At 39.9% G+C, this 475,515-nt stretch overlaps 5 protein-coding genes, 3 long non-coding RNA genes and 1 other non-coding gene across 16 annotated transcripts; 7 read left to right on the top strand and 2 right to left on the bottom strand.

Annotated features, from left to right (window-relative positions):
* Positions 1-2,789: 2,789 nt before the first annotated feature.
* On the top strand, positions 2,790-7,692 carry LOC147654990 (uncharacterized). 2 transcript variants are annotated; one of them, XR_015281245.1, is made up of 4 exons: positions 2,798-2,916; positions 4,821-5,729; positions 6,584-6,721; positions 7,233-7,692. It is a non-coding gene; the product is annotated as an uncharacterized LOC147654990 (long non-coding RNA). The 2 variants fall into 2 exon arrangements; XR_015281242.1 differs by lacking the exons at positions 6,584-6,721; positions 7,233-7,692 and having other exon boundaries at positions 2,790-2,916; positions 4,821-6,074.
* Positions 7,693-14,392: 6,700 nt separating this feature from the next.
* On the top strand, positions 14,393-14,479 carry TRNASTOP-UCA (transfer RNA opal suppressor (anticodon UCA)). The gene has a single exon. It is a non-coding gene; the product is annotated as a tRNA-Sec (tRNA).
* A 25,349-nt stretch (positions 14,480-39,828) lies between these two features.
* Positions 39,829-45,967, top strand: MRPL33 (mitochondrial ribosomal protein L33). 4 transcript variants are annotated; one of them, XM_086870052.1, is made up of 5 exons: positions 39,882-39,915; positions 40,816-40,834; positions 42,732-42,862; positions 43,418-43,524; positions 45,652-45,967. In XM_086870052.1, exons 3-5 carry the CDS (start codon positions 42,735-42,737, stop codon positions 45,699-45,701), a joined length of 285 nt encoding a protein of 94 aa, XP_086726178.1. In that variant the 5' UTR covers positions 39,882-39,915; positions 40,816-40,834; positions 42,732-42,734; the 3' UTR covers positions 45,702-45,967. The 4 variants fall into 4 exon arrangements, with proteins under 4 accessions (XP_086726188.1, XP_086726170.1, XP_086726178.1 ...); XM_086870073.1 differs by lacking the exons at positions 39,882-39,915; positions 42,732-42,862 and adding exons at positions 39,918-39,964; positions 40,494-40,647; XM_086870062.1 differs by lacking the exon at positions 42,732-42,862 and having other exon boundaries at positions 39,829-39,915.
* Positions 45,891-116,472, bottom strand: RBKS (ribokinase). Its single transcript, XM_086870036.1, has 8 exons — positions 116,256-116,472; positions 96,687-96,819; positions 92,706-92,769; positions 89,909-89,971; positions 82,733-82,897; positions 76,906-76,997; positions 67,691-67,879; positions 45,891-47,116 (listed from the first exon to the last, which is right to left on the bottom strand). The coding sequence occupies exons 1-8, from the start codon at positions 116,303-116,305 to the stop codon at positions 46,943-46,945; spliced, it is 930 nt and encodes a 309-aa protein (XP_086726162.1). The 5' UTR covers positions 116,306-116,472; the 3' UTR covers positions 45,891-46,942.
* Positions 116,473-116,587: 115 nt separating this feature from the next.
* Positions 116,588-283,829, top strand: BABAM2 (BRISC and BRCA1 A complex member 2). Of its 3 annotated transcripts, none has more exons than XM_086869998.1 (12): positions 116,591-116,684; positions 120,086-120,245; positions 138,092-138,168; positions 152,135-152,229; positions 168,854-169,048; positions 172,997-173,071; positions 206,901-207,010; positions 243,427-243,526; positions 245,467-245,537; positions 246,722-246,804; positions 260,641-260,794; positions 280,519-283,829. In XM_086869998.1, the coding sequence occupies exons 2-12, from the start codon at positions 120,118-120,120 to the stop codon at positions 280,580-280,582; spliced, it is 1,152 nt and encodes a 383-aa protein (XP_086726124.1). In that variant the 5' UTR covers positions 116,591-116,684; positions 120,086-120,117; the 3' UTR covers positions 280,583-283,829. The 3 variants fall into 3 exon arrangements, with proteins under 3 accessions (XP_086726146.1, XP_086726124.1, XP_086726135.1); XM_086870009.1 differs by having other exon boundaries at positions 116,681-117,197; XM_086870020.1 differs by lacking the exon at positions 260,641-260,794 and having other exon boundaries at positions 116,588-116,684.
* A 26,695-nt stretch (positions 283,830-310,524) lies between these two features.
* FOSL2 (FOS like 2, AP-1 transcription factor subunit) lies at positions 310,525-323,036 on the top strand. Its single transcript, XM_086869984.1, has 4 exons — positions 310,525-311,049; positions 317,009-317,263; positions 320,818-320,925; positions 322,402-323,036. The coding sequence occupies exons 1-4, from the start codon at positions 310,951-310,953 to the stop codon at positions 322,909-322,911; spliced, it is 972 nt and encodes a 323-aa protein (XP_086726110.1). The 5' UTR covers positions 310,525-310,950; the 3' UTR covers positions 322,912-323,036.
* A 21,076-nt stretch (positions 323,037-344,112) lies between these two features.
* PLB1 (phospholipase B1) lies at positions 344,113-450,626 on the top strand. 2 transcript variants are annotated; one of them, XM_086869971.1, is made up of 60 exons: positions 344,113-344,807; positions 345,018-345,141; positions 345,228-345,323; positions 349,113-349,150; positions 350,267-350,330; positions 350,807-350,865; positions 352,282-352,313; positions 353,188-353,231; positions 354,193-354,277; positions 354,776-354,827; positions 355,968-356,054; positions 356,546-356,608; positions 357,911-357,993; positions 360,320-360,395; positions 361,037-361,141; positions 362,657-362,746; positions 366,961-367,023; positions 367,829-367,909; positions 369,422-369,488; positions 370,331-370,389; positions 371,486-371,559; positions 372,826-372,869; positions 373,740-373,848; positions 374,722-374,773; positions 376,702-376,782; positions 378,892-378,957; positions 379,655-379,755; positions 382,506-382,587; positions 393,451-393,555; positions 394,203-394,298; positions 394,758-394,829; positions 395,450-395,509; positions 395,932-395,992; positions 396,712-396,770; positions 398,549-398,616; positions 399,589-399,632; positions 400,784-400,892; positions 404,596-404,647; positions 404,792-404,872; positions 405,944-406,010; positions 406,420-406,519; positions 417,583-417,664; positions 418,085-418,189; positions 419,861-419,956; positions 421,053-421,124; positions 428,882-428,953; positions 431,142-431,202; positions 431,872-431,930; positions 434,409-434,467; positions 435,894-435,937; positions 437,119-437,218; positions 438,608-438,659; positions 440,406-440,486; positions 441,495-441,560; positions 442,118-442,212; positions 443,380-443,461; positions 444,793-444,897; positions 445,966-446,061; positions 449,472-449,546; positions 450,006-450,626. In XM_086869971.1, the coding sequence occupies exons 3-60, from the start codon at positions 345,266-345,268 to the stop codon at positions 450,225-450,227; spliced, it is 4,413 nt and encodes a 1,470-aa protein (XP_086726097.1). In that variant the 5' UTR covers positions 344,113-344,807; positions 345,018-345,141; positions 345,228-345,265; the 3' UTR covers positions 450,228-450,626. The 2 variants fall into 2 exon arrangements, with proteins under 2 accessions (XP_086726097.1, XP_086726104.1); XM_086869978.1 differs by lacking the exons at positions 344,113-344,807; positions 345,018-345,141; positions 345,228-345,323; ... (1 more) ...; positions 406,420-406,519; positions 417,583-417,664 and adding an exon at positions 345,682-345,755.
* A 9,258-nt stretch (positions 450,627-459,884) lies between these two features.
* On the bottom strand, positions 459,885-464,230 carry LOC147654988 (uncharacterized). Its single transcript, XR_015281209.1, has 3 exons — positions 464,170-464,230; positions 463,583-463,694; positions 459,885-463,448 (listed from the first exon to the last, which is right to left on the bottom strand). It is a non-coding gene; the product is annotated as an uncharacterized LOC147654988 (long non-coding RNA).
* Positions 464,231-464,281: 51 nt separating this feature from the next.
* LOC111927634 (uncharacterized) lies at positions 464,282-470,018 on the top strand. Its single transcript, XR_002863670.2, has 3 exons — positions 464,282-464,456; positions 466,603-466,669; positions 467,097-470,018. It is a non-coding gene; the product is annotated as an uncharacterized LOC111927634 (long non-coding RNA).
* The last annotated feature ends 5,497 nt before the right edge of the window (positions 470,019-475,515 follow it).

Raw genomic sequence — 475,515 nt, 5'->3', positions numbered from 1 at the left:
TTATCCTAATTCCCGGCCGCTTGTCCCTTCTCTCTTTCCCCATAGGCTGAGGTACTTGAGAGGTACAGGCTTCCCGGAACGCCTGATACCTGGGATACCTTTCCCCCCCCCACGCATAATCCCTTCTTAATTCTTAACTTTTGTGGAATTCATGATACTCTTTCAGTGCCTCTTTGATCTTTCAGTGGAATCTATCCCATTGTTTCTGTTTTCTCTCACTGATAGCTGCATCTTATCAGCAGACCCACAGCTTGTTTGTAAAGACAAACCCGTCATTCCTCTCAATGTGGGCAAAGGCAGTTGTGGCTATGGGTGGAAAACTGAGTTACTGATATACTTAGATTTCTGCCAGCCAAGTCCTAGCTACGGAAGCAGTTTTGGAGTTGTTAGACAGTGGCCTTAGCAAGGGCAAAAAAATTCACCTGCTTTTCACAATGGAGCTTGAGAAATCTCAGATACCATGTCTGGAAAGGATGTCTAAGGTAACTGGAGAGGATGAAATGTTGTCACCTGGAGATTTCTCCTACCCATAATGTTTGGGAGACTTGAGGATAGAGGATAGTTTTGAGTAAACAGCAGCAGAAGGTGCCATTAATATTTCTAGAGGAAGAAGGGTAGAAAGGATGTGTAAAGAATATGGATGGATTGAAGGAAAAGCAAAGCTGGTACTGTTGTTCCTGGCCTCTTGGGCAACCACCTCTAGTGCAAGTGCCCTAGATGAAGGCAGCTTTGCTGCAGGCATTACAGATAATGCCATTTTAATTTCTTTAATTTCATTAATGTCACTAATGGATAAAGATTTAACATGTATTTATTCAGTGTCACTAAAAATACTCCAGCAAATGCAGGGTAAGGAGGATAGGACTGATCAGTGGGTGAGGGTGAGAGGACCCAAACTTTTGTAAAGACTGAAATGTGATGCTTACAAATGGGATTTGGAAAGACTCTCTCCCAGTAACTGCTAAGTATCCTCTGCCATGTCAAATCAAAGAGACTATAGGCAGAGACTGAGAGGTCCTTTTCCTAAGAGCAGCCCAGTGGATGGAAGGTAATTGCACTGCTCTGGCATTGTCTGAACTTGACAGGTTCTTACCAAGAAGAAATAACCTTTCCCTACTAATGAAGGTTTAATCTCATTTCACTCCAGGTGAGTATATTCGGTGTAGTGAGTCCCTTTGCCACAGTTAACACTCATGTGTTAGCCATGAGTAGTCTTCTGGCAGGTTGTAATTTATTTCATAAAGTCTGTAGGAAGTGTGGGGCAGTAGGTCAGCTGAGAGAGCAGCTGGGTGCATCATTTTCTTTCCCCTTCTCCTACATGTTGCAAAGCAGGTTACTGGCTCCCATCTTGTGCTTATCCCTTGAACCCTGTACAGGGAGGGTTGGATCTGCAGCAAGGGGTGGCAGAGGGCCTTCTTGCCCCCAAGGTGAATGCAGCCTTGGTGTACAGACTGTGTGGGCTGTACAGATCTGCCTCTACTTCCACACTGTGCAACCTGGAAGGTAAGCAATACACCATAGCTCCCTGCCCTCCCTTGGTAAACCTGCCCTGCCTTCTGCCAAAATAACAGAGAGGATTTAGTGCTTCCTGGACCAGGGGTGACCATGATGTCCTGAGTCCCCCAACCAAAATGGGATTTTGGTCAGTAAATCATGAAACAATAGGAGGATTTTTCACTTACAGTATTCAGCTCTGTCCCTATGCTTGCTAGAGATGGGCTCACACAAAATGCTAAGATTCAAGCCTTCATGAGCATCAAGGGAATTCAGATCCAGATTAGACAATGCTTGGATGCTTTGGTGATTGGCACCTTAGAAATTACATAGATAGAGAGAGCACACTGGAAATAGATGGGGCTTTGCAGCTTTGGCTCTTCTCTGCTAGTTATAATTATTCAAGATGATGTTTCACATCACATTCAAGCTCCAGTGCAGATAGCAGTGGCAGAGAACGAGATCTCTGCCACCTAGGAGAGGATGATGTGGATATGACAATGTTCAAAGTCACTGGGCTCTGCCACGCTGTATTATTTAAGCCCAGTAACCATATTTAGTAACCAGCCCCTGAGGCACTGAGAGAAAAACAGAGCTTCCAGAGCTCCTTCTCTGCAGTCCTATTGGCTTTCTCCCTTAAAGGAGCTAGCTTTTCTCTTCCTCCCTCAGCCCCACCAGCCAGGCCTGACCTCCTTCTTTGTTCCCACAGAAACAATGGAGTGCCTTGCACAGGTGTAACACATGACCAAGCTGTCATACACAGTGTGAAGCCTTGGGAGCCCAGTGCAGAGGTACCTGGGTGGGGAAAATGAACCATCCTAGCTCTAGGCATTCAGGATGTAGGGCACAGAGGTTTAATCTGTGCAGTGAGATATGAGCTCAGGTATAGACAAGACAACCCTACAGTCAATGCTCAGCCTGTCTGGACCACTGGCTTCTTCCCAGCTGTAGTTTTGTATTCAATATCTGTGTGTCCTACTGCTACCCACTCTGCCCAGAACTGGCTCTCACCTTTGCGGGAGCTTTACAGCTCCATCTAAATCTGTGCATAAACATGCCTGCTGGTAAAGTGTGTGGACAGAACATACAAACAGGTTCAGACTTGTGCTTGGGTGAAGACCTCTCCTTGTCTCCCTTAGCCACCAAGTGCTGCAGATGATGGGAAGAGGTGAGCACAGCTCTAACTCTCACCAGCTCTAGTCTCCCTTCAACAGCAGAGGTTTGTTGCTGCTCTACAATGTCACAATGCCAAACAATAGCACTTGTTAATCAATGTTCAAAAGGACTAAAGCCAAGGGAGACTGGGAGGCCTGGGCAGACTCTCTGCCAGCATCTCGGACTGTAGGTCAGCAGTCCTATGTTCAGTGAGCAGGTGCTGTGCCACCTTTGACTGCCCAATTTGATGGGAGTGCCCCAGTCCATGTGAGTAGCCAAGCTCTCTGGAGCTATCTAAGGGAAGGAGAGGTTGAACAGAGTAAATATTTAACCAGTGCTGTGTCAAATGCAAACACACATCCACCGTGGTGTTTGTCATCACAGGGCCCTGATCTTGTATGTACATTTGAGGCACCACAGCTTAACTCCCCACTGATTCTAGCAGAGCTGGCTTGAGAGATGCAGAATTTACCTTGGCATGTGAAGCAGTCATTTCAGTAAAACCCAAGCTCAGCCTCGGGGAGCCATGAAATAGTGTTGAGACCTGCTGGAACTGTAGGTGACTCCTGCCACCACGGCTATTAACTGTAAGGCGTATCCTCTCTACCCCAGCAATCGGACGCCACTGCCTCTTTAAACTGTCTGCTGTCTCTTAGATCCCTCCCTGGCATTCTGCCCAGAGCCCCAGAAGCAGAGTCAGAGACTGGTGTTTACAAACAGTCTTTTAAGCCATGTGTGGAATGAGAAAAAGGAGCAAGCCCAGCTGAATGGTCCTGGGAGGAGCAGATCTCATCAGAGCTTGCACGGAATGGCTTCCAGAGCCATCTTTCTTCACCTAGAAGAAAGCTCTTCATATAGTTCTGTCTGAGCTGCAAGGACAGGGAGCAATGGCAGTAGTAAGGCAGCTCTCCAGGTAGTCTGGACTCCTGCCAGATGCATCTCCTGTGAGCTGGGCCTCTCAGGCTGTTACCATGCCATCATAAAGACCGACTCTGCAAGGAAAGGAAGATTTTGAGGTTGTATGGATGGTAACAGCTAGTCCACAGGGCATGAAATCTCTGCCATCTTGTGCCATTCCCAGGCGCCAAATTGTGGGTATTCAGGATTGTTTGGGCTTTTTGATTTCTGTAGTGGTGGTGTTGCAATTCTCAGCCTGACCAAACTCAAAAATGGGTTATTTATCACATATCTCGAATGCCATGACACATATGGCCTATTGCACCAGCACCCCTAAGCTGCCCCTACCCCACAGCCATTTTATCTGTAAACCACAAGCTCTTTCCCAGTACTCCTATTGTTCAAGTGACCACCAGAGCCTATACCAGCACTGGCCTCTGGCAGATTGTCCCGGCAAGGAGGCGACACCCAGTACAAACTGAATTCTTCTCTTTCTGTGAGCCCCTGTGCCCAGTCAGCTATTCTCTCCACCACACAGACTCCCAACAAGATGCTGCAAGTCTGTGCCAGCAAGGATGGCTGTACTGGCTATCATGTGGACATCAATCCTTGGAGAGCTGTCCTCATCCAATACAGGAGACCAGATGCCTATCAGCTGCTTTATTCAAGTTCTCTTTGAGGTCTTTTTTCACCCCCTCTTGAGGGAGAAACTCTCCAGCAGTGCTGTTGTGGGAGATGTTATTCTGCCAGAACTTTTAAAACAGTTGTCCATTGGGACATAGTATAGTGGAAAAACAGTCATTTAATTCTGGTGTGATCACTTCAATTTTCAACCCTCCCTCCCTCCCTCCCTCCCTCCCTCCCTCCCTCCCTCCCTCCCTCCCTCCCTCCCTCCCTCCCTCCCTCCCTCCCTCCCTCCCTCCCTCCCTCCCTCCCTCCCTCCCATCCACTGGAAATTAGCTTGCTCGATTCAGTTGCAAGCTCTTTGCAGCAAAGATGAGAGGGCTGTGTTGTGTCCTGTGATAGGACAGCTGCCCAGTGCTCCTCACTGCTTCAAACTAGTGGCAAAGTGTGCAAAGCCAGCATGTGGCCTTCTCTTGGGAAGGGATGTGACTCCCCAGCCTTTTCTGTGGTCCCACATGGAAACACAACTGTAAAAATAAAAATAACAATTCTGGTGAGAGCACAGCAAAGACTTTCAGTGGCTGTGACTAACATTAAACCACTCGGCAAAGCGCTTCTCACTCTTATTCTCTGCCTTTCCTGCTCTTCAGGAACCTCAGGAGGGGCATACTGGAATCCTTGTCTGGAAAAGAGGAGGACAAACAACATGTAGATGCCTAGCCTGAGATTTCCCACAGCTATTGCTCAGACCAGGCAGACAAGACCCACATGCAGCAGCTCCAAAAGCAACTTACAGGAAGGGAAAGGAGGGAGATTGTTTGTGTGAAATCTGTACATCAGGACTGGCTGAGGGCAGCCCAGACCTCTGTTTCCCTGGAAGTAGAAGCAAGGCCTGGGGTTTTGCCAGCAGCCTGCTGCCACTCAGCCTGCGCTTATGGTAGTAGGATTCGTCTGCAGCAGCAGATATCCAGTCAGAGGAGATTTTCAGGATGGGTTGCTTAGCAGGGAGGGAAGGGGTGAGTGGATATAGATGAGGATAAACCTGTAATGTTCCTCAATGCAGTACAGAAGCAGCCTCAGATTTCCTCCTAGGGCTCAAATTTACCTTGGCAGAGCTCTTATCTGTGCTCAGCCACTCTTGCACACAGGGGAAGAGCCACTGCTGTATAGTGCACCAGGCCCTTCCTGGGACTGGAGGCTCCACTCTTTCTCTGCCCTAGACTGATGTGGTTACAGCCTTCCTCGGGGCTGAGGTGTTGGCAGCTGAAAGCCACAGAAGACACGTGGATGCAGCAGATCCAGACAGAAAGAAGTTGTGCTCTAATACAGGCAAGATGAGGCAGTTGCTGGTAGGGGAAACTACTTAGGGGTTAGAAATTTGCTGATTTCCTTTATACAGAAGCAGGCTCAGGAGAGAAAACCCTTGTCAAGTAGTTGAGCTCTGTCCTGTCTCCTCTATGCCACAAAGCATGTGCCACTGGTGTAGACCCTTCATTAGATGGCTACACTGGCCATGGCCTATCATCAGCTGCTGAGCACCAGCCTTTCTTCCCAGCCAGGTACCCTCACAACAATGCTAAACTCCCTGAGAAGGAGGGAGCAGGGGAATAGCACTCTTAATGCAATCTGCCCTATAAATCATGACCTCAATATTGTTTGCAATTAAATCCAAAAGCAGGAAGAAGATCATCCTCTTAATATTTTTTGTGGGCAGTCAATAACTAACCTCTGGGACCCAGCTGCTTACGAGAGAGAAAATTTCTGAAAGACAGCAATAAAGAGGACGTGGGTGCAGGGGGAGGAGGAAGGCGGGGAGGGGGAGAGGAGGGATACGTATGTCACAGCTTACCTCAGAGCCAGAATTAGAAGCTCGGAAAAAAAAATAAAATCACAGCAGGAAATAATGTGTGGCTTAAAATAGCAACATCAAATGGGAGCGAGAATGGGGAGTGGGTGGCATTTGAGGTTGCTGCTCTGTTCCTCCCTCAATGGCAGGGTGATTAATATGTCTACGCTACTTGTGTTTATGTAACAAAGGGCACTAAAGGCCAAAGCTGCATTTTCACTAACACTGCAGGGGAGTCTGAATCTTTTCATCTCCCCATAACATTAAAAGGGAGGATCTGCATTTGTGCTTCCTGCCTCAGAAACCAAAAAAACATTCTTAAAAAATCTGTGCTTCAGCCCTGCACACGCAGTTACATTTCCACAGCTTGGCATGGTGGCACAGAGACCTTTAAAGCTTTGAAGACATTCCTGCTGTCTTTCATGGCTCCCCACTGAAAAAGCCTGTTCCCAGAGAACACCTGTAAATGTGTTTGGGCTGTCTCTGGCTGGAGGCTGCACTGTAATAGCAGGCAAGGTACTACTACATGTTACTACACATTTTTGTGCTCATTCTCTGTATTTGCAGTGAATCATAGATCTCCGAGATGGGTCATACAGTCCATTTCCTTGCCAGCACAGGATTGTTCCCAGTCATGTACTTAAGACCTTCACGTTTCTCTTGGGAGACAGTGATTCAGACTGATCACTCTTCTCTTCATGCATTGTATCCTGATAAGTGCATTAAAAACTTGAAAGCGCTCGTGTTTTGATAAGAAAGGGATGTTGTTCTTGGCTGCACCAAGAACTGTTCAACCCACCACATCACTGTTCACTGATGAGTGGCTGCCAGATGTATCACACTTGTTTTTTAGACTCCTCTGGACTAATAAGCAATGCAGAGGTCTGCATGGAACTTGAAGTGAAAAGTGGGAAAGCATTCCAAGGTGTGCAGGAGGCTTGTGTCTCAGCTGGCCACATTCAGCACCCCCCACTCATCTGAAAGGCCATGTGCTGCCAGAATTCCCCCTTCTCAGTGTCTGATCTCCTCAGAGAGCAAAAGCAAGGGCAAAGATCTTTCTCCACCTCTACACACACACAAGCTTCCCGCCGCTCCAGTTACTACTATCAAAATACCTGCTTGCAAGTTTCTATACATGCAAATAGCTTAAGATCAAGTTAGTAGTGTGATAAAACCTCTGCTGCACAGGTCTGATCCTGATATTCCTTGACATCAGCAAATATCTTTGATGTAAGTTGGGCCATGCTGCTGTCAGAGGAAGGAGAATCTGGCCCAGATCTAATGCAAATCTTCCCACAGGCAAGCAGAGCAGCACGATTTGTTTAAACATGGCATTCTGGTGGCTGCAAACAGAGATCACTCCCAGCAACTCCATCAACATGTATAATATCCTGCTAGTTAAATCCAGCCATGGTAAATATCCCCACCATGTTATCCCTCCAAGCAAATATAGTACCTGCATGGAAGAAATTCCTCAGAATGTTTCCTGTCTGGAGCTGAAGCTTGCCAGGGACTGAATTTCCTGTGAGGCTACAGTTGGGAATGCAAAGCAAAGAAGCTAAGAAGAAAATGAGATACGTATTTGGACTTGCTTTACACAGATCCTCCTAAGCAAGCACATTTCCTGCAGCCCCCTCCTGCCCCCCCCCCAAATTATATAAAAATTGATTTTCAAATATGGGCTATGTTATTTTTCATTAAGCATTCTTATTTTTACCCCACTGCCTCCCTCTCTACTCATTTTTTTCCAGCTACAATTCTGTGACTTACACATCCTGAAAATGAAAGAGGTTGTTTTTGCCAATAGGAAAGTGCTATGCATCCTTTAAACCATCTGGAAATGGATTTTTTATTCTTCCCCTCTCCCAGCCACACATGCACGTGCACACACACAACCAAGTCTTTGTCTCTTGGAATCATTTCCCACACCAAAGCTGATGGCCATGAAAAGAATTCAATAAAAAAAGTTCCACAGGCATTAAGAGGCCGGGAGAGAATAAACAGGGTGACTTCCTGGGCACTTGTTCTCATCCAAAATGCCACCTCATGAGGAAGTGATGAATGCAATGGAGCATATGGTTCACTTGTTAAAGATTAGGTGATGTAGTTTAAGGCTCTTGTGGTTTTGTCCTGGCTCTGCTACAAATCTCCTTTGTCACTAAAAGCAAGTTGCCTACCTACTCAGTGCCTCAGCCCGTCCTACTGAAAATAGGGATACACTTTCTAATTTTGTGTGATGATCAATGTGTTCATGTTTGTAACGTGAGCTGATCTCCAGAGATGAAAGAAGTAATCTAAAGTGGAAATTGCCATAACTCTGTGCTGAGTCTAATACAGTCAAGCAGGACACTTTGGGAGCCAGAGACTAGACTTGATCATCCCTTGCCCAGAGGCAAATGTTAAGTGAGCCATGTCACTATGCTATTCAGATGACTGCAGGTCTGCAGGAAGAAGCAAAGAGCCAGAGCCACACTGACTGGTACAAGCATGCTTATAGTGTCCAGCTGAGAATGAGTAACAGCTGCTTGCTCATCATCCTGATTTCTGTCACTACTAGTATTTCTGAATGCTGAAGTGTCCCAATGCTGTGACTCAGGGCTGTGAGTCATGGGGCTCTATGTCTCTACCGCATGGAATCACTCACTTGCTATCTGATGAGATTGCAGAAATCACAGATCATCTTGGGTCTCTTACAGTGGTAAGTCTTAAAAATATAGACAGATATTTACAAACACAGAATAAAGTCATTCTGTCTACAGGGGATTTGTAGTAAAGCTCAATTTCACATACACATCCTACCCAATAAATCTAGGAAAAAAAAAAATCTTTTTTTCCTTCTGCGGACATTTAATTCCTATATCTCCAAAGCTCTAGCAAATCTGGGCTAAACAGGATGCAGTGCAGGTAGCATTCAACCTTTTGCTTCCCCTGCTTTTGCCAGACACATTTTAGACCTGAAATTCTGACATTGTGGCAATACAACACGTTTTTGGCTTTGCATCTGCCTGTCCTAACCTCAGTGCTAGGCCCAGCACTGCTAGGGCTGCAGTGGGAGCCCTCTCTGAGTTGGCTGTCAAGACTTCAGAGAAGATACCAAAAAACTCCTGAGGCATCATAAGATCTGTGTTGACCACATACAACACGGCAGACAATTTTCTCATCTACAGACTGCAACACCAACCAGCTATACATTCCGGAGCTCACCTTCAATTTCCATAAATTCTCTACTGATACAGGCGCAGCTGAAATGGCCAGCACTTCCTTTTGAGATGAGAGAGCAGGGGCTCACCTCAGTGCTGACCTCATCATCTGGGAACCTCCTGTGCTGTCCACCCATACCACACTTAATCAATGAAGCAGAGTCCCGACACTGACAAGACTGGGATTGCTGATACTCCTCTAGTGGCAGCACAGTTTGTGCTGGCAACAGAGTGTTTCTCTTGGGATATGCCTCTCCCAGAATTAATTAAACCAGGCCTGTTTTTGCAAAAAATCTCTTCAGCAAGATGTTTTACTGGTGTAAAGATGTGTAAAGAATCACTCTCCTCACAGCCAGTCTGAATCCATTCCACAAAAGTAGGAATGTAAAAGACTGTATTGGCAATCTCCCCAAAGAAGTGGGCTTCTGTGTGCTGGGACAGGGTGAGTGCACTTGTATGTCTGAACTAATGCAGACAACCAATGAGATCCATACTAGGAATGCAAACACAATGCTCTTGAGCACAGGGATTCCCAAGTGATAGGAAGTGACTTCAGCACACCAGTTCCTCTATTCCCGTAATTCTCTGTGGGTTTGCCAACAATCCTTATCGTCCTTGCTGAGAAAGGAGAGCTTTGCTAACTGATTACATCCTCATTTCCTTACTGTGGTCAGTCAGTTGCTGCATGCCAGAAACAGCTGGTACAATTGATAGGTAAGCACACGTCTTGATGGATCTCTGCTCTAACCACATCCATGCCTGTGGCTACAAGACAAGTTCTAAAAAAGAGTGAAACAACATACAGCAGTTTTGTTACTAGTATTAGTTTTCTAGAAACACTAATCCAGGTAATACTGACTTTTTCTGTATTTCCTACAAAATACTGTAGGTCTCCATGAAGGGAGCCAGGATGGTCTAACCCTCCCCATCAGGCCCCCAATGCAGGACATCCCACAGCTCAACAACCCCTGCAGACAAAGCACTTCAAATGCTGGACCAAGAAGATGCAGGCCTCAAGACCCCAACTTATCAGGCCCCCTGAGATACCATCTCTAAACAATGATCCATGCCCTGCACTAACACAGGATCGAGTCTAACACCACTATCTGAGACTAGCCAAGAAACGTGCAAGATTGGGCTCTTTAAGGAGAAGCATGAATGCATTTGGAATTTTACCCCATTTTGATTAATGCTCTCTGCACCTTGAGTTCACCATTTTTTGATAACCTGAAGGCACTCTTCAAATGCAATAGCACAGTTAAGTAATAAAATGCCTCAGGATCACAACTACTCCAAACACACTGCCCTCTTTTAAGCAGCACTTCATGACAAAAGTCATCTCAGGCCAAATTTCTCTTCAGTTTGAGTCACAGGAGTGTCATCAGAGATGGAGTTAGCTCAGTTTGTTAAGTGAGTAGAAGATGGCAAATTTTATTTTGGCTTTTGTCTTTTCTTTATTTCTTTTTCTGTTCTAGTTCCTAGAATCTGGTATGTAGAAGTGGCCCTTCCCTTGCTGTGAGCTCATGCTTTGAGGTGGGCAGAAACGTTCAAATAGCATCTTCTTTGACCTTTCTGATACTGAGTTGCTTGTTGTTGATTTTTTTTTAAATTTCTGAGAAGCTCCCATAAGCCTCTGTCCCCCCCATCTCCTGAACTGCATCTGCTGCATCCAACAACAGTACCTCTGGAGGGCAGCGTGACTCTCACAGTGAGGACATCACAGTCTTAATTTGTTCCAGCCTGTTTCACACTGACATTTTAGCACTGACGTCATCAGCTGCTGAAATTTCATTTCTGCTGCTAAGAATAACAGCCCTCTTCATCCCCCACCTTGCACCAAATTATTATTTTAATACTGTAGGGAGCTAAGCTTATCTTTTCTGACACAAATCAGGTTCTGGTGGTTAAAAGAAGTAGTAAGAGCAAAGAATCGTAAATGCTTTTATGTTCTGTCAGCCTAGGACAGAAAAAAAACAAACAAACAAAAAAAAAAGTGTACTGCTAAGTTGCAGGAGTGCTATAAAAATGAACTAGAAAAGCAGACTGATTTGTTTTAAAGCTTCTTTGTCAGACAGTCCTAGGCATTGTGAATTGCTTAAATAACCTAGGCTATGATGAGCCCCAGAAGTCCCTTACAGTGCCCCTTCCAAATTCTCCAAGGCTTTGTACCTTGAATATTTGCTTATACTGGTGCAATGTGAGCATAAAGTACTGCAAAATCAGAATTTCCCATTGACTTTACGGCCTGAACCAAATCCCATCGATTTCTGTGGGAGGGTTTCTATTAACTTGAATGGGCATTGAATCAAACCTAAATTGGCAGTGCTCTGCACCCATTTGGCACAGTGTAGTTCTCTGCATAAGGTAGAGAGTCGGTCCAAAGACACTCAGAAATGCTTTAATTAGGAGCATTATTGAGGAGAGCAAGGTCTTCCATCATTAAGCTGATAAACAGAATTTATTCTATACTTTTAATAGGAAAGAGTCAGATTTTCAAAGACACTTGGTCTAAATATGAAGCTGAATGCTTACAGTATTTCCAGTAAATGTTTTAAGGTAAATCAGATGCTGAGAAGCCTCTCAAATCAACAGGTCTCTACACTTCTATGCTTTCAGAAATCCTAAGAGCTACCAACTGGTCTTTCTTGTAGGCATATAAATCTAATCAGAAGTTGTTATGAAATGGCCATTACCTGCAGCCAGCAGCCAGTTAATTTCACCAGTTCCTGGTCGGGCCTGGGCCCTTATGGACGCAGTGAGCAGCACCTGCATTAACTGCACCAAATACTGCCTACAGGTACACACCCCTGATGCTCCCCCATTCCTCATGGAATGAGAATGGCACCTCTGTCAGGCACAATAAGTCGTCCACAGTCCCTTCTGGGCAGGGGTGACAAAGGCCTCTAAAAACCAGATACACAGTGGTCCTCGAAATGTTATTTTCTACCCCTGCTAGGGAAGTCAGTGGCTAGTACAGCTTCTGTTCCAGAAGCAGACATGAACCTAGACAGACCAACATCCAGTCAAGGAGAAAATTCTCACAACTGCTTTGTTACTGCTTCCCCTGAAGTCCAGCATCATTTCCTATGTTGCTGCTGACCCTCTCAGGCACCTTCCTCTACTGCTTAATCTTTAGCAACTGCTGTCTTCATTATCTCTGCATCTCCCTTTACTGCAGAATAAGGGAAGTTTTAGGAGCTGGCATTTCTGATGGATCCTTTGGCTACTCGGTTGGAGTTATTTTGTCTGGCTATTATTTTTAATTTGGACTTGAGTGTTTGGCATAGTCTTTTTCTGGAAAGTACAGGGAGATTGATGATAAGACATAAGAGAAAGACATCCCTGCTTAAGAATGCTGGAGGCTGCAAGAGAGAGAAGATGAAAGCAGCATTCTCACACTAAAAAGCCTTCTCATGAAGTGCTGCTGGGAAAGAGATCCAGAAAAGGTTGATGCCAGAGAGGAAAACAAAGAGAAAGTGAAAGTGGTGTCAAAGCCGAGCCTCGAACACGAAGTACAGAAGCTGTGAATGTCTGCTCCGACCCCTGGCAGCCATTCTTGTTCGGCCTGAATCGGTCAGCAAGGGCACATGCCGATGGGCTGATAGCAGCATATCTCTGAGCTGACGTGCCTCTTCCGGCAGACATGAGGATGGGCTTGGCTGGAAGCCTGAGGGATAGCTGCGGACACCTGATTTCCTCGGCCCCTGTGCTAATCACTTCCGCTCTTCCTCCCCATAACTAATTTCCCTCCACCCTCGTCCCATGCACACCCCCAGATCCTCACCCCGTACATTTTTATGTACAAAAGACACTCGTTAAATTACGACACCTGCTACCGGGATAAGTATCAGGTAAAGAGATAGGAATGTACTGAGGAATGTGGCTCCTACAAACCAAGGAAAGAGAAAAATTCCTATCCTGCATTGTCAGGCACAGAAGCAGCTCTCAAACCATCTCCTGATAAGAGCCCTGCTTCTGAGTTGGGGTGCTCTTAAAAAAAACACATTTAAGTTGCTAAAGTCACTCACTGCAAACAGTGAGTCTGAAATATGCTCATGTCTGTCTGGGGAGTCAGCGGGCCAGGGCACACCTGAGCTGATTCAGCTCCAAGAGGGTAAGCCATGACTTGGAGACATGCACTGAAGGCAAAGCTGTGCCCAGCAGCATTCCTGCGTGAGTGGGAGTGGTACTGCCCCACCATATACTTTTTCATTTTTTTGCTAACATCTACAAAACTGCTCCCAAATTCAGGCTGTGGCTGTGGTTCTGTTCAGTGCCATTTTTACTGTGATGCTGCTCCACTGAGTACTAGTTTTGAGTCTAAGCTTCCCCAGGGCGAGCAAGGCGGGAATGGGCCTACGGGGTTTTTTGTTGCTTACACCAAAAAGAATTATCTAATTAAAAATCATTGGAAACCACGTGCATTTGCAGAAATGGCTCTGCTTCAGAGGAATCTCTCGAGGGAAGTGAGTAATTCTTCAAGGGTTTATGAAAATAGCCTGTATAGTTACACTCGCTGGGATAAAATTACAAGTGTTTTCAATCCTCATACTTGAAGGCAATAAGTTGATCCTCAGCTGGGGGGCCAGGGAGGAATTTCCTCCCAGAGGATATTATTGTTCTGAGATATATCTCATGGGAGATTCACATCCTCCAGAGTATCTGGCATTAGCCACTGGAAGGAAAAAAAAAAAAAAAAAAAAAAAAAGAACCGAACTCCTCGCACCACACCTCGGGGCCCGGACCGCCCCCGTTGTTGCACAAGCTGCCCTGTCCGATGTTGTTGTAAGGGTCCCTGGAGGTCCGGGAAGGGCGCGGGGCAAGCCCGCTCCTTCTGGGAAGCGCCGTGACTCACCCGCCGTGCCGAGCCCGCCCCGGAACGCCTCGGAGAGAAGCCCAGCCCCGCCCCGCCCCGCCCCGCCCCGCCCCGCCCCCCCCTCGGGGACAGCCAATCAGCGCCCCTTAATTTGCATGAGCGCCCGAGGGCTTCTGGGATAGCGACGGGGGTCGCCTCGGCTCCCCCTCCCGCCATTCCCACGCCCTCTACGCCATACCGGCCGTATTCCCGTTGGGAAAAAGTGGACTGCCCATACCTGAGGCAAACATCCCTCGCCATTACCTAGGGGTAAAAGAGATGGCGTAACTCATATAAGGCGCCATATAGATGTTTCCAATCGCCCGGATGACCCTCAGTGGTCTGGGGTGCAGGCTTCAAACCTGTAGCTGTCTAGCGACAGAGTGGTTCAATTCCACCTTTCGGGCGGGGGGCGTCCGGCGGTGCTGGTCGTTTTTATTCTGGGAGACGACTGGCATTGCCGAGTGACTGGCATTGCCGAGTCTGGCAGTCCTAAGGGCAGAGGGCAGCACCAGCCACGCTATCCCGAAGTGTCACGGCACAAGGAGCACGTTTCACTTACTGTTCTTCCACTTTTTTGTATGGCAGTGGACTGCTGAAATGGCAGTGTGCCAGGTGCAGCCGAAGGACAATTCAGATTTTAATTGGATCTTCCTGCTAAGCAGATCTTTGTAAAACTCTGTCACGTGTCCTACAAGAACAGAAAAGAAGTAAATAACAGAAGTAATTTTCTAGATCTGCTCCATATTGACGATAACCCATCTCCCACCCACGCTGCAACAAAGATGCTTCACTTCAGCAGTAAGCATGGGTGCTAATAATGTCACCCAGCCCCATGAAAAATAAAGGTTAGCGTCAAGCTAAAAAACATATTCTTCAAGCAGAAGGCGTTTATTTTGTGATATCCTCTTGCGACAGCTCTCCAGTTGATGGGTTTGTGGAGCCTCTAGTTAGGATAAGACCCCAACCACCTGCAATGCAGAGGACAGTGAGGATTGGAAGAGCATTTTCACATTATCTCCTGGCCCCACATGCCAGAAGGGCAATTCTGCCTGGTGAATTATGGAATACTGAGTGAATTAGCAGATCTCCAGTGTTCCTGGTTGCTTTTTCAGGGGTGCAGTGCCATCCGGAGTTAAGTAGGTAAGCACCCCTGAGGATCTAAGCCTGAATGACTGCGCTTCCTTTACATGGAATGAGTCACTCCAGCTGAAGGCCTGGGAGGAGAAGGGAAGGGCGCTGGGAACCCTGAGACCATTGCTGATGGCTGCTACTGCTTTGAGCCTGAGACCGCTGGTTGAGCTGGTTGGGGAGGAGCAGCCTTGATGCCAGCAGGGCATGTTGCTTCAGGAATACATGGTCCTGTTACGGGAAATCTGGGGAGAAAAGCCCCTCTGAAGCTCCCACAGTGCATGTCAACTTCCCCATGGCCTTGCAGATGTGCATGCACAGCTGGGAGAACCCTGAATCCCAGATGGCCGTCTCTGTGCTCCACACTGCTGTGCCTGCCAGCCAGCCTGATCTGCCCATAATGAACTTTCTATGTGGAATTTCTCTGTGGCCTCAGAAATTGATATCTGAATTGCAGTTTGGCTTGGGGAGGTTGTTTTGGGGGTGAGGGGGAGAGTTGGAAAGGCCTTTGCCCAGTAGTGGGCAGCTGAGAATGTTAGCACTTTATGTCAGTTACCAAGCAGAACATAATACAGCTCTTTCATGTGGTGTTTATAACTTGAACATGCTGTTTTGTGTCAGTCTGATTTTTTTTTTTTTTCTTCCAATAAGTAGTTTTGGATTAAATTATGACAATTACATTCTTATATTCACACACACACACTCCCACCAGCCCCCGCCGTTGCTCTGCATGCACAAAAACACAAATGGGAATTATGTGCTCTGAGCATGATTTGAACTATGCAGCCTGGGATCTGTGCCTGGCATTGAGTTCACTTTTTTCCCCTCCACAACAAAAAGGCCACATCTACTCTACTCTTTCATTGCCTTAGGAAAAAGTAGGATGGTCAGATTGCTAGTGTGGGTGTGGTTTGTCCCTCATGGAGCTGATGGGCATGAGACTTTCCAGCATGAGACTTTCAGGCACAGAGAGGAGGCTGGGGAGCTTTGCCTGGAGGGCTTGTGGTAAGCAGCATAGGGGCTTGGCTTTCTGAAATCCCCTGTGAATCCCTATTCTGAGCTGCTTACACACCCCCAGTCTGGCTCCTGCACCTGGGCAGTGCCTTGTCTGGTGGGTAATGCAGGCACAAACCAAGAAGCAATCCTGTCTTTTTGGGCTGTGTCCTGCAGGGCTGCACCTCTAGCCCGTGGCTGAATGAAGGGAAACACTTCATTAGAAGTGACAAGAGACATGGTAAGGCTGCTCTTGCAGCCTCCTAGCTGACATAGTGGGTGGGACAAGGCCTTAGGAAACAGGGCACCCTATATTTCAGTGCTGTTTTTTCAGCACTAGTTGGAGGAGAACACCAGTGTGGAGACCCATATAGATGATCTGTCTGTAGGAGGGACATTTTGTACAATGACATCCATGTCTCATCTGAGTCAGTTTTGTTTGGAGTCACTATTAGTCAGGCAAAGCCCCCACTATTTAAACCTGAATGTCACTTTCTTCCCTGACAAAGGGCTAAATTAAGAGGAGGCAAAGCCCTTACCACTGGTTAGAAGGCAATCCAGGGGTTACTCAGAGCCAAAAAGCACAACAGCCTGGCTCCTTAATCAAACGTAATCTGCCTCCTGTTGTTTTCCCCATGGAGTCACAGGACAGTGAGGAGGATGTGCTGGTGACAGATGGCTGACACAACTTGCTAAGCGTATGGGTGACTGGGCTGTGACTCAGCAAGTGTTTGGTTACAAGAGACCGGGAGCATGTGCTTTTGCACTGGTAACAGTGGTCCTAGATGGATCTCCTTGGGAGGATTAGGCATGTGCTGTCGTATGAAGCCTGTGATTGCCATCTTCTATAGGAGGAAAGCAGGCACACGTGGCCTATTAGAACAGAAAGTCAGGCCCCTAAATTACTGTTTACACTTGCAATGGATAATGTCTCAGTGTGTATAAATATATTACCTGCTGGTGGCGCTTAGATGTCCTACTGGCCTTCAGAAAAGAAATATCCCAGCCTAGAAAAATCACCATCTTGCTCAGAGGGAGTAGGACTCAGAATTGCAGTTGAGGCACTAGAGGGGGACAAAGACCTAGCCTGGGTATGCATCCATCTACCACTTTCCCCAACTGCAGCTGTGGAAGACACCCTGGGGAGGCAGCTGCAGAGAAGGCACTGGTCTTTCTCAGGTTTGAAGGTGTCCAGTTGCAGGAACAGTTTTCCAGAGGCTGAGCATGCAGGTGAGGACTAGCAACACTTTGTGGAAATGAAGCCACTCCTTTTCCCCAAGAAGCATGATGGCACATGTATGTGCATGAGTAGGTTAGTAGATTTTATGTTGGCTCTTCCAGCATTCCTCCCTACCTGGAGCCAGTTGGTCCATAGATGACCTGGGCTTTCAAAGGCTAAATTCCAGGCACTGCACAGCACAAGACAGTGTCACCTGGCCAGAGGACACAGACAATCATGTACGGTTACAGGCACATGCCATTTTTCTTCTTTCTCCTCTTTTACGAATGGAGGAGAGCTGAATTCTCGGGTCTGGATAGGTGCCAGGTGTTATTGTTGTCTCTGTGAGTTAAAGTCATGGAAATATTGGAGGACTTGAGCGGAGTTCACCTGTGTGCATCCCACATGTGCATGGAGAGCCCAAGTGGCCATGACAGACAACAGGGCACTGTTTGCAAGTGACATATTGACCTGGAGTGCTCCAAAGCTATCTCACGCACTGTCCTGGGGAAATGGAGATGGTAACGACTCCTCTAAATGGATCCTGATACGCAGCTCTCTGCCCAGCCAGGCTATATGTGGAACCAAGACACTCCCATTTGCTCACCTCCAGCATACTTCCCTAACCAAATCCAGGACTGAGCCATTTGGCTCTGACTGGAGCCGGTCAGAACATGTTTTTCTTTTCTTCTATTTTCCCCTTCTTCACCCTTTGGAAAATGTTGATATTTCAGCAAAGGGCAGAAAACCCAAAGCCTGAATATTTTCCATTTGAAAATGCTGGGGAAAAGGGAGAGGAATAATCCCCAAACTGCCAAGAACTCTTTTGCTTTTAAGGCTTTTGGGTTTCTGCAAAGGAGGCATATTTGGAGGTCAGTGAACACTTTTTATGAAAATATCTGTTCTCTCCAAACCAAATTTTTCACTAGAAGTGTTCCAACTGGCATCATTTTCACTGGTGATGGTTTGGACACTCTCTACATCTAATTTTGGAAAGGACCTAAAGAAAATTTAATTCATTTTATTGGAATATAAGGCACAAATGGCACTCCCACAGCACAATTGATACTGAGAATTTGTATTCTCAGTGTCATGAACCTATACCTTGATACTCTTTATTTTTAAAGAGTGCTGTTCACAAGAACATCTCAAGCAAGTTTGGAACCTGGTCTCTGGAAACCACGCTCCCAGTGCTCCAGCTAACTTGCCTCAGACCTCAGAGCACATTCCTGAAGGCAACCTGCTTTTCTCAAGGTCACATCAAAGGCTGCAAAGGAAGCACTACAAAATATGTGCAAATATATAGTGCACATAAAAAAATATTTTGCAATATAAGTGCAAAATATGCACTGAAAGGTGTGTTATCTGTAATATCCCTTGAGTAACTGACAGCACAGAACACTTATGAAGTGTTTTGTTCTGATGTCTTCAGCTGATTTACATTTCTGTCCGAATTATAATGTAGACCTGAAACATGTTTCATCTTTGTTCAGCATATTATTCTGCTTTCCTGTAAGTTAAAAATAAAAAAGGGACAATGTTAGCATAACAGAACACATATATTTGTAGGAGATGAATTATGCCCTAAAACCTTCACTAAATGTGGCTAATAGCAGGTTAAAGTTTATAAAAGGAAAGATCTCAAAATGGGCACACACTGGTCATAAATAAATTGAGGCTGCAAACTTGCAGAAACTTTCAAAACAGCAGAGCGAAGCTTAGGAAAACCTTCAAAGAAAAGCAATGGGAATAAAAAGCTCAACTGTTTGAAGACAGATCTTTATCAGTTGTGGGATATCACATCAGCAAAGAAATAGGTTCAGTCACACAGACAACCCTTTTAATTTGTCATGCCCCTTACCCGATTATTTTACATGCTGAAGCTTCTCAGTTATTATTCATACTCCCTCTGGTATGATTCAGCAACTTCACTGCTGCACTTCATTCTGATTTAGTACAGAAATCAGGTGACCCTGTCTCCTGTCTCTCCCAGGTTTTTCTGAACTAACCTGTGTTTTTATTCAGTCAGCACCAAAAAAAGGGCATATTTGACTTCATCAAATCCTTGGGTTTTATGATTTTTAGTTTATGAACATGTCATTGTAATTGTAAAGCTCATAACGCAGTGGGTTAGAAAGATAATGATGCAAAATCTGTTTTAGACCTCACCTTTGTTGGTTTGGGGAGAACTAAATTGCATGCTGTTAAAAAGAACAGATACTGAATGTCTCTGATAATCTAGTGGCAAGAAATACAGAGGCTCTGCATTGGTCCTGTACATGCTTTGTCATAATTTTTCAAGATAAGTAAGCAACTATTCACTCACAGAACCTTACTTTTGAATTAATAACATCAAAAGATCAAGAATTTTAACCCCTGGCCTTGGAAACACAACTGCATGCAAGAAGCCATGGCAGAATCCTGAGGAAGTGCCATCTGGAGCTGCAGAGCTGTAACTAGCCATTGGAAAGCCATACACACATAGCTGAGATGTAGCTATGAGTTGTCCTTGCTCCTGTCGGTCCTACAGCAGCACATGCAGAAACATGGAGATCCCAAGTAAGAAGATAAAGAGTCAAATGAATCACCCTGTCACTGTGTGAAATGTAATGACTGGGAGAGCAAACAGATTAAGCCACGGTTTATGACTCTTAACATTTGCAGAAATGTGTTCCACAAATTCAGCTTTCAGAGAAAAACTGGATTCTAGCTTCCTTCTGGTAATTTAAAGAGGCAACAATCTGTTCATATGACCTTCAGATTGGCCTGGTACAGGGACTGAATCCTACAATAAGAACTGAAGAATAGCCTTTTGGAGTAGAAAAATGGTCCCACCCAGCACTCTGCTCCAACTAAAGCAAGGTCCAGGGAGCACACACACCCAGACATTTCCCTCTCCCATCTGTTTTCTCAGCATTCACCTTTGTTGGATTGGGATGTTATATTATGAATTTTGCCTGTTCCTTTTAGTGTAGTTTTGTGGACCTGTTGCCTACAAATTTGTCTAATCCCATTTTGAGCCCACTGATGCTCTATGCCTCTGCAGCCTTCCAGGCCAGTAACTTCTGGAAGTTCTCTAATGTGATATAATTTCTTTAAATTGTTTTAAACTCATCTCCTACTGGTTTAATTGAGTGCTCCCTGTTCTGCTGTTGATGTATTTGGCTACTAATGGCTCTGTGTTCATCTCAGCCGTCCTGATTTAGTGAATCCAGTCCTTAGCCATCAGAAAAAATAAGGAAGCATTGTAATACTGGTTGCTCAGCTCACTTCAGTCCCTGACACTTGCTGATCTGCCCAGAGTGGCTTTGTGCCTGGAGCACTCTGGCTGTTACCAAACTCAGGGGAGAAAATGATGGCAAAGCAAATGGAGTGCAACTTCCTCCCAGGGCTGTGCTCCCCTGCAGCTGCTCACCAGTGACGCAACAGGTCCCCTTTGCGGTTAAGAGCTGGATGCTGATGGCCCCGTCCTTCTCCTGGGCTCTGCAGTTCCGGGCCCAGCAGGGGGCTGCAAAGCAGCAAGCAGGATTTCAGGGAGGGTAGGCTGGCAGCCCTGGCGGGGGTGTCCGGGGCATCTTCCAAAGTGGCTTTAATTAATGAGCACATGTGCAGCAAGGAGGGTTACAGCATCCCACTCAAATTGTTGACTTGGAGCTGCTTCTGGAGACAGCCGTATTCTGCTCATTAGGAAAGAGCTTTTTTGCAATGCCCTTGGATTGGACAGCTCTTGGATTGCACCACGAGATCAAGTCCATGTACGGGCTGCCTGCCTTTCGGCTGCCAGCTCCAAGAGGGTTGTTTTTCTTGTCTTCTCATTCTCAAGGAGTGCTCAGCCAGATGGCCTGTTTTCGAATGCACTGTGCGTTGGTTGGATGTGTGTTTGGAGAGTCTGCCAGCTTCATGAGAAGGAAGAAAGAGCAAAAGAAAGGGAAAAAAGCACCATTTGGTATCTATCTCTGGGACCCAGCCAGAGTTAAGGCTCTGTTTGAAGAGGGGGGGAGTCTTAAGAAGGAAACTCTAGACAAAATTGAAAGCTGGAAAAACTTTCAAGCCTGACAGACTGGGAGACTGAAGTTCTGTGCAACATCCATCCACTACCTGGCTCCATTGCAAATGTAAAACAGACTTCCTCAAAAACAACAGTAAGAGCAAGCACAAGCACAAAGTATCTGTTTCTCTGCTCTCCCAGCATACTTCACCTGTGGGCTGGGATGCAGAGAGGTGACCCAGCCAGCTGCCCACTGAGGCTGGATGATGCTGCCTGTGGGATTTGGGGATTGGGATTTGGGATGCTGCCTTTGGGGATTTTGCTCTCAGTTCACCAAACCCACAAATTATAGCATGCAGCCTGAACACATCAGCTCAGGAAGAGTCGCTGCTATGGAGTAGTACAAAATACCCATCACCATGGTCCAACGCTTGAAGAAGCTAGCCTTAGTTAGTAAATTAATCCAGGCCAATGTAATTTTCTTGCACCCCCTTACGTTCATTTTCCAGAAACACCTTCTATTGGTTTGGTGCAGCAAATAAATACAGGCCAAACTAAAGCAACGACTTTTTTCCAGCACTCATAGGCAAATAATTTGAACCTGACAAGAAAAATCTGTTGCTGAAGGAAAGGGGGAAGTTTTGAAGTTTGGGTGCCTTGTGCTTTGTTTTCTTAACTAGATGTCATGTTGTGGTCACCACATATTGTTTGAAGCAGCAGGAGGAAGTCTTGCTGAGCAGAGCCAGAGAGAGACACATTTGTAGCCATCCCCGCTGGCTGACATACCACTGTATCTTATGAGCAAGCTTGTCTGCTTGCTTACTGAAACCACGGTGCAAAGAAGATGGTTGCAGGAGCACGTGTGTCTGTGCAGATGGGTGTGGTAGCTGCAAACCTCACTTCTCTGCTGATTGCACCAAATTATTTTCATTGAAGTGATCAGAATTCATCAGTCCTGGGTGGGCAGTGTTGGCCAACAACAGCCAGTCCAGGCAACACTGGCTGGGCTCTAAGTTGCAGACGCTCTGCCAACAGCCAGGGCAAAAGGGGCTCTTTTCACTTCTGCTGTGGAGCACATCTCAGGCCAAGCCTGCTGGTGTCTACGGCATGTCAAAGCCTTTGTGGCTTCTCAAGTAGTTCCTGGCTGTCACTACTCCAGGTCCATGGGGTACTTCACAGCAGTCACAAGGGCAGCATTTGCAGGCCCCACCATGTTAAAGAACAGGAACATTTCTCCACACACAGGGAAACATCCTCAGCTGTTGGCAAAACAATGTCTCTAACCTAGAGGTGCAGATGCCATCCTGGAAGGGAAGGAGATTTAGCTGGTTCAAGAGAGTGACTGCATCACACAAGTACATTCTTGCATGGCTAGGAAGGCTGCACAAAGAGATTGATTGCCTCCCTTCCTACTCCATCAGAACTCAGTTTTGGTAAATAATCCTGGCATAGAAAAACCAGGCTGCAGTACCTACATTCACAGTTAAGATCATCACAAGAAAACAGATTTTCTGTGTGACAAAAAACAAGGTGCAGAAGTCTAACAGTAAATTCAACCATTCTCTCCAGGGCTTTAGAGGGCTCATTACACCACTCTGGCAATTTCCTGATTGTCACCAGTGCTGTGTTATGGACCTGATAATGGAATTGCACAGAAAGTTCAGGGGAGTAGGAATCACTGGATTGTGCCTTACCACAGTTAGGCTAGTTGACTAATTATTGTACCTCTTGGCAAATGGAAATAATGATTACCACAACATTCATATGAGTACTGTTGGAAGGAGGTAGCTCCCAAACAAAGGTCATCGGTGCACTTTGTGTGGGAGATCAGCCAGAAAAAACATGCAGCCATCCACTCACCCAAGCTGCACTGGCTGTGTCAGCCACAAACAGCAGCCTCTGTATTTTTTCATATGGTAGTTTTCCCCTGTTATTTCATTGCTCTAGTGCTACCTGACTTGTGGACATGTGCATCTCCAGCACACTGCCCAACATGGCATGAGTTGACAGGCCAGTCTGAAAAAACTGTTAGTTATCTGGCCCAATGTACCATTATATACCTAGCTAGCATTATCCCCTTAGCAAGGAGGGGAAGCTAGAAGAATTGCCCAAACATGGCATCCAAACATGGGATTTTGGAAATTTGTTTACTATACAGAGATGTGATGTCTGCCTTTTGGCACCAGTCCTGGCTGTTCTGCCACAGCCTTTGTGTATAACTTTTTTAGCCACTCAATTCCTGGATGGGAGATCTCCAAGAGAGGAACCAGAGGTTCAGAAAGTCTCCTCTCCAGCTAGGGATAGGTCAGTATACGCTTCAGCATGGAATAAGTAACCTTGCACTGTCTATTATGAACAAGTCTTGAGTGTGGCTGCACTCGAGTTCAGCAGCACCCACTGAGGTACTGCAGAGGATGGCTTCAATTTTGCATTTGAGCAGCTCATTTCGGCAACATCCTCCTTCAATAGCTCAAGGTTTTCACAAGGAGTGAACTCCCCAACCCAGTTAAAAAGTGGCCACGTCTCCCCTTCCACCATGCTTGGCCTCACTCTGCACCTAGAAGCTCTTGCAGCATATTCTTAACTTCATTAAGAAAAGCATATTTCTATCAAGAAGAGATGATGATGAGCACACACAGCTTCCATTTCTCAGCTGTGGGGGTAAACTCCTTGTGCTACAACTCCAAACAACAGAAGATGAGATGATGGACACAGGAAAGAGCTGAACATCAGTAGCAAGGATGTGATGATTGAAGCTGAAGATCTGGTTTAAAGCCTAGATACACACAGAGTGGACAGTGCCCCACATCCATGGTACTTAGGTTGACAAGCCTACACAGGCCTGGAGTACATGGAGTACATAGAGTTAATCCTGTTCTCATAGTGTCTCACTCTCATCCATTCTCTCAGTTCCATGAGCTTTCCATGGTTTTATTGGTGGTCCATATCTTCTGTAGACCATATGTTTGATATTACAGGGGAATGCAGAGGTTAAAAAGATTGGAACTTCTTTTGGAATTACAGGTAGGAAAAACATTACAGAATGACTTATGGTTAGAAGTAGCTCATCATTCAAATGCAGAGACCCATTTGACTCATAGCTGGAGTTGGATGTAAGGACAAGGATGGTTGCTTTAAAAATTCCCAGTCAAAGGTAAAACAGAAAACCATAAAGTGGAGAACAACAGAACGCATGTTTAAGAAGTTGAATTCTAAGACACAAATTTAATTCAGTACCATGCTGACTAATTTTTAAACTATGACTACATAGTAGTTCACAAGCCTGTTTTCAAGGAGGGACTGCACATGCACACATACAGGTAAATATAATATATGCAGCTCTTATTCATACATGATTTCTTGGCAGGCATTTCACCATGACTTTAGGCTGTCTACCACAACATTTCTGTATCCAAGTATGGATGTTATGGTCTGGGTGGGTGAACTGACAGACAGTAACAAACTGGTTTAGATGGTCAGACTTCGAGAGGAGCAAATATATGTCATGCTCTACCTGGAGGCTGGTAACAAGCTGGATACTATAGGGATCTATCCTGGAGCCTGTCCTGTTTAAACATCTTTAGCAGTTGTCTAGATGAGATGATGGAGTGCTTCCTCATCAAGCTTGGAGAAAACATCAAAGTATTAGAGGGGAGGTTGATATGCTTGAGTGCAGAGCTGTCATTCAGAGGGACCTGGACAGGATGGAGGAACGGGCTGAGAGGGACCTTATGAAATTCAACAAGGATAAATGCAAAACCCTTCACTTGCGAAGGAAAGCTCCTGCAGCAGTACAGGCTTAAGACTGACATGGAGAAGAGCAGCTCTCCAGAAAAGGATCTAGGTATCCAAGCAGAGAGCAAGCTGGGCATGAGCCAGGAATGTGCCTTGGCAGCAAAAGAAGCCAAAGGCTGAACAGCCAGGAGGGTGACAGATGTGTTTATCCAGCTTCCCTAGGTACTCGAATGGCACTGGAGTACCAGACCCGGTGTTGGATCCCCAGTGCAAGAAAAACATGGACACACTGGAGCAAGTTCAGCAGACACCACCAAGAGGCTTGAGAGCAAGAGTGCTTTGAGGAGAGCTTTGAGGGAACTGGGCTTGTTTAGCCTCAGAAGAAATTACTTTGTAGGAGACAACCAGCAGCCTGATAGCTTCTACTAGGAAATTATCAAGAAGATGGACCCAGGCTTTTCTCCTTAGGTTGTGGTGGGAGGACAAGAAATAATGGACCTTAACTAAAACAGAAGATGTTTAGGCTGGATTTAAGGAAAGTCATTTTCACCATGAGAACAGCCAAATACTGCCCAAAGAGTTTGTGCAGGTATCATCCTTGAAGGCTTTCAGTACCCAACTGTCAGAAGTCCTATCCTTATCCTGTATTTGACCTTCTCATTCTTTGAATCAGAGATTAATCTGCAAAGTCCCTTTCAACCAGAGCAGCCTGAGTATTTGTAAGGTTTTGTAATGTATTTGGGAGCCTTAGCATTATTCACTTAAGAAGCAGACACAATACTACTGCAAAATACTGCTGAGCTGATTGGCCAATCTTTCTGTAAGCAGAAACTACTCAAACAAATGCCACAGTGAATTTGCAAACTTCTCAAACAAAAATCACAGAATTTGCAAAAATCTTTGTTTGCATAAAACAACTGACTGAAAATTTTAGACCAACAAGTAGTTGAGCAAAAGTCTGTCTGTCTGTTCTTCACAGTCTAAGAAGAAATGCAATTTCAGTGAATTTATGACCCAGTTAAACACCGGTTTTCCTTAATGCCAGTATCCAGTTAGGAGACTGAAAACTGTTTTCTCTTTGAGGGCTGTCTTCTATATATGAAAAAGAACAAGAATGAGAAATACCAAAGCAGCTAGAAATATTTTTTAGATTATTACTATAGCATCTTCCAACAGAAAACTCAGATTGTTTCACTGCTGTTAATTAATTAAACCTAAAAACACTTATGCCAGGAAGTTTGATATCACCACCCTTTTTACAGATGAGGGGAAAACAAGATATAACATTCATTCAGGGCCACTCAGTGAATGAGGGGCAAAACCAGAAATAAAATCTGTGAATCCTGGCTCAGAGTCCTCTCTTATAATCTCTAAACAAAGCCTTTTTCCTTTAAAATTACATCTAAGCTCCTCATAGAATAATTAGAGCTAATTTATTTCTTCACTTGTTAAAAATGAAATCTGACAGGCTTTGTACTGCGGATGCTGAAGCTCAGTTAGGGGAGCAAGGCTCTTCTCCATGAGGGGAGGCCTGGAATGTCAGTCGTTAGGTGGCTTAGTAGAGGCATAGTTCCAGCTGCCGGGTACTTGAACTCCTGCCTAAATCCCTGTGTCAAAGCTTTAGGGAGGAACTGGAAAGTAAATGTTATCTACCATAAATGTTACGGAAGGATTAGACAAATAGCAGCTGTTTTTGCAATGATAAAACTTTCCTCTCAGTGGCACTTCAGAAGTTTGAAAGAACATTTATTTACATGCCATAGTATTAGGTAGGTTTCTCTTTTCCTTTGTTTTCATTTGCCTATTTTTCAAGTGAACATACTGAAAAAGCTCTGAGACACAGAGAGACTCATGGCAGTACTTCAGATGTGCCACTCAATTCTACCTTCTTCACTTCCATCAGATCTGGAGGACACAAAGTTCCTCAAGGCTTACAGCTCATTTGCAGCTCACTAGCAGTGACTTGCATTACCTTCAGATGTGCAGTAAGGTCATGAGTCACAGACTTCTCAACCTCCCCTACCCTGGGAAAATGGCTCACCACCCTCTCTGTCATCACTCTAAAGGTTTCTTCAGAGGTCAAGAACTACAGAAGTGCTGACCATCCAATATTTTGAAACTCTGAAGGTTGCTCAGCACCTCTTAGCCTCAGGCCACTACATTTGAAGCTGGAGCATCCCATACTAGAGGGTTCATTTAGGCATGTGCCCTACTTGCTCAGCATCACATGAAGGAGGCTCTGGTAGAGGAGGGCAGACTCAAGATTTCCACATTAGAAAGCCTGTTCTATTGCTGCTTTGATGTATTTTCCTTCTGCAAAGCAAAACAAGAAATACTATTCTCACAGTGCATCACAGGAAGTTCTGCAGGCCATCTGCCTTGCTCTCTTCGGCTTTAGGCAGAGTACAGTTGAGGACACTGATTGTAAAGACCAGAGACCAGAAAAGGTGTGGGAGGGACCATCTTTTAAGAGAAATCCTTGTGGAGTGTGGAAGCTCATCTTCCTTGTTTCTTCAGTGTCATCTGCCCCATCTCTCCCAAGGCTCCAAGCTCAGGTCCAGCAGGTGGCATTTTGGAATAGACTTTGATCATCTGAAATAGTTTGCTATTTGCTGTTCCCTTGTTCCAAGCTTCATTAACACTTGGTTAACAAATTGCTTCTGCTTTGGCCCCAGATGTCTGCTATCCCTTCCCTTTCCATCTTGGGCATTTTCAGTCACCAGGACAGTATGCATCACCTCCTGTAGTGGAAAACATTGATAGGAAAGCCTATTGTCTTAAGATCTGGGGACAAATCATCCAGGCTCCCTTGGTCCAGTCTTATCTTGGTGACTTATAAAGCAGAAGTTCATACACACCTGTTCCAACAGCTAAGAAAACAGGGAACAGAGAGAAGGAAAGAACACAGAAGAGCACATACCTCTAGCAAAACAAAACAAAAAGGTCTGGGGAGCAAAGGAGGTTGACTTTGGATTTGGCTAAAAGATCAAAGCCTGAAGGTGGCTGTGGCTTTCTGATCTTCTATCTGAAAGTAGCAGAAGCTTTTTTCTTGCGATACTGATGGCAGTGAGAGCTGCTTGCAGGAGTCCAAAACCTTGGGAAGAGAGACACAATGATGTGAGCTTTCCTATCACCTGATTTTCATTTGGAGGGGACAAGGTTGGTAGTATTTCAGTATCATGTAGCAGGGAAGAGAGTTGAAGCTGCAGTACCTCAATGGTTTCAGGGAGACTGAGAGTAAACAACCACAACTGCCTATCTGTTTGAAGCAGGCTGCAGGATAGGGAAGGGGATATTTCTTCACCAAGCTGTGTGTTCAGTGGAAGCATGAACTGGCAAGAAAGGAGAGTTCAGCTGAAGCCTAGAACATGAAATTGAACAAGTAGCTTTCTAATGAAAAGCTAAAGAGGAAATTCCACAGTCCGCTTCATTGCAGCAAATCACAGCAAGCCAAGGAGAAGCGAACCAGGTTAATTAGAAATCAAGAGGGACTTGATACTCTTCTGAGCTAAAATGTGTGTGCTTGTTACATAGATACAGTTTTCTTGTTGGCATTTACCTGTTTCAAATGTGGATGAGAATTGCTGAGGATACTCTGAAGAGCGGACATCCTTCTACAGTGTTGAAACTTTGCCCAGAAGTCACATCAGCCTTCTGCTTGTTCACAAATAACCCAGCATGTCAATCACTAACCATGGAGCCTGGTAATTAAGACAAATCACTGGGACTGAGAGGTTAGAAAGCACTAGATATAGTAACTAGCATCAGTTGAAGCAGACATTTGAACATTCAGGAGGTCCACAGTTCGGGAGTACAGTTGATGTATAATAATGCCTCTCTCAGCATTTGTTGCATATGAAGATATTCTGGCCATGCGCTGGAAACAAGGAGCTGGTTTTTGTCCCTTTCCATCCTGAGACATGGGAACATTTTTACAAGTTAGCATGCTGGTGTCTTCCTGTGGCACAGCTGGGATCAATGGCAGATGGCACTGGGGCTTGTCCAGAAAGATTAACAATGCATGAAAATGCCTTCCATGGCCAGCGGAGCTGTAGGAAAAGAGACCTCTGCATCAGTCCACGTTAACAACTCACAAATAATACAACCAACCAATAGGAAGGTTACTGTAAATTCATCAGGCAAATATTATTCAACCATCTGAAGAACAGCTTGACTAATGAAAAGGTTATTTGTGAATAATTCCAGAAGGATGATAACACATTGGAAAAAGTGCAGAGAAGTGATACTGGGCTGATTAAGAAACTAGAAAACATGCCTTAGAGTGAAAGACTCCAGGAGCTCAATCTGCTCAAACAGAGATCATGTGAAGGGTTGACTTGATCACAGTTTCTCAATGCTAACATAAAACCAGAGGTGTGATAACTGAAACTGGATGAATTCTGACTAGAAAAAAAACCTGATATTTTAGAAGTGAGAGTAATTAATCAGTTTATGTAAGACTTCTGGTAGATTTCTCCATTCACTAGCAATATTTTTTTAAAAAAAACGATTCCCCTGAAAGTTACTCTGTATTTCCAAGAAAAAGCAATTCACTGTGATACTGCAGCTTATAGTATACAGGAGCTCAGACTAATGATATCACTTGCTCCTTCCTACTTTGCAATCTCTAAAACAATGAGCAAGTTACTCAAAACTGACAGCAGAATTGTATGTAGACTCATTGCATCATTTGGGTTGGAAGAGACCTCTAAGAAGGTAAGCTGCTGAACAGACAGAAATACCATTTGTCAATGTTATTCAGCAGGCTCTATGATGTTTGCAATGACTGGGGAGATCAATGGAAAGACTCCTAGTGACAACATCAACCTGAGTAAAGCACTATCTACAAGACACACCTTCACTCTCTTTGTTCTTCGAGGAGAAAAATCCTCTTTGCAGATGCCTTTTGCCCCTTACCATACCTGTCTTTCTCTGCCTTCCACCAGTGAAAGGGATTTAGCACTAACTCAGGCAGGATTTTCAAGGTTTAACTCACTAATGCTTCAGGAGTCTCATCTGTGAGATTTAGTCTAGTCCTGTGTGATCCCACTCACTTATTCTCTTAGACAAATGGCCGCAGGCACTTGCCCTCTTGCACCTGGCAACTGCTGCAATAATGGCTTCAAAAATAGATTTTGGCAGAGAATTAAAAAAATAAAATGAAAAGTATCCTGAATTTAAAGGCTAGAACAAGAATTATAAAAGGCTGCTTGATCTGGTAATTCATAGGGAGATAGAAATTTCCTTTAGAGATGACTGTATCATTAGTTGTATAGAGTCACTGCCTGAAACGTTCCCAATTCCATGTAGCTGAAAAAAATACTGCTCTTCTTGTGACCAAACGTAAAGTCACTCTTTGGATCACGGGATAATGTCATAAGGGTTTGGTCTGACTTATTTAAAGAGAGAAGATTTTTGAATCAGTGAACAAGGCAGTTCAGCATGTCAGTTCAGTCTCTACCCTGTCAGTGGATTTCACATCTAAAATCATAACAAAAGCTGCCAGAAGGGTAACAGGCCCACTGCTCAGCTGCCTTTCTTTGTGTATCTACTTGAATCCCATCTTGCAGAGAGCTCTTAGCCTCTAGACTAAACACTAGTTGGAGCTGAAATAAATGTGAATGAACAATGGTTAGGACACTCAAGTCAGTTGGTAGTGTGGTAATGTGGTTGTACAGGAAGAGACGAGAGGGTGAAGAGACAGAAGTCTATCTGTGTGCATTCCTTAGACAGGGAGTTTGCTTTGCTGAAGTGTAATCACTTCTCTCCTTTGCAAAGACCACATTTGCACACATAAGATAAAAGTGTCCTTATCTCAGAGCTGCCAAGAGATATAAACAGGCAAATGTAACTGTCCTCACCTCTGAGATGCCAAGTGGGGCACAGAAAATGAACCGTGTGAGACTACACAGGAGGACTGCCTGATGTAAGGCACTTAAACTGGAAGACCTAAATCTCAGTTCTCATGCCAGCTTACTGCTAATGGAAAGATATGATTTCACCTGCTCTCTGGAGTGGCACATTACCCTAGCTGACTACAGCAGTGGATGGGACTTTAAACATCTATGGTTGGATGGTATCAGATTAAGACCTCAGCCCAACCTCTTTATGCTTTGCTTTAGCTAAAACTTCCTCCCCATAACTCATTGAAATCAGTCATTGAATCAATCATCTCAAGTATGCCAGTGAGCTCAGCAGAAAGCCATGCAGCTGAAGATCCAGGCCTTGGTGGTTACAGCTTTGTTTTGGGAGTTTTAGTCTAGATTTTCAAAACAGTTCAGCCAAACGATTGCCAAGACTATTTCATTCCTTCTGACTGGGAATGTTCTAAGGAAGTTCTAAGAATGAGAAAATGAAGCCAGTACTGGGAACTGGTAGATCTCCTGAAAGTGTTAAATGATAAATTGCATCTGACTGAATGAACCCATGAGGCCTAAAGTAATTCAGCCTCTCTAAATCTTGGGATTTCATTGGAAGGGGTATAGCTGCATGTGAATGAATGTAGTGGGGAGACACGAATGCCCCCTAAGTTCTAAGTTTACACCCAAACATTTACAGCAGATGGAGATGTGAGAGACAATTGTGGCTGAAGAATGGGCTAGGACTCTTGTCAAGGTACCAGTTAATCACTATCTGTGTGCTGCTCTCTGAAGGCAATGAGGTGCTGGGTTGTGATCTCACATAAAAAGAATGAAAAAGAAAATACCAAGAAACACTGCAGGGGATATCTTCTATAGGCAGAACTAGAAAAAAAAAAAATGGAAATCATCCTTTTTTGGATGAAAGTCTGAAATCTGTGGACTTTTTAATATAAATTAACTGATTTTTTAATGTAAAAAAACCCCCCAACCCATCCCAGTGAAATATAATTACTCTTTTCCTCATCTTTCTTTTCTCGTCTTCCAGTTTTCTCCATGCCCCTATTTAAAAGGGGTGAAGAGGAAAACCGACAATAATTCTGAAGAGAGTTAAATGTTCTTCAAGGGAAAATTTTTGAACAAAGGACTATGAGCACTTCCACTTCTGGACATTTGACATGTTCAGCTCTCCTCTCCATATTTTTGGTGTTCTTCAGGGAAATCCATTTGCCTCTGGGGTTAAGTGCTTCAATTATTAATCCAGGTATATTATCAGGGCTGAATACAGCCACTATGTCAAGTGTGACTGCTCTCTCATCATATGAGTGGGAATATTCACAGAAAGTGTAAGGAAGGTGTGGTCTCTTCATGTTCCTGTGTAACTCGGCTCCTAATTACATTCCCTAAGTGTGAGTTGGACAGCAGGAGGCCTCCTGTGGGACAAGTAAGTTGGTACAGAGGGCTTTCATTCTTCCCACTTTCCAATTATTACTTCACGAAAAATAGTTATAAACTGTCTGGAATGGATGCTGAGATTCATATAGAAGGGAACTGTTTGCCAGTGTTGGATGCTTCCATGACATGCACGTCATCATGCCTTTCTAAGCTAGTGAAAAGTAGTTTGCAAAGTCTGGGTGAGCATGGAGTGGTTTTACCAGATGTGAGTGAAATCCTATGGAAAAGCAGTCATATGGTGTTTGAGGTTTCTCTTTGTAACTGGCTCCAGCAATCAAATAAACCTCCTCCTAAGCTGTTGCTCCTCCTCTGTACATAAATCTTCCATCTACTTAGCTTGAATTTTGGATTTTGCTATGAAGGACCTTCTGGATATGAGACATGATTGCCTAGAGAAGGCAGGCAGATAATCTCAGTTGTAGAGTTATATTTTTCATTGTTAGCTTTCTGGGTTTGCCCTTTAAAAATATGACAGTTGTATATAAGTGGAAGTAATTTAGCCCTGGAGAGGCTTCTTTTTTAAGCTCTTCATGTAATCTTAGTTTGTTACTGCAAAAAGATCTCTAACCAGGAGCAACTGGATCCAATCTGATGCTGAATTAAAAATAACTAGAAATCCTGGGGCAGTCTTCTGCAGTGCCAGAGTGGTTGCCAGTTGCAGTTGGCATCAGATGTCCATCCAACTCAAGTGCATTTGCCTGTCTTTCACCCATGTGTATTGCAGGCAAGAGGGCAGCTGGAGGGGTGTCCTGCTGGCTGTCCCGCAAGTGGAGGCTCACCAAAGCCATCCTATTGATGCAGAGGGCTCAGTGAGGTGCCACTCCACAACACTGGCAATTGTACAAATAGAGTAGAAGACAGTTCCTGCTTAGAAGAGGTAAAAGACTGCAACTGGCAGCATTAGTGTACAATGATTGCCTCTGGTTGTTCAGCAGCTTAGAAAACTCTTGGAATTGATTTGGCTCTGCAGACACATTGAAAACAAATTTAATCCCACTCCAGTAAATTCTTCTGGTTTACTGCTAGCATGAAATGCCCTGACCATGATTTTACAAGCAATCACGAGGTCACTACAGACAGTACTGGTTTATGTGAACTCTTCAGTGGCAGCAATAGGATTTCAAAATGATGCAAGAGTATTTTTGTGGTGAGGAAGAGGTGAGATCTTCAGTTATCCAGAACTAGGTCATAAGAAGCTAAAGCAAGGCAGGGCTGGGAATATCAGTCCTCCAGTTGTATCCCAGTATGGACTAGGTCACGTGAGCAGGCAGAATATTTGGACAGGAATTTATCTAAGGTCAGATGCTGTGGGCCATGTCCTCATCATATTTACATATCTGATTTTCAGGCAACTATGCCCCCTGGACACATACTGAGTTAGACTAGATAGCAAGGCAACCTTAAAGATCTGGTCTCTTACTGATCTACACAATTGGGAACAGCAGTTTTTCCTGTAATGGTGAGGTTAGAGTCCATGTTGTGAGAGCTGTGGAAAAAAGGGAGATAAGTAATTTTTCTGATTCCTTTGGTTAGGATAACTTCTGGGGAAAAGATATGATTCAGTCTAGCTTTGTTTTGTGGGCAGTTCAAGAATATCTTTATCTATATAATGATGTGGAGAAATAGTTTGTTCTTTTTCAGACAAGGAATATTTCCAGAAGGATAACTTGAGCTACATTTACATTATTTGATCTAGTAGTTTGGCATCACTGAAGAATATAAGATGGGCTAAAAAGTGACTGAAGTGTACAAGGGTACAAATGTATCTTTACTGGCCAACAGAACCCTTGCAAACAGGCCAGCAAAAATGTGTGGAAAAAAAGGAGCAATGATCCATTCAGCGCTTGCAGCTATGAAGCCCTGGGGCCTTCTCAGCCCAATGTTCATAAATCAAACATCCATCAAAGCACAAGACACTGCAAATTTATGTCCTTCTCCTCCTTCACAGCTCTCTGCCCTTCAGAAAATCCACAATACTCCTACCTGAAATTCCTCAGACACACTATTACCAGACATAGACAGACAGACATCAGTTAGTGAGGTACAGCTCATAAGTAATTCAGTAAAGAGTACTGGGATAAGGGAGGGAACTGCTGTGGGTGTATTGTTCCAGTCCCATCAATTCCCAAAACATCGAAGGAAATAATAACTTGTTTATAATTCTGGATGACATCAAGTCAATGCTACATAGCTGCACTTGAAAAACAGCTTTGAACCCTGTGACCTTCCTTCAAGTGAGAAAGTCTTTAGGGAGGCCACAGGATGCAGAAAGCTGTATCCTTCTTCTACTTCTCTAGATCCACTTGTACCTTTGAACCACCTGTTTTCTTTTCCCTCACAGCTGTTAACTCTGGCTTGAAGCTAAAGATATCCCCTTGCCAAGGAGCCATGAGAGTGATACACCGATTCATTCCGGAGTAGATTTTTTACATAAAATGAACCAATTCCAGGCACTTAATCCATTCTCCTCCAAGAAGCTACAGGAGAAAAAAAAATAATTCCCTGTGTCACACCATGTTTACATTACACAATTACCTTCTCCCTTTGCCTTTACCTACTATGCTTAAAAGCACCTAGCCTTGCAGGTTCACAGCTTTGATATTGATATACTCTTTCTTTTCTCTAATACCACAGCTAAGTCCTTTGTGTTACACAGTGTTACCTTCCTTTGAAGGTGCACTAGGTACACTGCCTGATTGAATTTAATGTTTCCAAGCAATAGGGAGCATCTGCTGACCAGTTAACCTCTTGTATTTTATTCTTTTACAGTGTAGTAAAAACAAAAGCAGTCCAAAATTTAGAAGGCAAAAAAAAAAAAAAGCCAAAACAAATGAGAACTGATCCTGCTCTCCTGAGAGAAGGTTTACTTTATAGACGTAAGCTAATGCATCTCCTATGTTGTCTTTCCCCTAGGCAGCTTCTTCCAAAGCAAGGAATAATAACTTCAGCATCAGTGCGGGTGTCTTATGTCTGGGGGACTAATCACTGCCAGGACTGAGCCCTGATGACTTAAGCTGCTCTGTGCACAAAACTCCATGCTTGGAAGGCAAAAACATTGTTCTGTTGCCCCAAAATGGGAAGAAGGTTTCAGAGCTTGCTAAAAACAACCTCTGATCAGCTGTACACATCTAGACACTGTTGTCTTTGGTATCCCAGATGGTCCCAGCTGTTGGCATAAGCACTGACAATGACACTCATTCCTTTTGCACACAAGTCCTATGCAAGCCCAATTTTTCAGCTGCCTGCTGATGGGAAGTGAAATTCACACAGAAAGAAGCTGTCCTGGAGGCCCACAGGATCCCAAAGCTTGTGGAAAAAATGGGAAGGATAAGTTGTAGGATCACTTCTGGCTACTATCTAATTTTATCTGTGTGTCACTGATACCAAACGTCATTCTTTTTATTGTGAGAACCCCTTGACAAACAGGGCTAAAAATAAATAGCAAGAGCTCAGAGCTGGCACAAACTGTGCTACATGGACTCCAATTTGTATAGCAGGAACTATGATCACTCTGAGACGTGCCCAAGCCCTCAGGCATCCCACGGGATTTCAGTCACTTGTTTACAAGGTGTTTTGATTTGCAGCTGTTTGACTACAGTGGCATTTCAAGAGGGGGCGGTTTGAAAGGATGTTGTTACTTTGGATGCCGGGATTGGGAAATGGGTACTGAAAAATCACACAAGAAACAAGTGAGTGCTGTCTTTGTTCTTCCCCCCTTACATATGAATGATGTCAGTGTAGGGGGAAAGGAGCTCCAGAACAGATCCAAAGACCAGTGCTGTGGAAGGAATAAGCAGGGTGTAGGTAAATCCCTGAAAACAGAGCTGTGCACTAACCACACCAGAGTGCCCCACGTCTGATCTAAGGGGATTAAGTTCTGGAGGCAAGAAGGGAACCATCCAAGCCCATTGCTTTTCCACCTTTTCTAACAAGATCATCACACCTAAGAACTTGGCTAAAAGCCATTTCTAGCTCACTTCAAACAGACCAGCAGCTGAAATGGGTTTAGTCGCTAGCTCAAAGTGATTTAGCAGTTCAGATGGCTCTTTCTCTCTCCTGACCTGAACAGTTCCTCTTTCAGAACTGCATTAAGCTAATGCCCATTTTCTTCTGGCCCTATTAGAATAATGGATTCAGATATGCAGAAAGAATGTAAAAATCCATCTGTTATCTGGAATGAATGATTTGCACAATAGTGCCCATGAGTGTTTGTTTAACACTGCGGACAGCAGAACACTGCTAAGTGGTAACATGATGAGAAAGGGAAAGCAAGAAGGGAGGAGAAAGTAGCCTGGCTGTTTGAAAGCTATGTCCACCAATCTGTCTGCGTTTTTTTGGCTTAGTTAACTGTTTGCCTGTTTTATTGTGGGAAACCAGGAAGGACGTGCAGTTTTCCCAGGATTCAGTGTTATCCTCTTGTTTCCAGCCTTGGACTTTGTATGTATTAATTACAGCAACTCATGTAGAAAATCCAGTGCCAAGAGGATATTTACCTTGCTGACATTTCATCTACTGCCCCCCTCTCCCCTTCTGTGACTTTTCTGAGAGACAACTGACTGGAGGTGCCACGTGCACTTGATGAAGCCTCACCCTCACCAACCTCAGACACCAACCCTTTGCCTTCTCAGTGTGTGCTAGAAATCTGGCTGCACTTTCTTGTCAGGGAGCAGCCACCTCCTTACTTCCTGGAGGTGATGGAGGTTTCAGCCTAGAATATACAGCATAAAATGGGAAAGAATCAGTTAGATTATACCATTACAAATTGTTGTTTTTCTAGTGAGATAAAAACCTACCCTATGTTTGATTCTGAGTGACATTGATCAGTTTGGCACCATCAACTTCTCTGCTGGAGTCATGAGTGACTACTCTTTAGGCAAGTACCAGAATTATCTAGGCTGGCATTATAGTTCATCACACTCTTGGCTTTCTTTAGGCAAAGTTGAAAGAAAAATCTGCATTTGCACTGCACATGCCATCAAAGATCTCAAAGAACATGACTTATCTTAGCCTACATGCCAAATCTGAATTGAAGCCAGGGTCAGAAATTCTCACTCTTCCTCCTTTCCTTCAGCCAGGATAACTTTTCCTCAAGGTCAGCTATGATGGTTGCCATCAGAGGCATGCGACACTGTCAACATCTTGCCACACGTACCAGTTTCAGACTCCCTCGCTTTTACCCATAGCTACTGAAAACTGTCTACAGAAGAGGCTGCTAAAAAGAAAGTTGAAGACTGTTGAAATCTATTCTAATCCACAGTGTCTATATTTATGCAGCCCTTGTCACAGCAGAGCAGAGAAAATGTCACTGGAACAGTTTTCTTTTTGCCAACAGGTAAGAGGTTTAAAAAGAGGCAGTAACCTCTATTTGATGATGTGTTTCTACAAATGTTTAACTTGCTATTTCATTTAGAAATCATCTTTAATGTTGATTTATATTCCTGGCAGTGAAGTCAGGAGGTTGGCAATTCCATTCCTTTTCAGTCTGTGCTCTGACTGAGGCAATAACGAAGACCAAAAAGGAGCCTTACAGTACTCACATATTATCATCTTGAATGTTTTCAAGTTCTCACTCTGATATTCATGAGTAGATTATGTAACTACTAGAGTTATACTTCTGAAGACCACATGGTAAGAAATGTTGTATCATTAAGAGGAATATCTGGAAATAATTGAATTGAATAAAGGAACAACATATCAAGTAAACACTTGACACAAGCAGCAATGTTTTCCTGGAGATGTCATTTTGCTACAGTCTTTTATAGGGTCAGCCACTTGTTTCCATGCTACAGAATATAAGATTAACTGCATGTTATTATACATTCTAAGTCTTGTTTTTAATCTAAATAAGTTAAGCTGACATTTTTATTGCTTTAGTAGTTGCTAAATATTCAAGGACTTGAATTCCATCAATAACAGTTTACCTAAGTGATGGAAGCAGAGTAAGCCACAGACCTTCTGTGAATTTTTCTGAGGATATCATATTACAGTTCATTATCTAGTGGGTAAGAGGAATATGAAGACTTGCTTTGGTGCCTGCCTTGAGCCTCCTTGCCTGTGGCTTTTGTACAGTATCTCATGAACACTGACAGGTTTAGTTGCCTAATGATTTGGGGACCTGGACAGCACAGCAACACCCCCTTTTTTATAAAAAAGAGAACAAAGGCAGGCAGAGGTTAGCAGATCATAGCCTTGTCAGGGTTGAAAGAGACCTTTAAAATTACCTAGTCCATCATCCAAGCACTATCACTGCAACCCCTAAATCACTAAATTATCTCCCTAGACCACATCCAGACACCTCCTAAACACCTCTAAGGATGGTGACTCCATCATCTCCCTGGGCAACCTATTCCAATCCCTAAAATGCACTGAAGGATGAGAGAATAAATTGAGAGTTGTCCTGAGGAGGACTTAGGGTCTTAGTTGATAAGAAGCGCAATATGATATAGCCATGTGCAGGTTCGGTGGGGCTCTGAGCAACCTGGTTTAGTGGGAGGTGTCCCTGCCCACAGGAGGGAGTTGAGATGAGATGATCTTTAAGGTCCCTTCTGACCCAAACTGCTGTATGATTCCATGCAGTGGGACAGAGCCTGAATGTGATGCCAGCAGAGGACACAGACTGTGGGGCCATCACGGCCAGGCATGTCCCCCTCTGCACTGGTCCTGCTGCCATCAGCCACTGCCAGACACACGGACAGGCTGCCTGCAGCTGCTGGGATAGGCCTTCATAGGGAGATCACAGAATCATGGAATTGTCAGGGTTTGAAGGGACCTCTGGAGGTCAACCCCTTGCCAAGGCAGGGTCACCTAGTGCAGATCACTCGGCAATACATCCCATGTTCTAGTAGATTTTGACTGTCTCCAGAGAGAGGGACTCCACAACATCCCTGGGCAACCTGTTCCAGTCCTCTGACACTCACTGTAAAGAAATTCTTCCTCATGTTGGAATAGAACTTCTTTTGTTTTAGTTCATGACCACCGTACCTTGTCCTGTTGCTGGGCACCATCCTCTTTGGCACCTGGCTTTGAGATATTTATATGCACTAGTGAGATCCCCTCTCACTTTTCTCTATTCTAGATTAAATAGGCCCAGCTCCCACAGCCTTTATTCATAAGAGAGATGCTCCAGTCCCTTAATAATCTGTTTTCCTCCACTAGGTACTGTCCAACGGCTCCGTGTCTCTCTTGTACTAAGGAGCCCAGAACTGGACACCGCACTCCATATGTGGCCTCAGGAGGGGCAGGACCTGCTGGCCACAGGCTGTACTGGATGCAGCCTAGGATACCACTGGCGCTCCTGGCCGCAAGAAGGGCATCCGCGAGAGCACGCGGGCGTGGGAGAGCCGCCGGCACCGCCCCCGGGCGGTGCGGCCCTGCCGGCCCGGCCCCGCGCCCCGGACGCGGTTGTGGCGGCGGAAGGGGCGGGGCGGCTGCGGGCCCGGCGCGATGTTCCTGACGGCGGCGGCTCGTGAGTGGCGCGGGCGTGGCGGGACCGGGAGGCTGAGGGCGCTGTGGGGGTGGGTGCGCGCGGCGGCGGCGGCGGCGGCGGCGGCGGTGGTGGTGTCGGTGTCTGTGTCGCCGCCACCGCCACCGCCACCATCTTCCCGGTCATTCTCCGCCTTCGGCCGCGGGGCCTCCCGGCGTACCCCGGAGGAAGCATAGGGTGACCTAAGCAAGACTTACACAGACAAAATATAGATGAGATTGTTTGGTTTTGTTTTGGGGTTTTTTTTCCATTTTAATGGGGGTTTGAATTTGTGCTCCAGATTTATGATTACTTTAGATTCAGTGAGGTGACAGAAAAAATAATTCAGCCTGTTTCACGTTATGCTGTGGGTTAGATCAGCGAACCCAAAACCAGGCTCATGGGAAGGTCGGGTTTAGCTGACAAGAGCTCCCTGCTCTGCACCTGTGGCCGTACAAACCCTTGTGTTGGCACCATAGCAGGAACTGAAGCCGGAGAGAGTGGAAACAAGTCTGGGAGACTGGGACTGCAGTTTCCACCACCAGTGTTCCTCACATCTGTCTTAACTTCACATTAACCAGAGAATTCATACTTGGTGCTGAAGCTGAAAACTTATTGAGAACATCTGGAGGATGCAGCAAGTGCAGCGTGTCATGCTGGGCACTGCATTTGCACAGACACTTATGAAGGTGACATGATAGCAGAAATAGCAGGGAACTGACAGCACGTGGAAGAGTGAGTGGTGCTTTATCATGACAGCAAATTTCTTTGCACTATCCCTCTGGGGCTTTAGCAAAGTCAGGCCATGGAAAATACTTATTCTTTATATGTTGCATATAAAGGAAACAAGATGGTAACTTTTTCTTCTGTTTTTCTCTTCTTCATGCTGCAAAAAAACAACAGTGGCCAAGAGCAAATCTAAGTAAGTGATGGTTTTCCTCACCAGTTTTTGATTACTGGTATGTTGTATCTTTGCAAAATGTTAAGCTTCTCTAGATTTTTTTAATATACCTGAGAGAATTGCAGTCCTTGAGTCTAGCTGCTTCCTCTCAGCCATTCTGTACGTGTGTCTTCTCACAGGTAAGTACAGAATGGTGTGAAACTCTCCCATGGGTTCTAAACTTTCAGCAAAAGCAGGTTTTGTCCTATGGGCTGTCTCACTGAGTTTAGCAGTAATCTCCAATGTGCCCTGCGCAGGGGGAAGCACACCTCTGTGCTCTGTGATTGAAGAGAGGCTGTAAATTACCCAGGTGTTTTTCCTGTTGTTCACCTGTCATACTTTTTCAGCTGAGGAGAGTAAATTAAGGTACAGCGTGGGTCTTTGTCTTCTGTGGTGTGGACATTAGGCAGGTGCCGTGAAGCTCTCCCATAGCCAGAGTGCAGAACACTTCCTAGGCTTAGCATATTCCTGAGTTTATATGTGAGGAATGGACAAGGTCCAGTCAGTGCTCTGGGCATCTTAGTTTGCTGTGTAATCCAGCTCAGCAGAGATGTTAGTGGGCTCTGGAAGAAAATTAATCACAGTCCTCTGACCTGTAAAGAAAGCTGATAATGTTTTAACGGTTGGAAAGGAAGGGATATGTACTTTGAGCACACCAGTAATCTTACAATGTGGGCACAAGGAAACAAGATCATGTGGAGAAACTGACTTGGATCCAAAATGCTGTTTGTAAGAAAATTAGCCAGAGAAATCCAAGAGGCTAAACTGGTACATTTATGTGAACACATTCCTGTCTTCCCATTCCCAGAAGTTGCATTCTGTGTAAGTGTATTATACTTGGTACCACACAGGCCTGGGATTTATGGCCTTTGGTACATTTTCTTTATTTTTGTATTTTTAAGAATCTGTCCCCAGCAGGAGCCAGTACCAACCACTTGCCACATTTGAGCAGATTCTTCTGTTACAGAATTTCTGCACAATTGTCAGGCTTTTAAATTGAGAAGCCACTTCCCAAGTATGTGCCTGACAGTTTGACATCTCATTGTTCTACTGTTATCTGTTTATAAAAACAAACATAGCAAACCAAGAGGTTTCTGCAAGATGAAAAAGTAGCTTTAAAATGGTGTTACTAATGTTACTGTAGGGATTTCTGTTACACACCCCCTTTTATTTTTTATCCCAATGTTTGTTTCTGTTTTTTTACAGTCCCATATGCACTCCAGGAATATGTTCTTATATTATTTATCATTCTCCACTCCCCTTGAATTTCTTCCTGTGCCCTGACAGCTTTCTAGTGTTGTTTTCTGCCTCTGCTCCTTCAGTTACAGTTCTTCACAGGGGACTAATTTTTTTAGCAAATTTGGAATGGGCTTGGCCTCAAATGTGTGGTGCACAAGAATTTCAAGGCCTGGTTACATTGATGACACTGATTCCGCCAGAAAGGGGAAACTGCAGAGAGGCTTTGAGGAAGTGAGATATAGGGAAAGGAATCTTTGTGGTTACTGAAGTTCCACAGGACACCTGCAGTAGTGTACAGGAGAGGACAACAACCAGGGCTAATCCCAATAATATACTTGGTCAATTGTCTGTCTTCAGGAATCCAGTGTCTTTCTCTTTATTTTGAATTCAATAGTAAATGAGATTGCAAAGCTGAAAAGGAAGAGCTTAAGGAAGTACACTGGTCAGAGCTGTACAAGTGAGGAAGAACAAGTTAATTTTGACAGACCATTTTGTGTTAGAAACAGGAAAATACAGGAAAATGGAAAGTGAACTGAATGCCCACATGCAGAGATGTATCCATGTCTTCATTGAAATGGAAGAGAAAGATGTAATTTACAGGCTGGTTAAAGGGCTTTTTTTTTTTCTTTTGATTCTAAAGAAGATGCCCTCTGGAAAGTTGCTTGGATTTTGGCGTTTCCCAGACTGGGGGTGTAGAGCAGCTTCCTTGGTCTCCTGCTTCATGGACATCGCAATTGCTGCCAACCTGCCCTGCAAACTGAGAGCCCTCCAGTAGGGAAGGGGGTTCTCATGGCTGGATTAGTATCAAGCTCTGTATCTCTAGCAGGGTGGATGCTGCCAGGGGGTTTTGCTTCTCCTTTTTCATGCCTCTTGTGCCAGCCTATCTGTTTAGCTTCCTCTCTGCATGAGGAAGTGATAGTCTGTGATACAGTGTTATCTACAGCCTGAACATCTTTAACGATTATCATCCTTCCTCTCTTGCCCTTAGCTTTTAAGCCATGCTGATTTTCCTAATTTCTTTTTTTCTCTCCTGTTTTATTCCTCCTGCCTCACTGTTTTTTGGAGGAACTACTCGCTAGGCTTGTATCCTGTTGAGGAATTATTTACTTAAACTTGATGCTGAAGCTTATGGTTTGGCATTTGTGTTAAAAGTTAAGCATACATAGTTTTGATACTCCCATCCCTGACATTGGAATGAAGTGTCTTATGTGATTGTGCCAAACTGAGTGTGCTGAAAGCTTTTCCATTGGCCCATACCCTGGCAGATGTGGTGGGCCATCACTGAGTGCCTGTGCACTGACACAGAGACATCCCTTGTGACTTTAGATACATTCTGGTGAGGATGAAGAGCGCTGCGGAGACAGGCTACTGCTTCAACATCAGGAGACTCCGACTGCAAGAAAAGCTGGTCTTACTGAGATATGATCCCATTGGTAAGAGCTCAGGGAAGAAGTCAGCATGCTTTGTGTGAACTTCTCTGCCTCTGTGGGGGAAAAGATGAATGCAACAAGATTTTTACCATCTAAGCAGAATATGTCATAACATTATTCATACTCAAATGATTGTACGGTTGCTGTTCTTCATGACATTCCAGTGGGAAGTAAATGTTACCCTCATTTTACAGATTGTGGCAGTGAAACAAAGTAATGACTTGCCTGACACATCAGAGACTTTGATGACAGCCATGCCACATGTCACTGGCGAAGTCAAGTGACACAGGAGTTCTTTCATTCTGTTTCTTTGTGTGGTTTGCCAGACTGTGCTACTTCCAACAGGCAGGCACAAAGTATGCATCAAAAGAAGTGTTCTGTTAAGCTGCCATGGGAGCTCTAGACCAGAAATTTTAACCACCTCTTACAAAATGGACTTTTTCTTTTAAAGAAATAGGCACAAATTCTTCCTGTTCCACAAATGATATCACTCTCCAGATGGCAATTAGTGGATTCTTTTCTTTTCCCCTGGTCCTTGCAGATTTTCTCAGTTTAAGAATCTGATTTGTTGGACAGGTTATAGCATCTGCCAAACTGCCTTTTGCTCACCAAGCTTTTTGAAAGGTGATTAAAGGTTCAACTTTCTCTAAGCATTAAAAAGCTGAATTTAATGTTAAAAAGTTTAATCTGGGTAAACTTGGAATTTAAGCCAAACGATATTAGAAATAACACAGTGTAGCTAATGCAAAAAAGGCTTATTTAAAGTTATAAAATACAAGAAATTTATTAAGCAGCTCTAAGTAGGTAATGCATGGTCAGTAGTTACATGATTTAAGCTTAATTTTTCTTAAAATATTATGTTCTTCTTAGAGGACTACCTTTTCATTCTCAGAGCTAACAGTACAGGAGCTTTGAGAGGTGAGAGAAACCACCAGGGAAGCAATATGCTGTTATCAAAGGTGACAGAGGTTGTGGCTTTTCTTTTGAATTCCACACAGAAGGGGAATCGTAGATCTCTGGGATTATATTCTTGAATAAGAAAAATAAATCATTGCATTGAAACATTGTGCAGAGTGATCCTCCAGAAGCTTTGCAACTTTTAGGGGAAGTGAAGAAAGAGAACTCAGATAGAACATGTAGTAGGTTGCTGAAGAAAGCTTTGATCTTTGTAGCCTGTAGTAGAACACAAGTGAGAAATTGATGTGAGAAAGTGTTGCATGTGTGAAGGGAAGTAAATCTGAGTCTAGATAAATCACATCAGGAATATGTTAGGAAGCATTTTCACTTGGCATGTGTTTTCACCTTATGTTTTGTACTTCTCAGAAAGCTAGGATGTCCACAGAATGAAGCTTTTTAATGAAGTAGTGGCAGGATTGCCCAAGTTTCACTACCTCCTAGCTGCAGCAACAGAATCTGTACTATCTGAAGTATCTTTTAAAACAAAACTTTTTTGTGGAAGAAGAGATTTTGTTGTGTGGATTGCTCTTGCCTAGCTTTCAAAGGAATTCGTATGAGACTAACCAAACAGTGTTGATTTTCAGATGGCATTGTAAAGCTTTGCTTAGATTTATTTTGTAATTTCTTGTTTTTATTAATGTATTGACTATGCTTAACCTGCCCCTGCAGGGTTTTTTTTGGAACCACCTGCATCAGGCATTGTGGTCACAACCAGTTTGTGCCTCATTGAGAGTTCCACGGGACAACTGGTTAACTTCTCGGTCAGTGTGTGAGGCCAACTGGATCCAACGCATCATCCATAGTTGCTTGGGCTCTGGAGTTGAAGAGTAGTAGAAAGCTGAAAGAACCTATTTTTGTCCCTACATTGAAAAACTGTGACTCAGAATAGTCACACAGAACAGCTGTTAAGTGTTTTCAGTCACTTGCATCCTGATACTTATTCTCACAGAGGTAAAGTGGACATCTTAGGAACTAAAAATTACATGTGGTAAAGTGAAAGCACCACTGAACTCCTTCAAGAGTTGGTTAACAACAGTGCTCTGCCACTCAGTTGCTCCACATTCATTTAAGCAGTGAAGGCAGCCGGGAGAAAGGAACGTGGGCTGGTTGAATTGAATTTTAACACTTCAGTCTTCTTAACGGATTCTTTTTTCTCTTTTTTTTTCACTGTAGCAAAACAGCGTGTCCTCTTCACAGAGAAGAGAAAAATCCGTTCTGTGTGAGCAATGTCTAAACTTGATTTATACATGAGAAGAGGATGGTCTGGTGGGATGATGGGGTGAATACTGATTCAGAAATCCAGAACACAGGCTGAAAAGAGAGGAAATGAACTGGGATCACCGTCTCCTGTGACTTGAAGGCCATTGTGAATAAAACAATGTAGAGAGAAAAAAATTCTTAATGTCTGGACATAGATCATCACAGTAACATTTATTTATCTTTTGAGTTATTTTTACAGTGCTCAATTAAAAAAAAATTAAATAACAAATCCCATTGTCTATGTTTTCTATTGTGAATGAGGCTGTAATCTTCAAAGGAACTATTGTTTTATAAAGCAATAAAAATTAACATTTTCCACAGCAGGAATTCAATAGCAGGATTGCAAGTTTTTCTAACCTACCAGCCACAGATGCGACAGTAGTGACCACCAGTTGGTGTCATTACTTGGGAGGGGTAATGTTGCACCAGCTGAGGAAAAGAAGGAATGGGGAACCTAGATGAGTTTTTGATAAGCTATTACTATGGTTAAAGGCCTGTATTATTTTCAGGCAGGTTAGTAGGATGGTTTTTTCATTCTTGGGTTTTTGTCAAACATGAAGAAAACAGACAATGTAGTTCTCTCGTGTTCTTGTAAGATTTTTTCCCTTAATTAGCCTGCCTGTGTTTATAGCAATGTGGCTAGAAGCATTTTTTCAAAGTCTACCTCAGTAGCAGTCCTGTCCTATTTGGAGTTGGAGGGACCTTCCTGAGTGTAGGGAAGCACTAAGTGCAGAGCACTCCTGTGGCACATGGGCACCTGCAGGCCCAGGCTCGATACAGGGGACTTTGTTGTGAGCCAAACACTAGCCCTGGTGTTTGAGCACTGCAGTTGCAGTCTCAAAGCTAATGCTGTGCTTCATGTGCTGCCACTTCACATCAGAAGTTCCGATACTATCAAGTAAAAATACTGTCTGGAGCCAAATATCCTCCAGGTGTTTTACTGTAAACTTAATGTAATTCAGTAGAGCACACTGTGGGACAGGCACAGAATTGTGTGGGGCCAGAGAGACCTGCTGTGCTGTGTTTGAAAGAGACCCACCACCCCCATCCCATCTGCTGTAGAACAGCAACACACAGGATTCCTGAAATAAGAAGCAAAGAGACTCCTGGCCTTTCTAAGTCAACAGAGGAGAACCTCAGTGCAGTCAGGAGAATAATGCTGTCTGGTATGAGATAAAATCAGTACAGCAAGCTAGATAATCAATTAGAAAAGGTCCTGAGGCAAGTCCTTCCTGTAAGGATATGAAGATTGTGTCCCCAGGGCCTGGATGCTCACTGATGCGACACAGTTAGACTTCCTGATCATTTCCTCCATGGATAACTTGGGATAGTAGGCCAGGTAGAAGGCCAGTGCTCCAACAAAACTGTCTCCAGCGCCCTGGAATAAAATAACAAACAAGCTTAAGTGTATTTGCACGGGGAAACAATTCAGATGCCTTTACCAGAATTACACAAATTGTAGCACTAATTGCAGTGGTCAGGAAATCGTTCAGGGTTGAGTTCAATACACTTTTCTATGCCTAGGAAATGTTTTGTGTCCAGCTGCTGAGTCAAGGTGCACACTATAATATGGCTTAAAGAAAAAGCAAAGCAAGCATGCCACAGTTCAGCAACATGCTGTTTTAAATAGTGCTTTTGAAACTTCCTGTTGTTGGAGTGCCTGATTTTGATTTCTCAACCTGGATGTTTCATTAAAGCTATTTTTCTCTTATTTAACTTCTGTTTTTTATAAAGGTCACTGGTAGAAGGGGCAGATAAAAGGGGAAAAAAACAGGCCATGTGGCTTGTGGTGTCTGTAAATCCCTAGTTGCAGAGGGATATGTTTTGACACTTCCAGAACTTAGCTGTAGTTTATTAAAAAGGTCCAATTGTCATTAAAACCTATCATGGCTATCACATAAATCACTCTCATTCCTGAGGCAAGCTTTGCCACCTGTGCTAAGTTTGACCATGGAGTATGAGGACAGTGACATTGCTCCCAAGCCATACTCTGCCTGCCCTATGGGAGGCATGGATACATCTGTCCCACAGGGGCATCAGCAATACCCCAGCTCGCTCTGACCCCTTTGCCCAGATACTGCTGGTTGTGCTCTGGTCAGCAGGGAGTAACAGCTGTTTGCCTCCCAGGTGCTTTTTAACAATAACTGCTGTTTAGCAATGTTCAATGCTATGAAGTATCCCCAGCAACTGGCAAAATTTAACTTGATTGATGGTTGTGTTTAACTTGATTTGCTTGTTTCAGTCCATTATGTTCTTTCCCCCTCCTCCCCTAAAAGTGGCTTGATTTCTAAGGCCAGACTGATACCAGTTCTTGTTGGTACCATAAAACTGGTCCTAAGGTCCCTTTTTTTAATCATAATTTATACCAGTTAAGGCATTAAACTAGACACACTAGTATTATCTTATTTGATTCCAGACCCGGCATATGGACTACCTCCCCTGAGGGATTTTGCCTCTGTTGTTGTAATAAATAGGCCCCAAGAGTTATGTGACAAGAGCAAAGAGCCTGGAAAAACTTTGTCAAAACAGTTCAGCAAAATTTCTAACGGAAGTTAAGACTAGGAAGTAATATTCCAATTTTGAATACTAGTGTTTCTCAGTCTTAAACTCTTACTTGCCCTGAAATCAGCTGCATGTAATATCATTCTGGCAAAACAATGCCACTTCCACAGAAATTTGTTTCTAATATTGAAAGCAGCTGAGAGGGAAGAGCAGCATGGGCACTGCAAGGGACGGTAACAGGGGTGAGTACAGGATAAGGGCCCTACCCCAGGCCTGGCCTCTCCTTGCCCAGCCCTGCCACAGTAGCTGTTTGTATTGGTGTTTCCAGTCAGAAAACTCCCTGTTTAACTCTTGTTTGGGCTGGAGTTTGAATGCTGTTTTCCATCTGGATACAATGGAGAGCATGGCCTGGCAAATGACAAGTTAATAAGCAAAGTGTTACGCCTGCATGCAGCTGTAGCAGCACCTGTTTCAACAGTTCTGTATTCCTGAACATACCAGGGGCAGGTGAAGGTTTTTATCAATTTCTGTTGTGCCTTTGTCTCCCTTCTGGTTTCCAGAGTGCTCCCACAATGGCAGGAGGAGCAGGAGCAGGTGACTGCTAGTTAAGCATTTCCAGTGTCTTTTGTCTGATGCATAATACCAAAGTCTCCATCCCATCTCAGAGTTCGTAATCTAATCACTGTATGATTAATTATTAAAGCTATTTTGGTGCTGTTGTTACAGACGGGAGTAGGATTTCAGCATGCAGATCTGTTCTGCTGTAGCTTTAGCAGGAAGAACATCTTTTACAGTGATAACTGGGAAATGGAAGTAGCCAAATATTTTAATGAGTAATACTCATAATATCTGGTGTAAAATGACATAAACTGTTACCTGGCAGCAGCATGGAGCAGAATACTGTCTTTCTGTTTTTCTGTTTGATAATTGCTGCACTGTTGGTTATAGGAACAAAAAAAGACTAACCACCTGTCACCCAGGTCTTAGTCTGTGTGCCAGTGAGATGGAGTGTAAGTTCTCCCTGCAATGTTATTGTGGCTCTCTGCTCATGGATGATGCTCTGAGGTTGTGAGATGGCTGGGGATCCCCTTTTAGCATGGCTGAACAATGACAAATGGCTCTGAAAGCAGAAAAGGGAGAGAACAGCAGACTCCCATCCAGAATGGAAAAGGCCCCCTAGCAGTTTTTTGCAAGAGAAAAGATTACAGGGTGATTGGAGAATATACAGAAGGATTTGATGCCAGTCAACTTTTGCTGAAATCCTCACTTCCCATGCATAGACTGAAGCAGTTAGTATCTGCAAAGCCCAGCTATTACAGACCCAAAGGGTATCATAAATTCAGTTGATGGTAAGTGAATGTTTTGTGAGGGGGATGTTTTCAACAGAGGAGCTGCTGCATTGAGAACAGCGTCATGCATCACTGATTATGTAGATACCCTGCTCAGCCTTGCTTCTTGTCTGTGCAGACATGACTGGTCAAATGTGACTAAAAGAGCAATAGTAGAACTGGTTCAGCTGCAAGGTTAACTGCAGTAAGAACTATTTTTGGCTTACAGAAACAGACCTTTCTTCTTCAGTATTGTGGATTAAACTACATTGGGTTTGGTACATTCAGAAAAGGTTGGCACAGAACACTAGAAAGAACAGGCTCAGAGTAAAATCAAGATTACACAAACACTGGAATAGCAAATAGTAGATTTACATTTAGCTGCTTCAAAACCTGCTGTAAGAAAAATAATTCTAATCTACTTCACAAAAGAAATTAATTTGAAAATAACCGGTAAGTTGCATTGAGAGTGTCTGCTGACGAAATATAAATGACAGAGTATGTAATATTTTTCTTTCCTCAACATTCGTTTTCTGGGAATTCTAATACACTGCAGACTTTGAGATAATCCTCATATCCTTGAGTGCCTGGAGACAATTCATTCCATAATTATGAAAGTAAAACATATTTAACCTTTCTGTAAAGCAGGAGATGCTAGTTTGTTTGAAATAAAATAAAGAATTTGGTTTAAAAATTGTCTGATATGGTGTGGCTCATTCTTAAACACAAATGTCATGGTTTTGACTAATTTTTATGGTTTTGAAGACCTATTTATATTCTGTGCCACTAGTCTGTAAGGTCCTTGTTTTCCTGTGTGTCTGGAAAAGGGCATTTTTGTTTCTTACAATCCAGCACTGATTGAGATTCTGTGCCCTAGAGAAGAGAAAACCCATGAAAACACTTCTATTTATACCTTAGTTTTTGTTAGTCCTGATTTTTCAGAAGCTGCTTCACAACTTTAGTATAACTATTTTTATATGATGCTGCCCTGAGAAGCTTTTTAAGGAAAGTGCTTTGTAAGTGGAAACGATATTGTTCAACAGCCTTTCCAGCATGTAAAGCCTTTTTCAATCCATCATGCACAGACTGCTAGGATATTTCATTTATACAGTAAGATAATTTGCTCACCAAAACAATTTGGAGGCCAAGAGGCCAAAAGCTACAGTTCACAAAGTGGCAGCAGTTGCACCACCTTGTTACAGGGCAATCTTCTGCTCAGCCTTTTCCCTCCTAGCCTGTCCTCCCAAGCAAGAGCAAGAGCAAGAGCAAGAGCAAGAGCAAGAGCAAGAGCAAGAGCAAGAGCAAGAGCAAGAGCAAGAGCAAGAGCAAGAGCAAGAGCAAGAGCAACAGCAACAGCAACAGCAACAGCAACAGCAACCATAGAAGAACATGAGATGGCTCTGGCTCCTGAAACCTGACGTTCTTAGTGAACCTCAGAAAACTTTTCTCAGGTGATTTTTAAGAAGTTACAGTCCTTGTCCAGTCTGGGTATTAACATGGATTTATTCCATTAAATATATTGTAAGAGCATGTTACCAAGGCCCAAAGAAACACAAAGAAGAGGATGCTGTACAGCAGTACAAGAGAAATGTTTTGCCTGTAATGATGAATTCTTCATATAGTGAATAAATCAAAACATCCATCCAAAAGCTGTCAAAAACTGCCTCATGATGTAGAACCAATAACATTGCTCACAATGATGCTTACAGCTGCCAAGGAGCTTTCAGAAGTGCACAAATGAACAAAGCCTGAGGATTACACTGATTTATTGCAGTCTACATCCATGGCAATGCAGAGATGCCCAACTCTGTCGAAGGAATTTGACCTTGGAGAATTCCTGTTGTATTTATAGCACTCCACAACTCTGTGATACTGGATTATGCTAAGGATTTTATCTCATTGTCACATCTGCTCAACATTCCTTGCTGTACCTCTGCCTACTGTACCCGAACTGCAAATTAGCCCTATGTAGCACAAAAATAGGGGTCAGCAAAGGCACTCACTATCTATTGCTCACAAGTGGGAACAGCCTATGTCTCCCTAAAAGAATCTCTGGGCTGCACTTTGATGAAAGGTTACTAGTGAAACTGAAGAAACATTTACAACCTTCCGATATATTCAGATAATCTTGTGCCATCATGGTCTATGTCTTATCTAAGGGAAAATTTCGGCTGATATGCCCAGAGAATAAAATATCCTTTGATGACAGTGTGTGGTGGGGTGACCCTAGATGGATACCAGGTGTCCACCAAAGCTACTCTGCCACTCCCCTGTTCAGTTGTACAAGGAAGAGAAAATAGAACCAAAGGCTTGTGGATTGGAATAAGGGCAGGGAGCAATCACCATTACAGGCAAAACAGACCTGACTTAGGGAAATAACACCAATCAGATCAGAGTAAAATAATGAGAAATAAAAACAAATCTTAAAACACCTTCCTGCATCCTCTATTCTTCCCAAGCTTAATTTCACTTCCAATTTCTCTACCTCCTTCTCACATAGCAGTGCAGGATGACAGAGGACGGGGATTGTGGTCACTTCACCCCATGTTCTCTCTGCTGCTCCTTCCACCTCGGGAGAAAGATTCTTCCCACTCTTCCCCTGCTCCTGCATAGGGTCCCTGCCACAGAAGACAATCCTCCATGAAATCCTCCAACATGAGTCCTTTCCACAGACTAGAGTTCTTCACAAACTGCTCCAGAATGGGTCCTTTCCTCATTGTTTAGTCCTTTGGGAACAGGCTGCTCCAGTGTGGGTCCCTCATGGGGTCACAAGTTCTGTCAGCAAATCTGTTACAGCATGGACTACTCTCTCCACAGGTCCTGCCAGGACCCTGCCCCAGCATGGGCTTCCCATGGGTCACAGCCTCCTTTGGGTATTCATCTGCTTCAGCATGGGTCTCCTCTGGGGCTACAGGTGGATCTCTGCATCCCCATGGACCTCCATGGGCTGTAGGGGCACAGCTGCCTCACCACGGTCTGCACCACAGGCTGCAGGGGTATCTCAGCTCTAGAGCCTGAAGCACCTCTTTCCCCTCCTTCCGCACTGACCTTGGTACCTGCACAATTGCTTCTGTCACATATTCTCTCCCACTCTCCAGCTGTTGTACCCTAAAACACAGTACTGTTTTTTCCCCTTCTTAAGGGGTAAAACTACATTATCCCAGAGGTGCTACCACCATCACTGAAGGGCTCAGCCTTGGCCAGTGGTGGGACCCTCTTGAAGCATGGATCTATTGGACATGGGGGAAACTTCCAGCAGCTTTTCAGAGAAGCCATTCTTGTAGTACCCCACTACAAAAACCTTGCCATGAAAAACGCATTCACAGTGGCAGCTTTTGGTTTTTTATGATTTCCTTCTTCCTAAAAGAACCCATGTTTATCCTCTATGTGATGGATAATGATTTATTTCTGAAAATGTTCCTGGCTGTTCGGTCTTTTTTGTTTTGTTTTTTTTCTTCTGCATTTATTTGTCTGTGGAATACTTTTAAAAATTATTTTCTGGGATGTTAATATTTTGCTCCCCACATATTTCCTCATGTTTCACTGGAAAGATATTTTGGTGGTTTAAATCAAGACAATCTTTACATTAAACTAATTCCACTGTCTTGAAACTCTCCTGAAATTAAACTAATTTGACTATCTTCAAACTGTTTCCTAAAATCAAGGCTTAACAAGGGTGATTACTCCCACAGTGTCTGGGGTTGCTAATCCTGTGTGGAAGCATTGCTGTCTTTGTAGGACATCCTGAAGATACTGGTGTGGCTCTGCACAGCTATGCTTATAGGAGACCTATTGCTATAAACCCTTAAAACATTTAATATTTGAAAATTAAAAAGAGATTTCCCACTAACACAGTTATTCCTGTATCTTTGCATGAAAATTTGAGCCACAACAAAGTGGTAGGAAGTCCTTTACTGGAAACTACCAAATTAAGCAACAAAAACCAAATTAACTTGAATAGCAGGGCTTGCATTGCTGGGTCTGTTAGGCTTGCATTGCTGGGTCTGTTAGGCTTTTGGTACTGGCAAGATAGCACTGCAAAGCTACTTGGGTTGAAAATAAACAAGAAGAACTAGGAAAAGCACACTGTACCCCAGAGCTTTAGGGTCTGGATCCCCCAACTCTATTACTGTACTTAATCTGTCCTCTGGTAACTGAGTGTTTCTGCAGTCTTGTCACAAAGAAATAGTAGATGTTACCTTAAGCCAAAGGAAAATATATAGAGAGAATCATGGTAGTGATGCTTGTCTCTTCCTTTCTTCTTCCCCTCTGCCTTCCCCACAACCTCCCCCTCCTCCCGCTCCCCAGTGCTGTCTGATGTGGTTTGCACATACCAGGCAAAATCATGGGGAACTTAAGATGCTGCCCCACTGTAGCTCCTTCCTCCCAGCCATATGCAGAATGGCTGAGCTCAGCCAGTGTTTAACAATGGCATGAGGTGTAAGCTAACACATTTTAATTTGCATTCCCTGTAGGTTGACAGTGCACTCTTAATTCCAGTGATTCAGACTGCAGTTTCATAATAGGCTTAAGCCAATCCTTGGTTATGCTACTGCTGAAAGGCTCCGTCCCCACTCATGTTTTTATCCTTGTCTCATGTTCCCACACCCTCCCCTACACGAGATTTAGCACTTTCATGGCCAAGCAGTGAGGCAGATCAGTTATCTGATCCTTCTGATGTCTGGGCCAGCCAACACTGAGCAAGAAACAATAGTTTCTGCCCAGATCAGCAAGTTGCTGTATTACCACATGATAGCTAGTCCACAGGACTAGGAGAAAGAGGAGAAACACTCCTTTCAGCATGATCCTGGGTCAGCTTGAGCCAACTGTGAAACCTCACCCTCAGTCAACACCAGGCAATTCATTAACTCAATTGTGTATCCAAGTCTTAATACTCTGGCTCCTTGTTCACACAGGGAAAACTGCCTGTTCCACTCTTCCCCCCCATACCTGTGGGCTTGGACTGGAGGAATGAGGGAATGGTCATGCTTCCTTTCTGTATCTTTACCAGACTCTGTTCTGGGAAGCTGTGGAAAGGAGCAATCCCTGACTTATGTTGCGATGTACTTGGACAGCCATGAACGGGGAGTTTCTTGCTCACTTAGTCAAGTTGAACAAGGCCATCATATCATCTGATCTTTCACATGTCCTGAGAACTTAAAAGGTAACTAAACTACACCCAGTGTAGACTATCAGTTGGGAAAACAAAACCAAAGCATACCACACAATGCTTCACATCAGCCATCAGGAATTTCTACCCACTTCCTGACAGATTTCCTGATGGGTCATTAGCAGTGATTAATCAGCCTGACCGTTAACCCCCTGCATTCCTGAGAGATTAATCTCAATACAAGGCCTCCTGCAAGCAATTTCTTTCCTTTCTGAAACATTCTACTACATTAAGATATACACTGTTTCTAAAAAGATCAGTGACAAGCATTACAGATGCATGAATTCCCCTGAAATGTTTGGTTTGTGGTGAATGTTGGAAATAAAACATAAAACATTCACAACTCTGCAATTTTGAATTTGTGTGTCATCTAAAAGGCACAGATGAAAGTATCAGCTTTACATTTCAATACAGCATCTACTTTAAAGGCAGGTAATAGTGCTCTCATTTCACATGATGTGAAATTAACCCAACTTAAGGTCAAGGATGTTAAGAACACCCACTTTGAGACATCTGTGGGCTGAATCCAAAGCTCCAGATCTTTCATGGGCTAACAGGAGTCACATGAGTTACCCATTCTTTCTCAAGAATTCATCTCTTTCAAAACGAGGCACAGCTTGGGAACCCTAAAACTGAGATATGCAAAATAATAAAGCGGGCTGCCACAGCTCTGCTGGACTCTCAATCAGGATCAGAACAGAGGATCTCCCACCTCACTGTTTACAAGAAAAATACTGCATGGTGTCAGTGAGGTGATGGCTTTCTCTCAGTGCACACTGAAGTCTGGGAAAGATCACAGAAGAACTACATTCTCCTGGATACTAATATTCCAGTATGCTGCTCGGCACTGGGGAACAAAGTTATTCTGTGCAGTAGACTATTAGTCTAACCCCAGAAAGCAAACAAAGTATTCACCCACAGGGAGCACTCCATTTTCTGAATCATTGAAACAATTCAATGTGATGATGCTCATATAAACTCCTTTCAATTCCAGATAGCATTAATGAGAAGTAACAAATTTATTCCTTTCTTACACAATGGAGTACAAGCACTGAACTAGGAGCTCCATATACCATTATGAAAACAATGGATCCATGTTGCTGAACCTGTGAGAATCCTGTCAACCAAACAATGCACCACTACTCTGATTCCTATGCTACCAGAGCAATAGATATTTTGGCATGGAATTTTTCAATTTGGGATATACTTCTGTGTAAATTTTCTCTATAAGATTGAGTTCACTTTTGCCTTCATTGCCTGCTTCTTCCCTGGTTCCACACTTGAGCTTAGATCTGTGACCTCCTTTCATTTGATCTGGAAGTTCATACCCCACACAGAAACTCAGAAACAGCAGAAGAAACCCTCCACACATTTTTTTTTTTTTTCCTCTGCAGTGCACATAAAAAATGTATGACATACAAAATGCAGTACTGGAAAATTCTCATTACACTTCATCTGAACACAAAACTCTCCAGTGGCACTCTTGCAAAGTTACAAACCACAATGTGTCAATAACAGGGAAGCATGCAGACATCACCATTAATACACAGAAGATGGACTTACAGTTGAATGTGCTGTATCCTCCTTTCAGTTGAAAGCACTGTACCCTCCTTCCCCAAAATTTGAACTTGCACAGAATCAAGAGTTGTAGTGGAAGCCTACTGCTAAATATAGAAGCTCCTCAGAAGGTTGATTTGTACTTCTCAAACGGGTTTTTCAAGCCTCAACAACATGCAGCTACTCTCCTACTCTAATTAAAAGCTTCACTTATCTAATTTCCTTGAGCAGTACTTCACTCCTTTCACTATTCATGTCACACTCGTCCCAACAAAGCTCATGCTTATGTGTTAATTCACAAATATAATTTAACAATAAAATGAAACTATAGCCAAAGCTCTGCCCAAAATACATCATGGTATTTTAACAGCACACTGAAAATTCTGGCAGTGGGTTTCCCTTCCAGCTGGGAGACAACTCGCCAAATTGTCACTAACTGTAGTCACCCAGTATCACATATGAGGCTGACAAGGGTTCAGGACCCCATAATCTAACAGTTAAGTAAGAAGAAGGGAATATCTGTACTGGACAATTTTACTAGCCACATGCGTTTTTTTTTCTCTCAGACTGAAAATGCCAAAGCACTCTTACTGATCCCATCTAATCTGATGAGAAGCATTTGGAATGACACAACTGCCATCTCGCCTGGAATTGATCAAAAAACCATTTTTTTTTTTGCACGAAAGCTCCATATGCTCGAGTGCCTCTTTCAAAACCACAGCATCCAGCCTTTGTTGGCTGGCCACTGCTTCTGCCTACCTCTGAGCTACACATCCTGGAAGGGAAAAAAAACCATAAAACTTCAGGAGGTTTTTTTTGTCTGAGCTCTCCCCAGCTTTGTCCCCTTGCCAGCTCCCTGCATTCTTTTTCCAACTGAGTTTGTGTAATCGTTTTGATGACTACTCAAGCTGTATCTCCTCTCTTGAATTTCAGTTAGATGTGACTTACAAGCCAGAAGCTTAACAGTATTGTTCTCTGCTACCCACTCATTCTCTAGTCCTTAACCTGTGGGGGAGGAATGCAGAAAACAGGGTTCCCACACCTCACTCATGGTCTTCAGCAATAGGTGACCACCAAGGCACTGTTTCTGACAGAAAGGCATTCTCTGTGAGATTCCCTGTAAAATACATCTTTCCAAGAAACACACTGCCTGCTTAATAATTTCAGTAACAAAATCACAGACACCAACAATAAGGTCCAAGCTTCTACAGAATTTCCTCACCTCTTCCCTGTATTTCTGTATCCCTTTGTGCTTTGAAACGAATAAAACAAATACACCTTATAGACAGGAGACATAGACTCCTCTGGGCAGCTGACAAACACTGTGACCAGAATGTGGGAATCTGATTTTCTACAGATGACTTTCTCTACAATTGCTGGGTTTATGTCTGTACATCTACCTTTAAACACACAGACACAAAAGAAAACCCTGAGAGAATTGGCAAAATCAGTGCACTTAAATGTAAACTTGCTATTAAAGACATTCCTATAGGCTACTGCTATAAATCACCAAAACTTACAGTTTTAGTTTCCTTCCATTTCCCTAATGAAAGTTGTAAAATATTTTCTTTCTGTGGGACAGGCTACTAAAGATTAACTCCTTTATTCGTGATAAGAAATACAACTTCTGGCATTTTCTGTGGTTATAATTTGCAAAAGCAAGAAGCCTGATTTCCCCATTATTCTCATTTCTCTGTTCTTGCTCTTTTGAAAACCTAATCATGCAGTATCACCAGTCCAACCCAAACCTTTCTGGGTTCTGTAGTGACCAAAATTACTTGGCATTGAAAACTCTGTTGGGGGAAATAATGAAATCTGATATTGTTCAATATTATCATTACTGCAATTGACATTTCTGGGCAACTAGGCAGGCAAGGGACTCCAGAGCCAGGTCTACCTTCCCTCCCACCACAGCCAGAACTGATGTGAAGAAACTGAGAAGAGTAAGTTCTATTCCACAACAGCCAGGAAGATACTTGGTTCTGCAGAGAATAGTTTTAAAGAAGAAAGGGAGGCATCTAACATTTGTTAGCTAACCATGAAGAGGAAAAAAATGATGTGGAATTTGGCCAAGAATATGCTGCACTATTACACAGCAGATTGCATTTGCAACTTCCTACAGCTCTGGCCAGAAAAAGATACTTAGGAAGGTGATGCTCTGGATGTGCCAGAAGTGCCAGCTTCCACTATCTATTTTTAACTACAGGAATTTTATTAGAAAGGATGGCTGCACACAGTTGGTCTTCCTTCCTCTTCATCCTTTCTGCAACTCAGATATCCCAGATGCTCTCTACCATTACAACTGGCATTCCTCATGTGCATGAACTAACAGCCCAGGATTTGCACCCAACGCAGGGTGAGCTACATACCAGGACTGAGCATCCTCTTGGAGGAGACCCTGATCTGGACTCATCATAAAGTCAATAGGAGAGCAAATCAGAAAAGAGATGCAGCATGTTTTGAAGTAATGATTCTGACTTGTGTTGCATTCCATGGTTAGCCCAAGAGAAGCAATAAAAGTAATTTCCTGCTCTGCTCTCAACCTGCATAAATTATACCATTGTTTCATTTACTATAGCATCCCAGAAGTGGGATGGCACAAAGATATTTCTGAACTCAGCCTCTCTAGACCTCATGAGAATGTATTCTCAGGTGCAGATGTTAGATGTGGTATCATTCCCGTGTTCTGGCTCACAGACAAAACACTCAAATTGCTACACATATGCTGCTAGCATCCCTACTTTTCTATGTCCAGAATAACAATCAACTGAGTTAATTTCCAAACTGTAATATCTCTCAGTATGCCAGTAGTGGAGCCAAAGTACTTACTCTCATAGCATATTTCCATAAACTCCGTACAGCTTCTTCAAGGAGCATCTAATGCAAAGCAGCTCTGTATTGCTATGTACTTTCTCCTTTATGTGGATATTTACAATGACGTCCAGTTCTAAAAATGAGACAGCTGATATCCTGACAAAAATTTTCCTCACGTCCTATTTTTTTTTTAAGGTAAGCATAGAGAACAAGTAATGGTTAACCAAAGTAAAAAAAGGTTCACTTGCCACTGACAAGCCAGTGTCTGCATGTTTTGTTCCCTATCTACAAAATGGCAGTCTGAATAGCGCTTTCCCCATGTTGTAAATAATGTAAGGTGCTTAGCAACTTTTTGTATAAGTGTACATGTATATGGAATAAAGCTGTAGGACACAATGGGACACAATGCCATGACTTGTTACTGATCATGTGTAGCAAAACCAAACAACTCTTGGTATCACTAAAGTAGTTTTGCTATGAGTTTTTTGATGCCTGGCACACTACAATCTTAGAAGGGGCCTAAAAACTAAATATTTGCTTTAATCTTCTTTTTATAATATGTCTTCATTAAGTACCCCTTGTAATTTAATGCAATTTGTGGCAAATGCTAATACTGCTTTGGGCCCACTTTTCCCTGTCAGCTGTATCTCTGTTAAATTATGCATTTCCATCTGGAAAGAAACTGTAGAGGACTGTAGGCTCTCTTTTAGAGTCTGGAATGGAAAGGGATTTAATTAGATGCTCTGTGGTTGAGAAAAGGACTAGAGCAAAGCCTGGGTGGTCCATGGAATCTTCCACTGGAAAAAACCTGCAAATTGTTCTGTACAAGCCTGCTTCTGTTTGCTCATTTTGTTTACATTGTTTGTTCTTACAGATTAAAATAGACAGTCACTAAGCAGATAAACAGTGTTTCCTTCCATGACAATGTTGTCTAGAAGTTAAGAAGCAGAATGGGACAATATATGCCGGGTGCTTCATTTTTGACTGCATCACTCTGACTTCCTATACAACTTGGAGCAAACATTTTTAGCCTGTGCTTCAGTGCACCCAGTTGCTAACATTTTGGTTCCAATTTTCCAGTTTGTACAAGGGAGATAATACAGCTTTCTGCTTTCCAAAGGGAAAGAGGAAAGAGGGTGCATCCAGCTCACTCCACATTTTCTCAGTTGACTGCCAATGTAGAGGGATGCCACTCTTGCAATCCCTCTTGTCACTGGATACCTGTATAGCCTTAGGTCACTGACCAAGCCTTAACAAACTGAAGTGTCTTTAGAAGGCCTGAATCAGAAGCAGAAACTCATGAAGAACTAAGCAAGTCCCATCTAGACTTAACTGTGAGTCAACTCACATGCAGTGATTTCAGTCATGTGCCCTTTCACAGTTCAGCTGAACTTCAGAACATAATATATGACGTTTTATTTAGACTTACAGTGCTGATCACTGATTGGAGTGCCTGGGAGATTAACTTATTCCTCATGGTTTTTCTGTTCCAAAATTCAATGGATTCCATATTTGTAAAAGAGGGAATGCAGAAGGCTAAATCAGAAAATGGGCTATGGAACTGAACTTATTTATTAACTATTTGGGTTGCATGTTAAAGAAAGGAAGCTATTACGCTGTAATTTTGTGGGATGTTAATGGGAGCTCTGGGCATAATTACTCTGTGTTGGTGTGTCTGAATAAACTCCACTGATAAATAAGATGTTTGCCCAGTAGTAACTTCTCTTTGCTTCAAAATGAAAGGGAAGATGAGGGAAAAAAAAAAAGAACCAAAAAAGAAAAAAAAAGAAAAAAGAGAAAAAAGAGAATAGAAAAAAAAAGAAAAAGGAAAAGAAAAAGAAAAAGAAGAAGGAAAAAGGAAAAGGAAAAGGTAAAGGTAAAGGAAAAGAAAAAAAGAAAAAGAAAAAGAAAAAGAAAAAGAAAAAGAAAAAGAAAAAGAAAAAGAAAAAGAAAAAGAAAAAGAAAAAGAAAAAGAAAAAGAAAAAGAAAAAGAAAAAGAAAAAGAAAAAGAAAAAGAAAAAGAAAAAGAAAGAAAAAGAAAAAGAAAAAGAAAAAGAAAAAAAGAAAAAGAAAAAGAAAAAGAAAAAGAAAAAGAAAAAGAAAAAGAAGAAAGAAAGAAAAACTATACATTTTTGGGTTAAGGAAAAAAAGAAAAAGGAAAACTGCAAAGGTTTACTCCTTGCTACATCCTTGGGTAGGAAAAAGTTAAACAGCCAACATTTTTCTTTTCTTAGCAAGTTAGAGAACTGTACATCAGTCACATTGTCTGCCAAATGTTTCATTTACTACCAGCTGCATTTTTACTTTGTTGAGAGATAGCTGAAATAAAATTACTGTTCTTTGTGCAAATGGCATGCTAAATAATGTAGGTCTACAAGATTATTAAATAGCAAAGGCATTTGATAATATTAGAGTCAACCACAAGTCCCACTTCTGCTGATGCACAGAATTTTGAGTAATTAGTCATTGCACAGAGTGTTGTATTTATATCCTCTTGAGCCTCAGACGTTAGGCCACAAAGTCAGGAGACAAAGAATTGCTGTTATTAGGAGGACTGTTTCAGATTTATTTATATTCTGAGTCTTTATTTCAGTGTCCACTTCACTCCTCTGTCTCAGGCTTCCTCCAAAGCAGAAGATACAGCTAAGTCAGAGAATTTTAGTGTAAACCATATTTTTACAGACAAGACCTCTCAACTTCAAGCACTTCAAGCACTTCAGTGAGTTTGCAAAGCCCCCAAAGAAGCACAACTGGCCTGAGGTTATATGAAAAGCCTGGGAAAAAGGCCTCCCAGGTTCTGTTCTGATCTCTAACAGACTTCTCAAGGCTTATATGCAACACATTAATAGCAGCTCCAATTTATGGACAGATAAATTTAAATACAAAGAAGACACGTAACTCTTCCAGGGAATTGCACCAAGTCTTTTGCAGAGCCCTGGAACTCTTTATCAGTCCTTTGCTCAAACTGCTAAACCACACTGCCTTCTTTAGACCACAATTGCTGCACAGGCCTGGATACTGTTACATATCTAAAATTATATAGCTATACACTTATATGAGGCTTTATTAAAATAAAGGTTGTATAACATCTTCAGAGTTCAATACAAAGCTGCTCAGTGAGCAATCTACTGTTTAAAGACAGCCTTCATAATTCTCTCCTCCAGTAGAAGATACAGATCTAAAAAATTGTTATAAGAAATCTGAGGGAAACAACAGGATTTGAACACTAAACATCTGATGAGTATTCACATTTTAGCAATGAGCCCTTCTTTTGCAGAACTGACATGAAAAAATAATGGTAACATTTTTGATTATGACAAATAGTATGTATCATACCTCTGAGAATATTGCACAGAAAAGGACTATATAGAATAAATCATATGCTCATGTAAAACTTCAGGCAGAGTATATTAAATGTTGAATTTTATCCTTTCTCCTAAATGACTTTCATGTTTACAAGAATGGCACTTCAACCTGTGAGCTTCTCTGAGCAGGTTGTGCAATCTCTGTATCCAAAATGATACCAGACAGTGAAAATGCTGGTAATACAAGAAATTACATAGTAAATGTAATTGTTTTGCTTAGAAATACTGCAAAGTTAAATATTCTAGATTCTCCATTATATTTAAAAGAGGGACCATTGACTTGCTGCGATTACTAGGGGTACCATTGTGAAAAATTATTCCAAATTTTCATTTAAATATTATGTGCCCAAGTGCTTCCATTTGCCTTTCAAGAAAATACATATATGCTTAAACCAGACATGCAGATGCCTGATCTCCTGGCTGTGAGTGTGCTAATGCAGGACCTTTTGCACACAACAGTGGTATGTGTAAACCTAGAGGTCAACTGATGAAGAGATCTTAAATAGAGCAACTATACTATGCATTTAGAAGACCAGATGAGACAAAAATTGGAAAGTCACCCTAAGTGGTGGAAATATGTGTTCATCATCTTGATCTAAGCTGGGCTATGGAGCAAACTGGAGGTTCTAAAAATTAACTCTAGATGACCTCCTCCCCAAAGTGGGAGCAAGTGCTGTAACCCAGAAATGGGGGGTTAACAGAGGGGCAGCCTCAGCTTACTTAGAGAGACCCTCATTTTCCACTAAGGCCGCTGCATGGGAGAGATTCTGCCAGTGCCAGCTCTCCAATTCGAATCATGGATCCTGGACAGGACACCCCACCTTCAACTGCAAGGAGCAACCACAGACCAAATCCCAGAAACAGCAGACACGTTCCAGCCTGCCATAGCCACTGACCACCAGACTGCCCCACCTCCAGAGACCTGGCATGGTTCTGAAGCCCAGATCCTGAGTAACCTGGAGCTCCAGACAGCCTGAATGTCTCTGTGAAGTCCACCTGCACATACTGAGCCCCAGGCAGGCCTCTGGCAGCACCTCAAGGACTTGACTTGGTTCCTAGCTGTCATTTGAAGTACTCAGCTCCACACTATCCCGTAGTGCTTTTTTTCAAAATGGAAGGGAACTAATCTCACTGCTGGCGAAATTCCAGCTTTGAGTAATTACATTCTTCTGACAAATTTTCTTTGGCAGTTTCAATGGACTATAATTAGTTAATGTAAATAGATGTAAATAGTGCTGTAAATTACACTTTCTGTGATTGTCAGAAGCAGAGGGAAAGAGTGAGAGTGAAGGGGCAAAAAGAACAGAGCTTCATTCTCCAATATGGATGATGTTGTGGAGTTCTATCTCATCAGACCACATATGTCTCTGTCAAGAAGGCTTGTTCAGGGCTACTGCAGCAACAGATGTCAAAATCCAGGATCATCGTGTGGTTCATCACACAGATCATCCCCTTCACCTCAAGTACAATTCTGACATGGTGTTCAGTCATGTCCCATTGCTGTTTGTGAGCAGCTGCCATGCACCACCTCAGCTGTGCTTCTGCTTCAGCAGCAGACAAACTGCTTCACACACGCGCAACTGCAAAATATGTGTATATTATTGTTTTCTGTGAAATGCTTATCAGATTTGTGAATGATTTGTGAAACCTTCTGCTACCAACAGAAGTGTCATATAAATGGAATTATATAATTATCCTTCACAGCTATTTTAATTGAGTTTCATGTACTAGTTTCACCTAGAGTAGAAATAGCTTCTTCCAAAAATAAAGTAAATGCATATATTTAACTTAATATAGTGAAATAAATTTAAAAGCAACTACTTAAAGTAATGAAAATAGAATATAATATATACCTATATTAGAACTTTATTATGTGTCAAATGTCTTGTGTACATCAACTATTTCAAATACAAATTGATATAGCTGTTTGGCTTAATCAGATCTTTCTGCCATATAGAAAATTCAAGGATGACTTTTCAATAATTCACTTATTTTTCTGTTTATTCAAAATTTGCATACAGAATGTAGATAGAAGGAACTAGTATAATGAAGGGAAAGTTAATTTTCTTAACAAAAGCTTATTGCACTATTTAGCTATAATAGGAGAAACAGATGTTTCAGCTTTACAATACCATGTCTTGCAAAACTTCCCTCTGAACGACTATTCGTGCTCTACATGTTTTGGACTGTGTATGGAGAGCTCTGCTAACAGTCATGAGAAGCATTGCATACATTACTAAAGCCCACACTAAGATAATTAGTGCTAAAAAAAAAAAAGAATCAACAGGCCTTTTTTCCCTCTTTATAGTATTTATTTAGTGTGGGTAAAAAACACCAGATTTTCAATCTTGAAGATTCATGTTCCACCACAGAGTGGGAGATGGATCCAGCTTTTCCTAGTGTTCTGCCAATAAACACTTAGATTAACCACCTCAAGGGCAGGGATAAAGAGCCAGGCACTACAGCATATCAACCCTTAGTGTCTCTGGTGAACCTGTGAACATGGAGAATGGGGAGTACACAAACTGGGACAAGGAACTCCAATTCTTAATCTTTGTGGCTGTACCTACCCAAGTATTTTGTTGTTCAAAAATTCTTAAAGTTGCTGTGGACAGAAGAAATTGCCAGGGTAATTTCTAACAGAAGTAGCAGTTCTGTAGAGAGGACTTTGGGCAGTGGTAACAGCCATGGAAAATTTCAACAGTGAAAGGGAACTTTGAAGCTTATTTTGTACCTTGCATGTGTATCTTCTAAATGGCAAACTCTGTTTTTTAATAAGGACTCTGTAGCCTTTTGCAAATTCTGTGATAGAGTACATACGTCATTTAATTCTCTCTCTGGTGGTAATTTTACCTTCTACAGATCTAAACAGTATCAACACAGATACAGGCACATAGCCCGATGTGATCATGCCTAGTCCTTCATGATGCTGAAGTCAGGGCAGTTTAAGATAGCAATTTTTTTTTTTTTAGTATCAAACAGCAGGCTAAAAGCATACCCTGTGGGTAGGTGGCTACTTAGTAAGCCACCATACAAGTCTGATCCTTCGCCTGGGGAAGGATCTACTGTAGACATGCTTTGAGGAAAGTAACATGTCCTACTAGAATGTTTAATGCTTATTTTAATAATAGAGCAATCCAGGTTAGTTAAGGATGACATTATTTTGCTTAGTGTTTGTAAGGATTGCTTTAAAACCACTTGCTTTCAGGCAAAGTGATAATCAGGCTAAGCACTGTAAGACTTTTATAATGAAAGGCAAACACATATTTTTTTCATTCAGGCTACAAGAATAAATTAAGCACAGCTGTTTTACTGAAAACAACCCACTGGTATTTAAATAGATTAACAAAATTAACTGTGAAAATCCTCTGCTATGTGGACGCCAATAACCTGTTGGCCACAAGGAGGCAGGGCAAGGATTAAGTAAATTAAAAGAAACTGTTTTTATTTAAAATAAAAAGAATCTTAAAAAAAGAAAGGAGCATTACATTCATTCAGACATGAAACTCCAAACTACTAGGCAAGATAAAAGGCATTTTTCATCCACAGTTTCAGTATTGCTGCTTTATTCCATGAGCAGCAAATCTTTAAGATATCAAACAATAGCTGATCTGGAAGAAATTTTCTCCTTTTGAAAAAGCAGATCACACATATTTCTTCAACATCACTTCTCTGTGATAGAGAAAAAACTCTAACAGTAAGCTTTGATAGCACCAGTGGATTTACCAGCTCAGACCAAGAAGCCATACTGCCAAGTTCATAAGGTGTTGCTCCCAAGCTAATAAATCCTGCTTTGGGACAGCTTTGGGATCTCTGCCTTTCACTTCCTTGGCATTTCTAATTCAGGGCTAAAAGCAAGCAAAGGCAATTTGGTGTCTGTAGTCCCCTACCAAGAACCTGTGACCTGAGACAGTGATGTCTCCTTCCCCTAAGTAGAAATTTAAGACATTCCAAAAACCAGTACTAACCCAAGGTCAAACTTCTAAATGACAAAGGGGTAAAAGAGGAAAATAAAACCGAAGTATCTCTATTTCAGAGTTATATAGAAAAAGATTATATGAAGAATGAAACAACACTTTCCACAGTATCAGAATATCACAGTCCAAACCTATAAGCAATCTTGTGATTGAGATGAGGTGACTTTATTCTTAGCTCTGCCACTACATGTTACTGACCTAGGTAATTCCAGCTCCCTGTGCTTCTGTTTCCTCATCCTTTAAGCAGTTGCCTTTCCTCTTTGTGAAACAGTATGAGGTCCATGGATAAAAAAACATGCTACAAGAACTAGTTGTTATTAATGCAATTCAGATATGGAATGTACCAGATGGTAAAATCTCCAGGATTTTAATGAACTATTGTAACAGAACATATGTAATATGACGTTATTATAACAGGCATTTAAATGTATAGTTAGTACATATAATGCGACCTACTCTGCTCTCAGTAACTCCACTGGAGTTATTTTGGATTTATGTCAGATAATACTAGGAACACAAAATAGCCCCATATGTGCAGTGTGGTAAGGTTTTCATAGCAGTGCTATCTTAACTATTGCCTGTCCTGTTTTTCTCTTTTCCTGGGGGCATTGTATTTTGTGGTTTCACAGAACATGTTTTCTGCACTTAGCTCTGAGCAGGAAGCAAAGAAGTCTGTTAATGTCTAAGATTAAAATGCGCCTGACCAAGTATCCCTTACCTAGCATCATAAAACAGTCATCATGAAGCAGCAAGAACTTTGGGTTTTTTCCAGTATATTCTGTAAAAATTATGTCTTTAATCACCTTATGCTAGACTTGGTAAGTAATTCACACTTTGTCAGAAGAACCAAACATTCAGTTTCAGACCATGACTAGTATCTCTGTTCTCACATAGCTTGATTTCTAGACGAGATGAATTAAATGAAAGGGCAAAGGTAGAAAAACAACACTGCAGCTCAAGCCAGTCAGAGACAAGTACTTCAGTAAAGGAGGTTTCAGTATTACACCTTTAGTATGTGTAATAGTTCTAGCTCATCTACAATACAGACTATAAAACTCAGGTGAATTGACATTTAATATATGAGACCCTGGAAACAAGATATCAATTTCATATAACTATATTCATATAACAAATTAGCCTTTGTGCTAGTGCCAAAAGATTTGTCTGATTACTCACTGCTTTCCTCTAGTGCTTAAGCAGTCTTTTCTAAAGTTAGACAGTTAAACCACAAAAACGTACCGTAGTGTCCACAGCTCTGACCTTCCCAGCAGGAACGTGCTTTGCAATGGGTTCGTCTTCTGATATCATCATGCAGCCTTCTGCTCCAAGAGTCACAATTACAAGCTTACACCCTCTTTCTAACAGCAGGCATCCCACCTTTTTAGCATCTTCAAGGTTGCCAACTGGGATGCCCGTTAAAATTTCTGCCTGGAAAACAACCCACACAAACGAAAATCATAATCTTAAAGCATTCATTTTTGGACAACAGTTGCATTTGAGGACAGTATTTAGTATCTTTTAAAATGTGTATTGTAGGATGATCGTGAAACCACTTCCAGTGCTGATATTCAGCTGTGTCTTGCTCTTTGCTTGAAATCAGTGTGTACTTCAGGCACAGCTCTCTCTCTAATATATAGCAGCCTATGCAAAGAGATATAGGAGGTATGGGTTCTGTTCCAGCTTCTACAACTTACCTGGCATACAACCCTTAGTAAAATCACATTTTTCCCACATGCTTCTGTTTTTTCATCTGTGAAATGGACACAGTGACACAGTCTTGGCAAAAGCATTTTGTGGTTTAATGTGAAAAAATGCTACAAGTCAACTTGGTCACTATCCTTGACGGATATTTATCATTAAGTGAGAAACATTTTAAACACTTTTAAATTCTAGTGTTAAGCTAGAAGCCCATCACAAGGGAAAATCTCTTCAGGAAAAAAAAAAATCTCAGTTTTCACCACTCTGTTCAGTTTAATATATATTTTCAGATAAGAATACGTAAAATTTACCTGAAGCCCTCTTTGGACAAAGGGCCATTAAAAATTATTATATATTTGTGTTACAGCCATATGCCTCTGTCAACCGTGCTGATTCTGTACAAAAACAGTTAAACTCTTCTTCTAACTGATGGTGAGCTTATAAATTTCTCCCAGCTGTGTCTTAAAATTATTCTCTTCTAGTTCCACCCAACTAAGAGCAAAACTTTCCCAAAATCTGCAATGAAGACTTCAGAATCAACGTTTTTACCACTTCATACACTTTCTTGATGGCAAGAACTTGACTTGTATTGTCAAGTGTAATGTGCTTTTTTGCTTCTTTTTGGAAGGGAAAAGAGCAAGAATGAAACAGGAAGAAAAGGAAGAGAAATTGCCTCTTCTCTCAAACAGTCTATCAGATAATTCTCCTGTATAATACTGTATGCCTTCAACTGTAAGTAAACAAACATATTACATTTTGCTGTCTTTACTAAATTTTGTCCTGCTTGCCTGAGAAAAGGGAAGCCTTACTGTAGGTTGTATTACAAGGTTGCTGCTGGATCTTGATGAATGCAGTCTGAAGCATTTTCAGATACCTGCTTCGTAGCCAAGCATAACTTCCACACTCCTAGGGCTTATTTTCCGTGGAAAACTTACTCTGGAATCTATTCAGCAGCTACTCTCCTGACCTTTGCTGCAAGGGCATCTCAGCCTCTTGGGAAACTGTTGCTGAAATATTTCAAACTACCTTCCTCTGCATAACTGAAGCTTGAATTCAATACTCGCAATTCTTGATGTAACAAACTAAACTATAGTGATTAAACTAGTGCTTGATGGAGCGCAGACCATGCCTGTAGTAAAGAGAGGGCAGGCAGGCAGCTGGGGACAGGAACTACTACAGCCATCTACAAGCAAACCGCCTCCAGCTGTGAGTCAGCGCCCGCTGCTTGCCACTGTCATTTCCTGAGTTTAAGCCTGATCCAGACGACAGCAGCCACCCTTGGGCTCTGAAGGGCCACATTATGCCAACACACTTCCTAGAGTTTATAGTATCACTTGCAGAGCACTTAATAATTTTAATTTTGAAACACACATGACCAAGTTCTGCAGTCCCTACTTAGACAAATGCACAAATTATTTCAAGCAATGTTGATCTGATCGTTGTGAGGCAGAGCCTGGTGTGGCAGGGCTTGGTTCTTTAACTTGTGCACTGCAGGGGCAAGGCATGGTCAACACATACACACAATTTAAAATTACTTTTTTTAACCACACTGATCCTAGAAAAGAATATATTAAGATATAAGAAGGCAAGTGAACCTGTCCAGTTTTCTTTTTGGCTGCTCAAACTTCTCTTGCACTATAAACTGTTTCAGCATATTAAAGTTTTTAAAAAGTTACAAAAGTATTTTCAACTAAAAAACTTTGTTTCAAAAAGTATCTCACAAAACCTTTTGAATGTATCTTCTTGCAAGGTTTCCACAAAACCAATGCACAAACAATGGTCTTAGAGTCACTACAGATAGATGACATACAATATTAAAATAAGTATGTACACTCTGTTCAAGTGTCTAAAGAGTCCAAATCTCTTCATGAATTTTAGTATCTCTGGAGCAAGAACTATGTATTCCTGTATTCAGGACACCTGGTGCACTGTGTTAAAAAAATAAAAATAATTTAACACAAATCCTTGAATGAAAGAGGCAAACTGAATTTTCAGGGTACTTTAAAAGGGGAAATAATCCCAAACATTATGCCTCTGTTGCAAAGTCTCCAGAAGGAAAGTGGATTTGGTTCTGGTAGAGTAACAGTAAATCTAATATTGGTATATTTACCTGGTATTAATACTTGCGTGAGGTCATAAGCAAGGTAAATGAAATATTTAAATATAGTATTATTCCTAATGACATGCACAATCTTTGTATGCTTAGCATTAAGACAGTACTCCTCTTTGTGCTTCCCATGCCCCAGATCAACAGGATTTTTTGCTTGAGTAGTGAAAGAACTGTTTTGGGACGGAATTTGTAGAAATCTTTCTTTTCATCTTTACACTACTTATATCAATAAACAAAATTATTTTGAACAGAGTCTGTATAAAAGTAGACCTTTGGCTGCTTCAAACCACTATCATCTAACTGATCTACAGTAGGATGGTACAACTAAAAGCACTGGAACAAGCTGGAAGAACCATAAAAGCAGCAGCAACCAGACAGATTCTGTGCCAATGATTAGAGATTGTGGTAAATGTCAACTGATGTTAAATACTGTGGTGAGTTTTTAAGTTCCTCCCTTCAGTAGAATCTTATTTTAAAAAAACCCTGCAGTACAATTGAGGGAAATAACTAAGGGTTATGTAAAGAAAAAAATAAATAACAGTACTAAAAGCCCAATGTGGACATTTGCCACCATACTGTACAAAAGAGCAGCAAATGAATTTTATTTTTCTGCAGCTAGTCTCATAAAACTACTCAGTTAAATGGACTTATTAAAGTAAGACAACATTCCACACAACTGCTGTCAGAATAAAGCTATGATGGATATTATATAATTAATCTACATACTATTTTCATAATTTCGTTTGCAAGACTGGTAAAGAAATTTAACTAAAGCTTTTAATTTCATGGCTATGAAGGTTCTTGGCCACAGTTGTTACTAATTTTAGTTAAGTCTCCATCTCTCTTTAGACTGTGGGTCTAATCATGGAAGCTGACACAAACCAGAAGTGCTACATAAAAGAAAATGGCCCTACTTTTCCCCTACCACTCTTGTCCACATGGCCAATTCTCTTGTGCCAGAACAGCCACTTGTGTGTCCTGGAAACTGGATTGCAAGGCACATCTGTGTTAAAATTAACACCACCCCGAGTCCCACATTACCCCCAAAAGCTGATCCAAAACAATTAATTTCTTTCAATAGAAATAGTAATTTACACTGGCTGAAACTGAGAATGATCCTAGCATACAAACATTTGCCAGTTGTTCCTAGCTGTGGTGCATTTGGGGCAGCCACTTCCAGATATTCTGGATCCTCTGCTTGGCATTTGCAAAACCAAATCTGCAGCACTGTATCCTAGTTTTGGGAATGCTGGTACAAGTAAGACACTGCCATACTTCCCTTGCACACTACAGTGGAAGACCTTCAAGACAGTCAGAGGACCAGAGACCAGGCCATACAAGAGGAGACTGGGAGAAGCAAGCTTGTTCAACCTGAAGAACTCCTGGATAAGTGGAAAATCTAATTGCTGTCTAGGGCAATTTAGTCAGTGGGTATAGAGAAGATGAAGCCAGAGTCTTCTTGAAGGTGCATAGGGATAGGGCTAGAGACAACAAGCACAAACTAGAACGTGGGAAATTCCAATATTAGGACAAGCTTTTTCACCATAAGGGTGATGAACCACTGGAACACATGCCCAGAGGTCAGAGTCTCCAACCTTGGGAGATTCAGAACTTGACTGGACAAAGCCCTGAGCAATCCATCCTAAACTGGACAGGCTTCACCAGGGTTTTGGACCACTTGAACATGCATAGGTCTGTTCCTAACTTCCACAATCCTGCAATCCTCAGCAAATATAAACTGGTGAAATAAAAAGAAGTATTAATTCTTTGGGGAGCAGTCTATCATTTGGACTGGGTTTTGTGCACCTAGAACAGTAACAACTTTGCAAACGTTGCCAGGTACTACTGGAAGAGAAATAATAAATAATAGCACGGAAACTGTCCCAGTTTTAAGGCTAATGCATGTAACACTACATATGATAATTTCAAATACTTTTAATTTCAAATATTTAAACACAGTAAGTCAGCTACAAACCTGGCCAATACCTTAGGAGATTTCTTTTGCAAATGACAAAACAAGAACTCAGTCTCATTAATTCTAACACATGTGAACAGTCCCCAAGAAGTAGTACAACAGATTTAATGTATAGAAATTGCAAGGTCATGCCACAAACCAAGCTAGTTGCAGTTGTTTCAAATTATAAAATTTTTACAGACATACAGGCAGAAATACTTATTGTGCTAGACTAATTAAAAACTGATGGAAATTAAATGACCTGAAGGTATTAATTTCACTCCCAAAAGTAACAGCTTTCATTTTAGACTAAATATGGGAAAATCCATAGTTTCTAGCAGTGAGTTTTAGGACAAAGATGGAAATAGAATATACTGTGAATTGCTGGCAACTTCTACATAATGGCAGAACAGTAGCTTTCCATTACTTAAAACACAAAAGGCAAGCTCAAGAGATGTTCTGAAATATTTTATTTCTAAAGGACCTGCTTTTGTTTTGACTCCTAGAGATATCAATTATATTTTCTTAAGGAAGATTTTTTTTAGTATTAATCTGTCTATATTAATAAGAATTACCTTAAATGTCCTTATCCCAGACTACAAAGTTTTATAAACTTCATATTCTTTGAATCTTGCAAAAGGCAATAATGTCCCTCGATTCCGAACATACTGACAAATATTTATTCCAAGAAATTATCTATCCCCTGTTAACAGACAGTAATACTTAAAAGGAAACAGTAGGAATATATCTGTTTGTCTGTGTTATTTTTATACATCTTATAGCTTTAACAAAATTGGCAATTAACTTGTACTGCTTTCTACTATTGAAGCTCCAAAGTATTCTGCTAGCATTTAATTAAATCTTTGCAAGGCCTTCTTTAGATCAGAAGTCTGATACCCATCTTACATTAGGGAGAAAGTAGTTTCCAATTTTGCATTAAAAATAGCTTGTCAAACTCAATCATTTGCTGTAACCATTCAGGAGGTTTTTTTGTCCTGAAGGGCTCCTCAGTATTCTTTCAACAGAGAAGCAGCTGTTCTTCAAAACATTTAGGATCAAACTGAAATTGCTGATGTGCAGTATATTTTGGTTCCTAACCTGCAGGGCTATGTAACTGCATGCACACGTTAAGAAAGAAAAACGACACATGAACTGTATTGACATTGTGGTTACGCCTAGAGCCATCTGCAGCAAGGAACCACACAAATATGTGGGGAAAAAATGGTAAGTATTCCAAAGAGCTTGTCTTGTATAGGGTTGTCTCTTTTTCAACATTTATAGATGACTTAAAAGAACAACCATTAGTTTTCACCAGGATGACATTGGATACATTTATTTTTCGTTAGAAGAATTAAGGGAATGGAGAACTAGCACATTCCTGCACAAACCTCAGGGATTAGGCTATGCTACATCTGGGAATTAACAAACTAGTCTCAACAAGTTTGATCTTTCTGGGAAAAGATAAAACTGAACTACAGGCTAAGTAAGAAAGAATTGATAACCTTGAAGATTTGTTCTGACTTTTTTGTTCATGAACCACATAAAAAGAAAGTCATGTCAGACAAAAAAAACCCTGTTCTTGCAACAAGCAAGAGTGAAAAAAACAGCTTGTGCAGAGGCTTCTAGACAAACTAATGGTATATAATTCACTGATAGTGTAATTTTCTTTGCTTCTCTCTAGCACATAAATCCATAAGAACAAGCCATGCTGTTATACCAGATACTGCACAGGATTTCATTAAGCCCTAAAACATTTAATAAAAAATGGAATATAAAGTGTTGATATTGTATTTGATATTTGAATGTTTGAGAGCCAACATTCCATGGCTGACATTATAGCTGACATCTTTAAACTTCTATTCTGTGACAAGGCATTGCAGATCAAGACCCCAACCTTTAGAGCTGCAAACAACAGAAACTTCTGACTCAGTAATAATGCAGCTAAACACAAGGACCATCCCCTTTTTCTCATCTTTAATAATATAAACACACAGACTATGAGATGTCTTAAACTATACGGCTGGTGTTCTGTTTGACAGCCAACATAATTTTCTGTTACAAACATACTGTTCATCTATTATCCTCAAACCACAGGACTTTATAATAAAAAAGTATTTCTTGGTGAACAAGAAAGAGAGCTACATTATGATAAAATTGTGATGAATACTTGTAAATGTAAATTACTAAGAAAGGCAAGAAAGAAAAAAAAAAAGCTGTGTAAATTTTATCTTGTCTTGGAACACACATCCGTGTTAAAAAGAATGTTTTAGAGGCAGTTATCTTTAAGATTTGTAGAATTAACTTGTTGTTTATAAGTGCCATGCAGAGATGTGACTGCTAACCTTTATTTGGGTATGTAAACATTTATCTGTATATCAAACTTCTAAAGTGTATTCATTACAGAAATCTGAATTTAAAGAAAATCATGAAAGAAAACCGAAAACAGATGGTATTTGAACATACAACAACTACTAAAAAAACTACTATCAAACTTGTGACATAAGAAAAACAAATGCTTGATTTTTCCCTTTTTTCTCAGCAAAAAGAAAGGAACAATGGCAATAGTTCATCCCTGAAAATCAATTCAATACAAATCAGACACACAGAGAGAATGAAATCAAACAAAATTGAATATTACACTTGTACTAAAACAATCAATTTCACTGCAAAGTTTCAAAAGGTTGTTTTTAAAAACAAAGATATTTATGAGCCATTGTTGTTCTCAGAATATGCTGTAGGAGTCCTACACTTGGATTTATGCTCCCATTATATGGCTGGAAGGAACTCCCATATGTCTAACATTTCCATAAATTCAGAAGAGATGAGCCTCCTCAACAACAGAGAGCATATTTCTGTGCCTGACCTTGCATCCAGTGATCCTAGCTATCTTCACATAGTAATTACTTTTTAAAAGAAAATATCACAAAAGAATGCAAACTACCCCCAGCTCTGCAGGGAAAGTTAGATGAGTAAACAGAGATCTATAATAATTATACACCTATAATGTATATTTATTTATTTTTCTTTAAATAGAAGTAATTTTCTTTTCTCTGTGTGGTGGTAATAATACTACCCCTAGATCCAGCAAGCTGCACCTTTCAAAGAACGCCTCTTTCAAGACTGTCCCCTAGCAATAAAATACAACGAAAGGAAAACTTGTGTGATGCAAAGAGGGAAAAGTCAGAAATAGAGGAGTAATGAAAAACAAAGTTTTGTTTCTAACATATGGGGGATAAGTTTTTGCAGGGGGGAAAAGGATTAACAAGTGGCATTATGAAAAAAGCGAACAAAAATGACGTTTACTAAATAGTGAGAGAGTATGGATGTTCTTAGCCCAAAATGTGAGCCACTGCACCATTTAGCCAATCCAGAGGCACAGTCCAGGCATAAGAGCTTTCTGATAGCATTTAAGAAAACATGATACTAGTGTTCTGCAAGGCCCCTGAACAAGAATAAATACTTTGCCTTAGCATTCTTTTCATCACATAGAATTGAATTCTGATAGCTGTTGGGCAATGTCTGAGACACAAATTGTATCACTGACAGTTATCCTGGAAATTCTGGCTTCCAGAGACCTGAAGAATCATGTCATCTCCCACCTTGCTATTTTGCTAATTCTTGAATTCTCTGGAGAATGCGAACTTGGCAGATACATAATGAAACATGCCAGAATAAAATTTAGATGTCCTTTTGGGTTACTTAGGTTGACCCTTAAATGCTAGAAGACTCACGGATTGTGAACTTCTGGTATAGTCTGTGATGGGGTTTAATAGAAATTTCAAAAGAGGGTAATTGAGTCTTCAAAAATTTACACTGACAGACACTGTCATCATACAAAAAAGGCTACAAGTAAGCAGGGCCATGCTCTTCTCTTAGCTCTTCCCCCTCTGCTCCACCCAAAGGGATCATGTTCATTGCAGAAATCATGTTTCTTAGGGATAACTTTAACTCTGATCAAGGCATGGTTCCTATCCACTAGGTTACTTCTCCCACCTTCCTGTTTATATAAAGAGAGGGTGAGGGGAAGGAACAAAGCATGCCTAGTCCTAATAAGTAACAAATTTAAAAAAAGGTCTTGTGAGATGAGGTTAATTTGTCTCATGACAAAATAAATTTCCTTTAGGAGAAATAACACTTGAATTAGAAAAGAGAGAAAAAGCAGGGGGGAAAAAAAGAAAAAAGGAAAAGATACAGTTGAAGGCCAGAGAAGATTCACTGAAAACAGATCTGACAGAAGAGGCATATGAAGCTTCTATTTACCATCAAGGGCAGCAAGCGTGCATCACCTCCTGGCAAGAGAGTTTAAAACTGTCAGAACACTATGGCTAATGCATTCCTGCTAATCATATCACGAGACCACAGAACAAGGACAAGACTCTATTTTAATATTTACCACTCAGTGATAACATTTAACAAGTGTCCTTTTATGGATATGTTTTGCTGATCTACTTGTAAGGAAGACTGGACCCAACTTTCCTGCTGCAAACAGCTAATTTAATTTCAAGTGCAAGCTAAAGTTGTTTTAGAATACTCTTTTTTGCTGGTTAGGAATCAAACCTGTCCCTCCAAATGTCCTGTGTAAGAGGAGCATGGCTCAATCTTCCTGCTCCCTATGTTGCATTTCTGAGAAGAGTATAATTCTGAAATTTCCCTGCTTAAGACTCCTTCTTTAACATGACATATGACCATTACCTCAGTTTCATTGCAGCAGAAGATATCAGAATAGGTATAAAACTGTGGATCTAGGTCAGCCAGGGCTGGAGCTGGATTAAACAAAGTCTTTACTGGAAAAAAAAAAAAAAAAAAGAAAAAAGAAAAAAGAAAAAGATAATCTAAATCTGGAGTGTTTTAGATTCATAAACCATCATTTGAAAGACCATTGTGTTTCAATCACAGACCCCAATATTTATTATTAACACACAAATTACTCTCAGCTTCTGCATCCTTGTCTTATACAAATGCTAAAAGCTTTATTTATTATATTAAAGTTACATTAATTAATGTGCAGGCACCTGCCATGATGGGAACATGATAGAAGAGTAACAGAAAAAAACCCTAAGAAATTATTAAATTAAAAAGAGAAAATACTTAGACATTAATGAAATATGTTTAATTGATGATGCTTCTTCCATGATATTAATAAGTTTCACAAGAACTGATTCAGTTCTAGAATTTTTCAGTGTCATTACCTGAGTTCTGTGCATGAAGAATCACTAGTTATGGAGTAACGAAGGGCATGTCCAGACAAGAAGTTAAATATGCTTCTGAATGTGTTACCTAACTTGTTCAAAATGCTACATTATAAAACTGTAGTGTAGACAAGGCACTGTATATTTTTAATACGCTATCTGGCAGAGATAGACGTAAACCTAACATGTGGTAGAACATGTTAGTTAACCCAACTTTAAACTGTAGTAGCCTAAGGCTTGCAGCAGCAGCAAAGGTTTGTCATGAGGACAGTGTGACTTATTCCCTATTAACACAGGAAGTCTGCAGCCTTGGTTTTTTACTTTGCCAATTCTATGATTAATACTTGTGTCTTAACCACAGGGCCATCATTTTTAAATAAAGCACACAGTCTTCAGAAATATTCCTTGTAGTCAGTAATCAAATCTTCCAATTTGGATGCCTAAATTTTCGGTCCTAAACACATATTTAGACTGTAAGCTATAGCATGTAATAGTCAGACCCCTTGAACATCTCTGAATCCCAGTTCAGACAGACTAAACAGACAAAGATGCACAGAGAGTTCTAAAGTCTGAGTACCAAGAAGTTTAGGTGATTAACACTAACACTTTGAAAGTTATAACCTTTGACTGTACAACTTTATCATGTCTCTCTACCTGCCTCATTAAAAACAGCATTAAAGTGACAAAGACTTCTACTGCAAAGTCAGAAAACACCAGGATTAGGAATTCCAATGAAATCTTAATTTGGCTCCCTTATATAATTACAATACAGTATGCATTATAATAAACTTGTTAATTATATGATCACATACCACTGAAAAACAGCATGTGATCACATAATTAAAGACTGCAACATAATACATATGCAGAAAGGAGACAAATTAAGGTTTCACAGGCAACCTTAACTCTTGCATTTCCTATTTTCTTAACAGCAACACTAATGAAGTTTTCTTAAACATAAAACTTCAAGGTATACTTTCTAAGGTAAAACCAAAAAGCAGCACATACTGGAAAACAGTTGAGTAGAACACTGGCATATGCATGGGTCAGGAGCAGCATTGAAAGTGTTCCAACTTGGGTTTTAAGTAACACAGACTCGTCATGAACATAATGTAATACACTACTGTTAGTTTTCTTCCATATTTACTATCTGCTGAGCATGGGAGGAGCTAGAGGAACCCTAAGAAACTCTTTCAGGTTTTGAAGAAGAGCATGGCTTTTGAGCAGAATAATCTGTTTGGCTCTCCTGAGGAACTTATTTTCTGCCAAAATTCTTTCACAGAATCATAGAATGGCCTGGGCTGGAAGGCCATTTTCCCTTGTCCTGTCACTAAACGCTTTGTATAAAGTTTGTCTCCATCTTTCTTATAGGCTCCCTTCAGCTATTGGAAGGCTGCAATTAAGTCACCCCTAAGACTTTTCCAGGCTGAACAAACACCCTTTGGTCAAAGGAGAAGTGCTCCATCCTTCTGATCATATTCAGGAGGTGGCCTCCTCTGGATTCTCTCTAATAGGTCTGTATCTCTCCTGTGCTGGGTCCCCAGAGCTGGATGCACGATTCTAGGTAGGGTTTCAGCAGAGCAGAGGGGCACAACCTCCTCCCGGGCCCTGCTGCCGACGCTGCTTTGGATGCAGCCCAGGACAAGTTTGGCTTTCTGAGCTGTGGGTGCACATGGCTGGCTCATGTCCAGCCTCTTGTGCACCAGTGCCACCAAGTCCTTCTCCCCAGTGCTGCTCTTGACCCGTTCATCCTCCAGCCTGTGGTGGAGGCTTACAGGATTGCTCCATCTAAGTACAACACCTTATACTTGGTTTTGTTAAACCTCATGAGATTCCCATAGGACTACTCCTCGAGCTGGGCACTTCTTTTCCTTTGCCAAGATCCATTCTCCTCAATGAGTTTTTATTCTTTATGCCTCCTTGCATAGGAACTATGCAATTGTAACCTTTTTCACTCAGCTTTCACCACATCGTATCTCTTTATGGCTTACAATTCCTTTTCCCACTTCCAATGCCCACAGCCTGCTCCCTGACTCTACCATATTCTAATCTACTCCATATTCTACTCCATATTCCACTCCATATTCCAATCTCTATTCAACAATTCCTAATATCTGTTCCAATTTTGTTCCTCTTTCAGCTTCTCCCTTCCTTCTTCTTCTGCCACCCCAAAAATCAAGAAAATCTCTCCTACATTTCCTTTGCCTGAAATCAACTCTCCATCCCCATTCCCAAGTAGCTTTGTCTCTTCTGTGTTGAAATTGAGCAAACTCCTGCTCTGTGCTTCCTGAACCTATAACCGATCCATAAAAGTATAAAAGAAAAGAAGTTACCTAAAACCAGATTCAGTAATTACACTTGAAGTCATGGTGCCCAAATGGACAAGTGCCTGTATGGACAGATGCTCAGGGGAAGCTAGCTGTGAAATTCTTAACAATTTTCTGATGTCTGTGTGAAAGGTACTTATTTTCCAGAGGCTGATAACACAATTAAAATCAGGCAGGTTTCCATACCGTTGTGAAGGCTTATCTTTAAAAGAAAGCTTCCTTGCTATTAAGTCTTAAGTAAATTTTAGGGTAGCTGGTATTCATAATTCAAAAGTTAGGGTAGGGTAGGAGGCATTTTTCATTGCCTGGTTTCTGCAACCATAGTGCTTTGGCAGGAATCACAAAGAGTTTAACCACGGACAAACAGCTGTTATGAAAAAATTGTAGCCTAAGATTAAAAGCATGAAGCATGCAAAAAATAGATCTGTTTCTTGAAAGTGACATGGAGCCTTTAACTGAGGGTGCTTCCAGCTCATTCTTCATGACAGTATGAATATGCTGGGAATTATCAGCCATCTTTTGTGGAGTTTGTTATCAGAGAAGTCCCAAACCAGACTTTTGGAAGCAGCAGCAGCTTCTCACCCTTGACCACCAAAAAAACCCTTTAATTATCCAGTCAGATTTCTACTACAATTTACACCTACTTCATATAGTCCTCCCCTCCCTCCCTCCCTCCCTCCCTCCCTCCCTCCCTCCCTCCCTGCCTGCCTTCCCTCCTTCCTTCCTTCCTTCCTTCCTTCCTTCCTTCCTTCCTTCCTTCCTTCCTTCCTTCCTTCCTTCCTTCCTTCCTTCCTTCCTTCCTTCCTTCCTTCCTTCCTTCCTTCCTTCCTTCCTTCCTTCCTTCCTTCCTTCCTTCCTTCCTTCCTTCCTTCCTTCCTTCCTTCCTTCCTTCCTTCCTTCCTTCCTTCCTTCCTTCCTTCCTTCCTTCCTTCCTTCCTTCCTTCCTTCCTTCCTTCCTTCCTTCCTTCCTTCCTTCCTTCCTTCCTTCCTTCCTTCCTTCCTTCCTTCCTTCCTTCCTTCCTTCCTTCCTTCCTTCCTTCCTTCCTTCCTTCCTTCCCTCCTTCCTTCCTTCCCTCCTTCCGCCCGCCCGCCCTTCCGCCCGCCCTTCCGCCCTTCCTTCCTTCCGCCCTTCCTTCCCCCCTTCCTTCCCACAAGAATAATGAATAATCAGTGCCACAATGAGAGGATGTCATGACATGTACGACATGATGAGATGTCCCTCTCTAGCTTACAGATCCAGATGACCTTAACTGAAGAGGAGCAAAGAGTTCTTGCCTGTGTCTCCATATTCTGTGTTTTGTTTATTTCTTTCAGTAAGAATGAAGAAAAACAAGCAAAAACCCCTCATGGAAACAGAGGTTTGAGGCATCTGAGTATGCATCTGTTTTACACAAGATTAGTCAAGTGAACATTCTAACATGAAGTGCTACATAATACATGAGGGTGTTGCAAGCTAAAAGACGGGAAATTGCATTAACAATTTACTGTTAGCTACACATAGGTTTTTACAGTGCTACAAACTCAGCTCTTCACTTGGATTTGATGGCACATGACATTTGAACACGTGTAGCCTGTTGTTTTAAAGCAGAAGCAACCAAACTTCCCTGACAGAAGAGCTGCACAATGATGATACTGACAGCAAAGAACTACATCTGGCACACAGCTAACTACTATCTTTTCTTGATATACTGTACTATCTGCAGTTGCTAAATGCTTGCATGTCTCTTCTGTGTATAAAATTTGATTTTTTTCAATTGCTTTTTAAAAAATCTCTTCTTCTGTCACAGGCGGGCATCTTGCCATAGGAGGGTGACAAAAGTGTGAAGCACCTTGCCAAGACTGCTCATAGAATTAGAAATAGACAAAATAAGTTATGAATATTGGTTCATGATTCAACTAGAGTCCATTAACCATTAGATTAAGAATATTGTTATCCATTTTCATAAAATGTAATGACGAAAATATAGTGCAACAGGTGCACAACAGGTCATGGTGCAAAAGGTAAACTGGAGTGCCCACAATTCCAGCATGCTGTGATCTACTGGATCTAGCCTGAGTCCAGCTTCAAGAAAACAGTAAGTTCTGATCCCAGTTCCATCCCTGATCTGCTGCATAACTGATTATGCTACGAGCTGTCCTCTCCCAGTCTGATCTTCTGGATAGAAGGGAAAACCACTTTTTTAATCTCATATAGATGCCTCTCCTGCATAATTATTTACTTAGTGTTCAAATGCTGGGGTAATTGTGCTTGAGTAACTGAAAGCATTACAGGAACTTAAACAACAAAAACATTATGTTGTTAATGAAAACCCATCCTGTTCAAGCAAAATATCAGCTTTCATCTACCCATATGCTAAACTGAAGGAACAATGCCCTACATTTAAAAGTAAAGTACAGTAACAATTTGCTAATAATTTCACAGACCATTACTGTGTCTATGCAATGGCATCTAGCCCAGTCACACTCTAATAATTTTGGTTAGGAAGAAAAAGCACTATTTTTTTTTTTTTAAAGATGTCAACTACTATACAAAAACCCACAGCCATACCTAATGCTATTCTCAGAGAACAAGGGCATAAGTCTGGTTTTGAGGTAATTACATTCACTTTCCTCTGTGTGTAACTTTACTGACTTGCATTCATTATCCCTGTTCTGCTCTGGAATCATAGCAGTCAGGCCCATAGCTCCTGACCTACCAACATTATAATGCATTTAGTCACAACACAAAAACAGGAGGAAAGGCAGCACCAGAAATATACAGGGAGATTATAAGGGTATGAGTTGATTTGCTGATGAAGGTTAACACTGCAAAAATTTTTAAGCTCGTTCAGTTCTCATTAGCATAGCATGAATTTTTTGGCTATTGTTTCAATTCTAAATAAAAACATATTCTAATATGACAGAAATCAGAACAGATTACAGGATCTTTATTTAGAAAGCATGATAAAGAGTATTTTTTATGTAGCACAAATGAAAGAGAGAGAATGGCTTCTATTAAATTACCTCCACTGGCACGTGCCATTTTCAGAGCTTCAAGAGAAACAGCAGGGGTTACTTCTAGCTGGCAAACAACCACTTTGGCTTTACAGATGACATCGGAAGCCCTCTTCAGGTCTTCAAAATTTAAAAGCAGATTGGCTCCTGGGACTATGACAATAACATTCTGTCCTAAAGAGAAGATACTGTGTTTTTCTCTTTAACTTTGGCAATAAAGCATGTAAAACAATTCCTTGCACTTTTTACAATACGTTTCAGATGAGTATTTCAATTTACTTTCCAAAAAACCCACTAAAATTGTATGCACTGCTGACATTTTCAAATACACAAATATTTCAGAGGATAATTAAAAAGATCAATCTACTAATGAACTAAGTGCACAATAAACACAATATAAATTCCTTTAGGAAAAATCATGTATGGGCATTCTCCAGTCTCATTTTGGTGTCTTCTGTGATCTCTAAAGAAGCACTGCACTCGTCACAGTGGAGATGGTGGATACACACTGAGGGTGATATTTGCATCTTCCTAAAATATTCCAGTAGCATTTGCAAGAGAAAAGCATCAACGTGATTACTGAATTCCTATGCCAAAAATGTCATAAAAATTTTAATTTTCCCATCAGTTGGGAACAAAAAGTATTTCACACAGCTAAGAAAATTAGGCATGTTCTTTAGATTTCAGAGAAGTAGGCTTGCACCTGAGACATTTCAAGTTAGGGCTTCTAACCATCATGAAAACCAGAACCAGCTTGTCACCAAAGCCCAGAAAGGTGGTGCCTGTGTCTAAGGAAAGTTTTATCAGAACTGAGTAAAGGGGGGCAACAGCTGCTTCTGCTCTTAGAGGTGGCCAGGAGAATGGTCTAAGCAAAACTGTGCATGTGGAAGCATGGCAGTCTCTCAAAGCACATCTAAGATCCTTTTTATTCTTGTAGTTTGTTTTACAGTTAGGTGAGGCTCATTTACGTAGGTTCCAAATAGTCTTTTGTTTTTTTTCAGACAAACAAACCACCTTCTTTTATTGAAGCTTCTTTCTTTTTTTAATCTCTGTTACAACACTTAGAGACCTTCAGGCATGGGTGCCTTCAAATTAAAATTTATTATTAATCACTCAGGTATTAACTTCAATAAGTCAGTTGTTCCTTGATTTACAGGCTCAGCCCGCCCCCGCTGAACATTTCTTTAAGGACTGCCAATCATTAAATTCTACCAATTCTGTAATGAACCGAATTACTCTGCAAATAAATATTTATGTTTTTAAATACATTATTTTTGTTGAATGTGACTTCAAAGTCCTTTGACTAAGAACGTGCAAAGCTTCTCTCCCTAAATACATTCCAAAAGGAAAGCAGGACAATGGAAAGAATAATACAGTGATCTCAGAGGGAGGGACCCAAACTTTCCAAAGCAATTCTGTTGTCAATGGTTTGGTACAGAACAGCTGCATATGAAAAGCAAAACCCCAGCACTTAAAAACCAACGCCCTGCTTTTCAACAGACAGTGATGGGCATCTTGGATAAAAAACAAAAGGAAACAAAACAAAAAACCTTCTGCAACATATAAATGTTACCAAAGATATCTGTGTCCTGTTGATGAAATATTCAAAGGCAAATTGCACCAATTTTGCCAAGCATGTATTTTAATAGCTTTAGGGTGCAGCAGAGCAAGCAGTAGAAGACAGTGGAACAAGAATCTCTTTCAATTTTGCCTGGCCTTTGTTCTTCCTAGAATCTCAGAGTCTATTCACATGTCTTGCTTCATTATCTTGGTGAACTATTTACCTGTACTGACATGTATATCATTATCAGACTTTGGAGCTAATGGCCCAAGGCAGTAAGGAGGGCTGTTTGCTTAAACCCATATGTACAAATCCAAGGTAGTCCATGCTACACTGGATCACAGTCTGAAGATTTTCTTCATAAACACAAAAGGTCATACACTTATCTGCTTTCAAACCTTCAGAGAAATTAAATACCTACTGTGGTGCAACAGTCCATATGGACTAAACACAAGTTGGAGGAAAACTCCCCCAGTTCTGTTCTTAGCTATATACCATACTTAATGAATGATAGCAGTCACCACAAACTTGCACCAGGGTGCATGAAGGCAGAATTTGGAGCCATGCACTCACAATTAATACAAAATTTTGTATTAACAGCAAGCATTTTGTTGGAAGCAATTATTTCTTGCCAGGGAAATCAGATGGGAATTCAGCATCAGGGACAACAGTTAAAGACAGATGGCAAAGAGGGGTTCATCTTGTCCAACATGAAATAATTTTGTAAGTTTAAAAAAAATCCTACACACTAGAAAAGTCAAAGGAAACTAATTTCTAAAAATTGTTTTTCTATGTTCCTTCAACAAGGAGAAGAGATAAATATTTTCAGAGGTTTTTTTTTAGTCTTACATATCTTAGATATCTGTTTGAGGAGGAGATAAACTATTGTTCAGAAAAGTCTATGTACCTCTGTTTACCCTAGGTGAAGCCTTAAACTGTGGACCTAACTTCTAAAACTACTCCAGTGAGGTAAAACAAGATAAATCTCATTCACCAAGATTGTGAATAATATATTTAGTGCATTACTGTTAATTCTAAAATCTCTTTTCTTAGACTAAAAATATCAGTTTTGATGGGAACATCTATATAACTTTGCAGACATCAGCTAGAATATTAAGGGCCACATTCACACTTGCTATAAGCTGTAACAGCTAAATGAAACTGGTAAGCTTGCACAGGCTTACACCAGATGGGGACTGGATCCAGTCTGGATGAATGCTGCATACATAAAAACTGTCCTAAGTTGGGCTTCTAAAACTGCTACTGCCAGTTCTTAGACAGATGGGTAACTAAAACCAGGCTTTTTTTACAAGGGTCATCTTAGAGATGACACCAGATGAGAAGTGTCAGAGGAAAAATCAAATGTCAAACCAGTAAACACCACAGTGCAATAAATATCTTTAAAACTGGATGGCAAGCCTAAAAACCATTGGTAGTGCTTAGAATTAATCAAAATATCAAACAGATCAAACCAAGCAATTGTAACAATAGCTGCAGAGCTTGTGCATAATAATTTACACAGAAGAAAAGTATATATGTGACCAGAAAAGAATGTTAAAAGAAAAATATGTGCTGCCAAATCACACAGTTCATGAATATGAGGGTTTGGGGTGTGTTATGGTATCATAATTTCTAGGCAACCACTTGACAGAAATATTGAAGTGTCTTGCATACAAAACATTTAAGTCCACGAAGAAAATCAATATGTAGAAAGTCTCTAAAATTCAGGTGTTATTTCTTCATAAACCTGAAGGTTCAAACCAAAGATTTTCCTCTACGGAAAGTACAATACAAACAAGCTGGCATATGTATTCTAAGTTTGCTTTTTTTACTTAGCCTTACCTAAATATATATTTTGAATGTTTTTTTTACTAAAAAAACACAAAAGTGCTTTGGTATTGAAGGTACACTCAACTTACAAAATAATGTCTATTCACCATTCATGAATGATTAATAGTTTTATCATAATGTCAGCACAATGCCTGTCTCCAGTGAGGGTTATCATGCAGTGTGTTCTGTGTAGGTGAGCTCCAAGTCCTAACTTGTAATAATCAAGAGAATTTTAATCATGACTTGCCAAACTCTATTGTGCCTCCTCTGAATTTTTGCTAGGGATATGAATATGTATGTTGGACTTGTTCAAACCTCTAGTCCAATTGGGCCAACATAACGGCACCATCAACAGTCAGTACCAGATATGGACAAAGCTGTAATAACCTTCAGAGGTAATCATGTAAAAAATTATCCATGAAGAGTGTTTTTCCCCTCCCTACATGTGTGTGTATAAGTACAACACACATCATCACTTTATGGAACTTCTACCAATCAATATCACATTGCTAGCAGAAGGTGTGCTAAGTGACAGAGCTAGTGGCAAGAAGGCAGACTGAAAGGGGAAACAAAACATTGGGTTCAAAGTGTTGTGATGCACCTCTTTGAAAATGTGTTAAGAAAAGCAGCTGGATGTATTAGCTTTTATCTTTAACAGAGAAAGTACAGATTTGAAGAGTATAGGATCCTGGTACAGTAAAGCTTGTGTTTAGTCAAATCAAAACTTTCTGAAAAGGCAGCAGCATAAAAGAGAGCAACTGAAAGGAACACCAGGTCCCAGAAATATTTTTGCACAGATTTCTGAAACCAGCCCAGAGGGAACCTTTGCAGCATCTCTGGGCTGCACATTCTTCAGTGTAGCTCTATAAACTCGTTAAACATCTCTCTACCATTCTGCATTAAAGCAGAGATTGAACCTATCTTTTATTGAAACTATTCTGTATTGTCCCAGAATATAATCAACTTCAAGACTATCAAATGTGCCTGATATTTTCCATTTTTTAGCACTTTGCCAATTATAATAGTGGCTGAGTTATACCTGTGCAATTCAGTAACCAGTCAAAAATTTCCAAGAAATTCTGCAGTACCAGTTAGACAGGCAGAGGTAATATCAGGGAAGATTTACTTCAGAGTCGCATCTGACTCTGATCTCTACAGCTTTTTTTTGCTCTGCCTTTACTCATACATCAGAGCATCATACACCCTTTACTTGCATATCTCCTATTTATTCCTGTAATTTTTCTCAGTTGGTTTGAGTTGGTATTTTTCCCAAGTATCAGTACTTGAAAAGAACTCGTAAGAAGGGGAGGCTAGGTGTGTAACAATACAGCAATGGAAATTTTTAAATTTAAAGAGATGATAACTATGGTTTTTAGTTCTCCCTCATCCTAACACAACATAACATCACCAACCCCAACTTCAAATGCTTCCCTTTTAGGTATAACTTGAACTAGCAGAAACTAAAATCAGTCCATTGAGTGCTGTGGTGTTTCAGCTATGCCAGGACAGACACTGCAGTAAAACATGCATGTGTAGACAAGCCCTTTGAAACCTGCTGCAAAGCCTGTTTAGGTCAAATCAGCCAGGTTTCTACAGAAAAACAAGAGAAAATGTCTCTTGCAACAGCAAAGCACATAAGTACTGCAATTTACTCAATTCAGGCGCCAGATGGTTTTTGAGAGAAGTAACAACGAGAACCATTACCAATTCTGTGCATCTGTTTGCTTTAGAGCATAGCTCTGACCAGGTTTGCTCTTCTACCAGATTTTAAATTAAATTTGAGGCCAGTGCTAACTTAGCATACAATTTTCAGTTACTCAGAGACACAAACTACATGACATTATGCATTATTCACATCACTGTGTGAATCTCAAGACTGTCATTCACCCTTCACACTAACACGTAAGATAGCCCACTGTGAACCTCATGGCCACAGATATCCATTTCCCTTTCTGGTACTTACAAAGGTTTTACATCCACAAAATTGTTTCTTTCCTTATCCTTCAGAAAAATTCTTGGTGGTAAAATTTTAACAGGTCCATTCAAGTTTAGACAGTTTTTATCTTAGCTGGCCATGCATATGAATTGGGAAATTATAAGACTGGTTCTTATTCAACTACTCTGGACAGCAAACCTAGTGCAAGACATATACAAAACAGTGAGGCCCAGGAGTGCTACTGAATTCCCACTGTTCCTCATATTTACCATGGCCATAGTGACTGTAGGCAGCATAAAAAGTGTCAAGAGTTTCTGTGTAATCTACCTGGTGATCCAAACCAAGAAAAGGAGATGGAGGTTAACAGGCAGGTATCCAGGTTATCCAATATAAAAGCATTATCTTATTTCTGAATTAGAGATGCCATGCAAGGCTTGGATTAATTTTACTTAGGGAAAATTAAACCCACATCTCCAACTAATTTGCTTAATTTTCCTGAATATTCCTGTGTAGGCTTGCCTTTAGTCACAGTTCCTTCCCAGTTTTGCTCTGTGAGTAAAGAGTTATGTTTCCTTTCCCATTTTGAGTTGCAGCCCAGTATGCAACCATCAGGTTACACAGAAGCTTGGTAAGTTGATGTGTCAGCTAAGCTGTGGTAACTGTTCAAATGAAGCCTCTTAGCAATTCCAAAAGTGAACTAATCCAATCACTCTTAATTTGTTATGTTTGCATAAACATTATTAAGTCCTGACCTCTATATTTTGATTCAGACACACTTCTTTTAAGGCTTCTCAATAGTTTGAGGAAATAGCTTGAAAAGACATGTAGATGTGGCATTTAGGTAGATGGTTTAGTGGTAGATTTGGCAGTGCTGGGTTCATGATTTGATTTGGTGATCCTAAAGATCTTTTTCTACCTAAATTATTCTATAGTAAATAGTGATGGGTAAGTCATAGTAGGGAAGGAGAGCTTTAACCTTCTAATATACTGTGTGCTCAGGACAAAATAAAACTAGGTAGATCTGCTGGCTGATTAAATTATGCTTGAGGAAAAGATGAAGTTTTCTGAGGACAGTTCAGCAGTCTTGACAAATAATATGAAAACAACAGAAAAAAAAAATGCCATTTCACTGTGTACTTACCACTGAAGATGCAACTTGAAACCAAGATTTGCAGTAAAATTACAGGATCAACAAAAGTATTTCTACTTACACTGAGGACAATTCCTTTTCCTGATTGAGGGCATAATGACTCACTTGGTGTCCTGAGCAGGCAAACCTTTCCCTCATAGGACCAGACGAAATGGCCTCCAGTTATACCATGGGAGACTTAGATTGGATATTTGGAAAAATTTCTTCACTAAAAGGGTTGTCAAGCACTGGTATAGGAAGCACAGAGAAGTGGTTGAGTTACCAACCCTAGAGGTATTGAAAAGACATGTAGATGTGGCACTTGGGTAGATGGTTTAGTGGCAGACTTGGCAGTGCTGGGTTAATGGCTGGACTCCATAACCTTAAAAGGTCTTTTTCAACTTAAATGATTCTATATGAAAAGTGCTGGGTAAGTTGTAATGGAAAAGGAGAGCTTTAACCTTCTAATATACTGCATGTTCAAGAATGTAAAACTAGATAGTTCTGCTGGATGATGGAAATACGGCTAACACACTGCTGACTTAAGCATCTGATTCTTCTGCTTTTAGGCACCTAATTCTACATTGCCTGCAATGACGTGTGACTAAAATATTGAAAAAAATAAAAAAATGTAGGAAAAAAATGCACAATTAGCAGTGACAAGACAAAGGTTTCTTTTATGGCTGTAAAGGCAGAACAAAGAGGACAATTCAGAGCAGAAATATGTACCTTCACTGTTGACAATTACTGAAGCAGTTCCAGTAGCAGCATCTGTAGTTTGACCTACAAATGCTAAGAAAGAGAAAAGTTAGAGCATGTTAGTTCAATACATTACTTTTAACCAATAGCATGTGACACAGTTTAATTGAATTGAATCTAAAATGAACCCATAACCTCCAGCAATTTAAAAATGCTAATTACTCTTTCATGTTCAACAATGCCAGAGAAGCTAACAACAACAAAAAGTGCTAATTTACACTCACAAAACAAAAATATGAGTCCAACATTCTTTAATTTGGCTACATTTCCGCATTAGAGAAAGCATGTTATTTATACAGCCTTCTCAGACACTCTACTCCTCCTTGGAAATGTTTCTTTTATCCAATGAAACAACAGAGTCAAGACTAAAGAAAAACAAAAATACTAAAACAACCCAGCATCTCATTCTGTGTAGACTTTGCATTTCAGCAGAAATATTAAGTAATGCTATGAAGGCAGTGGTGGGGTTATTTGTTTCCCCTTTGGATTTTTATTCAGAGAAATTGACATCATGCTGGCAGCACTGTCTGTTAGAAAGACTGGTCCATGTTTACTACTATAAGAACCTGTTTTCACCTGACAGCAAATATGTCAAATACCAACCAATGACAGGAAATTGATAGTAGAAACCAGTAGCACTGTTGCAGAAAACTGACCAAAAAGTTGAGCGTTTCTTTTTTCTTTCCCAAAAACTGTATTTGAGAAAAATCTACTGTTCCATTTGAGACAAATTCTGGCTTTTGTTTAAGGAGCTCTGGTGTTCTAACATTTTAGAACATGGATTTAATGCTGGGCAAAAGTGGGTTTCTTTCTCAAGATGTGTTTTTGTGGCTAGTTTAACAATCTGCTCCAAATTGAAGAAGGCTGAAGAAACACCTTACATCATGCTCATCTGGTTTTGCTAAAGTCTTGCAGGTACTCGCCCTGGAGGTGTCCTTGTCTAGCTATTACCAGGGTCAGAGCAGGACTTCCCTTGCAATTACAGCTTCTTTGCACCATGAATTCTTTGCACACTGTAACTGAAAGCAGAGAATGTGTGTCTTATGTACTCTCAATGTTCTTGCAGCATGAGCAGCTGAGTTGCCCAGTTTAAATGTGGGAAAAGGAACAACAAATCAATAAAGATCTAAATGGTCTGAGCAGCACTGGCAGCTGGTTAGTTGTGGAAGACAAGAAGACAGGGAAAGAAGAAAATTACGAAACAGAACGGATTTGGAAAGAAAAGGGGTGTGCTGATATGCTAGGAAACAGAAGAGCAACATAAAGAAGACATACAAGAAGGACCCAAGATATGAGAGCTGGCAGAACTGGCATTACCCCTAGGATTTTCATCCAGTACCCAGTATCCTTATGTACATGAACAGGGAAAGGCTAGAAAAGGATTAAACCAGAAAAAAAGCCCATGACTGAAATAAGACCATCTTGAGCAAAAAGCTCTGAGCACACTGAATCACCCTTGCCTCCAGATCTTGAAACACAAGTTAGGATCCTGGATCAACCTCACCAGCACTATATCTTATTTTTCTCCAGGGTTGATCAACGGTGGAGGTGACAATCAAACACAATTCAGAGATATTTCTAACTCAATCAGCAGATTGGGACCTTGGACCTAAACATTCCAGCCCTTCAACTGATCTATCTAAGTATCCATGAACTGCAATATGATGGAATTTCTGAATTTTTTCCCCTACACTTATCTTTTGTTGCTATAAAGATTATTTAAAAATTCATGTTAAGATTGCAAGATCAATCATTTAAATCAGAAAACATTAAGGTTCTTTGTGGCATATGCATTTTCATTAAGTGCTATGCATTATAATTGCTTCATTTACAAGATCAAAGACATGAGGTAAGCATGCTTTGGAGACATTCAGAACTTTACACTAACCGACACTGTTTTCATGGCATCCTTGCTTGGTCTCTTGCCTAAGTTGAAAGATACACAATGAATAAACCTATATATACATTTGTGAAGTATTTAGATGCTACACTGATAAGCATAATAAAAAAGCCCACAAAATACTGATAGTTTTGTCCTTAAGGCAGGATTTGAATAATGCAGTAGATAAGGCTTGTGGCTACACATTAAACAGAAGAGATAAACAGAATATTGAATTGCCACTTAGTGATTACATCTGTCCATCCTTTTCTACCCCAAAGGAGACATGGGTTGTGCAGACAAAAATGTGAATGTATAGTTAAGCAGTGCACAGTAGAGAGGGAATTGGTTTTACTAAGGTGAAAAGATAATTGAAAATCGTGGATGCCTAATTTTCCCTTTTTCTGGAAGTCTTTTAACATTGATTTTTGTGTTTATGTGTGCTAACATCAGCTGCAGTCTCTAAGATGACTTCACAGGTCAGTTCACAAAGCAAAGGTGAAATGTACTGCACTTACCACTGAATTTCCACTCCGTCCCTCCTCTGACAATGTGAGGTTGAGAATGAGTAATGAGTTTTTCAATTTCTCATCAGGCATTATTATCTAATGATGCAGACTAAACAATTGCTTAACAGCAAGTAATCTTCAGGTGACTTGCACTGATGCAATCATCTGAGGTTCAGAGGCAATAACACTATTTTAGTGGTACAGCTGATTTCAGAAGTCCCCATATTATCTCTCATATTCATTCATTCCTGCCAGCTGCATCAAAACAGTTATTCATAGCTCTGAATGGCAAAACATATCCAATAAGTTAAAAAAATAATAAATCCTCCACCACCAATTTTTGAAGTTAAAAAAAAAAATATTTAAAGCAAAATTTTACCTGTAGAAATGCCATTCTTCTTCAAATTATCAACATAATCATTGCCAAATGAATCATTCCCAACCTATACAAAAGACAAAAGAATGGGTTTTCTTTACAGAAAGGTGAGAGGATAAATGGACCATCTTTAGACAACCAAATGCTCTACTGCAATTTAAATACAATACTTTTAGTCTGGAAGCCCCTTGCCTTATTCATCAGCAAATAAAAAATTAAGAAATAATGGCAAAAATGTATTAATAGTATTAGCAAACAATAAGAACAGTGTTCTGCAGTTTTCTCCTGCTCTATTACAAACACCCATGTTGCCATATTCAAGCTTCATCCTTGTACAAACCTTGCGCTCCTTTGACACTGAAACTTCAGGAGATTTTAAAATCTGGACATGTACTGAATTTTTCAGCTTTGAATTGAAAGCATTGGCATCAATTCTGGTGTCCTTCTTAACTGCAGTTTATATTTTGAATTTTCTACCTCAAGTTTCCTTGGTGGAAAAATATCAAACTGTGTCTATGGGATAGAAAGTGATGATAAATACATCATTGCTAATTTCTGCAATTCTCAGTACTAAATGTACTGTTTAGAAATTCAACATTTTTTGTTTGCATTATCCAGCAACAGCAGATCAAGTTAAGTTAGGGAGTTAAGCTATGGTAATTTATTTTTTTTTTAACAAGTTAAAAAGCTTGTCATTTCAGTTCCATTAATCTTTCTAGCTGAAAACAATTCTGCTTGCTATTTATTCAAACTAATATAAATTTCTTTTTGTTACATTACATAAGCTGAACAAAGCAGATGAGGTACATGGAGGAAAAAACAGTTTAATTCACTCAATATCATGTGAACATTTAAAATATATTTATAAAGCTAAAAAAGCTTTTGAGTCACCCCTCAGCCTGTCTTCAGCATACACAGCATGTGTTCCCAGTTCCAAGAGTGAGTTGTGTATCCAAGCAGTGTCAAAGACCAACCAATGCTACACAAAACATTTTTGCAAGAGGAAGAAAGAAACATCTTTCAGATTAGAAGCCAAATCGAGATCCTGGTTATGGGTCTAGAGGAGCCCTAACCTATTATCCATCTTCTCATAAAAAAGCACTACATAGCTAATGGTGTGCTTCAGTTACTAGAAGCACAGAAACACCTGTCTCTACTGGCTTTTGTTAGAAATTTGTCTATTTATGAGTTCAGTCCTTCAGAATGCTTAGTAAACGGCCTGAGTACCAGCTAATGATCATAAGAATTGAACACTTTGATTCAGAATTCTAAAATTTAAAGTGTCACAGATGGATGATTCTTCCCCTCACATATGTGATTGCATAACCATGATTTGAAACTTCAATTTCCTACAAAATCTATAAGGGCTTTTTCTAAAGCATTATTAAGGATAGTCACAGTCTTTCAGCAAAGGAGACAGCAATTAAGTTCAGAATAGTCTAACCAGAGGAACTTTCCTCTAGTACATGGGAAAAAGCCCCAAACAACCCAACATTTTCTTGGGTCACTATGTTGTTCGTTGTTTGCATATTAGAGTATTTCTGTACTTCTGACTACTCCCAGTTTGCCAGACACAGCACATTGTCAGAAGCCACCTCTTCTGATTGCTTTATGCTGGATGACTGCAGCCATCTGCAATTTAAACCTGAGTTGTGCTCACTTCTGCAGCCTAACAGCTGTGCTCTGGAATACGTTCTGTCTGATGGTATCACCTTCTCCCTCCCTTGCTACTATAATTCTTCAACAATTCTCACAGTCTGCTCAGTTAATTCAGCAACAAAATATTTCATAACTCTGCCAAAAGCTCAGCTGAAACTTCCATCTTTCAGCTCTGGATTCTGCATGACTGACAGACAGGTATCCTTTACTCTTCAAATGTCAAAACAGCTGAGAGCAGCCATAGTACTTTTGCTCGCAGTAAGACATCTCAGGGCTAGAGGGAAGCCCTCCAAGGGATATCCATGGAGGTTGCTTTCCTCTGGAAACGTTTTTCCATCAGTAGTTCAGCCAACCAAGTTGGATACCCAACCCAGTTAATCCTAGTGCATTTGAAGGACTTCATTTTTCCATTCAGGCTTTACCCCCAAGGAAGACAAAAGTATTAGACTGAGACTCAGACTCAGTTTAGATTAAAGGCATATTTACTGACCAAGTCTAATTATATAACACTGTTTTAAATATCTTCTGCTCTTGCACAGACTCTGCTAGATGGACTACTGGATAAACTGAAAAATAAATGTCTTAGTCTGCTGACTACAGAAAACTGTTAAGTCCTGAAATAGCATTTCTTCTTTCTTGAATTCTTAACAACAAAGAACCACCGAATAGTTCAGATTACTTGTTGCAGTAAAAATAACTTAATTGTAGATGCTCATTATTGCCAGATTCTTCTTAGTTTATTCAGCAAGAAATTTTATATCTCATTAACCTATGCAGATATAAGACTGCATATGAGACTTCCATGAGATGAGATAGTATTTTGTGAGGCTACAAAGTGCAATTTAAAAAAACTAAATAGTAACTTTCAAAATTAAAAAAAATATAAAATACTAACATTTTCTCGAACACACCAGAAAGAAAGAGAAAAACAGACTGAGAGAAACAGATGGAAAGAAAGAAGGAAAGGAGGAGACTCGACTCGACTCGACTCAAGGAGAGGAGAGGAGAGGAGAGGCTGGGTTTTACTGAAAGAACAGAAATATGTTTTTGCAAAGTACTTAGAAAATGTAGTAGCTACTACATTTTATTATGAATGTGTATGTTTCCATTGCACTGAGCAAAGGGTAGACCATTAGAAAAAATAAACCAAAATTTGCACTTGTAATGGACAAAAATCCTTCAACATTTAGCAGGAAATATTAGAAAGGCATTCACTGCCAGTTCATTTTTTTACTTGAATCTGATTGTTCTTGAATGCAAAGATGATCAAATATACACAATATGAGAGAAGTACAAACATTGTAAAAAATTAACCAACTCCACACTGTAGAACAACTAGTGATAATAATTCACAGAAATGCTTTCAGGTTTAATTTAAATTTATAGCTAACGTTGTTTCATCTAAGTATTAGATTGAATTGAAAGAACAGTGAGGAAGGCTTCTTTGAGACATTTACAATACTTCTCAAAAAATCCTTGACAGAAAATGATCCTACAAATTTAGCATCCTCCCCAGATATGGCAAAAAACAAAGTATGTCCAGTCAATTTGAAGTTTCATCTACAGTTAGCACAAAACAGACAATAAAGACTACAGAGAGAAAACATTTGATCTTAACCGTAGTAATGAACACTCAAAACATATAATGTTTAATGACAAAAATCAAAGAAAAGCATTGTAAGAATATAGCATCTGCCAAATTGAATCAGCCCAATGGTCTGTAAGCAAGTCTTTAGAGTTGTAGTATACCAGATGTCTCAAAAAAGTAGGCAAAAATATGACATAGCACACAAAGGTGCTAGAATTTGGATATGATAACCTTATCTTAACCTCAACCCTCAAAGCACTTTTAAATTCCTTCTCAAATTTGTCACTGGCTTGTTAGTGTCTGATTTTTAACCATCTACAAAGTTAATTTCAGAGCAACCATAACTCCTAGCACCTGAATGCTATCAATGAAGTGCTGATTGCTGTAACAGGGGAAACATAAAGAGGAGGGCTTAATCAAGGTTTCTTAAAATTTGAACATGTCTAACTCTACCCAATTGTCTTTTCCATGGTATGTCAACCTAAGTTTTGCAATCCTTCTCTACATGCAATTTCTGTCAGATCTGTAGCCAACTAGTCTTTGGTTCTGGCAGTGTTCTTAAACAGCTTCCTCCACGCTTAAATTTATAGCTGAAATAAGAAAAAGAAAGGAAAATTAGAGAGAGATTTTAAAAAGCTAAAAACATACCAAAATATTTTGTTAAGTGACCAAAAGGTTTACTGGAATTTGCATGAACATTCAATTCAGATGTCACTGAAGAGCAAGTCAGTGCTTACCTTGCAGATCAGCGAGGTCTTGGCCCCAAGTCGAGCAGACTGGACACACTGGTTGGCTCCTTTCCCACCAAAACCAACAAAAAACTTATGTCCAAGGATAGTTTCTCCAGCTTTTGGCAATCGCGTAGTAAGGCTATTCCAATTTAAAGCAATATATACACACATTAGTGACTGAAAGTAACAAGCATCTTCAAAATAAGAGGTACATTGTTATAATCCTAAATGGCTCAACAGTCAGCCAACAAAACTGAAAAACACTCAAAAAACCTTTTAGGGTTCTACTTCACATCCCATTAGTTTAAGTTAATTCCTTATATGCCACCCAGACAAGTTTCTTGTCCCCTCAAGAGAGGGACTGCATTTCTTTTGTTCATGTTTTTACAGAAGTTGTACCTGATCCCTGACTGGGATTCCCCAGTGTTAAGTCAATACAGAGAAACTATAAATCTATAGGTCTCACTGTTCACAGAGGTTTTTTTACTGTAACATTAGGCTCAAGTTTACATATAGTTCATTTAATTCCATTATATCGAATTATACCTCCTTAAACTACCCTTAAGTAATTTTTCACTCTGTCACTGTTCACATGCCTAACAATTGTAATCGTTACCAAAACCTGCTTCTCTTCTGCTGTCATGCAGGCACATTGTTTTTATTTAACATTTTTCTAAGTTTTTCTCTCACAAATCAAGCTTTACAACTTCTCAGCATTTTGTTTTTTCCTTGAATGCAGTCCAATTACATTTACATCCTTCTGCATGCCCAGAACCAGATGCACTAATACAAGCTGAAAGCCATCAGGAGTGTATTCTGGTTTAATTTCTATATAGGAAAAAAACAAAACAAAACCGCAGTTTTGTTAAGCCTACCAGATGCTTTGCTGTCTCAAATAAAAGTTGAAAGGAATAAAAGACACCACCAAGACTGTAGGGTAGAATTTCTCAGAATGCAAAGGATACCTGACCTGACATTTGTCATTTCTATTAAAATAAATAATCCAAAGATTGATTTCCAACACTCAGACAATCAAAATTTCTGCCTTCTCAAGCCATGAATTCCAGGTACAAGGCCTAAAAATGTAATTTTAAAACCGCATACACTACAAACAAGTTCACAACACATGGAAAGAGAAGGCATTCTATGATGCATTAACAATCTGCTCAGTTAACAACAGTTACTTCAGGCAGTTTCCAGAAGTCTGCAGGACAGAAAGGGAGCATGGGGAATGGGAGTCTGAAAGAATGCAGAAGAATGTATCCTAATGATGAAGAAACTAACTTTAGCTATGTTTGTCAATTTATAGCATCATTTTACCAATAAATCTCACAGCAGCTTCAAAATTCAAAAACTGAGTTCTGGGCTCCTCAGTACAAGAGAGCCATGGAGGCCCTGGAGGAGGTCCAGCTGAGGGTAAGAAAGATGATTAAGGGACTGAAACATCTCATGTATGATGACAGTCTGAGGGAGCTGTGTCTGTTCAGCCTTGAGAGAAGATGACAGAGAGGGAACCTCACCCATGTCTGTCAGTATCTGAAGGGAGAGTGCCAAGAGGAAGGAGCCACGCTCTGCTCAGTGGTGCTGAGCAGTAGGACAAGGGGCAATATGCACACAAAGTTCCACTTGAAGATGTGGAAGAACTTCTTCATTGAGTGGGTGACTGAGCCCAAAAAATCTTCCTTACTGGAGATATTCAAGAACTCCTTGGATGAAATGTGCCATGTGCTCTAGGATGACCCTGCTTGAGCAAGGCACATGGAACAGATGATCCACTGTGGTCCCCTCTAACTTCAACCATTCTGTGACTCTTTGAAAATTTTCAGCCTTCTAATTCAGAATAAAAGATTAGACATTAGGAGAAATTATTCATCGCTGGGGTGATGAGAGACTGGAACAAGTTGCCCAGGGAGGTTGTGGATGCCTCAGCCCTGGCAATGTTCAAGGCCAGGTTGGATAAGGCCTGTGTCTAATGGGAAGTGTCCTTACTCATGGCAGAAGAGGTTGTGAATGGATGATCTTTAAAGTTCCTTTCAAACCTGGACATTCTATGATTCTATGCTTCTGCACTAGGCAATCACTACAGATTGTTTTTTGAAAGAATATGAAGAATATGTGTATATTAATATTTGAGCTTATGCTGCACCTTCTGGGGCATATGGGTGTTTGCAGAATCATACAGAACTAATGACAGAGTACAATCTAATTTACTGAAAATTCTCAGGGAAAAGCAAACATTTTTCTCTCCAATTTTCACTTTCTTCAGTCCAAAGGTTTCCAATCATTAGAAAGTCAAGAAAACCTAAAATGAAACTAGCAAAGTCAAACAAGTTCCAAACTCCCAGAAAGTAAGATTTTGGCTTTGAAGGAGTTATTACAGGTCTGTGCTTCATCAGGACTTATAGTTTCCAGAGAGATGCAGGTAGGGATGCAGACTCACATACAGAGACTACCACAGCATGCCCAATTTTAGTGTGAGGATAGCATACACATTCACCAGGTTTCTTTTGTGTGGGTGGCCACACATAAACCCCAGAAAAGTCACAGCTCATAGCACGTATTTCCAGAGATTCAGAGCCAGGAACATTTTGTCGCAAAATGTTTGAAGCATTTTCAACAAAAATACAAGAGTTTTGGTTTTTTTATAAATATAAATATAAATATAAATATAAATATAAATATAAATATAAATATAAATATAAATATAAATATAAATATAAATATAAATATAAATATAAATATAAATATAAATATAAATATAAATATAAATATAAATGGAAAGGATTGCTTAGCTCCTAACACAGCTGAGTTAAAACTATTTGCCCACAGCAGCATGCAGAAAATTGTTTCCAAAAATGAACTACATTCCAACTGTATGCTCTCAAGGAACAATAAAGAATATAGATAAATAGTAATATGTAAACAATATTCCTTAATGGTAACAGCTGTAATTTATCACCATTTTCACCACTGGAAACCAAAGCAGAGATGGTTGTGGACCAGAGAATGAAGGCCACAAAACTCAGCTGAGGAAGCTCCTCTTCAGCTACTGCCAGGGTACTGCACCTACACATCTACAATCAGGTGCCATTCAGTAAGGACGGATGTTTCACCCAGCCTGGGTAATAAGAACAAATAGCAGCTCTTGTATAGTTCCTTTCATCCACACATCTCCCTACACCTTACAAAGCAGAACAACATCATTATTCCTGTTTTGTGGGTATGGAACTTAGTCAAGGCATTTTCACTTTTCATGCCTTGGGTCAGTCAAGAAGCCAGGGGTAAAACAAAAAATAGAGATCAGCTTAATCCACTGTCTTCTCATTTAAATTCTGCAGTATAAAAATGGCATCAATTCTCAATTTTTCTTCCTCAGGCTCATTTGTTTGTTGGGTTTTTTTAAGATTATATCTTATTCTAAATAGAATTTGTTTCCACAAAAAGTCAATGTATTTTAAAAAAAAGATTACCAATTTTCATGATTCCAGAACACATATCCTAATAGCACTGCTCAGAGTTCATATTAAAGTATGTTCAACCATAAATATTGTTGTTTTAACAGTGGCCAGACTATGACTTAATTCTTCTCTCTTTTATGTTGGCATCAACATGCAACTCCAGTGGAAGCATCGTAATTTCACTGGTGAAAAAACAGGCTTGGTGAGATGAGAATTTTGGTCCAAGTGCTTCAAGTAGCATGGCACAACAGCTGCCTCTGAGAATCAAACAGCTTGTGGAAGACAGGGAAATGACCTTTTTTATTGTTTTGATGGAAAGGTACAAGGCAAAGGGCAAAGGATCAAGTGCAAGAGTGATTTACAAGCAGTCAGTTTTTAAAGTAAGCTAAAAGAAAGACCAAGAAAGACTATGCAGCAACTTCCTATAGCTCTCTACAAATAAACCCTTCACTATATTTCATTTTAGGCATGATTGCCAACTATTTCAGACCAGTTCTTCACTCCAGAAGCCCATTCTTATTTTCCATACAAAACAAAATTGGAATACTAATCTACATATGAAGTTTTAACTTTCACTGAAACCAGTATCCTGATTTTTTTGCTAATATAATGGTATTCTCTCATAATTTAATTCTGCAACTATACTAAATTTTGATTCACATCAGACAATTTTAATGAGCATTTCAGGCTTCTGTTATGAGCAAGCAGTGATGACTAATCTGTATGATTAAGAAACCCTAAAAATTCTTGGCTTATTCATGGTGTCACAAAGAATACCCAAAATAGCCTAAAAGTGATGAAATAGCTAATGTTACTCCAAAACTAGGCTAAATAAGTTAATTAGAAAAAATGTCACATGAGCTTTTCAGAATTGTTACATAAAATGTTTTGCAAAGCCATTTACAACTTTTGATGTAATTTGAAAACATTGACCTGAAAAACCCAATATAAGTTACTAATTAACAGACTCCTCCTTGCTTACATGAAAAATTCTGCTCACCTTTGAGAGGATAAATGGTGCAAAGGATGCTCTTATGTCTTACGAATAATCAGAAACTGAACTTGAAATCTCCAAATAGATTCTAAGTAAAATAAAATTACTGTATGTTTCACAAATTGTGCATGGTACAACTGAATCATATTTATGAGGAAAGTTCAGGCTGAAACATTTTGAATTACTTTGGACATTACAAGCAAGGAATATAATCACTCATAATTTCCACTGAGTTTTTACAAAACAATACTTAAATGTAAAGCACACTGGAATGCTGCCCACATTTGTTTGTGACAAATGAAGAACTTTACATACACTTATGTTTCAGAGGTTTGGGATGAAAAAAAGCATATACATAAGAATGCTACCACTGCACTAACTTCAACGCTCTCTTCCAGTGTGTGCCATAAGTTCCCTTAGAGGCTAGAGCTGATTAGCATTTGTATTTAAGGACAGACATCCCTCTGGAGAGATGGCATTAAAGCCAGAACAGAACCCTTTATCACATTGTTGAAGCACTGAATCAGAGGTGAAAGCAAAAGGTACCGTCATTAATGTAGCTTTCCCAATATTCTGGGTTTTCTCAAAAGTTCCCCTCTAAGCAGTGACTGGATCATATATAGAGATAGAAATTATGAAGAACAGGAAAGGGAGAGATGTATATTAAGCAGAATTTGCATAAATTAATCCTGAAGTTTACTTCTGATTACTTCTGAGGTTTACTTCTGATTCTTCACACCTAACCACTGTTTGTTCATTGTTTTCAATGCATGAAAACTAAAAAGAGGTATTATTACTGTCGGCTTAAACTGATGTGAAGCCATGCCCTCTTCTCAGCAGCATTTCCTCACTATTTCTCTAGCATTGTTTTTATTGCTTACAGAGGTTCCTAATTCAAAACATTTTTATTCAAAGGGTCATTTTCATTTGGATCAATGAATTGCTCCAACTCACTATCCAGCAGCCAAGGTGGTCCTGTGAAGGGGGGAGCATGAGAGCCTCTGCTGGCAGCAGTACAGCCAGACTGCCCTGAGCCAAAGCTGGAACTTGGACTTGATACTACTTTGTGTTGAAAACCCTTAATGCTCTGTTGCTAAGGTTTGCTTAAGTAGTACAGTATATTTAGCTCATTAGATATAGATATTGGATATTAGATACATTGAAAAGGAGAGAATATCAGTACACTTCAGAGAATGAGAAAGGAAAACAGAAAAGCACATGAACATTTTTCTCTAAAAAAGCCCCAACAATATTCTCATCAGACAACTCAGAGGGGAAGAGATTTTCTACATTAGATTAAATATCACCAAAAATGCCTAAAATGACTGTCATTTAAATAGTATCAAAAGAAACATTCAGATTTTTCAAATTCCTGAAGGAAGGTGAAAATGATCATGGGTACAAAAATAGCAACAGAAATACTGAATTTAAAACTGACTTAATAAAAAGTAATATAATGTAAAGCTCTAAAATTTAGCTTTGATTATGTTCTCTTTGAATTACTGAACAAACTTGCTTTCTCCCCTTCTGGGAATTCCCTAGAATGGGGAAAATCCCAGTGAGACTAGAGTAGGTGTAACTAGCCACTGTGTAGTACATACAATTTACTGGCCTTTCTTGATTCTCACAACTGAACAAATACAAGGGAGAGAATATTTCTTGCCTCTAATATAACACAACTTTGTGGTGAAAAAGTCTCAGACCTCTTTTGGATCTAGCTTAACATTTTGGTTTAGCCTTGGTCTATTTTGTCTAGTTTTATTTTGAAGATTTGAACATGTGCTGTGGGAAAATATCCATAGCACAGAGACAAAAAGACCACACTCTTTTCAAACTCTGATTTTCTTGACTCATTTATGCTTTCACTTCTTTTAATCATCCACTGAAATATCTTATTGGGTGGTAGAAAACTTTCAAGATTTCTAAAATGATTACCTCAGGAATTTACTTAACTATACCATGGTTTAAACATGGGACAACCTGGTTCTAGGTTTGTAGACTTCCTTAGGACCTGTAATGACTGAGAGAAACTTAAAAATCAGAGAAAATCTCTATTTCTTTTTTTCTTCAATGTTCCTGAACATGACAAGGTTTTCTTTAAAAAAAAACTCAAAACTTTTCAGACAATTCAAACACTTGCCTATTGCTTGGATGTTTTATGGTCTGGGTTCTCTCTGTAGCCCACAGTGATGAACACTGTAGAAGCACTACCCAAGGTGGTGTCAGCACAATAATAGATACTTACAGAGGAGTCCCTCTCCAGTACAGTGAGATGCAAAAACTTTACACCATCAGAGGGCTTTTTTGAAGTCCGTTTGATTTTACATCAGAAAACATTTGTCACCACAACACAAACAAGTGAATGGTAGATTGGTACAAAGCAGCAGGAATCTTTTCAATGAGTTTTGCCATCAGGGAAAACATGTGTTTTATGAAACAGATATATATATATAAACATATAAATATACAAACTGTTTATATAATGTTTATATATAACATTAATATATATATAAAAAGACAAACTGGTTTGTAGATCTCATTATTGAGTGAGTAAACAGCTGAAATGGAACAACTGTAGAAAAATCTCTAGCAAGGGAGAAAATTAAATGAATGGCTGTGACTACATGTAGGAGGGACACAAGGGTTATATCTTCTTATATGTACAATCACGCTTCAACTGAAAAAACCCCCAAATTTGTAACACATAGAATTAGTTGTCCACAGCTCTTCAAGAACTTCAATGAAGAATTTTGTTGACCCTTTATGCAGAATCAGATTTTACCTTCCTAGATATTAAAAGATGAAACAAATAGAAAGGCATCCAGATGAATGCCCTGAAGCATTTATGGTAGTACACTGTACTGCATTTCAGTGAAATTATGGTATTACAAATACAAAGAATTCCTAAATTATGTTACAAATATGAAAACTTGAACACAAAGAAATTATTTTTTTGACTAATTACCAAAAAGCTTTCTTATGGAACAACACACCCGTAACATTTCCTCAACTCACTAGCAGTTAAATCTGGGTAAAAGGTGGGACAACATTGATGAATTCATAATCTGTGGAATGTTTAATTCTGAAGCTAAAGCTCTAAAGAGATTTAAAAACTCAAATAAATCTATCTTTAGATATTTAAGTCTCAGCAAACATTTCATAATTCTTAGCAAACATCTGTTTTGTATTTAAGAAAGATCGTGGAAATTTTCAGAATTGCTACTCTAGCTTTATTTGCCTCCCACATTGTTCTTCATTGATGCCTCTTGATTACATTATTTTTGGAATGGCAGTTACATAATTATTTTCAATGCAATCTGACAGTAATGTTAGAATAGACTGTCTCTGAAACAGGCTGTGCTCACCCAGAACTGAAGCAGGCTGCCTACAGTTCCTGTGCTGAACATTATATCATGATGAAATACCAGCGCTAAAGCAGAAAAGAACAACACAAAACAAAACAACCTTTGCAACCCAAGCAAAGGGTGATCTTTACATTCCAAAGGACAGAATAAGACAAATAAGACATGTGAACATTAATCTTTTCTATACCTCTTAAAAAAGGATTTATCAGACAACAGTGAACAAAGTGGAAATAATATGGTTGTTTTGACAGCCCACAGGGTCCTTGTTCTTGTCATCATTATTTTCTATATACTGGTAAATCAACAAAGTAAACTGTACTTCTGGTTTAGTATCATACAGAAAACAGGACACCTACCATACAAAATCTTGCTGTCAGTTTTTTTCAGGTAAAAAATAAAAATAACCCCCACACATCATTAAGTATTGGCATTTTGCACACGAGCATATTGTGTTTTATAAATAATAATATTAGGAGTAACATCATAGATGTGTTTTCACTACAGAGTCATCAAGCCAAAGTACAGTGTGGTCCAAGTACTTATAATTTTCTTCAATAAGATATTGTTCTAAAAGCTTATAGCCAGGACAGCAATTTTGAAAAATATGGTATTTTTTATCAAGTTTGTCAGTGCAGCACTTCCTGCTGAATCTATACAGGTCACAAATGGAAAGTATAACCAAAGTGAGATATCATTTACATACATTTATTCAATGCATCATAGATAATGAAAGCAATAATTATATTTAAATATATGTATATTTATTATATGGGAATAGATTAGAATAGAATAGTTCAGTTGGAAGGGACCTACAACCATTATCAAGTTCAACTGCCCAGCCACTTCAGGATAATTTTTTTCTCAAGTTTTTACTTTGCAACTATCTTACTGTTGATTCACTGATTTAAAAAAAAAAGTGTTCTCTGAAGTTCCATCTAATTATAAAGGCATTAACTAAAATCTGGGATTACAGTAACATTAAAGCTTGTGGGGCAAAGATGAGAATGAGCAGGATGTGGGGGGAGCGTGCATGGGTAACCTTCAATGGCCAAGATTAACTCTGCTGTGGCAGGCAGGAATCCCCTCTAGGTAAGTCCCTTTACCTTTTTCACAATTTAAGCTCTCTTGGGAGAGGTAGATCCTTAAATATCAGACAGGAAAAGTGCAATCCTTTACAACCCTAGCTTCTGATGATTACCAATAGACAACTCCTGTGTCTCCATTTAAGCAGAATTTAACGAGCAACAAAGAATAAAATCTGAAGAAAACTCTGCACAATTTTGCTGCCTGTACATGGAATAATACGAATTCCAGCAAAACAATTACTTTTTGCAACAGGTCATTTTTCATTTGGTCCTTTATGGGAAAAACGAAAACTAATTTTTAAAATGATTGAACAATACTAACAGGATATTCCAAATTAATTATACTAACAGGATCAGACTATTAGAAAAAGGAATAAAAATTCAATCTCATTGCTACTGAGAACATAAAAAATGCCAGTCTTTCCACATGAGTACTGAACTTGATCTGCTTATGCTTTATTTTCAGCTCTGACCAATGTTTTTTTTTTTGCTTTCTGCTGTTTATACTATGAAGGTTTATGCATTTTGTATAAACAGGGATCTGAAAGAACAGAGGAAACATAGCAATTGATGGATGGAATAAATGAACAAAAAGTAATTATTCTTTGGATGTAGAAGTTATTTTTGAAAGATGATAGACAGGGAAAGAGCAGTACAGAAGAGAAGTACACTAAGAACATGATATGTAAGGATAACAAGAAGAGGTGAAAGCAAATTAGGGGAAATTTCATGGCTCAACAATGACATGATATTAATGTCACACAGGAGAGAAAGGAGGAACAAAGGACTAAATTCAGAAATGGAAAGAATAAAGAGTAAAATACAGAAGAGAGCACATTGATATATTTGGGAACATTACCACCTTCTTATTTTATAATTAGTAGTCACAAAGATCAATGTGTTCTAAAAAGCTGCACCTACTTTGGCAACATACTACTAAAAAATAATTTTATATTTTCTTCAGCCTTGGAGTATATGATTCAAGAGAACCTGGATGTCAGCATCAAATAAATTACTGTAGCTTGATATAGGAGTTAACAACTGGAGCCATATAAAACAAGCAAAAAAGACCTTACTGGTAAGCTCCTATGGAAAAAACAACTCAGACAGCTCCTAGAGGCAAAATAATATATATGGCTGCCCAGAATGTTTTTACACAAATTTGTTACTATTGACTCTGTATGACTTTTACTGAAGCTTTTGATTTATGCCAGCAGCTCTTTACTGTCAAGAGTACTAAAATTCACCCAAAGATATTTATGTCTAGAAATGCATCGAGGAAAATTGTTATTTCCATTAACAGTACAGCCTGCAAGTAATTCATTAAAAAGACAGAATGGAATATTAATCATAACATTCTGTGTATGATAAAGGGGGAGAAAATACAATATTCTTGGAGTTGGATGTTAAAATCTAGTGCCTAGCACCTGCCTATTGTGACAAATATTTTCAAGAGTTTCTTTAGACAACTTCTCATTTGATTGTTGTGAATCTTGCACATCAGACACCTCCAGACTGAAAAGGCAAGCGACGTTTTATTTTAAAGGGTCAAAAACAGTTTCCAGTAATAGTACGACAATAACCAAACCATTAAAAATGTGTGGAAGTTATACAGAAAAAGTATTTATTTGGGCCAGAAATTATAGATACTTTCATAACACAACGTAATATTCAATGTGTATCATGGAATACAGCAGATGCCCAAGGAATACCCTGAAGTACTGGCACTGCTAGTGACCACTGTATCACTGCTTTACATGCTATCTACTTGGAACTGCTCAGCTGGTAACAATCCTACAGAGATCAAAAGGCAATAGTTCACTCTGTGAAGGGGGATGCTATAATGTGAAACAATGGCCATATGTTACAGAGCATTACTGAGATAAAATGACATCTTTTTGTAGCACAAATTAACACAAACCCCTTTTTACCGTGATATTGGACAATTAGTAAATAAGCTTTCATCCCAACATTCTCTTCCCTGATCACAATTATTTTACTTCCTGACTTTCCATTTTCTTCCAACAGAGGTATCAACTCTGGGTTTTCCACAGACAGATGAAGCCTCAGAAGGAATGTAGAATGATGGGAATGATGCTCAGGAGGTTGCTGCAACATCACCTGACTGTATCATCAGCAAATAAGAATCAGGTCTGGGATAGCATTAGTAATTTTAGTCTCCCAAAAATGCATACAATGATTTTGTATATCCTTTTATTTCAGCCTGGTTCCATTTCAGTGAATGACAATGGGAAAAGGAATTTCTTTCTGTGGTAGTCACTCAAAAGGTAAGAATTTCAGGAAGAACCCTTTCACATCCTAAACTTCCTGTGTAACTGGACACATGCAAGTTTGTGTGTACTTAGAGCATACCATTTTGACATTTTTTTCCAAATGGTCATAGTTGAAAGAGATATTTTATTAGAGTTCAGTTGTGTTAGGTGGGAAAACAGGCTGAAATGTGCAGAGATGTTGTGTGTTTCTGAAATTAAACTACATTACCAAAAAAATTACTATTAATTTTGTCTCATGTTGCAATACCCAGGTTGATGATGTCCTTTTGCTATAAACATTCATCTAATGTCTTTTCCCTTTCTTTTCACACTCTTCTTGAGAAAAGTCTACTTCCTTGGCTTAAAAATTCTTAAGTATTTGAAGGCATGAAATAAATTATGTTTTGAATCCACCACTCTCATCTTGCACCATTAGCAACTGTTTTACACTGGACTTTGTATCTTAAATGGATGAATTTTCTTTTGCCGTTATGGTGTTGAAACTGGCCTATGCTGTCACCAGCCCATGAGAAAGTATGCACACCCTCAGAGAGGTTCAACACAGATTCAGCCACTGGCAAATAGGGCACCCACTAAAAACATAAAAAGGCTGATGATCACATTATTTTACTTTTCTGGGTAGTGTCTAATAGCTTACTGACCTCCAAAGGTGAAAAACTACATTCTAGTGAGAGCAGAAAATTTTGCATCTTTAAGGCAAACATTTAACTATCTCTTAATAACAAAACTGTAAGGAGTGTCACTGGGTTTCAGACAAGTGTTCTTGGCCAGGTGAGAGAACACAAGATGGAGTAGCTGATTTCTTCTCTCATTAGTAAAATATACCCCAAAAATGTATCACCTGCAAGGATCAAAATGTTTCTAGATTCATTTACTCCATTACCCAAGTGAACTCTACAGGATTAAGCAGTTGTTTCCCAGCCTCACATGCACTAAAGTGAAAAGCTTGCTAGCTTTATCTCACAAACCATAATTTTTAATTGCTAACACACATAGGAAAGGCATAATCCTTCACTGATGATATCATAGTCTACTGCCATGGAAATTACTGCAATACCATAAACACAGGTTTAAGATGATGTCACTTTCATAGGAAAGAGGGAAATTTCACTGGAATGTAAATGACATTGGGAATAAACACATAGATAACATACAGTGAAAAACTCTCCTACTAGCCAGTTGAACTACAGAATATGGAGACAACAACCAGACTTGCAGCTGAACGGAAATAAATTTCTCCTGCCCAAACACTGTGTTACTGCCTATGAACCTTTGAACAGAGAACCCTCTGAACTCTTGTCAGGGTTCCCTTTTGTAAGTTCACCAAACCACAGAGGAGTCAAAGCCCTTCCCTGACAGACGTACAGTTTAACCACAAGAACATGAACAAAAGTATGGCTATGAGAACCCAGTGTAGAATCTCAGAACAACGTTGTAGCTGGAATGCTTCCTAGAATGAGTAAGTACTTCAGAAGTGGGAGGAAAAGAACTCCACAGTCTCCTGAAGCACTCAAAATAACATGAAGTCAGATGCAAATGCAGAAGTACGATCTCAGTGTGGCAAGTGCTAAGCATTTTGGCATTAGCTCAGGAAAATATATATTAAACCTTCAGCTCTGAAGTACTGAAGTACTCTAAGAGGTGTCAAACAACTCAAGGATTGGAAGCTGAAACTTGTGTGTAAGCTTTGTGTTGCCATGAGTTGGGAGTGTTGAGTTCTGTGCTGGACCCCAAATCGAGATAAGCTTGTACTGAGTAAAGGGAGTGGAGAAATGTACAAGGCAATAATGATCTCACTTAAGAAAAACTTTTTATCTTGAAGAATATCAAAGCAACTTACAAACTTAAGCAGATCAGACACTGCAACTGGTAGAAACAGAAGGAGACAGCTGGGAACTCGCTCATGGTAAGGAGGAGATAACAGAGGACTCACTCACTCAGTGTCATACCTTCCAAAATACTGCTGCTGGGAGAAGACAGCAGTACTAGAACAGAGCTTCTCTCTGAATTTTGCCATGCAGCTTTGTGAGAAAATTGCAGAAAGCGAGCAGATAGGCAGATAGACAGAAAGAAATGCAGAAAAGCAAGGGGCCTTTGAACAACTGGGGACCTGTCACTGTTAAGACAGTAGTTTCCCTACTTTTTGTCTCAACTTCAACTCTTCAGGTAACCTCTTCACACTTTCTGCAGTGAAACTTTTGCTCATTCCTATTGTTTTTGCCTCTTTTAATACCCTACTCCAATTCTCTTAACTTATTCCTATCTTTTTACAAAGCAAACTGCACTTCTTCCAGTCCTCAAACTGAAAAATGTTTTCCCAATGCACAGTAGGGCAAATAGCACTGTTCTTGGCAACTGGAATTCATGTACCACAGGCTTGACTGTAGTACCATAGGGGCTATTTTTAAATAGCACTACTAAATAAACACTATTAAAACTTAACTAGATAAATGAGTCTAAAAAACAAGAGGCATATCAGTTATTGCTGAAATGGAATTGCCTCTGGAAGTAAAAACAGCACCTAATTACAGTACACAGTAGTGTAGGACACAAAATGAAGATGCCCAATGAAAGGGCAGGGACATTTCAATTAAATAGAATCCAGAAAGCAATACTTTGCTGTGCTTAATTTAAGAGACATTGTGTGACCAGTTTCCACATTTATATTTCCAGAAACTTTTGAAACTTCCACATTTCCATTTAGTAAGTGGAGGGAAAAAAAACCCCAACATTTTCATGAATAAAAGCCAAAGACAAGGGCCGAGCAGGTGTTCTAGCACCACCAGTCCTTCTCAGAGGGCGCACAGCATCCTCTGTGGCACAAACGCCAGTTTCTTTCAGAAGGTGCCAGCTGGGATCAAGGGTGGACTGTCTCTTGCTTGGGGTTCATAACCTTAATTTCAAATGTAGCCCTTATAATGAGTTAAAAGAAGTCCCTGGTGGTCTTGCCCTACTTATTTTATGTTAATTTAAGAAGCACCCAAGCAGACATTTTCCCTCCTTTTTCCCTCTTCAATATATTGTCTTTTTTTTTGTTAGTGGAACTTTGTTGGAAGCTTTTCAAGTCTGGAGTATAACACCAAATACCTTTAACATGCTAGAATATTAAACTACGCCTCACTCTAAAATAAACTATCACTCAGATTTTGCTGGTGAATGACAATTTAATTTCAGTCTGCAGCAGAGAAAAGCTTCTTTTGACATGAATGAGCTTGGATCAGGCCCCATGTCACCAGTGTTTGGGCCAGTAGAGATACTCAAAAGCTGTATAAGCACAGAAGACAATTTCCTTACTGAATGCCATTAATGAAGATTTCATCAATTTGATTTTTATCCCATTTTTCTTTTTGGGCCCAAGACACAACTTTCTTCCTGACACACAAGAGAAGTTAACAAACAGGAGTTTTTCTAAACATTTAGGTTCCCTAAAATCAGAGCAGAACAACAAAATGCTGAGCCTGTACATCCTGCATTTAAAATGCACCCAAACTTTGCTAGTTTGGAGAAGAAGACAAGGAGCAAGACAGCATTGGGTCTGAAATAAAGCCCAGATTTTTCACTATTACATAAATGAAACAACTCACAGATGACACATTCTCTCATGCCTTGATGTCTTTCAATGGATACAAAGATTAATTTCCTCAACTGGACTAAGCTTGTATTCCTTCACGGCTGTGCTTTCCCATGCTGCTGGCAATGGCAGATTGACTAGAATGAGGAGTGGCTGCTGCAGGGGAAGCATTACAGATAAAAACAAAAACACAAATGAAATGGACTTAAAGGATTCTAGAACACTTTGCTGCTAGAAGCTAAAAAGGAAAAAAAAAATACCAAAACAAGGCAAAAACATCAAAAGTTGGTAACATGCATGAGAAATGGTGGAAATGAGAATATGTGTGAGATCTGGGAAAAAAGAAAAAAAGAAAAGGAAGTCATATGCAAGACTTCCTCTGACCACTCAAAAGAAACGTAAGAAAATTCCTTTTTCACGTTCCCACCAAAAGAAGTCTGTGATTCTTGTTCCAAATACTGCACTTGTGAAAAAGAAAGTACATAGTTTTGGATCATGGACATTTCCAGTGTGCCAATGAGCCAATGAGCCATTTACTTTAGCACTTCAGCAGACAATAATCATCACTAGACACTTAAAAGGAAGACACAGAATGTCACTAACAAGATACTTTTGCCATTTGGCCCAAGCAGAGGTTGTGCTCTGTTAGCAAAGAGGATTTGATGTGTTTGGGATGTTCATACTAATGTCCATTTGTCACCACTGTCCATTGCAGATCAGCAACACACTACTCTGTATGGAGCTCTCTGTGCTTTCTCTGCCTTGCCCTTCTGTCTTGCTGAATGCTTACAGTCAGTTTAGTACTTGCAGTAATTATTAACGGTGGTTGCTAAAATGGGGGCTGGAAGCAGAACTTTTAGTTCTGCACCCTAAAGGGAGTGAAGAAATGTGATCAGAGGAAAGAAGTCCACAGAAAACTAAGATCTGAAATTCTGAACATTCTAAAAAATGCAGTTTTCCACTATTTGGACTGTGGTGTCATTCTCTTGAGTTAAACTGAAAGACTGTTGTTGTGACTATCCAAAGACTGTTTTTCCATCTTACATTTTGTTCTATGCTTCTGCTGTTTTAAATTGCCATGCCAAAGCTTCTCCTGCTTATTCTAATTGTTTTAGTGTGTCTGACTCTCATTGGTTTATATGTTTAGTCTTGTCCTGATTTAATATGAATTAAAATGCCAATGCCATGACCAGTCTGCAAATATGAGTCAGAAGAGAATCAATCTATTTAAATAATACCATGGATGGTACCAATCTGGTTTGATATCTAGATCATATAGAATAATGCCGGTTTTGTTTTTTACTACTATTGTCTGCTATTGCCAATGAAGTGTTGATTGTGATTGTGACCACAAATATGTTTTGCTCCTGGTTCTATTAAGCCAAAAGAGTGTGGTTTACTGCATGTATGTATGTGAGGTTGTTTTGATCATAAGAAGTTCACTTTAGAAAACCCACATTCTGCCACTGCAGTGCTGCAGGACAATGAGAAAAGAATTTCCAGTGAGAACAGTGTTTTAAAAGCAAACCACTGGGGGCCTTCTTTTTAGAAGGTTTTTAAGACACGCTACCCTTTCTCCTCAATTTGATTATTTCTCAGAACTACATCTGAGTATCTGTCTTCAACCAAAGGTCCCTGTCCTTTTCTGTCTTGGTCATTATATAAGATTCAGCACATTTCAAACTGTACATTTCCATTTCACACAGAGGTTACACTCCTTTAAATCATTAGATTACTGTACTGACTAAAAGCATTATATGCTATTTTTTTTTCATGGTGAATCTGGCTACCATATATCCAAATGGTGATTTTTTGGTACCCCGCCTCTACAGACCTGGGATTGTTTAACATTTCAAGACTGCCACTACCATTTCAAGTCTGACCCTGAGGTCCTAGCTCTCCAGTCAGAGGGCTGACTGTTTAGGTTGTGTCCTAAAGGGCCAACAACATATTTTACCAGTCTGAGTTATAACACAGCATTGTCTAGCTCTGGTAGAGTCTCGGTCGATATTACTACCTTCTAAGAAAGATAGGCTTTAGTGTTGAGTAGTGAATATGCCTATTAAACACAATATATACAAAAATGTGTCTGACTTCCTCTGTGTAACTCTCACAAAATTTATTCAGGCTCTTCCAAATGGGTGATAGGCATTTAACATGATCACTCTTGTCCATGTCTTTTATAAACTGAAACATCAGCACAAATGACAAACTCAAAAAATCCCAATGCTCCTTCCAGCTAAAATGAACCCTAGCTTTAAATCTAGAATATGCAGCCCCCTCTAAATCCCATATACAAAGACAGTCAAGAGTTGTGCTCCTAGAATCTAATCCCAATCCTAACCTGACAGTTTCTGTATTTCATAAAGCTGGTTTATAGTTTCCTATTCCACCTAGGCAGAATCATGCCTACTGCTTAGTAATTTTCAATAATTTTACCCAGATTTTCCTAACCCAGGATACATTTAAACAATGTCTGCATAGGTACTACATGGAAAGTTTGGTCAGGTTAAACTCTTGCCAGCTAAATTTAAACACACTGTTCTTCTTAAGTGCCTGAGGTTCTGTGCTAGTAACAGAAAGAATGAAGCCATCCCTTCTTTCTCAACTGAAGCTGACCGGCTTATCATGTATAAAAAGCCCTTCACAACTTAAAGCAGGGGCTAATAATCGTGAGTCAGATATGTACTTGTGATAGCATTTGTACACTTAGGAAACTCTCTCAACTGATTGAAATGTGAGATGGCTTTTCTTCAGCCACTTCATCTCAGTGTAACAGGATCTGTCACTCCAGTCCATGGTGTAATTTCTGGTTACTGTATGGCCAGTTAATATGACTTCAAATAAATGACTGCATTTCTATCATACCACAGTAGTGGACAAAAAACAAACAAACAAACAAACCAAAAAAGGAGTAAGGAGTTTTCTTGTTTGTTTGTTAAAGTGTCAAGAAAAGCCCAAAGTTGCAGGTGTCAGCAGTGCTTAAACTGGCATACTGTTTTTTGACTACTTTTTCCCCCACATTTTAGATAGACAGGAAAAGGAATGTCTTGAGGTTAAAGCACCATATTTTACATTTCAGTGCAACGTCATTGGCATCTGAGAGCTCATTCACACATAACATCAAGATCAGTTCCATAGTTCTTACTCTGACTTACAAGACAGCTATTCCTCTTGGAAAGTTGCCACTGTGTTCTGCAAATTACACAGAGCATTAAAACTTTCTGACACAGGTTCTATGATTATTTAAGGGGCTTCATCACTTCTGCAACACATGTCTACACGTAAGCAGTACTCACTCCTCAGCATGTTCCTCTAATCATGTATTCTGCACTTTCTTGACCCACAGGCTTTGGTATAATTGTCTGTTGATAAAGGACATTTTTTTATTGCAGAATTCCTAGCAGGACAAACTGATGGAGTCCAGATACATACACTTTAAATCCTATTTTAACCAAATCTGCATATAGGGTATCAAGATGTGTTTAAAATAGTGCAAATCAAAGTTTATCACAATTTGCAAGTTTACTGGGACTGACAAGGCCAGCCAGTTCAGGTTAGAATTTGCATTGTGAATTCTTGCAATTTTGATTGAATTCTCCTCTTATTTAGTATTGACTACAAAGCCTGGGCTACTGGAACCAAGGACTCTCATGAACTTCTGTACCTGAATTTTTCAAATTCAATTTTCAAACCTTACATAGAAAAAAGAAGAAGAAAAGACAATGAGATTCAAGTATTTAATTTGAAAAACAAAATGCTAAGATAATGAATAAAGATAAATTAAGATATTAATTTTAAAAACTTTTACAACAATAAAAACCATAGCTTTGGGATGCAGAGCTGCTAAATTTTCGAGGGCTTCCTATATGCACTTCTTGATATGTTTGGATATGAATACCTTGGGAAGCCCTCCCTCTCTCCCCGTTTCCCTCCATCTCATTTCAAAGTGTTGCACAAAATGTTTTATGCAAGTAATCGACTTAAAACCTACTGATTCATGGAGCTAACTTCAGTTTCTTTGCAATATTAACCTTATTTTTTCGCATTTCCAGTGGAGACAAGTGTGCTTTGAACTGAAAATGTGTTACGGTTGACCAGCTTTCAGAATCCTTTGCTGATAATGCTCCAGATTTCCCATGAAGGTGTCTACGAAACGCTGCTTCCCTGGCCAAGGCCAATACCGACCCATCCGGCACAGCTGAAAACACAAACCCAAGCCTCTCCTCTCCCCAGAGTCACAGACAGATGATCAAAGCTCCGGCACGCAACACATTCAAACCTCTCCCCGTTCCCACACTTCTCTTTCAAAGTACTGTTTGCAGTCGACATCACCCGGGCGCAGCCGCCCCCCTTCAGAGTCTCAGAATCCCAGAATGGATAAGGTTGGAAGCGACCACAGCGGGTCACTTGGTCCAACATTCCTGCTCAAGCAGGGTCACCCCAGGGCACATCGTACTGGATTGCATCCAGACCGTTCCTGAACGCCTCCAGTGATGGTGACTCCACAACCCCTCTGAGCAACTTGTGCCTGTGCTCAGTCCTTTCCTTTGCCTCAGCCGTGGTTCCCTCTGCCAGGGGCCAAGCGCTCCGCCCGCCGCTCCTGGCGCCGACCCCGCTTCTGCCATCCCGGCCTGGGGAGAAAAGTGACACCTGCTTGGCTCGGCCCGGGGTGCATCCCGACCCGGCCTACCCCGGGGAGGCCCGGCGTGCCTGCGCTGCTCCCCAGGCACCGTGACGCCCTGCGCTCCCGTGACCTCAGGGTCGCTCCGCCTATTGCGGGCAGAAAACCCCCATCCAGTACTAACCTGACCAGGTCGGTCATACAGGATCCCACCACCACCACCTCCGCGGCCATGGCGCCGGAGCGGCCCTTGGACCCTGACCTACCCCGGGCCCCGCCGCGGCTTCTCGGGTTGCCAGGGGCGACGGGCTGCCCGCGGGGGCCTTCGCTCGGCAGGGCTGTCCCTGCCGAACGCCTGCTGCCACGACCGCCCTCTCCCCTTTCCCCTCTGCCCCGCGCAGCTCCGGCCGCGATCGAACCGCCGTCCCACACCCCGCACGGCGGCACGGCCTGCACAGGCACTTGCGGCGGACGCCAATGTTGGGCCAGTGAAGACCCCTCTGGCCCGGGTGGGAGCGGCGGCGGCGGCGCGGTGGGAGCGGAGGCGCGCACGGCGCGCGGCGGGGCGGGGGCGCGCACGCCGTTGCCAAGCGGCGAATTCCGGCCGCCGTAGGTAATGGCGGGGCCGGGACGGGTGGAATGGGGTGAATGAGCGGGGAAGGGAAAGCGGGAGGGAGCGAGTAACGCCACGGCCCTTCCCGGGACAGCGGCGGGCGGAAGGGGACCCGGCGCCGGTAGGCTCTGGCCCGGAGCCGGCGGAGGCCGGTGTTAGCACCGCTGCTGAGGCGGGGCGGGCGCAGCGCCGCGGGTGGCGGCACCAACTGGGGCGGGAGCGGGGCTTGGCTGGGGTCAGCCCGGAACGGGAGTGGATGGACCGAAAGTTCCCCCTGAACGTGGGGAAGAGCTTCTTTACTTTGTGGGTGAGCGAGCACTAGAGCAGGTTGTCCAGAGAGGGTGTGGAGTCTCCATCACTGGAGATACTCAAGAGCTGCCTGGACACAATTCTGTGCCACGTGCTTTAGGATGACCCTGACTGAGCAAGGAGGTTGGTCCAGATGACCCGTTGTGGTCCTTTCCAGCCTTACCTATTCTGGGATTCTGAGCGGTCTTCCGTGCCAGGGCTGAGGTAACTTTGGCGTTTACCCGAGGCTCCGCACATCCACATTGCTGATAGCATTCCATTGATGTGTTCGGGCACGGCTGCAGGAGGCGGCGGTCGTGAGTCCCCTCCTTTTCCCACTCTCACCCAGACGCAAGTTCGTGCCACCCGCCCCCAAAGTGAAAACCACACAACCAGCTTGCCGACGGCAATGCCAAGAGAGTTAGACAGGACAGGTCCTGTCACGCTTCCAGGTCTCCATTACAATATTCACCTTTTCCTTTTTAAATCTACTCGTAATCTTCATTATGATATGAGGAAGGTGATGGAAGGACAGAGTACCTTGTATCCTGATGTGCCCAAAGCAGTGCCCGGGTTCTTCTAACTTCACGGTTACTGTGAAACCTGTGTAACATTAGCCCGAAGTCACAGTGATCGCCAGCTGAATCAAAAAGGATTAAACTATTAGTTTGTTTCTTTCAAAGGTTTTGTTTTGGGACGGAAACAGTCCAATGAATTTTGTTTTCCTTAATTTCCCTGAGTTTGTTTGTGTTCAGTTTCCAGTACTATGGGAAACTTAAACTGAGGGGAAAAAACTTATATGACAGCTGAAATTTAGGAAACTGGTACAAATTGTATTCTAGTTTGTAAAGTCCTTTGTTTACAAAGTAAGTCAGTGAGTTTACTTGATAGCAATCTTTAAGTATTGTGTATCTGGCTTGTTAAATAGAAGGTATTGTGACTTTAAAAAATTATGCAATAAAGTATGGAAAAATGCCTAATAGTCATTTAAATTTTGTGTTGACAATACCTGCAAATTTTATTAACATAAAGATAAGGAATCTCATTTTAAAGTTCACTTTGGAAGGTGCATCTGTTCAGCCAGTGTGTTCATCACCAGGTGTATCTTGTCTCACAATTTCACCCTCATAACACAGTCCCCATAAAATGTGTCAAACTCTGTCAAACTCAGAAACAATTCTGCAATCTTCATGTATAACTTCAGGATTGCTAGACAAGCAAGCAAGCTAGATAGCTTGTTTTTCAGCATGTTCTTATGGTTTAAGGAGTTCATAACTTCATCAGTCCAGCTGCCCCCTGCTTGAAATTACTCTTCCCTACAGCATGGCTAGCAGACTGAAGTATGTGCCCAGTTGTAACCACTCTTGTGCAAAGTATTTTAGCTTAAACTAATTTTTATTAGTGGTTCAGTCTAAGCCATTGGACTTTGCATTGAAATAAGTCAAGTATGGGCTTGTGTTCTCTCAGTCCCTCTGGGGAAGAATAAAGGTGAGTAGGCAGAAACTTTTAGTAGAAAAGTAGCAAACCAGAGGTAGTATCTTAAATTGCTGTAGGTGTTTGCTAAACAAACTTAAGTTGTTCTATTGTCAATTAAACAAATCATATATGAGAACACATTATGTGTCAGGGCATGGATACTTAGTTTTCAGCTTCTTCACTGCCATAAAATGTAGGAGCCAGTATATTAAAGATAATTACTGTTTTTAGGAAGTCTTACTTTATTAATCTTTCTGTTTGCCTTAAGGTGTCTGGCCTTTGCTTTATTAAGACACATTCTGAATATCTAGGACAAACAGTCTTGAACATTGCTTCCTGCAACTCCAGTGTGAATAGCTTTCATGAGAACAGAATGTGAAATTTAATATTGCTCCCAGTTACAGAGATTTAGTAGATTCTGTAGAATATCCGTTAGTTACTAATTAATATTTGTAAACTGGGTGTGAGAAACAACAGAAAATTGCAAATATTGCCATGAGTTGTTCACACTCTTGTTATAGAATACTAATACAGCAGTACATATGCAGCATTTTTAAGAAAGTGAATGCAGTGTGTATTAATGTTTTCCAATTAAATGATTATTTTTTAAAATATTTTTAATGCTGAGGGTTTATGTATGAGCACTTCTGTGCCACTTATCAGTGGCAAGTTTATGTTGTCTTCATTTACAGCCTTGTTTTCCAAAACTGCCAAGTTCAGTTAATTTTCATATGAAGCTCTATGCCTTAGAATGTGATAAAATACATTAACATTTTAATAGGTTAGTTACCCTTCTTTTCTCCCACTTCTTTTGCCAGTCTGTTGTTGTCCACGTACTCTAGTCTTTTCATGGTACAATGACTTAAAATGTGTGTATGCTTAGTTTCTGCATTTCACCTATAAAGCAACAGGTTCTTAAAGTATGCTGAATTAATGACCTTATTGATTTAGCATAAAGTCATGCAATTGCAAGCACTTCCCAACAAGCTGTGCTTAAAATGTGTATACATCAGCTTCCCGATCTGTTACGTGAAGGAAGATTAAGATGCCTTTCAAAGAGTGTGGTGATACCACTGAAATAGAAGCAGTGGTAGCTTTTAAAAGGCATCATGAAGTCCTATAAATTGCTACCTAATGAAGTAGTATAAAAGTAATACAGATTATAGGCACACTAGTGCTCTTAGAAATTGCAGGTGAGAATACAGAGAGGTATCAAACCCCTGGGCCCATGGCAGTTAATGTAAGTTCCACCGATGTCAGGGGAAGTGGAACAAGTGTGACTTGTCAATAACAGACTGACTGGGAATGCCCACAAGAAGGGCTAGGCTGTGAAGTGTCAATTTTATGTCTCTTTCTCAGAGGGATAGGGTCTTAATTAAAGGTGCCTAGGACATAATTCCGGCTTTATGTTGATACTGAAAACCAGGCTTCATTGAATGTTGCAGAGGCGGGAGGAAAAAAAAAACTGCCTGTGTTTATTTTTTCTCTGTAAACCTGCACTTAGGTTAACACTTCAGTTACTCTACACTCCTGATCTTTTGCGTGCTTAGCTTTTTTTCTGTTCATATTTGCAGAGTACATGTGAATCTACATCAAATAAGTGGGATATTTTTAAATTGTATTTTCTCCCTTTGCAGCTCAAGCCAAAAGGAAGGAGAAACATACTAAAATGTCACCTGAAGTGGCCTTGAACAGAATTTCTCCAGCACTTTCGCCCTTCATTTCCAGTGTGGTCAGAAATGGAAAAGTAGGACTAGATGCTACTAATTGTTTACGGATTACAGACTTGAAGTCTGGGTGAGTTCCTCATCCAAAAAAGAACGCCCAACCCCTCACAGTTAAGATGTCTTCTCAGGACTGAGTTTTATTAGGTTTGTGTGTTTAAGCACATTGAACACAGCTGGAGTTGACATACTAGCTGACATACTAGCTACATTATTTTTTGTCTTGCTACCATTTTGTAGTTTGAGAGATGAAATTTTTTGGCAATTATAATCTTCTTAAGACACTCCCATCGCTCTCACTTGATAGTGCTGTTTTCAGCAGTGAGATAAATTACAAACACTTTTTTCTGTTGTTTATCACCTGCTAACTCAATCTCTGTAAACCAAAAATTGAAAGACAAAGTTATGTGACCTTACCTGTAGTCATGAATATGCCAAACCAGAAGAAAAAAGTAATTTTTCCTTTACCTGTCCTCCCTCAAGTTCAGTACATCAAGTGGCTGTAGGGCCAGTTGTTTGAAATAAGCCAAGCTGTTCCTTTTATTTTTAATTCTAGAAGCATTCAGTTTAGTTTTCAGGTAGTAATAGAATTTTGGGATTTGCATATGCAAACAGACTTTGGTGTATAACCTCTGTGAATAATACATGAGGAGAGTGAAATATTTAGATAACACATGTCAGAAATTGCTTTATTCTTATAGAGTTGGGGATCTAACAACATCTTTTTGATTCAGGTATTTTTTTTTGCTACAGGAGCTCAGAGACTGAAATTACTTTTGCTTTAGATATATTGTTGGTACAGACTACTGCTTTGTGTATCATTTTGAACGATAGCTTAATAAAAATAACAAAAGATGTCCAGAACCTCCACAAATCACTGTTGTTTAAAATACAATTCTGCTGAAAACTTTGTTTAAATGTGCTTCTGAAGGCTGTTTTATTATGGTTTCATGAAAAGCTTCAGAGGTGCTTTTCTGGTTGTAACAATGCCTTTTCAGGAAGTAGGTTCTTATCCTAGGCTTAGTTTGAAAGGAACCATTCCCTCCCTGTGAGGTTCTGGGATAGAGTACAGATTTACATGGAGGTGTAAGAAGCCATGACTTTGTTATTAGTGTTGACTGGCTTGACATTTAGGCTTGCAAATTACCTAAGACAGGTTGAGCAGTTCTGCATCTGCTGCTGTCATTTCATGCTAGATCTTGCTTTCCCTTGAACTAGTCTTCTAGAAAAGCTGTGATGGGAGCTCTTACATTTTTCCAATTGAAATCTAAGAAAGGAATACAAAGAAAAGTAGAGAGAAAACACAACTGTTTGTTGGGAGGTAGGTAAGGAGTTTGCTCTTTACCCACTGAATGCTTATGCTGCCTGCCTTTAAAGTAAAAGATTAAAATAATAAAAAGTGGTGTTTTCTAGCTGACTCTTCATGGGTATTTCTATTACGTGTCTCAAGTTTTTGGCCACTGATTTTGCCAAGAAGATCTTATATTTCCTTTGTTAAAACCTGAATGTTTTGTAGGAGTTTATTCTTTAAAAATCTAAAAGCTACCAGCAGCTGCACCTGTCACTCAAACCCAGTGATTCAAATTTTATAGTATCTCTGTTAACGTGGTGTTAACAGACAAGTACAACATCTGACAGAGGTTGTCTCATAGCTTGTTTAAAGACTCTGGCCCACCTGAATGCATGTGTTAGAAATACTTTCTTCCCTGTTCTGGAACATAAGCATAAACCTCATTCTTTATGTTGAGTCTTTGTTTTACTTTGAGGTTTTTAGGAGATGCAGTCAGGATAATCAAGATTCTTCATTTATTTCAGAATTATTTTGAAGGTTTTCTTTTTTTTTGGTACAACTAGTTTCTTAAAACCATTGCTGTAAACAGAATAATTAACAATTGCTTGAAATTTCTTTGAAATGTAAATTTAATGCATGTGTTTTTAGGAAAGATTTTTGTTTGCTACAAATAAATTTTTGGCTATTTATAGCAGGAAATTTTGAATTCATGTGTCAATATGGAAATACAAAATTCCTTATATTTCCACATTGTAAATGATACAAAAAAAGATGTAAATCTTTGTAAATGATTTAGTGTTTTATGCTGTTGCTGAACTGGCAAATAGTGCAAAATTACTTACCATATGATGGATGAATCAGTATTACAGAGATGTTCCTTCCATAACTTAGGATCTAGTTCAGTGGTCCTTAACCTTTGATACAAGAGTTCTTTGACACTCCACTGACTGTTTCGCAGAGTCTCATGTCAGCTGATAAATAACAAATTCCCCAACCCACAGCCTTGTCAATAGATATAAATTTGTTGCTGCATACTGACTTGTTGAGGAAAACTTTATAGGGCTTTGAGAGTTCAAGAATGAAGGTAATTGGCCTACTCTCCTCTACTATCCTTGCATCACGAGATGACCCAAACCCCTGTATAATTTCATTACACTTTTTTAAAAGGAAACAAAATAATGCAGACAAAATAATAAGAAGAGGCAAATGTAGCTGATATCAACATGAAGAAACAGAACAGTGTGGACGCTGAAGTCGGTCATAAATGGGAAGAAAATGAGAACTGTTTTTAGAGAAATGGGGATGAAGTTCAGGATATCTATTGCAAAACTCCCTTCAGTTTCAATGGGTTGAAATCAGGCTTTAAACTAAGAAAGTGGAACCAAGCAGGTTTAGATTAAATGTGCTAGATTAAATGTTTGAAATTAGATAAAGAGCAGTTCTTGTTTGCAAATGAATATGACCACTTGGGAGTACTATCAGTTCAGAAACTTGGCTTTTGAATAGTGATTGTACATTTATTGACACATGACGAGGGTTGTACACATGCTAGTCTAGGCTGTTAAAACTCTAGCCTAGCTTGAGGTTATTACAGAACATGCAAATATTCTCTGCTTTTATTAGTGTGTTATGTGGAAGATTTTTAATAATAAATACAATTTTACTGAAGCCTTTAAAATCTTATAATATTTAACGGAATCACTTCAGTAGCTATTAATTTTGAAAACAGAAGCATCTGTAAGCTTCTGGGGAGGAACTATGGTTGCTCCACTGTCACATACCACACTGCTACTGTTAAAAAGATTAGGAATTACCGTTGTTACACCCCTTCCCTAATGACCCAGTGCTTTACAGTGTATAGCAAAATAAAATGTTCAAAGTGAAGATCTATCCATTCTCATTTCTTAGGTTTTAGAAACAGGAGCTGTGGTTGACAAGGAATGATGGTAACATACTCAATAAAGTAGTACTTATAGAGCCTTGCCCACTCAGAGCCTTGGTTTTGACATTCTCAGAAGTGGAAAGTATTACCTTTCTGTTTCTCCAGTAGAAGATTAACTACCAGATTTTAGCCTATCACATTAGTTGATCTTGATTTGTAAATGGCAAGCATATTAAGCCTTTAATTATTTGAAAAGTCAATCCATATGTCAGATAGTTTTAGTAAGGAACTTATTTTGCACTTATTCTGACTTACTGCTGAGATTGACAACTTTTGTTGTGTTTTATAAATGGTATTAAAGAGCTGATGTTAGATGTATGAAGTATGATGATATGTTAATTTGCTTTGCTTTCAAGTGTGGGAGGGAAATATGTCATAATAAGGAAATCCTATTGTTTTACAGTCTTTGAATATGTAAATGTTTTATAATAATATGTTACAGTTTCATAATGTCTTTGTGTTTTACAGACTTATTAGACAGTACCAGTCTCATAAGACACATATATTTACATCTATGATTAGGATATTCAGGACCAAGTACTATTTATAGAATTTATATGGCTTCTGCTGATGCAGAGCCCCAAATGGAGCTCAGTAATATGGTATAACAGAAAAGAAACTCTTCAACAGAAATACTAACAACAGGTTAGGTGGTAAGTTTTCTTGTAAATAGGCCCCCACAGTGAACAAAAGTAGAACTGGAGTGTAAGTTCACGTCTGAAATATAGGACCTTAAACAGCATTGATTCTGGTGATAAGAAAAACCTGGCAGGCGTCTGTGTTGCATTAATAAAAGACATTCTTCAAGATGACAGAGTGGATGAAAGCATTTTTAACTCTTGCATAGTGTATTACTTTGTTCTAGACCCAAAGAAAATACTTCTGCCACTTGAGTCAATGCCATTTATTGTGTCATGCGGTTAATCTCTACTAGAGTCTCTTTGAAATACTGACCCATCTTAAGTTGATATTAAAATCTACTCATAACCAACTGAATTGTGGCTGAGGCATTTTTCTTAGCATTTACACATATAATCATGGGAAAGCTGTGGAATAGGGAAAAGTGATTATGTAGATTTAGAAATAGAAGATATTTTCCTATATGAAGGGTGTTTAATTGTAGTATAATGTAGTTATTTAAGAGACTGCTGCTTTTCCTATGGTGCATTACAGGAGTGAAAGACACAGTTGTGCTGGTCATTGCCTTTGAGAAATCTTTTTTTCCCCTACAGCTGTTCATCAGGGCCCATGCTTGAGCTCCAAATTATGCTGCAAGCCCATTCTTCTTTACTCAACAAACTTGATTTTGTTTTTTAAATTACTTTGATCTGTTCCACCAGGCAAAATTTCAAAATGAATACAGTGATATAAAGCTGCATATATTAAGGTTCTCTTTTTTTAGATATCCACTCATAAAAAATTTTAAAATTTCATACTTTCATGGTTATATTTATTCCATATTTATGAGAAGATTAATTGTGGAATTTTTATGTAAGTGGTTAGTAGTAAAACATGTTAGTATTTTGTTCTTTTCACTTGTCTTATTCACTATTGATTTCTGCCTCTCTGCTTGTTATTGAGCTATGTTGCACGTAGTTATGTTCCTGAAAGAAACCTCTGAAGTGGTCAAAAGAATGTATCTATTTCTGGAGTAAATTTTAACATAAAAGTTTGTTATCAAGCTGTACTACGATATTTATAACTTTATTGCCATGCTTCCTAGGAAGCAATGATGATTTACTTTTTTTCTGTTACCAAGTAGACTGTAATATGCTTCAGTATTTCCCTTTTTTCTGGGCATATCCCTTTTTAAAGTAAATACTCATTTTTATGTGCATAATTTGTGAAATAATGTTGATTTTAGCTGTGAAATGCTATTACAATACTGTAGCAGTTATTTAAAACTTTTGCTTGATCTTTTGCTTTTGATTAATTTAAAATGAAAGATTTTACTTTAGTTACTTGAGGAAGGTTGATGTCCATCATTCACATTGGTGTCTGTCGGTAATTTTCTTAACATGTGTTTGTCTTGTTTATGTATAAATTTTAATGAATCTGATTTCTGAACAAAAGTACTATGAAAAGCTGATTTTGAAAATAGCTGTGTTTTGTGTAAAATGTGTACTAGAAGGGATGTGTCAGTTTCTAGAAGTGTGGTCTTATGGGTCCTTTACTCATAATCCTATATTGGATAAGTCATAAACTCTTACCTTTTCACAAAGTAATTTGTTTCATTCCAGTTCCTGATGACAAATCTAGTTCTCCAGTGCAAAGAATCTTACTACTAGAAGTTTGTTATCTTTCAAGTAAAATGTAAAAGGCTGAAGGTCTTATGGGACAGTTTGATAGAGATGTTGCTGTGGAGCAGCACTTGGAACTTGGAACAGCAGTTTTTCTTGATGGTTAAAAAAGACTTGACTGTCTCCAAGGTAGCACTCTCCTACATTTGTTTCTGAATGATGAAGAAAGGCAAAATGTCTGTCTGGTAAAAAGTCAAAGTGCAGAGTATACATTTGGCAATAATTTTGTAAATATTCTCCATAATGTTTGGCATTCTTTTTACACCAGTTTTAAACAACGTGCTTGAAGTTGTTCAGAATAAAAGAGCATGTGTTTGTCAGTTTCAAGTGCTATGAGGAAATAAATTATTTTAAAAAGTAAAGGTAGCACTAAATAATTGCAGTAACCTGGGCTCTCATTTAAAAGACTATATACATTTTCCTGAGATTTTTTCAGTTTAAATACTGCACAATATGTCTTTGATGGTGTTTTTGACAGTAAGTAGCTTCCTCTTGTTTGATCTTGAAGAAGGTAAATGCAATGTCTATCCCTTTATAATTTAAAAAAAATGAGAAGGAACTGTTTGATACAACTGTTTCTTTTCTGCGTAAAGAAAGCATCACATGATGTAGTACGGATAGTGTGCCAAATGCTGTTGGAAAGGCGTACCTTAACAAGGTATTTAAATGTGGTTTTGCTATCCATATCTTGGGAATTCATTGAATGCTTCTTGAAAATGAGGCTTGTGTTAGTGCAGGTCTGTGCCCAGGTCTTACTGTTGTAACAGATGTCTCTCATTTCTTTGTATTCTGCATCACTATAGGAAATAAAGTTCCTAAGACTTTTTTTTGCTATAAAGACAGCTAAAATGTAATAATTGGTATCCAGTCCAATTTATTCACTTCCAAATCCTTTCATTTGTTTTAATATGAACTGAACAGATCTCTAGCATCCTATGTGTCTTGGATGCATGTTGCATTTCACCAGAAGATGAGAACAGCTCACTTTTTTTTTTTTTGCTTCTCCTTAGTAGAGAAGAATATTTTCCTGGATAGGTGGTCAGTAAATTCTTCCAGTCTTTCACATGTAGTTATTTCTTGTATGCCTGATTCTCTCATATGCGTGCATGTATACATGGCATAACATTAAAAAGGTGTTGTACAGTTGAGATGAAGCTTAAGCAAAATATTTTGAATTTTTGTTTTAGCCTTTTTGTTGCAGACATTGTCTGATGAGATTAGGAGCTTTAAAAGCATAGGAGATAATCAGATGTTTTGTCCTGACAGACCAGTATGCAACAGTGTTAAAGATCATTCTCTAGAAGTGATCTAGTGCAAAGTAAGAATTAATAATGAAATGTAATAATTAATTAATATATAATTATATATAATAATAATATATAATTATTTTTAGTCTGTTTCTTTATATTCAATCTTAGGCATTTACCTGGCATTGCACTGCCCAGTGTAGACATTCTTTGAAGCAGCTATTCTCTAACTGAAAGTGAGCATGTCAAAAGAATACTTAGAGCTGTATGTATAAACTAACATAGTTCGGTTTGCTCTTGATGTTTTTATTGAAGATGCTAAGGTCAGTCCATGAGGTAAAAGTAAACCTTCTAATTAATCCATAGAAAAGTAAAAGTCAGTAAAAGGGAACATGTTTGTTTGTCTTTCCTGAGAGAAGGGAATTTGTGTCTGAGGCAAACCACTCCAGTGTTGGCCACAGGTTCTTTTCTCTGTAATCTGTGGTATATGACTGAAAGAATAAAATTAGACCAGTAGCACTGAAAATTTTTATTATTGTACAGTTAAAGAATCCCAGTGATAAAACTGAGTTAATTAGGGGAAATTGCAGAATTTCATTATGGGAAAGAAACAAAAGAAAAGCCGAATATAAAATCTTCTAAACTTTTATTGCCTAAAAACCCAACAGCAGATTCCTGTGCATGACTGAAATGTGTGCATCACTGAACTAATATCTTTAAACCAAAAATATGACCTAGTAATAGTTGCTCTGTTTTGGATGGTCAGTTTTTTGTTCACTAGAAAAACCTAATTAGATTGGTCTTGTTTATAGTTAGGGCTACTGCTGACCTTTCAAAATGTCTCCCAATTTATTTTCTTTCTTTCTTTCTACTCCTTCCTCTAGAATGTTGGTTTCAGTCAAAAATGAGAATTTTCAAACTAACAGATGACAATTATCTATCCTGTTTTCCAGGCTGCCATAAGTGTTGATCATAAGCCTTAACTTAAACCCTATGAAAATGATACAGTTTCAGGCCAACTGCAAACAGACAATGAAGACAGTTAGAAGGAATAATTTCTTAAGAGATTTCTAGTGGTGTAGTGTCTTCCATGAACATGACTTTCATTGTTTTAGTTTTAACCTGTTGCGTATAGGCAAAATTCAATTGTATTAGGTAGAAAGTATTAGAAGGTAGAATTGTATTAGGCAGAAAGGGGGAGAACTTAGAGGTGTAGGGGAGGTGCTGGAAGTGGCATGAAGACAGGTCATGGTATCTGTGGTGGGCTGAGGACTCAGGCTTAAAAAAAACTTATGGTAGAGTGGACCCTCTTTTCACTGGGATCTAAAGGTGGCTTATAAATAGTCTTGGCATTGCAGGAGGTCCTACATGGTTTCTGTGCCTGTGAGGCTAATAAGAAATGAGCCTAGCTCCTAGTATGATGGTGGGAGAAAACAGGGAGCTGGATGGTAAGGGCAAGGACAAGCATCTGCTGGGAAGAAGAGGATTTTTGTGACTGTCATCAAGAAAAATGTACATGGAACTCCTTTCTTCAGGAATAGTTTGGTGGGACCATGGGGCGAATAATGCTTTATGCTTTATGGTGTAATCTTGAAAATAGTATTAGAACTGCTGAGGTGGCTGTGAACTGTGAGAATTAATGTGAGAATGAGAAGCTAGAGAAAGAAAAGGTGAGCTGAAGGGTTATTGAGCAAGACTTCTGGATAAAATGTAACATGCAGCAATGTGGGGCTTGCTTTCTGCAAGTGCAGTTCCATGGAGTGGTCTGTTGTACTTCTACCTATGAATTTCCTTTTCCTTTCGATCTTTTTAGACTACTGCATATCTTTATTGTTATAATTAATCTAAAATAATGCTAGAAATAGGAGAACTACTGATATTTTTATTTAGGTGTTATCTTTCCATAGGCTTTGTGTCTGCTGTGTTATTATTGTTAATATTACTGTGTTATATATATAGTATTCAATAGATTATATAAATATAAAAACAATATCATTGTTAATATTACAAGACTGCTGTGTCTTCAGTCTTGTAATATTTTATATAAATATACTTAATCTGAAGTTGCCCTTTTGAATAAGTGTGTGACTGCAAACTATGGCTTTATGTTCTAAATGTGGTGATCCTTGCTTGACCTAACTTTCATATCCAAAGAACTGAATTCATTGCTGTATTAATATAAATTTCTTCTGAGAATCTATAAATTAGGAAAACAATGAATATAGACAGCTGTGACCAAGAAGATCTAAAACTCTGCAAATAGAAGAAAACTTTGAAGGGGAAATGCAAAAGACATGCGATCACTCCTAATATCCATAGAGTCATAGAATGGTTTGGGTTGGAAGTGACCTTAAAGATCATGTAGTTCCATCCCCCACATCCTGGGCAGGGGTGGGACCCATTTATTGTTTATTTAGTTTGTTAAAGGGGGAAAATATATAAACGTGGACTATGATTTTAGTCCTTGAGCTATTTCCCTGCTACCAGGTCACTGCATTTTCCAATAAAATGAAATAAATTACTTAAAAAAATGAATTGAGAGTCTTTATGGCTACTACGGCCAATATTGTGAGCAATGCTACATGGCTTATTAAAGCTGATGTTTATGATAGCTCAGCTTTTGTGGTTTCCTGTATGAGTATGCTTTCTCTGTGAACACTGAAAAGATATGAAACTCCAGGTGGTTGACTGTAATTTCATTCTTGATGATGAATGATTCTCTTTTAGAGTAATCTAAAGTAAAAATACTCCCTGTCTGATTCTATTTTTCTTTCTCCAGAAACGGAGTTCACTTTAATGAACAGTAGAAATAAAACATGTGACACATTATTAGATTGTAATTCATTGCAAAGTAATAGATAATTGAATGGCAGCTGTGAAAATCTGAAACATGGTTTGAATCTGTCAGGAGGGGAGGGAGATGAAGTAAATCCAAAGGATGCATCTGCACTCCCTCATACTCTTCGCTAAAAATTTGCTTATGAGTTCCAAGAATTTGGAGTACAGCTGGTCTTACAGTATAATGAAGGAATGCCTTTTCCTTCTATGAACATGTGACAGTTTATGATACTGTGAATTCACTAGTTTATTTACCTAAACATACTATACTAGAGTATACATTATTAGTGTTGTCCCATCATGATTGTCTTTATTTCTGTTCAATTTTTGATCATTCCCTCATTAAAATTCCCATTTACTGCTTCTATTTCATTCTTCTGAGGCATGTGTGTGCAATGTGTAGTCTTTAAAAAGAATTACATGCAATTACCAGAGTATAAAAGATCTTGCTTACAAAGGAAATCAGTTTGATTATCAACATTTCTAAAGCATGTTTGTAAAATATGTTTAGTTGGAAACTTTGTCAATGCTTAATTATTTTTCTTAATTAGTATCATCGTTAGCTCCCTGAGACCCAGTAATAATGATTTTGCACCCTAAACTACAGAGATTTTATGAATGGAAAGTTTTGAGATTGTTTCAGAGCTTTTCTTTCACGTTCACCTACGAGTACAGTAGATGTGGTACTTGAAGTTTCTTTTTTGTGGTAGCACCTTCCAACCTGTCCTGCTGCAGTGACTGGAAAAGAGCAGTTCTAAACTTAGCTTTACTAGGCTAAGTAAACAGGGAGTTTGGTGCTAAAAAAAACCCAGTCATGTGAAGTTTCAATTTTATGTAGAAGTTCTCTGAGATGATTTCAATATTTATATATAGGTGTGCTTCCTCTGTTTCCCTCAGAGAGGTTGGGCTGGACATCTCCCTCCAGCAGAGTCAACTGTGTTTTGGTGACTGCAGAACTCCTGCCACAAGACGCAGGCAGCTCTGAATTAGATTTGTAGTTCTAGAATCCCGGAGCTGTCACCACCTGCAACATCTGCTTTGGCAAACCCTCACTCATTTAAAAAAAAAAATAAAAACTACATTTTCTGTTAATATTCAAATGCTGTATTAGTTTTACTAAGACAGGCATAAGATACTTTTGTATAGTGTTTCTAGTGAAAGCAGGTTGCTTGCAGCTGAATTGATTTTAAATAGTTATTTGAACTTTACGTTTAAAAAATGCAAATCTGCCTACCAGTGCAGAAGGGAACTGAGGGGTTGTTTTTCTAGTATATATGTTCTGCCTCACATCTCATGGCTTTCTAAAAATTCCAGTTAGTGTGATGAACTTCTTACAAAAAAACATAAACATATGTATAGGAAGATCAGCATTTACGGTAGACGAAGGTTATATTGAGGATATAGTTGACATATCTGGAAACACTTTAGAATTTCCCAGATGATAACTGTGGCTTGAAATGGCTGTTGCAGTTATGGAATATCACCTATACTATCAGGATTCAAAAACAACTTTATTGCAATGCCAGAAGTAGTCTTTGTCTATAGTTTAGTTTTATACTAAGTTTGAAGAAACCAGTTGGGGTACAAATGAGTTTTCTGAAAACAGTGAGTTTAACTACTGGGATGTTTCTTGAATAATTTTCAGTTGACTTTTGGATTTTAGTATTTTAATTAAGAGATGCATTTAAGTAGTGATTAAATGTAAATGTGTTTGAATTTCCCAAAAGCAATGGTGTGTGTCTTTTAAGAGCAAGTCCCTCTCTCTCTCTCTCTCTATTACGTGTAATACGTATGTCTATATAAAGAAGGGAAACTGAAGGTGGAAGTTTGTTGACTAGACCATCTCTCCAATTTCAAATTTTGCCTGACTGACAAAATTTTGGATGGATCAGTTTGTTTTCAGGAGCAGCTGCTCAATACTCTAAATACCATGTAGGAGCTTGTAAAGCTTTGTGCAATGCTGCAGGGAGCCACCACCTGATCCAGGGTTTTATCATTAGTGTCAATGCTCTAAAATGTGATTTTCACCATTTTTCTGTTTCCTGATCTTGCAAAAAACCTGCTGGTCTTCCTTTTATTCACCTCCACCTTCCACACACTTTAATTATTCTTAATGCCTCTGTACATGGCATACCCATCTGTTGTGAGTTCTGCAATATTCTTAATTAAATGGGATTAAATACTGTGTCATCAAGGTACACTGGAGCAGATTTACATCTACAAAAACTGGAGGAAATGAAAATCTGAAGGCATTGACAAAGGCTGTTCTACTGGATTTGAACACTGAAGTGCTTTTCGTAGCAAATGCCACATAAGAGTTTTGGGTGGAATTTTGAGTTTGTTGCCTCTTAAAGGTAACAAACAATCAACCTGTCTTTGCCTCTGAAGTATTTGGCTCTTGCTGGCAAAACCTTCAGCTTCTGGAACTCTGATTGAACTTTGTCTTGTCACTCCTAAAATAGTATTCATTCTTAGCCTCTTGTATTATGAAAGTCACTTGATCTCCTTGTCCTGTAACAGTATCTTTATAAGACATATATTGTAACAGTTGGAAGCATGACCTAGATATTGTGGGAGGGGTTGGGAATATAGCCAGTGGTCAGGACTGACTTTGTCGTGTTGCTTATTATTTCTGTGTATGTGTTGGTTTTTAGCTGTGTTCTCCATTGAGGTCTCTAACGCAGTGTGAAGCTTTCTTGGCTTTTACGCAAGAACAAAAAACAGCTGTCTGTTGTAGAGGAAGCCCAGTCCTCTGACAGGTCTCCTCCCTGGGGATCTACTCCCTAAGACAAAACTGCCTAGTCATGGTGACTAAGCTGTGGACCCCTTCCTGCTTCAGGACCCCATGTTATCTCCTTGTAAACTATTGGTCATCTTATCCCAGTCTCAGATCATTGGTCCTTTTCCCAATTCTCCCTTTCCCTATAAAAACCCCAACTTTTGCCCAGTTCAGTGGTAGATAATCACTGCCCCCCTTCGCTGAAGCCTGCATTAAAGAACTCCCATGGAACACCACATGGTCTTCCGTGTGGCTAGGGTAACCCCTGAATGGAACTTCTGAATGGAGCTGGCTGGGCAGATCACAAGAGCAGAAATCACTTCTAAAAGAGCTGATCACTTGAAGCCTCAGGCCATGGTCCTAAGGGTTATCCCTGGCTGGAAGCTGCCTGGAACTCCCCGGACAGCAGCTCCTTCTCAAGATGTCTATCCAGGATTGTTGCTGGAAGAGCTGGGGGGTCAGAGAGACCCCCAGACCGAGCCGCAAAAGTCTGTTTTCCAAGGAAGTACTTATCCTCAATAACAGTGAGTGTAGCACCCTAAGCATCATGAGATTAAAGAAGCTTTTGCATCTCTGACTATTCAGGTTAGGCAGTAGCAGTATTAAGTTCCTGAGATTATAGAGGCTAAAATTCTTTGTCTAATTTGACTTTGCTATTGTACAGTAAAATTCACTGACAATTTGTCTGCTCCAAGTGAAGGCAGCAAAGCTTCTCTGTGATCCATGAAGGAAGAATGACTAAATGCATTGCATACGTTTTAATCAGTAAATATGATAGTCGTCAGATAATGATGTGACTATTTAGGCTTACACCTATACCACAAATTAAAAAAAAAAAAAAAGTTATGAAAAGGAGATTACTCATTTTCCTGTAGAGCTGTTGGACCTCTGTTGGCAATTCTGAATGTTTGCTATGGTTTTTTTATGGTTCTAAGCAGGAGGTTTTAGGAGTGGCATGAAAAACAAGTCTCTGACTGGAATTTTGGGATATAAAGTGGTGGGTTTAGGTTTTTGTAGGTTTTTTAAAAAGTCTTTGGATAGAATAACCATCCATCTCCTAACTTTCTTGATTAAGGTGATAAACACTTGTGCTTTTCTTCCACTGTGATCCCTTCAGTTGTCACAGAACATAATTTTGGATAAGATCTTACCAGAGCCCAAATAATTTAAAGCTGCTTCTCTTAGGAATGCTTTCAAGTGATAGTTTTAGAAAACTAGTTGATGGGAAGATGGTGTTGAAATCTTGGGTTATCAGAATCTTCCATATCATTGTGGCTTCAATCCTGTAAAATATCAAAATAGGGATTTTTTTTTTTTAGCTTAAACAAAACAGAAGTGTCAAGTCAACAAAATAATCACAAATACACTGGTATAAGAGGAAACCTTGCTGTTAAACTCAAGTAGAACTGCATTCTTAAAGGCTTTTAGGATACTCTTGGAAAAAGGATCAATTTTGCAGAAAAATACATTGTACTATACCTATTGTTCTAGGCCTTATTCCAAGCAGCAGAACTGAGTGACTTTCCTGGTTTGTATTGTTACTGTAATTGTTATTGTTTTATTTGGATAATATTTTCTGTTTCCTTTTATGACTGATAAAGAATTCTGAACACTTATAACTAAGCATCAGGTGCTAAAAGTGACTTTGAATAAGAATGGGCTTAGTTTATGTGTGTTGTATTAACTGTGAAAGAAACCTTTTCCCAATAGTCACACACAATCTGTAAGGTGCATCAAACACTCAACAAAGGAAAGTTTTACTTGTCGCCTACTTGGAATAATTACTTCGTAAGGATGTAATGTATCTCAGTTTGTGTTTAATCTGCTGTATCTGCTCAAGGTACTTAGCTAAAAATCTGCTGTAAAAGGGAACATGCTGTATTCAGCTGTGGTTGCTGTATACTCAGTTCCACCTACTAATTTCCAACCATAAGTCTCAGCACAGCCTCTTTGGATAGGGCAATATGATTTTAAGCAAAACACTTAATGATATCCTTGGTCCTGGAAACTTTTCAAGATGGTGATTCTTTGATATTTTGGTAAGTAAAGCAGTATGGGAAATCTTGTGGTATTAGCATTAATCATCTTTTGAAGACTAAGACATATCACTGGTCTGAGCATCAGAGCATTAATTCCTGCTTCAGTGGCTTTCTTATGTAAAATACTGATTACTTAGATTAATAAATGCAAACCAGTGTAATATTTTTCCATTAATAAAGAAGGAGATAGCACACCCATATATCATGAGATAGAGTCAGTTTATGATACTAATTTTCAACACCAGGTATTATTCTATGTGCTAATTCCCTGTAAAGAAGGGACAACAAGTAATCTTTAAAAAACTTTGTTACAAGTAATTCCTCTTGAAGTGTTACAATTGTGTGGACCACAATAAGGAAAAGGATCACATTTCCAAAAAACAAAAGCCTTACATTTTGGAGAAGACAGAGGTCATGTTTCAGAGTCAATTATATATATACAGTTTTAAGAGGTTCTGTGTGAAGGAAATTCAAGCAGGAGATAATGTTGATAGCCAGGCCATTACTGGGGACCTTCTTTTGAAATAAGGTCACGCATAGACTCCTACATGTACCAAAGTTTTGGTTTGCCTTAGGAGTTTTGTTCTTTTGCTAAAGAGCAAAAGAGCATCTTTTTTATTCTAAAGAGAAACTGCCTCCTTTCAAATGTATGCATATATTTCTGCTTGGTTGCTCAGCCTATTGCAGTTATTGAAGTCTCTTGTGCAGCCCAGCCAGAGAGCAATTTGGGGGAAAAAAGGGTAATACTGTCACTTTCTGTAATTTCTAGACCAATAAAATAAAAAATATCTCTAGTGCAGTATAATAATATAGGAAAAGTGCTGAGTATTGCTTTAGGGACATTCACCATTAAATAAGGCTTTTATTTTAATGTTAAAGAATATTATACTTTCCCTAAGTATTTCCAAATGGCCTGTTGTGCTAAAAGAAAAGATTGTAGGGTGTTTGCAAGATCAGAAATTTTTGTGTCTATTGAAAAGCTAACTGCAGTGTAATTTTGATGGTATTTCAGAAATATCTCAGACTGTGACCTGTGTTACTTTGAAAGAAATTTTCATTAAGTGATGTTGCAGGGGTTTTACATTGCCTTTTTTTTTTTTTTTGTATGCTTCCAATAATTTGCCTTCTACTTGTTGTAAGCCAGAGAAATTATTTGGAAGTAGCTAGTAATATCCATTTAACTGTTAAATTCATCCACAGCCATTAAAACACCCTAACAGTGGGCACTCCCATTGTGCTGTTCTTACCTATGGAAAAAAGTGCAGTTTGGAAAATAATTATATTCTCTTGTTTCTGTTGCTCTAGGGATCCAATCTTTTGTATTCTTAAAGTGATTTTACTCCCGGTGAGACTGGTGATGCTCCCTATTCTTCAGTTACATTTTCTTAACCTTAAGAAAGGTTAACCATAACCTTTCTTAAGCTCTTAATATAAGATTTTCTTAAATAAGCCCTACCTAGATGAAATTTAAAAATAAGTAGTACAACCATTAAATCAAAACATTTTCAACTTTGCTCCTATTCTCTGACATGCTTTATTCCCTTTCACATTTGCATCATCAGCAGGTTTCACAAAGCATTATTTTTTTTCCATCATCAATCTTTCAATAAACCATGAAATATTATTCCAGCAGAAGAAAACCAAGTCAGGGCATTCATCCTGGATGAAGCAAGATGTGAACTAATCTTTTTTGAAACTTGCTTTCCATTCAAGTCTGCACCTACATGATAGTAGGTAATTTATAGCTAAATTTTGTCTTTCTGGATTTCTTCTCATGGTGCTCTGACCAGATGTTGCAAAAAGCTTTCTAAGGCAAAGATAGGACATGTATTTCTTCCTTTTGAAATTTCTAATTTCTGTAGTGATTGAAAAAATATGGTGTATTCTTGATCAATCAGTGTAGGCTGTTAACTGCATGTGGATCTTAATTGTATCTGTCTTAGATTCTATCTGCACACAAGTAGTTTGCTTATGTTTTCTAGTATTTTTGTGGAAAATTTTAGCTAATTAATCTGTAGTTTTATGGTTGATTCTTTTTGAGGAAGATACATGCAGGTACAAATTTGACTGTAGTAAATGTAGTTCACAGAATATAAATAGTCTGAAGTTAGTGTATATAGTTTTCATAACTTGCAAGTGGAAAGAGGAAAAGATACTGTAGAGCCAGCACCAGGGAGAAATGGCTCTCTGAACTGTTTTGAATATGTGAGTGAGAATTAAGAATGTTCCATTTGCCCTGATGCCTCTCCTGCAGTGTGACAGAGCTGCGGGAGTTATGATGTTGCTATTGACAAGGTAGGATCAGAATTTCTGACAGTTTTCTGGCCTACCTATCTTGCTGCTTTTGGCTGTGTTATAGCCCAATAAATGTGGGTTTTGTTTCAATATTTTGTCAGTGTCATGTGTTGGAGCTCTACCAGTGATATGATATTTAAGTTTAGGCAAGTTATTTTACCTTTGTCTGCCTTACCATTCAGTATTTTTCCTGGAGTTGAGCAGTATGATTTTTATTTTTGGCTTGCAGCAATTGTGCTGGGCCTATGAACAATTCTCAATAATATTAGACTGGTGAGAAGATTCAGGGCTATCAGGATCCCTAGAAACATAAAGCAATGAAATTCTAAGGACTTCCAGTATTTTTGCTCCTGGGACTCGTCATATACCCAGCAGCCCAAAGCAGAGACCATTCCTGCCAGTGAAATAATATGTGTCCCTGTTTCTCCTTTTGCAGCTGAGATCTTGAGATTTTTTATTTGTGAAATTTTGTTTATGTCTTAAAAGCTACGAAGAAGTTGATCATGTCTGGCCTAGGCATTAAACAGTTTTCCAGTGACTTTTCTGTTCATGAAATGGTCACTTGCAACCATGAGTCCTAGCTGCTGTTCTTGTGCTCCAGATAAACAGGAGAGTCACATACCAAAAACATACATGCTTAGTTGTTATATCCTGTGATAGCCAATTCTGAAACTTGCCCTCTTGAACCCTACTGAGAGACTTTCCACAAGGGAAAACATTAATGTTACAATAGGTAAAAAATTAGTAACTGTTGGTGGCTTAAAATGAAGATTGATTCCAGTTATATGGTGGCAGTGATAAGAGAGCAGGTAACCATGCTACTGTGACATACAGAGTTGTGACTTGCAAAATTGTATACAAAGCAGAGAACTTGATGTCTTTCACTGACTGATCGCATTCTGATAACACATTCAAACCAGGGCATTTTGCATGTATGTTTTCTTTATAAAATAGGAGAGAGTTGGCAGAAACCCTAACATTTATGCTATTGTGAGAACTGCTGCTCAAGAGAATGGACCTCCTGCATCTTTCCCACTTTTTCTTCTTTGTCAGAATCATATGGATGAGTATTTCTAGTAGTCACAATATCTTTACTATTAGTCATTTGTATCCTGTAGAATAATGTTACTGTTTGCTACCATCTGTAACTGCTTAGCATGTTCTTTCTATTCTTGTCTTCATTTTTAGCTGCACATCATTGACCCCAGGACCCAGCTGTGATCGTTTTAAGCTACATATCCCTTATGCGGGAGAAACACTCAAATGTAAGTTCACAAATCTTGCAGCTGCATCTTTGCTTTTCTTTCAGTGTTTTGTGTCTTGCTAATTTTCCAGTGTGTCTAACTTCATGAGTTTTGAGATACATGTGTTTGTTGTTTTCTCTTAAGCTTCAGTTCCAAGAACACACAACTGTCAAGAATATGTAATATTTAAGATAGGTTTAAAGGCTTCTGTGAGACTACAGTTTTGAAGAATGAGTACTAAAAGCCGAAAGTCACAACCTATACAACTTACCCCCCTGGTATTTCTAATAAAATGTTATGTCTAAGACAATCTCATGACTGTTTTTAGATTCACTTATAAGATATATATGTTTTGTGTTTCTGTCTCTTTTAGGAGTAATTCTTTATTAAGCTCCAATATAAGATGCTGTAAGCTCCAATAAGATGTTCTTCTGCTATTTTATTAGGTATCTTTAAACAATTGACCATAATAGAGAAATGTGAGTTTAATTTTTCTGATTTAGTGGTATTGCTGTATCATCTTTATACTTAGAGAACCTGTAGTCAGATAGTTCATTGCCCACTCTTAGTGTGTGTTCTGTTTGTCTTAGTTTGTGTGTTGTTTCAAAGTTTTAAAATAAAATTTGCTTTTGTATATTTTTAGAAGGTAACATTTTCTAAACACTTGAACTGCTGAAAAATAGTTGTGTTGTTTTTATCTCTAACAACTGAAAAATGAGAGAGGTTGAAGAATTTCAAATAAAGTAAAATTCAAAGGAATTTATAGTTTTAGGGCAAGTCTAAAGCCATGCCTAAAGTACTATATCCAGTTCTGGTCTGTCTGTTACCAGAGCAACATGGAGATATTGCCAGGAGTACAGCAAAAGACTACAAAGACGACCAATTACTGGAGGATTTGTTGTATGGGGAAAGGCCAAAATAGCTGGGGCTTCTTAAGAAAAGAAGTCTCAGGGCAAATCTTACCAATGTTTATGAATACCTGATGGGGATAAATGAGGAAGCCTGGCTCTTCTCAGTGGCAGTCACCAAAGGGAAACAGTCACAAATTGAAATGTAGAAAATTCCATTCGAACACAGTAACAATTATTTTGCAAGGGTGGTCAAAAAGTGGAACAGATTGTGCTCAAAGCTAGTGTAGTTTGTGTATCTCCATCCTTGGGGCTATTCAGAACCCAGCTGGACGTGACCCTTTAGCAATCTCCTATGTTTGCCCTACTCTGAGCTGAGGGATTAGACCAGGCAGTCTGTTATGTTGAGTGTGGAGACAGGAATGTGACAAGAAGATGCTGAGGTGCATGCAGTAACAGTTTTCATGTATTGTCAGGCAGCTCCCTTTTATAGGGCTTTCGAATTTCCCATGCTTACAGACATGATTGGACAACGGTTTCAAGTCCGCCCAACTCACTGGCCAATGATATGGGTGCATCCATGCTTCAAAGGGATTGGCTGAGGTGTCCATGGAGCTAGGCTAGTTTAGATGATTCCTGTTAAGCTGAATTATCTGTGCAGCCTATAGACGAGCTATAGCTGTCGTAAGTCTCCAGTGGTGCTGACCAGCCTTAGCTATGCTGTGAGTTTGTGAAGCTGTGCTGTCTGGAGGAGCAGGTACATGGTGTTAACAGAAATGGTAAGCATTTAAACATTAGCACTATGCTTAGATAGTGTCCCTTTAGGCTGCATCATACACATGCTGTAGCTTTCCAAGACATTTTAAGTACTAAGAATTTTATTCTATTCTTTCTGCGTTTTTTGGGGGGTTTTTTTGGGGGGGGGTGGTGGTGTTTTTTTGTTGTTGTTTTTGTTTGGTTGATTTTTATACATTATGTCATGCACTGGAAGTCCTTATCCTATATGAATGGAAATCGACACGATTAAGCTCCTTATATTCTAGAAGTACGTTAAAGCTTCATATGGAACGTCTGAGGAAAGTTGTCTTTCCCAGAAGTTAATCAGGAAGCTTACTCATGTGTTCAAGAGAAGAGCCAGGCTCATGTATCAGTCTACAATAGCTATTTTGACTTTTCTAAGCATACGAAATTATGGCTCAAGACGCTTACTAATTATTCTTTCTCACAAAATAAAATCAGAAGATTTAAGTCCTAGCTAGTGATTATTTTAAGACAAAAGAAGTGGTTCTGCATTTCTTCAGAAGTCTTCTAAGTAATGGCTGTATTGTATTAAGCCAACTGCCCTCCAAGGTAGAACTTTTATGTTAAAAATTGTTAAAATGTGTAATAAACTGAGCCTGTTGAGTCTTGATGTGTTCTGCAATGTGTAGTAGATTCCACTTGAATCTTGTTTGGTGACTATGATCAAGTTTCACAGGATGACATGCTTTACAGAGTGGTATAATTTTCTGTGTGACCATTTTATCTTATACAGGGCAATGTTTGTATATTCTGAGAGATGTGTTATTTCAAGTAGAGGCTGAAGCTGTTCCTAATTTATAAAGGAAAATGGATAGGCTAAAATGTCCATATGCAAGTGCACAGGCATAAAGGCTATGCCTTTATATAAGGCCTATATTCATATAGTGAATGACTGTAGTCCAGTTAAAGTACCTAGAAATATGCATTATATTTCAGTATCAAGAAACCTTGGGGGTTTTTCTCCAGTGTTCTTATATTTTTTATATCACATGCACAATTAAACAAAAAAAAACCCCAAAACTACAGGGCGTGTTATATATTTTAACGAAGAAAATCGAAAACGCTGTAAACAAGTGTATCTTTTTCAGAGATTTCTAACAATAGCTGTGAATTCAAGTAATAATAATCCTCCACATTTCAGTAATACATGTTTGAAAATGCTGTGAATCATTAAGTCTCACAGCATGTGGAATAGTGATGTGAGCAGATTCAAGAAAGTTTTAATAATTTTATGTTTAGATCTGTAATGATGGCAGGGGAAGACAGCCATGGTGTCTAAATGGAGATCTTTAGATACTTTGTTGTAGGCTGTTGCTAGATATGTTATCTTTCAAGGGCAGAATATTTCTGCAAAGGAAAGTTGCGCAATCTGCCAGAATAAAAAGATTGGCTGAAAATGTTCAGTCTCCGGTGAACGGGCTTCAGATGTGGTACCAAATACAGGCTGAAGTTTATAGTTCCTTTGTGGTTTGTGTTACATCCTCTTTGCAACAGATTAGGTCTTCATGTACCATCAATCATAACTGCTGCCATTGCACAGGCACCCTTGTAGCAATCCCAGTGTGTTGGAAACTGTTGGTGTGCAGCTTTAGGAAAGTGTAACTGCACAATGCAATCCTGTTTTCCAAAAGATGAGAATTCACAGTTTCTTGAAAAAGGAGAAAACGTACTTGCAGGCAAGGCTAACTACCTGTAGTGTAAAATAATTGCTTTGTAAACTTGGGTAGGAGCAAACATGTGACTTCAGAATGGCTTGTTGGCTGTTTAATTGTTTTTTTTTAAGATGTCATGTTCATGTTACTTTTGCATGTATGCAGAGCTGCTGGAATGTTACACTGAACAGTTACTCAACTCCAGCCAGGGAACTTGGAGATACCCACAATTTTATACTGCAGAAAATACTATGCCAGTGTTCAAGATAAATTAGTTTGTCATAGTAGTTGTCTTCCATCACACTTCAAGCGATGCTTTCAGAGAGGCACTTTTACTGTATTTTCCTCTGTAAGGGAAACAATTTTTTTGGTTTGTTTTCATGGTGGGAGTATTTAGAAAACTTGAACCTAGTCTTGCTAGACTGTCAGTTGAAACCTTAGATGGCCATATTGTTTTTATTAGTTCATCCAGTACTCAATGTTGTTGCATTAAACTCCATGCTTTTCTCTGTATTTGAGTTTTTCAGAATTCTTAATTGGAGTTTTAGTTACAGGAAGGCTGTCTGTAATACCCTGTAAGAGGTTCAATCTGTGTTTCCAGGACAAAACTTGCTTTGTGTGATATGCAGAGGCATCCTTTATTGCTAACTGGACCATAGTATCTGCTTAGAAAACTTCAGTATTCTTTCTGAGGAAATATTTATGTATTTTGAGGTGAAGTGTTCTGTAACTCTTGCAGATATATCAGTCTTAGTTGATAAAACATCAATGCAGATATCAGCAGAAATTGTCAGAATAAGCAGAGATATAAGCTGCAATTGCCTTTATAATTAAAATATGCCATTTAGAATCAAATTACAATTTTTTTCCAGAAAACCTTGGAATATCTTGGGTTTGGCTTTCCTTTTTCACTCAAGCTTTTGTTGCTACTTGCTGAGGAATCTGACTTTTTTCTTTTTGCTTTTGCTCTTCACATTTTCTTTTTCAGGCACTGATGACTCCTTCCTTCTCTGACCTTGAGTGCTGTCATCTGGAATTTCACAGTGATTAAACAATGTGTTGCCCTTGCAGTGCTACTGTTCTCTGTGGCCTCTTGAATTCTAGTATTTTCGTCTTCTGTCTGATTTTCACTGTTTTTATGTCAGTGGATTATATCTCTGGGTTCTACTGCCACCACTTTGGTTTCCTTGACAAACATTTCCTTCGTCTCATTTGAAACTCAGTTTTTAATTTTTTGCTTCTGATTTTTGTTTGTCAGAGGCTTACTCTTTTTAGTTATGGGCCTTAAAGGAGGAAATCAGTCTTGCTGCCTAACCAGTCTAAGAATATTGCCCATAATACATGGTACAAAATCTCTTGGTTTTATTCCTGTGATGGAACTCTTACAGTAATTTCATTCTAGTCTTCCTGTGGATTTCTATTTTAAGAAAGTAACTAAGAACAAACAAAAAGATAAATATAGAGAACACGATCTCCTTATTGCCCCTTTAAAAGCTGCTTTGCCAAATTATTTGCTAAACACTTGTTTATTGTGCCAATAAACAATTGTAAGAATTATTTTTCAAGTTACTGTAAGTTTTAAGATTCTCATAAATATGTTGCTGCGATGCATGTGTTAATGTTTTTTGCACCATTAGGTTATTTTACACAGGCTGTATTTTGGTTGAGGCTCTTATGGGAAGGACTTTCTGGTTGCTGTAATTCAGATTATACTTAGTTACTCTTACCTGTGTGATAAATGTTTTTTTGCTGGGTCATGCAACTTACCAAAGATTTTTCCAGGCAGTATGTTGTCCAAAGTTTGTCTGAGTCTTGCTTTACGTGGCAGGAGTAATTAATCTTTTTCCTCAGTAACCTATTAATGAATGTACCTAATGGGAGTGTAAAGAGAGAGTCTAATCTTATTTCTTCTTTGAATACAAAATTTACAGCAATTTCTTCCCCTTTTAAATAATCACTTTCCTCTTATTTGGGTTCTTTGTTCACTTTTTCTTATGTTCTGGACTTCTCTTGAGCAAGTAATTTACAGAAGATTTTGCAGTTTTAAGTCAGTGTATTTCTTGATCAAGGGAAATGACCATAGAAGTATCTATGAACAAGTGTGGACTTACAGAGGCTTAAAAAATGTTACATTAGGTCTTCACAGTGGTATTGCCATAGTGCCTTGTTACCTTGCTCTTTCCTCCTTTTTTCTCCTGTTTGGGCTGCACATACTGGTGATGGTCTCACATCCATTTGCTTGAATCTATTTATCCTTTGCCTTCACCTTTCCTTTTCTCAACTACCCAGTGTCTCTGTTTTAATTTCTCCAGAGTTGCCTGGCTTTAATTTATACCAATATCTTATCCCATCTTGAATTATCTGTTGTTCTCCTAGAACTAAGATTTCTGAGAAGGCAGTTGCCCAGCTACGTAATTGCAAGTTACTGAGCTTATCTTGATGCCTTCTTGCTTAGCTTGGAATCCACTTTACTTAATGCTACTCCATTTTTGCAGGTTTTCCCACTTTACAAAATAACATACTTTCTGTAGTCTTACAGCTCTTTTTTTCCCTCCTACAGCTTCATTTGTCAGTTGAAGTTAAAGGAAAAAAAAAGGACCCACACCTGCAACCCTTTGTCCAAGAATGAAATTAACATCCTGCAAATTCTTTCTATTTCTGTCTTCTGTTGGAAAAGTGGGACTTCATTCGCTAACCTAATCATAGGTGTCTGAACTCTGAGGTACCCAAGGAATACCTTGCTTGGCCATTTCAGCTTCTGATCCACAGGGCACTGATGTCTCTGAAAACCATAGTTGCCATAAATGTGCCCTGAGGCATTTAAAATGAGACTAAACAATTTGGTTTAATCAGCTGCACCAAATTTATGGAAAATTGGTCTTTCACAGCTTTGAATGCAATGGAGCAGCTAGAAATTCTTCTGGAGTGTCATAGAGGTGCTCAGAAGTTGGTTTGTCTTTTTCTAATGTAATCCAATAATTTTTTTTCAAACCATCCCTCCATTATGAGATGGTTTTGAGTCTTTAAGCTGACTTTTCTGCCTTTCCTTTTCTGATATATTGATTCACACATCAAGTCAGAAATTAAGATCAAAGACATCCTTTACTTGTGCGAAGAATAGCCTGTCAGCAGTAGTTCCACAGCAAAACAGAATTACTCATGTATCTTTTTCAGTAGTAGTAGTTTCATATTTAACAAGTTTTACTGTTATTTCAGGAACTAATCTTTCTTGTCAACCTATTAGAAAAGGATTCTATAGGTATTATATTACTGTTTTTGATTTAATGCCTGCAGAGCAAATTCTTTAGTGTGGAATCCAGTGACAAGGATTCCAGGCAGCTCTGCATTTAGTTAATTTAAATCCTTTCATACTGCTGACTGCACTGACTTAGTATCTTGGTTGCAGGTTGTAGTGAGTAACTGATTATTTTTGTATCTGTAAAGACAATTAAAACTGGTTGGTTTAAGTAAGTATTTGTTAACAGAAAAGACTGTTCAGTGGTTCTTGTCTGCAGTTTTTGTGGTGTTGGGGGTTAGGTGTCCTTCCTTTCTTTCCTTCTGTCCTATAAAATTTTCCCCATTAGCTTGGGGGAACCTGTCTGCTGGTACTTACTGGGTGCTTGAGAAGACAAAGAGTTTGGCTGGGCCAGGAAGAATGGGGGCAGGTAAAATGAGGGTGGGGGTAGCTGCTGGCTGGCTTGATTCTTCAGCTTCAGAGCAGGACACACTCAGAGCTGTTGTTGCTTGGGGAAAGGAATTTGCCATAACCCAGATGGAGCTGTTGCTGCTTCTTCTTCTTCATCTCCTTTGTCTTCTTCATCTTCTTCCTCTTCTTTGTTGTCATCTTCTTTGTCATCTTCATCTTTTTTGTCTTTGTCTTCATCTTCTTTGTCTTCTTCTGCATCTTCTTCGTCTTTGTCTTCTTCTTCATCTTTGTCTTCATCTTCTTCATCTTCTTCTTCTTCATTGTCTTCATCATCATCATCTTCATTGTCTTCTTTGTCTTCTTCATCTGTGGACCCTGCACCCCCTGTCCTGCCGGGACGTGTGACGGTGCCAACCACCTCTGTGGAGCTGCTGATACACCTCAGCCACCGGCCCAGGATCTCAGCTCATCCCTGCTGTTCCAGCTGAGTGTTCCTCAGAGTCTTGGCAGGAGCACCGGGACTGCCTGCCCGAGGGGGTTTGTGAAGCAAAACCTCTCCTCCATCCCTTCCCGTCTCAGCTGAGAAAGCTGTCACGGGGTCCCTGGTTCTGTTCTGTTATTAACGCTGTAGTTATTGTTGTTTGTTTGCCTTGTACATACTAGTAAAGAGCTGTTATTCCTATCCCCAGATCTCTGCCTGAGAGCCCCTTGATTTCAAAATTATAATAATTCAGAGGGAGGGGGGGTCTACATTATTCATTTTAATTCACTACATTTTTCATTTCCATTCACTGTTTTCTCTAGCAGACACCTGTCTTTCAAACCAAGACACATGGCTACTAGAAGAGACAGGTTAGAATTTTGAATTGATGAATAATATAATTCTGGATTTTCCTTTTTAATACTCAACAAGAGCACTTACTTTATTTTCCCAAAACTGACTCTGCACATAGTTTGGTCTCTTGCTTCAGCAATTGCCTTATTATCTATGGATGCATTTCATGATCAAGTTGCATTTGGATTTCTTGAAAACCAAATGGGTTGATCTACTGCATAGCAAATTGCATTCAAATTGATCTTATTCTTGGTTGCAGTGGCCACACATTTATTCTACATACTTAGTGCTGACTTAAAAATTCTTGGTGTCAGAAGAAACTGAAGCATATAGATATCCTTTCAAAAGTAGAGTTTGGGAAGTTAACTGGTGGGCTGCTTCCTAATTTTGCTGCTGTTGATTAAACAGGGATGTTAATGCAGTGGTACTCCCTAGTATAACATTTTTCAGTACTACAAATTTATAGTATGGTTTAAAAAAGAAGAAAAATACCCCAAAAATGAAGTTACTAGGAGAAGAAAAATTGGATAGGCCAGGGGAAAGTGATTGTAGACATTTTAGAAATTTCTCAGTTTCTTGTTGGGAAACACCTGTGTTGCTTGTAGTCAATTGTTATTCCTCTGTTATATTTGCTTATGCATTTTGATAGAAGAGAAAAGAGCAGCCCATGTGGGTTTTAAAAAAAATTATAAATTTAAGTGTTCATATTTCTATCTTTTTGCCTGTGAGGAGCAAATTAACTTTTCTTTTGAAGTTCTGTGAAGTAAAATGTTTCAACATTTAATACTGTTTGCCTGAGGAGAAAGAAAGGAAGAGAAAGAAATATTTTTTGATAATTGGAAATATAATTCCATCAGACTAATTACTGGCTGATGTATCTACAGCAATGAGGTAAGTATGGTCTGAGTGTGAAGGTTTTGCTTGCCTTGCTCTTATGCTTGAATAGTCAGTAGTACTGTGGAGCGCCACATAGTTGGCCTTCCATCAAGGGAATAAGGACAAACAGAGTTGAAACATTTGCAAAACTAGAAACTTGTGCTGGAGACACAAGGAAAAGGGCATTTGTGTCATTTGAGTGAGAAGAGCAGAGAATGCAGGACTATATTGATTTTTTTCATTGTTTTTTTTCCTCCAAGTTTAAAATGGTAACTTAAGCACACTAATTTTGCGTATGACTTTATTGGTTAAAAGTCTAACTTAGTTTTACTTTGATGTACTTGATTTACTTTGATATAATAGCACCATTATATTTGAAGAGGGTGAGCCACAGATAATATCATGTAAACATTAAATATATAATGTTATGTTATAAAAGTGGCTATTTCTTGTAGGTCAAAGTAAACCGTTAACTTCTGATTCAAAACATTTAACACCTTATATTATGTAAACTTATTGCAGAGGCTAGTGTTAATATTTTATGTATGGTTTTATGTATAAAACCAGATTTGCATTGGCTGTTGTGATTGTTTAAATACCTTTTATTTGAATGTAATGAAACATTTTTTATTTACACATAAATGTAAAAAAAGTTCTGCCAAGCAAACTGTTAACTGTAGTTTTAAATTTTCTGGGCTTTGATATTTAACAAGAATAAAACTCAGCTTTAGGATGGATTCTCTTAATATGTAGTCTGATTTGTTACTGTGTGTTTTTGCTGCTGTAACTTAGGAAAATAGCTCATGCTTATAGCTGCAAATAGAGTAAATGCTTTCAATGGTGCCTAATCCTTATAGAGTCAAAGTTGTTACCTTTTCTGTTCTAGTATGTAAATTAAGCAACACATAAGTGAAACTGTATGGAAGAGGGGAGCACAGAGCAGGAACGTTGGAGAGACTGGGGATGACGTGTATAGATAGCTGATACGGTCAAAAAGAAGTGTTTTTTTCTTTTGTTTGAGGAACTAGCTGAACATATGGATTAATGGCAGAAGTGAGACTTAATAGAATTAGATTTTACTGAGGGAATATTCTTTTCATTTTTAAAAACATAAAAAAGTTGTTCTAAGGTCAAATATTTAATAGTAAGATGTTGTCTTTAACTTTCAGAATGAAAGCCACTGATGATAGAAAATCACTGCTCTTTTCTAACTTTTAACAATGAAGTGGAAATAACATTTTGTTCTGTACTTTGTCTCTATTAAATTGCCAGCCACCCTGTGTGAGGTTTGATTGTAGAATAGCAGATAGCAGAATAAACTAGGGTATACATTTAGCTAAAAACCTACGGTACTTTAGGAAGGAGGGCTGTCCTGGTTTGGAAGACAGGTGTCTGGTAGGGAGGGCAGGAGCCTCCCTTGGAATGAAAAAATGTAAAATTCTTCTCTTCGAATTATTATAATTTTGAAATCAAGGGGCTCTCAGGCAGAGATCTGGGGATAGGAATAACGGTTCTTTACCAGTATGTACAACAAGACAAACAAACAACAATAATTACAGCATTAGCAAATAAAACAGAACCAGGGACCCCGTGAGAGCCTTCTTGGTCAAGACAGGAAGGGATGGAGGAGAGGTTTTGCTTCACAAACCCCCTCGGGTGGGCAGTCCCAGTGCTCCTGCAGGGCTCTGAGGAACACTCAGCTGGAACAGCAGGGATGAGCTGAGATCCCGGGCCAATGGATGAGGTGGATCAGCAGCTCCGCAGAGGTGCCTGGCACTGTCACATGTCCCAGCAGGACAGGGGGTGTGAGGGGCCCACAGAAGAAGAAGAAGAAGATACAAAAGAAACAGCTCCTTCTGGGTTATGGCGAATTTCCTTCTCTAAGCCACAACACTCCAAGAGTGTGTCCTGCTCTGAAACCCAAGAAACTAGCTAGCCCTCAGCTGCCCCTGCCCTCCCCTGCCCCTCCTTCCTCCCTGGGCCCAGCCAAAGTCCCTGTGTTCCTCAAGCACCCAACCAATACCAGCAATCAGGTTTCCCCTCAACTAATGGGCAAAGATTCCACAGGTGAGAAGGACCAAAAGGAGGGACACCCAATCCCCAATGGTACTATAGGAAGGAGGGCATAAATTATACATTTCTGTTTAATTAGAGCATGAGAACAACAGCATCATTTTTAGTTTTCATAGGGTTGTAAAATAGTTTGAGTATGGTCTTAGCAATAGTGTTTTGTGAATGTGTAATTAACAGGCACTGAAGTACTAGTTTTATATATTCTGAAGCCTAGAGAACCTATATAACATGTGTTCTTTTAGAAATTGAATTCACTCTAGGAAAAATAATCTTGATATACACATTGGCATTAATATTGATATGTTTGGTCTCAAAGTGACTTTTATTGAAAAGACTTGGGAATTTTGATTTGAGGCATGTTTACCCTGGACAAGTAGAAGCAATTTTAGCAATTATAAATAATTATGAGTTACAGAAAATCAAGTATCACAGTGTTAATTTTTACGCTGGATTCTGTCCATTGTACCCGAATAGTTCCTTGGTATCAGTAGGTCATAAACACTTTTAAAATCCAAATATCTGCATAGTTGGTCATTCACTGTGGATAAGGACTCATAATGCCACTGATATTTAGTGAAAGGAGTCTGACAGAAGGTGGTAAAGAACAAATATGACCATGTGAGATTGGTAATGGGTTGGTTTGTCCAGCTGTGATATAATGTACCTGACATTGGTTTGACTACACATCACAGCTGAGTGGTCAGAAGAGGGTACCATCTCCACAAGTCCCTGATCCCCCAGCATGAACCACTGTGTGGCATATGCAGCTGACCTGAACCCCAAATTGTTAAAGTTTATCACTTTGCACTTGTTTATCACTTTATCACTTGTTAAACATACTAAGTGTTAATAATGCCAACTTTAATTTACTCTTACACTGAGCACTGTATATAATGGTGTTCTGGGAGCTGCTGTGAGTTCACACTGTGAAAGGAAAGGGTTTTTACCTACTTGAACATCATGTTGCACCTACTGCCACAGCATTCCTGAGGTTCACACCTTACTGTGCAGGTCGTAGAAGTGGATATGGATTATTGCCAATCTCACTACTCAGGCAGAGTCTTGTAGCTGCCTCGTGATGTAGGGTTCTGTAATAGTTTTTCACTTATCAAATGTGGAGGTGTAACATCAAAAATATGCTGTTATTTTGATCCTTCTTTTATTCTAAGCAGCTTTTTTTAGTATGTGTGTAGTTGGAGTGCAGCTCCTAAATGAGCTGAGCTCTATCTATCTATCTATCTATGTACTCTGTTTCACCAACTCTGTTAAACCTAGAATAGAGAATGAGAAGCATATAGCTAGCACCTGAAGTATGAAGTGTTTGCTAAATGAGTTACTTAGTATCACACAGGAGCATGGCAGAAGCACAGGTACAGTCCTTTCTTTCGGAGTAGTATTGGACTGCCTAAGTCATGGGCCTAGCTTTATCATTGTGTTGTGTTCTGATTTATTCATAACAAGCCTCTTTCAAAACTCAGTCAAAGAATGTATTAAGGTTAATCTCCTTCAGTCTATAACCTGAAGTTCACTGCTCTTTATGCAGAATTTGATGAGGTTGTTGAAAGGAGCCATGCATGACATTTTAATTGTAATAAATATCAAGGAAAGTGTTGTGGTAGTGTAGGAACTGCCCAATCTAGTAAACATCAACTTTTTTTAATTCTTCAGTGCTGTATTACAGTTTAGGCAATCTAGTAATTATTTTTCCTTACTTAATATAGATGCATTTCCTGTTGCAATTTTATGCCTTTTCCTCCAGGACTGCCCGGTTTGTTCTTGTAAATGAAATTTAAATGGAATTAAAGGTTTTATTTCTATTTTGAGTGTGTTGGGAATTTTAATTGGCAGACCTCTGCTATTTTCTGCGCCCTATACTTACATGTGCTCCTGACAGCTCTGAAAAGAAGGTAGGAGTGCACACAGGAGAAACCCACACTGTGCTCTGCTCATCACATGATCAGTGAGTTTGTTATTTGGAGCCATACTGTAGAGAATACCTAACCCACACTGGTCAGTGACTTCTTGGCCATGAGCCTTCATCCTCTGCAATTAATCTTCATGGCATCCTTGCTTCCAGGCAAGGCCAAGATAAGTTTACAGAATATTCTCAATTAAAACTGTCATGCTAAATGCCTTGAGATGGTGTCATCACTGAGCCAGCAATGTGGCTTTGCAGGATTTGTTCATCTAATGCTTTTTTCCAGTTCTGCATTCACAGTTTCTTAAGATACAAAAAGTGGTATAACTTTCTCTGAACAGAATTGTTTGTAAGGATTACCATGCTGGTTTTACTTTGTTGTACGGATTTTAAATTAGTTGTAATATGTAGTGAACAGTCTTTTTTAATAATGTCTCCTACATCATAAATCTGTTTTATGCAAAAGCTCAGTTATTTTTTCGTATTATCATAAAGAATGATGGGGAGGTAGACAAGTAAGGCTAGAAACACTTATTTTTATTTTTAAATTTTTTTTCTTGATTAGTGGGTGGGTTTTTTTGAAAGCTCAGATGCATATGATTACCTCTTGATCTGTATGAACTCTGAAGTATGTGTACTAGTGAAATACTAGAACCCAAATTGCTTTTAATTGCCTATCTTGTGACACTGGCAAGATGAGAGAACTCAGTGCCAAGCTGTGATGAAGTCTTACATTTTCAGTTAATTTTCGTCTCTCCATTTAAATGTGCAATACTGCATTTCTCTTGGCCAGAATTTGGGTTGTTGGAATGGTTCCTATTGAACTGTGTATTCTTTCTTCTAAGAGTTGGCGGTGATAAGGAGAAGAGGGAGTAAGTGCTACTAATTTTTAAAAGCTCTGGTATTTTGAAAGTCATGATCTTAGTAGTTTGCAATTGACTTTTAATAGACAAAACACAGCCACCTAAATAGGGTACTTTTTATTAAAACAAGATCACTTTTCTAACTCAGGGTTTTTTTGAGGCAACCCTCAATAGTGTTTGAATTGCCATTTGAGATACAAAGCAATAGTGTATTTCATGTTTCATTGCTTGCAGAGGAAGAAGCTGTGCCTCAGGAATTTGTCTTCATCCCCTAAAATATCTGATGCTTATCTTGCATGTGAATTTTTGTAAAAATTATACGGATATATACGTGAAATATATGTAATATATATGTAATATATGTAGCTGTCAAATTCTATGTTAAAAAATGTGTGTTTTATGTGATTATTTTATTTTTTTGTTTTTAAGCACATATATAAAAGTGCAAACAATGGTTTCATTTACTGCTTTTCAGGGGATATTATTTTTAATGCTCACTATCCTGACCTGCCACCAGATTTTATCTTTGGAGAGGATGCTGAGTTTTTGCCAGATCCTTCTGCCTTGCATGTAAGTACTTTACTGTCTGAGAACATTACACCTTGTAGAGATACTTGGGTTTTTTAGAATAGCTTCAGCAACAGGAATTTTATAACAATGTGAAATAAAAAAGAAACACCCCTTTTATCTCACCAGTATTTTGAGTGTAAACACGTTGCTTTCTAAGGTGATTTAAATTTGAAACTATAAATGAGGAGAGAGACAAAGTTTAAAACATTTTAATCAAGACAATATTACTTTTATAATAGTTACTTCAAATATCTGTAAAAATATGTTTATTTTTAAACATATTTATTTATTTAAATAAATATTTATTATTTAAATTTATTTAAAATCTGACCATCTTAAAGGATTTGTCTCAGAAAAAAAGTTGATAAATTGTGTCTTTAAAAGCATTTATCTCTAAAATGAAGTACTGTAATTTGGTGTCACATTGTTGGTTTTTGTTTTCTGTTGAGGAAAGGTATATCTAATTAATGTTGTGGGAACCACTGCATCAAAGAAAGCTATCTGCTCATATGTGTTAGGTTTATCTAGAAAAAGAAATTACCTTCTAAAAGGAGGAACAAAAAAAAAAGAGAAAATACTTCGATACAGCCTTATTACTACAGAAGAACACCACAACCTGAAACCAACCATTTTGTTCACTAGTCACAGTTCACTACCTCAAGTAGTAAAGCCTTGTTTGGAGAAGCTATCAGTGCTTATGCTTTTACAATACTTCTCCCTCTCAAAACTTAATAGTAGCTACTAATATGACTGTGCAGAGCCCTCACCTGCAGTTCCTCTTCTGCTTTATGAGCACATCTCCAGAGCTCCCCAAAAGAAGTTGGTGTCTGTTGTGCTGTGGTATGTGGGTGTCATGATGGAGGTTGAACATGCCTTGATGCATGACTAGTGTTGGGTTTTGGTTTTACTTTTCACTTCATACTAAGTTATATACAAAAATCAGAAGAATTTGTTTTATTGATTATTTTTAGCATACCTAATAGAACTTTTAAAAGGTGAATGTCATATTTATTTTCTTCTCCTGGTCACTTTGCTGTTAAGCTCACAAACTCCTTTGGGTAGGAGGCATGGTGCTGATGAACAGCTATTTCATTATGCTTTTCATTTATAGAAAAGGTTTTTCTTTCTATGGCAATTCTATAATTGTTTTCACATTCCTTTATTTACTAATTCTATTTTCCTCTTTTTCTCATTTGTTTCACAATCTTACAACCTTCTGAGAAATGTTCATATTAGCAACTTCTTTTTATAGTTGATATTAAAAGAAGAGAAGCACCTTTTAATGTACTGGAAAACAGAAATTAATAACAAATTTCAAATGAGATATAAAATCATTTGGGACATCTTGCAGAAATGCTGTTCAGATGGAAAAGCTTGCTGAGAGTGGTACAGTGCCATATTTCTCATCTGAAAAGAAGTCACTAACAGTTGTGATCTACAGGAAAATGTGTGAAGATAAAAACATCCTTATTTTTCTTTTGTTCTTCCATTGTTCATTAATGATGCTTCTTTTGGGAGTGTTGCTTTTCTCCTGCCTATGAACAAACTTCTTGCCTTTTTTGCTGGAAAGCAACTTGGAAGAGCCATTTGCTTCTTGATGCATAATGAGATATTAACCAGTCTATTTGAAAGTAATTAAAACAAACTGAAGAAGAAATCTGCAAGCCAGCAATGTTCCTTTGGTCATTATGCCTTACTGAAGCGTTCGCTATGTAAATGTAACCCTCAGTTTGTCCTGATGGTATCACAGCATGTTATTTCCACCTTGCAGCTGTGGTCTACATAGTGTACCTTTAGTTTTGCATTCACTGTTTAATGTAACATAAGATTTTTTTCTTCAGAATGTTTCATTAGCAATAATTTGCTTTTTATGCTAAGTCTTTGAATAGCTCCCCTTTTTTCCACAAATGTGACAGCTGTTTAATGAAGATAATTTTAATTGAATTCTAAGATATTAGCAGAATTCTTAAATATGTTAACATAGCTGTCTACTGACTAGAAGTAAAATACAGATTAGCACATTGACCATAATTTGATGCTCTTAATCTTGAGCAGTCTTCAAATACTTCTGATAAACAGTTCCTGGCATTTAAAACAGAATCTGCCATGCACAAAAGCATGTAGATGTTATTCAGTGAGGAGCACAGTCTCTAAGTAAGTAGTATGTGCCATTGGATCTGTGGGAATTCTGACATTGAGCCTGCATGCACTGCTCTCATCTGTCTGAGCATCTTGTTTTCCAAGAAGTCATCATATGTTGTTAGATGGCTTTGAGTCAGGCATTATGCTTAGCTTGAAAGGAGAACCAGGTACTCCAGATTCCACAAGCTCGTGTGGCTCTAATAGAGGTTGTCAGGCAACTTCCCTGAAGATATTTGAATGGCTGTGTTGCAGATCATTTTAGTCATTCTTCAGTTTCCATGGCCATGGGCAGACCTTCCAGTTAGATGTTCATCTGAGCATGGTAATAGGTGTTCAGTTAAGCAGCTGTTAGCCAAACAGCTAAAGCAAGATTTCAGGAATACTGCATTTTAAAAAGTGAATTCTGTAGAGGAATAGTTAATATTTTGTTTTTTTTTCCTCTGGAGTAATCCTGAATGATTAGGCCAGTATTTGAGCAGTAGAGCAATGTGTTGAGCACTCTTGTTTTATAAGCAGGGCTAATGCTTTCTTGAATTGATACTGCAATTGCAGAATCAAGTTGAAAATGCTCATTTAAATTTAGTTTTGCTTTTGTGTCTTGCACAAACATTAACGTCAATTGGATTTGAACCTGAGCTTGAGTCTCAAGTTCAGCACTGCAAAGTATGTGCTTCATTGCATGTCTTACCAGTAGTGGTTACTCCGCTGGTCACAGGGTCTAACTGTGTGCATGCTGATCTTGCTGATGATGTCAGCATTGTAGAGCACTTCAGTGGTGGGGTAAATGGTCCTTTTGGTTTGTCATACAGTTTTAATTACAGTCAGGGGGCTAAATTCTTTAGGTTAGTGGTGCTGTTCATGTTCATAGAGTTATTAAAAGGAAACATTTTTACATTTTATTTCATTAAGAATGTTTTCCTCTCAAATGCGTTTGATACTTGCATGTATAGTATACATAAATAAAATCAGCTTCTCAGAATGTAAATAGAAAAGTTCTTTCCTGCTCTAGTGTTTATTCATTCTGGATGACAAGTATTAGAAATGTATTTTAAAAACAACCTATGATTCACTCCGTTCTGATTAAAAATTCAGTTGGCACACAACCAGATTAGTGATTGTGTATGGATGAGATTAATTTGAAGCTCATTACAATGACGCCAGTTTGAGTAACAAGAATTGTTTGTTATGTTAGCCTAGTTGATTGTTAATGTGAGCCAGTTAATAGCTGAAGTGCTTATTCAAAATGTTAACCCCATTTTCTCAATGATTTTGAATTATCTTCTGTTTGGCAAAGAGGATACAATAGAAGTATAAGCAAGGTAACTGTCAGTTCAAGGAAACGGGTGTCTTAGTATTCTACTTCAGGTCTTCAGCTAGTCTCCCCAGAATTATTCTGCCTACCCACTGCTATCAAGAAGATTTCAGTAGCCTTAGTGAGAATGGAAGCATGAGCGTTTCCTGAAGCCTACTAAGTGCTGAATATGTCCGTGTGGGCTAAGTGTATAGCATATTCCATGTGGCAATACTTAGTGCTGCATTTGCACGGGAGGAAGATACTGTCATCACAGACCTTCAGAGAATAGGCCGTTGCAGTTATCATGCCCATACCTAGCACTGGGAGGACTGTTTTCCCTCATGTAATTGTTGACACTGAGTATAGATTCCAGTCACTGTGGAGTTAATTCAGTTCATTGTGCTACTCTAGTGTATTGGCTGCCACACTCTATATCTTGTGTAGACCAATGTTTGTTTTTAAGTTCTTGTATTTGTGCTTATTAGACTCACTGGACTATATGAGGACTATGGTGAAGGTTGTATTTTTTTTCTGTGTCTCTGTTCAAAGTCTTAATCATTATTTCTGTTGGTTGCTGAGTTAGCTTTTAATAGATAGCGAGGAAACTCTTTAAATATACCCCCTCTTTCCTTAATTGTTCTTTATTTGCTCAGGTGCATGAGATATGTATTTAATAGGGTCAGTTGTCCCCTTGCTCACAGTAACTCCAAAAAAGCTCAAACACCCCTTATATTAACTAATGCTTTTTGAACTATTTTGTTCTAAAAAGTCTGTCAGTTGTATTGTTAGCAAGGATTCAGATGTTATGTGTTCTAGTGTGAGCACTCCCAATAAGGGCAATGAGCTTAATGGTTTTTGGAGTGTGATTTTAAAATATAAAGCCACAGAAGTGGGTTCTGCTTGTTTGAGAAATGCATGGGTAAGTTTAGCCTATTTAGCTCTTCTGTGCGCTCTATTTCAAATGGCAGCAGCAGATTTCATTCTTGGACCCTCTAACCTGTTGCTCTTATATTGAAAGCCTTAAATTACTTTGGCTTCAGTTGAACTTGGGGAATTTAAGTGAAACACAATGCAGAATTCCATCCTTCAATTTATTAGAAGTTTTTTTCCCTTGTTTAGAACTGCTTTATATTCCCATTTATTGTGTTCATTTTTCAGCCATGTCTTGACTTTATATGTCAATATGTGTTTTGATTATTTATAATCCCATGTTATTTAACATTTAATTTTCTGAAATAAACATTAATTCTGAAATTTTTTTGTTTCTGTCCCGCTCTATTGATCCTACCTATTTGTATATATGGGAATGCAGGTATGTGTGCATGTGTGTGTATATATATATACATATGTATGTATGTAGGTATGTATATATGTGTATATGCATGTAGGTATGTATATATGCATATAGTCACTGCAGCCTTGCTGAAGTTTGTCTGGTATTAATAGGCAATGGAAAAAAACCCACATTTTACACCGTCAGAGAAGTAAGTTATTCAGGAACTTTCCCAAGAATTTTTTGACTGGTATTGTTGGCACTTACACATTTTTGTCCACATTTTTGAACAACAGAGATATGCCAGTGCAGCATTCCTTTTAAAGCCATATCTGAAAAAATGTAATTTTGAATATATTTTGATCTGGTTTCTGAGCTCCACACTGTTCCTCAGGGAATCACAAAACCACAGAATAGTTAGGGTTGGAAGGGTCTTTTGGAGACAATCTGGTTCAGTTCGTGCCAAGTTGAGTAAGTACTAGGTTAAGAATGAGAAATCCCCAAAAGAGGATTCTGGCTGGGGATCCTCTCCTGGCATAGCCTGGCCAGCTTGACTGCAGCCTGTGTGAGGCCAGCATTCAGGAGGTCCTTCTGAGAAGTAACACAGTGCTGAGAGCAAGTGTCAGGATTATCTGTGTAGATGTGATGATGGCTATACAGTCCAGCTGAAGGAATTTGAGAGGATGACAGAAAGAAAGGTTTTCCTGTTGTCTTCCAATCTTTGAGTCCATCAAGACTTTTCCACACTGGGAAAGTAGTCCTTTTTCTCCTTGTTTTAGTATTTTTCATTTCTCTTGCAGCCTTTCATTTTTGTCCTTTTTGTCTAGAGTTGCTAATATTTATAGGGCTGAGAGATGGTTAGCCACATTGTCATTTTCTAATGGCAATTAGAAAATGTACAATTTAATTAAATTGTATATATGTAAAATTACTTTGTCTTTTTTTTTCATATAAAATCATTGCATATATTTACCTGACTTTCTTTTTGCCAAACTTCAGCGTTTTCTAGCACAGTGTATAAAACATGGCTTTCTATCTCAAGTGTAAGCAGAAGAGAATATGCTGGGGTTAAAAGTTGTGCTGTACTTAATTGCAGCATTTTGGCTGGACTTTTCAACTAGTGAATCCAGAAATGGAAAAAAAGAAAATCTATAGTTTGATAATACTTCTTTAATTTCAAGGGAACAAAATATCTGTTAAGCTACAAATTTTTGCCTTTCTTGATCAAGTCTTGCTGGTCTAGAAAGCAAAATTAATTTCGTTAGTTTTGTAAAGGGATGCAGAGGGAACATTTCCTAAAATATTTTGGCACAAGCATCTCTGATAATCTCTCCCTAGAATATGAAAAATCCAGATTATTAGCTTTTAAAATAGAGCATTTTAGTCCTGGAAAGTTTTTGGAGAGCATTAGGAATGTGCGTGGACTGAAGGATGGCAAAGTGGGAGAAAATGTTTTTCTGCCACACTAACTGAAGTGCATGTGATGAAAGACATAATGTCTGTGCACTAGTAAAATAAGGGGAGAAAACATTTTATGGTTTTCCATTCATAGCATTGCTGTAGGAAAAGATATTTTTAATTTGTCATTTGTTTGACCGTATTTTTCATGGTCATAGATTTAGATGGGCCAGAAATTTGGACCATAATAACAGGATGCTTAAATCTTAATGTAAAATGCTGAAAAAGATGTTTAGGCTTGCCTGTGTTTCCTTTGCAGGAAATACAGTCCTTTGCTTGTGGTAAGGGTGGTATAATGAATTCCAGAAAATCATTCATTTTTGAGCCATAGTCCATACCAAATATATAAAGTTGGGTATCCCAAGCCAGACATATGAAAGCAGAACATCTTTTAGGTGGAAGTATGTTAGTACAATGATAATGTGTTGGCATTTGTAATTCTTTAATGAAAACCAACAAACTGGTAATGTACTTCTGACTATTTATTGCTTCAGTTTATTAATATATAATCATACTTTACTTGAGCAGTGTTTTGTTAAAAATTATGAAAAAGGTACTACCAGAAAAACTAGTGGAAAATGGAAGGATTCTGGCCCTTACGTGTGGTGTTACTGTGACAATATACTACGGCTTTCTTACAATAACTAGAAACAGTAAGAAATAGCATGTCTTGAAGGCAACAGCTTGTTAGAATTTTAGAAACACATTTACAAGGGGCTTGGGTAGGGGTGGCGGTTTTTTTGAGAGAAAAGACTGACTCTAGAACAGTCTTCCTGAATTGAGAATACATTCAAATTCTGTATTGTGTGCTCATTGAATTCATGTTGATGTGCTATTATAATTCATTTTTCTGTAGAAGAAGTTGGTCATTGCTTATGAATATTCAAGTAGAAAAAAAATTTGAATTAACTGATTACAGAAAGACAGTTAGAAATGGTCATTCTGTCTAATAATGCAGTTTTGTATTTGATTTAATTCTGGGTTGTGAATTCTGGTATGGTTTATAATTGCACTTTTCCCCAATGAAATTAGTTTAAGTTGGATACCCTGAAGGTTCTTTCCTTCAGAAAATATGTTTCGGGAAAAGAAATAGATGTCTTTGCACTCAGGCTGATTTTCAAAAGGTCTATTCATTTCCCCAAGTGGAGGAGGGTTGAAGATACGTTTTCTTTCATTTTTATAAGTCTAAGTTTCAGCTTACATTTGTTTCAAAATCTGTCTTTGTTTTACTCATTCTTGACATTTTTTTACGTCTGTGTTTCCTTGCTATCTTCTATTTCAGTTCCTCAGGCATATCTGTTTCTTTTTAGAGATAACTACAGAAATACAATTCAAATTTAGTCAGCATCTTGAGTCTTTTGTTTGCAGTATAAGTGTTCACACAGTTTTACATGAACTCTGCCCATCTTCCAGATATGCAGCTTTTACTTTCATAAAGGAACCAAATGAATGTTTTCATGCTGTTTTTTTGAGAAGAGATAACTAATTTACAATAACTTTTCTGGTGTTGTAGAGAAATAATTTTGATTTCCAATATCTTACAAGATTTACACAATGGTATTTTGTAGGTGTTTTCTTTAGGAACTGTATTTTCTAAGTCTTATAAACCCTCTAGTAGTACAGTTGTGAAAATAAAGATGGCAATACTGCTTTCATGACAATAAGATCCACCATGTTATACATTGATTTTAATTTATGGGATTTTGGAAGGGGAAAAATGGTTAGAAGAAAACAGTTCTGCATGTGCCACTCAACCATAAATGCTCAAGGGATGTTAGTGGATGCTATCCAAAGCATTAGCTGTGAAGGTTCTGCCTTTTTGCTGTAGCTAAAATTACTTGTGTTGACGGGAAAGGAAAAAAAAACCACAAGAGCTGATAAGAGTGAAAGACTTGCTATTTGAAAGGGATTCTTGAGGTGAAGCATTAACAGTGGTCTGTTCTCTGGTGCAAAGAGGGTCTGAGGAGTGGAAGCTTGTTCACACTGCCACCAAGGTATGGTAAATGAGTCTTTAGGTAAAAGATGCATGTGCCTATGTCTTGTGGGGGAGTTTTTCTTCATGCTTTGTTCCTTTTACTTGCCATGTCTAGTTAAATATGTACACCTCTGGTAGCCAACTCCTAGGGGAAAAAAGTGCAGTGTACTCATGTGGAGGAACTAATGATTAGTGCAATGGATTCACTAACCCAGAATTTAATATGTGCTGAGGGAATTAAGAAATTCCTTCTTGGATCAGGTAAAAGTATCTTGTGCTTTCTGAGAGAGGTGTGCTGAGATGTCTGGAAAGAAACAAAACTTGCTCTAATTCCTTAGCAAGGTAGGACAAGAAATGCCTATGCATGCCAAGTCTTTAGGAGATTATTTTAGATAGTAGGCAGTTGTAGCTTTTAAGGGTCTGTTTATCTTATAAGAGAGCTCTGTGGGAGAAACAGGCAGACTCTTCCAGGAAGAATGTGCAACATAAAAATATTCTCATGGGCTCAGCTACACAGATTCTGGATTTCCTGAGTACCCTTACCAAGATCCGCTGTCTCTTCACTGCTTCTTCAGCAGGAAATAGAAAAAATTTGTAGTAACCTTTGGAAGCTGAGTTTACTCCTTTTTTGGGTGAATGGTGCATGAGGGGCAGTTTTGCATTTGTTCTAGGTGAATGCAGAAAAGTGTTCTCCATGTGTCAGATTTGCTGGGATCTGTTACGGAGATGCTTTGGGTATTGGATAATTTATCAAGAATCACACTGTGTAGCCAGTGGAAGAAAAAAAAGGGAGATAATTTCATACATGATGTAAGATGCTTTTCTGATAGCAGAATTAATTTCTTATTATGTTGTTTTCCTGCTCTGTATTTTCTTGCTAAGTAAAGGCCCTCAGGTATATGTGATTTCAACTAAGTGTTTATAAGATATTCTAATTTCTGTATCCAGTTTTCACAACCTCTTGCTGAAAAAAAAATTAAAATAAATACTGACAACCCCAAGCTTTGCTTTATGCAAATGTTTTTATCTGGTATTCACAGCAGCAGAGCACAGAAGGTCTTTGTAAATTCTTTGGTTGTATTTGCAATGACAGAAACGCTCCAGAGTTGAACTGTTTTTATGAAATGTTAAATTTTGATGTTTGCTTGGGCCCAAAAATGATCATTTCAAAGAAGATCACTCCAGAAAGTTGTTCCAGTGGTGCCTTGGGGGAGAGGGATATGAAGAACCTGTGAAAACAAGATGACAAGTAGATGGCATGTAGGTTTACAGTGACTGATTTCAAGCTGCAGCCTGTAGGATGTTTAAGTGCTGGCTGCTAAGAAACTGAAGCCTTTGAAGTTGTTATAACACTCCAGCCCTGCAAATACTGTGAAAAATATCTGTTGATAGAAAGATGTGAGCATATGGTAGATAATTATCCTGTGCCTTTTTTTTGAGCAATTTCCCTGTGGTGGCCTATGATGAGTAGAGCCAAGTGGGGACTGAAATAATATATGCCAGTTTCTAGGCTAATGCTGTAACCACTGGACCAGTATCCCCTCTGTATTTATGCAGAGGATAAGTGCTAATATTACCCTGATCTTTCTCATTACAGGTAAAAACTTGTATTGGTACTAATTTTAAGCCCCTGTAGGATGCAAGTTGTGTGCAGTGATATAAACAAAATGCAAATCTGTACTTAACATTATTCTTTATGATAATTCTGGATGGAAGATGCTATAGAAATGCATTACCACTGTTACGGGCTTGGGAGGTTTTGTTTACTGACATTTTTCCATGAAAGTTAATTTCTTGCTTAGAAATATAGAAGTACACTAACTTAAAATAAGATCTTACTGTTATTTCCTGTAGTATAGCCAGGAAAAACAGTTGCAATCTGTCTTCTTTAAAATCACATTCCTGGAAAATATTCTGGCAACCTGGATATTTAAACACATTTCAAAGAAAAACAACTTCAAATCAATTAGAAATTATTACTGTATTTCATTTCTGATAGTGTAGAATTATAGTTTGCTGCAGACATTGCTCTGAGTTATGAAATAAGCAATAAGGAGTCTATGAATTAGCAGCTTTATGGAACATGAGGTCCATTGTATTGTAAAAAAAAAAAAAGGAGAATAGTTAATCATGGACACTGAGTAGTTTGCATAGGTTCTTGATTAGCTTTTTTGGAAGGATAAAGGAAAGAATACAAAGCACAGAATGTACCAGAACAAAATTTAAATGTGGTTTCTTTGCCAGAAGTTGAATAGTACAGCCTCTTTGGAAAACTAAATTCTGCGTGTCTTTTCTAATAGGGCTGAGAAGTTACTTTGTTGGTGGGGGTTTTTCACTTGCCTCACCTGTAAGATCCCACTAGAACTGATAGTGTCAGGCTGAAAATTTTCCTTGTCTCTTTTGGAAATCCAGCTGGTGTCATTGCTACTCATTTAAATGAGTTACAGTTGAAATGACTTAAATTGCACGCTGTGGGTGGCCTTTTAGCAGCTCTACTCCGCCTCTTATACCAACTTCAAGTGAATTCATTTTCTCAACTCTGGTCATGTCTGAATGTCAAAAAACCTCTCCCTGTCAAACTGTTCACTTACTACGCAGCCAACTTCTGTCAGTAGACAGTATCAAGAGCCAGGGAATTCTGAAATTGAATTGGCAGCCCAACAAAATCTCTGGGATTATACTTCTTAGTGAAAATCAGTGCTCCTTGATGAGATTGTTTAACTTAATAACTGGCAGAATATCAGATCTCCTGAATCACTTGGATTTCTCCAATGTAGATACAGTTTGTTTGACGCATATGGTCTATTAATCTCTGCATAATAATTGAATACTATTTTTCCGTTCCTATTGCTACACAACATGAACTAGAGGGCAAAATTAGCGAATGTACATGCTATTGGTTAATCATTTTAAGGTCTAGGTAACTGTTTTCTTGAAGACCTTGTCCTGAAACTTTGTTCTATAATGAAAAAAATCAGCCAGTATGACTTCTGCCATGAAGGAGCATTCTACTTCCTTACGTTGAATTGCTTACTTATGGACAAGTAAACAGTTATTGGCCATTTTCTATATGACATGTTCTCTAGCTACAACCGTGTGGGCATGATGCTTCTGGAGTCTGGTCTCTCATCATATGAAAGTTCTCATTCCCTTACTTTTTCTGTAGGCTGTTTTGAATTCATTCCTGTGGATCATTCATTCATTCATTCATTCATTCATTCATTCATTCATTCATTCATTCCCTAACTAGAAAAATGGGGTTTACACAGTTGTCACAGATGACATTACCAGACTTTTGTGTCCACAAGAATATACAGTCATCTTTGGATGCTACTAAACCTGCTACTAAAACTTTTGTACCTCTTAAGATGAGACAACAGTTGATCTTTTTAGAAAATGAAAATTACACAAGTTGTAGTATGGAAAAGCCAAAAATAAAGCTAAAATTAAAAACTGAATGGTTGAAATTAAGATCTGATGCATGAAGTTGCTCCTAGTTTTAGTGGAGATCATGGAGAGACATGCAAGCAGTGACTAGACAGAAGAGGATTTTTTATTTGTGTCTTCATCTGTGTGCTCAGAAATGACAGGCAAGTTCTTCAATGATATGCTGAAAAAATGATGACATTAATGATGTCCTAACCAATCTTGAGTTGTGCATGTAGGCCATCATGTGAGATCAGCATGAATGCAGAACTAGTTGCAGATGCATTTTGGGCTGATTCACACTGGTATATTGTTGTACAGTGGGGCACTTTGAGTCTAACTGGCTAACTATTGAGTAACTTAGGAAATTTGCACTGCAGAGTTCATTTAAAGATATATATTAGCAAACAGGGTAAGGGATTGTATCCAAGTCTGGATTTCTTTATTTTAAATGCATTAATGATTGTTCTTATTAACTCTATGGAAAGCCTGCAGAAATCTCATTTCAAATTAGACAGGATTTATTGAATGAAGTATGTAATGTAGTCTGTCAATACCCCAGTCACTGTGATCATTTTTTTCTCTATAAAATGCATTTTATTCACAATTTTATAGCTAATTCAGGAAAAAAAAACCACCTCTTTTCAGCATGCCTGTGATTTTGGTAAAATGATAATGATCTGTGAGCAAGGCAGAAGATTTTGATAGAAGCCACAGGAAGCAACAATAGCAACATGTATATACATAAATGTCTTGTTATTTCTGTATTTGGGTTTTTCATACCTTCTTGGCTTCAGTGATCTGTCTGTGTTCTTATTCCCAATATTTTTTAGAGTTGTAACAACTAAACCTCATAATCTTGAAATTACATCAGATTTTAATACTTACACAAGATCTAAGTTTTGTAGCAGAACTTGAAGCCATGAAGCACAAACAGCAGAAGCTCTGTTCTAATGTTTTAAATCTTCTTAACTACAATCTCATAAAAAGCTGGATTGGTTAGAGCTGAAATGCAGCCTTCAGGCAAACAATCAGAAAATAAAGCATACAGGTTACCACTCTTTTTGCTCCGAGTTTAAGATTTTGCTGATTTCTGAAGTCTAATAGTGAATACAATACTGCATCACTAAATAAAACCTTATTTAGAAGGTCCTTTACCTCTAGAGAAGAAGGTCAGCTAGAGGGACACTATTCTCATTAACTAGAGTGACCAATTGTGCGTCCTCAGAAGAATCTCTATGATTCTGAAATTGTAGCAATGTAGACACTCTAAAAGGATTAAACTTGACAAATCAAATTCTGCCTTAGATTTCAACAATGTATTTTACAGGTAGACACTTATTTTATCTTTGATTTCAAAAGCAGAAGGAAGATTAAAGAAGGTACTGGTTGAAACTGAGAGTAATATAGCACTGATTTTGACATCCTGTTGAAGTTGATTACAGTAAAGTTGTTTAAAAGTATTTTTAGGTGAAAGAACCTAGTACTTAGGACAAATAACTTACACTAAGATATGTAAAAATAAATCTTATGCATAAACATGGCATTGTATTCGGTAGTGTTTGTGTTAAAATATATGAGTTTAGATTTTGTGAAAAGTACAGCCCTTCTGCAAAGTTAACAAAATGAGTGGAAATGTAGTGGCCAAGTGCCAAGTAACATGCCCTATAATAATATAATTTTAAAGCTAAAAACATTTTATATAAATTAGAAATTGTGTTTCAGAAAATTTGTGTAGCCCTTGTATGTTTCTTCTTTCATCAGTGAGAATCCATTATAATTCGTGTATGTCCAGGGTGGGTAGTTTGATTGTTCTTCAAGTGATTTGATTTTATAATCAGTTTATACTTTGAAACTTAAGTTGCTGAATGAGAGGTGTTTAGTAAGGATCCTACAGTTAAAACATTCATTCTAATTTCTGTAGCTTTAAGGCAATACAGAATAGAAACTGTTTTGATGAAATGTTCTTGAATTCTTTGAAAAGAGCACTCCTTTAGCTTTGTGCTGCACAAATGACAATGGATTTCCTCTTGCTCTTTTTTTGTTCTGTAGTGTAATGTTATTTAAAAAACAAAAGGTTCAGTTGCATTTAGGTCAGTTATTAAAATACTGTTGGTCATTTCCTTTGACAGAACATTTCTATTGTGTTATACCAATGTCATTAGGAGGAAAGGTTATTCCCACTTGTCTGGCTGATATCAATACATACTGGCATATTACATCCTCTGGCTTGCTGGAAATGTTTTATTTGAGCAGCAGCTTGGGAACAGGAAATTTAAGGTTATATTCAGTCTGGTTTCAGACTGCATGGTAGAAAATGCGTTTCCTAGAAAATGCTGTCTACCTGACAGATTTTCTCTAGTATTTTGTAGAATTGGATAAGCTTAAATGGATTCAAGTTGCAGATAAATTTTTACCAGCTCTAGGTGGCAGACAAGGTAGAACAAGGCTTTCAGTCACTCTGTAGTACTTGATGAACTTAAATGAATTGCATTAGTATGTCACCAATTCCTCTGGAATGTGGTTTACCTCTTAAGATATGGCAATGATAATATTCCCATTTTGTAAGTATCCCTACTGTCTAGAAGGGGGAGAAAACAAAGTACTTTTACATCAAGCCAGGGTCAAATGTGAAGTCTGTGATACTGGGGTAACTTTTAAAGGCAGAGGTTCAAGGACAGTGTTTCAGCCATGCTGAGCAGCTCTTTTGACCAGAATCAGAGTGAGCAGGAAAATAGGGTCCAATCTTGTAGCTGTTCATGCATGTAAAACACAGCAATACATACATCCCATTGCTTTCACTGACAAATTAGACTGGTATGTTTCAAGTGATGATGCTGAAAACGAGAAATTAATTTTGTTAAGATCTTATATATATTGCTGCAGTGGGAAAAAAGTACAAAGTTGTGGAAAGAGAAACACTTGAAGTATTAAGCTGTCATACACATATACTGAAGTCTGTATGAAACTATTCCATAGGGAAATATCTAAAGTCATCAGAAATAATAGAAGTTATAAACCTTTTTAATGGAAATAGCCATCTTAGTTAAAGATCACTACGAGTAAATTTCATTGTAGAGCTGAAGCATGGTGCCTGGTGAGTAACTGATTAAGCTTTCTGCCTTTTCAGGGTATCAGAAAATAAAATTTGTATACAAACTCATTTGTTTATTTTCAGGCCAGAGCTATGGAGTCTCACCTTGCTTATGACCCTTTTTCAGTTAGAGCTTATTGTAAACCTCTTCATAAAGCTGAAAATAACTGAGGTTGGAAGGAGCCTTTAGATAGAGGCCATTAGTCTGGCTGCTCTGCCTGGGCAGGATCAGATAGATCAGGCTGTCCAGGTCCTTGTTTGGTCATGTTTTGGGTATCTCTAAAAACAGAGACTCGACAACTTCTCTGTGCAACCCATTCATTAGTGTTTATTACTTGTATTTTTTACTTTTGGTGTTACATAAAATATGAATCTGTTTATGAAACACCTGCAACATACAGGAAAAATTAACATGCCGTCTAATTACATTGAATACAAACATGGATAACAAATTTTATGAAGCTACTATATTATATCTTCACTTAGTTGTAAAATGCAGACTTCTTTGCTAGTTCTGAGTTTCTTAGTGTTAACTGTACAATTCATGCAATTTATAGTTCTGTTGCAGCTAGTTTATTGTCAAATGTCTGTGTGACATATGGCCTTCTAGTACCTAAATGGGCCCTCAAGAGAGCTGAAAAGGGAGTTGTTTCAAGAGCATGGAGTGGTGGGAGAAAGGGTAATGTCTTTAAATTGAAATAAGGTAAATTAAAATTAGATTATAAGGAAGAAATTATTTACTTTGAAGGTGGTGAGGCACTGGAACAGGTTGCACAGAGAAGCTGTGGATACCCCATCCTTGGAAGTGTTGAAGGCCAGGTTGTAAGGTACTTTTAGCACCCTGGTCTAGTGGAAGGTGTCCATCACCTAAGCTACATAATCTTCAAGGTTGCTACCAATCCAAACCATTCCATGATTCTCTGAAATGTGGATTAATTTTGCTTATACTGAAAGCTCACCAGAAGCCACATGACTGTGTTAACATGTTCTGGGGTTTCAAGAAAAACTCTTGAAGACCCATGTGCAAAGCATATGAGCATATGAGCACCGAAGTACTTTCAATCAATTATGTCTCACCCTAAAGCATGGACTACAGGGCGAGTCTGCCTTTCACATAGGTCGATTTTTGGTCAGCTAGATGTAGGCATGCAACATTGGTCACATTAGGTATGGTTTATAACACCAAATACTTCCTGAATAAAACTTACTGTGCACAGAAGACTGATCTAAGCCAATTATAGGAGTGATAACATCACTACTGTGGTACTGACACAGTTATCTTGATTGTATTTTTATTTCTATTAGCTATTTCTTGAAATACAGTGAACCTGTAATAAAAATTTCTGCCAGGCATGTTAAAGACACTTCTGTGTATGGATGACATTTGTGTTAAGAGGATGAGTCAAGATAATTCAAGTGAAGAGACAGTTAAGGTGAAATAAATCACAACTTTGAGGCAAAAGAAGAGAACCCATTTGCTGTACCACTAGGAATGCAGCCACCGTTTGAGATAGTGAAGCAGAGCAGTTTGTGTAGTTGGTGTTAATTTGCCATAGTCATTGGATTGACTGCTTTTTGAATCAGTTACTCTGCAAAGTTGTACTTACCTAATCCTTGTGTGTTGCATATCAGTTTTAATTTAATTCAAACTTTGCCAGTTCCCAGATGCAACAGTATAATTTTAGGAAATAATAGAATGTTAATTTGAGCCTATATAAGCCTGGTAGTAGCCCTGTTATCAGTTTTATGGTAGGTTTCCTATTTGACATTAAGCTTCTGCTGTTTCACCTGTTTTTTTTCCAAAGCATGTTAGAACTTTTGTATTTTAATATTATGGTTTAGCCTTGTCACAAAGGTTCCAAATACGTATGTGCGTCTGGTATCAGTATGAAAGGGGGATTGCTTGTCTTTTACCGCTGTAAGTAATTTTGGTCTTGGTCTTTGTTTTTTCCTACTCAACAGAATTTAGCTTCCTGGAATCCTTCAAACCCTGAATGCCTTCTGCTTGTTGTGAAAGAGCTTGTGCAGCAGTATCACCAATTTCAGTGCAGCCGATTACGGGAGAGCTCTCGTCTCATGTTTGAGTATCAGACTTTACTTGAAGAGCCCCAGTATGGAGAAAACATGGAAATCTATGCTGGCAAAAAAAACAACTGGGTGAGCTCTTATTTAATCTAAAATGTTTTTAATAAATATAACTCTTGCTTTGGAAAGCCTAGGTTCTTCCTGTGGATCTCCATGCTTTCTGTTTCCAGTGGAGAAAACTCCTATTTGACTTCAGCTCATTTTCTGTACTCCCTGTTTTGTATGTTGCTGTATTTCATTACCTTGGTTGAACCATATTTCCAAGTGCAAACTGGTTTTGAACCTGGTGTTCATTCAGCTGATTTATAGGTGAAAACATTGAAACTGTTGAAAAGCCTGTGCTGTGTTTAGAGGACAAAGTATAATGTTAATGTGGAAGTCTGAGTTAGCTGTGAAGATTTGAGAGGCAGAATAACAGTGTTGGTATGACACCCTGCCAGTCTACCAGCCTGCTTAGAAGTGGGATGTATTAGGGTATGTTTCCACATTATCGTTGAGTTGATTTAATTGGTAGCTGCAGCTGCTGGTATCTCTCTTGCATTTGTCTAAGCTGAGATGAGTTGTTCTGGGAACCTAAACCAGAGAGGAAAAACTAACCCAACTAATTTTCTGCAAGAGGAGGCAAGATGGGCTGGCGCAGTGACTTTGTAGTGCCATGCTTTCATATGACAGTCAGACATTAAACTGACTTATCTGTTTCCTGAAGTTATATCCCATGTTCCCACATGGAAAATGTGCCATTCTATATAAAGACATTCTGTGTATACTATACTCTTTAGTACACTATAGTGTAAGATGTGGCCATTGGCGATGTAGACATTTTGGTTACTGTGTGAAGTGATGATTTTTTAAAAATCATTCTCTGCCACATGCTAAGCTTTGCAATAATCAGTTTTTTTTCTGCTGGTAATATATTTTTCTTGGGAAGTTTGGAGTAAGATATGTCAGGAAGCATCTAATGGTGTTTATAATGAACTTGTTTACCTCTTGCTTTCAGAAATAGCATACTCTTAAGATAAACTGGCCTTCAGAAGCAATATCTTTTGAAACAGGTGCTGTCTGAAAATTGATGAAAATTCAGCACTCCTATTATCAAGGTCTAGATAAGAATTCAACTTTATCTCACTTCAATCATCCTGAAGTTACAGGTGATGCAAGGATATTTACTTTACAACTCACACATTCATCTGGTTTTCTTTTCTTAGACAAGTCATCTAGGCTTTTTTTTTTGAACCCAGATTTAATTTTCTTCATCAAAGAAATTCAGACCTCTTTAATGTTTATAGATCAGAATATTTGATTGAAATTAACTTATTCACAGAGAGTAATATAGCACCTTATTGTCCATAGCTGGCATCACAAACAACTTGCTATATCTCTAGATTTCATCAGACTGGTTTATTGAAGTGCAGAAGGCTTTCTGAACGGTACTGAAATCTTATCACGGTTTTTTGCCAGTTGCAAAAATTCTACTCAAGATTGTAGATAACTAGGGGGTTTCTTTGTTTTTGAGAGGAAAGACGTAGCTACTCAAGCCTTTCGAGTCTTCTCAGTCTTTCATGACTGAATAAAGAACTTCCTTTTCTACAATTTTAAATGCTGTTTTAATTTAAAAATATTCCAATAAAATAAATTTTAAATACATTTTGAGTCAAATCCTTTTCATATAGCAGATCTATTTTAGATTTTTCAATAGGGTGTGCTTTTTTCCAAGTCTTCATTCTCTGTCAAGAAGACTCTTTCAAGTCTTGAAGATTCTGTGAACTTGGTATATGCGACAGAGGCTTGCATACTAGTGTCCTAAAACAAAACTGTGAAACCACCTTGTGTAGTTCTCTTTCCTGTCCTTTACAACAGATTTGTTAGCCTCAAGGATCAGCAGAATAGAACTAGTTTTCTAAAAAACAGGAGGTAAATGGCCTTTTATATTCTCTGCCTAGAAGTCATTGAAATTCATGTTGCTGCTGTCTCACAGGAATCAATAGTAGTTCAGCAGATTTCTGAAATAATCAAATATGAACCTTGCAGAGTGTTACGGAAACAATCATCTTAGGTGCATGAGTTAAAAATACTTTGAAGAGAAGATCTGAATTCAGCACTCTGACCCAAAATGGAACAGAAATTTGCTCTTACACCTTTGTTCCACTATCTCCAGTTTCCTAAAATGGAAGTCTCCAAAATATATGACAAATCGACAAACTATTATCTAGTTTAGTAGCTTCATGTTGGTGGAGTACCAGTGGATGTAGGAGTCCATTAAATAATTAATTGCCCAGGGCTGTGGCTAAAAATTCATCTATCTCAACCTGATGCCTGTATCCAGCTATTTTGGGCTGGAGAGGTGAGCACCATGGACAGGGGCTGCTCCCTGTCCAGCCAGAACACCTTTGGAAGTATTAATTGGCAAAATAATCTTGATTGAATGATATGAAAGATCTGGACTTTTTGGAACAGCTGATGAACGGAGCAGCATTAATCAGAGGTCATTCTGCTCAATGTTCAGTGGACATCCCAGTTCATCAGGCTTGGTATTATATCAAAAATAATTTTCTGGATTTTATGGCAAATGTTGTATGGCATTTTTTGAAAGTCCAGAAGAGAAGCACTATCTGTAATATCCATTTCATTCCAGATAAGAAGTGAGGACCCTGACTGTCATCATAGCAGTCTTCATGTTACATGTATGCAATAAGTTGGTGATTCTTCTTCATACATCAGTAGTACAGCATCAGGAAGTTGGCATCTCTCCTCACATGTGGTGGAATCAGGAAAGGTTTCACAGTTGGACTTTTACATACACTCATTTTTTGTTGCATAGTGTTTCTATGAGCAATTTTTTTGCCTATCTTATGTGATTTCCAGTTACAAATTTAAGGGCAATTCTTATCTAGCTTGCATAAGGGTGGATTACAGTCCAACATCACTCAAACCATTTTTGCAAATGATGTAACTTAAAAGGTACCATTGGTAAGATTTCAGTTGCATTCCAGATCTTGTTTTTTCTTGTTTAGTGACTGAAAGGTAGAATGAGTTAGCTCTAGTTCATGCCTGGTAGGTTAACCCAGAAACAGATTTGCACTGACAAATTGGTTAGCTTGTCTCAGATTATCCCAGTTCTTTGTACTTAATTGCATAAAATCCATGATTAACAGTTTCTTTACTGCTAATTCAACCTACCTAACAGATATAGCTGCTGTGTGGCTGCTTTATTGAACTAAGAAAAAATAGAAATAAGAAAAAATTAATATGGAGGAAATTCAGCAGGCATTTTTTTAAAAAAAAAGTTAACTTTGTTGCTTCATAACCAGGTGGACAAAGTCTGGCTTTAAGGAAGTGTATGAAACAGAAAGGAAATCCTTTCCATTTCCTTCTCATACCCTTTATACATAAAAAAGAGCAATGTGTATGGGACGCTTGGCAGATTTTCAGTAAATGGTTGTCTAGGTGTTTAGAGCTACATAATTCTGCAAACAAATTATTTAATGCTTTATTCTTTAGCTCTTTTCCTCTAAGTTTATTCAGAGGACACTTTTGATAACTTGCTCACTTTTCTAAACACAAATTTTCTGACACGTATCTGCAGTATTTGTAAAGATGCCTCTGTTTTGTCTATATGCTCTTATCAGTTTGTCAGGTTTTAGATTTTGCTTTTAGCTTTGACTCTTTGTAGGTCTCGGCAGACCTTTGTCCGGAAATTAGTACAGCCAAGATACATCTATATTTAGGGCGTAACAAAATATAGTCTGATTTTTTTGTCATGCACATTGTTTTATTCTAAATACTTTTTGTTGTTGACTTACTGGCAATGAGGGTTAATGTTTTTTAAGGTGTTTTTTCATATGACACCTGTGAAATCTGTAATTTCTTTTTCTCTCCAGTAGTTCTATTTAGCAATTTTATTTTAAATTTCAACCCTTCTCTTTGGTATGCACTTTTACACATTTTTCTGGATAGTGTTTAATCTTCAGAATAGTTCTCTTTTAGCTACCATGTCTCATTAGTGTTACCTTTTTTCCACAGACTGGAGAATTCTCAGCTCGCTTCCTCTTGAAGTTGCCTGTTGATTTCAGCAATATTCCTACATACCTTCTCAAGGTAAAGATGACTGTCTTAAGTTGACAGTATTTGTGAGAGAGTATGAATTACTGCAATCTCCTTAGTAATTATTTTGACTTTCCTGCCTTCCTACTCTCCAAGAGTTTGAAAATTCAGCATTTCTAAGTCTGATTGGATTATATTTTGGAAAGCTGGTATTGGATATACTGTTGTTCTGTCTGCCACTTTAGTGACATCTTTTATGTGAGTTTGTGGAATTTCATGACGTGTCAATGTTGGGATTTTTAATGAACTGTCTCAATTGTACCAGTAGTCTTGACAGTAGAAGCAGAAAAGTAAACTAAATATACCAGTACTTAATGGGGAATGAAAACAAATTCTAGTTACTTGAGCTGAAAGCTTCAGTGATTAGTTTGCTTCTTTGTTCACAAGGAACAGAATTTTGACCACATATTTTTGATAGTAGACTATAGAGTATTTTTGCAAGTTGGGATAAAAAAGCATTTATTGCTTTGCTAAGAGGAGAAATAAAAACAGAAAAAGTAATTTGTGACAAATTACTACCATGGAAGAATTTGAAATGAATGGTTTTTACAGTATGGGGACAGTCTCTCTTTGAAGCAGCTACTGTGCAAGCCCATCGTAAGGTCAATGTTACTATGTTTAGAGAACGCAGTGACAGATCTGGTTTTTCTATCATGACTGTCAGAATGAAGTGCCAGAACTTCCACTGCAGACAAGGTTTGAGTTAGTCAGTGTTGCCAGCTCTCATCTTTAAAGCATGTGTCTGCCTTCTTTTACTTTTAAATATTTGGAAAGAGGAACAGCTACTTAATCTTTAAAAACTAATGTGTTGAGATTAAATTGTCATTGTGCATCCATTACCTCCTCTTCACCTTATTGTTAGAACTGTCTTCAACTGTTATTAAATCACAGTTACAAATGTGAGTCTTCAATGTTTCACCAAATAAGATGTCTCAAGCTACACACCATGAAAACAAAGGCAGGCACAACTATAATCTTGACTGAAATTTTTGGTTACAATTTGAGATTGTAATCCTATGATCTTTCTACCTTCTGTAGATTTTTTTCTGTTTGAGTAATGAGCTGCTTCTCAAAAGCATGCAGATACATCCAGTAGCATAAACACATTCAGACAGCTGCTGTCTTTCATTGGGTTTTATCACTTGATAGGAATGTTTCTGGTCAGAAGTAAGAGGATTGGCTAAGGCCTTTTCAGGAAGGTTGGTGTTAAGCAGAACGCAGTGTTCATCTAGACTGAGGGATAGCCCTATTTGCTTCTGGAAGACGCTTGGGAAGTAAGAAGACTGAGCATGTATAATTGAACTGTGCTGTCTCCTCCTGCCAGAACTCCCAAGTGCCATATTTTTCAGGAACAACTTTAAATGAGTCAAGATTTTCAAGACAAATGCAGAAGAAATATGTTCAATAACTTCAGTTGCAAGGTTGTCTTGTACCACGCTGTTCAGTTTCTGGGAAAACTTGCAGATTGGAAGATGGTGTATGACTTATGTACCTGTTATCATGTGGGCACAACGTGATAGAAATGTTGTTTCTGAAGAATAACATTTTAATGCATGACAGCATACTCCTTACTGTAATTCCCAATCATGTTCACTAAACATCTTCTCTAAACAAGGTTTGTATGCTGTGGATAAATCATTAGTGCTTCACAAGTCTTCTCCTGGAGCTTTGTTCATCTTCAGTACTGAGTGAATCATTAGTCTGAAGGAAAACATGTACTTATTTTGCGTGCATATGTTGTGTGAGGTGAAAAGACACACAGAGCAGGTAGCAGAATCGAAGTTTCCCAGTCTGCCTTTATTCTGATATTTTAGATGTCTTAATGTCTTAGCTTTAGGGTTTTAAAATTAATGTATGTTACAGCCTGGATTTTTACAACAGCACATCCTTTTGATGGGCAATGTTCTAGTGAAATCCTTAGTTTTTTTTGATCAGGCTTCTACAGTGCAAGCTGGAAAATTATCTGTAGTAGGAAAGTGACATGTGGTCTGTCTGAGTAGCCACAGGAGAAGAAATACTGTTTTATTCCAGAAGTATTTGTTGGCAGTAGAAAAATGTCTTGATTTAGGCTCCAACACGGGTTATGATAGAGTGTGCTTTGTAGCAGGCAGGATTTTATACCCTTGCTGCCTTTAGCTTCCTGTACTCTGAGCTAGATGAATGTCATCTCTTGTGACAACAACATAAACAACATAAAAGCAAGTAGAATCATAACTACTCTGTTGTGGTTTAAATAATTGTGCTCTGACTACTCCAAATTTATAAAGCTATTAAACAAAAAAAAATTATTTTTTTTAAGGCTGTCCATGTCTCTTATTTTTGGACAGACCTTTGTCATAAATAGACCTTTAATGTATTGCAATAAAACAGTTTATTTTCCATCATGGCTGCCATGTTGGTTTTGATGTTACCTGCTGGATTATGGTATATGATTGATAGAGCATCTACTGATGAAGTAGAAATAATGGTTAATATATTACCCTGAAAGATGGAAGAGCAATCAGTAATTGAAGGCTGTTAGTGTATTAACAGCTTAATGATTTACTGCAGAATTTAGTGTGTTAGAATTATGTTCTAGTCTGTAGCCAGCCTTATAGTGGGCAGTACCTTCTCTGTCATGATTTGCAAAGTAAAAACCTGTTGTGCTTTCTCTGACATCTTCTTTTTAATGTTTAGTTAATACTACTTGTGTAAAAATCTGCTGAAATATTATCACTCTTAGTATCACAGTGATTTCTAATGCTCTTCTGATTTCTTAATGATGTCAGTAGGTAACTGCACTATAAGCGTGACTGTAAAGCTTTGTATCATAAGCCAATACTCAGGTTTGACAATGTCAGCTGTGAGATCTGTATCCAGTGTTACAAAATCTTTGGGGTTGTTGAGAATGCACTCTGGAATCATAAGATGTTGTTCTGTCAACTTCACACTGATTGTGGTGAGAGTACCTTGCCTGTAAAGAATAAAAGTTTGAAGGCGTAGCATAATTGGATTGGTATGGACTGAAGTGGCGAATTTGCCAGGTTATTTCAAAAGTATTCATGATACTAAATTTAAAATTGAGTTCAAGTGTGTGTACATTTAAATAGACGAGTATATTAAAAAGACTGAGGATAGTTAAAAGAGCAATGCGGAGTACACTGTTTCTTCCTTTGAATTCTAAAATCGTAGCAAAATTTCTTCAGTTATTCTTGTAAAATTTCTTCAGATTTTATTTAGTTGGAAACATAATACTCATTATAGTGTCTGCAGAGAAAAAATAAGAGAGAAGATAAGTCTCTCTTCATAACTTCTCTTGGCATATTCTTTTACATTTGAAAGAAGAAGCATCATTGTGTATTTTCTGTGCTAAAGAGCTGTTCCAAAAGAAATGTTGGCTTACTCTTAAATGCATTATTTTTTACTTTAGAAAGTTGTACTTTAATGCAAAGGTTTTTAATTGAATGTGGACCTTTGTATCCAATTTCAAATGGTTTTCTTATGCAAATCCATTTGATATAAGTGAAAACTGTGTGTTGAAACAGCCACAGAATCAAGCTGATGGCTCAAACTACTGCAAAGTTTATTATGATAAATCTTCCATTGAGGTTCTCTTACTTGAAAAGAATGTGGCTTTTGCTCAGGAAAATCCTTGCGTACTTTGCCTTTTTTTGCAGTTGGACTTTTAATCAGCATGTTCATTTTGAATTAGATTCTTTTCTGTTGGTTGTGGCATTTTTAATTTTCTCCACAGTATTTTATAAATTCAAGTATTCACTGCACATACTTGTTTTGAGAGTCAGTCTCTAGTTCACATTTCTGCCTCTTTACAGATACTGTGAATGCCACAGTAATAAAAAAGGTGGTAGGCTCAACATCTAAAATTCCTTCTTCAAATTTTCACAGAATTTTTTAGTTTAGAAAAGACCTCTGCGATCATGAAGTTGAACTGTTAACCCAGCATTGCCAAGTCCACTAATGCCTGTCCATAAGTCCCCCATCTACACATCAAACGAACACTTCCAGAGGTGGTGACTCCACCACTTCTCTGGGCAGCCAGTTCCAGTGCATGATCTCTGTTTCAGTGAAGAAATGTTTCCACATATCCATTCTAAACCTCCTCTGTGCAACTTGAAGCCATTTACTTTTCTCCTGTTACTTGATACCTGGAAAAAGAAGCCGACCCCCACCTCATTACAACCTTCTTTCACGTGTTTGTAGAGAGAGATAAGGGTTCTCCTTGAGCCTCAAATTCTGTAGATTAAACAACCCCAGATACCTTTTCCACTCATCACATAACTTGTGCTTCAGATGCTTCCCCAGCTCCGTTACCCTTCTCTGGATGCATTCCAGCACCTCAATGTCTTTCTTGTAGTGAGAGGCCCAGAAATGGACACAGTACTCAAGGTGTGGCCTCACCAGTGTTGAGTAGAAGGGCATTGTCACTGCCCTCCCTGCTCCTGCTGGCCACAGTATTGCTGATACAAATCAGGACACTATGGACCTTCTTGGCTACCTAGGTGCATTCATTCTGTGTAGTTGTTTCTTTCTTGGTAGTTTTTGTCAGGAGCACATATGTAATCATAATGACAAATCATTAAAAACCTCCAGCGAAGTAATTTACAAATTGTATTTGTTTATGTGACTGTAATATGATTGCACAGTATTAGTGGGTTTCAGAGTATGTTGCCAGTGATGCTGTTAAAAACAAGACATTTAGGTATTTTTCTTCTTTTTTCCATGCTGGTTTTTAATGTTTTGACTAAGTAAGATGTTCTGTGATTAACACCACCTTCTTGTATCTATCTTTAAAGTACTCATTTCTTATGTGTATGTACCTGCTTGTTGTTGTCTGGTGAATAGCTAATATCAGGACTAATTTATCTATGATGCTATGACCAGCAGCCTTCCAATAATTTCTCAGTATTGAAATGTAAAGTAAATATGCAATGCAGACCTGTTTCTTCAGATGCTTCTTTTTTGTGATGACCATTGTATGTTAATGCATATATTTTAGAACTGAAAATAACAGACATTGTCTAGACACATTGCCGGAGGCCAAACAGTTGTGTGTAAGACTGTCAATGGAAGAGGTTTATCCTCAAGTTCAAATTGAAAGATAAGAACATATTTGTGTTTTTTTCCTTAGTCTGATTTCATCATTTGGAAGTCTCTTAAAAGACTTCACTGCAACTTTTATTAACAATGAAGATCAAGTTCCAGGTACTGTGAAAAGACTGCAATACTTGTCTATGTTTGGGTAATTGACTATAGTCAAGAACAAACAAAAATGTAGTACACAGGGTCAAATGAGACTTTTTTTCCAGGCCAATTTATTTACTGTTGTGCTTTAGCAGTTTATTTGACAGCATCTAAGTTTTGTGTTAAATTACTGCAAATACAAAAAAACAAATGCACCTGTATAAAAAATTCTAATGCTGTTTTAAAAAACTGAGCTAAATATTCTGAAAAAATATAATGTTTTCTTTTGCTTTTAAACTTCATTGATTTAGTTTGTAGCTGACTAACTAAAACCTGATGTGTACTTTATTGAGGTCACAACAGTGGCAAGAATGATGCGTAGTTCAGATCTGGATTTATCTTTTTGCACTAGACTGTGCCAGGCAGCTACCTCTCAAAGGAGTGTAGAATGTTATGCAGCATGTACTATTTCTGTTGTATTGGATAGAATGATGGACCTGCATACCATGTGAAACTTGTCAGGTCTGTAGTGCCTGATGTCATTTTACCTCTTTTACCAATAGCGGAACTGGAAGTTTATAAGGCTGATAGATCATCCTGAAATAATACATAGTCCTCATAATTCACAATACTCTGACCATGCTTTACATATAGATCGTTTAGGCTAATTTAGATTGCTAATAATATTATATTACTTCAGACTTTGTGACAAAGACACAAAGTTAACTTGCTGAATTGCATTCCATGAAGTATTCCTTATCTTGAGATATATGCAAGCATCTGAAGCAAATAGTTTGTATTTTAAAAGTAGATGACAATATGATATTCACTGGATTGATTACTATATGAGCATTAACTTAAACACTATATTAGATCATTGAAGATTGTCTGGGCTTCTTCTGTTAATAAAAGCAAACTGTATAACACACAATTATAATGAGCTATTGAGATTTTAGATTAGAAATAGGTCTGTGCAAGTTAGTACTGGCAGTATTTGAAATTGTAGCATTTGTAGCAGCTGTAAATTGCGTGATCTAGGGGCTGGGAAAATAAATGTAAGCTGTGTGTGCAGAAGACATCTATGTCATTTATGCTTGTCTCTTACAGTCTTCCATTTTAGTCTGTGCCCAGTAATCTGCAGTTTATTTTTGCTGTCCATGTTTTTCATTGAAAATAACAGTGAAGTACCAGTGAGGAAGTGCTCCTTTAGCTTGATACACCGGCCATTGTCAGAGTAGGCCAGTGCCAGAAGCACAGGAGTCCAGTGCCAGAAGCAGGCAAAATTCCAAGCACTGGACCTTACATGTTGACTGAGGCCAAAAATAAAATGGGGAGGGAAAAAAAATGTCTTTGTGTCATGAAATATTTCTGGTAGTTTAAAAAGTTGTGGAATCAGAAAACTAGACTTCTTTGGTGCTGAAATATCAAGTGTCTAGTTTTTCATTACAGCTTAAAAAACATAAGATCTGTCAGCTGTAAATGTTTCAGGTTTTGTTTTGGATTTTTATTTTCCAATATGTTTCACTTGTCACTATAGGCAAAAGTGTGTAAGATCTTTCATATTCCACTGTATTGTGCTTCTTAGCTGGTCTTACCATTGTAGTTGTATTACTGATCTCACAAAGTTTTTCAGAATAGGTCAGCTCTTTTTGTTACAGGTCAGGTCTGTTTTGTTACAGAATCTACTAATTCTGGTATGGGAGAGTAAAATAACTGCTTTAGTTCAGTGAAGCTGCAGAAATACTTACAGACACTATGATTTAATTAGTCATCCTTTCATGATTTTGTTCTTAATATCTTTTGCCCACAAACCATGAGAAGCAAAGCTGTATAAAAGTGTACTTTAAGATCAAAATGTGTTACATTTGAATTCTGAGGGAAAAAAATTCTCTTCATTCCCACTAAATTTATTAGTACAACTTCTCCAGAACAAGATTACTTGTTTGTAGCATCTAGTCACTAAAACTACATAAAACATGTTAATGTCAGGAGCATCTTAAGCTCCATATGCTGAAAGCCAAAAGCAATTTTTTAAAAATCAGCTTTTTCAGTAATTTATTGGAAGATTTTGTTAATAAGATCTGTCAACTGGAACAGCTCATTCTGCACAGTTGATGATTTTTATAGGTTATGATCTTAATATGAATCAGTGTCCAATCAACTGTATTTTTTATGACAGTTCTTTTATTTTTAAACATTTTATTTTTATAATGCAATAGTAAAGGAAAACACCACATCTACTGATAAATATTACAATATTCATCTAAATTTCTGTGAATTCTCCTAAAATTTGGTAGAACTATTAATTTTCTATTCAGATATGATTAGAGGTAGGGGGATTTTCATTAATTTTCTTTTAAAAATTAAGAAAAAAAAAGAGTTGCTTTTGAAAGCCTTTTTTGCATCTGGTGGGAAAGTTTATAGAAATGTTACGTTGCGTGACTTGGTTCAGATTTACTGCCTTGTTAGGGCTTGTAATTTGTACTATTGCTTTACATTTGCATTTTATGTATTGCATAGGAAGAATGGAATTCAATAGCCATAAAAATAATTGCAGGTTATTACATAATGATGGTGCTTATTTTATCTGTCATGGTCCGCCCATAGTATGTAGAACAAGCAATGTACAGTGGTCTTAATCTGGGAAGTGGATCTTGGAAATATGTATTTTTAAAACTCTTGCATTCGTTCTCCACTACTGTTTCTTTTTGAAGGAAAAATTATTTGAGAATTTATTTTGCATAGAATTTGAAGGTAGCAAATAATCTGTAAAACTCATAAACCAGCAAATCTGTATTTTTTATACACAAGTGCATAAAGCATGATGGTAGGATTTTATGAAGGATGTTTCCATGCTAAGCCCACAGCCCCTTTCTACTACTGAGGTTCTTTCTAAGGCTTCAGATCAGGGCTTAGATCCTACAGCAGCTCAATATTGATGTTTTAATGTAAATGTTGTTTATGAAAGTGCCAGTTGCTGTTACAAGGTCTAGGTTGGTTTAATGTTCTTGGGTTCTTTTGCTCTGGATTTCAGTTTACTAGATTATGTCTTCTTAAGAAAGAATAGTATTGACATGAATGTACATCTGTATGGTGATTTCTTATGATTCTTGGTCATGCTTGGTTTGAATACTGTGATTTGCATTGGTATTTTTTTTGTTAAAAATACAAAATGGCTGCCAGTCTTAAAAGGAGGTTTTGTTTGTTTGGGTTTTTTTTTTAATATATGTCTATAAAATAACCATGTAGTGGCGTGTGTAACACTACTCACTTTTTCATGGGTTTACAGGTTTAAGCCAAAAATTAAAATAAAAAAATTAAAGCTTTAGCATTGAAACTGTTACTCTGAGGTTGACTGATCCATCACTTTTATTTTTGTCTAACTGATACTGGCAGTGTCATTAATCATAATACCATAAAACATAAAATAAAACCACAGAAACATTGGATGTTCTGCTGTGTTTCTTCCATGTTACCAAAAAAATGCACAGCATTTTGTCCACCAATTGCTAGCTAATAATGTGCCATATTCCTATAAAGCTTTTAATTTCTATACTAACTTCAGTTTAGGAAGGTAATTGCTTCTTTACAGAAGGTGTATGTAGGTATTTTCTGTTTTAGAAGGACACTTTAGATGGAGCAGGCTAAAGGAAAGTCTGCCTTGTCCAGCAGCATCTCAGTGAGACAGTGAAAGAACAGCAAATAAAACTTAGACCTCTTGACTCTCATGTGTTCATGCTAGAACTTGCATGTCTTTCATGTGCTGGGACCTGTAATCATTGCAAACAGCACATCCATGGGAGAGAAGGGGCAGTGGGGAGGAGCATTCATTTGGCTTTATTGGGTGCAATTAGGTGCACTCCTTAGGCCTTAGCAGGTTACCAGTACATCAAAATTTGGGCAAAAAGATGTCCATGAATTCAATGTTGGTTTTGAGTTGTGTAATGAGCTGTTTGGAGTGCACATATAGCACTTAAGTATACCCATATAATACCATTAGGAAATCCTTCTGTTAAAGGAAAATCAGGAAATAGAGTTAAACTGATAATGCTGTTCCATCCCTTGCCATACTTTCTCATATTAATGATTTGTTTTTGTAGTTATCTTAAGTAATAAATTACTGAAATATATATACTTTTAATATATCGGAATGTGTTTATATATTTGGACATATCAGATATTCTGTGTTATACTGTAACATCGTTTCTGGTGTAGAAAAATGTTAGGCAAATATGACTGATGTCTTTACTAAAACAGATGACTGACTGATGGTATGTAAATAATCAGTGATTCATTTGCAAAACCCTGAGGACAATGTGTTGGTTAATAAAGAATAAACACGCTCATTCCAAATTATTATTCTCATTGTTTAGCATTTATAATGTATGTCCTAGATAAAATCATTAATTCTATCTCATTTCACTTAGACTCATTACTTTAAGTAATAAATCTTATTTAATTTTCATTTTACTATTGTTAAGTGACAAGATAAGCTCTTGAAATGTAGGTCAAATTATACCCAGGTTCCCGTTTTTGACATACATGTAGGTATTGTCACTTTTTCTCCCTACACAGACTAGATGAAATTAGTAATTGATCATCTCACAAGTTCTAATTTAATATATTGTTCAGAGGAGTTGTGACATATGATAGAAAACCCCTCTATTTTCCGACAGGACTTGACACAGAAGCTAGGTACATGCAAATTCTGGGTGGAATCCTGAGCTGCAGGTAGTGACCTTGTCCAAGGCTTTAACCAGAGCAGCGTTCTTCCTCTTCCCTCTCTGTCTATAACCTTCACAACTCAGCACAGTTAAAATTAGCAGTTCATTTTGATACACTTTCCTTGAAGGCGTGACAAGCCACACCTGTCAACAGAAAGAGTTGTGTGACTTCAGCGTTGCTGGAGATTTTTCTCCTAGGCCATTTTTCCACTATTATGGGTTCTTACTGTTGTGCTGCTGTAATGTTCTTTACTATTCTTAAGCGTCTTAAGGTGATTTTGGATGCCTCTTCACATTTGGACAATAACGGTATCTCTGAAGATACTTAAAACTTCGATTATACCTTCTTTTTAAAGTTCACAGAATTGAGCTATGTTCTGCATGAAAGAAAAGTGTGTTTCAGCTACGAAAAAAAAGATTGAAAGGCAAATAAATGGCAGAGAGCAGAGTGCATGCAATCTGACTTGCAGTTTGAACGAGAAATATTTAAACTAAAATACAGTTTTAATTTTATCTTCTTAAGGCTGTGTTTCATATTTGTCTACAAATGGAACAGTTACCTTTCTAGGTAGAATGTAGTTCTTTGTGTATCCATTTCATTTTATACATATCATTTATTTTGATAATGTCAATAAAAGACTGCTAAAATGGCAGTAATTTCTGGGCTTTGTTCTGTCTAATTAACCTTGACTGCACTACAGCTACTGAACAGAAGAGCAGTTTCTCTTGTATTAATATTCTTTTTTACATGGCGAACTCAAACTTCCTTTTCAAGTTTTTTGGGTTCTTTTAATATAAAATCAGAAATTTTTGAAACTTTATTTCAAGATGTGTAAATTATAGGTGGATATTACTTGTTTGGTAGAAATAAAAGACTAAGTTATTAATAATACAGTGCTTTAGGACTGAGTGCTTTATGAGTACTCCTAAAACAAAAGAAATGTTGGAATGAAATTAACAGAGAGATCCTTTTGATGCAATAGTGAATGTTTCATAAGAAGCTGTGAAACTGAATTTGTAATAAACAAAACTGGCATCTTACAATTGTGTTATTGCAGCATCAGTTTTACTGTATGGCAGCAACTTAATAGCTTAAGTATTCTCTTTGTTTCTTTTTTTGTTGTTTTTGTTTACCACATATTACCAATTTCTTCTTGAAAAGATGTGTGATCAAACTTCAGACTTGTTTGCAGGTCTTCTGGCAATGATAGTATCACATTTAGGAGACTATATCTATTAAAGCAACTTGGATGCATATATTATTTCTCTGACTCATGTGAGGCAGCATTGCAGTAGGCAGAATTACTTCTCCTTGGCTTCTTTATTTATGAATTTTGTGACTATAACTGAATCAACTTATGCCTCCTGGAAAAATGATGTAGAAAGTTAAAGGGCACTTATATAAAAATGTTACCACTGTTGCAAGATGGCAAGTGTGTATGAATAAGCATTATGTTAACGTAGTACTTCAATACTAAACATAAAAGAAGATACAACACAAAGAGATAATTTTACAGAAAAGAACTGAGAGTCATTTGAAGCCTTTTTAGAAGCAGACTTCATGTAAGATTGAGAAAATTGCAGTCTCCTAAGTTTGGAAGGATGCATTCTCAGGAAACTTGAGAAATTTTAACAGATCTATATATCTATATATGCAGAAATGGGATTTGAAGAAAGAAATTTAATTAGTTTTGCAATGCCCTTTATCAAGACAGAAGGTGACTGTACTTAGCAGGACTTCTCTTCTAGAGCAGTTTTTTGACACATACAGAGGTGGGTTTTAAGTAAAATCACCACATTTATGAGCAGTAGAAATAGTGAAGCTTCATTTTGTACTGGCTTAATCCCTCATCTTCTTGAATCGCTATGCTGTTATTGTTCTCTTGTGTGCTGTGTAGCAATTTATCAAAAGATAAGAAACGTTTTCTCTATTTGGCGCCCCTTTTGCTGTCTTTCATAGCAAACTGAATTTACCAGTCACAGTATTTAGTGGAATAACCAGTTGTGTCTCTCCTCTACCTGACTGCTCATCTTCATAGAGCTTCTATGAACTTAATTATCTTTTGAGACTAAAAACAGGTCAGGGAAAGGAGAAAAGAGAGTGGGGAGGCATCTGAAAAGAGTGGTTACATACGCTCTGAATCTGAAACTAAATTAAAAGAGAGAAAAATTACTACATTATGCCTACACTATAATGAAAAACTTGATGACATTAAAATGTTTCTCATCATCCAAAAAGCTTTAGAACAAGTTGACTCAGGTGGGATGAATGCACAAGTTATTTACACAGAATATTTAATCTTGCTTAGCACCAAGGCATCCAGTTGAATTTGTTTGTAAACTCCTTCCTGCAGCTTAATCAAATACAGTGTAATTTAAATCAATTTAGAAATGCCCATCTAAGGGGTTACACAGGATAAATCTTTAGTCAAGTGATCCATTTGGGAACATTTGCAGTAGATCATGGTGCATCTGATTTTCTTTTTCCTCCACTGAGTTGATCATCACTATTACTGTGAAGGAAATCTCTCCTTTAATGTGAGCTAAAAGAATCAATAGTACATTTTCAATATGAAGACTGTTACCTGCTCATTTAATATTGTAAATATTTCAAAAACTATTTTGAGTTTGGACAGAAAAAACAAGAGTCTGAATTTGTAGAGAAAGATGAATAATCTCTGTATTACCATATTAAGGCAATTTTGGGATGTACTTTCAATTAAGATATTTACAGCTGTACAAAACATTAGTGTTTTTGAATCAGAGAAAGACTGTCTCTTCATCTAAGTGTTCTAATTTTGTATTCTTTCATAAATGCAATGAAAAAGATTCTTATTGAGATTAATATTTTGGAAGCTTATTGCATGTAAACTTTTAGAAACACTGGTTTGAACTTTTATATTATTATCTCCAGATATTTATTTGTTTCTCCTGTGCATGAGAGTGTTCAGATCTTTGCAAAACTATTACACAGAAAACAAACTATTTGGAAAAGCTCAATTTAGCGCTTCATGAATTATTAGTTCAGGACTATTTCTTTTTTTTTTTTTTTTTAAATGCAGCCATCAATTGCAATCCAGCTTCTAACACACTGGAAGCTAGACAAATGTGGAGCCAAGCATTTATTATGCTGATTGAGAAGGGAATATTCAAAAGTTGACAAAAATACCTTGACAGTGTCCTGTTAAGTAACCATCTACAAATATATTAATTCCATTATTTTAATGGACTTTCTTGATTAGTCCATGACCTTATTCTCTTAAGCGTATCTGTCAGGACGTGTCTTCCTAACAAATCTGTTCATCCTGGAGCATGTAAAGCATCATCCTCATCTTCAAACTGTGTTAAGAAAATGTGGTAATGTGGGCATTGCTTGTCCAAGAACATTAAGAACCTTGGTCAGGATCTTTTTAACCATAAAAGGATGTCTGTTATGCTTTCTTGTTTGGTATAAGTTGGAAGGGAATGAAAAAAAAAATACAGAAGGAATTTTTATTGCAGAGAAGTACTTCCCTCCAAATAGCACATGAAGGAATACTATGTCTGAAAAAAAAGATTTTGTTGGCAGGGGAAGAAATAGTCTGATAAATGTTTTAGCTTTAAATGACTATTGGATTTAAAACTCAAGTATTTCTACCATCAGTAGCATAAAAAGTTAACTTTTAGACAACTACTTATTTTTCTTCTATTTGTGTAAATCTTTCTCTGGATACAAGGCCTGATGTCCTTTATGATCTTTTTTTCCCACCATAGTTAGAGATTGTTATAAATTGCATTTGTTTAGAAGGTTGCCTGTAAAATGAAGAAGTAAAAGAACTTGATGATGTGTGTGTTCCAGGAAATTGCATATGAAGAGAGTTTTTCAGCGCAGTTATAACCTGGTTGTGTACAAACATAATTGTTAGCAAAATGTTTATTTATTGTTTTTCAGTATGTTTTATATTTCTTTTGAGAATAATGACAAATTACTGGGCATTGATATCTATGGTGGGAAAAAGATACATTTTATTTTAAGATTGTGAAATCATAAAATAAGTTCAGAAGTGAGGAGGCACTATTTTTGAAATTGCATTCCTGTTTTAACAGTGTATTTCCTTTTCAAGTTTAGCAGTAATACCAGAATTCTCAAACTCACCTTTAAATGTCCAAAACAGTTGAGCACAAAAAGAGAACATTATGTGCCACTTGCATCCCTGTATGTCCATGGGTGGTGCACAGATTGTACAAATGTATATTTTGGTATGTGACCAAATATTTTAAAGCACCAAAGTGAGCATCAGTGTCTTCTCTTTCCTCTGTCATTATGAGATAATTAACGTGAAGGGTCAGGAAGAGCAATTTTAATATTTTTTGTTTCCACTGAGGTTCTTAGAGAGATACCTTTTGATGCTGAGAGAGCAAGTAGCATAATTTCTTGGGTTTTCATATATAAGACAAGGGGCAAATATTTAAAACTTATTAGTGACATACAGTTCCAAGTTGATACAATGTTTTGATTCCTATTGCAGTCTTAAATTTCTTTCTACAAGTTATTGGTTGCACAGCTATTCAGTGGTTTGGGAGCATTTACATGCTGAAAAGCGGGTAGACAACTTTTCAATAAGTGAACTTATGCTTAAAGTGTGCTTGTAATTTCAGAGCAGTGAAAGGATTCATATTTTCCTTGGTTGTTTTCTATTTTCTGTGAAGGACTAGAGCAATGAGACTAAAGTTTACTTCTTTCTGTTGTATTCTTAGAGCGTGTTTTATACAAAGTTAGATATGGTGCAAGTACAAGATGTAAAACAGATTTCAATCAATAAAGCCTACAAAGCAATATATTTATAGATAACACATTATGGAGTACAAATTGCCATGTAACTTTTTGGAATCATGATATGGCCTTGCTAAATCTGTATTCTCAGTTTTTCTTACACAAATACAGAAAATAATAGTAGTTACACAGAGTAGCTGATTATTCAGTAATGAGAACGAGGTCACTTGCATTTGGAAACAAATCACTGGTATACCCAACTGTCATGAAAAAGAGTTGATTTCTGGCTTCAAACCAGAGTTCTGGCTGTAATGAAGAGCAGATGTCTACCTCATGGTTGGTGGGTTTTCTTCCCCGTTTTTCAAAGAAATTTTCATTATATTTCATGTTATGGGAAAGGACTAGCTGGTAGTTTCACTTCCCTGTGTTTGTGTTAGAAAAAAAGTAGAGGTTTATGATGCTGGAAAGTGATCAAGGCAAGAAATTGTCTCCTGTTATGAAACTAGTTGCATGCAATTTTTTAAAAACAAATATTTCGGATACCTTTCCAGAAAGGCTGGTTTAATTGGCCCAATTGGTGTAGTTGAGGCCAGTCAAGAGACAACTGTGTTTTTTATTCCATGAAGTGGACTCTGCCTTCATTGAAGTCAACAGGATCATGATCACAGAACTGTATAAACACAGATTTTCAAACCATCTGAAATGTGAAGGGTAATTATATGGCATTATATATAAAGGCCTCTTTGTGTTATGTGCTTGTTCTGTGTTTCAGAGGGATAAATATATACAAGAATTGTAGGTGTGTCAAAGCAGCAGAACTGGTTCAGACAGGTAAAAGCATTTGAAGTGGTATCTTTTGCACCATTAGTAGTTTTTATTTTGTCTCAGTATTTCTGCATCAATATTATGAATCCTGTTTTTAGAGATTTATTATTCCTATAAAAACATCAGGCTAAAATTCAGCTCATCAAACGAATTACTCTTTCATTCCTTTTCTATTAGAAGAATTTTATGTTGCCAGTGATAGTTGTCTGATACTGGAAATGCTTCTGCAACTTGAAATTTTTTTCTTGTTCACAACGCAGTTGGTGGTAGTTAAAGGAATTGAGATTAATAGGTTTCCTTTCTGCAGGATTGATGAAGAACTGTGCCGTCAGAATCTAAAGGTTTTGAAATACCGACTTAAGCCCTATAACATCATTGATAAGATGTGTTAATCTCCACATTTTAAACCTGGGAAACTGGTATATGAAGTTTTGCTAGAGTAATGTAGTGACAGACCAGAAATAAATTCTAGTAGTTGTGATTTTTAAGCTATTGAGTATCAAATACAATAATTATTTCAGCTGCTAATTTAGCTGTGACTGTCAACCTAAATTTAGTATGATATTTGTTAATAGGTGAGTACAAGCTGTTCTATGTGCTAACCTTTGTCCATTTGAGTATTTGTTTATCATGGTTGAACTTTATGCAATTTAAGGAGCTGTCATTCAGTAGATGTTTTTAAGTCTTCAAGTAATGTCCTTTGATAGAGCAGTGTTGGAGGTAGGGAGGAAATGAGCAGTTTCGTAATTTCAAACAAACTGAAAAAGTCTTTAATTACTGTTTTAAACATTTTTTGCTTTATTCATATATTATAGTTTAAATACTGTTTTAGTCCTTTTTAAGTAATCATTTCAGTTTCTACTAGTAGCTTGAAGTACATAAATGTATGAATTCAAGGCTAGAGATATTATGAATGATAAGGACCTTTCAAATGCTTTTGTGATGCTTTATTTAAATTATTTAATATCAGTTTAATATGTCAAAATGAAGTTGAAGACAGTAGAAATTATGTTGTAGTCTATCCATGTGAGCAATGGCATGAAATTAATTTAGCATTCAGTAAGATTTCAGTGGTGAGACTTAGGTGTCATTCTCTTCTGGCTGACATTGTCATTAAGTGAGCATTGAGGTCTTTAGGTGTGACAGCTCAAGCTGTTGTGGTGTCAGGTTGATCAAAATTGAGTTCAGGAGTAGTCTCATGGCTATACCATGAATAATCCAACACTTTATGAAAGAAACTAATTTATGAAATTTTACTATGATACCAACTGTTCATTACACAATCATTGCTATTCCCAGTGCTGAGGTGGCTTTACCAGTGTCAGGATTCTTGACGGCTTCAGCATCAGTTCAGACAAGAATGCAAAACCTGGCATTGTCATTTTTATATTAGCCAAGTTTTCTCAACACAGAGCTCAAACCCTAGTACTGATTGACTAGTGCCACGGTATTTCATGCTCTCCTGAAGACGGTGGCTTCCATCTCTTCTCTTACCCGCTCTGAACTGTTCTGGAACCTGCTAGACCCCCAGTATGTCAATGGGAACAAACCCTCCCATATATGGTATTTATTTAATTAATAAATGTGTTTAATTAATCAAGTGAAAAGCATAATAAATAAGGCATCTTGACTTCGAGATGCAGTATAGGAAGGTATCTTAATTTCTTTGCAAAGTCCTTGGAATTTCTATATGCCTGGAGAAGATGTATGTTGTCTAAGACCTGTTTATTTCTGGTTATAGACTCAGTGCTGTCTTTCAGACAGAACAACACTGTAGGTCCCAAAGCAGATCACTCTTACACTTGCCTAACTTATTGTTGGTAGTAGTGTCAGAAGTTTGTTAACCTTTCTTTTTGAGTTTTGTTTCCTTTAATAATTAATGAAAGTAACTCAGAGCTGGGTACCCTCAGACCACATTTCATTACTTTTTCAGGTGCTGAAATGTGGGAGATACTTAACTTCCTTTATGTAAAAAAAAAGGAAAAAGCTAGGCCTTGATAAAAAATGAAGACAGACAGAAGTTTTACACCAATTCAAAATACATGAAATGGCATCATTTACAATACAAGTAAAATTGAAGATCAGTATTTACTTTATTTGTGATATCCACTTACAAGGGTTTTCTCAAAGTTGGCAAATACCTACTAAACTTCCTTGTTAGAATAATACTGCACCTCATTTGTGGTGAAGACTAGAATGTTCTAAGTTTATTCAATTTCATTTAAGTGGGAATTAATGCAAGTATATACATATTCACCAACTGCCTGAGGCTCATAAAAAGGTAGTCTAGTAAGCAGACACCAGGTAACTACAACATTGCTTAAGGTTGCTCTGGTTAGTGCAGCTAGGTTTGTGCCAGCACTTGTTTAAAGTTCAAGATTTTGATTCCCTCACTTAAGTCCCTGCACAATTACAGCCAAGAAAAAGGATCTCCTATTGGACTTGGCATTAACAATAATTTTTCTGTTAGATTAAAGAACAGTGTTTAAGTCACTGGAAATGTACATATTCTGCTAAGAATAAACCTCTTTTTAACTGACATAGTTGAACACAAGCATCACAGAATATATGAAAAATAGTTGATGCATTGAAATGTTGAAAATTTTTTGGGGAGTCAGTGCATTATGTGACTTGTCTACAATGTCATGACTTAACATATGGTTCCATTCATTGTTATGGATAATGCATTTTGCCTTCGAAAATGCGATAGAAGGAGAGTGACATCACTTCATATTTCATATTAAATTGGTGAAAAAATCGTGGACTATAACTAGAAATGAACTTCTGTACCATGAAGACTCAGCAGAATAGTTCCTCTTATTCTGCCTATTTCAAAATCTAATCTGATTCTCTCTAACCTCTCATATTCAAAGGAAGCACATGTTTCTGTTTTTGGCAATTAGTCCACCAGCAGTTTGTGTATAATCAAGTTACCAGGTCACAAAGTATGGGGCTTTAGGGAAACATCTCTTCATGTAAGCATAGTGAAACAAAGTCTTTGTCAGATTACAAACACATTGAGTTATGTTAATCATGTTAATGAACAATGCACTAAAGTGTTTTATTTGAAATGAAACAAGGGGACAGTTGTTGATTTTATGAGATATTAAATAAGGTGTAGCACCTTTCCTACAGTATGGTAGTGAGTGGCTCTTCACCAGCGTAAGCAGGTAAGAAATAAAGTTTACAATTGTGTTATCTTTGTTTTCTTTGAGAAGCAGTAAGATAAGACCTCACCTGCTTTGTTCAAGGAGTACATTGTAGATTGATGAGTGCTAGAAGTGTCTATGCCCACCCTGCATTTTTCCTTCACCTAATAGATGTCCAGTTTTGCTGTTTTCTAAGTTAATTTCAATCAAGAGTAATCTAAATTATTATAGTCCTCACATGAGGAGTTTTTATATAACTTTTTTTAGGAAGTTTTATAGCTCATACTTACCCCCTGTTCTGTTTGTCACCTCCCTATTAATCAAGGCAACATTTTGTCTTCAACTGTTTTCTCAGAAAATAAATGGATGACTTTTTATGAGGAGCTATACAAACAATAGTAATTTCACCATAAATCTTGAGCCTCCACTTTCCAGGTTAATTGAACCTTAAGTACAGCATATAATGGACTTGCTGAGATATCCATCACAGTCATCTTGGACATCTGTCTACCTGTACAGCATCAGCTTACATTTTTCCTTCTCAATAATGGCTTTTCAATTGAAAATTACAACCTCCAGAAGAAATGAAGGTATATTCTGATATATATATATATATATATATATATATATATATATGAACTGATATATATATCTGTTCAAAGCTGATATCCTTTGAACACATTTCCATGAAGTTATTCTTTGGACATTTTTATGTCAAAGGTTTCCCCAACCATATTTCAAAAAAATCAAGTTGTTCATTTAGCTGTAATTTTAGCTCAGCTAAGGAAATGTGGCATCAGTGTTGGAGTACGTCTGTTCTATTCTCCCTGGTTTTTAAACAACTGTACCTCACGTATCAATGTGTTCCACTGTGAAACTGCCTACAGCAAAGAATGCCCTTCAGTTAGTTCCTTTGCTTGTTCTAAGGTAATTTGTTGTGAGAGCTGTAAAAAATGAATCAATTAGAATAAAAAGCAAGCAAACATTAGGAGAAAACCTGGGATGTTTAATTTTGTCTCTGGACTTTCCTGGTATCTTTGTACATATGCCTTCCAGATAGTAAAGTCTTATGAAAGGGACTGTTCTTCTTTTAGCAATAGAGCATCAAACACGTGGTTGCCACAAAACCAGTTATTATAGTGCAACTAATAATTACAGTAATCTTGTGAAGATTAAAGTTTTAATGTAAAGCATCTGCAATTTTACAGATACAAAAATACCTGCAGAGAGTATTTCTTAATGTAGGAACACTATCCTTTATTAATGCAGTGAGGTTTAAGCTCCTCTCAAAATGAAGAAAATGAAAGTTTTGGGGAAGAGAAGAGATACAGGATCTGTAGGTCTTGGTTAATCCTAGTGGGAAAGGGTATCTTTTCTGTGTTTATTAAAAGCAAACAAATTACCACTTGTCATAAGCACATCTGTATGGACACAGCCATAAGACAAGCTAGTGTCAAGTAAGTGCAGTTGTGGTAAGTGAAAACTAAGAGGGATGTGTTTAAGTAGCCAGTTTGTATTTCAGGCTGAAGGAGCTCAAGAAATTGAAACATCCATTTCTGTATACTTGGAAATAAAAGAATGTGTTTTAAAAAGCAACACCCAAACCAAACAAAAACTTTTAAAAAGCCTTTGAGTTAGTTTAGAATATTGAGGAATTGAATGTGAAGGAAGACAAAAGAGAATGACATATTTTTTAGGGAGGAGAAGGAAAATGTCAAGTTTCTTTTCATGTATCTATAAATATTGCCATTGATAACATTGGGAGAGTGTTTAAACACAGATGCAAAGCACTTTCAGAAGAAGACCTGCTGACTCTGTGAAGGCTCTAAAGTTTTCATATTGAAAATTGTTTTTATTGTTTATGAAAACTTTGTTTTTCATATTGATTGTCACAGACTGTAGGGCCTAAAAAGCCTGTGTTCACAAGGAGCCAAGGCAATGGTTATTTCCAAAGAATATTAACAATTTATATTTAATACTACTCAAGTAGTCTGGAGACTGATCAAAAGAAATGAAGGCTTGGTCTAGACAGAGCTTTCTGGAGATTGCTGTGGGGCCCTGTATAAATCAAAGGAGTAGGTTCTGTTGTGGACCAAACGGTTAAAAATGCTGCGTGGAGAGGGGGAAGTCTTGAGCTTCATAGTTAAGGAGAAGTTTGTGTTCATGACATAACTTTCTGGGCTGAAAGGACAGAACTTTTCAAGACAGTAGTTTGAATCCCAAATGAAACAGCAAAAGAGTGAGAGAATGGAAGGATCTTCACTTCTGTTTCATTTGAGCATATTACTGTAGTGCCCATATGACACGCCCATAACTAGAGCGTAACTTCTTTGAAAAGAACCTGTGTACGTACATATTAGTGGTGCACCTGCATATGCCATGGCTATGTCTAAACATTTTTATCATTGCAATGATAGCATTGTGCAAAGGAAGGTGAACATAAATAAATGGTTATATCTTCTCTCAAAATGCTGTCTTTGAACATACTCGGCTGTAGGACACTTTACCATGGGTTGCAGTCAGTGTTATTTCTTGAATTGTTTGAAATCAATAGAAGCAAAATACTATAAACTTTATTGCAGCACACAGATACACATTTGAAAGAAGTACCCAACAGAACTAAAAATGAGGGTCTATTCCCAGTGTAAACCTGTGAATCTATATTTAGATTGTAGAATGAAACTGGTGTGAGTTGAGGTTGTATTTCTCTTGATAGGTTGTTTTCCAAGTTTTACTGTTTTCAGTGATGCTAAGATTACGGTGGCATTTATTAGATTTAAAGCATAGGTAAGTATTGAATGTGACCATAAGTTTAGAACAGTTTCTGAAGTAAATAATGAAATTACTTGTCCTTGCTTTTACAAATATAAATAAAAATGCAGATATATTTATTTGAAGAAGTCAAGTCTGTTAAAATTTTCACTTAAACAAGTTGTTATATTGCTAATGATCTGCATATAACAGAAACATATGGCTACAGCTTTGCTAGCAGAATTTTTAGATTCATCCCATGGCTACACAGGTTGCAGAAGTGGGAATTAAATATAAAGGAAGGTCCATTCTTTGCATAGCTATAAAATAAAACTGAGTTGGTGTTGAATTCCAGTATGGATGACTAGCAATTCTTTTTATTGTGAGGACAAAAGAAATATTTACTTGCTCCATGGATAGCTCCTAATTATTTTTGTTTGTTGAAATACACAGTGTATTTCTGTTACTACAGTCACAGTTCTAAGTCTTGATGTTCCCTAAATTTCCAATTAGAACTGGTTCTGTGTGATGTTGAACTGATTCTATGCAGATGATTCTAACTGGATTCCCTAGGTGATGTTTGATTGTATGCTATTTCACTTGTGACTCTAACAGGAGACTGACTTGTAGATCTTAAAAGGAACATGCTGCAACCAGTTAGTGGTTTTGTTTAATGTATTCAGTCTTAATTAGAGCAGACTTGCAGACTTTTCTCTGATGGCAAAAATTTGAACTATATTTTTAGTTAAAGCAGTGTTTCTCAACATGTTTGTTTGAAGCTAGAGGTGATATCTGGCTTCAAGTACTTTCCTGTGTTCTGTAGTGTATTTTCCTATTCCGAAGGATGTGAAAACTGATGTATTGGGTAGTTTTGAGGGTTGGGGCAGAATGTAGATGGTTTTCTCATGTAACTGTTGGAAGGTGCTGTATACAAAGTGCAAATGGTGGGCTGGCAGCTTCTCTATTCTTAATATTCATAAATAACAAGAGAGGATAAGCTTCTAGAATTACGTCAGAACCCTAGAAATAATAGATGAGACACTTCATTTCCAGATAAATGCCATAATGTAAAAAGAAGGAATTTTGCAATGATCTATCAAGATGGTAGAATTTTACATAGATTTGCAAAAATCAGGTCGATGAGAGTGGAAAGATTAATTAGAAAAATTGAGCTAATTTTGGCAATTTCAGAGAGTTTCCAGAATGCATGTGACTTGAATCTTCGTTCTTCCTTGATCCTTAAAATGCTGTTGACTGCAATTTTGTTACTGATAAAACACAACTGTTTTCTAAATGGCTTCTTAATAGAAAAGGCTCAATGATTTCAGACTTAGTTTAATAATATACATAGGAATTTAAATATTACTGTTTACATTGTATGTTTAATCTGTTCTTTTTTATAATGACATCTTAAGTATTGGCTTCTCTGTTTTTTATCTGGCACTTACTTTGATTTTCACATGCTATTTTAGAAGAGTAAAAAGAGTAAAAAAAAAGCGTAATTCTGCACTTCTATCAAGCTTTTAAAGAAATGCTTAATATTGTCTGCAAAAAAAGTATCATAGTGAGCCCACTATAGGTGTACATGCAAGACAACTAAAGGACTATATTATTTTGAAATAGTTCCCTGTAGGAAAGCTGAGATTCATAAAGAAGGGGGAAATAGAGGAGTTACCATTTTCTGTGTGTCCCTATGAACTCTTTAACTGTTCATAACTGCAAAGTGGTACCAAGTCAGTAATCATCCAGCAAATCCCGTCAGTTGTGAAGCTTGAACATCAAATTTGCATTATTTCAGAAAACTTCTGAAAATAATGTAGTCTTTAATTTACTGCTTCAAAGAAAAAGAAAATTTAAAAGTAAAACAATCAAATGCTCTGTCTTATATAACAAGGTAAGAAGCTTCCAGTTCAAACTTTTTGTTGTGATCCAAGTTTTGCTTGTATGTAATCAGATCTCCCTCCCTGACAAAAAAATGCATTACTCAATTTTATTCAGAAAGCTGAATATCAGACCTAAAACAGAGGATATTCCTCTCTATTAATTTGTGCATGCTGGGATGCTGTGCTGAAACAGTTGAACTTATGCAGGTGACTTTGAGCCTTATGACAGCATTAAAAGTTGCATATAGAGAAAATTATCCCCGAACTTTGGAACAGGTGATATGAGAGAAAGTGTCAGGAAAGACTTTGAAAATTCAAGGGTAGTATCAATATTAGTAGCCTTTGAACCCAAATCTTTTTCATTGAAATACAGCTCTAGACACTATTAAAAGAGTTTAACTATACTTCTCCAAATTCTTCATCCTAAGTTGGTGGTGGATGCACTGATGGAAAAGATAAGAGAAAAGATTTGGTGATCTTTTCTGAGTCAGTAATCAGGGAAATGTCAGTGATGGAGTCAGTCTTCCATCTGGAAATACATGATATATTGTTCTACCAACTACCGCTTTAATTCAGTGGGATCACATCAGAGCTGAACACCCTCTGTTTCAGGCACTGTCTTAGGTAAGGTAAACAACAACAGGTGATTCAGCCTTTACCTGAGCTGTCTGCCAAAGTACAGGAATTACTGTCTCACACTGGAAGTTCCAAAGACCTCTCTTGACAGCATGTCACCGAATGTGGCTTCTTTATTATATATAGAGACTACCCCTGTGAATTTTTCTTACATCATGTGCCTGATTTACATAACAGTACAGATGTGAGCTCTGAAATACCAATGTCACAACCATTTTTTATGAATACAGCTTTTATCCCTCATTCCAGTGTCCTTCTTCTCACCTGTATCAGGATCCACCTTCACACAAGTACAGGAGAAAAGCTGTGTTCCTCTTCTTACTGCAAGAATTTTATTTTTATTACAGTTATTACTCTTTAATGCATACATTTAGTCTTTAAATTGCATATTTGTCTTTAAAATTACATATTACTCTTTAAATGCATACATTTAGACTGGTGTGCAGACCATGTATGTTGTTTGTTGGAAAGCTGAATGTTTGTATATAGGGGTCAAGGGGGCAGGATGCTCTGACTTCCATATTCTTTATCAAAAGCAGAGAACGCCCCACACAGACACTCACTCCTATTTTTAAGATCCATGAGACATAAATGGAATAACGAGACAAGGGGATTCCTTGGAAAAGAAAAATATTATATCCTTGAAATGGGAATGCATAATAGCAGCTTGTGAATCGGGGGGGATAATAGAATTCTCTGGAGAAGAAATACAAATATATCCTTGAGATGGGAATGCAGAACAGCAGTCTGAATCAAAGCTCCTGTGAACTTTAATAACTAACATTCTGTTATTCTCAGGAAACAGCAATTGACAAGACAACTCATAGCAGTTAAGTTTTAATATTGACACTTCCTTTTAAAATAAAATGTCTCATATTTTTAAATCAGGTCAGCAGTGCTAAGCTGCAGTGGTGAAAGACCACTGAGTAAGTTCACTTTGCTTGTTTTTACCTTACACTTTGATTATTCACTTTTTCATCTGTAAAATCATGTTGGTACTTCCTGGTTCACTGAAGACATAGCTCAGGATATGGCTTTACTCTGGTGTTCTTATTGTGACCCATGTAATCTATAGTATTTCTGATTTTGCAGAGATACTCACTGAACCAGGAATATGGAAGAATATGTGAAGAGCAGGGGGAAAAGCTTTTATTAAGAAGTTGGATTGATTTAAAAAAAATACTCACTTATAAACGCAACATGGTTCTAGAAGTACAACTGATGTCTCTTTCACAGTATTTTAACTTTTGCTCTCTTTTTTTTGGTGTGATCTATTAATTATATCAATGAACTATTTCATTATCTTTAAAACAATACAGCTCTATACCTAGAATACTTGTTTGCACAAATAAATTACGTTCTTCCCCAAATATAATTGTCACTCTGAATCTTTCAGCCATGAGCCCTGTGTACTATGCTGTTATGTTTGTTTTGTCAATCTACACCTATAAATACGCATGGATAGAAGAGCTGTACTTGGCAATTAGAAGGTTGGCTTAGCAAGAAAATTATTTTATTTAGAATTGTATTAATGATTTCTTTGTCCTCTAGTTAAGTACTTGAGTATTTATTAGGAGACTTTGTTTTCTGCTGGACCCAAGATGACTGTTCTTTGGCATGACAATTCCAATGTCTGGAATGACATTGCTATTTTTAAAGAGACATGAAATCAGTAAAATGGGGGAAAAGAATGCAAATGCTGCTTTCTAAATAAATTACAGTCCTGACTGAAGAGATGGTTGGAGAGTTTTGAGTCTTGGTGAAATCCTAATGAAGGATTTGAATTCCAGGTTTTATGTGTCCCCAAATCTTTATCAGGAAAACAAGTTTAAAAACAGGACTTACATTAAAAAATGTGTCATAACTACAGGTTGAGGAAGTACCTGTTTGTCAGGACATGGCAGTATTAGCTTGGATTGAGCAGATGCCACTGCTGCTTGCTGTTTAAGAACAGTTAAAATGAAGCTTTGCAGTCTCTGAACACTTTGTTCACCCCATTATCAGCTGGTGATGACAGAGGCAGGTGCTCCTGTCAACCTAAAGGTGCTTTCCTTGAGGTTCTAGGAAAGATATGGTGTTATTGGAATCTTTCTTTCCTGCAGAACTTCATCAGAGTAATGGGGCAGGCAGGGGTGTTTCTCAGGGTAATGTACTTAATGGCAAAACTGTAGTGTTTTATAATAAATTAATGATTTATGTGGTCTGTTTAGAAGTTAGGTTAGAATGAAAAAGCAGCACTCCTGTGTAGTGTTTGATAAATTGATGTCTTAAATTTTCTTGAAAGGCAAACTGCTTTTTCATGAATGCACAGAAAAGCCAGGTTTGAGATTATTGCCCAGCAATCTAGATTTCTAATATTTCTTCCTATTTTGTGGGGTTTTTTTGTTTTTTTAAATTTGATTCACTTGCAGATGTATTCCAAATTCTATAAATGCTGGGTTTTAATTTTAATCTGAGTGTGATACCTGACATTGGAGTAATGTCCTGGCTTAGGGTTCTCATACTGAAGTTTCATTGAGTTAATTGAAATTTAATCATCTTACATATCAGTATCTTCTAAAAATGTTAAATACTCTCTGCTGTAGTGTCATCAAAACATACTCAACAAGTGAAAACTTGTATTCAGTCAATATGATAGAATGATCCTTGTATGCAAATACATTTTGTATCTCTTGTATGTGAAAATGAATGTGTAAAAACATTTAAAATAGTTTCACATCAGTTAAAAATACTAATTTTATGCTGCACCCAAATATTCTTTTATACTGTGCCACATCTAGATTATGTATTTCAGATTTGAGTGTAGAATTTGCCAAAACATGTTTTTGACCATTGAAGAAATCTGCCTTGTTTCTGAGATTGTTTTTCAGACCTAAGTAAACAGTATTGTTGTGCTGAAAGCGTCACCACAACTTTTTCTGCTGTCAAACAAAATTAATCTTTATCATCTGAAATTCCATTAATCCTGAAAGTTTTGAATCTAGCATGTATTTTCATGGACAAGAATGTTATTCTTTCTTTTAACTGTTTGTAGTTTCTTACGCTTTTCCTAACAGCAGTCAATCATATTGTGAAAGTAGCTGTAACTGTGACCATAACAAAAGAAACGAGTATAGACAAAACAGATTCATGTGTAAATGCTGAACAAGAAAACTCTGAACAATGACAATGACAAGAACCCCTGGGATGTCACACTGTTTGTGTAACATCTGTCATTTTCATGTTCAGCTATTGATGCCCAGTGGTATACTTGGAGGTCTTGCTGATAGTTTTAATGCTCAGTAGATATTTGCTTTATTTTGTTTAATGAACAAAACACAGTATGTTGTCCTAGAAGCTTGCTTTTTAGATTTTTTTTTTTTTGTAGGCTGTTCCCAGGCTACAATTTCTATGTAAATTTTAAAATCAGAACGACACTGAGCTCTAACATGCTTTGCGCAGAGTGTTTGCCAGGCTAATATTTTGCTGAGTTACCTTGGGAGAGGGAGTCTGTATGGAATGCTTTGATGCCATGAGCAGTGCACTCAAGGTAACTGGCTTTGTTTTCATTAAAGATCCTGTTTAAAGAATCAACACTCCTTGATCAGACCTGGTGGGTTTCCTGGAAGACAGGAGAAAGAATTTCCTGGAGAGATTAAATATTCTCCCTAGAGTGAAGCAGATTTCTCAGTCTCATTTGCCGCTCCACATTCCTTAGCCTGCTTTCCACTAGTGTGTTTCTTTATTTCAAAAAAGAAAAAAAGAAAATGACCAAAAAAAACACTAGATAAAGGAAAAGATAGGAAGAACTTGTAGCTGCTAGTATCAAAGCTGGCTGGTGAAACTGCTACACAATAAGGGTACAAGTTGCTTGTGCTTTATTTTCATGTTATTGCATACTGCCATTTGATGGGAAAAAGCCAAACATTGCGAACTGTTGTGAAGCAAACAGTGTTGTGTATTCTCTGGTGTAATTCACATTTCAGCTTCAAAACTGAATTTTTTTCTGATCATTTGTTAATAAGTATGTTACAGGTATGTATCATGCAGAATTACACTAACTAAACTTGACCCTAAGAAATTAAATTTCTGAATGCACATTATTCTCATGCGTTTCTCTTCTAGAGACCTTTCTTTTTTCAGAAAGGATCCTGAAATATAAATTTCACACTCGGCTTCAATGAAGCTGGCTGACTTGGTAGGGCTGAGATGTACCACAGGCAGGTAAGTGTCTTTTGAACGACCTGCTTAGTATAAGCTGATTGCAGACGCTAAGATCAAGGTCTCCTCCCTCCATTCTGTTCTCATCTGTATTCTGTCTTTCTATTCCACCTTCCCCAGCAACCTCTATCACATCATGTAAGTTTATCCTTTGTTTATTTTAAGCGATCCCTTCTCCATTTGTTCAAGTTTTCCATTCCTTCAATTAATCATACCAGAAAAACAATTATTGAAGAGTTGTGAGAACTGAGATCTCACAAACCTCCAGCAAGAAGGAGCAATTAGCTGGGACTGGGAACCTCCCTCCTCAATCTGATTTGGACTCACCATATTGTTGGGAGGCATCTAAAATATCAATCATCTGTGAGGCATCTTATTTTTCAAAGGAACATCCAATAGGTTTAACAGTTTGTGTTCTTTTTATTCCCTCACTTTTATCCCCAGTTGCTGTGTATATTCACAGTACAAACTTAGCAGCCTTAGCAGAAGTTCAGCTCCCTTGTCTTAATTCCTGCTGTCCCCAGGGTCAGAAGCTGCTTGTCCTCCCCAAAGCATGCCAATACTCTTCCTGCACATACTGTCCCATCCTTTCTACCAAATTTGAAGTTTATTTTCTTCTCAATTTTGTTAATCACACTAAACAGGTTCTCAATGCCACATCCTTTATCTGTACGTCACCCCATTGCACGCTGTCCTTCCAGTCCCATGCTGTCTTCATCTTGACTCTTTCATGGAAAGACAGTCCTGTTACTGCCCAGGACAAGACTGAAGTCTCTTACCACTTTAAACATTACTGTTTGGAGCAGGGAATTGCACTTGTGTGCCAAATACAGAAATACCTCTTCTCTAAAGTATACTTTAATCAGAGGCTGCAAGGCAATTCTTTTTTTTTTATAATGAAGAAAAGGTAATAACTGATTTTCCATACTCTGCATCTTTAAGGAAAAGGAACTTTAATGTACAACTTGGTAGGACTCCAGGCACAAGAGGAAATGGGTTATAGCAGTTGTGACTCTGCAGAGCAGATGTTTTGGTTGGCCTGGCTATCAACCATCTGACTCATAATAAATTGTCAGTTCCAGTAAATTCCCAGTTTTCAATTACAGTAGGTAGGATATGAGAAAACAATGTCATTTAGATAGTGTATTTAAAGTGGTTTTGATAGTAATTTTCATAAACAACTCCTACGAACTTTGTAAAAAGATTAAGGATCTTGGAAAGGCAGCAGCTGTAAACATTGAAATATGCATTTAAATGTAAATTGAGATGAATAGAAATGAAAACTAACAAATGGCTGTTAACACAGTGCTGATACAATTGGAAGTAGAATTTTAAGTTTTTCTTTGGAGTTTTGTGATACTCAAAGTCCATTCATGAGGTATATGTGGGAAACATTTCTAAATGCCTCCAGACTTCCATTTTCATTTCTTCTGTTCTTCACTTATATTTTCACATGGTCTCTTGTTCTTGAGTTTTGAAAATGCATACTTAATGAAACTTTCCTCTGCACTGGCTATGTAGAAAAAGGGTAAATTAGAATCAAATACCATGGGTTTTCTGTTTATGAAGTTATGCACAGGATTTACTTTTGTAAATTGTTGCTAGGTTTATGTAATAGGAAAAAAGCATATGGGTTGAAAATGTCTAGATTTTTTTCCTTATGTTCTTTTCTCACCTCAATGCTTTGGAAGTTTAGACAAGGATAAGGTCCCATTGTGCAAAGTATTCTGTAAGCATAGGAAACCCCTTGCAGTTCCTGAGAAAGAAAAATATTTATTTTCAATGTTAAGGGGTATATCCATTTTTTTCATGTTTGATTTGAATGGACATTTTCATAAATGAGAAAAATACAAAAAAAAAAAAAAGAAGTAGCAGCAAGGTGGCAGAAAGGAACCATGAAAATCTGTATTGGATCTTTTACATTGCGATGTTCTAGAAGCTGGGTTTTTTTTACTATCAAGCATGAGACTGTTGTGGAAAAATTAATAGGTGTGCATTGTCACATGTTTGATCTCAAGCATTTTGACATTCAGTTTTTAAACCTCAAAATTCCTGTGGCCCAGATGGATTCTCTGTTCAGTTAGAAGTTCATTTTAATAATACCTTCTGTAGAGTCTTGTGTAGAAAAAACTCTGTGAGTATAAAATGGCACTTTTATTTTGGCAGTTCTAACCTTGAAATTTGACATTTATAGAAAACTGCCATTCTGCATTCTTACAAAATCAGTTTTTCTTGAATATAAAATTAATTCGTTTAATAAAAGCATCTATTGTGTTGTGAGTTACATACAAATTATAAGAAGAAAAAGCATGGATGCTTAAATACTAAAAAATGAAATGTGACTTAAGTTCAGCAGCCTCTTTTTTTTTTCTCTTTCCTAAAAGGGTATCATATTGCCAAAGCAGTTGTATGTCACTCTCTCTTTTGAAGCCAGCTGAAAAACAGGAATAGAGGTGACTTACTTTGCTGCTCTATTTAGATCTGGTCTATTCTTTGATATAAATACATGTGCAGAAATGGGAAAAGGGAAGATGCTGTCTGTGCAGGGTTTGATAGGAAGCATTAAAACAACATTTGTTGTTGGACACAGTGGTGTAATGAAAAGATCTCAGCCCCTGTTCTGGGCAAATGTCGTGGCCTGGTATTAGAAAGTTCCATCTTCTCACCTAATCACTTACAGGTTTCAATAGATGACCGGGATGAGGTCACTGAAGGAGTTAAGTTGTAACTGGTTCAGACAACATCAGAAAAGTTTATTAGTTGAAAAGTTTTCCACAGTTTATCTGTAAGACATGTGGTTTTGTTTTATAAACGGCAGTTCTAACAGATACACTAATGTCAAATGCAGTTCTAGCAAGCAGCTTCTTCCATATATGAAAGTAACAAAGCCTGAAAGCAGTAAATGGTATGGTGTCAGATAGAAGGGAGTTTGTTGTAAATCTGTGGCCACCTCAAAAATAAGCTTGAGCAGCTTCATGGTGTTACTGCACTGCATCTTTTAAAACCTACAGGAGTGCTGGTTTTGGCGTTTGGGTCTTTTTTAAGTAACAATTTTCATTTCTCAGGGTTATGAGAATGCATCCATTTGAAAAGTGGTAGTTATAGAAGAATGCCAATTTTTTTACATGGATTTGCATTGGACAGTAGCTGTATGAACATGACATGGTGCTCTACTGGTAGCAGGAGTTGCAGTCATTTTTTGGGTGTATTTTTGTAAATGGAAAAATATCATGTCTCAATTTATTGCTCTTACTACACATTTCATTTTCCTGCAGCTTAACATGCAAAGATACAGAGATTATTTATGTGATTGTGTGGGTTTTTTCCCCTGGCATGAGTCTTCATATAAAGTTCACTAGTGATCACAGAAAACATAATGTAATATTACTGTATATGTTAATGGATGCTGTAGTGGCATTCACCTAGTCTGTTTTGAAGTTGTTTTTTTCTGTTTCCTTCTTTTGACTTTGTTCAATCAGTAAGTACCTGATATTATTCCAGAAACTGGTCTTACACATGGTGTCAAGCTCTGTGTGCACATCTATTTTTAGCACTAAACATAAATGAAAGACTAAAGAGACGATTTACTGTCCATGGCAGAGCTGGATGGAACACTACAGGTAGGATCTCAGCAGAGCAGAGCAGGGCAGTATTCCCTCTGCCATCTAGCTGGCAACACTGCTTCAGATCTGGATGAAGTTGGCTTTCTGAGCTGCAAGTGCACATCACATTACGTTGAGCTTCTCGTCAACCTAACCATTTTATGTACCTGTCATCTCTTGAAGAATGCCCATTAAAATAAAGTCTTTTAAATTGTTATTAGCATTAAAAGCATTGCTGTTTAATCTCTCTTAATCGTTCTTCTTGTTTGATTGACAATTAGCAAATTAATGGGAAAAAACCAGTTAATGCTATACTCAGCTTCAGGATTGAAAGCTGTTCCTTATTTAATTTTTTTCCTTAATGATGGAAATACATGAAATACTGAGGAAAAAGTCAGGGTGGATTGTACTCTTAGGTTTATTTTGTTGTTATTTGTCATGTTAATAAAGGTTTTGTAACCTGTTCTGTTTTCTTTAGTCCAGATGGTAATACCACTTAAAAACATAACACTTACGGGAACATTTTGGGTCACGAGATCCTGTCCACTGCTGTTACAGGCAACCACATCACATAATGCCATCTGTAAACTGATCATATCACAACAGGACAACAGCTATTGTTTGTGCTCACCACTCATATGGAATGTTGTACTGCAACTTAGGGTTAAAACCATGCTCTGATTTCCACTCACAGTGTGCTCATGACCTTTTTATAGACAGTTCTAAGGTTTTCTTTCATTTGTCAGAAGTGAGCTGCACACCAAGGCAGAATTTAAGAAAACACTGTCAATTCTGTCTTATTCTTCATCTGAGACAATTAGGCTTTTTTAAGACTCATTCTTCCCTGCAGCTTGTCACTGAGTTTCTTGGCATGTAGTGTTCTGCACGTAATAGCCGATATGCAGCTCATCTCTCTGGACATTAACAGCTCCCGTCCAGCCAGGGCTTCCAATGGCACAAGATCACCTTCCTGAAACCACTCAAAGGTCGCTTAACTTTTTTTCTCCCCACATAGGGCAGGGCCTCCTAAGAATATTTTAAGTGGTTTGCCTGTTCCTTCCTCACAGCTGCCTGTAGGACAGAGCATACCAGAGCACTCTATACCATGTTGGTCCTTCTTTGAGCACATATCTTATTTCCTCTCCTATTTTTCCAAAATGGATAAAAACAAAGGCAAAACAAGTTTCTACATACATATGAACAAACATGTTGAAAGATTTATTTGTGAGCAGAAAGTGGCACTGTATTGTTTGCTGTCAGTGAAGGTGGCTGTACTGCTAACTCATGTCTTTCTAACTAGAGGTCAAGAGAAGTTGTGCGTGACAGAAATACACTTGTTTGTACTGTATGTGATTTATGAATTAGAGGTCCTAACCAGAAACAGTTTGTTCTAGATGATCCCAAAGCTGTAACTGATTGTTCTGATATAAAGAAAGCCTCAACTGTGAATACATTAACTTGTATTTAGCATGCTTGCTTTTTTTTTTTTTCCTACTGTATTTTCCTGGAGTCTGCAGTCTTTGCTGAATGTAATGCATCAGTTTAATTTGCAGGAAACTGGGGGGCAGTGACATCTAAATATCAGTTTCTAATTGCAAAAATGTTTTTCATCCACAACAGGAGTTGAATACAATACACTGGAAAGTTTGAACCATCAACTACTTCAAAAAATTACAAATACAGAATGTGTGGTCGTAACTCAGTAATATTAAAACATCTAAAAAAATTCTTTGGCATTTCCATCTGGTATCAAACTAGGAATTCCTAAAAATGAAATCTGTATCTTTACTGAAATTTATAGTTCACCAAATTGAAGAAGAGCTACAGTACTGTATACTTCATAACTCATAACTCAGTAATTTTATTTTGATACACTAGAGGAAATTAAGCAGACCGAAATACTTTTAAAGTGCCAATATAGTAGGAAAGAATAAATTTGCAACCTGTTTTACAAGGGTTACAATTTAGATTTTTCACTTAAGCATCTCCTAAATAAATTAATATTTGACTAATTAGCTCTTATCTGTAAGATTTTAAATATTCAGTTTGTTATTTACCATTTTATCTTGCTTTTATATGTTTTATATATTTTTATATTTTTATGCCTTTTTATTCACAGGATGTGAATGAAGACCCCGGAGAAGATGTTGCACTTCTCTCCGTTAGTTTTGAGGACACAGAAGCTACTCAGGTTTTTCCTAAGCTGTATCTCTCCCCACGTATTGAACAGTGAGTGAGAGTTTTTTTCTGGAATGTTTATTCTACTTCATTTTGGAACTTTTCAATTTTTTCCTGATACATGTGATAACATAGTAGATGATAACATACTCTTGCTTTAAATTGCTTAAAGCTGTAGTGGTTGCTGCGAGGATATGTGTGTATGTGTGTTGGAGAAATGACAGATCTTCTCTCAGCTAGTTCTGTTTGTATGTGATAGTCTTGTAGTGTCACAGTCTCTGAAAATCGTGCTTGTACTTTGCCATGGCAGTACATTTTGAAAGCCTTCTATGGTACGGCATAATGATAGCTTTTGTCAGGGGGAATCTAATTTTTTTTGGGGGGGGAGGGGGAGGGAAGGTAAATTCTCTATATAAACATAGTACATTTGAATAAACTATTGTAGAAGCTAAAAGGCTTGGTTAGCGATGCTTTTGGAATTTGCTGCTTTAGTAAATTGCTTTTTTCAGGAGAATATCTGAATATTTAATTTTAAGGGCATTGAACCTTACTGATCTGTTTGCCATTTGGCAAATTTGCTGAGAAACAGATTTTTACTAAAGTGGAAGACTGAGGACTAAAAATCAATCTTCTTTCATTGAATTTATTCCTTTTTTGTAACTTAAAATGTTTTAATGCTTCTCCTTGTCTTCAGTATCTGTCTTGTAATGCTTAAAAAAAAAAATAACTATGTTAGACCTCTCAGGTATACCACATTCAAGCTGGTCTAGCATGGTTTCAGTGATGTGTTGTTATTTTTGCTAACAGGGTAGTTGATTTCCTCTAAACTGGTGATGACTCTTCTGTGTAGAGGAAAGATGGGAAATACTGACTACCACAGGTTTATAATAACTTGGAGATAAAGTCTGTGTGAGTGAAGAAACATGGTATCTTGACATTTTGATCAGCAGAATATTGATCTGGATAAACTCTTGGGTGCAGTTTAGAAAATAAAAAACAGAATTTGACTTAGACATAAGACTTCTGAGAAACTTTAAGAAAATGTAGATTACATGTGCATGTGCAAATACACAGATAATGTATTTTGTAGCTTTCACATTTTCATATTTTTCATTAATTAATTCCTTTTTGTCAGTATCAGTTGAGGGAATAATTGTAGTCAAATATGTAATTATCCTTCTATGTTCCAAAGGATTCTTTTTCTGAACTCTTAAAAGCAAATGGGCTACTATTAGTTTCCATTGTATTTCCAGCCATAGTTGCATGTTGATGGTTAAGTATGTTTCAGACCACCCAGGTATATCTGTCTAAATCATCCATGAGCTAATGAATACATTGCATATTTTTCCACTTTTAGCAGTATCTTTAGAAATATATTAACCTCTTGATGCCTAGCAGAATAGTGACACAAAGGAAGTCTTTGTCTTCCTAAAAGTCTTGCATTTTCGCAGTGCCCTAAAGAGCATCCGATTTTAGATGTGTGATATAGAACAATACAGCAGAAAGATACTTGAGTGGTATTGGTATGTGTCTGACATTCTGATGTATTTATGGTTTTGTCATTTATAGCTGATAGTCATGTTAAAATCATGCCAGTAAGCCCTGGAGTTGTGTGCCGCACCTTGTCACATTATCTGTGTGTTGAAGTTGAGATACTTTACTCATCTAACTCAATATGTCTTTCTGTATATGAAAATTTGTAACATTTTCATCACAGTATCTAGGTTCTGATAATGCATAATTACTGGCTTGTGAGCTGTTGCACCTCCCTTTATGCTGCTGGCTACTTCTTATGTGCCATGAAAAAATGTATGGGTATGTTTCCAGCATTTGTATAATTGTGCTTTAATAGCAAACATACAGTTCTCTCTTGTTCTTTCGCAAAACCAGTCTCTGCTGTGTTTAGCAGGGACTGACAGACTAAATACTTCTCAGTGTTTGGGAATTGAAGCAACAATGTGTACTTCTTTATACTTTTTGCCAAAAGTACAAAAAGCCTCAGGATTAGTTTAGTGACTTGAGGCCATGGCATGTTACATTTGAATTGTGTTCTTCTTATAAAGGTCTTTCCTGCTGCTCACAGTAATTGGCTCTGCAAAAGCCATGTAAGCAAACTACCAGTGTATTTTTTCTATGCAGCAGATTTTGAGGTGTACCAAATAGTAGTTGATAGTTCCCAACATAAAATTCCCAAGAACTCAACAGAAAGTGAAAAATACCAAATTCCCACAATTATTTTGCTAATACTGAAATATGTTCACTTTAGGAAGAATAGAGCAAACAGGAATAGCATTTTCCTGACATATGAAATAACATTTCAGGTTTGTAGAGCAATAAGAGGAAGAGGGTCTGTTTGTTTAAAGTGAGTTATCTCCTGCTTTCCTAAGAGGTTTCATTGCTCTTGTGCTCTGTCATATAAGCATGCATTCCCACATTGCCCTTCCTAAAAATGATATATACCCACAGATCCTGTCAGCAAATTTGATTCCTAGAAATGTGAATATAGGTTTTTTGCTTTGAAGGGTTTTTTAAAAACACATTTGCTTTATTTTTTTTTAATGGACAGTAGGCATAATACTACTAAGACTTTGACTGCTCTGTCATATACTCTGGAAGAGAGATTTCCAGAATCAGGGAAATGTCTGGCTTTTATGGTTTGGGGTGAAGATGTTAGTACACTAGTTGGCTTGAAAAGGTTCACATACTGAAACAGCAGGTAGAAATGAAGTAGAGAAGAGTTGTGGATCATTCAAGTCAACACCGGTGCTTTATTGACTTTTATGGTGTGACATCTGGCTGTAAGTGTCAAGTGCATTTCTTGCAATCAACCAACCAACCCTGCATTTAGGGATGAGAAGTTCTTATATTAATTTATAAAAATCTCATCAATAACTATTTATAACAATACCTGGTTTAATTCTTTCATTAAAACATGCTAATTTGAAAAGTTCATTTCGATACTATTTTTTCAAAACACATTAAAGCAACTTCTAGTATGTCCTTAATTTGAAATCTTACATTCTTTAATTTTAAGAATTCCTCTGACTTTTTGTTGCATTACATCAATAGATGCCAATAACAGTTATTTTCAATTATTTCAAAATTAGATTGACTTAAAATGAAACATGGGATATTTATGAGATGTTTTTGAAAACTACCGTCTTTACTGTAGTATCATAGAAAACAGTTTCTGCACACTTCTGTAGGAAGTGGTAAGCTGAGAAACCACACAGACAGACCACACAACTTGAGAGACTGGTGCTTGTCAGCATCCATGAGTGTGTCCCCAACTCATCCTTCCCTTCCTCCCACCTCAGGGTGGGGGACTTGTCTCAGGATGCTCTCCATCCTCTGCTCTGAGCTGCTTTGCTTTGGGAAGAGGGTTATACAGCTGAGCTAGGTAGGCTCAGCCATGCTCCAGGGCATGATAAGGACCTGCTGGGATATTTACCCTTTATGTCTCTGATGCATTTCCATGAGTTATTCGTAGTGGCTCTAAACTTCTTGGTAGAAGGCATCTTGTTCAAAATTGCCTTTCTAGTGAAAGTACACTAGATACTTGTATGGGATGACATTTGTAATAAAAATGCCCATCATATCTTTGTTTCCCATTTATTAAAAGTCATTAGACCCTAAATCCAAAGAATCAGTCCAGGATTGAACAGCTGATTTCTATTTTAATGCTTAAAAGTTTGTATCAGCATTCTACACATGAATGTGGATCAGAAGATTTTGGAGTTTTTTGATCAGAGAAAAAATTAAATGTTTGTAATTTTTTTTCTCCTTCATGAGTCATCCATGCTAAAGTACATAAAAATGGGTTCATCTTGGTTCACATTTTAACAAAAAACTATATTAGGGTAGAAACACTGTCGCTCAGTGAATGCTGTGTTCCCTGTGTTCACAGAAATAATCCTGAAATAAACAATATTGTCCTGGATGGCTTTTCTCTGATAAATACACAGACATGAATATGCTAAGAAAACCAGCTGTCAGTAGAACTTGTTTTGCTTAAATGGATCAGGCTCCATGCTTTAGGGACTGAAATGGTCGTTTTTTACTGGTCTGGGAGCTGTGCCAGAGGGTTCTTCGTGACTGAGAGTGGTATGCAGAATTTGGTGACTGCATTTAACCTTCTCATACAAGCAGGGGAGAATAACAAGAACCTGATCTGAACTCTTAGGCTTTGAATGTTCCTGTATGTTTTTTACTGATAAAAGAAAAAACTGAAGAGAAAATGAAATGTGTTTGCTTTGAGGTGTTTCCTGTCTGTTACCTGTGCTTTCTGCTGGGAGTTGGAAGAGGAAAACCATAAAATATTACCCACTTGCTGCTGAGTACTGCCTCTTGCTATGTTTGACACAGAGGGGAGCTGTGAAGGGCTTCACCTTTGAAGTTGGTATGCCATGCTGCCACCAGTAGAAACCTGCTGTTTCAGACAGATTATGAATATACAATCCTAAATGAATGGTTGTGCTTAGACCTTTTTATATGCCTGCTTTGTAGAAGTCAGAAGATCTTCAATTTGGCATACTAAAATGTGATTATTCTTGTGAGTTGATTATTTCAGTAGAATTGTTAGTAGTCATCCATGGCAGTCCATAGCTTCAAGTCCCAGAACGTCTTTGCAGACATAGGAAGCAGGACTGTTGCTTTGCAGTGCTTCCTGTTCCATTAAGCTTTGTTTGGTCAGTGCCTGGCCAGTGCATCAGACATATTTACTGCCTGCTGTGTGTGCCATGCCCTTGTCAGCCAAGTCTTCAGAAACTGTAGCCAGTACCATAACTTGATTACCAATCTAGCTATGCTTTGTACTCTTTTTTTTGTCCAGAAAATTATCCATTTTGCTGCTAACAACTTTTGATGGCATGTTGACAGCTTCAGAATAGATCAGGACGGACTGGGATTGGTAGTCAAAGCAGATTGACTTGTACTTCTATTCCAGATGTTCAACTGTACTGATTGTTCTTTTTTTTTTTTTTCTTTTTTTTTTTTCCCTCTGAAGCTGCTACAGAGCAATTACTGGAAATAGTTGTAGGAGAGCTAAGATTATGTGTCCATCATCTAAATGGTGCTTTAATGCTGGATATGTTAATGCTGTCTTTAAATGGCTCAGTTAGTGAGATTTTTAAGTCAGTTAAGAGACTAAGCAATTAGACCTATTTGTTGAGAAATTAAATTCTTGAGGCAGTTCAGTGGGACCGATTTTGTTGCTAGTAATGAGATACCGGTTTCTCTATATAAGGATGTACAGGACAGTTTTTGCTCTGACATGCCTTTTGTGCCAATCCAGGGCTCAGTGTTCCCCCAAGTCTCAGAGCAAAACTTAGAGCTGAGTATTGGGAAAGGTTTTCTGGAGGTTTTGTCAGTCTGTGAGTGTCAGCCTGTATGTTTAAGGTTCTGTAATGTGATGGTGGAGAGTATTTTTACGTGATATATCAAGCACTTCATCACTTAAGGTACTTTCTTGTATGGTTGAAATACACATATAGAAAAATTCATTAGTAAAAGATCACATAAGAAAATGAAAATGTGTTTCAACACAGCCTTCTTCAACTCCCTTTGCATACTTCTGACGAGGGTAGAATGGTCTACAGAAATTTCACAAATTTTAAACCCATCTGATTCCTTTAGATCTAATCTCTTCATTTAGTTGTTGCGTTTTTTCAGTTGTGCACATACTTCGGGCTACCCTAATTAAACATCCAATTCAATATCATGTTAGCTGTCATGTGCAATGAGTATGCCACCTTGCATTGTAATAATCCGTGTTTTAACACAGGTATTTCTAAGTATCGTTACAAAGCTGTACTTGACTGAAATATCTTCCTCAGGATTTTATTGTGATATCACTGCTTCTAGGCATGTTTATCCACCTACAAAGAGTGATAATGAAGGAAAAAGGGAACAAAGTAATTTTTTTGGGACATCAGACATTATTATTCATTAAGATGTTCTTGATTCTTCACTGTTACCCGTATGTTTGGACTTGTATTTTTGTACTGTGAGAGTGTCAAAAGCACTTTTAATTAGTAAAACTAATACTGGCAAGAGCATTGAAAGTTGCTGTCATCTTTGTTACTAGCTATGTCACTACATAGTATTCTTGAAATCTTCCTCTCTATCTGCAATAGGGGTTATTTTTCAAATTTCTTCCTTGGACTGTGTTTATTTTGATACTGAAATTCATTTCAGTTTCACAAAAAAGTCTTACTTTTTTTTTTTTTTTTGATACATACAGACATTTTTGTCTTTTCTACTGCCTCTGTTCTTAGAGTTTAGAGGGTTGAAGGGTATTTTTATTGCCATTCAGACATTCCTTGTGCAGTACTGAAGTACCTTTCTTGGATATTTTCCTAAAACATTAGAGCACACAAAGAAGGTTTCAGCTTCATTTCCTGTAATGTTTTTGTAGGGGAGAGGAAGCCTACTGAACAGAAGCAATCCATGTTGGTATTGAACTGTGTCTGTTACAGGTGACTGGATTTTTTTTTTTTGTACCTAAGAATTAATAGGAATATTTTGGAGGGTTTTATGTAGGATCTTTTGTTCTAAAGAACTTTGGACCGATGACAGGGACAGTTTGAACTTCTTGAAATGTTTTCCGTAATATTAATTAGACTGACGAAGGAAATTAAAAGCAGGTGTCATCTTTTTATTGTCTGGCATTTTGTACGGCAGTAATAGAGCAAGCAGGAGGATCTGTTAACTGGGGTTAAATTTTCACCTAAACAATTCATGACTAGATGTTTCTTCAAAATGGAATGGAAAAATCAGGTTTAGGTGAAATTTATATGTAGGGGAATTTGGAGTTTTTCTGGGCCAATTTATTTTTCCTTTCATTGACAACATACTAGTGTTAATTCTGCTTTAAAAAAAGGCAACAGTTAGATACAAAGTTGCTGGGAAAATCACAGTTGAAGCAGTAGTTTCTCTGTTGTTAAACAGACTTAATTCCAAAGACTGCCTCTTTGGAATTAAATTGCTCTTGAAGAGAAAAAGTGCTTCAAAGTTACTGACAGCATCAAATTTTAAAATTACCTGACAAGTTTGAGGCTTCTGGAAATTTATCAGTAAATGTAATCATAGAATCATTTAGGTTGAAAAATACCTTTGAGATCATCACATTCAAATGTAAACTCAACACTGCCAAGTTCACCATGTCCCTAAGCACCACATCTACACATCCTTTAAATATCTTCAGGGGTGGCAACTACACCACTTGTCTAGGCAGCCTGTTCCAATGCTTGGTAATCCTTTAGGTGAAGAAAATTTCCCTAATAACCAATCTAAACTTACCCTGGTGGAACTTGAGTCCATTTCCTCTTCTCCTATCACTTGTTATTTGTGAGAAGAGGCCAACTCCCACCTGGCTGTATCCTGCTTTCAGGTAGCTGGAGAACAAAATAAGGTCCCTTCTGAGCCTCCTCCTCTGTAAACTAAAGCACTTCAGCTCTATCAGCTTCTCCTCATAGGACTTGTGCTCCAGAATCTTCACCAGCTCCATTGCTCTTCTCTGGACACACTCCAGCACCTCAATGTTCTTGTAGTAAGTGTCTCAAAACTAGACACAGCACTCATGGTGTGGCCTCACCAATGCTGAGTACAGAGAGCCAATCACTGCTGTGCTCCTGCTGGCCACACTATTCCTGATACAGATGAGGATGTCATTGGCTTTTTTCGCCACTGGACACACACTGGGTCATGTTCAGCTGCTGTTGACCAGCATACCAAAGTCCTTTTCCACTGGACAGCTTTTCAGATACAGTTCCCCAAGTCTCTAGTGTTGCAAGAGGTTGTTGTGACCCAAGTGGAGGACCCAGCACTTTATTGAACCTCATACTGGCCTCAGACCACTGATCTGGTCTGTCCAGATCCCCCTGCAGACCCTTCCCGCCCTCCAGCAGATCAGCACTCTCACCCAACTTGGTGTCATCTGAAAACTGAAACAGGGGGCACTTGATCCCTTTGTCCAGATCAACAGTAAAGATTTTATACTGGACTGGCCCCAGTTCTGAGCCCTGGGGAACGCCACTAGTGGCCAGCCACCAGCTGGATTAACTCCATTCACCACCACTCTCTAGGCCTGGCCATCCAGACAGATTTTTACCTAGTGAAGAGTGCGCCTGTCCAAGACATGGGCTTCCAGCACCTCCAGAAGAATTTGGTAGGAAATTATGTCAAAGGCTTGTCAATGACAACATCTGCAGCCTTTTCTTCATCCACAAGTAGGTCACCTTGTCACAGATGGAGACCAAGCTGGTCAAGCAGGACCACGTTTCATAAACCCATGCTGGTTATGCCTGATCCCCTGATTGTCCTGCATGTGCCATGTGGTGAAACTCAAAATAATCTGCTCTGTGACCTTCCCCAGCAAAACGCCTAATGGGCCTGTAATTGCCCAGATCCTTTTTCTGATCCTTCTTATTGATGGTCAATACATTTGCTGATGTCCAGTCAACTGGGACCTCCTTGGTTAGCCAGGACTGCTGGCAAAGGATGGCAAGTGGCACGAGCAGGTCATGGAAGGTCTTTCTTTCAGATCAGAGCTGAGATTTAGTTGTTCTACTGTTTTCATTCTAACTGGGTAATTACCAAAACTGTCAAACAGTAGTTAAATGAGTTAATTAGAATCTTGGCAGAAAATGCAGTGGGTATGGAAAGGCACATTTATTCAACAGTTATGAAGACTCAGATATCCTAGAGTACACTTTGAACCCACTTTTGTTGTTGCGTGGGTATTTTTCCCAGTTCTTGATGTAAATGCAAACCCACCACTACAGAACGTGGTATCTTAACAAAGTATGCTTTCTTGAAGTTGATTTTTGCATATTTGGGATATGTGGTTTGCTTTTTGAATATGGTGATTAAATAATTTGTTATCAGAGAACTTCATTCTGATTGTGATCTGCACATGAGTGTTCTGTCTTCAGACTTTTTGTATTTTATTATTTGAAACAATTAACAAAAATTCAGTGACTGTTTAATGCTTGCTTCCAGATGGCCGCATTCAATTGGTACAAATCTCTGACCAACGGAAAGTGAAAAGTTAAGGATTTTCAGATATAATCCCTGACAAGTGTGAAACACAGAATTAAATTGTATGTGAGAGACCTCAGTTTTGATTGTCTCTGCTGTCTTCTCCCTCTGACCCCCATCCCCCCATTGGGGAGAGCTGGTAGTACCTCCTAGGAACCCCATTCCTGTTACTGATGTTCCAGGAGGGAATGTGACAGTACAGGGAGCATGAATTGAGGAATATGGTAGAGAAATGGTGGATTGTGGAGAATCTGATGGGCAGGAGAGAGAATATAAGGAGAGGGGTTTTGGTCCCAATGGGTGATAAAGGATTGTAGTGCACTCTTTGGCATTACCAGGAGGGCTGGTTCCCTTGCCAACTTGCCTTTTTCCCATAAACTGCTTGACCCCACATTACTACTGGGTACCAACTCTCAATTTTCTTTGCTTTCTGCCTCTCATCTTTCCTGCAAATAATCAGTGGCATTTTAAACTTGATGTCTTCTTGAAAGGAACACTAATACCTCCTTAATTATCAAGTGTAGGAAGATGCCATTTTCCCAAAATAAATCATGGCTGATTTTTGAAATGTGACTGTAGAATTTCTGGGGGTTTCCTTTTCCCTAATTATTGTCAAGAATGAATACAATGATTCATTGTATTGCTTATTTTATTTAAGGCATATGAGACAGTCACAGTCCGTCCCACTACTTAACTACTACAAGCTGCTTGGCTGATGTGAATGTTAGCTGAATCCCCAGCTCCTTTTCAGCACTTGCACACTGGACCTACCTAGAGAAAAATGTATAAAAGACATTATTAAGGGTGAGACTTTTTTGTTGAATAGTCTTTTCCTAGATAACAGTTTCCCCTTCAAGAATATTGTGAACTTCTTTCATAGGGACTTAAATCCCCTTAAAAGATCACCGGGATTTGTTCAATTTTGAACCTGCCATAGGCATCCTCTAACTATACTAAATTTCAGCTATGTTTAAATCAAAGTGCAGACTATAGGCAACAAATCATGTGGCCATTGTGTTAATGAATGGGACTCTTTTTATGTGTAGTTTGGAAAAACATACTTGTGTGTCAACAAAGAATATTACAGAATTTAAATGAGAGATCTCATGTGTGATATTTGGTATGTTCATGCAGTACGTGTCAAACAATCCATGGACGAAGACAAATTAAATTTGGCAAGCACTGAAAATTTAGATGATGAAAATATAGATTCTTTTTATTGGATTTTAAAACTAAATTCTTTGAGCTGGTTTCTGGTCAGGGGCCACTAAAAATACATGGAGAGGAAACTTCAGCTGTTTAACAATTTCAGTGGACAAAACTCTGTTAGTACTGTAGTTGCAGACACCACAGTGCAGTGGAAAAACCTGTACAAATAGAGCAAAACAATTCTGCTTGCAGATATTTGCTGTTGAAGCCAATGAAAGGGCTGTGCTCTTCTGTGTGGTTTAGTGATGTCAAGCACTACTTGCTTGAGGCAGCTGTGCTACTGCAATGTTTTCCTGACCTTAAATAGCCTATATTCTGGGTATTGCAAATGTTCAAATATAAATGCAGGGCACGTAAGGACAGAGGGAGGCCAGAAAAGCTATCAAGGCCCCTTCCCCCCCCCGAATTAGTTAGTGTCTTCCTCAGGATTCTTCTCTTCTGATATTTGTCCAAGACAAAACCGTTTAGACTAATTGTTCCCTTGTGTTGCCTCAGTACTGTTTATTCCATATGTTAAGTATTGCATGTGAAGCAGTTCTGCTCTTTAGTGAGGCTGATGCTTGCTTTCCTTTCCTTTTCCTTTCTTTGAGGCTGCCTCTGTTATTAACCCAAAGTGTTGTGCAGCCTCTGTCTGTCCTGGGAGGTTGCATGTGCCACAGCAGCAGCAGTCCACTGCTCTTCACTAGACTTCTCCAAGCGGGCAGGGCTTTCTGCGACATTCTGTGGAGGTAGTTCCTTCAGGTCATGTTTTGGATCGACTTCCCAAATAATTATTTTTCTTTTGCTCTGTAATGGGAAGATGGTTAGATGACATGAATGTGTAATTATGTAGTGATCCTCCTAATTTGTTCCATGGCTCAAACACTTTGTTTCTTTTGTGCCTGTAATGAATGTGTAACTTGCTTTCTACCTCCACAAATCCTGTTGTTTTAAATTGGTACTCTTGTTTTCGTTCGTTTACCTATCACTTAGATTTCTCATGCTGCCTTCCATTGGTTTCTTACTTTGTTACATTCATCTCTATTTTCTATTTTCTATTATCTGTTTTCTATTTTCTATTTTCTATTTCTCTTTTGGCTGTTTGTTTTCAGGCCTGCACACATCTCTGAAAATTTGTTTCATTTTCAAGAAATGAAGATCTGTTTTTTGCATATCAGATAGCAGTTTTTCCTGCAGTTGACATAAAAACTACAAGGAGAGTTGAATGAAGAGTGTACATCCTGACAAAGCAAGTCTTGTTGAAAGTTTAGGTAACGTTTGATCTATAAAAACCTAACAGCCCTTTTAATTGTGTGATACAGAGAATCAGTGCATGGCCAGAACAGTCATTTAGTGTTGTCTATGATTCCAGTGCCTTTGTTGTTCTTTATTTTAAAGCATTTAAACATTAGTTTTAAAAACACTGTTTATTTTACATTTCTTTTAACATTATTTCTCTTTGCAATTAATTGTTTCCATTTATAAAAATTCTGACAAGTATCATTATTTATAAAAAGAAGTATAAAACCTTCAGGGTGTTTATGCAACAGTGCATACAGTACAACAGCGAAAGCAAAAACATTGCATTATATTGTATTTATCAAAGCTTGGATTACATATAATTGATAAAACCTTTTTTCTCCTCTGTGACAGTATTCTATTTAGACTCCATGTTTCGGCATTAAGAAGATGATATTTCTCACTACTATGAACTTCTTTACTTACTTTTCATAGTATTGTGTTAAAATTTGGGAGGTCACGTCAATTCATAAAATATATCAAGTCCCTTAACACAGGATAGGTGGAGTGGTTTTGTAGAAAATTCTTTTTCAGCAAATATGTGGTAGTTCTCACATCAGAGTCACTGAACTCTTTGTTGCAAAGGAACTCTGAATCATCTAGGCCAGCTTCCTGCTTGGCATGGGACTGCCAGCAGGACTAGCTCAGGTTTTACATTGCAGAGTCTGTCCATGTCTTGAACACTTTTCAATGGAGATCCTGCAGGTTCCCTGAGGAACCAGTCTGCTGCTCTGCCATGCTCCTTAGGGGAGGACCTCTTCTGAATGTCCAGTCTGAGAATCCCAAGGCCTCAGTTGTCCCAGTCATTGGAACATACATGTCCCTTCAGACTGAAGCTGTGCAGTTTGTAGCAGTATGACACAATGTCATTAGCAGTATGCCATGTATTGCAGTGCAGAAGGAAAGACTTTTTTTTTTAGTTAGTCTCATACTTCTCCAGTAGCATGGATGGGTGAGTCTTGAGGACATATTGCTATCTAGGATTTGTTCTGGCTGGAGGTCATGATGAGATTGTAGAAAGTTAAATTAAGTTCTTATCTCACTGCTGTCACTGTGAAGGGGTAGCATGAGGAACAAGGGCATGAGTTTTCTGTGTTCTGACAAGTATCACTAATGCATAGTCCTTTTGGACTGGTACATGACATAAATTAGAGCAGTGCATGGAGCCAAATATTGAAGAATTTGGGTGGTGTTACATCTTGCAACACCAATGCACATAATACTGGGAAATCTCTTTTACTTTATTTTTTTGGCTCTGTGTACTGAAAGCTTCAAGTTGCCTTCTCAATACACAGATGCTAATTTGTATTTTCCTTTCTTAATTTCACATACTATAGCAGAATTTCTAAATAAGTGGATGAATACCCTGAAATAGAACACTAGTCACTAGCAGTGAGTGATCCTGGCAGTGCAACTGGCATTGCTGAATACTTTCCACATACAACTGAGTACACTTAAAATGTTAGAAAAAGGATAGATTTATCCTGATTTTGTTTGTTATACTAATGCTGTGAAAGTCTAGCATTCTATTTTTGTTCATCCACCAATCTGTTCAGCATATTTTGTTTAATAGTTTAATGGTAGAGTCTATATGTAACCACCCATGTTACATCAGACTCTGCAATTGGAATGTTGTTTACTTTTCACCAAGGCAACTCCCTGTTTTTGTTAATTAATATCTAACAAGGTCCTAAAGCTGACTTCCTTGAAAGTCAAGAATGTAGGGGTGTAGAGAGTTTATAAGCACACTGTGCTAGCAGAAGTGTCTTTTGTACAAGTGACCTGTTAATGGACATAGTTTGGGGTGGCTTTTTTCATTTTCATGTGTGCATATTCTTTTATTCTTCTGCAGTTTTCTTGGAGATGTTATGTTTGTATGTACATACCCCTGTAATAAATGGTTATTGTATTTATGAAGTTATTTTCTTAATCCACAGAAGGAAACTGTCGGAAAGTCTTCTGCACCATTCTCTCACCATTCGTTTGGGGGCTAAAGGAGAGCTCACGTTTCTGAGGTGGTCAAATTGACAGTAGTTGTTCATGTCTAAAATGCATTTTATTTTTCGTATTTTTGGCAACAAGTTATCCCTCACATGTCTCAATTCCCGCCAGAAAGGATCTTTTTGTTAAATGTTCAGGAGTTTTATCCAGGCTTGATTTGAAATTATGCAGGGAATACAGTATACAATTTCTTTAGTGCTGTTCTACTGATAAAATGTTTTACTGTCTTTTAATCTGAATATCTGTTTTTGCAAACTTTAATGTGTTTATCTTCTTGGTGCCCTTCTGGGATAAAATAATACCAAATGCTGTCAGGATGTGTGAATGTATCCATGTGTGTCAGAAAGACTTCATGATTGGGAAGCTAGAAACAAATAGAGACTCCCTCTGATAATCTCAGTCTGTACCAGATAAGTGTTGCTAGACTTAGAAATGTCTTCTTTCTTTTATAGTAATTTCTTTAAATGCAAAATGTCTTCTCAGTTACCCTCCTCAATTACTGCCCTGCCATAACTGTATAGGCTGTCTTGAGGCTACCCAGACTTACATATACTGATACTGTATATGTATATATATGCATACACATATACATATACATATATAAATTCCTCTAGTATTTCCACTAGTATTATTTCTGCTGTGTCCTCTAAAGAAATGGAAATTTAAAAATTCAGTATGTGTAGCAGTACTTTTTTTCCTACCATGAAAAAGATCTTTTTAATAATTTGGTATGTTTTTGAGCTTTGGCTCTGCCAGTATATCTCAGTAACCTAGTGATAAATAGATAATCAGTTGGCAAGCGGATTAAAATTATATCTTCAGGCAGGCAGAAAAGACCTTTTAATTTATTTCAGTCCTTAAAACCTGTAAAAATACTGGGTTCTATTTTAAGAATGAGTAGTAGGTAAATAGTGTTCCACCCAAAATCTGCCAGCTACTGATTGTGTCTGTGTTGTTTTTGTCTTTTTTCTTAAATTCTTTTGTTGTAGGAAGACATCTTGGCAGAGCTTCATATATGTGGTTACGTGCTTGCTGAGCCACAAGCAAATAATACTGTACAGTTGAGCATTTCTTCCTGCATCACCAATTTCTATTCTCTTGGGCAACACGAGTTCAAATCTGGGCAAAGATGACAGGCATAGACCTGTCTGATTGGATTAACTACTTAGAAACTGTTGTTAGCCACAGTAATATTTTACAGTTGATCTTGTGCTAAGTTTCTCAACCCGTGTTTTCATTTTATTATACCAGCAAATAGATAGGTGGATAACTCTTCAATCCTAAAGGACAAAAGGAGAATTGTTTCAGGTTTGGCAGATCCAAATTTGGCTAAAGGAAGTCAAAGAGGGTATATGGAAATCTGAAGGGCAGCGAGGCTTCAGAGATGACTTCCAGTATATTGACTATGGGGGATTTCTTTTTAGATGCTCTATCATTTTTACTTGTGTGGCATTTTCAGGCTCTCTAGGTTCCTTTATTTGGAAATAAGAAATAATTAGTTTGAGAAAGTGTATTTTCCAGTCATTGTGTTCATTCACACCTGGAATGGAGATGGAAGTAGAAATAGTTTGCTTATCACTTGGATATTACAATAAAAAGGTTTTTGGATTAATATATTTAATCATAAAATCAGTGCTCTACAGAGAAATTAATGAGGTTTGTTAAGTGTTGCTAGGGGAATGACTTGAAATTTTTCCTTTATCATAGCTTTTTAAAAAGCTCAAACAGTATATAATGAGTAGTAGGATCTATATTTCGTATTGTACCATGAAAAAAATCTATCTGTGACTTAAATTTTACTTTTCTGTACATTTGTATTTGTCTTAAAGTGACAGAAATAGCTAAGACGTGGGAAGGTAATGCTGTGTTACAGCACATAGGGAGCTTTTGAGAAAGTAGTTCTGAAATTCAGGTGATGATGTTCAAGAGGTTTTGAACTCACTTTACAGTAAGGGTGTAGCACAGATTGCCCAGGGAAGTTGTGGATACCCCATCCCTCGAAGTGTTTTGGGCCAGGTTGGATGGGGCTCTGAGCAACCTGGTCTAGTAGAAGGTGTTCCTGGCTGTCCATGGCAGGGGGGCTAGAAATACGTTTAAAGTACCTTCCAGCCCATTTTATGATCCTGTGATATACCTTATTTGTCATTTCTTATACTTGTAACATGGCATAAATTCAGTTCTCCTCAGAATGCTACAGTAGGCCTTGATAAGTTCAACTTAGAATTTTGTACATGCACATGAAGAAAAAAGACAAGTATCTTTTTGGGAATTAATTTGGTCCTTTGAAGTTACTGCAGTGTCTGAACGGTCTTGATGCGGTACCTGCAGGGGAGGCTTGCACCTTGATTAGGATACCAGTCTCGATGACACAAAGTCAGAACTGGCTGTTTAAAACTGTTTTACATAGAAAATATGCAACTGATCTGTTGGAATTAACTGTTGGAGAATAAATGCCTCTTTAAGTTGTCTAGCTTTAGTACCATATGAAAAAGGGAAAACAATATACAAACTAACACAAGGAGGTGAAGTTTTGGGTTTGGGGGCTTTTTTTCAACAACAAAATTAACTAAAATTACAAATTAAAATAACCCAAACCCATTAACTGTACCTTGTTTTTTTAACTAATAGAAAACACTTTTTTGAAGCATAGTTCTTTTTTCCCCAACTAGGAGCTTTTGCTCTTTTATTCTCTAGGTCTTACTACTTTGGAGTTGTCTCTGTTTCATCTCCCCTTTAATGTATATTTACATTGATGGAGAGATGAAAATACCAGGTCCAGATCATTCATTAGAACTGAAAAATTCTGGCGACTTCTGGTAGACAGATAGTAGAGGGCTGGATTTTCAAGGCAAAGTATGAATTTTTAAATGAAAAGACACTTTGTATCTGTGGGATTATGAAACATACCCTGAGACTAGATGAAAAATAGTCACCAGTTTTCTAGGCTTCCCTTGCTTTTACATGTACTGCATTTTTATTTCTTCTTGCAAAGTTAGAAAAATCAGACCATGGAAGTAAGTTCCATTCTTTCTCACATTTGGTTTGAAGAGCAACAGTTAATTACTTTTAGTCTTGGCCAGGTTAGCATCAGTACTCTTCACATTCTGAACTAATTACATGGCAATAGATACATGGTTCATTGAAGGCTAGATAGCCTTTTCCAAGTACTGACAACAGCTTTAAATAAGTCATTTTCCAAAGTAGGTATGCAAAGAGAAAGCAATTTGGAGCAGGTGTTACTTGCACAATCCACAGGAGTGTAAGTTTGACATGTAAAGACCCCCATGTGTCTTTCTTTTTTCCCAACTAATACATGGATTTTTAAGTCACTTATTTGGGCAATAAATTTGTGCATTTCTGTTGCTATTTTTCATCTATTGTCATGCTGAAAGATGAAAATTAGATGTTTCCCAACCAATTTTGTCTTTCATGCTCTGAAATTATGTACGATGCCAATCATATTAGAAACTTACGGATGTGCTAAATCAGTTGGTAACAGCAGCATGTCACAGGTTTGGCAGTCTTGAAGAATAGAAAGTGGTGACTTAGTTACAAGGAACAATCTAGACATTAGTATGTAGTACTTGAAAAGTTTGTGATGTATATAACCATGACCTCCAGTCTCTTCAGTAATACTATTGCAATTGTTAATTTCTATCAAAAAGCTACTCTCAGGAGTAGTCAGGTCAGTCAGAGCAGAGATGCAAATCATTTCTCTTCCCTTAATGTTTGAGAAGTGTGTCTTTGTGTAGCTCAGGTGCTAAAAACAAGCAACACAGATTTTCAGAAATCTGCCTCTCATGAAGGGATGAGATAGTTCCATTCTTCTTGACCACTTCCACCTTTTAGCATAGGATTCCAATGTAATTACAAATCTGAAGTGCCTCAGATGATGACATCCCCCTCCCCTTGCCTCTAGCTTACACAATTCTCAACTAGTATCTACCTTTCAGATTTTCTTTAGTATAAACTTTAAGTGTCTTCTTTTTTTCCCTTTGGTATTCTTGTTTTCCTAAACTTGTTTGTGCTTAAAAATACAACCTATATTCTTTCACAGTATGAAATTTCAGGTAACTTACTGCTGAGACATTGACAGTATCTTAACAAGGTAGCTTCAGTTCAATGACCTTTTACAGTAATATGGGGTGACAAGTTAGTAAGAAAGAGAAGGCTGGGGAATCTGTTAATGATTGATTTTTATCTGATTTGGATGTAGCAGAGAAATTAAATGATAGTTTGGAAGTGGGTTGGCTGTCTTTTAATTCCTCATCAACACAGTTTTGGATGGATAATTTCTTCAGTGCTATAGTTCTGAATCTTGTTTGAACTCCCAGTGAAATAGCCAGGGACTGATTTGATTGTAGCTACTGAATCCCATACTTAGGCAGACTTCCTATGGGCTTTTATGTGAAATTTGGAGGGCTCAAATGATATTGTTTTGTTGTTGCAGTCCTGTGGAATGCTGTTTCATGGACTGTGGATTTCAGTACCAAGATGTGCTAATTTGCAATACATCAAGTAAATTGGAGCATCTAGTTATACCTGCTAATAGGTTTACCTCACTTCCCTTTAGTAAAATGACCTCAAGTATCAAGTTTGCATTATAACTCTCCCAAACACCAAACAAAGGAGAAGAACATTGTATCAAGTGCAGTGTTTGTCATTGCCTTCCCTTTCTCTGCCCAAGCCTGTAAAAAAAAAAGATTAAACAGAAGTAGCTTTATGTCACCCACATCTCCACTCTATACTCAAAAACAAAGAGCACACAAATAGAATCAAGCAGCAGCATTAGCTAATTGCAAAATTTGTTCAGTAACAAAGGTAAGAGGCCTTTAATCAAACCACAGCACAACCTGTAGTGGGTCTTCATTAGTGCATCCCTAAATCATGGCCATATTTAGGGGATGGGGTTTGCTTGATTGTGTGCATCCTCCCCACACTCCTTTCCAGGGACAGCTTATCTTCTTCCCTTGGCATCTTGCAGCTAGCCATACCTGTATGCAGGGATGTCACAGTGTTCAACAATTTGCTGGTGGTGTCCTTAGGCTAACTGTGTCCTTACTTGACTCCACCTACTCTGAGAAGTTTGACATACCCTGTTTCCCAAAGTAAATAGCATTTGGGGTTTGGTTGTTTTGTTCATACTGTTTCATCCCCACACAGGAATGAAAGATACATTTTGTAATCTTAATTCTCAGTTTATTTCCTTCAATCTTCTCCTAAACCTCATCACATTAAGTGTTAGTGTTTCAAGTTCTCTTTCAAGTGCATGCCATCCAAATTGTGGTGGTATGTGAAATGTCATGTTAGGCAGCTGTTGATATTGTCAGAAGGATTGTATGTTAAGCTGGGGTGGGGAAGGTAGCACAGTGTGTTTTGCAGAGCTGTGCATTTTTAAAATCATCATCATCCCTGGCATATCACTTTAACTTGCAAAGGAGGGCAGGGTCCTACGTCTTCAGGTGGGGTGTTTTTCCAGATGTTTCACCCAACCTGAGTTCATGTCAGACAAGTCAGGTCATTGCTGCAGAGCTACTGAATTTCTCAAAAGAGAATCTTTTTTCATTTGAATGTTTCATTCTTTTCATTAAATCTAAAAGCTTTGAAGGTATATCACATTTTACTGATCACAAAATTAGTTACTTTACTCTGAGAGAAAAGAAAATAACCATTCTGAAGTTCTGCTTTTTTGTCCTCATTAGTTCAGGTTACTCTAACAACTACTTTTACTGCAATTTTAAGCAAACACCATCATTTAAATGATTGGTATCTATTTTAATCACATAATACTGTGACAATCCTTTTATTTTTTTTATGTAAATAGAGATATACATGTTTGTGATTAAAATTTTGCACTGTAAATTACCTTGCAGTATCATCTAAATATGCCACCCCACTAGAAAATCACACGCATGTGCAAAATTATAACAAAGTCCATAGAAATAGGGCTAGTACATACGATATTTTGCCCTAAGAATTCTCCAGCCCTAAGACATTGGTGGCTGAGGAAATTTGATTCATATGAAATCCTGAATTAATTTTTCTTTCGTGTACTTGTCCAGCCTACCCTTTGCATATACATTGAAACAAGGAATTTCATAGTTCCAGTACATCTTGCATTAAGATGTATTCCCTTTTGGTTTTGAAACTAGCTCTTCCTGTTAGCTTGGTGTAAAGTTGGCCACTACACTTGTATTGTGAAGTATTGGAAGAGACAGCAATTAGTCAGTGCTTATTCACATTTTCAACATCACTCATCGTGTTATGGTAATCAGTCTTCTGTCCTCATTTTCTGGTTTCCAGACTGAGTTCTACTGCAGACAAATTTCTACTTCTTTCCTCATAATCCCATACTTCTTTTTGTTTTGACTTTTTATTTGGTGCTGAGTTGACATTTTAACTGAGCATTGATCATAACCCCGAGAGCAGCTGGGTGCTTGGTGCCCATTTTACATTTTTGGTAATAATGCCTTAAGTTTTAGCTTTCGTATTTTCCAGATTCTGTACTGTCTTAGTGTGTGACTCTCAACTTCATAAGAAGTGTTAGCAAGATCTCTTCACAGGGTACTTAGACAAAACTGTCCTTTTCCAGCCTCAGAACCAAGGATACCGTTGCAGCTTGGGGCCCAAATAAGTATAAGCAACAGCAAATTGAGGAGACCAATCTGGGAGGATGGGACTTCATAACCTGAAGTTGTAATTGGACAGAATGTAAATGGACCAAAACTTGTTAAAGTGTGAAAACTCATGCCTGGTCTACCATCTTGCGTCCATCTTGGCTAGAGCCACAGCTAGGCTCCTGTACTGCCCAAAGTGTATCCTTTGAAACTCTTTCAATAAATACCTACCTTATTCCTTCTACTCTTCCCAGCCTCTGTTCCAGGCAGCCTCTTTAGGCATTTGGTTAGGTTTTTTTTTTTCTGCATGTATCACTTCATTCTCATCTGTGTTAAATCTCCTCTTTCTTACTGTCATCCAGTTCCTCTGCTTCAAAACCTGTTCATTATTCTTCATGGTTGGAGCTTGTTCTGGCTACACTCAATAACCTGTCATCCCTGAACTGCCACCTGACAGCTCACATGTTTGTCAGATCATTTACAAGCATTTTAAACAGCACAAGTCACTAGTGAACCCTCCTCCTGCTCTAATCTCGCTGTTAGAGGTAATTATTTACTTAGGCTTCTTAGTGACTCTTTCTAAGAGCTACCATAGATGGGAGAGACAGAACTACCCCTAATTGCAAAGGAATCACTACATCATTTGCACTGTGCTTGTGCACACGTAAGTGTGAGGAGGGGGATCTGAATTGAGCCTATTTGCCTAAAACTTAGGGAATCCTTCGCAGGAAAAAAACCCAGCTGTCATCATGTCATTGCAATTTCCACAGCCACCTCCTTTGACTTACTTTTACCTGAGTGAAAAACCGCAGTTTTGCTCTGCTTAAAACCAGTGGTGATTCTGCAGGTACCCGTGGTTCTTGGGCTACTGTTTGCTGATGTTAAATGGTTATTGAACTTTTGCTTGTGATATCCATCATCAGTACAACAGAAAGCACAGGGCTTGAGATGACCTTCATTGACTCCAACAAGGGATGATCAGTCTTTGAGCAGCCTTATGAGAAACTAAAGGAAAGTTTAAAAAAGAGTATGTAGAACTACATTCAGGAGTATCCTCTGCACTCACCAAATGAAGATGGTTTGAGCTGCAGTGACTTGTACTGGAGGGCTTTTTCCTGCAAGAGCTATATCCTTGCATAACAGGCAGTTGTTTTACAGTAAATCAGTAGCAAATCAAATGGTGAGTAGCTTTCACTAGAAAATTCTGATAAACAGAATGCATTGAGAGCAGGTTCCTGGTTGATTTTTTTTCCCCTCTTTTCAAAATATACGAAAAATCTCAGAGTTTTCTGAAAAGTCAAGTGGTGGAAAAAACAAGAGCAACAAGGACATATACCAGTAGATCTTTGTACACTTTTTTATATGGCATTGGGATAGTAGATTGGTGTTTTCTGGAATTATAGGACCTTTCCTGATGCATGCATTTTGCATTATATTTTAAAATTCAAACCAGAGGAGATGGGCAGAGTACAAAAGTATTTTCTAACTTAAGAAATGGTGGTAAAGCTTCCATATATTCTTGGTACCCAGTGAACATCACCTTCTGGTATTCTGACCGTTATTTTCCTTGTTTTGATTCATCTACCTTCTTTTCCTACCTACTAAGGAAGATTAGTAAACTTACTGTGAAACTACCAGAAATTCTTGAACCTTTTCTCTAACACAAATTCCCAGCTTAAAAAAATATAAAATAAAAAATATAAGCCAAGTGGCTGGTGGAATTTTTTAAATTTTACCCTTTGGGTACTGCTCAAGAAAAGAGTCATAAATATATAAATGTCCAAAACTATAAAGATTAATAGATCCCTGCTCTGGACCTTTGAGGAAAGAAAAGCTCATATCTCTAAATTTAGATTAGAAAGCCTTTGTCAGATGTTTTCAGTGGTATTAAGCAAATCCTGCTTTCCAGTAAAGCTGGGAGCTGGGAGGGTGAACAGCCTTTGAAATTTGCTGCAATTCAAAATTGCCTCATGTTTTCCATTATAAATATTTTTCTTCTGTTTCTTTTATTTAAAAAGATTTCAGTTGCAGGGTGAAGTTTTCCATATGAGATAGCTGTTTCAAATGAGTCCTGTTTTGAAGCTTCCTTAGGACTAACATACTTGCCTTATTGATTCAGTTTCCATCCCTCAAGAGGCATCAATATTCTTTTCTGTGACAGTGTCAAGTTATACCTTCCTTTAGCATGTCAGGTTTACAGAACTTAATATGAACTTTTTCTTTTGAGTATGCACTTGTGTGCGCTAATGGTAAAGAAAGTGGAGTGCTAGTATTATACTGACACTCCTGGGGTTGTGATTAAGGCATTTGTAGAAGCTCTTGAAACAGTAGCTTTGACAAATGATTTACCTAATGGGATGAAGTTTCCTATGCTTGTTCTTATTCAGGAAGTGTCTTAGGAGCACTGTCCTGTCTCTGAATTGCATGTGCAATGTGAGTTTTACCAGTTGATTTTAAGCTTTTTATTTAAGCTTTCAGGTTAAGCAGTGGGGTTGTTTTGGGGGTGAGTTTCTTGGAATTGCTATAATTTTCTGCATAGACAGAGCTTGAGGTCTTGGCTGTCTTCCTGCTGTTTACTTTTGCCAAGGACTCTAGTTCCTCCCTAGACACATTGTGTGGTGGAAAATTTGGGTTATTTTTTAATGTGGCTTCCTAACTGTAAAATTAATATGATCATGTTATCTGTACATACAGGTATCTGTTATTTTTGTCCTGCTAATGTTTTTGAGCCTGCTGGTTAATTTGGAAAAAAAAAATTGCAGAAAGGTAGAAGTCTTGAAAATAGGAAATTCCCATCGTTTCATGAATATAACCACTAAGAAGTGGCAAATACTGTTACTGGCACCTGAAGGAAAGGCTGAAGGCCCTCTGTATTTTGTGCTGAGTACAGTGCTGAAGCTCACTGAATTCAGTGAGCAGAGAGCCAATATGGGAGAAAGAAGTTACAAATATTCTAATCTTAGGAAGTACTTCAATCAAAATTCATGCTGTATTAAATATCAGGTGAAAAATGCCTCTCTTCAGTCAAGATACCTCTCCTGAATGCATACTCTGATATCTTGCAAGGCATAAACAACATTTGAAGCTTTTCATTTGGCAAAGGCATTTAGGACATCTTTACAGTGTGGTTTCTCTGATATTGATCAGGACTGAATTCATGCTGTGCTGTGGCTTTAACGCAGCCCATGTAAAAAGTCAGTCCGAAGCATTGTAGAAGTCTACTGGAAACCAGACTTTGTTACTATGCTATTCATGAACTTCCTTCTTACTTGTCCTGTGAATAGTCCTGTTTCGTGCAAATAAAGATGGGTAAAGATTGACTGGCAGGTAGTCAGGAATAAAAGAAATGCAGAGATTACATCTGTGGAATATTATAGCTGGCATTCACATACGTAAAACTCATAAAGAAGTAATTCATCAACTTTTATTAGGTCATGTCCATATATTGGTATGACATTAACATTGGTAATATTGTGTTGTTACAGCATATGTGCAGAAGAGGATCAAATTACTGCAGATGTGTAAACGAAAACTTTGAAATTATGACTTTTTTGGGGGGTTTGGGGGACAAAAATGCTGATATTAATCAAAAATGCTTAATATTACACATTTTGCTTATGAGCTTATGTATTTTGGTGCAGGTGGTTGTAGAGGTAATAAGGCAGTATCTCATTTTCTCAAGGAAACATTCAGATAAGGATTTATGTATCCAGGGTTTTAGTAACTGAAATAAATAAATACATAAATAAATAGTGTATTGCATTAGACAACTGCCAAGTTTAAACCAGTAAACAAGAGAAAGGATAAAATAAGAGAAATTATTGGATTGGCTGTTGTTTGTGAAGTCAGAATTTGATGTATGATATTAAAGACTCTCATGTCACTATTGCTTCCTTTTTTGCTTGAAAACAATGTATTAGGTACAGTAGATCCAAATCTTATGGTTCTAAGTACATTTTTATTTTAGGTAGATAAGGATTACCTAAGTAAAAGAGGATCAAATCTCATTCCCTCATTTGTATCACGAAACAGCTGTTTTTTTGGGTTTTTTTTAAACTCTATGCCTAATTCTTAATCTGAAGTGAAATTGGGCATGTTTAGTATCCTGGTGTTGCATCATTACTCTGAGCTCTTAGTGAAAGGTAAAAAATCTGAAAACATGAGATAAGTATGATTTCTTTGCTGTCAGTGTAACCACTGCGATTTTTAAAGTAATTAACAATTTTCAGTATCCAAAGAAGCAGTAACTATAGAAGTAATTACTAAAGGAAAAGCCTTCAGTCATTTTCAAGAAGAAAGCCCAGTGAACACAGGATACAAAAAGGGAAGTTTATATTTAAATTTACAAGTGTACTTTTCGGTTTTGTAGGGTCAGGTTTTTTTTCTCTTTTACTCCAACTTCAGCATACCTAAAATCTTCATAAACTAGCACATTCATTATAATTTACTTTAAAACTTTTTTGCCGGTGTGTTGAAGACAGGAAATAATAGAAAACGCAAAGAGCATATGATTTCTGAGAACTTCTGTCTTCACAACAAAATAATAACCTAAGTATGCAGGAGCCCCAAATCAGGTATTTCTGTCACAGGTAAACTAAATTCTAAAACACTATCTATAGGTTTAAGTAATATGGAAGGTTTCATTTTTATATTCTTAAGTCAATTCAAAAATAACTTTTAATTTCAGTGAAACATGAAATAACATTTCATTTCAGTGACAGATCTTCACAATAAAAAAAAGCTTGTGAAGTTGTCTCAGTCTGAAATCATGTTCTTCTGTGGTTGCAGATGGATAGCATAGACAGTGTGCAGTGTCTTCTTTAAATGTTGTAAAATGGGAAAACAGTTAACCTGCCTGAGTAGGTAGTATCCATGGGATTTTGTTGACACTGCAATGTTATTAGTTGATGGAATGCAGAACTTCAGGTAAACTGAAATGGCTCAGTAGTAAACTTCATTTTGAAAGATGCTGAGGACCTACTTGAGAAATTCTGGTCGTACTCCACTTCTGAGGTAGTTGTGAGTTCTGCTCAGCTTTTATTAGTGTAGAATAATATTCATTCCCTGACATAAATTGTATCAAGGATTGTGTATTAATGTATTTGAAGAAATCTGTAGAAGCACTATACAGAAATTGTATTATGTGTTCTTAAAACACTTTGCATTTTTAGGGGAAAGGGTAGTTTAATAAGACATGTACTGTTTCAATCCTTTTATTTTTGGTAATCATCTGATCTTTTTACATATCTATATGACTCAAGAGCCTTAATATAATTTCCAAAAAGAGAATACTTTATTTAGGAAGCAGTTCTAGATGTAATCTTAATACTTCAGTCATACTGAATGACAGAACAGAAATTATTTAAAAGCTGACAATCTTTCTGAAAATGTCATTCTTCGACTGAAGAGGCTGGTTTATCAAAGCATCCAGTATTAATTCACAAATACATCTATTTGCAGATGTCATTTAGGCCATCTCATTATCTTACCACTCAACTTAAATGCTAAGTAATATTAATAAAATCCTTAGAAGGTGACAAGATATACTAATGTAAAGGTGAAATTCTTGTCTTTCATGGCCATGTAAGTATTTGCAACTTCTAAGGTAAGGAGGGACAGCTTTAAAGATAGTTCAGGGTGTAGAAGTGTCTATGTTTGACTCGTGACCTGACTGATATTTGTACGTGTACTGTGAATGTTCATTATCTCTTCTGGGATTAGGGGAATCTTTGTGAAAAGGATTTTTTTCTCCAGTCTTTGCCTTGTAGAACATGCTATAATGAATGTGCTCCCTGACCAAAACCCAGGCACCAGTGTAAACAAAATCCTGAAAATCCCTGTATTCACCTTCTGAATGACAGCCCTGCTGTTAAGTTACAAATTATGAGATTTCCAGTTTCTTGTGTATATATGGGATCCCTGCTTCAGTTTTGACACAGTGAAGACCTGTGGGTTTCTTTTCTTTTTTAAAAGTAGACCTGTATCTGCATTTTTACAGAAGGAACCTTTGTTACTTCTGGTGTGAGACCGGAGTTTCTAAGTGCCAGTGTTTTCTTCTGAGAATTTTTCTCGGTCTTCCCACCTATCAAAGGCTGCTCTTGTGCCATGTGATCCATAGCTCTGCTTCCCTCTGTTTTGAATGTATTAGGATGAATTTTGAATTATTTGTATTCATAGGAACAAAACAGACTTACACAAATTCCTGTGGTAAAGACTCTGAGAGGGACTGTAAAACTGTCTGAGATTGATATCACCTTGTTAAATGAGTAAGGGTTTAACATGGTTCATATTAGCTTGTCAAGCCACAGTGGCTGTGTTTACATGAAAAACTGATGTTCTCTTGCCTTGTGTCCACATGTGTATTTGTCTTACATAAAACCAGAGTGCACTCAGCCTACTGGAGCATTTAGCCAGAGCACCAGACCAGACTTGTAGCATTCCACATAATTTGTGAATATAAGATAAAGCCAATTTCAAGATCTGAGCAAGAATGCCTTTTAATCATGCTGCATACACATGGAAATCAGTGTCAGAAGCCAGATGTATGAAAGAAAAACATTTTTCTCCTTTACCTTTCTGTCTCCCTCAGGCATTATTGTTGATGACCCAAATGCTCAACTTCATTTCCAGAAGTTTTCCATCATGTTGCTGTCATTTCATTTCTGAAATTTTTCTGCAAGTTTTTTGCCCTCTCAGTAGGTATTTCTCGTTCTTCATGTACACTAATTAAACGTGATGCTGATGAAGCAATGGACAGGAAGTTTCATACTAAATGTTTTTTCAGATAGATGAGACTCACAAATGAGGATTACTGTCTGGCTTAGAAAGAATGGGAAAAAAATTACATGAGAGAAGTTTACAACACAGCAGTGTTTTAACACAAAGGCAAGAAATAAATGCTCTACAAAATGGATGTCACTGGAAATGGTGACCATTAAGCAATATAGGGAAGTATTAACAATAAGAGATAATTATTGTAATTTGGCAAGTAGATTAGGGAACATAAAAAAAAGGAACTATATGAGCAAGTGCAATCACAAAACATAAAAGGCTGCAAGATATAGGAAATGATTGTTGTTCTTCAGGAAGAGGCAAGAACAGTAGGCAGGGAAGGCAATATAGTCTTACAGGTTTTGAGAGTCATTTTCCTGCTTTGCGATAGACACTGCTATCACAGGTTTAGTACAAGTACTAGCAAATTACCTGCCATGTGAATAGTCACAGTATAGTAAACTGGATGTTACTGAATGCATGCTGAAAGAGTGATCAGAAATTACAGATAGATACAGCATATGTTTGCACATGTAACTGATACCATCTTAGAGCAATTATAAATTTATGTTACCTACTTTATTGATAGATCATAAGAGAAGATGTACGTGATTTGTGATAAATATTCTGTTCAATTGAATTGTTTGGGAGATCTTCATCACTGGATTCTTTTCTTAATTTATTGAGTGCTATTGTTTCAGAGGAGCATACTGCTCACAGCATACCAGCAATCCAATATTCTCTTTCTTTTTCTTCTTTATGCAGAAGTTTATAATTCCTAGCTCCTGACTTCATGCTATACCATTTTTAGTTCCTTTGAGACAACTCTTAGAAGTCATTTGCATTTTTGCCTTGAAGTAGAAGAGCCAATACCCAGTATTATTTTACTTGCTACTTAGAAGGCCCTTAATATATTCACAGTTTAGGTGGTTATAAATACATCAGCAAAATAGGTAATGCCATTAAAAGTACCTTTCTGAAGAACGGGAATTTGAAGAATAAATTTTGTATAACAGAGTCAACTTTCCTCCTTCATAGTTCATGAGAAGGAGAATTGGGGATTGTGCATAATTTTAAGCAAATTCCTGGATTTATGTTGGCATGTCAAACCAGTGCAAGGTGGAAAAGTTTTACAATTCAGTTACAGTTGATGTTTTCGTCACCCAAAATCTTGTTTTGTCATAGTTGTGATGAGTCTTCAGCTTCTTTCACATTTGCTTTTCTTTCTGAGATCCATGCAGAAGGAAATTGAAGGAGGTTAGGTGACATGGTGTTTCTCTTGGCATCTTAATTAATTTCTTTAATCGTCATTTATAAGTTTTTGAACATCTGTGGTAATGAAAACAAAACAGGACTGCACAGTACTCTATTTACTTACCTGCCCATGTTGCTTATCTTATCTACTTTTTCTGTTCTTTTGTGTTTATTGCTGCTCTATTTGTCTGGATTTCTTTCTTACAACTTTTCCTGGTTGTTTGGGAGTTTTATTTGCTGTTATTTCCTTAGTGCATTGAATTCTCTCTGAAAATCTTCTCTGACGTTTCTTCACTTCTCACTCAGGTTTCTCTTAATTTGTTGCCAACCTTTAAGAAATAAGCAAATTGCTTTGGAAATTATTTATCCACATTGTAAGTGTTAATGGTTTAAGTCTCCTTTCTTCAATGTACATGCTTTCTACCCTCTCATTCAGTTCCCCTCTCTGCATGTGGCTTGAAATACTGGCCTGTGAAAGTTCTTTGTCACAGGAACCATGCCCTCCTCTTTAAACTGTAGGCATCTAGCAACTGATTCACGGCTTCTTTTATCTGTTTCCTGTAAATATTCTTTAATTAATTATTATTTAGAAAAAAAATATTTTTTATTATAATATTATTAATTGGAATTAATACTAGTAAGCAGTACCTTTTGGGAGGGAGAGGGAAGGGTACATGAAAGTTCTATTTTTGGAATCATAAGTGTCTCTAAATTCAGTTCTTCTGTCATTTGTTATGGATTCTCATTATTATCTGCTCCAATTGACTGAGTATAGTACATTTGCAGTACATGATGCTGTTAGTGCTGTTTTTGCAGAAAAAATTAAGGGGGACATCAGTTCAATAAGTTGCAACACAAAAGTAACATTTGTCAGAAATTTTTCGCCTTAAAGAGAATGATATTTTTTACAGCCTGTGGAACTTTACATATTTTCTTTTTGAACCTGTTAGAAAATGGAAAAGAATTCTGTATTAATACTTTGAAACAGTTTGAAATATATTGCTTTTACACTTCTTGCTTTTATGTTGTCAGAATGAATAAGTGACCATAATTTTTGTACCATTTTATGGAGTGATATTGTTGATACCAGTACACTTTGTAGCCTCACTGATAATTTCTGTTGCTTGAACTTTTCCTCAAGTTCGTACCTTTAGGTTTGATGGAAGTGCCAGAGGGCAATCAGTTGTGCTGGGCTACCTGCCCAGCTGTCTGCTGTAAGCCATGGGTCAGTTTATAAAAGTGAGTCCTGAGAAAAAAGGAATGTGGTGCCTGTTGTAGGCAAAATGCTTGTGTGCCCTGTGGTACCACTGACTGACATCAAGTGTCCCATCAGCCAGGTAGTAATTGTTATCCTCTTGTGGTTTTATTTCTTCAGAGAATGTGAAATGTGAGGATGGTGGAGTGGTCCCTTTCCTAGCCCTGGCAGCCCAAGTTTGCACTCACTCAACACACCAGTAGAAATCTGGCAGTCCCCTTTATGCAGAATGTTTCTGCGTGTAAAAATCCATTAAATAAAGGAAAAATCCTTTCAGTCCTGATTTATCAAATACAGAGGAAATACAAATATTTCCAGACTTTTATGCTGTCATACAGCAGAAAGAAAAACTTGATAGTGCAAGAGTATCTTTTTTTTATTTCCTCTAGCTCTCAGTACTGTCAGTGAAGGGATGAAAAGAAACAAATTCTAATGTAATTATAGGATCAACCATCTATTAATCTCATGCTTCTTGAGTTATTTTCTTTGAGAAAGAGTAGAATCCTGGGGACAGAAGTCTTATCCCCACAAATCTTTCAGTATTGAATCACTCTAGCTATTGTTTGCATATAAGTCTGATAGATTAAAGTCTGCTAGAACCTAGAATCTGTACAATTAATGTAAGTCTCCTTGGTATAACCACTTCGTGTAAAATGGCTAATACATTATAGACAACTGCTTCTTTCTTAAAATTTTACCTGCAGCAGAACAGAAAAGTTGGAATAACCCAAACATAGTATTTATTAGTAGTTTCAGATTACTTCATCCCACAGCTTTTGTACTAGTCTGTGAATATTATTAAACTTATGTGTACTTCAGTATAAACATCTTAACATTTTAAGTGGGCAAGCAGAGAAGCAGAATGGTTGAAATAACTTGCTAGAACATACAGGGTCAGCAGAAGAGCTGAAATAAAGCTCATGAAGTCTGACTTGCAGTTTTCTGCACATTCTGTGAAAATGGAATACATTCTGGTTTTAGTATAGCTCTTTAAAGTGATTATTTCATATTTTTTTCCAGTCACTAGTCAGGACAAGCTCAGAGGAATTTACTCTGAACCACTAGTAGATCAAGGAAAAAATGATGGTATCATATTTTCAGCTCTAATGGCCAGATGCTGAGTCTGAGTTTGACTGGGATTCTTTCTTCAGAAAAGTAGATTTGGTATAGTTTTCCCTCTAGGTCTATTTGTGATTGTATTTCTTTTTCTATTACATTCAATAATACAGATGCCTCAGATTATATCTCTTAGCTGAAAACATACATTTCTGTTTTACCAGTATTGTAGTAGAGGTAATTCTAAGTAAAAATTTTCTTTAAAAATAGAATGGAAATTTTTTTGGACATGCTTCCCTTTGTGATTGATTTGAGTGGACGAGCAATGTGTTAATTATGTTTGCTACAAGAAAGGGAAGGAAACACTGTCTCAAGCTATACTGTCCAATTTTTCAGTACAAATGTTCTGTTATTTTACTGCTGAGCTTTGTGTTGCTGATCAAAGAACTATCCCAAGGCTTCTACCACGTTATTTGTGTGATAGGAGGGATTTGGTTGCAGTCAGGCAAGTCTGAAAAATCATAAACTGACAGCAAATCTGGGATCATGGTTGGTAAGGCAGCGTTTGTGGTCACGTGCTTTTATTTGATGTGGTTCCTTGTGTCTCTTGTGCCAAATGGTGTAATGTACTAAAGTGATGAAACTGCAAAAGAAAAAAAGTCAACTATTTACTTCAGCAACAAAGGAGAAAGAGAACAGGGAAGGAGATCAAAGCCCTTAACATGCCTCTCAAAATAGGAAAAAAGAGCAAAAAGAAGGGAATTTCTTTCCACATGCTTGAGGCTACTCTTGGATATAGCTGTCATGTGTAATAAACCCTTTTAATGTTCACGTCAGTCTGCAGTGTGCTTCAGTTTCAAAATACGGCACATATTACAGAGAGTTAAAAAGGTGTATCTTGGTAAAATAAAGAGCTGTAGTCTATAAAGTCTGAAGTCTACTTTCCATCACTAGTACGTTGATTTGACAATGCTTTAACACTGCCATAAAAGCTCATAATTACTTTAAACCCATATAAAAGGTCTTTCCACTCAGAGGCAAGTTTTTAAATTGTTTATATTTTCAAAGTTAGACAAATCTATAACTTCCTCATTCACAATCATTGAACATGTCATTTCCCTATTTTCTGTGTGTTTTGCAGAAAGAATATATTTGAGTTAGAAATGTTGAGTGCAGTCAATATTACATACCACTTTCTTTAGGTATAAAGCTGTTTAATGTTATATCACACTGTATTCAGGATAAGTATGGTTCTTACAGTTCTGGACCTCCTTACCCAAATACACATTTTCTACTCTCCCTAAAAAAAAACAAACTCCTATCAGGTAAGGTACCTCCTTTTCATAGCTTTTCTGTAAATGTTCTTTGCTACGTGATACTTGTTTCACAGAATAACGTATGTAATTTTTGGAAATGGGGAATGGGGGCCGGTATGGTGGGGGCACAAAACATAAACTGTATTATGTGTGCACAGGCCCTTAGCTGTAGTAGCATAACCTGTGTTAGCACTTAACTCTTTAAACTGTGATGTAGAGTGTAGTCTGAAATAATCCTCATTTTTCAGAATGAACTCCTAAGCTTCCCTGCAATCTAGAGAAACCTGGATTTTTTTCTCTTTGGAGAAAGAAGGAAGCAAAATAGGAACTAGGAAGGCCCAAGAGTTATAGGGATAGGAGTAAGAGCATCTCTCGACATCCTTGTAAGTGTGCCTTGCTAAAGCACCCAGTCTTCTGAGCTTGAAAGTTGCAAGTACCCTTCTTCTCTAATGAGGTGATGCTTTTAAGGACAGGCAAATAACTTGTTCTCTACTTCTTCTTTACCCAGGAACAAAAACAGTCACTTCCCTAAACTAATGAAATAATGTGAAATAATTCTAAGCCATTTATTGAGGATGATTTCTTGAGAAAGACATTTTAATTAATTATAAGTTATCAAAAAAATGTGGAAGAATTTTGCATGCTGTATGTCAGCCTGAATAAATAGATCTATAGAGAGACAGACAGAGCAAGTCACTTGGAACGCACCAGTCAACAGCAGAAATGTAAACATACTCCAGCTATGCTCTCTGAACTCGTATTTCATCATGTCACAGAACTTCAATTAATGCAGGCTGACTGCTGCACTTGTTGAATTCAATAGTGAGTTCCTCACAAAATGCAATTTAATTCACAGCCCATGGATCAGAATCACATTGTGACTGACTGGAAACTCAAGAGGACAGGACCTTGCTGCAAACGAGTCTCTGCTCTGTCTTAAAATGGATATATGAAGTTTGTTTGCAGAGCTGAGTAGGCTTAGAGTAAGAGCAAGCAAATAAAATTCTGAGGCACACAGGTCTTTGTTCCAGCATGTTTGTACAACCTTATCTCTGAGACAGGTAGATCTACCATGTATTTAATCTTCATCTGGTACTGGTAGAAATAAAATAATATCCCCTAAGACTGTTGCTTACCACACTATTAGAATTCTAACCTTTGAAAAGTAGCAGTCCATTGGAAAAAAAGTGTAAAAATCAAACACAGTTCAGTTGATTGTACTGAAACTAGCCTTACTCTGGCAGCTAAGGAAGGGAAGCAGTTGTCTGTGCTTCCTCATCGTATGTCTTCATGCTTTTTGTTTAGTATTTTTTGTTGTCTTGATAAAATGAACACAGGGTTTTTTTATAAGGGGTGTATAGCACTGATACTGAGAAGGAAAGCTTGATTGCAAACAGGTGTTTAAGGTCTATGCTCTAAAAGGCCCAAGTATCTGGAAAGCAAATTTGACATGCAGCAAACTTTAGCTTGTGCTGGTGAAATACTTTGCCAAATGAAATGTCCTTCACTATAAAAGGCTTCTTACAGCACTTTGTTTGGCACTTCTTCTTTTGATTGCACAGTGAGGTACCTCAAAAAGCAGCCTTTGATATTGAGCTGCATGGCAACATTCCCTTTCCTGATTGTCTCCATTTTGCACGCTTTACAAGTCCTTCTTTGGAATTGTGTAAATCTCTTCTTCCTTCAGTTGCAGGTTTATTTTAAGTCAAATTATTACAGCCTCTTGCCTGGTCTCAGGGTTGTGAGGTACTGCAAATATGTTCCTTTAGCATGACAGAGACATTGTAGTACAGCTTAGTCAAACTTGGAGCAATAGCTTCTTTATGTGTTTAAAAATAAAATATAAGTATCAGTTTAATAAGGCAGAAGAATCTTAACTGCTAAATGTTTGTAGACAATTTTGAGATGGTCAGAGGCATGGTCCTGTGCAAATGCAGTATTTTATTAAAATATTTAATAAACAGATTCTCTGACCCAATAGAGGGAACAAAGAAGCCTGTCCACTCTTAATTTTCCCTACCCATAATTATTTCTACAGAACATAAATTATACATTGTACAGCTTTATTCTGTTTACAGAGGATAATTATACTAGAAACTTCAGACTTCTTTCTGTGGAGGGACCTCTTTCTCAGAAACCACACCTTTTAGCAGTCTCTTTTGCATTTGAGAAGGTCTGGATTTCCATTTATGTCAACACATTTTTGCAGAATGGCTACTTTCAAGAGATGGATACAGGTAAAATGGGAAACCCTTACTCACAAATCATAATATAATAATTCAGTGTGGAAGATGTATTGTAAGCTTATGATATAGGAGCGAAAGCTTTTTTTTGCACGTGTAGTCTGCACATGACTCCTAATTTCAAACCTGCTACTGTAACTGAGAGAAGCCTGTAATTCCTGTTGTAGTCATCTGATCACCTTCAGTGGTATGTCCATGCTACAAGGGAACTTGGACTCAGTGTCAAATGAGGCAAGGCAGGATGCAAAGTGGACAGTACCAATTGCTCTGTGTATGAGATTGGAGGCTTTTATGGATCTATTTACATAATATTTAAGCAGTTTAATAAACTGGAAGTCAGGGTTCTAAAGTAAGGTTCACAACCCACTTGTAACACAGCAGGAGGTCAAGTCTTCCATTCTCCAATGTTAGAGACCAATGGACCCCTATACTTGCAATTTTGTAAGAACATAGTGTTTCAGAAATGTTCCAACTGTCTAATCGTCTCATAGTCACACTTCACTGCTTGTAACCATCCACAAGTTGCAAAATTATATTCTTGTGTGAATAATTTTAGTAAGGGGGTAGCAGCAAGGAAACTGAATTCTGTTCTTAAAAAATCCCATTCAAGTCTTACTTCTGCTGAAAAAGTTTGTTTGTTTTTTTTATGCAACTGTGGTGTACTCAGGGCTTTTTTTTTTCATCATTGCATATGCAAAAGCCAGACCTGCAGAACTGTTCCATGTGGTGAACAGTCTGCTAAATCCAGACTGTTTTGCCTGAGTAGCAGATTTCCATATACATCATTATGAGGTTGGGATTTTTTTTGATTTATGTAGGCTCTGTTCCTTCAAAGGGATGTATGACTGTAGACTTTTATACCTACCAAAGTGGTTTCTTATCAAGCACTGAGGAAAATAAGAGGCCAGATCCTGTTGGAGAGTAAGAGACTTGTTTTGCAAAGAACTTTTCTTTCTAGCCAGTAATTTGTCATGGAAACTGCATGTAAACAGAAAGCCACACAAAGTAACTTAGCTTTTGATACTTTTAATGATGTCCAAGATGGTTCTCGATGGTTAGTGAATGATGTAAGCCACAGTGTGTAATGCAAATTTTGATTTGGTAAGGGACTATGAAGAAAGATTTAGGTCAGTGCTGCTAGCAGGAAGTAGCATGGACTTCACCTAGTTGTTGCCTTGTACAGCGTGATTTAAATAAGTGTTAGATCTTGCCACACCAAAGAAGCCATTATCCTGAGTAACAGCAGGTGTGTTTCAGTCTTCTGTCCTTTGATAAAGGCAAATGGTTAAGCTGCCTAAAGTTACCTTACTTCTATGAATTCCTACCATTCAGATATCAAGTATGTGATGGGACACTTGATGTCAGTCAGTGGTACCACAGGGCACACAAGCATTTTGCCCCCTGTGGTGAGAGCCCCGCTTGTCTTGGGACACAGGTGGCAGAGGGTGTCCTGGAGTGGATACAACATGGACTCAAAGTATCTAGACACAGGAGGCTCAAACTTGCTGGAATAATCCCGGGTTTATTGTCTGTCATCCATCCGGGGCAAGAGAGAGACTGAAATGCCGTGGGTCTTATCTCTTATACCGGGGGGTGGGGGTGATCGGGGGATACAGGGAGGTCACAGCCAATGGGAAGGGGGAAGGGAAAGAAGGTTCTCAGGTAGGACCTAACATTACACAAACCAGAGGTGAGTTTTACCCTTGGGAGATACCAAGATTTTTAGATGCACCACAACAAGAAGCCTCTGACTCCACCATCTCTATAATTTTCCATTAGGTAATTGAAGGCATCAGTATGCCTTCAGCTTCCCTCCTTTGTATCCCCCCCTCTGCAATGTTCTCTGAAGACTGAACAAACCCATTTTCTTTCAGCATCTTCCTTACAACATCATGTACCTGATATCTTTCTGACCCACTGCCCCTTTGATTTAGTAGGTTAGCATCTGTTTTCCATTGGGAAGTCCAAAACTGGAGTAGATTATGTGACTGATATTTGCATCTGGCCATCTATGACTCCTCAGTCTCAAGTATTTAGATTATTCTTAGCTGGTTTGACTGAAGGTGAATTTTAGAATAGCTGAGGAATTCAGGTCCTCTACCCCCCACTAACAAGACACCTGAACTACAGTGCTCCACATCTTACTGATGAGAGCTAAGAAACAGAACTGTTCACAACGAAGAAGCTATTTCCTGAGAGAATGTTTTGTATTAGTAATACTCTTGATTTAAGTGGTTAATTTACAGTGGATCATGGTATAACCTGTTTTTGTAGATGGTATCACTCAATACTTTGTATTATCACCACAGCATAAAATATACTTCCTCTTGGCCCTCTGACTTCAAGAATAGGGAAAGAGGACTGCGCAGAAATAATTTTCAAATCCCAGGGACTGTACATGTAATGTATTCTTAACTTATTTTTCTAGTGCCCTTGGAGGATCATCTGCCCTTCACATCCCAGTCTTTCCTGGTGGAGGTTGTCTCATCGACTATGTACCCCAAGTATGCCAGCTGCTAACAAACAAGGTAAGCTGCTGCAGACAATCAGTTTTCCTTTCCCTTATGCACTGTACTGCATTTCCACAGACATCTTACTCTTCTGCCAGGTATTCTAAGCAAGGCATACTTAGGCTGAACTACACAGGGAATACCCCCTTGATGGAGCTGAGCACCTAAGCACAACATTAAATAGGATGACTCCTTCAGGTAAACAAGTGAGTTTGAGATCACATCCCACAGCAGGTTTTTTTCTTACTGCAACATGTTATAATTTAGGATAAAATGTTACTGTAATGTACAACACTACAGTGTAGTATACTGGTTTGTAGTAAATATATATGTGTAGTTTGCATATTAATGTTCTAGTTGCAAGTTCTGATACCCCAGTAATTATTGTAGGCTTTGAATACTTTCCATGATTTTTCTTCTCAGATGTTTCCTCCAGATGAACTGAATCAACAGTTTCTTTGGATGTTTGTATAGTAATAGCTACTAAAGGTTGCTGATAAGATTATGTTCCATTTAGCTTACCATTTAAACAAAAAAGAATAATTATAGTATTTTGAAAGGTTCTCCATTCTTTGAGTATAATTTTCAAAAGAAGGCTTAGGGGTTAACATCTAGAAATTTACCTATTGCAGACTTCCTATTTGTATATTATTTTTACCTTCAATTGTCTAAATAAAGAAAATAATTTTATCTTTTAGAAAAAGTTCTTCAGAATGTGTTTCCATAATTATGTTGAATCTATCATTAGAATTGTTTTTGTTGTGATTTTCTGTTTAAATTACTTTCTGTTTTTAAAATCTGCAAGTACACTGGACTGTTTTCATCCTTTTTTTAAACAAAGTCACTTAAGCAAACTTATCGCATGTTTTCCTCTTCCCAGAATAACAGTTCAGATCCTACAATAAGCATCCAAAATAATCTTAGTGTTTTATAAAATACAGTGCCTCAGTGTATAAATAGAATTTAAGTTATACAAGACAGCTCTCAGCAATTGTTGTATCAAGACTTTTTCAGTAATTTTAGGAAAGCATTTGACAGCCAAGGAATTCTAGTATTGCCATAGCCAAGAAAATACTCTTCCTGTTCTTTTCAGTGGGTGAAAAAAGGTTCCTAAAATGCTAGTTTTAGTTCTGGAAAACAAAGCAATTTTCACAGGGAATCACATATAAACCATACCGTAAGTACTTCCAAGTCACCAGTTGTAAACCCGGTGTCCTTGCAGCCTGGTGGCACATGCATTGTTTTCGTTATGGGTCAAACCGTGCTCACACTGTTCTCCTAAGTTACGCCATCCAAATCAATGAGAAAACATACATGGAGTGAGGAGAATTTTGCATTAAGTCTCCAAATTTAGTATTGTCAGATTTTGTCTGTGCCAGGATGGAAGTCTTTCAAAACCCAGAATGCCTCAGAAACTGATGCTCACAGTTGAGTAGGTGGCTCCCTGAGTCAGCATGAAACCAGTGAAAGAGCTTAGCGTTCAGAAGATTTTGTTGGAGGTGCAGTCTTCAGAAAACACCCAAGATCAGTAGTGCAAGATATTTAATTTTTTCTTCTCTCTTATAACCAGAATGTTATTTTGACACAGTGTAATGTCAGTTCAGATAACTGATTTGCCTATCACATGTTTCTACTCAAACTTCAATAAGGCAAGGCTGAGCATTTCTTTCTTTCAGTCTTCATCTAGTGTGATTAAACAGTACTTGAATCTATTGTGAAAGATTAAGTTTCACTAAGATATGATTGAAGAGATTTCTTTACAAGACATTCTGTGCACAACATCCAGAGTTTGATTTAAAGGTGTTTTAAGATTCTTTAGGGAAATAATGCTAAATGTAGGATTCAGAACTACTACCATGTCAAACGTAAATCTTCCTTAACAAGAAATATATGACAAATTGGGCATTGGGGGTTTTAATCTTTTTATAGCTCTGTATTTCTTTTCTTTCTGTTTTAAGGTACAATATGTTATTCAGGGATACCATAAGAGAAGAGAGTACATTGCAGCTTTCCTGAGTCACTTTGGAACGTAAGTATTCTTCTGATGCATATTTTTCTGTAGTGGAGAGGAAACTTGTTTTCTGCATATGGTTTGTGGTTGTGTGGCTGCTGTCCACTGGATGAGATGAAATCTAGTCATTTTTCACAGAATGATGTGTACAGATTGTAACAATACTGGAGTGTACTTCAGCGTTATTTCACTTCTGTGAAACCATTTCAGTGGCCAATCTGTTTTTTCTAGAAAATAGGTGAAGATGGGAAAGGGACAGTAGGGATTTTCCTTGTGCAGAAGAAATGTGTTCATTTCTGAATAAATGACTTAAGGGGTCTTACATAATAGGCAGTGTCAAAGGTGGGAAAATGGGGAAGCAGGTGTGGTTAATCATGTTGAGGGGTTTCTGCATCCATGGGCTAGTGCCAATGACATGAATATTTGGGAGCCCTTCAAATCTTAGGTTTCTCAAGTGAGAATTTAACAGAAAAATAAATAGGTAACAATAACTTCAACTGGACATACAAGCAGACAGTTAATGCAAGCTTAATCTTTATTAAGACATTTCCTTTTCTTCTGAGAAAACTGTACTATAGAAGTGGCCATGTGTGTCTATTACTATATAACATCTGCATTGTGGTTCATGAGTTCTCATACTGCTTCAGACTTAGAGAATACCAGCTTCTGATGGTTGAAACTTTTAATCCATATTTTAAACAAGTATTCTATATGGAATTTATTGTTATGATCTCATGTTTTGCATTTTTTACATATACTCTTCCCAGTTTTCAAATTTAAACTCTTCTCAGCCTGCTTACTGTCAGTTTTACCCTCTCACTCACTGCAGAAATGAAAAATAATCTTAATTTGAGTAAGGTACAGGGAATTTGTGTGTCTACAGTTTTTATCAATTTAGGAGTACAGATGTGGTAGCAGGTCTCCTTTCATTCAGAAGTGTATTTTAAACAGAAAATGGCCTTTCTTTGGGTAAAAACTTCCAATACTACAACATAATTTAAACAATTACTAAGATTAAAAGTGTAATCTAATTTACAATTAGCTAGAAAATTGTAACTGTTAATAAAAAAAGCAAATCCTGGAAGTTTCTGAACAAACAAACAAAAATAACAATCCCTGTATTACAAAATTTGCATATTCATCATCCAGTATTTGAAGGTAAAAGTTGTATTAATTTTTTTGTTGTTTTTTTTTGTTGCTAGTGGTGTAGTGGAATATGATGCAGAAGGATTCACAAAGCTTACTCTGTTGCTGATGTGGAAAGATTTTTGCTTCCTTGTTCACAGTGAGTAACACTTTGCCTCAGGCATAAATGTCTATCCTCTTAAGATACAAGTTCAAAAGGGAAAATGTACAATTACAGGAAACAATTTAAAAGTTTTAGCTATTTTTATCCAGTGCTTAATCTATTTTTAATGTGACTTAGAAAACACAAAATCTCAATTGTATCTAGAGAAGAGGAGAGGATGCATACCAGGAGTGCAATGTTGGCTTTACAGAACGCCAGAAGGGTGTTTCTGTTAATTTGACTCAAGATTAAATTCACTGTTTTAACTTGGCTTTTCAAAAGTATAAGTGGTGAGGACTGTTATTATACTCAACCCGGGAGTACCTAAAATCACCTGTAACTGTCAGGAATTAATGCATTGATAACAACTGTAAAGACACTTTATGTAGAGAAAATATATCACATAAGAATTAACAACATATTGTCATTAGGATCCAAAATTTATTCCTAGAATGAAACTGTAGGCAAAACTGTCCTAACAACATAGCTAGGTTTTCTGTCATTTAAAATTTTAAAATAAAGATTGTATTACTATGAAAAATACATTCTTAATTTAAATATATAGGAATTACTCCATGTGGAGATTAGTAAATGTGGCTTTGATGCTGCCTTTTACATATTCCCTTGAGTTTCAATTTCTCTTTTTTCTTGTGGTAAGGTGAAATTCACAGGGATCAAAGATATTTTGATCTGGGGAAATTCAGTCATGTAACTCTTTAGATTTGATCATTACACTTCTTATTTATGTTTAAAGTTATTACATTACAATATGGGCAGCTGCAGCATTGGTATTCAATAGCATTCTAGCACTGGAGTCTTTCATATTACATAATTTTTTGTTGTGGGCTATCTTTTCATGTGGAAAATTAATGCTGTCTTAATGACATCATAGAAATTTGTCCCAGAGTTCTTAATGCGGAAAGTAGGGATTGCTGTTGTTTGGAGAAGTCCTTCACACTGTATTGTATTGGAGATCATAAAAAACGGTCTCACTAAACCCTTTCTTTCTGTCCTAAGATTACCTTACCACATATTAATGATTTTAAGAGGTCTAGAAAATTCAAACCTGAAATTAAAACACTTCCATCATGTTATTATAATTTATGTTGGGGGCAAAAATAGAATTAAAGTGGTACCTTTGGGAAAAATATCCTCATGAAGTCTTTACTTACATTTCAACTACAGTGGAGGACTGGTCACTGGACAATTGTCTTCTGTGAGATAACACTTCTTTATGTACAGCCTTCCTGAAGACATCCTACCTTTCTTACTCCCCAATATATTTGGCTTAATTTAATCAATGTAAAAATTCCTGTGGATTTTATTTGTTCTGTGAGATAATATACCTTAATACATGTTGAATTACTTAGATTTCGGGTGACTCAAAATTCAAATTTCTGCTAAATAACAGAGCAGATTCTAACTGTGTAATATTCGTGGTATTCAATTAAACTGTCATGAAAGCTACAATTATAAATGAATAGTTTATCACTGTGTATTAACCCTGCGGCCTTAGAAATCATACACTGGCTTACCTGTGTAAGCCATTGCATCACTCACTTGTTGAACAATTCAATGCAAAAGTATTTCTGGTCCATGCACTGAAGGATATTGCAATGAAAGGACCAAAACCTGCGCTTCATTTCCTGAGTGAAGTAATGTGGGCTTTCATCTCCTAACCACTGACATAACTATGTAAAATGTCTGGGAGAGATAGCAATAAGTGGAAAACTATTCTACATTATATATTTAATATAGCATGTAGATAAAGTATTCAGAGGAGAGTAAATAGGTCAGCAAACACTGTGGCAAATCAAATTAAAGGAACCATAGTAAACTTTGGTTAAAATTTTAGGTTTGAGATTAAGATTTAGGTGAGAGTTAAAGACCCTAACATAAGTCATATTGCCTTTAGAAGATGGATTCATAGGTTTCCAAAATAACTTTGGCATTGTTTTATAACTGTTTGCATTGAGAGTTACAAAATTGTTTGGACACTAGGAAGCAAAAAACATTAGAAGCAAGTTGAAATTATTCAAAATAGTTTTATTAAGTAAAGTGGGTTAAAGAGGAGAGAAACAGAAAAATAGTTCTGAATTGCTGAAGCCAAATAAACGTAGAACGTAGAACAAATTCATATGCTAAAAAAAAGGACTGTGCTGTAGTTACAGATCGAAGAGCTGAGTCTACACACTCGACCTTAAAGCACCAAGGAGCTACCTAGTTGCAGACTTGATCATTAGACTAAGGAAGCTGCTGGAGTTATTATATTAGATCAAAGACTAGTCAAAGGAACTGTTTCTTTAGTGGTTTAGTTTTAAGAATTAATTAAGTGCTTTCAAATATAAGACAGAAGAAATAAACATTTAGAGAAGTTAATGCATCCACATGGGAAAGGAAATCATTAATCAGGCTTACTGCATTTGATACTATTTATAAGTAAGTCTCAGTATGAAGCTTTGTAAGTAAACCTCAATAGGCTGCTCACTTTTCAATAGACTTTCTCTTCTTGTTTATAACACAGCTATGATTAGTTTTTGGAGACAGATATTTCCTTGTATTCTTGTTCCTGTATACAATTTATGTATTTATACCATATAGAAATAAATTATTTTTATTAATTTATATTACTATTATATTATTATATAAGATATATTATATAATTATATAATTATTTAATATAGTAATATAGAATTATTATATATTATATTTATTGTTTAATATATTAATATATCATTAATATATTACACTAATAATGTAATTTAGTATAATTATATGATGCTATTATATTATTTTATATTACATTATTATTTTATTTATTTATATTACTTATAAATTATCATTTAGGTTGGAAAATACCTTTAAGATCAATTCTGGCCATTGATGTAATAACCAAACAATATTAGATAAAAACATAAGTTACATTATCTGTGCATAATTAAGAATTAAGTAGTGTTATTTTTATAAACACAAGAGTAGAACTCTGAAGCAACCTGTGTTTGGGCTTTTCAGAGATTAATTTTTATCTTGCAAGATATTTAGTTTATCAGCACTAAGGAGATGGACAGAAGTTGGACCAGCTTACAGTAGCAAATGAAACACTGCTTGTGTTAGTGGTTGTTTAAGATTTCTTGAAAAGGACAAACATTAAACTAAAAAGAATTTGTTTCACTGAACAGTATTTTAGGGGGTGGAGAATGTTGAAGGCTGCTAGCATTTATATTTCCAGTTTGTTTGGGATCATCTCAGTAAGGGTGAAGTTGGTTGGGAACATTTGCTGCAAGTGACCTTGGCTGACTGTAATGGATTTCAGTTTCTGTGTGGATAATGCCACTGACCCAGGAGTTCCAAACTGCTGGTCATGTAAAAGCTCGAGTTTAATTGATGATCATTCTTGCTTTGGGAATGCCAGCTTAAGTAGCTTTTTGTCCACCCTTTAACTTGTTTGTGCAGTTAGGTGATTGTCTCTAGTAGAGGATAGATCAGAAACAGCATCCATCCAGAATAAACATCCCAGCAAGAAGAAAGTTTTGAAAAAGAAGTGACAAGCAACCAAGGGACCTAAAGCATTACCTGTGAGTGTCAGTCTTTGGGTGGACACGTGCTTCTGGATTCAGGGTTTTTTGGTGGACGTTACCAAGACCAGCTTCTGATGCATTCTTGTTTGGATATTGCTGTCCACACACATTTGTGAGTCTTTTCAAGAAAAGTTACGGAAAAAAAACCCTTGTCTGCCTGACCCATGTTGTAAAAAATAAAGGACAAGTAGTGAGTGGAATATTTACATTAGATTGTTTCTGTGAGCTTTTATCTCATGAGGTGTTTTAACTTTCTTATATAGTGCTGTTATTTTATTCTTCTCATTGTACCTTAAATGAAAATTGGAATTTATGACTCTGAAAACTAAAGAAGGTAAAAAGAGAACATGGCTGTGTGAATAACAAGGTGATATCTGGTCCTGTCAGGAAAGCAGGATAGTTCAGTAGAAATGCCAAGCACAACAAAATAAATGTTTCAGAAGTCTAGAATGAGAAGTTCAATGCTGATCAAAACAATATGTAATTAATTAATTAATTAATTAATAAGATAATTAATAAAATAATTAATAAAGTAATAAATAAGGCTGTTATTTCATTCTTAAATGAGAAACTGTAGATTAACGAAACCCCAGTGATGTAAAAGTGGCTAGAAAAAATAAAATTTGGATCTTATGCTTGGGAATAAGCATAGAAGTGTCTTTCTTTTGGTAGTCTTCTCCTCTGACTCAGTACTTCTAGTTTGTTCCATGTATTTCTTTGAATCTGGTCTTTGAGAGTTTCTGAAAGCATGGTCTGCCTATAGCAAAATACACCCTGAACTGAAGGGGTTTCTTCAAACTTTGTATGTTGTTTCAGTCACTCAAAGCAAAGCATTCTCTGGGACATCTCCAGCATAGTGAAGTGTGTCTTGCTTACTGAAGTCAGTGAAAACTGCAGATATACTGCAGTGCTGTGGATCAGGCAGCGTGATGGAAAAGTAGCCTGAGTCATAGGCACACGGTTCTGCACTAAACTAAGCATGGGCTTAGACAGGGGCTAATCACAGGACTGAATTGTAGCAAGTGGAAAATTAATGAGTCTTTTGCTGATCATTTTCATCCATGGTGTATTTTTCTCCTGTATTTCTAGGGGATACTGCCAAGTTTGATTTAGTTTTAAATTTTTATTGAAAGCTGGTAATTTTATTTTTGACATTAATAGTATTTAAAACATTTTGTTCCTTTGATTCCACCTTGGCTATTTACTTGTATCTTAGCCAAATGAGATTTTTTTTAATACAGGTATTTATAATGGATGCAGGTGAATCTGAAAAGTGGTTTTCTTTTCCTCTTTTTCTGTTTCTCTAGATTCATTTTGTTTTCATGTCACTCAGTATAAGCTTGTTTTAGTTTCCTATTTTTAACTGGAGGAAAATGGGGAACAGACAGCAGACAGCTTATAAAACTTGGTATCCACTCAATTTTTGAAAAGAAATAATTAGGTCACAAAAAGTAATTGACAGGGGGCAGGGTGTGGTGCTTATTCTTCTTATTCCATGTCTGGTTTGTGTCTACATGGTTTGGTAACTCACAGAGAGTTTTCCTCTAAGATGAGAACTGCTTTAAAGGTGTGAAATACAGCAAGTTCAGAATTCCTCATTTCCATCCTTTCAAATAGAAAACAATTATCTTGTTTTCAGTCCAGAAAAGAGATGATGAGTAGGGATTTCATGGATAGTATTAGTATTATTCATAGTAATAGTTCAATACCAGGCAATGCTTTTAGAAAAGAAACTGGATGATACACAACACCATAGGATTATTAGAGATATGAAGTTGGAAATAAGAAGCTGCATCATGATAAGAATCATTTTCTGAATCATTTTTCTGTCTCTTTCCTCCGTCTATGCAAAGACAATTACTTTGTCACCAAAATAATTTTTTTTAAGGATCTATATGTGATATAACAATAGCACACAAAGGCAAGTGCTGAATACTTTTTATGAAATAGATAAATATAATTCATTTTGGAATAATAAGGAATACACCTTGGTTTAGAGATTAAACTAGTCACAAAGATGCATAAATGTCAAAATAGGGGAAGGAGAGAGTGCTTAAGCTGCTTTTCTGTCTCCTTTGTCAGCAGTCCCCCTGCCCCATTCAGCAGCAGTCCCATCTTTTCCCTAGTCGTCCTTTTGCTGTTCCTGTAGGAGCTCATCTTGTTGTCCTTAACGTACCTTGGCAGATTCAATTCTAGGTCAGCTTTGACATTCCCAGTCCTGTCTCTGCATGCTCAGGGAGTGTCCATGTCTCCTGTGATTCCTTTTTACATTTGAGTTTTTTCAGGAGTTCCTTGCTTATTGATGTGGGCCTCCTGCTGCTACTGTTTGCCTTCCTGCTCACTAAGATAGACTGTTCTTGAGCTTGGAGAAAGTCATCATGAACCTATCTTCTCACCAAGACCATTATCTCATAGGAGTCTTCCATGGGAGGAGCACGATCACTGAACAGCCTGAAGTCTGCTCCCTGAAGCTGTTCCTGATGTTTGTCTTACATCATCCTCAAATGGCGATTCACAAAAAAAGCACCAAAAATGGCTGGTGGTCTACCCTTATAATCTTAATGAAATGTTGGTGAGAGAAGACAAAGTTTCTGCATATCTGCTTTTCAGATAAAAACATGGTTTAGAAGTCTTCCTGTTCAGTTGGAAAGTAACATAAAAGTTCTCAGTAATTAGCAGTGTATCTCTGCTCAGAAAGCAGAGGAGTATTTTTTTCAGTGCCTTTCAGAAAGGGCATGGCTTGCTTTTTACACGCATAACAACTGCAACAGTATTTAAGCTTCAAACAAATTCAGATGGAAAAGAGACAGCTTTTAGTCACTTCAATCTCATCAGCACTTGAAGAAGTTACTATAGAAACTGTAACAGCAGAAACAATAAAAGGAAATGAAAACAGAAGGAGGAGGAGGGAAGGAAGATCTTTGAGAATTTGAAGTGAAAATAAAACAAAATACAAGTAGCTGAAGCTGGTAGTAAGAAGCCATTTTCTTAACTAAGATAAATATGATTAAAGAAATTAGAGAAGGAAAAGACCTGTAAGGCCATTATGCCATTACTTTAGGGTCAATATAGGATTGTGAGATATTCCACAGGATATTTTTAGGAGATAGTCCAGTCTTGCTGTAGAAGTCCAGTAAGAGTATGACATAGGGAGGGTGGGAAATGGCACTCAAAAGAGAGAAGATGTTATAAAGCTGTTTTCAGAATAAGTTATAGTTCTTTAGCATGGTCTTGGACCACATAGCTGGAAGCTGCTTGAAGAATTATCTTGATCTGTTACTTAGTTCCTCTGTAAAACTAAGACAACAGTTAGATACTCTGTCTGTAGCAGGTGACTGTAACTTCATTCATTCAGAATATTTTTATCACATTTTTAAAAAATGCTGGTTTGTATGAAGAATGGAATACTTAAAAAAAAGTTACAGGTTATAATGAAGACATGGGATATTTTTACAACCATGTAACATGTCTGTGTTGAAAGAAAATCAAAACAATTGTAATCATAAATCTAGTTGCCACTGGTGCCTAGATTGTATTATAGTTCCCACTCTCATGGAAGGAGAACTACAACATGGATACAGAAATGTTGTGCAGTCCTCCTCAAATAAAAATGGGTTACATTATATTTAAAGAAACCCAAACAGACAAAACTAACTAACAAACCAAAACAAAGAAAGCTAAATAAACAAATCTACTCTGTATGTGTTGGAAAAGTTTAATCCATCACAATTCATTGTTTCCATTTTGCCTACAGTGGTTTGTCTTTTATTGTTTAGTACTGTATATTCTTTAAAATAAAACAGTTTTGGTTTTTCATTTACTTGTATTTCTATATATTAGAAATATATATTGTATTTGTTAGAAAGTATTTTGTACATAAATAATCTTACTCATTTACTACACAAGTGTTGACTTTGCCAGTGGGGTGAATATTTCCCATAGCAAGGGCAGACCTGTTATTTCAAAATCAGCTGTGATTACCAGCATACCCAGAATGCCATGAGCGTCTCAGCTAAAAGTCCACAAACAGCTTTTCCTTTTTTGAAATTTTGATTTCAAAATGGCATCTTCCTGCAAAGAACTTGTTTTTTCCAGAAGGGATGTTAGTCCTAATAATATTTAATAAATTCAAATTCCTGCGACTGAGATCTGTTGACCTAAAGTCCCACATTAATGCCATTGATATGTTATTTTTCATCCTTGCTTTCTCATTCCTGCAAGAATTAATCATCACACACCAAAGCAGGATAGCTGTGGCATTCAGTAATTCTTTGTGTGTTTTAAGCCAAGTTGCCCCTTTCATTTTTTGCCAGTAGAATGTAGGCCAAAGGCCTTCAGCACACACGAGTCCAAGAAAGATTTAGTAGGAAAAGTAGCCTGAAATCCTGTCCTGAGGAGCTTTGTGCTAGACACTTCAGCCTCCAAAATGCTTGTGGCTAAATCTATTCAGGTTTTCCATAGGAACCAGGATCAATATGATTCCTGAAAGGCCTTCTGCACTGGAATTTTTATGTAAAAACTGAGGAAAGCTCTTTTTCCTTGAAGTTAGGTAAAGATTTTTCACCCATTGTTCAGGCTGTCTGAATCAGCATTCTCATAGGAAACTCATGTCAAAAAATCTAGTAGAAATTTTCTTTTAAAATAGGGCGAGATGTGTAAGTGATACTATATAATATGGTATATGTATTGCCATCAAATTGCACTGTAAATTCACATGGGTCTCATCCGCATCATCACAGGAAAACTGCAGAGCTCTGAGTTCAAAGAACTTTTCAGTTTTAGGCTGTGCATTGAAATCGACTGTTTTTCCCAGCAGTGTGAGCTCAATTGCAAGTAAGGCAGAGAGAATGTGAAATTCAGTGAACCAAAAAAAGAACAGGCAGAAAGATGATGAATATGTACTAATAAGAGACAGAAATGCAGTTCTGAAGCCTGGAATATGTGTTTCCTGTTTCCATTACTTACTTCATCAGAAGTACTTGAGTGCAGAGGCAGTCTCTCACCAAAGCTGGATGATAAGTGAGGAGTGAGTCAGGGAATTTTGGGAAGAGAACAGCTAGTATCAGGCTAAGATTCTTCAGTGTTCTCTGGAAATTTTAGTTTGGCATATCCTTCTTGGTTTTCTGGTGAAATAATTTAAACAAAACCTCTGGTATGTCTAGTAATCATTGATTCTGAAGCATACGCTATGGTAGCCAGCACTGGAATGACTTGTGTTTGGCTATATAAAGTATTATCTACTAGTAAGTCTCAGAAGAATTGCATCCCTCAGGCTGGTACTTAGCATCACTAGGCAGGTTGACTGTTCTTTGCTTGTTCCTTCATTCTTGATCTGGAATCCCTAAAGAACCTCTCAGGAGTGTGCTGTGAAACACAAAATATTTTTAAATATTTTATGTTGCTAACATTCTTTGATGATTTGAATCATCACATTGAAAAGCTCATGCAGAAATGAACACATTCAATTGAAGCAAGACTTCAGTGTTGTACAGTAAATAAATGTAGAGGGAGAGAGTCTGTCATAGAAGCCAGAACAGTGTGTCTATTCATCATTCTGTGCGGCCTAGGACCATTTGGAACTGGAAACTCTACTGTGTTATCTTCTGTTTGAAGGCTGTTCCATAAAGCAAGTATAGATTGAACGAAGGTTCTGCAAGTCATGAAATCTTGTCAGAGTAAAAATCTCAGCAGTAAAATACCCAGATCACCCAGTGTTCATGTGTGCAAAACAAATTTCAGGTGCAATAAACTGCTGTGGAATCAAGCATCCGAAAGATTAGTAAGATAACCAGTATGGTAGCATCCAAGTATTGAAGTTATTAATTCAGTGAGTAAATGTTGGCTTTTGTGAAAACAAACATCTAGCTTCATCCAGTGCCATACAAAGGATAAACCTTTACCCTAGAACCAGGTAACTGGAAAATTTTTTACATCTTACCATCTGTGTGCTTTGAAATATATTAATGGTCACCATGCATTTCAAGGATGGTTTTCTTTTCCCATCTCTTTTCTCCAGTGCTTAAAAGTGGAAAGGAGGGCACTGTGGTAAACTTGCCCTTTTCTTCTAAGCCTTTTTTCCTTCAGAAAACCTGTAGCAGCATTGGTACATTGCTTTTTCTGAGGTATTCCTTCCACATTTCATATCTTGTTGAATGAGTTGTAAAATTAGATGCTAAAAGTACTATTTTGAAGTTAATAGGATAGTCAAAATCAATTCTGTTGTTGACATAAGCTTAACAAACCAGGTAACCTGTTCCAGGCCTCAGATTGCTGTTTTTTAAGATGAACAATTCAACCTCACAGATGCACTGCACAGTTTGCTAGTTATTAATAAACACAGATTTTGGCTTTAAGATAATTATGTTTTGCATGTGTGTACACATTAAATACTAAGTCAAGAAAAGCAAATTTGTGTGTTACTTCTAGATAGTTTCTTATGTTTCAAAAAGAGAGCAACTTCAACTATTTATAAACTGTAATTAAGTTTCTTTACAACATGACTCATTCTCAACAAGCACTTACTTTTCTTTTTCTCTTTTTCTTTTGCTTTCTTATGAACTGTGTGGGAAAATTAGGGTTCAATCAGTGAAGAATTTACTCAATGCTTAATTACCCATAAACAGCCCTCCAAGTTCTGCTCATGTAGAGCTTGCACAAAGACATGATTTTCCCCACACTATAGCTGTCTAAAAAATGATCTGTAAATTGTAATGTAGGAGAAAGCAGTGTTTTACTGGATTCTTTCTCCAGTCTGCTTCTTTGAGTTCCTCTTACATCAACAGTGTGATGCTTAGGAGAGCCAGAGTAAGAAATCATCCGATTTAAATTACTTCGAGCATAGAACTAAATTAGAAAGCTTTACTTTCCTGAGTGAGCTAATTGTTTAAATTTTCCAAAGGAAATGTTTCTATTTCTGCGAGAGAAGGGGTAAATGGGACTTCCTCTGACATAATTTTCATTTTAAATCTTGAGTTTGACAGCAGCATTTTTACCTTCATAACCAAATATTACTGCTTAACTGCATGACTTGTATAAGCTTGCTAGTTGAAGTGACTCACTTACGCAAATGAAGTTATTTTTAGGGAGATAATTTGCACTGTTTAGAAGAGTGAAAAAGGGAGAGAGAGTCCTACTAAGAGCTAGATCTCTCATTATAGTTTACAGAGCTCATGAACCCAGCATCCAAGCAAAAGATGACTAAGCAAGGGGTCTATTGGAACTTTCAGGAATTTACAGACATGAGTCATCTGCTTATTTTCTGCAGACATATTACCAGTGTACTTTGTGAGTCAGCTGTTATTTGGAAATAGTACTTGTATTCAACATGAATACATTTTTGTAGTTCTTAGGAAACTAGCATGACAAACCAACAAGCTTTTACAGTTTGCCTAGTTCAGTTGTTAGTTTAAAAAACTGATTTGTTGTTCTTAACTATGATGCTTTTTTTCATGGCAAAGTGTGAATGTTGTCTTGCATGTAATTACAGTAACACCTTTGTCACCTTAGATATTGCATGAAGGCAGATCTGATTTTGTATTAATGTACAGATTGAGAGTCAGACTGCCTACACATGACCAGGAAAAAAGAAAAATTTTCTTTAGCAATCCATGTTTGATTACGAGCAGAATTTGACCTTTCGTGTCCAACACACCTTGCCAGCATTAATTACCAGTGGTATTTGCTTATTTTTTTCATTCTGTGCACTAACAGTGTCAATGCATGAGCATCCACTGGGACGGAAGCAAGTTGTTGCCTTCCTTTCCTATTGCTGAAATAATAGCTGGCTACCTTGAGATATGTAGAACACTTTAAACTCAAGGCTATTTCCTGTTTACTGGCCTTTTAGGTGTGGTTGTGTTCCAGAATTAGGGACAAGTTTTTTCACTTGGTCTGGAGTCATCCACACCTTATATTAAGGAAACACTTGGTTTAGAAAACTGGAATTTTGGCGATTTTGGGTGAAGGGTATTATTATAAATCAAAGGCAGTTTAAATTTTTCAAAATCTACTTGCAGTTCAGGGTAATATTGCTGTTGTCCAGATGTAGGATACACAATTTTGAATCTAGTTTGATTATCTGATTTATGTGATCAGTTTTTAATGTAAGTAATTCCTGAAAATTCCTATATAGTTTTTGTTTAATAGAGCATGTTTTCGTGGTACCTTCTCATAACAAATGCAGGTGTCACTCTAGTGAGAGCGCTGCCTTGGATTATCCATTTTGAACAACATTTCTAGTGCTAGGTACTTTGTCCTAAGGGCTCACCTTTAGTTTTAAGTAACAGGGAAGAAAACTGTTGCTTCTTGTGTGTGTTGTGTAGATTGCAGTTTTGAAGGGGAAGTTAATGGAAGCTAGAAATTCCCAACTAAAAAGTCGAGTACAAGGACTAAACTATTATTAGAATGCTTTGCAAAAGTTTGTTATTCCCCTTCCATGGTGATAAAATACAAAAGTATACAGACTTGGTTTCTCTTAAGGAGTTGGTACTTAAGAATTAAAAAGATACACTAGCGAAACAGTTTAAGCACTCAGAGCTGTAGTATATTTATGAGATTAAAACAGAGAATCAGTCTTCTTGTTTCTTTACCCTTTTCCATGGTGGAGTCCTTCAGAGACTGAGGCACACATACCATTTGCGAGGGGAGGAGACAGCTTGCTTGCTGATAAATGGCCAAGTTACACCAATGTTTTTCAGGGTTGTTATTTAGTAATCATATTATAAAGAGGAATTCAACAGAGCAATCTTTGAATCTAACCTTTGTTAAAGCAGTGATATGACCTCAAATTAGCAGAACTCTGCCCATGTCATTACCATTTAAATATCTGCTGCAAGCTGCTTTGTGGGCTGAGTCACCCGGACTCTGGGAGTTGTCACGTGTGTCTCAGACACTGGGTCACAAACTGAGCAAGCACTGTCCTCCATGGGAGGCTTTGTTTTATTTTGGGACTATGGCTGAAATAGCACATTTGATTTCATTTGCTTCATGGCTACAAATGCTTTTACTTCTAGAACTTGGAGGGTAGTTTAGAGAAAAGGGAGATACAGTGTAGCTAATATACATCTGAGTATTTAGATGCAATTAGATAAATTGAAAAATGAAGGAACTAGCAGGATGGTAGCATGGAATCTGGAAAATAAAACCTGTCTTACATTGATTCCTCAGAATGTTAGCAGAGATTTCATAGGAAGTTCTGGAATCTCTGGAGGTATTCCAAATACAATTTCATTGCAGTGTTCTTGCACGGTACAGAATTCAAAAAATGTGATTTGGAAAATAGCAAAAAGTACAGTTTTAAGTGCTTTATAAATGAAGCCTACACCTTTAAAAGAAATTAATATTCTTTTGTTAAATTGGGTGTTAGATTAGACATTTCATATTAGTAATTCAAGTCTGTTGTCATAACTCAGTTTAACTACAGATTTCTGAAGCCTCCTGAAATAAGAAGTAGACCAAGAAAATACAAGCTAAAATTCTAACAATGAAAAAATTAAAACCTAGTTCTGACCATGAAAACATACAAAGTTTCTAACTGTATAGACTATTCTATTGTTCACCAGACCCAGCTGATCATGAGACAGTGATAAGCAAAGGGAACTAAGAGGTTCTGATTTATATTTTTAGTGGGATATTTTGGGTATTAATGACTTCGCAGTATGTTTTAGTTTTGTGGGTGTTTTCTTGTCTAGCAGATGACAGCAAGTTGAAATCTTTTCCAGCTCATATGACTGAATCTTTCTGTATTCTATATCAAATCATTTGACCACTTTAGGACACAGGCAGCTGTAAAATGAGGATGATAATGCTTTTGATGTCCATGAGGACACTAAAATATATTGGTTAAAGAAGATAAAGATAAATTGGGTTTTTTTAATGGAAAGCATAACAGAATGTATTTTGTGAATTTTTGAAAGCAAAAATTTCACTATAAAAGTTATTATTTTTTTAATAACTAAATAATTCTGGTGGAGATTTTATGATTAACATAGCAATACACTAGCTAAACTTTTTCAAAATCATATCAATCAATACAGTACTTTACAAAAGTGTTTTGGTAAAGCAAAGTGTCCCATATAGCAATAGCTTGGAATCATTACGTACAAGATATGCAGAAGGATGTTTTAGAACTAGCCATCAGTTTCTCCTTTTCTGACACCTTTAAACCAATAGAATGATCTGATACATTCCCAATAAGAAGAAAGGTAAAAATACACTGGTATATTTTTATAGTTCTTTTTTTCTTTCTGAATTGCAGTTGACCTACCCCTGTACTTTCCTCGAGATCAACCAACCCTAACATTTCAGTCCGTCTACCACTTCACTAACAGTGGCCAGCTGTACTCCCAGGCCCAGAAGAATTACCCATACAGCCCCCGATGGGATGGCAATGAAATGGCCAAGAGAGCAAAGTAAGTCAGATTTCTGTTTCCTGCTAAGCATTCCATTTGTTTCATGGTCTTTGGTGGGTAGAAATTTCATGGATATAGCTGTACATTTTCAGCATTACAAAAGCTGAACCTGTTCTTGTTCTCATATGTTCCTGGCATTTCTGTAGATGAGTGTAGACAGATACTTACTAATTATGCTTATTGCATAAGTTTAATAATTAGTGCCAGAGTACTGAACAAAAGAAGGCTCTTTCTGCTAGACTTTGTATGGCATGGAGTTGTGACAGTCTCTGCTCCAGAGAACTTCCAGTCTAAGTAGACAAGATAGCCCCCAGCAGTAGTAACCTGCATGGTAGCTGTCAGACAAGGTAACTCCCTGGGGTTATATAGGTGTTGAGGGGACCCTGAAGGGAAGCATGTCAGATGGAGAAAGCAATGAAGAAAAACCTGAAAGATCTGGAATTAAGCTGTAATGAAAAGACATGGAAGAACAAGAGGAGGTAGAACAAACCACCATCCCAGCATAGGATGCAGCCCTATCAGATCTTGAGAAGGCATGTCAGATCTTAAGAAAATTAACTGAAGATCTGAGTATTTCTTGCTTTACTGCTTTTTTGTTGGATGGAAACAGAGTATTGCTCTCTACTTCCTCTGCATTTTTTCTGTAGCCCTTACTTTGGGCTGAGGAGAGATCACTTCAGTCTGTGTTCCCCTTTAGATAATGATAACAGGGCAGCCTCACAGAGGTTCTGTTGCAAGGGCAAGCTGCCATAGGTAGTAGTGTCCCCAGAGCTATTGTCCTTGTCTCCTCATGAAGCAGAACAGATTTTACCTGAATAGGGAGATACAGACAGCAGGCTTGGTGTAGTGTTTTGGTTTTGCAAACTGTAAAAATGTTAGAAACAGCAAGAGATTTAAGCAGGCTGATTATAAGTTGTTCAGCATGTAAAAGCATCAAACTGCATAAATTACAAGGCGTATTGGGATGAACATTTTGAATGACAGTCAGAAGATTAAATTCAATCAGCAAACATGCATAAAGAAGAGTTGAAACAAAAATAGTTCAAGTTGAGTAAATCAAATGAGTGGCATGGTCAGAGACTGTAATTTGGAAATGATGGAAGCAAACAACAATTGTCTGATGCATTTGTAGATTTTTATACTAATTTGAATTCTGTGGAAACATCAAGTAACATTTGATTTGGGATTTTAACATACATTGTAATAAAAAAATTTTTGGTAGTATTTGGTTTTGCCACCATACCAATGTTTATAGGAGCACCATTTCTTGATCAACTATGATTTTTTTTGTGTGTATGGACTTTCTTCTTTCTTCTAGCAGGATATTATGAATATTTTGTTCATTAAAAAAAAAAAAAAAGAAAAATAAGAAGAACAATAACTGGAAGCATTACTGTGGCTTTTTATGACCATACTACAAAATGCATTTCTTCTGTAGCTGAAAGCTTATAAGTACCTATGCGCTGTCTGCCAAGTGCATTCGCTTATGAGTGGGTGTATACAAATGGACTTCTCTGCCCTGCACTTGAAATTTAGAAGTATTACAACAGTTCTCTTTAAAAGCACTAAATGTGTACACTTACTATCACATGTATGTTTGGTGAGGTTATTCACTCTTACGTTTGAGCCTCTGCATTTAAGTTTTACACTGGATACGTAATATGAGGAGGATGATGAGAAGTGGGGGAAGTCAGTGTGCTGAGATGTCTGAAATAGCAATCATTGAGCTGCAAAGAGACAGAGAAACTGCTCCAGTTAAAAGCGCTTCACTTGCAGGAACAGCTAGTGATTCCTGAGATACCATAAATAAATCTGTATCAAGAAAAGTATGATGTTATGATACATGTGAGCATATTTTAAGGAAGATTTTTAACACAATTCAGCATCTTATGTAAACAATGTTTAAAATATTTGCTAAGGCTTCTTAGAATAGGTTAGTGTGTTTCAACATAGCCATTAACTTCTTATTCTACTTTACTTTTACCATAGACATGTTATGGACCATGTATATGGGAATATGTGTTGGTATGTAGGAAAGCATTCCAATGAGACATATTAGTTCAAATAACACATGAAAACTTCCCAAATAAAAACAGAAAAAAAGAACCCCTGGTTAAATCAGAGACAACTTGTTTGTGTTTCTAAATACTGTCAATTAGGTTTTGCTTATCTATAGTCTTTTTTCCTCTGAGCAAAATGGTCTACCAGGTGCTCAGCATTCTTTAAGACAAAGCATCTCTGTTTATCTTTCTGGCCATTGCTCTAGGGCCACAGGATCTCCCACTTGATATTCCAGTATCTGACCAAGTTCTCCATCCTTCTTCTCAGACTTCAGGGGTCAGTGTATACTGTCTTCCTCACTGGGGCTAAAGACACCATCAGGGATAGCTTTTGCTTGCTCTTGCACCAACTGTAGAAGCATCATAAAGTTTGAAATGGCATCAGTCACAGATTTCGTCATCCTCAATTTTGGCAAGCCCTGCCTCTGTTTTCAGCAACTCAACACAGCTTGCTTATTCATGGACAGAGCTGTCATAAGTTCATTCCAAACGGACTTTGATTGTGTGCCCAGCCTTCTCCCAAGGTTGTTTTGGTGTGGGTTGTCAATTTTTTTTCAAGCAGGTAAGCCCATCCAGTTCCTTCAGTGCAGGGACTAAACTTGAAAGTCTTGGTATCCATGCTTATCTCTGTGGCCCTCAGCAGAAGTAGGCATCTCTTTTGAAGTTAGGACTTAACCCCTTGCTGTAGCCTTGAGACAGTCAGTAGTTATTATAGGCAAGAGCAAAATCAGTTCCCTAAAATGCATACATATAAAAGTAGATTGTATGCATTCACACCGAGAGACATATCACCTAAATCTAAAAGGCAAATTCTCATATCAGAGTATCAGTTTAGCTGGATCATTTTTACTCAGAGAGAAAAACTGCCCATGTTCTTGCTGAAGTTATTGTGCCAATTTATATCTGTCTGATAAAGTCCATGAAGTCAAGCCTCTTTTCTGTGTCCTCTTAGGCAGATTTCAAAATCAATGGGCTCCATTGCAGCCCACTGACTTAGAATCCTCACTGAGAGATAGCATCTGGTAACTGAAGCTTGCTATTGTCTTAGCCCAAGGGTTGCCCTCTGGCTTTATTTAATTCTGAAGGATGAATCAAGTCCTGATTTAATAATGTGATTTCAGTTGCCTCCAGATTGCTTGTTTCTCAGCTAACACAAAATTTTAACCTGTTCCTCCAGCTAGAAACAGGAAAACCATTAACATTAAAATTTTCTTACAAGCTGCTGAGATACCATTTCTTCTCAATTGGTATCTCAAGCTTTGCTTCTTGTAGGTCATTTATTTATATGTCTGTGGCCTCCTGCATAAGCAGCCTCTCCAAGAGCTGTGGTCCTAAAATACAATGTCAAGCCTAAGAAAATACAGTAAATTATGGAAAGTTAGCAGCCTTGTTTGTGAAGTACGTGTGAAGTAAAACATCTCTGTGCAGTTTCCATGGGAAAGCTTACTTGTCTTTTGCTTAACTAGGCATTCAAGCATACATAAATGGAGTCTTTAAAGAATGTGCTGACTTGAAGCCTGGGATTTTATGAAGGAACACTGTAAATAAAGCTTGTTTATTTATACAAATGAAATTCAGTTCTTAGATGCACTGGGGCCCAATTTCTGTCTGACCCAGTGCTGCTCTGTAGACTTAGATTATATTTCAGGGGAGAGCAAGTTAAAACTCAGTTTACTCTTTTATCCTACATAAATCCACCTACTCATCATTAAAAATAGCAGGAGCATGGAAAACTGATATCAAAATAAGAAGTTGTTCCAAGAGTTCACATTCCTTTTTCTTTCCAAGTTGGCTGACAAAACAGGTTTTTGAATGACAATGTTACCCCTGACCATTCATCGGTGTTTGTTGAATGTGGTGCAAATGTTATATATCTTTTAGGGCTTTTGGAGAGTGAAAGCTTCAAAGGGCTCAAGTGCTCTCAACTTTATATTGTCTATTGCTATGGCATGACGTCAAGTGCATCTTCAGATTATATGCAGGTGCATCTTGTGCAAGCCACAGCTGTGGCTTTGGCTTGTGCACAGTACAAGAGTGCCGTGGTTAGGAAATGTCATGCTGGTGAACTGGGCCATCGCATTTTCAGCCTCAGCGATACCTTTTCCTTGAGTATCAGCAAATTAGATGATGTGTATCATTTATAATTGAGGCCCCCACTGCAAGAAAGACCTTGAGGTACTGGAGCATGTCCAGAGAATGGCAGTGGAGCTGGTGAAGGGTCTGGAGCACAAGTGCTATGAGGCATAGCTGAGGGAGCTGGGGTGTCCAATCTGGAGAAAAGGAGGCTCAAGGGTGACCTTATCACTCTCTACAGCTGCCTGGAAGGAAGGTGTAGCCAGGCAGGGATCAGCCTCTTCTCCCATGTAACAAGTGATAGGACAAGAGGAAATGGGCACAAGTTGTACCAGGAGAGGTCTAGTTTGGATATTAAGAAAAATTTCTTCCCCGAAAGGGTTATCAAGCCACACTGCCCAGGGAGGTAATGAAGTGATCATCCCAACAGGGTGTGTGACTTCAAAGGTATGTGGATGTGGCACTTTGGGATATGGTTTAGTGGTGAGCTTGGCAGTGATGGGTTAATGGACTTGGTAAACTGACAGGTTTTTTCCAATCTTAACAGTTCTCTGATTCAATGATTACATTTACAGATTAAAGTATTGCATTTCTCAGTCTAATAAAAGGATATTTGAAAAGAAAAAGGGAGAGTTGTGTTGCTGTTTAGATATATCAGTTGTAGTATGTCAAAGACTTGCTGTCCTATTCAGTAAATTTTGCATGCCCTAATGAGTTTTTTTGTTATTTTTACATTAACCAGTTTCAATTCATCCATTTTTAATTATTATTCAGATTTCTTTCACATTTTAGTCAGAATATCTATTACTATCTTCCAAATTCTTTAAAAATAACAACTTTGACAATTTTCATGAAACTTCTGAGTTCCAGCTATGTTACCATTAATCTCACTACAAAATTTACATGTAAATGTTACATCCCTTTTTTATCTTCTCTTCTTCATAGGTTATAGTGTTTTAGATTTGTTAATTTGAGTTTCCCAGCCAACGTACTAAATAATATGGTGGGTTTGGCACTGGTGAAAATTACTAGTGTACTTATTTATTTCTTGTTGTGAGATATGGATTAGGAGAAGGGCAAAACAAGGCTCAAAACTTAAAAGGTATTAAGAAAACTTTATTAATGGGACTAAAAGAATAATAAGAATAAAACTTTCAGAACTTTTTTCCTCACCCTGCCTGACTTCTTTCTTAACTGACAACATAGAGACAAAACTTGGGATTTTAAATTAGTTATTAACTTCACAATAGTTTTTCATAAGTTCTTGTAGGGAGAGGAGCTTTTTCTTGCTATGCCATTTCTCTACAAGAAACAGTTTTTTTGTGGCCTTTTATTTCTATGAATAGCAGCTGCCCAGGAAAAAATCTGTAATCATGAAACTCTTCTTATTTTCACAGCCTTTTTACAGCTATGTTTATGGGCCATGTCAAATTATGGGGTGTTGTTTTAAGGGAGAGCTGTTTAAAAACAGAGTTTCTTTTTATTTATCTCTGCTATTATCTCTGGGACCAGAGGTCTTCTTCTTCTCTCCCTGGGGGCAAAGGGTCTTTATTACTCTCTCTTTCTCTTTGTTCAAACTTTTCATGGGATTACAGTTTCTTCAGTATTTATTTTGCTTCATCATGGATACTTCTGGTCACATGTACAGTTTGAACATTCCATCCCTTATACTTTCTCATTAATTAAAGGGGATATTTTAGTGTACCATAGTCCATCTCTGTGGCCTACTAAAAGAGCTTTCAGCTTCAATACTAGGCATCTCTTCATTCTCCTTCTGAGATTTGACTCATTTTTCACTGACTTTGGTGTCTTTATGTTGTCTTTTTACGTGTCGTCCCTTTTTTTTTCTCTTAGAGAGAATCATGGTCTGCAGGTCTCACCTGTGCACTGAAAGCATTAAATCTTGCCAGGCCTGCAGATGGTCATAGGCAGTGGCCGCTGCAGTCACAGTGTTGGACTTCAGGCCATGCTGGCCTCTGCCTGTCAGCCTCTGGGAGGGAGGGCTCAGCCTGGGGCTGTTGGTGTGGGCCGGGAGGGTTTAGTGTCAGCAAGGTGTCAGCAGCCATGGCCCGGCCCAGCCTGGGCCCAGGGCCCCCCGGCCTCCTGTCCCCTGCCCGGGAGCCGCTGGGGTTCGGCCCGGCCTCCCCCAGGCCACACAGGCTGCAGGGGAGTGGGGCCGGCCCCACCACAGCTCCAGGACCCTCCGAGGCCCGAACCAAAGAGAAAGAGTTCCCGGGCTTGTGGTTTTAAAAATGTGGATCTCACAGAGGCGGACCTAATTTCTAAATGGTTCTATTAGTTGTCTGTTCTCAGAACTAGCCAGCTATTGGTTTTTTCCAGGCACAGAGGAAGTTCTCAGCAGCTTCTTAAAGAAAAATAATTTCTATGGGTGGTTTCTTCCTTCTTAATAAATATCAATTAATGCAAAACAAGCACATAGGTGTAACTAAGGTAATATTTTTTTCTTTGATTGTATTTAAGTATTTTTTTGCTTATTAGTAAAAGTATCAAGTTGTATTTGCCTGTATTATGTGTTTTTCTTGCACATTGCTCATCTTCAATGAGCATTTTTCCAAAAACTAACTTATTTGCATTACATATACCCACCTCACAAAGGCTTTTGCATGACTGTCTTTGTCTCTGTTGTGTGTTATCTTAAACTTAAAATGAAATTCATAAAAATGAGAGTAAGGAACAGAAGTATAAAAGCCAGAGACATAATTATTCTCTAGGTGTGTGTGCTTGCATTCAGACATTTGCAAGGCTCAGAGGATTCTTTCTGAAGAAGAACACCAGCATAGGTACAGCTAAAGGCTGAGGTTGTGAGCTGGGTCGCTCGTTTAGCTCTGGTTTTTGATAGTTTTGCACCAGAAACCGAACAGAAGTGACTTCCTTCTCTGAAATCGAGTAAAGCTGACATTTTGTTGCCTCTGGTGGGCCGCTCTTCAGAACAGAAAAGGGGCAATACACTGTGACAACCATAACGAGAAAAGATGTGGCGACCCAGATGTGTGAAGCTTACAAAGTTGATTTGATTTTATAGATCATTAAATCAAAACTGATTTTCTGTAGGAGTGTCAGCTGATCAGAATTATATGGGAACAGTAGAAATTAAAATGGAGAAGGCTATGCTTTGTTAAAATACTTACTGATTGCACTTGTCCTTGTAGTGTGTTCTGCAGTTGATTTACCAGCAAAACTTAATAACAAAATTATTTTGATTGTAAGATATAACAAGTGAAGTAGATGACTGGTGAAGTAGATAGAACTTTTAATTAGAATTTTCCTAGTATGTTCCTTTATTTTTACATAGTTCTGCATACAGTACAGAATACGGTACATATATATGATAGTCACACTTTTTGGGTCACATTTTTCGGGTCACATTTTTCATGTGGTTTTCTTTAAATGTCTCTTTGGATAATTAAGTCTGACTCTTAAGTTATGGTATGTTAGTTTCTGACAGGTGCCTGCCAGGGATCTTCAGTGCTGTCGTGCATTATGTGGATTTCAGCCAAGACAGAAGGGCCTGGGTACTTGTTTCTGGTCACTTCTCATTAAAGCTTTGACTGTATGAAAGAAAAACAACTATTTAAAGATGAGAAGTATAGGTGCTATAGGAAGTTCATAGAAATAAAATCTGTTAGGCAATTAGTTTTTTTGTGATTTCATATAGATACTCTATATTGTGTGAACTATACATATGTGCATTTTGATATATAGTAAATATTCTTTCTGTAAAAAAAGTATTCTCATATATTGACAAGAGAAATGCACAGAAGAGATTGGAGAAGTTGGCATGGTATAAGTGTAATATAATAGCACTTTGCTGGAAGACAACTGCTTTGTAGGAATGAAAGGTTAGAATTTAATGTAGGTGGTTCTTGGATAACTGGGATAAGTGGCATTCTAGAAATACTGTGAAACACAGTCACTGTCTGATTTGGCTTTATTACTGAGTTCCATTATACATTTATGAAAGCTGCTAGTTCTATATTAGAGCATGAAATTACAGTTAGGAACTTACGCAAAAAAAGTCCTCCCTTTCTCAAGAGAAGATGGTAGATAGAAATACGTGGGTTTGGAAGGAGCTGAGATTTAATAGCCAAGATAAATACTGTTGCTTGATCAGTTACAAAATGAACAGCTAAATAAAAATAGTGACTCCATACTCTTGTCTTTTGAGTAATACTTGTAATTATTCCTTTTAGCTTGGTAAAACTCTGCATTCATTTAGCCCACTATCATGTCTGTATCAATAGGTAGTAGTGGTTGCCTGTGGAAAAGTGTGCAGTCATGTTTCCATTGTATGTTCCACTATCCTCAAGAATTTCTGTTTCCTGTACTGGTACATTTCTGTTAAGTAATCTTACCTGGCTTTCCTTCTTTTCTTCCTTTGCTTGCTTTTTGAATCAACCTCATAACATCTTAAAATTCTGTGGCAAGGGATCATACATGTGTGGTGTTAATAACAAACTGCTGGCTTTTTGCATTCCTGCCTCCTCATAGCTCAAGTTGTTACCCTCTACCTCTTGTATGAAGAGAGGCAGCAAATAGTTAATCTGATGATCCCTTCTATAACCTTTGTTTTATGGACCTCTTCATGTCTCTTTTGTCACCTTTTCTCTTGCTCTGTTCTCCTTCTTTATCCAGAACCTCTCCATTTTCGTGATCATCCATGTCCTGCTTCTTTCTCCCTTTATTGTTTCTGTGATTTTCCTTCTGGGTCAAGGAGATGGCTGTTACTCATGATGCATTTACCGTGCATTTATGTGGTGATGTAGTGATACTGTCTGATTTACTCTTTATTCTGCTTCTAACAACATCTGATCTTGTTTTTTGCATACAGATGAAGGCTAGTTACAGTGTCATTTTAGCACCAACACCTCCTTTCTATCTGTTTTTCAGAGCCTGGTTTTTATGGTAGTAAAATTATGTCTTTTTCCTCACATATTTCTCCTTTCATGTTTGCCAATATTGACTTCTCACCTGGTATGTTACCTCCCAGTCTCCTAGAACTGTAAGAGCTATCTGCAGTTCCTTGTAATTATGCCTTATTTTTCCTTCCCTGACTAAATTGTTAACATTAACAAACCTTTCCATCTTCCTTTGCTTATTTTTGCATATCACGGAGTAATATGGACAACAGGTCAGAACACACATTTCTGTGCACTTCTCAGGTGACTTCACTTAATGGTATTCATCATTTATTCCTGTCTTCTTTGTATCTTGGCCTGCTGTTTATCCACTCGTGTATCTTTTCTCATTCTGTGGTAATTCAGGGGGTTTTATGCCTTTGAAAACCTTCCCAAATACCTGTAGGTGAGTTGAGCAGTGTGTGTCACTTGAATTTTCGTTGTCCATGTGGTTTTGATACCTTAAGAAAACAGAGACTTGAGAAGCACAAGTTTGGCTCCTACCCAATATATCATAACTACTTAAGTTCACTAATTTTGGACTATTTATGATTTTTTATAATAATTTCTATTAACAGTCTCTACCAATTTGTAAAGTATGGACATCCCAGACCTCCTGACCTTTTTTTAATTGACATCACAATTCTCTTGGTACCAAGCTGTTTTAAGCAGAAGGTTACAAGCTATTTAAGAGTTTAACTTTCTCACACAGTTTCTCTGGAACTTGGGTGTGAATGTAATCTGGGACTGCTGATTTGATTGTGTTTTGTTCATTTGTTCATTACCTTTTTGGCTGACATTTCTGCATGAGTTGAATCTTTTGGTACACCTCTTAGAAAGCCAGATTCTGGTATGGCAACCTCTTTAAGCACCTCCATTTCATTTATCCTTTGTTCTTTATTCTGAGCATTCTTTTTACTTTTTGACCGCATTTTGTACTGTCTGGCAACATTTCAAGGACCACAGCTAATTTATTCCTTAAATTAATACTGTATTTGTTTTATTCGACTTTTACCTGTTAGTATTAAGGTTTATTTCTGTCTGGTTTTCTCCTTTGGATGGGTGTCCAACCTTTTGAGCATTTACTTTTACTTCTAATAACAAATATGTATCTTTTGAATAGCAAAGAGAAAAAACTGCTTTAATATGTTCTATGTAATCACAGATGTGTGGCATCTCATCTGGTTCCATCTGGCTGGTTTGTCCTAATGAATATCTAAGGAGGTTTCTTTTATGGTTTGGTATGTTGCCTTTGGCCCCTGTTGATAAGCAGTCTGGCAAAGCAAAGCGGATGGTATGATGAAATCAGTACTTTCTCCTGCAAGCAAACTGTTTTCAGGGATGCTGGTTGTCAGACTTGTTATGGATGCATCTGTGGTGTAACTCTTCATTTCTGCCTCTGAACAACAATTAAGGGATTCAATAATCTCTTAAAGATAATTAAAATTCTATTATTACTACTGTGAGCTTCTCTCTTCTTGCATCTCTACGCTTGTCTTTCCTTACAAGCTTCACTTCTGAACATATTCTTACCCAGTCTTCTCTGCTTTTTCTTACTACTTATATCATCATTACTCATTCTTTACCCTGTGTTTTATGCTTTAAAGAGGTTCCTAGTTGCATCTTGTCTCACATTGACTCTCTTCTTCATATATAATAAAAAGTTTGTAAAATAATTGCTCTCCAACAGCAGAGCTCATTGTGCTTTTATGTAGCCTAGATAGGAGGAAACAATATATGTCTTGAATAAACACTATCTCTTTAAGAAATTAACCTTTACATGGTGTGGGAAAATATGGCTATGGCACTTGGGCAACTAGGAAAAATAGAGCAGATTTGTCATGCTGTAGCTCACAGGACTGGAAATTTTCTGAAAATTAACACTGTATTTAAAAAGACTCTATGAAGAGTGACTTTTTCCATGATGGCCTTGGAATATTGTTCTCCTGATCCACTGATAAGGAAACAGTGACCATGCTGTGACAGAGATATTCCAATGCACCTTTCACAGACACCCGTGAACCAGTGGGGAAAATGGAAGTTAAGAAAGCAGAAGCAAAATTTGCTATGATCTAAGACCACAAACCATCATCTGACTGAAGTACATCTATTTATGTACATTGTGGAGAAGGTGAAGGAAGTGAAGTGTTCATCTCTTGAACTGACTGGCAAGCAGAAGGCATTGATGAAACTGTTTCAAAATGAGAGGTTTATTTTTCTATGTGTGCTTTGAAACACTTAGATTTACTGTGTTTGCAGTACACCTTTGTAAATTTTTAAATATCTGTATCAGAAATCTGTGAGACATTAAATACCAAAAGCTTGATTTCCAAATGGTTTTAAAAAGTTGCTTTCATAGTTACTTCCTTGGTCTGTATGAACAGATTATGTCCAGTAGGTGCTAGTTTTGTCTGTTACTGTCAGTAAAGGCCCATGCATTTGGGAGCACATATATCCTTGGAACCTAAGTTAGCATCTTTTACAAAGTGATGACCCTACTTATGCTGCTGCTTTAAAATAAACATTAATTAATTAATTAATTAATTAATTATTTAATTAATAAACATTAATTAATACATAATGATCTGCAATCCTGGCTCCAGAGCAGTTCTCTAGAACTCCCTTCCTTTATATTTTGCTCTTAGTCAGGTTGTTACATTTATGGTTGTTTCATGCTTTGAACATATTGCCAAAATTCATTTTGCTTTATGGTAAGTTGGGAAACAAAGTCATCATACTTTTTCCAGCAGACCAATGTTGAATTCTTCACTTTATTTATAAAATCAATTGATACCATAGGTTTTTGGAACAGATGCAAATGTATAGCACAATGAAAATTTAATTTTTGTTTGCTTCATATGGATTAAAGCTACCTGTTAATTCTGCAGTCAGCAAACTATTGAAAAATATGGCTTAATATAACCATTTCTTGTGCCTTTCTATGTGACTTGAATCAGAAATGGCAGTAACTCCAGAAAGATCTTCTGGAGGAAAAAGATATTGTTAGTAAAATACGGAAAACAGCTTTTGGACGTGAGTGAATTTTAATGTTTAAACTTCTGATATGTACTTGATATCACTGGTTCTGCCATTTATATTTCCTGTAACAGTTTGGTAGCACATGTTTTGTTTTTTTGTAATTTTGGAGATAAGTTTCTGTTGTGCAATATTATAAACTGAGCTGAAAACAACTGTATTTCTTAAAAACTTGCATTTTGATGGCTGCCCACTGCAGACCTCCAGATCTCTTGATGCTTGATTACTGTTCTACCTATCAGCCTGGCTGCACAGTCAGTGCCTTGCATGGACTGTCAGGTAGAAACAGGCATAAGAAGACAGAGATATTCCAATAATCACCTTGTCAGTAATTCACAAGAAAAAAAGGTAGAGAGAGAAAAATATTAGAAGACATGGATTGTGATGGTGGTTTTGGTGGGTTTTTTTGGCACTCAGGAAAAAAATTGCTAGCAGCATAATGGCATTGTGCACTGACTCCTTTGTACATTTATGTGTTTAGACAGTTAGAGTAGCAGTAGTTTAAGAACTATTGTCCTGCTTTGTATAAACACTTCAGATATTTGCTTGGCATCACCAGTTCTGGAGATGTATAAAATGGAGAACTATGTAGACATTGTGCTTCACATAAAAGCAAAATATTTGCTATAGATAAAGGTTCCTAATAAGGAAATTATAGACCACATCCCAAAGAGCATACTATCAAGAAGCTTACTTTAGAAACATGAATACATGCCAAGTATCGTCATGTCTATTTGAAGTGAGAAAGAAATCCTGGAAGGTACCTATTTCATTCTGCTGCTGTGCTTGGATAAACTTTTGTGGTGTTCAGATTTGAATGGTGGTTTATAAATGCTGCTGTCTCCTGAGTGCCCTATGCATTCTGTAATCGTCCTGATTTTCATTAGCTCATGAGCCTTTGCCACTTGGCACCTGGCCCTGTTGTGGGTCTGCCTGCAACAGCCCATTTCCAGCTAGACAATCAAAAATTAGAGTGCTGAGAACTATTTCTCACTTCAGTTTTTGTAACATCTTGGATGTGAAGACAATGATATAACAATCATTTTCTCCCAAATAGAGGTATCACAGAATGTCTGCTGTAGTTACTTTTCTGTTAACCCATAAGTTATCCCAAAGAAGGAGATGGGCTTATTCAGCTTCGCTGTCAGTGTTCATGTATCTTTAGTGTGGTGAGGAATGCTGTGGAAGTGCCTGTGAATAAATAGGCAACATGGTTCTCCCAATGGAAATATGTTTTTAATGCATTATACATGGTAAAAATAGCAAAGAAGTTCAAATATCTTGTGTCTGAGTTTAAAAGGAAAAAGCTACACTTTAAATGTTGGCATAACACCTATTAAAAGAATGAGCTTTTAGTAGATTTCCAGACTTTTGTATTCAGCCCTTATTCAGTGCAAGGCACAGATACGCTGGAGGAGGGCATGAGCACAGGTTAAGGATGAAATGAGAAGTCATATGGCATTTGACCTAAATACATACCCACTGTTGAAATTAATGCACCAATTTATTAATTTAAATTCCTTTTGTTAATTAGTGCCAATCACTTGAATTAGGTAGCTCCTGACAAAATGTATTTAGAAAGAAAATTATTATATATACAAAAAAAGACAGGTTGCATCTTTGATTTTGCTCTGTCAGAAGCAAACAGGAAATCTTAGAAAGTTTTGAAAGTTATGTTAAATACTTTCTATACAGGAGATGAATTTTTAGGGTTTACATGAACCAAATCAGCTGGATGTGCCTGTGTGGTCACAGGAGGACAAATACTCTCATCTGGCTTCCAGAAGGTATTGTTGTAGGTGTTCAGTGTTTTCAAAACAAGTTTTCACTGTGTCAAAACAAGTTTCAACAGGAACATAAAAATACAAAGGCACACTACATATGTATGATCCATGCAAAAATACTTTGTACTTCAGAAAGTGAATAATCAGGTGATGTTGATAAAGCCTGGAATACCTCTTTTATAATTCTAATATGGCTATAGTGTTGAAATAGTTTATATAACAAGATTTTATTGCAAAGTGTCAGCATAATAATACTAGTCTGGAAGGAATAGGTCAAAAACCTCAAGAAGTCTCAGTCTATCCTTCACTCTGACCTATATCCTTCTTAATTCCTGTTTTCACCAAATTTAATTGAAAGAGGGGCAAATATTGCTGTTCTAGCTAATTTATGAAGATCAGTCATCTATGGAGTTGTTTTTCTGTCAGGATTCAGTGAGTTTGAAGAAACTTGTAGATGTCTTGAAGCAGTCCTAGGGTATGGCAGGAAAGTAAGATGGGATGCAAACTGATGTAAATCCTGGAGGTACAATTCCTTTAAAAGAAGTGGACAGCAGCTGGGAAAAATGCCTGGGATTCTTGATTGTATCTCAAACAGCTGGACAGGATACCTCAGTCCCAGGATTGTTCAAACAAACTCAATTTACCTCCTGGACAATTCAGACGGTAGAGGACTACTGAGGAGAATGGGGTACAGACCTTACACTAGAAGACTTGGAAGAATTAAGTAGAACTAGTCCAAGATCACTATGACTGTAGGAGTGCCTGCCCAAGTCAGATCTATTAACTTGAAAAAGTTGAAGAAAAGAGCTCATATTTTCCTGTATGCCTTGTCTGGAGCAGGAGAGAATGGATGAGTTTGTCAAACACACTGGATACTGTGATTTTGAATACACTAAGGGTCTATAATTAGAGCCAAATAGTTACAGAATTAAACCACAGTTGCACTACTTACTAAAATATTTTACAAGAATTAACTAAAATATTGAAATAATGGGTAGTATTTAAGAATAAAGTTTGCTCTCAAAGCCAGGAGTAGGAAAAAAATCCAAATGGAATATCAGAGTATTTTCTGTTTTCTGATGAGAAGGAACACAATATGTGTGCCTGATGCAGTGAGAGAAGGTCTCTATCTATGTCTTTGTGAAAAGATTAAAACTGTGGCTCAAGGGCTTTAATTTGCCAACAGGGGCATTGTGCTGGTAGTAAAAGTGTTGCTGTACTGCTAAGTTGTTCTTGATATGGACCATTATGATGATTTCATCCCCTTAATTTTCCTCAGATTATCTCTTGATGGAAAAAGCACTTGAAAGTCCGACATCTTGAGCTGAAACAAGTAAAACATGAGTGCAAATAGGGCTAGCATAGGTGAATTTGAGATCAGCATGCTGGAAATCTTGGCAGTCATAAACTGAGGAGTTTAAGGGGAATGTATTTTGTGAATGACTTGGGAAGATGATTCATCACCCCATGATGATTGTCCTTGTCCTAGACATAAAAACCAGAAATGTCATTGATACAATGCTGTGTATGCTTTTTTCCTCACAGAGTTTGAGTCTTGATGTTGTGCTCTGAATTTACCACCTGAAGATTTTAAGAGAAACACCTAAACAACCCTTTTAACTTTTATTACACCAGCAGCAGTAACTAGAGCACAATTGTGTAGTTTGCTATAGTACCAGTCCAGCAAAATCAACAGCAGAAATCAAGTGTGTTGGTGTTAGAACGCTTTCACTGTAAATATATGGGATGTGTTGTTTGATGGGAGATTGCAGCTACATAATTTAAAGTTTTTTCCAGATTTTCAGCATAGACATGTAAAGGCAAAAGGTATTATCGAGTGGTCAATGCAGATTTCTAGCAACCACATTTAAAAAAACCCAGCACTAAGTTACCCTGGGAAAAAAACATACAGTTAGAATGAAATTTTACAAAAGCACGTGAATTCTGAGTAAAGAACATTATAAGCATGGCAAACCCACACCCTGGGATTTAGAGATGTATGGTCTTCTGGAGACCTTGTACCACACTCAGTGTTTCATATTACTGGAAAATATGTAAACAGCAGGTAAGCCAATTCTATCTTCTTTTAGATACTTACCACTTACAATAAAAGCAAGACTTTCTTTCCACTGGATAATAAGGTGAAGGAAAGAGAAGTGCTTTACTCTCAACAAACGTCCTTGAGCGTAGCACCTGGAATCCATTGTACTGTGTCAAGTAGATATAGTGGTTAACTACAGCAAAATGTGTTGTTTTCTGGAGTGAGGAAGAAAAATTTCCATAGAAACCTCGTAACTTACTACCTTGAACTTGAAAAATGACCATTTGAGGGAACAAAAACAAATAGACAAAAAACAATGGGGTCTTATAAGAAGTTCAGCAGAGACTTAGACATGTGCCCATAAGTGTATGAAGATTGGCACCCACTCTAGGCTGAAAAGAAATCAACTCTTTAAACACCATTTAAGCAGAGATGTAAACCATTGTGGGAAGGATGCAACACTCATCATACTTTCTTTACATGAGTGTTGATTGTACTCAACACTCATGTAAATAATATCTGTGTACTTTGTACAAATGGGTTTCTCTGTACTTACAGGAGAATTTATGCAGGTCTTCTGAGCTTGGTATAAGGTCAATGTGATACATGCCTACCAAGAACATGGTAGATGAAAGCTGGAGAAAGAAAGATCTCCATCTTTCCCAGAAAGGAGAAAAGGCATTGACCAAAAGCTGATTTCTGCCATTTGACACAGCCCTGAGAGACCATAGGTCAAGTTAGCTTTCTTCATCTTCAGTGTAATTCAATAGGTACCCAAATTACTGTTCTTGAGGTTTTCTTAATAACAGTTCTCCAGAGCTGAAAAGCATATCTAGTGTATATAAAACTACTAATTTCAAAATAGTTTAGAGATAATTTGAGACTATCATGTGGCAAAGTTTCTGAAAAAAAAATTCTGATATTTTCATATGAATTCCTGTGGTATAGCACAGTTCATTGTTATCGAGGGTGTAAATTCATGTGAATGTGTTAATATGAATAGAATATGAGGAATGTATCTTTTTCCGAAGTTCATGTTTATATTCACTGTTTCTCTCTGCCTGTATGTACAGGATGCTGGAGCATGAGTGTTGTCTCTTGATTTAAAATCTTTCTATAATTAGTAGTATTGCATGTGAAAGATGCTGTCTTTACCATGCAGTCTATAGCAGAGTATTGTCCTTCAAAAAATTTTATATTTCTCTTAAAGTTATTCCATGTCATCTGTTGTGACATAATAGTTCATGGTCCTGTTTGGCAGAAACATGTGCACTTTGACTTCAATGCCAGCTGGTCAATAGATGAGACTTACTTAGAAGGTGATTGGTGCTTCTTTTCCTCCTTACTGGTAATCTCTGCAGAGACTGTTGTAATTAAAATGTTGTAATTTCCATTTCACGGGAAATTCAGGTATTTTAACACATGGTTTTGTTCCAAACTTTGGATGAAAAGGAAAAATTCAGAAAACAAATTCCAGTGTTCATTAAGGAGTTTCACTTACCTTCTCCTACTTCCCCATCTTTTCTCCACTATCTACTAAGTGTGCTGTAGCTGATACAGTCCTGTCATGTATACTGGGCTTTTGGATCTCTTAGCAGGGCCTTTTTTGTTTGGTTTGTGGGGGTTAAGGGAGCACTTTTAATTATTTTTGTGTGTATGTGTGATGAACCATAATTATCTCTGATTTTGTTTTATCTGAGATACTTAAGGTGTATGGGAGAGGGACAGAAATGGAGGAATATAACCTGAGTACACTTGTGGTACTGCATTTGCTTCAGTCTGGAGAAGACCAAAATTATAAGGACAACTTTAAGCATGTACTTTAAGGTATAAAAAGAAAAAAAAAAAGTGGACATTTAAAATTATGAAGTACTAAAGGAATTTTTTTTGTGTATGGAACATCGCCAAGAGGTTCATACGAACTACCAGTGAAATAACATCCTCTTTGAAACAGTACATCTGATCAGAATGTAGGGAGGTGTGAGACTTAGTTTTGCAGCAAAGGATACAAGATCTCCTGCAGGAATCAGTGAAAAGAAAGGATGCAAGTGTAGATAAAGCTGGTGTGGGAGGGTGTTTGTGGTATCATAAGCATTCATTCTGGAATTTACCTAACAGAAAAGGCATATATAATTACTGCATATAATGGAGTAAGGGTGGGTTTAATACAAAGCACAGAAATGCTATAAAGGAAAATAAATAACATGTAGGAAAATAGTTCTGATTGTATCCCATTTAATGATTGATTAAGAATTTCTGCAGCTTTGGAAGAGGGAAGTTTTAAGTAACATTAATCAAGTCAATTAAGATTACGTGCATGGAAGAGAGTCTGCAGAGAAGCTACCAAAGAGGAAGGGAGAAGCTATTTAAAATAAGCAGAGAAGCATAATTAAATGTTAGGACAGATAAAACAAGGACAAGTAAAAGGGATAGATCCTGACATTGATAACATGCAGGTGGTACTCCTTGAGCTAGCAAAATATGTAGAATTAATCAGGACTTAACAAAGCTATAATTTCAAAGGTTTGGTAGGAAAAACAGATACAGAAATGGCACTCAACTGTTGCGATCAGGGCACAGGCAGACCTTCTCAGCTGGTTTATGTACGTGTGTGTGCCAGCATGAACAATGGCTTTTGTAGGCATGTTTATGAGGGTTGTTTTCTGAACTTTGCTTCAATAAACCAAAGTGTGTTCTGTAAACACACAGCACAATCTCTATATGCTATAAAATGTGTGTGCTGGTTTCCATTTCTGGGATCAGCTCCTCAGTCCAGAAATGCTTTTAGTTTCCTTTGCTCTTTTAATCTTTGGACAGCATCTTGTGTATTTTTACAGCTTATTAATTATTTTGCCAGGCTCGACCTCACAAAGAGAGAGGAGTGTTCTCTTCATGGTCTTTCAATGTTTTCAGGTGTGAGGAGGTATGATTGTTGTTCAGTGATTGCCAAAGCTTCTACTGCAGTTATGAAACACATAGTGATTGGGAAGCTAATCAGTGTGCGTTTGCTTCAGGAGGTAAACCAGAGAGATCAGGAATCTAATAAATGACATTGCAGCTCTAATAAATGACTGTTCTCACTTTAAAGACAAATAATTGTTCTCACTTTAGATTTCTTATTGGTGAGAAGAATAGGAGAAAAATTCATAGAAATCAGTGATAGAAATAGAAAACAAGATCTAAAAAAAGTAAAAGGAGAAAGTGAAAGTTTGGCGCAAAACACGGTAAGCAGAAACCAAAGGCAGAATGATGAAGCAACTTCTAATATAACTGGCAAGTAAAGGGCATCCCTAGGACATGTAAAATACATTTATTACATGGTTGAGTGTCTCAGCAAAAAGACCTCAAAGGTACAGTTGTAACTCAATCTTGGATGTGTAAGATTAGCTGATTTTATGGATTTATGAGTCACTTCATCCTTTGTAAAGAAGATAAAGACTAAGGTTCAAAATAAACAAAGCACACTTTAAAAAAGTACATTATCCTATAAATTTTTAAGTTTAATAAAAGGAATTACAGTTCATACAATGTTGTTAGTATTTATTTGCTGCATTTTATGTAAACTGCTGCCATCAGCAGTGACAGTATTGTGACAAGGTTTCTGAGACAGATAAAGAGATTATCTTCTACACATATTCTGACTTCTCTTCAGTATTTTCCTGCTCCATTCCTTGTCTGTCTTTGGGCCTTTTGTACCATATGTAAAGCCTTTTCCACATAGGGGAAATAGGAAATGTGGGAAACAAAAAGTGATTCAATTCATGCTTTTAAAATTATTCCTTCCTAATCATATATTTTCTGTTCTTTTCACTAGGACATATTTCAAGACATTTGTCCCTCAGTTCCAGGAGGCAGCATTTGCTAATGGGAAGCTTTAGACAGCTTTGGGCATGGAAACTATACTGGACAGATCCTTCAGCCTGCACATGTCAGCCCAGAAGAAGAATGCTTGGAAATGGGTTGGACTGTCTTGAATAGGTGCTTTCTTGCCTCTGAACTGGTTTTGGTAGCTTCAGTTTTTGAAACAAAGACCTCACTAGCATGCTTAGAACTAAATATTTAGTACTAGTCCTGCCCTTTTGCCTCTGCCATCACCATATATATATCACCATCACTATCTATCACTTTATATATCTATTATATTAAATTTAAAAGGGTGTGTATTGATATGGTAACACTTTCTTGTGCCAACAATGTCCTGTATGTTATGCCTTGTTTCCTTGTCTTCAGATGGTCTAAAAGGGATTGTTTTTCCCCATGGAAATACGACGTTATGTGTGTATTTAGTTAACATTTTCAGCTTATCCTAAGAAAACATAAAACTGCCATATGTACCAGGAATGCCTAATGGATGTACAGTGCCATGTTCTGCCTTGGAGGTTTGTGTCTCACTTGGTTGTTACTCTCACAGGTATGGATATGAGTTGCACACTTCAATTCCCAGTGCCTTTCCAGTTGGTCTGAAGTTAATATGGCAGGGTGTTAGAGGTTTGGTGTTTTTTCTAATACTTCTGTTGAAAGCTCACATTATGTGAAATGTTAGGCTTTTATGCTTTGTTTTTATCTGCAGTTGTACAGTTTTGGTGTTTTCCTAATGAGCGCCCCTTGCCATTACAAAAAAGTTCTACTTCTTTAGTACCAACATGCAAGTAACTAGTAACTAAACCAGAATAACAAAATAAAACTCTTTCATAAACCTGTAATTTTTCCAAATAAGATAAATACTGCTAAGAAGCAAACTTTCAACAAAGGGATGAATGATGTCTTGGAAAATAGTTGATGAAATAATGTAGGGCTATAGGTATTTAGCTTAATGTTTAAGTTCAGCATATCTTCTCAGAAAATATTTTCAAGTGTATATAACTGGAAATATTACCTCCGCTAATTCTGAAATGCCAAATGCAAAATCCCACCTATTCATCCTTCCTTTCCTGCTTCTGTCAGGCACATCAGTTGGGATTAATGTTCACAATGTCACTTCCCCAGTTAATTTTTGAATAGACCAAGGTACTTTCCAGTAAGGAATAAAATTAACAGAACATGTTGCTTATAAATGGTATCTGGAAAATGTGCTCTACTTCTAAATACAAGGAACTAAATACAAGGAACTAAATGAATAATATACAGATGATACAGTGGAACTGGAAAATATTTAATTTTAAATTATTCACTGCAGCATCACATGCAAGGAAGTCTTGTAAAACTTGATTGGCAGTGTTCTCCTACCCTTTCTAACTTATTTTGCATGAAAAATAGTGCTTTTCAGGGTTTATGTTCACCTAGGAAATACAGATCGGTTTTGAGTAGTGGAGCTTAATAATTCACCTCTAGAAACTACAAGTATTTTAGCTAGTTTGTGGGCAAAATTTAATTTATGTTTAATACTGAAATTCTTGGCAGAAAATTAAGCTGCAAACAAAATCAGAAGCTTTATTGTAAGCCTGCAGAGAAGGCATATTCTATCCTGTGATCCAGCCCTTTGTGATTCTCTGGGCATTACCTAAGATCTGTCAACAGTTTCAAAGGTCTGAGCCTGAATTCCCTCTGTGGAGATATTGCATGAGGCTTTTGCATGCTTAGAGCAGATGTGGAAGGTAATGGTTTTATGTGGATAGTAAAATCATAACTGAACAACATCAAGTGACTAAGAACAAAATATTGTTTAGTATACTGGGATGATCTCACTTCTACATTTCTTCAGGTAAAAGCCAAAGCCACAGATGCATATTCAAGAATAAGCCAACCTTGTGCATGGGGTAGGAGAAGGAGGGTGGCTAATGAAAAACATTTGTTCTCATAGTGTTCAAAATCTGATAGAAACAATCTCTAGCCATCTTCAAAAAGTATAAACCAAACCCTTAAATTGCATCAGTGCATTCGTGGAATCTTAAATTTTATAACTTTGTCTTTGATTCAGTGTTGTACTGATTGCACCAGGAACACAGTGCTTTATATACCTGATTGCCCAAGTGGCACCAGTTTTGGGTTTTTTTGTTTATCTTTTCAGAAGTTATCATAATTTCAAGGATAGCAATTGCAAAATAGTTTGAAAAGAGGTCCAGTCTTCAGAGTTTAGATTTATTCTCAACCAAAAATGCAGCCTTCACCTCAGTCCTAGTAATTCTGAACAATGTACTGCTTTATTATTAAATAGTTTTAGAAGCCATGTAAGAAAATACTTTGAGGGTACTAAAAGCCTAAACCAGCAATTAATTGTGTTGAATTCAACAGTTTCACCAACTTTTCACTAACACACATAGAAACAAATTAATAGTTTCAGTCTAATTTTAACGTCATGGTACAATTGGTAGTATTTTGAAGAAAAAAAAGGTAGAAAATATGAAAAACTGTACTGTTTGTGTTTAAGATAAGAATATCAATTTTCAGATTAGAAGAAAAGGCATTTTTGTTACACTTAATGAACATTTTCTTTATTTCAAAGTCACCCTTTACTCTTTGACCTACATGGTATTTTATGGATCCCTTTCTCAAAAGTATTGGGAGTGTTAGCTCTCCAGATGGGGCATTGAGATGAGAAACACTGAAATTAATGGATGCCTCTCTCCAGGAGAATTACCATATAAATACTATACCAGAAGAGGGTTTGTTTGAATAATTTTATATCAAACCAAGTATCCATTGAAGGCATTTAAGTTAGCCACAAAAGTTGGGATCAAATGAATTGGAGTTATTTCTGTTATCTCCTGTTTTACTATAATTTCCATTGTGGCCATTTTAACAGCACCAAGACTCAGCACTTCCTTCCCTATTATGTGATATATGCAATTGAAGGGAGCAGTCAGACCTAGGCTATTTTCCTTGGCTTATAAGAACCACAAAAATAGCAATATTGCAAACATATCAAAAAGCCTAAACTCTACACTGTCCTAGTTTTACTGAAAGAATGCAGTAAGTCTTGAGTTACTGAACTCTGCTAATGCATGGTTTTCCAAAGATCCTTAAATCACAAACTTAAGAGTCAAGCCTTCATTCATCTGCATACATAATCCACTGTCCTAGAAGTAATACCAAATCTTATGGATTCAAAGTCAGTTTTTTTATGAACTTGCTGGAAAGACTGGACAAACAGCTGGAAGAATAAATAAAAGGTAACTATACCATAAATTGTTTGGCCTTCATTGATCTTTCCTTTGTGCTTTGTTGATTGGCACTTTTTATTTGCAGAAATAGCATATTTTAGTATTGTCACTGCCCTTGAACATCCGCCCATTCATACAGAGAGTAACTTGAGTCAATTTTTGAGAAGAGATCATTGCTGGAGTTAGCACAGATCTCCTGTGCATTGTTAAACCCTCCCTAGGGATGTTTCACTCTATGTTCCCTTTCTCTCATTGTGTCCGGAACCTACAAATCTTTGCTTCATCTTTGGTGAATCAGTTGGTAGATGAGATTTAGCCATGAAGTGCAGTACTTTAAGTCTCACTTAAGGTGGTTTTACACAGAGACTTCTTGCCTAGGAAAGAAAGGATTAAATACTCCCCATTGAGCAGTGCCCCCTAATACAAAACTGGGGGTTCAGCAGAGCTCAGAAACCTGTTTAAGTGATGAATGGGGATTGCAGCTTAGACCTCCTTCTGTGTCAGTACCCTTAGCCAGAGAAGCAGCAGGCAGTAGAAACCTGTAGCAGTACATGGGGCTCACCAGTGCAGGTCTGAATATTTTTAGTACCATGTCTGTGCAGCAGTGACATGGGCATGAAGGGGCAAGTCCTTTGTCAGTGCAGAAGGGGAGCTTCTCACCTTTCTAGCTTTGTGAGGAAGATGTGCTGCAAGGAGATAGCAAGCTTTGGATACAATTTATGACTACGATTGTTAGTTATGGGGTGCTGTTCCTTGCCCTGCGAAGTAAATGAAGTCTGTGACCAAACTGAACTGCCAGTGAACACTCTTCCCTTAAATTACTTTTGTCTCTGTAATTGATGCATTGTAACCCTCATTAAACCTAAAAGTTACTTCTTAAATGTTACTAAAATTCCCTTAAGTCATCTCCTTTCCAGATTTTATTTTCAGGTCTCTGTCCTCTTCTGGGACAATTTTGCTTCATCCTTACTTGTTACTGCTATTTTTAGCAAACTTGAGTTCTTTCTTTTAACAAGGTAACAAGGTGTATGCCAACATCTTGTGGACCTACATTAAATACATAATTATTTGCTATAAGAATAAGTAGAAGCTGTTTTTTATTTACTAAGCCAAGTGTTGTGTTCTCCACAACAGAAAAATTCTGAGGAAAGACTGTTACCAGATCAGAGAGGATTAGCATGCTGATGGTGCTGGGTACATTTTTTTTTACCAACTCTTCATTTAATTTCCATGTTTGGAAATTAGCAGTGGCAAAGTGAATTGTCCTTTCCTGAAGGAAGCCTACACCTAAATAAAGTGTTGAGCAGACATTTATTTTCCTGTTTATACTTTGCATCAATAGGGTTTACCCCTACGGGGAAAACCAGTAAAAGTTTGAAAAATGTCTATAAACAGTGCAGGTTTTTTTAATATTTTGATTTACTGATTTCTGTATATTCAGAGAATAATTTCAAGCATTGTTCTGTTGGAAGGTAAACAACACAAATATCAGAAACATGCAAGTAATTTTAGCTAGGTAGAAAATAATAGTCTAGCAGTCAAAGTATTATTCTGCAAGAACTCCAGGGTTCTGCCATATATTTCTAAGCATGTGCCTTGTGTATAGATGATAAGCATGTGGCCATGGTGTATAGATGATGTTAGTCCTGCTTTTCTTATTCTGTTCCCTGTATGATGTTAAAAAGCTCAGTTCTTGGTTCCAAGCCACTGTGCAAACACCATCTTGTTGAAGTTACCAAGGAAAAAGGAAAGGGGGAAACCAGTGTCAGCTGATGAAAACAGGTCTTAAATCATGAAGAAATCAGAAAGGAAGCAAGGTTTGGTGACTGCCCTGCCACTTGCTGAGTCTACAATATATGTACCTTTAAATGTGCACTCAGTACAAAATAGAGGAGGTTTTTCTTGCAGTGCTAAAGAATAAAAACAGTTCTAAATAACAGGAAGTAAAGCAAGCATTTCATTGCAAAATGCACACTGCAAGTCTAACATTATTTTTGTCTACAGCTCCCTGCATTTTTCCTGTCACCAGAAAGGGTGAAGAATTAATGCCTTGTGCTGCAGCTGCCTACAGTGAAAATTGATCCTTGGGGTACTCCATGTTTTCATCCAAGTCTAATGATGCATTTTCTATCCCTGAGGATGGCAAAGCAGTACTAGAGAACAGCAAATCTTACACTGTCAGGGGTTTCTGTTCCACTGCTGCTCCATTTCAAGCCCTTGATTTGGCTGGGGCAAGTACTTTGTAAGCCTTCCAGCAATCAGGGTACATTTTATTTCCTTGTTGTTTCTTTGAAATGGCTCAAGCTGATCCTAATTTGACACCCTCTTTCCCTTACTCCACTGTCCCTTTCAGCGAAATTTTATCAGTACTTGTTTAAAAAACAGTGCCGTCGAAGTTACTTGTCTTTCGAAGGGGATGTAGCACTGGTGCAAGAATAGCAGCTCGAGGTTGGAGCCTTGTGTTTCTTCTCTGAACTGCAGCATCAGCAGCAGCCCAAGCATTGCATACCCCTCCCAGCAAACCTCACTTGAACTGCATGTGACAGGCTGGCAATCTGGGGTGACAAAAACCCAGACCCATTTTGTGCTTTTCCTCAGAGGACCAGCAAAAGGGCCTCTGCTGGCTCAGGTGCTGTGTGTAGCCTGAGATCCTGGCTGCAGGAGGCTTTGGTTGCTCATCAGCTGGGACTAGGTTCATGCAGTGAACACAGGAGCTGTGCCAGGGGGGAATGCCATGCTGCTGATGCTGCTGAAGCCAGGCGTTTCCTCTTAATGCCTTGATAGGAAAAGGCAGCTGCAAAATCCAGCTGCAGCTCAAATACAGCCCTGCCAGCTAGGGGTGATTTCTTGTGTGTTTTGGCCAACTGAGCCAGCTCTTTGATGAAATAGACATTATTGGCATGCTGTGTTTCCTAGACTTTCTGCACTCATCTCCCTGTCCCTTTTATCCAGTGGTTGCTGTGTCTCTACACACCCATTTTCTTCTTGACTATAGAGGAGCTCTCAGGCAGCTCACAGGTGAACCAGGAAAGAGGATGGCATCTGCTGGTTTCAGCAAGAAAGGTGCATTTGGATGAATGAGTTTGGACTGTGAGAATTTGGCTTGTCTTCCTCAGAGCACCCACAGCCCTGGTAGGCAAGAAGAAATGACAGCTTCTCTCTAATGGGGTCAGATAGTAAATGGAGCTGTTTCCACACAGTGGTGGCTGGTATGTAATTATACACTGGGCCATGGCATGTCTGGTCCTAGTAGCACCCGGGACTCTTGGGAGTGACTCAGCTGCTGCTTGGGGCTAATTATGGGCAGGTTGCATGCAAAATCCTCACAACTTGATCATGCCTTCCTCTCCTCCAGTGGATGGGTGTTCAGCAGCAACCTGGATTGCTCATACAAAAAGGGTGAATACGTGCTTGTGAAGAAAAGGCTTTTCAAAGCTAGTCTGAAAAGAACACTCAGAGGTGCCTGGTTTGAAGAGGAGGTAGTGTCTGTCAGGACACCACCGTTTGCTCAGGCAAATCCAATTCCCTGTCTCTGGCATTACCCATTGCTAGAGTACTTTATAAGACAGATTCAAAAATAACCTGATTGCTTGGTTTTTCATGCTTGTAGATGTCAGGACTATTTCTTCTGCATTTGTCATAGCCATTTTGTTGAATTTGGCATTATTTTCATTGTGGTGCTTTAGAAATGGATCATGGGTAATGGCTCTTTTCAGAAATGAACCATGTATTCAGCACTGTGATATACTGTGGCAAAAGGGTCCCCACATTAGCTATATTGTGTAAAGTATTTGTTATCTTCTCTGCTCCTGAGATACTCTGGGAAGTATTAGGGAAGTTAATTCAGGTCAAACACTTAGAAGATGATGGAGATTACCAGCATCACTGTATAGATCCCCATGTTTGCTAAGTCCTGATTTTAAAGCATAAACCTTAAAGAAACATCAGAAGTATCTATATCCCTGTGTTACATACACATAAATACGAAAGTTGCAAGAAGCTGTTGAAATTAATTTGCAGGCAGTTTTGTGACTGCTTCCTCACAGGCCTGTTGCATTGTGTTTATGGGGAAGAGGTACCAAAAATTCTACCTCAAGAAATTATACCATCAAAGGCACAAATCTCCAGGATACCAAGCCCACAGCAGAGAGTATTTCCACAAGAACATGCACCACAGTGGAAGTGGTGTGCTCCAGAGGCTGGGGCATCTCCCTGGACATTGGTGAGCCAGGACTAGGTAAAGCCATGGTAGTCCTACCCAGCAACTGGAGATAGTCCTACTTCAAGGAAAATGTGGGACTAAATGATCTGAAGACAAACCTTTCAGGCTACTTGGACATGGTTTGATTAATTTTTTAATGCCTGTGATACTGATCTAAGTACAAACTATCTCCTTTAAAGATTGTTCGGAGGCAATAGCACTTGGAAGCAAAGTGAAGAGCATAAGTGGTGAGATTTCATAAGTTTATTGTTTCTAACCATTTTTAGATCTTAGGGGAAAACCGTAACATTTAAATAAATTCAGTACTTTTTCAGTCATTCACTTGTTTTAGTAGGCATGGCTGCAAAAATGTGGCTTGTATTTGTACAACACAATGTTCTTAAGTAACTGCCTAAGCTAATTCTGAGCAGAGCAGCTCAAGTACTTGTTCACACACTATATATGTATTGCATCATCCCTTCATTTTTATGAAAGGTACCTTGATGTTGCTTTGAAGAAAAACTCTGTTTGGATTTGAAAATAGGCTGGGCCTCTGGAGCCAGTGCTTGGTGTATACAAACAAGATGCCTCTTCAGGGAGGAGCTAGGGCTAGAAATCAGTCCAACCAGTGTTGAATTCTGGTTGTTTAGACCACTTAAAGAACAGTTCACAAACTGTTAAAGAGTTAAAACCGAGTGAAATGAGCTGCTTTGTGGGCAAGGTTATCCCTGCAACTGGCAGCCTGTGCGTGCCAACCTGAGGGGCCTGTTTGCAGGGTACTTAGCTTTTACATATTGACATCTTGCTAAAGAAAAATAAGAATTGTTTTGAGGTTTGTCTTTGCACCTTGTCCTGCCACTCAAGATTAAATCTCTCAGAAAAAGCAAGCTGTTTGGGAGGCAGACCAAGAATGCCTTTACAGTGAATAAAAATAAAAACACTCAGCCAACTGTGATTAACTACTGAATGCAAAACACTCCCTGGGTTTTGTTTATTTGTAGACTGTAGAAAAAGCTCACAAACAATGCCATGCTTTCAGTGTGAAAACACTTCAGCCTCTGCATCCCTCTGTTTCTGGGGGAAGGAAAGGATTTTGTCCAAGCTGGTTCAGGAGGGGGCTTTTTTTTTTTTTATTTCTAAAAGTGTTGTTTATTTGTTTTTACAAAGGCAATGTACCCAGTTTCCTCCCATTGTGCATATTCCTGCCTCAAATTTTTCGAACCTAAGCTGGACTTTGGCTCCCTCCCCTCTCACTCCACTGGGCAGAGCACCCAGCTCAGGCATGGTGCTGCCAGATGCAGTGGCATGCACAGAATCCCTCTGTCTTCCAGATGCTATTATTAAAACACATTTGAAAAAAAAAATAATAAAAGGTGCCTGTGTGCAATTGCTTGTGGCTTGCAGGCAGCTGTGAGCATCCCCAAGCTTTGAGGCAACCTCTGGAAATGACAGTGAAGGAGCCCAAGCCCTTTGGCCCTTTGTAATGTGCTTTTTGTGTGTATTTACCTGTTCGTCTTAGCAAATGACAACGTCCAAGTGTACAGCCAGTTTTAGGTTTCAGGCAAGGGAGAGAAAGTGGGTGCTGGCAGCCAGAGAGAGGGAGCAGAGGCTTATTGGCACTGTGCTGCTGTGGGCTTGGAACTGCACTGCTGGATATTGTGTTTGTGCTGGAAGGGCTGAAGGTGGAGGCGAGTACGTGGAATTGTGCAGGATTGCTCTTCAAGGTCAAGGTAATGCAGAAAGTAAACAGTGTTAATTGGGAAAGAAAAACAGGATTATTAAGACTCCTTTGGCTCCAGTTTTCTAAATTGCAGGAGTCAAGGCGTTTGTATTTTGTCATTAACTTATTAGTGAATCTCTAAATGCAGTGCAGGTCTGTTGGGAATTTTAACATTTAAAGCTGCAGTTTCATCCCTCCACTACACACAGACATAACCGAGCTCTCTAAAGGGAGGACCATACAGTGCAGCTCTTGACATTGGTTATCAGCTGAGTGCAGATTAAAGCACAGGGTCTGCAGTGCTGCCTTCTGGTATCCCAGTACCACACATTACATGATGAAAGCAGAATCAAGCCTCCTCAGTCCCAACTGCCCAGGCTGCGTCTCCATCACTTAAGTAGTAAAACTGCAAAGGGGACAGTCTTAACAGCAGAACAGTCAGAAACAGGCAATGAGATTTGGCCCAAAGGGTCTCTGACTTAGGAGCCAGTTGCCTTTTATGAAATGTGAGCAGTATGCTGTTATTTAATACAGGATTAGGTGCTCCTGTAGTACAGCTTTTTTTCTCATGCATGAGCTAGAAAGCCTTTTGATCCAGTTATGTCCGGTGTGATCAGGACTCACCTGTATGCACAAGTATGTCAGGATTTGGGGTTTTTGTTTTGTTTTGTTTTGTATTTTTCTCTTCTAGGGCTATTTGGCTTATTTTGTTGACAGAAAATATAAAGCCAGTTCTGGCCACTCCCTAAAGTCACAGGGAACAGACTGCCAAATTAACTCTTCCCATCATTTTACTATGTGACTCTTAAAACAAACCAGGATCCAAACCCCTGTGCAGCAGTTTCTGTGCATGTGAGCAGCAGAACTGATAACATCTAATCAGCCTCTTTGCCAAGGCAAGACAGCAAGAAGTTCTTGCTTTATAACGTTTAAAAATGCTTTGTAGTTATATAGGACTTTTCATGTGAGGGCATCAAAGTGCAGTACAGGTATTCATTAATTAATTAAGTTTCACAACACCCTTGTGAAGTATTTGTGTCCATTTTACAAACAAGGGACTGAGGTAGAAAGCAGGGATGTGATTTATCCAAGGTGCTCCATGGCAGGACAGGAGCCAGGCCCAGCCTGCAGCACTGCTCCACCCTGTCTGAGGCAGGGGGATGCCATGTCCAGTCTCACTGTGAGAATGGGAAATGGCTCCATCCTCAGCCTGAGTCTCTGCTGCCATGTCCCACTGGCATTGCCGGAGAGCAGACATGCTGAGAGGGGCAGTGCAGAGGCTCCCGCTGCCCTTGCTCTGTCTCTGCAGACACCTAGCCTGTGCCCAAGTTGGCACATCTGTTCCTGCAGCCCAGCACCACGATGGGCCCAGGCAGGCAGTGCAGGAATGGCACAAGGCTGAAGGCAGTGCCCCTCCTCAAGAGACTCAGGGCTCTTCACCCCTCTCTATCACCAGCATAGCCATGCCTGGAGTCACCAGGTGTGATATTTCAGTCCCTTAGACTATTGCTAAGAGCTGGAAGGCTCTTGACACTGGTTGGGAATAGGCAGGGTTTCCCCCAGAGCTTGCTGTCAACCAAGGCAGACATCACCCACCTTGGCTGGCATCACCCAGGGTCAAGCTGCTTCTTCACCTGCCTCTCGGGAGGCTCCACTTGATGCCAGTTGTGCTCAGCACCCATCTCCCTGCAGGAATGGGCCCTGCAGGAGTCAGCAGTCCATGCCAGTCTTGTCAAAAACAAGGAAGCAATAAAGAAGCTGCCACCACGACTCTCATGTGGCTGAGAGGAGCCACCATGCAGGCAGAGCTCCTAAGGATTCCACTTCAGCTCCAAGCAGGGAGCCCAAACCCAGTGGGAAAAGGACAGTGCTCAATAGCTCCACCTCCTACAAAACCTTTTGGTGAGCAGAACAAGCAAGCCTGGGAGAAACAGGTTTGGGTGAGGGAAGCATGTGGGTCTGGGGCTGAGGGCAAGTGGCCAGAGTGGCCTCTTTCTCTACAGGAGGAAGATGGGGGAGAACTTGCATGCTGCTACTCAGCCGGCCTGCTCCAGCAGCAAGGTATTCTGGCCTCTCAGGAAACTGGCCCAGGGCTTTTTGATCATCAGAGAAGATAATGGAAAAAAATTTATTTAATAGAGGTCAAATTACCGTGGATTCTATTGGCTAAATGGGGAAAACCTTAAAATAGAAGGGGTTTTTTCCTTAAAAAAAAAAAAAAAAAATTAAGACCAGACAAGCTTTGTCCAACTGAGAAGCATGAAAAGTTCTTCCTAGCACATTGTGGTTATTTGGTAATAATCATGTGTTACACTGATATAAAATTGCATGCAGGGAGAACAGGAATAATGTGTTGTGTAGAATTGCCAAACACCATCAGCTACCATGAATTAAAGCCCATTCACAGTGGTTCACATTTTTCTGATACGTCAGTAATTCCCTTCCTTGTGTCATTTTGCTGAGCAAGACCTCCTTTTTTCCTGTCTCCCAAGTTTTGAGCCCATAACTCAAGACATCTCAGTTTTTCATTCACTCTCTTTGAAACCTTAATGTTTAACTAACTACAGTTTGTAAATTAACTATGCCAGAAGACAACATAGTTTCAACTTTCAGGTCTCCTTAATCTCCTCCAAATTTTTGATGTTTTGACTGAACTGAAATGTGGAAATTCCTCTAAAAGCATAACTAGAAAAAACAAAAACAAAAACAAAAACAACCCACAAAAAAACCACAAAACAACCAAAAAAACCAGTTGGCCAATGTATGGTCTTCAGGCCCCTGTTCAAAGGCAGCATTTAAGCACTTGCTTAACTTACTAATTGAAGTCAATGGGATTTCAAGGATTTTGCTGAAATAGGAGATTCTGTGGACAAGGTTTGTGCCAGTACATTTGTAATACAGAAATAAAGTGGTGCCAGGTTTATTTTGGCTCTGGGTTTCTTTGCGGTGGTGATTGACAAATCCATAGAATTGGACTAACACCAGAGAGGTGATGACTATAAGAGAAGTGATGACAAGAAATAATAAATTTTGAACTGGCAAACACTTTAACTTGGGCAGACTATAAACCTCTACATAAGGAAAGCAGCAGGTCAGTTTATGCTGATAAATGCACTCTTTTCAGGAAGACCTCCAGTTAACCAAAAACTAATGTGCTGGGGCAGCTAAAAATTTTGAAGCAGATGCTTTTGTGAGTGGTGTAACTACACCAAAGCTTTTAGAAACAGGTTTACATCACACAATAGTCTAGTCATATAATCTTTTAATAATTTTGAAAAAGAATAATTTCCTGCAGAAAAAGCTTCAAGCCTTTGCATTGCAGGCAATAGGATGGAGCTCAGCATGGTAAGGGATTTCATGTCGGTTGCTGGAAGACGTCCAAACCCACCCCACTAATCAATAAATCACTACCTAATTGAAAAGATTCACAGAAACAGATTACAACATCAAGGATGGAACCAGTATGGTAGGAATTAAGACTGACAGTGTCCATACATAGGGTGTGGTATCAAAAGACGATCTTACAGCCTGCCCTCACTTGCCCTTCTCCCTCCTATTCCTCCTCCTGCCACTCCTTGTTGCCTGATCACTCCCTTCATCGTCCTGCCGGCTCTAGCTCATACCTGGTCACATGGAGTTGGTTCAACTCAGTAACTCAGAAAAAAAAAACCCTTAAAAATAAAAAAAGCACAGCATTTTTTGGGTGGGTTCTTTTTTTCCTGTTTTAGCAAGTTGACTCATTACAGCTCCACCAGCCAATGCCAGCAGGGAGATCATGGCTAGGGGAAACCTTGGTCCTATTGTAGATACAGGCAGTTATTCTGGCTTTGGCCACCTCATGATACCTTGACTGTGGCATGGCAATTTCCACTCTACTGACATAGGACAACATGGACAAGTTATTGCCGGTACATCAAAGACCTGGAAAAAATTAATCAACAGCACCTCCGAGCTATTAGGCATAGACTATAGTTAGATAAAATCATCAATAATAAAATCCTGTAAGGATGTTGCACAACAAGTATTGAAGCAAAGCTCATAAAACTCTTTCTTGCTGCATTTGAGCCTTTTCCTTCCACAGAAGACATTGTTTTCTAATAGTGATTTTTTTTTTTTTTTATTTTTTTTTTTTTTTTTTTTTTATTAGCAAGCTCCTGCTGGGCAGAGGCAGGAAGAGCCCCAGCCCATGTGATGTCAGGATAAATATGTGGGAAGCCAATGCAGCAGGAAATCCAGCCAGAGGAATGTCTGGTGCAGAGCAAGTGGTGCAGGAGCAGGCTGGCTGCCTCTCCCACTGTCCACAGTGCCTGCAAGGTGCTTGGGCTCGGGTCATGGCCAGGGCTGGGTGGGAGCGCAGCACAGGTGAGCTGAACAGGCCCAACTCTGGGGGAATGCATCCCAAAACATGTGTTCGCTTCCCAGGGCCACACTGAGCAAGGTGAAATGGATGGGCCTGTCTGTCTGTTGCAGAATTAGCCTGGGCTTTAATGAAAGATTTTAGCATTTGAGTGTAGGAAACCTTAAGAAAAGACCTTTGCATTAGACTCTGCAAATTTGTTGTAAGCAACAAGACCAGATTTAGAGATAAAGATAATGAGAAACACTGCAGTCTCTTGCCCAAAAGCCTATAAATCAAGGCCTTGGCTCTTCTCTGCAGAAATGCGCTCAGATGTAATTGGAAACAGGCAACACTGATCTGAAACACTTGATCGAGCTCAGTTTGCAATGGCTTGCGTGATGAGGTTTCTAGAACTAAAGAAGAGGCTCTCCCTTCCTAATTAAGTGGACAGTAAATGTGCCATTGTCCTGCTGATCCATTTTATCTGAAGCTGCCCAGTGATTCCGCAGCAATGTTACATACCCTTGAGTCCTGTGGGTGAGGAGGCTCCTTGTGGACCTACCACCATCTGCACACTGGACAGGCAGGGGGCGCTGGGGCAGGGGACCTCGGTTGGCAGAGCCGCAGAGCAGAGGGTCCTCTGCATGGGGAGAGAGAGGAAGGGCTTCTCCAACTGCAAGCCTGGAGCAGAGGCTGTGTAGTGCCACCACCATGCTAAGCATGTTTCCTCCCCACACACAGCACACCCACATTGGCTCCTCTTCTGGGAGACCCCCTGGCTTTGCTCCACAGGAGAAGAAGCTCCCATCACCTCCAGTACGGCCATGATGAGGATCCTCTGTGATGAAGAAGAGCCACCTACTTGGTTTCTTTGCTCTGGGCAGTGTTCCTGGCACAGAGCCAGAAGTGGCTCAGTTTGAACTCAGAGGCCAATTAGCTGTCCAAAAGACAATTACACAGGAAAGTTGTGCCAGCATAAGACCAATCATCAGTTTACCACCATCACTCACCTCATATAGATATTCTTCAGTTTAACTACCACTTCTGTGTAAAGTGCTTGTTTCAAAGTGAAAAGGCTGGTTTTATCCAGAACCATCAAGAAGACGTCATAGTGCTGTAATTACATCAGTAATAAACAGTGGAGCTGCCACCTTGGAGAGAGGAGCAAGTACAGCAAGGAGTTCTGCAGGGTGCTGATGCCAAGCCAGATCAAGGCAATAGAGTTTACAGTGGCTATTATCTGCGTGAGGTATATTTATGACTCCCCTCCCTGTTGCTCTGATATCTTCAAATCTCACAATATTTGTATATTAATTCCTGTAGGTAAGGAAATTGCAAACAAGAAGCCCAGTGTTGGAGCCTCTTCATGCAGCATGGAGCACAGTTTGGAAGGTGGGAAAGCATGAGAAATTTTTAGCAGTTACAGGTACATCCATGAAAATTTACCAAATAACATGATGTAAGCAGTTGGGCTACCTACAAGGTAAACAGCAAAATTGCTCTGTGTTGGGCTGTCCAAGGGTTCAGACTAGATGATGACAGTCAGTCTTTATCACTTTAAAAATATATCTGAACTTGCAACCAAAGCAACCCTGATCTGAGACCCCTCGATACCGAATGGTTGGAGGCATAGGAAAATGGAAGTGTTCCAAGCACTGAGATTCATAACAAGAAGGGGAAATAATCAGCACATTTTCATAAATGAATGTTTGATCATTTGAGGTTTTAAATAGTCTTTAAATTCTGTCCCTAATTCCTCAATGTGATTTATTGTGCATTGCTTTCAGAAACTACTAATCTCACATAAAACAGCAGAAGGTACTGTTACAGGATACAAGATAAATGAAACAGCATTCCTTTTCTGTTACTCAGAAAGCCTACACACTGTGGCAGAGTATTTAGACTTTCATGTCACTTTTGCCTGAATTTTTTGCTGTGACATAGATCGCATTGTATTCCAAAATGAAAAAACTTTCCCCCCCGCCATTCTTCAAATGTAATCTTCTAGGGGAGGATACCCTTGAGAAGAGTCCAGCAGGCTCAGCCAGTGTGCAGTCTGAGGCTGTTCTCTGCAGGAGGGTTTGCAGTTTGGCAACTGCAGCTGAGAATTCCTCCTTCTGTGCCTGTCCCTGAGTCCTGACAGTTGCTCTTGGGCAAGTCTGGCCTCAGTTCTGCACACTGTTCCATGACAATAATTATTCATACTTACTTTGGTGAGTTTAATTAATACTTGTAAAGCACTTTGAGATCCTTGGATGAAAGAGTTTGTTGACAGACAAAATGCTTTTACGGTGACTGTCAAATTAAGGTCCTCTGAGCTTCCTCAGCAATTGAAGAGTTAATTAGCTCATGCCAGGAACCTACCAGCCTCAGCAGTGACAGGGTGCTGGATATGAAGGTGCCCATCCCTGACCTTTCCTCACTGGGGCAGTTTTGTTGAAGGAACTCCTTCCCTATTCATACTTCTTAGGACATAAAGTCCTTGTAATGCACACATGCACGTTGCATCTTCCACCTGGTTGTGTTGTAACCATTTTCCTCTCCCTGGTGTGTATCCCACATCCCAGCTGGTGGGAAGGTTGGTTTAAAGTTCCTGCTGCCAGACCTAGGCCAGGTCACTTTTCCTCCACACTTGAGGGGCGCAGCTCATCCCCTAGACAAGTACTTTTATCCACAGGTGAGAACTTTCCCAGAGAAGCCTAAGAGGCTGGTGCTGGAGTGACAGGCATGGGGACAAGCTGAGCTCTTCAGTGAAGGAAGTGCTGCCCAACTGCCAGCAGGAAACCAGCTGCGTTTCCTGGGCAGGTCCCAGCGTGTAAGGCACACACGAAGAAGGCACTCATGAGTAAGCCCTGCATTCATCAGGCATAGCACAGGGTCTCTGTATAAAGATAAGGCAACTCTGTGCCTCCATTGGGGACCCCATCCTTGAGCACTACACAGGAAATCAGGAATTATTTTAGCAAGGGGAACTCAGTCATGGTTTTGGTCAGACACCACAGTTGTATTCTCAAAGCTGAGATGAGCAAAAGGCCATGATATAATTTCCCTTTGCAACCTTTGCCCTTCCCCACATCATTGCAGCTTCAGGTGGGCAGCACTCAGGAGTGGTGCCTGCAGACCCCACTTGCTGTGGTTCACACAAGGCTGAAACAGCTCATGGAAAGCACATCAGCTGCTGTATGGGAAAAAACCTCACACCCAGAGGAGTCACAGCATTGTGCTTGTACTAGTTCAGCTCAACAAGGGTCTGCAGAGGGAGAAAGTTATTAAAGCCTTGGGACTTGTGAGAAAAGAGGAGCTGTCCTTCCCAGGACAACCACAGAGAGGATGAAATCCAGGGTAGGTGGCAGCAGCTGGGTTCCCTGATTCACAGTTCATCTCCATGTCAGCATCAGCACCCTTTGCTGCAGTGCCAGCAGCCTGGCTGGACAGCACCACCCCATTCCCCACTGCCTCTGTGAAGGGGATGAAAGTGGCTGTGTTTGTACAGGCAATGGCAGTCGTTTACCTTCTGCGTCATTCTTTCTCTAGGCTGGTTGCTGGTTTCCTTTCTCAGCTGTCTCAGTATGCACTAACATAGCCTTGCACTGCCTGTGTCCGGCACAATCAAGCCTGCCTGCCTCTTGGTTCACAGCTTTCCTATCACACAGCTTTTGCTGGGCTGGTGTTTGCCATGGAAGAGCATGGTGCCTTCTTTTCCTGCACTATGGATGTCCCTAGCAATGTGTCCTCAGGGACATCTTCCATCTGAGCACAAAGAGGCACTAAAAGGCACACCAGATATTTCACTCCTGTTGCTCTCCGAAAGTATTTAAGAACATAAAGTGCAAATCTGGTACTCAAAGTCCTCCTTGCTGACCAGCCTTCACCTGGGAAAAATCCCCAAACAAAATCAATCATTCCTTTCCCTGGGTGGGAAATACTGCAGTTTGACTCATGGGACTTTAGACAGCACTTCAAATGCATATGTTTACCAAAAGGCAGCATCTTGTGCCCCAGTGATTTGCCCTTTGAAGCAGCCTGGGGAAGGGATTGTGAAGTTTTCTTAGAACATGAAAAGTAGTAGTGAAAGTCACAGGGCTTTTTTCCTTTATAGAATCGAAGATGAATTTGAGCAATAACCCTTCTGATGTCTCCAGGGGGAGGAGATGTGACGTCTTGAGGTAAACCACACATCCCGTAACTACCACTGTGCCATTCGTGAGCACTGCCTCGCTACAGAAGTGGCAGAATTGCTTTTCAGCAAAAGTCACCACGTTTTTGGAGGGGAACAGTTCCAGTCAGAGAAAGACTGGGTGGCGGGGAGAAAGAAAACCCAACCGCAATAAAGCAGCCATTGAACCTGAAAGGAAAAAGACGTCAGTATCTCTGGAAGGGGCTCTCCCATTTTCCTGGTATATCCGAGAACCATAATTATGTGGAAAGAAGTCGTGGGTGGGATTGGCTTACTTACTGACAAGATGAACTTTATAACCTAATGCTGTGATGTTTTGAGGGAAGGCTTGGTTCACCCACCTCACAGGACCTGCAAACCCAAGGAGATGGCTCAGAGGTGGGCACGCACCTGCATGAGCTCATTAGCTTTCATCCAAGCGATGGGGTCCAGGCAGAGCTGGGAGTGAGGGTGCTGCTTCCCAGTTGGCTGAGCCAAGGGGTGGTGAAAATTCAGGAGCGGATGGCCAAGGAGAGCCAAGGAAAAATCTACGTGCTATGTGAGTTGAGCTGCATCATATTTACTTTACCAAGGGAGACCTTGGAGGAGTGCAAAGTATAGTCAAAGGACAATTTGGAGCTCCTGAGCTCCTCAGTGATTCAAAGGTGTGCAGGGACTTAGGGAAGAGAGCCTGAGGGAATGCTGGTACTGAGAGCTACAGGTGAAGACTGGAGAACTCTCTCTGTAGAGTTTGTGCTCTGCAGAATTTGGGGTGAACAGTGCAGTTTGTTTAAATCCTAAATCCCTCTTAAGTGACCTGTTTGGGACACACAAGAAGGAAACCGGAGCCAGCAGAAGGGAGTTGGAGGGTCTTGAGCACCTTGGGGTTGAGCCTGGAGGTAGATGCAGTGCTGCCCTAGACCTCCCAGCTTCAAATGTCAGGAAGGTGGCTGCTGAGAGCCCAGCTGAGGGACAGACCTTAGGAGAGCTTCTTAACCCCTTGCTAGGTCATCTCCACTCCCACCAGTCTACATAAACATTACCATAACAGTGAAGTGGCCGAGAAATGACTGTAGGCAAGGTCTGAGTTGTGCACCTGGTCCCTCTCCAAGTCTCAGACTGAAATAGAAGTCTTGATGTATCTGCAACTGAGGACTGAGGTGTGCTGTCCAAGTTAAGTAAGAATATACAGCTCTGGAATGGCATGGGTTAGGTTTTTGCTGAGGAAGCATTTACCACCACTGGCTGCACTAGAGGTTGCTTTTTGGTTATTTGAGAGTAGCATTCTGCTAATCATCTCTTCTGATCTACAAATTTTGGTCCATTGCTATTCCTTCTCATCACTGCTCTTCAAATAAGTTGGCAGGGGAAAAATGTGACCATTCTCATGTATCTACGCTGATACAAATCCAATCCTTGTCAGCATGTTTCTGGTGGAGCAACTTGGGGATCATCTTTTACCTGGCTCTAAAATCTAGAATAACCATATTTCTAACATTACAGCACTGAATGGTGTTCCCTGACACTTTTCTCCTGTCTGCAATCAGCAAGCACTGCAAGGACACAGGATCCCACCATCATGCCAGTAGGGACATACCATTGGTGCTGCCAGATGTGCCTGCTACTTCTTGACCCACAGCCACCTAGTCACTGGCAGTGGAACTGCCTGCTCTGCTGGCAAACATATCCATGTGTCTGATATGCTGATGCTCGTGTTTACAGGCTTCCTGAGCCAGCAAGTGCAGGGATGTTTAGGTGACTGCACCTCCTCCTGTTGTTTTAAGGATTCTGGCAAATAGTCAAGAACAAAAGCTAAGACAGCCAGTTCCCATTTGCAGGCACGTCGGCGCTATGTTTCGGTGTGGCAAACCTTGTGATTTAGCAAGCAAGAGCCTTCTGCCCCAGGGCTGTTAAAAGCTGTGCTTTTTAAAAGAAAAAAAAAACAAAAACAAAACAAACCTGTCAAGACTTCCAAGAATATTAGAAAAACCAGCATGGATGAGCTGCCAGGGTGGGATGAGGGACCAGGGTTTCACCAATGCCTACACACAGGGGTACTTGCAAGTACTTTTTGAAAAGCTTCTGTGAGCTTTTTGTTCAGTCCTTTGACAAGTTTGTTCTTAAGGAAAAAGGAAGAAAATACCAGAGAGTTTTTCTGCCCTTCTGAATAATGCTTCTTTCTGATACCATTTATTGCTTTTCACCCCAAAAGTGGGTACCCCAATGTCTGAAGTGGAAAATGTTGGCTCAAGAACAGAGTTCATCCTGGAAATGGATGCATTTAATCCATTTAGTGTAATACTTTCCACTCCTGCAAGCAGTGGCCATGGCTGGTGGGAGCCTGAGCCTGTTGTGCTGTGCCTCCTCCCCAGGACTGACCCCTGGCATGGACTGAGCAGATTCTCACATGCCAGGTACCCGTGGGCTCACAGGTAGGCATGCATTTCACATGTGTGCCTGCATCTGCCCTCCACAGAAGTCCCAAAAGCTATTTATGCCAAGGCAGATCGACTGTCCAGCTGGTTCCTTTGTCCCAGGGCTGCAGCAGGCTGACAAGGGGCAGCCATGGGGAAACTGACGGTGTCTCCGCAGTGGTCCCAAGCTGCCTCAGGAGCATGCAGCCATCAGCTGGTGGGCTGCAGGAGAGGACCAAACCTCCATGGTTGCTGCAGTTTCCAGAACAGCAAGCTGGAAAACTTGGGTTACAAGCCCAAAGGCAATGTGCATAAGTTGCCTCCTGTCACAAGTGGTGGCATCCTTGCATGGAAGATGTGAGAAACTACACTCACTTTTTAAATTTGAAAGGTTTATTAAACCTTAGAAAAATACAACAAAAGACTGAATAAGGAGAAAGCAGCACTGAGAATCTCCGTGACCAGCAGCCACATACTTATCTACAAAAAAATGGATGCTTTGCTTTTTATATCCCTAGCCTCTTCCAAAGTTTTGTCAGTCAGCTCTTCCTTTGCCGCCTATTGGTGGAGATCACTTTCTTACATCTTAATTTAAGGTCAGGTGTTGCTATAGTAATGAGCCTGCCCTCTCCCAAATTCCCTGGCTACCAAGGCCATCCCCTGACAATATGAGAGGGAGGGGAAAGAGGACTATGGGAGGATATATCACAATAACATAACTATATATCAATAAAACTTCTCTTAACATACACATAATATTCATCCCTTAATTGTGAGAGCCAACCATCGTATTGCTCATCTATAACAGAAGGAGAGCAACCTAACACTTCTCTGGGGTGCTGGATGCAACAGATATGTGGCTGCTGGTGGTCTTGGACCCCTGACCCCTACAATGTCATTGTTAGCTGTCCTTGGAAACAGCCTGGTGGCTTTTGCACCCACCTGGGTGATCTCTGCCTGTCCTTTTCCTGTAGCTTCTGGGTCTTCCTGGTTCCTCCTCCCAGCCTCGGGCATCGCAGCTTGTCACAGCCTGTGCTGGCACTGCAGCTGGCGGCCGAAGGGCAGCAGTGACTGAGCAGAGGGGACCTGGCCGCTTACATCTGGCTTCTTGGTGTCAGTTTATGTGCAGCCAACACCGGGGCCAGCTCTGGCAGTGAAGTAGAAAGATTGGTCCTTTTGTTTGTTTGTTTTGTTTGTTTGGTCCTTTTGATTGGTTTGTGCGTGTCAAACCAGGCACCTTAAAATGAGAATCCATTAAAAAGCCCCAAACGCAGGGAGTCCCCCTGAATCTACACGATGGTGTTGGTAGGAGAGATCTGTGGCATGGCACCTGGCTGTAGGGCTGATACCCAGAAAGCCAGGGAGCAATCTTGGTTTTACAAACAGGTATTGCCTTTGGGAGCATGATCAGTTGTAACATATTTATTGAGAGAATGAAAGACAAAAAAGCAGAGTTCTCTGCCAAGAGCAAGTGAAATGGGCATGCTTTTTAAAGAACTACCACAAGACTGATTACCTTTCCAAGTAATTAAACGTTGTGAAAGGTTATGAACGTGCCGATAATAGGTGGCTTTGCAAACAGCGTGATCTGAGAGACAGCACAATAGCAGAGCGCAGGACTTCTCTGCCGCCGGGGCTCTGCAGCCCCCAGGGCTGAATGCACCCGCAGGGACCGGCACCCAGCCAGCCCGGGAGGGTGCCCAAACTTCTCCCTCTGCCTGAAAGGGTGCAGGGATCACTCTGGCTGGCAGAGGAGCTGCCAGGCCACAGCTACCCGCCCCAGCTCAGCCGTCCCTGTGGCGCCCTGGCCTGGGGCACGGCAGCGGTGTCCGCCGGCAGCCCGGGACCTCTCCCCGCCTGCAGCCCGATCCTGGCTGACTCATGGTGCTTCCCTACACACCGGCTCTGTCCGACGACGGCACCTCTGACTCCGGACCTGTTGGTGTTTTAATGCGTGTCATTAAGCCCGCTGTGGAAGCAAGATTACTGAGGTGTGGGATGCATTTTCCTGAAGCCATATGGGCATGGATGCACCAAAACTGGACCCACCAAGCACTCCCACTGCTGACCCCCACCCTTTTGCAGCTCCTGAGAGTTTCCCCTGGTGTGTTTCCCCCAGCTTCACCCTACAGCTTTGGGAGTGCTCTTCTCTGGCATTGCATCCTTCTCTGAACATCCTTTCCCTGCAGCCTGGGACAGCACTTGCTGGTCCCAGCTCCTGAGGAGCTCCTGAATTTCTATCATGACCCCAGTGATCAAACCCCGGGATCACATCTTAGCTGCAGGGATGGTAGCTGTGCACTTATTCAGAACAAACACCTCCTGGTCCTGCCCTGAAGCTGAAAAATTCTGCTTTTTCCTTGTCTTTCTGTACAAAGTAACAAGTGGGAAAATGCTGAGGAAAGAAAAGTGCAAAATGGTGGAAGATTCAATAACATCCTGAGTGGGAGCATCCTTGTAATCCTCCAAAACTGGTCCAGCATTAAAAATACTTGGTAGGTTTTTCTGGACTCAGATGGTCTTGATGTAATATGACGCATTGCTTTAAAATAACTTAGAGTGCCTTTGATATACACTGTATCTAACACCAGCTTCTGGGTCATTCTTGAGAGGAAAGATGCTAATGTCTTTACAAATAATTTGATGGGTGAAGCTATGGGTGTTAACGTCTTCAAAATGGGTCTTAATGTCGCTACTGACTTTGGGCAGCAGGTTTGTTACCGGGCCTAGACAGCTTGGCTCCTGAAACAGACAAGTGTCTACACAAGGCTGAACTTCTGAATTTTGGGGTAAAATAGTAGGTTCAACTGGGGAATATGTGATAGGCAGTTCGAGAAGGCTGTACCCTCCTAGCACCTCAGCCAATGGGGAAAGGAAGAGGGTAACATGCGGTCGGAAGTTAGGATAGAAGGAGGCTGCGTACTCTGAAACACCGAGAGTGAAAACTCTGCTGGTGTGAGACCCGGTGGCCTCTCCCTTTCTTTGAATAAAGTTGAAGGACTCCTCTGTCTCCTTTTTGGACATAAACCTCTGGTGTTTGTGGATTTTCCTGACATTCCGCTGCTTTCAAAAACCCCATTCTGCATTCCTGGGCAAGCCAGGAGTTGATTACAGGAGGTGTTTAGACTAGGACTTTAAGGTAACACTGCACAACAGCAATCTCCACCTCAAGTCTCAGAGAATCCGATGAGTATTGCTGGTACTTAGGTGTTATCAGACTCCAGGCAGCCATTCTCTGCAGCATGAGCAATGTTTCAGCTTCGTGATGTCACCAACAGGATGTCCGAGGCAGCAAGAAACTGATATCCAACTGCTCCATGCTCCATAGTGGCTTATAACGTTGTAGCCAGCCTGGAATCACCAGGCTTACAGAGATCTGTGACCACGGGTCTGCAGGAGATGGAGACCTCAGCCAAATAGGAATGCCACCACACTGCTTCCCAGTCTGCACACATCTGGGTTTGGTGTCATGCAATGGCACAGTCCTGTGCCACCCTTTACAGATGGGTTGCTGGATCAGAGCCTCTCCTGGATGGCAAGAGAGGAAAAAGCCCCTCCCAGGTGCACAGATAAATCTTTGGTTCATTTTCAGTTCTAAATGCGCACATTCTCAGAAAGCATCAGTGCTCCTAACAGATGTTTCTTTTCCAGGGATGCCAGAAGACAAAGTGGCTCAGGAAGATGGAAGGAAGCACTGGATTGTACGGACACCTACGGAATGGAGACGAGCCAGGCTGTGCAGGGACACCAGCCAGCTCCAGTGCTGCTGCCCAGACTGGAAAGACTCTCCCTCCTTCCAAGGTTTTCAGCAGTGCGCGGGTCGCTATGGCAGGAGACAGAAAGGATGCTTTACATGTTCAGTCAACAAATCATTTTACCTTTGTGTTTCAGCTGTCTCTTCTGCTCCCTCCCTGAAACCCCACCACTGCCTCAAGCCATGTCTGCAGGCGCTGTGCTAATCAATATTACTTTGTGGAAAAAGTAAGTCTCACTTATGGGCCACAGATTCCCCTGAGTGCTTGTGTCAAAGTCTGTCATGTCAGCTGAAGGCAGGCTTACCAGCAGAAAGGTCAAACTTCCTCAACTAGATCTGAGCTCAGCCATTAACTCCCATGTGCTTATCTGCCTCCCACTACAGAACTATCTGTGTGCACTGCACACCTCCCTCCTTCTCATCCTCCTCCTCAGTGCTGTGCTGCCAGGGAGCACTTTGGTGGTGCTGAATCATTCAGGCAGGAACAATGAGCTGTCTGATAAGCTTAGCTGGGTGATCCACTTGGCCTGCATCACGTGTTTCAGGGAATAACCTCGGAAACTCTCAGAGCATGGATACTGGCCGGAGCCCATCCCACCATCCCAGGCTGCAATTGCACGGGGCTTGGTGCCCTTTATCAGCATGGCTGTGGCCTGGTCCTGTTTGCACCTGAGCATGGGCACATCAGACAAGAAATCCTTAGCATCTGTTCATCTGAGCTGTGGGGGCACTGGCAGGGGTGGGATTTTCTACTCCTAAGGTAATTTTTCAGTCCTTTCCACTGTTCTGACGTGAGAAAATATGATTGTGAGGACCTATTCACAAAATACAGCAAGAAAATATTCAAGTCTCTTACCAGACAGGGCAATGGGGAAAGATCCAGGTCCAAGCTCCACAGGGCAGGGCTCCCATCCCTTACAAAACCTCCTGCTGGGACTCTGCTGGCAGCACTGCCTGGGATCTTTTGGGGAAGTTCCTGGGCTGCAGAGTTGATGAGCCTTCTTGGGCCCTTTGGCTTCTGGGACTAGAGGTGGTGTCTCTTCAGGAGGCAGGAGTGGGGTAAGGCAGGCTCTCATGCTCTTGAAACAGGTTTGGAGCTGGGCAAACGAACACAAGTATCAAGATAAGACTGTTCATCATGTGCCAAGAGGAGTCTAGAGCTAGACTTGTGGGATCTCTGTTCCTGTCTTTCACATCCTGTGTACTATGGGGCTAGGATTGAGCAGGGATCCCTAGCCAGGGATCTCCTGAAGCTGTTTTCTGCTTCCCTACACCAGCAAAATGCCATAAACTGTGTGTCACGGTCATCCCTAATAAGCCCTTGTTTGCAATCCATGTCTTCTACCTGCTACTCAGTGGGTTGGTAGGATCTTTGTCCTGAAACATGTTAAGAAGAGTGAAGCCATTTCTGCTTTGAAGTAGTGTTTGGCCTTGTCAGTGCCTGAGATCTCTGCAGAGCTGACCCTGTGGGAGCCAGCAGGACCTCTGGCTGCTGCTCCCACACCACAGCCATGCTGCCAGCCTGACTAAGCAGTGCCAGGGGCATGCGGTGCCCATCCTGCTGCAGGAGTGCCCTGCTGCTTCCCCATCTGTATCCCAGGCCCTCAGCATCACCCAGCCCTGCTTCAGAAAAGGGAAGAGCATCACAGCATCTGGCTTTGTCCTGGGCTTTTATTTGCACCAGGACTGGAAAAAGAGTTAAATGATGCCACCATATTACCTGGCAGCAGTAAGAGTGGCATTGGTGTCATTACCCTGAACTGGACAGCATGGCAGCACTCATCCTGCTGGGAATGTGGGGCAGAGCCAGCTGTGTGCTGGCACACAGGGACAGTGTGGCTGCAGTCACCTGAGAACAATTGAGGGGAGTGCCTCCCTGCCGTAAAGATATGCTGTAGTGCTGGAAGCCATGGCCCCGTGCTATGGGGTTATCAGCAGGGCAGAGGGCTCCATGGTCCAAGAGGACATGGGTAGGAAAAGCTCTGTGCTTATGAAAAGTATTTGAGGAACCACATCCACAAGCCCTTGGAAGGAGAAAACCTCCATTCTCCCTTGGATTTGCTGAAGTACTTAATAAATAACTGTAATTTAGCATGAGGTGGTAGCTTAAGAACTCATTCCCGGAAGATAACATCAAAACACTTACTTTTAGCACTCAATGTGAAAGCAGACTTCATGCACAGATGAAAGTAGAATTGTCAGGAAAGGCTGGAGAGCCCTGGATATGTGTACAATGCTTCTCCAGAGAGCTTGAGGAAAAGGTCTTGGGAAGCAAAAGAGTCACATGTGTAATAATGAATGGTAACAGAGAAAGCACCAATTTGCAGGGAGGTGGGAGTGAGTTTTAAAACAGGACATGAAGAATCGTATAGGGAGAAGAGATGTATGATCTGTCTTAGGTTGTTCTGCAACTCCCCAATACCCCACCAGTGTGCAGCAGCTTCAGTCCCACTTCTTCTGCAGCCACCCCTCAGGTTCTCTGCCCCACTGCAGGAACCGCCACAGCACATCTGAGCTCTGTAACACTGGTAGCAATACACATTTATGGTGACATGATTACTGCAGGCTTCTTAAGACAGGAGATGTCTTAAGGGTTGGAAGAAGAACAAGGAGAAGGAGAATCATGGCTGCATATTTTTTAAATTGAAAATCAATGATCTTGCCCTCAGGCAGGTGGCACAGTGTGGCTGGTGCAGCCCAGCACTGCTGGGGATGCTGGATGAAGAAGGACGTGCTTATGGCCACATGCTTGTTGAGGGCCAAGTCTGAGCTGCTACGAGGTGCCCTTATCCTCTGTTCCCCTAAAAACACCGTGAAAAGCATTCCCAGGTCTGGGTTTCAGTCTTCTAATTGCTGCCAAAATCGAGAAGCATGAGGAGCCATAATCTCATTTGCCTTATGATGATCCTCTCCTGCCCTGGAACCTGGGCTGGTCTTAATTTGACTTTGGTCTGGGCAAGAGTGGACTAGGCAGATGTACATGTTATCTCTTGTTTTTTAGAAACAGGGAGCCTATTGCACAAGCAGCCTGGTCTGGATGAACATTAAAAATGCATGTATCTGGGGTATTGAGAGCCAGGCTAGTCTGAGTTCCTTCAATCCAAAACAATATAAAGTATTACAAAGGGCTGATATGGGAATGAGGAGACTCAATTGGACAGAATATTTTTTTCCAATGGAATGTAGCAATTCCTTCTGTGCATATGAACCTGTCTTAGCCAGAAGAGTTTTGTGCTCTCAGGGAAGAACGAACTCCAGTGAAGTCACTGTAAATTACTAAAATGGTAAAGCTTCAGCATCACATCTGATGGGTGTGGGTCAGGAGCTTTCAGAGGGGAAGGTGGTGCCAGTCCAGCTGTGGCAGGGAGGTTCATCACCCTATGGGAGCTGAGGGCTTGGCCTCAGGTGTGCATTCAGCTTCCTGCATTTCTTACAGGGCTTTTAACCTGAGGATTTACAAGTGTCAAGTAATTGCATACACATAAACTGCAGCCAAATATTAAAAATAACCCTTGAATGTAATTTCAAACAAGCTGTTCCCAGACTAGCTCTTATGCTACTTCTGCAGGACAGGAGCGATGTGCCAAAATAACATTGGGATAATGTTTTAAAACAATGCTCAAAATGAGCTTCAGCTGAAACATGAGGAGGGCAGGTAGTTTAGGTTTAATGAACTGCTGAAGAAAAAGTATAGAAACAATTCTAGGAGGAGGGATGAAAATCACCTCTCTTTTCTTCTTGCAAAATGACTCAACACTAATGCTCCAGCACCCCCATCTTGCTTCCTTGTTTCTGGCCATCACTCTTTCCCTACACCAAATACTTTTTTGCATTTCTTGCTGCTCAGCAGACTGGATTCTATAAGCCCACCAGCCTGATGTGAACCAAGACCAGACCAGGGTTGGTGAGCTCAGGTGATGGCAGTGGCTCCTAACATCTGGTAAGCCTCGGAGCCAGCAGCACCCTCCACCTGAGGGGGAGGCAGAGCCAAGGGTGGTGACCAGCCAAAACCCAGCCACAGCTTTTAAGTTTATTTATTTTGATGCCTGTTTTACCCTTTCTCTCTTCATCTCTTGACAACTGCAGCCTGATTCCTCTCACATCTTGAACTAATTCTCTTTCCAACAGAAAGCAGCATGTGCAGATCACCTGCCACCCAAGGGGAAAACATCACAGCCTCCCTGTGCCTACTAGAGCACCTCTCCCCCTCCCCACCCCTCGCTCCTAATGCAGTTCAAGTTGGAAACAGGAATATTTTGACAGTCCTTTCCCCACCTCCTCCAAAGTCAGGTGCTGCCTGAAATAGGCCAGCTAATTTGGAGGGAGAATTTCAATTGCCTGAATAATGAAGGTGCTGAAAACTAAACTGCATCAGCAGGAATTTTAGTCCCAAATTCCTGTGTCAGTGCTAAAAAATAACTGAGTTATGAAGACTTAGCCCCCATAGGGTGCTTCATTTCAGTGTTCCCAGAAGGCTACAGGGCTCAAATGGGTGCTGCTTTTACTTTCCAAGGAGCACAGTGTGAGTGGAGGAAAGCCCACTGCTTTCAGATGGGCTCCTGTGGGAAAATGCTTTGTCTGTGAGATGGCTTAAATGGGATTTTATAGCTTGAATTTAGATAACTTCTCCCTCCCTACCAGCAAAAAGGACTTGCCCAGTGCTGGGCAAATCCTCCATGGAGGATGGAAACAAGACACTTTGTGTCTAGGAGTGGCACTTAAACACTGTGAAGTAGCATCACTGCTGTATTCACTACAGATCACCTCAGGGCCCGCGTTCTCTGTGTGGATGGCTCTGCTCTATCTGCTTCTACCACCTTCCATCCTGTGCTAGTGAGTGACCTGGCAATCACTACCAGAGCCACCCACGGTGGGCTGGTACAGTCTTTGTCCCTGTCCCACAAGTTCCTGCTGCAGGGAAGCCCAGGTCTGTCGCCTGGTGTTCCGGTGACATACTCTGGTTTAGAGATCGAGTGGCTCTGCAGACTGTAGAAGGATGGAGGAATCCACTTAAAAAGTAAAAATAAGTGTAAAAAATAAATTTTAAAAAAGTAAATAAGGCAAAAAAAGAAAATAAAAGTAAGGATATAAAATTTAAATAAGATTAAAAATAATAAGAATGTTTAAATGAAAAGTAAATAGAAAAAATATTTTAAAATTAAAAAGAAACAAAAATAATAACGCACTATATTAGTAAATAAAAGAAAAATGTAGTTAATGAAAAGTAATGAAAATTATAGAAAAACCACAAAAATACAAAATGAACAAAATAATAGAAATATAAAGAAAATAAAAATAAAATAACGCTAGTTTAACAAGGCTATAAAAACTAGACGAGTCCAATGCTTCGTTTATTGATGCGCTGAAAAACGGACCAAGCCCTGGGGCAACCCTGGTGCCGACCACCCTCCTGCAGGGAGAAGGGCTAGATCAAACGCCCTCCGAGACACCGTGGGGGGCAGGACGGTCTGTGGGGCCAGATCTGCGCTCCGTTTCCCGGCTGCCACTCCCCTCTCCCCTCTGCCAGCGGCGCGCCTGTCCCTTTAAATCCCGGCGGCCGGGCAGGGAATCCCTCTCGCAGCGCGTCATCCGCGGCAAGGAAACCCGCGCTCGCGTCGTGCGACGCAAATGACCATTTTTGGCAACGTGCGACAGCGGACGGCACCAAGCGGGGCGGGGGGGGCGGGGCCTGCCGGGAACCGGGCGCCGCGCTGGCTTCGCCGCTGCGCCTGCCCAGCCGTAGCGACCCGCACCGTGGGCCCGGGAGGGGCGGGTTCAGCGGGACGGGCGGCGCGGCGGAGGCGGGCGCTGTCCCCCTGCGGCCGGGCCGGCTCCCCCGCCGCGGCGGCAGGTGGGAGGCTCCGCTCTGGCAAGGTGGGGCCGGTGCGCCGCGGGTTTGACGTGTGCGAGTGCACATGGTGCGGCGGCGGCGGCGGGCGGATAATAAGCGAGCGCGGCCAGGGCAATGCCATTGCTCTGAGTCACCGCGGGCGCGCGGAGCTCCCGCTCGCAGCGCCGCCGAACCGCGGGGCGCAAGACCCGGCTGAGTCACCTTGCGCCGGGAAAAGGGGCGGCCGGTGTGTGGTGGTGGTGGAGGAGGAGGTCGGGGAGGCGGAGGAGAACCGCTCCGCCTGCAGCCCCCGAGGCTAGAGCCGCTCCGCCGGCGGGGAGAGTTTCGCCGGGCAGCGCCGAGAGAGGACATCGGCGAGCGCCCGCTTTGAGCGCACGTCTCTGCTTCCGCCGCGCCGCCGAGTCCTACCGTCCCGTCCCGCAGGCGCTCGGCTGTCAGCTGAGCTACTTTATCATCATTGTTATTATTTTTATTTTTGTTGTCTCTTTATTTTTAATTTTTTTTCTTTTTACCTTTTTGTTCCCACACTTTCTTCCCCATCTCCAAAGCCGTTTTTATTATTTTTTTTCCCCCTTTTCGCGGCGAGCGTTGGGAGGCGAAAGGCAAGAGCCGAAGATTTGGGAGGGAGAAGGGGGCGGGGAGACGGCGAGGGAGCGGCGGGTGTCGGTGTGGGAAGGCGGGGACGCGGCTCCCCCGGCCCGACCTCGGACCATGTACCAGGACTACCCCGGGAACTTCGACACCTCCTCCAGAGGCAGCAGCGGCTCCCCGGGACATCCCGAGACCTACTCGAGTGGCGCAGCCCAGCAGGTAGGGCCGGGTGCTGTCCCTCTTCCCCGGTCCCTCCGGGGGCTGCTCCGAGCTCTCCCGGGACGGGAGTTCACCGCCACGCCCGGGGAGCGGCCGGCGCTTCCTCCGCGGTGGAGGCGCGGACGGCCGGCGTAGAGGCGCCGACCGCGGGGGCGCAGGCGGTGTCGGGGCGTAGGGCTGCCCGCAGCCGCCGCTCCGTCCCGCCGCCCTTAGCGGGGCGCCGCCGTTTGCCTTCCTTCCCTGCCCGCCCGTCCCGGAGCGGTGCCGCGACGCGTCCGGAGGGACGCTGACCGGAGTTCCTCGCCTGTCGGGCCGGGAGCGTTGTGGGAGGCACGGCCTTCTCCCAACGGGGGAAGGGAATGCCCGGCGGGCACTCTCCGCCGGCCCAGCCCCAAGTGGAGCGGGGTCGGTGGGCGTGGGTGCCGAGCCCCCGCCTGTCGCCCGGGCACCCGCCGCAGCGTCGGGCCGGGACCCGCTCGGCGGTCAAAGGGCTCCTCCGGGCGACTTCACTGCGAGGTCGGTAACGCCAATACAGGGGTGCACTGAACTCTTCCTCCTTCCTGCTTTTGTTCTTGTGAGCTTCTCGCTGTCCATGTTCATCGCGCCTGCCCGGATGGTGCCCGGGACTCGCCCGCAGCACTTTGGGCGGCTTAGCTGCGACTTTGGGAGGTGTCGCCCGAATTATTCGCGGACCTGTTGCAGCCGCCGTGGAATACGGAGGGATGGCTGGAAGTGGGCTCTGGGTCTTTCCAGCGCCGAGGGTTGTCTGCCCGCTTCTCCCCCACTAATCTTTGTCTCCGGGGCCCTGACACTCTCTTTGCCTTTGCCACACCGGGACTCCGCGGCCGGCGGCGTGCCGTTCTGCTCAGCCCTCTGCCCGCCCGATCCTTGGTTCTGCCGGGAGCCGCCGGCCGCTCTCCGGATGGCCGAGGTATTTTCCGAGCGGGAGTTTCCTGGGGCTTGCCCGAGCGCTCCCCGGCCCCGCTAAGAACTCAAGCCCCGCTGCCGGGAGGCGCTTCAAGAATGGGGACTATTTCCTGTAGAAGCGCCCTGAATTCACGGACCTGAAAGCCCAGTCGTGTGGTTTGAGATTTTTTTCCTTTCATTTTTCCTAAGAAAATACCTCAGAATGACTTACATGCCTAGATCGACTAAATCTACCACTTCTGGGGAAGGCATTACACAATCGGTCCAGTTATACAAACTTGGGTTATTTCATAACTTGTTTACATCAGCTGGCCGAGCCTTACTCTTTTTTTGTCTTTTCAGAGCTGGGCTTTCTTCCCCCCCCCCCCCCTTTTTTTTTTTTCCTCACAATATTATTTCTTGTGTGGCTTGTGTGAGCGAACTAACAGTGTGAGAACAGTGTAGCCTTCGCGTCAAGGAGTTATAGGATAATTAAAAGAGAGGAAAGAAAAAAAAAAGGAAAAAAACTCCAGTCTTAAACTCTGCCAGCCGTACCAGCCCGTGACATTCCTCACATTAAAGAAGTTTTACCAGAAATGACTCGCTGCCGCTCCCCGCCTGCTCCAAACGCATCTCGCTGGTGCCCTCTGCGGGCTGAGGACTGGGGTTTCCAGGGATTCTAGCTCAGCTAAAGCTTATTCCCTGGTTTACAGTAAATACTAGGGCAGGGTGGGGGAGCGGGAAGGGGGGCTGAGAAACTCGAAACGCCCGGCAAACTGCAAATTTTCACTCTCCCTTTTTTCCTGTGATTTAACATCTTCTCTAGATTCAAGCACTTGCTGCCGGATGTCGTGAAACTCTGTCATCATATTTGTACTCTCACAGTCTGAGCAATAATTGTGTTTCCCCCTTTTTCTGGGGCTCTACATCTTCCCCAGGCAGCTCGCGTGTGTGCCATTTGATATGGGGACCAAAGCCCAGTTTCTAGGGTTACTATCTGAAACAGGGCTTTGAGCAGGACGTTAGCTTAGCGAGAACATAAATATTTTCTTTAAGAATCCGGGACATTTCTCAAGGCCTTGTGCTCCATCTTTCCCTTGATCCTTACAGATGTTGTAGATTAGGATCAAATGTAAGTGTTGCCTTTACCCTAGCAGTTAGGCTGTTCTGCTGATTCTCTATGGAGAGCTGCAGTTTTATCACTACAAAAAATATGCATTGCTGAAATTTTTTCTTTATTGTGTTTTTTCCCCAAAAGCAAAAAAAGATGCATCTGTCACATGCTTAAATGGAAACTGTGTCTCTGAGCCAAAACTTTGATGCTTTTTAATTATTTTTTCCCATCCAGCACCACACTGGAACATTTTTCTTTTAACTTATGTGTCATGCTATTTTCCTAATCACTGACTTGCTATGTGGTAAACATAGACTTTAATGGGAAGAGTTTGTGTACTGTTTCAGAGTGGTCAGCTTTCCCCTGAGATATTATAGCACTGTGTCCAGTTTTCCTTTGAGGAGATGTTCAACATAGGAGAGCCATCAAGGGCTTTGTATTTATTATAAGATCTATTACATATACACTATATTACTAATTGAGTAATGTTGAATATGCTCTAGGATTTTTTGTGGTCACTTTATTGTTGGCTTTGATTTCTACCCCCCACCCCCAGCCATTATACCCATTTCTTGACTGGTTTCTGGTGCTGCTCAGCACTTAGTTACAGATGTCAGTGAAGGTCCAGAGTGAAGCAAAGACACAGCAGAGTGCCATACAGAAACCTTAAGGTGGAGAAAGGAACCATAAAGCCAAAGCTTGAAATCTCCCCATGCTGTCTGTGCTGCAAAGTTGTGAGCTCCTAATGTAGTCTGCCCCTGCCTGTGGCAGGACTCGCTGGAGCCTCCTCTGTCTGTGGATCTGAGGAGGCTCTCATCCAACCCCGTATTTTTAAGGCAGAGCAGAGACTGACCTCAGTTCTTGGCACATTTAATAACAGGACTCTTTCTGTTTGCTGTTTAGTTGTTGGGGTTTTTAATGATAACTTCATCTGTGTTTGCTTGGGTCAGGAGGAGAGCAGTGGGTTCATGGCTGAGTGCATGCTACGTGTGTAGCCCTGCAATCTGCCTATCACTTAATCTTTCTATAGTGCTCTGAATTCCTTGTAGGGAGGAAGAAGTGAGAGCTGGCAGAGAGATGCTTCCAGGAGCCTCTTGTGGGTCAGGAGAGGAGAGCTGTGAGAGGAGAAGGCAGGAGGGGGTCTGGAAAGAGAAGTGGGGAGGTGGGTGAAGGCAGGCAGTGCTGCCAGGCTAGCAGAGGCATTGAAACTCTGAGAGGAGGAGGGATGAGGAGAGAAAAGATGGGGCTGCTTTTTGGGAAAAGGTTTGGCACTTCTGTGTGAGGAGGCTGGTTCTCAAAGGGGCTGTGCAGGAGAGGTGGCAGGGAATTCAGGGCCTGCCACTGCAACCAGCAGCATCCCAGGGGTCAGACCTGATGACCATGGAGCAGAATGTGGGGGGCCAGCAGCATTTTGGCACGGCACAGCTGATCCAGTGCAACATCCTAGCAGGGAAAGCAAGGTATGTAGGGAAAGCCTGATCAGTCAGGAAACAATGCTTGTAAAACCTAGTGTTAGTGTTAGAGTTAGACTGAGCATACTGTGTCTTAAGACTCAGATTGACACAGCAGTGTGTCCCTTAATTAGCTATCCAGGAAAAATACTGCCTTTGGAAAGTACAGAATACAGAAAAATACAGGTTTAAGGGATTTTTTTTTTTTTTAATTTTTATTATTATTTCTAAGATATTTTGAGTTATTAGAAGGGAAGGTGGTGACAGATACGGGGTATAGCACAGAGAGGAACTGTTCTCTTCTCCCAGGTCTGCAAGCAAGCATTGTGGAGATGCAGAGGGATGTGTCTGAACTGAGCAGCTCCCCCTTGCTGTCCAGGAGACACTGCTAGTGTTACAGAAGGGTCCTAGGTTGAATACAGGAGTGATTGGAAATGGAGCACTTGCTTAGTCAATACTCAGAGCCTGATTTTTGTCAGGTGCTTGTATTTTATGTGGTTGATTTGGTGGTGGATCTCACTCTCTCAACCAAAAATTCCTCTGTTGGGAATTTTTAGCATGTTGTTGGGTGTTGGAGGGAAAGGTTAGCTCTGGAATGCCAGTCTCTATGGTAAAGCACCAGAAACTCTCTGGATATTTTGCAGTCATAGTTTTCTAGTGTCCCTGCAAAGAAGAGAGGACATTCCTTTCCTGCTTTTTTGATGTGAAAGGGAGGATGGCACAGATAGGTAATGGTCGTGGTAGAAGCCACTTGTGGATCTGGAAGTAGGGCTCAAATCCCTTGAGTTGAGCTCATGGTTCAACTGGTCTCACACTTCCTTCTGCAAGGTTAAGGTCCTCTTGTGTTCTGGTTATGGAGGCACCAATGCATTCTCTTCTGTGCTATGTGGTCACAGCCTACACCATGCAGAGCAAAGGAGGGGATTTGCACCCATGAAAGTGTTGACAGTTTGTGGCTCTGAGCCTCCGTAACTAATTGGGAGAGGTGACATGGACTCTGAAATGTGGGATGAGCTGAGGCTGCGTTTGAGTCAAGCTCCAAGTAAATCTCTGAGGTGCTGTTGGAGGTTTTACCAAGGTCTTGGCAAAAAGTCATCTCTGTGTAATTTCCCCACCTGCTTAACTTGACTTACTCATTCCTTCTCTCATCCTTTATTGCTAGATTTTGAGCTGTTCAGAGGTGTAAGTCAGCAGCTTTCAGTATTCAGACTGGATCTCCTGGTCTTCAGGTGTTCGCAGCTTGCTAATGCTGGCCTGTAGCTATCAGCATGTGAAATACTATTTGCAGTAGCCTTGGTTTAACAAAGCTCTTAAGGTGCTTGACTAGGCACACCTTGAAAAGGAAATCTTTGTTGAAGTGGTGTCCCTTATCTGGGACGCTTACCTGAGCTGAGGTCAGGCTGATGCAAGGGCTCTCACTTCTCTGGGAAGCTAGGTTGTTGACCCAAGAATGTGCATTTTTCATTTCAGTGAAATAATTTCAAGGCTTGCAAGCCAGTGGTGGTGACAGCTGTGGGTCCTATAAGCCCTGTCCCTTGCTGAGTGATTGCTGGAGCAAGGCTTGTCTGTGTGTTAATTCCAGTTTAACCATTGAAAGCATCCTGAAGGAGCTCAGCATAGACAAAAACATTCTTTCTCTCTGCTTCCCCCTCCGGGGACAAGCAATTGTTTTCCTTGCAATTTAGTGCCAGCATATTATCCAGATGGATTTACCTCTGTCTGAAAGAAGGTGTACATGTATTTTGGAGGTGATCATTAGCTGCTGCCTTGGTTTTACTGCTGCCTTGTTTTGTCTAGACAGTGCAGAGAGCTGCAGGGAACTTGTCCGATCTGAATCCTAAGAACTATTTTATAGGCTGCTATTAAAATACATATCCTCGCACGTAACCATCTCAGGGCTGGGTTTCTTAGTGAGCACAGAGCTACTGAAGAAGAAGCAGGCTGCTGTTCTTGTCATACCAAACCCTACATGGACCAAGCCCAAATTTAAGGGCGATCCTTTGGTGAAAGGAGGCTTTGCTCTGCTTGGTAACGGCATTTCAGAACTGAAGTTTCTCTTCCTTTTCTTTGGTCTTGAAGAGAAGTGTTTCTCTAGAAACTCCTTAATTCCCCTTTTGCTCCATGCTGGAAGGAATGGTGAGCACTGGCAGGAGGTGGCAGCAGTGTGGACAGTGCCTGGGTGGGGAGACTGCACTAGGGTATGCTGCAGAGGTGTTTGGGGGAAGAGGAAAAGGGTTGGGAGAGGGCAGGGCTGCTCTGGAGGGGAAGTGCCTGAGCCCAGTGCCTTCCTCAGAGGGCTGTGGCAGGCAGGGGCAGCTTAAGATGCTGCAGAGGCACCAGCTACTGGTGTTTTCGCTTCAGGTGCTGCTTTGATCCTCACTGGTTCTACTCCTAAGTGCCTAGCTGGTTTCAGAGTAACCACTTATGTTCTGCTCTCATTGATGGTTTCTTTGCTCCTGTCCCTCTTCTCCTCTGCCTTTCCTCCTAGAAATTTCGAGTAGATATGCCAGGATCAGGCAGTGCTTTTATCCCTACGATCAACGCCATCACAACCAGCCAAGACCTGCAGTGGATGGTCCAGCCCACCGTCATCACCTCCATGTCAAGCCCTTACTCCCGTTCGCACCCCTACAGCCACCCACTGCCCCCGCTGTCTTCAGTGGCTGGACACACAGCTCTCCAGCGTCCTGGTGTCATCAAAACCATCGGGACCACAGTGGGACGGAGACGGAGAGATGAGCAGGTAACTACAGTGGGGAGAGCAGCTGGGAGTGCCTTGAAAACAGACGTACAGAGATCTTCCCCCTCACCACTCATGAGATCTCCCAGCACCACAGGGGAGCACCAAGGTCCATCCCTGATGCTGTACACATGCTGGGGCTTCTTAGGGTGGTGTAGGGTGTAAGCTGGAGGGTGACTTTTATTGCTGACTTCTCATCATATGGTGAGATTTATCCAGTTTACCCAAGTGTTTGTTTCATCAAACACTGTGCATCACCAGCTCACATTGCAGCTTGGTCTCAAAAGCAGGTGAAACTGAGGTTGAGCCCTGGGTTTCAGTTTGAGTGTCTCTACCACTCCAGGCAGAAGGAAACCTCCAAGAAAGCAGAGCAGCTTTCATATAGATCCTTTACAAATCTGACACCAAATTACATCAACTAGTGTTTTCTGTCAGCTTTGTAGCTGCTAGCACTGCTCCAGTCTCTATTTGTGTGATGCTCCCAGTACCAGCCCGCATCATGCTGGGAAGAGCAGCTGCCCTAAAACACCTCAGCTCTAATATGAAGTGCCTTCTGGATGACTGGGATCTAAATCCACCTTCCCACTACAGACCTGGAATCGCTTGATTTTTTTTGGAGCAGTTGGGTGGGGGATCCCATAAGAGATTTCTCTGCTCCAAACCCAGCGGTATTTTCATAACTGGCATGGGGAGGCTTGTATTATTGCTGCCCTGTGTTCAGCTTCCTAATGGCATTATCAAGCTCTGACTCTGGATCTGGTGGACTAGGTGCAGGCATGTCATCTTCTGGAAATCAGCACTGTTGTTCTTATCTTAGTAAGAATCACTTTCTCCAGGGCTGTCTGGTGAGCAGCTACTCAAAGTCCCAGGCTGATTTCTCTTTTAAAAAATAATAAAAAAAAAATCTAACTAAACTCCCCGAGTTGTTCCCAAGCAGCATTTGTGTGGGTTGCTGCAGAGCAGTGCAGTGAGACACCCTCCAGACTTGAGCGGATGCTGTTGTGTGAGGTCTGTTTCTAATAAGACTCACCAGCTCCATTTCTACATAATCTGTTTTGATTCAGTCCGATTATTTTATGTGGAGTTGCTGTCTGATTTAGACCCAAGAGGTTAAAAGTCAGAGTTTAGTATTACCTCTGTGTGGGGAGCTGGTACGGCTGCATTGAGGACCCTTTTCTGGGAGGAAGGATGGGGTAGCCATGGTGGTTCTGGTACGTGCCAGCCTTTTCCACCAGCTGGAGCTACATCCCTGTTCCCTGCATGCAGGGCTGATGTCCAAAGGCAAAGAAAGTCTCACAAAACTGGAGGAATAATTAGCAACAACTAATTTGTTTGACAAATGCTGCCTCTGTGTTCACAAATTGGCTGTGAAGAGATCACCATATTCTCTGCTTTATTTGTTGTTCTGAGTTATTTGCTGAAGGATTTGTGCCAAGCAATTCCTGGCCTGTGGCTTATTTGCAAGCCGTTCATTGTGGGTCATTCAGAGCCAAGTCCTTTTGATTAGACATGTGCTAAGGCACTACCCAGGCATTTTACTGTGGCCCTTTGGCTCAGGTTTCCACAACTGGTGCTTTGAACACCACATCGGAGTGTCTTTTTGGAAAACGTTGTGTAAAGCTTTATGAAAAGAGCCTGTTTTGATGAACGTTCCTGACAGTGAATGCACGTATTGGGCTTGGACAAGCTACGGATAGTGCATGCAGCATGGGCAAAAAGAGTGCCCAATCCAACCACTTTCAAACAAATCCAGCAGCCACTGGTGGAATATTCCTTTTTAGCTCTGGTAAAATGTTAAGAACACCCATCCAGATTAGGGGCTTCTGCCCCACCTGTGCAATTTTTGCAAAGCAGAGTCTCTGAAACAGATAATTTTTAAATTGCTGAAGGCTCTTGGAGCAGAAATTTTATTCCAAACATATTTCAGTGAGATCTGTGCATTAAAGGGCTCTTGAAAATTTTACACAGGGGTCCCAAGTAAGCATAGCTTCTGTGTGTATGCTCAGTGCTTTGCCACACTGGAGATATTTGTGTGCAAATACATTTTTACCCTGCACACATATGGGGTGGGAAGTGAGTGGGAGGAGCTGTAGCAGGGAGAGCAGTGCCTACAGGGGCTATTTACTGGGGGAAATATGCTGCCTAGCAAAGTGGAGGTACTGCACACCGCCCCCCCCCCCCCCCCCCAAGATGGACATTGTGATGGAAAAAGCTGTTGGGCCTATATTCTGTGTCCTGCAATCCTGGAATTGCTTGTGTTGCTCAGTGAGCATCATATTACATGCAGGTGAAATCACAGGCACAAATCAGATCCTGAAAAAAGCTGAAATGAGCGAATGGAAAGCCCAGAGGCTGAAGTAAACTTACTCAAACTGCAAACATCAAAATTAGGGAGCTAGAGCAAGCCAAAACAAACTAGGTTGAGGTTGGAGTAAAATTAACAATAAAAAGAAAAGATAGTAAAACTGTGAATGCCTCATTTGTGACATTGACAGTGCATGAGGATATTAAAACTGAAGCTTCTCTGAAGAGGTGTTTTCATTCTCTGCTGGCAATCTGTGAGACATGTGCTTTGCCAGGTGTCAGGGTTTTGCTTTCATTTACAGTCACCAGGCCAGAGTCCCTGCAGCACACACGTGCTGGGTGAAACATAAGGCACAAGGTTGGAGTGCAGGGCTGAGCACGTGTCCAGAATCCCCATGCTGGGCTGTCTGCATGGCTTCTGCATGCTGGGTGCCACAGCAGAGTGGGGCCACACTTGCCCACTCTGTGCCCTGCTGTACTGACTCCCTGGCTTTGGCCATGGCACAAATCTATCTGCTGCTGATGGGGTTTGTAAAACCTTGTCTCAAACCCCAAAAGCTAGGCATAGCTTTGACCAGATCTTGTGAGCTCCTACTCACTTCCTCTGGTTTCACAAGAGTGTAACTGCATGGGTTTTTATGGAATTGCTCCTGATTTACATCAATGAGGATGTCAGCTGGCCTCAAGAAGCCCTTGATATCACTGGAGCCTTGCCTGCTGATGCAAGAAGCAGTGTGTTATCTTGCTGAGTGCTCAAAAATCTGAGGTCAGATTTTTGGGTGGTGTAAATCATTGTTGCTTCACGGACTTCATGGGAGCTCTGCTGATTTCCCTGTCTCTCCCTGTACACCATCCCGACCTTCAAGCAAACAACTATTTTTGTGTGGGAAGCAGCAGATATTTTCTTTCAAGAAAGAGGCACTTACAACATCGTGCTCTGGTTTTGCTTAATGTACCACCCAAGTTGTGAAACATTCAGAGCATCATTTATCTGTTTGGCCTTGGTGTAGATTAACTGTCCTCTTACACAATCTTCTCCCTGTGCCTTGCTCCTTCTGCTCACCCTTCCGCTAAGACCTGGTGCAGGCAGAGATACTGCATGCTTTCATCTTCTGCTGACATCAATGATGAGGGGGAGTGCTCGGCATCCTGCTGGATCAGGCTTTTTTCCTTTGCATTGCAGTTAAATCCTCACAAACTTAAAGGAAAGCCTTGCTCAGATCTGATTGGATTTTCTTGGTACTTGCCCACAGCTGTCACCTGAGGAAGAAGAGAAACGAAGGATCCGGAGAGAGAGGAATAAGCTGGCAGCTGCTAAGTGTCGTAACAGGCGTCGAGAGCTAACAGAGAAACTCCAGGCGGTATGTACCCTGCGTACGTTTCTCCTCCCTCGTTACCCACCCTTCCGATCAGCTCCAAGGGCATTGTTCTTCCTCCACCAGCATGTTTGAGAAGATGCTTCAAACACACTCTGCCTTCCTTGTCCAAGGCTGCCCAAGGGTACTGCTCCTATATCAACAGTAACTGATGAGGAGGACTTGGGCCTGGAGCTTAAGATCCTAAAATTCTCTTTCCTGAGTGCTCAAAATATCCTAGGAGCTCTCTTCCCTCCTTGGTTCTCAACTAACTAGCACAACTCTCCCTGACTCTGGTCACCTTTCATAAGTGGAAATAAAGACACTGTGTGCCTCAAAGGCAGGCTTTAAGGACAAAAGCACCAAAGAGGTAGGATCGTCTAAAAGCTGTAGAAAACAAGGCAGATATGTGTACCTATCAAAGCTATACCCTTTAGGCTTACTCCTTCTTTGGAGGTGGGATAGTAACTGACCAACTTCAAAAAGGAAGCACCACAGAGACATGTACCCTGATACTGTATGAGTAGTAATTAGTAAAGCTGGAGAAGGTGGAACTGAGCGTAAGAACGAAGGGATGGATGGGTAAGGCACTGGTTGAAGAGAAGACAAGATTGGGCTGTGTGGAATAAACTGAAGGAAAGGCTTCAGTGTTCCTGGTCAAGAACCAAGAGCCTGGTTTTATCCAATGATCTTGTTAACAAGCACAGCAGCAGTGAAAGCACACCTGTCAAATGTGCTACTGCTTCAAATTAGGAGGTGTTCTCAGTGTAGGGGAGGCAGGATATCCTATAGAAATGTTGTGACTAAAGTGATAGAAGTGAGAGCAGTGTGCAAAGTGGGAAGTCATATCCTGAAGGGCTGAGTGTGAGTTTTGTGAAGTTACGAGTTCCTCACATGGGAACTAACTGCTCCCAGACTGACTATGATCCATCTGCATGATGTGACCATGGGAAAGCTAAATGTATTAACTGTAGGATGCATCAGGGCACTAACATCCAGTGTTAGTCCTTTGGGCAAGAGTTAGACAAGTGTCAGACCTAATCTGGAATATGCACTAAAGAAATAAAATGGAAACAGTTTAGCAACTGCTATACACTACCTCTGTCAAAGTGCAAAGACTATTACTAGCCTAACATAAAAAAACAATGGGAGGAGATCTGGTCCTCTGCTAAGGTGTCTGTCAGGCAGAGAGCAAGGGAGAAGACTGAAGTCACAGGCCAAGACAGTAGCAAAAACTTGCCATCAGAAAATTAAGGCAAATTCATGAGATTATAACCCTTAGATTGGTGATGTTTGGGAATCGCCTACAAGTAGACATGTGAAACATAAGATGCTCCACTGGCAATGACCTGGTTGTCTGCTTGGCTCATTAAGAGTCTGGGGTGTATCTGCCTGTGCCAGATGGGGTGTGGACTTGGTGGCCCTGTTCCATGTGAGTAGTTTGAGCCTTTGCTATTTTATTTATTCCCTTTTTGTCTGCAGGAAACAGAAGTACTGGAGGAGGAGAAGTCAGTGCTGCAAAAGGAGATTGCTGAGCTCCAGAAGGAGAAGGAGAAGCTGGAGTTTATGCTGGTGGCTCATAGCCCTGTGTGCAAAATCAGCCCCGAGGAACGTCGGAGCCCACCATCCAGCAGCCTCCAGAGCATTCGGACTGGAGCAAGTGGAGCGGTGGTGGTGAAGCAGGAGCCTGTGGAGGAAGAGATCCCATCTTCCTCTTTGGTCCTTGACAAAGCCCAGAGGTCTGTCATTAAGCCCATCAGCATTGCTGGAGGTTTTTATGGGGAGGAGGCACTCAACACTCCCATTGTGGTGACCTCAACACCAGCCATCACTCCTGGCTCTTCCAACTTGGTGTTCACCTACCCTAACGTGTTGGATCAGGAGTCTCCTCTCTCCCCTTCTGAGTCCTGCTCCAAAGCTCACCGGAGGAGCAGCAGCAGCGGGGACCAGTCCTCAGATTCTTTGAACTCTCCCACCTTGCTGGCATTGTAATCCCCCTGCAGCTCCCCATTTTGCCAGTGTGTTATATCCCCCACAGCACCATGGGGGGAGCCCCCTCCATGGGATTAGAGACAGGCACAAGATCGTTCAAGCACAAGGGCAGCAAGAACAAGGATGGGGAAGTGCTACAGCTCCAGGAAGGAGAGTGAGGACCAACGCCAGCTCCCTGGAGGCAGGAAACACGAGGGTGGGACTGACATGCCAGGGTTGTTCGGAGAGGGTGATGTCCACTCTGTAGGGACTGCCCATGGAAACCTCTTTGTGGCTATAGTGGACTTGGGGAGCACTCCTGGCCAGGACTGAAGGCGAGCTGCAGACAGTTGCTAGTCATTCCTTTCCTTTGTGGATTGACCTGATCGGTTGTGCTCTGTGCTTAAATCATTCTGGTTAGTGGTCTTACAACTTCTCTCTTTTGTGCTTGCGCTCTCTCTCTCTCTCTCTCTGTTTATCATTTCCAATGTTGTCGATCCCATTACATTTCACTCAGTTACTCTGAAATCTAAAGTCTTATTAGGATCTGACCTCTTGGGAATAGCTGTGGAAAACATGTAGGGTTGCCCAGACAGAGGGATGACAGCTGGGAAGACCAGGAGATGGGGGGGACCAAGAGGAGCCCAAGAGCTCAGCAGCAAGGGCAGAGCTTTTAGTCTCTAGCCTGAGGTACAGAGACAGCAGAAGGCTCATGTGGAAGCCTTTCTTTTTTAAAAAGATATATTTATCCCCTTGGGCTCCTCAAAAAAACAAGTTAGCATCTCAGGGCCAAAGTAGCATCAGAAAAGCTGCCGTGCTAACACTTAGCAGTCTCTGGCAGGGTTTTACCCTAGTTTGCTGGATATCAAGTCTGCTGCTTGTTGTTTACTTTTCCTGGGCTGCCTGCTGTCTAGGGAGTATTACATCTTCCTTCCCATCGGGGCTCCTGACTCAGAGGCTGATCTCTTCCTGTTAGTAAATCTTCCCCTCCCCTTGGCCATTTGCAGAACATGCTACAAAAAAAAAGGTGGCACCACATGCCTATAAATCTAGGATGGAGACTGGCAGCAGCTGAGACAGTGAAATTAGCTGGCTGTACCCTTGCTGATTTTTTCATTGTTGGGAAACAAAGCAGCATGTATTCACCAGCACAGCATAGGCCACAAGGCCCCAGCTCCTGACCAGGCAGGAATGGCATGGATAAAGTGTTGACCTTGTTGAACTAAAACAGAGCTTCTGACAAGCTCTGGCAAATGACAGATTGACAGCTGGTGAAAATCAATTGGCATTATTTGCCCCTTTGTCTTTGGCCTCTGGTTTTTCTTTGCATTACAGTTGATCTCATTTTGTTGTGGTTGATTGGCCTGAAGACAAAGAATCAAACCAAAGGGCTCTTTCCCTAGTCTTGGGTCCTTTTCTAGCCTGTGGACTTGACTGTTAGTACTAAGTGCTTACAGAGAGCACAAGCTCTCCAGTGCTCATGTTCACCACTGAAAACAGAAATGTGTGTAATCTGTTTCTCCTTGGAGCCAAGCTCAATTCCTGTTGATGTCAAGGCACTGGCAAACCATGACCCTGTGCACACTAGGATTGCCCAGCTTGCCAGCTAAACCGCTTAGGAGATAGCTCTTTGGTCCTGCCTATTGAAGCTGTGGTGACAGCTATTTTTTTTGGTGTGAGATTGTGTTTTTCTTTTATACACACACACATACATATTTTTTTTTAAAAATTTTTTTAATCAACCAAAACTGGGACATTTCTTGTTCAGGCTGGACCTGGAGAAATGCAACATACATTACAGGGCTAGTTGTAAGAGATGCAATACTGCTGCAGTCCCCACCAACTCTACTGGAAATTTATAGGGTTTAGTCTTGTGGAACTGGAACTTTACTCAGCAGGGCTGGCTTCCGTCAAACTCTGGCCACTCCCATTCCTTGAATCATTTCAAAGGGACACTATTCTGGATCTAAAGGTGGACTTTGGCTTTTTTATTATAACTATTATTTTTAACCCAGGTATTTACCAAACCTGCTAGAAATATGTGAGTGATCTTTTTGCTTCATAAAGCTGATTGGATTCAGGCTTTTTCTATATTGCTTAAACACTTCCATTTTGATATTGGTGCTACAGGTTTCAAATGGAGGTTACGCAGAAAGTGAAATTAGTAAAGGAGTTGTATTGTCTTTACATGTACATCAAAACTTCCTTTTTAATAAAGTAGATCTTAAATTTCTAATAGTTAGCAGAGAGGATACACTTTTCCTGAGGTTTTACATAGATGATATCACTTTAGGTGAAACTACAGCTTCTCTGTTTCTGTTTTGCCAAATGCTTGTTTGGGCCACTCTGGACTGAAAACCTAAAGCTATTAATAAAACATCTCTGCATGTAATTTCCACACATTTTTGAGAACACAACACTGACAAGTGGTGGGTGAATCCTAAAATGATGCATCTACTTTTGAGGCTTGCTGACCAGGATTGCTGTCTCTTGTGAGATCAGGAACATCCACCCCTTGTAGGGGTTTCAGGAAGTCAGGTGTCTCCTCAGATCTAACTCGTGGAACAACGGAAACCTACCTTTGCTTCTGGTCACTGAATCATTGCCAAAAGGAGGTACAGCTGATCCTTGTCCACTGCCTCCTGCCTGGTCATTGACTTGCTCAAAGAAAATATGCTCCCCTTTCCTGACCTGTGATACTGATGGGAGCCATGTGAAACTGCTCAGAAAAGAGGATTATTTTCTACTGTTTGGAAAAAGCCCCAGAGACCTTGTGCCTGTCCGTTTTCTCCCTCAAGTCTCTCAAACAATGTCTGTGTTGGGATCACTCGTCTCTGGTCTTTTGTATTTCGTGGATCAGCCTTACTTTTGTTTAGTTTCTTTCAGGCAGGTACAACTTCACTTCTGTTCTGGTCTGGCCCTACATTCTTCTTTTCTTCATTTCTGGTGTGCTCTTTGGGACCTGATTGTCCTTCCCATGCCCAAAATGTTATTTTCCATGAGCACCTTCCCTGCCAGTTCCTATATGTAGTGTCTCCATGTTCTGCATGTAGTGGGGATGTGGGAGCTGTTGTAACTTGTGCTGACAGAGTTGTTGAAGTCAATGGAAAAAGGCCCAAGGAATTTCAGCTGGTATCTGGTCAGTGCCCTGGTGACTGGCCCAACAAAGTCTCTCCTAACATCCTAAATTAATCAATGCCAAACTGGGAGGAGTAGTAGCAGCTGCATTGAAGGAAACATTCAGCTTCTAGGTGATGTTTGCCATTCCAGTTCTGCCCTCATTCCTTCTTTTCCTTTCACAGTTGTGGCATTGCCTTCATATATTCCTTTCTTGTAGATGTGGAGACTGGGTAAGTCTCAATCCACTTGTGGTGTGATGGGATTTGGGACCAACATGCTGGGGACAGTAGCTCTCTGTTGTGTTTTTATAATTATTATTTAAATGATCTATTTAGTTTATCTGAACTTTTAATTTTGCTGCTTACTGTATGTAGGATCCACCTGGCCTTCATCCTAAATGAAAAGAAAAAAACAAAATGAAAACAAACCTAAGACACCTCCCTTCTCCTTGGTCTCTTATTATTTATTGGCAGGCAGCCATCTTGTGCCTGCTCTAGCAGATCTGCCTGCCATTAATTTAACATCCTCCCAAATCACATTCCTGGTGTTTGGTTGTTGCTTCTTTTTTTCTTTTTGTTACTGTTTTGGGTTTTTTTTCCATTCTAAAACAGACTTCTGAAATATAAGAAATCTTATTATCATGATACAAGTTCATTTTCATTAGGAAGGCCAAGTCAAACATTTTAAGAGGTGGGGGGAACAATATACATTTATTTCTTATTTATTTATCATGTTTACATCTTTTTTTTTTCTGTTCAAGACTTGGATATAATAAAGAAAGCATTAAAAATACTACAATCTTCTTTTTTTTTTTTAGGCTAATAATTTTTTTGATTCCTTAAATAAAAGAATCTGAGTTTTGTTGTCTGTATAAAATGTAAAAAGAGATAAGTTTTTAAAGATGCATTACCATTCCTCTGTGAACAGTAGGTGGAGTTCAGGACAAATCTCAGAATACAAGATAATAATAAAATCTATCCTGTTTTACTTAATTGTTCCCCTCCTATCCTGTATGATTAAAGGGTTATTCCACTTTCTTGTTTGTGGTTACTTGATGTTAAAACCATATTAAAATGTGTAAGAAATAGGTATCCAATTGTTTTTGCTCAGTGAGAGGATAAACTGTTGTATATATCTTGATATACTGTGTAGTTCAAAGTAACATCAATAAGGGATAGTGCATCTTTATTAGAGTGGTAAGTTACTAGTGTCACTAAAGTCTGCTTTGAGATCCTCAGATACAGAAAGGGCCTGGTTCTGATTCCACTCACATGGAATAAATTCAAAGCATTAGTAGCATTTTGCTGCTGTGAAGCAGGTGTCAGTAGTGAAATGAAGTCTCAGTGACTAATAGGTGACCATGAGGATTGTTGAAGGTTTGAGGGCACCATTATCTTTTTTTCCTCAAAAGTTTTAGATCATGCATTTTCTTTTTTACTGTCTGCAGTGAAATAGTTTCTGCCTCAGAAGTTCTTAAAGATGACTGCTGAAGTGGGACCTTTCTTTGCTCATAGTGATCTTGATGTCATTTTTGCAGTTTTGGGGAATTTCAGCTCTGAGGCATTCTCTCTGATATTATGTCTTTTCTGTTCTAATTATTTTACTGAATTATAGGCCTAGAGTATTTGCACTAAAACAAAAAGCTTGTTAGAGAAAGCTTGCTGCTACAAAAGAAAGAATATACAAAAATGGTTTTGCTTTTACAATTTTAACAGAGTAGCATTTTGTAGAATGAAATCAATCTAGACTGAAAAGAAAAAAACTACTTTTCTTTTTTCCTCTGCACCTTCTCCCCCCATACTCCTTTCTTTTCATCCAGTTCCTCAGTGGTATGATGTTACCCCCTTCTCTTTTGGTGCTCAGTTGTAATGATTGGCTGTATTATTGACTATGCTGTGGAGTTATGACACTTGTAAATCTCATTTTAATGACATTGTGGACACTTTTGTATAGCAAGAACTAACTGGAGTTCTCTCTGTTAATTGAAGTCATTAAAAAGCTCCCTTTGCCATGAACAATTAAAAGCTTGCATGTTTCTTCACTATGAACAAATGGGTTCAGCATTGCCAGGTGCCTGGTTGCAGCACATTTCAAGGCTTCTTTCATAAGAGCAGCTGCAATCCTGACAGCTGTTACCTGTAACAATGGTAGATGGGGCAGAGGCTAGCAGAGCAGCCCACGTGGGCTAAAAGGAAAACAAAACACTAATCCTTTCATCTTGGCTTCAAAAAGGAAAAGGATTGAGGTAGACAATGTGTGCTGACTTTTTTTGTTTGTTTGTTTGTTTTAAATATCCTCAAGCAGAAGGAGTCAAAGCTTCTGCTCTGAAAACCTGGGGTGGAGAGCGTGGTTGCTTCACTGGCAGCAAGGAGGAGGTTAAGATGGAATTCCCTTGCTTGCCTGGGGAAAGCTCCAGCCTCTGGAGTGGAAGGAACTCAAATACATCATGTTAGGAGTGAAGGATGTTCAAGTTCAAAATGAAACATCAGTGGAAAAGGAGATAGGTGAATCATGGCCTGCCAAGCTGGCACCAGACCAAGCTTCTTCTTAGTCATTCATAGACTTCCTTAAGAGTAATGTCTGCACTGGTTTCCTGCTGGTCCCTGTCCCTTGTTTGTTTTTTTTTTACCCTCTTTTTTTCTTTTTTTATTTTTTAACCCATGTTCTCACAATTCTATGGGAAAGGAGATGAGAGATGCTGGATTAAGTTATATGGTGTATGGAAACTATTTGTGAAGTTATAGGGAATGCTGGAGGTATCAGTTACCAGAAGAGGGAATACATGCACATGCCTGTGTGAAATGATCTCAGCTCTCAGGAATCCATACTGTAGGAAAATTGACATGAAATCAGCATAACAGGGTTTGAGCTTTAGAGCAGGACCCAGCCTTAGGGTCAAGGATGACAGAAGAGTAAGGGAGAGCCTATGGTAAGCTTTTTCTAAATGCACTTGTCCTGGTATGGCTAAAGGAAAAAGCAGATATTCTAGCTGGTATGGCAACTACAAACAGATATGCCAAAGGAGCGTCATCTCTTCATATCTAACTCCACTGAGCCTTGGGCATGGTGGGGGGAGTCCCCATTTGATCTCCTACTTCATACAAGCCTTCTCCAATGAGAGTGCTTCCAGGATTTCCTTCCTCTCAAAGGGCTTTCCCATTACACTGCTGCACAGAGTCATCCAGTCTCAATTTTGTCAAACCAGCTCCTTTGGCAGTGTATACCTCCTCCACCCCCTCCCAAAAAAAGGCTAACAGGCAGATATGTTCTTGCTCCCTAAGCTCCTGTTTGCTCACAGCACCCTTCAGAAAGGCTTAATGTTGCTTGACTGCAAATGCTGCTTGCGAGGCCCAGCCTCCCACCTGATTTTCTCCCAGCAGTGGCTGGCTGTGACTGCCTTTGATCATCATTAGCTGTGGACCCTGGAACGTCCACAGCAGTTACTGTAGCTTGGTTATGAAGGATGAAATTGCACAGCAGAGAAAACTTTTCCACCAGTCTTCTAGCTTTGAGAGGCAGAATTCTACCATTTTGACATGGAAATCATATTTTTTCCAACATCCTCATCTTGGTTTAGATCACTTTACATAGGGAATTTCCCCTCCTTCCAAAACAGGCTCATCCTCTCTCTACCCTGCAATGCCCTAACCCTGTGATGAGAGAGAATGATCTGTATCTTACCACAGGGTAGGCAGAGTTGTACTGGAAGAGAGATTACCCATTCCTTTTGCAGGAAAGTTTGTGAGGGACATCTGCATCAAAAACTCTTAATAATTTAGTATGCACTAAATACATCCCAATGATGCATTTAGTGCATACAATCATGGAAAGAGACTCCCCGTTCTCTTTTGTCTCTCCACAGAATATGATACTCATCTCTGGAGTTCTCCTTGTGGTCATATTTCTTATTGACCAAAGCACTGGCTCCTCTCTCCAAGCTGCATGTGTGGGTAGCCCAGTCTTCTTACCTGGAGTGGAGACCCACCTGGAACAGAGCTTTTGTGGTAAGAGAAGGCCTAGAGGAGTTGCCTGAATATATCATGCCAGAGAATCTCAAGTTGTCAGATGAAGGCTTCTGGTGATTTTTTCTTTTTTTTCACTTTTAAAATTTTATCTAGAAACTGTAGATAAGCAGCTACAGGAACACTGCAGAAATTCTGTAGTCAATGGAAAGAACAAGCATGTGTTAAATCTGAAGAAAGCTTAATGGCAAGAAGAGCTGGAGTGGGAGTGTGGGGGAAAAGGAGGGCATCCAGAACACTGGTTTGAAGTGATGTTTCCACTGTCATGTGGGAAGGATGTGACAGAGAAATGGTGACATGGTTATTGCATCAGATACCCCAAAGTGGAAAAAATGACGCATTAAAAAATGCCCATAAAACACTACACTGTATGGTCCTGTTCTACTGATATCTCTATGTCCTGAAATTTCATATCATCGTAACAAGTGTTTCTGCTCAGTCTTACATGGCACTAGTGAGGCTTCCATTCAGCAGTGCCTGGCCAGTGTCAGGGCAATGAACAGTGCAGATGGATTATCAGATGGGTGGAAGTTGCTGACACCCTCTCATAGGGCTGAGGTTTACATGAAAGATTTTCATGTGTGTTCCAGTGTAGTGAGATCCAGTACACCTCAGGAAGATATTCCTTGATGAAGACAGGACAAGGCTGGGAGGAAAGGCCAAGACAGCTGGGAATATTTGCCTATGAGAAAAGAAGGTTAAGGGAGGATCTTACCAAAGTGTGTCAATACCTCATGGGGGTAGGGAACAAAGGAGATGCAATCATGCTTTTTGCAGTAGTACCAAGTGACAGGATGAGAGGCAATGGTCACAATTTGTAACAGAGGACATGAAAGTAACTTTTTCACTGAGAAGGTGGTCAGACACTGGCATAGGTTGACCAGGGAAGTTTGTGGAGTTTTCATCCTTGGAGACATTCAAAACTAGACTGGACGTGGCTCTCAGCAATCTGCTCCAACTGACCCTGCTTGAGCAAAAGGGTGGACGGGACATTCTCCTGTGATGTCTTCCAATCTCAGTCATTCTGTGTTTCTGCTTTTCATTCCACATAGTCCTGAAGGAACATATTGTGAGCATATTTCTTTCCCCCTCGCAGTGCTATCTCATCTGAACCCCAGAATTCCTCTGTACTAAATATCAGCCTTTTGATGCTGGCTATGCAAGGTCAAACAGATAAGGACTAAGCTGAGAGAAGGCTGTCATGGCAGACAAGAATGTAAACTGTTCAGCTTGTTGCAGTGTCAGATTTCCTTTTTAATTTTGCATGCTCCATTCTACAGACTAGTTTGGGGGAAGAGAGGGAGACAGGCCTTACAAGGCTGTGATCTAGATCCCGCATCCCACAAATGATTCTCTGCAAGTCCACAGGCAGTGCCAGAAACTGTTGCCTATTTGCCTTTTGCAGGCTTTCCTACTGTTTTCCCCTCTCAGGAGAAAGTAGTTTCTCAAGTTCCCTAGAAAACTAAGTAAGAATCTACAGCTGATGATCCTGGGTGAGCTTCTGGGTCAGGCACAATCAGTTAACTGAGCAAAGAGTTCCCTCTGGCCCCCCATCCTGTTTCTGTAACCCTGGTTGGGCTCCCAGACTCAGGCAAATTCATCAGTGGTTCCTAATGATGACACACACTCCTGCTGGTGATTACTGATGTGAACCACCACCAGCAGGAGATGCTGAGTTTGGGCAAAGGGAGGTCAGTTCTTTTCCTTTGGGTAGCTCAGGCTAGTCAAGCACTGGATGCTCTAATTCACGAATTCCTGTTTGAGTTGCTTACATCATATTGCCATTCTGAAATGTACTTAATTCAGTTTTGAAACTGTTTGTTTCATGTTAATGAGGGTAGAGCAACAGACACCAGCCTGTGGGCTTTAAAGGCCTACATGCCAGAGGCCTATGAATAATCTAGGGGAAAGGTGAGCTCATGAACCCTCCACATCTTAGATTGCCCTATGGTCTAGCGAGGCACAGCCCTGCTCCGACCCCTTGGAGCCAGAGCTTTGGGCAGGCCATCAGGATCAGCAGCACCAGCAGCCTCGTGCCTTAGGAATTGGTTGCCACAGCCTTTGTTCTAGGCTGATCCTGATTTGAAAGGCTGCAACCCTTCACTCCTCCCTGCCTGCTAGAAGTCACAGGGGTGATGGGAGACATTAGCTGCCTTTTGTAGCCTCTGATTGAACACCGCGTTTGTGAGCCACAAGGACTGTGATTAAATCTCTGCTCTGAGCCGTGTTCTGAGGCCACACTGGTATCTAATTGCATTCTCTGCTTCTGGCAGCTGAGGAAATGAAGATCTGCCTGTGACACTGCCTGTGGTAAAAGGGAGGGAATAGGAAAGGAGAGTGATGCCTTCAAATATCAGCTTCAGGTGCTTCCCTCGACCTTGGGTGTCCTCTTCTGTCAGCACCTGCAGTTGGGATGGGTGCTCATCCTGGAGTGATGATCTTTCCCCCCCTGCTCTTGTTATCCTGGTGGAGATGAGGGGTTTGCTGGAGCTAGTCACCTGTGGCCAGGCTGTTCCCAGGCAGCTACAAGGAGCAAGGTTGTCCTGAGGTAGCACAGAGCAGGAGCTGTACTGTAAAGGTCTTGGCAACTCAAGGTCCTCCAAGTTGTACCTGGCTGGAAGAGGTCCCTGATTCCATAGGCCTGCCTGTCCTAGAAGACTGAAGGAAGAACATCCTGACAGTATGGCTGGCTGCCTTAGTAGGTCTATCGTCCACCCCTGGTGAGTGTCTGGTTCCAGTTCTGGTTTTCTTTTGTCACATGGCTACAACTCATATTTTTTTTGCCCAGCTGTTGCCATTTCTCTGTTCCCCAAGACCAGTGGCAGCTCCATAGGCACGTTTCTGGTGGCAGGGAGGGAGACTGTTTCTAGTGTGGGGCTGTACAAAGGGCTAAATCCTATAACCCAGTGCCATGGGGAAGAAAATCATTACTAATCCCTATCATATAGCGGCTCCGCCTGCCCAGCAGGATCAATGGCGCCATCTCAGCCCCATTATGTTGACTCTGAATCAGCAAGGAACGCCTAGGAGCCAGGAGGAGAGGGCTCCTCCCTATGTGGGGTACTGTTCCCTGCCTGTGGGACAGTCAAGGCCTCCTTTCCTCCCCCCAGATTTTGGAAGAAGTGATGAAGTGCTCAGTGGTTGTTTATGCCCACAGGCTAGCCCAGACCCTAGGGCAGGATGGGCAGGGCAGAGACCCTGCCAGGATGAGTGCCAGGCTCACCAGCCCCAGAAGCTTGGGGCGAGTATGGGAGCTGCACACCCTCCCAGTTGAGGCCAACCAGTTCTGGCAGGTAGAGGCAGGGGTCAATCTTGGAGCCATTTTCAGGGAGCAGGCTGGCTCTAGGAAAAGCAGGGAGCAGCTGCTTTTTCACCCCCACATTCACATAAGGCTGGAAAACCAGGATTTAGGAAAGGGTGGCCCATCTCACCCTGTGCCCCTTGCAAAAACAAAGGGCAACGGCTTTTCAGACTATACCATTAAAGGAGTTCCCCAGCTTAGTGAACCTCGGCTGACCTCAGGGTATACTGAGCTTCCAGCACAGCAGAGCAGCTTTTCAGTTGAAAGCACGCAGCCCAAAACTTCCCTCCTTGCATCTGGGGAACGGGTGGCTGCTGGAGCACAGGCAGCTAGTGACAGCACAGAGAAAAAAAGGTGATGTTGGTTACTGACTCTCGGATGTAGCCAGATCCCTTCCTAGGAAGGATGTTGCAGTCTGGCAAGATCAACTTGAATGCGAAGCAGCTTCAGCAGTTTTTGGCAGGCCTCAGGTCCAGGAGGATGGGAGGGTGCCAGTCCCACAGCACCACTGGGTGCTTCATGTTGGGGCACAGGAGCAGCACCCCAGCAATGCAATGTTTACAAAGGTGAAAAACATTAATAACATGCAATATGCTCCTCCTGTTGTTTCAATAAGATCAAGGTGTGTACAGGAGAGCAAATGTGTGTATATACATGTGCACACACATGCACTCACTGTGCCTGGTGCAGGATATTGCTCAGTGCAGGATTATTCCAGCCAGGCTGCAGTCAATACTGACAAATACAGTATATGTTCTGTCTTGCCCACAGCAGTGAGGGAGCTGTGGCAGGCTCAGTGCTTTCCTCCCTCTTGTGAAAGACCTGGGGTGTTTTCAGCAGTGTGGGGAGCTCGGGTCCCGACTGCCTCAGGTCCCAACAGTGCATGGCCTTCCTGCTGCCCCAAGAGAATTGGAGGGGAGCAACTCCCAGCCTGGCGCCTTCCTCACCACCAATTCACCCCTTTATGCTCTGCCCTCTTGGAGTGCTGCAAGAGACAGGGGCTCAGGGTAAGAAGAAGAAAAAAGAAGAAGAAGAAGAAAAAAAAAATAGCATGTGAGATCATATAATTAAAGATGGTATCAGAATGTCTAATTAGGATGACTGAGAGAACTTGGCTGGGAGACGCAGCCAAGAGCTGAGTTAGTGTGTTTGCCAGTCCAAAGCTCCTTAACAGTAATTAATCCTTAAATGTCCAATTGTTCAGAGTTCAAGGAAACACCTCCTACTACTGTACTTTGTGTTCCTGTTAAGCAAGGAGACACAGCAGGGCGTGTGCCCTTATTCTGTAAGAGCGACACGCCTAGGGGTGTTGTTAGGAACTAGACCGAAGGTTGAGTATAATTATTAACTACCTAAGAGTTCCCAGCATTGCACAATTACCCAAGCTGCCTTGCAGCTGTGCACTCGCCCTGTTTGGGTTTTTCTTTTTTTTTTCCTTCTTTTTAAAATAGAAATGCTGAGCTTTAGCAGTGGTATGTACAAATCTTACTGAAGTGTCATCTACTCCCCTTCCAATGTCCATTATGCCATTGAATTGGGATGTGGTAGCAGAGGGGAATGAGGGCAGCACATATACCTATATATACACTGTACAGCAGTCTGTGCCCCTCACTGAAACTCAATAGGCTTTTTTACATCATTTGCAAATTTGACCCAGAGATTTTCCCTTTATTTTGGTGCTGTCAATGACTGTTGCATTAACATAAATGCCTTGGCTATTTACTCTGGGGTTTTCATTCTGTTTGCATTTTTGAGGTGAGTTGTTTTGGGATTTTTCCCTTTGCTGATGTTAAGCAAGGGGAAAACCTGGAGGAAAGAAATGTAGGTTTGACATGGTATGGGAACTGATCTGTTTGTTGATTCTTCTGCCATTGTCAGACCCTAACTGAGGCAGCAACTGGGATGGTTGAGAAAGGTGTGGGCAGCTGGTTCTGGCTGCAGCAGGCCAGGTGGGTTTGAGGAGCAGTGGCACCAGAACCATTTGATGCCTTCAGGAAAGCCCAGCTCAGCAACGGCATCACAACTCCCTGGCAGGCAGGAGGGGAGATGTGTCATTTCCTCAGGTGCATCATCATCTTTTAAGTCATGTTTCTGTGTTTTTATCCTTTTTTTTAATTGATCCTTTCTGATGGGCGTGGTGAGGGCCCAGCTGGGAGCTGGCCGGGCAAAGTCACTTCTGCAGGGGATCATTAACTCGGGTGTCAGCCAAGGCCGTTTAGTGTTTATAAAACGCAGACAATTAAACACAGTCGCAGCCCTGCAATGCTATAATTGGAAAGCAGACAGCAATGATGTCCACCAAGAGAGACCGGCTCCACGGCACCACGGAGGGATGGGCGGGCAGGGCTGTGCTGTCCTGCCAGCCCAGCCGGACTTGGACAGGGCCATTCCGTGCAAACGCCCAGCCAGGAGTGTCCTGGCCCTGCCAAGTCTACATGCTATGGATGTGAAACAAAGGCTTGGGAGGGAAACAGAGGAAAAAATAAGGGACTTGCCGGAGGCCTGCTGACAGTCAGAAGCTGGCTTGGTGCCTGCCTGGCTCCCTGGGTGCAGATTGCACTGTGTCCCTGTGGGCCCATGGCAGGGATAATAACATTGCTTCTACAGGCATATATCAGGGCATATATGAGGGCCCTTCCCCTGCCAGGCCACCACACAGGAGGGTGAAGGGACTGGTGCTTGCTCCCTCAGGATTTGGAAATAGCTATTAACTGAGCTTTGTACTCCAGGCTGTCTTAGGGTCATGGTCAGTGGTGAGTGGGATGGTTGGGACCGTTCCCAGATAATACTGTACTCCTGCAACCCAGCCTCCACCCTGAGCCAGTCTGGTGCCACAACACCAAATGCCACTGATGGTTGTTCCCCACCAGTGGCTGAATGGGCACTGGGAGCTGCACCAGGCAGCTGTTGAATTCACTTTCCAAGTCTTCCATGAAGTCTGGCAAGTGAGGAAGATGCTGAGTACTGGATTGGGATCACCATAGTCCTGCTCCAAGCTCAGCAACTGACTCCCTGTTTCACCATGAGCACATCACTTCACCTTTCTGTGACTCAGAATTTTCATCTATCAATTAGGGATTTATGAGGTTTAATTAAGGTCTGTGAAGCCCTTTGAGATCCCCACTTGAAAGATGCTGTGCAGGCATAAAGTGCTGTATGCAATGAAGAAAACAAGAGAAATTAAAAGCTCCAGACGAGAGAGAGGAGGGCAGGTTTCCCACTGCTTGGTCTCCCAATTACATGCTTCTTGTTAGGATGGCAACCTCACTTTAACCTGTGGACAAACGAACTTGTTCACCCCTTCTTGCAGCAGACAGGCGATGACGTGCAGTAGTGTCTTACTCATTGGTTAGCCTTCAGTCATCTTTCCAGAAGTATGAGCAAACACGGAAGGGGGAAGGGAACAAGGGTGGATGGGGAGTATGAATTCCAGAGAAAAGGGAAGTATCAGAAAGCAAGCTAGGATGTGCAAGGGCCTTTATCACTGCTGTTGAGATCTAGCTTTGCTTAGTAACAAACAGGAATAGATTTCATCTGTCCCTAGAGGTACGTGCCCTGGAGCAGGGAAGAGCTGATGAATTACAGCAGAGAGGAAGCAAGGGAGTCTTCTTATGCAAGGCATCTCTTTCAGTGTCAGACAGGAGGTAGATTCAAGGAGTTTGAGGGAAGCATTTGAGCTTAGCTAAATGAAAAGTTGTTTTATCTGTGTTTTTTAAGGGAAAGGCCTTGTTTTCACAAGCCATGGAACACACACTCTGAAGCTTGTGCTTAAATGTAGGCATAAGCTTGAGACCTTTGCTGAACTAGGACATGTCCAAAATTATTTAGGTGCTTGGTGGAAACCGGGTCTAAGGGCTGGGAATCTTACAGCAGTGATATTAGTGGGATGTTGAAGGTCCCCAGGAGCATCAGAAGCAGTAATATGTGAACAGCCTTGCTGTACTATTCATACAGACAAGTTGACCTGGGGGATGAATGGGCAAGCTCTGTCTCCAATTTTCATTTTCTCCTCTGCTTGCAGTACAAACAGCCCTGTGGAAGGAGGCTCCAGTAGGTGTGGTCTGTGTATGCACTCGTGGGTGTGCCGCTTTGTTGTGTTAAAAGGACCATTCCTCACCTGAAAGCAAGTTTCCAGATTGTCACTGACAGCCACATCAAAACTCCTGACCCCTACCATCCCCCACCTGCATACCTTCCCTCTTATGTAAGAAAAACAGAGATGCCTGTTGAGATGAAACCCAAACTAATCCAACGTTTGGTGTCTGCTTTTGTTCCACACTTATCTGGGACCCCTCTGCCTATCTTTCTTCTGAGCTGCCACGGGAGACAGACGTATGGTAATTGCTGCTGGCTAGAACAGCCCCCTGCAATCAGAGCAGCCATCCTCACTCTTTCTCTCCCAAGAAAACCTCCCCCAGTCCATCCAGCTTTCCTTAAGGTTTCTTAACCTTTCTGTTGGGCTGGCTGGTATGCTCTAACCCCATCTTTCTGAAACTGCTAGTGCCCCAGTTTGGCACAAAGCTTAGCATTAGTGAGCACTGTTTTGGAGTAAAACAGAATAATGAGTTTCTGTGGCATATTTATGACACTCCATTAATATACCCCAAAATAAATGTCTTTGTTGCAGCTGCAACAAAACTGTTGACTCATTATATATGTTCCACTCTAATTCCTCCAGATCCTTTTGTGTAGTATTGCTGCTTAACCAATTATTCCAAGTCATCCATTTGTGCCCTGAATTTCTCCTTCCCAGTCATAGTACTTTGTGTTTTAATTGAATTTTATCCAGTTGATTCTGAGCAGCTTTTGCAATTTATTGAGATCACTTGAAATAATAATGTGCACATTAATTGTTCAGAAAATCCTATGGACAGGCCCATGCCTGCACCCATAGCTGGTTCCAGAGCCCAGCCTTTCCATCTTAAAAACAAATGCCTCTAGCACTTGATGGCATTCTTGCAATATTTTGCTGAAATGTCAGGATGAAGCCTTGCAGAGCTGTGAATTTTGGAAGGCTCTCTCAATGGAAATAGAAGAGCATCTGTTCAGCTGGCAGTGGCTTTTGGTCTCTGATCATCTAGCGCTGGTTTGAATCAGTGTTATTTTCTGTATTATTTCTGGTCTTCAAAGCATGCAGTCACTGAAAATACGCAAGCTTGGAATTGGCTTCTGACTATAAGGGAGGATGTGATTGTATACCTAGACAAACGCAGGTCACATCAAGAATCCCCTGGCCTGGACTTCTCATCCTAAGGACTGGAGGTACAGCTCCACGGCCATGACATTTTTCCCCCACCCTCAGCCGAAGAGTCAGGATACTCGTTGTGTTCAGGATTGGACATATAGGAATTTGGTGTCCTCTGGTGGCAACTCCGAGAGTTACAGCTGGCTGAAGCAGGTGTGACCCTCCACACGAAGTTTGTCGCTCAGGCCAACTGGCCATGTGCTCCAGCCAGAGCACTGATACTCCTTTCTGCCATGGTCTGTAAATATTTCTAGTCCAGTATGGCTTCCACAGTTCCTGTGTGCTCACCCCTCCTATTTACTTTTTGCCTATTCGTTTCCCTTTCTGGAGCACTGAGCTCTGTGTGACTTGGGAATTAAGACTGACTTGATGGTGTTTGCTTGCTGCTTTCCTGTGACTCCTTTGCCTTACAAAGGAAATTTAGTTTCTATAAGTACCTCTTCACAGTTACAGAAGACTTCAGCTGCTTGCTCTTACACAGTCCCTTAATAAAATGTGTCTGTGTCCAAAGGCCTTTCAGCCCACTTCTCTAAGCACCGAATCTGTTTCCCCCAGGCTTGCCTCAATGCACTTTCACTTCCACCTGGTGAAAAAACTGGTGAGCAAGAAGACACAGACCCCATGTTTGGCACTTTTAGCCATAAAATAGGTGAGAGCAGATCAGAGCATTGCATAGATGGTGAGTGCTATGATGGGAGGACTTGTTTGTTATAATAATTTGTGTTAAGGGAGCATGCCAAACCATATGCTTCTGGCTCCAGGAGCTTCTGCAGCAAATAGATGAAAACTGAGCAATGCTGAGGGCTGTGGAGTGTAAAAGTCTCTAAGAGTTTGGTGCAAATGCAGACAGAAAAGTCAAACAGTCACAGCCAATATGAGGAAAAGCAGCCTTACCTCCTCTCCCCATCTCAATCGCTATGCTACCACTTGATAGCTTTCTCTTTTTCAAGAGCAGCACAAGTATAAATGATGCAAAAGGAATATAAGACATCTGGGGCTGGCTCACTGAGGTCAAAGGAATATGTTTTTTGATGTGTAAAGACAGGCTGAGAAATGAACTTCTGCAGAGGAGTCCGGTAAACAGAGGACTTTTAGGATGTGCATAGATGTACTAGCAAGTCTGGGACACCGTGGCACCTAGACAGGCTGACCCCATAGTGTCTATGTCTTGCACCTTCATGTGGGAAGAGCTTCAGAGAGCTCTTCAGAGCAGGAGAGTCAGGAGCTTCCCACACTGCCTGCTGCAATTACAGCTCTGGCTGAAAACAGAGCCCCTTTGTGGCATGAATACAAACAGCCAAAAGCTGGCACTGCTTTGGGAATTTTATAGCTTAATGGAAGAGAATGGGAGAAAGGGAGTACGCATGTTTTCATTTTGCAGAGAACCACAGAGCTTTGAGACTTCTTCAATTCACAGTGGTGTTTATTTAGTTGCCTGATTTCCATGCAAATCTTTGAGAATTAAGAACTTTGCATGTGAGCATCAACAAACTCCCACAGAGACATGGGAAAGGAGCACATGTTTACTGGTGCCTGCCATCAAATGCCGTCACTGTCTATCAGAGGCAGGCAGACTGCTTCCCTTTTCTATCTGCCTTCCTGCCAGCACTGCTTACTCAAGGCTGTGGTAGCGCTGGTGAACCATCTCAAGTCTGTGTCTGTAAGCAGGGCTCCCCAGAAATGAGCTTTATCTCCTGATTTGATATCCAAGGGGCCAACTGAGGAGGGTACTGGAAGTATCTGGTTCCCAGCTTCTTGCTGCTTACAGACTCAAACGAATTCTCACAATATCGACAAGTCAGTAAAAAGAGTCTTTAGCAGAGGATCTCTAAATCTTTGCTTTCTGCTCTTCTCTGGCTGTTCAGAGTCCACATCAGCCTTGCAGCTATAATCAGGCTTCAGGGGCTCCTGCTCCAAGGAGCTGGGAGAATTTCAGCCTATGGCATGATCTGCAGCTCACCTGTATCAAAGGCCCAGAAGCTGCTAGAATAGGCAGTGAGGTGCAATTCCAGCTTTTGCTGCAAAGGGTACACTGTGTTTTTGTGACAGGTGATGGGAATTGAGTGACCTGTGGCAGATATGCAAGCTGCAAAGACAGGCTGGACACCATCAGCCTCTCAGCAGCAGCAGTCTGTGGACTTTAGGCTGTAGTTTGGTGCCTGCCATGGATGACTGGCTAAAGGGCTTGTGCCCTCAGCAATCAAACAATGTGTGGGAGGTAGTGCCTTACTTTAGGCACAAGGAAGAAATTTCAAGTTTCATTCAATTATTAACATTGGATTGCAGTTTTTGTTGTTATGTTGCTGCCTTCAGCTACTGGTAGGTGCTTGCAGGAGAGCACTCCTTCATAGCTCATCCAGAACATGGATATAATTGCAGTGGTGACATTGCCTATTTATGTACTTACTACCACAGCTTAGGTCTCTACAGCAGCTATGCACATCCTAATTATAAATAAAGTCAAGAGTCCAGCCACACACTGAGCTTAGAAAAATTTAGGGAAGTGGAGGCTTTGTGTTTGCAATTTTTTTTAAAAAAAAAGATTTCTTTTTTTAAAGCTATTTTAGAAATAATTTATTTTCTCCTTGCCCAGACCTCACAAAGCCTGAATTTTTTAAAGGATTGCAATAAGCATTACAAGGCCCTTTGCCCACTCTCAGCAATCTGACCATACGCAGGCCCATGCTTTCCTGTTCCACATTAACGTTTGTGTTCTTCTTTCCCTTGGAGGATTTGCACTCCCTCCAGTAGGTGGTAGCAGCCTCCTCCAAGCTGTGCAGTTCTCCTGCCTGCTGCTGCAGAACTGCTGCCCGATGATTCATGTCCCCGGCTCCCCCTGGCCTCACTTGATCTCTTCACCATCCACGGCATGTCTGAACTCCCCTGTGGAGGAAGATTTTTCTGTTTAGGTCCAGAGTATGCACTAAATTTGCCAGCAGTGTGAATCATAGCCAAGAGGAGGCAATGGCACAACATCACAAGGACACATGACATGTCTTGCTGCTCTATATGATTTATTCCTAACATTTTCGTAGCACTGTCATGTTCTACGCATCGCAGATGGGTCCCTCATGGATGGAATAATTCAGGGATATGCTTTCTAAATACAAAATTCAATATCTAATGCCTTGTTAAGGCAGTAGGATTAGCTGGAGCAATGACAGGTCGCAGACAGGCTCTATCTTCAAATGAAATGGAAACAGTCTGCTTTGTATTTCCATAAGAAGTCCTCTGCTATGCCAGTGTAATGGGATAGTTTTGTGGATGCAATGGCATTATCCACTGATATATGGCCTCTGCTTATTAGCAACTGAGTAAGCTTGTAACTTATTCTGTGTAAGTACAAACCTCTTGGGTTTAATTATACATGGTTGAGTGCAATGGAGTTTTTTGTCTATTTGTTTTTATTGTTGGGGGTTTTATTCTTTTAATGGACAGCCATATCTTCATTATTTGTATTTTAAAACTGGTCTTATAGGTGAGTGTTGCAGTGTGTTTATTGTTAATGGTATGTTCTGTTATTACCTAAGTTGATGGTTTGGTCCAGATGAGGCTCTCCCACCTCACATAGTCAATCTAGCCTGAGTCTCCTGTTAATCTGTTTTAGGCCCACTGGATGTTTGGAATTCCACTTCAGAAATCCCCTAAACTTTGACGCTTGATTAGTCCATGTCACCCAGTTTCCCCTCCTACCTCCCTCACTGGAGGATGATTTTGTGAACCCTGCCTTTTATCCTCCCCAGGATAGCTCTGATTAGCTGATGCTTTGTACCCTCTCTTTGAACCGCCTCCCTATTTCAGCTGTTGAACACTCGCATTTTCTGTCTTTTGCCCCCAAGATTCCCCAGAGCCATAAATCTTCTGTTATCCCATGCAAAAGACCTCCCTCTCTTCCTTGCCTCCTCAGAGCACAGACTGACAGCCAAAAAGCTGTAGAGCAAGTGCTCTAGTCACACCTCAGGTCATCCTGCTCCTGGGGTATGACCCACTCCTGGAGCAGGCCGAAGTGATAGAGCCAGATAAGCTCCAGTGAGACGCGATAGGTGAGGACTTAGGTTGAAAGAATTTTGGGGTTTTGGTATTCTGTATGAATAAAAATAAAAATTCTGAATGCCAGAAAAAGCTCTGTTTAATGGAGGAGGTAGGGAAAAACTTAAAGACAAGCTAAAAAATCCCATGGCTTTCCCAGTTACTGCTTTCATGCCAGATATGAAAGGTGAAGCTTTAGGTATATTATAAGCCACCTAAAACAGTAGCAATGAACCAAAGAGTTTGGCTAATATGCTTTAGCTCATGTATTTGAGTATCTGTTTGGGTGATGCTGGTTTTAAAACTGTAACTGGGACTTGACTTTTTTTATGGTGTTTTGCACTGTTGGGTGTAGACCCATGAAACAGGTCGTTTGTTCAAGAACATCATGCCAAGGCACAAAACTTCTGCTTTTCACCACTAAGTCTCATGCAAAGCTCTTCTGTGCCAGTTGTGTTATGAGCCCTCTCCATCCAGCACAAGCGACAAGAAAACTCGCACTATTCAGGCAGGGTTAACTACCACGCCTAGCTAGCTTTGTCCCACCTGAGCAGTAGCAGGCACTTTAGGGAAGATGCAAGATGTTCTGTGTTGATCTTTAGGTAATCAGCTACATGGCTGCAGTTCCCTCGGGTATTCCTAAATACCATCAGCTGAGGGCTGGTTTATGGTCTGGTTCTCTCTTTGCCTTCTGTAGCAGCATCTAGCTTTGCCCTTGCAGTAATGTAAAAACTTTGTCTCCAACACCTTCTATATCTAATAGAAAATTCTCTCTTCTCTCTTTTGCAAACTTTTTTGATCTTTGTTGCCACTTGTTATTTGCTATTCAGTCTAGGAGCTATTTTGATGCTTTGGTGGTGGGAAGCAGTGTTTACAAGAGATTTACAAGCCTTGAAGTTAATGCAGTTTTCCTTCTGGAGCATGTCACAGTGTTTAAAGGCTAAACTTACTCTTGGATCTGTGGTTTATGGCAAATGAATTAGTTAATGCTACCTTCTTTTTCATGCTTGGCTTGGTGTACAATGAGGAAGAGGTTTTCTGGGATTTTAAATACTTCCAGGCCTTCAAGAAGTTTATTTCTCAGACTTTGATAGTGAGAGCTTTCCCTTGAGAAGTGAAGCAGCCACAAACCTTTGTATGTTATGATGGAATCCACCAAAGGTGATTCCCATCTGTGCTGAGACTGTACAATGCTACCTTGACTGAGAGGTTATAATGGTCCTGACCAGCCTAACCTGAACCTCCCTCATTCTGACCAGGTTCTTGGGAGTTCCACTGCAGCTCAGCTCAGGCAGGGCTTGCTGGTGTGGTGCTGTGCCCTGACTGTGAGTAAGACTAACTTCTCTTTACCTTACTGGTTAAAGGAGTTTGGGTGTCAAACTGTTTCAGGTGTGAGAACCCCGAGCAGAATGAGCTCATCCTTCTCAGAGTTGAACATGCAGCTGTGTCTGAGATGAGAAGCCTCTTGTGCTGGTATATTTTTGCTGAGTTGAGGGCGGAGTTTCAGTGAGCGGAGGAATGCTTTCCCCATCTATGTACATTCCTCCTTGCATATTGCTCTGAACAATAGCTGTTCATGTTCAGAATTAATGTAGCATTCCTGATTTTTGAAAAATGAAATGAGCACAAGATCTACCTCCAATGTGTTCCTTCAAAGAATGTCAGATTTCTGTCATAAAACAACAGAAAACCAAAACAAGCAAAAGTCCCTTTTAAGGATGGGTTAGATTGCCTTAGTTGGGTGTGTTAGTGGTGTATTTAAGCATTCAAAGCTCTTTACTTAAGCAGACTCCCATTGTTCATATAGGATCTCTCTCTGGGTGTATGTAGGCTTGGAAGAAGCCAAAGACTGCTGTTTTGTGTGAGGACAGCAGGCTGCTCTTCAGTGGTTTGACCCTGATGCTGTAATTGAGGCATAGTGGTAGTTTCGCTGGGGAGTGTTGTGTCACAATTTAGCTGGCATTTCTGCACACTCTTTGACTCTGCAGAAGTGACTGTGCTACTGTAATAGTGTCACAGCAGGGGTTTGGAGACCTGTCACTGTGAGGGCAGACTTACTGATCCTGATTGTCTGGCACTGCTCTGTCTTGGCAAATACTGGTGAGGCATAACCCAGTGAAGGAAAATCTGCCAGAAGAGGAACAAGTGGAAGAGAAACAGGCACAACTTGAGTCTGGTTGAAGGCAAGAAGGGAGCCCAGGTAGGGAACAAGACAAAAGGAAGACTATAACCTTCCTCTTTGTGTGGGTGTGGGCTGCTACGTAGGGTTCAGTTGTCCTTGTTGCCTCAGGACCAGAGGCTCCTTCCCTGCCTGGCAGAAGCAGGCAAATGCCAAATTAATATGTTATGTATTGCCTAGAAGAGCCTTGACCCTGCTGGAAAAGCTGACTCATGTGATCTTGGTCCTTAGATTTGCTGAGAACTCTCCTGAAAAATGGCCAGCTCTGTCTGAAAAAATGAGAGAAGCTGCGCCCCTTCTTTGACCCTTGGATGGGCAATGAAATGAGATATCATCGTTATTTTGCTTTCCAAAGGTAGAAGCTAATAAGTTTTATGGCTGCTGAGTTATCAACTTTTAAGATATAAAGGAGAAAAAGGAAGAGAATTTCTTTATTTTCAGCCTTAACATCTAGGAGCACAGATTATCAATTCGTAGAGATGGTTACCATGAAGCTATTGTTAGGTGTGCTGTTCCTTTGGTTGCTCTCCTCAGAAGGTAAGTTTCGGAAGGCCTTTGAAAATTTGCATTGCAGAGTATTTGGGAACCTCTATTTTTAGTTGTTGCAAGGTGGGTATATAGCAGGCATTTTAGAAGCAGGATGAAGAAAATCTGTGAGTAAAACTGTGATCTTAAATGCAGTTTTGGTTATGTTTGATCATTTTTTGATGAAGATGTATGCACTGGTTTGCACAGTACTGGGGACAGAATGTGTCTTAGTCACTGAAGCATTCTGGTGAGAGAAACATCACCAAAAAATTAGACTAGCAGTGAGATCTGTGCCAAAAATGGTGCAGAAATTCAAGCAAAGACTAGAAGTTTTCCCTGAATTCATAACTACGACCATCTTCTTTTCAATGATAGATTATGTGAATGATTTGTCAGCATCCTGGCATTCCCGGCATTGTTCAGATTTCTGTAATGTTCAAGGTAGGGGGGAGCCCTTGTTCTCTAAAGTCCATTATTTGGTGCCAATGACAGTTTTGTAGGTGCTTAAGACTGAAAATGCTGTGTATACTTTGGCTTTATTTGCTCTGTGCTTCAGGTCTCTGCCTGTAAGAAAATAATGTTAACTAGTAATAGTGCTTTAGCTTAGCAGTAGGCTGTGATGATCACTGTCTTCAGAGGATTATAAGGTGCTCTGATAAATAATAAACTGTTAGGAGGTTTTGGTTCCTGAAGTAATCAGAAGAAATTATCACATCTGAGCTTTTTAATTTAGAGAAAAATATGCACAGTCGCTGCAGTTCCTCTGAAAACATTATCCAGGAAAAAGGATGTTGATTGATAGCAGCCTATAAGAATTGCTTGTTGAAACAGATTACCTGTAAGAGCAAGGGAGGAAGGAGTTAGAATCTTTCTCCCAGATTTTGGGAGAATTATCTGAAAAATACTTTTTTTTTTATGTCAGGAAAATTGAAAATACAAGTAAAAATTATTCAGTGGCATAGTAAGAGAGTAACTATAATTCTGGCAGTTTAAAAAGTCATCCTATGGAAAGTGTAAATCCAAAACAAAGTAAGAAAACTGAAGAGGTTTAAATTTAATCAACCAAGCCAAAAATGAATCTGAAGAGAAACAATGAATTATTGTTCAAGGACTGAAAACCAATAAATCCTTTTTCAAATTTTTCTGAAACATGTAGGACTGACTGATGCATAAAAGAAGGCTGAAGCCTGACAAATAATTTTTTTCTTTGGTGTCCTTGTATAACAGCTTAAAAAAGGCCTTGCACTCCAAGCCTTTCAGCAAAAGGGACAAAAGGAGTAATGACCAAATCCTTGAACGAACTGATGACAAATAGTAAAAGAACTGGCAGGATTAGATGATATCCACCTGAGGGAATGAGCCAAGCAGAAATATAAACATGTCCATTTTATTAACTGTGATGCTCGTATTTATCTCTGTTGGGATGTGGGCTCTGCACATGTTCAGAAGTGATCTGGATAAGGGTAGATGGTAACATGCTGATGCAAAGCTATTCAGGATGTTCAGAATGAAACTTTAGACTAAGGTTTCCCCTTATACATTACTCTTATCTATGTGTGCACTGTGGTGAACTCTGAATAGATACTGCTTGACCCCAGAACACAACTGTCTGAAGACATCAGTGCTAATGATAGTCAGGGAGAAATTATTTTAGGAGTTAGCTAGAGAACAGCATAAAAACCGCATTGCTGCTGCTGTGTACAGGGCCATGGTTCACCTGCATCTTGACAGTGGTCTGTATTTTTCATCTCAAAAAAGATGTGGTAAAACCTAGGAGGAGGATAAAGGGGGAGAGTGGTCAGACTTAGGAAAAAATTTCAACATGAGATCAAAGAAACTAACTCTTCAGCCTGGAAAAGAAGGGATAGGTATATGATAAAGATGTACAGGCACATGAAAAATAGCAAATTTTGCAGAAACAAGGGAATGACTACTCTTCACAAGAGCAACAAGGAAACAATCACGTTATTAACAAATGAGAAGTACTTTTTTCCAACATGTAATTGAGTGATGAAGCATCTTTTGCCACAGGTCTTGAGGAAAGCCAAAAGTGTGAAAGTATTAGAAAAACGAATAGGCAAATAGGAAGAAAGATGGCAGGGAGTTCTTCAACATTAAGTAATTGCTTGCTTGGGGAGCACAATAGTACAGATAGTTGGGAGGATAGAAAACGGAAGTATATTTTGTGTATTTTCCTTATTCTTTGCCTAAGCATCTGCATTTGGATATTGTCAGAGGCAAAATCCCAGACTAGATAGACTTTCAGTCTGACACATTAAAACTGTTCCTCCAGCTCCCTGAGAAACTGGGACTGGATCCTCTTTCTCTCTCAATGTAACCGAAGGAACTACTCTCAAATATAATTGAAATTAGTGTTAAAATTCTCAGATACCGAGTTCCTGCAGTAGGTCTCTGTAATACACACAAGTCATTCATTGCTTTTGCCTCCAGTATCCCAAACAGATTTGGGGTTTCTGGTTATTGCCCTGAGTAAAGCATCATCAAAAACCACAGACTGAACAAGTAGAAATGTTAAAAATATGTCACACAACAGCCTGCAAATTGTTTCAACCTTCTAGTACTTTATTGTTATTATTATTATTATTAGTAGAAGCAGTAGTAGTATATTAACTTAGTATTTTACTACTTTAAAAATAATATAAATTTGCAAATAGATCATGGCTGAAACCCAAGCAGGGGAAAAAAAAACACATATAGAAATTGCTGCCAGTTACTGAATATGGTCATGTAGTGTGGCACAAGCGACCAGCTAAGGTGGTTATGGGGAACAGTAGTGGGTGGCTTTGTGTCACCACACTGACTTGTGTGCACAGGTATCCGTGTCCCCAGAGCCCTCTGCCCATGCCATGCACATCTCCTTGCAGCATGATCACCACTGGCTGCCCTGCACCCAAGGATGTCTCACCTGCTGGACAGAGCTGACTCAGCTCTTACTCTGTCACTGACTTGGAAAAAAAGATGTGCAAGCAAGAAGTACTCAGCAGGGCTAAATATTCCAAAAATAGCTTCTGACTGTTAAAGGACAATTATTCCAATTCTGTATAAGACTTTCTTGATGCTGATGGCTTCACTGGGGCAAGCAAGAGCAGCTGAGAGCATACTTTGAAGTTCAGCTGACCTAGGCTTTGTGGCTACCTTTGTGGAAATTTTAGAATAATAAAAATGCATACATCCAAGTGTATTCTCAAGGAAAGAGAATGTTTATTGAAACATCTACAGGCCTGACTCCTGGCTCCATAGGCTATTTTGTCTGCCAACACTCTGCTAAGAAAAGAAATTGCAGCTGTTTCTGTATCACTATGGCAAAATCACAACAGTGTCATGCTGCTCCCTGACTATGAAAGATGTAGATTAATATGAATTGCTCCTTTCTAAGGAGTTTCACCTTGTACATGTGTAAACTACTCTAAATTTGGACAGAATAAGACTACAGCAATGTATGAAACATGCAGAAGAGGCAAACAGGTAGGGAAGGCCTGTAGAGAATGGGGTTATGTGGGGGGATCCACAAGCAGTCCATCACCTCTTTCTATAAATCCATTGCATTCTACTAATTTCAAGATATCTCACCTGCTTATAATAACTAAAAGCTTTTTCTAGTATAGCAAAATCAAAGAAAATATGTTTGGTTGGGATGATCCTCATCTTTGGAAAGCAGAGCAGATGAGAAAGGTGCCTCCTCTCTGGATTCTGTGCTTTTAGGTATATTAAGTCTTATGAGGCTTTTTTTCCTAAGATAAAAAAAATATATCATAACCTGTTCTTTAATTTTTTAAGGTAATGCAGATGATCAGGAAGAATATGGGAAACTTGAGGTAAAGTATGAGTACAGCTTTCTTTTTTTTTTTTTCTGTTTTCAATACTTATGATTACCTATCAAGCTGTTGCTTCCTCTTAAGCAGCAGAAGAAAGAATAGAGCTTGTTGCTCTAAACTGCTTCTGCAAAGAAAAAATGCAAAGCCAATGAATGAGTCAGCAATGTGATAGTGCAGCTGCAAGATTACAGAACGTAATCAGGAGATAAGGTTTTCTCCAAGCAATGTTTGTTATTAGTTAGCATATCCTGTTTGTAGGTCATTTGTGGTTAGCACTTGTTCCTAGAGGCTCTGTTGCTCTTTCAGAAACACAGGATTAAACTCTTCTTTGCTTTATAACAGTGCAAGGTGTCTGCACCATTGAAGTCCTCCAGCTGGGCAGTAGGGAGTGTGTAGGGACCCTGGTGGCCCTTGTCACTATACAGATTTCACCTTTAGGTATTGGTGATGGTCAGCCAGCCACTCATGGTCATTATGATGAGGGAATCCCTTTCCAAGTCACCTGGGGAGAAAGGGATTGCCTTTCATGTCCCTTTAAAGCACTTGATGTTGGGTTGTGCCTACCATTAGGATATAGGATGGCATTAAACAATGTTCCTGCTGGTACTGAGCTGTCTCTCACACTGAGTGAATCATATCACTCACATACCTGCCCTCTCTGGTCACCTGGCCAGGTGTTTTTAAGGAGCCAGAATTGGTTAATTCTGCTTTTTTCTGTTGCATATTGGAGATGTAACATTTTGTTGTGTCGGTTGGGTACCCCTTGGCACACAGAGTTGTCTGCAATAGCTCTCCTTGTGACCTCTTCCAGATTAAGTAATCACTGAAGCAGTGGACGTGACAGGACGTAGTCAGCATATTTCATGATTTGCTCAGGCCCAGTGCTGTGGCAATCAGAAGAAAGCTGAGGAGAAAGTGTAAAGTTCTATAAGAGTTAGCTGAAAATGCAGATCTGTGTTCCCGTGTACTTCTAACACAGGTGTAATGGTTCTTTGAAATTGTTTACATGAGTAAAATCTTGGTTCTGTGTGGGAATGGAGCCTGTAGGACCCTTCATTCCACAGATTTTCTTGTTAGATCTAAGCAATCAACAATATTTATTTGTTTATGTCTAAGGCTCTAAGAAGCTTGCAGTTTTCATGTGACCAGGCAATGTTCCCTGAGACCCCTTCATCTTCAGGTTTGTGTTTGATATTGTCTCTGAAGAGGCTTTCCCTCACAAAATTATTTGAGAATGGGCTGGGGCAGAAATCAGCTGTTTGCAGGGATGCCTGTGTATGGGATTGACTGAAGTGCAGCTAGGCTCTATAAACTCCTTAGTTTTTTGTTCTGCTTCTGATTACTTTTCTACCTTTGTTTCTTCAGCTGGTGATTGAGGAGGCCACTATTACTTCAGTCATTCCCAGCAGTGTTTTTTAATCTTTTCTTGCTTGATGATTGAACATTTCAGTGCCTCTAAACACCCAAAGTATTTACTGAACACTTGAAAAAAGTTTCTCATGCTTTCTGAGTACTTTAAAGCCTCCAATCAAAGTCATCAGTATAAATTTTTTACCATTTTAGCCAATTTTGTGTTCTAATATACTGGTGAATGTAACTTTCTTTTTAGGGCTGTTTGGAGTTTTTTGTAACCTGAAGTCTTTTGCTTTTCTGCAGTTCATACTCTAAGGCCAACTGACATTAAAGCTGTCACTGCAATAGGAAGTTTGCAAAGAGTAAGTACAAGCCGGAAATGTGCGGAACATTTCCTCCACTGTGATGATGAAGTCAGCTGATGATGTAGTTTGGGGTTTCAGAGTGTTCAGGACTTCAATCTTTCCATAAGCATCAAAGACTTCTGGTGAAAAAACAACTGGAAATACCTGCTGTTCAGTGTTCCAATATACCCTGAATCTAAAAATAGCCAGCTGATTTTGCACCGGAGGAAATGTGATCACAGTGCTCTTGCAGAGAACCAGGATATTTGATTAGAGTACATGGATCTTCCTAAAAATGAGCATAATAGATTGAATAACTGGAAGAAGATACTGGGAAATTGCAAACTGGAACAAATACAAATTGTTGAGAAATGCTGTAGATTTTCCACCTCAAATTTCCTACCTAGAAGGCAGGAGGTCTATAAGAATCACAAAAATTTATTTCTGTTCTATAGATCAGTGGGTAACGTTGTCCTGCCTGTAATAATAGAGTCAGATTTGGATGATCTTTATTTGTCCTTAATAAGTGGAAGTGGATATCTGAAACAGATTTGAGGCCCAATTAGAAGCATTTAACTACAATTCTCAGGCTTTGAGTAAGTGTAGAAATGCCGATAGAGCAAAAATTGATGGCCATTGGAGAGGCTGCAAAAAAAATGTGAAAAAAAAACTGTGAAAAATGGGGAAGAGTCTCCCTTATTACAAAATAACTTTCAAATTTGAGATGGGATCCATCAATATATCATACTTCAGAAAATCTGCATTTCTGGACTCCTTGTGAGTACCTCTCTCTTTTGAAAAAAATTATTGTCCTGAATGCAAAGGTGCTTCACCCATATCAGGTGCATGGCCCTTTGGAGCCATATGTTCTTTGGACCAGTGTCTTTGTTGCTTGTGGGGGTGTCATAGAAAAACATGTAAATTATCTTCTTTTAAGCAATATTTGCTGTCCTAGAGCAAACATCCCTATCACTGTCTCCTTGTCAAACTCTCTGAAATCAGTGAAGTTCTTCTATTGATGTTGTTTCTTTTTAACAGACACCCTTCTGTCAGAGTGCCATCTATTAAATTATTTAAATGATAGGTTATGTCCTGTGTTGAAAAGGAGTAGGACTAGATCCAGAGAAATTTGGTCTAGGTCAGCATTTTGTTTTATGGAATTTGATTTCAACTTAACAAATTTTATTTTAAGCCATGTGTAAAAAAAATCATTAATGAAAGCAGTAACTGAGAAAGGATTACCAGATTATGAAAATGCACTGTAATAGGGAAGTTCAGGAAAATAATTTAAATTTGTGAGTGATTACAACACAGTGGAGAAGAGTAAGTAGAAAACAATACTGTCTCTAACACTACTGAAATACAGTAGGGGAACAGCATACGGAGGTCTAGTTTACACATTGCTTAATATTATTCTTACTTCTTTGTTAACAGACACCAGGATCTGGTGAGGATTTGCTCCAAAGGTAACAATTAATAGTTAGCTTTTTTAAGTTTCATTATCCTAATCTCTATATTATCACGATGCAGGAGTTAAGGCTAAGCAATTTTTTTATTGTTTTATATAGAGGACAAGAAAGTCTATGTAAAATAGAAAGGATTTTGAGACACTGAACCTTTCCTGTCCTTTGGTAACAAATTTTTTGTACTTATGCAGGATATAGAATTACCTTAGGGTTTCAATACCCTTGATTAAGAACCGTTGCTGTGTGATAAATCCTAGGCAGTAAATATCGTAATTCACTAGTTAGAGATTAGAAAGCAGGGATTTATCAGATCTAAGAAAGAACCCAGTACCCTGTCTGCTGCTTGGTTGATTCCCAGTGCTTCAAGGAGAAGCTTTACCCCATTGTCTTCTTCCATGCCCCTTTAGCAGATATAAATCTGCGAGTGAACACATGACTAAACCTTGTAGTTGCAGGTCTGTGCAGATCTTTTGAGTCTCAGCAATCCAGATGAGGATTTAGCACTGCACAGATAAACTTTAAAATACTAAGTTTTTTTAATGGTTGCATAAACATCTGTGTCCTCTTGTGTGTGGGTATACACAGAGAGGCCCCTGCGTCACTTATACCTATACCTATAAGCAAGCACAAGTACTGCAACATGCAGAGGGTACAGAGACAGAAAAAATTGAGATCTGAGACTATGTTCTTACACAGCAGTAGCTGATGACATGACAGTTTCAGGGAAAGAAAGGCCCCATTCTTGCAGCAGCTGCCATGAATTTCACTCTGAGATGCAGCATAACTAATAAGAAATTGAAGCTGTGCTGTAATATAATTTTTCTTTGAGAAATGGAATAACAGGAACTTCCTGTTTTCTCTTCTCTTTCTGTAGCACAAGAAACAACTTCCTTGAACTACATGTGGCAACTTTAGCAGGTGCGTCTTTCTGTCACACCAAAACTTCAGCAAACTGATTTAACAACTCGCTGGCAGGAGCTCCAGGCCTCTGCTGGGCTGCAGAGCAGGTGCAGCACAAGCACACTGCAGGGGCATAAGGGAAGCCTGAGGGATGGTGTACCTGGGGACATGAGTAGAGCCAGGTTGTCTGTGATGGCTTTAAAGAGACTGTCTGGGTAGACATACAGCAGCGAAGAAGGGGTATGACAGACTGCTGCAAGATTCTTAAATGCCCAACAAGGTTTTTTGGCCTGTTATTTCTACCCACTACACAGTCTCTGCTGGTATGTGCTTGTGGCCCATGCTGGCCTGGTGAAATCTTGTGTGGGTTTGCCTGCCCAGAACTTCCATGTGCTTAGGATTTACACTGGAGCTGCCATAGATATGCCACATCTGTGAATTCATCATCTATTGTCCGTGTCTGAAGGCAGCCTTTACTTACTTAAAGGGCATTGCAAGTAAAACTTTCATGCCCACTGAAATGCTGAGTAATGTATAGCTCCGGGGTCCCGCCCCCCAAGTCATCTTCCTAGTATCTTAACTCCTTGGTGTAACATCCATATCCCTGTAAAAGGGTTTAAAATGTGGCAACTCATTGGTGTTTCAGGAGTCTCCCTGAGCAGCCTTTCTCAGTAGCTTCATTTCTACAGGGAAATGTATTTAAGCCCACCTACAATATTTGTGGCTGATATGAAATCAGGATGGAGGTTTTTGACCTGAGTCTGGAGGCAAACTCAGTTATCAAGCCTTCACTTCAGAAGGTGAGGAGCAAAACCAAGAAAAACAGCTGCAGAGGGGCTTGGGCACACCTCTCATGCTTGCCAAGAGATCCTCAGTCTTTGTATGTTCTGGTGCTGTTTTAGTTCTGTTGTGTTTAATGAATCAGCAGAGTAGCAGTCTGTTGGGGGTAGAAATAGCCTAACTTGGGTGTGTCATTCAGCTTTCATTAGCACCTTCAACCCCTCGGTCCTACGTCTGTCCCCTATTCCTGGCACAGCGGGAGAGGTGCCGGACCATCAAGCCAGGTGAGTCTGAGGGGCTTTTGGCTGGGCAGTTGATGTGCAGCTGGCAAGGGGAAGGATGGAAATGCTTTGATGGAAATTATTTGCACTTCGCTGGACTCCGAATATGCTCAGTATTGGCAGAGGCTGTCATTGTGGCTCAATCAGTGTCTGTCAGAATCAGGAGGAACAGAGCCCCACTTTGGCGTCTGTATCACTTGAGTTAACATCACATCTCTTTATAGCTGCAAAACAGATTTTTGGTTCAAATACAAGTTAACGTATGCCTACTAAGCTGCTGTTTTCATCTAAGTGCACATGTTTGAAAGTCAGCTGAATATGAACTAATCACCCAAAGCTCTCTGGGTAGCGCAGTAAATTGTCTAATCTTAACACATTTAGGAGAGAAAAGAGTAATCCAACCTGAATCCTTAAATGTTGTTTAATTCAATGGTAAGAATCATCCAGAGATTTAACCTTACTGATGCCTTAATACTTTCTCACTTCCTTTTTGCTTTTCAGAGGCCTCCTGCATCAAGCTGAAGAAATAGTGGAGCTCATGAAAGTGGATCAGGTTTGTTCAAAGCACAGGACAATTCAGAAAGCATGGTGTTGAGGCAGAAAGGCAGAAAATTGGTTTAATACTTAAACAACACTCAAAAATTTTTTCAAAACAGAGAATGCTATTTCTTGAGGTTGATAGATTTGAGTCTTTCTGCTGTAAATAAGAATCAGTTCTGTGCCTTTCAAGTGCAGAGTTTTCTTCTGAAAGTATCCCACCTTTTTTATTTCTGTCAAAACAGCTGAAGAGCTTGTTCGGGAAGCCAATATGTTTGCTTTCTGTTGGCTAAAGTTGTGAGACTTCTGCTAGCTACACTCTGCAACTGTGCCAGTGTTTCTGAGAAACCAACCCAAAATAATAATTCTCAGTATTTGTCTCTTCAGCTCATTTTTGGTCTTTTAGGAATGTATTTTCTAAAAGGAAAATAAAGACTTAGATATGCTTTGGCTGATGCTGGTGAGAGTTCAAATTATTGCTCCTGGTTGAGTGCTTTTTAGGTCCCATCCTGAAGCCTTAGCATTCATTTTTCCTTTATTCTTAACCATGATGATATTTTGTAAAATCATCTTGAAATAATGGGAAAACATAATTGCCAAGGCAATTCTGCTATTCCCTCTTTGTTCTACAGGGATTAAGCATGCATGTTTGTGGAACTGTGTGTTTCTAACCAAGGCCCTTCAGGATTCTACAGCATTGCCTAATAAACACAGCACAGCTGAGCAGATTTTTTATTCCAGTCTTTGACTAGTGTGACCCCTTCTCAGCAGTTCATGTACAGTCATCCAGTTGGTAAACTGCAACAGTGATGGAAAGAGACAACATCAAGTTCTGTGCCAAACTGTCCATGCCCATCTTTCCCAATAGTATCTTCTACAGAAACAGCAATTTCAGACCCTATCCTGAGGTTTTTGTAGGTGTGTGTTCAGCTTTAATTGCAGCACTTGATGCCTAACCATCTGTTTTTCTGTCCTCTAAGGAAATGCTGGATGGCTCATTAAATGGAAGGGACCAAGATGGCCAGGGGTGGGCCCTGGACTATTGTTTGGTCTTGCTGGTTTTACACCTACAGCAAATTGTGTGAGAAAGGAAAATAGCAAATAGATCACCTTTCCTTTCCCTCACCTCACTATTCCTTTATATTTTTTCTCCCAGAAGATGGACTTCCAAAATGACTGGAAACTGATCACAGTATTTTTTAGTGCTGAAACCCCATGCTCCTCCTATGCTTCCACACAACTGGTAAGAGCTTTGTGGGGTGATTTAGCAGTCAAGGCAGATAGTTAGAACACTTTTCCATGCTCTGCTCTCTGCCATAGGGAACCAGAGTGGTTAGGTCTGGGATGTTGGGATGCCTCTCTCTAATAATGTAAACTCCTGGCACACTGTGTGTTTTGTATTTATAAGCATCTGTACTTAATTTGCCATCCCCAGTCTGAGATGTCTTAGTAGAACAACTGTTTTCCACCTTCAAGTATAAAGATATTTTTCTTTCCTATCCCTGTTGTTATTTTTTTACTATATGTCAAAGTGTCTATTTATAGGCAGTTAAATTACAAGACTAGCTCCTATGTTATTTACTTGTTGCTGGCTAAGGCTGAATTTAGAACAGAATGGTTCTTAATAGCCCTTCAGTACACAGTACAGTTTAATACGCAGGTTCTTTGACTTTTAGGAAATGGGTAACTCTTTTTTTCTACTAGTTTTGATGGCCTTTCCCATCTCATTTACAGAAGGACTGCATATTGGAAAACCTGGAAAGACTTACAGCTGTCTTGGATTTTTTATATAAGAAGGTAAGATGCATTCATCAACCCTGGATAGCTGAATCCTTTGTGTATTTTTCCAGTCTCTCCTACTAGACTTGGGCTTGTGCCACTCTTCACATGACTTAGAGCACCGGTATTGTTGGCTTCAGCCTACTGGCTCTGTTTGTTTTCACCAAGTGTTTTACTCAGGTTTTCATAAAGCTGATGCATGCAAACAGAAAGGATGGATGGGTAACTGCTCTGTTTTGCAACACAAGCTAATGTACCACTCAATCTTAGGGTATTTTGAAAATCATTTATGTGAAAATTGGAGTACATCTGTCTAGGTGTGAAAGTTATGTTTAACAGGGCTGTTGGTGAAAGTAACTGCTATCTGGTGTGAACACCTGGGCAGTGTACAGGCTGCTAACTACCTGATGATGACTTTTACAGACCAGGGAAAAGGTCCATTAAAAATACATACAGTAGACCTTTTTTCCTATTTTGTGTTCATTAAAAAATCTCAGCCTTTCTAAAGGTTTTCTAGCTGGCTGAGCTAAGAATTATCTGCCTATCTAGGATGGTTTCTGGGAAGCCATCTGCTTCTGCACTGTACCTTGGTCTACTAATGATAGTAGACTAGATGAGGATAGATCACTACTAAAGCAGACTGTAAACTGTTTAACTGAATTATTTCAATAGCATCTCATTTTCCAATAATTTTGTTTTGCTGCATTGAAGGCCTACCACCTGTTCTAAACCTACATACAGTTTGGTTGCACCCGACCACAACCACTCGTTTTTCTCCAACTGATTTCAACAAATGTTGTGTATGGGGGAAATTCCACCCACACATTCTCTTCAGATTCTCTCCACTGTTATTTCCAGAATCTGTTTATGTGCACTTTTACAAGTGAAATATCATTATGTAAATGAAAAGCTGCTTTCTGCATGAGGGAAAGGTGTAGTGGGTTGCATGAGTGCTTGTGCTGTTATACAGGATATTTTGTCCCCAGCTTTGCATTCCTATGTTGCCACAAGAATGGTAGTCCCAAATTCATTTGAGTTCAGTTTAGTTGGCTGGTGGCCATTTGATGGTAAAATGAATGACTGTGTATCAGTGTAGAAAGCATGGTCACAAGTACTTCACAAATGATGACCCTAGGTAGCAGGTATAGGAGCAGGGTTCAGGACATAATTGGCAAAGACTTAGATCATTGATTTTATGTGGGTAGAATCCCAGGCCAGAGGTAATACATGTGAAATTGTAGATGTAATTGGCTGTAATTGCTGCTTGCTGATCTTCAATTGCAAATCTAGCATGAATAATTTTTTACTTTATTACTGCAGGTTCCTAAGGCCTTCATAAACCTAGTGGATTCCACTGAGCTCACAACTGCCTCTCTTGCATGCCAAGATTACAGTAATGCCAGGTAACAGGTTTCTTTAACTTCTTGTTACTGTCTCCTGCTGGTATTCAACAAATAGCTATGTATATGCACCGACTTTATGACTGAGATACAATCTGCTGAACTGTTTTTCTGCCCTTAATACAAAAGTATGTAGAAGATTTTAAGTCTTCACTTTGTTTCTGATATACTCTCTCTGAAAGATATATTTTTTACTAGGAAGCTATTGCTTTTAATCCTGTAAAATTGGACAGCACATTTAAGAATTGGGTCAGAATAAAGGAAAAAGAGAAAGCCTCAACACTTGTACAAACACTGTTCACCAAGAGCCAAAGCACTGGTTTGTTATCAAACGTTTTGGCGACAAATCCAAAACACAGCACAATATGGGCTGCTATGGGGAAAGTGAACTCCATCTCAGCCAGATTCATCACTGCACAAAACTGCACTGTCTAGCTACCCCCAGTTTTTTATTCAGTGATACTTTTGTTCTGCAACTCTCAAGTCAGAAGCTCTGTAGGTGCCTCAAAAGTTTAAATTTCCACATAGCAGTGTTCACAAAATGAGCAACTGATTTTAAAGGACATTTTTAGGCTATTGGAAATATTCTACTTGGGCTTAGGGTATGCTAGGGTAGAGAACATCCAAGTTATCAATCAGTTCCTTATGGTAACTGCATTTATTTATCTTTCTCAGTACTTTGTAAAAAAAGTAGTTTGTGTCCTGATTTAGTATGGAGTAGGAGTGTGCACATGAGCAATTATGATGGAGTAGTTTACAGCTGGTGAGATTACACTTCATCTTACTCCACAGTAATTATTTTCCCCCTGTGCTCATGGCACAGGACACCACATGTACTAATATAGTAATCCTGAAGCGTTTCACTAACTTTGCAAGTACAAACCTTGGAGACATTCTGATGGAATGGGGGAAGAGGTCCAGCGGCTATGTAACCACATACTTAACAAATACAAGGAGAGGAGAAGCTTTCCTTGTCAAAAGTGACTGCATGGGGCACTCTGGCTTATTTCTCCTGCACAAGCATGAAGGGGAAAAACGTGAGATGTGTGGAAAAGATGTGTTTAGTAATATAGGCCTTGCCAAATACTGAAGGTGTTAAAAATTAAAATTAAATAGATCTGTTTGGTTTTCCTCTGAGGAATTTTTATATTTCCTTTTGTACTTAAGGCAATTTGCTTTCTTATTGTCAGCATGCTCTCATAGCTATGTTTATCTGGTTGATAAACAGTTCCAACAAATTTGTTAGATGGCCTCAGTCCCAGATCCTCGCCCAGATAAGAACCTCCAGCATTTGGTTACTAAGTTGTCATTAGGAACTGTGCTTTGATGGAAAAATATAAATCCATACCAAAATGTGAAATTTTAAGAGTCAATGAGGATAACAGTGGTTGAAACTTTCTGTCCCATGCCTTAACTTTAGGCTTCGAATGGGGTTTAAAGTTCCCTCCTTTACTAATTTCTTACTAATTAGAAGTGTGTGCACTAAAAATAATGCATGAACCCTATTTTTAGGCATGTAATGCTCTTCATGTGTTTTATGATTTTAAGATTCTGGTCCTAAGTTTGTATTTCTTTCACTCACCAGCAGTGATAATAGCACTTTATCAGAAAATTCTCATTTTATGGGTTTAGCTAGAGCTCTATGAAAAGGATCCTGACACACACTTATTTTTTATATTTTCAAATCCCCAGAAACTTTCTCAGATTCCAGCCCACCCAGAAAATTTCAAGGGAGTGTATCTTTGCTAGAACCTGACTAATCTTACGTGTATCTTATATTGTTCCCATCTACACCTTTGGGAACTCTCAGAATTCTCCAGCTAGGTTAAAATATATGCAGTATACCCATCTCCCGTTGCAGGTCAGAAATCTGACAGCGCCAGTTGTCCTTCTGCAGCTTCCATCCTCGTTTCTAGATGTCTTCATGCCAAATACTTTAGAAAAAGTTCCTGTGGAAGTATTTTGAGTTTGTTCAATTTTCCTGTGTGACTGCAAAGAGGGGAATATTTGAAAACCAGTGCAGCTGCTATTTTAATCTTGAGCATGTTGCTAGCTTGAGAGATACTGTGCTAATCTAAGTCTGGCATACTTCTCAACTAACTAGGCTTTCAAATAAAAAAGAGATACAAAGCTCTGGATATGGGAACATATATCATTCTATGTTTATAACAAAACTTAGTGTGTTCCATGTAGCCTTTTCTACACATACAACAATTTAGTCTTTAGTATGTGCTTGTCAGTGGCTTAAAATATGCTTAAAAATTCATGCTATCCACCTTGTTTATCAAAAATTCATAATGTCCTTCATGTTTTTAATTCTTTTCTGCAGCAATCCAGGCAGCAATCAGTGCAATTATGTTGAACAGTCCACATTACATGATAACATACTGAGGTGGTCCTATCAGGTATGGCATCTTCTGTGTTGTTTGGCTCTCCTATTTCTAGATGTGTCTCTTCATTTTCCAGATTGCCCTGAAGCAAGTAATAGCAGTGAGGAAGCTGAGTGACAGCCTTTCTGTCACATATCCATAGCAATCCTGATCTAATTTCTTACCTCAGGAATATTGATAATAAGTTCTCTCTGTACCTGAGTGATCTTAGTATCTCCTGAAGTTTTGAATGTCTATATAACTTTTGGTAACCTAGGATTTTTCTTATCCCATCAGAGAAATGATCAATCTTGTCCAGTAAAATGCCACATGGTTTAGAAGAGGGAAATATTCTGTTAAAACAAAAACAGTTGTGCTAGAGTTTCTTTTAAGCATGTCAGGGTGGCAATAAACATGAAATTGCATTGCTTTGCTAAGCTTACTAACCTGTCAAAGAAAATGACGGTAAATCATCTATCTCATAGCTACAAGGATTTTCCAGTTGTTGTGTAACAAGTTTTCATTAAATTACTGTCTTTGTTCTGGATTACACAATTTTATTTCTGTGGTTTATTAGGGATGGGATAATTTAAATTTACTTTAAGCTCTGATGAATCACACATACGTTACACTCTCTATCCTATAATACTTATCTCATTAAATGGTTGTCTATTTAGGATGCTTTGGAAAAACTACTGGAGTCTGAGAGGTTTGATCAAAAGGATGACTTCACTGTTGTTCTTCAGCCTTCTCTCCAAGGAAGAAATCGGCTGCTCAGTTTGGTGAGTAAACTCAGTCTGCTCCATTCTTTCTGGTTTGTGTCTGCTGAGACTGAGTGCAATATTCAGCAGGTTTTCCTGTCCTAGTCCTAGTGAATTCTTACACTAGAATTCCTAGTGTAATTCTGGAAGACAAGGGTAGGCAGGCACAGGAAGAACACACCTCAGGATCAGACACAGAAGTCCTGCCAGTGGAACTTGATTTAAACAGCACGAATCAGAGATCCTGTGTTTTTTGAATGCTATGCTCCAGGATAAATCAAGCTATGGAACCTCTGCATCTAAAGTCCCAAGTGTCTTGGAAGCTGTCAGTGCTGCTGATTTTTCCATATCTTTGTAGTCATCACCATATTCATCCCTGATTATGCTCATGTGTTTGACAATAAAGGCAAAAAGTGGGTTATGTGAAGTATTTAAAAGGATTAGAGAGACAAAAGATAAAGGTGTTTGTAAACTATGTTGGAAAGTACATTTATTTCTCTGCAATGAGTCTGGGAACTCAGACTTTTTTTCTGGTGTAGGCAGTAGGGAATGAAGATGGGATTGCCTAGGATGTCAGACATGGGTTTCTCATAAAGTGATCTTTAAAGGGAAGTTGAAAAGTCAACATTGTCTAAGATCTAGCAATGAAGAGGGAGAATAATGCTTTCTGGAGAATGGCTCACGTGGCGGGAGGTATCAAAATCCATCACATTATGTGTTTTTTTATGTAAAATTGGTTGGTAGTGACTCATTGTCTGTGTTTTTGAGCACATGATAGCTCCATGAATTTGAGGTAATTCCAGTGCTCCCCTCAGCTCAGTATCAGATCAAAGTGAATTGGAAGAAGAAATTTTTCTTCCAGGAAACAAAAGGATTTGCTATGTTGCAAAATCTTGTTGCTGCTGGGGTCATCTTTTGTAAGTCTCTTTTTTGTAGGGCTGGTCCCTATGCAAATAGAAGACTTCTAACTTTCATGGCATTACTTTTTCTGTCAGTTTTACTTTTTCTTTCATTTGCACTATTATTTTTTTAAATACCATCATATGTCATAGGTGGATTCTTTATTTCTTCTGATTTGTGGTATGCCTGCAGGCCACCATATGTAACCTTCTAAACTCCTCCAACAGTTACATTTCATTTAAAATTTAGCATGTCCTCTTAAGACAAATTCTGCATGTTTCTAATCTCTAAATTCATGTGTAAACTAGAAGTGATGTTGTTTATTCCAAATGATTCATGTGTTCACATCTATGTCTTCCTGCTCTACTCTGTGGTACTATTGTGATCATGCTGTGTTGTTGCTCTGCTCTTCTTGTCCTGTTGACGTGCAACAATCATTTACAAAAACAGCATCTTTCTATCTTGACACACCAGTAATAACTCGGATCGGTGACAAATGGCTTAATGAGAATACCAAATACTGATTTTCTTGTGGATATGAATATTATATTATAGATTGAGAACTTTCGTGACTGAATATCTCATCTTTCCATACTCTTAATTATTTTATGATAGTCAAAGTACTTTCTCTTTCAGGTCAAGGATGATTGGTTTACCACATCAGAGACACAAGTGAAAATTCTGGAAGATTATATTTTCATGTCTGTGGGCCTCTGGAACAACATGGTAAGCAGTACCACAGAGATTGTTTCTTGCCAAACTTGGTCCAGAAGCCTGGTAACAACCCTGCATGAGCCAGGCTTTGAGTAGTAAAGAGGCAGGGGAAGGAAGAATACAAGAATTTTACAATGACTGCTATCCTCAGCTGTGCAAGGAAGCTGGTCTTGAATAATTCTATAAATGCCCTGCACTTGCAAGACAAATCTTACTCTGTTGCTACTTTCTACTAAGAACTTTTTAGAAAGGTTTTCAGAGTAGCCCTTTGGGAAGCCAGATGGAATAAATGAGCTGTAACATATCCTGCTTTTGCTAATATTACCTCTTTGACAGCACAGCACAGGATGAGTGACGCTTGTCCTAACCTGAGATTACAGCAATTATACTCCTGTCTACTCTGTCCTCTGTCCTGCATCCCCCACCATTCTTTACTAATGAGTCTTAAACCACTGTCTCCTCCTTAACCATCATCTTTATGCTGCTGTTGCTCATAGTGAAAAGATGATAGACAGCCTTCAGGAGCTTTTGTTATGTCCTCTCAAACTGGCTGTTCTATCCAGCTGAGGAAAGCCATAAAATGGTGTTTTTGTTAGTGGGAGGGGTTGTCTGAAAGAAATGTGGACTTTCTGACCCACTTGACCTTGAACACAATGACCAATTCTGTAGGGGGCTGTTTCCCACTGCAGGCTTCAGCTGCTGACACACAGCATTTGTGTGTGTGAGACTGAGTGGATGCATGTACAACTGCAATAGTTTGCACTTTAAAATTTGTTATAGGGGCAACTGAAGAAATGTGAGTTGCTTTTCCATATGAATGAGACAAAAAAAGCAGGTACATGGGTTTGGACTCAACAGAGATAAGCATGATGCTACTGTTTGGATGTGACCTTTCATGCATTGTTTTAGGTAAAATGTTGATTTTACTGTTTTCTTTTGGAAGCTTTCAACATTTTCTGTTTCTTTTCCTAGTAATCTTATAACACATACAATCTCTTTTTAAATGAAAAAGAATCTTCAATGGCCAATTAAGTAAGATGAAATATAAAACACTTTTTTCTTGTTTTGCAGTCCATGTGTTAATAAGATTTTCTTTGGAGAGTACCAACTATTCCTGTGTCTGTCCAAATTATCCTAAGCATGAAGGAAAAAAAAAGTCTATACTGCAACAATCTTTTCATAAACCACATTTGAAAATAAATTCATACACATTGCCTTGTTCTTGTTTTCTTTTATGCTAATCCAAGCATTAATAATGCTCTTGTAGCCCTGATCATTTAAAGAAGCAGAATTTGCAGGAAGAGGCTTCTATTCCATCAGATGATATATCTAGAAGACTAATACAGTCACTTTAATAAAATATGTTATTTTTTAGTTAAAGTTAGTAGGACTTTAGTTAGTTAGTAGGAGGCAAGAAGTTAAAAATTGATGAGCTGTTGCAGTGGTAACCTTGGAACAACCATGCTGGGTCCATTCATCCCCTTTGCTGTTATCTGTGATATTCTTCGTGATAACATCACAGTTCCTAGCTTAGTTCTTCCATCATAAAATAAATGTCCTCTGTTTCATTTTTCCGTCTCTAAACCTTTCCTGCACAGACTTTATTTGTCCTCCTGTGCTCTGTCCTTGAGCAACTACAGCACTCTGATTGCCCAGGAACGTTTGGTGGAAATAGCAGAGATGAAAAACCGTAAGCAAAACAAAGCTGTGCTTTAAAGCTGTGTCAGCCTTAAGGCTGGCTCCATCAGGGCCAGTTACCCAGACCTGGGCAACGAGCATGCTGTGGAGCCATCAGAACCAAAACATTGTCATAAAGGAGACAAATACCTACTTTGCTTTATTTCAGTGTGGTTTTTTTTCTCAGTGTGAGGTGATTCCCTTAGTGGGGGACCGCCTAGATGAGCTGGAGGAGGAGCAATATGTGGCAAACCCACATCTTGCCACAGGTTTGAAGGAAGACTGTGGAAATGGTAACAACTGCCTCAACTCATTTTGCCATCTTTTTTCTAGATTTCTCTTTGATTAAGTGGACTTTTCCGAGAACAGCTAGCAATCATCAGAAGGGAGCCTTTCAGGGTTGCTTTTTTGTCTTCCTATGATTGGCTTGTCTGACTTATTCTGCCAGGATGTAAAAGAAGATATGAAAGATGCATTCAGCATAAAAAACACTAGCAGGTGTCCTCACCTGGTAAAGGTTTCTCCAGTTCTACTGGGAAACCCAGTTGATGCTGACTTCTTTAAAATTTAAAAAAGAACCCATAATACATTCTTGGTAGCTGAGAGAGCTCCTTCTTCTCTCTGCCAGGCTGTCCTGACCTTGTACTGACATTTGGTACCAGCCTCTTTCCTGGAATAATTACCTGCTTATTGGCCAAAGGGCAGAACCTTGAAAATCTAATGGCAGTTGGCCTTAGGGCTGCACTTCAGCCTGACTGAGAAGGAGCTGAGCCATCATGTCCTAAGGGCTTGTTGTAGGCAGGGCTGGATATTTGAGCAAAATATTTCTAACTCACAAGGACAACCAGAGAACAGTCTCATAAATGACATCGGAAAAGCTGAGAGGTTGGCTATGTAGTTGGACAGCTTTGATGTTTACCACAGAGAGCCTGATTGTAGGCATTTGCCAAAATTAATCAATTTCACCTTTGGACATATATCTGAGGGCAAAGTTCCATTCATGTATGTAAAGAACTTCATAAGAGTAAGAGCTTCTTGTATTTTGGCACTTTGGTGTTACAGAAACAAAACCCAACCCTATCCTGCAGCCAAAAGAGAAACTAAAACCAGGCAAGAACCCAAAAGGGAACAGCATGGCAGGAGCCTGCTTGTGCCTCTCTTCTGTGTTCAGGGGTTTGTGCTGCTTTATAACCTGTTGAGTACCAGGGCAGACCCACACACTAAGTGGCCTGCATGACAGATCTGCTAGAATTTGAGGGAGGGTTGGTGGCCATAATACAGCCCTTGTGCCCGATTCTCTGACCAGGACTGAGCTTCATGGGAGTTGTCAGTCTTTGCTGGGAGAACAGTGTGTCTGAGCCAACTGGAACTTAGTGCCTTGTGGAGAAATTTGTTCTTGTCACCCATCTCCCAACACATGCAAGTGTCTTATACTTGTTTGTACTTAATTTCTAGTCAAGAAATACCATATTGTATGTGTCTCATGTTTTGTGGGATGATTCTGCACTGGAAGTGCATTTTCTTTTAAGAATGGAATGAAATAGCTACTTTGTTTCATCCTAGGAGGATGTGAAATTATTCCAATGTATCTTTTCTTGAAGCTTCATTATTTTGCCCATTTTGGGGACATTAATTTTATTCCCCCCTGCCCCACTCAAAAAAGGAGATAGTTTCTTCAAATTTTTCAAAATTAATTATTCAAATTCTTCAATTGTTTCTTTCAAATAATATAAACTCTCTAAGACTCTTCTCTATTTCTCTGCATTTTCCAATTGATTTCATTGATGGAACAATTGAAATAGAATATAGCATTCCTGACTGGAGTGTATTGGTGATGCCAAGTGTGCTACTGTTGTATTTTCTAGTCCCTTGCATTGTTTCTTGTATAGGCTGCTGGTCCTGGCAGTTGCTGGTGCCAAGCTGAACAGACATGCACTGAGGGATCTAAACCCTCAGCCAGTTCCTCGGTGTGTGATTGCAATTTAATTAGCACTCAGCAAGCTTCCTGAACAGGTGAAGTGATTATTTTTGGTATTTGCCCCCTTGTGCTGTCTCTATTTTCTGTATAATCCATAATTTTTCATTACAATAATCCCCTCTCCATCTTTTTTCAAGAAGGCCAACAAGCATAAATGTTATTAAGCCTCTGTATGGAGGAGGAAAGCACCTTTTGGTGTTGCCTACCATGTGTGTGAGTGTAGATAATGAAACACTTCCGAAAGGTAGGATAAACAATCAACACTTAGAGAGTCAGCATTCCCAAAAGCCAAATTAATGTTTGGATGGAAATTTTAGTCATGATGGGAAGACAGTCTGCTCACGTGAGAGGACTTGTTTTCAGTTCCTTGCTTTTGTAGGTATAGATGTGGTATATTATGCAGAGATAAATATTTATCATAAGCAAAAGAAAATTTTAAGTATATATTTTTAGATATATGTATATGAGCCTGATGGAAAACTTCAGGTACTAGAGCCATTCCATTGCTGCTGCTCTCCCTTCCTTCCCACACACAGCAAGTGTGCAGATCCTCTGCTCTCTCCTTTTCCAGATGCAGCCAGTTGGGCAGAAGCAGCCTTATGGTGCATTAAAAATTGTCCAGTGTCCATCTCAGGTAAAAGGGCTTCCTTGTTATTCTGTGATTTTTATTTACACTTTGCAGAATTTCCAAATTTTCAAATACTATTGTTTTCTGACGTTCTTGGGAATGTGCGCTTGCACGAGTTACTGCACCGTTAAAAACTGAGTGTTCCTAAAGTTCAGTGACATGGGGTCTTTATTTTCTACAGATGAAGCTCTGAAAAAAAGAACTTTGGACAAAATTTAGTTAAATCATCTCTGTCAGATGTTTTTTGGTCCAAAAAATATATCAAGTTAATTTGCATTTATTAGTTGCAGGCATGAGGTGCATTATCAATATTAAAATTTGTGTCACCAATAAAATTGAAGCCGTGTATTTTATATAATCTAGATTTTCTGTGATTTGCCTCTGCTGCCATGCATAATTTAGTCCCTGGAGCTGTAAGTAGTCAGGATTGGAGCATCTCATGTTCAAAGAACTGGTTCTTGTATGCTTTTGCAATTAAGCTATGACTTCAGTAATTTGATAGTGGCAAAATATTACTGGCATCCAAAAGCTTCTGAACAGCAATGAAAATATCAAAGAAATAGAATTTTATGTTTTGTTTGATGTTAGGTTTAAGGCAGGAAGTGGTGCTGTGCCTAGAGCATACCTAGGACAGGACTTCAGACCAGGGTTTAACTTTAAAGTCTAACCTGTTTACTTCACTAATACAATGTTCATTCAGGAATTAATACTGCAAAGATCTTTGCTCAGAAAATGTAGCCAGAAGACTTTTAACATCAACTGTGACTGTATTTCCACTTGCGTTGGTAAACATACTCTCTTCACTCTGCAGGAAAATCCATATTTGTTTACATATAAAAATAGTAACTACTCATTTTCTCTGAGGACATCAAACACCAAAGAAGCATCTCAGGTATAGTAGGATTGTTTGCAGAAATGGACTGCATATATTCCAGGGAGTGGGGCAGGTGGGTACAAGTGTGTTGTAGCCTAAATAAACAATTCTACCTGGGAAAACTAATGCAAAACTCCAGCTTTTTACTTCCATGCTTGACTAAATAGTCATATGTTTAATAGCACATTCTCTCCTTGGTGGGTTCTGTAGAGTGTGAGTAAGGTAGATGTGTTCAGCTAGCCTAAAGTGAGCTTTGCCTTCACTGGTAAGAGCCCATGTTAAACATCTGGATGAAAATGTTATTTTCCCTGGGATAAGAAGATAATGAAAATAGGGCTGTTTAGTCCTACCATGGAAGAAACTAGATCAGATCCAACTACTGTGTGGGTCTGATTTCATCTTGCTTATGCCATAGTAAAACTGAAGACTATGGATTGATTTTTAAAATTTTTTATTTATTTTATTTTATTTTATTTTATTTTATTTTATTTTATTTTATATTTTTTGTGAGATAGTTTCAGATTAGATGTGTGGGAAAATAGACCCATTATTGTGTTTTTTAAGTCAGAGTACTCTGATTTTGAGCAGAACGTTTCCAAGCAGGAACAGAGTGAGTTGATAATGCTCATTTTCATGCCTCAGAGCACAATGCCTAGACCATATCTAGACAAAATGGCCTGTTCATCACTGGAGCTGTAATACGCATTTCTGTTCACATTTTAATATAGTGCAATCTGTTTTGTTGGTTACTTGTGGTGTACAGATGTTGTCATGGGGCAATGGTTCCTACCACTCTGGTTTTTGGAAATAGCTGTAGTGCAGGAGGTGTGAAGGATGCAAAGAGCAATACTGTGTCATGTTTGTGGTTGTTTTGTTGGGTTTCTAAACTAAAAAGTAAAAACCCAATCCAGAACAATGGGATAAGATGGAAAACATACGAGTTTATTTTCCTTAGGCAAATTAGCCTGCTTAAGGAATTCTCCAGAGAGATTTGGAGCCAAAGCACATCTTTGAGTCTTGTGTGATGGTTTGCTCTGGTATATTGATGGTCAGCCCTACACTAACAGTAGACTTTGGGGGTATTTCTGTCAGTAGGCTGCAACCCGAAAGAGCCAGGAGGGGAAATCCCTGGCTGCACATATGGAAAAGGCAGGCTCATGGCCTGCTGTCAGAGGTATGGTTTTGTGCTAGGATATTTCAGGGGTGTTCAAACAGTTTCTTGCAAAAGATGTTCAGGGTATGGGCACACCAAATGTTACATAGCTGAGCACAACATGGCTCAGAGTCTAAAACAACTGGCCCCACTGGTAGGCAAGGATTGTGCTGCACTTGTAAGGCTGCATAACTTCTAAGAGAAGGCTGAATTTGTGTCTGCCTTCAAAAGGCATGGACTGAGGACAGGCTGAACTGGGTAGTTGTATACACAGTACCTGGGGATTTCATTAATCTAATGCTCTGAGACATAAATATTTTATCATGACTAGAGTATAATGAGATTGATGTGAAGTCTTGTCCTGTCTGTCTTTGCAGGAGAGAAGTTATGGAACAAATATTCCCTGTCCTGACCGGGTTCCCTCTGATACAGTTCCAGTTTCAGGTATTGTACTATGTCTTTTTGCCATAGAGCTACTTCCTTTGAAGACAGAAGGAGAACAGAACTCAGGAGAGGTACTCTTTTCCCTGGAGAAGTGCACTTTGTTGACTGTGGTTTTTAACAGTCTTTTTGGAAAAATGTGAGTGGTCATATAGCAAGATACGAGTTCACTATCTCAAGGGTGATGATAGTTTACGCATCTGCATCTTCCATGTACAAACAAAGAAGTGACAGTAGAAAAGATAGGAGGCATTCAGGTCCTTAATTTCCAGGGTGAAAAAACTGTAGGGGCCTCTTGTTAATGCAGTCTGAGGTGCAAAAACCCATATGGAGTTCCTTGGGTAGGTTTTGTCTTTCCTCAGAATCTGTGATGGCTCCAGATACCCACTCTGTGCTGGCACCAGAGCTATGTGTCTTCTCAATAAAAAAATTGAGAATCAATTAATCCTCAAATTAAAAAAAATTGGGGAGGAACAAATGCAAAACTGGAATCTTGCTGCCTCCTATGTCACTGTAGCTACTGCCCAGCTATGATACCAAGAATCATATCATATCAGTCTGTCGTTCTCAACTGATGCTGTAAGGAATATTAAAAATACTATCTTTGCAATGGTTTATTATGCTAATTCTGAGGAAGACTCCTAATAACCATCACAATTTGTAGTTTCCTTCCTTCCTTCCTTCCTCCCTCCCTCCCTCCCTCCCTCCCTCCCTCCCTCCCTCCCTCCCTCCCTCCCTCCCTCTTTCTCTCTTCCGCCGCTCCCTTCCTTCCACCACTTCCTTACTCCCTCCCTCCCCTCTGTCTTTCTTTTCCTTATGCTACATTTCTTTTTTTTTTCTTTCAGTTCATAATTTGAAACCGGCAGATATTCAGGTGATTGCTGCCCTGGGGGATTCACTCACAGTACGTAAAGATCATTGAATAGCTATTGATAAAGCTAGCAATGAAAAACTTGCAGTGAAATTTCTGATTTTTAACCTGGGAAATGGAATACAAACAGCTATGCCCTATTGAGCCAGACATGTTTTTGGCATTTTTTTTTTCCCATACTCCACCTTGGCTGATTGGTAATCAGATTATGAGTCTAATCTGAGCACACAGTTCCCATTTCAAGTCCACAAAAGTGCACACAAGGAAGAGATGCAAGATTAGATTGTGCAGCAGCAAAACTATTCTGCTAGAGTGGACTTGCAACAATTGCTTTTTTTTACTGATTTTTGACAGTTCCCATGGTATTGGCCCTAACAGCTATTAGTAAGCAGCATGAAGAGAAAGAAAAATTCTGCAGCTGATTGTGTATATCTGTGTATCTATATAATACAATAAATATATATATATATATATATGATAATACCAAGGCCTATAAAGCCATAGTAATTCATACTAACTAAATATATGATTAAAATTGCAATAGAACATCAGGTGTGTTGAGTGTTACTTGCCTTGAAATTTTTTTTATTTTAACACTATTCCTGGTACTATGACTATGTAAGGTCATTACTCCTAGACTGGTTGTGATTCTCTAATCAGTGGTGACTGCTTTACCACTCATATCATAATTCATGTTTCCTACATGTTCTGTGCAAATAATCACATTAAATCCTTGTAGTCTTTTTCCTTGGAGAAACTGGGAAAGACATAACATCACTCTACAAATTTTTTATGTGAAGACCATTATAATAAATTATTAATTCAGGACTACTGCTATCTTATTTATTCCTTATGTAAATTTAGAATTACATGAGTATTTTGAACATTCTCAAGTAATTTTTCTCCACTTGATCTAATCACGAAGTTGATAGAAGAGAGCAATTCACTGGAATTAAGTTAAAATACCTTAAGCCTTTGATCTTCTTGAGAACAGGGTTTTGTTCTGTTTTGGGAAGATGATGTAGCTTACTTCATTAATACGCTTTTTAATTATTCTCATTAGGATCAGTCAGAGAACTAGTTACTTTAGCAATGCTTGTTTTCTGAAGGTGAACTCTTCTTCTTCCAGGCAGCTAATGGGGCAGGATCCAAACCCTATGATGTTCTGGATGTCCTGACTCAGTACCGGGGTCTTTCTTGGAGGTGAGTCCCAAGAATTTTCTTCAGTTTTGATCTATATAGTTGTTATTGTAGCTAATGAAGGCTTGTGGAAACTCAATTTGATATCACATTTTGCATGGTGGCACATGGCTGTACTATTACTCATGTTAAAGAAAATACTCAGACTAGTGGTTATCTAGAGTACAGTGTAGCATGGCTGGAATAGACCTGGGTACAGGGGAAAATGGGGTGGTTTTTTTATCTTTTCTTGATCCTGTCCCAGTACTGCTTACATCATGGAGAACAGTTTATCAATTTTGACTCAATACAGACTTTTACATATGCAGCATATTGTTAGACACATCAAAAAGACTCTGGAGAAAGGCAGTCATGCTCACTTGTTAATCTGAAACTGTATGATTTAACACCAAACTTGTCAGGCTGATCTTCTGTTCATAATGTTTTACCATTCTAAATCACTGCAACTTGAGAAGAAGGAGTTTAAACACATTCACAGAATCATAGAATGGCCTGGGTTAGAAGGCACCTTAAAGATCATCTGGCTCCAACCCCCATGGGCAGGGACACTTTTCACTAGACCAGGGTGCTCAGAGCTTCATTCAGCTTGGCCTCAAGCACTCCCAGGGCTGGTGTTAGTGCACTTCAAAAGCTGCTCCAGATTAAAGGGACGCTATAGAGGTGTTTTAAGTCGAACATTTTATATTTTGATCTCTAATTGTAATCTATTTACATTTTTTTGCAACAAGTATACTAGTATTTTTTTCAGCATGAAGGAGAATAAAGAGCACACAGACATAATGATGAATTTCACCAGTCTAGTAGTGTTCTTCCAGTTGAGTGAAATGTGAGTGGGGGGAAAGGCAATGGTATTGATTTTATTTATCACTATGAAAAACATGTTTTTAGAACTTTTTGTTTTGGTTAGATTTGTTAATTAAAAATGGAAGCTATAAATATTTTAATAGGTACAACTGTAGCAAATGTGGCAGCCTTGAAAAAAATCTTGTTTCTTTCAGCTGAGGTTGAACATATGCCAAAACACGTGAAAGAGCTGAAAGGATAGCTGCTGTACAGGGGTTTCTAATATGATTGTTCTGCTGGAGCTGAGAGTGTCTCTGATGTAGTGGCCCCCTGGGGACAGGCACCCAGAGCGTGGGTGGGCTCAGCACAGCCACCAGCATGCTCCATACATGTGTGGTAACCCAAAAGGGGGCACTCTCTTACTTGTTCATTGCCTTGCCGAGTCGTGCCTGACAGCGCTTTTTTCCTGTTCTTTCTTTTTAACAGCGTTGGAGGAAATGAAAACATAAGCACAGTCACGACCCTACCAAGTAAGTGATTTTTTCTGTAAATTTGTTAAATATGTGGTGCTGTTTATTATTCGAATACTTGCTATTATAAAAGGAGACAGGAGAAAAGGGATAAAATCTGTAGTATGACACAAAGCAATCCCTTTGTATTTAATGTCCACTGCTGAGCAAAAGTTGCATAACAACCAGGCTGTAATATGCTGTGCCTGATTTAACTATTTATTTTGTAATTCGTAGGTTTTGGTTGTTTCAATATTCTTTTTTTGTTATAGTTCTGTCTAAAATGAGTTTGGGATAGATGAATCAAAGATCTTAGCTCATAGCCTAAAGAAACTTTTTTGACTGTATGGGAAAGTTGTTTTAGGCAGGGGCAGAATCACATTACAAGATCAGATATTACATGCTTTTTAAAGGTCAGGACATTTTAGATCTGAAGTGTTTGTAAGGCTGGTCTGTAACCTAAGATCTAGAACGGAATCTGGGGTCTTTGGGGTTAATACATCTGGGGCCATCAGGCTAAGGGATTTGATTCCAACCTGTCTGCAGTTAAAGCATGATGGCATGAGGTTCTCCTGCCTGAGGAAATGGTTACCCAGCCTCACTTGCCAGGCAAAATGGCATTGCTAGCCAAGATGGCTTGTGTTAGGTCATGAGATAACAGAAATCATGACATTCTGAAATCTTGAAGGCAGGGAAATGGTTGTATGGTGATGAATCTCCATGTTTATTATACTTAAAGGTTGATTTTTTAAAATTTTTTGTTAATTTTTTTATTTTTGATGGCTATCTCCTAAAGCTTTTAAACAATCTTTTACTAAAGTCTAACCTTTATTGCCTCATTTGTTACCTGCTGCAGGAAGCAATATTTCAGGGTGCTGTCTCTTTCTGCAGATATTCTTCGTGAGTTCAACCCATCCTTGGTAGGGTATTCCATTGGAACTGGAACACAAAATTCGAACAATGCTGCGTTCAACCAAGCTGTGACTGGGGCTCGTGCAAAGTAAGAGGAAAACTTTTAATTTTAACAGAAATTTGATTTTTTTCTATAAAAGTCGTGACTAAAAAAGGCCCAAACCCTGGACTTTGGCAGGAGTACAGTAAGTCTAATAGGCAAAGATTTTTTAATCCTAACTAAAGCATGAAGGCCAATAAATGTGATGAAGACTTTGCCATGTTTCTAATCTATATGTCAAATAAATTAGCAACAAAAGCGATACCTTCTCTGACATTTTCAGCCAAGAAAGCTACAGCATTTTACAGGCACTACTCAGAAAGCTGTCCTGTTGTGAGTCAGACAAAGGATATCTCCACTTTATTGGAGGTATTTTTAAACCCTCTTGTCATCAGGACCAAGAGTTCATGTAGAGAATGAGAAAATTTTGAATTGTTTAATTCCTGGTCTGCCAGAGCTGGGAATTAACTAGAGATCACTGTGCATCATCTTCAGTGCAATTCATATATTATTTTTTTCCACTGGTAAGAGTTCTTAGAAGACCTTCTTCAGTGCCTTGAGGCCATATAATAACACGGGTATGAGCACAGACACTTCAGAGCTATGTCTATTGATAGCATGTGTCTGATGGTGGGAAAACTGCATTTTCTATATAGTTTGTAAAAGAGTACTATGCAGCATTTGCAGAGTAGTGCAATGCCTGTTGGATGCTAATTATTTTCCCTTTTTTCTTTTTCCATCACTGTCTCAAAACATAGCCTTTGTTGACTGTATCATATATTCTATTCAATGAAAATTGGACTTCCACTAGGGTTTTTGGGTTTCTGATGCCCATTCATCAGCTTTCCTCTTTGCCTTTTTATCTATGCAGGATTCTTTCCCTAAATTTTTATTGATTTATTTTTTGATTTTATTTTTTAGGGATGTTCCTGAACAGGTTAGGAAACTGGTGGACCGCATGAAGAATGATAATGTGAGTTCAACATGTCATGAATATTTTTAGAATGAAGTGACATGGCATCATTAGTTTCTAACAGACCAAGAGCACATCTCAATAGTGAATGCTAAACTTCAGAGCTGTTTAAGGTACAGCAGGGTACAGCATAATGCTTTCCGGTGCAGATTGTGAGTCAGCACTAATAATCTATAGCTTAGTCTTAAGTGAATTTGTACCAGCATATGATAGTTACTATCAAAGCCAGATAATTGTAACCTTTTCATCATTTTAACTGCAAGTGGCTGTAAATGCAGTGCTGTTGCTTCCACTTAAACCTGTGCCACTCTGTAAGATAACATAACCTTGTCTCTGTGAGGATTTTGCTGTGGTGCTAGTAATTATCTTGTAAGCAGGTGGTTTTTCCAAAAATGATATGTGCTAGGATGTTGAGGGCAAGCTTTTCAAGTAGCAAATCATATGGAGTGAACATGTAAACTGAGGAAGGGACTTGTTTTCTATAAAAACAAATTAGTCACCTCTTTCATCTAGTTATCAGCTGATTTTTGACTTACACATTTATTGTTAGGAATTATTTGATTCATGTTCTGTAAAATACACATTAGGATGAGGATTGCATGCATATTTCTCACCTCAGCTTGTGCCTTGAATGTTTGCTATTTGTAATTTGACAAATGTGCTATGTAATCAGTGACATTACATTATAATAGTTTGGCTTTCCAATTGTGTAGCTGGAAAGCAGCCAAAAAGCCATCAAGATATCTTGTGCATGTTTAGTGTAAATACTCTGGTGCTTACATGTTGGCAAAAATATTTGCAGTACCTTCCTTCTTGGTTCGCTTTACTGTTAACAAGATTTCCATCTGATGGATGCCTCTGAAATGAGATTAAAAGGAACAGCAACTAACAGTGAAGGGTTAGATGGTTTTCATTCATGTAAAGCTTCTAAGCACTACTCTGCCAAATGCATTGGCCTGAGAATGTTAAGAGAAATTAATAGAAATATTTTTTATTTAGATAATAAATGTTTTTGTATCATTAGTGAAGTTCTGACTAGAAAGCATGCTCATAATAGAGATCATATATCTTTAATATAAGTGATCCTTTTTACCCCCATTTTTTAAAACACTTCTTGAGTGCAGGAGGAAGTTCCTCCCTCTTTTTGATTCTTTTTTTTTTACATTTTGAGACCAAACTACTGAACAGTGTGTTTACTAGCAGGGATATGTTGCCTTCTGCCTTTGAAGAAAGATGTTTTTAAACCACTAGTGGCTGATGCACTATTGATGCTTTTCTTACTGGTGTTTTGCATGGACACTAAAGCATTAGAATATTGAACACAACATCCACAACATACTACGAAGTATATCTCAATGTTTCCTCAAACCTGAGGTGTTTATGTACTGTAGCATAATTACCTTGATTTAGCTAGCTATCTCTTTGCAAAATACTTGCAGAAACAAAAGTGCTGTAATATTTTACCATTATTGTTAGATAGATAGAGTTAATATTGCCCCACTCTTTGCAGTTTGTTTCACAGCAAGTCTGAAATATATTGTACCCCAGGGTTTACCAACAGGATAGCTGTATTATTTATCACACAATAAAACACATACCATAATTTTTGCTATGAAGATATATTTCTAGAACTGCAGAAAGAGTCACTCTGTGTGCGCAAGATATTACTAAGAAAAGCATATGGATAGATTTTGAGCAATAGTTTTCTGAAGCAAATAGTTTTCCATGATGTCATTGAAATCTGGTTTAGATCATGGCAGTTTCTACATCTTCAGTCATGACTACAAACTTATTTTTGTTGTGGATACCTAGGGAATGATAGCCATGTACTCTGAGAAATGGGAAATTTGCATTTACTATGTTGCTGGCATCTCCCTCCTTTTTTTTTTTAAATTAAAAACTTCTGTTCCATCTCCTTCTCTATGTAGAGAATAGATTTCCAAAATGACTGGAAGCTCATAACACTTTTCATAGGAGGAAATGACCTCTGCAAGTTCTGCGACAATCCAGTAAGTTTCCTGCAACATGAACTGGGCCAGTCGAGCCACAGGGTTTTTTATGCATTGCAGGTGGTAAGAGGGAGGAACTCAGTGGGTGAGACAAAAACAGCGTAGTTCTTAATTGTGCAGCTCTAGAATGTAACTGTACTGAGACCTTCAGGTTGCTTAGCATAATATTTTGATAATGTTAGAGATACCTTTAGAGCACCTGTAAGTTACATAATTGTTGTGACTTTGTTTTGCTGCTAACTCGGATAACTTTTTGTTGCATAGTCACTTTTACTCCTGTAGATAAAACTCCAAGTGTTTTTACACCTCTTTGCCTTGTCACGCTCCTAAGTCTTACTTGGTATTCTCTTAATATTTTCAGTGGTATGGGAAAAGTTCTAAGCACAGTTCGTGTTAATTCAATTATATGTGATATAGTGTGTGTGTGTGTGTGTGTGTGTATATATATATATATGTAACATATGTACAGTATCTAGCCTTTGGTATGTGTGATTGTAAAGGAGGTGAAAGGCTGTGGCAGACTGCTCACTTAGTGATGAGGGCTACCTACTATCACAGGCAGTTGAACACAAACTCATTATCCTTCATGATTAATTTTGGATCAGGAAGAACAACCAAGCAGCACACTAAGATAGTTATAAAACAAGGAAGGAGCAAATTAACCATTCCTACCTTCTGCTGTCAACCCACGAAGTACATGTTCACATGACTGGGGTAGGTGGTGAGGAAAGAGTGTGTGTGCATCCAAGGATCACAGTGATCTTTGTGTCATACAAGTACAATTAGTGCCAACCACAGCACTCTTGGTGAGCTGTTACTTAGGAAATGAATAAGAGATCTGAGCTGTCTGTTTCTATAGAGTAGGCAAGTGAGGGTCTCAATGAACTTCTGCTTGAAATTAAATGAGAGAGAAAAAGGCTGAAAGTAAGACAGACATTTCTCATAAGAAAGTTTATGTGACTGTTGTAGTCCCACAAGTGAAAAAAATAAATGTTGGATTACTTGAGACAATAAAATTAGAGTGTTTAAACAATTAAAATGGAATAAGGAAAATTTGGCACTGGAAGACAAGTATATGAAGTGATTTAATTCCCAGCTAAACAAGTACCTTCTGCCAGTTATTATTTGTGGCAGGCATGGAGAATATGGGAGACGTGTTCTAATATTCCATACAGCAGAAGTAAACTTACTTTTATGTGAAAGTGTCCATTTTTTAACTCCCAGGATCAGGATTAAAGAGCAGAGAGGTGGCTTTCATGTTCAGACTTAGGATGTTTATTTTTCTTATCTATATTACATTTTTACAGACAGTAAGAACTTCTACACACTAATCTAACAAGCTACAAATGGCGACCTAGGGCTCCGTCCACAAGGCCTTTTAAGCATAAATTATCCAGTTATCAAATGTCAACTAATTAGTTTTTACTAATGACCAAACACCTGTGTTCCGCACTGTGTACTTTTCTGTCCAATCATACAACACCACCCAAAATCATGAAGAAGGAAGGCAAAGAAAAGCCAATGCCCTAGAACCTCCATCTTGTCCCTCATTCACTACTATATCTCAAACTCTAAACTCTGAATTTTTCACCCAGTGACTTAACATAATTCTGTCTAACTCACACATTCACATTCACAGTTTCTCTACTTAGTTTTAGAAGCCTTCTCCATGGTCTTAAATGAAACCCAGTGTTCTCTCAAGTGTCTGAGCCTGTCAGCACAGATAAAGGGACATTTTCTGTCCCTATCTGGGGCTCCAACAATTTACACAACTGTTCTCTCCCATATATGGCCCCTGTTAATGAGTTGTTAGCTGTGCTTTTAAGACCACCCCAAGCAAGCCTGGGAATTGAGAATGTTGTGATGTCTGATAATACCCTATGAATTTTCACCCTCACTGGTATCCAGTGGCTGCTAGATCTTTTCTTGCCATTGAGATAGGTGTGATGGGAAAGAAGAAAAGCAGAGACACAACCATTTTGCTTTTGACTCTGTTACTTTTGACCCAAGAGTTAGAAACAAAAACACTACTATGAGAGACTCCAGCTAGTCATTCTTGTCCCTGCCTGAGCAAACTAATAATAAAATTCAACCCTCTTGCTTTAACAGGTACAGCATTCTCCTGAAAACTATACCTACAATCTACAAATAGCTCTGGACTTACTTCATAAAGAGGTAAATCAAACTTTTCTAGCATGACGGATCAGGGATTTTGTTCTGTATTCAAAGAAGTTACTGATTATTGATTAAGAATTTATTTCCTTGCTTTCATCTGCAAAGTACTACTGTATGCAGAGGTGTTTGCTCACAGGAAATTCATTGTGAAAGGCAAAAAGGGCTGGAGAAGTTTTTACCAAAGGAATAAGGATATTCTTAGTTCTAGCTGATGTGCTGTGGACAAATAATATCAAAAAATGTATAACATTTGCATAACAAAGTGAAACAAGCTTTATTAATTGACTAGCAAATGCTTTGCTTGTTCTTTAAACTGCAAATAATAAGTATATTTTTGTGGTCATTTAGAGAGAGATTCTGATATTCCACATAAAGAATGATGAGAATGCTCGAAGAGTTAGGAGGTGTCTGGGTCTTGCTGAGACTTGTAACAACTTGTTTGGACCTTTTTGAAGCCATCATTTTCAAGTGACCAGCTATCAACTTTTATAATAGACCTAGACAATGCAGGCAGGGGCTGTAATTTAGTATTGCTTGTGTGGGGAATTAATTATTGAGAAAGTATTTTGAGCACCTCTGTTATAAATAATGCATGATGCTTGAATCAGCAGGCTGCTACCAAGGTCTGCTGTGGCTGTGTAGGGACAAAACACTGTGCTCCAGGAGTTTGCTATGGATTTGTTTGTTCTCTTGGCAGGTTCCACGGGCATATGTGAACCTGGTGACGATACTTCCCATAGCAAGACTCCGGGAGCTGCATGCATCAAAAAACAATAATTGCCCAAAAGGGCTTATGAGGTTTGCAGATGCTTTATGTTACAGTTCTTGTTGTTGTTCACAGAAGGCTGCAACATCTTCTTGGGAAGTTTTTTCTTAAAGGGATCTAGTATTTCATACTACCAAACATCTTTCTCTGTACATGTATGTGTACCTAGATTTTGATTTCAATGCAGCATTTAGAATAACCTGTCTCTCTTGCTGTCTCTAGATCTGAGCCCTGCTGTTATTGCTTCTTATTAAATACTAATATCTTATTATATTCTTCTTTGACTCTGTACTTTCCCTGCAAGTGAATTCAAACCAGAGCAGAGAAAGCTCAGCTGAGCACTCTTCAGTGAAAATAGAGAAGACACTAAGACACAAGGTTTCCTAGTTGTATTTACAGATTTACTTTTCTGTACTTAAAACTCTCCCTCTTGTTTCTGCAATTTTCAGTCTCTATAATCTCATTGCTGATTATTAGTTTTATCTCTAACTAGTGTCTCAAGTAGGTGTTTTGGTTGCTTAATTGTACCATCTGTTACTCTATGGTTCAACAATTCTTTTTCAGATCAGTTAGTTCACTACTGAGGTGGCAGATCTGCACCCTGAGTGGACTTCTGGTGACTCAAATGGGGTCCAGCATTGTCCTCTGGAGTTGCTTCTGTCAGGATTTGCTTGTTTTCAGAAAAGCAAATGATGAGGAGAATATGTCCTGTGAATGTAGGCAGCCACTGCTTCCCACTCCTGTTTTACAGGAGGTACAGAGGTTGAACCCTCTTGCTGTGATATAAGGGCTCCCTTGTGGCTGTCAGTGGAAAATTGGTTTTGAAACTCAGGGTGCTGGTGCTCCCAATAGCCAGACATAGTTATTTTTAAAATTTATTTATTTGTTTGTTTATTTATTTTTAACAGAGGTTACTGGCTAGAGTACACAGGTATCTCATGGCCCTATCATTGGGCAAGGATAGTCAGTGAAGCTTTTAAGATTATATTATCTTACGAAATCCGTATCTTTCCCCATCATTTCAGGTGCTATGCTGAATTTGACATTTGCTTGTCCGGCAGCAAGCCAAGTTTACAGGGTTGATAGACAGACTCCGTGTGGGATAAAAAATGTCATTCTACTAAGTAGACAAAGAACCTGAAGAAGGATTTTGATCTTGAAAGTCTTCCCTTTTTTTTCCACGAGTAGCAAACAACCTAAAGAGAAGATATATCTATTAATGTTGCCTATTTTCAGAAATATGTTTCTGAAATTTCTGAAAACACAATTTAGATTTGTATTGTTATCATACAGATGTACTGTGGAAGTTAGCTTTTGTTAATTGGTCTCCATTATGACAAGTTTGGACATGGTAGGTTTCTGTGTATATTTTACATGTATCAACTGCATCTCTATAGGAGGTATTTCTCTAAGAGCTCTCTCAGGGATGCTTTGCTGTGGTCACATGGTCAAGATTTTTGAAAGGAGTCCTTTTTCTAATTTGGATTTCTCAAGTAGTCATGGGGCATGCCCAAGAAGATGGAACATTCTAAAAATATCCATGTACTAGAAAGATCAAAACCTTTGAACAGTTTTGGGATCAAGGTGGCCAACATGAGTTCACAGAATCTTAAAATGTCTCAGGTTAGAATGGCTCTCTAAGCATGGAGAATTCTGCATCACTCCTGGTGATTGTTTTGGTGCTGTACCAGCCTTGCTGTGAAACATACTATAACATCTGACTCTCTCAACTGATTAGAATCAATTTGTGGCAACTCCATCTTGAATGATACTTGCACAGTTCTGCTGGAGCAAACCATGCTGCACAAGTGTACTTATGAATAGTTTTTTGTGGTGGGCTGACCTCAGATGCCAGGCAAGCACTCCACACAGCTGCTCATTCACCCCATTCCAGCAACATGGGGAGAAAACAAGGAGTATGAGCAAGAAAATTAATGGGTCAAAATAAAGACTGGGAAGCCACTTACCAAGTATCATTGCAGGCATAACATACCAAATTTGGGGAACTTAATTGTATTTGTCGTCCATCAGCATAAACATTTAATTACTGATTCGGGTATTGGGAAATGAACAAAGAAATTGAACAGTTAAAGCACCTGTCCTCCTTCCTTCTCAGGTTTAACTTTTCTCCAAGCATCTCTTCCCCAACCTCGTTGCTGCTGCAGAGTACCCTCAGTCCCTTCAGTGAGGCATGGCTTGGGGTCTGGATCTGGTATCTCTGCCACTCCTTCTTGCTCACTCTTGTCCTGTGCTCCAACACGAGTCCTACAGTCTTGTGCATCCCACAGGCTGTGGTCCCTTCCAGAAGAGTCCCTGTTCTGTTATGGAGCACCTTTCCCTTGTTCCTGCTGTTGTTCTCTCCTTTCCTTCTCTGGTGTTTTCTGCCCTTTCTTAGTTAAGTATTCACATAGACCACCTCTCTTGGATGAGAGGTTCAGCCATACCCTGTGGGTGTTTTTTGGGAGCTGCGTCCAGAAAACGTAGTCCTGGCCTCTCCTCACAGAGATTGCTCCTGCTGGTGAAACCTTGCCATGGGCAGACAGTGTGCTTTTTGCTTGCAAGGAAGTTTTTCCTCACTTTCTGTTCATTAATTTAGCCCTAAAAAATGTGTTTCTGCTCAAGAACCGGGGCTATGAAGAAACTCAGGGGTGGGAGGTTATGCTCCCGTTCAATGCCCTTTCAAAGAAATCCCTCTCAGAGCTTTTAATCCTGCAGCTTGTCAGCTGGGAAACAAGGGAAGAAAAGAAAGAGCAAATCTCAGTGCCATGCTCTTATCCCACAGGATCCTGTGCCCTTGTGTCATAAACCCTAAGGACAATTCCTATGACTTAAAGAAGTTGATCTACTTTAACAAAAAGTATCAGGTAAGGCACATTGCATTTGTTAGAAGTTTAATGTCGTCCTTCTGTTGAACAAGGGGACCATAGATGGGCTAATTTGAAAGCGGGGGACAGTTTCCACTCATTTATTTGTACTTGTGATTAAAAAAAGTAGGATTAGGACCTTTACAATTCTGTTTCACTAAACCAACAAAACATGAGAAGAATATTGGTTACAGGGCCATACAAAGCAGAGTATGTTGGAGAGCCAGTAGTTTTTTGATCAGTTATGTTATAAATGCAACGGCAGATTAAAGATTAAAAAAGATAAATTTATTATAAATTAATAAAGCAACGAACAGCGAGGAAAAACCACAATAAATGGACAGCGCAGCGCTGGGTGGACAGGGTCTATACGCAAGGTATAGGTGTTCCCAAATCCACGTCTGAGGGTTCTTTGGCCTGGGTTTTTATAGGGATTTTATGTCCCCAGGCTAGAATTCCAACCAGTTTCCATTCACCAAGTGTCCCTGATTGTCGGGTGAATGGATTTCCTGGCCTAGAACATTGAGTCAGTAAGTGTCCGGGCAGAGTCTCCTCAAATGCAAAGTGAGTCTGTATGTATTTTAACATATTTCATCACAGCAGAGTCGAGGGATCCGGGCTAGCGCCGATGGATATCTCGGAGGAGTAGTCTCTTCTTTGTCTTTCTTGATTGAGTTTCTGTAGCATAGGTTTGGCGGGTGTGGTGTTCAATTCTGGCAATGACCATTTTCCTGGGGCTCGTCCCTTTTGTCTTGCTTGATGGTCTCCGGGCCGAAATCGGCCGGGCGTTGCCTTTGTCCGGAGGTAGACTTTCAGGCTGGTTCTTTTGTTTCTATGATGGCCTGTGTCCTGTCCTTTCCTCCGAGTTGATGAGCCTGCTGAAGCTTGTTATCTGGGGGGGTTCTTTTGCAATCCGTGACTTTGGAAAAGGAATTCTACCTCGACCTGGAGGAGAATTCCTTATTCCATATTTTCATTAGTTATAATTACACATACTTTATTTAAACCTTTTCTTCCGAATTTTTATTTACCCAATTCTTTATTACAGTCCCCCACCTAATAATTTGACCACATTAAAAATTCGTGTTTACATACTTTTTCAGAGGAATATCGGGTTAGATAATGTCGCTTTCCTCTTTGTCTGACTCTTCTACATTTTCTGGGGACAACATATGTTTGTTTTCAAATTCTCTCAATGCTTTAACCGCATTTCTACTCTCTTTTTCTTCTTCTAACTTCATGATTTTTGAAAGAAGGGTAGCGTTTCCTTGTGCCTTTTCTGGGTCTATTGGGAGAGAGGCAATCTGCATTCCTTGAACGACAGAATGTATCAGTCTGATCAGACAAGGAATTAGGCAGGGTAGGAAGATGACTCCGGCAATTGAACATCCTATAAAGAATACTAGCTTTATCCACCATGCCCCTTGCCCAAAAATTTGATCCCACCAAGAGGCTTGTAAAATCGAATTCCATTTCTGGACCGGGTACATGGGCTACTTTCTTTATTTCAGCAGCTAGACCCTTTATAGTTTCTCCGAAGTCATCTATTTCCATGCAACACTCTGACTCGTTATATCTGCCACACACTCCTCCCCCCTCAGCTAGCAAATAGTCGAGAGCGAGTCTGTTTTGGTATACAAAGGCTCTCATCTGGGAATGTTGTTTTGCTAGGAGTTCCAGGGCTTCTGAAGTGTGGTTTGAAACAACTTCTACCACAGCCTGTAACCTAATGAGCCGATTGAGGAGGTAGATTGGGGTCCTGTATCCCCAACTGCCATCATTTGCCCATGTTGCCGGTCCATAATATTGTATGATCCTTTCGGCGGGCCATTCCTCCCCCTTCCATTTGTGGTTACCTCCGGCTATTGGTAGCTCCCGTTTCAATTCCCTCTTTTGTCGGGCTAGAGTTTCAAAGAGGGGAGCACCTAAAGACCTACTTTCATCTTTAGGTAATGTAAAGAAGAAAGGCCGAATTATTCCGAGTGTGCATGATCCCTTCCAATTTCTGGGTAATTCACTGTATGCTTTCTTTCCGCATATCCAGTAAATCCCATCCGGTGCCTTCCAATCTCTGTTAAGTTTTGCCGGGTCCTCCCAATATTCCCTCAGGCCGAGAAAGGCATGGAAGGGATTCGCCCCGTCCTGTTTGTTCCAACATAAACCAATTAAATCTACCCATTTGCAATTATTTTCCCGAGATTGGCTCCAATAGCCCTCGGGTGATTCCGGCTGCCAAATTTTTGTCTTTTTATCTGAATTTACCGAGAGAGTTTTTACACACGGGGTGTAACCAACTAGCTCGGTGAATTCCCTTCCTTCCTGACTGACACAAAAAGTTCCAATGATTCTTTTGTCAATCACCCACCCCTCTGGTCGCCGGGTTGTTTTGGATAATTTCAATCCTGTCCACTTAAGTAATTGTTCCGGGGTTAATCCTTCTCCCTTCCATGGCCATCTTTCGGCTGATTTCAGGCCGCCACATATCCAACAATTAGTTAATCCTAATTCGGTAGCTATTTCCTGCATCAGATCTATAAATAGATTCTGATTAGGGCTAGGTAGCTTCCAATTATCGTATTGTTTTTCTAATTGCTCATACTGCTCACTGAGAGAGTTTAACCTCTCTTGTTCGAGTCTTTTTCTCTTATTTTCCATTTCCTGCCTTTTTAGTTCAAGAGTCAATTGTTTTATTTTATTTTCAGGGTCTGAACCATCCTCGTCTTTTGCAAAACAGATCACCTGATCAAACTGTAGACACACTCTGTCATCGTCATTTTTCAGTAAATCCAAAACTATGGGTTCATTACTGAATGACACTTTCGTTTCGTGTTTCAGGTTCCTCCCCTCCCAGTACAATTTCCCTCCCATGGTACAATATTTTAAGTTTGCTTTATTGTAACACAAGGGGTTGACTCTGTGATACGCAATGAACGTCGACTGTTTCTTTCCTCCAATCCAGACAGTTTTATTACACTGCCCGCAGACCGAGATTGGGGAAACCCCTCCTATTTCTCTCTTACTTCGTAGATGGGTCGCTTGGACCTCTTTTCCCCCTGTGATATGGGATTGCCTTTTTCCAGTACTTATCCCCGGGGTGGAGCACCAAATTTTCTTTTCCAGCTTACACAGGTCCATTTGGGTATCATTTGCCCAGCATTCTCCTGCGTGCAATTCCGGAGGGCAAGTGATCAATGGCTCGGTTCGCGTGGTAGTTTGGCACTGCTCACACTTCCCCAGGGAGGTCGTCCCTGGAGGCGCCTCGGGGCCCATTCTCTCGGTCCAGCACATGGCTAGGTTCAGGATCGTCAGGATTCCCCACAATCGCATCCCTCTGCCATTCCCTCCACCCGTACAGGAACATACGGCGGGGATAACCATCTTCTCGGCAGCAAGGACTGTCTTCAGGGGCCCTTGACGTCCTGATGGCAAACCTCCTTTTAAAGGTTGCCCACCGAGATGCCTTGATCGTGCCGCTCCTGCACGGTACTTTTACGTTTCGGCGGCACTCTATTATTAGAGGTTCCGCTTTACAGTCCAAATGGCCTCGTAGTCCCTTTTGAAAAAATCGGAACCACTCCGGAGAGTCGAGTTCCAAGATACCCACCCGGGTAGCAAGTGCTAGAAAAAGGTTGGTCTGTTCTAATTCCTCTTTGTAACACGTGGTACACAACCCTCTTGGTTTTTGCCCTCCCAAACAATGAGTCACCCACGTTTGTTTACAATATGCACACTTAAAATGTACAAAAGGAAAACAATAACATTCAAAATTGGTGCAACTTATCCTGTCTTCGTTGCTCATTTGTTGTTCCGCTGAAGCCTGATTTTCAATTCTCCCGGAGGGGTTACAATTTTCCACTCGGGGGGATCGTGAACCGAAACTTTCTTCACTCGGGAAGAGTGTGTCCAGCCCTTCTCAGCCGTGTGAACTGCGGTGTCTGTAGTCAGGAGGACGAGGAATGGTCCTTCCCAGTGAGGACTGAGGGGTTGCTCTTTCCACACTTTGATCAGTACCTTGTCTCCTGGTTGAATTTGGTGGATCGGAAATCCCAACGTGCTGCTCTGAGGAATCAATCCTCTTCTCCTTAACTCCTGTAAGTTTTTATTTATAGAAATGAGATAAGGTTGGAGTTGCACATCCTCTGTTTGAGGATGTTCAACCGGCATACCATGCTTGTACGGCATTCCATACAACATTTCAAAGGGGGACAGTCCTGTTTCTGAGTTCGGCATGGTTCTTATATTCAGCAATGCCAAGGGGAGACATTTGATCCAGGACATTTTTGTTTCAATTGTCAATTTGGATATTTGTGATTTTAACGTCTGATTCATCCTTTCTACTTGCCCCGAGCTCTGAGGGTGCCAAGGAGTATGATATTGCCATCTGATCCCTAATGCATCGGACAACTGTTTGATAATTTTTGAGGTAAAATGTGTGCCCTGGTCCGAATCAATATGGTCTACAATACCATATCTAGGAATTATTTCCTCCAGTAGAATTTTAGACACTGTTTGGGCCGTAGCCTTAGCTCTGGGAAAGGCCTCTACTCAATGTGTCAATTTATCTACTATAACTAACAAATATTTATTTCTGCCAATTCTCGGTAATTCTGTGAAATCCTCTTGGATTCTTTCAAATGGTCGATATGAGATTGGCCGACCTCCCCAATTGGTTTGCCGAAAATTTGCTCTGTTTACCTTTTGGCATATCACACATCCCTGTACCTCTTGCTTTGTGAGCTCGAAGATTCCTTTACACCCGAAGAATTTTAAAAATTGTTCAGCCAATGCCCTGGTTCCCCAATGGGTTTGTGCATGTAGTCTTTTGAGTATTCCTTTTGCTATCCCCTTCGGGACCAACTCCCTCCCGTCAGGTAACCACCATTTACCCTCTTTGAAATGTCCACCTACCTTTTTGAAGTCTTCCTGCTCCTTTTCCGAAGGAAGCACTGAAACCTCTGGAGGTTCTCTTGGGACTAGCTCAGAAATACTTACGGTTAACAATGCCGCTCTTTTCGCCTCTTTATCCGCTAAATTGTTTCCCCTTGTATGGAATTGTCGTCCGGTCTGGTGTCCTTTTACATGAACCACAGATATCTCCAGTGGCTCTCTGACCGCTTCTAAAATTTGTTTAATTATTTCCTCATGTATCAATCCTTTTCCTTTAGTGTTGATCAGACCCCTTTCTTCCCAAATTTTCCCGAAGGTATGCACTATCCCAAATGCATACCTTGAATCGGTATAGATGGTTCCCCTTTTTCCCTTCAAGCCTTTGAGGGCTTTTAGGAGAGCAAAGAGTTCACATGCCTGTGCTGACCAATTTGCCTTTAAGGGGCCCGATTCTACAGTCTGTCCTGTTATGCCGTTTATGATGGCATATCCTGATTTACGTTTTCCCTCTATCATTCTCGAGGAACCATCGATAAGCCATTTTTCTCCTCCTTCCAATTCCTGATCCTCCAGATCGGGTCTTACTTTAGTCTGTAATTCTACTGCCTCAATATAATTGTGTAGTAGCTTTCCCGTTGGTTCCCCGTACAAAAATTGCGCAGGGTTTTGTGCAGAGGTTGTCCTTAATTCCAGTCCTGGCGAGCTGATTAACATGGCTTCATATTTCGGAAGCCTTGAATCTGTCAACCATTTCTCTGCTTTTTGCTGTAAGATGTTTCTTACGTCATGTGGGGTATAAACTATCAGGGGAGCTCCAAACGTTACCTTTTTGGCTTCCCCAACCAACAGTGCTACTGCCACAATTGCTTGTAGACACGTAGGCCAGCCCCGACTGACTGGATCTAGGATTTTGGACAAGAACCCTATGGGTTTCTTCTTTTCTGCCCATTCCTGGGTCAAAACTCCCTGTGCTGTTTGTCCACTTATATCAACAAACAGTTGAAACTCTTTACTTATGTCCGGTAATGTTAGAACTGGAGCAGTGACAAGGGCATTCTTTAGTTCCTGAAATTTAATTTCGTCTTGCCCTGTCCATTTTAATCGATCTGTATTTAGCCTTTCATACAGAAATTTCACCTTCTCGCTGTATCCTTCAATCCACTGTCTGCAATATCCCATGAGCCCTAAAAATTGCCTAATTTGTCTCTTGGTTTGTGGGGCAGGAAGTTCAAGAATTCCCACCACCCTCTCGGGATCTAATTTCTTTTTCCCTTGCGATATCCAATGTCCAAGATATTTTACTTCGGGCTCTGTGAATTGCAGCTTGGATTTAGATACTTTCAACCCTTTTTGTCCCCGAAAATTCAGCAGGGAAATGGTACATTTCTTCACCTGCTCCTCCGTGATTCCGGCGATTAGCAAATCGTCTACGTATTGTAATAGTTTTGTCCCCTCCTCTGGAGTGAATTGAGTGAGTAGCTGCTCTAAGGCTTGTCCGAACAAGTTCGGAGATTCGACGAATCCTTGTGGAAGGACTTTCCACCGCAATTGCTGATTTCGATTGGTATCTGGGTCCTCCCACTGGAAAGCGAAAAAATTCCTACTCCCTTCATCCAAAGGACATGTCCAGAATGCATCTTTTAAATCAATTACACTATACCATACATCCTCTGGTGAGAGTCTGTTTAGTAAAGTGTAAGGATTTGCTACCACCGGAAACCTGGTTCGGGTTCTAGCATTTACAGCTCTTAAGTCCTGAACCAATCGGAAGTTCCCATCGGCTTTCTTTACTGCCAGGATGGGGGTGTTATGTGGGGACATGCAGGGCTCGAGGGTGCCTCCTTTGAGCAGCTCGTCAATTATTAATTTCAAACCCTTCCTCCCTTCGGCTGGGATGGGGTATTGTCGGATCCTTATCGGATTCTCTGGATTTTCAATTTCAATTTTGATGGGAGCAATATCTAATTTTCCCACTTCCCCTTTTGAGTGCCATACTCGGGGGTCAATTTCTTTTTCATCTTTTGAAGTCAAATGTAACACCTTCACTACTAACTCTGAATCCTTCACAACGATATTTATTCCTAAAGCTATGATCATATCTCTTCCTAATAGATTGTAGTCTGCTTCTTCCACAAGCAACAAATTTCCTAAACATATCTTATTTTCTGACTCGATTTCCACCTCCTTGATTACCGAGACTTTAAATGGATCTCCCTTTGCACTAATTACAATTACTTTTTCTTTACTCGTTTCACACCCTATAGGTAACTTCTGCAGGGTGCTTCTCTCAGCCCCGGTATCAACCAGGAAACTCACTTCCTGGCGGTGGGGACCTACCTTCAATTTTATCAAGGGCTCTTTTGCTGTTACTGTCCCCATTTGAAAGAGCCCAAGACTTCCCTAATCTTCTTTAAATATTTGTTCATCTTTCATTCGTTTCCTGCAATCCCTTTTTATGTGTCCTACTTTCTTACAGTAGAAACACTCTGGAGGATCCTTTCGAGGAGGAGTTTCCTCCTTCTGAGATCCCTTTTGTTTTTTAGGTATCGGTTTACCCTGTTTCTGTTCTTGTTTTTGAACTTCTTTTACTGCAGCCACTAATATTTTGGCTTGAAGTTTCTGTTTTTCGTCTTCTCTCCTCATATAAACCTTTTGAGCTTCCCTTAGAAGCTCTTGGAGACTCTTCTCCTGCCATCCATCAATTTTCTCAAGTTTCTTCCTAATGTCCTTCCATGATTTAGCCACAAACTGCGTTTTAAGCAGGACCTCCCCCACCAGGGAACTGGGATCAGTCCCGGAGTAAATCTGCAGACTTCTCTGCAACCTTTCTAACCATTCGGTAGGGGATTCTTCCTTTCCTTGACATTCCCCAAATACTTTGCTAATGTTCTGTCCCCTGGGGACCGCCTCTCTTATTCCCTGCACGATGATATTCCTTAAATCTATCATGCTTCTTCTTCCTTCCTCGGTCTGGGCACTCCAACTCGGGCTCACACTCGGCCACTTTTGGTCGCCGGGTGTTCCCTGCGGGTGACGCCTTTCCCAATCTCTGATGCCCGCCTGCTTAATCATTTCTCTCTCCTCCTGGCTAAACAGGGATCTCAGGATGGCCATGAGATCTTCGTAGGTGTAAATACTACTTCCTAGAAAATCATCTAATCTTTCGGCCACTCCAAATGGGTCATCTAGCAGTTGCCCCATTTCTTTTTTGAATGCTCGTACATCCCCTGAGTTAAGGGGCACGTTTACAAATCCAATTACTCCGGGGGGGCGGTTGGCACTTCCCTGAGAGGGAACATTCGATGCCCATTTTCTGTCTCTCCCCATTCTCCATTCCCTATTTTTGATTTCCACCGAGTCCTGCTTGCAGGAGGGGAACTGGAGTTTGCGGGAGGTTTTCCCCTCATTGCTGGCGGAATGTCTGCCGCAGCTAAGTGACTCAGAGGGTTCCCTTCTGATACTTTCGGTGGTCCCAGCTGTGGTGGCCGGACCGGGATTTGTGGAGGGGGTAAGCCCCATCCTTGCGCCAACACCGACTCCAAAGAGGGTGCGGTGGCTGGGTTTTCTGCAGGTGGGGGGGTAGTGAGGGTTTCCGGCACTACTCCCGGTGGTTGAGGGGAGCGTGCTTCTGTCAGTTGCCCCATGGAACCCTCGGGTGCTGATGGTACTACTTGGTCCATCACCGGAGGCTCTACTGGCCCGCGGTATGGAGGGGGTAAGTGATCCAGGGGTTCCCAGGTCTCTGTTTTATGTTCGTTTTTCTGTTTCACTGGAAACAGTCGTACTTTGGTATTTAACCAGAGTTTGGCATATTCTTTCTCCTCAGCGTCTGACGAGACCTTTTTCTCTACGTGTGCGAGTAGTCCTCTGCACATCCATCTATCAAATGTCCCCAATACTGGCCAAGTGAGACAGTTTCTTAATTCCTGTCCTCCCCAAATCTCGGCACAGTAATAAATCATTTTTGCTTTGGATTTCCCTCGTTTTTCGGGACAACTTTCCCAATTTCTCAACATCCACCCTAAAGGACTCTCCGGTGGGATGTCTAGCATTTGTTTTGGTTCCTCTGATGGGCTTTTCTTGTTATCTAGTTTTTGCACTCTACTTTTTCTCTGCCCCATTTTCTTACGATTCTTACCTGCTCTGCGTTGTGTTCGTCTTTCTTTTTTTGCTTCCGAAAGTCCTAGATCGCACCAATACTTACCTCTCGGTTTGCTGTACCGGGGTTTTTTTCTCAGTGTTCCGACTTTCTAAATCTTTTGGCTGAGAGAGTTTACCAGTTCCAGAGCTTGACTGGACGTTCCTTCCTCTCTCAGCCCCTCTTTGATCGGTCCCCTGAGACTCCCTTTAGCCTCAGGCTTTACGAGTAAGGAAAGAGAGACCCTTTTCACACAGAATCGCTTCCTTCGCGGCCGGCCAATTCCCTCGCGGGAGGATGGAAACGCGGCCTTGAAGTCCACACTCGCTTCATGACCAGGTCACGTCTCTCACAAACTCACCCGATCACCCGCTCAACCTCACAGTACTTACAGCAATTTCCTGCGAGGGCGTCTTCGTGCACGTATGACTTTTTATGAGCTACCAAGCCGCGGCTTTCCCGAAGGCTCCTCGCCTTCCTGAGCTCTCTGGATCCGTTTCCTCTTTATTATGGTTTTTTCCTCAGCCTAAATTTGGTTCGGCAATCGGAGCGAACTGCGGAGGGTCTCTGCTCCCCAGGCCGCTGAAATCAGCGGGGGTACCCCCCTGGACAGCGAGATTCTCCCACAGTTTCTTCCGATCCGAGTCACGGCACCAATCTGTTATAAATGCAACGGCAGATTAAAGATTAAAAAAGATAAATTTATTATAAATTAATAAAGCAACGAACAGCGAGGAAAAACCACAATAAATGGACAGCGCAGCGCTGGGTGGACAGGGTCTATACGCAAGGTATAGGTGTTCCCAAATCCACGTCTGAGGGTTCTTTGGCCTGGGTTTTTATAGGGATTTTATGTCCCCAGGCTAGAATTCCAACCAGTTTCCATTCACCAAGTGTCCCTGATTGTCGGGTGAATGGATTTCCTGGCCTAGAACATTGAGTCAGTAAGTGTCCGGGCAGAGTCTCCTCAAATGCAAAGTGAGTCTGTATGTATTTTAACATATTTCATCACAGCAGAGTCGAGGGATCCGGGCTAGCGCCGATGGATATCTCGGAGGAGTAGTCTCTTCTTTGTCTTTCTTGATTGAGTTTCTGTAGCATAGGTGTGGCGGGTGTGGTGTTCAATTCTGGCAATGACCATTTTCCTGGGGCTCGTCCCTTTTGTCTTGCTTGATGGTCTCCGGGCCGAAATCGGCCGGGCGTTGCCTTTGTCCGGAGGTAGACTTTCAGGCTAGTTCTTTTGTTTCTATGATGGCCTGTGTCCTGTCTTTTCCTCCGAGTTGATGAGCCTGCTGAAGCTTGTTATCTGGGGGGGGGGTTCTTTTGCAATCCGTGACTTTGGAAAAGGAATTCTGCCTCGACCTGGAGGAGAATTCCTTATTCCATATTTTCATTAGTTATAATTACACATACTTTATTTAAACCTTTTCTTCCGAATTTTTATTTACCCAATTCTTTATTACAGTTATGTTATTGAAAATCAGGTTAAGTTAAACAACACGGTAACTCAGGAACAAGTTTTCAGTACAGTATGTCAGCCAAACCAAAACCACTTTGGTGGTTCTGGAAGGATATCTTTTTGACAGAAAACCTAATCCTTGTGCAGTCTGTATCAGTCACGTGTCAGCCATCTCCAGGCTGCCTTTTTGCAAAGAAACCTGAGATGATTGTCTCAAAAGTGGCTGCATTGGCTGCCTGGGACAAGCTGAAAACCATGTCATGTCTGAGCTTCTGCAGGAGGGAAGGGCAACCCCTGGATGAGGTGTAAATGGATGGAATAGCTTGATGAGCTGAGCACGGAGGAAGGAACAATGACCACTTTTTCTTTGACTCTTTAGGAGAAAACCCGCCAGTTAGTGGAGAGTGGAAGGTATGATACAAAGGATGATTTCACAGTGGTTATGCAGCCATTTATGACTGATATGGAAATGCCAAAAACACAGGTAAAACTAACAAGAAGAGCACACCTATGTTAAATCCTGATGCAATGCCACTGACTTGTCAAAATTGTTTTAGCTGTAAATGTAGCTAGCAGTTTCCTGACATAGTAATTAATTATTATATTCAGTTACCATCCAAATGAAATGTTTATGGAATATGAGACAATGGGCAACAGGAATACAGACCTTGATCTGGGCACTGCAATTGGACAGCCATGAAGTAGATATTTTAGTTCAAAGTCTTTATCAGTAAGCACTTGTTTTACATTCCCTATACATCAAGTCCTTTACAGAACTTTGGTAAATTACCTTTGGTATAAAAACCTATATGTTTCAAAGCACCTTAACGTGTAAATCTCAAGGGAAATACAGAATACAATTGATATATGTGTCCAAGTATTCTGTACTCAGTATCACAGTACTTTGTATTCCTTATTACTTTGGTAATAGTATATTAAAGAGTATCAAAAAGCTTCTTAGTTCTGAGTTACTAGCTTTTCCTGGCCTGGTTTAATTATATTTGCCTCAGAGGCCTTTGCAGATAGTTTGTTTAGAAGTCAGCTGGGTTATCTCACTAGAAGAGAGAAGACAGAATGTATAGCTTGTTACATATTTGCTGCCTCTGTGACAGCACCTATCTTGTTTTCTAGGAGGGGTGGCCAGATGCTTCATATTTTGCCCCAGATTGTTTCCACTTCAGCCAAAAGACTCATTCCCAGGCTGCACGTGCTTTGTGGAACAACATGGTAAGATTTTTAAAGGTTGTGTTTGTCTCTCCTTGTTCACTTTATCCTGCCCTTGGCAGCAACCCCCCCCCCCCCCCAGAGATCTACTAGGTAGCCATATCTCTTCTGAATTGTGTTTACAAAGGAAAAGGATGATCATATGAAGGAAGGTCACCTGAATTGTTAAACTAGTCATATCAAACAGTAAATCTTGGGGTATGTTAAAGCTGGCTGTGTTAAGGCTGCGTCTCTCAGGAAGATGACACCTGCCGGGCACATTGACCAGCAGGCCACATTCCAGGTGTATGGGAGTTAGCCTCTTCAGCACATGAAGATACGGTGTATGACGGCAGTTGCCAGCATTGGTGCCATGCCCTGCGGTTGTCTTGCTGTGCTGCAGAGGTGGTTTCATTTCAAAATCACCCATTGCTCTCTTGTACTCATCTGCTTTTTCTCTGTGCATCCCCTTTCCTCCCCCAGCTGGAGCCTGTAGGGAAGAAGACAGATAGTCATCACATAGAAGATGAGATAGTCCTCAAATGTCCATCCGAGGTAAGTTACAAGAGTGTTTGTGTTTATGTGGAGGTCCTGGGGTCTGTCTGAGCCTTTACCCAGTGCCTAGAGCTTTGTCTCTGTGACAGTGGTTTGCTCCATCCCACACAGTTTATGCCACTGCCACCATGAGCACTCACCCAGGAGATGATGGAGGGCAAGCAGGAGTAAACTTCCTCATGGTCACATATCACAGCTGGCCAAAACACAAAGGAAGGGTGTTTGGCCTACCTAAGCAAGATCATCAAGTATCCACACTGAATGGCAGAGCTTCAATGGAGGGAAACAGTGCAATGACGCTACCAGTCAGCATAGCTCTGCAGGATTCACTTGGAATACCTTGCAGTGGGGCCACAAGCCTCTTGTGAAACACACACACAGAGGGGTCCTGAGTGTATTCTCTATCTTCTGTTCTAAAAATATAACCCAGATTTACACTGTTGCTACACAGATTTTAAAAAGGCTTTTTATTTATTTATTTATATATTTTTAATCCCTGGGTTTTATTTGCATCAAGCTGCTAATCATCTATAGATATCTGAGAACTGAAGTTTGGGGAATGGAAATCTCTGTGTGTTCCTCTGATGCTTTGCATTAATTCAGATTGCCTTGTTTTGTAGGCTGAGCCATTCCTGAGGACATATAAGAACAGTAATTACACATACCCTAACCAAACTCCAGTAAGTGTCAACATCACCATCCCAGTGTTACTCTGCTGCATCTGTTTCTGTATTGTAACCAAATGAGTTATGTTCTGCAGCACAGGGGAAATCAGTCTTTGGCCAAAGGGGCCTGGGAGGCTGAGTGCATGGCACAGAGCAGGGAAGTACTCCCTGAATTAGACAAAATGCGTCAGAAAACACCTGTAAGAGCATGTGCTCAAACAGCACTGTCATCAGTACAGGATGCTGCACTCTTCTGAGTTCTTCTGACTCATCAGTCATAATTGAATATTACTATAGAACTGAGCAACCAAGACCTGTCTAGTTAATTACATGCTAAAGTGGTTCCAGTTTATCCACCTGGCCTCTGCTGGGAAGATCCTAGTTACTACTGACTGTATTTGTAGCCAGATGCTGTTCAGCTTTCTTTTTCTCTTTAGAATTATGGAAGCCAGCTGCTATGTGAGGACAGGTCTCCATCTTCCCCTCCTGCAACTTCAGGTAGTCTTGTCTGTTTTACATTAAGAGGTTGAATTACCTTCAGCTGTCCTTCAAGATGAGTGTTAATTTTTTTCTCCTGAAATGGTTGCTGGACTGTGAAAAACATTGCTCAGAAAGGATGTCATGTTTTTCAGCAGATGCTTAACAGATACAATGCCACACTGTCACACAAGGTAGCATTCTAAGTAGCTTCACTGAACTCATTGCCAGTGGAGAACTTCAAAATAACTTGTGATAAAATCCAAATTTGAGTGCTGACATAGCTTGTAAGCTATTCCACCTAAATGTCATGGAAAGAAACAGGAAATACAGGTTCATTCATGTTACTGAATTTAGCAGTATTTGCTTTTTCAAATAACTTCATATTGTCATTTCCTGAGTCTTTCTGTATCTTTATTGTGCTGTTCCTGCTTTGTGTAATTCTGCATTGTTTTACCTTCAGTTTGGTGCTGGATATTGTTTGCCACTTATTGTTATTTGCTCCTTGCTCTTCTGTCCTTTTGGTAGCGACGTTAACCACTGTAATACTGAATAATATGCATATGTTGGTGCTGCAATCACAAGAGATGAGCTGGAAAAGACTTCTGATTTATCACTTCAGTATTGCAAAAACAATGTGACAGACCATTACAATGCATAGTGACATATTTCACATACACAGTAGAGAAAAAAAATAGTTATTTCCTAATCAGGTTCAACAGTATCTCTTTCCTTTGCAGTGCATTCCCTAAAGCCAGCTGATGTGAAAATTGTAGCAGCCCTTGGGGATTCTTTGACGGTAAGAAGATGTTTTTTTTACTGTTCGCTTGGTAAAACAAAAAACATGTGCCTGCTCCAGTGGAGGGGAAATAGCTATTGTACCCAGAAGCAAAGATCTGTCCATTCATGGATTATAATAGATCCAGCAGCTAGATTAAGAAAGAAGGTGTCAATCTTTCAATGCTCTGCTCCCCTCACCCGCTTCACATGCTTTTGAATTCGGGCAAAAACACAGGTAAATATTTTAAAGAGGTGCCTAGATAGTTTGCTGAATTGAAGGCAGAGGAGATCAGATGCTGTTGAAATGCCTGGGACATAGCACAAGGCTTAAGTTAATGTGCTTTTTAAAGTTTTTTCCTGAATAGGAATAGACTGATGAGCCTGTTCTTCAGCCTTGGTTCTTTAAGGAACAAAACGCAACAAAATGGTGTTGGATAATAGCATTTTAATAATTTTAGCATTAATGAGATAAGGAAGCATGGGGTGAGAGCCCTCTGGCTCAATGCATTTCAGAAGATATTCAGTAATTTTATTGTGCCTGTTTTAACTCTTAACTGATTATTTGATCACAATACAGTTCTTGCTGCAGATGACTATCTTTGGTAGTCAAGAAGGAATGTATTTCAAAATCCAGACATCCTATATTCCAGTTACGCCTTTCTGCCTTATGTTTTCATACTGGTCAAAGATTGAAATTCTATATCCAGGTCAAAGAAAACACTGGACAGAAAGGTGTTATTAGAACATAGTTTTGTCTGAATCTGAGCCTTAACAACAAACACGTGTGTACAAACCATGAGCCCTTTACAACTCTCAGGCAGACATGTTGCTACAACTCCTACACACAGGAGGCTACTGAAATAAATAGAAGCACTTTAATGTAAACCTGCAGTGTTAACAAATAGAAGATATTCTGTATATGGTTGTGGTTGCTGTAGTGTCCTGCAGGTCTTCCTGCTTCTAAGTGTAGTCTGTAGGAATAAAATCTGCTTTCATAGAACATTCAGTGGTGTATTGCTATCTCAGAGCTGCATTTGGGCTGTGCATAGTTATTCTGAAAACCAACCTCCTGTTATTTCAATGAAGTTTATACACAGAAGAAAATGTAGTATTGTGGTTTAATCTAAGGTAGCAGCAAATAGGCTGCCTGGTCTTGTATAGTACTGAAGTATTAACTTGCACCTAGATTTAGAATGAAATTATACAACCACAGCTGTCAGGAACTCTGCTTCTGAATTTTGGAGGTGTTTTAGAAGGGTAGCTTGCCTCTTCCTTCAGGTTAAGTGTAGAGAGTGCTTCCTCCTTGCTCCAGTTCTGCTATAAATCTTTCAATTTAGCACAATGGTTTACAAACTAGAGTATATGAACTACGGTGCTTCTTTTTTATACATACTTACTTTCTTTGCTGAGTTCATGTAGTGTTTCATATCATTAGCCAGAAAGTTTTGTGTGTTTGATTGAGATGTTTTCATCATTGTTGATGAAGTAACAGAGTTACTTAGCTCATCTAGACACATGTCTTTGTTCCACAGCTCCATCATACATTGTGTGTCATTTATACAATATACTTGTAAATAATTATGAAAGGTATTGTTGTGTTCTTCAGGAGAAAGGTTTGGGAAAAGCCAGATGCCTTTTAAAGCTTTGGAAGACATCCACTCAATTAAAAAGTAAATAAAACAACCATGTAATTCTGTTTAGATTAGTAAACTGTATTTGTTTATGTATTTATATTACAAGTTACTATTGCATTAGTAACTGTGCTTTTATTTTATTTGGTTAATGAAAAATGTCTAGGCTGGCACAGGAATTGCCTCAGATACCCTCCAGGATGTGACCACTCAATACTGGGGACTGTCTTGGAGGTAAGTCTTCAGCCAAGAGATGTGTTTTGAGTCTTTCAGCTGTCAGAAAGCTGAAAAAAAGGTTACCTCTCAGGCTAGCATTTCTTGAAATGTTGAATGTCTTGAAGGCGTATCAAGATCCAGCATTTGTCATTAGGGTAGCTTGACAGAAAGCATTTTCAGCAGTAGATTTTAAGCAAGCTTTTTGGTATCTCTCATGCTCTCATTTTTGTCTGCTTGCAACTGTTTGTATTTTTATGTTGGGATGTCAGGTTGGAAATCTACAAAACAAATTAGAACTGGCTGGTTTTAGGACTTCTTCTCAAAGTTTTCTATTTCTAAACTTTTTGTAGTGTCATGGAAAATTGTTTGGCCAGAGAACTTTTGCCACATATAACAACAGACAGTCATAAAAGACTAAATTGTTTTGCTGTTGTGATATAGCTCTACTGATATTGACTGAAGCAGTTCTGTGCTGTACTAAAGCCTCTGTGTAAGCTGGAGTGTGGCCTCAGTATGTCCTGTCAACACAAAAGCTGGAGAAATTTATCCCTGTAAAGAAAGCAGGAGTGAGAAGCTACTGCTGAAGTTCTCTCGTCATTCAAAGGCAGTGTTTGGTGTTGCCTTAGAGGAGCTTCATGAGGCTGGAATGGGCCTCAAAGTTGACCTTCTAATCTGCAGTACTTAAGGCATGATCATTGGAGTATGAAGCTATGTCAAGCATTTTTCTACCACTTGCTAAATGATTGACTATACCCCTGTACATCTGCAAGAGCATTAAATCTTTCTGATAAGCATTTTCACCACTGAAACCTCACCTATTCTCCCCAACAGCACGTCCATTTCTGTCCTCTCTATGGATTCTGATAGAATGATAGTTACCAAATTAATAACCCTTTGCTTTTCCTCATGATGTGGGCCAGGTTTTCACTTTTTTCATTGTCTGTGTCCAGATAAGAGATGAATCACTGGGATTTTTCTTTCTCATTTTAGTATTGGAGGAGATGAGTCGTTGGAGAATGTGACAACTCTACCTAGTAAGTAAATGCTTTGCTAGATATAAATGGCAAGATTGAGGAGATGCAGTGGACTCATTTCTGATAGATTTATAGAAAGCTTTTAAGCATCTCAAAGGTGCTTTAGTGTAATTAACAAGAACTGTCTTTAAAAGAAACAGCTGAGAGCAGATAGAAATTCCCTTACTTTCTTTTCCCTCTCCCTTTTCAACTCTTTGGTGAGTAGTATTTGAATTTCTAAATAACCTTGCTATGTCCATGCTCTTGATGTACTTAACATTTGCTTTTAATAAATATTCCATCACAAATTTTCCAAACAAAATATTTGCATATAGTAGACCTCTTTGGTAAATAAAGCTGCCTCATACATGTAACCTGAAAGGAATTTTAACTTTCTCTTCACTGAAACCTGCAACTTTATATAGCTCAGTCTATTGTTAATGTAAAGCCACTCGAGTTTCAATTTGGATCAGCTGTAATAATAAACTTCCATTTGAAGAGGGCCAGTAAACTGTTCATTTGTGTGTTGACCATTATTTTAAGCAAAATGTAACAGGAGTATAATTAGAATAAGCAATTATTTGATTCATTGAGTTCTATTACATTTGATAAAGCCCTATTGAAATGTAGTTAAGCTCAGTCTTTGAAGCAGATTTTATAGTTTACAATATGGTCATGTTCACTCTCAGCTATAAGTTACTCTGTCAACTTCTTTTGGAAGCTACTATGGAGAACATGAGAACCATGCATCTGAGGCATTGTTCTTCATATTTGTCAGTAGTATGAGGTTTTGCATAGCAGTGAAGAGACCTAGATGCTTTAGCTGAAGACCAGCTCTGGCTGGGTTGAAAGATCCATCACACTCGCTTCATAAAGTCAACATCATATGACTGAGAATTGTATTTTAGGCTTTAACCACTAAGCATGAGAGAAAACCACATACAGTAGTCCTCAATTCTGCTCATCTTATCTGCTGGTGTCAGTGCAGGGCACTGCAAGCACACTGCTGTCTGAGTCACTGCAGATGGTGATCCCTCTCCCCACTGCTTGGTGAATCCATCTAATTGACCAGCTGCAGCTGTCCTGTCAGTGGCAGTGATGGTGTGTTCTAGTCCCTGTAGACAGGGAGCAGCTGGAGTCTTTTTGCCTTCATTGCCATCTTTGTTTTTCAGACATCTTTCGAGAGTTCAATGTTATGATCATGGGTTACTCAACTGGTGCCAAGGGTGAAAATGAATCCAATGCATTCCTTAACCAGGCGGTTCCTGGAGCACAGGCTGAGTACGTAGCTTTTTGTTTTACATTTGCAGGTGATGGATGCTTCATCTAATTGGCTTTCAACTGTCTCATGTGCTGTCACAACTTGCTCTGAAGAGCAAGCAAAACCAGTTGAGTTAGAGTAGAAATTGGCTCAAGACATGTTAAACATATGGATTTATTTCAAAACTGGACTTTCAAATGAAACCAACAGTCCTGATTATGAAATCCACAAACAAGAAACTGGCAGAAACAGTTTTGAGGTTTCTGCTCTTCGTGTTCAACATCTATTCATTTATCTATCTATCAGTCAATAAATCTCTGAGAATGTGAATGTTTTTAGAAATTAAACATGTAAGGAACTGATAAAGAGAAACTAGGAATAAAACAGGATGAAATCTTATGTAATTCTGGCCTCAGGTTTCTGGATAAGCAAGAAGGAGCGGACAGGAGAGAGATGGGGAAAAACCAGTTTGGAATCTTAAGAAAAGAGAATTACTAATGGTAATACATAGGTTTTGGTGTATTCCAGACCTGGTGCAGTTGGAGCCAGTTCTTCCAACTTAATAGGGATTGTAATGTCTTGCAGTCACCTGTATTTGGCTCTTCGCTTTTAGTGACACCTAGGAAGCTGCATGAGTTGAGCATTGCTATATTGCTTATCCTAGAAATCCCTTTATTCCAAATCAGTGCTGTTTAATTAACAAAACAGATGGCTGCTTGAATTCAGTCATAGTTTGGGCACAGAATCTGGCAGACCATACCTGGATTTGACATTGTGAATTGCTGTTACCCAGACCTTAAGTTGTTTGTTTAAAGAAAAATTCATCTTGCTTCCCAAAGGAGTCTTGGAAGTGAAGTTCAGAAGCCAAGAGATGTGTTTGTGTTTGCTATATCTAAGCAAAGATTACTAGGATTCATCAGGGTTTTTTTATTGCTCTCCTGGAGACCTTGTGTAACTTCTGACTAATTCTGCTAACCTTAGTAAAGACTTGGATTTCCTGACAGAAATAGGGTGCTAGGTCCCCTGCTATATTCTACAGCCCCCAGAGAACTGAAAGAAGGCATTTTTTTTACCTGATGATGACTGAATGTAACTCTGTATGTCAGTGAAATATGCATCAGCCATCAATGAGTATTTATTAACATACTGTATGCAGCATATATCCAGTTAACTCCAGTTTTTGCTTGTTTCTTTTTGCATGAAAGAAAGAGAGGGGTGCTTGTCTCATATTCTTTATCAGCTAAATCCTAAAAGAGTCTTTTTGTTTTGGTGGGAGGGCTTGAAGCAGGATACAGAGTCTAAGTCACCATTATGACTTGAGGCAGCTTGTATCAGCAACTGAGGCATTGCTATTAAATAGCTATTTGTTAGCTGTTTGAAATCAGTTGATGGATGCTAGTCTTATGAAAATTGCCTACTTCATCTATACCAATTAGTTTTCTCTCTTCCCCTGCAAGTGACTGGACTGGATAACATGATGAAATACAGCTGTCTTTGTTTTGTAACCATGTTTTGTAAACATTCAGCAAGGAGACACAGACAACAATCATGCCAGATTTCTGCTTGTCTTCTGTTGTTTCTCTGTCTCATAACTCTCTGCAGAAAGTTATGCAAAAGTAAAGTCCTGTAAAATACTATCCCTGAGCTCTGAGATACTTCTTTTGGGGTTCTGTTCTATGTTTTGGCTCTTGATGTACCTGAGAAGATGAATTCATCCTAGTCGAGCACTGAAATGTATTGCAACATAAGGAAACATTTCTCCTGCTTTAGGTATTTGGCCCTGGAATGGTGATGCAATCAGCATTTATTCTTCATCAGCCCAAACCACCCATTTTCCAGTGATTCACAGGGCAAAAAAAGTCCATCAGCTACTGCTGGTATTTTAAGAATTGTTATCTGGCTTGTCTTGCTCTATGGTGCTAATCTGGAAAGTGCTTTCCAGAGGTGCTGGGACATTTCTGAAATCAGGTAATTTTCCAGCCTTACCACCTTATAGAAGCCAGATGTAAGGGTTTCTTAAAATGTAATCCATGGCTGATTTGAAGTGCTCTTTATTGAACTAGGTGAAAATGTAGTTATGCAGATCTCATACATCAAAGTGTTCCTAAGCCTATCTGCATTTGTTGCCAAAGTGCTTAAGTATGTACTAGATTTAAGGATAGATCTGAATAATGTTGCTGAAGCAGAGCCTGGCTGAGGTCTCTGATTTCATGTGGGGGAAAAAAAAAAAAAAGACGTTAAGAATTTAAGAGTGAAAGGAGAAAACAGTTGACAGGAATTGTGAATATCTGTATTTTCCCCATTAGCAAACTGTTTCCATTGGTCAAGATCTAAATTTGGTTGAAATTGCAGTTCTGGGCAGTTTCAGCTGGCACTGGCACTACTTCATTCAAGATATTATTGGATATTGCTGACTGCATTGGCTCAGGATGCATCAGCACCCCACTGATTGCATGAGAAATCAAATATGTTGTGGACTGTCAGCTCAATAAGTTGTGTTTTCCTCTCTGTCAATATTGAAGATGATGTCCTAGCTTACGGGTTTCCACAGTAAGATCATGAGAAATTGTGACCACTTGTGGCTTGTGATAGCTTTGGGATATAAATAAGTAGGTCATTACATTGGACAAGGGTAATAGTGATAAGAACTACTACATGTACACAGTATCTGTGTCACAAGTAGATGTATGAACAGGGTTCATTCCTTAGTAGATGCTCCCATGCTAGTGTTAGATCAGTATTCAGCTGGACAGAGGTGATGAGAAACCTCTCTTTTTCCTACAGTAAATAAAGCATTGCAAAGGGAACCTGAATTTTGGTTGCCATACAAAACAAGTGTTATGCTTATTTATGTCAGTTGATATGCTCCCAGAAATGATAGCTAGCCAGTGTCTTTAACAAGAGCCTGGAGGGAGATGCAGTTCATTTTGAACCACAGACTTGCCTGGAAGGTCAATGCTTTCTGACCCCATTCCTCTCCCTCTCCCTCTCATCTGAAGGGCAGGGCAGTCAAACAAAGCTGAAGCATTCGGCCTGCGAAACTCAAAACTCTTTGCACTTTTGATATCTATCTGTGTGTGTGTATATATATATCTGTATGTACAGAAAAAAGAGAGAGTCCTCACCTGACTGTTGGAAAACAGCAAGGCTGTCACCTTAATTTGTCTGAGTCATCTTGAAACTTTCTTGGATTTTTAATTGCCCTGAAAAAGTGGTGTGCACAGAGCTTTTTCACACAGTGTGTAGTTATGTACTGATTCTGGGTCCAGGCTACAAAAATGAGGAGGGTGAGCTCTGAAACCTATGTTTTCCAAGGACATGTTGCTCAAGTGGTCAGCTGAGTACTGAGACTGGGGATTTCCTTGTTTTAGTCTACAAGGAATAGACTGATAGTAGCCTAGCTCTGCAGAGGCTCTCTGCTTACAACTGTTGCCATATTTGGCTTTTCAGCAGTTTTGGGTGCTAAACACTGTGACAGGAGCTGGACTTCTGGTTCCAGATTAATTACTGAATTTGAGTAAAATCTGTATTCAAGTTTGATTTGATGTTGATTTTATTACCAAATGTGAACCTGTAATTTGATCACAGGAACATGAGTATTGTACTGTGTCCTCATTCAACCCTTCTGGTATCTGACAGCTTGATTTGAGATGTCTGAAGCATGGTAATGTTGTTCTGTCAGTACAGGTGTTATTAGAACTCACTAGCTCTCCTTCTTTTCAGGCACTTGCCAGCCCAAGCAAGAAGTCTTGTGAGTCTTATGAAAACTGATCAGGTAAATTTTCTGGGATTCCTGTAAAGTTACAGCATGAATAGGAATAGATGTTGCTTCACACAACAGATCCCCTGTCAATTACACCATGTGCATATCATAAAGTTAAAGAAATTCAGACTCATTATTTTCTTCTTTATTGCACAGAGAATTGACTTCAGTGCTGACTGGAAGCTCATAACAGTGCATATTGGAGCCAATGATCTGTGCAACTATTGCAAAGACCCTGTGAGTAGTGGAACTGGTTATCTGAAGCTGTGGTGTCAGCATAGAAACACCTCAAGAGAAATCATAAAGCCTTCACAGAGATAACATGAGTTATATATGGGCTGCTGTATGTTTTGACAGGGGCTGGTAGTACCCTGGTATAAAAACTTAACAGCAACAGAATAGGATGGTTTTCTCTGGCTTACTCCAGGATAAGAACCACTGCTTTGGCTGCTGTTTTTTGACTGTGAGCAAAAAAATGGAAGGGAAGAAATGACTCATTCCTCTGATGTGGTAACTGCTCTGCTGCTAGCTTGGCCTCTTTAGACGTCCAAGAATGGTAGTGGTAGTTCAAAGCGGTGCAACCCTACAATTGTCACCATGCCATAACTCACAGTGTAGAGAGGTGCTAGGAACTGGTGAGGTATATATATGAGGGAAGTTGCTGTAGTGCTGTCTTATTTGAATGTTGTGGAGAAACCTTTAGGGCTGCCATAAGTAAATCATGGGAGCTGAGTGGGAAGGTAGCAGGGAGAGGCCACCTTTCACTGCCAGCTCTCACTCTCTTGCTTTTAATATGCTCACTTCTTATGAGCATTTTCAATTCTCCTGCAGCCCCTTGTGCTTGAGAAATGTGCTTATTTTGCAGGAGCCTTGCTAGGCATCTTTGCTGCTGCTGCCAAGTTTTATAGCCTTATTTATAGTTATGACCTTGACTAGCAATGATTTCACCTAATTTCATGAGAGTTATCAGCTGGCTGTGAGCATTCTTATGGCTGCTTGGTTCATGCTATTCAGCATGCATTCAGATTAGGTTTCTTCCTGCATTTTTACATGAAGGGCCCAGTGGGTTTGGGTTAAATATGCTGCTACTCAACAAGGTTTATTTTAAATCCAAAATTTCACAGAGTCTCCCTATGTTTTGGATTAATTGCTATGTTTAAAATCTCCAGTCTCTAGAAAGAAGCAAGAACATCCTCCTGACCACAGTATTGTAGGGCAGAAAAGGAAGTGAATTAATGTGATTCTCCATCCTCCCAACCTAAATTCCTTGTGTCTCCATTTGACAGTAATCTCTTCTGTTTCTATCAGGATCACTACTCAGCTGGGAATTACACCAAAAGGATTCAAGAAACTCTTGATATTCTGCACAAGGAGGAAAGTACTGTGAAATTATCCCAGCATTCTAGCTCACACTGAGACATGACTGACTGATGCTAGCCCTTCTGTTTGTTTGATTTTGTGGGGCATTTTTGCATTCTCGTACAAACATATGCTATTGACTTCTACATAAAACATTTTCTTTCGTCTTGTCTATCTGCAATAGTGAGACGCAGTCTGAAATGACAGACAGTAACACTGAGCATGGTGTGGGAAAAGAATCAAAAGCTGAGTTGGGGGAGTTTGGTGGAGGATTTGTTGTTTTTTTTATTATTTTTAATTCTTTTATCCTTCCAATGGTGAAGAAAGGGAAGGGGTGTCAAATGGCTGGACTTTGGAGTAAAATAAATGCACAATGGCCTTTGTAACCATCTTTTTCTAAACCAAAGTCTGACTTACCTTTCAGGTTCCAAAAGCTCTAGTGAGTCTGGTTGATGTGGCAGACATCCTCCCTCTGAGACATTTATTTGTGGACCCTCCAGTTCAGTGCCCCACTTATTTGGCAGAGTAAGGCTTGTTTGACTTCCTTTTGTGCTATATGTGTTCTCATTCCATGCTTCTCATAATTTGAACTGATGTTTAAAAGTAGCAGCACAGGCCTATGGACTTCCCATGCAGTACTGACATCACCCTGCCTGATGGCATTTCCTTCTCTTGGCTTTGACGTGTTTTCCAGATCTAGAACTGTACATAATGTACATTTCAAAGGTTAGGGTTAAAGTTAATGATAAAGGGTTCTTCAAGATGGGGTTCAAGTGCACAAACATTTAGATTTGCAGGCCTTTATTTGCAGGACCATGATGTATTTGAGGAGTAGACGGGTTTCCCCTGTTTCTGAGGTTTTAGTGCAATGGGTAATTTGCATTCTTTGCTGACCTCTCAGAGACAAACTCTCTGTCTTGGAAATGCAAAAGGAATTGTTGATTGGAAACGTATCAGCTCAGGAGTAAAACAGGAAGTACATTTCAAAGACCTGTTTTCTAGTTCCTCAGGGACTCCGGTGTGCACCTCTGTCTGTCTGCAGGGTCTTTGGATGCCAGGGTGTAATTAATGAAACAAACTACCCTCTGTGCAGTGTGCAGTACTTCGATACATCTGGGTGTGAAACCAAAATTACTTCAAGTAGTATCATTCATGTGAGGCAGAAAACAAGACTGTTATAAATGCAACGGCAAATTAAAGATTAACAAAGATTAATTTATTATAAATTAATAAAGCAACAAACAGTGAGGAAAAAACCACAATAAATGGACAGCGCAGCGCTGGGTGGACAGGGTCTATACGCAAGGTATAGGTGTTCCCAAATCCACGTCTGAGGGTCCTCTGGCCTGGGTTTTTATAGGGATTTTATGTCCCCAGGCTAGAATTCCAACCAGTTTCCATTCACCAAATGTCCCTGATTGTCGGGTGAATGGATTTCCTGGCCTAGAACATTGAGTCAGTAAGTATCCGGGCAGAGTCTCCTCAAATGTAAAGTGAGTCTGTATGTATTTTAACATATTTCATCACAGCGGGATTGAGAGATCCGGGCTGGTGCCGATAGATATCTCAGAGGAGTAGTCTCTTCTTTGTCTTTCTTGATTGAGTTTCTGTAGTATGGGTTTGGCAGGTGTGGTGTTCGATTCTGGCAACGACCATCTTCCTGGGGTTCGTCCCTTTTGTCTTGCTTGATGGTCTCCGGGCCGAAATCGGCCGGGCGTTGCCTTTCTCTGGAGGTAGACTTTTAGGCTGGTTCTTTTGTTCCTGTGATGGCCTGTGTCCTGTCTTTTCCTCCGAGTTGATGAGTCTGTTGAAACCTGTTATCTGGGGGGGGTTCTTTTGCAATTCGTGGTTTTTGGAAAAGGAATTCTATCTCGACCGGGAGGAGAATTCCTTATTCCATACTTACATTTAGTTATAATTATACATACTTTATTTAAACTTCTTATTCCGAATTTTTATTTACCCAATTCTTTATTACAGTCCCCCACCTAATAATTTGAACACATTAAAAATTCGTGTTTTCATACTTTTTCAGAGGAATATCAGGTTAAATAATGTCGTTTTCCTCTTGGTCTAATTCTTCTATATTTTCTGTGGACAACATATGTTTATTTTCAAATTCCCTCAATGCCTTAACCGCATTTCTATTCTCTTTTTCTTCCTCTAACTTCATGATTTTTGAAAGAAGGGTAGTGTTTCCCTGTGCCTTTTCTGGGTCTATTGGGAGAGAGGCAATCTGCATTCCTTGAACGACAGAATGTATCAGTCTGATCAGACAAGGAATCAGGCAGGGTAGGAAGATGACTCCGGCAATAGAACATCCTATAAAGAATACTAGCTTTTTCCACCATGCCCCTTGCCCAAAAATTTGATCCCACCAAGAGGCTTGGAGAATCGAATTCCACTTCTGGACGGGTACATGGGCTACTTTCTTTATTTCAGCGGCTAGACCCTTTATAGTTTCTCCGAAGTCATCTATCTCCATGCAACACTCTGACTCGTTATATCTGCCACACACTCCTCCCTCCTCAGCTAGCAAATAGTCGAGAGCGAGTCTGTTTTGGTATACAAAGGCTCTCATCTGGGAATGTTGTTTTGCTAGGAGTTCCAGGGCTTCTGAAGTGTGATTTGAAACAACTTCTACCACAGCCTGTAACCGAATGAGCCGATTAAGGAGGTAGATTGGGGTCCTGTATCCCCAGCTGCCATCATTTGCCCATGTTGCCGGTCCATAATATTGTATGATTCTTTCGGCGGGCCATTCCTCCCCCTTCCACTGGTGGTTACCTCCGGCTATTGGTAGTTCTCGTTTCAATTCCCTCTTTTGTCGGGCTAGGGTTTCAAAGAGGGGAGCACCTAAAGACCTGCTTTCATCTTTAGGTAGTGTAAAGAAGAAAGGCCGAATTATTCCGAGTGTGCATGATCCTTTCCAATTTCTGGGCAATTCACTGTATGCTTTTTTCCCGCATATCCAGTAAATCCCATCCGGTGCCTTCCAATCTCTGTTAAGTTTTGCCGGGTCCTCCCAATATTCCCTCAGGCCAAGAAAGGCATGGAAGGGATTTGCCCCGTCCTGTTTGTTCCAACATAGACCAATTAGATCTATCCATTCGCAATTATTTTCCCGAGATTGACTCCAATAGCCCTCGGGTGATTCCGGCTGCCAAATTTTTGTTTTTCTATCTGAATTTACCGAGAGAGTTTTTACACACGGGGTGTAACCAACTAGCTCGGTGAATTCCCTTCCTTCCCGACTGACACAAAAAGTTCCAATGATCCTCTTGTCAATTACCCACCCCTCTGGTCGCCGGGTTGTTTTGGATAATTTTAATCCTGTCCACTTAAGTAATTGTTCTGGGGTTAATCCTTCTCCCTTCCATGGCCATCTTTCGGCTGATTTCAGGCCACCACATATCCAACAGTTAGTCAATCCCAATTCGGTAGCTATTTCCTGCATCAGATCTATGAATAGATTCTGATTAGGGCTAGGTAGCTTCCAATTATCGTATTGTTTTTCTAGTTGTTCGTATTGTTCACTGAGAGAGTTTAACCTCTCCTGTTCGAGTCTTTTTTTCTTATTTTCCATTTCCTGCCTTTTTAGTTCAAGAGTTAATTGTTTTATTTTATTTTCGGGGTCTGAACCATCCTCGTCTTTTGCGAAACAGATCACCTGATCAAACTGCAGACACACTCTATCATCGTCATTTTTCAGTAAATCTAAAACTATCGGTTCATTACTGAATGACACTTTTGTTTCATGTTTCAGGTTCTTCCCTTCCCAGTACAATTTCCCTCCCATGACACAATATTTTAAGTTTGCTTTATTGTAACACAAGGGGTTGACTCTGTGGTACGCAATGAACGTTGACTGTTTCTTTCCTCCAATCCAGACAGTTTTATTACACTGCCCGCAGACCGAGATTGGGGAAACCCCTCCTATTTCTCTCTTATTTCGTAGGTGGGTCGCTTGGACCTCTTTTTCCCCTGTGTTATGGGGTTGCCTTTTTCCAGTACCTATCCCCGGGGTGGAGCACCAAATTTTTCCTTCCCGCTTACACAGGTCCATTTGGGTACCGTTTGCCCAACATTCTCCTGCGTGCAACTCCGGAGGGCAGGCAATCCATGGCTCGGTTCGCGAGACAGTTGGGCACTGCTCACACTTCCCCAGGGAGGTCGTCCCCGGAGACGCCTCGGGGCCCGTTCTCTCGGTCCAGCACATGGCTAGGTTCAGGATCGTCAGGATTCCCCACAATCGCATCCCTCTGCCATTCCCTCCGCCCGTATAGGAACATACGGCGGGGATAACCATCTTCTCGGTAGCAAGGACTGTCTTCAGGGGCCCTTGACGTTCTGATGGCAAACCTCCTTTTAAAGGTTGCCCACCGAGATGCCTTGATCGTGCCGCTCCTGCACGGTACCTTTACGTTCCGGCGGCACTCTATTATTAGAGGTTCCGCCTTACAGTCCAAATGGCCTCGTAATCCTTTTTGAAAAAATCGGAACCACTCAGGAGAGTTGAGTTCCAAGATACCCACGCGGGTAGCAAGTGCTAGAAAAAGGTTGGTCTGTTCTAATTCCTCTTTGTAACACGCGGCACACAACCCTTTCGGTTTTTGCCCTCCCAAACAATGAGTCACCCACGTTTGTTTACAATATGCACACTTAAAATGTACAAAAGGAAAACAATAACATTCAAAATTGGTGCAACTTATCCTGTCTTCGTTGCTCATTGGTTGTTCCGCTGAAGCCTGATTTTCAAATCTCCCGGAGGGGTTACAATTTTCCACTCGGGGGAGTCGCGAACCGAAACTTTCTTCACTCGGGAAGAGTGTGTCCAGCCCTTTTCAGCTGTGCGAACCGCGGTGTCTGTAGTCAGGAGGACGAGGAATGGTCCTTCCCAGTGGGGACTGAGGGGTTGCTCTTTCCACACTTTGATCAGTACCTTGTCCCCTGGTTGAATTTGGTGGATCGGAAATCCCAACGTGCTGCTTTGAGGAATCAATCCTCTTCTCCTTAACTCCTGTAAGTTTTTATTTATAGAAATGAGATAAGGTTGGAGTTGAACATCCTCTGTTTGAGGATGTTCAACCGGCATACCATGCTTGTACGGCATTCCATACAACATTTCAAAGGGGGATAGTCCTGTTTCTGAGTTCGGCATGGTTCTTATATTCAACAATGCCAAGGGGAGACATTTGACCCAGGACATTTTTGTTTCAATTGTCAATTTGGATATTTGTGACTTCAATGTCTGATTCATTCTTTCCACTTGCCCCGAGCTCTGAGGGTGCCAAGGAGTATGATATTGCCATCTGATCCCTAACGCATCGGACAACTGTTTGATAATTTTCGAGGTGAAATGTGTACCCTGATCCGAATCAATATGGTCTACAATACCATACCTAGGAATTATTTCCTCCAGTAGAATTTTAGACACTGTTTGAGCCGTGGTCTTAGCTCTGGGAAAGGCCTCTACCCAATGTGTCAATTTATCTACTATAACTAATAAATATTTATTTCTGCCAATTTTCGGTAATTCCGTGAAATCCACTTGGATTCTTTCGAATGGTCGATATGAGATTGGCCGACCTCCCCAATTGGTTTGCCGAAAATTCGCTCTGTTTACCTTTTGGCATATCACACATCCCTGTACCTCTTGTTTTGCAAGCTCGAAGATTCCCTTACACCCGAAGAATTTTAAAAATTGTTCAGCCAATGCCCTGGTTCCCCAATGGGTTTGTGCATGTAGTCTTTTGAGTATCCCTTTTGCTATTCCCTTCGGGACCAACTCCCTCCCGTCAGGTAACCACCATTTACCCTCTTTGAAATGTCCCCCTACCTTTTTGAAGTCTTCCTGTTCCTTTTCTGAAGGAAGCACTGAAACCTCTGGGGGTTCCCTTGGGACTAGCTCAGAAATACTTACGGTTAACAATGCCGCTCTTTTCGCCTCTTTATCCGCTAAATTGTTTCCCCTTGTATGGAATTGTCGTCCGGTCTGGTGTCCTTTTACATGAACCACAGATATCTCCAGTGGCTCCCTGACTACTTCTAAAATTTGTCTAATTATTTCCTCATGTACCAATCCTTTTCCTTTAGTGTTGATCAGACCCCTTTCTTCCCAAATTTTCCCGAAGGTATGTACTATCCCAAATGCATATCTTGAATCGGTATAGATGGTTCCCCTTTTTCCCTTCAAGCCTTTGAGGGCTTTTAGGAGAGCAAAAAGTTCACAAGCCTGTGCTGACCAATTTGCTTTTAGGGGACCCGATTCTACAGTCTGTCCTGTTATACCATTTATGATGGCATAACCCGATTTACGTTTTCCCTCCATCATTCTCGAGGAACCATCGATAAACCATTTTTCTCCTCCTTCCAATTCCTGATCCTCCAGATCGGGTCTTACTTTAGTTTGTAATTCCACTGTTTCAATACAATTATGTAGTAGCTTTCCCGTTGGTTCCCCGTACAAAAATTGCGCAGGGTTTTGTGCAGAGGTTGTCCTTAATTCCAATCCTGGCGAACTGATTAACATGGCTTCATATTTCAGAAGCCTTGAATCGGTCAACCATTTCTCCGCTTTTTGTTGTAAGATATTTCTTACATCATGTGGAGTATAAACTATCAGGGGAGCTCCAAACGTTACCTTTTTGGCTTCCCCAACCAACAGTGCTACTGCCACAATTGCTTGCAGACACGTGGGCCAGCCCCGACTGACTGGATCTAGGATTTTGGACAAAAACCCTATAGGTTTCTTCTTTTCTGCCCATTCCTGGGTTAAAACTCCTTGTGCTGTTTGTCCACTTATGTCGACAAACAGTTGAAACTCTTTTCTGATGTCTGGTAATGTTAAAACTGGAGCAGTGACAAGGGCATTCTTTAGTTCTTGAAATTTAATTTCGTCTTGCCCTGTCCATTTTAATCGATCTGTATTTAGCCTTTCATACAGAAATTTCACCTTTTCACTGTATCCCTCAATCCACTGTCTGCAATATCCCATGAGCCCTAAAACTTGCCTAATTTGTCTCTTGGTTTGTGGGGCAGGAAGTTCAAGGATTCCCATCACCCTCTCGGGATCTAATTTCTTTTTCCCTTGTGATATCCAATGTCCAAGATATTTTACTTCGGGCTCAGTGAATTGCAGCTTGGATTTAGACACTTTCAACCCCTTTTGTCCCAGAAAATTCAGCAGGGAAATGGTACATTTCTTCACCTGCTCTTCCGTGATCCCGGCGATTAGCAAATCGTCTACATATTGTAACAGTTTTGTCCCTTCCTCTGGAGTGAATTGGGTGAGTAGCTGCTCTAAGGCTTGTCCGAACAAGTTCGGAGATTCAACGAATCCTTGTGGAAGGACCGTCCACCGCAATTGCTGATTTCGATTGGTATCTGGGTCCTCCCACTGGAAAGCGAAAAAATCCCTACTCCCTTCATCTAGAGGACATGTCCAGAAAGCATCTTTTAAATCAATTACACTATACCATACATCCTCTGGTGAGAGTCTGTTTAGTAAAGTGTAAGGATTTGCTACTACCGGAAACCTGGTTCGGGTTCTAGCATTTACAGCTCTCAAGTCCTGAACCAATCGGAAGTTCCCATCGGCTTTCTTTACTGCCAGGATGGGGGTGTTATGTGGGGACATGCAGGGCTCGAGCGTGCCTCCTTTAAGCAGCTCGTCAATTATTAATTTCAAACCCTTCCTCCCTTCGGCGGGGATGGGGTATTGTCGGATCCTTATCGGATTCTCTGGATTCTCAATTTCAATTTTGATGGGAGCAATATCTAATTTTCCCACTTCCCCCTTTGAGTGCCATACTCGGGGGTCAATTTCCTTTTCATCTTTTGAAGTTAAATGCAACACCTTCACTACTAATTCTGAATTTTTCACAATGATATTTATTCCTAAAGCTATAATCATATCTCTTCCCAATAGGTTGTAGTCGGCTTCTTCTACAAGCAACAAATTTCCTAAACATATCTTATTTTCTGACTCGATTTCCACCTCCTTGATTACCGAGACTTTGAATGGATCTCCTTTTGCGCCAATTACAATTACTTTTTCTTTACTCGTTTCACACCCTATAGGCAATTTCTGCAGGGTGCTTCTCTCAGCCCCGGTATCAACCAGGAAACTCATTTCCTGGCGGTGGGGACCTACCTTCAATTTTATCAAGGGCTCCTTTGCTGTTACTGTCCCCATTTGAAAGAGCCCAAGACTTCCCTAATCTTCTTTAAATATTTGTTCATCTTTTATTCGTTTCCTGCAATCCTTTTTTATGTGTCCTACTTTCTTACAGTAGAAGCACTCAGGAGGATCCTTTCGAGGAGGAGTTTCCTCCTTTTGGGATCCTTTTTGTTTTTTAGGTATCGGCTTTCCCTGTTTCTGTTCGTGTTTTTGAACTTCTTTTACTGCAGCCACTAATATTTTGGCTTGAAGTTTCTGTTTTTCGTCTTCTCTCCTCATATAAACCTTCTGAGCTTCCCTTAGAAGCTCTTGGAGACTCTTCTCCTGCCATCCATCAATTTTCTCCAATTTCTTCCTAATGTCCTCCCATGATTTAGCCACAAACTGCGTTTTCAGCAGGACCTCCCCCACCGGAGAACTGGGATCAGTCCCAGAATAAATTTGCAGACTTCTCCGCAGCCTTTCTACCCATTCGGTAGGGGATTCCTCTTTTCCCTGACATTCCCCAAATACTTTGCTAATGTTCTGTCCTCTGGGGACCGCCTCTCTTATTCCTTGCACGATGATATTCCTCAAATCCATCATGCTTCTTCTCCCTTCTTCGGTCTGGGCGCTCCAACTCGGGCTTACGCTCGGCCACTTTTGGTCACCGGGTGTTCCCTGCGGGTGCCGCCTTTCCCAATCCCTGATGCCCGCCTGTTTAATCATCTCTCTCTCTTCCTGGCTAAACAGGGATCTCAGGATGGCCATGAGATCTTCGTAGGTGTAAATACTACTCCCTAGAAAATCGTCTAATCTTTCGGCCACTCCAAATGGGTCATCTAGCAGTCGCCCCATTTCTTTTTTGAATGCTCGTACATCCCCTGAGTTAAGGGGCACGTTTACAAATCCAATTACTCCGGGGGCGGTTGGCACTTCCCTGAGAGGGAACATTCGGTGCCCACTTTCTGTCTCTCCCCATTCTCCATCCCCTATTTTTGATTTCCACCGAGTCCTGCTTGCAGGAGGGGAACTGGAGTTTGCGGGAGGGTCTCCCCTCATTGCTGGCGGGATGTCTGCCGCAGCTAAATGACTCAGAGGGTTCCCTTCGGATACTTTCGGTGGTCCCAGCTGTGGTGGCCGGACCGGGATTTGTGGAGGGGGTAAGCCCCATCCTTGCGTCAACACCGACTCCAAAGAGGGTGCGGTGGCTGGGTTTTCTGCAGGTGGGGGGGTAGTGAGGGTTTCTGGCACTACTCCCGGTGGTTGAGGGGAGCGTGCCTCTGCTAGTTGCCCCATGGAACCCTCGGGTGCTGATGGTACTACTTGGTCCATCACCGGAGGCTCTACTGGCCCGCGGTACGGAGGGGGTAAGTGATCCAGGGGTTCCCAGGTCTCTGTCTTATGTTCGTTTTTCTGTTTCACTGGAAACAGCCGCACTCTGGTATTTAACCAGAGTTTGGCATACTCTTTCTCCTCGCCGTCTGGCGAGACCTTTTTCTCTACGTGTGCGAGTAATTCCCTGCACGTCCATTTATCAAATGTTCCCAATACTGGCCAAGTGAGACATTTTCTCAATTCTTGTCCTCCCCAGATCTCGGCACAGTAGTAAATCATTTTTGCCTTTGATTTTTCTCGTCTCTCGGGACAAATTTCCCAATTTCTCAACATCCACCCTAAAGGACTCTCTGGTGGGATGTCTAGCATTTGCTTTGATTCTTCTGATGGACTTTTCTCGTTATCTAGTTTCTGCGTTTTACTTTTTCTCTGTCCCATTTTCTTACGATTCTTACCTGCTCTGCGTTGTGTTCGTCTTTTTCTTCGTCTGAAAGTCCTAGATCGCACCAATACTTACCTCTCGGTTAGCTGTACCGGGGTTTTCTCGATGTTCCGACTTTCTAAATCTTTTGGCTGAGAGAGTTTACCAGTTCCAGAGCTCGACTGGACGTCCCTTCCTCTCTCAGCCCCCTTTGATCGGTCCCCTGAGACTCCCTTTAGCCTCAGGCTTTACGAGTAAGGAAAGAGAGACCCTTTTCACACAGAATCGCTTCCTTCGCGGCCGGCCAATTCCCTCGCGGGAGGATGGAAACGCGGCCTTGAAGTCCACACTCGCTTCGTGACCAGGTCACGTCTCTCACAAACTCGCCCGATCACCCGCTCAACCTCACAGTACTTACAGCAATTTTCCTGCGAGGGCGTCTTCGTGCACGTATGACTTTTTATGAGCTACCAAGCCGCGGCTTTCCCGAAGGCTCCTGCCTTCCCGAGCTCTCTGGATCCGTTCCTCTTTATTATGGTTTTTCCTCAGCCTAAATTTGGTTCGGCAATCGGAGCGAACTGCGGAGGGTCTCTGCTCCCCAGGCCGCTGAAATCAGCGGGGGTACCCCCCTGGACAGCGAGATTCTCCCACAGTTTCTTCCGATCCGAGTCACGGCACCAATCTGTTATAAATGCAACGGCAAATTAAAGATTAACAAAGATTAATTTATTATAAATTAATAAAGCAACAAACAGTGAGGAAAAAACCACAATAAATGGACAGCGCAGCGCTGGGTGGACAGGGTCTATACGCAAGGTATAGGTGTTCCCAAATCCACGTCTGAGGGTCCTCTGGCCTGGGTTTTTATAGGGATTTTATGTCCCCAGGCTAGAATTCCAACCAGTTTCCATTCACCAAATGTCCCTGATTGTCGGGTGAATGGATTTCCTGGCCTAGAACATTGAGTCAGTAAGTATCCGGGCAGAGTCTCCTCAAATGTAAAGTGAGTCTGTATGTATTTTAACATATTTCATCACAGCGGGATTGAGAGATCCGGGCTGGTGCCGATAGATATCTCAGAGGAGTAGTCTCTTCTTTGTCTTTCTTGATTGAGTTTCTGTAGTATGGGTTTGGCAGGTGTGGTGTTCGATTCTGGCAACGACCATCTTCCTGGGGTTCGTCCCTTTTGTCTTGCTTGATGGTCTCCGGCCGAAATCGGCCGGGCGTTGCCTTTCTCTGGAGGTAGACTTTTAGGCTGGTTCTTTTGTTCCTGTGATGGCCTGTGTCCTGTCTTTTCCTCCGAGTTGATGAGTCTGTTGAAACCTGTTATCTGGGGGGGGTTCTTTTGCAATTCGTGGTTTTTGGAAAAGGAATTCTATCTCGACCGGGAGGAGAATTCCTTATTCCATACTTACATTTAGTTATAATTATACATACTTTATTTAAACTTCTTATTCCGAATTTTTATTTACCCAATTCTTTATTACACAAGACTAAGGTTTGAAATTAGAATAGCAAGGATGATAAGATGCTTTCACAAAGACATGATTGTACAGATTTCCTTATTACATTCATGTCATGAGGGCATTGGATGACAAAGGGTGGCATCTGCATTGTCACATGTTTAATTCTCTCTATTCTTGTTTTCTCCTCTAACCTCCCCCACAGTTATCTGTGTAGCTGTGTTCTCACAGGAGAAGAAAACTCAGAAAATTTAACAATGGTGAGGGACGCCATCAAAGCTTACCAGGTATAACTATTAAGAGTGGTACAGTTACTGTATTTCCAGTAGAGGTGAGCTCTTGATTACTAAGCAACATATCATATCCATATTTTACCCAAACTATGAACCCAGCAGGAGCTCATTTGATGCTATCCAAACATATCATGTGACCAAAACTAGCAGAAGAGGTCTTCAGAAAAATTATGTTTCCTAGTAGAGGTTAATCAATGGGAGTTTAGTCAACAAAACCCTTACAAACAATTTCAGTATTGTGTTCCAGCCTTCTCAGCCCCTTTGAAAAATCTCAGCCCTCATTTGCCAGTGTCTGTGGCTATTTAAGTTCAAAAGTAAAACCTCCTTTTGATTCCAGGGCTTTCAGAAAACCCAAACAAAGAACGTAGTTACGATGCAGAGGTGTTGAAGTATGACTGTTTTTTTTTCTTGCAGCTTGGCATTCAGAGACTGATAGAGTCTGGCAGATATGACAATCATGAAAATTTCACAGTGGTCATCCAGCCTTTCCTCCAAAATTTGGAGACTCCTCTTGATCAGGTATGATATAAAGGTGATTTCTGCATTTAAAAGACTAAGGATGTGTATCTTACCTATAGAGGCTATATTCAAAATAGTTTCACTTTGTTCAGTGCTTTTCTTATGAGAAGATGCTGCTTTTTGGTATAGTACAACATATTTCTTCATGTAGTGAGCAGTTCTTAGTTTTGCATATTGTTCTGTCAATATCAATTGCTGTTTTGGAAAATGAGTCAAAACCTGATTTAAGAAGTTTGTTTGTGTCTGATTTTTAAAGTACAGAAATGTTTTTCTTCCTGAAAATACAACATGATTAATAAAAGACCAAGTTATTAAGTTAAGTTACACTCCTTAAAGCAACGTAACTTCATTGCTCAGTGGAGAGTATGACATTAGCTCCTCTTTATGCCACATAACTCATTTTTCTGTGTCTGACAGAATAGGAAGTTTACCTATGATCTCATGGAAGTAGTTTTATGTCATTTATATGTATATGTATATGTTTATGTATATTTTAGTTCCGTGAATGGCAAGTTCCAGTAAGCTGTATGTCTAGGAAAAGACTCAAACTTCCCTAAAGCTGAAACTATTTTCATATGTACCTGGAGCTAAGAGGAGCAAAATATTGAGCAGGGATTGCAACATAATTGCACTGGACTGATTCTGAAAACGTTCACAATAGCTGGTGAAAGTTTGAAAAGTCAAGATGTTGCTACAGACAAATTTGGAAAACTGTCTGAAAGCTTCAAAGGTGTTTCGTTTTGTTTGTGTGTGAAACTGGTGCCCATGAAAAGTCATCCCTAGGGCTTTTGGTACTGAGGGTAGGGAACACAGAAAATAAAACAGAAGAAGCAAAATATTTCTGAACTTTTCTTTTTGTAATGTCACAAGCATTAGTTCAGATTTTAAGAAGTTCAGGATGCACTTTTAGTTTCTTATCTCACACAAAATTCAGATGTTCCTGAATTGAAAGATCTGTCTCTAAACACGGCAAAAGATATGATGCAGATGTTGGTAGTAGTCCTCTAAAAAGCAAGCCCAAGCACACTGAAACAAAGCCTGCTCAAGTTTTGAGGAAGAATTGCTCTGACGAAAAAAAGTTGTTTCAGTCATGTGTGACCCTAATCTCCGAATTCATGTGACACACAAGTTACTTAAATTTCCAAACTCCATTTCCTTCAGATCCTCCAGTACCTGTATTAACCCTGTATTACAGTACAGCTTTGTTCAGAAAAGGGATTGCTTTGGTGTGCATGGTCAGTTGGGCTGCCTTCCATCAAACACTTACTTGCTTCTTGATCCTTTCAAAACTCACAGCAGTAGGTACTGCAGAGTATAACATTGCCTGTGGTTCTAGTTCTAATGACAACTGGAACCAGGGAGAGGAACTCATCCTTATAGCAGAACCTGAGCAGGAGCTGTACCCATAATTGAAAATGGTGGTTTTGCTGCTTCTGGATGGATCTCCCCATGGAGGCACATAATCATCTCTAGCTAAGTGTTTCTGGTAGTTCATAGGTCTGCTTAAGTACAGTTTGTATTGCCAGATAATCAGGAAACTTTCTGCAATGGAGCAGGGAGAACAAGTAACATGAATCTCTCTTTACTGGTTCTGATTTGGCCTTAGCAACTCCAGATTGGAAGTGTGGGGATTTTTCTATACTCAGATGTAATTTATGTTTTTATTTGTAGGATGGGAATCCAGATGTCTCCTACTTTGCACCTGACTGCTTCCATCCAAGCCAGAAAGGCCATTCTCAGCTTGCTAGGGCTCTGTGGAATGCTGTGGTAAGGTGACAGGCTCTGCATATAATGAGAACTTCACCTAGACCTGACTACCATTAAAATCTCTGTAATAAGCATTTCAATTAAGGCCTGAATAACACTGGACTGTGTGTTTGTCTCTCCTTAACTAGTTAAATACGTTCTGGCTTTGGCGCTGCCCTCTGACTAGAATCTCTTGGTTCTTAAAGTGTGTGGTGAGGAGAGGTGTGCTGCATGTGCACGATCAGTCATTATGTGACTTCAATTGAGCAACTTAAAGTTTTCTTCATCCATTTTTATGCAAGGCAGGATAGTATTTAATAAGGATGATGTTTCTGTGGACTGCTATGGGAAACCATCAAATAAAGAATTCTTTTAAATTTGTCAATTCAAAATGGATTAGTTAGAAGTTTGTTTTAAATCTATGTGTTGTTAATGTCTCATTAGGAATTAAAGTTGCTTTAATTCAGTTTAGTTTTACTACTTTTGGAAATTAGTTAAGCTAAATAAAGATGAGTCACTAAAGATTGCTTAAGCAAACCCATTTTACTTAGTGTTGCAATGCAGTAGTACCCAGCAGTCAGAGGCAGTATCTTGGATCCTGGATAGTAACTTCCATATACTTTGGGATAATATTTTAAAAGCTGACATGATTGCTTGCAATCAAGCAGTACCTCTAATTACATTTGGTATTATCTTCTACACATAAACAACTTTTTGTTCGAGATGCCATCATGCAGCTTAGCTATAAAAAATGGAGGGACTCAATGTCCTTTATGCAAGAGAAGAAAGTTTATGACCTTGCCTTCTGGCAAAATTCCAAGGAACTTCATGTGCCTGCCAAAATCTTCCAGGAGTTTAAACTGATCCACTGTAGCTTTCCACTTCCTATTTTAAGCTTCTTTCGAAAGCTGTTCTTTTGTTTTGTGGTTGCCATTTTCTTTCTGAGAAGTATATGCATTTCAGCCTTGGATATAAATCTATGTCTGTAAATACAGGCATCTTTGTATAGATTTGAAAGGTATATTTATGTCAGAGTTTCTTTAATTAGAATTGAATTAGAATTTGAAATTTAAGATGAGCTGGTTAAAAAAATAGGTTCTTTTGTCTTTGTTTCTAGTTACAGCCTGTAGGCCAGAAAGCAGACTCATTTGATTTCTCAGCTGACATCGTCCTTCGCTGTCCAGCTCAGGTAAATATATCCACATTTTGGAAGCTCTCTGTCAGGAGGCTGTACTGCTTGTGCTTGCTGCAGAGAGCAGGGATTTGGTATATCTGGAATAAGTACTTAAAGCTTTATTCTCTGTTCACCTCTGAGTGAGCAGGTGTTCTCATCTACCTGCGCTGGTGTCCCATGGCCATTTTGCTGTGTTGTGAATACTGATTGACAACATGCTGATTTGTGTGTTTGCAGTTGCAGCAGAGGTTGTTTTTTGTTGTTTGTGAAGTACAGAGGCAGCTCAAGCAGCAAACAACAGAATATGCTGCATTAACTTTCCCATCAGAATCAATGAGGTTTGGGCACCACAGCAGCTTTGAAAACCCAGAATCTTTCATCTCTTGCATTAGTGACAGGTTGGTTTACCTGGCCTGATCCATAATAGGAATACTTCAGACTCTTTGGAAGCTGCTTCTGCAGTTAGAAAACAAGCTGCTGAACTTGCAGAACAGTGGCTAGGTACCAGCAAGTGGAAATGACTGATGCAGGCAGCAGCAATTGGGAACAATTGGCTCCCTTTCTTCAGCAGTTATTCTCAGAGGGAACAAGGTTTGCAGGGCCTAGGTATGGCTTTATGTTTTTCTCTGGGAGCCACTTAGGGCTGGATGGAGTTGACACACAAGCATACCCCCTTATCCAGGTAATCAATTGGAAAGGACCAGATATTTGTCAGGTTTTGGGATCTTTGATCAGCACCAGCAGCTTCTCATTGAGCTTAGCTCAGGATGAATTTGAGAAGTGCTGGAAGATGGGCGGAGTTGGCTCTGAAAGAGGACAATTTAGAAAGTTAATAACAAATAGAGCCTTACAGAGCTTCTCAATGGGAGACATGACCTCTGTCTCTCCCCATTGCTGATCAAGGACCCATTTGATGGTACCATGGGTCCTTTCTACAATTGATTGTCCCATGGGATTGAAGGGTATACCAGTGGTGTGCTTCATGTCCCACTGGTTGAGAAAGTCTTTTCGTTTGTGGGAGTTGTAAGCAGGGCTTGTTGTTGTTGTCTGTTTTTATTTGTTTGAGGACTCCTATGGTGGCAAACGCAAAGAGAAAATGCCAGATGGTGTAATTGGCATTTTCTCCTGAGTGGGCTGATGCAAACACTGCACCTGAGAGTGCAGTGTTTGCACTCTGACACAGGGATATATTTTAACATCCCAAAAGATGGGAAGTGCATCACATCAGTTTGCCAAAGTTGGCAGCTGTTTAGGCCCTGGGGGTTGACCCCAGAACCTAGAGATGGTACTGGTAGTTTGGAGAGTTGGGGAAAGTGGTGACAATCGACCACGCTTGCTCTTTGGACAATTGGAACATTCTTATTAACACTGGTACATTCTGGTGGTAAAATTCATGGGGTATCTTTGCCTGGGCAAAGATATCTGGTAGGTTGGTAGGTTCAGAAAACATGGCTAGGGTGTCCACTCTCCTGTTCCTCTCCGTGATGGTACCTGGGAGGTCGGTGTGAGACCTGACATGCATAATATGAAATGGTTGCTTTCTGTGGGAGATAAGGTAGATTAGTTTAGAAAATAAGTGGTATAAATTTGGATTGGAGACCTCTTTCAGAAAAGAATGTTCTGCTCTCATAGCTACTCCGGTGACATAGGACAAATCTGTCATCAAATTGAAAGGTTCTTGGAAAATTTCAAAAGCTCTGACGATGGCTGCTAACTCAGCAATTTGTGGGGATTCTACCACCACGTGGACATCAGACTCCCACTTCTGTATCCTGGGATCCCTCCAAGTCATCACTGACTTGTGGGATGCCCCTGAACCATCGGTAAAAATTGTCAGTGTCTTGAGAGGTTTTCTGCTTTACATTAATTTGGGGACCAGATTGAAAGCCGAATTAAACAATTTCTGGCTTGGCAAATGGATTGAAATTTTGCCTGGGTAGCTATCAAAAGTGAACTGGAGGCTCCCATTGGTCTGGAGCAAATGCTCCAGATTTCCAGTAGTTGATGGTAGAAAGATGCATGTGAACTCACTACCCACAGGAGAGCAGAGGCGAGCCCTAGCCATTTTAATTAAGTCGGCTATCAGTTCTTGACGGATAGTGATTGTCTTTGTAGGTTGATTGTGGGAAAAGATCCATTCTAAAATGATCAGGAGATCTTTCATCTGGGTGTCCCACTGAAAAATAAAAGCATGAAACTGTGGGGCTTTACCTAGGACTGCTATCTGGAAGGGCAAGCTTGGCTTGAAGTGATGTGCTTGCCGCGAGGACAGGGCCTCCTAAATCTTGGTAATGGACACTCGGGTCTTGGGCATGAGGGCCCGCTGCTGCGAAGAAGGTTGAACAATGGCATGAGGACCTCCATCATTATCCCCAGCACACGAATAGGGGACACACACAGTTGATGGACCTGCAGAGTTGGTGGAGATACCACAGGGTCTTCGGGACATCCCAGATGGAGAGCTGCTGGGGTATGACGGTCCGCTCACGGATCTGAAGTCCGAGGTAGGTCTGGGGGCAGGTGTACTGGATCTTGTCTTGCAAATCTAGAAGCCTGCCTCTTTGATGTTTTGGATGGTCTTCCTTAATGTGGCATCTAGGTAAGCCTTTTACGGTGCACAGACAAAGATGTTATCCATATAATGGTATATAAGTGCCTCAGGGAAAAGTCTCCTCACCAGGAATAGGATGTAGGTGACATACTACTGGTATATAGATGGAGAGCTTTTCATTCCTTGTGGAAGGACCAGCCAGTGGTATCTTTTAAGAGGGGCCTGTCTGTTTGGAGAAGGCACAGAGAAAACAAACCTGGGGGCATCTCGGGGATGGAGTGGAATGTTGAAGAAGCAGTCCTTGATGTCAATCACTGCTATCTTCTGGGGCAGCATTGTGGGTGAGGGCAAGCCAGGTTGCAGAGACCCCATGTCCTCAATGGCCTCGTTGACCTTGCGGAGGTCATGGAGGAGCCTCCACCTATCCTTGCCAGGATTTTTCAGGACACAGATAGGGGAATTTCAAGAGCTGTTGGTCTCAATGATGTGGCCCTTGGCAAGTTGCTCCTCCATGAGGGCTTCCAAAGAGCACAATTTTTTTATCGGAAAGGAGCCACTGGTCAACCCACACTGGATGGTCTTGTTTCCAGGTGAGTTGAGGAGCAGTAGGGTTTGTGTGCTTTACAGTAGGTCTTACTAAAAATTCCTACAGGGAATGTGCATGGAAGTCCCCCATTGGGACAACAGGTCTCTGCCCCACAAGGTGATAGGGGCCCTCACCACAAATGGCTGGATGGTTGTGGTTTTGCCCTTGGGACCTTCAACAACATCATTGTGCATGCTATGCATAGAAACCGCAACATCCCCAATCCCTGAGATCATACCAGCCACAGGCTGCAATTCCCAGGTGAATGGCCATGATAGTGACATCTGCCCCAGGGTCTATCATCCCTAGACGGGAGAATTTTTCCCCATGACAGAACAGGCCACACTCTAAGATGGGTTTATTGTTGCCCACAATCTGTGTCCACATCATGGTGGGATTGAGAGGGACTCATTTTGGGTATTCAGGAGGCAGTAGCCTAGGTCATTAGCATTAGCATTAGCATTAGGTCAAGCCTAATGCTTGAGCAGTAGGCTGACCCTGGGGAAGTTGGTATGGTGGGTCAACAGAGGAGATAGTGACAAAAATCTTGGCCCCTGGAGTCACAGTCACAATTTCTGGTAAAATGTTTATTTGTTCTGGCTCATTGATGGAGTCCCCACCAATTAAAATGTCTTGAGGGCTATTGTGTGGCGCAAGTTTCCCTGTTGGAATTTTATAAATATCTTCATCAAGAAAGTCAATGGACAATGTGCTTGCCAGCTGGTGCCAGGTTCCCACCTGAACCTTTGAGCATGTGGGATCTGTTTCATATGTGGAGGAACCTCTGGAACTGATGTTTGCTTCTCCTGGTGTTCCAGAATGGTGGACAGAGCAGGCCAGGACAGCATTCCATTTGTTGTTGTAGTGCAGGGCTGTCCCATGCTCTGCTGGAAGTTTCCTGAGTGCTGCTGGTAAGGTGATTGTCCCTTGGACCACTGATAGTTCTTACAATTGTCCTGTGGGGCCATCCATTCTGGGCAGTCTTTTAAAAAATGTCCTAATTCACTGCAGCAGAAATGTGTGCCTTTGTCTTTTTGGGAAACTGCAGTGAAGGCTCCTGCCACCCTGTTGACAATGCCTTTGGTAACTGCCTGTGCCACAGTATTTTTGGTGGAGGAATGCTTGGTGCAAGTCTTCACCATTTGTTTAATTTGTTCCTTTACAAGGGGTAGAGCCTTTAGGATTGTTATGCATTGCGTGTTAGCATTTGCGAGAGCAATTTTGTTCAGAACCTCTTTTCAACTTTCAGGACTTTCTAATTGTTCTTCCAGGGCCACTTTTAATAGGTCTACAAATTTTATAAATGTTGCATCAACCCCTTGCTTGATGTTAATGAAGTGCTGTGTTGGTATGGTATCATCGGGGATGAGGGGCAAAGACGTTTTGGCTGTGGTGGCTATGTCCTGCAATGCAGCTTCTGGTATAACATTCACTTGATCAACCGATCAAGTTTTTGAAAGGTTTTTGAAAGTCACCTTCTGCTAACTGCTCAATAGACAAACTGGGTCTATTGGCAACTTTTGAATAAGTGTCTGATAAAGACTTTAAGTGTTTTTTCCACTGCCTTTCTTACAGAATATATTTGGCTGGGGAAAGGAGACAGTTCATAATATTTTTGATGTTGTGAGGGACCAATGTGTGTGAGGAGGAGGTGGCTTTGATCAAGTTTTTGAAAAAGTGGGATCCCTGGCCATGTTCATTTGCCACCTTAACTAATTCTTTAATTTCCCCATAGAGGATGTGCTCCCAGGAATTGTTGGCTGTTGGCCTTCTCCTCCATTTGTAAACAACTGGGAAAGCAGAGATCATATTTGCCAGTTCCCACTCTCCCTCCTGGGTGGTCTCCCTTTGAGTCTTGGCCCAGCAGTCCTCAGACTGGGTGTTTGAGTCTGAGGACTCGGTGGTCTCATCCTTTCAAAGAGGATGGAGGGTGCTTTACTTTGCACAGGGCCCTTTTGGATAGACCAGATCTGCCTGATGGCTTGAGGCAGTGGAAGTGAAGATGGCTTCCTTCTGGTTTTTGCCATTGCCACTTCCAGTTCCAGTGTTACGAGAACCAGAAGGGGGTTGTGTTGCCGCTGAAGATGAATAGATCACACAGACACAGCTCGAGGTGTGGTGAAAGGAAGAGAAAGTTTATTTCTTCTCCCAGGATTTATAGGTTTCTGACCACAGCCAGGGATTGGATGGTCAGGATAACACTTTGCCAACCACTAGCCGTGAGAGATGTCCATCACAAGATGTGTAACAGAAGGAATGCATACATATCTCTATGTTTACGGTTACTGTCCTGGGAAAGTTCTAGAAAACTATGTCAGCAAGCTCAGCAGCTGAGTTTTGAGGGCCACAGGGTTAGACAGCAGGGGAGAAGTCAACAGCAGAAAGGGTGGAGTTTACGGAAGCGGGGGGTCTGCAAGGGGAGAGGAGTTCCCAATGATAGGGGGAGGTCCTGACACACTTACACCCACTGATGACACAGGAGGAAAGGAGGAGCAGGATGCAATAGAAGTGTGGAGAAAGGCGATGAAGAGGCAGGGAGGTGGCTGTTTAGAGGATTCGAGGTGGGAAAACATGAACATGGGGGTGATAAAATGGCGGGGCTGGCCACGTTGCCAGCACCATTTTGTGGGTCAGTAACAAGAGGTGGGACTGGGTAGAGTGGCATAGGACGGAGGGCAAGGGGAAGGTCCAGGGCAGCATGGTCAGTGCTGTCCTGGCAGGGGGAGAGAGGGGATCAGGAGGCATCAGGGCATTGGCAGCCACCCTGTGCAACACTGCGACGACTGCCTGCTGATCACCCCTCAGCTGGTGACATTTTAGGAATACAGGGAGAGGGTAAAAAGGAAGGGGCTTTTACTGAGGACCTGAAACCTCTCCTGAATTTTCCCCAAGTTTTTCAATTGACTTAGCTATAGTATGAAATAAAGGAAAAACTTTGCCATCCATAAATCACCACCAGGTTGAATGTCATATAATTTTATCCCAACATTGTCCCAAAACTCTCCCAAGAAAACAGAATCCCATGCAACATTAGGGAGATATTTAGAGACCCAATGAAAAAATCTCTTTAATTGCCCCTTAGAAAACTTAAATTCTCCTGCAGCAAGGGTTTCCACAACTTGGTAATAAAAGTCCATCTGAGGAGGGCTGAGCTTAGGACGGCTCAGTTTGTTGCCCATCCTCTGTTCTTTGCTCCCACACCCAACAGTAAAAGGAAAACAGAAAGGAAAAGACCCCAATATAACAACTTAAAATTTTTCTTCAGGCAGCACAAAGCCCACTGGGTCAACAGAAAGCTGTTGGGTGTATGGTCAACCAGCCATCAACCAGCCTCCAGAATCTTTTACCTTGCTGTCGTTGGAGGGTTTCACTCGCCCCTCGGAGAGCCTTCATTTGAACATTAAGGGTTCTCCTTGGGGAGCTGGCTAACCTGAAGGTGGTTTGTGTGTTGCAGCTGAAAGCTGCAGGAGATGCTTCTCCAGGGATCCCCTAGCAGAGGTCCCTGTTCAGGTACCAGCTGTTGCAGTCTGGTCAGTGGTCTGGGTGCCACGACTTTTCCAGAGAAGCATCCTTGGAAGGACTCTCTTGGGCACACAGGCACTCCCTGCCCTGCCAAGAGTGATCTCATCTCTGAGCCCTGAAAAGGGCTGTTGAGTGATTGCAGCTCTTCGGGTGACATCCAGGTGACACGGAAGGAGGGACGGGAGCCTTGTGCAGTTTTCCGCAAGGAGTTTTAGTCTAGATCCAGGGACACGGAGAACTCCAGCTACTGCGAAGGGGTCAGGGACTGAAACTCCAGATAGTCAAAAGGAAGGAGGGGTTTAGATAGGAGCATCAGGAGTAGTCAACTGAGAGTTCAGGGGCGGAGCAAAGGGAAGGGACTAATGGGGTACATAGAATTTGCACGGAGTATATAAATTTTGGGCTCTAAGGCATGCTGGGGGTGACTCCTTTTGTTGCTCCATTAAAGAAGGAACTTGTTTAGGAGCTTTCCCTCCAAGGGAGAGTTGTGGATTCTTTCTTAATTGGCCCACTGGCCTCCACAATAGCCTGCCTTCTAATTTTAGTGCTTTTTAAGACTTCCTTATTCAGATGCCAGAGTTTCTCTTGATTGAGGTAAGTGAGCCTCCAGGTGAATTTTTTTTGTCTATATGATGTGCATGTCTTCCTGAATGCATGCTGCATTAGTAGGGGACAAAAATTATGATAGAATTTCTACAGCCTCCCTTGGAGGGAAGAATGATCTTTTCAATAAGCAGTCTTTCATCCCCCTGCTGCTGACAGAAGATCTGCCCAGTTTTGTCTAGATTATACATCAGTGCCTTTTGAAAGGACTAAACATCTAATAAAGTCTAATTTGAAATGTTAGGAGAGGAAAATATTAAACTGCAGTCAGCATCTGGAATATGTAATTTTTTTCCTATGGTACTAAACACAAATTTTACGAATTTTAAGGAAGGATCATAGTTTCAAAGTCCATATTCCAATTTTATATTTTAGGCAATTACTTTCTTGGTATGATACCTTGGTGTCACTTGTTATGGTTTGTGCCATGTGCCTATTGCGTAGTTTCTCTTATTTCTCTTATTTTAAGATAAAGATTAAGAAAGAGCATTTTGTTTTCTCTTTCTCCAGAACAGTCCCTTCCTGGGAACGTACAGGAATAGTAACTACACACCTGTGGAGCCCACTAGAGAGCCAATAGAGGTAATTGTTGCACCTTTTGCTGCATTTTAGGTCAACTATGTGAAGCTGCATCTGGTCTCATAACACATCATCCTGAATTTATAGATTACATAAACTAATACAGGTTTTTGGAAAGGAATTCTGCCTTGCATTGCACTTTTCATTGTGAAAAAAAATGTTTTCCTAAAAGCCAAACAAAATTAATTATATTACCGGTGCAATTGTATTAAAACTGTAACCAAAGTAAGAAAACTAGAATGCATAATTAATTTAGATAGCAAGTTCCTCACAGTATTGAGAAGCTATCTTAGAATCCTGACCCCCAAATAATCTGAGGTAGGTTTAGGTATTCTGCTCTGGAGGCACTGTTCTTCTTACATTCAAGTAAGCTTAACCTGTAGAAAGCAGTCACCTTTACATATTGGATTTGTGACTCTATATAAAGGTGATAAGAGTCCCATCTCAAAGGGACTTAATTTCGACCATGACTGAGCAACTATCATGATGCATGTTAAATAAACTGCAGAAACAGATATTGTGTGTAGAACTTGAAGAAATGGAGCGGTTATTTGCTTGGCAGTCAAAACGGACTGGCATGGGGGTGCTCATAACTAACCCAATTATCAAAATCTTTGTGTGCCAAAGAACAGCAACTTTTGTCTTAGCAAGTCATAGTTTGCAGTACTGAAAGGGGATTTTTATCTGTAGAGCTAGAGTTATACTTTTAATACGTAATTCTTGGACTTCCACTGAATCACAACAGCTTTTGAAATTATAAAGGAAAGTAGAGAGAGAGAAAAGCAACACTTTCTGATCTAAAAATAAGCCTATCTGTCCTTTCTAGCCTCTGCAACCAGACTTTAGTGGTTGATAGTGGAGTCTATCACAACTTTTTTTTACAAGAACAGATGAATTTGTTGTGTTGTTTTTAACAGTAACCATGCTTCCTGAAGACCACTGGTCCATGTAGTTTTACTCTGGTAGAATTGTGCAGTCATGGAATAATTGAGATTGGAAGGGACCTCTAAGACATCCCTAGCCTGACCTCCTGCTTCTAGCAGGGCTGGCCCTTCAATCAGCTAACACAGTTGTCATTGCTCTTGCAAGGGCTGGCCACTGTAAAAATTTTAGTTTTTCCCTTGCTGCCTTCTTGGCTGATATGATTGCTTGTTACCAAAAATCAGGGGGAGACATTCATCAGCTTCTCTGCTGGTGAACTAAGGTGTTCTGCAATATGTATTTGATTCAGTATCTTCAACTGGGGGAATATACATAATAACTATTATGTCATCTAAAAATGCATGGTAAAGTATAAATATTTAGAGCCTGACATCTTTCTTTCCTGGTAGCTTTAAAGGTTTGAATTTTTTTCAAATTTTATATTTAGTAAAAGCAAGCAATTTTTGAAAGTTTCTTGGGAAAGAATAGGTTCCTGGCAAGGTACATGGGGAATGATAATATAATAATAGAATATGTAAAGTTGTTCCAATGCTTGGTCACCTTTCCAGTGAAGAAATTTTTTTCTAATATCCAATCTGAACCTTCCCTGGTGCAACTTGAGTCCATTCCCCCTTGTTCCTTCACCAGTTACCTGGGAGAAGAGACAGACTCCTGCCTTGTCACATCTCCTTTCATGCAGTGGTAGAGTGATAAGGTCGCCCCTGAGCCACCTTTGCTCCAGATTAAACAATCCCCAGCTTCAGCGGCTCCTCATGGGACTTGCGTTCAAACCCTTCACCAGTTAATATAATAATACTTTAATAATATAATACATTAATATAACATTACTTTGCAGGGGATTTTATTGTAGATTTTTATTTGCTTTTACATCTGATATCTTTTGAGACAGAGTAAGACTTCAAACCTGGAGACCCCACCTTGTAGGTCATGGACAAAATTTCTAGGCAGTGGAGAGAGAAAAAATAATTATCCTTATGGAACTTTGTAATAAGCAGTATTTCAAGATGAAATGTTTTGCCTTTGGAAAAGTTTTATGCTTTAGCTAGAAAATGTCACCAGAAGTAATTATTGTTTGGATAGTATTCCACAAATAGGTGTAAAAGACTGTTGAGCTACACAGGCACCTAACTAGAATCTATGTTTTAACTTGGTTTTGCACTTCACAGTACAACTAAACCATTTATGAATTCCTTTATGAACATTATCTTTTAGCTACAAGATGAAACAATTTTGTAACTTCTCATTTCAGAATTGGGGCAGTGAACTGTCATGTCCTGGTCATACTCCATCTAGTCGTGTCCCAACATCAGGTGAGAAAGAACTCCTAACCTAAAATCACACATGGGAAAAATTTCATCTTTTGTTTCTAAAAACAATAAGATGTTGAAATTGCACAACCTAGATGGAAAGTAAGCAATAAAACCTGATATATTTAGCAGCAGGGGAAAAAGTCTATCTTGCCATTCACAGTAAGTTCTGCATGACAGCAAGTATATCTCTGTGGATAAATGGGATCACATTTATTGTATGAATGTATGATGTACATCATTCATCATACAGCAACATGGCAGATTAAAACTGCCCAGGAGGGTTAGTGACTAAACAGTGCATTGTAAGTGTTGTGTGTAGTTTGAAGATTTTACAGGGAGATTTTTAACAGGAAATACTGATCTATGACCCAAACCTGTAAGACAATTAAAAGAAATTGAATATATACATCTGTAAATATATCTAGTCTGCTTTCATTTTTTTACCTAAGGTGTTTTAAGTTCCATTTCTTTGCATGCTAGTGTATTACACTGTGGCAAGCAAAGGCAAGAAGTTACACATCTCGCCTAGATGACACATAGAACATGAGGGTTTTTCTACCTTAAAAGTCTGCAAAAATGCCATCAGATTGGTAACTAAGGCTTGCATATTTATTCTATTAAACAGTATTTTGTCACTAATCCTGCTTTTATTCTCCTACTGCTTTTTAGTGCATGAGCTACGGCCTGCTGACATCAAAGCCATAGGAGCACTTGGAGATTCCCTGACTGTGAGTACTGCTGTATTCCCACACTTAGAATGAGAAAAGCAGTTGTTGATTTCTACACAGATGTTGTCATATCAGGCATCATCAGATAGAAAGCAAATTGCTTTGGCTTGGCAAAGCAAAACTCATCTACCTGGTTCCCTTTGCAAAGAAATAGCCTGAAGGAATATGAGTTACACAGGCAATTGTGTCATCCAGTAAAGAATAGTTCAGGCCAGAACAGAAATGGGATCCCATTCTCTGTTACATACAGTTTATTCAAGAGTTTTTGAAATGGGAATTGGCTGTTTTATAGGAATAGTCTTTTCTGACATGGAAAAAAAAGAAGCAAAAGCAGTTGATATTTTTGATGCAAGAGACATTTTGCTGAAAACTCCCAGGGAAATAATTGATGGCAAAATGAAGTGCTTCCCACTTGAGATAATTCTGATACTTCTATATTTTGGAGTTTTGCTTTCAGATTTTGTTTCCTGGGTTAGGTATCTTCCAGTTAAAGCTCTGATGTATTTCAAGTACTAAGAAATGGAAGTTTAAAACAAAAAGTAGGCACAAAAATGAAAAAAAAAAACCCAGAGAAGAATAGCAGGGAACACTGCAGATCTACACTGAAGTTTTCTGAGAAGAAGTTCTAGAATTACACAGTCCAACAGAATTGTTCTGGCATGAGATGAAAGGAAACATTTGCGTCAACAGTTCCCATGAAGTTTAACTCCTGAACTAAACTAGTGCTCATTCTAGCAGCTTCTGTTCCTGTTGAGTTCAGAGGGACTTGTAGGATCTGAAGCTCTTCAGTGGTCAGGCTTATCTTATAGTCAGGTGTGCCTGTCCTCATTATGCATCATGCACCTTCTCATTAGCTCTTAAACTAATTTTGCTTGACCTGATGTAATTCTGCCTTTCCTCCTGCTGCAAAGCTTTGAGTTTTTCTTAGAAGAAATCAGTAAAGCACTATAAGTCTCCCTCCTATCCATTGCCATGACTCTTAAAATTAATTGCTTTATTTCCTCCCCCACATCAACTGCTAGGTATGTGCACTAGCACATATCTCTTATTTTAAAAATATTGGTACTTTTAATATATGAAATATCTCAGAAAGCCCTAGTCATAGGGGTCAGATTATGATGCTTGTGGTCTCTGTCTCAGGAGATGAGCAAGACAGGTTCTCATAATGCCCTTATTCATGTAGTTCCTACCACTTGCCACTGCCACAACAAAGTGTGTTTGGGGATTTTATTAAGTGATTTATTTGGAGGGCCAGAAAAACTGGCATAGTATTTCCCACATGTGTACACATACATCTCCCACAGCAGCCATGCATGCTTCGTACATCATAAGCATCCTTGGCACAGGGGGTCTGCAGCAGCAAATTCGGCCAAGGCATGGATTTTCCTCCTGATACTCCTCACAAGAATGCAGTCAGTTTTTATGCCTGAATTGATACCATGGCTTTTTGATTAATTAAAATTAGATGAGACGATTAAAAAACTGTAAAGCTGCAGAAGAACTCCTTCTCATGTTTGCTGCCCTGAATGCAAGGCAGAATGCTGACCTTGCTAGAGGTCTGTCCCTGTCCTGTGAGCTACTCAAATTCATGACAGAGGTCTTTGTTTTGATGGCTTTATGTATTTATTTAATTTTGAAGGATTCAAAAGTTCACAGTGCAGGAAGAAAGGCTGTCTCAGTCTAGATACAGTTGGAGATTAATGAAACATTGAGCAGTTTAGTCATGTCACTAGTTAGAATTCATCTGACTTCTCTAGCACCAATGCACAGTGAAAGCAGTAGACACACCAACATGCTTATCTATACTGGCAAAAAAAAAATCCTGTCTACACCTCATCAAGTCTGTTTGTTAAGTAGCAGACTGGATCCAGGAGAGGAAGAATGAATTGTACACCAAAGATTTGTTTTCTTGGCAGATTAAAAAGCAGCTCCTCTGATTTATGTACAGCTAAAACTGGAGATTTTTCACCAGTGTTTGGGGTTTTTTTCCTGGATTATTAAGTCTTGCAAAATCATCTTTCTTCAGGAAATGCCAGGATGAAGCATTTTCCATCAGAAAAAAAAATCAAACAAATACAAAGCTGTTGATGTTAATCTGGGTCCCATTGGGTTGCTAAAACAGTACGAGCAGCCACTTTAAAGTCTTTTGTCCTTGACCTTACAATCTGATGTCCTCTGGATGGATTATAACTCCTCTGATGCTCCATGGTCTACTATCTAGATGAGTTCCTTTTGCATATGAGAAGAAGCATAGGAAAATTGAAGTGTGGGAGATGCAGGGCTACCCACAGTCCAGGGTGTGGTGGTGAATAAGGACAAAGACCACTTATGCTAAAACTGGGATATTGTAAAAGCTTGGCTGAATGCAGAGTAATGTTACTAGAATGCTTCTTTCAATAAATGATGTTTATCTTACCTAAATTTGTAGGGCTTTATTTTCTTTTAGTATTTTATCAATTGTATTTCCATCTTTTCCAGACTGCAGTAGGAGCCAAAGTACCAGACCTACAAACAGACTGGAAGGGACTTTCCTGGAGGTAAGTGAAAATGCTGGTTTGGTTTTTTTTATTTTTCTGTCCACACAGTTAAAAGTGTGGGTCACCTGGTTGTGTAGTTACATCTTTGTATATGTAAATTTAAAGGAAGGATGCTGACAGCTGTCAACCTGAAAATTAAGCCTTCTGATAATGTTTTCATAGTTTTAGTTGCTTTCCTATGAGACTGTGGTAAACATAAGTTGTTTACACATTCCTTCTAAGAAACATCTTTTGGTGGACGTTTTGCATGACCAGTGTGCTTGGGAAGGTGGTAACTTAATTATCCAATCCCTGTTCATTCTCAAGAATCTATAAATACTGGAGTCAGAAAATAAAGTCACAGGTCTTTGTTCTAACACTGAAAGTAGTAGTGTGAATCATTTTGTGTCCTTTAGCGACAGACGGCAAGTATTGCTTGTTAAGGATTGGAGGAGTCAGGACTGGAAGAGGAGTGATTCCTGTGGATGGGTTGTATATGTTTTTGTGGGCTTTTTCTTGCCTCTTTTCTTCTTTTCTTTTTCTTGTGTGTCTGTGTTAACCCAATCTGATTGCTACAAGCATGGTCCCATGTCACAGTACCTTTTAGCCTTTTCCTAGTCTCTCTGGAACTTAGTCAAAGTGTTGCTGTGCTTATCTACTGCAGTGTCTAATGCTAGAAGGTCTGAGTGAGTGTGGATTGGCATGAACATGGCAAAAGCACTGCATACATACTCAGTGAAGATGTTCCAAACACCTTTGCTATTGCAAAGTGGGCAAGCACTGCACATCAGAGAGTGTGAAGGTCAATATCCATGTTAGAGTGGAAGGAAACTGCCTGCTCCCTATGGGCAGACATATAGTTGATAAGTGTGTGCATGTATACGTTGTCCTCTTTGCTCTTTCTACAGCCCTTTGCTTGTGTCTACAGGCATGAATATTTTCAGGAGGGGCTGCCACAAGTGGTGTACGTTTATTGGCTCTGCACGCAGACAAGTTCTGAACGGTAGAGGCAGAGGCTGTATGTAATCGGCATTGCAGAATTGCAAATAGGTAGTTAATGAATATTTAATGCAATCTCTGCCATACATAACTGTGCACAAATGTAGTTTCATCAAGGTAACATGCAGAAACTTTAGTGAGGAAATATGCCTTTCTGTGATAGGTATCCCATCATGTCCATATGAAAAATCAGTTCTCCCAATATGGTCTGTTCCCAGCCTGAAGGCATAGTTTCTATCTTAGTGCTGTCCTGATTTATTTAATGCAACTTATCTTTTCACTACTTTCCCTGAATTCCTGTGGTTTATCTCTTTAGTCCTGTTTGAAGCAAGTATTTTGGAGTGTATGTGTGTGTTTTTCTTGGACTGCTACAACAACATATGGTGACAACAAGACAGATGGCTGCAGGATTAACCCCACTGGGTGATTTTATTCTTTCTCTTTGTAGTATTGGAGGTGATGCGATCCTGGAGATCCAGGCTACTTTACCCAGTGAGTATCCTAGAAAAGCAAAAGTTGGGTTTTACACTGAAAGTCGTTTAAGTGGATGCTAGGAAGCATCTGGAAATGCTCATTCTTTCCTTGAAAATGGTGGGGATGTCCATCTTTTGTGGGTATAAGTAGTTCATGTGAGTGAGAACTGAAATCCAGACTGACCTGGTTAGCTGTAAAATTAATTCAGCCCCTCCACATCACAGGACCTGCATGTGATTGTATCATCCTTTAGACCAAAAAGAATTAGGAGTAAATGTGCTGAAGGTGACAGGAGTTCATGGCAGGCCTGCTCCTCCCTTATTTTGTTTTTTGCTTTTGAGTGACTAACTGTACTGTCTGTGGACAAATGAAGGGTTATGAAACAAGTAGCACTGTCTAACCAGGACTGTTGACAAAGCTATGGTTCTTCCTGACAATGTCAAGTTGCTACATAGCAGTAGAAAAAAAAATCTGAAAGTACTATATATTTTTGCCCTAGTGTTCTGTGCAATTGGGCCTGTAGTTGCCATAGAAACCATTAAGTGGTCAACATGACAATGAATTGGAAGGCACTTGGTTTACAATGGCTGCTCTATTTGTATGTGATCTGTGCTGTGGAGCAGTTTGACAGTACCTGACATTGTTAGTAATAAAATCTGATGTGTTTTGCCTTGTACCAGGCATATCACTGTGTTTGAAGAAAAATAGAAGGCGCAATTCATTTATGCATTATAAATGAGATTCTATAAAGAGGTTTCAGACAGCACTACAGACATAGTAACAATAACAGTTTACAGACATCATGCTTCCCCACTGTAAGTTTCAGTGAAATCTAGAAAAATGAAAAAAATACACTTCTCTGCCATAAGTATTATCATCTAGCTGGAGGAGTGAGAGGTAGAGTGCCATATTCAGGGAACATTTAAATTCAAGACTGGTGGATGCCCAAGATCCACCTATGCATCTTCTGGCCCACCAGGCCCTGACTCCTCAGGCCCTTGGAGAGAAATCATTGCAGTGATGAAATTTGGACAGTAACTAGAGTCTTCAAAGCAGGTGTGTCTCTTGCTACTGTAAAGTCGCAGTTGAAAAAACAGGTCCATATTCTCACCACTCAATTGGCTCCTGCTTCTGCAGGGGGGCAATGCTGCTGGCTGTAATGTTGTAAATGGTTAAACACTGTGGCTTTTCTTTTTAAGACATCTTGAAGAAATTCAATCCAAACCTCTTTGGCTTCTCCACTGGCAGTTCTAATGAAACAGCTGGATTCAACGTTGCAGAGAGAAATGCCACAGCACGGTAAGGACAATCCCAAACAAGAAGGGCAAAGGAATGAGAGTAACCTACTTTTGTGATGCATGTCAGGGTTGAGGTAATGCTGATGACCTGCTGGTACGCAGCATGCTTCTGTGATCTGATGTTTTAAATTGTGAATTCCAGGGTTTCATTTTTTAAAATTCAATTCAGTGTTTGGGGGATCTATTTGTTATTTTTTTCTAAATTAGACACAAGCTTCTTTTCTTTATTTGATTGTTGTCCATAATTTTTGAGCCAATGCCTTAGTTATGCATCTAATTCAACCAGTACCTTTTTCTGCCCAGTCTTAATTGTACAGGTCCCTAATTCACTGTCAAGTACTAACTGTAATGAGGAAAAAATTCATGAGCATATCTTTTATTCTTTGATTTCTAGAGAATGTCTCTGAACCTAACAAATAGAAGCCACTGCTACCCTAATGGCATTAAAAATTATCCCTGTTTGCAGTGCAAAATTAAATTTTAAAAAAAAAAAGCATCTGGGAAATAACTCCTTTCTCTTCCTGAAGAAAAACTACTAGTCTATTAACAACCAAAACATGTAAGAATCTGTATGGCTTACACTGCCTGCTCCATGAATACTCACAGAATTTGTTTCCAAAGCTTTTTGTGACACCTTTAACAACCATTAAATCTGCTTCAAGAAAGATTTAGGATAACTATCAAAGCCTGTATAGCTACTAAATATTTAATAGATTCCCTGAGCAAAGCTGACTCAGCGTGATCAATATGGTTCTAGGAATCCAAATAACGTAACTGCTTTTGTATAGCTGCTGGAGAGAGGCAGGGCTTATTAGCTCAAGCACAGTCTTTTTCTAGTATAGCAGGAGATCATTTTCAGCTGGTGTCTCAGCATGGCTTGTGCTTTGACCCATGCATGTTGCATCCTGTCCAGAGCTGGACCGGGGCTCTCAAGCCTGGCAGTCCCACAATGTAAGCACTCTCTTCCAGCCATAAGACAAGCCATAAGAATTTAAGGCCAGATCAGGAAGGCTGGTTAGATGCCCAGCTTCTGTGTCAGCACCAAACTCCCCCACTAGATTTTTGAAGCGAGTTATGCAACTCAATGTCTCTGTGCATCTGGGCATTAGTGGTTTTTTTTCCCAAACAAAATGCACTGAGGCCATCTCTGAGATGGGAAGAGCTCATACCAGTCGCCTGCCACTTGGCAGCCATTCCAGCTGAAGCCTTTTCAGATCAGATTATTCACTTGTGCAACTTGGTCCTTCAGTGTTTGCTCAGCCTTTTGAGGCATCACTTTCCTTATAATGATTATTGCTGATCCTGAGATCCCCCTGCAATGAGGAGTGGGGGTCAAGAAGGTGATGTTCTTTTAGAGCACACATCTAAAATCTTCTGTTCTCTCTCCTAGTGATATGCCAGCCCAAGCACATGCTTTGGTGGAGCTGATGAGAAGCAGCTCGGTAAGTGGGATTTGGGCCACACCTCAGTGTTGCTATGGTCTCTGGGAGATAACTGTAATTAATGGGATGTTTGAGTCATGAAGAGTGCTTTACTGGTGAAAGAAAAGTCCTTGTCTCTACTGTGCTTTCCAAGATGAATGTGCAAGATTAATTACCCCTAATGTAGGGTGCAATGCAGCCAGGAGATGTAAGGATGGTAGTGAGGAACAGAAAAAATCTGAAGGCTCTGGTGAGATCACAGAATTGCTTTGTTAGCAGCAACCTTCAAAGTGAAGGTCATAAAGGCTGACTGTAAAATTGCTGAAGCAGGTACATGCAGACCAACATGAGTCACAATATCCACTATACTGGGGACTACTCAAGTCTTTGCAGGAGAAAAAGCCTTCTCAAAGTCTGGTTTTGAGCAGGCAAATAATTGATCAGTGACCAGAAACCTCAGGAATGAATGAATCTCTGCCACACCATAATCTTTTAGAGAACTAGTAGGGGATCTAGCATTGTGGACGAGTCTGTTGTGCCAGCTCCACTGAGGGCTATGAAGGACATCAAAAGCTGTGAGGAGAAGAAATCTGAGAAAGCCAAGGCTGCCCTGCTCTGGGTGTTAGCTGAATTTGAGTGGATGACAGTCTGGGTGTGAGCTATCGGTTCAGGGAGAGCATTCCCTCTAAGGGAATGGGAGTGCCTGGTGCTCCTTGGCTCAGACTGAATGGGAAAGGAAGGCACTGAATAAGCAGGATTTGTCAAAGCATGTGGCTCTCCATGCCAGAGCTCGTGAGAGATGGTGCATGCTCACCCCACTGTCAGTTACTCAGCATTGCCAATTGTTTGGAAGTGAAGGGAGCTGGTATGGCTTTTCAGTAGAATAGAAGAGGAGAGGCTGTCATGCTTTGTTTTATTCACAGCTTTTTATGCATTTTTTTTTTAAAGGGAGAGGGGTGTGTCCTGGCCATAACATTGCCTCTTCATGAAAGTCTTTCTGAGCAAATTGCTGGTTAAAGAGGAGAATTCAGACATGTGGGTGATTCCCAGGCCCTCCCTCTATTTCTGGGATCCTTTCGCAGATGTTTGTTATGTAAATGCACTACACTAAAAATAGCTGCCTTTGATTCCTTTCTTTGTACTGAATGTTACAAAATGTTTTGATGAGATCCAGCTCTCAGCAGTGTCTATTGTTAGCTTGTGGTGACGTGGATGCTGCAGCTGCCCTTATATGAGCTCAGTGAAGTCACCAGCCTCCTGGACTCTTCTATTTTAATTCAGCTGTCTGTTCCCTGGGGCACCCCTTGCCCCTCCTGGCCACGGGGTAATTCTTGCCCAGCTGGCAGGGATCCCCAGCAGCTCCAGTTCCACAGTTACATGAGTCACTCCAGCCTCCATTCCCCCATGGCTTTATCCCCACGCTGCCTGCAGTGTGCAGCCATGGCTGGCATATATCTTCTGTCCATCCCTGTTTTGAAGCTGACATTCATTTAGGGATGCTTGCTGCCACAGACACATTTCCATGCTTGGTTACCCTGAGAGAGCTTGTCTGCTGAAGGGAATTTCCTTACAGAAGGCAAGGTGAATTGCAGTAGACTAGCAAACTGTTCAGATTTTCCCCCTGGAAAGATGCTTTTCTTTTGCCAGTTTAACTCAGCATATCTTCTTTGTTCTGCCCTACTCTCTGTGCCCCATTTAGCACCTTTTGTGATGTGCTAAATGCCTAAGCAATGGATGCTGCAATCTGTTTATTTTATGTACCACTAGAAAATTAACTTCAAGGAAGACTGGAAGCTGATTACCATTCTTGTTGGAGGCAGCGACCTATGCCAGTACTGCTTGGACAAGGTTTGTATCTCTGAATTAGGCATGCTCATCCAGGCATTTGGCTTTGGAGGCATAACCAGCCCTGGAAACAGCCTTTCTCTCTCTCAGGGAGCCAAAATTCTTCTTTGTTTAAAAAGCACTTAGAAGTCCTGCCCCTTTCATCTGTATTGTATCAGAAACAAGTGCACAGCTTTTAATACAGGGGCTCAGCAGCTCTGGTGAAGTGCATTATTTAAGTACTAGGAGCCTGCTCATACTGAACAAAACACAAAGATTAAGCTGAAGAGCTCTCTCTGCTTAACTGGACAATGTAATCAATGTAACACAGTGTGGTGTCTCAGGCATGTTAGGGGACACAAGTAAAGTCTTCTGGAAAACATCTCCACACAACAATTACTGATGATATCCAATTCTTGCTTCAGAATGACACCCAAAATAATTTCATCTGTTTACAGTGAAAAACATTTCTTTAGCTGTCAGTGGTCATCCCCTCTGAAACTCTTCATGTGTCACAGACTGGGGGGTCTATATCCCTGCTTGTTGACATGACCAGGCACTGTTCTCTGTTTTGCTCTTCAATCTGCTGCCTGGAGCCTTTGTCTCCACAGCTACACCTCTATAACTACACTCAGAAAGTTGTTTTGCTTATGGGCTTTGTGGGGTCTGACTACCTTCATATCAGTTTCTCCAGATGGGCACTTTGAAAAAAAGATATTGTTCTGTTCATAAGGCAAACCAATCTGATCTGGGTCCCATAAAAGACAACCCAAAATCAAAAAATATGATTAACATAGTCATTATCAGGGAAAGGCTCTGCCAAGATACCTCAGGAGTTTCTACAGAGATTAGAGGAAGGTATTAATGGCATAAAAACACAAGCACTATATAACCTCTGTACATGCGCCAGTAAACTTCTTGATCTAGAAATATCAAAAGAAAAACAAAAGAAAAAAGGAACATCTTCTCACAGATCACCTTGTTGGTTCCTGAAAAAGGCTGACTCAATTTTTTTTTTTTTTTTTTTAACAGGAAACCTATTCTGTGCAAAAGTATGTAAAGCACCTTCAGGACACTCTGGATATTTTCTATAAGGAGGTAAGTTTTTAAGGTACCCTGGCAAGCTATGTTCCTGGCAAGTACACTGATGTTTTTCTCACCTCTGATAGACTGTCAGTGATTATGTTTCATACAAGGTCATCTTTCAAATAGCTGGACTCAGGCTGTTCTTCAGTGCTGAATTTTAATGACTGTACTGGCTAATGCCCAGAGAATGAGGGCTGCAGCTTCAGAGAAAATGTGTGTTGGACAATATTTATGTTGTGGACCAAACGTACCATGACTGTACAGCCAGTGTTCATGGCTAAACCAACCAGGAACAGTTTAATTTACCCTAGAGCAAATGGAAATGTCCCAGGGAGTGAAGCAGTATTTTGGCTAGTTTGTATTAGCTGCTGGAATTTTTTTGGCTGACATCCACTGTATGTCTCCCTCTACCTCCTTTAATGCATCATCATTTCACATGCCATTGGCTGCAGCCAGTGCAGTTTGCACTGACTTCCTGACCTGCAGATGGCACTTCTTTCTCTTTGTAGTGATATCATGTTCTGTTATTTGTAACACGTCTTTATGCCTGGTTATTATAATTTTCACAGCTCCCAAGAGTCTTTATCAACATGGTGGAGATGCTAGAGTTCTCTGGACTGCGTCAAATCACTGCAAGCTCTTCAGAGTGTGCTTTGACAGCAAAGTAAGTGAGCAAAACAGCTCTTTGCCTATAAAGTGATATTTTTTGGGGCTCAGTCTCAATTCCTAAAGGAGGACATCTACACTGAGCTTTCTAAGCTACTTGCAGTGCTGCCTTTAACTGATGCGCTAGTTCCCACCAATTTTCTATTACTTCTTACAACACTTCAGCTAAAAAGCATACACCTGTAGACAGCAGAGTTCTCACTTCTCAGCTGTAAGGCAGCATAACAAAGCACAAGTCAACATATGATTTCTGTACTGCTGAACTTCAAAGGCTTTTTTTGCCCAGCCATCTGCTGGTCAGCAGCATAGGCTGACATCCCTGCTTCCTCTCTTTGTATCCAGTGCTGCATTACCTCTGGTGCAGGCTGTGCTGCATACAGTAGAGCACAACCAGGAGCTGCTCCTAACACCTAATGGAGGAGACCAAAATCTTAACTGAAAGAAGGTTGAGAGACTTGTTTTAGAAGGCAGCAGTCTTTAATGGCATCAGAATGGATGAAAATGTCTTTGGTCTTACAGAGAAAGCTGTAACAAAGACTAGTAGTTGGAAGGTGATGCCAAATGAATTGACATTAAGTTAGGCGCAGATTTTTAAAAATACAAGTGATACAGGAACACACTGGAAGGGAAAATAATGAATTGATGATCTTGCTCAATACCTTTATATTCATTCCCGGCACATTTTTAGAAGATGAATTTTAGTGAAGCAAAAGTTACTACATCTTGTTAAGAGAGGTAACATAATAAAATAGAGTGGTGCAAGGACTCAGACCACATGAAAAATTTGTCTTTTCTAACTTTAAACTCCCAGATGTCTCAAACTCTGCTGTAAGCCCATTTGTGGATTGGGTTTTCTTGTTATTCCAACACATGTGATTTCCTGCTAATATGTGGCATATTAAACATTTTCTCGTGTTTGACTCAAGAGTTGTGGATCCTGCAGCTCTCTCTGCCTATGTTAGGTGTTAATTTTGAAAAGTAAGTCAACAGGGATTTTTATTTTCTGAAGTACCTGTCCATTCCTAGGCCACCAAGGTGGCTCTCCCTTCTGCATGTGAGCTTTGAGCACCTATCCTGAGCTTCTTGAAGCAGACGCACAGTGCTGAAGTACTGTGAAGAGACTATTCTAAACTGGCTTTTAATTCTATTATTTCTTTCATTGAAGGAAAACTTGCCCATGTTTCTTAAACCCAGAGGAAAATTCTTCTGAATTACAAGAAATTAAGAGAGTTAACAGAGATTTTCAGGTAATGCATTGATTCTGTAACTAGTCATCTTTACTTTTCTCTCTTTATATTGCTTCCCTCACTGCCTTTTCTGTCATGCATATCCTTGGCAATACATAGAGAAATAACTGGAAAACAACTTGGCTACAGCCTAATCAAAACCCTACCCAGCTAACCAGTTAATAGCAGTGCAAGATTTTCCACACTGCTTTATGATTTGACCTCAGTTCTGAGCTGGATGCAGATGAAAACCAGTTCTGTTTCCAGCTGTTGTTTTAACAATCTGAAAGGATTTAGTAATGATGGCTGCTTTGTTGATAATGTGTTTGTCTGTTATGAGTCCAGTGAATAGCTCACATGAATTAACATGTCACTGCATGAGTGACAAATGACCTTGCATCAGCTGTTTTGTGGTTACTCTTAGCAGAAGAAATTAACTAAACCAACCATGGGCCAGCTTGCTATCTGAGAGCAACTTTTCATAGCCTCAGGCTCAAGATTCAATCAAAATTAACAGGGCCTATAAATAGCTATTGAAGCAGAAGCTTTTTCCATCAATGTTCTTATGAATACAGGAATCACTGTATCAGCTCACATTATGTTCTCCATTCTGGCTCTGGCAATGGCTGTTGTCCAGTGAATCCGACAAAGGTCAAGAAATTCACCCTGGGTAATGCTTGTATAAGCCTGCTAGAGGGATCATTTTCCTTAGTTAAGGAAGAAGGATTAGGAATGTTTTGAGATATGAACCAGGAGCAATAGCATTTATACCCATAGGATGGCAAGTTACAAGGAGATGGGGTATTTTATTTGTATGAATGTCTGTGACCATAATGTTTGAAAGTGGCAGGTAATTTTTCAGTGTTTAAGTATCATTTTAATTCAGGCTCACCTTTCTGAAAAATCGTGTGCTTCAGCCTCAAGCTGGAATTTTGGACTCGATTGTCACTTCTAAACTTGCCTTGTTCCTTTTTTTATATTTTTTTTTCACAATTTTCTGCAAGTTTTAATCTCACTGCAATTGTGCAGTTTTGGTTCCTATAAGGTTTGAACTGCTTTTTTTTTTCTGGGTTGTTTTTTTTTTTTAAATTAAGCAGCTTTTTAAAAATAATCCAGCTTCTACGCATTTTCTTAATGAAAAGCTGTTCATGAACCCTTGAACATTTGTTCATGAACAAATTATTGTCTTAGCCATTTTCTTTACTGCTTTATAACATTTAGCTGGATTTACACTAATGATTTACAGCTTCCTACACTGAAAGATGTGTAATCTGCATGCTTCTGATAGCTGACAAACGTTAGATGAGCCTTGCTAGTAACCCTTCTGTTTTCACTAATTACACTGCATGCAGGCTGAAGCCTTGCATCTGATCAACAGCGGTCGGTATGAACAACGGGAGGACTTTGCTGTTGTCATCCAGCCATTTTTCCGGACCACTTTGATGCCCGTGGATAGTGTGAGTCCTGTTTTGCTTTCCCATTATGCAAGGGCTATCTTGATTTCTCTTAAGCCAATAAGTTCCATGCCACAAGGACTGTGTTTTCTTCTCTTTGCAGTCTAGTGGCAGTGTGGAATCTGTGGTAAGAGTGAGAGAGGAGAGAGGACAGGAAGTCTCACAAGAATGCAAGAAGATTCACAGTTCTTCCTGTGAATCAAAATGGCTTTAGAAAACATTCCTAGCGTGCACCATAAACTAGGCACCCTCTGACTTCCTCTATACTCCATGTTGCTTCCCTTGTTGAGGAGGTTGGTTAGCATTCACCACAGTTTCCCAGTTTAGGTTTAGATTTCTTCAAATGGAGACCAGCACTTGAATCTCTGACTCATCCAAACATAGAAACAGGAAGCAGCCTTTGTAACTAAACACTGATTTTTTCTCCAGCCTTAGCATTATATATGCTCTGTAGTTAAGGATACAAATATCCAGCATGAATCCTTGTCATAAAAACCCAGTTTTGCATAGTATGGAGCCCTTTTTCATACCATCCCCATTTATATTTCTGTCAGCTTACAAGGTCGACCAATGGTCACCATACAGGTAGTGATGAGGCAAATTCCCCCCAAGAGAGACATTTGCCACAGCTGGATAAGCCCACCATTTTTTTTTTTTTGTTATCTGAAATTCATCAGAAATTTCATCACTTGAAAGGTTGTAAGTCTGAGTCACATAAGTTTAAAAAGTAATAATAAGCACTTTCCTATGAGTTCTGTACAAAATGGAATGTTGAGTCAATGGCAGGGTCCATGTAACACCTTTGACTGTTGGTTTAATGATAAGTTTAGTTTTGTTTTGAAAATTTCTGTGTGAAATTGAGTAGGCTGCATTACACAGAAAGTCTCAAAGTGCGGTAATCAGTTCATAGTTAGGAGCACCTAAGTTTGTTTCCAGTATGATAACATGCGCATATTGCCTTTAGGAAGATACCAAAATTGTGAAGTACAAGTACAGTACACTATTAGATTTAATATGTCAGATGTCAAAGATTGAAATTTGCTGAGAAATAAATTTTTGCTTTTATTGCAGACCGGCAAGCCAGATATGAGTTTTTTTTCTGCAGACTGCTTTCATTTCAGTGTAAGAGGCTATGCTGAGATGGCAATGGCTCTCTGGAACAATATGGTAAGGGGTTACAACTTAGATCCCTATGTGTTTGTGGTAGTAGTATCTACAAAAGATCATGAGAAAGATATCTGAAACAAAAGAGTAAGCAAGACATAAAACTGATATCCTAACAAGGTTGCTCAGCTCTGAGGTTCTTCTCAATCTCCACTGCTTAGGAATGTAATCCAAAGGGATCATATTGCATGAAACAGTGCAAGTTTTTGCTCATTCAAAATGAAAAGTCCCAAGAGTCTTAATGTAATGAAAACTTCCTTTCTGATTTGGTAAATAACTTGCATTAAAACAAAAAGTCAGCCTAGTTAAACATTCAGTTCTGTAAGTTTGCTGAAAATGTCTGTTCAATGAGCTTGCCCTTCTTCAGTGAATTCTGTTATATTTATTAGGAAAACATATATGTGACTGAATTTTTGCTGCCATTAGTAGTGTGGACATGTTGTACCACCCACTCTTGTATTTGAGGCAGTTTTAGTAGAGTCACTAAAACTCATGGGGGGTTGAAATCAAAGTTATGATGCTTGTAATCACATTCCATCTGTCATTTTGGGGGAAATGATAGCTTTTGAATAGTGTTGGAAGAAGGCGTCAGAGGCACATGCTAGACTTGATAACTCCAAGGTCACAGTTGCTTTCAGAAATGTTTCTCCACATTGGAAGGAAGACTGGCATTTTAATGCTGCAGCAATATTTCCTCCCCCTGTCTTGTAAACATCAGTAACCAAATACATTGTGCTAGCAGAAATCCTGCATCCTGGTTTGTACAAGAAACAAGCATAAATGGAGGGGAATTTCTTTTCTGTATAAGTAGAAGTTCAAGCAAGATAAGAAACTTATCTATACCCCAGGATGAGCTTGAAAATAAGGACTGGAAAATACAGAGCAGGAATATGTGTGGCTGCCCAGTATAGCATATGAGCTGTAGGTCCAGGATTATAGAATGTACAATGCAAGCACATGCTCGGAGTAATTGTTTTGTGCATGCACAGCAAATCTGCCTGTTTTCCATCAGGCTTCCCTGTCTGGGACTCCAGATGACAGCAGGCTGGTAGGCTTCACTCTGATTCATAGCTTAAACAGGGCTAATGGTGGGCCAGAAACCCCAGGCAAATGTAGAAAAATTCAAATAGAGCAGGGCTAAGGCTTTCAAGAAAAAAAAGAGACAGTACCTGGGCATACAGTGGTCTTATATTGGGTTACCGTGTGGTATTGGCCATTACTCATTCCTGAATCACCATCAGTCTTTTTTCCTATGCCACCAGTGGTTTTTTTTCTGTCCAGACTGTCACTCATTTCCTACACATATAAGGATATTGAAACAAAGCTTTCTACTGGGGTGGCAGGAATCAGGTTCTTACTGAAGCAAAGCACAGCTATTCCCTCGCATAGAGATCTGTTGGTTTATGCCAACTGCAGATATTACTGTTTACTATTTAAATCTAGTTCTTGTAACACATCCCTGCTTTTCCCTTGCAGTCCTTGTATGGTAAGGCTGTGCAAGCTTACTGTAAGGCTGTATTGTTTCCCTGTTCCCTGAAAAGCTTGGCAGGCTGCAGGCTTATGGCCAAATGGATTCTTGTCAGTGCACATAAAGAGCCAGACTGTGCCTGGCCGCTGTGTGGGTATGCAGGGATTGGGATGACTTACAGAGTCTCTCCCTCGTCGTAATGTTCTTCGCCCTTTTGGCTTTGTGCAAAACAAAGTGTGCTTCTGCTCTCTGAAGTCAGAAGACTCTGTAGTCTTAAGTGGGTCCCAAAGCCACCTTGTCAAGTCTTTGTCCGAGGTGAAGAGACACATGGACAGTGTTTGGTTTGTGTTCTTCCTCCATGCTTGCCACATGCTCTTAGAGGAGCTGTGGGTTTCTTCCAGGACTTGTCCTCTATGTTCATGGACTTGAGGATACTGTCATCTTCAAAGCTCAGAAGTTAATGCTCCTGAGGAACAGATTGCATTGAGATGAAGTAAGCATGGGTGGTTACAGAATTTTGCATTTTATCATCTTTTGTCTGGGCTCTGTGCCAGAATCCTTACCAAGTGCCCTGGCGTGAGAAGAATTACAATTATTTACAAATAACCAGTTGCACCGCAGGCAGAATGCTGTGAGATATGAGCCACACATCATACAAATAGCAGAGCTGTTCCTTTAAGGTGCAATAAAACTACCAAATTCAGTCTTCACTGCATTATCTGGTGGATGGGCCAAGTGGTTAAGAGTCATAAAAGAGTCCATCAGGATCCTACAATAATCAGCAAAACTTGGCATCCTGTTTTGCTTCTCATCTTCACTTGTTAGCTTTCTTCTCTTCCCTAGTTATATTTTCTGTGGTTCATATATTTTTATTTTTCAGTCTCTGCTAGCTTCTTTCTGTTTTTTTAAATTTATTAAAAATGAACTAGAGAAAGTATTCTCAGTGTTTCTGTATCAAAATCTTACAGATAAAATTTGTTTTTTCCACGTTGTGTTGGTCTTGTGGCTGTATTGTTTCACTTCAGCACGCAGCTGAGACTTTAATCCCTTGAGGACAGTAAATGCCTGTATGGACAATAGCAGAAGCAAACCCATCCTCTGTGCTGTATTCTCAGAAGTGCTGGATGACAACTTTGCGGTTCTCTATGGACCAATCTTGAAGCCATTACTTCAGGCATGTCCATACAACAGTTGTAAACACTTCAGTTAACATGACTAAGCAAGCCTCTGCTCGTTAGCTTAACTATGGCAACCAGTGGTATGTGCACTCCTAGCCAAGCACAACTGCCTGCTGTTAGCCTGGGCATATTTTATGTTGGGTTGGAAAGGGTGAGCCTATGGTCAGCTACTGCAACTTAGCTGACAACTGATAATATAAAAGGCTCTGTTTATCTTGCTTCTTGCAAGATTGTGAACCCAGCCTCAGCTAAAATTCCCAGGGAATTTCTTGTCTGAGTGAAGACTGCAAAGGCTGTCATTGTCCCATCCTCTCTCTGTAACTCTGTCATTTCTGAAGTAACTCCCATCACTATGATACCCAGGAATCTTTCTTTAAGTAATGTGCTAAGTAATATGTCTAACATCTGTCATTTGGGTTTTTCCTTTGTAGTTTTACACTGCCATTTGAGATGAGTGCATGGCAGAACCGGGTGTAATAGAGAACCACTTTACCTTTAGCTGAACGTTTAAAATACATTGTATTCAGAGCAATGGAAAATGAAGAAACACTTATCCTATTCCTTGCTTCTGAGACAGTACATCAGATTCTCAATGTCTTCAGTTCACAAGTGTTAAAATGTTTGCAAACCTTCCTCTGCTTCTTCTACCACACTTCTTTGTTACTGCAAGCAGCAAAAGATTAGATAAGAAGTTGTAACTGTCCGAATCAAGAAGGTCTGAGAAGAAAAATATTCATCATGTTTAACATTGCTTTTCTCTTCTTCAGCTGGAGCCAGTTGGTGAAAAGCAGACTTACAACAACTTTACCCATGACAGATCAAAACTCAAGTGTCCAAACCCTGTAAGTAAAGGTCAAGGTGCTTTCTCCATTAATTACGTCTATTTTTTCTCCTTTCTTCACACTGGTAGAGCTCTTTAAAAGACTATCTTTAGTCCCATTTTATTACAGACAGGGAAATCTACTTAAGATTTAAGACAAAAGGCTTTATCTTCACTGCAGTGGAAAGCCTTTCCTTAAAGCTAGTTCTAGTGAGTCTATATATTTCCATTTGCTTGTTTGCAGCAAGCTAATTAGGAAGTGATGCCACCACTCCTGATTCTGAGGTGGTTTGTTTTTTGCATTCTTGGAATTTTCAGGAAATAGAGCAGGAGAGTGTTTGGGCTAAGATAGAGAGAAGTCAAAACAAGCTGATTGTCTAAAAATCTACCATTCCTCTCTGAGAAGGAGCAGTGGCATAATGTTGGGATACTGCCTGTTGAGTGGTTTGTGGTCAATAAAGCCTTTGCTCTCCCTTTGTAGGAGAAACCTTTTCTTTCCACGCGAAGAAATAGTGGATTTGGAAATTCAGATCTCAACTTTGAGAAAACAGAATCTTCAGTCCCCTATTGGGCTGTACTTGTGACTGCAGTAGCTGGGGTCCTGGTGGGCTCTTTACTTGGCTGGGCTGTGTCACGAAGAAGAACCAAGAAGTACCAACATAAGGCTGACACAGAAAACAACATTAAGACAACCCCTCTGTAACTCAAGTGGAACAAACATCTTTCTCTGATGAGACTGCTCTCTGTGTGACACAGTAGCAGAATGAAAAACCTGTTGGATATGAATGAAGCTTCTTGGTTGCCCAGGGATTTTTGGGCCAAATAACATTGATCAGTAATGTATTTTAGAACTATCCTCTGCAGACCATTCAGGTGGAGGATGAAGTTCAAAGTATTCTGTGGTTTCACATGAGCTGGCAGCTAAGTACAACACACCTGCTCACTCAGTCCCCCTCAGTGGGATGAGGAGGAGAACTGGAAAAAGGTAAAACCCATGGATCAAGATAGGAACAGTTTTAATAACTGAAATAAAGTGTAATAATAATAATTCTAATGAAATGTGAAGTAACAAAAAGAGAGGAATAAAACTCAAGAAAAACAAGTGTTGCACACTACAATTGCTCTTTGTCTTCTGACTGCTGCCCCGCATGTCCTTGAGCAGCAATCAGCCCCTCCTGGACTTCTTTCCCCAGTCTATATAGTAAGCATGATGTTCTATGGCATGGAATATCCCTTTGGCCGGCTTTAGGTCAGCTACCCTGGCCACGTTCATTCCCAGCTTCTTTTTCTGGCAGGGCACAGGAAACTGGAAGGTCCTCAGTTTAGCGTAAGCACACTTAGCAACAACTAAAATATTGGTTTGTTATCGATATTATTCTCATACTAAATCCTAAAGACAGCACTGAACCAGCTATTATGAAAAAAATTAACTCTATCCCAGCTGAAACCAGGACAAAGTGTTAAAAGCTTTTTCATTCTAGAGCCCAATTCTCTGTTTCATGAATATTACTCAGAATCTCTATTGCACAAAGCAAGAACACTCATTCATGCAGCTTGAGTTCTTAATTGTGCATCTGTCCTTTTCTTATAAACCTTTATCTAAAATGTTAGAGACAAGTCTGTGATTGCAACCGGGTGTTCCCCAATAGTAAGGTGTGAGTGAGATCAACAGCAGCTTTGATTTCACATGTTATATTCCAGCAAGACCATTGCATTGCAGGTGCTAAGGTGATTCTACATGGGCAAGTACAATGCCATAGAAACATCTTTAAGCTGGTTTCTGAACAACTTGGATCCACATGGTATCCCTGTGCAGTGCTGGGCAGCACAGATAGAATAACGCCGCATTGCCTTGGACTCCAGGCTCCTTCCATCTAGGATTGGGTGTGGAGCTAGGCTGTATCTGTCACTTCTCCTCCAGGGCTAAATAGCCCAGGGACAGTCCTGTATTCTGTCCTCCCCTGTATTGGTTCCAGAGTGAGTCTTCTTGTGATGAGTTTCTTCACTAGCATCTAGTAAGGGGGTCTAAACAAAAATGCAGTACCTGCAAGCTAGCTTGGCTTAACCCTTCCCATAGGACTTGTGTTGTGTTCAGGTCTCCCAAGCTGCAGACTCCCCAGCTATTATCCATAGAAGAGCTTGCAAAGTTGTTTTTCACATTTTGTTTTGTTTTTAAAATTCTGATCAGGAGTTCAGAGATCATCCTTTTTGGAAACTAGACTTTGTTTTAAACCTTCAGGCCAATTCATATTATCTATTCGTATAAAAGGTTCTTCACAAGATCTGCATGATCTTGTTTCCCAATATCTTTCTTATTTCCTGTGTTAAATACTTTAATTTCATTGAAGCCAAAGTGAGGTTTGCACTGATACTGTGTGATGTGTACTACATTTCCACTCCAGAAATGCAAATGAGTAAAAAATTATAATGTTTCCCAGAATAAAGTGTTCTGGTTTCCTAAATTTATTATTATGCATGCAGAAGGTATTCAGACTCCTCATTTTTCCATTTCACTTCTGTCAGTGTCCTTGCTAAGGTAAAAAGAGGTGGGCAGAGTACAGCTTAGATAGTCAGGTTTCAGGGGCTGTAAGTGCATTCACCTTTTCTTTGATCTGCTCTCAAAGGTAGGGCTATTAACAGTAGTATTTTATTTACCTGTATCTTATCCACAGATTTGTGTCTGTGAGCTCTACATGCAGCACAAGCTGGGGATATATTTAGAATGCAAACCAGAAGCAGTTACATCTTGTTCCAGTGCAGCAAAGGCTTTTCTTCCTGTCCCTGTCTTCACTGTGGGTCATTAAGTATCTTCCTGATACTTATTTAGCTTGGGAAATGGAAGCAAACACAACCTCCAACCAAGAGACAAGATTTCAGTGTATTCCATAGCACCTACACTTCAGACACATTAGGAAAAATACAAGCCTCATATGTGAGGAAGCTGAGCCAATATCCAAAGGCTGCTATCTCCTCTCACCCCTTAACATTGTTCTTGTGAGTTGTGTTCCCTACTGGGAACTTTGATAGCCACTGCTCATACACCTTTTGCTTTGGGAAGAAGTAAAAAGATAATAGTTCTCTACAGAACCTTTCATCAGTACTAGGTATTTCAAAGGAAACTCAAGAACAGTAGTTCAGTACTGATTTACCTTTCCAAATCATGTGTGTGTACAGGAAGTGGGGTGGAAGTCGTGGAGCATGAGTTAGAGTTTTAAAATGTTGCAGTCTCTCACATCAGGTTTGTCCTGCCTAGAGATGGGTGCAATTGCTTCTTGGGTTTCATGTTTGTGCCCCCTGCTAGGATAACTAAACATCCCCTTTTCTCACTTAGGAAGCTAAATTTTATTTTGAGCTTCTAAAACCTAAATTATAAGAAGTGAAGCCAGTTGGGAAGTGAAAAGAAAGATGGCTCTTAGCTCATTCACTATCCTGAAGGATACCATTTTACCCAAGGATTTTGCTTTGGCCAGTGATGGTCTTGCCCACTGTTGGAATCTGAAATAAAAGCCTCTCTGAGTCCCTCAGAGAGAGAAAATAATTAAAATACATTAAACCACATAGATATGAAGTAAGAGTGTAGGTTTTCAGTAAGTAAAAATATAGCTTAAGTGCTTTAAGAGACTGTGCTAACTAGTGAAAAGCCCTAGTTTAAAGTTCAGTGATATTACCTTTTACAGATTTAACTTAGTTCCAGACATAATGAAAGCATAGTAAGAACATAGCTTACATTTTTAGGTAGAACAGCTAGAACTATATACGTAAACAGATAATACTCTATACATAGGATTTAGGTAAGGACTGACACTGCTTTTGCATGTCAGAATTAAGCTTAGATTGGTGTAGAAAGAATGTTTTAGAACTGTGTTTTCAGCTGATTAGATGATTTATGAATTTAATCCCTTGTATTAAGAGCATACACACATGAAGAACAGCAGCACCATCATTATCACCTGAAGAAGTACTGCAAGTGGTTCTGCTGCTGCTGCCCAGACCACCAGGACTTTATGCCAAAAGCTTTTAGCACAGACTTTAATTCTGTGAACTCTTTACCTTCAAGACTGATGCATTCATACAATAAACATCTTTATAGCAATCAACAACTAATCTTGTTTCCTTGAGACATGGAGACCTTCATGAACAACTTGACAGCCCACCACTGAAAAGCATCTTTTCTGTGTGATTTTCTAACAACCTGAGAAAACAGGCTTTATGAATGCTTCCTCTGTAGAAGAGCAACAGCTCAGCCCACGTGAGCAGTCACTATCCAAAGGACCTTTGGGAATACTGGCCAACAGCTCAGGTTGATTGGGAGTAAATATTACACTGTTCCCTTGTCTTGAGAAATAATCTGTTCTTCAAACAGGGAAGAGATGAAGTCTGACAAGTGTTGGCAAACATTTGCCTGTAGCTTCAGCAGTTCTGGAGTTGAAATTCTGGCCTTCTTTGTTACAGCTGATGGGCCTTCCTCTTACCGTGATATAGTGTTTGTGTTCTGCTTTGTAAGGTCTAGAGTCAGTTTGCTCCAAAATCCAGTTTAGGTGTTCAGTGAACTTAGGGAAGAGAGAGAAACTTCAGAAAAAACATCTGCAGAGAATTTTGTGTGGCTTTGGAGATTGCTGAATGTTTCCTCCCACCACCTTTTAAGTGGTGAGATGTGCTAATGACAAATGATGTAATTTTAACAGCTAGGCAGTATGTGATAGCCTGGGATATCTGGGCAGGAGTTTTGTTATTTTGGAGGATATTTTGCTAAAATGTTGAGGTTAAACAACCCCACCTAAAGAAAGGAAAAGCTCTGGATTTTTATAGCTCATCATTTTTGTGATTTACGCTCCCTGGAATATTGAAAGAATTTGCTATTGGAGTGCCATAGGTTTGCAGTGCTTGCTCTTCTCCCCCCACAAACCCCCCTTTTCTTTTTAGAAGGAAGGTATCTGAGATTTTGGGACCAGCAGGAAAAAAACCAAAAAACTTATCAAAATGTATGGATATAAAGTAGTTCTTATATTACTTAAATAGAACAAATTTTCTGGGTATCATAGATCTTTGAGCACAACAGGGAAGGATGCTCCTGTGAATTATTGTGTTAAAACTAATTCTGTTGCAAATACCCAGAGTCCAGGAGTCTGTATCAAAAAAGGAGGTGGTAGAAGAAGGAAAAACTGGCACATTTTAACTTAGCACATGCTGAGTATCTTCCAATTAAGTGTCCTTGCTACCACTTGATTTTGGTGGATATCAAATGTTTCTCTGTCTTTCTGAGAATGGTAGATTTCTCATACTCATTTTGAAAATTGTTAACTTCAGATACTTTTGGTGACCATTCTAGCAAAAATGAAAAGTTGTTCTGGTTTTGACCATTGGAGAGAACAGGACCCCAAGGGAAAAGACAGAAAAAGCACAGGACTTAAGCAGTTTCAGAAAATAAATCCTATTAAACACAGATGAGCTTATTTAAGGGATGGTTGGAACTAGTCACTGGCTACAGGAAGTTTCTTTATGTCTTTTCATTTCTGTGATATATGAAATTGTCACCCATGATGAAGTCATAACTACCTTAAGTTAGCTGAGAAAACATCCTTTGCTGAACTGTATGGGTTTTCCCTAATTGCAGGCCTTCAGCAGGATTTGTAAAATTTGGGTATGAAAATATGCTAATGTTCTCTGTTGGATGACACATGGGATCCATGAATGTGTTTATGGTAGTTAGGGTGCTTGTAGCTTCCAGGCCTTCTGCTTCCCTATAAGAAGGATTTAGTAGTCCCTTTGGACTAGTGGTGCTGCAGGGACATGGTTCCATGAGAGGCAGTCAGGAATTCCTGCCACTGACCCATAGACTGACCCTAGAGTGAGTTATTTTAGCTGGAGAAACCAGCTGCTTCCAGATATCTAAGAGTGCTTTCTCATTGGTGTAAAATTATTATGGCTGTGAAGAAAAAGGGCATGATATATTTAAAGTATCTCTATCTTAATCTCAAAGATTTTTATAAAAATTCTTTTTGGTGTTAAAAACTAGCCATGGAGGAAAGCCCTTTAGCTATCCTTTGTATTGCTTAGGTGATGGAAAGCACCACCTGAGGGTCCCATTGGGCTTAAGTGTTTCACTTAGTGTAAAGTGAAACAGCAGCCAGGGTTGCTCAACAGTGGTTCGATTCAACAACAGCAGGGGAACTGCGCCTTGTGTAAGGGCTTCACAGTGGGTAGATGTGGCAGAAGATACTTTCTGCGTTCTTGCCCTGCTTAAAGACACAGGAATTGTCTGGTTCAGCAGCTTTCCACCCATGGGGGATTTACCTGGACTTGCCAGGTTGCCCACAGGTAATCTCTGAATAAGCTTTCAGATCAAAGTAAAACACAGGAGTCAGAAGTAAGTGGGGAGGACACAGCTGGCACGACAAAAATCAAGGGTGCATCTTTTGAAAGTTTCCAGGTTGTCTCTTTCCTTAGCTCTCTCAGCAACTATCTAATATAACTTCAGCACAGACTTTGGAACCCTCAGAAACCTTGCCTGTCTGCAAGTACAGCCTCTAGGGCCTGGATTGCAGCAGCGACTAAACATCCCACAGCCTAACTGAGTGACTGCATTAATCATATCATGTCCGTGAGTATCCCTGACCCTCTGGGGATCAGAGGTGCTGACATACCCAGGCTGTGCTTCCCAGACAGCCTCAGGTGGACAAACAGTGAGATTCTGGCAACAAAAATAACACCTGTGGGAAAGCGCAAAAGCAGAACTTCAGGTATCTAAATGCTTTTAAAGCCCAAAACCAGAGTTTGGCATGTACTCTGAAGAAATGGCACGTCACTCTGTGGAACATTGTTAACAGGATTAGACGTACGTATTGCATCACTGCATCATCTACGTAAGCTTCTTGTGCATCTTAGCTGAAAATGTCACAAATACCATTTAGCCTTTGACATAACATTTATCTATCACATACTTGGTTTTGTGGCTTGAACTGACCTTTTCCTGCTGCTGCTCCTACTGCAGTAGTCAATCTCTTCACCCTTTCCCCTATCTGAGACATCCTTTTGTCACAGCTGCCAGCAATCTCTGGTACAAAGTAAGCAAATAAACCAGCCGGACAGTTACGACATTCCCTTCACTGTTACTTATTCAAAAGCAAAAAACTTCTTGCCTTTGTAGAAGCATCATCTAGAGAATTTTACAAATATTTATGATTGGTGTGTCCTAACATTCCTGTGAGATAGCCTTACTACTCCCCCAACTAAAGATGATGAAATTTATGTGCTGAGAGGTGAGATGATTTTCTCCAGGCTATGTGATGAGTCAGTGACTGAGCAGATTAACCCAGCAGTCTTGGCTCCACAGACACAGCCCACTTGTGTAACCACTGCACAACTTATCACTCCATCACTAACATGGAGAGACTGGTGGCTTTACCAGTTTTATGCCTATTTTTTGCCTTAGATTGAATGCAAACATGGCACAATATTGGCAGTTTGTTCCAGGGGGGAGAGAGGGGTGAGGAGCAGCAAACTCCACTGAGAATCAGGTCCTCATGCTCAATCATCCCCTGATGCTCCATTTACACACAGAGATACCAGGCACTTGGCAGCGCTGCAGTGGAAGCTGGGGCCATGAGTATTGTGGGGTGGAGAATGGAGACAGGGAAATTCACTGCCCTCCCATTGTGCTCACGCTTTCATTCCCACACCCAAGGTGCAAGGCTGCAGGTTGCACCAAGTGCTGAAGGGATCCTTGCACATTGAGTAGAGTAGGAAGACACAGGAATTTTAGGGATCCAATCTCAGATCTGTTTACATGGTGATGGTATGTCCTTTAGAATAGAAAATGTGAATCATACTGAGAAGAAATTAGGTTGATGAAATGGAGATTTTTTTCTTGTGCTGTTGGTCTGTCTTTCATTTTTCACTTGACAAAGGAAAAATTATGGGGAAAAGTGGATCTAAAGTTAAAGTTTTAATTTCAGAATGTTACTTCATAGGCTGTTTAGTTTCAGAATATTCAGCAATGCAGGGGACTTACTTTTCAGCTGAAAGCATATAGTTTAAAAATATTACTGCTTTGAAACCTTTTGATTTTTTTATATTGCCATCCTGACTTTTGAATGGGAACTAACACTAAATCATCAGCATGTCTGAGGAGAAAGAAAAGTTGTTTCTTTTGAATACTTCCAGTAAATGCAAAGCTGTTAATTCAGTATTTAAGAGGCAGCTTCACTGCCAAGCTAACTCTTATATTCATCAAAATGAGCTGTCTGTACCAAGAAACTTCGCTAGCTATGAGAATGACCACAGACCAAAATCACTGTTGTGCACAATCATCATCTCTTCTGCCTGACAGTACCAATGTGTAGCTCTAAAACCAAATTATCAGTAGCCATCTTTGGCAAGAAACCCTGCAGTGTAACTGTTGGAGGAGTTGCAGCATGTATGTGACCACAGAGATTGGGTAAGCCTTTCCCACTGACTCCAACAGCAGCTCAGAAATAAAAAAAAAAAAAAGTTATGGAAAGAGGGAGCTTGTGGCACACCCTGCGCTGCTCTGACCCTAGGAAGGGAAATCTGCTTCAACAGGAAGCCTAGTACTGGCTGTGCTTATCCTCACCCCCAACCATGGAACTGGGGAACTGCTCCTGGTTTTCTTCCCACCAGACCATATTTAGCAGAAACATGAAGCTTACTTGTGTAGCTTTTTTGAGTTTTTAAATTTCATAACTTTATATGAAAGCAGTTGTGAGTTGGGGCGAATCTTCTTGATTGGAAACAGGGTTGTGCCTGCAAGTTATCAAACTCTAAGAAGATGTTATTTACCCATGTGCTCTCCTTTGGTCTTCCTTTGAGCTGCCCCAGCTGACTGTTTGCTATGATAATCTAATTATGACTTAGTTTGGCTGGAACACCAGCTGCCTTTGGTTTCTTTTATCTCACTGAACTGGGCAAACAGAAGCTAGATATTTCAGTGCCTGCTCCCTGTGTGAAACTGAAGGAATTCAGCAGTGTTTTAGAAAGGCATTAGCTTCTCCTTTTCCCTCTTCTTTTTTTTTTTTTTTTTTTTTTTTTTTTCCCTTCCCACTGGAGCTCATCCAGATGGAGCACAAACAAGGAAAGGATAAATGCAAAGTGCTCTGCCACCCTGAAAGCATGCGCTGATGTCAGCTCTCATGAACTGGCACTTTAATCATCACATTGGGAATGTTTCTCTCTCCCTCTGCAGCCTCCCTTTGGATTTCTCAGTGCACCAACATTAGCATTTATGGCAAGGAAGATTTATTTTATTTGCTGGTTAAAAGAGTAGTAAATTCAGAATGTTTTCACAAGCTGCCAAACAGAGAGCTCTGGAGACCCAAAATGCTGTAGGCTCAGTCTAGGTGCATCAAGGGCAGCAAAAGGGCAAGCTTCTTCCTGGATGTGTTTCCACTTGCATTAACAGCTAAGCTGAAAAGCAGGGGACTAGTTCACCAGCATACACAGAGAAGCTGTCACCAAGTCAAACTGCACAAAATACCCTCAGGGAGGAAAAAAAGTATGGGGTACAAGATGCAAGGGACAAATCAGCCTCCAAATGTTTTTTTTTTTAGGTATATAAGCAAAATATTTTAGAATTAAACACGGAAAGTTAGCATTTTCAGACTCATTTTCTGTTCATGTGTCAGGCCTCAAAGAGGCACCTTGCTCTCTCCCTCTGCCCCAGTCTTCCTGAGAGGACAACGTGTCATTGGACTTTGACCCCATCTCAGAAGAGCCAGGAATGATGAATTCACTGAAGTGTGTGAGGAGCATTTTAAGCCTGCTGAGGAAGAGCTCTGTGGAAGTGCCTTGCATTTGTTATCTTTCTGCTGGGATTGAGCATAGTGTACTCCTCTGCATCTATCACTGCCTAGTTGTATTTTCTGTATTTGCTCCATGTCCTTCACACATGAGGGAGCATGTGTGAAGCAGGAGTAGGATGCAGCCATCCTTTCTTGGCTGTTTGCCATAGGGGAGCCCAGAGATTAAATTCTCCCCCCCACACACCCCCAACATAGTGGCTATCACAACACAGAAATTCAGGGCAATTCTCAGCATAGCAATTCACTGAGGATTTTGTCATTATGGTGTGGGGAGGTTACCTCACTCTGTGCACTCAGAGATGTGCTGGGGTGGAGGGGAAAACAATGACAGATATTAATGATGCTAGCAGACTATTGTCAATACAGATGCAGTCAGCTGGTCTCATCAGCTGCTTTCATTGGGCTGCCTGCTTTACAATAACGTGGTTTCCTAATTACAGCCTTCACACTGTCCTGTATGGTCCTGCATTGTTACATGGGGTCATTGGCTGGAGACAGGAATGACGCAAACTCTCAGAGATCCGTGTCACAACAGCCACAGTTTATTATGGAAGTTTGCTTATATAGGGGGTTTAAAACTCCTGGGTTCAGACGACTGATTGCTCTGGGTCTTAACCACCCCACCTCCTTCACCAGTGATGTGTCTGCTTTCTGCATTGAACATGATTGGCTGAGGTCTTTGCTTGGGTTTGAATCTAACCCATCCCTGCCCAATCTGGGGGCTTGTTTTACTTTTCGGCTGGTTGAGTCTGGGGGTCCGATACAGCCAAATTTATTTGGCAGCTAAAGCTAGCTGCAGCTGTGACACTGCATCATCAGGTGCTACTGCTGCTTCCTTTGCATTTGCTGGAGCTCTCTGCAGCACAGCACTGTCTCAGCATTAAGGCCCCACTGGCCCATGTAATTAAAGAAGGATTAAAGATGGATTTGTGGCAGATTAAAGAAGATTTGTGGCAGCTACACTCTTATTTTGGTACCTCTTGCATTTTGTGGCTCTTGCTTCTCACAAGGCCCAAGGTGACTAAAGGCTTGCAGATATTTAAAATACACATATACAGATATATATGAATATATATCCAAGCTAGTAATGCACTTCCCAGGTGTCCAAAAACTTCTGTAGTGCTATGTAAGAAATATATGAAAGAGGTAGGAAGCAAGTAAGGATTGTCATGAAAGCTAGGATCCACTTTTAGTCTTTCTCCTAGCTCCATCTCTCACACAGACCGAAAAAGCCACATGAAAACTACAGCTATTCCTTCCTACCAACCACACTGCCACTGTATTTTAGCCTCTTATCTTTAAAAACAGATACCCACTCTTAGTCACCTTCCCCTCAAGAAAATCAAATTTTCTCCAGCTGAGCAGCTAGCACTATCGGCACAACTCAGACCATAACACAGCATGAGCTGTCTGCTGGAAAACCCTGAGAGTTTGGGGCAGTTTAATAATTAGTTTGAAGCGCTTTTTAATTTACTTTTTCAGTTTAGAGTGCTTGGTTAATGCTTTCTAAACTTTCAAGGCTAGAAACATTTTTTACTTTAAATGGGAGTAGGAATTTTCATGTAATTGAAGAGTTGCAGGAGCAAAAGCTATAGGAAATTGCATCAAATATTGTGAAATTCATGACATTATCATCATGACATTCCTGACATCAGTTCATAAGTTGACTTGCTAATACTGGAACCCAGGTTTTGTGTTCCTGGTCTCTCTCAACCTTCTGCTTGCTGGCCAATTTAAAAGGCAATGTTGCTCAATATGACCACTCTACCCCTAATCTTTTATTTTCATATTGTCTACTGCTCTCTAGAAGGCATTTGATGGTACAGCTCTTCCTGCAGTTCCTTTAGCATAGGTTCACCTGGGTCCCACCAGCCTTTTGCAGATCTCTCATAGCAGCCCCCCTGGAGTGAAATAAGCTACATTTATCAACCTCATTTTTTTGTCATTATGAATACATTATAAGTACATTTTTGCCCATATAATGTGATATAATTTTTCAGCACACCTTGTTGAGTATTGCTATACTGATTAGAACTGGACAGAAAAACAATACTCAATTGAAGCTATTGCAGGCCAGTAAAAAAAACTCCACAGGTCCACAGAAATTCATGTTTTGCAAAATTTGGGTGATAGTGAAGTGTTTTGCTTTCACTTTTGGGGACTTTATAGAATAAATTTTCTTCCTCCATATAAAATGTTTGTTTTCATAATGACACAAAAACTCTATAGGCAGACTCTAAAAAAAATTGTTTCTCCATTTTGATCATTTCTAAACAATTATTTCCCAGGGGGTTGCAACATTCAGATTTATTACAATATGAAAAGAAAATGCCTTTCCAACTCAACATGCACACAAGACAGGGTCTTATCCTCTAATAAGCTCTCTTGGCGCCAGATACTCTTGATTAACTGGCAGCATTCTGCTCAGAGATGATAGCAGCAGAAGTAGAGTGCAACAGTACCTTTCTGATGAGCACAGAATAGCTGATGCAATTGAGATCATAGAATATTTGGGCTGGATGGGATCTTTGAATGTCATCTAGTCCAACTGCCTTGCAATGATCAGAAACATATTCATCCAGATCAGGCTGTTCAGAGCCCTGTCCAGCCCAACCTTGGATGTGTCCAGGGGTGTGGCATCTACCATTTCTCTAGGCAGCTGGCTCTAGTGTTTAATCACCCTCATCATAAAAGAGGATTTTGCAGTGTTAGGATTCTCCCCCAATATCCAATCTGTTTAGATCAAAGGCTGCCAAAATTTGGGTGGCTAGCACCCAAAGCAGCTTCTGCTGCAGTGCTGAGCCCTTGCCACTTTCACGGGGTTTCTGGCACCCTTTGGGACACAGGCCATGGTTAAGGAGCTCAGGCAGATTCTTGTTTGATTTTTCTGCAGTATTAAGTAACCTCAGAAACACTTAATGACTTCAAAGCCAGCTGTCTCTGTATAAACAGTTATTTAAAATACTGTGTCCTGAAATACACACGTTTTGATCTAGGGAAATAGTCAGATACTATTGTTGTGCAACACCATATAATCAAGGGAACTACCTGTCAGGTGACAGCCATGGTGCCTCCTGGAGTCACATGGATCTAAACAGTCATCACTAGAAAGCAGTGGAGAACTGACTGTCAGCACTTCTACCCTTAGTGACTCCTGCTGGGTAGCTGGGTCCTCCAGGATTCTCTCATGCAATCATTTTTAGCTGACCATGTGGACTTTATTGGCATCTATATGCTGTCAACCTTTATTTCCAAGAGCAGTAGCAGCCATTCAGCCAGAGATGCAGACTAGTTGATAGCTCACAGTGTTGAAGCTGGATTCAGATCTCTCCTAAACTGCTCCCAAAAAATGGATGCCGGAAACCTTTGTGTCAGTCCTGCCATCCGCCTCACTTTTGTTCCATACCTTAGGAGAGAAATCTTTGTCCCCTTCTCCTCTTTGACTGTTATTGACAGCTTTGACACTTTCTCTGGATGAAAGAACTCCAGGAAGAGTGGGAGCAAGCAGAAGTCACTCATGCTGTACATGCATACTACCTGCACCTGTTTGCCCTCCCTATTTCTGGCCCTAAAAAATCCTAGGAATTCTTCATTAAAGGGGTTTTTTTTCTTCAACAGCTATCTCCTGACAGCAGCCAAGATGACCATATATCTTTCCACAGGGAGAAGAGAGCTGGGTATGGTGTTTTTCTTTGTTCTGCTGTTTCCTGATCCATGGACAGAACTCTTTCTGAAGGTGACTCCAGTTTCTTCTTTGATCTGGGCCACTGTGTGCAGGCTTCTGCTCGGGTTCTTCTGTGTGTCTTTCCATGTGACACAGTGACCTACATACCTGTCCTTGCCAGTAATGGATCATATCCTGGCATATCTGACCCTCCCTTTTCAAGGATAATAAAGAGAGATCTTTAATTATCTGGTGGTTTCCACCCACCAGTCCCCAAGTTAAAAGTGGTGCTGCCTTCCATCCTTGTTTGTTTTTGAATAAGAGCTAGCTAATGTAAATGGTTTCCATCCAGGCATTTCTGTGGAGTCTTAAATCTTAATCCATCCACAGTCTTAACTAATTGGATTTGTTTGTAGAAGAAAGCTACCTGTGGTTTGACTTCCTGCAGAAGAGTTAACACACACTCAAAAAAAAAAAAAAAAAAAAAGAAAAAAAAAAAAAGGGAGTTGAGGAAGGGATAGAAACAAATTACATTAAATTATATTAATGAAGAAAAAGCAAACTGCATCACATTACCCTGTTGCACAACAGCTATAGTCGTTGCTTGAACTTGCAGTGGAGATTTTGCATGAATAAGAAAATCAGTGGCCTACATGGTACTTAATTTTCCTCCGCCCTTGTAGGTTAGCTATGCAGGGAATAAGCAGCATTACTGCAATGAGACACACTAACTTATTTCTGTTTCTAGTACCATTGCTCTAGGAAAACTTGGAATGTAAAATGCTTCATCTCTTGAGAATAACTTGTGCTAGACTTTCTTTTGCAAGCAGTGCTGATGAATTGGGAAACATAAATGAAAACACAAATAGCCAGGGAAACCCATACTCAAGAAGGTAACTCATTTTAGACTTAAGAGTCAAACTCAGGATAACAATATACATATCATATACTGATGACAGAGGTACTGTGCCTATCATACTGCTGGTATACTGGTTACTGACTGCTGCTATCCCTGTGTCCTTTGCTATGGAACATCTGCTACACCTGCATAAATTAGGTTCAGATGACCAAAAAGCAAGCTTTAGCCAAAGAAACTGCACCCCTGTGAACATTCCCACACTGCCTAAAACGCCATCACATCAAGAATGAAAAATACTGCATACAGCCCATTTAGCAAGGTCTGTAGTTCACATATGTTTTGTTTGTTGCCTCAACCTCCCCCCAGCTGGAGGCAACTCAGCTGTGCCCAGTTATGGTCAGAGACAGGGAGGGGCTGGTTGGAGTTTAAAAATGGAGCAAGAGGTTAGCTGTTTGGCTCGGCTTATGGATAGGACTCTGTTTCAGAACTCTCTTTTGTTTTTTACTGATCCTGAAGGTTATGAGACAGATTCGAGCTTATTCTACACTAATTCTGTACTGATGTTACACCACTGACTCTTGTTTTATTAAGGTAAGAGCCCTGATCCCTGTAACAGAAAGGGTCACTTTGAGTTTGCTTCCTGCTGTCTCTGTTCCATTTTTTGATAGATGCCAGTGTTAGGCACTGAGCATCAGTGTAAACCAAGCCTTGCTGAGCATCAGAGACCTACTTGAAACCATGAATTTTAGGAACAGGCTATAATGATATCATCTTTTTGAGCTGTTTTTAAGAGTCTTGAAGAACACTGGTTTTTAAAGAAATTTTGATTTAATGCATTTAGGACCTCTGTGATTGATGGTGTCTATAAATACCATTTAAGCACACAATAAAATTTTTAGTGTGCCATTTTCAGGAGGTGGTGAGCCAGGGTTGCTGCCTTGCTCCTGCAGCAGCTTCCCTTGACTGTGGGGTGACACCCTGAGTGGCATGTCCTTGGCACCAGGGATGTGTGGTTGAGGGGCTCCTCAACATCCCCTCCCTCCTTGTTTTGGCAAAGTTGTTGTCCAAGGACCATGCTGGGCAACTGAAGTGCACAGGTGTACTGGGGAGGGCATACGGGGATTTCTGTGCTCAGAGAACAACTCCAAGTCATGGAAAAAAAAGCCCAGAGAGCGCTACAGCCAAATGGAACACATGCCTCCAAGCAGATAGTCATGGGAGGTACAAGAGGAGGATACGGACAGGGAGGAAGAGGTAAAATCTGCCCCTATCCTCTGCACCTTTCTCAGAGATCTTGATGGTGTTATTAATAATATTAATGCTTTTCTTGGGGAAGGAGGGGGAAAGCTTTTGATAAGAATCTAATTATATGTTTCTATATTTAAGAAGGGAAGTTTTTCAATGCTGAAGTAGGGGAAAAATTGTGGTTTACTGTATTAAAATTGACAAGTACTTAGTGTAATCTAGTGATTAAAGCAAATTTTTCTGAGTATGCTTGTAAATCATAAATTCCCACTGCAAAATGGCTCCTGTGGCAGTTTTCCCATTAACCTTTATGTGCTTTGATCTTGTTTTGACTCCAGAAGTTCAGGCTGTTCCCTGGCTTAGCTGTTGCTGTTAACAAAACACTTGCTGCTTGAAATACATAGTGCTTGACGTCCATGTATTTCTTAGTCTTCAGGTCTCTGACCACATGCAATATTGATGCCTTGTGGATCATAGGAAAAAAACTGTCTTATTAGTGAGAAGATATTAAATGAGCACCCCCAAAGAAAACAAACAAGCTTGGCTGTTAAGAAGACTATTTTTCAGACTGAACTGTGCTAGCAGAGGCATAGGAAATGAAAGCTTAGTGAACTGGAGAGAGGAAAGAGGAATCATGCTATGTTCACGTGGAGCCAAGATATGTGTCCCCTGCCTGCCTTGCAGACTGTCACAGTAGACAACATTGGGGTGCAGCTGGGAGGAGTGGGGACCCACTTGGCCTCCTGTCCTGCCTTTCCTGAGATGAGATGCTGAGGATGGGGCTTCCAGAAAATCTTCCTGCCTGGTGTCTGGCAACAAGCAGGCATGAAGCATAGTCTTTCTGCAAAGCACTGCAACCATGATGGCTAATGTGTGCACAAGTCCATCCTCATTCCTCCTGGGTCTCATCCAAGTTCTGTCTTTGGCTTACCCCCTCTCTTTTCTTCACCTTTTGAGAGTATAATGTATGATATCTACCATTCTCCTTCCTATTGGCAGTTCTGAGGCCAATGGCAGAAACCACTAGTTAAGATAAAAATACTTGGAGATTAAAAACTTACCACAAGAATTAACTATTCTTAAATAGACTGGCTATGTATTTTTCTAGCCATATGACATTTATGATTTATAACTAATGACTATCTGGCAGTTTAGAAGTATGAATGACAATTTGCTCCCCATGTTCAGGGACTCTAAGTTTACATGAGTCAATCTCAGTCTGAAGTCTAAAAAAGGTCAGTTTGAGGTCTGTAAGCAGCTTTAAAGCCTTCACTGGCCTTAAAGCATCAGGCTTAGCCAGTGGGGAAAAAAAACTCTCCTGGAACAAGGTAGCTCTGACAGCAGAGAGCTAGAAAAGGGAAAGAGCTGATAAGAGCCAGTTCTTGCTCTTGATGCAGAGGATGTAGAAGAAGAGCAGGTTTTCTAGAGGTAAAGCATGCATGTCTGATTTGTTACTGCTTCAGCTAATAATTCTCACATTTATTTATTCCAGGCTCATCTTCACTTGGTCAACTGGAAAGTGTGACATTGCCTTATGGATACATGAAATAGTCAGACCTGTGAGTAGTCCTAGCTCCACAGAACCTTGTACCCTGTCTTGTCTCTATCATTATGGCCTACATTTCCTACCATTCAGCCACCAGCACCTGTTTGCTGCTGCTTTTCACTCAGCCAAAACATGCTACAGAAGTTCTTTAAATCTGGATTTTCTTTCCATCCAAACTTATAGTACCCACCCATGCAGAAAGGTGAGAGCCCAGATATGTCTCCTGTAACACAGAAAATGCCACAGAAATGCATTGAGGTGTCTCAACACACATTAACTCCCTTTCCCTTCCCCATACTGAAAAGTACAAGCATTTCACTTTTGTACAGAAGGTGCCTGAAAACACAGTCTGTCCCCAAGACCAGTTGGCCTGTGGAGAATGTGGGCAGACACCCCTTTTGCAAACAATGCAAAAGTTATTGTCTCCTGATTTCCCACAGAAGCAGCTCTCCACCTGCTTGTGTCTGAATTTACAAAGTAAGCTTCCCCTTGCTCCGTTTGGGTTGAGGCAGCAGGAGTGTTTCCATGAGATGCTCAGCTGGAAGATGAGCCCTCAGGTCAAGGCTGGGGTGAATGGCAAGTCATGTGGCAAAGCTGGAGGCAGGTCAGTCTCCCTGGATCAGCACTTGGATCCAGAATGAAATGCCTCATTCCTGCTCATTTGACATAAACACCTTGGCTTATACATCTCCTACTGCTTTCCTTCAAGTTTCTCCCCATGGTGCCTTACATATGTAGGATGATTTGGGAAAAAACACCACCTTGCCACCTCCCTCCTGGCTGCCTATCCTTCCTTCAAATGCCTTTCCTGGTTGCAAAGCTGGTGCCATCTGTCAACTTTGTACTGTGATTAATGTTTATTTTTTTTGCCCAGTAGAATGCTCAGCTTCTTGTTGCCTAATTTCAGCCTTTCTGCCATCTTCTCATTTTCCCATTTATTTCATACATCCATTGCAAATGATTAGCTCTTAAAAGTTGGAATGGTTTCCTCAGCAAATAGGGCAATTATGTTCTGTACATCCTCAGATAACTGTTGAACGTACCAGTTGATTTAATTTGGCTGCTGGAGAGTGGGCTCAAAGCTAATTGAATTCCTGCAAGTTTTGTGCAAGCAGGCAGCCAGCTGGAGCAGAGAGGAACCCCGGAGTCACATGCCAGAAAGAAAAGTAGCAGATACATTTTATCTTGGTAGATACCAGAGTATTCATAAGGGAGACACAATAGTTACGCACCAAAAAAAGTGTTTCATTTTATACCTCCAAATAATTATGAAAGACAAACCCATAAGAAACCTTGACCCTTCTAGTGTTTATTAAGTTAGTTTTAGGTTGTTTGCACTGTGATTGTGACAATAGTTTTAGATTCCTGAAAGGAATTCTTAATGTGTTACTAAAGATCATGAAAAATATAACTGTAATAATACTGATAAAGATTAAAGGCAGACAAAGGAAATCTAATCACCAAAGATTCATTTGGCAACTGCATGGCACAAAATCTCACCCCACAATTAGTCTTCACCCACTCCACTCCCCTTCCATCGACAACCTTAAAATTAGTCAGATAATGTGTAGAAGTGTAATCTCACAAGAAATGAGCTGACTTGGAAATGGCAAATGCTGCATCTAAACCTAGCTCCAGGTTTCCTGACTGCTTATACAGAAAAGGTAATAAGGACAGTACTGAAATCAGTGTGATGTTTTGGATGGTGATACATGCCTGCCCAGAAGTGGAGAAAAAGGGAGGATATAACCACACATTGTCTCTTTTTTTTCCGTAAAAAGGTACTTTGCCATTTTAAAGCAATTCCATAAAAAAAATAAAAATGAATAAAAACAAAAAGACTTATGCAACAGTTTGGCTGACAGGTTTCATGCAGTAGTGCCATGTTACAGAGATAAACATCAGTGCTTAGCTTACAGATTGTCTCAACACCTGGAAAGCTGTTATAGAGACAGGTTTAATAATTAATTGCTGTTTCTCTGAGACAATGTACCCTGGATCTCTTAAGGTGCATATTGCACACCAGGTAACAGGAGGATTAGGCAAAAGAGACAAAAGCATTGGAAAAGATAAAACTACTGAGGTTAAATGACATTATGGTGGAAATGGGTCTATATTAATCTGATCCTGCATGGAGGTTGCCTGGAAGTGTTTTGATATACTCGATGTCAAAATATTTGTATTCCAATGTTGCTTTCAAGTAAATGATTTGCAGCTGGTGGCAGGAAAGAAGATGGAAACAGATAAATTACTTGATATGACTCAGTTGGTTTTATGTCATGTCACCATGCACAGTTGAAAATATTGAGGAGTTGTTTTATAACCAGAAAAATATGATATCTGGAAATGATGTTGGAAGGTCCCTACAGGATGTATTTTTCTGTATGTAATATATACTTTTCTCATCTATGTTTAGCAGTACATTTTTCTGTGCAAGCTATAAACCTATAAAAATTAAATGCTACAGTGAAGGGAGATGTAAGAAAAAATATTAGTCTGCTGGGCTCCTTAATGACCATTACCCAAACCACAAACCTGGACTGTATTCTGGCAGCAGAGGAGCACTAACACCAATTTCTATCTGTGCCTCAGGCACCTCCACATGTCAGTTGCCATCACTTAATACATACTGGGAACCTGTGTATTAACATAGGGGTATTGAGAACAAAAGTAATGGCAGCTGATGGCACAGAGCTGCACATTCTGGTAGCAGTGAAACTTCAGTACAGAGTGTAATCTTATCATACAAGTTAATTTGACCAAATGTGTATGTTTTCTGAAGTTAAGATTCTCATCTTAATGAAACTGATGAAATGAGGGAAATTACGAACACATCTAAGATGTCTACAAGGACAGGGCTAACTGCTGATGCCTGCTGTGCTGCATTTAGACTGCCAGTGATCAGTGTGTCTTCAGTCATTGAGCAAATCCCATTGACATCCTGGGCAAGATGCAAATCCTCTTTCACCAGGTTTTTATTGCTGAGGAGGATCTTGATTTCAGTGAGTCAGATAGTGTTCTTTTGTGAACATGTCAGCTCAGATGGCTTTGTTTCATATGTTTCCTTATGAATTGAAGCTGGCTCTCGAGCTTCTTTGGTAAGCACAGTGCACAAATTGAAATACTAATCATGGATCTGTGTAGCTCAACTACTTGTACAGATGGGTCTGATGCTGTTGGTTGCATTTTCCCATTGCTACTGCAAAAGGAAGGAACTCCTGAGCTGGAACAGGGGTTTAATAGAGGAAATTATTTGGGATTGCAAAGGCCTCTCTGAGACAGCTGCTGAGGAAAAGCTCTGTTGGCAAGCTTGCTCTTGGTTTGTGTCCAGATTTTCAAAATAAAAGTCAACCTAAGCCAACTGAAGACTACTTTTATACTACCTGAGTTTCTTAACCTGTGCTTTATAATAATTTCTGGTAGCTTTCATCATGTTTTGCAAAGAAAAACTTTCCTAGGCTGAAACACAGCATTTATCAAACAAGTTTATAAATTTGTTTTCAATAAGACTTTTGAACTAATTAATTTTTACTGGAATAAAGATCTTAAAATATGTAATGGCAAGTTGTATGGGAAAAAGCAGTAGAAGAATGATCGAAGACTGTGGAGATGTGGGTGTCACTCTCCTGGTTTTGAAAAACAGCAAATAGAGGTCCCAGATGGGCAATGAGGCTTTGAAGGAATTTAGGAATAAAAAGAGGATGTATCATCTTTGGAAGAAGGGTCAAGTCTCTCAGGAAGTATTTAAGGTGGTTGCTAGGGCATGTAGGAAGAAAATTAGGGAAGCCAAAGCTCAGTTTGAACTTGATTCGGCAACTTCAGTAAAGGAAATTAAAAAATTGTTTTACAAATATATTAATGGCAAAAGGAAGGGTAGGACCAACCTTTGTTCCCTGTTGGATGCGGGAGGTAACCCAGTAACTGCAGATGAGGAGAAGGCAGAAGTGCTTAATGCCTTCTTTGCCTCTGTCTTTAGTGGGAAGATGGCTTGTCCTCAGGACAAGTGATCTACTGGATTGGTAGATGATGTCAAGGAGCAGAATGGTCCCCCTGTTACCCAGGAGGAGGTAGTCAAAGAACTGCTGAGCCACTTGGATGTTCATAAATCCATGGGACCAGATGGGATCCATCCCAGGGTGTGATGAGGGAGCTGGCAGATGAGCTTGTGAAGCTGCTCTCCATCATTTACCAGCAATTCTGGCTCACTGGTGAGGTTCCAGATGACTGGAAGCTGGGCAATGTGGCACTCATTCACAAAAAGGGTGGGAAGGAGGATCCTGGTAATTATAGGCCAGTCAGCCTGACCTCAGTACCTGTTAAGGTTAAGGAGCAGTTTATACTGAGTGTCATCATGCAGCACTTACAGGATGGCCAGGGCATCAGACCCAGCCAGCATGGGTTTAGGAGGGGTAGGTCATGTTTGACCAACCTGGTCTCCTTTTATGACTAGGTGGCCCACCCGGTGGATGCAGGAAAGACTGTGGATATTGAAGTACCTGGACTTCAGCAAGGCCTTTGACACTGTCTCCCACAGCACACTTCTGGACCCCTGTCCCTCAGGGATCTGTACTGGGGCCTGTTCTGTTCAATACATTTATTAATGACACAGATGAGGGTATTGAGTCATTCATTAGTAAATTTGCAGACGACACTAAGCTGAGAGTGTGTGTCAATCTGTTGGAAGGTAGGAAGGCTCTGCAAAGAGACCTGGAATGGTTGGATGGATGGGTGGAATCCAATAAGATGATATTTAATAAGTCTGATGTTTAGTTAAACATCATTAATTTGAGACTTAATTTAATTTAAATAAACTTTAATTTAAAGTTAAATTAACTTGAGACTTAATTTTAATAAATCTGAAGTGCTGAGTCCTGCATTTTGGCCACAAAAACCCCCTGCAACATTATAGGCTGGGGACGGTGTGGCTGGACAGTGCCCAGGTGGAAAGAGACCTGGGGGTACTTGTGACAGGTGAACATACACCAGCAGTGTGCTGTGGTGGCCAAGAAGGCCAACAGCATCCTGGGCTGTGCCAGGAATAATGATTCCCAGCAGGAACAGGGAGGTCATTCCTCACCTGTACTCAGCACTGGTGAGGCTGCACCTTGAGTGCTGTGTCCAGTTCTGGGCCCCTCAGTTCAGGAAGGATGTTGAGACACTTGAGCATGTCCAGAGGAGGGCAACAAGGCTGGTGAGGGGCTTGGAACACGAGCCCTTTGAGGAACGACTGAGAGAGCTGGGGTTGTTCAGCCTGGAGAAAAGGAGACTCAGAGGTGACCTTATCACTCTCTACAGCTTCCTGAAAGGTGGCTGTAGTCAGGCAGGGGTTCATCTCTTTCACCAGGCAGCAACTGACAGAGCGAGAGGACACAGTCTCAAACTGTACCAAGGGAAATTTAGGTTGGATATTAGGAAAAAGTTTTTTACAGAAAGAGTGATAAAGGATTGGAATAGTCTGCCTGGGGAAGTGGTGGGTTCACCATCCCTGGATGTGTTTAAAAACAGACTGGATATGGCACTCAGTGCCATGGTTTAGTTGAGGTCTTAGGGCATAGGTCTGTTCCAATGTAGTGATTCTGTGAAACAGGTTCTGTGATTTCATAATGTCTGGGGTTTTAAGCAAGTCCTGGAATGTGCAATTGTAAAAATTTTTAAAACTTGAACTTATTTCAATTTTGGTTCCATCTCAATAAACAGATTTTTTTCTATCTCTCCCTTAGCTAAAGGGGCTGGCACTCTTACTATTCACCACTGTTCCAGCACTACTAATATGACTCAGCATTTGCTGAGTACATATTTCCCCCACTGGAAAAATATTAGCTCATTAAATCTTACAGTATTTCTGCAATAAGACCATTAGATTGGTCATTAGATTGGCTTTACTTTATGGGCAAAAATAAGGAAGAATGGAGAGTTTAAGTGACTTAACCATAGTAAATTAATGGCAAAATTTGGATGGTGTTCTTTATTTCTGAATATCCTCTAAAGACTCATGAGAATTATTTTCCTTACTCATTCAGCTAAATAGCTGAATAATCTTGAGCTTGCTCTCTAAAAAAAAAAAAAAGGACTGGTGTGGACTTGGATCTCATAGGTAGTGGGATTTCAAGTTTCTGGAACTGATGTTTTTTCTTCAAAACTCTTTGACACTAACTGTGAGGCACTGGAAGAATGTTAAGGCTGTTGAATTTTCATGTCTAACTTTGCTAACTCTTGAATGGAGTAGTAAATCCATACCAGAAGGAGTCATGGGTCTTTACACATCAGTGTTTGTAAAGCACACCATTCCTGATGGAACAATGGGGGCAGCTGCTCAGTGGTGCAGTTGCTTTCCCTTTGAGTCACACAGTGTGTGTGCTGTGCTGAGTGGTAGCAACAGCATAGGAAGGGGAGTATGGACCTCCCTTGTCCTGGCAAACCTACCCCTCTACACTGAGCCTTGTGGATGGGAAGGCTTAGGACAAACCAGCTTTGTGTTCATTCACGGCCCTCACCATTCATACCAGATTGTGGCTTTGTGTCGTACATGTCTTTGGGAGGTGGCTTTTAATAGGTGCCAGACTCAAAGCAAAGGCTGGATTGGAAATTCAGTGTTGTTACTCACCTGACTCAGCCACTGGTACGTGACAGTGCATCTCCCTTATGTAAACCACAGTTGCCCTGGGTGGGCTTCTCCTTGCATCCTGAAACAACTGGTAATGGCATTAAACCAAAAAATTCTTCAAAGTGTAGGGGCAACTTTTTCTAACTACCCAGCTTAATGTTTTCTATGAAACATGAACTTCTAAAGTTTGATTGCCACTCCAAGGCCATCTGTATTTCACATTGAGGCCTGTGTGATGATTCACTTTTTACTTGGTTGTTACTGATAAGAAAAGACACTCTTTAGAATTTGATTTCCTCTGTGGACTTTTCTAGGAACCAGAGGCTGGCTGAATAATTTTATTGTAACAATAAATTCAAAAGGAAAGACTATGTCATTCTTCAACAATATTACTTTCTGAGATGACAGCACAATAAATTATAGGTGTACAACAAATTCCTAAATGCAATCAGTTGACTCATTGTGTTGGAATAATATGGAATAAGAGCAGTGGTGAAGGGTCACTGAAGTCACGTGGAAGCTTTACCACTGCCGTAAGTCAGCATTGGGTGATCTACTTTTGAAGAACAATTGAAACTAAAAGCTCACACTCAAAAAATTCCTTTTGTCTAAGGCAGCTACTCTTTGTGTTTTTGACAGAAAAACTCTTCCAATCTACCATATTAAAGAGTTACCTCACAGGATCTGTTAAGGTTTTCATCATTTTAATGATAGGACAAGGGGGAATGGCTTTAAACTAAAAGAGGGCAGATTTAGACTAGACTTTAGGAAGAAATTATTAACTGTGAGGGGGCGGGGGAGGCACCAGAACAGGTTGCTCAGAGAAGCTGTGGATGCCTAATCCCTGAAGTGTTCAAGGTAAGTTTGGATGAGGCTGTAAGCAACTTGGTTTAATGGAAGGTGTCCCTGTCCATGGCAGGCATCTGGAACTCAATGATCTTTAAGGTCTCTCCCAAACTAAACCGTTCTGTGATTCAGACTTGAATAATGGCCAGTGTCTGAAGTTTCAAAGAAAATAAGAGGAAGAGGTTTTTAAAAAGCCAAAGAAAGATAGCACAAGAGATCTTAAATGTTTGCTACTTATGTAATGACAAGAAAATTCTGTTCTGACCCTTGGTTTTCTGCTTCCATCTTGAAGATTGGCTTATCCCTACATTTATGACCAAAATTCACATATTTTTGCATAATAAAATTATGTAGCTTCTTCCATTGCTTTTCAGTGCCCTGTACACCAGCAGCAATGTATTGATGGTATATCTCATCAGGGATGCAATGAGGGTTGTAAACTGCTAGGTTTGGGAGCTGCTTCATAGAAGAGGGAGTAGGAGCTGGAGTCAGTAATCACACTATGTCCCGCTGCTTTTATCCCCTGACGTATATTAATTAATGGATCTTAAGTCCGGCAGGGGCTGTTACGATCATCTAAGCTGAACTTCTGCTTACGTTGTATAATTTAAACTTTTTTCTTGCATCGGACTGAATAACCTGTGACTGCACAAGTATGTATTTGTAGAAACACCATTAATCCTGATTTATTCATTTCACATCATCAAGAATTCTGAAAAACAAAACAAACAGCTTTGGAAAGCTATTAATGGGATTTTTCTAAATGTAACCAGGAGATAATTAGTGCGTCCAGGGTGATGTTAGAAGTTATTAGCTAAGACCAGGGCACAGAACCAGGTGAGTACACACTCAGCCTGTGTAAAATCCTGTGAAAAAAAATCCTTCCACTCAAACGTCCATAGGATGTTCTCAATCAAATTGAAATACACAATTTGTCTTGCTTAAACCTTGGGTGTTAGTTTCATTAAGTGCTCCTGTATGTGAGGCTTCATTGTGGGGTCTCTTATTGTTTTGAACTGTATTCTAAGGTGAAAAGATGATGCTCTTTAGAGAACTGGCAGCTAACGTAAGCTAGAGTTCAGAAATGCTTATCTGGTTTTGTTATCTTTTAAGTGGCTGAGCAATTAAGTAGCTGTGCTGCAGTTTTCTTTAATGTGACGCATTTTGGATGTAAAGAGGCAGCTGCTAGCTTCTAGGCTTGACCTCCTAGTTCATACTATTTATACTTTTGACAGAATTAACCATCATAGGGTGAGTTGAATGCAGGGCAGGTACTGATCAGAAAACAGAAATCTACTGGAACTCTTAATCTAGCAGATTTCCACTCTTCCTTATGCAAATACATCATAATTTAGCTCATTTGCTACGCTTTCTAATAAAACATAAACAAAGAGACACCCCTCTCTGCC

Source organism: Cyanistes caeruleus, chromosome 2, assembly GCF_971803275.1.
Source record: "Cyanistes caeruleus chromosome 2, bCyaCae1.hap1.1, whole genome shotgun sequence".
Lineage (NCBI taxonomy): Eukaryota > Metazoa > Chordata > Aves > Passeriformes > Paridae > Cyanistes > Cyanistes caeruleus.
This window is presented reverse-complemented; position numbering and strand designations above follow the sequence as displayed.

Excerpts from the sequence above, each read along its gene's own strand:
- MRPL33 (XM_086870052.1), top strand. The coding sequence starts at position 42,735 with ATGCCCTCTGGAAAGTTGCTTGGATTTTGGCGTTTCCCAGACTGGGGG. Across the intron at positions 42,863-43,417 it reads TGCAAACTGAGAGCCCTCCA|ATACATTCTGGTGAGGATGA; the intron begins GTAGGGAAGGGG and ends TTGTGACTTTAG. Across the intron at positions 43,525-45,651 it reads ACTGAGATATGATCCCATTG|CAAAACAGCGTGTCCTCTTC; the intron begins GTAAGAGCTCAG and ends TTTTCACTGTAG.
- RBKS (XM_086870036.1), bottom strand. The coding sequence starts at position 116,305 with ATGGCCGCGGAGGTGGTGGTGGTGGGATCCTGTATGACCGACCTGGTC. Across the intron at positions 92,770-96,686 it reads AGACCTCGCTGATCTGCAAG|GTTGGGAATGATTCATTTGG; the intron begins GTAAGCACTGAC and ends TCTTTTGTATAG. Across the intron at positions 47,117-67,690 it reads TCAGAGCTGTGGACACTACG|GGCGCTGGAGACAGTTTTGT; the intron begins GTACGTTTTTGT and ends ATTTTATTCCAG.
- BABAM2 (XM_086869998.1), top strand. The coding sequence starts at position 120,118 with ATGTCACCTGAAGTGGCCTTGAACAGAATTTCTCCAGCACTTTCGCCC. Across the intron at positions 243,527-245,466 it reads GCCAGCTGCTAACAAACAAG|GTACAATATGTTATTCAGGG; the intron begins GTAAGCTGCTGC and ends TTCTGTTTTAAG. Across the intron at positions 246,805-260,640 it reads TTTTTGCTTCCTTGTTCACA|TTGACCTACCCCTGTACTTT; the intron begins GTGAGTAACACT and ends TCTGAATTGCAG.
- FOSL2 (XM_086869984.1), top strand. The coding sequence starts at position 310,951 with ATGTACCAGGACTACCCCGGGAACTTCGACACCTCCTCCAGAGGCAGC. Across the intron at positions 311,050-317,008 it reads CGAGTGGCGCAGCCCAGCAG|AAATTTCGAGTAGATATGCC; the intron begins GTAGGGCCGGGT and ends CTTTCCTCCTAG. Across the intron at positions 317,264-320,817 it reads GGAGACGGAGAGATGAGCAG|CTGTCACCTGAGGAAGAAGA; the intron begins GTAACTACAGTG and ends ACTTGCCCACAG.
- PLB1 (XM_086869971.1), top strand. The coding sequence starts at position 345,266 with ATGGTTACCATGAAGCTATTGTTAGGTGTGCTGTTCCTTTGGTTGCTC. Across the intron at positions 353,232-354,192 it reads ACATGTGGCAACTTTAGCAG|CTTTCATTAGCACCTTCAAC; the intron begins GTGCGTCTTTCT and ends TGTGTCATTCAG. Across the intron at positions 437,219-438,607 it reads GAGAGAAATGCCACAGCACG|TGATATGCCAGCCCAAGCAC; the intron begins GTAAGGACAATC and ends TCTCTCTCCTAG.